At 40.7% G+C, this 516,459-nt stretch overlaps 11 protein-coding genes and 1 long non-coding RNA gene across 19 annotated transcripts; 5 read left to right on the plus strand and 7 right to left on the minus strand.

The window, feature by feature from the left end:
• Positions 1–6,980: 6,980 nt before the first annotated feature.
• RAB3B (RAB3B, member RAS oncogene family) lies at positions 6,981–114,469 on the minus strand. Of its 3 annotated transcripts, none has more exons than XM_067535401.1 (6): positions 113,943–114,469; positions 104,585–104,663; positions 90,666–90,893; positions 28,702–28,820; positions 12,308–12,408; positions 6,981–8,057 (listed from the first exon to the last, which is right to left on the minus strand). In XM_067535401.1, exons 2-6 carry the CDS (start codon positions 104,603–104,605, stop codon positions 7,870–7,872), a joined length of 657 nt encoding a protein of 218 aa, XP_067391502.1. In that variant the 5' UTR covers positions 104,606–104,663; positions 113,943–114,469; the 3' UTR covers positions 6,981–7,869. The 3 variants fall into 3 exon arrangements, with proteins under 3 accessions (XP_067391502.1, XP_067391500.1, XP_067391501.1); XM_067535399.1 differs by having other exon boundaries at positions 6,986–8,057; positions 12,284–12,408; positions 113,943–114,450; XM_067535400.1 differs by lacking the exon at positions 104,585–104,663 and having other exon boundaries at positions 6,986–8,057; positions 12,284–12,408; positions 113,943–114,451.
• A 6,950-nt stretch (positions 114,470–121,419) lies between these two features.
• Positions 121,420–135,474, minus strand: TXNDC12 (thioredoxin domain containing 12). Its single transcript, XM_067535421.1, has 7 exons — positions 135,276–135,474; positions 133,799–133,859; positions 126,413–126,465; positions 125,634–125,707; positions 124,931–125,000; positions 124,755–124,838; positions 121,420–122,334 (listed from the first exon to the last, which is right to left on the minus strand). Exons 1-7 carry the CDS (start codon positions 135,367–135,369, stop codon positions 122,255–122,257), a joined length of 516 nt encoding a protein of 171 aa, XP_067391522.1. The 5' UTR covers positions 135,370–135,474; the 3' UTR covers positions 121,420–122,254.
• On the minus strand, positions 129,426–132,239 carry KTI12 (KTI12 chromatin associated homolog). The gene has a single exon (XM_067535572.1). The coding sequence runs from the start codon at positions 132,143–132,145 to the stop codon at positions 131,411–131,413; it is 735 nt and encodes a 244-aa protein (XP_067391673.1). The 5' UTR covers positions 132,146–132,239; the 3' UTR covers positions 129,426–131,410.
• A 494-nt stretch (positions 135,475–135,968) lies between the features above and the next one.
• Positions 135,969–148,077, plus strand: BTF3L4 (basic transcription factor 3 like 4). Its single transcript, XM_067535663.1, is given in 9 exon segments — positions 135,969–136,031; positions 136,034–136,061; positions 136,064–136,104; positions 136,107–136,135; positions 137,835–137,898; positions 138,846–138,959; positions 141,402–141,603; positions 144,122–144,181; positions 145,130–148,077. Coding segments are annotated over 9 exon segments (648 nt in total). The 3' UTR covers positions 145,177–148,077.
• A 13,751-nt stretch (positions 148,078–161,828) lies between these two features.
• Positions 161,829–253,582, plus strand: ZFYVE9 (zinc finger FYVE-type containing 9). The gene is given in 20 exon segments (XM_067535533.1): positions 161,829–161,966; positions 183,363–183,467; positions 199,920–200,024; positions 200,905–201,571; positions 201,573–203,004; positions 208,903–209,002; positions 218,656–218,832; positions 219,382–219,551; positions 220,326–220,449; positions 222,415–222,537; positions 223,635–223,790; positions 237,208–237,432; positions 239,787–239,869; positions 240,522–240,626; positions 244,934–245,084; positions 246,499–246,579; positions 248,142–248,304; positions 249,876–249,981; positions 251,885–252,061; positions 252,874–253,582. Coding segments are annotated over 18 exon segments (4,272 nt in total). The 5' UTR covers positions 161,829–161,966; positions 183,363–183,467; positions 199,920–199,954; the 3' UTR covers positions 253,036–253,582.
• A 1,923-nt stretch (positions 253,583–255,505) lies between these two features.
• CC2D1B (coiled-coil and C2 domain containing 1B) lies at positions 255,506–311,974 on the minus strand. 4 transcript variants are annotated; one of them, XM_067535535.1, is made up of 25 exons: positions 311,886–311,974; positions 311,093–311,187; positions 310,482–310,620; positions 304,227–304,336; positions 302,928–303,050; positions 301,005–301,142; positions 294,698–294,989; positions 293,939–294,063; positions 293,681–293,756; positions 291,814–291,924; positions 291,369–291,499; positions 290,072–290,144; positions 286,766–286,890; positions 285,731–285,935; positions 282,952–283,124; positions 282,233–282,358; positions 281,567–281,625; positions 281,215–281,331; positions 280,560–280,633; positions 279,822–279,880; positions 277,197–277,248; positions 272,613–272,712; positions 259,731–259,821; positions 258,766–258,895; positions 255,506–256,548 (listed from the first exon to the last, which is right to left on the minus strand). In XM_067535535.1, exons 2-24 carry the CDS (start codon positions 311,156–311,158, stop codon positions 258,767–258,769), a joined length of 2,694 nt encoding a protein of 897 aa, XP_067391636.1. In that variant the 5' UTR covers positions 311,159–311,187; positions 311,886–311,974; the 3' UTR covers positions 255,506–256,548; position 258,766. The 4 variants fall into 4 exon arrangements, with proteins under 4 accessions (XP_067391636.1, XP_067391637.1, XP_067391635.1 ...); XM_067535536.1 differs by lacking the exon at positions 311,886–311,974 and adding an exon at positions 311,502–311,540; XM_067535534.1 differs by lacking the exon at positions 311,886–311,974 and having other exon boundaries at positions 311,093–311,370.
• A 1,578-nt stretch (positions 311,975–313,552) lies between these two features.
• ORC1 (origin recognition complex subunit 1) lies at positions 313,553–342,695 on the minus strand. Its single transcript, XM_067535511.1, has 17 exons — positions 342,496–342,695; positions 341,095–341,188; positions 340,219–340,346; positions 336,770–336,939; positions 336,069–336,453; positions 331,622–331,916; positions 329,806–329,910; positions 327,513–327,714; positions 326,341–326,447; positions 325,310–325,411; positions 324,531–324,702; positions 322,457–322,564; positions 320,825–320,974; positions 318,776–318,895; positions 315,772–315,938; positions 314,569–314,656; positions 313,553–314,157 (listed from the first exon to the last, which is right to left on the minus strand). The coding sequence occupies exons 2-17, from the start codon at positions 341,181–341,183 to the stop codon at positions 313,963–313,965; spliced, it is 2,583 nt and encodes an 860-aa protein (XP_067391612.1). The 5' UTR covers positions 341,184–341,188; positions 342,496–342,695; the 3' UTR covers positions 313,553–313,962.
• A 180-nt stretch (positions 342,696–342,875) lies between these two features.
• PRPF38A (pre-mRNA processing factor 38A) lies at positions 342,876–347,461 on the plus strand. The gene is made up of 10 exons (XM_067535512.1): positions 342,876–343,043; positions 343,467–343,626; positions 344,160–344,281; positions 344,816–344,901; positions 345,056–345,166; positions 345,729–345,841; positions 345,999–346,025; positions 346,101–346,198; positions 346,557–346,605; positions 346,946–347,461. The coding sequence occupies exons 1-10, from the start codon at positions 342,914–342,916 to the stop codon at positions 346,986–346,988; spliced, it is 939 nt and encodes a 312-aa protein (XP_067391613.1). The 5' UTR covers positions 342,876–342,913; the 3' UTR covers positions 346,989–347,461.
• Positions 347,462–349,450: 1,989 nt separating this feature from the next.
• TUT4 (terminal uridylyl transferase 4) lies at positions 349,451–421,549 on the minus strand. Of its 2 annotated transcripts, XM_067535611.1 has the most exons (30): positions 421,345–421,548; positions 411,584–412,246; positions 409,124–409,287; positions 407,483–407,599; positions 403,842–404,019; positions 399,245–399,333; positions 397,261–397,312; positions 392,037–392,106; positions 390,487–390,613; positions 387,181–387,300; positions 386,537–386,755; positions 386,211–386,385; positions 383,397–384,163; positions 378,176–378,326; positions 377,220–377,306; positions 375,031–375,134; positions 374,800–374,857; positions 374,600–374,703; positions 373,842–373,931; positions 371,542–371,655; positions 370,355–370,432; positions 369,780–369,957; positions 369,355–369,402; positions 369,178–369,260; positions 367,028–367,143; positions 362,768–362,928; positions 358,705–358,802; positions 356,727–357,252; positions 354,151–354,321; positions 349,451–352,813 (listed from the first exon to the last, which is right to left on the minus strand). In XM_067535611.1, exons 2-30 carry the CDS (start codon positions 412,134–412,136, stop codon positions 352,722–352,724), a joined length of 4,890 nt encoding a protein of 1,629 aa, XP_067391712.1. In that variant the 5' UTR covers positions 412,137–412,246; positions 421,345–421,548; the 3' UTR covers positions 349,451–352,721. The 2 variants fall into 2 exon arrangements, with proteins under 2 accessions (XP_067391712.1, XP_067391713.1); XM_067535612.1 differs by lacking the exons at positions 349,451–352,813; positions 354,151–354,321 and having other exon boundaries at positions 356,773–357,059; positions 421,345–421,549.
• Positions 421,550–426,424: 4,875 nt separating this feature from the next.
• On the plus strand, positions 426,425–440,186 carry GPX7 (glutathione peroxidase 7). Its single transcript, XM_067535559.1, is given in 4 exon segments — positions 426,425–426,438; positions 426,440–426,653; positions 435,211–435,472; positions 438,551–440,186. Coding segments are annotated over 4 exon segments (654 nt in total). The 3' UTR covers positions 438,715–440,186.
• On the minus strand, positions 433,200–437,620 carry LOC137145008 (uncharacterized). The gene is made up of 2 exons (XR_010917536.1): positions 436,935–437,620; positions 433,200–435,846 (listed from the first exon to the last, which is right to left on the minus strand). It is a non-coding gene; the product is annotated as an uncharacterized lncRNA (long non-coding RNA).
• A 15,149-nt stretch (positions 440,187–455,335) lies between the features above and the next one.
• On the plus strand, positions 455,336–469,928 carry SHISAL2A (shisa like 2A). Of its 2 annotated transcripts, none has more exons than XM_067535574.1 (4): positions 455,336–455,758; positions 463,195–463,334; positions 465,398–465,475; positions 469,409–469,928. In XM_067535574.1, exons 1-3 carry the CDS (start codon positions 455,577–455,579, stop codon positions 465,424–465,426), a joined length of 351 nt encoding a protein of 116 aa, XP_067391675.1. In that variant the 5' UTR covers positions 455,336–455,576; the 3' UTR covers positions 465,427–465,475; positions 469,409–469,928. The 2 variants fall into 2 exon arrangements, with proteins under 2 accessions (XP_067391675.1, XP_067391674.1); XM_067535573.1 differs by having other exon boundaries at positions 465,402–465,475.
• Positions 469,929–516,459: the final 46,531 nt, after the last annotated feature.

Below are 516,459 nucleotides of genomic sequence, written 5' to 3' on the forward strand. Positions count from 1 at the left end.
GGAAAGGAGCAGGAATGGATAGAGCAGACTGTCAGGCTCCCTGCGGGAATTAGCGAGACTTCTCCCCGCCGCCTTCTTTAAGGACTCGGTCTGATTAATTAAGACCATCTCCCCCTCCCGGTCCTGCGTTGGACTCTTCCAACAGCCGGATTTGGAGGAGGTGCTTCGCTCCCTATTGGTTCTATGAAATGTCGCTCACAGACAGCTGGACCAATCAGCTGGCGAAGAGGATCCACCCGACGTCACAGCGAGGAAGGAAGATGAGTGATGGTGGGAGGAGTATTAAACTGAAGCGTGGGGCGAGTGATGCTTCCTCTGCTCCCTCCCCCCCCCCCGATCCCAACCTGGGCTCACGTCACGCGGGACCCTGGCACGAGCGTGCCAACGCCACGTGCTCGCTAGGGCTGGTTTGCGGCCCACCGGTGGAAGCAGCGCAGAGCACGTGCCTGTGACGTGTGGGGGGGCGGGACGGGGCGGTAGTGAGCTTCGGGGCCCGCGGCGGGTGGAGGAACGGGTTAATTCCTAGGGGGGCGGGGCCCAGCGGGGTGGGCCGGGGGAGGCGCGGCGTCACGTCACACGCGGGGCTGTCTGGGGCTGGCTTGGGTTGTCCCGAGCCCGCCTGGGCCGCGCGCGTGGCCGGGCCGCAGCGAAGCGCGCTGCCGCGTTTCTCGGCGCGGCGCCCGCGGGCTCAGCTCGCGGCGGTTGGATTCGGAAGTGGGGACGTTGGGGGGCGGTTCTGGGGTAACGCGGGGCCCCCGGACCAGGCGAGGAGGCCCCGGGGAGTGGGAGGAAGGTGCCCAGGCGGATCAGGGAGCGGGACTCACAGACGTGTCCCCAGGGAGGGGGAGGAGGGATCTCAGCGGCGTCACGGCAAAGGCACCCCCGGGAAATCCCCGGCCTGTCATACCGGCAGTTGTGTCCTCGCGGATTGCCAGCGCAGCTGGGTGCGTGGCAGGTGCTCCCACTGCGCCCCCTGCAGGGCAGGGATGGAGGCGAGTCCTGCCGCCCTCCTTCCCCCTGGGGGTGATGCGCGGTGATTGATGCACCAGGATCCCGTTCAGACTGAGCCTGTCTCCCCTGCTCTCTACCATGCGAGGGGATGCCCTTGATAATGCCCTGCTGCTGTAGCCTTCAGCCTGGCCTGCTCACAAACAGCCCCCAGCATGCAAGTCACTCCAAGCGTGTGTGTTTTCTAATTGTGTGTGTGTGTGTGCACGCTGCAGCCACCCACACCTCATCTCTTGCCCCCCTTGGTTATACTGCAGGGCGACTGTAACACACTCCCACTCTTAAATTTTCTCCTGGAAATGTATCTACCCTGCTGCCCAGCCTTCTCTGGGACAATAGACGTTTATATAAAGTCTGGTGTTTCTTTCATAGGACTAATACGCACACAATTTGCCACCCCACTGGAGTTTCCCAAACACTTCAATTTAAACTCACTGGATTAGATAAAATAAGATTATTAACTACAAACAGGTTTTAAGTGAATACAAGTAATGAGGCATACGATTCAGAAATAGTTAAACTAAAGTTAAAATGTTAGTGGTGCCTAACAATATTAGATTCAAGCAAGTTTCTCACTATGCTTTCAGCAGTTTTAATGACCAAACTCTCTAGGTCAGGATCCCTTCTCCCAGAATTCAATGACTGCTCCCTTTGGTGCTTCAGGTGTAGAAAATCAATGGGGAGAGAAAGGGGATGTTTTGGGATGTTTGTCCCTCCTTTTTAATAGTTTCAGTCCCACTTTTGAAAAACATTTCCAGCTGGGTACCAGAAGACAAAATGTCTATGTGGAAGTATGTTCCTTGCTGCTTTTTTCTCACCTGTTTGAGCTTCCTTTACCTCCTCTTCTTGCTTGATGACTGTTCACTGCTTAAATGTAAATTAAGCAGAACACACATTCCTTTGTTTAGGACAGACCTGTTTGCCAACTTCTGCTTAGGTAGAGCTGTGGTGTGGAAGGTGTTAATAGTATCATATAGGGAAATCTTATAACTTCACATACAGTGTTGCCACATATAATTTACCAGGACAACAATGATGATTCAAATGATCCCTCCCAAGGCATACTTTGTACAAAGATCATTATAATAGTGTGTAGGGTGTGGACATAGGTACATTCTGTCATATATGCATATTTGGGGGCACACAATGAGAGCAGTTGCTACAATTTGTGGCTGTCTGTTGCATGGGCAATGCAAGAGGGAGGACAGGTTTCTTTGAGCCACCTAACATGCTGCACACCCTCAGTGAGGAGGCTTCAGCAGCTATGCAGAACCTAGGAGCAGGTATTGTGGTAAGGTTTTGGCACATAAGCCTTCAGAGCTCTGAACCAGTAGTAATGCCAGTCCTATGAAAAAAATAAAAATCTTAATATAGTAGTAAGATAAGAAATAGTGCAGTAATTTAAATCTATTTACGAGGGTAATTCATTATGCCTTTATGTAGAGCCAACAGCATGTTAAGTGCTTTGCAGATGATAAGATATAGTATTTAAAAAACACCTAAGTACGATTTTCAGAAGTGACTTAGGCACATCAGCACCTAAGTCTCATTGAAAGTCAGTGGGACTTAAATGACTTTTGAAAGTAGGACTTAAGCTCCTAAGTCACTTAGCTGCTTTTGAAAATGTTACCCAACATTTTTTTCCCTGAAGAATTTACTATCTAGATGGTCACAATTCAGAATTAATACAGTATGTCCCTTTTGTGTGTTCTGTTAGTTTCACTCACATCAAATCCTCCTGAGATTTTTTTTCTCGTTTTGGTGGTGCGTATTTCTTTTACACCTTTTGAAAGGATTGTTCTGAGACATTTTCCAGTCAATTGCTGTTTTGAAAGGAAGTTGTCCCAGCTGCACAAGTCCATGCAAACTTTATACAATCCACAAAGATGAGCAAAAGGTGGGGGGAGCAAAACTAAGAGGTCAAAGGGTTACACAAACTAGGAGGATCCTTCTGTGAGATGTGGAGGGGACAGAGAAGGTGTAACCTTTGACAGGTTTTCTACACAATATTTTTCTGCCTTATTCAGCCACAAGATGGACCCCAAAGCACATGTAACCCGGAGCTTGCTACAACTTTTCATTTTCAAATCTACATTCAGTGTTGCAGGTTATTCCATAACTACCAAATCTATTGAGCAACTTGAGACAGTTCTCCAGACTTCTCAGTTTTCAGTAGAGATGGGCTGGAGCCAGACCACACACACCCACCTCTAACCTTGGTATCTACTAGTGCACTAAGGCTTATCAGACATAAATGGGCTTGTCCTTGAAAGGGAGGATCCCTGCTCTGTGCAGGGACTGCAATTCAGAGCTCTGGGAACAAGGGCTGCTGACCAGGGAAATGGCTTGAAAGCCTTGGCCACCCAGGCCCTCTCATAAAGGAGACTGGGTGGGGGTTTTTTTCTCCTCCTCTCTCTATGGTTCTTTGGCTTCCCAAAGGCCTAGGCCTCTTCTATGGAAGAATATTGACTTTTTGTTTGGACTACTTTAACCCGTCTGTAATGGGACAGAGGCCCTGAACAGCACAGCCAGAGGGCCATGCCCCAGACTCTTTGACAGGAGCAGTGCCCATCCTCTCACCAAGGGGATACTAAAGAGAGTGGTTCAGCCTCCATGCCCATGTAATCTATAGCCTCTCTCCCAATACTGTCACCTTGGGCTACTCCTGAGGTGGACACTTGTCCAATGAATGTTGGAATGAGACCATCAGGTACTTTCATACTAGTCAATGAATAGCTGCCCACAGCAACAATTGTACTGACCTTTACCAGAAAGTAGGTTACACCATGACACCTTACAGTGGTGGCTGGTGCCTAGATTAATTGAGGAGACAATGTCACAAGCTGCCCCTTCTCATTCAGGTGGGTCATAATTCCAAAGTGGAAAAACTAAGACCTAGCTAGGAAGGAGAGGATAAAGAAAGTTGGTGGGCAAATGGGAAGAGAAAGGCATCTCTTCCTTCTGCCTCCCCATCATTACAATGAAAATGGACACTTCACTGCAAATGGCAATATGGAAGAAAACAATATTTTCCCCTCTAAAGCTGTCACTGTGCTCTCCTAGTCCCCTCTCTCCCTGCCATCTAGCTTTCCCCTACCATCTCCCACCAACCCTGCCAGACACACCATGAGTTCACCCACCTCCAGTCACGAGTTGATTCCATTCTCCCCGGCATTCAGCCTGCCCTCCTCACAACTCAGAATCCCTCAAGGTCCCTCATCTCCTTCCAGTCCAACACTCACCAGTTCAGAAATGCATCTCATGTCCCACCCATGGCTATCTCCCCAGTTTGAGAGACCCTCTTCTTCCGTCACAGCTGAGAACCACCACCCTCAGCTCTTTCAACGTTATTTTTGTTACTAGTTAAATAAGTTATCCTAAATCCTGCCTGTCACCACTGAAATGTTACACCTGCTACCCTGTTAATGCTTGCTTTACCATTCAGCCTACAGTTTCTCCTTTCCCCTAATGATAATTGGGGCCCAGGGAACACTATCTGGCAGAAAAGGCACAAACAGCTCAGTCTAAGTCAACCAGATTCACAAAAAGACCATCTCTTCCCTGATGGATGGCTCCGTCCTTACTATTTATTGAGATAAGTAACGTAGCTCACACTCAAGCAATCTCTGACCACATTCAGTGACTAAATAATGTCTTTTTATTTTGTCAGCTTCATATATATAGATACAATATGTACACTCCTAGCACTGCACAAATTGCATGTTCACCACCAGATTAGAAATACCCCACAAAAGAGAGCATTTATTTTAGAAAGATGACTTTTGAGAGCAAGAATGAGCAATATCCAAACACATTCACTAGCACAAGGGATATAGGAGCTATATTAAATCTAGTTGGTTAATCACTCCAGAAAATTACTATACTTCGTATTAAAAGTATTTGAGATATGACAGAAGGATGCATTTTCAAAGGCAGCCTGAGGTCCTGATCTTTCTAATTACAATGCAGGGGATAAATCCCTGCACAACACCCCATGAACTTCAGGGGGCCTCACACAGGCAGAGTGCCCACTTGCACAGACTAACTTGCACAACTCTGGCCTAAATTTGCATCTGCAACTTGGTGTGCAAAAATAGGCTAATTTGACATCACTGATTTGCATGTACAAATGCCATTTGTACTCTCGAATTTGAGTCTGTGTGCATAAATAATTGTGTGAGCAAATAGTCCTAGAAAGTTTCAGAGATCTGCAGAAGTACTCCCACCACATACTTGTATGTATATACATGCTACGAATCTGACTACCACATATATACTCACACAGAATTGTACTCATATATAGAGACATTTTGTATACAATATCCTTAGTGTCAGAAGTGATGGATGTTTAAGGGCATGCTAGATCTAAATTGTGAAAATGGTCTCCCATAAAGAAGCAGGCAGTGGGATGTTGATACTTCAGGTTTTCAGGATCTCAGTCATCTCGATGTTCATTGTCACCATTGTTAAGCCTTCATTTTTCTTAATGAATTATTTCTTCATTGAAGTATTTTTACTTTATATTTAGGTCTAAAACTAGAAGAAAGAATGTCATCATAACTGCAACCTTCTAGCACAATTTTTTTTAAAAAGCCAAGAACAATGTAAAAAGAAGAAATACATGTAACATATGAACCAGGCTGGGGATTATAAGCATGGTGTTATACACATTGCAGACCCTCCTGCTGGTGGTTTTGCATTTAATGTTAGGGTTGCATAGGGATACACAGCTTGATGTCTATCCCTCAACAGAGGGGTTCTGTCAGCTGACCAAGTTGAAGGGAGAAGTTCTCCTTTGCAAGACAGAACAGCTAGGCTGATCAAGATTAATAGGAGGACCATCTTAGCTTTCAAGATCCATGTTGGTCATTTTACCTGAGTATGTGACTGATGATTAAATAGACTTGTCATTCCATAAAACCATATATGCTCATGTGTCAGTCACGTGTCCTCCATGTTCCTGACGCTATCTAATCAACTACTGTAGAGTTAGAACCATTCTGTTAACATTAATAGTCACAAGAGCCTGGTTCCTGCTTCCATTGCAACCAAACTCCTACTGACTTCAACCGGAGCAGGATTGGGCCCTTAATTATCTAGAAAGCATATTTGTTTTACAAAAATGTTTCTAGAAGCCTTAGTTATAAACTCTTGCTAGGTAAAATTGGAGACATCCCAAACCAAAAACTACCATGCTGCTTTCCAATGGAAATCAATGCATTAGATACTTCTGGCTGCAGTAACTCCTTCCTGTGCATACAGCAACTCAAAGGGCACAAGGAAGGATTGTACAGGCGTGAAAGTGGGATCCAATAGCAGCATGACTCCAAATGGATCCATTTTGCTACGGGACTTTGAAAGCCATGCAAAATGGATGATCTTTTTTTAGGATGAACTGGACTATGCATAGTTTTCTGCTGACTTCCAAGGGTGCCATGTCCTTTTTCTTTTATGCCTGAGTTCAAGCACCTCCCTGTGAGGGGAAGGTATGTCAGAAGCTCTGTGAAATTTACCTTGGGCTTAAACTCTAGTTTTGGGTGCATGTGTTATCCATCAACAGGTTTCCATGCGGGAGAGTTGGTTGTGTTTTGTATAAAGTACTGTACTATTTGTCCCTTTAAGGTTTGCCTATAAATCTATATTTAATTCACTTAATTATCACGTTGGAGAAAAGTATTGATTCTAATAATAAAACACAATGATTCTTTCCCTCTAATAACCAAAGCCCCTCCCCAAATATATCATGGGAGTTAACCTTCACTAAAAACTCAAGTCTCCTAACAATTTTTGCAGACAGATTTTACTATTTAGTTTGTAAGCTTTTTGGGGCAGGAACCACCTTTTTGTTCTATATTTGTACAACGCCAAGCACAGTGGAGTCCTGGACCATGACTGGGGCTCCTAGGTGCTATAGCAATATAAATAATAAAGGTAGATATAGCAGCTGTTCTGTTAGATCACTTAGTTGAAGAGCAACAAGAAGACAGACTGGTTACAAACACTCACATTGTCTCTCAATAGTTTGGTCTGAGATACCAGCATTCAAGGCTAAAGGTGCTCTAACTTTTGCTGGGGACTGAGCTTGGCCCTGCACAAGCCCAGAATTAGGGAAGTGTAAGAGTGGCTTAAAGCCAGTTTTACCCTCTCTCTGCCTGGGCTCTGATTCTTGTGCTGAAGCTCTGAAGTGGCATGACACAAAATCCAACCCACACTCTTGATTTTCTTGGTGGCCCCAGATTATCAAATAGAAATAGGTCCTTTTCTTGCTATCCAGTCCTGCTGTATCAAACAAAATGGCAGTTTTACATCAAAGAGCATTGCCATCTCCTACCTCTAAATCCCTAGGTAACCTGAAATATTGAGATGTTCTGGGCTTTTTAGATGTAAAGATAGGTTTTACTTTCCTATTTTGTGAGGAGTCTGGGTTTCTTTTCTTTTTCTAAATCATTTCCTGTCTGATTGTTTTTTATATTTAATGCTCTTTATTAGTTTTTGATCTGCATGTTGGTATAGAGCTCTTTTCCCAGCAAAAGGGCCTATAATAGCAACATCAAAGCAGCATTCTCTATCAGAATAATCTAAAATACATTTATAATCATATAAAATTCTTACACTTCAGTGTAATTCACCATTAACACTAGGTGCTCTTACAATATTTATTTGGGTTTTTGGTTTGTTTTATAATATTATATGTATTAGATATATTTAACATTAAACTTTCCAGGATATTTAACAGCCACATCCATTTCCACATTAACAGAAACGTCAGTCTTTAGACGACATGGTAATACATCATCACATGTGAAAAGATAAAGTGTGTTCAGGGAATGAGAAAGAGAGATTTCAGAGAGATTAAAATCACTAGCAGGGACAATTCTGCTGCAAAGGCGGCGGGTTGTCTGTGAGTCGCATGTTCTTCCCAGAACTGCCTCTGGACGGGTCAGAATCTATATTCTCTGACATCTTTTCACAGATTATATCCACTAGGCGCTCAAAGACCTGTCTCACATTGATATTCTCTTTGGCACTGGCATCAAAATAATCAAAACCTGTGAAGGAAGCAAAAAGAATTTTTTAAATTGATGTCTGATTATATCAAGAATGCTTGAAGTATGTGTAACGGTCTGTTTAAAATGCCAACCATTTGTTTTGTATTCATTTGGTAGCCAAAAAACACTTCAGAAATACAGGACATCCAAGCAGATTGAAGCTGCCCTGGCTCAGCTGAGCCTCAGCTATATGACTGGAAATGCCTCCAAACATATCAGCCTACCAGGTGTAATAGTTTGTTATGCTTAACGCTTCTACAAAGATTAAAGCTAACAGTTTAAGCAGGCAATAACTAATTAATCAAACTTCGTTCCCCTCACAAAGTAATTTCAGATAACATTGTACACAATGCCACAGTCAGCACTTAGAAAAGCTGCCTGATAAAACCTGAAATATTTTAAAATAGACAACGTTTCACACATTATGAGGCTTGAGCTGAGTGGAATTGCCAGGAGTTTCCAGAACCATAATTAGCTTTTGCTTTCTTCTACCAATGGGATATATTTCTTCTTGGTGCATTTGACAAGTTCCAGGATAGGTCAAGAGGTGCAAGTGTGGATTCTTCATTAAAGTAGTTTTGTACAGATGTAATCAGTTGTTATGGAGACAACATGTGCTGTGTGTGTGTGCGTGCGCGCAGACAAGATGCACATTGAAATATCCCAGATATAAGGATTTAGACTCAAGATGTCAGGAATTTTTTGGTAATGAAAACAAACAGATGAACATCTTAGGAAAAAAAATTAGAAGATGGGATATTAGCGCAAACAGAACTCCACATTTGGTTGTAATATGTCTAGGTGTTAGGGTCCAAATTTTCTATCACTGAAAGCTAAATTACTCTTGAAAAATATGCAAGCACACATACAAACTATGTAAAACATGCAGCTGTGAATGCAAGATAGCCTATAGATACCTGTTTTGCACATGTTTATATTTTCAGGTGCAAAGTGGGCGCTTGGGTGTGAGTAATGGGCCCATTACATCTTTTGCAAACTAAACATGCCTTTGTTTAGCTCATTAGTACTGTACTTAATAGATAGGACTTCTGTTTTTCAGTGTTTAATTTTAGCAAGCTTGAATTTTATGTTGATGTCCACAGTCAGGAAGTTTTGAGGCTCTCTCTTTTATTAAATTATAATGAGTAAAAAGTAGTAATACATTACTCATTATATTAGTACATACTGTAATGAGTAATCTCTTTATAATGTTCCCTCATGTCCTTTAATGTAGTACTGTTTCATGCAGCACTACATTAAAGTGCACTAGGGAACCTTCAGTGAGCACCAGCAGCAGGGTCTACATGGACCAATTAATGCGCAACATATTTGTGCACTTTAGAAATCACACCCATGTAGTCCATATTACTGCTCTGTGTAGACAAGCCCTTCAATGCAAGTAACTATTTCCAGGGCTTTTTTTTTTTTTTTTGCATTTATTGGATAAACTCCAATTTTATTCTTTTTGTATTGGGGGTGTTTTATCAATGTGAAATTCAGAAGCCCTAATAATAGACCACTACTAAAGTAGTAATAATGATAGGAAAAGTAAGCTATTATTTGTTCTATGGTAGAACCCAATGGCTCCAGTCTTGATTGTGCTAGATACAGTTCAAGCATATTTAAGATATGGTCCCTGACTCACAGAGTTTACAGTCTATGTCCCATATCCTGGAGATATTATATCCATGCTTAGCTTTGCACATGAGTAGTCTGATTATTGTAAACTCTGAGGTAGGGCTTTGTGTTTGTACAGTGCCTAGCACAATGCAGTCCTGCTCCAGGACTGGGGCTTCTAGGCTCTACAACAATACAAATTATATATAATACCCATAAACTGAGGTTTGCCCACAACTGGTGACTTGCTCAAGGTCACACACTGAACCAACGATAGAGCTGGATGTACTTGTCCCCAGTCCCCTGCTTTTAACAATAGAATACAAGTCCTCCAATTAATAATAGAACACAAAATTATAGATTTGAGAATTGAGGACAGTTGGAGATTTTAATAAAACTGCGGATTTATAACAATTCCCATAAGTGCCCTAAAAGCCTTCTCTTTCCTGCGAACCTAAACAGTAACCCTTTTTATAAAGGTCTCTGGAAAAGAGCATTAATTGAAGTCAATTTTAACAAGATTTACCAGATGAATAGAAATTTTTAATGAGACCATAGTGATGTAGTTAAAACATCACACATAAGACCTGATTCTTCAGAGATTTGCACATATGCATAACTTTAAGCATGCAAGTAGTTCCACTGAAATCAGTGTGACTATTCATATGCTTCAAGTTAAGCACACAATGACACATTAGTCTCTGCGGAATTGGAGCCTGACTGTAACTGCCTGATGTATATTTTACCCATAGTGGCTTGTAGCATTTACTCTGAAACTTTCTATATTATATTCCTTGTCTTAAGTAGAAATATAGGAAAAATGCTAAATAGATGAGAAATTGGGATGCATATCCTACATTCTGGTGTTTATTCTAAAATCTTTATTCCAAACTCAGCTTCTTCGAGGAGAAACTGGTCCCTTTTTTCTAGCAATCAGGTGATGTTACTTCTATATGTGGGCAGGAAGCCCAGTAAGTAAGTGTGATGGTTCTCGAAGTACTCAGAGCTGTGAGTCATCTTGTTATCCCCTGCCTCCAGCATGAGAGAGACTAACTTGTGCATAGCTGTGTGTCAGTTCCCTGACACCACCAGCTTGTTAGCCACCCAAGCACTTTTCTCTGGGCCATGCTCGCCCTCATTTTGCCTTGCAGGCTAACAATAGGTGCCCAGTCCCAGAACCCCTCAAACATCCCCCTGTAATATCCAGCCCTTTATCCACTGAACACTCACAGAAATACCACATCTGCTGTCCCCCAAGGAACAGTGTACACACCAACTTGTATGATTTAACTCAGGATCAGCACCTCACTTAATATCACTGCATTTAGATATACTTATAGGGAAAACAAAGATAAGTTTATTATCAAAGATTCAAGAGATAGCAAGTAAGGATAATGGACGCAAAAGGTTACATATAAAACAAATGCTTTCTAGAATTCGCTTTCTAGAAACTAAATTTAACTGCCTAACCTGTTGTCTAAAGATATTTTCCTCACCTTCAAAGCCCTCTGCAACCAAGGCTGGTTGTGAATCTAAATGCACTGCACTTTTACTTCCTACATGCAGTGCATTTAGATGGGGAGGGGGCGTCTTCTTTGCCTTCTACTTATATCCCCAAAGTTCATTGTGTGTGTGTACTCAGAGACAGTATAACCCTTCCCCCTCAACCTCCGGCCATCTGTTTTTCCTGTGTGTTCTTCCCTATTGACTTCACATCTGTCTGTTGACTTTGTATGTAAATGGATATCCATTGTGTTAGCTTACAATACTTAATTTACATCTCAACCAGTGAATAAACATTTCTTGTCTGACAGAAAATTTGTTTGGCAACCCTGCCTTGATACAGACCTTAAAACGTATTTTCAGTATAGAGTGTAAACACATAACTCCTTATATAGTATCTGTACATACAGTTCACTACAATATTAATGACCAGTGTGACCCCAGCTTTCATTTAAGACCTCACATGACATTCTTTGGTGACCATGAATGGACATACCAGAATCAGGACACTCCTGTAACCCCCTTGGCTAGCTGACATTAAGATAATGGTTCCCAAACTGGAGGGTGCAGAGGAATGTCCAGGGGGTGTGGTGGGGCGTGGGCCAGCCCCCATGTAGGAGCAGGGAAGGAGCACCACCCAGCCCCGCTCTGCCCCCAGCTCTCTTGCTGCCCTGCCTCCAACCACAGTTGTGGTCCCAACTCCATTCCGGACCCCAGCCACGGCTCAGCCCCTGGCTTCAGCCCCCAGCCCGGGAGTGGGCAGGGTGCAGACCCATTCCATTGCTGGTAAGGGAGGGCACAAGAGGTAAAGTTTGGGTGCCAATGCATTAAGGGGTTCTTGGGTCACAGTAACTGCTGGATTTTTTTACACCTCTCTAAAGAGCAATTTATAATCTCTGATTAGTTGCAAAAAATGTCTGGTGTAAAACCAACTTTAAATTCTGAAACTGACACTGCAGTACTCAGCAGAGTAGCATATAATATTTAATTGGACCATTGTAATCATATTTGCAGCACTGATATTATCACTGTTGGAAGAATTTTTTAATGTACAAGTAAAAAGGAACACATTATAAAGAGAAAAGAAGAGTCGCTTGAACATGTACCTAACTGATCAGCCAGATGTTTACCCTTTTCCAAAGGAATGATTCTTTCATCCTCCATGTCACACTTGTTTCCAACCAGGATGACTTGTGCATTATCCCAGGAATAGGTCTTGATCTGAGTGGCCCTATGGGAAGACAGAGAAGATAGATACTGTATTGTCAGTCATGCCAAAAGAATGTTTTATGTTTATAATGAAAATAAATATTTATAAACATTAAACCCAATTCCTACTGTAGATCAGCTGTAGATTAAAAAGTAAATTACCAAACATATATAAGGAAGCAATGCAACATTTTAAAGTATATGAATTATGGTAGATTCTATTTTATTATCCCAATACTTTGTATACAAAATTAGTCTACCAATAAAATTTCCCATTCACATTTTTTAAATGTTTTCAACATTGTGGGAACTGAACAAAAAGCTGAATTCAGTCATTTCATATTATACATTTTAGGAAAATTAACACAACTTCTAAGGCCACTTCTGCTTGTCAAATCAGTCAGTCGATCTGCATTTACATCAACTGCGGATCTGCCTCCTAAAGAGAAGAATATATAATAGATGTAAACTACTATTCAGAAGCTACTATATCATAATATATGGCATAAGATACAACAAAAACAACACAGAATTCTATCACAAATTCAGTGCCTCTGGACAAATAAATGATGCTTAATTTACCATTGCCGTTGTTTTATTTTTATACAATTAGTGGGAAAGGAGAATGCAGTAGATGTAATATTTAGGGTTTTAGTAAAGTATTTGAAATAGTTTTTCATGAACTCATACTTGAAAAACTGAATCATCTTGGCTTGAGTAGGAAAGCTGTCATGTGGACTAAATACTGGCTAGAAACCTATTTTAAAAAGTAAAGATAAACACATGTATCAAACTGGGGGGAAACAGGGTTTGGTGATAGTTTAGCTAATATGTATAGCTTGGCTAAGAGATGTCTAAGGCAGCAATGAGCAGACATGACAACAGACTGCAAGTATCTGAAGACTGTTAACTACAAGGACTGAGGAATTATAGAGTGAAGTCGATTTACTTTAAATTGACTTTCACCCGCCGAATTGTAGAAGTTGCAAGAGCGTGATCACACCATGCTCCTTGCGTTGGGCTCGTGTCTCCACTCACCATGCTTGGGTCAACGTTCTAGGCAGTGCACTGTGGCTAGCTATCCCACAGTGCAACTAGCCGCAGAGACTTTTGGGAAGCTTGTCCTCTGATGATGCAATATGTTTCTTCCCCCTTCCTTCTTGTTCCAAAGAAACTGCAAACGCTTTTTTGCGCCATTCTATGCCACGCGCATGCTGTTGCTGCAGAGACATGGAGCCCGCTCAACTCTGCACTATCATTTTGAGCATCACAAATACTTCACAGCTTATCCTGCAGTATTTTCAAAGGTGAGACAGGAGCTGCAGCATGGAAAATAGCGATGTTACGGAGGCTGCCCTGCTACAAGCCATAGAGCAAAACAATTCCCGTTTGCTGCAGGCGGTCACGTATCATCTTCAGTCTGTGGAGCACCAGTTCTGGTCCCGGGAAACAAGCACAGGCTGGTGGGATCGCATCATTATGAAGATGTGAGATTATGGTAAGTGGCTGCAGAACTTTCATATGCGAAAGGCCACTTTTGTTTAACTTTGCGTGGAGCTGTCCCCAGGCCTGAAGCACATGAATACTCACTTGAGACCAGCTCTGACAGTGGAGAAGCGCGTGGCCATCGCTCTGTGGAAGCTGGCAACCCCAGACTGCTCCTATTGTTTCAGATGTTTATTCCATTAAAGAGCTTACTTCTTACATTTATCATGAATGAAGGGCCACCAGTGCACCCAACAGCGTCAGCAAAATGTCACCCAATCCCAGCATAACACCATTACTTTTCACCCATTTGCAGGTTAGCCAAAAGAGAGCCAAGACTCTATCCAAGTTTTTTTTTTCTGTTTAGTTTACCTAAATTGCTCTCCCTTTAATAACATGGGACTTGATTCCTTCAGCTTCTGATTCACAAAGAACCTCCAATGCTGATTCACTCTTGATAATTTTAATTAGTTGTGAACAGCCTGCTCTCCTCTCCCCACAGAAAACAATGTCAATCACATTATTCCATGAGTATCTGTGAAGCAGGGGTTCGTTTTATTGTGCAAATTGCCTTCAATAAATAAACAGCACATTTGATTTATAGTTGAGGAAATTAGTCTAAACAAAGGCCCTTCCTTGAATCCAGGCTGATTTTTCAAAATGCAAAAATTAAACAGAATTATGCATTTTGAGGCTTACACATTTCCTGGTCTGCAAAGTGAAATTAACACCTGAGGTTTGATCTGTCTTTGCCTTTACTAACATGACCTTTTCCTCTCTTAATATGTTGCAGGTTGTTTTAACTCTTTTTTCTTGTATTCTGTGTTTTTACAACTGATTCCTCCCAGCAACGTATTTTTCATCAGGGCCAGCCGGACTATCTAGTAAAAGGGGACAGTGATATGGATGCAGTGCCTTGGGGGAGACCTACTAGAATTTCCTGAGTGCCTTGTTCTTGCATCTGGCTGATGGGCAATATTCTGAAACCTTAGAATATTCGACTACAAGATCCACAACCTTTCTGGAAGCTGTCTCAGAAAATTGCTGTATCTGAGATGGAGGAGTATAATGTAATCTCCAGGAACTGCTAGCAAATAGAATTATTGATGAATCATGTAGCCTGTATGCCTCCCCCAAAGTGGTGGCCAGGAAGAAAAATTGTAAAATAAGAATATGTATAAAATACAGGACCTTAAACAGATGCACTGTGATTGATCAGTACACCATGCTTTTTGTACAAGATACCTTACTCTGCTGGCAAGGAAGCCACTGGTTTTCCAGTGCAGAACATTCAAAACGGATATTATCGAATCTTGCTGGGATGCTAATGGGAAGACAGCTTTTATCTGCTGCATGGTCTTCTGTCAATTTGAATATATGGCCCAAGGAACATCTGGAACACTTACAGTATTTCATCATTTCATGGGGAAAGTTGTGGGAGACATGAATTTGCTATAGCTATTAGTCTACTTGAATGACCCCGTTGTATTTGGGAGAACTCTGGAGGACCATGAAGAAAGTCTCTTGAAAGTGTCAGATTAGCTAGAAGCCTATGAACTACTTCTTTGTACGGCTGATGTAAATGTAGAGCAACAACTATAATTTTACAACTAAAGCTATCAGTTGATAAATGCCAGTTCTCCATAACATTAGTCAAGTATGTGGGCACAAAGTACTGCAAGAAGGTGCAAGTACAGACCCTGATCAAATTCAGGCTCCCACTACATGGCCCTGTCCATGAAATTATAGAGTTCAAGACCTTTCTAGGATTTAGTAGATGCTACCACAGATTTGTAACGAGTTACCCTATCATTGCCAAACAACTCACCACTCACTCAGTGACCTCACCAGAGGATGCCAGTCCAGCAAGAAAAAAAGGAAATGCAAGATAAAAACTAAAAAAGAGTCTGCAAGGCCTTAACAGAAACATTATGATCCCTTAAAACCCTTTGGGAATTGATCCCAAGCAGGCTACCAGCTGCCAACCTTGATCACCAAAACCCATGAGAAGTAGCAGAAGCCCTATCACATCGCCTTTCCTCTCTTCATTCTCTCCTGCTCCATCCCACCCCTCTGCTCCATCCTCTTCTCTTCTTCCTTCCCCATTGCCTCTTCCCCCCAACCCCCAGGCACTCACCATTGTACAGGAACAGGACCCAGCACACCTAGAAGAGGATGACAACGGGCACTAGAACCCAGGAGGCAGCATCCCGATGCTGCCAACCTCAGTCAGGGAATGGGGCCAAGCGAGCCTCCTCCCTCCCCTGTGACAGGCTGAGCACAGCAAGCACTACTCGGTGCTCGCCTCCCCCAGCCCTTTTCATCTGGACTTCTGGAAACGCTAAAACACAGTGTGTCCCTGCAGTTTGTGAGAAAGGAGGAAGCAGCAGGCTACCAGCTGACTGCTGGGAGCTCCTTCCCCACCACAGGGACTGTTTCACCTTCCCTGCTGGCAGGAAGTGCTCCAGCAGGGCTGCCTGGTACTGTCTCCCCCTCAGGAGGCCCTACCCCCTGCCAAAACCCAGAAGCAGCAAACTTTGAATTTTTAGCAGCACACAGCTGGGCTACAGCTGTGTGCTAATTGGGCCACAAGTGGCCCACAGGCCACGGGTTGAGAACCAAACTAAAATAAGCCACTTAACCAAAATAAGAGTGTCTACATGCAAACTTGCACCAGTTTAATAATTAAATTGATTTGTAAACATACCTTTAGTTAAAGTGGTGCAAGACTGTGTTCTCACGAGACCTGAGAAAGGACTTTAAGATTTGGCCCCTAGGCTCTACAGACCTAGTAAGACATCAGGCCCACCTCCCTGACATGCAGCATTGTTTCTTATTCTGCCATTATTATTTTCTGTCCAATTCCCATGTAGATGCAATTTTCTTAACACACCAGCAATAATCCTTGATTTGCAAACACATTCTTCCATAGAGAGGACAGACCACAAACATGCATGAGAACAGCTCATCTTAAATGTCTTGCACATATTTTTTGCATGGAATACCCTGAATGTGTAAAAATCCGTTGACTAGTAACACTTTTCCTTGCAAAGGCCTAAAACGCTTCTCCTAATTATCTATAAATGTATTCATCAAATTCCACAGAAACAAATTAACTTGAATCAGATGAAAGCGCGCCACCTAATTTACATGTTTTAGCTTCTCATTGTAAGAAAAAAATACTTCTTTCAAGGATATACAGCAAGCTTTATTCAAAGTTCTATTAAAAAAAATCAGAGCAGTGAACAACCTGCATGAATTCTGTCAACGTCTTACAGATAATCTTTTTATACAAGAGAAAACACTGAAATTCTGGACCCAGATGCCATTTCTAAAATAAGTGAAAATGCTTTGTTTTCAGAGAAGTTTGAAGGGTTCCCCACTGATTTAAAGTATATGAGTGGTAAAGTGTTCTTGAATGCTTTGGATTTATTCCCAGTGGCTAAGGTGTCAGCCAACCTACCATATCACACTGCATTTATGACAGAATGTTTTATTTACACTATGGTTTATTTACTGTGTCGGACCCAACACATCACTAACCAGGCAGAATAATATGGCACTTGGAGGAGAGAATAGATGCCTGGAGTCAATTGCTATAATCTTCAGTGATTTATGGGATAACAACATGGAGTAACTGAGGGATGAATTTGGCTCTTGGCCGTTAAATATCGTCTGGCACTTGTCTAATTTGAGTGGGAGTTATACTCAACACCTCCAAGCCTCAGGCTCAAAATGTACATCTGTTAACTTTACACAGCACTGTACCATTTGTGAAGTAACTCATGTACTTCTAGACACTACACAGTAAGAATAGTCTGTGAAAGTAAAAGATGTTAGCCCTGAACACATTTTGGTTTTTTGCCTTTATAACGTGTTATTCAGAAATCCTTATGCCAAATCTTTTTTGGCTTCTCAGTGTTATATGCCCTCCTCTTTAATTCCCATACATTTCTAAGTAATGTTCTAGTGAAGTGCAGGCAAAATAATTGCTCAGTAAAAATGTCTATAAATACATGGAGCTAGCCAGAAGCCTTGCAGATGTCAGCATGGTTGTAGAAAATTGCCTGGTGTTACCCCACCTAATACAAGCCCGCAGAGAGGTAACTCTCTGATCAGGCCACATCCTCTTCCTCTTAAATAAAAAATGAAACCCTGCTGTCTCTGGGAAATTGATGCAGCCTGGACTCAGAATCTCTTAGGAAGGGGCTGGAGACACTCAACCAACATAAGGAGCAATTACAAACTCCATAGATTCTTGACGCATCACTCTGTCAACCAGTATCATTTCCATCATACCCTGAGTGAGTTTCTGCCCTCTCATTCTCATCCAGGTCCTCATCTCAGGCAGCTGCTGGGAAAGCAGGAAAAGCACACTATCCTGATCTAGTGGAAAGAAGAGGCAGGGCAGTGTGAGATGAGGATGCTGACAGCACTGCCGCCTATGACACCGCCCAGCCTCCCCTGGGACGTCACTCACAAAGGCTGAATAGAAAAGAACATAAAAGGAAGTACTGCAGGACTGTAAGGTACTGGCTTTGTGTTTATCAGTGAATGCAATGTCACTCTCCAGTATCTGGCCTATATAGAGAATAAAAGTTAGAGGAACTTTCCTTTCGCTCAGGTTTCAGAACAGTGGTTCTCAACCAGGGGTACACGTACCTCCAGGGATAAGCAGAGTTGGTACATCAACTCATCTAGCTATTTGCCTGGTTTTACAGCAGGCTACATAGAAAGTACTAGTAAAATCAGTACAAACTAAAATTTCATACGGACAATGACTTGTTTATAGGGCTCTATATACTATACACAGAAATGTAAGTACAATTTTTATATTGCAATTGATTAATTTTATAATTATATGGTAAAAAGAGAAAATAAGCAATTTTTCAGTAATAGTGTGCTGTGACACTTGTATTTTTATGTCTGATTTTGTAAGTAAATAGTTTTAAAGTGAGGTGAAACTTGGGGTACGCAAGACAAATCGGACTCCTGAAAGGAGTACAGTAGTCTGGAAAGATTGAGAGCCATTGTGTTAGAGGCCTGTGTTTTTGCAGCTGAAGGATAAGGGTTCTAATTCCAGGGCTCCCTGTGTAGGTATAAGTGATTTGCCTGCCTGCAGAAGCTTTGTCACTGGACTCTGAAATCTCTCAGAAAAGAAGACCATCCACCCCTGCTAGATCACTTGGGCACATAAACAGCACCTCATGTTCAACGGCAGAAAAAAAACTATTGCGGGATCTAATAAAATCAGCATAGAAATCTGACCTTTGTCCCTTGCCAGACGGCATTCGTCCACCAAGATTTCTAATGCTATCTAATGCTAATGATATTGTGACACAGAGGCCAATTGGTGCTAACGAACAAATCATTCATTGTTCTTTAGAAGCAACTCCTGTCTCAGACCTGACAGACTCACTGCACCTAATACACCGTTTTCATGGTATTTACCCATGAAGGGTAGCGTGTGAGGTCTCTGTTGAAAGCTTGTAACTTATCAATACTCATTATTAAGGTTAAGATTCTGTCATGGGTATTTTTAGTAAAAGTCAGGAACAGGTCGCAGGCAATAAACAAAAATTCACGGAAGTTCGCAACCTGTCCCTGACTTTTACTAAAAATAGCCTGGGGGTGGGGGAACAAAGACAGAGCTGCCGGAGGTTGCAGCTGCTCCAGCCCTGCCACTGCTCCAGCCCAGGAGGGCTGACCCAACCCTGGCCGCTCCTCTGGGAGGGCTGGGAGCTCCTGCTCCAGTGGCCCTGGGGGCTGGTTGCCCATCAGCTGTTTGGGGGCCCCAAGCTGACAGCTGCTCCAGTCCTGCCCCAGAAGAAGTCACAGAGGTACTAGAAAGTCATGGAATCTGTGACCTCAGTGACAGAATCATATCCTTACTCATAATCATTGCAAGATATGTGTACAGATAGTATTTAAGAAATAAAATAACTTTTGAAGAAAATATTGAAAAATATACCTTATGATCTTGGAGTAAGAGTTAGTCACCACAGGAAATCATCTGTCTCCGTGATGACCCATTCAAGCAGGAGGGAATTCACCCCTCCATGATTAGCCAATGATGTAACGCAAAGCTCAATTGTCTACCTTGGCCTCCTCTCTAAACAGTCAATGGAAAATCATCAAAGATAACTGCAAATAATCAAAACCACTTGGAGATAAAATGGGGATGTTATAACAGACTGGGGATCACCCTGTCTGTGAATAAACACAAAAGATTGGTTCAGTATAACAGGATGGAGATAGACACTCTGCATTCATTCACTGAGGAGATATCTTGCTGAGCAAGAGTGTTTCATGAAAGATTGGATCTTGGTTCCTGGGAAGCCAACCAGTTCTGCAACAGATTGAACTTTGGGGGGAAAAAAAAACTACTTTATTGGAAAGGAAAGGTAATAAGTGTAGGCCCAAGTTCATGTTTTTATTATTTTGTTTTATATTGTGACTATTTGTTTCCATCATTCCCTCTTGTTTCTAGTGGGGCCTCTATTCTTTCTTAAATAAACCTTCTCGTTTTATTATGAGTCCTCACAAGTGCTGTGCTTTATATAGGAATGATTTGGGTAAAACTGGTAAACTGGGGTACACTGCTCCTTTGGGAGCAGAGGATTTCTGTGAGTAGCCAATGTCAAGGGCTGGCTATCACAGGGGAATGCTTCAAGGGACTTGGGCACACCTTTTGTTAAACCTGCGATGTAAAGAAAGGGCTGGCATAACCCAGAAGAGAGTGCTTGAGTGGCTGATAGGCTGGTGATATTAGGGGGCTACAACATCCAAGACTCCCTCATGGTGGAGGCAGGGGTAAGGAGTGACTCAGTCTTGAGTACCCCAAGAACCATCAAACATACCCAGATATAAAGCCAGAAATATAAAAATGGATCTCTTCCCTCCCCTATCAACCTCAGCCCCACCTGCTTTGCATTAAATGGGTTAGACCATTTCTGCTAAAGATGTTCAGGGTTAAAGTTTGCCCTAAGTTATATCTCTGCAACCCTTAGGGCAGAATTTAGCCCAAGAAATTGAAATTCTGTGTAAGTTTGAGGCTTTGCAGTCATTTTATTTGTTTTCACTTATTGGTTAACAGGCCACTTAGCTCAAATTGTACCTGCCTATGAAAATGACTGATATTTCCATCTGAGAGTTATTTCCATCCAGAAGAGCTACAGCAACAAGCCATTAATCTTCTAAACTTAAACATGCCTCAAATCAATCAGCAGAGTGACTCCCATTATCTTTATTATATTAGGTTTCAGGAAACGTAGCAAAGAAAAAATAAAACAAAAAACATTTTGAAAGGTAAAGGAGCACTCAGGATATATCTGACCCAAATTGAGATTTGGCAAACATAATACTTCTATTGAATTTAAGTTCCATAAAATATTTTCATGAATTAAAATATTCCAGTGGATTTTTCTTTTTTTTTGGTAAACAAAGGAACACTCTCCCTGCAACATTTGTAACCAAATGCACTGCAGCAGTGTTCTAGGGCATAAGGATCTGGCAGTGAAATTGACAGGGTGCTTTGTCACTGATTTCAGTAAAAGCAGGATTGCATCCTGGAAAGTAAATAATAGTAAATAAGAATGAAAATTACTACTCTGCTTTAATTGTCATAGCTGGCAGAAATGTAAAAATGTAAACAAAAAGCTTACATGATTAAAATAAATTAGATTTTTAAAATGATTTAATCTTTAATAATGTGAAGTAGGATATGTAAATATTTTTTTAGAATGTATGGCCAAAATTTTCAAACTTGAGTATCTGAAGTTAGGGTGTCTAAATAAAAGTGGCCTGATTTTCAGAGATAGAGCACCCGTAGCTCATATACAAGTCAATTGCCCTGAGTCACCACTGCCTTGCACATTCATGCCCAGCTATGCAAAATGTGTGTAAAGTGGTTCCATGGGTCTGAGGGAGTGGGGAATTCAGATCCAGTTTTGTTACACACCCATTTTGCACAGGTTTAAATAACTACATGAGATGCAAACTAGTGAAAAATAAGGCCGATAGGAGCCAATGGTGCTCAGTGCCTCCAAAAATGTGGCTACTTTTATTTAGGTGCCTAAATATGGGTTTAGTTGCCAAACTTTAGTGCCCAAGTTTTTTTAAATAAGCTAGTGTACAATTTTTAACCTGTCAGTATACCTGTAACTAAACACACCTCTCTCTCTTAAGAACTGGCTGAAGAGATCTCTGAGCCACTATTAGCAATTATCTTTGAGAACCATGGAGGATGGGAGAGATCTCAGAGCCCTGAAGAAGGGCAGATATAGAACCTATCTATAACAGGGGGAATGAGGACAATCCAGAGAATTATAGATCAGTCAGCTTAACTTCAGTACTGGAAAAATAATGGAGCAAATAATCAAGCTATCAAATTGTAAGCACCTAAAAAATAACAAGGCGATAAGTAAAAGTCAACATGGATTTTTCAAGAACAAAATCATGTCAAAGCAACCTAATAACCTTCTCTGACAGGGTAACAAGCTTTGTGGATGGGGGGAAGCAGTAGCTGTGATATATCTTGACTTCTGTAAGGGCTGGTCTACACTTAAAATGCTACAGCAGTGCAGCTGTACTGTTGTAGCGCTTCAGTGAAGACAGTATCTACTTCGATGAGAGGGGGTGTCCATTGGAGTAGGTAATCCACCTCCCCGAGAGGTGGTAAGTAGGTCAATAGGAGAATCCTTATTCTACTTATAAACAAACTAGGGAAATATAGCCTAGCTGAACCTGCTGTAAGGGGAGTGCAAAATTGGTTGAAAAAGCATAGTCAGAGAGTGGTTATCAATGGTTCACAATCAAGCTGGAAGGGCTTGTCAAGCAGGGTCTCACAGAGATCTTTCCTGGGTCCTGTTCTGTTCAATATCTTCAGAAATGATTTGAGTAGTAGCATAGAGTACACACTTATAAAGTATAAGGACCTGGGGACTAGAAGCCAGCTCTGCAGTCTGGGACAGCTGATATTCACACAGTGCCTCCAGGAAGCCATGCAAAGGCACAGCCAGGGAACACTATGGAGAGTAGGAGCTGTAGGAAGTACTGCCCAAAAGATCATGAGTGATGGTACTCTGTGGCCTCTGATTGGCCAAGTGCCATATTTAATCCCAGGGATTGTCCCAAGGAAGTTGCCTGGGCAACCATACAGACTTTGGCCAACTGCAATGTCAGATTTTGCTTGATCACCAGTCTTCAAGTCCAGCCTACTCTGACCCTGATTCCTGCCTTCTGATTCTACTCTGGTATTGCTTCTGATCTCCAGCCTGACTCTGACTCTGACTCTTGCCTCCTGATTCCAGCCTGGCACTACTTTGATCTCCAACCTCTGATCCTGACCTAACTTTGACCCTGACTCTTGCAATTCCTCCAGCTCCTGCCTGGTGACCTATTGTCCCTGATGAGCAGACTTTTCAGCCCAGGTGTGACCACTGGGCAGGACCACCTATGCCCCTGTCCCTTACATAAAGCTTGTAGACAATACCAAGCTGGGAGGGGCTGCAAGCACATTGGAGGACAGAATTAGAATTCAAAATGATCTTGACAAACTGGAGAAATGGTCTGAAATAAACAGCATAAAATTCAACGAGGACAAATGCAAAGCACTACACTTAAGAAGCAATAATCAACTGCACAATACAAAAGGGGAAATAACTGCCTAGGAAGGAGTACTGCAGAAAAGGTTCTAGGGAATATAGTGGATCACAAATTAAATATGAGTCAATAATACTGTTGCAAAAAAAGCAAAACATCTTCTGAGATGTACTGTATTAGCAGGACTATTGTAAGCAAGACACAAGAAGTAATTCTTCCACTCCACCCAGCAATGATAAGGCCTCAAATGGAGTATTATTTCCAGTTCTGGACACCACATTTTGAGAAATATGTGGACAAATTGTAGAAACTTCAGAGAAGGGCAACAGAATGATTAAAGGTCTAGAAAACATGACCTATGAGGAAAGATTGAAAAAAACTGGGTTTGTTTAGTCTGGAGAAGAGAAGACTGAGGGGGGACATAATAATAGTTTTCAAGTACTTAAGAGGTTGTTCCAAGGAGAAGGGAGAAAAATTATTCTTCTTAACTGCTGAGGACAGTACAAGAAGTAATGGGCTTAAATTGCAGCAAGGGAGATATAGGTTAGACATTAGGAAAAACTTCCTAACTGTAATGGTAGTTAATCAGTGGAGCAAATTATCTAGGGAGGTTATGGAATCTCCGTCACCGGAGGTTTTTAAGAACAGGTTAAATAAACACCTGTCAGGGATAGTCTAAATAATACATAGTCTTGCCTCAGTGCAGAGGACTGGACTAGATGTCCATCGAGGTTCCTGCTAATCCTACATTTCTATGGTTCCTCTTACTCTCTCTTTCAGGATTTTCTAAAGGTTCTTGTTACCACATCTATTACTTAAGATCTAGGCAAAATGAGGGAGAGGAAAGCTCAAATCATAAAGATTTTTTTCCCCACTTAATCCTGGGCAGAGTAGTGTGACTTGTATATCGTATTTTGTATGCAGCTTTTTTTTTGGTTCTGTGTCTCACTGTTCTCTGTCATCCTTCCTATGGGAAGACTCCTACATGAGGCCTGATCTTTACACAAAGTTGTACTGTGTGATTTTGTACTGATTTATTTAAACCAATGTCATTTTTGTGTTGACACTACTGGTTGAAACCTAGCTTATATCAGTTTACCTTGCTTTGGTAAATTTACTGGCACAAGCTAAACTGATATTACCATTTTATACTGATATAAGAATGTCCACACAAAAGTTGTACCAGTTTAATTAACTGATTTCATTTACACCAGTGCAACTTGCAAGTTGTTAAGCTGTGAGACTAGCAATTCTAACTAGCAATTCTAACTATAACTGAGTCAGAAGAACGCCTCACAGTTCTTAGCTACAACAGTACAGTAACCCTGAAAGTTATTTGGGAAATCAGTGACTGAAGATGCCTACATGATAAAGGCACAGGTTAAGAAGCCTGATAGCTGTTCGGCTAGCCTCATAACTGCTTCATGCTTTAGCCATATAGTAAGTTCAGATACAGTCCAAATCATGTTGCATGTTCTGCTCATGACCTACGATCCTATTAAGAGTCAAATCTTTTCCAGTAATAAACCTGTTCGTGTGCATTGTAGGGTAGCATTAAGCACAGCATCCATACTTTAAGATGGTCATCATAGCACAGAGATATACCACAAAAGAAGATATTTCTAGTTTAGTGAAAGATACTGCAATTCACACCAGCACTAATATATGAAATGGTCACTGCAGACAAACTGTGATTAATGGAGAGAAGGCTATTGGTTTGGTGGAAAGAGCATGATGGTGTTATGCCGAAGAATCAGGTTTTGGCAGAACCTTTGGATTTGTGCTCCTAGGGGCTAGCATTACAGAAATTATTTTTAGTTGCTGGAGGGTGGTTCAGGAGAGTGGGTGATGTATATGTGGCTACTATATGATGTCATGGTTTGGGAGGTGGTACTTGAGATCTGCATGAAGGCAAAGACCATGTGTGACATCTCATGGGGGTCAGCCATATTAGGAATAAAATCATGACTAAAACCAAACAAGTTGGGGGAAAGCCAAGGTATTAAAGACAAAGGACTATATTGTAGCTTTTATGCTTCAGCCCACATTGGGAGATGCACAAGGGGAACGTTCTATAGGCAGCCTAGCTGACTCAGCCAAAATTCCTCCAGGGCACAGGGAAGCAAATGCTTGAGTAAGGATTGCTAACAACTTTTTACAGGGTGCAGCCAAACCCCTGTGCCTTGGGTTTTCAAAGCTTGCTCTCAGCCACTTTCCAAATAAGAGGCCTTGAGCTGGTCACTGAAGAGTTGTAAATGAAGGAGCTGCTTGGGCTCCTGGTGCCAATGCTCACAAGCCTCCATTCAACTGAGCCTCACCAACCCTGTGCTGTGGTGTACAAATAGTGTTGGGAGTTTTTAGAAGGGATATAACCTCGTATGCTTCTGGGCATAAACCAACCAATCTGAGAAGGGTTAGGGAGAAATTTACTGTACGAGCAGATTACTCCATAGCTGTCCACCAAGAGGTTTTTTTAACCTTCCTCTGAAGCATCTAGCACTTGCTGCTTTTGGTCAAGTTATTGGACTAGACAGACCCTTGGAAGACTCCCCAACAGTCCCAGGTTTTGTGGGACGCTCCCACTTTGATCCACAAAACCCCCTTTCCTGGCTGAAACTGTTGCTGTCCCATAGGGCTAGCTGGGTTTCGCTCCACACTGTGGGATTTGCAACCTGGCCCCTGATGCACATGGTCACAGAACTGTTCAGGTTTGGCCTGACACCTAGCCCCATGCATCAGGGGCTGGGTCGCAACCCCTGGATCAGGGGGCCAAGCCCAGACAGCCCTATGGGACAGGAGCCACAAGAGCTGCTACTATGGGTTGAATATGGGCAGAATCACTCTGCATTTCACTTCCTGACACTAGAGCCTTTCCCAGGGCACCACCTCACACACACATGGGCCTCCCACCCCAAGAGGGCAGGATCCATCCCACTGTAGCCACGTAAAAGGTTAGGAGATATGCCTTGGCCTGATCCAGTATGGCATTTCATGTGCTCTTATCTGCAAGGACTCCATCCCAACTTCAAGCTAGATGAGTTGGACGGTAGGTCATACTCAGCAGCATATTTTTAGGAACAATAAATAACTCCAACAGGTGAAAGTAATATAAATTTGTCTGCTATGAACTGTTACCTCCTCCCAAATATAAATTTGTTTGCCGCATGTTGATGTCTCCTTCCCTGGTTTGGAAAAAACATTTTAAAAGGAACACAAATTAAGAGATTCTCCAATCCCTATGTAACGCTATCTGGATTAGGGAGACCATTTATGATATTATTTAACATCAATATTTCAAAATTACAATAATTCATATGAGATATGCAATGTCAGGTACTGTTAAAAAGGTTATAATTTGCTAAGACGATATTTATGTGTATGTGTCATATTTGTATTGGAAGTTATGGATATGTTTGATATATCTGCATTTCAATTTGTGCTGTGTTTCTGGGCGACACCCCAGACAAGATGGCAGCAACAATAAGATGACTTACTGACACATTAAGGGAACTCACAGATACAATGAGCGCAGGGAGAGAAGTGATATCTACATCTTTATGAGTCACCAGGACTTGCCCAGGTGAACCTAGAATCCATCATGTTTCTGTAAATTTCCACAAGCAGCATAGCATGGCAAAGGGACATAAAGGGCAGCTGCACCACATCCATATTGTCTTCAGTCTTTATTACCTCTGGATCAACTCATCTGTAACTGAAGCTGTGAAACAAAGGACTGAGACCCATCCAGGTGTTAGATGTACACCAGAGGGACTATACAAGCCTGCAAACTCCACAATTCTACTGAAAACCTGATATATATATATAGACTTTCACATAATTTGTATGTATCTGATTGCTTTAATCATATAACACTTCTCACCTTGCTTGTTTCTTTCCTTTTATAACAAACCTTTAGTTTTAGTTACTAAGGATTGGCTGGCAGAGTGGTATTTTGGGTAAGATCCAAACTCATTTTGATCTGGTAATGTGGCTGACCCTTTGGGGTCAGGAGAACTTTTTGGTAAAGAGCATAGAGTTGTAATAATTTCTCTCTTTAATGGACGTAGTGGCTGATTGGGAGCCAGAGACTGAAATGCAGTAAAGGTTGCTGTGTATTTTTTATTTTAGTTTCTTGATAACCAGTGTGGGGAATCAAAAGCACGGTTTGTGGCTGGTTGGGGAGTCTAACTTCAGTGTTACCCACTAGTGCTGAGAGAATCTACTCTCCTTCTGCAGCCTGCCCTGACCTTAGCATTTTCAGGTTGTCCACCCTAGGCACAGACGGAGTTACACCCTAATCCTGCTCACTGCAACACATGCATTCCTTGTACAAAAGGCCTACAAAAGGTTAAAGATACTTTTTATCAGAGCCCCTTGTACAAGTATTGCAAGCTATTTTCTAATCTGTTAAACTTTCAGGGCTCTTCCCTTCCCTTCAAGATACAGTGAAGCATAGATTGAAAGATTCAGTCCTATTTTTTTTCCCCATTAATACTGTATTTGGGTGTTAGGTAGCTTTAATCACATGCACTCTCAGTTCAGCAATGATAATAGTTCACTAAGGTTGCAGTGAGTCTAATGGAATCAAACCAGGCACCACAGCTGAAAATTGGTAAGACCAATTAACCTTTTTCATAAAGGTTAATTTGGAAACCTAAGCTAAAGTTTTCAAAACCTCCTATGTGACACAGGAACCCAAGTTCCATTTTCAAAAGTGATTAGGCTCTTAAATGCCTAAACCACTTTGGAAAATGGGATTAGGTGCTTTTGAAAATTTTATCCCTATTCTTTAGGTTTTACCCAGGTTATAATAAGGTTTGGCTATGTCCAACTGGCCTAAACCAGCATTTAACTGGGTTGTACTGGCTCTATAGGGAAGAACCTTAATAACCCAAGAGTATCATGTATTACCATATATATTCCTTTGCTATGACCAAGAGCTTTAAAAATCTATCACTGGAAATAAAAGCTTTTATAAAATAAAAAAAAAATTTTTTAAAGGAACTAACTAGTGAAGTTATGCACCTTTTTCTCAAGAGCACTTACATAATGAAACATTTCTTCTGAATTTTAAATTAATTATGAAGGACATAGTAATACAAAACAACTTCAGGGGGTAAGGAAATTACTTCCAACCCACATGAAACGGTGAACAAGCATTGGAGAAGAGATAACTAGCTTACAAAAAAAAAAAAGAAAAGAGGGAAAACAATCATTTGTTCCATACCAGTCCTGCACTGCATTGAACGACTCTTCACTGGTGATATCGTACATGAGGATGAACCCCATAGCTCCTCGATAATAGGCTGTAGTAATGGTCCTGTATCTTTCTTGTCCAGCAGTATCCTAAATCAAGAAACAGGAGTAGTTAGGCTTTGAGGCCCAGAGTCTCAGAAATAAGAGCTAAAAGTTAGTTCTACATCCGTATTTAGACAACTAAATTAATGTTCTGATTTTCAAAAATGCTGAGTATCCAACAGCTCCCACTGCAGTAATTGATTTCTGTTCACATTTTAGTATTAATTATGTTTCTCCATTAACTGTGTTCTGATAATTGTATTTTGACACATGTACTGTTAAAAAAAGGAGGTGGGAGAATGTCAATCTTTAATTGCTGTTTCCTGACACAGACTCTGTGCAACAGCAGAATGGGGCAGAGTTCACTGAATGTCAACACTTCCAAGCCGATGAAAATGGGATAGTAGTCAAGGGTTATTCTGTGCAAAGAGTGTAGAAGAAGTTAGCACTGATGAGAGAGTGAATTCTTTGGTTTAGCCACAGAGTGGATGCTATAAGTGCCTCTTGTGAAAGTGCTGTTTAAAACAGTACTATGTTAAAGTGTATTAAGGAACCTTTAGTACACACCAGCAGGGTCTACACAGATCAGCACAATGGGTTAGTGAACTTTAGAAATCACACTCCGGTAGAGCACATTGTCCCACCATGTAGACAAGCCCCTGGTCTGGAGGGACTACCTTGTGGTGGAAACAGTATCTCAGGGTTTGTCTATACATTAAACTTATTCCAGATAAAGATAAAGTGTGAATTTTAGGGCTTGTCTACACAAGGACATTCAGGAAAATTAATTTGAATTAACTAAAGGTGTGGATTAGGTAAATAGAATTAAATCTCTCTACAGATACTGTCATTCAGAATTAAAGTGGCCTTAATTCAGTTTAGTTTAATTAACAAAGTAAATGTGAATGTCCACACAGGCAATTGATATGGTCTAAAAATTACTTTGGATTAATTTTGCTGAGTGTTTCCCTGTAGGCAATGGAATAACTTCCAGAATAACTCCAGTGGTGTACTTCTATTCTGGAATAAAATTGCCTTTTTCTGGTTTAGTTAAATCTACTTCCAAAATGGATTAAACTAATTTATGAACATATGAAGTTATTCAGGAATCGTTATTCCAGAATACCTATTCCAGAATCACTTCCTGTGTAGACAAACCCTCAATCTCCATGTTCATTCCATTTTTGGCCTAGCTGCTGGGACTGCCAACACGGATATTAAATACTGGTGAGGATTATGCTGATACCTGACTACAGGAAACCATTTCACATAGGCTACCTGTAATGCTGGCAGACCAGGTGGCAGTTCATGCCAAAAGCCCCATGTCTGAATTGCACACTGACAAGTACGTAGCTGGAATCAGTCTAGCTCACCTGTGTGTTAGTACTGTTAAACTAGGTATTAGAATTATAAGACTGTGTTTAGACTTTACTGGATGCTCATGAGTCTCTGCATGCATTAATCTCACTTATAACCAGGGGTGGATTTACACCTTATGCACCCTTAGGCACAGTATCTTCAGCACTCCCCTGCCTACAGCTGACCTTCGTGTTTTCCATGGGGGAGACCACGACGGGGGAGAGAGGGGCTGGCCGGGCCAGCTCCACGCAGTGGGGATGGGCTGGGACAACTGGCTCAGCCAGCTCAGGGCAGGAGGAATATGCTCACCCCTGGGCTCCAGCTTCCTGCCTGGATGAAGAGAAGAAGAGAGTAGCGGAGCCCGGGAGAGAGGAGGAGCAAAGAACGGGCCAGAGTTCCAGAGCAACTGCAGGGACCCCAAATTGGCCAGGGTCCCTGGACACAGGCCCCGTTGGCCTGTGTGATAATTTGCCACTGTTTAGGTGCCCCATGAACACCGGCACCCCTAGGCATGTGCCTACTATGCCTAATTGGAAATCCAGCCCTGCTTATAACACCTGTAGCCATATTGTAAGGTAATATTTGGGTGGTTGTATTCTGAACCTCTATGACTGTGTACATCAGCGGTTCTCAAACTGGGGGGCAGGCCCCCCCTAAGACGTCATGAGATGGATTGTGGAGTGGGGTGCCATTGGTTGCATTTGGGGGGGCGTAGGGGAGCAATGCCCCTCCCCAACTTATGATGATGGAGCTGTCATGGGCAGCCCTGGGCAGGTGTTGGGGGAGAGGGATCCTTAGAGGGCAACAGAGACCAGGGGAGGCTGCTGCAGGCAGCAGGCCCAGCCCTGCTGGCGGAGCGGGGAACAGTCGATCCAGCTCCTCACTTTGCCCAGTTGTTTCTGTCTCCAGTCAGACTGCTGCTCCCGGCAGCTGCCACCTGCCTCCCGCAGCAGCAGCAGCAGCAGCCTCCCGCCGCCGCTGCTCTGCAGGCTCCCGGAGGTGGCGGCTGCATCCGCGCCGCTGCCCGAGGATAATCCCAATGACGAGGTGCAATTCCTCACCGTTGCCATTTCCTCTGGCGGGTCACATTGGGCTCCAGAGCTGTGGGAGAGCTACTGCTACCCCCTGACCCCCCAAATTAAGCAGTCACACTCCACCTATGATATGTAGGCCCTGTCTTCTTTCTGAAAGTGGGGGGGAGGTTCGGAGGAAGTGGGGGCGCAAATGTTACACAAAATTCCACACGGGGCTCCATTTAAAAAGTTTGAGAACCGCTGGTGAAAGTCATAAAACAGGAGAGAGACACTAATTAGTGTGAAGGTCTGATCTTCAAGAGCAAGTGTTACGCTCTTCCCAAAAGGAAAAGTGCATCGATACCAGACAGATTACTGTGGGACATTGCAACTGGAATTTCCCTCTGTATTGCAACAAGAGGACTAAAGACTTTTGTTGTTTTGCTTTCCACCCTGTGAAGATGACTCATTCAAGTGGATTACTCCAATTAGCTGAATTTGCAGCTCTGAGCATATGGCAGGAGGCAGGAAAATTCCCAAACAAAAGGAATTTGGGATCTCTATGCTGCTTGGAGTGTGGAGGCAAGGTTTTCTAGGCATAAGCAAGAGATCCCCAGCTTCTCAGCCTGAGTTAGCCCTAAGGGACATAAAGAGCTTGCTGATAACAAATTTTAGAAGGTAATAGAAGTGTCTAAGATTGTAACTCATTTGTGTATATATATTTACCTGCTTTAACGTATAAAAAACTCTCTTCCTTCTCCTATTTAATAAATCTTTATATAGTTTATTATACGATTAGCTACAAGCATTGTCTTTGGTATGGTATGCGTCACCCCTCCCCTATAACCTGGGGTGTCCTTTAGAATGCCTTGCTGCTGTACCCTCCAGCCTGTACAGCTCACAAACAGCCTCCAGCATGTAAATCACTCCCAGCTGTGTCTGTGTGTGCTGCAGCCAGCCAGCCACACCTTAGTTCTTACCTGCCTTCAGAGCCCGTGCTAGCCCATTGGAGGCCCTAAGCAGGAATATTTTGCCCCCTCCTCCCAATACTAAAAGTGTCAAGTTCTTATAATTAAAAAAGTGAATAGGGGGCCCCTTTGAGCTGCTTGAGGCCCTAAGAAAGGTCTGCTTATACCTAGTGCTGGCTCTGCCAGCCGTGGTTATTCTGTGGGGTGATTCCAATACCCCACCAGTTCTGGATCTTCCCTCAGATATGTATATTCTGTACTGCCCAGCCCTCTCCTGGACAGTACAAATATGTTGTCTGTTATTCCTTTAAGGGAATAATATGCACACAACTTGTTACTCCAAATGTTGTTTCCCAGGCACTTCAACTTGAACACACTGGATTAGGTAAAACAGTAAAACAAGTTTATTAACTACAAAGAGATAGATTTTAAGTGAGTACAAGTGATAAGGCATAAAAGTCAGAAATGGTTATTACAAAAAAAATAAAGATAAAATGCCTACTAGTGCCTACCTTAACAAACTATATTAGATTCAAAGCAAAGTTTTCGCACTACATGCTTTCAGCAGTCTTACTGATGAAACTCTTTAGGTAAGGATCCCTCCCCCCAGAGTCCAACGACTGCTACCTTTGTCTATGCAAAGGCAGTACAGAGAATATCTATAGCCCCAGCACAGAAATAACTTCTTAGCTGAGAAAGCTACAGCTTTCTATACCAGAGGATCCTTTTCTCTCCTTAAGTGTATAACCACACTGCACGCTTCTTTCAGTGGCGTGTAGAGTACATACACACGTAACCCATGGCTCACTCCCTCCTGATTGGGGTTTTAAGGCTGCACAGGCTTAAAAGGCTACCTTTCTACCTTTTCTGAGTCGCCTGCAAGACTTTTAGATAGAATAAAACTAAGCTGATTAAAAGACAAGGGAAGCAAGTACATGAGGTACAGGCAGAAATCCGCACCATCGCGTAGCTCTAATTAACAGTCTGGGAAGAACAGCTTGAGCCTTCAGTGTATAGAAGTCTGTTTGGCTGTCCCTGACTAGGAATCAGATAGCTTGTTATAACTAGCCAAAGAAGTGTCTTAGCAAGGTACGTTAGCACTAATAACTAACATGTCTGCTCTCTTGTGATAATACATGTACCTCCCCTTGACATTCAACCAAGTTTGCTATATTCAAAAAATAAACAAAAAAACCCTTTACATGGGACACTGGACAAAAATGTGAAAGTTCTTACATAAGCCATCGAAAGTTGAGTATGAGTCCCAGGGAAAGACCCAAGACCTACATGCATTTGCATGGATTGCATGGATTAGTAGCTGTGTCAGATGCCCTACTACTCACATAATCCAATTCTTAACTATTTATGATAACATTAGTATAACCAGCATTTTTTTAAACCTGTATTAACAGAAATATAAAGCTAAGGACAACATTTAAAAGGGTCATCAAGCTTAAGGTTTAGGCCCCAATTTCATCCTTTTTTATTCAGGTTTGAAGGACAGGATTCTGATTGATGTCCTTCTTGGACAACTATTTGTGGCCACAAGGAATTTAAAAGAAAAGCGCAACTTCTCTTCTGCATCAGGCTTAATCTAATGTAAGCACACATGCCACTTTTGTCCTAAAGCAGTGAGAAACAGGTTGGCAAAAAAATTAAAAAATTAAAAGAAGGATCAGACATCTATAGGAATAAAAGATTGATCTGCAGTTCAGCTGCTTGGATGCAGTCACAAATGTTTACATTTTCAGTCCACTAACAAACTGCTTTCTCTTCATTTGGATCCTTCACAATGATGCACTTCTCCATGGAGTCAATAATACAAGATATTTTTAGGAAAAAAAAATCCTAGTTCTTCTCTCCTCTGGGTTTTCCAGCATATTCTGTCTACTCTGTGTCTGTCTTAGACTGTAAGAGATTTGGGGCAGGGACTGACAGTGTCTTAGATAGCACAAAGCACACTGTTGGAGCTTAACACACAACAACAACAACTCATCACTGCATCAGGACTTCGGCTAATCTCCAGCTACAGTGAAGAGATTTCCCTTGTCCCCCACCCAACTGGATAGCATCACACAACGAGATTTGTATTATGGCTTTTTACACCTTCCTTTCAATGTTGCTCTGCCGCTCGCACATCAAGCTCTTCTCCCACACTACTGCCAAGCACCACTGACTGACTGACTTCGTCATGTTTCCTTTCATCTGTCAAGATGTTGGATGGCCATATAGTTCATAGATGGAGACAGGATAAGGGATCATGTGGCCCAATGCTGCCAGAAGTGACAAGTTATTTGACATATAAGCATCTGGTTTGAAACATCTGACTCCTTGAAATCATAGTTTGATTCCTAGCAGAGTTCCCTTAGCTCCTTCTCCTTGCAAAACAGGCAAACTGAATTTGTGAAAAAAAGGTTAGCCCTTTAGTGATTCCATACCTAAACCCAAACAGAAACAAGTGGCTGGCTTGCAGAATCACCATTTATGGGGTTTTGGGACCCAGCTTATTTGGGGTCCTTATATTCAGGCACAATGGGCCAAATTCAGACCTGCTGTAAGCAGAGGCAACTCTACTTACATCTGTGAAATGTCATTGCTTATACAAAATCTGAATTTGATCCAACTATATTCACAGACATGATGACTTGGTCCAGCCAGGATTATCATTCATCACAGACTCTTTAGGGTCATATCTGGGAATGAAAGTCCTCTGTAAAGTTATGGAATGAGGATCCACGACAACTCCACTGCTGGAAATTTTAAGTTGTGTCTTGTCCCACTATGCTGCTGAAGTTCAGAGATTGAAAATCATCATAGGTCAAGTTTTTCTTTCTTTTTCCCAAGAAGGATTATCTTTAACAGTGACTGCCAGACGTTATTTTTCGCTAGCAGTCACAGGAGATCTATCACCATTAGTTTTTCCTGCTCAGCAATTTGACACTATGTGCTTTTAACTTTTCTTAATTAATGCTGATTTTATCCCTTTAGACCTTCCATCTTCTTCATACAGAGAGTAAAGTAGTAGGCTGACCTACAGGAACTTGGTGGTTATTTATGGAAGTCCTTTATATTATATTATGTATTTTAATTCATTGCATCCAGATCACAGGATAAGTGCTTTAATATATACACACCCACACACACTCTTGAAAAAGCAAATGTATATAATATTTCATGGGGTTATATACAGATATTAGCATGAATTTGGATAGCTGTAGTTACAAAGTTCTTCCCAAAAAAAGGCCAATGTAACCTCAACAAATATTGTGTTTAATTGGATATGAATTTTTTCTTCTTTTCTTTGTCTTGACTGTTGTGTAGTGTTGGTGCACACTGTTAAATAGTTGCAGTGTTCCATTCTAGAAGTTTTTGCACTTCAGCATAGTGGATGAAGGGAAAAGATTTATGTAATTTTTTTTCCTGGCAAAGGCTATTCTGCATTAAAGGCACCAACAAAGGGGCTAAGCAAAAGTCACTTGTGAGGCAAAATGAAGTTTTGCAAATATTAGGTGGTGAGTGAAGAGAAACGAGGCTGCCCTATGAATCACTAAGAAATTAACAGTAAAAGTAATAATGTTGATGAGCATTGATCCGCTTGTTCCTGCTGGCATCCAAAAATAGAATTAAACAGGAGACCAAGATGAGTCACTGGTTACTATGGAAGAGATATGACATCATGAGAAAGAACTAAGCTTCACAAGCATTTCATTTCACCTGCTGGCAAGAGCAATTTAACCCTAGAGTTTTGCTCTCATTAAAACATTCCAGGCCAAAAGACAGAATTAACCATGTTATTTCTTACTAATTACCTAGTATTCCCATTGACCATAAGCTATTGAAACCTATTTGAGTGAACTCAGATATAATGAAACCCTGTTAACTGTAATAGCTAGTAGCAATGTAAGTTATATTAGCAACTTGGAGGAAAATTATTCCAAGGAAAGGCCTTGTCTATGCTAGGAATTTTTTCTTCAAGGTTCCCAGTCTGGCTACTATCACTTCAGCTTCATTAGTGATAGTAAAAGTGGAAGCCCTAAGCAGGGTTAGATGACACAACCACATGCAGCTCTGTCTACACTAGTACTACCACCATTGCCACCAATGCAAAATTTTAGGAAAAAACTTCTAGTATAAATACAGCCTAAGGCCTGGTCTATGCTAGAAAATTAGGTCGGGTGAACTATGTTGCTCAAAAGTGTGAAAAATCCACCTCCCAGAATGACATAGTTAAGCTGACCTAAGGCCCCATGTAGACCTAAGTCCCCATCAACCTAGCTACTGCCTCTCAGGAAGGTGAATTACTTACACCGAGAGGAGAACACATCCTATTTGCTTAGGTAATGTCTACGCTTGAAATGATACAGTGGTGCAGCTGCAGCACAGATGCATTTAAAGTGCAGACAGGACCTAAGAGGTTTTACAAAACATGGTTAGTCAGCAGGTGGACACAGGGTTTTAAACTCCCTCTCTCTCCTTATTGTTAACAACTGTGCTTTCTATAACTGATGCTTTGTCCTTGGGCAAACATATAATAATACAATACTTGTACTACAAATAATATGTCCTACATTTATATACTGCCTTTCATCTCAAAAGATCCAAAAGCTCCTTACAGACAAAACTCAAAGAAAAAAAGGCGCTAGACTCACTTCACCCCACCACTGAAATGCAGCCATTTCTGGGATGAAAAACAGCAATTGTTTAACAGCACTCAGCAACTCTACACAACAATTTAGGTCAAGAAGTGAAAAACTGACACATCAAGGGGGTGTTTTGGGTCAACAGAATATAACTACCCAGAATAGAATCAGACCAAGATATTGCAATTAACACTTCTGCTTATAAGGGGTTAAAATAAACGATTTCCCTTTTCCTAGCTATTTTGAGATCACAGCAAGGGATTAGCAGCAGTTACCTGTCAAACAATATTGGAGGGTTGAAACAGGCCTGTTTGCTTCACAAACATATCTACCCCTGCTTATCATTTTACAGGGCAGGTTTCCCTTTTGTGACATTACAAGTCATTGCCTGCAAAAGAGAAAAACTACACAAAGATGTACACTGAAAAAAAAGAGATTAAGTTCATTGTGCCTGTATCTTACAGATATCTTTTATCTATCTTAAACATCTTCATTTGTCTGCACAGGAATGAAAATGTCAGTCAGTTTGATTTTTTTCTTAATCCCGTTACTTAGAAGGAAAAGCAAGAAATGTCTGGGGGTACAAAAATATAGGCAACTCTATAACATATCTCCTCCCATCTTCCATTTCTTTAATAGCAAATAAATACTGGAAGTTGACAGTGAATAAAATTCAAGAGCTCTATTCCATTGTAAGCACTATGCACCAATGCAAATGATGGAATTATTGCTACAGTATAAACATTTATTTTATTAATAATACACTTTGAGATTCTTGAATTAGAGTCATTATATACATGCAAGGCACTTCATATTCCTAAGTAAACCTCACAACACCTCTTTATAGTATGTAAGGGATATATATATAGGCAGAGGCAACGCGTGAGGTGGGGCATGTAGGGTCACGTCTCCCTTTCCCCACCCCCAGATTTGCTGCTTGGCTTGTACTGAGCATATTTACATGGCCTGAGCATGCTCAGTAACACTACTGAAACTGGCTGTCCTCACTGCCCCTCCACTATTGGCAGGCATGGGTCATCTCTGCATATAAGGATCTGTTAATCCAATACTGAAGTTCAGTTACCACTGGGATGGAATATGGCAACTGTTTAAAAGTTCATAGCAACATTACACAAGGTAAAAGGAAAGTCTCCATCCAAGTTTGTATCTCCCAAAAGCAAACTGCCAAAGTAGAAAACACAAAATTTAAGTGAGAGCATCTTGTTATATGGTCTTTTCAGCATTTTGTACAGATCCTAATAAAAGATAGTGGTCTAGCAAGTAACAGTAAAAAGATGATAGTTGATGTGAATCAGCCATATAGTTTCTACTCAAATTCACAGACATGGGAGGAAACAATTCTAGTGATTAGGTTAGAGTAGTGGGGTGGGAGCCAGGCCTCCTCAGTCTTATTTCTAGGTGGTCAGATGACAGGGTAATGACTGTGGTGTAAAGATAGGTATAGTCTATTGACCTGCTGCATGATCTTGGACCATCCACTCAGTTTCCCCATGTGTAAAAGAAGGGTAAAAATATCTACATCACAGGGGTGTTTATGAGGCTTAAATTAGTTTGTGTATTTATGGTGCTCTGTGTGTCCTAAGTAGAGGTCCACTCAAGCAGTCCCAATCTTCCCTCTATCTTCCATGTCCAGAGCCACCTGGAAATACCCAGAGGTGAGGTCTAACGCCGAAAAGATTCTGGCCTTTCTCAAAGCATCCAGATACTTTTATTCTCAGAAAAGGATACATATCCTTTCAGGTCACCTGGTTCAATCACCTATAATCACAAAAAAACCAGACACCTCCATCTTTGTTTGTCACTATGACCTCTGGCAAAGCCCATGGACTAATGCTTTCTTTGAGAATGTTTTGGAAGACCAGATTCTGCACATCAGTTGAATTCCTGGAAGACAGCTGGGGACACACTCCTGTTTCTGTTTAATCGGTTCTGCTTCCCCCATGGGGATTCGGTGAGTGACTTTGGTAGTATGCCCAAAAATCAGTGTCATCACTGGAGAAAAAAAAAAAATCCTTATGTTTTTCCAATAACTTGGCCTGTTCAATTTGTACTGGAACCTCCTATTGCTGATTACCACTGGTTGAGCCTGAAGGTGTCATATCCTTGTTCTGGTGGAGGTGTAATACCTGATTTCACTGAACACAACTTTTCCCACTGAGACTACTGTAGCTGGTAAATAGACCTCAGCAGTGTGAACCCTTGAATGAAGTAGGATGGTTCGTTCACTAGAATTTAACACTCTTAGTGGAATCCGTCCGTCCTTACTTTGGGTCAAACTATTGCCAAATATACTCCCTTGGGCAAATCTCTTGCATGGGACCGTTCCATTAGAACAGAGACCTGTTCCAGCTTTAACAAGGCACAGCAAACACTGTCCTTCCAACAGTCTCTCACTAAGTGGGAGAATAGTAACAGGCTTCTTGCTAGCCACCTACAGAAATCCCACTCTCCCCTCCTTACTTGACAATTTTGCTTGATGTTCAATTCTGGCCTGGACCTTGGCCATCATTGCCTTCCCAACCTGAGTGACGGTAAACCATCTAAAGAGAGCCATTAGTCCAGTAAGTGCTTTGAAGATGGTTCATTCCTACAATGCTGGGGACTGGTCTCTCCACTGGGCTTGTGGTAACTGCATCCTTCATGACAAACATACTTTTGTTTGGGAAACCTGTCCCAACAGTGTTATTGGCACATCCAGGCATCCAAACACCAGGATTCCTAGTCCATTAGCTGCAGTTAACCTTACAAAAGCCACATTCTTCATGTGGTGTATACGATCCCCAAAGTGTCAGCTGAAATGAGCCTTGCTCATGGTGAACTTGTGTCCAATAAACAAAGGGTAGGCACTCTGCTTGCCTCTAGTTCCATGACCAGACAGTTGCCTTGTCAAACACTCTCCCTTTAAACTCTGTGTCAGGGTCATTTCCAGTAAAAACTTCCTTGCCCAACGGCAGCCATCTGACTTCCCATGGTAGGTCAGGTTGTTTTAGATGGAGGAGCCATGGTTGGAGCCCCCCCTTGAGAACCTTTGTATGGATACTCTCAAGCTGTATGCCCTGGCTCCTCACAGAAATAACAGATGTACCTTCCCTGTTCATCCATGCGAGAAGTCCACCATTTACTGTGGCCTTTTGACACGGGAGCTCCCTCCCTCGGGCTCACTGCCCTACTGCTCTGTGCTGTTACGAGTTGGAATAACTCCTCCTGTCATGTAGTCAGGAGTCAGATAGCTTCACTCAGGCTCTCCAGACTTAGATCTTCCTGGCTACTCTTGGATGTACAGGAGTGAACCAGGGTTCTGGCATGATTTTGGCTATTGCTTGACTAACCTGATCTGATCCTCTGCTGGAACTTAAAGATTCTCAGGGCAGCTTTAGCAGCAGCTACCCACTCTTCCACTTTGACATCTCGAGACTGAGAGGTGAGTGAGGTGACATCACACCTTGAGAGTGGCAGAAGGGGTGTATGGTGAAGATAATGCCCTGTCTGCCAGACTATAATGTCACTCAGAGTTTAACACAAATTAACGCAGCAGTGTCCAGACCCCCCCCTTTTACACTTTTTGTGCAAGCCCCAAATCTTTCCATACAACAGAGACTCAGGTCACTAGATGTTGTTCCCCAGTAGGCTTGACTGAGTGAAGCAGACCTACCTCTGAATCGGGTGAATGCATAGGTGGAGTACTTACCAGGGGGAGTGGTCCACTCATCCCCCCATAGACAAGGGCCAACTGCTAGGAAGAGAAAAGAAAAAACAAAACAAAAACCTGTCCTCATCTGAGCTCATGACTCCCCGGCAGCTGTGAGGGGGACCATCTTTGTCCAGAGCTGTGCACCGCTCACATAGGTCTGTGCCTCAGGACTGGACTGGACAAGCCTCCAGAGAACTAGCTGCACTTATCCCACAGGACTGACCCCCTTCTCCCTGGACTCAGGGGCTGCCAAGAACTCCCCAGGCCAGTGCTAGTCATGGCTCCCTGCATGGCTGGTCTCAAACCAGTATAGGGGGTGAGGGTGTGTTACTGGGCTTTGCCCTCTGCTAGCTGCTCCACTCATTCCCCTTTAGCTGGGGTTTGTGACTGTCACTCATTCCCTTACAGCTTGTCTCTGATTCCCCTGTCCACCTCTACAGGTCCCACCCACATGCCAGCTCTCTCACATTAGTCGCTGTCTCTTTAGGCAGCTCCCCTCCAGCCTCTCACCCTGCTCTTCTACTCCTGGCTTCTGGAGTGGGGTTGCTCTCCCTGTCTCTCTTTCCCCCCCAGTGCACACGGAGGCCAGGACTAGAGCTGACACTCCCTGATTGGCCTGATTGCCTGGTCAATTGGACTGACTTTAGATGCTGGCTATTTCCTGTTGGCCCTGGTCTGGAGGTCTCTGATTGGCCATTAGCCTGGTCAGTCCCAGGATACGGACTCTTCTTTGATTTCTCCCCCTCTCCTGGCATGAGAAAGGGCCAACCAAACAAGCTCACAACGTTTTAGTAAGGAGCCAACTGTCCTTTTACATAGAGCTGGGCTAAATTTTAAGCATTAATAGTTTTTTCTCCAAAAAATTCAGATTCAGGGCAACTGAAACTGTTCACAAATTTGGGCTGATTTTGCTGAATCGTTTCAGTTTTTAAAAAATCAGAAATGTCCAAACATTTTCTTTTGACTTTTCATGTCAGAACAATGTTTCATTTTGGACTGTCCCTAAATTTTATATTTAAAAAAATTGTAAATACCCAAAAGGAACAAAAATGTTTTGCTTGCCTGAAAACAATTTTCTACATTTTTGTTTCACTGAGAAATTAAAAACAAAATTCATCTCTAGCTGAAGGAGAATTCCCCCTGGTGCAGACAACATGTAGGACTGCTGGAGGCAGAGTAAGAAAGGGAGTACAGGAATTTTTTCAGCTCCATGTTGCATGGCGGCAGTAACTAGCTGCACCAAGAGCCACATCAGCCCTTTCTAGACTAGAATCCCAGGGACCCCAAAGCAACTTTTGCCCCAGCTACCCTAGGCTTCTCTTGTGTGCACTGTGCCTGCTGGAGGCAGCTCACAATGCCACCCCAAGAATTAATTCACAGTTCCTTTAAAGTGCAGTGTTGCCAACTCTTATGATTTTATCACTATATTTGGTGTTTTTCTTGAAACCGCAACTCCTGGACCTACCTTAATATGACAGCATCTCAGCTTTCATTTTAAAAAAGAAGTAAATTTCTAGCCCTCATGGTTGTGTACAAAAGCCTGAAAACATGACTCAAATGCATCTGAAGGACTCAATAACCAGAAGGCAGATAAAAAGACCCCAATTTATTTATTTAAATCTCATAACATTTTGGGGCTTGACTCATGATTTTTCATGTTTGGGGCTGGCTATACTAATTCCATACCATTTTTTTTTTAAAATAAAAATTAAAGACCACTTTGGCAAAAAAAACCCCCCCCCCCCCCCCAATCTGAAATATTACTTAAAAAGTTTTCACCAGTTGAACTCTTATTTTATTTATTTACATTCAGATCCCAAACAACCAAATGGAATTCTCAAACTTTCCAAATCAATCCTTGTCTCAGCTGAGAATGAAGACGTTTCAGCCAGAAGCACTACAATTTTCCTGTAGACAGAGACTTAGAATCAAAGTGCTTTGACAACCAACAGTGTTGCTACTGCAATGATGTTCAGTAACATCAAAAGACAAAGAAAAAGATAATCTGCCACCACTTACTGCAGTATTTTCTATTTTAATTACAGGATCCAGATGTTTAGAAAATGAAATCCATGCCTTTGAGCCAGCATGAGCCCTGCCCTCGTGCAAGCAGCCCTGAGCTTGCTCTTTGAAAAAGCAGTTTGCTTCTCAGTTCAGCTGCATATTCATCACCCTGCAAATGGTAGTGCAGCATGCTGACAAGCCATCTACGTGCCCTGAATGCACTTATCTTAAACTTGCATATGAGGGGTAGGGGGAAGGAGAAAACTAATGGCCAAATTCTGCCTCTGCTGTCTTCAGCTATAGAAGGTTTTGACTTAACAAAACCAGGGCAATTCCACTGCAATTCCCCTGAGGCCCTGCCCCCTGCTCCTCCTCTTCCCCCCAGGGCCTTGCTCCCAGCCCCCAGCCAGGCCAGAAGCCACAGCCAGGCAGCAGTAAGCAGTAAATAATTGTGCGGAGCCCTGGACCCTCCACCTGCCCTGGTCAGTGACATGGGCCGGGAACTGGTATTGGGCATCCTGGTCCCCTGCCTAGAGCAGGTGTAGGGTCCAAGGCTCCTACAGCGATCCAGGCTCTCTGAGTAACTCTTACCATGGACCAGCTTTGGCTTCCAGCCTGGCCAGGAGGCAGAGACTCAAGGGGAAAGAGGAGGAGCAGGGGGCAGGGCCTCAGGGGGACAGGGCTCCTGCCTGTGTCCTGCTTTTGCCTCTTGAAAAGTTGGTCACGCTACAGCAGTCCCTTCTGTAAGTGCTCAATTCAGTCCAGGACTTATGGAGATCTCACGTAGTGACCTCATTCTGGTTTAGAGAGAACCTATAACGATGGATAACTAGATGGTCCTGTATGTGTCCAGTGGTCTGAATAACAAATCTTGTTAATGTTAATTACAGTCCTATCTCTGCTTTCCCCTGAGACTGAGTAAGGGGAAAACCTGCACTTCTCCAGCTTTCTCCTTTGCTAGTTTCTCAAGATACAAAATAGACCCTGGATGGGAGAAGAGAAAGCTGTAAAATGAGCATATTCCCCAGATGTTGGAATTGTGAATTATGTGTATAAACTGCATTATTTAAAGTGAAAAACTCATGGACACAGCCTGGATTGTTTGAGATTTGTGTAGCACAATGCACGTGTATGGTCCTTTACAGGACTGATAAGAGACATGAGGCCTGATGCATCACTGTGCCTCTGGTTTTACTGTGGTGTAACTCCATTAATGTAGTAGTGGATCACGCCTACAGCCACCCCACGCAGCTTAAAATATAACAAGCTATATAGTTACCTGAGCTTTGTTTTATGAAGTACTTTTTAAAACAAAAAAAAGTTGTATGTCTGGTAGATAGAATACCGTTCCATGTGATGACAATGTAAACTCTTTAGGGAAGGGACTATATTTTTGTCTAGTGCCTAGCACAACGGAGTTCTCCTGGTCCATAGCTGGAACTCCTAGGGGCTACAATAATACAAATAAATAAATAAATAAATAAATGATATGCAGATGTCTAACTGTCACAGTTTTGTCTTGTGTACTGCACCTTTACATTTCTAAAACGTTGGCTGGAAGCAGCTGCCATACTATGCTCAGATTGGAAGCAACTTGTTATAGAGGACAGACACACTATCCTCTTTTATGGATACTTAGTTTTTATTTCTTCTTGGTAGACTTCTCCCTTTCTCTCAAATAATAGTCATTCAGACTGAAAGTACATGATTGCTCTTTGTATAAAGATAAATGTAATCTATGGTATAAAGTTAAAAGGAAATGTGGATTCTTATATGAAAATTACTGATTCATATTAAACACGGGAGACTTAACACAAAAGGTAACCAAACAAAACAATTTTCAGAGAAACCATCAAGATGTGCAAATACATTTCTGCATAACTACAGGATCTTACTGTTGTCTTGCTTGTTATAATTATTTGTTATGTGTACTGGGGTAATGCCTTATAGCTCTATTCATGGACCAGGAATCCATTGTGGTAGGCACTGTATACATAAGAAAAGATAGTCTCTGCCCCAAAGATCTGTCTCTGCCCCAAAGATCTTTCCCTCCCCTTCTTCCCCCCCTTGCTTTTGACCCTCATTTGTATCACATCAAATCTAGATTGTATTTGTTTGATAAAACACCTACCACATCTTTGGGCTCTCAAAAATAAATAAATAATCCTTGATAAGCTCACAATGCCTTTAATAGCAATGACCTCATTTGCAAGAGTAGCAACAGGGTGCTAAACTAGTTTCCAAGTTAAGATTTGAAAGAATGTGACTAGACAAAAGCAATTCTTTCTAGATAGAAAAAGCAGTAGGTTTTCAGTACATTACAAAGAGAACATTACATCTATGGCATTGTATAAATAATTCTGGATCTAAGAATATGGATCTCAATGCTTCAGGACAAAAGATACCAATAGTTGCAGTCAGAAAAATTTCCTCCATGGTACCTTGTTTTATATAACGAAAGCAAATAAGCACAATAGAGGGACAGGGATATAGAATGGACATTATGCTGCCTTCTGAATAATCCGAACTTGAACACTAGCAGAAACAGGACATCAGACTAGATGGATCATTGGTTTGAATTAGCACAGGGCAATTGTGTTCTATCATCATCACACTTTTAGAAACACTCACAACTGAGAAATCTGTCATGTTACATTGAGGAAAAACACTGAAATATTTATAATAAGAAAGTGCCTTTTATAAGCAAGAGTCAACTCCTGGGAGCTTCCCTTCTTGCATCTGTATGAAGACACATGTTTCACTTGGATAGATGGAGTGGAAAAATCTTTGAGCTGCCTTGAGAAATATGGGTTATTTACTACAACAGAGTAAAAAAATTAATGCTCTCGGGGCTTGATCCTGCTCCCATTGACTTGAATGGGGCAGGATCAGACCCTCAGGGAGGAACTTAAGATGTAAGTGAGCAGAATTAGACTCAGCAATGAAGTAAAGACCTTCCAGCAAGGTTGGAGACGTGACTTCAGCAATTGCATGACTGACACTAGAAATAAAACACAATTATTAAAAGTGCAGTTATTTTTCTTCATTCTAGTTTATCCATCTTTGATATCAAAGGGCCACAATTCAGCTTGATGGCAGAGGCTTGGTAGCAATAGCAAAAAGTATTTTATTGGAAATCTTACGTCAATGCACTTGACTAGGATAGGAGATAAAGGTAACGATAATGTGGCTATTTCATGAAGCAGAATGTTTGGTCTTGGAGGAACCTGCTTGTTAATCTACCCTCCACTGCAGGAATTATACCACACAAACTACCCTTGGAAGGACGAGGGAATGGAGAACAAAATGGTTATCCCCAGGATGAACAGGTACAATAAGAACACACTCAGATAGCTGAGAGGGAACATCAGCTTCACTGGCAACACTGCACCTAAACCCCTCAGATTCAATCGAGTTTTCGTGAGAGGGGGAGGTTTTCTGATGCGTTTCTTTTCACTTCGCTAGTCAATTTAAGACTGTTTTGATAGAATTCAAAATAATTTCTAATCCTCTAATCCTCATATTGTCCTTTGCTGCTTCCAGTACATGGAACTGGATGGAGCGATGGATGGCTTAAGGTGGAAGTAGAAGACCTCATTTTACAGAGCTGTCAAGCAGCACTCGTCACAGATAGTGAATTTGCTTTAAAAAAAGAGTGCATGCACACGCTGAAATTATTTCCAAACCTAGGTGTCCTAGTGCAGCCCTTGCCTGGAGCACCCTTCTGCAGCAGGTTGCAGCATAACAGACATACCTGCCTCAGTTTTCCTTTTCAGAGTCCCCAGTAACTCCATGAGATCTCTCTTGACACAATAATACTCTCCTTAGGGCTGACTTATTATGACACATTATACAAATGATACAAAAACATAAGTCCCAAACACATAGTTCATTTCTCACCCCAATGCAGTTAGACAGTCATTAACATCAAACAACAAACTGTCTTACTAAGCCGCACATCACACACCAGCATCTTTGACCATGCCCAGACTCCAGGCCCTCCGACAATGAGGGCAATTGCCCAGTGGACTGGCAATTTAAAAGGGCCCTGACCTATTCCACCTGCAGCCCCGCCTACACTCCACTCCAGGCCCCACCCAGTCCCGCCTCTTGCTGAGTCACTCCTGCTCCTCACTCACCCTCCCCACCATCACTTACTGCTTGCATCCCTCCTCTCCTCCCCCACCCACTGCTGCGTGTCGCGTCCCTCCCCCCACCTCTCAGACTCCCTGGCTGTTGCTTGCTGCTTGGGGGAAAGGGGAGTGTGGAAGAGAGGAGGGGGACCGAGCGGGGGAGGGGGTGGAGCCTGGGGTGGAGAGAGGCAGGGCTTGGGACAGGGGTTGACTATGGGCAGGGCCACAGGTGAAAGCAGCAGGATGGGACTGTTCTGCTCTGGGGCCCAGAATTGCCGCTGGTGAGCCTGCCAAACTCTCTGGTAGTCCTCTCTTGTCCTCATACCAGGACAGTCATTCCAGCCCTTCCTTCTGGAGTGTAATCCCATTCTTCCCAGCAGGAACATCCATAGCATCTCTGCTGGGAGATCATCTTTACCATGGGAGCATCCCTTGCTCCCCCCCGGCCCCCTCTTGGTTCTTCTGGATCCAACTATCTGGCCCTGGAGATGCCAGCAGATAAGCGTGTCTGCTGCTCCCCTGCCTTTGGCTACCTCTGGCCCTTGGCTCTGGTTCCCTGGCTTCGAGACAGCAAGTATCTCCTTCTTCTGTTCCTCCTGCCTTCAGCACTGGCTCTGGCATGGGGATACCCACCAGCAAACCCCTGCTGTTGTTCTTCTGCCTTCAGCTTTCTCCAAGGTCCCAAACTTATTTTCTTACAGTTCTCACCTGCCCCTGGCTCCTACCCAAGCAGTTCTGATTCACCAGGTCTCTCCCAACTCACTGATCTCACTCCTGTCTCTGAGTCTCCCTGGCCCTTAGGAGGGTACAGCAGCAACTGGACAAATGTGAGCCCTTGACGTGGCACAGGGAAGAGAGACCTAATTCATTTACTAGGCCCAGCCACCCTGGGACATTGGATTTCCTCCACAGCAATAAATCTAAGAAACACCGCAGCAGTCTCCCCTGGCACACCATGGGTTAATATCAGAGCTCACTTCCCTCCATTAATTCCAGGGCATGACTCTAAATTCTATCCTCAAAGTGGAGTCTCAGTGCTGAACTGCATTATGCCCATATTCATAATACTTAGTGGCTAGAAATCTCTTGGGTCCTAATTTTCGTCTCCATTAGACTTGTGCAATCTCACCGAAGTTGGGTGTAAATCAGGACAGAATTTGGTGCTTTGTAGTATGTTTTCTAGAGGGCAAACAACCAATGAATAGCTATTAGATTCAGCAGTTCTGGTCTAGAAATATCCTTTAATTTCAATAGTGATATAGCATGAAATCAGCCCTGCATTGATTAGGATAGTTATACTACCAATATTATTTAAAATTACTCAGATAAGACCTAGCACCCTGCTAGTGCATGTTTACCTCATTTTAATTAATGAACAGACTTACTGAGATGAAACCCATTCCAGCTCAGGGAACGAGTTATAACCACCCCCACATCTGTCCTAACTTTTTGAACAGCTTATTGGAGAGTATCCTGGCTTGATCTCATCCCATCCTTGGTTGGATGATGTGTTCACAGCTTTTCTAATGTGTGCACATACTATAGTTCTGAAAATACAACAGGCATACATATTACCCGTGGAAAGCAGAAAAACAGCAGAAATGAATTGTGAACTTGCCATCATGTAGGTTCATCATCTCTATGCCCAATAATGGAAATGGGAAAGACCATACTGCAAATACTTCATGAGTTTATCAAACTGATTGTGTTCATTCTGAACACCTCATAACCAGGAAGATACTGACAAACTGGAGCGAGTGCAGAGAAGAGCAACAAAAATGATTAAGGAGCTGGAGGAACTGACTTACTAGAAAAGATTAAAAGGGTAAAATGTGTATAGACTGGCTAAGGGTATGTCTACACTTCAAGCTACAGGAGTAATTTCCAGCTTGAGGAGACAGACCCATGCTAGCTATGATCAAGCTACCAAGATAAAAACAGAAATGTAGCTGTGTTGGTGAAAGCAGTGGAGGCATTAGCTCCCTTAAGTACATCTTGGATGTGTACATGCTCAGGGTGACTAGCCCCTCTCCCTGCTCATGCCATTGTGACTAGACTTCTATTTTTAATGAGCTAGTTTGGCCCTCAAGATGGAAATTACACCACCAGGTTGGAGTGCAGACACACCCTCAGTGTCAGCTAAGGGGCAAGGGTTACACATGAGCAATCTATGAATATTTGAAGGATGTAAATACTAAGAAGGGAGTGGAATTAATTAGGTAAATAGTTTTTTTACAGGCTGGAAGTGAGAAAGGGACTTGGGTTGAGTATCAGGAGAAACGACTTGAAAGTGATGGTAGGTGGTAGGATAGACGCAAAGAAAGAGATGGAATCCATCACCTGATGTATTTAAAATTAGACTGGACAAAGCAATAGCATATATTTAAGGACTGTTCCTTTGTTGATAGTGGGATTGATTATGACCAAATAGCTTGTTTTGATTTCTAAATTTCTTTGATATCAACAGAATAAGGGATGAGAGTTTTACTTCTTTAAAATCTGGTAGGGTTTAAGGGCTTGTCTACACTAGTTCTACACTATGTGCAGTTCTGACTGCGAGGGTGTCAATAGCAATGCACAGCAAAGTGCTACGCTATAACTCCTATGTGTGGACGTTGTGGGCACAAACAAAAAGGTTTCCAGTTCCCATTAATGTAGTCCTCTTCAAACAGGTCTACATTAATGCAAAATAGAACTATGTTAATGCAAATTCAGTTTGTACCGCAACGCCCACACAGGGGAGCCACAGTGCATCACTTTTGTGTGCTGTGTTGTTCACAACTCCATAGTCCAAACTGCAGGACAGTCTAAATATACACTGAGTTATCTGCCCTAGTTTGTTTTCCTCTCAGACAGTCAACACCAACGCTGACTATGTAGTAGGGATCAAAAGTTAGATATGGAAGAGACCATCTAGTCCACTCCATCCTAGCCAATGCAGGATTGTTTACTAGAGAATATTCTCCAGTGTCTTGTCTAGTTATCAGTTACTCAAATGATAGGGTTTCTGTTATTTGCTTTCCGAGATGGTCATATCACAAAAGATCTTACAGTTAGGAAACATCCTATACATTTTGTTTTGCTAAATTTCATCCTGTTACTTCAAGCTGTATCTCTCAGAAGCACTCTAAACAAATTCATCTTCATCTCTGATGTTTTCACCCTTCAGACACTTGTATACAGTTATCATATCCATCCCACACACCTCCACACTGAACTATCTTCATTTTGTTCTTTCAATCTTTCTTCATACATCAATCCCTCCTTTTTTACAAACACATCCCAAAAACCCAGTAACTATTGTAATGTAATGGAGGGTCAGAACCAAAGCCCCAGATCCAAACTCCCTGTAATGTTGAGAAAGTTTGGACCCAAATCCAAATCCAGATGTTGAGGCTGTTTTTTGTCTTAAAACAGGCTGTCCAGAATGACAGTTCCTTCATTTTGTTACTCTCCTCTGTAGTTCCACCATATTTCTGCTATTGAAGTACCCTGAACTTAAAAATGTATTAAGAGGAATTGCTCCAATGCAGTTTTCTCCTTCTTGGCCCTGGGACGTTTACTGCATTTATTCTGGTCTGTTTCTGGCTTAAAATTTTTAATATATTGCAGAGGTGGGTAGAACTCTGGATAGGAACTTTTAAATGTTTTGTAGAAATCTAAATAACTAAACTCTAGTGGATGGAGATTTAGAACACAACAATGGAATCTGTACATTTCACATGCCGGGGAAATGTATGGTGCTACCTGCTCCAACTCAAATGCATTTTGGTCAGTTCTGAATGCCTATGACTGCCATACTAATCCAAAAATCACATCCAACACTACCAAAGCCCAGTAGGACACTGTTAAGAGGATAATAACAATACGTTTCCCAGTTTGAATGTAACACCATCTGCCTCATGCTCCTCAAAGAACATTTCTGATCAGCTCCTCTTAAGATAACTTGCTCATCGATTAAATCTAGTGTCTTTTACCTGTAGCACAATTACTGAAAATCCTTAGATCCTGCTTACCCTTTGCATTAGATTTCAGAAAAACTACTGGTCCAAATTAATGTCTGGCCTGTCTTCAATGGAGTTCCACTAGGGATAGGTCTGAACCTATGGCTTTTATGCTCATTTATTTTTCCTTTTAAAAAGTGTACCACATGGAAACTAAATGGTACAGAAAGAGATTTTCTTTGTAAAAGGCGGCACAGCTGCCAGTTAAATGGCCTGCTGCAGCGTTTTAGGCAGACTGTTGTGTTTTGGACAAAAACAGAATCAAGTTGTTATTGTAATTTACCAGCTGGAAATAGCAGTAAGATGTGGGCTTTCCATTTTCAATGCAAAGCAATGCTCTGTGGGAGCAAGAGGAAAATGTAATGTTGCAGCTCTGCTCAGGTCTGAACTAGGTAGCAGAGCTCCAGGGCTGCATGGTACAGTGAGAGTGGGCACTGCAGGAGGTCATTCAAGCCCTTCACTTAACTTTTCTTTTTCCTCTCTCGTTCTTTTATTATAAGCTATGGGACACACTGCGGCTGGACCCTGCAGGTTTGCACAAGTGTTGGCAGAGTACAAATAGCCTCCCCTCGGCACACAGAGGGCAGCCATAGTTCCAGTCTTTGTCTCACCACAAAGCCATCCCAAAAGGAGTGGAGGGGATTAGGGCCATTGCCCCCTATACACCAGGTCCTGCCAGGAACAGAGAGCAGCAGATGTGGCACCACTTTTAAGGGATCTTCAGAGGGAGGGTGATGTTTTGCCTCTCTGAGGCTCAATACCTCTTGGAGCTCTTACTGGGGAGGTGCAGCTTTGCACTAATGGCAGAATTGAACACAGCGTTTCCTCTAATCTCCAGGGTAAATCCTGGTCATATTGAATTGAATAGCAAACCTCCCAATTATTTCACTGGAGTCAGGATTTGATCTGCATCATACACTCCTTTTCAACTGAAAAAACAAAACCTTTAATTCAATTCATGAGTACAACCCTCCACTTCTCCTGGAATCTCAGCACTTTTACCCTTGTCTCCAGGGTTTCCACTATGAATCCAGTTTTTCAAAGGTTGGGTTAACTCAGCCATAAAAAGCATCCATTAAAATTGTGTCACAATCTAACCAAATCCAAGACATTCAAAGTTAAGGATTATAATATGATTTTAACCTGTTCAGTGTGCCTAATTATAAACGAGATTCATATCACAACTTGATGTCTTGTGACACATGCTTCCAATATGTAGGAGTGTTAACTTAGAGCTTCTTTTGTTTTGTCATTTTGAGACAATTTCAATGTTGAACGATTTCATAGTAAGGTGGTACAGGTGTAGAACACAAATTGCAAAATAAAACATTATCCCACACAAACAACAAGCCATTGCCACATCTGAATCTAAGCAATTAGCGTTTGAGAGGTCACTTTTCTGGCATCAATTCTCAATTTTCAAGAAAAAATTACACGAACACAAGTAATAAAATTAACCACTAAAACAGACTCAATTACATACTTTACAATGTGTCTGAATTAGGCTGCATTTAGATCAAAATTATCACGTGTTAATGGATTTCTTTCAGGAAAATGAACAAAGGAAGGTGTGACCTGTCCATGCCTAGGGTAGCCCACTTGAAAATGTCAAGGTCAGGACAGACTGCAAAAGGAGAGCAGATTCTCCCAAACTGGTGGCTAATACTGAAGTTAGATTCACCAACCAGTCACAGACAGTGCTTCCGATCTCCCACACTGATTATCAAGAAGCTAAAAACAATAAGTTACGCAGCCCCTTTAATTGCATTTCAGTCTCTTGCAACCAATTAGCAACTAGATCCAGTAAAGAGATAAGTTATTAAAACTCTATTCCCTTTACCAAAAATGTTCGCTTGATCCCCAAAGGATCAGCCATATTACCAGATGAATACAAGTTTGGACTTCCCCAAAACACCACACTGCCAGCCAATCCTTTAGTAACTAAAACTAAAGGTTTATTATAAATGGAAAGAAACTAACAAGAAGAGAGATGTTAAATGATTAAAACAATCTGATATATACAAAGAACTTCAAAGTCCATATTATATATATATATATATCAGATTCTTAGTAGAATTGTGGAGTTTGCAGGCTTGTACAGTTCCTCTGGTGTACCTCCAGTACCTGAATGGGTCTCAGTCCTTTGTCTCACAGCTTCAGGTTTAGAATAGTTGATCCAGAGGTAGGAAGCAGGAATGAAGACCAGATGGAGATGGTGCAGCTGCATTTATAGTTTCTGCCATAAGGCTTGTACCCCTTTTGTTCCAAGCCCAGCCCCACAGCACATGGCATGGAACAATCTCAGAGTTCCGTGTCCATAGGTATGTTCTTACATGTCCTGATGACTCATAAGATGTAGCCCTTGGGTTCTTTTACTGGATTCAATGTATATTTGAGTTCCCTTGATGGACCATTAAGCAGGCTTAGTGCTGCTGCCATCTTGTCTGGGGGGGTGTCACCCAGAAACACAGCACATGTTTGAAATACAAATATACCATACATATTAGAACTCATAATACAAAACTGATACATATAAACAATATTATTATACTTAGAAAATTATAATCTTTCCAATGGTACCTGACATAGCACATTTTGTACGATTCATTGTAATTTTGCATATTGATATCAATAATACTATAAATGATCACTTATTTCAGATAGCAGAAGGAAAAAACTCAACCTGGCAATGCAATAGGAGTGCTCATAATTATGATCAGTGCTTTAATTCAATGTATCATAAAACTTCAATCATATTATAGATAAGCACTCAAGTTTTATAAACACACAATTATAATAAAAGGCAAACATGAGAATCACAAAGATCTGTACTATATTAACATGATACTGCCATGGTACAGAGTTTTCACAGTCTCATACGAAAGATTTAATACCACCAGTTACCATGGTATCATTGTTCTTCCCAGCTTTATGCTTTCAGCACAAACCAAATAGATTAAAGGCAATACTGATTTGGGCTTCCAGCTCTGAAACACATTAATCTTTTTCCATGGAAAGCCCTTCAATATCAGCACACCTTATAGATTTCTATATCCACAGACAAATCACCCATTTGCATTCAAATGCTAATGTGGTTTCCACAATAGAAATTAATTTATTCCTAATTTTATCTACCCACATTTACTCAGGTTCACTTTAGATAAATCTGCAGAACATGGCTTAGAGTCTGATCTCAGTTACACGGGTGTAAAACCTGCAGTTCCTCTGGATTTACACCAACCCAATTGATATCAGAATCTGGCCTATTATCTATTCATGTGTTGAACAGAGACAGAAGACTGCCAGCTATTAATTAGGGAAGTACTTGTCCATCCAGGTAAACTGCACAAGAGGGACAGTTCCAAGAGAGGGGTGGGGAAAAAGAATATCATAAGGCACAAACTCTGGTCCTGTTGAAAGCAACAACAAAACTCCCATTTACTTCAATGTGATTGGGAGTGCTTTCAGTTCTTAAATGAAGGGACAGAGGCACCCAAATCTTTAATGGCAAAAGACTTTCTTCCAACTGCTTGAGCACTTTTTAAAACAGTCTAAATACAATTCACCTCCCATCTCAATTAATCAGGTTTCACTTCCGGGCTACTTGTGATGTCATAAAACTATTTGCTTTCTTGTTGTCCACTGAGTCCTAACAACAGACAAGACCTGAATTTCTAATGTAAAAAACAAACGATAGGAGGTGCTGGGTGAAGTACTTCTATAAACATATTTAGACCTTCTTTACACTTCCTAAAGAATCATAAAAGTGCAGAAGCATAATATTTCTTTTGACTTTGCAGGCCATCTTCAATGACAGAACTGCACATAAATCAAAAATACCAGGGTGTCAGGTGCTACCCACATCTATTGAAATATAGATTTTTCTTCTAAGGAGACACGAGGTCATAAATGTTTACTGAAGTGAATGCACTTAATTCATTATCAATGTCTGTATTTGCATGCTCAGGTGCATGGATGACCACAGATGTAAGAGTATGAGATATACTTTTCAAATATCAAATCTACAATTTGCCCCCTGGAAGGATCAAGGATCTGTCATCCGCTACACTGAGAAAAAGCAGCAACCACACTTTCTGAGATGAACATATTCAACTCCCCGTTAATTATCACCAACCTAATCGTGACCATAACTGTCCTCATACCAGCTAAGGGAGTATTATGTGTCAACATGGAACATCCATCAAAACCAGAAAAGTCTGTCCTTGTGCTCGGTGAGTGTGAGAAGTTACGTTTGTCTGCTGAGAGGGGGTCTAACATTCCAGTGATTTGTTATGCTCTCTCCCACATGTAATGGTCACCTTCTTGATGGATCAAACTCTCCTTTATAGACACTGTTCCTGCACAGGGATATGGAAACTCCACGAGTTCAACTCAGTTTAGCTGTAGTTGTATTCCTTCCAGGGGTGAATTCTCCCGTGTGTGTAAGAGGCTGTGGTTTCCATTACCTAAATCCATAGACACTCTGTGTACCGGCAAGGGGCATCCACTCAGCTGCCTGGTCCCACTGGCCCCTGAATAGCATGGTTCCTGCAACAGCTGTGCTGTCAGGAGTTCCCTCAACAAAGATTGTCCCTGGAATTCCTCCCCTCACCCCCACACGTACTGCTTGGAATGATTTCCAAACAGTGGAAAGGAAAAGTAACAACAGACTTCAATGTGTACTTTCTGCCCACAAGGTTTGAGAGAGGAGAATCTTGGAGAGACTTACAATCCCCATGCACGGGTACCTTCCAGCCACATCCCCTTCCTGTGACACAGAGCTGAAGCCCACAGAATTCCCATAGAGGGACTTCCAAAGGGATGAAGGAGGAGCAAACCATGGAAGCAGAATTCACCTCTTCTTGCCTCTCACTGATTCCAAACTAGATAAATACCAGGCTCCTCTTTGCTTACATATCACCAATTGAACTTGTCATGTGATCTAGATACGATAACCCTGTCTACACTGGAGTTTCAACAGTGTTATCCAGAAAGATCCTTAAACATGGCTCTCACTAGCAGAGTGTTTATAGGCTTTGCCTCTGGCCAGCACAGACAGGCTTATGAATTGTGTCATAAGCTAACTTTACAAAATTCTGCTCGAGACCTGGTGTTGGGAACTTGGTTTTGTAAAGAGATAACCTCAGCATCAATTGATTCAGCCGAGATCCTATTTATAATATAGTACACATACTTGCAGCACTAGCATATAGAGGAAAACTGTTGAAGATCAGAAGATGGGACTCTGTAGGTAAGATAAAAGTCAGATTGGCCTAGCTAATCAAGTTTACAGTTACTCATTTTTATCCCAATGTATAAGTTGATCACAATTGTCTTGACCCTTTATTATACACCTTTGCAATGGAAAATTAACTCTTCCATCTAAGGCAAATACTCATGCACAATCAAGCTTCCTTTGTACTGAGAAGTCCATAATGGTTGTTGCTGACTACTTTTATTTTCACTTGCTCACCTAGGCCACCCAGGCAGTGCGGTTGCCTGCATGTAGAACACTGTTCAGAGATATCTGTATAACATCCCACTTTTTTCATCTCCTCCTGTAATAGCTGTGTTCTCTAGTGATTGTTTCTAGGAGGTAAATGGTGACACCAGTTGATATTAATGACTCTGTGCTGTTTTATTAGTTAAATCGACCGTATAAACTAGGTTTTACCTCCTCAGTGTAATGGATGTCTTTTACTTTAAAGTCCAAACATTAGCTAGGTCTTTTATATAACTATTCTATTTTCTATTAGTTAATAATTTAGTAACTGTCTATTTAAAAGTATGTTTGAGTGTTTTGGTGGTTTAATTTGTATTGCAGTGCCACATCCTGTCTTTTGTTGCACTTTGCTGCTAGGAGCTGTGTTTCTCAAGCACTAATGTCTGTGAAATATTTTGACAGAGCATACACCAGATATTTTGGGTTAGTCACTAAGTTTGATTCTGAAAATATTTAAGTATGTGCTTAACTTTAAGCTAGTGAATAGCCCCAGAGAAGCCATCGGGGACTACTCGTGTACTTAAAGTTGAGTATGTGTTTAATTTGCAAGTTTGGGGCCTAAGACTTGAAGACATGCAGTACAGCATTACCTGATGGCTGCAGTATGGAATGAATCTAGAAAGTGGAAAGGGAGAAGCTGAGTTCCTTGACTCCATTTTTCTCCTCCTTTTGATCTCTATGCAAACATCTTTCATGTGGACAGCTACAATGTGAAAAGAGATTTCTTAATGGATACATGAAAAGGAAACCTGGTTTGAAGATCAGAAATATTGATTCTTTCATCTGACATCATTCACTGGTTGGTAATATTGCCATATGGATTTCCCTCCCCTGCCATAAAAGCCACCCCACAAAAAAATCATATGTGTAGAGGAATCCAATAAATATGTTGTGTCATAACAAATACAAGAGGTCTCAAGTGGTCAAATTTACAGATTTTTATTTGTACCGGTTCAGAGTTGCATGCTTTCGAATTGCATGTGTTATAATGTGTGTCCTACAGTACAGCAAGGATTAACCAATAAAATAAGTTTTAAAGTCATCAGTACATATTTTACTGTAATTTTCATGCATGTCATACTACCACTATGTAGCAGCTATGCTATAAACTAGGAGGATCTTTTATACATGATGGATTGTTTCTCATTAACAAAGCCTCATCCTAGTAATCAAAAAACCAATCAAGTCAATCCAAATCCCCATTTGTTGGCTAAAGCATATACCAAAACAGGATTACATTTCAACAGAAAGCCTGCTTATCTTGTACATCCAGCAGCAATGCTGAGCAAATTTCCTTCAACAAAGAACATTTATGTATGAAGGGATACAAAAAGAGGGATGAGATGGTCAAAGTGAAGGGTTAGGAAAATTATCTTTGCAACAGCAGCCTGAATGGATACGAATAGAGCAAGACTACATTTTCAAGGACAGAGAGACAGATGATGCAATAATAGAGACTTGACAAAAGTCTAGACAAGAGTCAGCTGTGTGGATCGATACAAAAGACTATATCTTAGAGATGTTATGCAGAAAGAATTGGCCAGATTTAGACAGTCTGGATGTGACGATCTAGAGAGAGGTCAGAGTTAAAGAGGATGCCCAGGTATGGGCCTGAGTGACCCTCAGGATAGTGGTGTTGTCCACAGGGATTGAGAAAGACAGTAGCGGAATTAGTTTAAAGAGGAAGATTAAAAGCTCTGTTTTATCCATGTTGAACTTGAACTGATGGCTAGATATCCACAAAGATGTCAGAGAGAGAGAGACTCAGATTTTCAATATGGACAGAAGGAGACAGGTCAGGAACAGAGGTAGAACTGTGAGCACAGAGATGGTGGTTGAATTTGTGTTTGCAGATCAGGTTACCCAGAGATAAAAGTACAGCAGGGGAAAAGAAGGGGACCAAGGACAGAGCTAGTGGACCCATGTGATAGGGTCTACAGACTCTGCACAGCAGATACCAAGGAGTTAATGAAGATAGCAATCATTCCTGCAAATGCAGCAAAAATGGCTGGTTAACAACAGCTGAGATAAAAAGCTGCAACCCAAACTGAGCTAGGTGGCTATTGGAGAAGCTTCACAACACTGCACAGGAAAAGAATCTGCCCAGAGAGACCAATTTCCTGGCAGACGGAGTCAAGGATGGCTGCAATACAGCAGATGCCTGCAAAGGCCATAGGTAGGAAGCATCCTTGGGGTAGCAGAAGACTAAGCACACAGGCTCAGATTTTGTAAAGGCATTTAGACATTACTACTCTCAGGGTTGTAACACCTAACTGAGTTAGGAGCCTAAATCTCATTTTCAAAAAGGATTTAGGCACTTAGGAGCCTAAACCCCTTTTGAAAATGAGATTTAGGGTCTTAAACCAGTTAGGCATTTAGGGAGGAATCCAGAGGAGAGGCCAGGTCTGGGTCTGGCTACTAGGCCCCCATGCCAAAGGTGGGCACAGACTGCCAAAGACCCAGATTTGGAGTGGTAGTCCTAACATAAGACTATTGAATTTAATTGTCATCCCTGTTATGACTTACTTTTTTTCCTCCTTTCCCCAGTGACAAATGGAGAGGGAGATATCAGGCTAGTGACTGGATACCCATCAGAGAGTCCTTAGGACCTTGGACTGAGACCCCTTACTATTCCAAAAGCAGAGTACTCAACACAAACGACCCAGCCAAAAGGCTGGAGCCATAAAGAGGGGCTAAAGTCCTATAGGTCATGCTTCTAAATGGATACTAAAAGGGAACTACGGCAAGGCTGCCATTATCCCCCCTCATGGCTGAGCGTTTGATTGAAAGGTGAGAGACAACCACAAACCACCCAAAAAGCTGGAGGGATAGACAAGGAGAATCCTCCAAACGACATGCTGAGGAAACGATTAGAGAAGTAGGAGAACTAGAAGAGGACAGAATCCTGGAAATCAAGGGACGACAAGATTTCAAGAAGAGATGGCTGGCTGTGTCGAAGGTAGCTGACTGGTCAAGGAAGAGGAGGATGGAGATAGAGAGAGAAAGAAAAGCAGGAGGAGGGGAGTGTCTGAAGAGTGTGTCAAAGGTGGAGAAAAGGCAGCTGAGATTGTAGACATTGTTTTCAATTAAGTAGGAGAAATATAATTTTTTAGCTAGGAAGATGGCAGAACTGCAGGAAAGAATGAATTTGTAGTGGAGGAGGTCAGCCTAGTCACACGATTTCTGCCAGAGATGCTTTGCAGCGTGAGAACAGGAACAGAGGAAGCAGATGCTGGGGATAAGCCTGGACTGGGGTTTGATGGTCAGATAGTGCAATCGGACAGAGGGGCAAAAGAGTTAAGAGTGGAGGAGAATGAAGCAAGGAGACAATCAACAACCACATTAGTGGAAGAAAGGGAAGAGAGAGGACAGAGCAGATAAGTGATCAGCGATGGATTGGAAGTCACAAAACAGCCAAGTGATGGGACATTGCTAGGGTGGGGGACTCATTGGTGATAATGAAAGAGACCAGGTGATTGTCAAAGAGGGGAACTCAACAACAAAGTCAGAGCAGTTCTTGATGAAGCCAAGTCAAGTGAACAGCCATTTAGTGAGTGGGAGAGTTAAACCAGAGCTGCAAATCAAATGAAAAGGTGAAGGCAATGAAAGGTGCAGCTAAGGGGTCAGACAGGTCATCAACATAGAAGGTGAAGTCATTGATGATGAGTTAGAAGGGTTGTAAGGAGAGGAAGAGAGAATCAAAGTCAGAGAGGAAGTTTGATGGGGAGGAGTGGGATGGACAGTAGAGAAGAGCAATGTAGAGCGGGAGAGGAGAGAAGTGCTGGATGCAGCACTGTTCCCAAGGGAGAGGTTGGAAGCAGAAGGAACAGGAGAGCAGTAGTCCTTACCAGAGTCTGATTCAGGGCAAAGAAAGAGTGTGAGATGGCAGCTGCAGAGGCGTTATCGGACAAAGGGATCCATGACTCAGAGAGCCAGGCACTGGAGGGAATGAAATAGGAAGAAGTCATGGATGGCTGGTGGTGGTTGTTTTTGTTTGTTTTTTTAAGAGGTGGAACAGGAAATCCACTGACAGCACGAGGAAAGAAGGAGCGAGGGGGGCAAAGGAGGGGGATGGGCATTAGGTTAGAAATGGTGGCATGAGAAGGGCTGGGATGGATGAGATGTAAAGAGAGTGTATCGGGTTTGGGGCAAATATCACCAGAGGTGAGAAGGAGGAAGATGTGGGACCTAGATATGTGCTGATGGAAATGAGGTGAAACTGGGGTGCAGAAGGGAAGAGGAGTAGCTAGTGATGATGGGAACTTGAGAGGGCTTAGGATAACCAGGAAGGGGAGATGGGGGAAGGAGGAGGAGAAGGGTTGCTATAATGCAGAAAAGGAGTATGATGAGAGCCATAGATGAGTGGCAGATGGACAAGGTTATTGAGACACTTTGTACCTCAAAGTTGCACCCTGGAACCCCCAAATTCACCACTGTGATAGGATTACGATATGTTTTGTACAATGCATGTCTTGTGAGGTATCATTTGAAAAGTCCTGATCTGTTGAACATTAATATCCTGTTGGATTGTATGTGAAGTTATGAAGTATTACAATATGTGTTACTTATATTGTGAGGTAGGGAGACACCCACAGTCCAGGTTGCACCCCAGAGACCCCCATCACATTACAAAATTAAGCAAAACAAAACACATACCCCACACATCACAAGAATTCTGAAGGACTGAGCCTGGTTCAGCGCTGAGTCTGAGCTGACTATGAAGTGCCCCCGTCCCAGTCCTTTGTTGATGGTGATTAACATGCCACTGATATTTTTGTAAAGGGAATTTGGTGTCCTGGAAAATGCTGAACAGGCAACCCTGCAGACTAGTATTCTCTGTTTTTTATCCAGAGATTAGTTGCAGCATCAGTGGCAGTGAAAGCTTCCACACATCATGGAGCCAATCTGTAAGAACCACCTATAGTCGCAAGAGAATGGTTCAGTCATCATAGCCCATTCAGTCCTTGGCCTCTCTTTTGCAAATGCCAACAAGAGTAATAGTAGTGGTGGGGCTTTTTCTGAAGTGTAGAACTGGACTGAGACCACAGCTGTTAATCAGAAAGTAACAATATCACTGAAGCAGCGTGAAGGGTGACTGCCCTCAAACTATTCCAGTTTTATTTTCATGGTTATCAGTATGGAACCTTTCACATTCACCTATCCACTTGAATTTGTTCAAGGGACTACCTCTAATTACATGTTAATAATTAGCTGTTACCACTCAAGAAAGATCTTGGAGTCATTGTGGATAGTTCTCTGAAAACATCCACTCAATGTACAGCAGCAGTCAAAAAACCAAGAATGTTAGGAATCATTAGGAAAGGGATAGATAAGAGAGAAAATATCATATTGTCTCTATAAATCTTTGAATGCTGCATGAGGAACTGGTTGTCCCATCTCAAAAAAGATATATTGAATTGGGAAAGGTATAGAAAAGGGCAATAAAATTTATTAGGTGTATGGAAAAGCTTCCATATGAGGAGAGATTAAGAAGACTGGGACTTTTCAGCTTGGAAAAGAGATAACTAAGGGGAATATGATAGAGGTCTATAAATACCTTCCTAGCTCCAGACAGTATTAGTTTTATTCAGTTAGTGTCAGAAGAGAAGGTACTAGAACAATCTTCTCATCCACACATTGAGACCCTGAAGTTCACCCTGTCTAAGTGGTTCTGCATGTTGAACAGGAAGCATTCCAGAAAAAGCTTCTGTAGATGCTCTCACCTTAAGCCTTTTTCCTAATAACTTAAAATTCAGCTTTCAGGGAAGTGTGAGATAGAAGTCCTATGTAATTAGTACCAATGTTCTTCAACCACCAGAGCCTCCTCCCTAGAACTCACTCAAAGTTTGTCTTAATGCCTCATGAGATCTGCCATTTTCATATCCATCAGACAAGGTACCTCATACCCAGCTGATGGTATTTCTAGTCATCAAATAGTCTATTGGCAGAGCCTGTCTGGGGCCTCCAAATAAATCATCATCTCTTGAAGGACCTCCTTGGTCCAAGAGGAATGGTCAACCTTCCTGACAAGCAGCTCACAATTCAAGGAGCCTGTCCTTCCACTACACATTGGCCCCCTTCCATCACGAGGCTGACTGCAACTGCAAGTTGGGAGCAGACAATTCTAAGCTGGACCCATTCCACTCTCATACATGTTGCTTCTAAATAATTCCATTTCTCTCTGCTACTTCAGTTCAGCAATTCTGATCTCAATATGCTGCGCTTAGGCTTCAAGATCCATAAGTATTTGCACTGGGTGAATATATTGCCCCTTTGTCTCAAGGTAATTAACTACACCAGGGGCATCAAACATCCAGCCCGGATACGGCCCGCCAACCTTTTTGGTCCAGCCCCCGAGTATCACTGGTTTAAAGTAAAGAAAATCCAATAAATAAAATAATCTAGGAACTAAGCAGCCTGCTTCTGAGGCAGTCCCAATGCCCCTGTGCTCACTTCAAGTCACAGACTCCCCTCTCTATTTGCGGCCTCTCTTAGCTTGTCATTATAGCGTTTGCTCTTACCAGGTGCAGACCAGTATAGCATCTGATTTTGCAAGGTGTTGGACACCTTCAGCTCCCAAGGCATTATTCAGCACCTTGCAAAATCAGGCATATAGTGCACACTGGGAAAGTAGTGATTAGCAACTAAGACACAAGACTCCAGTAGATGTAGTATATCTTGACTTTAGTAAGCCTTTTGATACTGGCTCACATGACCTCCTCATAAACTAGGGAAATACAACCTAGATGGAGCTACTATAAAGGTGGGTGCATAACTGGTTGGAAAACTGGTTGGAAAACATTCCCAGAGAGTAGTTATCAGTGGTTCACAGTCAAGCTGGAAGGGCATACCCAGTGGGATCCCTCAGGGATCAGTTCTGGGTCCGGTTCTGTTTAATATCCTCATCAATTATTTAGATAATGGCATAGAGAGTACATGATAAAGTTTGTGGATGATACCAAACATGGAGGGGTTGCAAGTGCTTTGGAGGGTAGGATTAAAATTCAAAATGATCTGGACAAACTGGAGAAATGGTCTGAAGTAAACAGGATGAAATTCAATAAAGGACAAATGCCAAGTACTCCATTTAGGAAGGAACAATCAGTTTCACACATACAAAATGGGAAACAGATTGCCTAGGAAGGAGTACTGTGGAAAGGGATCTGAGGGTCATAGTAGATGACAAGCTAAATACGAGTCAGTGTAACACGGTTGCAAAAAACAAACATCATCCTGAGATGTATTAGCAGGAGTGTTGTAAGCAAGACATGAGAAGTAATTCTTCCGCTTTGCTCTGCACTGATTAGGCCTCAACTGGAGTATTGTGTCCAGCTCTGGGTGCCACATTTCAGGAAAGATACAGATGAATTGGAGAAAGTCCTGAGAACAGCAACAAAAATTATTTAAGAAGTCTAGAAAACACGACCTATGAGGGAAGATTGAAAAAATTGGTTTTGTTTAGTTTGGAGAAGAGAAGACTGAGTGGGGACATTACAACAGTTTTCAAGTAAAGTGAAGATGAAGAAAAATTGTTCTCTAACTTCTGAGGATAGGACAAGAAGCAATGGGCGTAAACTGCAGCACAGGTGGTTTAGGTTGGATAGGAAAAACTTCCTAACTGTCAGAGTAGTTTAGCACTGGAATAAATTGCTGAGGGAGGTCGTGGAATCTCCATCATTGGAAATGTTTAAGAGCAGGTTAGACAAACACCTGTCAGGCATGGTCTATACTATAGAATACTTAGTCCTGCCTTGAATTCAGGGGACTGAACTAGAAGACCTCTCAAGGTCCCTTCCAGTCCTACAATTCTATGAAACAATATAAATTTGCTCAGGCAGAAACACTCAAAAGGTTACACAAGTATCTTAGCCATTTGTCAGCTTGAAATTTCCAAATTCATTACATTCACAGAACATGCACACACCAGTTAGCTTTTTCAGTACAATATTTGTATCTTCGAGATTTCATATGGGATTTCCTCAATGACTTTGGGATCTGGGTCAAGACCCCATCAGACCATCTCTACTGCTATGTCTATGTGCTCATCAGACACATCTGTAAGCAAAACTCCCCAGTGATTTCCTTGGAAAGTTCTGGTTACAAATCAAGGGCACAGTATGTTCCTATGCATGAGATTTTGGACCCCAAAGTCAAGGGACATCACAAAAGACCCAACAGGAAACAGCTGAAGGGCTGCTCTATCTGGACTTTACACACATTAGTGAGACTTCCACTCATGCAAATAATCCCACAGGCTTCAGTAACCATTCATGTAAGGGCTCACCACCAGTAGTAGGTATTGCACAATCTGATCCCAAATTATTATTTCTTGCTTTGTGTAAAATAGAAAGAAATGCTGGGACAGGGATTTAAACAGAATTACAAAGGTTATGATGATATATATTGCAGTAGTGACCAGAGGGCCCAATCAGGTTTGGTACTCCACTGTTCCAGCTAACTGATGTACAAAACACATTGGGGCAAGGACAGAGAGCTTTTTAAGAGATGGAAGAGACTTGTTGAGTCACCAATTACACCCTCCTGCCAGTGCCTACGATAGGTTTTCTGGTCCTTTGTTATGAATGTATAAGAAGATGTTTGCCAAACATCATTCTGCTTGTATGTTATCTCTCTTCCTCTCCCACCTCTTCCCCTTTGTCTGTCTTGCCTATTTTGATTGTAAGATCTTTTGGGGTTGTTTGTACTGTGCCTAGCACAATGGAACTAAATTCTCAGCTGGCTCTCAGGAACTATTGTAATAAATAAATGCAACATTCTGGATCAGATTCTGATCTGTTACATTAGTATAAAATCAGGAGTAAATCTATTTATTTCAGTGGAGTTACTGAAGTACACCAGTGTAAATTCTGACAGAAACTGGCCTTTTATGAACAGCCTGTGCTACAGCTTGGGACAGACTATTTCTATGTTCAGGTAAAACCTGCATCAAGAACCATACTGTTTATTTTTGGTTGCCTATAAATACATCACTTACAAAGAGAATTATTGTGAAGCTTTTACTATTACTTCTGTAGGAAAATAAACTCCATGACCTTTTCAAATGAAGATGGGTATGCCAACTGCATACATTTTAATTTCAAAAGTAATATTGACTACTTTCTAAAAATTAATGCATTTCCAAAATAATGCTTAAGACACATTGACTTTCATGACTTCCTGCCATACCAATTCAAAATCCAATCATCTTCCATGTACAAACAAGAAAAAAATTCTACATAAATTCAGAGTCTTCAGTTGATTAAACAAAGTGCTCTACAATGCCATTTTGAAGGATGCCCTGTACAAAATGCTGGAAAAGGAGATTTAAAAAACCGAGTTCCATGGTCAATTGATTTGAAACTAGAAAATATGCTTCCATTCAGTTTTAATCATTTCCAAGTAGGTTTGATTGAACCAGCTGAAGGCAGATTTCAGCATTGGAATAAAAGCTGAAGACCATCTAGTAATTAAGGTGAACTTGTCTCTTAAAGCTTCAGTCAAGGCTACAGCTGCCATTTATAAAAACAGAGTCACCGTTCTATCGACAGCATTAGCATAAGTGACTTAGCTGCCTGGGGCAGGAAATGTGTCAGCCATATTATTTCAATCGTAAATTTACATCTGCACCATTCACAACCTTTTGAGAATCCATTCTCCAGCTTTGACTTAATTTGACATCCAAAGAACACTTAGATGACTCACTAAAATCTATGTTAGAAGCTCAAGATGACAGAAGTATGGGAAAAAAACAAACAAACAAAGGGGGAAAAAAAGGATAACTTTACATTTAATATAGTAAAAGAATATCACTAGTCAGATCCTATTTTTAGAAAATGCTTTGCAATAAAATAGAGAAAAACTATTTTCTGTTCTGATCATTACTGGGACTGAATGGTCAGCTATAAAAAAAACCTTGCTAAAAATATGGGGTTTTGTAGCAGCTTATCTTTAAGTGGAAAATGTTTCCTTGGGACCACTGAACTGAACATATAGACCATCAAACAACTAAATGAATATCACTTTTTACATAAGATTAATACATCTAATTTAAGGAGAAGCCTCTTCTGGAGACAGAAGTGACTGCTGGAAATAACTCCCAATTACAAATTCTTGCAAGGTATGAATTCAAAGTGCTATCTGCATTGTGTAGAAGCATGCACCATGGAAATACCCACTGAAGAAGCAAGTAAGCAAGAGATATCACACAAGCAAATCCCTGACCCTTCCTCTGGGGCTGGATGGGGTTACACGCAGTGGTATCAGGGTGGAGCCTTTGAGAACGGGAAAGGCAGAATTTGGGGTCTGCACCTCTCCACACCATGGGGTCTTTGGTGGGGCTGGCCAGGCCAATGGATCTGCCCTCCAGTCTCCCTCAAACAAGGGTAGCACATCACAGAATGGCAGTGGATCAAGGGATGACTCCCTTCAACTCAGCCTCTCTGGAGATCCCCAGAGCACAAACAGGCTACTCAGGCTGTGTGGTGGAGTCGAAGATTGGACCTAAGAAATTAAAAGATCTGGCTCCCAGGGTAGAGAGGACTGGGAGTACTGCAGAGACAATATGTTTGGTCATTCCCTGAGTAGGAGAAGGAAGCGCATGTCATCCTCTAGCAACTTCTGAAGGCAACTCAAGGAGCTACACTGACCCTCAGCCAAAGGGAAGGTTGTTAATGAGATGCAACATGTTTGAGCATTTTAGAAAACAAGAGGAAACTCCCTCAAGTCAGCATCCCTGTAGAGGGGGACGGACACAGTTAGAGTCATAAACAGACTGACTCTTGTCATGACTCTTCTTCAGATTTTGAGTTTTTTTACCTCTCAGCAAGATGCTCCAGTAGAGTCATTGGCTGCCCTGCCTCAATAATTCAGTACCTGGAAATTCTGACCCTGGTTCATCTTTCTTAATGCACAGTTCTATTCTGAAAAACAAATGTAAAAGTGGCTTTGTGAAGGTCCAGGTCTAGTCCATCAGGTTCCAGTTCAGCAAAACACAGCACATGCTTTAACTTTAGGCACATGTTTAAGTCCCACTGATAAGCACAAGCTTAAGTGCTTTGCTAAACAGGCTCCTCAAGTGACTTCCAGATCAAATCTCAATTTACAAGTAAAAAGATGTTGGCCAAGATTTTCATAAGAGACTAGAGATTGTGGTTACATCAATTTTTGGGTGTCCATCTTGAGAGACCTTAAAGGGACCTGATTTTCAGAGAGTAAGCACTTTCTGAAATTCAGGGTCCTCTAACATACCAAGATGGGCAGCAAAAAAAAGGAATAGCCACTTTTGAAAATCTTGGCTATGTTTTCTAACCACTAGTGATGCAAATCCAACCTGGGATCTGAGAGTCAAGCTGGCATCTCTGTAATTTTTTTATATTATCACCAATAATAAGGGCTCTGCAGCCCACACTAAGGCCTCAGTTACACCTATGCAAAACCACTGTCTCCAAATTATGCCTCAGTGACATCTACCTTCAGTGGATTTGTACATTGCTGATTGGAGATGCACAAGATAAGAAGGAACAGAGTGCAACTCACTCTTTTGTTGGTATTTAGCTCTGCCAAGCTAACAGGAGTAAGAAGTAACAAAAATGTATTTGTGTTTTTGAGGTCAGCAGCCAAGATTTTGAATAAAAACAAGGAGCAGAGCTGCTGAATGAGATGCCATCTTAAATTTAAAAACAAATTATCTCATCTGAAACTATTTGACTAGATGGCACAAGACCACCCTGTACAGTGAGATGACCTGGAACAAGGCAGAGCTCCTTTAACACTTTACAGCTGGCACATGATCACCATACAGCACAATTCACCTTTTCTTCCAGGGTTGCTTAAATACTACTGGTGATGCCAATACACCACCTATATGCAAAATAAGATTTTTTTTCAAATGTCTGCTGTCTTACTCAAATCAAAAACAATTTCTCCTGCTCTACCCCACCTCCATCACCCAGCTTTCTATCCCTAGCAGTTGTGGCTGAAGTGTTGTCTTATAATTATTAAAAACAAAACAACTCTCTCTCTCTCTCTCCCCCTTCAAATTTTCAAACAAAAAATGTACCTTTGAGACCATGCCTGGAAAATTTCAGCCACACTGGCAGCATTGCTAACTCCAAAAGCTAAAAAAATATGAGTCATACAGACACATACCCTCCCCTGCCACCCCTCCGCATCCCCCAAGTATCAAGAGATTGGCCACATGTAATGGTGGGCCCTCACTTCTAGGGTGCTCAGCCCTCACTTCTAGGGTGCTCCCTCAGGCCTAGAGGTGGCATTGCAAAGGGCAGTGGTCTCTGGTTCTCCCTGGTAACCATTTCCTTGGCCCTGAAATCACTGTTCCCTGCCTGGGTTTTCTCCCAAGTTTGGGTGTTCTGTGGCCTGACCCATTGGCCAAGTCACATAAAAATTCAAACCCCTTCTGGGTAACAAAAGGTCCAACCATATCTTCAAACTAGTGACTCTCAGGCCACTCTAAAGTCTTCTGCTTTGCCAGTTGCCCCATTCCTGGCTTCTACAGTTTCTCCTCTGCTGCCTCCTCCCCAGCAGGATTCCTCCAGGGCCTCTTTTCTCCAACTTGGACCCTGACAGTTTACCTCAAGGATATCCTTGCCCCTTACAAGCCTTATCTCAGGGCCTCCCCCTCAGGAGCCTAACCTGTTCCCTGTGGGTCTCTTCCAACCTGACTTTTCCCAGGCTTTTCCCTGTCCTTGTTCCTCTCCCCTAGATCTCTTTTATGTGTCTGAGTGCAACTCTGCTCTGTGTATGTATACAGTCTTTTCTTGACCCTGTCACAGCTGGGATCGTTAATTATAATTAATTTGCTATATCACCATCAGCTGCGAGCTAGCTAGTAGGTCACAAGGAAGTCTGACTGGCAGGCCTAAAAGGGCCAGGTTTCCCTGCCTGTGCTCGCTCTCTCTCTCTCTCTCACACACACACACACACACACACACACACACACACACACACACACACACACAGCTTGGGGATGTCTGAATTACAGTGCTGACAACTCTATCAGGTTTATGCAGTACAACACATTTGGCCCCCACTGCAGAATCTCTCACAGGAGAGCCCCACTAAGAGCAAATAAAGGTTTGTATAAAATGCTGCCTGATGGTGCAGAGCTTTCTGCTCCTCCCCAACCCCCAAAATACTAACTTATTCTGTGCCCCCAACTAACATCTGTCCTTCCCCCAGCCTAGCAATTAATTGTGCAGCCCTCCATCTCAGTTCTGCCTTCCCAGCCTCACCCTTGCCCCTCAGGTCACCTCTGCTCCTCCTGCAGCTGCTAGTTCTTCACACTCCCTCTTCAGGCCTGGTGCTTACAGGGATGGTAAGAAAGGGCAGGAGCAGAGAGCAGTCTGATCCATTATTCACAGTGGGAGAGGAGGGAGCAGAGCTCTTCCAGGCTTTTTTCTGCTCCTTCCTCCCCACCCTCTACTCCTGTGAGAATGTTGTCCTCCTTCCCCCTACCCTTAGACTTTTCTAGTGTGCTGCAGGCTTCCCACACAGCAGCCCTGATTGGCTGTTCTTCCTCAGGCGGTAGAGAAGTGGGGAAAGCAGCCAACCAGAGGATTTTTTTCCCCCTGGCAGAATTGAAATTCTCTTAAGGGTTGAATGAAGCTCCTTGCATCATCATGAAATGGGCTCCAGCAGGGGCCAAGATCATGTTACTTGTGATGAAATGATGAGAGTTGGCAACACTGGTGCAAGTTTTGGGAAGTTATAAGCTACTTCAAGCAGGGTCTTATAATGTGACGATTTAGACAACCTTAACTATAGCTGTATCTAGTGCTTCAACTCTAATAGAACAGAAATCATCCAGAACTTTATACTTTAACAGTGTTGTCAGTTATGGCTAGCAAAAATGTAAGGAAGAAAAAATAAACAAGAATCAAAAAGTAACAGAAGAGTAGTAATTTAATAAGAGCTTCTGAGAAACCTTTGTAATTCAAGAAAAATAAAGAGAAGATTGCTTGGCTTGATGAAATGTAGCTAAATAGCAGCCATTTGAGAACTGTAGTTAAAGCTTGAATTACTGTAAGACATTCTTTCTATGAGAGCCAGAAAGTATAAGAGAAGGTTCACCTATTACGTTCATTTAAGCCTGAAGTCAGCAAAGTACATGTTTAACTTTAAGCAAGGGTTTAAATTCCATTGATTTCATTGGAATTTAACACACACTTAAGGCCCTGATTCAACCAAGGCCCTGCTTGCACACTGCTTCTGCTCCAGTATTCGTTCTAAGGCTCATTCTGGGAGTTAATGACTTCAATCAGAACAGTTAGATGGGAAAGGTTTCTCCAAAACTCAGACCTAGATCTGGATCAGCATGTGAATTTTGCAAACCGCCATTATCTTTATAATGGGCCAAACCAAAACCTTTGCTCTGAATACTCCCAAAATCCAAAACTAGACCTAAATTTTGCATCATGAGCTAATCCCTAGTGAAATCAGAACTGCTCCTCCTCCTTTGAAAACAGTAACAGTAACAGGGACAGTAACCTGAGCTACACTAATCCCTCCAGTGTTAAGATACTGTCAAATGATACTGCTATAGTAATTAATCAAAATTTAATAAAGGAGATCGTAAATTAACATGTCTTGGGAATTACACCATTAAAAAAAACTGAGCTCCAGTGAGTCATGACTCTAAATAAATTGCTGAGTGTCTCCTTTTGAAACAATTTTGAAAAAATACTTTACTTATGAGACTAATTTTAAAAGAATATGCATGACTCACCTGCAATATGAGGGCAATTAAATATTTTTATCTAATTTCTATTGTACATGAATAAATACTCAGATTTGAAAATCCCTAGCTTCCCCATCTCCAGTAACAAAACCAAAATGTTTAGCAAATATGACAGTCTGAATTTATTCTTTCCTTCCCACACACCAACAGAAGCATCTCAGTAACCTACTGCAAATCTCCTTTGGAATATAGACCAAGGTTAAAGTATCATCAGAAGGGATGCAGATTTCACATATATTGTGTATTGCACCAAACAATGCAAACACTATGCTCCCTGGCTCCATACGCTCACCCTCAAATAAAATGTGAGGATAATGTTAGATTTAACTTGGAGGACAGATCTTCAGGTAGCATAAGTGGGTGCAGCGCCATGAACTTCAAATTTTTGAGAGCCTTTAGTGGGAATTAAGGGGTGCATAGGCCTTAAGCTGCCCTTCAGCCCTGGGGTGAACACACACATACTATTCTTAATGAGTAAAATTATGTGGCCAGTGTAAAAATTGTGACGTCCTTAACTATTCATTTCCTTACTTTTAAGTGCTTGGGTTTTGTAAATGATGCAATAAGTAACTACATCACTGTCACTTAGCAACCCTAGTTGGTTTATGACATACAAGTGGAAAAACAGTGCTTCTTAGTCTCTTGGCTGTTTAAAGAGCATATCCACACCAAGTCCTAGAGATGGAAGAACTGCCAAGTGACACTGACCCAGACCTGAAGAAGAGCTTGGTGGAGCTCGAAACTTTGTCTCCTTAACCAAAGGAAGTTGATTCAATAAAAGATATTACCTCACCCCTGGTCTCTCTAAGTGACACTGAGTGAATCTGTGATGCAGTGATACAGAGGTGTTGCTGTCTATAGATTATAGCCCAGATCTTGCAGCCATTACTTACTCAGACAAAATCTCTCACTGAATGAGTAAGTAGTTGGAAAACACTACTCCCCTACTTACATGAACAACTGAAAACAATATTTTTTTCAAAAATAAGATCTGAATTTGATTTTAAACTGAAAAAATATTTGTTCTAATTAGATTTCTGCCAGAAATAGTAGGGTTGATGGAGTAGTAGGGTTATTCATGTGCATAATGAAAGCAGTATTTTGACTGACAAGATTTTTTGAAATAATTCTCAAATATCTGCAAGAGAGTCTAGAATGTGAACCGTAAGCTTAAACCTGGTATTGTAGATCAGTCAGTCAGTGAACCGTATGTACAAGTTTGATCATGATAAATAGAAGCACAGCATATGGGGAGACATACTTTATGCAGGTTTTTCTCCTTTGAAGATTTTGTTTAAAAGACTGCTTCCAATAAATGATTTATCAAGACAAGTAAAAGAAAACTGCTCTGAGTACATTTCAAAGCATCAAAACCTCATGGAGACTAGGCAGTCCTCACAAGCTTACTCCAGCTACAGCTTTTTGCAATGTCTAGTTTTCCTGCAATATATTTTCAAAATGAAGGCAACACCAGTAAAAGTTGGATCAACTTAAGTAATATGGATAAGCAGCCCCTTGACAGATACAAATAGTGAGATAAAACAATTATACTATAACAGCTGGAAATAACTTCAGCACAGAAACATTGTTATTTTCAGCACTAAGAACTGACTGTCAACTAATCTATGTCACTCGAACCCAAACAAAGTCCCTAAGAAACTTTAAATCAAGGCCCACATTCAGGAAAGCACCCTGGTCAGGAAGGGCACTTAAGTACATACTTAAGAGCTTTCCTGAATCAAAGACTATAATATTCCCCACTTTCAGCCTCGTACCAGTGGGCTCAGAGACCTCTGAACCTGCAACCCAGCATCATGCCTTCCACAAGCAGGTGACCAAGCTTTATTTACAGTGGCCCTGATGGTGTAGAACTTAGATCTTCCTGGAGCTCAGACCATCCCACCCCACTTTGAAAACAGTTAAGGACATATCTTTCTTGAGATGTTTTCCATTTTAATCCATGTCAAGCCTTATGTATAAAGACTCACTTTCCCACACCCCATTATGTTTTTTAAATACTTCTTTGTTTAGCTTCTTAATATAAAATCCTGGTAAAATAAAAAAGCCTGATTTGGTTCCACATGTTTAATAATGGTGTAACTCCATTGACTTAAATGGAGTCATTCCAGTTTACACCAGCATGAGAGATTAAAATCAGGCCCCAAGTATTTTATAATGTTTTAATTTTTTTGTATTATTATACTGTTAGTACAATACCCTAGAGTTGGAAGATGGGAGAAACACTCTAAATAAAATGGCTCAATATTGTTTCATCTTAGATAACAATTTTAAGTTAAGTTTCTCTATACACTAGGTGTGCACAGTCTGACAACCACAAACAATTCCCTCCAATTCTTGCAGACTGTGGTTTCCTAAGTAGCATAACATTTCTGATAACATAGGTGTGACCAAAGCAGCCCTATATTCACATCCTACGCATTACTGTAATAATCTTTATACAAAATATGCCTTGTGAGGTATCATTTGAAAACTAATAACTTGTTAGTCAATAATATCCTGGTGAAATTTATATAGCAACATTAAATGTAAAGTTATGATATCCTCTTGTATGATGTTCTTAGCACATGTTCAAAACCACACAGCCCTGTGCAGGCAGAAGCATCCTGAATGAAGAAAGGTGTATTTTACTATTTATATGTAAATTGAGGTAAACAGGGTCCTTGAGACAGCAGGGAAAGAAATGGCAGGAGACAAAGTAAATTTGCATTTCAACAAACACAAGTGAGAAGAAAGAACATGGAGCCCCCATCACCACCAGACTTCATATTGCCCTCTTTACTGTTTGAATAAACTTTGCTTTGAGGGGTAACCCTAGGAAGAGTCCACTTCAAAGATTAACTGGACAGGGGAAGAAAACCACAAGCTCTCTCTCTCACACCTAAGATGACAAAGGAACCAGGCCTTTGACTTTGTGGAGAGATCCTGGCCTAAGAATTTGGTCACCCATGTCACTGGGATCATGTGGTAAGGATTTTACCCTTAGCCAAGTCTAGCTTGTTAAGTTTTAACTACTAGAAAGCATTTGATCTTTATTTCATTTCTGACTTTAATGCCTGATATCTGAATTTACTTAAAGCCCTATGTTTTTTTGTTAATAAGCTTGTTTTATTTTTTAATCTGAACCAATCCAGTGCTGTGTTTAATTTGAACTGTTTGGTAAACCCAGTGAAAGTAGCAAACAGTTGATTATTGACTCTTCACAAGGGCAACAGAACTTTAATATCTGAACTGCCCAGGGAAGTGCTGGACAACACGGAACATGTTGTGGGGATAATCTGGGACTGGGAATGAGTTGGGGTCACCCTGCAAGTAGTAACTAAGGCTGGTGGAAGCCAGAGTATGACTGGAGTGTTGCTGACAGGCTGCTGGGGTCTGAGCTGCTGGACCAGAGCTGCAGCTATACACTGACACTCAGGATGTGACCCGCCTGCTGGCAGGCTGTTTGTGAGTGGCTAAGATTGGGAGCTAGAACAGCAAAACACTGTGAGGCACCCAAGGTTGCAGGGCCAGCAGAGACAATCCCTCAGTGGTCTGGATTGCATCTTGGAATATGTCAATAGGTGCATAGCAGAAGCCTTCAGCCATGGGCACCTGTGAATGGATGTTCACCCCACACAAGTCCTGAGCAGATTAATGTGGGCTAGAAGGGGCTAATTCACTTTATATGCTGCACCTGGAGGGGAGCCAAGGATTGATAAAGCCTAATTGCAGATAAAGCCCAACTGGAAGAGAGGAGCTGGGATAGGATTATAAAGACAGGAAGTGAGAGCAAGAGGCAGTTACAGGGAAGGGGCCTATAGTCACTCTGCAGAGGGATAGGGAGTTATTCGGGGACAAAGAGACAGTCTAAGGGAGAGTAAATCCTTAGATCCTGCCCTGGACTAGGGAGTCTGGCAAGAGACTGAGGGGGGTGAAGTAGCCATAGAGAACAAAGGATGCTCTGCTGGTAAACCCAGAGAAAGACCAGGAGATAGAAATGTGGGGTAGGAAGGAGCCCAGGGAAACAGCAACGGGGACTGAGATTGAGCAGACATAAGAACAGCCATACTAGGTCAGACCAATGGTCCATCTAGCCCAGTATCCCATCTTCTGACAGTGGCCAATGCCACGTGCTGCAGAGGGAATGAATAGAACTGGTAATAAAATGATCCATTCCCTGTCACCCATGGCAAAACAGAGGCTAGAGACACTTTAGTTCAGAGCATGGTTTTGCATCCTTGCCCATCCTGGCTAATAGCCGTTGATGAACCTATCCTCCATGAACTTATCTAGTTCTTTTTAAAATCCTTTTATAGCCTTGACCTTCACAACAGCCTCTGGCAAAGAGTTTCAGAGGTTGACTGTGCACTGTGTGAAGAAATACTTCCTTTTGTTTTAAACCTGCTGCTTATTAATTTCATTTGGTGACCCCTAGTTCTTGTGTTATGAGAAGTAAACAACACTTCTTTATTTACTTTCTCCACACCAAGAATGAATTTATAGACCTCTATCATATCCCCCCTTATCTCTTTTCCAAGCTGAAAATGTCCCAGTCGTCTCTCTCCTCATATGTTCTGTACCCCAATCGTTTCTTTTGCCCTTTTCTCTACCTTTTCCAACTCCAATATGTATCTTTTTTGAGATAGGGTAACCATATCTGCATGCAGTATTCACAGTGTGGGCGTATCATGGATTTATAAAGAGGCAACATGATATTTTCTTTTTTATCTATCCCTTTCCTAATGATTCCCAACATTGTTAGCTTTTTTTGACTGCTGCTGCACACTAAGTGGATGCTTTCAGAGAACTACCCACAATGACTCCAAGATCTCTTTCTTGAGTGATAACAGCTAATTTAGACCCGATCATTTTATATGTATAGTTGGGATTATGTTTTCCAATATGCATTACTTTGCATCTATCAACATTGGATTTCATCTGCCATTTTGTTTCCCAGGCACCCAGTTTTGTGAGATCCCTTTGTAACTCTTTGCAGTCTGCTTTGGACTTAACTACCTTGAGTAATTCAGACCTTGATTGCTAACCACAGGGTCCCTGGAATCCAGAGTTGTAGGTGGGCCTGGATTTCCTACTGAGGAGAGCACAGGACCTAGAGGTGAAATGGAAGAACATCTAAGGTGGCACCTGGATAACTTGTCTGGTGGGAGTTTGGAACCCCAGAAAGAGAGGACTCTATAGTGACCTGAATGTAGGGGACCCACAGTGCAAGCAATCACTGATAGCTTTTACCCTGTATGGTGCCCCTTAATTCTCAGACCTAGCCACAAGGAGGCACACCTTTGGTGAGAGGGGGCCCCCTAAAAATAAGGGAGTTACTGTACACACACTAGAACTGCAAAACTAGCTCTTCATGTTAGCATCATCACCAACAAGCGTATGTGGAGAGGCAGTTCCCACTAGTTCATGTAACAGCAAGGAATATAAACTGCCACACAGGCCCCTTAGCAGCTCCACACCTGCTCCTGCAAAGCAGAGACCTGATTCTCCATTCTCTTTCATCTTGTTTAGTCATTTACACCTCTGCAAAGTAAGTACATGGCGGTGTAAAATACTACCAAATCAGGAAGTTAGCATTTTACATCCACTCTGCATAGGTGCAAGACAATGGAGAAACAAACCCACAATGTATCGCTCTTTCATTCTTTCCCTGCATCCAGATTTAGTTAGATGATTACTGCTGTGTTACTCCAAGAAAAAACAAGTGTTAGCATGTATAGCACTACTTCTGCATATCAGAGATCAGACTTGGGCATTTTGTAAATTAATCTCCATAAGTCTGACTTATCCCTATTGTAACTGCACTGAAGTCAATGGAGTTACAGCAGGAGTGACCTGGGATCCCCCTTTTTAAAGAAATATTAGACCCACTAAAGTTAAGTCTCTTCTCATTTACACCAGTTTTAAACCCTACATCAAGCAGAATCAGCCCTGCTGTACATAAGAGTAGAACCAGGACCAAGGTCTGAATCTATTATTGTACAGGGAGCTTTGGACATTAACTGATGGATATAAACTTCCATTTAAAAGAAAATACAATCCTTAATTAGCTTTGCCCAGCTGTAAATTTCCAGTGCTATTTTATGCAATCAGTTGACATGGTGACATATCAGAAAACTTTCCAGTCATAAAATGTCCTCTGTAAAAATAAATCTGATTATGGTCTTACCAGAAATAAGTGCCTAAAATTACTATAAAAACAACAGTCCAAAGGATGAGTTGTTTTCTTCTCTATTTTAATCCCTCTCTATCTTGCTCACTCCTATGTAAACTCACTATTACAAACTCTGCTAATACCATTGTTTGCAAGTGCCATCCTCACAATTCATGCAAAAGTGTTTGTACAGGTGGTATATAATTTCATTGTATGTGACTCAGGTACCACAGATCTGAGTAAAAATTACAGGAAAGAAAAACACTACAATAGGGATTCATAGAGCAAGAGTGGGATGCACAGTAAACCAACAACTCGTTACTTGATTGTAAAGTCAAATGGGAAAGTGAATTTCTATACTGGAAAATGCTTAACAAAAGGAGTTCTGCAGAATAATAATAATTAAAAAAAAAAAGAGAGACAACCACGAAAGATGTGGATTTTGTGATCAGTTATAATTTTTTTTTTTTTAATAAAATCACAGCTGTATTTCTAATGCAGACAGGGCCCTAATGGGAAAAAGAGGTCTCTGCTTTCTTCAGCAAAGAGAGTGACTTGAAATTGGAAGAACAACTTCAAACACACCAGCACATGTGGAAATGCTTCATTCCTCAAACCAGCATATGTGGAAGGTGAAGGACACAGGATTGTCCCTGAAGTATTCCCACATGATTGAAAATAATGTAATCTGATAAAAATGTAAATGCAGACGATCAGCAGAAGGTGTTGGAAATTTAGCTCAAGTTTTCATTCATTCCATTCTTGTTTGGTGAATTAATGCATTGGTAAATTGTCAGGCATTAGAGAACTAATTAACAATTCTTTGCTTGTTGAACACCAGTACACAAATAGCCAGTGGGTGAGGTAATATCTTTTACTGGGCCAACTTCTGTACCTTTCCCAGACCTGAAGACAAGCTCTCTGTAAGCTTTGAAAGCTTGTCTATTCCACCTACAGAAGCTGGTCCAGTAAAAGATATTACCTCACCTACTTTGTCTCTTTAATATCCTGGGACCAACACAGCTACAACACTGCAAAGTGTACAATAGCATAGTCTCACACATTCCACCACCTGTGATTGAGCTTCTGGTGGCTGTACCCTTCTTAAATGGACCATTTCATAAATATTAGCTGTGATAACTTCAACATCATATTGAAAAAAGATTACTAATATCATATAGGTACTTCTCTGTCAAGTTATCTCAGCCTTGTTTAGTTTGAGATAACGTGTAGATAACCAGAATATTGCTATTTGTAATAACTAGTGAAAGTTCATATTCAGAAGTGAATTTCCACAAAGTATAGAGAGCATTGGGTTGTGAGAGGTTTGGTTCAGACCCACTGCCAGATACAATATAGTCATTGTCAATAACAGCAAAATATTTTGGAGACTTAATTGCCAGTCACCACGGAAAAATCAAGAGCCTTATCTACTCCCTAGTGAAAATTCCATTCTATTGGAATCCTTCATGGTCTCTCCTGGTTTCTATTATAGAACCACTAACCCCAATGGCCAGTAGATCAATTGTTCTGTTCCAAAGTCTAGTTGGCCAACTGGAACCAACTAGAGATTTTCAACTGAAATTTTCACTAGAGCTCTTTTCCTATTGCACAACTATTATTAGACCATCTTCATTAGAATTGGTCTGTACCTTTAGTCAATTGGCACCTCTTCAACAAAATAATAATGTACTGGAATCTGCATTCTGTTTCTTTTTGTCATATGCCCCTGGATATGATACTGGAATGATTTTACAAAAAAATTATTTTACTGAAATGCACCAAAAGAGAGCAAGTACGGTATTCATGCTCTCTATGCAAAGAGATAGTCCAAGTAGCAAGGCAAGAGATGTTGTACTTATAATAAGATTAAATGCAACCTTGATATAAGCAGGAACAAATTCACTGCAAACAATGGTGTTTACATCAGGGTGAATTTGGCCCATACATCTCAGTGCAGTACAGCATGGGGCTTACAATGAGATAGATAATGGGATTGAGGTGATTAACTATAAACAGAAATAAACCTTGCAGGTCAACTGCTTAACTGTGCAAACATAAAAGTGCCTTACTCAGCAAGCTTAAGTTGTTAGATCAATACAGTAGCGCCCAAGACATAAGCAGATACATATTTAAAATAGGACAATTGCACTTTTGATGCAAAAACATTAATTCATAGGTTTCCTGACTGAAAGGCTCTAAAAGAATCCATACCTTGCACAGGTCATCACTTATTTTGACTGCAAGTTTCTTTGTATACATCTTAATATAAAGAAAAAGCTTGTTAACTTATGTAAGAGAGAAGATTTTGTATTTTATTTATTTAAACACAAGGGATTAGTCTCCTTCTGAAAAAAAAATGTATTCTATAAATTTGTGATCATTCCACATGAAAGTACATCTTTGTGTTTTTATTAAAGCAATATAGTAGTAACAATACTGAGCACTTACACAGCAAGATAGGGCACAACTGGAATCTCAAATCTGAACCCCCTTGCATTTTGAGGGGCTTTGGGTTCAAAGTCCTAGATCCCAACCAATCTTTGTGGTTTTGGCTCTAAGTTGAAGGGCCTATTTTCCATTTCCAATTTGAATGCAGCCTAAATCTCATGAGACCAGCCAAAAAGAGCAGAGATTTTACACGATCAGCTGATTTTCTGATATTTCTGCCAATTTTGATTGAAATCTCATGAAAACAGCTAAACTCTAACCCCACCCACAGCCCTGAATCAATCTCAGACAAACCCCCTGAGCTCCAGCCCATACCTTTTCAGATCCAGATATCACCTTCTCAGCACATCTCTACTTCTATAACACTTAATGTTTATTCAATGCTTTGGAAATATAAATTAATCTACGTTTGCTAATGAATGTCAATGTTAAACAGAAGTATTTATACAGATTGGCCTCAGACCCGTAGATTTACATTTTCACCTGCTGAAAAACTATACAAAGCTACCTTCCATGTCTGATTTGTTTTCCTATTTTATATCCCTAGTCTATTTTATATATAGACATTAAAAGTTATATTAAACCCTTCTAAGGAAAGTAAATAGAATATATGAGACATTGTTGACAGCTCTCAATTTTAATCACAAGTCTAGTGATATTTAATGTTTTTCTTAAAGCTCTAGCTCGAAGTTATTTATAATGTGAGAATTTCAATTGTAATTTAAAAAAATAAAAAGTTTCTAGCTCTCATGGCTGCAGAGAAAAAGCTTGTAAATGTGAACTATAAAAGCTCTAAGACAAAAAAAGCCTCCTAAATTATTTTTTAAATATCTCGATACATAAGCCAATCTCATGATTTTTTAATGCTTGTGGTTGGCAGTACAGGTGATGAGGTGAACTGGGACGAGAACCTTTCTGGACTGGGAACACCTTCTGAGCCAGATGAAGAAACTTCACTATTTCTGCTTCCACGAGTGATTCAGCATTGGTTAAAGAAGTGGGGTTTGTTTGGAAGGTGGAACAGTTAGGCTTACTTAACCTGCTGCCCTTGCCTGCAGGTGACCAGAGAGGAAACTCAGAGACTACACTGAAGTTCTCACTGGGATGTTGTCTGGGCAGACAGCTGGGGAAGTTCCATTTTGAACTCTCTGTTTCTGGTGATATATGTGTTTAAAAGCTATAAATTAACACTGAGTCACAGTCCTCAGAGATAGGATCCTGCACACAGGAATTTAAATTTGACCTCTTTTGGAGGCGCACAGTCTGTGCTCCACCACCCCAGCCCGGGGAGGAGTTTGATCTTCCCCCTCCCACCCCAGCCCCAGCCCTGGCGGGGGCTTGCTTCCGGCACCATCCCTGCAGCCCCAGGACGTAATGATTATTGGGGGCAGGGTGTGCCCCTGCTTCCCCCTCCCCCTTTCATGCATTGCCCTGGTCCTGCAGGAGGTCTTATGTTACAGGTCTGATTTCACTAAAATACACAACACCCAAGCAAGGGCTCAGTTGCAAGGGAAAACCCTGTTGTACTCTACATTCTCAGATTGAATTGGTTTTGTACTATTTCTTCCCTCTCTGTCCCATGCCTAACACACCTTAGTCAGAACTGAATGAGACAAATACATCTGTACAGATGATGCAAATACTACTTCTTGAACAAGGAGCAAGAAGGTGCTGATGTACAGCACTAGCTGCTTCTTCTCCCTAAGGACGGCCCCATTGGGGCACATGTAGTTTGCATTGGCTCGGCAGTGTAGCCCATGTTAAGTAAATCCCTCAAGGAAAGCTAAGATGCAGAAGTTGACTCTCCTTGAACTGCAGTATGACAAACAGGCAGTGTGTGACTTATAGAAGATGACTGGTTACCAAAACTCTTGACTATTCACTCAGTTGCAGTGGAGTCAGGGAAATAGCATACCTCAGAAAACAGCTCTGTTCCTCTCAAACTCCCATTTGCAGGGCAGCCCACATGTAGCCACTAGGATAGCCACTTACAAACTTGGTAGTGAATCTTCTTCATCCACTGTCACTATACAAACCATTACACAGAGCATAAGAATAAAATAATCCTGGCTCTGTCACTAACTTCCTCTTGGAAGTTTAACTTCTCTTCCTCTCCACTTTCCTCCTCTGTAAAATGGGGATGATACTATTTAACTACTTCATAGGGGTGTTGTGGGCCTGCGTTAGCTAAAGTTTGTGCTGTATTTTGAAGAAGAACAGTTCTATGTAGTGTTCTGTTGTAGCTAGCTTACCTTTCAGAACAGCATACAAGGTCTCTCTATTCACTAATTGTAGGTATTACTTATACTTGGTACTTTTGCTTACTGTTTTCCCATTTTCAAAGACACATGGATGTGTTTTTCTCTGTGACATGTATTTCTTCCCCCCTCCCCTTTACCAGTCTGTTTTTGCCTGTTAGTTTTTTCTTGGTCTGCTATCTTAGTGAGGGCTCAGGAACACCCCTCCTTCCATTAGGTGCTTTCCTGCCATAGCAATATTTGGAAATTACCATTAAGGAAAGGCCTTTCATAAAACTACTGGCTTGATTTTATATTTAATCAGGAAAATGATTGTTCTGTCTTATGTGCATAAAGCCTAGATGTTTTTCATTCTCATGACACAGTGAGTTTTTCATGCTGTAACGATGAGATGTGTTTAAAAAAACAAAACAAAACAAAACAAAAACAACTTTGGTTCTGCTATATGGGCTAATCTATTCTTTTGACAGTCATGATATCAGCTGTTTTAATTTTCTCTCTCTAGATATCAAATCCAAGGGGCCTGATTTTGATAACTAGAGTTCAACTGGTGTAAATCCACTGACTTCAATGTAATTACTGCTCATATATAGTGGTACAAGGGCAGAATCAGGCCCAGTATATCTTTAGAGTCATGCATAACTACTGCATACATTTGTTAAAATAGAGCATTGTATCTCTTTCAGAAACAAATTGGTAGCAGCATATAATCTGGACTAGGTTTTTATAAAGAGTTTCAGAAATATATTGGGAACTTGAAGCTGTGGGAATAGATGACTCTCTCATCCAAAATGCATAATTAGCTTCATAGGGAAGTGTATAATTAACATTAAAATATTGCAATTTACAATTATATTAAGTACCATGACATTCTAATTTTATCTCTTTAAAAAGAAAAATGAACTTACTTATCAGCATTACTTCTTTGAGTCTTCTCCCCAGCAGGTGTGCTGCATAGTAACACTGTCATTCAAGTAACAACTAATGCAAAAGGCTTTTTAAAAATATTGCCTATTTGCCTTTTGAGCAACTACATCTTGATTGCTTTTTTTAAAAACGGAAACAGCTATTCAGTATAATTAGTGGTTGTCAGGTTTCAGTTTGCCAGAATCCTTTCTACAAAAACAGAATGACATTACTTTTCACCTTATTCACAGCTGTGCATGAATGCTGGAGAATGTGTATGTCTCTAACATGCATCAAAGCTATTAATACCCACTAAAGGTCTAGGCTGGTTAGCTATGGGAAACTTCGGTTAACAGAGTAAAATGTACACTTTCTAGAACCTTCGGAGTCTGTTTGGCTGCATCCTGAAATCATGTTGGAATCCAAATATCTTTTTGAATCTAAATATCTTTTAAAAAATCCACTCCTGAGAGACGTAGTTAAGCCAACCTAACCACCAACGTAGATAGCAGTAGGTTGATGGAAGAATTCTACCACCGACCTACCGTCTCTCAAGGAGGTGGATTTCCTACAGCAAATGGGAGAACCTCTCCCATCACTGTATGTGTCTACACTGAAGTAAGTGCTGCAGCTGTGCCACTGCAGCATTTTAAGTATAGAAAGCCTCAGTTACAGTATCAACTGCTGAATTCTCTTAACTCCTTTCTAATCATGCTTATTAACTATGTTTATTATGGTAGCATCTAAAGCCCACTGAGAATGGAACTGCATTGAGCTGTACATTGTACAAAAATTTAATAAGACACCATCTCTGCCCCACAGTGCTTACAGTCTAAGTAGACAAGACAAACAGGATGGAGAAAAGGGATATAACATTTAATGTCATATCATTTTTGGTTTTTTACAAATTTTTTTTTTGTTAAGACATCCTTTTTTTCCTCTCTCCTTTGGTTGGTGTGTGAAAGATCCACTCAAAGAGCAGGGGAAATTGACTAACTGAATGAAGACAAGGTGCTCTCCAATGCACAAATAAACACATTTTTTTTTAAATGTTTTCTCTGATGTCTTTCCAGTCTGGTAATCTTAGGTGTTACTTGTAACTGAAGGCTATACATTTGTAGGCAGAAGTGTTCATTTTAAAAGGACCTCATCAAGTTTAAAATTACATTTCTGTCTGAAAACTTTGTACTTACTACAGTTACAAGCAACACCTAAGATTAGTATGGCTGAAAAGTCAGCAAAACAAAAAAACTAAACAAACCCAATCTTTACAGGTCATGCTGCACAGTCCAAAGGGCTTAAGTAGGACCTAAATAGTTCATAGTAATTGTGCTGGCCCTCTGCACAGGAGTGAATTTCACCTCAGGTGAATGGGCTTAAGGTCTAATTCTCCACTACATCCAAGCACAGCTGCTGCACTGCAGCTTACTTCCAATTCTCACACTATGTCTGAGTGGCATCCCCAGGGAACTGGTCTGAGCTTCCTGATCAGGGCGGCACAATTCCAGTGCAAATTCAGGTTACACAAAAGCAGTCTTAACTTATGCCACCAGCATAAAGTCATTCAGGGACCTTATGCCATTGGGTGAGCTCTACTCCTCCACACCCCTTGCTTTCCTGTCCCAGCCATGCACCATCTTGACATACCTTCCTTCCCCTCTCTCAGGGTGGAGAGGACAGATGGCAGAGCAACTTCCACCAGCTGTATGCTAGCTGAGAGTTCCCCTTCACTAGGTAAATTCTCCTCTGGCCTTTTCTGGCTGCTTTAAGGGTACTATGTGGTGCAAATTGGCCTTAGTGGACCAGAGAATCCAAGCTAAGGTCTTCAAGCCCCAGTTTACACTGATCATCATTCCAGAAAAGCAGAGGTAAAATACAGCTATGCACTGCTCATTCTGATCCATCATGGATGATGAAGAAAGCAAGGAAACATATGGAAGACAAATGTAACAAGAGTTAGGGTCCTAAATATGTTTGAGGATCTGTGCCTTAATTTATCTGTGCCTCAATTCTCTACCCATAAAATAGGAATAATAGCACTTAGCTACCTTTGTTAAGAGGATACAAACGTAATAAAAGATTGTGAGACTCTCAGATATTACAGTAACATGAGCCACATAAGAAATAGGAATCTTGAAATCCAACATTCCACTGCTGTCTCACAATTAGTGGTCTAAGCAACTGGCAAAGTGTGTGTTATGTCTCCCCGCACCCAACCCTCTCAAAAGGGGCTGATCCACAGAACAGTATAGCCTACTTCAACTATCAGTTACTGTTTTAACTAAAATGGAAGAGGTCTAATGCGGTGGCTATGGAGGTCTTTGGCAAAAACCCTATGTAATGTGGTGTGCAAGGTGAGGGGATTTTAGCCCAATTCTGCCAGCAGTTATCCTGATGTAAATGTAATATAAATTCAGACTACCACTGAAGTTAGTGGAATTTATTCTGGATTTTGGTCAGTGAGTGAGTTTGGCCTTTTGTATTTATTTGACAGTGTTGCTCTTGATTTCTGTTTTATATATCCATTGTGACTTAAAACAATATTCACAAACGACACATTAAATATGTGGAAGCCAGTTAAAGAATAATAAAAACCATTCTTGCACCATCCCTTACTAAAATCAAAATCACTTTCATTCATTCACGCTACATCCCTCTGGATCTATACAATATGCCTTTTTCTGGCTGCTAGGCAACCTGAACACAGTACTAAGTAGTAGCTGCATATGTTTGTTAAGAATGTGCAAGGTTACCCCTGTGATTTATTTATTTTTTTTAATAATGAGAAAACACCAAACCCCCTTTCTGATCAGTAATTAGTATCTCTGGGAATACAAAGCTGTTTGCCAAGAGACAGGTAATCCTGAAACACACGCATAGCAAAGTTATAAATTAGCTTCTTACAAGTATGCAGTAGAGGAAATTCTTTCTGCAAGAGGGTTTTGGGTTTTTTTTTTGTTTTTTTTTAAATGCTAGTGGTATAAATGAATACACTGTAACTAGCTTTTAAGAACTCTGTTTACTGAGAAATCCTAAAAAACAAAATGGTTTAATTCATTATCCTTGACCAATGCAATACTGAAAAATTCTAATTTAAAGCAATTTATTCAACCTTTTGTACAAAGCCACCTTCATAAACAAAGCAGAACAATATGCTAGATGAGTAAAAATTACAGTGCATATGACAAAGTATGCAGATAATTTTTTTAACTGAATTTAATTTACATTTATTTTTCCCTCTGAGGGCAAAATATGCTATTTTGCACTCTAGTAACAGAAGTTTTACAAAAAACAATTGTGGCTTTAAAAGTATTAGTCATGTGTTTGTTCTTTAATATGTTTTCTCCAATTTCCAAACCAAGAGGTAAAAACACCATTCACAGATCACAAATCTTTTCAAGTAGGAGTATTTATTAGATTTCAGACTCAAAGTAGAACAGCTGTGGAGAATCCTGTTATAAAGATCAATTTGGGCACTACTTTTTTGTTCATTACACTTAACTACGCATTAAATCCTGGTGCATAGAATGTGAACTTCCAAAAACAAACACATGCACAAAAATAAGATCTCCATCTTGCAAACACAGATCAATTTCTACTAGACATTTTAATGCCAAAGCATGTCAATCAGGGTACAATAGTCTCTGATTGGCAAGCCATTATAGTTTTTACTGATTGGTACTCAAAAATTCTCATCTTTGAGAATATAAAAGAAAAAAGAAAAAAAGCTATTTCTAGTCTAAGCGTCCCACCAAATTCTACACTGTTTTCATTAGTGTAAGCAAAAGGCAAACCACATCAGCACCAAGAGGAAGTGGCTCTAGGATAATTCTGATTCACAGCAATTAATGATCACTACAAGGTACACTCACTACAACTGGATTTATTCTTCCCCCATGTTCTTTATGACAGAAGATAAAACTTTTATAGATTGCCACTCAAGTGCCATTACAATTCCAGTCTGCTGAGGCTACATCATTCAATAGGGCTTCATGACTGTCAATAAACTGAAAAAGATGGCAGAGCAGAGAACATCAGAGGTCCTTAATGTTGCTCCATTAAGTTTGATATATATGTCCAAAGGAAACACAAAGGTTTCTTTAAATAATTGCTTTATCCTTCTAACTGTAGGAAATAATTTTGTATTAAGACCGATAAAGTTAAGTTTCATTGCTGTTAAGTTTCATTAGCCATAATTCAAAAAAGTTAGCATGACCTTGCCTGGAAAGTCATCAAGTAAAACAGTTAAATTTCCAATGAGATTTCATTTAATCCATTCAGAGTATCACGCCACTGTCTACATTAGCCAACATCAGACCTATAATCCTCTACTAGAACAGTTCTATCAGGGGCAAAAGCCTCTAGTTTCAGTAGGGCTCAGCTGGTTTTAATCACTATGTTGTGTAAGTCTCACATGAAACCTTTCAAAAGCTTCTATTAGTTCAAACCAAGTGCACCTGCACCAGTGCAGACCTGCTGTGTAGACACATCCATAAAGTCAAAGTGCTCTTTGAAGTTGTGGTAGAATGGTGTTGATGCCCCGGATCAATCAAGGGCTATTTTCACAGATAATGCATTTAGGATAAAATTCATTCCTGCACAGAAGGCCAGCACAAGAGCTAGGCATCATTTAAATCCTACTTAAACCCTCAAAATAGGATTTAAATCATGCATAGGCTTTTTGCTGACTCTTCACAATAATAAATTTCACCCATAATTATCCAAAGACAGCATCAGGGTAAAAAATCATGGGTCTGATTCTCCACGCCTTGCATCTCCTGTGATGTTTTGCACCCCTTCACAAAGGTGTAAACAACTACACAAGGTGCAAGGCATTGAAGAATCAGGTTCCACACATTTCAAAATAAGATATCTTGTTTTTTTTGTTACTAATACATCTTGTATTAAAAAAAAACAAAAAACAACATTCTATTATTTTTCAACAGGTAAGCTGTTTGTTTACTTTTTGCCCTTTATATATAGTGTAATAGCCAATTTCACTTTTGTTTATAGTCAGTTTCACCCACTGTTCTGTTTCTCATGCACTAATACAAAGAGAAGCCTGAGCCAGCTAACCTCATTCACATTGAATAGTATCTTTCTTTGCATATGGTCCCATTGAAATCAATGGGGAATGGTATCATCAGTTTTTTTTGAGAGCCTAATTTAGGCTCTGTGAATCATTTTTAAAAAGAAAAGTAGCAAAGTTAACACCAGGAGACATTTATAAGAAAACAATTCCCTTCATCCACCTAGCAACACTCAGTTGCATTTTGTGCCTTGTAAGGGCTCACATTTTGATCTCTTTATAGCCACCACTAACTACTGTGCTTAGTTTGAGGCTTGCATTCAAATTACAGATTGGAGTTTATGACTGGAGCAAGTGAGCTCAAAATAGGTTGAAATATGAAATGATTCTAAAAAGGTACCTACTTAAAATCTTTGTTAAAAGTCTTAAGTCATGGCTCACATTATAGATCTGTGAAAGTAATAAAAAAGCAACGTCACCTGAAATTATTAAGTACCTATCTTAATTGTTCATTTTAAAATGGTCATTGAAATCAACATGTATTAATGTTAATTGATGTTAATGTTATTGATACCTATACACATCCTGTTATTTTAGAGATTTCTTTCTAAAAGATCAACCTGATATATTATCTCTTTTCATGTTAAGTTTAAGGTTTTTCCAGAAGACTTCAAAACAGATTTATTTAAAACGTTTGATTAATTCAAAATTTTATTAGGGATGTTCTTGACAAACCCCATGTAACTTTTTTGAGTTTGCCTTCCTTTTACAAACTTCGTTAACAGCAGGGACATGAAGTCCTGTAATAAAGTCAAACACAGGAGGAGAAACATGTTTAATTGGGTAATGACTTTAAACTCTGAAATATCCTCAGAATCCAAACACTAAATCAAATAATTTCACAGCTAGGTCTGTGCCAACCTATATTTCACAGTTTTATTTTATTACCAAAATCTAGCAACATGGCAAAGACTGTGTTAATATTAAATTTGTTGTACCTTGCACCTGGAGACATAACAGCAATAATATTAATTATATATTTACTAAGGAAAATGCTTTAATTAAAAATAAAAATCCTCCTATTAGATGCCCATTCAATCAGAACAACAGTAGTTCACAATCATGTGTTTTGTACAGTGTTATATTTTAATCTAGAAATTAAAGGATTAGTGATGAATCCATTGCATATGGATTAATTAAAACACTGTGCATCTACCATTTTTCTATTGACTAGAAATGCCTGACAAATGATAATACAATGTTTCAACTAACCTTATATCTGGAACTTCTGTTTAATTAGCCTGGAGACAAAGCTATACAGAGAACCATTTTAAGATACTGCAGCTAACCGTCTGGAAGTTGGTTTGATGGCTACCCTGATCTCTTCCTCTTTCATATCTTTTTCATGTGTTTAATACAAACAGAAGTATTTTGCTAGGGAATTCCAAAAGAGTGCTTTGTACTTTGTAATTCTTCAAAAACACAAAAGCCTTAGCACAACACAGTTTGAATGCAAATTTTCTGGGGTATTTGAAGGGTTAAACACTATCAGGATCAATTTTGCTGCATAAATGCATTTCAAGTAATCTGTCACGTGTAATAAAAAATTGTTTCTAAAACATTTGCATTTCATAAAAGAAAAACTTGATGCGTTCCTATCACTGCAGCTTGGTTATAGTCCTGTGCTGTACTCTGTAGCTCAGAAATCTCAGATCTTTTGCTGATTTGGACAATGACATTCTGGCTCATGGCAGAAATTACACAACTGCATTTGAGGCGAGGAAGCTACCAGACCTTAAACTGTACAAATCTCTCCTGCCAGTTGACGTTTTAAATGGTTTCACCAGGGCTGGCTTTTAGCCTTTCACAAGCACCCTCTTGCCAAGTGCGTGTGCCTGCATTCTTTTTCAGTTTATAGTGATCCCTGTCAGCAGTTTTGGTGACTCAGCTCTCTGGCCAAGTCCCACACAGTCTGAAGGTAACACACAAAACAAACCCCTTCCAGGGTAGGCAATCTAACAGAGACCTATCACAAAGTCTCTCAGTCTACATAGTCCTGGCCATGATATCAAGCTGTACACCCTGGATGCAATGGTTTCATATTCTCTGGGCCTTTCTGGCTCCAGCTCTCCAGCCAGGCCACTAACAGGTCAAGTTCCCTTCCAGACGTGTCAAAGTCCAATATTCAGGCTGCTTCCCCAATTGCTAATGGAGGGGACCAGGCCCACCCACTACTCTGGGTCGCAGCTTAATGATCCTATAAAAGCAGCTGCCTGCTGCATCCCTTTGACCACTTATGATGCTGCTGTGTTTCCCTGGGCCACTTGCCCACAGGCTCTTCACCTATGCTTCACTCTTACCATAGGTCATACAGCATGTCCCAGCAGCCAACTAGGAGCTCCCTCTTACTTCCCTGGTCCTTGGCAGCAACTGCTCTATCTGTGGTTCTGCAGTTCCCTTCAACCATCTATGAACAACTTCTGCACTCCTCTAGCTCCAGCAAAACAGAAGAAAAAACAAAACAAAAAAAAACACCCCACTGACTCTGGCGCTGCAGCTCCTTTTATATGGCAGTCCTGGGCCTTGATTGGTTGCTCCCTGCAGCCTTGCTCCAATTGGCTGCTTCCCATACTGTCTCCAGCAGAGAGGTACATCCCTTCACACACCTGCACTCCCTATAGCTAGATGTGAGAGAACCCTCAGTAATTGGGGTGAGCTCACCTGTTTCTGCTCAGCCAGGCTATATTACAATAGGAAGATGCAAATATATTTTGTGGATATGAACTGATCAGATTTGGGGTCTCTGTGTGGGGGTGGAAGATACAGCCACACAAAACCCTATGAATAATAAACCTAGAATAATCCAGAATTTATTTTCAAAGACCCAAATGTTTCAAATTATTTTATTCTTAACATTTGTGATTACTTTTCTTAATATATCTTTGCCCAGGTTTAAACAAAATATTTGGAACGTGCCAGCACTTACCCAGATCTGCAGTTTCACCCGCTTGTCATTCCTGTAAACAGTTTTCACTTTGAAGTCAATTCCAACTGTGCTAACAAAGGCTGGTGTGAAAGTATCATCAACGTATCTGAAGAGGAAGGATGTTTTGCCCACACTGCTATTGCCAATGATGAGGAGTTTGAACATGTAATCGAAATTTTGGTCTGAAGCATCTTTGTGTTTGTATCTGGCATCTGTTACTGAAGCCATCTAAGAAAATGACAATGACAGAGCAAATTTAAGAGTAGTTTAATGTTTACTATCCTCAACTCAGCACCTCATGTTTAGCTTGTATCTCTTCTTTCTGAAGCATTTTATCTATTTAAGTGGGGAAAATATACTTTGAAATCATCTATGTGGGGACTAATTTTTAGCTCTTATCTACTTGTGCAAGCAGAGGTGGCATTAGCCCACTGGGGGCCCTAAACAGGAATATCCCCCCTCCCCCCCACACAAACAACCACCTACTAAAAAAATAAAATAGAGGGCCCCTTTGAGCTGCTCGGGGCCCTAAGCAATTGCTTAGCCTGCTTATGCATAACATGCCAGCGCTGAATGCATGTGTAATTTTCAAGCCCACAGTGTAAATGTGATGCACAGATTTGGATTAATCAAAAGGGATAAATTGGTGATTATTTTAGATTTTGCAAATATTAACAGAGAAACAGCATTCTTACTCCAATTACAGAGTACTTCAATAAGCTGCTGTGCTGTAGCAGAGAACTGAAATCTCCATTACAATGCATGAACTTTGCAGCCACGGCAATTCATTTAGCAGCCACAGTGGATAGGTAAACAGAACTAGTTTCAGGAATGACTACTAGAAAAAACTAGCATTTCCTAAACACCAAATTGTGCTAGCTGTGCTGACTTTCTATCACTAGAGGGGATCTTTTAAAGTTTCCTTTGCATTTAAAAAAAAAAAAAAAAAGCCTCACTGAATCCATCCATCCATTATTTATCTGCTTTCAAAATCATAATTAATATAAATGACATCTTTGTGGAATGGAATGGCGCAAGGGAACTGTCAATGGCATTGCAATAGGTTATATTACTCCTCTGGGTTTCCTGTGTTCTTTGGTAGGATTTAGTGACCATGAAGAAAAAGGTTAAGTATGAAAAGTCAAGGTAGCTGGAACTCATCAGGCAACCATATCTTACTGCTTTAACTTACAAGGCAGGAAAAGAGAGATAAAGTGAGTGAGGTTGTATCTTTTACTGGACCAATTTCTGCTAGTGAGAGCAACAGTTTGAGCATACACAGGTCTCCTGGGACCAAAACAGCTACAACAACACTGCATAAGGCAGTGAAGGGTTGAAATGGGGTTGTTCTGACCAGAACAGAAAATTGTGGATTAGAAGCTCAGTCAGAAGGGAAAATGGCTACAAACGCTACTTTCAAATCTCTGTTAAAAAAGCAATTACAGAATGTGACCAGCCACTGTAGCTTTCAATTGAAGTATAGTTTAAAAAAATAAAAAGTGAGTTTGATTCTTGGAAAAGACATTCTGCTGTTTTCACAGAAGAGCAACTCGAGATGGGTCGTACAGAGATTTTGCTGCACCCAATATTTGTGAGCTGAACCATAGCAGTCATAAGAGGAATTAAAAGTCACAGCAGTGTCAGGGGGTCACAAAGTTTCAAAAACTCTTTCGTGTTCAGTCTTCTTGCTTGAACTTGACTTTTTCCTCCGTGACAGTTTGGGAAATCTGTCTTTGTACAATTTATACATTCTGTTTGATATTATGGACTCTATGTATCTATATCAAACTACAAAACTCCATTTTGTCAACCTTCTCAGCTGTTCTTTTAGTTCCTGGTCTGACAATCCTATTGACGCAGAGTTAACAATGGGGGGAGGAGGTTGTTTAATCTTCATGGTTTTCTATTCACATGGAGACACTAGGCCAAAGAAAAACCAGTGCACCCAGGTGGGCTGGTGACCAGGCAATGATCATCTGACTGGGGGAGGGGAGAAGGGAAACTGGTATTTGAGATAGAATGACAAGAGGGTCACCTGCCAGAGGGAACTGTCTGAAAGTTTTAAGAGGAAGGTTCTCACATTGTCCATTTTAGAGAGCAGAAGGACTGCAAGCCGTAATTAAAGTGCACCTGGTCACAATGGGTTGCAGGTCCAGCAAAATTAAATTTCTGAATAGCAAGCTAGGTCACTGAGGGAATCCACGTTTTTAGCTCTATTTTGGGGGTACCGCCATCCAACTGGCTACTTTATCATCTCCTGGGGAAGGGCTGCTGGCTGCAGGAAGCACTCACTCCCAATTTCCCTACCCCAAGCACCCTGATACTATTTTCGCATGAGATGGGAGGGGAGAGAAGGAGGAGGAAGAAAGCCTAGCAGCCCCTGGCAGCTCCGGTCCGCCCCCCATTCACTCCTATAAGCAATGGGACAGCTCCTCCCCTCTCTCCCTGAAATACTTGGCCTGGAAAGGGCACTCTGCTGCAGCCTCCATCAGGCTTGTGAGAAGAGGGGTGAGGAACCCCAGGAGCAGCAGAAGTGAGACTGGGGGTGGGACAGATTAGAGTAGAATTGATTAAGGGGCAGGATTGATTTGGGGGTTGGGAGACAGGTTTAATCCTTGGGAAGGAGGACTTGCAGATGTGTGGGTAATTAAAGACTCCCCACTTTTTTCAGACCACTGTAAACACTGACTGAAAGGGTCAAAGAGTCAGACACTCTGTGGTCCAGAGAAGAAGCAAGAGATACCGGAAGAGGCTCCTACCATTTTAGAGCAGCATTTCTCAACCTTTTTGATACCAGTGATCAGCTTGCTGCCTTCCTAAACTGTGTCAAGGAGATCTCAGGGACCGGTGCCAGTCCACAGACCAGTTGTTGAGAAACACTGCTTTAGAGGACTTTGACCAAATCATAGGAACAGAGGACACAAAACTGAAAGAGGTCTTCTGAGTCACCGAGTCCAGTCCCCAGATATCGCAGGGAATCCTACTCTCTAATCCCATCCAAAAATGTATCAAACTCCATCTTAAAACTAGTTATGTTGTTTGCCCTATTGGAAGGCTGTTCCAAAACCTCGCTCCTCTGGAAGTTAGAAGAAGGTTTCTAATTGCCAGCCTAAATTGCTTCATAGCCACTTTATATCCATTTCTTCTTGTGCCAACATTTCCCAAATCTTAAAGAACACTCAGGAGTGGTGAGGAATCTGAGGCAGAAAATGGTGTATAAGTGTCAGAGTGTGGCTGCAACAAAACAACCCCTGCTGGCCAAATGTGGCACTCCTGGTGCTCCCTGCCTCAGTTTCCCTCAGCTCTCAACACAGCAGTCCATGGGTCTCCTCAGCTCTCCACATAGCAGTCCATGCTGGAGATGTGGTTTAGCCCTCTGGCCAAAGTAACAAACAAAACTTAACCCCTTCCGGGGTAACAACCAACTAAGAAGTCTCAACAAACAAAGAAGTTCTTCTGCTCTTCAGGGCTTCTCTTCAGCCTGTCCTCTGGGCCCTGTTCCCAGCCATTTTCTTAGCTACCTTTGAGAGTCTTTCTGGCTCTGGGACAGAGCCCCCATCCCCCATGCTGGTTCTTCTAGAGTACCATTCTCAGTCCCTCCTGGACTCTGTTCTTTGTGTCCTTCTCTGCTCTGGTATAGAGCTCTGGGTCCCCTGGAGAAGTGGTTCTCAACCAGGGGTAAGCATACCCCTGGGGGTATACAGAGGTCTTAGGGGGTACATCAGTTCATCTAGATATTTGCCTAGTTTGACAACAGGCTACATAAAAAGCCATACAAAAGCAAAATCCATACAAACTAAAATTTCATATAGATATAATGCTCTATATACTATACACTGAAATGTAAGTACAATATTTATACTCTGATTTATGTTATGTGGTAAAAATGAGAAAGTAAACAATTTTTCAGTAACAGTGTGCTGTGACACTTTTGTATTTTTACACCTGATTTTGTAAGCAAGTAGTTTTTAAGTGAGGTGAAACTTGGGGGTACACAAGACAAATCAGACTTCTGACAGGGTACAGTAGTTTGGAAAGGTTGAGAGCCACTGCCCTGGAGTACCTGACCTCCTGCAGACACTGGTTCAAGGTCTTCCACAGGAACCTACCTACTCTATGTGGTTGCACTCCTCAAATGGAGTTCTCTCAGTCCTTTTGTAAGGCCCAGGTGCCCATTAAGGATTAAGCCATTACCTCAGTTCCATCCCTTCAGGCTGGGAAGCAGCTAATTAATTGTGGGGCTGATTTAATCTCCCTTCAAAGGGGCCAGCCGCCCTATGATGAGGTGTTTTATTGTTTTTACATAGATTTGTATATCCCTTCTGCTTTCTAAAGTAATTGTTTTTAGAAATCCCTTTTGCAAAACTTGTGCCTGTTTGTTTCAACTATCATGTGCCCCTGAAAGAGTAAACTGTAAACCAGACTAGCACTTAAGTGCAGCTTAACTGGTGTGTAGACTTCATGTTGGCACTTAGCACAAGGGGGAATTTCACTCTTATTGTGGAAGACAGAAGTAACGAGAAGTATGAACTCCAGAAAGCTTCTATACGACAGCCCACATAGATGCACCTGCTTGGCCTACTTTCCCAAAGCGCTACTATGCAATGCCATCTGTCACACCATGGATATCAGAAACAGCAGAATTAATTGTGGACATAACGTATTCCCTTGAGAGAAACCTATATATATGGTAATACTTCACACATACACACACACTTTTCTCTAGGATGACGCCAAATATCACATCTTCCTTCCCTTTACAGTGTCATTACATATGCTATTTTCTAAATCGTATAATCCATATTAAGACTGAATCCATGATTTGTTTTTTTAAACAAATCCATGTTTGGCTCAGAGCGTGGCAGAAGAGCATCTGCAACCACATGATTTTTTTTTTTTTTAAATGACTACTCAAATTCAATGTACGTAATTTTTGCAATTTAAAAAATGCATCTGATCTCGTAACTTAATCTCTAATGATATTTGAAACGGATAAGATATTAAATCTTGAAAAACTAGAGCTCATAATTAAATCTGTATAAACAATGGACTACATTTCAATCTCATTTTACCCCAGTTGGCGAACACCTGGAGTAACTCTGACAACTTCAAAGCATGTGTAAATGAAATAAGAATCTAACCATTGTAGAAGTTTCAGTACAAGCCTTTGTTTACCAGGTTTAATACTCATTAGTCAGGGAACTATGAGCTAAATCTTTCAGTCCTATACCAAACCACACTGAAATGAATGGCAATTTTGACTGAATAAGGATTTGAGTATATCTTAACATAGCACAGTCACATGACTAACTGTCATTGAAATTGCCTATTCTGACCAGGACCAGCATTTAAAAGGGATTAAAATACTAGTTACATCTGAAAATACGGCTGGGCATGATGAACCCCCAAAGGATTGCTTCCATGAACAATAACTCTCAACTGTGTAAAGTTACTTACTTGTCTATCCAGATTGACACATTAAAAGCACAAAGATCATATATCATACAGAGGTGGGTGCTAGTATAAGAAACTGGCTGGATCATAAAATCAACATCACTGAAGATAACAAAAAGCATATAATAGTAAAGGCACAACTCATTCAGTTTCTGGTGTATCTAGCGATTTTTAACAGAGTCTGAATTTCTGCATGTTTGCATCCTACCTTCATTCTATGTACTGCTTACAGAGATTATCTGTTAATTGCAACCTAATTAGGCACTGCACATTGCTTTTTGCAAGTGTTCATCCTGCTTATACATTTTCACCTAACAAGTAAACGAGGGAATTTGTTCAGTTGTGTAGAACATCTATAGTAAACTTTTTGGTTATTAATTACACTAAACTAAAGTGAATACCACTGAATGGATTGTTCTGAGTCATCAGGAGGCATCTCTGCAATTTAGTTATAATACAAACAGATAGAATTTTGCAGCTGTGAATCTTAAAGAATCTATATAAATATTAAGCCTAGGCATACCATGTGAAGAAGATTAAGTATTATACCTTTTATTTGTGAGTGAACCACAGGGGTATGAGAGGTTAGATGATTTGCCCATGGTCACACAGTATATCAGTGATGTCACACTGTCTGGAATAGCTCACAGCTGAGTGTGCCTACCTCAGGGCAGACTGTCGAAAACAGGGCAGCAGATACCCTAAACTGGTGGTATGTTCAATAATTAGATTTCACCAACCCAGTAACATATGTTAACTCCTGGATCACATTATCAGTTTTACTGTAGAGCCACAGACAATCCCCTGAGGCTCTCCGGTCTATTTTGCCACCTAGGCACCCTTGATTTAGTGATAAATGGTCACTTACACCAAAAATCACAAGATATTCAGGCTGCTTCCCATCCCAAGAGTTCAGTCACTTACCCCAGATCAATTGGTACCCTAGATACCCACAAAAGGATACAATCCTGTAATAAACTATTTAAAGGTTTATTAACTAGGAAAAATTAGAGTTATTTAAAAGTTAAAGCAAGCAAACCTACACACACAAATAAGTTGCAATCTAAATCCTAAGAATGAAAAAGTTGTAGTGATCTGTCAAATTAAAATGTCTTTCAGGGCAAACCCAGGGATAACCCTGAGGAATCTCTCAATTCAGTTTAGAGTCTCTGGCCCTATGAGAGTTCAAACAGCAAACAGATGAAAAAAATGTTCTTGTGATTCTGTTTTACATTTAGCCTTTCAGTCACTCTCACTTGCACATAGCATTCCCAAGGTTTGTTAGGGCCATTCATTAAGCAAAACTTACATATTTCCTTATGTATGCAGTGTAATTGTAGTCATGTTGGTCCCAGGACATGAGAGAGACAAGGTGGGTGAGGTAATATCTTTTATTGGACCATCTTCTTTAGTGAGAGAGACAAGCTTTAGTTTCGAGCCACACAGAGGTACCTTTCCCAGACCTCAAGAAGAGCTCTGTGTGGCTCGAAAGCTTGTCTCTCACTAACAGAAGGTGGTCCAATAAAAGATATTACCTCACCTACTTTGTCTCTCCCATATTTCCTTATAGCATGGAATACAGACTACAATTGAGATTAATACATGTAGCAACCTACAAGCATTTAGTAGAGTCTGTTGCCGGCCCAGTACAATCTGAGTTGCTTGACCACTGTCCTACAGGCCTAGCATAGCTTCAGTTGCTTGCTTGGCTATTCTGACCCCTGTAGCATGACATCTTCCAGTTTGCAGAGACTGAATAACCTTATAGATGTCTCACTTTCTAAATACCACAGCACATAATAAGACAAAATACAGATACTGTATTTCTTGCAGCTGCAATTAGATAATGGTGATGGAAACAACAAGTTATCCTTAACCGTCTGGGGCTACATGGCTTTATTGCCAAAGGGCATATTTTTACTCCGCCCCTCCTATCACCAGATGTTGTTTTGATTACCCCAATTATCTGGTGAAAATGGAATGTAGTTAAGGGTGGAAACCCAATGTAGGTAATTAGCATATATGATAATGAGAAAGATAATTAGGTGAGGTTGTTTATGGAAGGGTATAAGTAGTCATTATTTAGACAAAGGGGGGTGCTCCATCAACACCTGACTCTGCAGGAGGTGCTGCCGGTTGGACCAGAGGATCCACTGACTCCCTGGCGGGCCCCTGAAGAAAGCCGTTCCTATATACAGTCTTCTGAGTAACTGCTTAGCTCTCCAGGCTTAGTGAGTATAATATATTGTAGTTAATTTTAAGCTTTGTATCTAACTAATATATTTATAGAAAACCTTGCACATTAAACCTTATTGATCTGCAAATTGGGCGTACCGTGTCTCACTGGTATTCACATTGATCACAAAGTGTCCAGAATCAACAGAGTCTAAACATTGAATACATTCTTATAAGACTAAGACCTAGTACAAAATGAACATACAGATCAGCTGGTTTAGTTTCCAGCTATGAGTTTGTCAGTTCTAAGCTAATGCCTTTGGCATTGGCCAGAACTAGCTCTTGGTTTACCAGTGTCACAAGTGGCATGGCTAGACATGGAGCCATTGCTCTTGGTTTCTTAGTTCCATGCTCAGACCACATTTCCTAATTCTGAAATTATTCTTAAAGCATATTACTAAAAAGAACTACCAGGTTTATGGGGGGGGGGGGGGGTGTATTTGTTTTATAATGTAAGTACGTTGTATTGCACATGGGTTTTGTTCTTACATTTACTGGGTATCAAAAAAAAACCCAAAACAAATCAAGCTTTAGACTGAAAGCGCTACTAAACAAGTCAGGGAGACCAAAACTTTGAAAGATAAAGGTCAAATAGGCTCTCCACCACGTCTGCCCTCACCTTAGAGTGAGAGAGACATAGATATCACCATGATCTTGTAGGGAAATTGCCAGTAGCCCATAACCCAAGATGCCTCTTTACCTAATGCCAAGGAAGAAGCAACCAGCCCATCCTGTCATTCACCATATCCAGAGATTTGGTAAAGTGTTGAGCTGGTGGAATTAAATGCTTCATCACACTAAATACATGAATAATTACCTACGTGGCCTGGCTTCTGAAAGTACTGGGCATCTGCACCTAAGCGCCTACTGACATCGTGCAGCCTAATGTTCAAGTATTCTGAGCACCCATCTCCTTTTTCCAATGGTGGATTCTTTCATACTCCAACATAGTGGTTCTGTAGCTGCATTATGATCTCAAGAAGCCCCTGGGTCTGACTGGAGCACACCTTTCTCAAACAGTAAAAGCAGAGCACTGGATCATGTAAGCGTGTCTCATGCTGTCTGACCTGTGTGACTAGAACTGACACTCTCCCTCCCTGGCCTCCAAGCACCTAAGAGTGAGTAAGGAAGTATAATGTTCCGAACTAAGAGATGCTGTAATAAATCCAATTTCATGGAAAATAAGCAGATGAGAAAATGGCCCTTCAAAGAACTGCATGGAAAATAATGATGCGAGTGCCAAAACTGCTAATGAATTTTGCTTAGAGAACAAAAACATAAAAGCTGAACAAATTATAAGATGCTGACTGCACAGAAAAGCATTTCTACTTCCAGTGGGTGAGATAGGAAAGAGGACTCTTGGAAAAACACCACATAAATCAGTGTCACTGATAATTCTTCCCCACTGCTAGAACCAGAACCAGTACCAGTAGGACAAAAAGTGCCAATCGGGAAGTTGGGACTATCAACAACTGAAATAAACAGTAGGCCAGATTCTGATCTCATATACACTGGTGCAAGATTGGATTAGCTCCACTAATTGTGACTGTGATCAGGTGTAAATACCCCATACTAGACCAGTGAGGGGCCTGCCCTGCCTAATCTCTTATTCCTGCCAATAGAATGTCTCTCTGGATTCAGCAAAGCAGATATTTAAACAGGAAGAGGAAGTGGATTGGGGGCTCTCAGAGGAAAGGAAAAAAGGATTCTTTTCTCCTCTCACCCCTGTCCATCAATTGAGCCAGGGCCCGACCAACTAACCACTGAGAAGAACCTGGGATGCACTCTGCTTGAAGAGTCTGCAGATTAAATTGTCTGATTTAGTGTTTTGGTTTGTGCATAAGATAGGGTGACCAGGTAGCAAGTGTGAAAAATCAGGATGGGGGGGATGGAGATAATAGGTGCCTATAAAAGACAAAGCCCCAAACATTGAGATTGTCCCTATAAAATCAGGACATCTGGTCACCCTACGAGAAGGGCTGAAAGGGGTCTGCTAGGAGTAGGACAAAGGACCCTTCTGAAGAGCCCACTGCTGACTCTGAACTAACACAGCCTTTCCTAGCCCCCACCCCAAAGCAGTCTAGGAGGAGGTTGAGCAGGGCACTGTATGTGCTGCACTCCTCACCAGTTGAGGCAAGCAGAAAGAGGTGACAACCGCTTTAAGGAGTGGGGATGTGTGCCTCTTTCCTGTGTGCACAGCCAGAATGGGCTGTGTACCCCCGGCCCCACAAAATACATGTGGAAAATTCCATTCTATTCCATTTCCCACCTATGTGAAGGATCACCAATAAAGAAAACACTGCTTTCCGAGTCATTGCTCTTTATTTAACCACAGGTCCCTGCAAAAATTTAGTTCTCTGTGTAGGAGATATTCTAAACCAGGCATCAAATTGGGTGGGCATGAGAGATACACAATACTGGCATTTTCCTGATGAACCACTCAGTTTCTGCATTGCGTGTTGCTGTCTCACACTTGCTGTAGACATAGCAATAGATATTTAAAAAAATAATAATTTTTTTTATATGTGTAACGTTAGTCCACATTACAAAAACATTCTAAATATCTTTGTATGCCAAAGAATGTGAGAGATCAGAGCTATTGCTTTATTGGGCATGTATAATATATAATGACTTTTTGTGAGGGACTAAATAATTTGGGAATTTAGATACAGAATCTCTGATTTGCAGCTTGATAGTTCAAATATAGTCTGGGTTAATAGTAAATGAAAGTTGTTATCTGATAGTGTGGTGGCTGACATTTGGTGGACAGTAGGCATTGAACCAGGGATCTCTAGAGCTAAACACGTAAGTCTTTAAAGCTTGAACTTCAGAGCCACCCTCTGTAGGTGGGGCTGTAGCAGATTCGCATCCTCTGTGGATCTGGTGCAGAGCATAACACACACTGACCCTGACCAGTAGTTGCTTTAATGCCCTGAGAAGACCTAGGTGAAATACCCGTGGCTGTTTCAGTCCAATTCCCAGTGAACAGATGTCCATACTGGGAAAAACAGCACTACAGGTGGTGGTGTTGCTGGAACTCTCAGTGGAGGTGGCAAGAAATGAATGGATCACGGGCACTGAACTACCCTGTCACCCTAGAGGGGATTAATGTACATTGGTAGGGGATTGGTGAGGAAGCCTTCACTACCACTGGATCTTCTGTACCTGTACTGTAGAAGATAGAGGATTTCATTCTCCAGAGCTTTCCATTTTGAACTTTTCTCTTGCACTACATTCACATGGAAATTATGAGTCTGATCCACTATGGCAATTCCTGTTCACTTACTTGGAATGAGGGCACTTGGCACCACATAGATTTGGGCTCTTAATGCCAGCTTTTGTCCTTGTTGGGATTGGATATAATTTGTGCTGCAGCTGTCTGACCTGCTTTGTCATTGCAGATGCCCCTGTTGTTGTGCTTGGAAGAAGTTACTATGACATCCCATAGCAATTAACTGTACACAGCTTTTAATTTGACTGGTCATTCTGGGCATGGCTCAGAACGTCCAAGTACTTTATTCACAGGAGAAATAACATTTTGAGTGATGATGGCCATTATACTAAAAATATCATGGCTCCACAATACAGTGTTGCACAGCGCAAGGAGTGATCTTCACAATAATATGGGCAGATCCTATCTTGGGAACAAAAGCACTTGCTCTTCCCATTGTTAATGCATTTCTCTATCCACACTAATAATGCCTTTACCTGAACAGAAGTGGCTGATTTGAGCAAATAGACCACATCTCTTGATATCATTGAAGATACTGTATAAAGAAATGTGACTTTCAACAACTTTGCTCCTCAGGCACAATGGAAATTACTACAAGAGTAAAGCTTATCTGTGTGGGAGAGCTTTGTGAGGGTAGGTCTACACTGCGGAGTGAAGTCAATTTATACCACCCTCATTGTGTCAGGGAATTGCGTCCCCACTACCCGTGCACCGTCGGTAGCTATCCCACATTGCAACTAGCCACAGAGGCTTTTGGGAAGGTTGTCATCCTTCCATGATGCAATGTACTCCCTCTCCCCCCTTTCTTGCCCCAGTCCAAAACAAATAGACGATCTCCTTTTTGTGCCATTTTTTCAAACCCTTTCTGCTGCGTGCATGCATTGCCTGAGAAGAATGGAGCCCGCTCAGCTCTGCACTATTATTGTGAGCATCACAAACACCTCATGACTTATTCTGCAGTATTTTCTGGGGTGAGACAGGAGCCGCAGTGTGGAAAATTGAGATGTTACAGAGGCCACCTTGCTACAAGCCATAGAATGAAATAATTCCCTTTTACTGCAGGCTGTCACGCACCATCTGCAGTCAGTGGAGCACTGCTTCTGGTCCCAGGAAACAAGCAGTGACTAGTGGGATCGCATTGTTTTGAAGGTGTGGGATGATGAGCAGTAGCTGCAGAACTTTCGAATGCGAAAGGCCACTTTCTTTGAACTTTGCAGAGAGCTCTCCCCAGCCCTAAAACACATGAATACTCACTTGAGACCAGCTCGGACAGTGGAGAAGAGAGTGGCCATCGCTTTATGGAAGCTAGCAACGCCAGACTCGCTACCGGTCAGTTGGGAAGCAATTCAGAGTCAGTAAATCCATCGTGGGAGCAGCTGTGACTCAAGTGTGCCATGCCATTAAGACTTCTGCTAAGAAGGGTAGTGACTATGGTTAAACTGTCTACATGGGTTAATGTGAGTAGGAGCTATATGGAATTCTATTAGAATACTGCTCTGGAGGATCTATTAGTTTCTAGATAATAATATAAGACAGCATTAAAAAAATCATTTGTAGGTTGGGAAGGTGGTCTGAATGAAAACTGACAGAATTATATTCTTCTAACTGTGCAAATAGCTAATGAGAAATAGTGGATCTGAGAGGTATGAACTGTCCCCCTATCTCTATGGAATATCAACTCTGAAGCATAATGACAAATTAAATGTCAACGTTGTTAACTGTTTCACTTTTGATCACCAGATGATTTGCATTTCTATTCTGGCTGGAGATTTCAAAAGGTAGAGATGGAAAAGACATGTTACAGCATTTTATACTTCCCTTGGGCCCATGCAAAGACTTTACAACTGTATTTTCTCTAGTACTTTGTCCAGCCTAGTTTTAAGTGTCCTAAGCAATTGAGCCTCCATCCATTCTCTTGAGAAACTGTTCTGTAGCCTAATAGACAGGTCATGGTTAGGAAGCTGTTCCTGGTTGTTGTTTTTTTCCCCTAGCCTATGTTTCCATTCTTTATATATAATTTTGTCCAATAACTTCTAATTGCCACCTAGGGCCCAAAGTGAAACAACAAGGAAGTGGGAAGAAGAAATATGGCTGTCACCAGAGATGGGGCACCATGATGGGAAAGAGAAAAAAGAGTTAACAGCAGCTATCAAGGGAAGGGACATGGGCATGAGCAGAATGCTACCATTTTGACTTCTGACTACCTATAAATATTGACAAGGATGCAGGGGTAAGGGAGGGTTATATTCAACTGTCAAAGTAGAATCATTTAAACTAAAGCAGGAAAAGTGAATGCTAGGGAAAAAAACCATGGCTCTAAATTCAAGTTGACAATGGATCAAACTGTCAAGGGAACCTGCATTTCTGACCACTCTGGAGATATTCAAGACCAGACTATACAAGGAGCTACTGAGGCTACATCAGGAAGTTATTAAAATTATCTTGTAGACGAGCAAGGGGGAAGGGGGGTTATAGGGGCAGACAGGAAATGGACTATATAACAGGAGATTCCTTCCTTTTCCTGGTACTTACAAATCTAGTAAAAATCCATGAGAAATGTCATTCACGTGCACTGTAACCACATTTGAAAAATTAAATATCTTTACTTTTTATATCCCAAAACATCCAAAGATTCATCCATGTTATGGACTAGATAATTAAAAAACCAAAACTCATTTAAGTCATTTTTAAATTATATAAATTTGAGTCTTATGCACTGGAGCAACTGAAAAACTAACCTATTTTTTAAAATTACTGTCTCTCAGGAATAAAGTTCAATCCTAGTTAGATCCTGAATGGCAAGTTTTAATCAAGAATGGAATTTTACTGCCCAGATACGTAACCTAAACAATAACGTTAATAATAAAAATAATGCCATAACCTTAAGCAAATTTTCACAAATGATATAATACTATAAGGGAAACTTAGCAAAAGCAGAAAACATATCATGAATTGTTAACATAATTGGTACTAATTACTGCAAGCAAATGATAGTTACCAATTTAGATCTATAATCCATGAGACAGATGGAGGCTTTGCTGTGAGTGTATGAATCAAGATTGGTCACACTGTTGAACCTGTGATGTAGAAGCAAAAGGATTACAATGTATATGATAAAGATGTATAAAGAAAATATTATGTAAGAAGAGATTAACTGCAATAAATAGACAAGTTATACTGGGAAAACACTGCTACATAAGGGCCTGAACCCACGCTCATTGAAGTTAATGGGAAAATTCCCATTGGATTTTAAACAAAACAGGACCAGAGCCTAAATTGTAGACTCTCATACAGATAGTCAGTTAATATCTATTTAGGGATACCAGTCCATAAAACTGATTAAAGGGTCGCTGTCTAGGTTGCATTATCAAAAAATCTGACCTTCCAATAAGTTCTTGATTCTTATAAATGGAATCCTTGTATGTTTCTTGCAGACATGCAATGAAACAAATGGAACCAAGAAGAAAAAAAACACCTTGAAATATATCCATATACAATTTTGGTTTTGTACATTATCTGAGTCAAATCCTAATCTGTTACCCTGCTACAAGGACCAAATGCAGTAGGACTTGGCAAAAGTGGTTGCTACATCACTTACAGGTCTAAATATAATACCTTGAAGTCAATAGTTATTCCAGATTTACACTAGTGATAGTGAACAGAATTTGGCCCTCTCTCACTTCTAATATAACCAAGAGGCCAAATTTATCTCTAATGTAACTTTCCTAATGTAAAGGGAGTAACACCATCCCCCTAATATCTTGTTTGACTTCATACTGTACCTGTGCACTAGAGAAACTGTTTTAACAGAACGGAAAATTCAGACGGGATGTAAAACTTACTCCAGGTCTAAATTTGTCCCAGCAGTTTGCCCATAGAGGCTCCCAAATCTTTATCATGATCAATGTGCTGGACAATTGTCTCATTTAGCACATGTGTTACTACAGTTCCTTGTTTCTAGATGAATTATTTCACATTTCTCAGTATTAAACTACATTTACCATTTGTTGTCCCAGTCACCTAACATCTTTTACTTCTGAGCAGAGTTATGTTCTTCCCCTCTAGTATGCTCTGCCTCAAATTTTTAGTACCATCTACAAGTTGGGGAGCTTGTTTTCAATACCTTCATCTTAGTTTCACCCATTAGAAGTTGAAAATGTGAAAGGTTTTCCAACAGCAAAGACAACACTAAAGCATTGAGATATAAAGAACTCAGAAGACCACCCACTTGTCACTTTATAAGAAGGGATAATCTACTGTATTAATTTGGCAGCATATATAGGAAAATTGACTGTTTCCTGGGATCATATCTTCCCATATATTAACGAATCTGGAAGTCTTAACAGCTAGAATTTTTATCTTCTCTTGGTTCCAGAACCCACACTTTATGAATAATTTCTGGGTTTACATAAAATGTGTAGGGTAGGAATCCCCTATCTCAGGGGGTATTGTTATATTTAGTGCCTTTTCAAATTTCAGAGCAGAGTAGTTGCATACAATCTGTCATAATAGGGTGGACATGGAGCAGAAGAGAGTCAAGCATCTTTGGATTTTGCATCCCTTTTCACCAATTTTTTGATGTACAGTTATATTTTGCTAGGCAGCAGGCTGGACATCTTGTTGTTAGAGAAGGAGAGATTCCTATGAGTTAAGTATCAATTTCTATTCCTGAAGGCACAACCTACCTCTTCCCTTTCCTGAAAAATGTTTTGCCTCCTTAAACTCTCTTTTAGATCTATAACAGCACTCTTTGGAGAAAAAAAAAGTCTCCATATTTACAAATACAGTAATTCTTTTTATAAGAAAGTATTAAACTGAAGAGGGCAGAAGGGCTGTTCCTGCAACCACCTGGTTCTACTTATTTGCCTGCTTACCTCTCCCCACCCTGAAGATGCTGGGAACCTGAGTGATTTAATAACCTCCTCCTCCAGTTCTAAAGAGCTGCTGCTAACTGAGTCTGCCCATTTGTTTCAACCCTCCCCTAAACGATGCTAGGAACCAGAAGTATTTAAACCATTTCTGGACTCTGAAGAGCTACTGCTTCCTTTATCTGTTCACTTGTCTTAACCTTCCTGCAGAGGTATTCAACCATCTTGTGGCTCTGAAAACCAGCTGCAGACTGAGGTTACCCTCCTCCTCAGGACTTTGGAAGCCAGATAAATTAGTCATTGGCTCATTAATTTTTTTTTTTTTTTTTTTTTTTTTTATGAAGGATGGTGATTTTATTATAGTATCACAGTCAACCCTGGAGAGAAAGGTTAAAACAGCAGAAAATAAATTTTATTTGATGACTGAAATGCTGATAGTTCACCTAGACACAGGTTCTAATTTGTGCTTAATGATGGCTCTAGTTCACACACAGTTCCTCCCTGTATAGACACATTCCCCATTTTCTTCAAAATGTTTAACAAATGTCAAAGAGAACAAGTGGGGATAAATAGCTGACATTAACTGTTTCTGTTATTCCAAGACATGGCATTAGAAGGAAGGGTTTTTGAACTCTTCCTTCCCCTTACTACTCAGTCTTAGCTGCAAAAACGTTTAATACAGTAAGTGTTGCTGAAAAATTCTCTTCTCTTTCAGTTTTTAAAAGCAATTTCCAAAATAACATGGAGACTGTTTTTTATTTTCAGCTGCAGTCTTGATCCAACTCTTTGGAATTTAAATTAGATTTATCTAATCTTAAAATTATTGTTTTAGAAAAAAAGGACTTTCTGTGGAGCAGCCTCAAAATGTAAAACATCAGAATGGGAATCTTAAAAACCGCTTACTGGCATTATTACAAAAAGACAGCACCCCACTTCCCTGAGAGATTGTGATTATGGGAAATTGCTTCCTATTACACATTTTAAAGGTATGTTCTCCAATTATTGCATAGGAATCAGGAGACCTGGGTTTTATCAGCTCTGCCAAAAATCTGCTGTATGACCTTGGGTGAATCACTTGCACTCTCTGTACCTGAGTTTCCTACCTATACAATAGGAATAATGTTACCTATAATCTGTTGTGAAGAGCTTTGAGCTCCACAGATGAAGTGCTATACAAGAGCTACTTCTTATATCCCTGAGAATTCTGACACTGACCTTTGCGATAAGGTCACCTATGTTACAACAGACATTTAACCCCTGAAGTTGCCCCAGCTGGTGGGGAGGTAGTGACTAAGCTATCCTGCTGTGCTCCATTGGGAATGTGAGATGGGAGCAGGGCCAGAATAAAGCAATCCAAACCCCTAGGCACACATGATATGGACCCCCTCATGATTAACTCCCACTTGTAGTGGTGCCTCCTATCACAGAGAGGCAAAAGCAGCACCATGAGGCCCCTTTCTCTCTCTTTGAACGAGCAGCAGGGGGCCCACTCCCCACACTCACCCAGAAAGGCAGGGAGGGCAGCAGGGATTCCCCCAGTACTTATCCCAGCAGTCAGGCTGTGTCTACTTTGGTGAGTGGACAGAACCTGCTGCACTTTCCTCCTGCTGTCCCAGAGCCCTGTGCTGGGGTGCTGTTGGCAGTACCTCCAAAACCACTGGGGCACAGAATTAAGATGCATGGGACAGTTCACACCTCTCCGTTATACTCACGTCACATTTAAGAGTTTTTCTTCACACTCATGAGGTCGAGAAACTTTCAGTTGAAAAAAACCCTGCAAACTGAGATTCTGACCTCATCATGTCACTGGAGTCCTAGGCATGGGTTTAAAGGGGAAGACTGTTCCCCAGCCAGCAATTTCTTAGCTATTGTGGGTGAGGATCTAGACTGGAGCCATGTTAGCGTAGCAGCTCCTGGCCTCAGCTGTTGCTGTCATGCCAGCAGTGCAGGAGGATGGTCCTTGTTATCAGACGTGTCAAAGCTAGAATCATACCTGGAGCTCAACTTGACTTGTTTGCATGGTGAAATATCCAGCTGTTGAACAGATTTTTTTACTATTATAATCTAAGGTGTGTTTGGGGTGATGATACTGGAAGAATTCTTCCCCTCCATTTTGTGCCCGACTTCTCTCTGGAACAGGCAGGAGTCATTTTTACCACAGAAAAACTGCAGGTCACTTACCATTGGACACTAAGTCAGATGACCAGCGCAGAGTGTAAAAATGTGGTATGACCACAAAGCATCTCTGGGCTAAGCATGCCCAGGAGTAAAAATTACATAAAATGAGGTATGGTCATGAAGTAAATGGCCTGGAGCATGAGGAGTAAGTAAGGTTAGATGAGGTAATCATGGCTCTGAGGCAAAAACAATGCACGTCAGTATGTGCAAAATGAGATAATATATGACAATGAGCTTGTGCAGTATAAAAATTAAAAGAGGTGACAGAAAAGTTCAACAGCCTCAGCCTGAACTGGCTTGGGCCATCTTAGGGCTGCTTTCACTGGTTATCAAAAATGAGGGACTGTTCAATGGTGAACATGCTCAGTATGAAAACAGGTGAAAGGTTAGCGAAGTAGGTCTAGCGAGCATGCTTGGTAAGTCTGATGCAAGTAAATGAGGTAGTTGATTGAGACACTTGAGAGAGAGATTGGAAGGCTGCCCAAGCGAACAGAAGAGTTGCTGGAAGGATTAAGAGAGCAAGAAATGACAGTTGGGAGTTCTGAGGAGAAAGCACTGCTGGTGGGGGGAGGGGAAGAGAGAGCACCCCAGCTTGCGTGCGCACCTGGAGCAGCTTAGAATCATTTAAATTGTACACGATTGTGGTTTAGATGCTCTTTGACTTACTATATGGGATTTGTGTCTGAATTTTACTTTTCAGTTTATACCATAGCAGGGATTATTAGTGACATTAACTTCGTTTTGGAAAAGAATACTACCTGTGTCAATCATTTAATGGGAAGATTATATCCGTGTTCGTTAGTGTTTCCTTAACTACCCCGGAAACTAATACCTCGGGAAGGACAGTCTGAGGGGGCAAGAGGCAGGTTTTTCTAGGGGCACCGCAAACCATTTTTCAGGGTAACAGTGGCTAACCACATTTTCCCTCAGAAACAGCAACAGAAACCACAAAACATGTAAAAAAAGGCATTCAGAAATGTGTATCAAAAAACTGTATGGTGAATAGACAAGCAGACCCACACAGATCTTCACGACACGCAGCAGCAGCAGCAGAGGGCGCAGCCCGCCGCCCCTCAGAGCCTCCTGTGCCCCCCATCCCCGCTGCACGTCATGAAGGGCCAGCCTGGCACCTCCCCCAGACAAGGGGGTGAGGCCGCCCCGTCCGAGCTGTCACTGGGCTGGAGTGAGAGAGCCAGGTGCTGCACGGTGGGTAACTGTGGCAGATGGGGGGAGGAGCCCAGCTCATCACCCTTGCACAGGAGGAGGTAAGTGGCATGCATGTTCTTCCCCGGCAGGTACTGAGCCCCCCCTTCCCAGGGCAGCAGGGGGCAGCGCTGTCTTGCGGGAGCCGGGGACCCCTCCTGCCCTGCTCAGACGGGGGGGGTGGGGGAACACAAGGCTTGGGGCCCAAATGCAAGCTTAGCCACTGGGCTCTGGAGACCCAGGGTATACCACTGGAGCCAGGCGGGGGGCCCACACAATGTGCTTTGCCCTAGGACGCACACTCCCCTAGGGATGGCCCTGAATAAGTCTCACTGCCTAATGCCAAAGATCAAATATTTCCTAACAGTGGGCAATGAGGACTCAACATTACAGTGAATTGACCAAGTTTCTGAAAACATTCATTGGAGCACCATGGGACTCTGGCCATAGTATACATTTTTACAGAGCAGGGTTATAGTTTAATACCAGCTCTGACTGACTAATGCTGAGAAATGTTCCAAAATACTTAAAACAATAATTTCTTAGCCTGAACTATTTAAAGAAAAATTGATGGCAACCATAACAGACAGCCCACTTTGCAACATGATCAATTGACCTGAATTTTATGAGATCCAACCTAAAATAGCAGTTGCCCTGCTACTGAGTACACTGCATATTAACAGATAATATTCTACAAAGGACCATGCTGCCTGCAAGAAGGTACGCCTTGGAAGCAGGGGGAGGAACTATGGAACTAAAAGCACCATATGGCATCGATTCATCACAATTTAGTACAAATACAATACATTTTCAAGCAAAAAGTGCAATATAGCTTTGTCAAAATTACGAGACAAACTTGATTATAAAATTGGATTACCTGACAATTACATTAATCTGATTTAAATCATTATTATAAATTGCCTTGATAGAACAGTCTCTTCAAGATAGTGATTACTCCAAGGTCAGGGTAAATATATATCTGCACCTGACATGGTAATGAGTCTAGATAACTATAAAGGGGAGAAAAGCTTATTTAATTTCCCGCACCCACACACAGAGGTATATAGGTCTGATCTTGCTCCCATTGGAATCCAGTGGCAACACTTCCGTTGACATACATGATGCAGGATCAAGCCTCTGAGCCTAGGGTGTTGAGCCTCCTCAACTCTTATTGAAGTCAGTGGATTTGAGGATATGTAGCATTTCTCAAGGAGGTTCTCAGCACCTTGCAGAACTGGGCCCTATTTGTTCATTTTCTCCAGAAGAGAACCAGGAGATTTGTTCTAGTGTGACATTGCCTTTGATCCAAGAGGATAATATGGTCATCAGACACATCACATGATAACAACATGGTGCTGCTATACATGAGGAGATGATTAAAACAGAGTGAAAAAACTTGAGAAACAGGGGCTCTGTAGAATTTAATTAAAGTCATGTCTCCAAAACAGGTGGAGATTAGCTGGACTGAGTGAGACAGAAGCTTCACAAGAGAACAGATAGTTTCTCTGTTCATTTGTGCAGGCCAGTAGATCATGAAGCTGCAATAGCCACCCTATAATTAAAGATGAAGTTGTTTCCATTCATTATAAGCCCCGTTTTCAAACTCAATTGTTGGAAAGTCTGGAAACGAACAGTCAAGGAAACCATACTTTTCCCCACTATCTATAAATTCTTCCTCAGGCTCTATCATCCTACATGCTGTATATTGCCCACCCAAGCTTAACTTTCTCCCCTTGTTTGGGTCAGTAATGAAAATAAGTTGCTGGATGCCTACTATTGATTTTTATGTATATTAAATGCAAAGATTTTCAAAGGACTATAGTCTACCATTTAGCCATGGCAGAGCGCCATGCATTTTTTGATCTAACAGTTAGGGGGTGGAGTAGAAGAATATTTTTATGAATAGAATTGGAATGATTGATCTGTTTTGTTTTATAAAATGTGCTGATTGCATGCTGCTATAGATTGATGTACACACTTGTTAACTCTATATACATGCACTTTTAACTGTATAGTAGAACAGTGAACATATATATGTTTTGTAGCAAGTAATAGTAAATCCTGTTAGTGCAACAGTGAAAGAAATTATATTCTTCTCAAACAGAAAAAAGTGATTTTACATCTTAGTAGTTTGATGTTTTTCCACTTTTGCTATATTTTTTTAAAGCATTAGGGGGAAAAGTTAAGATTGGACAAGAGTGAAAATCATGTGGCATGGCAAAAATTGCTCAATGATTACATAGTAAGGGAAGGTGCTTACATGATCCCTTAACTGTTTGTTTCCAGACTTTCCAATATGTGGGATTTTTTTGAAGTTGAAGAATTTTTGTAGCTAAAGTATATTATTTCAACCTTCGCTCATGGTAACATTTTTCATGTCGAAGAATATCAACACATTATTATTTTTTCTATCTCACGCTTGAGATTTTGCCATTAATACTATAAGTATTCTATAAGGTTATGTATGAATGGTCCAATCCCACAATCCCTAACCAGGCAAAATTTCCTCTGACTGCAACAGGAATTTTGCTTGAAGTAAGGACTACAGGACTAAATCTAAAGACTAATTTTAAATATAGAACTCATCAATCACTATTTAAAAATATATATATTTAAAAGTCATCCTTGCAGTATTTATCCCAATTCATCAGTCACCCTGATGCAAGACTCTTTAAACATTTACTATCATTTTTTATTTTTTAAATTCAGTACATTGTATTGTCTTACATCATGCCCAGACTATCCCTTTATTTAAGATTTATAACTCTGAAAATGCTCACCTGGGTTTTAAACTTAGCATAAAAATTCTCAGTCCAAGGGATGTATCATTGACACAGTGTATGGTGTTAATCCTTCTAAAACCTACTTTTCAATCAGCACTTTAGCACATTGGGATTGATAACAGGGGCATCATCCAGGTATGCCAAATCTCAGTGCTTTTTCACATACATCACAACCTCTCTATAACATGAATTAAAACAGAAGCAAAAGGTAGTGACACTGGCACTCCAGGTTTCACTCCTTCCTTTCCCTGTTCTCCTTTTATGACTGTTTCAAAATAAAAGAAATTAAATTTAAAACCATGGGAAAATCAGGTTTACAGTAGAAAGCAAGTAAGCAAGGGAAGTCAGAGTTAGAGCTAACACTCCTTTAGTTCATCCTTCATTCAGCTCCATGTGGTGTCTCTCTCTCTCTCTCTCTCTCTCTCTCTCTCTCTCTCTCTCTCTCACACACACACACAATCCCGAGATTTGGCACCATATAGCAAATTTCTAAACTGCCTAATTAACTAAAATCCTTTTGATAAAATAACTCAGACTTTACTCAGAATCTTTTTCAAACTCTATGCTCTAGTATTTCTTATTTAAATTATTAGTAGTACCTTTTCACTAGATTTAAGATAAAGCCTTATCTTGTAGGAATGTGGGAATCTCTATATAAATCTAATACAGTGACTGCTTTTCTGTTTGGAACGCATTTAAGAACAGCGTGGGCACTACCAGAAATAAATAATAGTAGCACTTAGCTGAAGAAGGGGAAATACAGAGGTTCTGTGTTAAATTAAAAATAACCCGGAGGAAAAGCGAGACAAGAGGCTACAAACATCCTTTAAAATCTGGAAGTTAAACCACATTCTTCTTTTCAACTATTTGTTCAAATAAACACAGCGGCTGACAGAAGTCACTGGGTTTTCCCCGACATTCGGTTCAGAAAGGGTCACTTTCAACAAACAGAGTATTGGCTTCAGTTCTCCAAGGCCCCCGCACCTCCTGCAGCAGGGAGCCCCGGCCAGCGGGCTTAGTACCCTGCGGGCATCGGGTCGGTCCCAGCTTTGGAAGCGTCTCGCGTTTTCTTGTTTCCCGCAGGGGCCGCCGGTGCCACAGGTTTGAAATACACCCAGCCTCTCCATGCCATGCCGAGACCGCTGGGGGCTGGGCAGTTAGCGCCCGGGCATGCCAGGCTACCCTTAACCACACAGCGCTGGGGGGTCCTGCCTCGCCTTGCTCTGGGTCTGTGTCTAGGGGAGCGGCTGGGATTCTCCAGCACGGGCACCTCGGAGGGGCAGGGGAAAGTTGGAGCAGCCTGGCCAGCCCCGATTGCTCTTACCTTGGGCGCAGGTGGGGCAGCGGAGCAGGACACAGAGACCCGGCGGGAAGAGGCTGATGGTTTATCTGGGGCACGAGCACCAGCCCTGCAGAGCTCCCGGGGCTGTAGCTGGCGTAGAGCTGAGCTGAGGGTCTCGCCAGCTCCTGCCCCGACCAAGAGCTGGAGCACCTGGGGGGGACAGCCCTGAGGGCGGAGCTCGGGGCGCTGGAGGCTGCTCAAACCGCCTGCCCCACCCGCGGTGTGCTGGGCACCGAGACTCTGCTCAGCGGCGCTGCTGTTCAGTCCCCAGACCGGTGCAGAGCCACCGCCGCCCTGCTGCGGGAAACAAACCCCGGGGAGCCAGGGGACGCGTGCCGCGGCCGCAAGTACAGGCAGGGCCAGGCTGGGCGCTGAGCGGCACCTGGGAGCGCGCACACACCGCTTACACGCCCGCTAAACCTGTGGGCACACACGGGTTACACCGACACACACCCACATTGCACCGGTGCGCACACTAACCAATTACACTCCGCTAAACCTGTGCGTGCATACACCGGTTACACCGACACACACCCACATTGCACCGGTGCGCACACTAACCAATTACACTCCGCTAAACCTGTGCGTGCATACACCGGTGACACCGACACACACCCACATTACACCGGTGCGCACACAAACCAATTACACCCCGCTAAACCTGTGCGTGCATACACGGGTGACACCGACACACACCCACATTACACCGGTGCGCACACTAACCAATTACACCCCGCTAAACCTGTGGGCACACACGGGTTACACCGACACACACCCACATTGCACCGGTGCGCACACTAACCAATTACACCCCGCTAAACCTGTGCGTGCATACACGGGTGATACCCTCGCTAAACCTGTGCACGTGTGCACACCTGTTACACGAAAACACACCCACAATACACCTGTGCGCACACACAAACCGGCTACACCCCAGTTAACCTATGTATGCACACATGCTGGTTACACCCCCACATCCCCACTATACCTGTGTGTGTGCGCACACCTGTTACACCTTCAAACCCCCATTATACCTATGTGCTCACACACTGGTTACACCCCTGCTATATCTGTGAGCACACACCCACCGGTTACACCCATACACACCCATTATAGCTGTGAGCACACCAGCTACATCCCCACACCCGCTCATACCCATGTGCACACACATTCACCAGTTACACCCCCACACTCCCATTATACCTGTGCACACACCATTTACACCCCCACTATACCTGTATGCACACACACACATTGGTTACACCCCACAACACACACCAGTTACAACTATATACCCCCATTATACCTGTGCACACAGTAGTTACACTCCCACCATACCTGTGCATGAGTACACATGGGTTACACCCATACATCCCCATTATACCTATAAGCACGAGTTACATCCCCAGTATTTCTGTGCATGTACACACACTGCTTACACCCATATACACCCCTTATACTTGTACACATACCAGTTACATGCCCACTATATCTGTGTGTGCACCGGTAACACCCATACACCTCCATCATACCTGTACACACACAGGTTACATCCCCTCTATTACCATTACACACACACACACACACACACATTTCACCCATACTCCCCCAATATACCTGTACACAAATACACAAACATTTCAGTTACACCCATGCATCTCTGCCCCCCAATATACCCTTGTACATGTGAGTATACATACACTAGTTATACCCAGGCATACCTGTACACACACGTTATGCTTATTCCTGCCTTGAGTTTAGGGGACCGAACTAGAAGATCTCTTGAGGTCCTTTCCAGTCCTATGATTCTATGATACTTTTCAAAGAGGATTCCTCAAAGAAGGTGGATACAATTAATAATGTGTTTTTAAAAAGCATTCCAATTTAACTAATCAGAACTTGCTAAGCAACCTCCAAACACTATGGATCTTTATGGGCAAACTACATGCCCTAAGAGCAATATTCCCTTCCCAGCATCTTCCTCCTTGTCCTTGTTCCCTATCCATTCTCACCATGGTCTCTGGTCATTTTTGTTGTGTTTTACTTTAACCTAGATTGCAATCTCCTCGGGACAGGGAGACTACAGGATCATTTTATCTACTTGTAAAGCATTTTGTACTTGTATGGCACTATGTAAATAAAAATAGTTAATAACCTTATATGACCAGCTTTGGATTGGATTGTAGTTCATCAAACCCTTGGACCAGCCTTAATTTTATAATAATTCAACTATTTTCAAAAAGATTGGAAGAATTTGTTATTTTTTACATTTTCCCTTACATTTTAAGTGTGGTATTATGAAGCTTGGCAAGACAGAAAGTGTGGAAGTGGCACTTAGCCAAAATATAGCAAAGGGTGTGGTTCTGCATTTAGGAGCAACTGGAGCTGAAGAGAATGTCCAAGGCACTACAGTCCAAGCAACAGACCATAGCTGGAATGCTATTCCTGCTACTTTTATTTATTTCGATTTAAATAATAAAAAGATGTCTATACAAAGCTCTAGGCACCCTGACACATAATTAGTAACAATTAGTAACAAAATCCCAGCAGCATTAAAATAATTATCCAAAGGCACTCTGCCAGTCTGCCACCTACAAAAAAGCTTCTTTCCACCCTTTTATCGTTCTAGGAAGCATGCCCTAACCCCTCTCCAAAAACTACATTCCAGAGCAGCTAGTGTATATAATGGGGGTTTGCTGCTTTGTCTCATCACAGCTGGTGTTGTTCTTTAATATTCTGTCTAGCATGTTGTCTATCACTGACTTGCATTAATGAAAGGCAAGGACCCAGATACTCAGCCTAGGAAGTCATTCCAAACAGACAGCCTTCTGAAGCGCATGAAGGATCTATCTCTGATTTCAGAGGGGGTACATTATGACCTAGTATTGCATGGGGCACCGTCTCCAAATCTAACCCTACTAAACATCCCATGATAATCCTCTTTATAGCACATGCATACTGTGCAGCCCAACATCTCAAGGGCACTGTGAGTATTCAGACAGTTGCTGGAATTGCAAAATTCACATTCAGGAACACTGGAGCTTCTTTCTTATTAGAGTCTTGTGTGAATCAGGGCTTAACTGGGAGGAGATGGGATGGCACTAGTGGAACAAGAATTTTATAGGGTCTAGTGGACTACTAAAATAAATCAAGGGAACATGGGAATTTGTCTTAGCCAGGGTTTTACATTCTTCTACAGGTCTTTGGAGTATGATAATACTTCCATCCAGAATCCCTAAGCACTGTGCGATCTTATTAATTACCCCTCACAACACCATTGTGAGTTGGCTCAGTATTATTACAGATGGACAAACAGACAAAACAGGGAAGAAGCGTCCCCAAGCTCACACAGGAAGTGTGTTGTAAATCCAGACATTATATTTTATTTTATGATACAGTGTAGGGTCTTCTTTCAGTGCCTAAATATAAGTCCTGTGAGCATGTGTATCAAGCAGAAGATACTGAATACTCCTAAGTATTTTAACTTGATTTTATTAAACTGGCTACTTCATTAATTGCATAATTACATATTATAACTGACCCAAGAAACTAGTTTCATCTTTTTATTATAATCTTTCTTTTTGTTAACACTTTTAAAAGCAGTATATTATTATTGTTTGTTTGTTTGTTTATTTATTTATTTATTGTGTTAAAAGAGCACCGGTGTGCTAGGTGCTCTACAGAGCAGTAATCAGAAGACAGCCCTTTTCCCCAAAAGGCTCATAGTCTAAGCTTATGACAAGAAGCAACAGAACACATGGGGCAGAGGGTAGAAATGGGTGGGCAAGGCAACTGTAAAATAAGCAGGTTTTGTGCACTAGTTAGTAGTATCAACTCACTATCTTAGCTAGACCTAAGTATATTGGTTCCCGGTGCACATCTGGAATATGATGGTCAATCTGTCTAGAAGACATAACCACAAGTTAAAATGGCAGACCATTAAGATCTCCAAGTTAGTTGAAATACTCCAGACACCAAAGCCACATTAGACAATGTACAATGAAGCTGGAAAAAAATCACCTCCATGCAGAGGGCCAGCCCAAAGCCCTATTTCAAGGAAGACTTAAGAGTCATGTAGGCCTCCTGCTGGTCCCCTACACAGTGTATATTTATTTTCCTTTGATTTGTATGTATATATGTATTATGTCATTCATTACAAATTCAGTTTGCATGGCACCTTTAATTGCATACTATGACACAATTATAGCACTTTACTACACCAAGCCACATTGTTCCTAGACTCTGACCATGTTTGTTGTCTTTTGGGATGCACTCAACAAGATAGAGAATCTCTGAGAGAGAGTTCATTTTAGATAGCAAAATGTGAACTCATGGTTAGAATCTTAGGGCAGTGGATTAGGATCCAGTGCTGAGAAAGTTGGATCAGTTTTAGAGGTGGCTCACTCAAAAATGGATCTGTAGGCTATTAATCACCATTGTAAATGGACCCTTTGGTTTCATGATAAAAGACAATAGCAATTTCCCTAAGAGAAAACACAAGAGTTTATTAATGACATGAAGACAAAGGACCAGATTCAACCTACACATGAGCAAATGCAACCCACACTGAAATCACTACTCTCTCTTAATTCAGGTCTCTCCATAAGACCCTGCTGTGATGCCTACAATAAAATAGCCATCTCAGACACCTCTTTATTTTTAAGTTTCTCACCTCACCATGCTGTGCACTAGCCTTCATTGAGTAATCCTGTGATTATGTTGTTACCACTGTTTTTCCCTCATTCACCTCCTCTATCCTATCTTCTTAATGCCTCTTTACAACTTGTCTAATATTAGTTGAGAAGTTCCTAGGAGTTGGGATCTTGTCTTTCTCTCTGTACTGAGTACCTAGTACAGCCTTGGCTATTGTAAGAAATTGATCATAGATTTAGCCCACAGTATTACAATTCCTGTATATTGCACATTTGTCCCAGTTTCATTGGCTAGTTCCTTCTGTTTAGTAATTCAGAAGAAGGGAATTGAGGCAAGGGATGAGGCAAGAAGAAGAGGGAGAAGGTCAAGGCAGGTTTATTTAAGAGGAGAGGATTGGGCAGATTTGAGAGAGGTTAAGTAGGTACCAAAGAAAAGGGAGTTGTTGACAATTAATGTAAAGAGAGAGAGCAACGAACGAAAGGAGGGAAAGCGGGTCAAAGCGTGTTTTTCTTAAGTAACTGGATGATGGCTGGAAGGCACACAAGAGTGACAAAGGAGAGCAAACAAAGGAAGGAGCATGTATCAGAAGAGAGATGGAGGAGACTGCCTTGAATCACGACTATCTTAGACTAAAAGAAGTTCCTCACACCTGCCAGGGAAAGGAAAACTAAGTGGATGAACAGGTCAGTTAGAATGACTTTTTGGCCACATTATTTCTGACTTCAGTGCATCCTGAAAAGCAAGGTCTTTGGAGACATTAGTCCCACATCATACAGGCTATAGCTTCACTGTTGAAATAAAATACAGGCTAGGGTTGCTGTGGGTTGCACTACAACATCTGCAGGGCAAACCATAAGTAACCATGGTTTGAGGCATTAATAGGATCCTAAAATGTATGATGGATGTTTGTGATAATGAAAAAAGCAGCATATTAAAGAGCACAATTGCAGAGGTGCAAACGATTGTGCAAGCTTTTTTTAAAACTTGCATTTTAACTCATTGAAGCTACACATTGCAACTAAATGAACAGGCAGGTCCCTCCCCCTGGTGGTAGTTGGGAAAGCTGCATGCCACTTTTTTATACTATATGCAATGTTATTGTAGCCATGTTGGACCCAGGATATTGGAAAGACAAGGTGGGTGAGGTAACATCTTTGATTGGACCAACTTCTGTTGGTGAAAGAGAAAAGCTTCTGAGATTACATAGAGCTCTTCTTCAGGTCTTTTTTATACTGTTAGTTCTATTTATGTATTTATTTGAAGGGGTCCTAAGTTCTGGTGTTTATTTTTAGGTGAACTGGCTAAGGAGTACACAGTTTTTTATGAAAGCAGCCCTTAAACATAATTTGCATTACCTAAAAAAATAGTCCTTTCAAGTCCCTTCACTCTTTGTGATGAACTCCCAGCAAGTGAGAGACTTCTAGGGCCTGCTGGGCATTTCTACAAGCCCTGCACTCCTAGAATTTGAATTCCTAGTGCACATGGGGTGATAAAATGTTAGGGTCCACCACAGCTCTCCAGAAATAATTTTTAGCACATTACAGTAATTTTCAATATAGATTTTATTTTTGCTTGTTTTTTTCCCTCCCTTAATACCCAAAGAACCTCTAGACCTAAAACAACATTTGACTTAGACCCACAGACATAAACCAGAGGATATATTTTAGAAAAGAGCACTTACTGTGGAATATATAGAGGCAACTATAATATGAAATGCAAGTGTAGTTGTTCAGCTCTGCACAGGAAATCCAATCAGCTCCACCAGCTAGGGAATGGAGTGGGGAGTGTGTCTAAGGGAAACTGGGCCCAGGTACTCAGACACTATAGTGATGACTGCAGTTATAAATAGACAGATATGATGCAAGCGTGTGGAGCTGATAGACTCCACAGACAACAGGGCAGAGGGCCCTGGGGAAATTGTGGGTATTGGGGGACTAGTGGCCTGCAATTGTGTCAGCTCCTGCCTACATTCACACTACAGAGAGTGACAGCTGACAAGAGAAACTCACTCAAGAACTGTCCGATACCCCTGGTCGTGCCCGCCAACTGGTATTACTAGCACCACCACATGAGAGAGAGAGGTTTGGGTGTGAACAGGGGAATATTCAAACTGTTACACATGGCGACTAAGTAGTAGAGACACATTCTATATAGGTATAAGAGCAGTTCCCCTTCCATACCTTGGCAGGCAGCATGCAGGGACCAGCAGCATATGAAACATATGCAGGCAACACAGAAGAGACTTGCTGCTGGTGGGTAAATGGCTCAAGTGGGCAATCCTGCTCAGAGTTCTCTTGCTACCAGTGTTAAAAAACCTATATACTATCACATGGACAGTGACAAGCCAGGCCTTAGCAAAGCATAGTTCTACAACACATTTATCTTGCCTTCTTTCCATCTGCCTTTTAAATGAGACAGACATGGCCATAGATTCATTAGATAATGCCCCAGTCAGTAAACACACAGTGTTAGGTCAAGAACAATGGTGACTCATTCTACAAATGTTTCTATATAAAATGGGTGAGTGATATATTTTTAGGGTACATTAAAAACCATTTTCTTTTTAGTTCCTATAGGTAATTGCTTGGCACTGTTCAGTTCCCACTTATTTTAAAACTGTAAAAGTGGCTGGATGATAATTAAATGTTGAGAAAATGGGCCTGTTTTAACCACTGAAAAGCAGCAGCCATGGTCATTTTTTTTAATAAAAAAGTGAAAGCCTTTTTCATCTGTGATATTCAACCACAGCTTAAACATATTTAAGTCCCCCAATTCCCCAAAACACCTCACCACACATCTTATTCTTAAAAACTTTTCATTTTTATTTTTCACCGTAGTACAAAAATACAGTACAATGTGATAGCAAGACATTCTCAAAAAACATTCCACAAAAAAAAAAGGGGGGGGGGGGAGAGGAGGGGAGAATCTCCATAATGTTTCAGTATAAACTATCTTCTCTTAATATAACAACTGAAAGATGAACACACCATAGAGAGGTGGAATTTCAACCTGAATGGAAGTAAAGATAAGTCACAAATGGACAGTTGCTACAAGAAAAAACATTTGCAGAGTGAATATTCTACATGCTACTCTTAGATATTAATGAAAATAACTCTTCTTGGTTTAGTGTTCATGGCAGAATTATTGGTTTGATATTTTTGGCTTTTTAGACTAGAGCAGGCTTGCATCACATCTCCTACTCACGAGTATCCCCACTAAAATCAAAGGATGACTTAACGTCAGTGAGACATGGGGGAGCAAGCTTCAATTAGAGACCAAGTATTGGCAATTTTAAAATGTAGAAATCACACTGAGGGTAGGATCTAACCCTCTGAATACTAGTGGTCTTTGTTTACACAGACAGATATGATGCATCCATTCCAGGTCAGGTTGTATATGCACATAGGTCAGCTGTAAATAAGCACTGAAGTGTCAACTAGAGGGGGAGGAGAAGAGAACACTGTATTTGATGAAGGTGTGTGAAAATCAAATGGTGTTTAACCTAACAAGTTATTGATAGGAGAATTACATCCTTCCAGTGCAGCTACATTTCTTGGTATGTGTAATGGTTTAAAAGAAAAAAAATTCATTTATCCTTTCAGGGCGTCAGGGTGATGGAAAAGCAGTGTTCAATATATTTATTATAATTCATCTCCAAGATGTTTTTGTTTGAAAGCATCTCCTGTCAGTTTCTCTTGGGCTTCCTTCATCCCTTGGACAACTGTCAAATTAAATACAAAGAATATCAGCTGGGTCATTACTACACATGACACGGATCCAGTAAGAAATTCTCCTGATCATGAAAAGTAATTTTTATTAACCAGTGGTGCCAATTTTATAGAATAAACACCTTGGACAAAAAGTTAGGGTTATGCTCTTTTTGCTTCTATAAGATGTATAAAAGAAGGCATAAGCATCTCCCATTCTCACCCTCTTCCCTTTCCCATTCCATTTGGAAGTTCATGTCTCATCTACCCTATTTTTCTTGGCAGACTCTATGGACAAAGGAAGAACTAGCAGGATTAGGACATCAGATAATATGCACATGAAATCTGATAATTTGACAGGGAAGTGATTTTTTAATCACTTTTTTTGCTCACTTAACTCAAATGGCTGAGACACATGTGGGTATCTGTATTTAAGGTTCAGCGCTCTCCTAACAATCCACATCTATAAGACTTCTCCAGTATTAACAAAGAAGGCAAGTTTTGACATCCCTGATATTTCTAAGATAAGATAAATTTAAAAAAATATTGTATAAAGGCTTAGAGTGTTTTTGTTTTATTCTTTTAAAAAGTTGAAGTCGCAAAACTCAACAGAAACCTATTTTTCTTGTGTGGGTCACCTTTAATGTAATGTAACAGAGCAAAGCTTTGCCTGCATCTATCCCTATCAACACTCCTGAGCCATTCTGGTGCGGTTTGTTATTTCACTGGCAGTTGGGTGCTTACTTCCCTCAAGCTCCTTAAAAAGTCTCTGCCAGAACAATTAGGAGGAATTGAGGTTTTTGAATATCATCAGAAAGATGCCCTCTGCTCTACCATGCACAAAACACACTGTCACAGCTCTCAGCCTGGTTGGCTCTCTCAACATCAAGGTTGAGCACTGAACCTGAACTATTCTATCACAAGCAGGTGGCCTCTCAAGGGTTGAGGTAAACAAGTGGGCAGGCATGGGGAAGCCTGCACTGCTTTACATGCTGTTTTGTGGATACCTGTGATTCGATCTCCAGGACAACCAACACACCACTGTTTGCAGACACTACAATGTATAATGTACCAGTAAACTGCGTCATGAGCTAAGTGCATTTTTTGAGTGGGGCTTCGTTTTCCTCAAGATCAGGTACTTGCCCCTGCCACAATGCTGATGTGATGGACTATTGGTCTGGCAAACCTTTAGGGCCATGTCTACAATTTCCCACTAGATCATTTCCACTGGTGTTAGCAATTTTGGGAGTCACAGTATAGACTGGCACAGTTGTAATCACTGTATCAATGAGACCTGCTCTTAACATTGTTAGATGACATGGTTCTTAAAATGCTTACAGCAACTGGTCCTTTCTCAGGCTCTGAAGGTTGCTGATACTGGTTAGAGTTAGGCTGGCAAGATATTTTTGAAAAAAGTTTCCCTAGTGTAGACAGAGCCCAAGAAATTCACAATTAGATATCTCCTGATTTGAGACCAGAGCACTGATAATTAACCAGCTTGTATCACACACAACAGGGGCACATTGCTCACACTTAGCACCTGGGGCTAATGGCTATTTAGACACTTTACTGAAAAGATAGAAAACTTAAAGTAAATTAATTCTTTTTAAATCAGGCTATCCCAATCGCTCCCAAACCGTGGCCCACGGGGTCTTTCAAAGTGGCCCATCACTCCCCTCCTGCTGGCTGCAGAAGGGAGCCACTACCTAAGGACCCAGGTGGAGAGCGTTGCTGCAGGGCTGAAAGACCAGTGCAGACTCATTGCTACAGCTAAGGGGATGGTAGATCAACGCTCCCCACCCCCTGGCTGTAGCAGGGTGCATGGCAAAGCACTCCACCTAGTCTATAGGCACTGGGCTCCCTGCTGGAGCCAGAAGGAGGGGAGTTCGATCTTCTGTCCCCTGGCTGCAGAAGGGAGCCAGGTGGAGCGCAAGGGGCTACAGGACATGTGCAGTTTCCCTGCTGCAGCCAGGCCTCACTGAACTCCCGTCTAGTTGCAGTGAGGTGGAGGGTTACTGGCAGAGACTGGTGGCCCTTCAGGGTTGTAAAAATGATATCTGCGGCCCTCAAGCCAAAAAGGTTAGGAACCACTGGGCTACCCCCTTACAGTTTTGTGAAAAGGGAAAGTATACAAATGGTGAAGTGTGCACATTTACAACAGAAGTCAGAGACGGATATAGTATGTAACACCAAAGGCTGGATTTTAAATAAGAAATGCTTTTCTTTTACATCATGATTCTGTAATAAGGGTATATACAGCCATCCTCGAGGTACAAAAAAGCAATTCACTCACCTTATTTGTAACAGCTTCTAGTTGTGCTGTGAACTATAGGTTACCTCCACTCAAAAAACAAGCTTACATCTGCTGCCATTCCTATGACATACCTGCAATGCACTCCGACTCAACTCAAATTTACAACTCATTCTCACATACCTTGATCAGCGTTGATATAGAAATACTTGTAGCTGGGGTTTCCTTTCTCATTTATAATCTCTGGATGGACTTTCCCACTGGGATCTGTGAAAAGAGAGTGTGATTAAAATATGTAAGTGGTGAGGACGACAAAAGTAGTCCTATAAGAGGCTATAACAACAGTTAGCATGCCTTACCCATGAAAAGGATTCTGGGAATATAGCCGCCATCAGGGCTAAAAGCTTCATCCTTTGGCTCGTCTTCATCCTATGGGTGCAAGTCAGACATAAGACAACATTCATGCTTTCTAAGCACTGGATCTAACAATATGTAACATTTACTTTAAAATTATTTTCTTCCAGTGGTTGTTATAAAACAGTAGTTTTAGCAAACACAAACAACTTGAAAAAAAGATAAATGACTACTATAGGACTATAAAATCCTTTACTTTTGCCAACAAAGGAAATAAGGTCATCCAACAAGAAACAGTTGTAAAGATAATTATAAATAAAATATTTTCACCAATTTACAATTTAAATGGACTCATTATTTTGGTATTGGAATGTTTGATATGTAATAAGTATGTACAGAAAAGCAATTTCCTCTCTTCTTATTGAGGAATAATACAGTATACAGAATGTTAAATATAAAATGGAAGAGAATCAGCTGCCTGAATAAAACCAATATAACAATACAGTAAAGGTTGTTTTGGGGTTTTTTAACCGATCTGTTATATCAGTCAATACTCTGTATCAGTGATGCCAAGAATTTAGACAGGAAGTGATGGAATCAGGATAAATAAATAATTAAATGAAATACTGGGGGGGAGGGGAGGGTGAAGGGGGAGGAGAATGTTCTGTTACAAACCGGTAGATGGACATGAACTGTAGGGAAGCCTACCTCAAGGTTCACCATAACAAAATTATGGGCAAGTTCAGAGATCTCCTTGGATTCAGCAAATTTTGGCTTCAAAGCTAAGAAGAAAAAGAAGGGGGGGAGGAGAAAACTGTAAGAAAAAAAAAAACCAACAACATTCAGACCTACACCAAAATCAGCAGTCCATCTCTTCTTTTAGAGGTTAGGTGCTTGTCACTGAATAGTAACTGAATCTTTGTCTCAAATTACTGAACCCATAACTCAGAGTGAAAGCCGACCAACCCAATCCTCAGTGAACATTCAGACAATGAATACTGGCCAAAAATAGTCATATGGGTCATTTTTGAACCAATGGTACAGAAGCAAAAAGTTCTTTCTGTCCTATTACCAATCACCTAAACCACCCAATCCATCTAACCTAAATTTTTAGACCTATGTCATCATGCTTTGCCAGTTCTATTATGTTACTGAACAAGACAAAAATATAACCCTCTGCTGAGAAAGACCAGTTTGGAGTATGTAGATTTACTGTTGTTTCAACTTTTTATAATTTTCCATTCCAAGGATTAGGCCTTCAATAGAAATGGAAGGTACCTCCCATTTGGTTGTGTTATTTATAACACGGATTCTGACAGCTATTGATTTATTGCATTGAAGATTTCTATTTGTGCACTACTCTACTATATTGATCTGAGCAAAATACAAATATAACATGCTACATTTCAAATGTAAATAATAAGTGACATGTATAAAGAAATCTTCCATTAAGGATTTTAAAGTGCTCTAGAATTAAAATCACATACCTTTGCAAGCTCCACACCAGGACTTGTGGATGATAATCATTAGAGGCAAACCACTTTAGAAAAAACAGAACACAACTGTCATCAATTTAAAGACACTTCTGCGTTCCTGAATTAAACTTTGAAAAATGCATTTGCCAGTAATTAAAACTTCTAAAGAAGGCCCTAACTATTGGAAAAAGTCATATATGCAAATTGATTCTACTGTGCTCCCCAAGTTTCATTTCCTTGCTAAAGTCTTCCCAAGTTATAAACATCAGCATCAAATAATTCAATAAAATGCCATCCAACAACTTTTCTGGAGGGGTTGGGGGAGGAGGGAGGGTTGTTTTTTTTTTAAACATTTCTCTTTGGGAGATTTGCACAGGCTTCTGCAGAATAGCAGCTGGACAAGTATTTTTATAATAATGATGCTCCAAGTATTCACCTTCATTTCTTGTCTATGTGCTGAATATAGCAAGTTTTCCACTGATAATTTAATTGATAATTTAACAGCGTTCAGAAATATCTCCTCAGCACTTCATATGCACACAAAGGCAAGCTTACAATGTTCAAATTCTCTAAGCTCCTTTGCATTAAATTCAATCATGTTCAGCAATTAGACAGAAAGACATTGAGTGCACAAGGAATTTTTGCCTAACATTTCCTAGTCACTGGGAGTCACCTGGGAGGGCCGACAGGAGCACTATAGTAAACTGCACTGAGCAAAACAAACATAACATGCTACATTTTAAATGTGACATTCACATTTATAGCTAAGTAATGCTTGGCATGCATAGAGGCCATTTAGCCACCATGTCTTGTAGCCCTGTTCTGAGCAAGGCTAGAGGACAAGTGCTTAGCATGCCAGCAGTCACGTGGAGCCCCATCTTCACTAGCACTCTCACTGTTTCTGCTACAAGTGGTAGCAGTGATAGGAAATCGGGGGGTGGGGGAGGGGGAATTCACTAGATACAGATGACAAACTGTATGTACTGCCAACATTTAAAAAAACAAACTATGAAGGCAGTTAAAAAATACTAATGGATAAGATGATTGATGGCTGAAGCCCAGAACAATCTCATTCTCTAAGTGGTAATGGTGGCTATTAGTACAGTTACATGGCAGATGTTCACTCTGTCAGGCACTAAAATCAATTATCTACTGTAACAAGAATGAGGTCTTGGTAAAAGGTTAAGAACATAAAAACGGCCACACTGGGTCAGACCAAAGGTCCATCTAACCCATCCTGTTTTCCTACAAAAGCCAGAGCCAGATGCTTCAGAGAGCAACAGCCTATATCAGCCAGTGCCAGATGCTTCAGAAGAAATTAACAGAACAGGGAAATCATCATGTGATCCATCCATTGTTGTCCAGTCTCAGCTTCTGGCAAAAGGTTATCAAATGGTAATTTCATAAGCCCATTCATTCCTTTTCTCTAGACTTTCTGATGAAGCAGCTGTCAGAAACATTCCATAAGCCAATGTGTTGAGTTCTATGTTTGTTTCTATGAAGCACTGTGGGAGCCACAAAAAGTATCTTGGGGTACACTTGAGGACAAAGCATGGAGAGCAGCAAGATGTGGGCTCATGATATGAAGGACACGGAGGGAACCCCTATTTTAAACAATGAACTACTAGAAGTTTTTGTTGAAACTTTCTGTGAACAGGGAAGAGTCCAAATACTCATTCGCGCTACTTCATGTATACTTATTACTAAACAAGACTCCCAAGACAAAGTAGAAACGTTACCCTGCTATATTTATGGATTTTAAAGCTGGAAGGGACTATTATGATCATCTAGTCTATTTCATCCTACATAACACAGGTCATAAAGCCTTTCCCAATAATTTCTGCATCAAGCCTATAACTTCTGTTTGAGCTATAGCATATCATTTAAAAAGACATCCCATAGTCATTTAAGGACTTCAAGGGATTAAGAACCCACCATACCACTATATAAGTTGTTCCAATGCTTAATTACTTACACTGTTAAAAATTTGCACTTTATTTTTAGTCTGAATTTGTCTAGCTTCAGCTTCAAATCACTGGATCTTGTTATACCTTTGTCTGCTAGATTAAAGAGCCATCTACTATCAGATGTATCTTTCCTATGCTGGTACTTGTAGAGGATGATCAAGTCATCTCTTAACCTTCTCTTGGATAAGCTAAATAACATTTCTTAAGTCTTCCACTGTCAGGCAGGTTTTCCAGACATCAAATCATTCTAGTAACTCTTTTCTAAACCCTTTCACAAGCGTGGCCACCAGAACTGGACACAGGGTTCCAGTAAAGATCTTACTAATTCTGTATACAAAGGTAATACCAGTTCATATATGAACTCCAAGTAAAAATGTTTCTCAAAAATCATGTCCTAGACAGCACTGCTGCTTCTTCACTAACTAATAATCTCACATTTACATAGCACTTTCCACACAGCAGGATTCATCCACACTATAAACAGCCATCTCTACAGTAGATATTTGGGGATTTAATATTATTTAAAATTCCATGACTTCATTTTCTCCAGTTTGGGAAATATGAAACTTATCAGTATATTAGACCATGCCATTCAGTAATACATTTTAACACATGATCAGAAAACAGCAGAATTACAGCTAGTATTGAAAAACATGTGATTTGATTGGAATGGATTATTTCATTAAACTAGGTTATTTTGGAAAACATACAGCCAAAAAATATTTCCCTCAAAATTTATATATCAGCTAAACCTTGACTTCCTTCTACCTCAAAATACTTAATTGTAAGTCACCGAGTTGTACTTTTGAAGTTGTTTCAGATATAGAGTCTGTTTCTAATAAGAAAGTGGCATATAAAAAGAAAAAATATAACAGGAGGATTTTTAAAGCCAAAGCACAATAGCCATACATCCTAAGATAAGATCCCATACCCCTACACAGGGCCAGAGGCTACTGCAGCCAGAGAGATATGGGGCAAGAAATACTCTCACGTACAGAAGAGCAACAGCGTCTTTGCAGGGACAGCTGATGGGGGAAAAGAGTGCTCAGAGAAGCATATATAGTCAATTCCAATTTTAATCACACAAATATATTAACAGCATAAAAGCTACTTCCCTGTAGTAGGAATTCCTTATACTTGCGAAAGCATATACACACCATGTGCACACATTTTCCTGGCCAAACGAATTAGAACATCAAATGTATTAAGGGATGTTGCATCTTCACTCATTTCCTTCACGTAGCCCAACATGATTTTGCTCTTTAATTTTCTTCAGCAGCAGGTGGACAGATTTATCAAAAAAATATACTGACATTATAACCAGTATTAATAATTATTTAATAAGGGAACACAGTCCAGCCAGCAGCACCTTGTCTAGCACTACACTCTCTCTCCTACTATCAAGGGCAAGATTTTCTAGAGAGATTTTAAACTGAGGGGTTTATGATTACTAAAATAGAATTCTCTGCAAATCAGATCTCAGAGATATTTTACTGCTTTTGATCACACGTTTCCCAGCTTTTATTCTTTTCAATTTAACAAGCCAAGGGGGAGGCCTCTTGACATAGAAGCTATAGTCATTTTTCAATCTCACAATATACAAATCCATGTAGTGTCTGATACATATTATTAGGCAGTCAGAGTATATGGACTTCTATACTCGGTGAAGTGACCCCTCCACTTTATCCCATCATTCCACATGACCTAACCCCAAAGGAATGAGCGTTTAGTAGGGAGGGAAGCCTTCCTCAAAAGGCAAAGAGAAGCAGGTATGCATGTGTGGGGAGAGGGCTGATACTAAGATTAGGGTTAAAGAGAAGGACAGGGTGGCAAACTGGTATGTCTGTAAGGGAGGGTTAGTGTATGGCAAGCTGGGGTGTAAATCTACAGCACTCTAGCGTACCATGAACTGTCTCTGTGGCCCATGTTGATGCTCACTAAAAATTCCCTAATGCTTTTTGACTTTCTATTGTTTACAGAGCACTAAGGAAATTTTCATGAGCTGCAGGAGGTCCACATGGACAGTTACTAGTAAGCACTGTAGATTTACACCCCAGTTTGTCATGCACCATCTCTCCATATAAATAATCTCTTACTTGAGGCATATGAAAGAGCTCCAAGGACTGTAACCAATCAGAGGAAAGAGATTGTAGTAACAAAGAACATTTCAGATCATCCTCATTGTGAGGGCACCTGATGTTAACTGAACAATTAGTATATTTAGCTCAGGATCTACCAATGACATTTTGGAAAAGAAGCAAGAGAAGGTTACTGAAATAATTGCTTTGCAAGTAAATTAAATATTTCATTCTATCCAAGGCACAGGATTTCAGAAAAAGAAAGAGGTTTGAGTTCACTAAATAAGCATGTTTCCATTGTCTGAACTTTGAAGATTAATTTCCTGAGTTCAGAAAGACTTTTGAAAACACCACATTTTTAAAAAGACCGTAAGTCCCAATATTGGAGCAGGAAGGCCTCCTTTGTACAGTTTGATGTGTCCATCTTATCCTTGCCTTTTTTGGAGCACGCACAAAAAAAACCCAAAAGAAAGTTTGTCCTTCCTCAAGATGCTGTAGCAGCATGATGGCCAGTGGGATCAGCTTGCCTGTAGCCTCCTTCTTTGGACACTGCAGAGACTATATGGTTAGTGGGGTTTGGCTCTCCATAACTCCGATTACTAGACTTTTTAGATGCTTGAGGATGTGATGACTAGCTGCCCTCACTAGGCATCCTACTCAGATGCTGAAGCTGCTACTGGGGAGTGCTCACCCACTACTCCTGTTAGCAGATATGCTGGTTCAAATATCATGGGCCACAGTGGCTAGTTCCCTGGATCCTCTCTTGCTCAGATGATGGGTCACGCAGGGCCCTCCTCCTCTCTATCAGCACAGACTCCTGGTCCAGATGGTGGAGAACAGTGACTAAGCAGAGCCAACTTCCCGTTGGCATAGACTCTTATTTTCGGGTGCGTGGAGGTTCTCAGTGACTAGACGCTATTAGCCAGCCCTCCTGTTCAGACACTGGACTGAGGCGGGTGCGGGGGTCACTGGATGCTGCGGCTCAGGTACTGAAGGAACATGTTGGCCAGCTGGGGCAGGTTCTCATCGCTGGGATGCATTTTGGTGTAGCTGATAAACTGCCTGCGGAGCCGGCTCAGCTCAGCCATGCCCATGGGCCGGCTCAGCACCAGCCCCTGGCTGGCCCCAGCCACCTGGATCAGCTCCCCCGGCTGGGCCCCACTCCTCTGGGCAGCCAGCACAGAGGCCAGCACCTCCTGGGTGATCCGATCCAGCTGGTGGAGGAAGCTGGCTGACTGCAGGGGCTGCGAGCGGGTGGACTGGTTGGGCGGGGGCGGCCTGCTCTCGAAGAGGGCGGCGCGGATCTCGGCCAGCGGCAGCGGCTCCTGCCCGTGCACAGTGAAGAGGGGCCGGTCCCAGCGGTTCCGCGAGTCCGGGGTCTCGAAGGGGCCCGCGGGCGGGTGGGAGGCGCCGGGGCCGTCGCCCCCCGCGCAGTGCAGCAGGCAGTGCGGCGTGCCCGCCTGCTTAGTCACGCAGTAGAGCTCGTAGCGGAAGCTCTTCAGCTCGTTCCCCGCGTCGACGATCACTACGTCCCGCCGGCTCAGCCGCCGCTCCACCTCGGCCCGCAGCGCCGCGCGGCCCCCCTCCGCCTCCGCCACCACGTGCACCGGTCGCTCCTCCCCGCACAGCGCCCCCCGCAGCTCCTCGGCCCGGCGGCTCTTCCCGCTGCCCGGCAGCCCGCACAGCACTACAAGCGGCATGGCATCTTCCGGGTTCCGGCCACGGCCGGGGGTGCCGCCATTATAACCCGGAAGTCCAATGCCAAGCACATCCGTGCAGGTCAACAAACGCAGCTCTCGTTGCCAGGGCAACAAGAGGCCTTGGCCCCAAGCACGAGACGGACGGGGTCAGGCTCTTCTAAGGCGTCCAATCAGGGAGAGAGGAAGGCTAGAGGCGAGGGAAGCCAAGCACGTCACAGTGTGGCCCAGCCACAGCGCCCCAGGCCACGGGCCACTGCCCCACAGGGCACTGCCACCCCATGGCACAGAGCTGCAGGGCACTGCCACCTCTCAGGGCACCACCCCAGGCCACGGCTCACAGCTACGCCATAGCACACATGCACGCACGCCCACACACACACACAGAGAGCAGACTTTTGTCTCACCTGCCCACTCCTTGGTCTCACACAAGCTTTGTGAGTCACAGGCAGATACTACAGAACCTGGATAGATATGTCACCCGGATCTGCCCTTCCAGCCATGAAAGAGGAGGCTGTGCAATTGACTGACTGATCACTCACTGCAGTAGCCAAACCTAAGGAGGAGACATCTCACTGCCAGCAGCTTGCAATCTTAATAAACGGGAGGCTGACTCTGTAAGGTCACATGTTACTTTTTTTACTGAAAAACAATACTGGAGTAATGACCACAGATACTGCAGTAACATCTTTTTTTGAAAAGGTATATCGCATGGATGCCATTACATACAGTTAAGTGCCACCTTAAATTTCTCCAACTGCACCTGCCATGTTAATTTCATGTCCTCACTAGCCATTCTTATAGTGTAAGTGGGATAAAACAGATGTATCAGCTTGAATGCAAAATTCAAATATTAGCTAGACCTTCATGAAAATACAGGCTGTATAATTTTTATATTTTTAAAAACAAGAAAATATTTTACACTTCCAAACTGGTGTCATGGATGGTAGTAAAATAATCCTTTCAATTAACTCAATGGCCTCAGTCCTGCAAACAGTTATTCATGCAAGTAGTCCTGTTGAGCTCAAAGAGACTATTCATATATCTAAAGTTAAGCACTTGTGGAAATGTTTGCAGGACTGGGGCCCATGTCTCTTTCTGTATTGTAGTAGATTGTCAAAAAGCATGATATTTTTCTTCTCAGCTCATAGATACAATAAAGCCCCAGTCCTGCAATTGGATCTGTGGGTCGACCTATGTAAATCCCCATTGTATTCAGTGAAGATCTACATGGGCTCAAGGATCTATCTAACTGCAAGATCTGATAGGATCAGGAATTATCATTAACAAATGTTAAATGTTTTCTCTCTGATGTATTATCTGGGTCTGTAGGTTCTCCTATACCACCTGAATATTTTACACATAACTAGCTCTGATTAAATATAGCAGGGGTGGCCAAACTTATTGACACTCCATAAGCCTGCTAGACAGAGTCCTCTAGCCCCACCACCCTGCTGCAGGGCAGAAGCTGCGAGCTCCCCACCCCAATATGATAGGCAGAGACTGAAGGGAGCATAGGAGGCTCCACGAGCCGCACTTTAACTGTAAAAAAGCCGCATGCGGCTCATGAGCCACAGTTCGGCCACCCCTGAAATATAAGATCAATGCAGAATCTTTTTTCGTGAAAAAATTGTGAACTTAAATTGTATAACATACCTGGCTGCTGCCTCTTTCTTCCCATCTTCTAGTGTCCTCCAATGAATGTGATCTCCAAAACCTGGAAAAGGGAAAGCTGTGTTTTATTTTAAGTACATGCTTAAATTTAGTTCATTGTGACTTAAGTATATGCTTAAGCATTTTGCTGAATTAGGCTGTAAGTAGGCAGCAGAAGTCGCTGATGTCAATGGAGACAAGACTGGGACCATGGTGTACATTTACCTCAAGGGAACCTTACATAAAATAAGGGGAGAGGAGGAGCATTATTTCTTGTAATTAAAGATATTTAAATATTGTACACATTAGATCACATTTCTTTCTAGTATGCAAGGATGACTACATTCATTAACAATAAAATCATCACAGTCTTCCCTCCCCCAAATGACCTGATTAATATTAATGGTTTTATTATCAAAGAAGTTGAGAAGAACCTTTCCATGATGAATGGAATTATGTTACTATCAAAACACAACTCTCAACAGCTTATAAAATAACCTTATTTTTAAAAATAGGGACCTCTGGAGTCTAATTTCAACTATCAAAAAAGATTACTAGTAATTACCCTGTCACTGAAAAACATACTCAGGAATATTGATACAGCAGCTCCTCACATTCCAGATTGCAAAATGAAGATAGGGAAATTAAGTAAGGAGGACTGAACAGAGCTGGGAAAACAGAAATTCAAAACAAGGTACAGGATGAAGGCTGAAATCAGTAAATAACATAAAAGGTTAGATAATGTGGCTAGAAGGGATTGAAGTGATAGAAGGGAACAAGTGACAAGAGAGGGGATGATAGTGGAAGTACAGTTTACTGGAATTTGAAAAGAAGTGAGAGATAAAACTATAGGCTAAAACTTAAAGATCTACTTGATCACCTATTTACTAGCCATACCCCATGTGCTTATGTTGCATAATTGTAGGGTTGTCAAAATGGGACAATTTGAAAGGGAAATTAAAAATATATTTGAGATTTCATTGAAAGACCCCTTATAAAATCCTTCAACATCAAAGAGATTTCTAAAACTGCCTTAAAACTAACGCAGAACGAATGAGTCTCCTTCTAAATGAGAATGAGACTTTGTAGGTCTGCTACAACTAGAAATCAACAGTTTTGAACTGCCCTTTGAAAAAGAATAAACCTGAAAAGTCCCCTCTTCTCTACTCCCACGACATTCATGCAATTCCTACTGTAGCATGGTTGCATTGCAATTGCACATAATAAATTAATGGCCTGGCATCATAATATCTTGTATGTTTCAACCTCAATTCTAGCAGTAAAACTATTGTCTCCTTAGTCTCCCTACCGATGAAATTTACAAAAATAATCAAGATTACCATTTGAATACATTCTTGCAAATATTAAATACAGTTCTGGGGCCAGGGAAGGGACCCTCCTGATTAGGGATTTATTTATTTATTTATTTATAGCAATCGTAAACGTTTAAATGCAAGCAAAAAGAAAAGAGATATCTAACCCTTTCCAAGTCCTTCTCCAGCAGAGGTTGTGGTAAACACCAGGAAAATCAAGCAAAGAGAGAAATTGGAGAGTGCTGCTAATTGAACCTTCATGGTACCGGCTTGGATCCTCAGCAGCACAATTACTTCTCGATGGGCACAGTCAGCAAGATCAGAACAGTTATTCAGCTTAGGTTTTTTCTCTCTCTTTTTTTTTTTTGTTTTGACCCAGGAAGTGATGTTTGGCGGATGTGGCGTGGATGCTGCTTCAGAGTCCTGTATCGGGTTAAATAATACAAGGAACAGATCCCCCAAAATCTGAATGAGAGACTTGGCAAAAATATTTCTGATCTTTAGCTACAGCTTTGCATGTTTAAATTGGCCACTTTCCGACTAGAGACATTGCCTAGGGGAAAAGGCATCTAGATTTGAAAGGGGCGCTCATCTACAGATTTACACATGCAAACTGGTTCTGCCGCTGTAGTGACCAAAGCTGCTACCTGCCAGAGTTTGTGACCTAGGTCGTACTGAGCTGGCCGAACCCATCAACAACCTCCACCCCCGTCTCCTCCTAAGGAGACTACAACTCCCAGAATGCACCTCGACCGAGTTCTAGCGCCCGCCCGTGCTGCTGGGACTTGTAGTTTCCACCTGCGCATAGGGTGTGCAAAACGAAAGGCAAGAGGCGGGATTTATCTTCAACTTTCCATGTCATGCAAATAACCCGGTGCCCCTGCCAATCGGAGGGAAGTGGGCGGGGCCAAGGGTCCCGTGGTCCGTTCCGCGGCCTCCTTTCTCTGTGCCCCTCTTTCCCTGCTTGGGGCGGCCGCCATCTTGTTCTCACCGCGTGTGTTGACTGCGGAGGGTCTGTCGGACTCAGGTGAGAACTTTCTATCCCTCCCCCCCCCCCGGTCGCGTTTCTCAGTCGTCGCACCGGACACTCGCGCCCCCCTCCCTTTCTGTGCAGTGCGGCTCGGCGCGGCCGGGGGGGGAGGGTGATTGCTCGGCCGGTGCCGTGAGGGACATGGGCCTGCCCACTGCCTGGAGGGAATTCAGCTTGTTCAGCGAAGTCTCCCCCCCTCTCCCTCAAGGCTGATCATGGGGGTGCCGGCGCCCCCAGGGGCGGGACCTTTCCTTCCGTTAGAGCTGGGTGTGGGGGAGGGGTCTTGTCCCGAGAACGCGTAGACCCCATCGGCGCTAGAGTGGGTGGCGAGTGGGAGGGCCTCCGCCTCCTTCTCCTTTCCAAGGCCTGGATCTCCCATTCCCCCCCTCCCCCCCCGCCTTAGGGCTGGATTGTGTGGGTACTCGGGAGGGGTTGCTGCTCTCCTTGGCTGTAATCACCTCTCACTTCCCCAGGGCTGGATATTGTACTGCTATTGTATCAGGGAGATACACCCCTTCCTGCCAGTTAATATTGCGGGGATCTCTCCTGCACCCCCCTTCCTGCTGAAAATGATGGGGAGTTCCCGCCTGTAGAAAATGAACATTTCCCCCCATCTTCTTTTCTAGGGTTGGATTTTGTTTGTGTGTGGGGGGGGGGCTCCTCAAGAGGTATCAATTCTAGGGATTTCCTCCTATTAATGGATTTGGAGGCTCCAGGATACCTTCCCCTCATAAGAACCCTGCCCCCCACCACCTGAGGCTAACATCTTTCTTTTTGCCCAGTATGGAAGGTCTTGGGGGTGGGGGTGGGGGTGTGTGTTTCTCCCTATCTGTCTACCAAACTGTGAAACATTAATGACTTCCTGGGGCAGACCAGCTAACACAAGGTGTTGGATGCTTTCTCCATTCGATTGTGGTGGGTTTGGTTTTAAGAAAAAACAATAATCATCCCATTTTATGCAGTGTCCACACTTTTTAAACTTCATAATGAATGAGTTGAATGTTATAGCTCTTAATTCTGTGAAGGGTATTGTGAGATAATGGTATTTGTTATGAATTTTGCATAGCCTGAAAATCTAATAAAATGTATTCATTTAAAAATGTACTGAGATATTCCTGAACTGTTTGAGATTAATCATGTGAATGGCAATGAAAGCTTATGTTTTAAAGCAGTTTATGAAAGACTTCCTTTTCCATTGTCACCTTGCCACTTTTACTTTAATAAAGTGCAGAAGTTTTAGAAATGACTGTTGTGAAATGCATGCTGTTTTGGAAAGCAAATAGATTTGCTTGTTGTTCAGCTGTACTGAAAGTTTATTAGAGTTGATGGGGAAAAAAGAAATAGACTGATAGGATGGTAAATGAATATTAAAGTTAGGATGACATGTTAACTGTGACTTTAAACTTTCTGGCTTCTGTCAGTTTGTATCAGAATGCTGTTCCTTCTGCTAACATGTATTTGCTTGTGTGTGCCATACAATTTAGATGATATGGCTTACATATAATATTGACTTTAGTGCTTGTTAGCAAATGTGTTTTTTTCTTGTGATATTTTTAAAGGCATTACTAAGTACTTGAAACTTTATGATGTACATTTAAAATATTTTAAAATAAAGTGTCATAAAAATTGATCTGATTTATGTAGTAAACTTAAATTTTAACATCATGCTAATGTAGTCGATACACTTATTCTTCAGACACAGCATCATGAATCAAGAAAAGTTAGCCAAGCTTCAAGCTCAGGTCCGAATAGGAGGAAAGGTAAGAAGAAAACACTGAGTTAATAGAGAGATCTACCATATTTTATTTTCACTGTATATTTTAGGGGTCTGAAATATTACTGCTGTTATGATAAGGATCATAGCACTTTGGAGCCTGGAAAGTATTTTTCTTTAAATCCAAAACAATTGGTTGCCAATACATAAATATTTTACTTAGTGACTTCATCTTTTAAATGTACCAATTTAACTCCTAAATGTAGAATGGTGTTCTTTGTGTTTGTGGAAGCTTGCAGTATATAAACATAATTAAATATGAAAAACACTTTTGCCATATTTGTAAGATTTGCTTAAATTTAAGATACTGGATGAATTTTCTTTCTGGCAAAATGGGTTTTGTGCCTTTCTTAAAATAACTTTTGGAAAATAAGGAAGAGAATTTGTTTAAAAAAGAAGGAAAATGCAAATGTTTCCTCTTATTGAGAACTTGCTATAAAACACTTTGAGTTGTAAATAAGCCAGTGTGAATCTCTTAATTTAATATCAAAAGGTTCAGTATATCCAATGACTTTATGCTTTAAAAAACAAATAAACCCAGAAACAAACTTTTGAAGGCCAAGAGAAAGAATACCATACTAAAATTTTAAAAAGTGTAAACCGAAAAGAACTTCAGGCCATGGGACTTCCCTATACCCTAGAGAGAATGAGAGATGGAGAATTGTGGGATAGTATGATTTTAAATTTGTAGAATAATGTATCTGTTGGGGGAGAATTGTTCAGCTCTGTATCGTTTGCTGTGAACTTCAGAAAACTGGGCCAGGTTGTCAGCCCGGACTCAATAATTATCAAAACAATTCTGATAATGTGAGTGCAGTACTCAGCAATTCCTTTTTGTTGAAATTAGTTGATTGATGTTATGGTGTATGTCACTGCAGTGTCAGATCTTCAGAGTTGCGGATTAATGTTTCTTGTTTTGTCTGATTGTTTCAGGGTACAGCTCGTAGAAAGAAGAAGGTGGTGCACAGGACAGCGACAGCTGATGACAAAAAACTTCAGAGTTCACTCAAAAAATTGGCAGTAAATAATATTGCTGGCATTGAAGAGGTACAGTCGTATAATAAATTATTTGCCCTGTCTAAACTGTTAATTTTAAAAATAAACAAATTGACACCTGGCTAGATGCTGAAGTGCTATGAAAAATGTAGTTTGATTCTCATGTCACGTGGTATAATTCCATTGACTTAAGTGAAGTTACTCCTGATTTAAATAACTGGTGTAAATTTGCACCCTGATTGCTTTAAGCTTTTGGTATCAGAAGCTGGCTGGTTGCCTGTGTTGCATATACCTTTTGAATGGCCACAAAACAAAGTCTTACTTTTTTTTTTTAGTAAAATTCATTTGTCTGAATTTGATTACAGTTAAACATTTGTGACTCTTAATTTTAAATTATTTGGTGAGCAAAAACAGTGTGCCTGATGCTGTACAAAACATACAGGAAGACGTGGTTAACTCCTTGAGGGAAACATAATGTGGGCCTCTTTCTAGAATACAAGACTTTGCCACTATTCAATTACATGGAAACACACAGAATTGTTTATAACAATCACATGGAGCTGCTGTATTTTTTTTAACATTTGCAAAGACACTAAATACTCGCTCTCCCCATATAAATTATGATCCAGTTAGCAGGATCTGGCCTGACTAGACAGTGGTGAAACCTCTTGGTGGTTTTTAGAATGTTTTAAAAATATCAATTTTACAGGAACATCTGAGTTATTTTAACGTTTACCTTCCTGAGAGAGTTTACCTGAGAAAGTCTGTGCCACTGTGTTCAAATTAAGAGAATGCTGGGATGATATGTGGAGGGGAGTGACCATAAATTAAATGTCAGTGCAGTATTTGGCTGAAGAAACGTAATACGTTTGAATAATTGTAAATTTGTACTGTGTATGTGGAGGCCTTTAACTTTAACACAAAGTTAAACACAGTCTTTTCCTCAGAGCTTAAAATCTTAATGCACAGGCAAAATTCTTCAGATACAAACTGCTTTGGGAAACTTCAGGGATGTTATCTGAACACTGCTTGCATCCATTTTAATGACTAGGCCCTCACTTCTGAAAATTGTTCCACTTGGCCAGACCCAAATTGACTTCAGTGGGCTCTATCTGTGCAAGACAGTTTGCAGGATTGAGGCCTGGGTGTGTAACAACGCTTATCAGTGAAATGGGTTAACAGTGGTGAACTGCACAGAAGTAATGTGTTCTTTAAGCGGCTTTTTAAATAAGAGAATGAACACTATGCACACTGAGAGCTGAAACAAGTTTCAGGCATAAAGGACATCACTCAATTTTATAAGACTGCTGAATAAAAACAGCTTTAGAGTCTAATTCTGAACTATTTTAAATTAATCTGTATTGGGTAGGAACATTCACTAGGCACTCAAATCTTTAGTATTTGTTTTTAATCTTAGTCTCTACTTTCTCCCCATAATTTCTCAGTTAAAAACAAATTGAATGGCTATAATAAAACAAAAAAACACATTATAAATGCTGCTTACTATGTTAATCAAGGCTCTTTCTTTCCTTTATTATTTAAAATAGACATTTCCAAAACACTCTTATTTTCCACTCATTCTTTCTCAGTTTCAGGGAAAAAAAACCCTACATTTTCTTTCCACCTTCATCTAGTGTAAAACAAAACACAACAAAACCCAGATATGCCGCTCCTGTTTAAAGGCAGATACAGACCAGCGGTCCATCTAATCTGGCATCCTGCTCTGGCAGTGGCTAATTCTAGATGATTCAGAAGAAAGTGAAAAATCTTCATCGTACCTATGGTCAAGGTCCCAACATGCAAAAGGACATCAGTGCGTTTGTGTGGGGATAGAGCTCTGTGTTGGCAGAATTGGGGCCTAAGGATCCAGCAATGTGATGTGCTTGGGCAGATCCCTGCACTGTCATGGATTTCTTTTTACTTCAGTGGGACTCTGTGCAGCTATAGAGGTCCATCTGTGTGCATCATATTGCAGTATTTGGGCCTAAATTTTTAAGCATTTACCATGGAAGTAAGAGACTTTTTTTTTTCTCCCTTGTGATCTCTTTCCAGATGGTAATTAGCTTATGCTCTGGAGCATGATGTTTTATATAAATTGTCTTTGGCAGGTCACTTTTTAACCAAAACTATTAATTTAACTGTGTGAAAACTCAGTAGAACACTGTAACCCATTGCTTGCTCATGTGTTTATCTAAATACTAGTTTCATAAAGGGACTTCAGCTCTCATCTTTTGCATTTCCATTCAATGTGCATGTCCTTCTGGTATGAACCTATATTCCATTTCCATTACAGGTTTGGCTAATTATAATCTTAATTCATTTTTATTACTCTTAGAGAATTTAGAAAAGTCTCTACAATTCTTAAAATGTAGGCTTGAATACTTAAAAATGTTAATATAAACTGTTTTTGCAGCATTTTTACAGAAAAAACTATTATAATATATATAGTGAAAATGCATGATGAAATGTACTAATTATTCTGTATTTAAATAGGTGAATATGATAAAAGATGATGGAACAGTTATTCATTTCAACAACCCCAAGGTCCAAGCTTCCCTTTCCGCTAACACTTTTGCAATTACTGGTCATGCAGAGGCTAAACCGATCACAGAAATGCTCCCGGGCATCTTAAGTCAGCTTGGTGCTGATAGTTTAACAAGTCTCAGGAAGTTAGCCGAACAGTTCCCAAGACAAGGTAGGTGACCCTGTTTGGAACATATTATAGATTTTTTTTAAAGTTGTATCACCTTCGGTAAAAGGTTTGGGGTAAAATTTTCCGAAGTGCCAGTGTGACTTAAATCAAGTATAAAATTTTCTATAGGGCCTAATACTTTGTGTCTTACTAATTCAAATAAATCACCCAAACTATTTTCACAGTAAACTTCACTTATCCTTATGAGATATGGCTTTCTCATGCAGTATAGTTTTCTTCTATATTAATTATACTAATTTTCCTAATATCTTGACTAGCACAGTATATCTGAAACTAAATATCAATGCATTAGACTTAATGCTTTATTACTTTATTTTATGAGTAAGTACCTTAGATACACCTGAACTATAACATTGTGACTGTTAGTATTCCATATATTTTCTGTTTGGCTTGCTGATAGATGTTGGATTTCTATAATTTCCAAAACCACTTCCCATTCTTATAAATATCAACATGATATAAATTGTTCCGCTGTTCATTTAATTTTGCTACTCATCAAATAGTGTTGTAGTAATGTAATGAAAGGCCTTTTTTCTGTTTGTTTAAAGACTCTATTTTATCTAGGCACAGCTAGGTAAAAAAAGGCAAATCTTTTCAGTTACAAGTTAGGCTTTCTTATCAGTTGTACTTTGTTTTAAAATACCTTGCAATATTGCGTGTCTGGTTTCATAACTTGATGAGGCATGTCTTCTATTTTCAGGAATATAGAATGAAATGTAAAAAAGGTAGATTGATATGTTATTTCTAAAAAACTGAAACTTTTAACTTGACAGAAATTTCTGCAAGATTTGAACTTTTATAGGCAGAAATAAAAGGTTAGTGGTAGCTATACAGATAAAATGCTGGTGCTGAAAAATCAGTTGAGGAAAATGCATATTATGAAATTTGGAATAAACTAGTTGATCATTTTAAACATAACTTTCGTTTGATAAAGCTACACTTCAATATTGAACACTTACTGTAGTGAGATGTTTACCTAAAATACTGCTTTAAATACATAAAACTATAACAGTTATTCAAGCTTCACCTGGCTATAGGAGTCAGTTTCTTCTATTAAGGAATTCATTTTGAAGTAATCGTGCTTATATAAAATGTTTTCCACTCTAACTCCATAATGGGTGCATTCCTCACCGCCTCTCCTTCAATTTTCCTTGAAAGAGCAACCATACACTTCAAACTTATTATCAGATCATTTAAAGAATGAAACTAAATAAACATGTGCAATGAAAAAAGGAAAAATGTAAATGTCCCAGCGTCATCACTTTTTGTAAAATTTTAGGAGCTATGATACACTGGTAATAGTTTAAAGGCTTTGTCTTAATGAAAGATGTACAATACTTGATGTAGTCTGTACTGTAGCATAATGGAATAGTGGAGTGGGTGCGTGGCGGTGGGGTGGGAACTGAGTTTTGAATTTAACATTCCACTTGGGGGAATGCATCTTAGCTCTTTGAATCCTGTCAGATTTGAACTTGCATAACAATTGTTATGCATCTTTACACTTTCTTAGGAAAGAGAGGTGGAAATGGGGAGTCATTTTTTTCAATAGTGTGTATTATTTTATCTGCTCTAATTAAAATATTGTAGTTGTAAGCTTTAAAAACCAAAGGCTGAGCATGCACAGTGGTCAGTTTAACTTTGTACACCATGCTGTTTTAGTGTTATAAACTCCCGTATTGGAGTTTATAGTTTGGCATTTAATGTTGTGTATTGATGAAACTAGGAGCCCTTACTGCTACACTCATGCAAATGGAGGGAGACCTAATTGTTAATTTCAAACTTTTGTTGTTTATACATTTTTAAAATGTTTTTGAGCAAGCTCTGAAGGAAGCATAAAAATATATGGATGTAAAATGGAACTAGATAATACCTACTACTTGTTCAAAGATCCAACATATTTAGTCATCCCAAAAAGAATCACTAAAATTTAAATATATATTTTAATTTTCTCTGTATTCCATATGTTTTAGAAGAGTCCAGAGTTCAATTCAAGACAAACACCAGATAACTTTCTCTATTACTGGTAGTCCTAAAGAAAAAAAATCCAATTTGTCTAAATTTCAAATGGAGACATGAGCCCATTGTGATACATAAAAATCCTTGTGACCGGTCAAGTACACTTCTCAAGATGTTACAGAATTCCTGTAACAGGTACGAAAATTGGTGAGAAGGAATTGTTCTTCCATTCTGTAGTTTTTTGCACTTTTGAGTAGATTTGACAGGTATGCTATATGTTGAGAGCTCCCGTATTCTTAAAGCTCTGGTTTTAGTCAGACAGAACTTACAGAGGAATTATAGGTTTCTTATGGACCCCTGAATGAGAGTGCTGTACTTTTCAGAATGTTCTCTCCCTGTAATAGTAACCTCCAAAAGAAATCCGAAGATGTCCACTTCCTGTTTTAACCTATACATTATGGCTCTTGTTTTGTGAGAGACAAGTATTGTATAAATGGGACTAACTTGTGTTAAAACATATACTTAGTACAAAACTTTTTTATAGTGTTGGATAGCAAAGCAACAAAATCTGAAGACATTGAAGAAGAAGATGATGATGTCCCAGGTAGGATTACAAGCTCATTCAATTTTAGATTATTAGTTACCATATATATTTAGATTTGTGTAGCTATTCTTTTCTTTCATTTAGAGAGGCAGTTTGGTATAATGGAACTGAGATAAGGAACTCCTGAATTGCAGCTTTCACACTAACTTACTGTGTGGCCTTGGGCAAATCACTTAACCACTCTGTCTCTCTCTGTCTGTAAAATAGAGATAAATACTACAGGGAGATTGGGAGGATTAACTAATTGATATTTGTACAGTGGCTTCAGGATGTACAATGCTATATTAATGTTAAGTAGTAATCATTTGGATTACCTTTTCAGATCAGACTGTTTAAATGCATGCTCATTTCTGTACTAGAAGATACTAAGCTTTGCCTGCTGCCAGGTTCTGAAAATTCTCTCTTAAAAAATAGAATCTTAAACTGTGAATGTATAGCCACGTGCCATTGTTTATAGTCTTGTTCTTTTAAGTAAGTTGTTGGAAACTATTAATTTGTGGTTGATAATATTGTGTTAAAAACAATTTTCTTCTCTATACATCAGCATAGCCTATTAGCAAAGGCGCTGAAGAGGTAGTTAAGAGACTGAAATTCTGTCTTTGGAGTTGACGTGCTGTGTGATCTTGAAGGTCATGTAGGTCCATTCTAAAGTTTCAACCCAACTTGACACCTAGCTCCTAATTATAAAAGGTGCTGAGCACTCACCAGTCCAAATGAAGTCAGCAAAAACACCTCTCAAAATCAGATCTAAGCATCTTGTGTTGAGCATTGGAAGTTTAGACATTTAGATCTTAATCTTCTTGTGGCTCAAGTTCTTCATCTATACAAATGATACCCACTTTTAATAAGTATTTGGTCTCTTAAGTAAAGACATACGATTTCTTTTTAAAAATATGAAGACAGCATTATTGGGGAAATTACTGTATTAAATATTTCCTTTTCTTTCAGATCTCGTAGAAAACTTTGATGAAGCATCAAAGAATGAAGCTAATTAAATCATTAATGGTTCTGGAAGCTGGCATGGACTAGATTTAAGAAATCAGCTATGTGGTTCCAAAGTTTTACAGAAACAGAGAACATCACCTGTTAATAGTTCAGTAATATAAATATTTTGTATTTTAATTATGCTGTTTGTTCAGCATTTTCTGTCAGTTGATTTTGCGTTTTGCACTTACTCCCAGTATCTACTTTTTCGGTCAAAAATAAGAAATGTCAGTGCAGTTTGAGGGTGTGTGCATTTGCGTGTGTGTGTGTGGTTTGGGTATACATATAGTGGAGAACAAATTGGAGAACAGTTCTGTTTAATCTTCCCTTTGCCCTCAGAAGTAGAAGTAAAACAAACCTTTACAATTGTTACTTTTTATTTTCACCAAATAGTGCACAGAAAGTGGTGAAAAGTGAAAGTCTTATTTGTCCACATTTCATTAATTCAAGGCATTATGCCATTAAGACTTGGGTTTAATTTGCTGTTAACTATTGTATTTACAAATATGTTTCTCTTCCATGTTGAAAACATTCACATGCTATTTGCTATCAACCTAATGTTGATTCCAAATGGTACCAAAGACAGGATGTTTATAGCCTGTTTGGTATGGTAATATTTTTAAAAATCAACCTAGAAGAGCTTGCTTTTTTTTCCTTTTAAAAATTCCTCTCTTTTGCATCTTCCTCTACCCCTTTTTTAAACTTAGCCAATTCCGTCAGCTTTCATTTGGAGTCCCTTATTATAGAGCTGATGTTTAACCTATTCCACATAGACTAAGCAGTATGTCCTCTTGATTATGTGGGTGTATTTCCCAGGAATATTACTTGCTAAGTTTAGGAGGAGATTAGTTCTCTCTATCATCCAGAAGAGCTAGGTTTAGTCAGTTCTTGAACTTGGATGTCCAGTTAGTAACAGTCCAGTGCATAAGTTTTGCACAGTAACATACTGTTGCTTGAAGGGCTTTGTTTGAGCTGTTTCAGTGCCATAAGTGCAGCTACTAGGAGCTGACAAGGTTCTGTCCTTCTCCAAGGCACTAGAAATTAGGAATGTCTTGTGGATGATATTTAATGTGAGAGAGAGATGTCACTGATCATATTGCCATAACCTCCTGCTGGGCAGTTTGTGCACTGACTCTAAATTTAAAGGGTTTAGATCTAAATCTAAAGGGGTGGATTTTATTTATTTTTATTTTTTTTTTTGGCCTAACTTTTCGTATAACTAAGGTTAAGATTCTGTCATGGGTATTTTTAGTAACAGTCAGGGACAGGTCACGGGCGATAAACAAAAATCCATGGAAGCCATGACCTGTCTCTGACTGTTACTAAAAATACTCTGGGGGAGGAGGAAAAACAGAGCTGCCAGGGCATGCAGCTGCTTCAGCCCAACTGCTGCAGTGGGCTGGCTGGCAGCTCTTTGGCGGGCGGGGCCTAGGGCTGGCTGGCCGATGAGCTCTTTTGTCGGTGGGGGCCCTGCTGATCAGCTCTTTAGCGGCAGCCCATGATAGCTCCAACCCTGCCCCACAAGTCCCGTAAAGTTACAGAATCTGTGACCAAATCATATCCTTACTTATAACCTGCCTCTAGGTTTGGTGTCATGGCTATAATAGCTTATTAAAACCCACAAACCTTCCATATGTGTACAGAGGACTTTGGGGGTATTACTGGTACATTGCAGTATTTTGTGAACCTCCCTTCAAAATGCTCAATGTGAATCCTTTTCTCAGAGGCTCTTTGAAAGTGCTTGATGCAACTTGCATTACAACGTAGTTGGGCATCATTGTAACCTGTGTCAAGGGCAGCTGTGGCTTAGGAAAGCCATTTTTCTTTATATCTATCATCCTAACTATGGCTTAATTCTGACACACATCAGCTTTCTATGTAGGTTCATACACTAGATAATTGTAAAATACAAGGCTATGAGTACATCTGAATTCTAGTGACTTCAACATAAGCTGCAAAAGCAGAGCTCTTGTGGTTTGTCATCTGGACTCAATTTATTTTATAGACTTGTTCAGTTTTCCTGTTAAATTTTATATAATACCTGAATCTTACTACAAAATAAAACAACAATACAAAAGAGGAAATGTTCCCTCTTGTGTCGTTTCCTTCTCCCAATAGCACCTGTTGAGGAACGTGTTGATACAGCTGCTGCTTTAAATAGCATTACATTCATTGTCATGTTGCTTTTGATAGCTAACATGAAAGGCATATGGGGTGGGGAAGATCCTGCAAGACTTTGAGAGAGCCCTTAGGATTCTTACCCTCCCCTCCCCTTTTCCTGTTCGTACTAGATGGTCTCATGGCTATTCCAACCTTCTGCTGATTGTTGGTCTTGTGTAATGAAAATCTTTTATTCTTTCACATGCATATGAGCTAAGCAAACTGCCCTTCCAATTCTTCTTCTGGCCCAGTGAGCAAATGGAGGAGACTAGAAAACCTTGCAGCTCTGCAGAGCACTTCCACTAGTTAAGTGGCATGAATGAAGAACATTTAAAAGTTGCAACTGCACTGACTTTACAGATATCTGGCATATTTTTTTCATTACCAATCATTTAGTTACTGAAAATCCACATGTTGTATAAAGCATTGATTTCTGGAATAGCAAGTGTGGTAAAAATTTATTTGGGAGTGTAAAAACAGTAAGAATCTGAGGTAAAAATGATTTGGTAAGTTTGTAATCAGACTTACTGATTCATACGCAAAAGAGAATCTTTTAAGTCCTTGCTATTTGGTCATTGTAACCATCATTGCTTACCGATGTTTGGAAACCAGCAAACTATATTGGCTATGTAGACACATTATTTCTTTTTTTAACTGTATCCAAAAACTGTTGACCTCTTTTGATTTGCTGCTGAAATACTAGAGCTTCTAGAAATCCATTAAACTGATTTTAACTGAAAATAACCCACCAAGGCTGTTGTGAAAAAAAGCTAGTTTTCCTTTATATATACCTAGGAAACGTCTGGAACAATCTTTGTGCACACAGGCAGAGGTGCAGGTAATTGCTAAGTGTGTGTGGGGGGGGTTGTGTAGTATAAAAGCACCCAATTTTTAAGGGTGCCAGGTGTTTGGTTTTCTTTATGCTCTGTGTCCCATCTAGAGCCCTGAGGATTTCCCCTTTACAACCCATTTCAGTGGTCCCTTCTGAAAGAAGACTACACGGGGCTCTTTAAGAACCCTGTCATTAGTTACCATGACCAAGACATTATTGTTGAATTACATGACATCCATTTTCTTTCCTTGCTTAGGCAGACTACATACCTGCTAATCTAGATTGCACAAGCCAGTATTATCTTAGTTCTCTGGTGCGAGTGAGTTGCATGGTTTTGGTACCTAACAAAACTCTCCTGTGCTCATGAATCTTTCTGCTTCTGGATGACAGTTTTGTTGCAGTGAACATAGCTGTAAAAGGTCATGGTTGGGGAGGGAAAGTTGACCTTGAATTGGACTCTGTATTCATGGGATGCTAGGGTAGAGTTCAAAGCACTGGATTATGTGCTCATGATGCTCTGTAGATGGGCTGTTGTGCTTTAAACTAGCTGAAGCTACTATATCAGGGATGTGGCTTTACTCCCAGATATAAACTGAACTAATCAAGCTGGAGATTGTATGTGGGTGCTTAACTGTAGCTAAGTCTGTGTCCATTAAGGTATGCAATCTTCTGGCCAGCCACAGATGGAAATGGCTGATTTTTCATTATTGTGGCTGTTTGGGTGTCAAGTAGCAGTGAAGTGTCTAAATGGATCCCAAGGCTATAAACTCATGTAACAGTCTGTGGGCAGATGCCCTCAGTCTTGAGGGATGTTAAACAGGAGGCAAGCCCTTGACATCACTCCCCTCATTATTTCCATTTTGCCTATGTTCAGCTTTATCCCACTGATCTTAGCTAGTCGTTAAGAAAACTTGGAGGTTGTGATGTTTACTTTCAACATATCCTAACTCAAATGTCTGTCTACAGGGAAGATAGAAGATGCTTCCTTCTCTATACTGGGTCTTGAAATAAAGCATCAAGTCATAAAATTAGCAAGCTTCAATGACTCTTCAACAAAATAAACAGAAGAAAATTGGCCTAAAATTTTATTTAAAAAAAAAAATTGTAAATGTAGTTTGTGCTGAAGGAGCTCTTGTTAGAACTAGTAATTTGGCTCTTGCCACAAGTACTTTTCATATGTAATTATAAGTGTTCATTTTAATTAGCATAAAATACCATTTAGGTTTTCATTGTTTTATTTTAGAGACTCTTTATGTAATGGAAGATGATTTCTCCACACATATGCACATGAGGTATAGTATTTTGTACTACAGCACAAGCCATTCCATTGGGGCAAAGTTACCTGTTATCCATGTAACAGATTTCATTGCTGTCCAATGTGTTGCAAAAGGGTTTCCCTTTAATTATTTTTTAACAAAATACCATCACTGCTGACCTTTGATCCCTGTTGCTTTTAAAGGATTATATGGTTAATGTTATGCTATCCAAAAAATGCCTCTTCTCTGAAATCAGACTTAATTTTATTTTACTTTTAAACTATAAAAATTGTAAGTCAACTGACAGTAAGGTTCTGATTTTTAAATTCGCAAAAAACAAGGCAATTCTGGTTTTAAGGCTGAATCTGTATCTACAGGGGCTTAATTGTACTGTAAAGGTAGGCAAAGTGCTCTGTTCAAAGTCTTGTTTCCTGCCTTGAAATTTCTTCCCATTCAAGTTTCCTGAAGGTAAAGGGCATTAATATAAAATGAAGAATTTGGAGATGACAATCATCTTTGAAATAATCACCAAAGAACTGAATATTAAAATCAGAATGAACATGGAGAAGACCAAAATCATGTCAGTTTGAATCTGAAAAAATAAAAGATAAATTATTAAAGCAAGAATATTAGGTGAAGAGGTGAATCAAAACTTCATGACTCATTTCAAGGAACATTTGCAGCATTAGGAGATGCAAGCACTTCTCTGTTTTAAAGAGGTCATATAATGCTTAGTACTTGTTCACAAAAGATTAAAGACTGACAGCTATGTTGTGGAAACAATACCAAGAAAGTGGAACAGAAATGTAGGCTGGAGATAGTTGTGCCTTCTATCGAATTAGATAGGAGGATAATCAAAACTAAATCAAGTGAAGCATCTTGATGATTGAAAGAACTAAATGCTTAGTAATTGCATAGAGGTGTGGAAACGCTGTGCTCTCACCAAACCCATTAGAATAAATTCATATTTTTCTTCATTTTACAGATGGGGGAGGGTAATGGTTTAAGAGAGGTTGATTTGCCTGAGGCAAGATAGCTGAACTAAAATAGGAGTTGCCAGGCCATGCAAAAAAAATCACTACATATGTGACGGAATGTAAAGAAATACACAGTAGGAAAGGGCAAGTTACAGTCAGTAATCAGATGAGGTGAATTTGACATTTTTGTTTGGATGTGGCAACATTATCATGGATAGAATAAGAGTGTGAAAAAGATTAGTGTACAGCTAAGAGTGTTGGTACAGACAATTAATATAAAATAAGATACTCTGAAAAATTAATGAATGGGAATTGACAGATTCAAGGGAAGAGAGGAGAAGTTCCAAACTGGAATCTCATATTTAAGGATTTCATGTGCATAAATGTAAATGTTACGGGTTTTTTTTTTGTTATTTTACTAACAATCCAAAAACAAAGACCTATCTTAGGTTTATATTCTGCTTTGTTGTTGAGTGCTGTGGGAACGTCTGAGGATTGGACAAATAAAATGTAATTTCATCTGATTTATTACTGAAAACTTCTTGAGAGATATTACTAGTTGGTTACCGCTGAATTTGTATGCAGTGGAGAGGCGTGCTCACAGTTGACAATAGGTGCTGTGGAATTACTTGGATTTTCAGAGCTAATCTATTCCATGTTCGGCCTATTTTGTACAGAATGAGTGAGAATGTATATCACAGGCTTATTTAATTACCAGTATCCTGAATTTTTTCCCATGGCATATAATATCAGTCTTGATCTTAGTTTTGTTTTTACCTAAGGGTCCAAACACATGCTTTTCATCACTTTGTACAAAAAGATTACTGTCCTTGGCCATTGCATGCTATTTAATACCATATATCTGATAATTGAGAGCAACTTCTGGTTCCAGATCGGTGAGTAAACCTTTTAGCAATTGCAATAATGTGTGCTTTTGGCCTGGTCTGCACTGCTGGTGAAATTCGGCAGCAGTCGACGGGAGTTACGCAAGCTTACGCAGTCAACTTCATAACTTCTGTTTAGCGCGCCATCCCCACTGCACTGTGCCAACAGGAAATGCGTACCCATCAACCCAGCACTGTTTTTTTGGGGGAGGTGGTTTTATTAAATTGACTTCCGGATCAATTGAGCGTATCTTCACTGCTGCTCGATCGAACTGGAAAAATCAATCTGATGGCACTGAATTTGCCACCATCAGTTTGTACACAGCCTTTAACCGGTTTATATTACCAGTTGTAGTACTCTATTATGGTAAGTAAAACATTGCGTTAGTGAGGTTTCAAAATCCTGACTGATAAAGAAATAGAAGAAACTCTAATCACATATATGGTAATAGAATAGGTAATGTATGTATGTGGTTAGAACATGAGACTAGAACTTGGGAGATCTCGGTTGTTTCTAACTTTGCCACTTGCTTATTTTATGTTTTTGAACAAGTTACTTAATCTCTCTGTTCATTTTTGAAACTGAAATGGGAATAATACACATTTTCACAAATTACTTGGAAATCTTCTGAGACATAAGTGGTAGGTATTGCTACTGTTTTATTATCAAATATCTTTGAGCAAGTAAGGGAATTTTGAAACCTCACAGTATAGTCTGTGCTTTTAAAAGAAGAAAAGTGGAATTTTGTCTGGTAACTAAATAAAGATTATCTTTTGGACAAAGTCTACATAATCACTAATGACTGACATGGTATGTGTTGGGAAAATAAATGCATAATACACCTGATTTCAAAGAAATACAGAATGCATATACTGCTGTAACTAAAAATATAAAATATTTTAAATGCAATGAAAAATTGGAGTTGTGTTCTGATTGTCACAATTGATGATCAATTGTTTAAAGGGTATTTCTTAGTTTTATCTCCTGAGGGATCCTTCTTAATTGGACCTACCTATTAGTAATATTCACTAGTTTCCCTGAAGATTTGGTTTGTAAATCAAAACATAGAGCTTAGAATGACATTTGTTGGCATTTTTATAAAATCTTTTTAAAAAATTCCTTGTTTTTGACATCTTTTGTAAGGCTTTGACATGCATCTTGAGAGTAATGTGGTTATCCCAAACTCATGATGACAAACTTAATTGCATAAGCTACATCAAATGCAACATGAACTATATATGTCACTGAAAAATATGACTCTACAATTGAAGGGCCATTTCACACAGCTTCTGCTTTTGTAAGGTGCAGCAATAACATCAACTACTTTAAAAGTATGCATTGGCAGCAATTGAAGTACCATAGAACATTTTAAGTCCCCTTTCAACACAGCGTATTCCTTGGCTAACTAATGTATCTGATGTTAAAGGGATACTACACTATATAGGAGATTACAGTGACACCAAGATATAAAATTAGAAAATAAACCTGAGCCAAATCCATTCACTGTTAGTAACAATGGACTAAATTCATTTCTGGTGTATCACCATTGCAGAAAGTCTGTTACACCAGAGGTGAATTAAGACCAATATTCTAATTGGATTCTCCCATTGGAGGAGGGTTGCTCTTGGTTCCTTTAGTCATTAGGGATCTCTGTCACCTTCGAGGGGATGAGCGCTGGTGAAGCTGAAGTCGTCTCTAGTACTGAAACTGGCCCTTCAGACTGGCTTCCTTGTTATCATTTGAAGGTAGTGCTCTTGTTTTGTCTTGATGGCTCTAAGGATCAAGATTATACTAAACTACCCTTTCTAAGTAAATTCAAGGGTGCAGAACAGAAGCACATCATGATAATAACCAGAACCAGTGATGACAACTGATAGAAATGATTGCTGAAGCAGAAGAACACTTAAGTATGTGCAACTTTCCCTTTAAGTAATGTTTTTTACCTCCTTAAACACCAGTTTGCAGAGACTGAAGAGCCTAATGGATTTATAAAGAAACAAAGGGGCAGTATTGTCCATCAACATGTTTGATAGCCAAGGAGAGCATGTTAGGTATCCTGTATTTTGCTAGATATAGAGGGGTTACATAAAATCAGATTGAAATATTAAATACAGGGGTGCCTGTAACAGGGAAGTGAATTTTCTACACAGGATAGCTTGTTCATTGAAACAGAGGCCATTCAGTATAGATGCACCACAACCACCCTGGATTGCTGGCATTTTCCCACTATGACAGCAAGCCCTTTCCATAATTTTATCTGCATAAGCACTTTATAAATTTTTGCATTAAAATGTTTGCCATAAATGAGAGCTAAACATCTTTTATCAATGCTTCCTCAGTGGTTCAGAGTACCACAGCCACCATGTATCCTTGATCCTGTATCATTACTGCTTATCTCATCCTGCTTGCCTTCACTGTAAACAATGTTACTCACTGGCCAGGAGACAGCGAAGTTGATTCTGGATTGTGTGATGATATGGGATGCACTAATTATTTCAAACTGCTCGCATCATTAGACTTCTTATAACTCCCAATGGCCAGTTCTTGTCTGGTAAAGCAAAATCTTCCTTCACTAATCACTTTGGACTATTATTAATTCAATGCCTGGCTTTTCTTGCCTTAAATAATCAAGATGATGATTAGCAGAGAGAGCTGAATAATACAAAACACATTCATGTATCTTTGTTAGGATTTGGAAATGAACTTTCTTTGATTCTGTTTCTGACCTCCTGTGTTTTGCTTATTGCCATCATTTTAGCAGTTTAAGCTTTACTTGTAAAAATGTTAACAGGCACTACATTTCAAACTTATACATTGGAGTGTGTGCAAAAATTAAAGTGGAATAACATTATTTTTAAATGTCTGAATGATAACTGAGCAAATTGTGATCTGCTGAGGTTGTCATAGGGTTGGTGTGGCTCAATGGATGTTGAGATGGTTGGGTGAAACATCCCAAGTTTTACTTCTCATGAGGCCCACAAAGCCTACAGGATGTCCATGTGACTTAGCAAAGAATAAATAAGCCTGTATCTTACAGAAGTAATTATATTACCTAAGAAATGTCCTTTTGTTTATTAATCTGGCACCTCTCTGTTCTGTGTTCTAAAGTCAAAACATCACCCCACAGTGAAAAGAAGACTTTTGCAATGCTACCAAGCTTGTATGTGTAATAGTGACCCTGCCTTGTGTATGTATATGTATGTCCACATCCACGTGCCTAGTAGTGGGTGGGGTTTGTCCACATCATGCATCCAGACAAAACTGAAGTTCTTTGAGCTGGCAATTATGACTTACAAAGACTCTGTTGACCACCCGTTGGCCCTGTTTAATAAATGGCACAGTCTGTGCCTGCATGTTTGTCTCGCTGGGCCTCCTGGGCTCAGCACCATCACCTCCCCCTTTAGGGCGTCTCCATCCCTACCATTCTGCACTACCTCCTGGAACTTAAGACCTCAGGTCTCACCCTCAATTCTGTCTGGGTCCACCTGGCAGCACTTAGTGCCTTCCTTCCTCCTGTGGACAGGCACTCGGTGTTTACTCACCCCACCTGCTTCCCAAAGGGACTTTTGAACAGCTTCCTGCTGGTGCTCAAACCCACGCCCCTCTGGGACCTCAACCTTGTGTTCTCCACCCTCACCAGACCCTCCTTTGAGCTCCTGGACACGTGCCTTCTCTCCCTTGAGGTCATATTCCTCGTGACTATCACCTTCGCTTGGCAGGTCAGCGAAATGGCAGCCATTATGGCCAACCCCCACTTATACAGTCTTTCATGATGACAAGGTTTCCTTATGTCTTCACCCCAAATTCCTCCCAAAGATGGTCTCAGAATTTCACCTTAACCAATCGATTCACCTCCCACTCTTCCATCCTAAGCCGCACACCCCTCCTCCAGACAGGACCCTGTACTCATTTGATATATGCTGTGCACTTGTTTTCTACCTTAACAGAACCTGCACCTTCAGTGACTCTCCATGTTTTTTCCTAGCCATTTTCCTGGGTCAACCCCTCTCATTCCAGCGCATCTTAAAGTGGGTCTTTACACACGTTCGTGAGTGTTATGTGCTGTCTTAACCCCCTGCTACCCGACCGGATTATGACACAATGCGGGTGCACATGCCAACCTCCATCTCCCTGGAAGATGTTTCCTGGCACGACATATGCCGGGCAGTGACCTGGCGTTCCATATATACCTTCACTGCCCATTACACCATCGCCCATGCTGTCCTACAGATTGCAATACCTCTGGCATCTACCTATGTGCTGATCACTGCTTGCTACTCACCCATGTTTGGAATACATATAGGGACTGTTACTCAAAGTGGAGGCTATTTACCTGTAACCGGAGGTTCTTCAGGCTATGTGATCCCTATTTGTATTCCAATATGCGCCCACCATTCTCTGCTGTGGACCGTGCTGCTCAATGTTAAGAGGGTGACTGAAGGGGGCATCATCCCACATGGCCTCATATAACCTCACCTGGAACATGCACGTGCGGGTCAATAGAGACTACTACAGAAATCTTCCGGTTCCAGTGCATGTCATGCATGTGCAACCATGTTTGGAATATAAATAGGGACCACACATCTTGAAGAATCTCCAGTTACAGATAAGTAACCTCCTCATCCTTTTCAGCAGTACTACCACCTATCCATTTATTCCTCATTTTGTAGTGCATTTGATTTTTCCTTCCTAAGTGAAAAGTACTTCTCTTATCTTTATTGAATTTAATTTTGTTGAATTCATGCCAATTCTCCAACTTCTCGAAGTCTTTTTCAATTCTAATCCTGTCCTCCAAAGTGCTTGCAATCCTTCTCAGCTGGTGTCATCTGCAAATTTTATCAGCATGCTCCCCACTCCATTATTCAACATCTAGCATATCAGAGCATTGTAGTGCTGAACTCTGCAACTGAGATATTGCTGTTGAATATGTTGAAGAGTCCTGCATACTTTGTAATGGACTTCTCTTTGAGGGAGAAGAGAAACAAAAGCACTAGTGGGATTACCTTTAATTCCAGAAGGGATGTGGGTTAAGCTGAAGCATTATTTAAAACTCACGGGAAGCTTTAGGATTTTTTAAATGCGTTGAGTATTTTAGGACCATAAAAAAATTAACCCCAAAGTGTAATGCTCTGAATGAAGGCTGGGCATTCTCCCAATGCATAGAAGATAATAAGAAATGGGATGCAAGGTTAAGCAGACCTGCATATGACCCAACATGGTGCTGCTGAAGAGATCTGTATCATAGAGGTTTTAAAAAAAAAATAAAATCCCTTTTCCTGTGGTTTGCATTTATTGTGTTTCTAGTGACACAACTTTAAAAAGTCATAAGCTAGGGTCAGAGCCACGTGCCTCTTTGTATAGCTAGCAACCATTTAACACAAGCAGAACAAAGCAAGGAAGTGATTAATAGAAACAAATCCAGCTATGTCTACCGCTCCCTACTAGGCTAGCTATTCTTTAGGTTCCTGTCTCTGTTGAGAGAAGCCCATCTTTTTATATAATTCTAAACAGAAAGATTCATTAACTGAGTGTTCCAGGTGAGAAAGCAGCAGGATGTAAAGGAAAAACCCTTAAAAGTACATTTTAGGTTAGTCCAACATTAAAAAATAAGGACATTCTAAAATAAGGTTAATTTATACTCCCAAGTTGCCTACCCCCCAAGAGAAGGTGTGAAAATGAATATGGATGGTCCCCAAACAACCTTAACCCTGGATTGGATGTCTTTATAAAAGATATGCAGTAGCTCAACCAGAAGTGGTGGGCGTGATGCAGGAATTACTAGGTAAAATTCAATGGCCTGTGTCATGCAAGAAGTCCGACTATATGATCACAGTGATCACTTCTGGCCCCAAAATCTATGCATCTTAACTCTGCCCCCATGCCATCACAATCTTCCATGTGTACTTAGTACTTTATAAAGTGAGATCTTATTATTTATACTACAATAACCTAGAGAGGAATTCTAGCAGGATCTAGCAAAGCAAGGTAAATGGGCAACACAATAAAGAATGCAAGATAATGCAAACTGGAAGAAATAATTTGAATTTGTGTGCAATCTGAGTTTTAACTACTCAGGAAAAAGACCTGAATATTTCTGTGGATCAGACAGCTCAGTGACAACATCTGCTAAATATTCTGCAATTATTCAGAAAAGCAAATATGATATTGGAATGCATAAAAATGGGATAGAAATAATACTAAAAAATTATAATACCATTCTGTAAATTAATGATATGCCCTCATCCGGATTACTGTTCAGTTCTAGACACCCTATCCATAAAGATATAGCAGAAATAAATTGGGTCCAGAGACAGGTCATGATAATGATCAGAAAAATGGAAAGACTTTTGAATGAAAAGGAAATGGGAAAGATTGGGACATTTTTTTTGAGAGACCAGATGAATTAGAGGGAACATGATTGAGATATACAGAATAATGAATGGTATAAAGAAGGTAAAATTGACTGCTTCTATATAAAAACAAGGGGACATTCAATTAAATTGAAAGGCAATGCATTCAAAAATGATAAAACAAATTTTTGTATAGATAATACAATTAACCAGTGGAACTCACTGCCATAAGATATTGAGTTTGAAAACTGCAGGATTTTAAAAGGATTAGACATTTATATGGATAATGAGAACATACAGTTCTTTTAGATAAGATAATTAATACATCAGGGTGTAAACCAACTATTAATTGTCTGGATTAGGATGAAAAAACCCTTATTGCCAGGTTATTTCATAAATTGTCACTAGAGCTGGTCAGAAAAACTTTGACAGAACCATTTTCCATTGAAGAATCCACTTCTGTTAAACTGACATTCTTTGTAAAATTCTGTTAATTTTGCAGAAATGTTGTTTAGGAGAAAGAAAAGAAAAAAAAATCTGACAATGTCAAAATATCCTATTTCAACATTTTTGGAACAAAGCATTTTGATTTTGATTTTTACTTTCAAAATTATTTTTTGTTTTAATTTTTTAAACATTTGTATTATAATATAAAGTCAAAATTGAAACTGTTTCAATTGACCTGAAACAATTTTTTCCTCAAAATTTTATTTTGCAAAGAAATAATTGGAATTTCTATTCTCTGCACAACTCTAATGTTCATTAGTGGATTTCTTGCATTTTTTTCTGAAGCATCTGGCACTGGTCACTCTCAGACAGGATAGTGGAATAAATGTTCCTATGTGAATGAGTGCACAAAACTGAATGAGCTTAGTAAGGTCCACAGAAACTTAAGAAGCTCTGCAATTTATGATAAGCTATTTTATAAGATTTACAGGAACTCCTGCAGGCCCCATTGGACCCAACAGTCGAGACTCTCTGCTTAAGTAGTTTTCAGTGTGGTGCTTTCTATAGGATGCCAAGCACTAATATATTGTGTAGTATGCTTGCAAGGCCCATATAGCTTTCCAAAAGCATGTGCAAGCCAGTATGTGGTGCTCTTAATGTACCCAGAAAATGCTGTTAGTTACTCAATAATGTCCCCAAAGAGCTAGTCAAAAGCACCACTTCTCTCCAGAGTCAACATATTAAACCAAATATGGAATTTCTAGGCCAAACCAACGTGATTGAGACCATTCCACAAGAGTATCAGGAAAATGTCCAATGAGATCACCTCAGTTCTTGGTACCTTCCACCCTCACTCTCCCACAACTTCAGCTGACCTTTACTCTAACATACTCTTATCTTTAGGCCTTGAAGTTCTAATTCTACGCTTTATTTGACTAAGTAAATAGGATGGGCTTGTGGTGATGATATAATATATAGGCCTTAGAATTAGGGACTCAAAGCAGGTACTAGTCCCAGCTCTAGACAGAGTTCCCAAGTGATCTTGAGCAGGTCACCTGACCTGAGAGTCTGTGCCTGTCTCTAAAATGAGGATCATAATCTTTACCTACCTCACATGTGCTGTGAGGCTATGCTAATTTGTGCTTATAGAATGATTTGAGATCTTCCAGTGGCATGTGTAAGTGTGAAGAGGGTTTGCTTTACAGCATTTTTAAGCAGATGAAGTTCTAAAGGTAAATTTCAAACTGCTAAGGATGTGTAACCCTTAAAAGAGTCATGGTTTCAGTGAGATGAGTATCCCGAGTGTTCTGGTAATATGAAAGAATTATATTAATTTTAATTCCTAGCACACTTTTAATGTGAGGCCAGTGCTTTACAAGCATTAAGTAAGTCTTAAAGTATGCCTATGCCGTATATATCATTATCTCCACTTTACAGATGCAGAAATGGGGTCAGACAGGTGCTTTTCCTGTGTGACATATAAGTTTCAGAGATGGTACTAGAATCTGCGTCTCCTGATTCCAAGTCCTGTGTTCATGCCACTCAACATAACCACACTAATCTGGAGCTAATCAGAATTATCTGAACCTCGTTGGTCTGCACAAAATGCTTTTGTGTAAGATTGCCAGTATTTCCAGCTTCTGGCTGCACTTGGAGTACCCTCAGAACCGTACTTTGGCGTTCCAGAGCCAGTAAGGATGTGGTAAATGCAGAGGCGTGTGAAAATGAACAATGAGAACAAAATTATCCAATTGTTTATTATTTGTATTATTGTAGCACTTATAAAGGCCCAGCCAAGATCAGGGTCCCATCTTGCTAAGTACTTTACAAGCTTACAGTAAAACAGGGTCTTTGCCCCAAAAGTTTATATGCTAAATAGACAAGAAAGAAAGGAATTGTTATTACCAGTATTTTACCGATAGGGAACAGAGGCCAAAGAGATTACATGATTTACTCAAGGTAACATAGGAAGTTTGTGACAGAACCAGACTAAAACCCAAATCTTTTGAAGTTCTAGTCCAGTACCTAACTATACAACAATCCTTTCTTCCTATTATTTGTCTTTCAATAGCATTCAGAGGCACCATTTAGTTGAAGGCTCATTGTGCAAGACACTGTAAAAACATATAGTGAGAGACAGTCCCAGCCCTTCAGAATTTACAGACTGAAAAGGACAAGATATGCCAAAATCTGATGTTTTTTAAAAATCAAAAGGAGTGAGAGGAGAAGGAGGGAGGGTAACAGGAAGAGCAGTTACTTAAACTTAAATGTGAAATTATTAAATATTTCTGCATACGTGCATAAAGCAAAGCTTAGATTGGTGTAGAAATGGTTGGAGAATACAATCAGAGAAAAAAGATATTTATCTGACTCCTCAAGGATGTGTACATGACTACAGCTCAATGATCCAGTATTATTCCTCTTTATCTTCAACATGTGTCAGGGCGTTATGGAAGAGGACCAAATTGCCTTTGTTCCCAAGTATACCACAAACATCACAGTAAACATTGACTATGCAGGAAATGTATACTTGCACAAAAGTTTTGGTTTGGGGGGCTGAAGGTTCAGGTGAGTTCCTATTTTATCTCTATGGCTTTACTCCCACAAAACAATTAAACAGAACTGAGATTGCAAAAAAAAGAAACGAGTTAAAAATGTTTGAAGAGCCAGCAAAGGAAATGTCTTTTCCTAGTCAGTCATATACCTTTGCCTATGCAGAGAGAAACATTTGATGCCTTTCCCATATACCTTTGCCTCAAATCTTGGTCATACAGATTCAGTTAAATATTCAGCACTGAGGTAAACTTTCAGCTCTGAGATGCAGTGTGGCCAAGTGGTCAAAGTACAGGCTGAAGAGCTTCAATTCATGAGTTCTGGTCTTAACTCTGGTTCAGATTCCCGGCATCAGATCACCTAGTCTGATTTATTATATAGCACAGGCCACCACCATCCACAAACTAAATCCAATAACCAATATTAGACCAAACTATTACAGTCCACAGGAGACTAGCCTATTATGTGTGATGGAGAGATTAAGGAGTGTGTGAGTAGCCTGCAATGGCAGGAAAATGATTAAATGGGATATATCAGATAATCCCAGCAAGTGACCTGCACACACACACACTGAAGAGGAAGGCATAATAACAAAAACAAAACAACCAAAGGTCTATGCCAATCTGACCTGGGGGAAAATACCTTCCCCATCCTACACATGGCAGTCATTTAGACCATGAGCATGTGAGCAAGAATCAGCCAGCTAAGCATGTGAGAGAGAGAATGCTCAGGCTCACCTCAGAGCTCTGGCCTTCCCCATTCAATATCCTATCTCCAGCCATGGCCATCCCTGATTCTTTGGAGGAAGGAAACCAACCTCCACCTCAGAATACATTAGGGGAAAATCCCTTCCTGACCCCTGCATGTGGCTAGCTGAAAACCTGAAGCTTGAGCTTTTAGGAACGTATGAGGAGAACTGTAAGTGAACCCCAGGACTGTTGAGCCCTGCACCCTACTATCATAAGTGTGACAGAATAGAGGGTGATAAACCCCTCAGCTGCCTCTTTTGCCCCTAACCCCGGGGGCTGAGCTGAGGCAGTGTAGGTCAGCAGAGCCAAAGAACTAAAAAGGGAGCAGGCAGCAGCTGATTGCACTGATTAGACTAAGCCAGACCCCTGACTAATGAGACAAAGGGGGAACAGCTGGCTACCAGGGAGGGTACATAGGCCAGCTCAGGGAACTAGGAAGGGTAGGCATGGCTAAGTAAGGGAGTGGGAGGACTGTCAGCCAGCCAGGGGTGAGCAACTCTGAGTCCCTAGAGTGCCTGGGGCAGAGACTGGGGAAATGACTGTGTGCACTGTAAATCAATAAGCAAATACAGGTGACTGCAAGCTGATGGTGGTGAGTCCTTTGTACAAGCAGGGAACCCTGAGGGCCAGGAGGGCCCAGCTACCTGGTGTGCTGCAATAAGCAACACTAGTGTACAACCCCGCTCATAATTTTGTCCAGTTTTTTCTTAAAACTAATTAAGTTCTTTGCCCCACAACTCCTATTGGGAGGCTGTTCCAGAACCACATGTCTAATGGTTAGAAACCTCATTTCCAGCCTGAATTTGTTCATGGCCCATGTATACCCATTTGTTCTTGTGCTAACATTGTCCTTTAGCTTAAATAGGTTTTTACCATCCTGATGCATTTATACAGAGCAATCATATCTCCCCTCAACCTTTTTTTGGGCTAAGCTGAACAAGCCAAGCTCTTCCAGTCTTCTCCCCTAAAATAGGCTCTGATCATCCTTGTAGCTCTTCTCTGCACCTGTTGTGCTTTGAATTAATCTTTCTAAAACATGGCTGACCAGAACTGTGTACAGTATTCCAATTGAGGTCCTACCAGCACCTTGTACAATAGGATTAATATGTCTCTATCTCTAATTGAAATGCCTTGCTTGATATTTCCTAGGATTGTATTTGCCTTTTTTTCACAGCCTCAGCACACTGGTGATTCAGTCATCCTGTGATCGACCCATGCATCCAGGTGCCTCTTTTCCTCTGTCACTTCTAACTGATGTGCTCCCAGCTTGTAGCAGAAATTCTTATTATTAGACTTGAAGTATGTATGTCCTTGCATTTTGTACTATTGAATTTTGTCCCATTTCTGTCATTCCAGTCTCAAGGCCACCCAGATCTTCCTGTATAATACTCCAATTCTCCTCTGTATGATCACCAAATTTCATTAGTACACTCCTACTTTTCGTGCCAACATCATTAATAAAAATATTGAATAAGAATTGGTGCCAAGATCGATCCCTGAGGAATTCTGCTAGTGACCTCCCCTCAGTTTGATAGTTCACCTTTCAGCACAACCTGGAACCTTCTTTCCTTTAGACAGTTCCTTATCCACCTTACAATTCTTGTATTAATCTTCTAATTTAATATGTCATGCTTTATTGAAGCCTAAGTATATTAGATATACTACATTTCCCTTATCTAGAAAAACAGTTATTTTCTTAAAGAAGGAAATCAGGTTACACCGCATAATCTATATTTGGTGAACCCATGTTGCATTACATCCCCTTTACCATTTACCACCATTAATTTAGTTATTTCCTCCACAATTTGTTTTAAAACATTGCATGCTATTGCGGTCAGAGTGACAGGTCTGTTGCCCAGATCACCTTTTTTCCCTGTCTTAAATATAGGTATGATGTTAGCTATTCTCTAGTCATCTCGTACTCCCCCAAATAGATGGCTTTATTAAAAATCCTGGCTACTGGACTAGCAGTCTCACGTGCCAATTCTTTCAGTATTCCGGGATGGAAATTATCCGGTTCCCCTTCTTACACTACATCTTACTCATAGGTATATAAGATAGCTATTTCCAGCACAGGATCCCCTATCAAAGATCCCTTTAACATTTATTGTCCTATGAGAATTCTTCCATGAAATATAGGTGGATCTGATTTCCTTCTCTCTCTAAATCTTAATTCTTCTGAGATTTGCAGTTTTATTTGATTTTATTAGGGGAGACATGAGAAATTCTTGAAGCGAGAGTGTATGTGTGTGTGTGTGTTTCTGCAACTTCAGTAATTTATTTGTGAAACTCTGATGAAAATACTATGACAGACAGCTGCACAGTATTGATTTTTATAAAGTAGAGGGCAGTGGTGCGTATATATGTTTACATGTACAAGCCCACAGGGTCATGGACTGAAATAACACATTGTAAAATGTAAACCAGAAGATGAGCAAATTGCAGATAATATGAGAGAAGGAAAAACCACATTTCCTGAGAGGGGCAAGTTACTCATTATCTACAGCCAGGGAACAAAGAGGTAATTTGTTTTTGGTGGGTATATTTCCTTGGCTTCCTTTTTAAAAATAAATAATTGTTGGGATTCTAAAGTAAGTGTATAATAATGGTTTTTGTGTGTCAGTTTGTTATTCTTCAGTGTATGTGTGTGTTGTCTGTGTGTATGTATTATCTGTTCAGCTGTGTATGTTATCCTTGTCTATACAGTTGTTCGTCCCTAGATAAATGGTTGTGCGTGTGTCACTGTGTCCATGTATGTATGGTTATGTATCCCCTGTGGATAGCTGTGTTTATTTGCATGTGGATGGATGGTTGTGTGTCCTTATGGGTGTGTGGAGGATTGTGTTCCTGTGTGGTTTGTATATATAGTTATGATTCTCTCTTTTGGTATATATCCTTTTTGTGTGTGCACTATGGTTGTATTCCTTGTGTATGGGTGTCCTTGTTTGTGGGTATGCATGGTGGTGTATCTTTGTGTATATGGTATGAAATTTGTATGTACATTATCTTTATCTCTCTGGTGTGAGTCCCAGTGTGAGGTTGTCCTTGTATATATCGTTGCAGTTGTCTCCTCAGTGTATATCCCTGTGTGTGAGATGTGTGTCATTATGATTGTCTCGCTAGAGCAATATCCCTCTGTGTGTGTCCCGGTGTGTGAAATGTCTACGTTGTTCAAGAGTTGTCTCCCTGATGTATATCTGTGTGTGTGTGATGGTGTGTCCGGATGTGTGTCATTAGAGTGGTCTTCCTGATGTGTGTGTGTGTGTGTGTGTGTGTGTGTGTGTAGTTGTGTGTGGGGTGTGCGTGAGATGTGTAAGTTGGCAGAGTTGTTTCCCTGGCGTAGAGCTGTGTGGCGGCCGTTGGCGGCCGTCTCTCCGTAGTGCCCCCGGCCGCGCTGAGTCCCCTCAGGGGGCGGGAGGGGAGGGATGCGGCGGGGCAGGCTCCTCGCTCCAGCCCCCGCGTCGCGATTCGCGAGCGCGGCAGGCCCCGCCCCACCCCGGCGGTGCCGCAGTGCTGTGCGCTGCCTCTGGGGTCGGCCAGGGGGCGCTGGCTGCCGCTGGCTGAGGCGGCCTCGGCCGCGGAGGGACTAGAGCTAGTTAGTCCGGGCTGGCTGGGAGTGTGAGGGCAGGCGAGGGCGCGGGCGGGCGCCGGCCTCTCCAGCGCTCGTTGTGTGTGTGGGGCCCGCCCGGGAGCAGCAGGGAGCGGAGCTGGTCCCGGGGATCCCCCCAGCCATGCAGACCCGGCGGCGCCTGCTGCCTGCCGAGGTGAGTGAGGCGGCCCGCGCCCTCCACCCCCAAGGCCCGGGCATCCCGCTCCCCAGGCCCTCGCTGCCCGGTGTCAGGCCCTGCCGGCCGCCCGGAGTCCGGAGCGGGGGCTGGGTACCGGGGAAAGCTCCCTCACCTCACCTCGCGGGAGCGGCGGGCGGCGCGGTCCCTGCCGCGTCGCGAACCGGGGCCAGGGCTGGGGACGCAAAAGGAGCCAGGAGTCCTCTCCACCCGGTGCGGCCAAAGGGGAGAGACCCCCGCCCACCAAGGAAAAGGTCAGGGACGCCCCCTCGCCGAGGCCTGGGACGCCCCACCCCCGACTGCAGCTTGGGGTGCTCCAGCCCCGGCCCTGGGACCCCCCTCCCCCTCCCCGACTACAGCTAAGGGTGCTCCAGCCCCGGCCCTGTGACCCCGCTTCCCCTCCCCGGCTACAGCTAAGGGTGCTCCAGCCCCGGCCCTGGGACCCCCCTCCCCGGCTACAGCTAAGGGTGCTCCAGCCCCGGCCCTGGGGCCCCCCTCCCCGGCTACAGCTAAGGGTGCTCCAGCCCCGGCCCTGGGACCCCCCTCCCCGGCTACAGCTAAGGGTGCTCCAGCCCCGGCCCTGGGAGGCCCCATTCCGCCTTTCTGACCACCTAGCCCGAGGATCTCAGGGAGGAGGAAAAGAGCCCATAGCGCAGCTAGGCTCCCTCTGGAGTGCGGCTTGTACCTTCTAGAGTATATTGCTCCTCGGGGTCCCTGCATCTCTTTGCTCTGTATGTGGTGTGGTACCAGCCCCATTAGGAAGGGCTGCTGTTTTTGCAAGTGATTGCAACTGAGTTTTCTCTATGAAACCCCAGAAGGGGGATGAGACAAACCCCTGTTTGCCCCTAAGGTGCTTCTCTCAAACCCTAGACCTAAATCCTAAAGAGGAGGATTTGTAACCTGTGCCTCCAGTACTGTGCTCTGATTTATCTTTATTGGTTGTGAACATCATTATTTTATGGTGGGAATGTGAAGCATGTCGCTTCCGCAAAGGTGGCGGTGGTGAGGAAGAAAGGATATGTTGTATAACATCTATAGTCATGTTAAACCATGATTATGTACAACAATAAAAGTAATCAGCTCCCTCAATAATTAAGATTTTTCAGATGCGTACTAGTCCTTTGGTCATAAATGTTATGGATAAACAGGTCCAGATGATGCATTGTGTCTATAGGACTGTTTTTATCAAGCTAACTAGCTTGGAAACTCAATTTTAGAGTTAACTATCTTGTTTATAGAAAAAGTTTTGCTAATATTTTTTTGGTAACAAATCTGAGGCTTCCATAGGGATTTCGTTGTTTAGGGATATTTTTATTCAAATGTTTTTATTAGAGATGGTCCAAAATGTGAAACTTCAAATCCAACTACCTTCAAATTTGGGAGGTGTTAGTACTTGTTTAGAATTCTTGGATGAACCTACCCCTAAGATTTTGGTTCCAGATTGGATTAGAAACTTCAAGGGGATACTGGAGTGAATAAGGGAGAGATAGAAGTTACGTTGTAATAAAAGCTGTTCTGATGATTGGGAAGGTTTTATTATAGAGAAAGTGTTTTTAGACCTAGTAATTTAATATTAGTGACAATTTTCAGTTGTGTGGAATGCACCTAGGGCTTAGGTATATTTTATAGATGGATGATTCAATATTCAAAACAGTACAAAAATGTATAGATGCATAAAAATAAAATATTTTATACGTTTTGGTTCATGTGTGGCTGATTCAACCTCCAAACCAAGCCCTCGTCTAAATCTAATCCATAACTAGCTTTAAACATTGCCTGCTTGGCTCTCTAATTTCCGTATTTTGGATTAGCAGATTAAACTCCTTTAAACCTATGTTGTAAGGTTCAGTGCTTTGTTAAGGTACAAATTAAATAAATTTGTTTTTAATTTGGGATGATTGGTAGCCTGTGTCAGAGGGGCCCCGAAGCAGACACTGAGCAGTCTCAGCTTCAGGAAGATTGTTTGGCCTGAACAGGGTTAAATGAGGAAGTTGCATTACCATAATATTTGGCCCCTGAATGATAAAATGTCAGTTTCTATTGTTACAGGTCCCTTACTTATATCAACATTTAGCAGAAGATAAACTGTTTAGTTTATAGTTTGAAGCTTTTTTATAGCGATGTAAAGGTCTTCATAAAAGTAACTTAAAATGCCATGTAAAATGTTCAATGTGTAAGGTATTAGTTATTTATTTTTTTTAATAAATCGTGGCCGTGAAATGGCTTTTGTCTTTGTAAGAAGTTGGACGTTAACTCTTTATTTGCCTAATAAATCTTTTTCTTTTACTATGTTGAGCATATTCCATACCATTGTTGTTCCTTTTTATTTCTGGCTTTTTCTGTGTTTCTCCTCCCTTTAATAGCACTGGAGAGCATGGTGCTATGCTTCTGTTCAGTGTGCTTTTCAAGGGGAGCAGTTTTAGAGTGAAACTGACCAGTATTTAATAATCAGTAGATGGTAATCTATGAGTAGGATTCTTAGGCTGTGAAGATTTTAGCCATTCTGCCATTGGTTTAGTTCCACCATACCTGCAAAGGTGGGAGCTCTGTTGTAATAGGGCTTCAGGGGTCTATTGCATTTGAACCACTACTGCCTAACCCTGTTTAGGTGTATATGTGTAAAATGCCAGGAGTACCTTTTCTACACTACTGCTTTTCCATTTTCTACCACCACCAGAACTGAACTGATATTTACAACAATGGGAAAAGCCTAATGTAGATAAGGCGCTAATCAGTTTTTCTACCATTATATCTCTGTGAAAGTACTTCTGTACTGTTTTCAGTTCAGAGATATGGCTGTCCTGGGATCATTCCCTTACTGCTCCTGAGGCTCGTGATTTGTGATGGGGGAACTTGTACGTGATCAGATACTTGGAAAATATTATGGGCCTCTCTCTATATTGGGGAAACCCTCTGCCTTAGTGAAGCTTGAAAATAAATGTTGGCCACCAATTTTTGCCTTTAGTTAGCAAATACTGATTTCTGTCTTTCTAATGGGTCTTGTTTATTTACTTGTTAATGCTGCAATATCGTCAAAGATGTTATCACAACTCTGGGCCTGCACAAAAGGGTAAAGCATTTCATGTATGGACTAACTACAATGACTATTGTTTTTTCAATGAAATGGCAGATGGGGAAGCCTATCCCCCATACATCCCCGGGTATGTAGAACCAGAGATCGCTTCCCATCAGATAATTTTCTTAGGTCAAATTTATGCCAATGATGCTTGAGTTCTTTTATTAAAAGAAGTGCAGTTACTGCACCAATGAAACTTTGCAGCATTGTTAGTGTTCCTCATTATCCTGGGCTTAACATGGCATTCAAGAAGTATTGCCACTGAGTATTTCACTGTTTTGAGTTAATGTAGAATAATAAGTGTTTCTGTATGACTTACCGGAAAAAATTAATGGAAATGTGAAATGAAACCATTACTCATTTTGCAAATGCTCCTTAAAAGTACAGTATTTATATTTATCTGCTCTAAATTTTAAATGTTTGTTCTGGTGAGTAATAAAAATGAATTTGTTATACAATTCATAGCAAGATTATCATTGGAGGTCTGTGATGATTTATTTATTTTTCTAACAAGTAGTATGATATACTTACACTGTACATTACCAACTCTTTTAAGAGGCAGATCAAAGGCCTTTCCAAATCCCATAACAGCAATTCTGTCCATGAATGACAGTGTAACTATTAGAGAGGGTTTCCGTTTTGCAGACTTCGTTTTGTCATGTCTGCTTTGAACTCAATACACATGTTCACCTAACTGCTTGTGCTTTAAGTATGATCTAAATGATAGCTTTTGTCCTACCAATCCCAAATCAAATTTAGATGTAGTTATGAATCCAGAATGTGGATGTAAACAGTGATTGCAAATGTAAGGTGAAACAACAAGTTTGTACGATTATCAAGAAATGTATTCGATAGAATCAATTGGCCAATCTGATTGCTAGATGTCTGGAAGGTGTCAGTAAACAAAAATTTAAATTAAGACTTAAGGGCACTGTCAGGTTAAAAATAGTTCACAAATATATTTTCTTAGCCTTGTTACTAATATTTCAGATTCTAAAATGTAAACATTTTAAACAGATAATTTTCTGTTTGCTATTGTTTACTTTTTACATTTCACTCAGCAATTAAATCAGTTTCTTTCACTTTTGTTTCTACCTAGTTTCACTTTTCTGGTTCTCATGAGCTCATTGTTCCAATAGCAGTGTTGCAAATACTACAGGGGAATGTTTAAGGAAGATACAGTGCTGGGTGGGGTCTTCTATTCCAGGATCTGGCCAGACTTTTTCTGACCTTGGGCAAGTCACTTAACTTTTGAGTGCCTTAATTTCCCTGTCACAGTTTCAGGTTAACTGCACCTCTCGTCCCACCTCTTTGACTTGTTCAGGGAATGCTCAGGTCTTTAGCCTTCACAAACTCTCTCTCAGTAGGGACCCTTGTCCTCCCTTCTGACCAGAGATTTTAGACTGCAGGTTCCTGCTCCTTACTGTGATTCTCAAGCAGGTCTGACAAACATCTAGTCCCTTGCTCCTTTGTTTGTCTCCAAGGTCAATGGCACTCTCTTTACAAATGATCAGACAGTCTTCATAAGCAGAATATATGTATTCAGGGATGAAGAGCATACAGAGAAAATGTACACTCACAGTAAATCTACCAGAAACCACCTATTTTCCACACGGGAAATCTGGCAGGCCAGTGTCTTTCATACCCTTCATCCAGGGTTGGGGTCCTTTCTTAGTCATAAGGTCATGCCTGTTTGTTGGATCAGAAAGAAGCCCCTGAAGCTGTGTAAACTCAGCCTTTTATACCAAAAGCCTTTCTTTGTTTCCTTGGGCCTCTGGTACCTGTTTGGCTCAGAAATGCAAACCACCCTCGGTGTACTACTACTCTGGACCTGTTTACAATCAGGAGGAGTTGTGGTAACCCTCCTCCCACAGATTTGAATACAATTCCTAGTGCACAATGGTACATAGAATATTCCCAAATTTTATACAGTATGGTTCCCAAAGATGCTGTATGTGGTTGCAATATATGTCACATTCACCATCCGTTAAATAAGGATAATATTAACCTTGCCCTCATTGGGACTCAGCTGCTGGTCTCAGTGCTGACTGATCCTGATGCAAGATTGGGGCAAAGGTGTTAGGCTAAATTAATTGGTGTTTCTAATTTTATAGTGGTTTTTTGTTAGGTGACAATGTACAGTCTTGTCTACACTGGAGAATTGACAAAGAAATTCCCACCAGTTCTGTTGGGCCAATGGTAGAACTAGTGGGAGCTCAGATGTAGACAGGGGTCTGGTGGTTGGACCCGTTTCTATCACCATCTTAGTTCTAATCAAAATGATGGTAAAAATGGGTCTGATTGCTGAAACCTTACATGTACTAGGACTCCCACTAGTTCCAACCCCAGTTCTGCTGAATTGGTAGGATTTTTTGTCAACAATTTCCCCAGTATCGACAGCCTAGAAATGGCAAGTACTGTTTCAATCTAATCTAATTTTTAAAAAATAATTACATTTCTATTAATTTTTGTTTGTAAAATCCTTTTTAAACCATCTAAATATTGTCTTAAAGTACCTAAGTGTGCCTTTGAAGTAATTTTTAATAAAAAGTACAATATTTGATGTATAATATTATTAAATACACTTTTAACCGGTACATAAACCTTCTTTTAATTTATCGATTTGATGTCACAACTATAAATACTGAGATTTTCAGGAGAAGAAAAAAGTTACATTAAACAATTTAATTTTAAAAAACTGGTGCAATTTAAAAAGTATTCTGGCAACAATTTGTTATAGTGCAATGATTTATTTTTTAAATGCCTGTTTTATCACATAACAGCATATGCATTACTGCAGCCAAATGGACATTTCAGCTGTACTGTGATCAAGTGAGTGACAGCTTTACTCTTGATATATTAGTCTTTATCTAGTTTTTGGTACCTAATTTATACAGAGTCTCAGTATGTCAGAACAGAAATGTTGTTCCCTAATACAACAAAAATAGGTGCTATATCATAGTTTTCTGACGTTGTGTTTTGTATTCCAAAGTGTGGGGGACGGGGCGCACTATTAATCAGTCTTTCTAAACCATGCCATATAATAAATTGCCACTTTTAGGCCAGCTTGATAGTCCAGCAGGGCACAGTAGTTGCTGTTGTATCTCAGAATTACACTGTGGATGGGAGAGAGGTTAATTCATAATTAGTGTGTATTGGCTGCTCCTTTGCTGTTTGGTGAGCTCAGCATATAAAAATACACTTACTGCACATCTGTTAAACGACAGTATTTGCAGGTCACCTTAAATAGCATGTTTTGAAATAGGTTAAATGTCAAATTGTAATTCTGAAATTCTTATCAGTGCATGTGTTCTTTCTATAAGTGGTGAAAGGTGAATGAAAAGTCAGTTTGCTTTACACATTTTGTATTGTACTTTTTTGATGCTCACTGATTTTAAATGTAAAGTGTCACTTAATATTGAACATCAGTGTGTGTGTGTATGTGTGTGTGTGTGTATATATATATTTCTTGTAATTAATAAATGACTGTAGTTGATATTTGAATAACATACTTTTTCTATGTATCATATTTTCCTAGCTTACAAAGTGTTCAATTAATATGTCACATGTAAAATATATTTGCAGTTTTCTTCCTCAGTTGGTGTAGTTTTTTTGTGCCGTTTTTTGAAAAGAACTATAGTAATACATGAGGAATAGAAATTGATTTTGGATACTGATATGTAGAACCCTGCGTGGATATACAAATGTGGATTTGCATCCACCACAATCATCTCACTGTGGACAGCTATCTACAGTGTGGTGATCTTCACCTGTAGCTCTGTGGCCCCCAAACCCATCCAGGCAGCTGCCCAACAGCTGATCAGCATGCAGGAAAGCCCTGCGGAACAGCTGATTGATTGGCAGTCCCACTCCCCCCAAGAGCTGTTCTGCAGGGGCTCCCCTGCCTGCCGCTGATCAGCTGTTCTGCTGGGGCTCCCCAGCCGGCCCCTGTTCTGTGGGGGCTCCCCGGCCTGCCGCTGATCAGCTGTTCTGCTGGGGCTCCCCAGCCGGCCCCTGTTCTGTGGGGGCTCCCCGGCCTGCCGCTGATCAGCTGTTCTGCGGCCAGTGGTGGCAGGCAGTGGAGCCCCATGGAACAGCTGATCGGCGGCCAGCAGGGGAGCCCTCCCCCAAGAGCTGTTCAGCCGGCTCCCTTGCCAGTCACCAATCAGTTGTTCTGTGGGGCTCCCCTGCTGGCCTGGGTGCCCGGTGAAACAACTGATCGGTGGCGGGCTGGGGAACCCCCTGAACAGGTGATCGGATGCCAGCCCCCACCTCCTGATCTCAAAGGCGGGGAAGCAGCCTCAAAGGCTATAAGCTGCAGAGAGCTGCTTCCCCGTCTTTGAGATCTGCATCTGTTCTACTGTCCACCAAAAAATGATCTGTGGCTATCTGCGTCCACATCCGCGGATATGGATGCAATCTGTGGATATAAAGCAGATACCTATGGATTTGCAGGGCTCTACTGATGTGCAAGAAACAGGTATAAATTAAATGTCCCTTGTTCGCAGAATTTTTTTCTTGTCCAGTCCTTTGTGTTTCATTAGCTGTATTTTCCATCTCTGCTGGTCAGCATCACTTCTCTATAGATGCATTTGTACATTCTCTTGCCTTATAAATATACATGTAAAGAAGACCCTTTTTGTAGCTAACAAAACTTGTATTAAGTAGAGGTCCTTGATATTCGGTTGCTTAAGTGAAGTGTAAGATATGTGAGTGCCAGACCTGGATCCTTTGGGGTGGGGCGGGAGGAGAGGAGAGTGTGTGTGTGTTGTAAATCCTATTACCCACATCAATGTGCGTGGTTAATGTAATGCCCCTCATCTGATGCCTTAATGATGAACCAGGATCCCAGACTGAAGGTTGCGGTTGAAGAGGCTTGAAGAATTGTCTTCTCTTATGACTTGAAAGTGTGGTAAGCACACTGTGTTGACAATTTCAATCTGCTTTAGCTGTAGTGTTTTTGACTGGGATCTTGCCAGGAGTGTTTGAGGCACAGAACTTTGCATGTGCTGGAAAACAGGGGCAAGAAAATAGGTGAGTGTTGGAGAAATGAATACAGGAAACAAGGAGTGAGACTGGGAAATGACAAAGAAATTAGTCCTTTTTTTAAATACAATGCCTAAAGTCTGTAAAGTGCTTTACAGACAAATAATATAGACACAGTCTCTGCTCTGAGTAGCTTAAAATCTAAGGTCTTCATCTGATGAAGGAAACTGCCATTGTGTGATACCTGGTGCCTGCATGCAGCCCTGAAAGAGCAAATCACTTTGCAGGATCCAGGCCTAATTGTATTATTGAAGCAGCAAATGAGAGCAACAAACAGTGCTAGGAAGGATGTGGGTTAAAATAATCTCCCCAACCTCGACCTGCTTGTTTGTTTCATTCACCTATTCTGTCTTGTCTCTAGATTATAAGCTTTTTGGAGCAAAGCCTTTTGTTTTATGTAAGTTTGTACTGTGTTTATCACAATGGAACTCCAATCTGCTTAGTCCCAGAGCTACCACAAATGATAAATAATAATTAGGTCATGCAATTACTCAGGCTTATTACAATTATGACTTTATGGTTCTACTGCCTGTATGTGTGTACATAAATATATAACCTACAAACTTATATCTAAACATTTAAGTTTATTTGTTTTGGTTCAGAGGGAGACTTTAGAAAGGGGCACAGATAGAAGTGGAGTAAGAAAATGCACTCTATGGCCTCTTATCACTGCCAGTCTGGTGTAAAGGGGCCTCAGTGTAAATGAGAATCAAGTATACAGAAATAGCAGAGGAGCCAATTCTAACTTATAACAACAGAACATTACAATTCTTGTACTGAGTTATGAATTGCTGAAGACCTATTACACAGCAGGACTTAATAATGCAGTTAGATAAGGAACATGTACATTTAGTAATGAACTTCATAAAAACTGACGAGACAACAGTGACTAACATTCATGATATAATGCAAATGAACATAAATCAATATAATTTAAACATGATAAAGTACAAAGATTGACATCTAAGGACAAATACAATTGTCACAGGATATTAAGTTCATCCTGGACCCTTCAAAGTAATTCTAGGTCAGAAGCGATCATGAGACTCTGCCGTAGGTACCTTATTTACTTTTGGAGTCTGACAGTAGTCAAGTCACATAAAAATGCCAGATTTCTGAAAATTCTACAAAGAGCAGGTAGGTGGCTAACTAAATAGAACTGCTTTTCCTCTGTAGTTAATACATCTTGAAACTTTGTGGATCTATAAATAAGTAGTGGCAAGTGATCTTTTTTTTCTTCCAGTTGCATGTTGTGAAACATTTGGCTTTTACCACCAGGTACATTATCAGTTCTTCATGGGCTTTATAATGGGGATTGTTCTTTGGCAGTCCCTGAAGCTTAGTCAATGAATCTAGGGGATCCAGTCTTCATGAGGCAGTGTCTCATTTTGTCCATATCTCACAAACATAAGGAACACCTCTGAATTTCTGAATGGCCTTTGCCACACTTTCAATATGAATCAAAGTAATGGATGGAGCCTCCCCCTATATTTGGTTTCTCCAAAACAGCCTTGATATAACAGTGTGGTGAAGCTTGTATTGATGATGCATATGCTCTACCTGTGCTCTGTGGATAAAGAGAATACTTCAGTTTTCAGTGCTGTCAGTCTGTTATCTTTCATGAGTACTAAATTCACAATCAAAGAGTTATTTATCCTGTGCAAAGATACCACACCTTTGCCTTTGCCATATTATTTGGTAGTCATTCTGATTTCCTTTATGATTAGCTCTCTTGGCTCTGTGTAATCAGTTACAATAATTGTCACAATAGATGATTGATTCATATACAGATATGGGGCACTGCTTGATATAAGTTTACTCTTCAAACATGTTAGGCATTAGGCTTTCTACCACAGTGACATTCTAATAGTCAATCCTTTGCCTTTCCCAAGAACAGACAAACATGCAAAATAAATTGTCCCATCTTAAAACAATTGGTCCCAAACTCTTATCTGATACACAGCATTTATTAGGGAAATGTGGTCTACATGAAATTCCTATCAGGTGGGGAGCACAACTGGTTGAAAGACTACTCAAAGAGCAGTTATCAGTGGTTCGCTTAAAAGAGCAATTGTCAGTGGTTTGCTGTCAGCTGGAAGGATGTATCTTGTGGGGTCTCTACAGGGATCAGTCCTGGGTCTGGTACTATTCAATATTTTCATTGATGATCTGACTAATGGAGTGGAGAGTATGCTTATAAAATTTGCAGATGACACTTTAGAGGACAGAATTATAATTCAAAATGACCTTGACAAATTGGAGAATTGGTGTGACATCAACAAGATGAAATTCAATAAAGACAAGTGCTTAAGTACTTCACTTAGGAAAAAAAAAATGCACAGCTATAAAATGGGGAATCATTGGCTAGGTGGTAGTACTGCTGAAAAGGATCTGGGAATCACAGTGGATCATGATTGAATATGAGTCATTGTGTTGTGTTGTGGAAAAGGCTAATATAATTCTGGGGCTTGTTAACAGAAGTGTCATATGTAAGACATAGAAGATAACTGTCCTGCTCTACTCAGCACTGGTGAGGCCTCAGCTGGAGGACTATGTCCAATTCTGGACATCACAATTTAGGAAGGATATGGATAAACCGGAGAAGGTCAAGAGGAGACCAAAAAAAATCCTAGAAGGTTTAGAAAACCTGACCTATGAGGAAAGGTTTAAAAAAAAAAAAAGGGGGGGGGGGGTATGTTTATTCTTGAGAAAAGAAGAGGGTGCGGCGGTGTAACCTTATAAGAATCTTCAAAAATGTTAAGAGCTCTTATAAAGAGACTGGTGGTCAATTGTTCTTTATGTCCACTGAAGATAGGACAAGCAGTAATGGGTTTAATCTGTAGTAAGAGAGATTTAGATAAGATATTAAGAAAACTTTCTAACTATAAGATAGTAAAACTCTGGAATAGGGTTCCAAGGGAAGTTGTGGAATCCCCATAATTGGAGGTTAAGAACAGGTTTACTGTCAGGGATGGTTTAGGTTTACTTGGTCCTGCCTCAGCCCAGGGGGCTGGGCCTGATGGCTTCCAGCCCTACTTTTCTTTGCTTCTATGATTAGTGTCAAATTTGAAGTAATTACTGTCAAATATATTATGCTCTGTTTGCAGATTTAAAAATAAACCAAATGTAACTTACATTAATTACATGTTATATGGAATGGGTCCATGAGTAAATTCAGAAGCATGAATCAAGTTTAAATTAGTAAAGCATAAAATATACTATACATGAGATTTCTGTGATACAGTATTTCAAACTTGGACATATGTGAAATGCTAGTTTGAATTTAGGCTGCATAATGTATTGAGGGAGCTTTATCACTTCACATTGAGGCCTATATGGTGGGTTTCAGAGCCAACCAAGAAGGCTCCTTTGTCAGCCTAAAGAGGTGTCATAAGAACAGTGTGTAGTTCTTCCCTCCAGCTGAAAGCTGAAGGCCTTGCTTTCACAGTGTTCCGAGCATGTGTGGGTCTTTTGACATGAGTATTTTCTGTGTCAAGAAAATCAATTTTCCTCCCCCCAAAGTAGAAAAAAGGGTTGTCTGCAGTAGTGGGCAATGGCAGTAGAGCAAGTGTCTTTTATCATCGGGGTGTTTGCCCAGGGGCAAGGGCTGACAGTATTGTTTTCATTTTTATTCTGCCCCTGCTAGTTTGACGGGGAAGCCATATACAGTGTTTCTTGGAGGCATCTGCTGTTCCATATACTCTGCTGTGGTTCTAACATGGGTGACATGTCTTCCCTTATTGGAGATGAGAATGGAAAATAGCAGCCTTAAAACAGCATGGGGAAAAAACCTAAAGGAAAAATGCAAATATCAGTAGAAAAACTAAAGGTTCTTGCATTTTGCACTCCTCCTCAGAGAGAATTCATTCAGCTTTCCTCTATCTGCAGAATCCCTTATAGAGGAAGGTAGAACTAAATATCTTTATCTTTGCACAGGATAAATAACTCTTTGATTGTGAATTTAGTACTCATGAAAGATAACAGACTGACAGCACTGAAAACTGAAGTATTCTCTTTATCCACAGAGCACAGGTAGAGCATATGCATCATCAATACAAGCTTCACCACACTGTTATATCAAGGCTGTTTTGGAGAAACCAAATATAGGGGGAGGCTCCATCCATTACTTTGCCTTTCCACTGAGACTGCTAGTTTGGGATTTTTTGGTAATACAGATACATGTTCACTTGAAATTGGACTGACGTCTAGTTCATAGAGAGGCTACCAAAGAGCCATTATGGAGGAGTAACTCCTTGTTTTTAGCAGCCTTGAACTAGTGACCTAAGTTAAATCATTCTGATTCCCATTTATTAACCCTCTTGGCTGTCAATTATCTGAATGCACATACCACAGATCAAACGAACTCTTACTAAGTGTTTATAATTAACAGTCAGGTGAACCAGTCAAATGATTGGAATAATTGATATCTTGTATTTGAAATGTATGGCCTGAAATTCATTACCCTGGTTATAGTATTGTTTAATTTTAACATTTCTAATTATGTCCCTATTAATGCAAAATCCATCTTTATTTTTTTTAATTATAGCAGCTGTGACTCTCATAACTGATAAAGCCTTAAGTGTTTTAATCACTGATCCTTTGATAAACTGTTGGTTAGTCTCCCTGATGTTTTCAACCAGTGGTTTCAGAACAAAGAGAGTAGGAGATTAAGAAACTAGAATTACGAAGTATAGAGAGGCTGGGCAGAAATTTTTTTTATTTCAATGGATAATATTAAAGTTTATTTTTAAGCATTTAAAAATATTTTTATTTAAATTTTCAGAGTTGTGTGTAATTGAGTTGTAAGCATTTTTTTCGATTTTTATCAATTTAAATTTTCACAGTTGTGGGAAATTAGGGGGGATTAGAGAATTATTTAATGAAGTAGATGTTGAGGTTCAAAAAGGTAAAGATTTATAACCATTAAAACACAAATTGTCAACATCACATGTAAAAATATTCAAAGTAAATATCCTTAATTCAGTTGATAAGTTCTCAAGCATCATTTTTCTTACTTTACCTATCTGTAAATTTCTATTATTATCAATGGAAATATTTTTCATTGGTCTGTATGTGTATGGTTAAATTGACATTTACTGACATTTACCAACAAAAATCAAATCCTTCCAAGGCTAAGTATGGTGTTTTGAGTCTTGATATTTATAGTAACGCTCCTTTATACTGATCTAGCTGTGTAAAGGTGCCTTGAGGTGGATGCAAATGTAATTAATGCCCATTTTCTGACATCTTTACACTGTCAGAGCAGCATGAAGGAGATTAAGGCTACGTCTACCCATACAGCGTTGCAGGGGTGCAGCTGTACCGACACAGCTGCGCCGCTGCATCACGTCTAGTGAAAACACAGCATGCCAACGGGAGAGAGCTCTCCTGTTGGCATAAAATAACCCCTTCTGTGAGAGGCATAGCTCTGTGCACACTAGCTCTTCTGTTGGTGTTAATTATATTGCTCGGAGGTGGAATGGTCACCCCTGAGCAACATAAATTTTGTTGACAGAGGCGGTAGTGTAGACATAGGCTTAGTGTCAGTCAGAAACAGGCTTTTGTCGGTATCTGGAAACATCTTTTGTTTCTCATCCTTCCTCAAGTAGTTTCCTACAACGTTTCAAAATGTTTACTAGTCTAATTAATCTATTGTTTCAAATTACGTTCATTTATTTTAAACATCTTTTGACATTCTTCTATGTAGAAATTTTTCTTAATTTCTTTTGTTACAAATTTTTTTCTCTTCAACCACCTGCCTTATTTTGTGGGGGTTGGAGTGTGGGGGGAATCCCTTTCAGTTACACTCTCAAACAAAGGTTATGTTTTTCCTCCTTACCACATATTTTTTCCATTTCCTTTTTCTTCTTTAGAAACTTCTTTAGAATTGCAGTTATAACATTTTCCACCCAAGGTAGGGGGGAACCCTCTTGGTTTAGCTTTCTTAGTGGTATTTATTTGTTTTTTAAATACAGAAGTTAGCAATGGGGAAGAACTATTGGTCTCTCAACCCATCTCCCTACCAGTGTGGCAGTATTCCTGTAGCTCATTTATTAGTCTCTTGCCCAGTTTTGTTATTAATGTCCCAAGCAGTGGGGCTCTCACCACTTCTCTTGGGAGACCGTTCCACAACCTGTTAGATTTTACTGTCCACAAGTTTTATTGTTATTCAGCTTAAATTTTCCCTTTCTTAATGTCATCCTCTTTACTCTTACTAACATTCCCTTTCTTGCTCTGACTGATGTGATTTTAAAAAATATCTGCTTATTCATTTTCAGAAAATACAACTTACTGTCAAGAACACAGAGCGGAGAATTAGAACTATATCGTTAATGTGAAACATTTCTCATTAAAGGGATTCTGTCCATTTGATTTTTAAAAGTAGACTTATTTAAAACAAATTCTGACAGCGCCCTTCTTAAACAGTAGATTTAAAAAGAAATAGAGAAAAAAATTAAGTGTGTTTTGGTTCCCTGTTAATGCTTAGGAGGGTCTTTTGGACAGGCACAAGAGCACCGCCCCCAGACATGTTTGGGTTTACTTTTCATTCTCTTCCCCTTTGATCTCTGTGCACATGCCGGCTTGCCTGTTCCCTCTTCAAATTCTGAATTGCTTCTGCTGTTTTTAGTAGTCATCCACTTGCAGGGCCTGGGGAAAAACATACATACATATAGGTCTCCAAAGTAGCACAAATGTGTCACTTTCTGTGGTGTAATCCAGACCAGTAAGGGGTTGTCACCACCTACTCTGCTACTTTGGGCACCTCACAATGCTTTGTTGTAGAAGCTCCCAACATGGGCTGCTCACAGTCTACTTGCGTGCAGGTCATATCTTGAGTGTTAGTGTATAGCTGCAGCTCTGATTCCAGACTCGTGTCTGCAACACTCCAGTCACGCTACAGCTTCCACCAGCCTTGGTTACTACTTGCAAGGTGACCCCAACACCTAAATTTTCCCAAAAAGTGTGTTCTGCACAGTCCAGCCCTCTCCTGGACATTGCAGATATTAAAATGCATTGCTCCTGTTAAGAGTCCGTAGTCAACAGTTTTCTACTTTAACTGAAGTTACCAATACCAAACACTTCAGTTTAAACACAGCACTGGGTTGATTTAGGCTTAAAAAGGAAAAGAGAATTTTAAGTGAGTTCAGGTGTGAAATAGTCAGAAATGGTCACAAGCAAATAAAAGTGAAAACACTCATCTAAAAGTCTAAAACTTAATCTAGCAAGTTTTGGTTCAAGGTTTTGTTTAAGATGGCCTTTCTCACCTAGTGTCTTCCACCAAGATGGTGACTGATTCCTTCCTTGGTCAGGAACTCTCCCAGAGGCCCAAAGGTGCTGGAGCCTTTGTCATTCATCTTACATAAAAGAGAGAGAGCTTTGGGTTTTCTGCCCCTTTCTTTTATAGTCCAGTGAACCCTTGAAATGGATTCTTCTGAGGGTTATCCTTCAAAAGTTAAGTTTATTCAAGCAGTAAAGAAGGCGACATGGGGTCTGTGGTGAAGAAGGGTCTGTGCTCTTTCTCCTCATTTGTTTTTGCTGAAATGCAAATTTGCTTCATCTGCCATCTTCTTCCCCTGATGTCTTGAAGACCCTGTATTCTACTAATATGAAAATTGAGGTAATACCCATTCCTTTGTTTAGGATAGACTCATTCAACAACTTTTGCCTAGTCAGGGCTGTGTGGTTTGAACTAACATCTTACAGGAGGATATCATAACTTTACATATAATGTTGAAATGTATGTAGCAACATGGTATTATTGACCAGTGAGTTATTAGTTTTCAAATGATACCTCACAAGGTATATTTTGTACAAAGAGTTTTACAATAGTGTGTAGGGTATGAATACAGGGGTGCTTAGTGTCAGAATGCTATTGTTGTAGTGCAGGAAACAAAATGCATCCAACCATTAGTAAAGTGCCTTAAAATGTTCAAGGTTGTAAACAAACTGAAACTTTGAGGTTTTTTTCTTTCTCTTCAGTCATAGTGATCTTAGGTTTTACTAGGCACACAATTTTGAAATGGAAGTATTATTCTTTCCCTCCCTCCAGGCGATGATGCCTCTTTTAAGAAGAGGTTGATATTTGTGCAGAACTTAATATTCACTAGCTTTGAGGGTCAATGCTCTTAGCTGTGATTTTATTTTAATATGTTTCCTCTTTAACTCTCCTTATTAGAAAATAACCTCTTTTATTATCCTCATTTTTTCTCTTTTGAAGAATAAAGATAAAAAAACACCCTACATTTTAATCTCTTCTGAAATGGCTCTCTATATAAATATATTGCATTTATATTTCTAAATGTGCATTGATTTTTTGGGTTGACCTTTGTGGGTGTTCCAGTGTAAGTTGTGTAGTGTAAACAAAGGAGCATTTTGGATTGCAGAGTAACTTTCTTTGGAGGCTGGTGGCAATTCTTCAGTTGTCTCCTTCTCTAGTTTGAACAATTAGAAAAAAGTTAAATTTAGTATATAGGAAAAGAGACCAAAGAACGTAGATTAGTTCTACTGTTTTCATATTTTATTCTTAAAGCTATTGCCTGCATGCCCCAAATATTTTCTCTGTGGGAGACTTTTTGGCTTCAGGGGATTGGTAACAGAATAAATATTTTTTTCACCTATGCAGTGTTGATTCTAATCCGATTCTGACTGGTAGTGATCAAAATCTGTCTCTCTCAGATGGTAGTGTGGTGGCCATAGTAATGTAGTAGGGAATATTGCACTGCTGTCTGTACCTCATCTATCAGTACAGAATTATGCTGTTCTGGAACCTTTCATGTGTATGGAATTCACCCACATCCTCACTTCTGTATGTGGATTAATGCCAATTTATATATCCAGTGATAAAACAGAATAGAAGTTCATTTCTTTATTTTACAATTTTTTGTCTGTCTTCTTAACTTAAGGAGGCAGGAATATGCTTGGAAGCTCTGAAGTACAAATAACATGCTGGAATGGTACTACCAGCATATGATGCTGTATGATTTTATTCCAGACTTGTAAACACCACTGCTATGTTTGCTACTGTTCAATTCATTAGCTTCCTGGAATTATTATTGTGGCATATTTCTGAGGAGAACAACAACCCTGAGAAAATAGTACCGCAACACTGAATATTGTGTTGGTCCATGGAGAGTTGTATTTTTTTTTAGGCTCTTTCCATTTCACTGGAGTTTTGTAAGAGTCTTTTCAAGCCATGTCAAAACATTAGTAAGCATATGATGTGTTAGGCAGTTGAAATGCATTAGAAACAATGTCTGCAAACTTTAAAATATGAGCTTGGTTTAATTGAGTCTTTGTTCTATTTTAGGCTGGTCATGGCAGTTGGTCATGCACTGATGGTTATGCTCCCTGCGTGCATGGCTAGGTCATACTCTTGTGTTTACTGCTACCATGCAGCTGCATGAAAATGAAAACATGATGCTATAGAAGATGTTTTATTTAGAAGAGTAAAATACTTTTTCTCAGGGTGCGTGTCCTGTTGCATGATCCCCACTGTTAAGGGTTGATGCCATGCTGTGGTGGTAGATTAAAAGCATTTAGGAAATTCAGAGACACTTAGATTGTTGGAGTAATTTGGCATAAAAGCAGTTCTTTGGCAGTAAAGAAATCAGCAGGAAGCCGTTGGGTGGAGTTTCAAGAATTCTGACTGTGGGAGTCATGAGTTGTTAAGTATCAAATCTACCAGTTTTTTTGTTCTTGGAAGACTTAATGTAATATAAAATAATTAACTTTATACTTGTAGCTCCATAAATTAGCATTATAGTCAAGATCATCAGGGATACAAGGACAACTGCACTTGGTGTCTCATGCTATAGGTTTACAATTAAATGAAGAACAATGGTAAGCAGGTAGCAACATATCCTTTACCACTGGCCTCTTCAGTCAGAAATATTGCTGCTATTGCACCCCACAGCACATAGCTCCCTGAATTAAAAGTGGCAAATATAAACTAAATCATTTGGAGAGTTGCAGCATTTGCTGAATGTGCTTGTGCTAGCTGCAACAAACTTCCTGTATTGAGAAATCATGGTTTATGGCAGAATTACCAATCCTAATGTCTGCTTTTATAATTCCTTTTCAGAATCAGATTGAACACACTGATTCAGCAGAACTGGCTGATTGTGCAGCAGTCATCATGAATAGGCACAGGATCATCTGTTTCTTAACACATGTATAAAATAAAAAGGTAAGAAGTAAATAAGAGTTATTGTTAATTACTGTTATTATATAGTCGTTCTCATTTACAAGATCATGATCAAGGAGTAGATTACTTTAAGATGCATAGAGCATCTATGTAGGCACTCAAATACCATTGTGTAAACTAGATGATTTAATAATTTCAGGCTTGTATTTTCCTTTTCTTTTTATTGGGATTATTTTAGAATAAGGTTGTGTGGGTTTCTTTGCAGCCCAAAATTTGTTTGCTTCAGGCTGTGCTGAGGGCAGATCTCATCAGCTACGAACATATCTGTTGCTTAGCTTTCTCAACAAAGTGCTTGACTCCGCCTTCCTCCGAGGAACAAATTAGAAAGGTCACTGCTGGGTGCTGGAACAGTGCAAACTTGAGCAGTGCTGCTAGGGATTGAAGCAAGTTCTCAGGATCATTGGATCTAACACATTACTTACCTGAGTTGATGTGAAATCCCCTGTAAACTAGCTGTCAAACAATGACAGTGCCTGGAATCTGAAACAGACAGGATTAAAGAGCATCTTTTTTTTTTTTTTTTTTTTTCTTCATTTGATCACAGCCATTGCAATTTTCACCTCAGGAATCTTACATTTATATTTTTTATGAGGTCTATAGTAAATCATTCTAGTATTGTCTGGTAAAGTTTAATAAAATTTATATGTTCACAATTAATCACCGAAAAGGAATGGTCTGAGCTCAGGATGGGGAGTCAAGAATTCCTGAATTCTTATCCTGGTCCATTTTATGTTTTTTGGTTTTTAGGCAAATCTTCTAATCCCATTGTCTTATTTTCCCATCTGTTAAATGTGGATAACCACATTTACATTCCTTCCTTATACAGGTATAGTAAAGTGTCAATGTCCACAAAGCCCTTAGAAGATCAGAAATACTATGTAAGTGCTAAGTGGTGGTGTTGCTTTCTATCCATAAGGTTCTGTCATCATTTTCATCAACACATTTTTTTTTTTTCAGGGATGGGTAACTCTGCCATATAAATTCATTCTAAGTCTTAGTTGAGAAGTTGAAATAAAAATCTCATCTAAGTAGTATTTTAATATAAATTATTTTAATATCATGATATTAATCAGCTTACTTTGTAAATTACAGAGGAATAAAAAAAAAGCAGTGCTTTAAAATATTCTTGTTAAATATGAGTCTTCTGGGAGCCAGGAGGGGAAAATGGCTGCCTAGATCTGGAACTCCTGCTCAACCTCACTAAAATCCAACAACATCTGCTATTCTAAAGCCATAGTTTTTATGTCTGAGTGGTTGATCCTGCTCTTTTACATCTTAGTAGTGGATGGATTTGGTTTTGAACCCTCCTTCCTTGCTAGACTCCTCGCAAATTGTGAAGAAGCAGAGGCTATCTGAGAGCCCTGTGCAGGCAGAATGGCACCATTCATGGATGAGGCCTGGATCAAGTCTATAAAATGCTAAAGCAGGTATCTGAAGAGCAGGTCCTGCTTAGGAAAATATCAGAATATATCTCTGAAATTAAAGCTGTGACTGTAGCACACCAGATCAGCGTGCAGGGGCTATCCTCCAGGATTGGGAAAGCAGAAACTAGAATCTCTACTTTAGAAGACCATATATGCTCTGTAGTGATCACTATAAACTAGGAACAAAGCTATAAGGTAGATTCAACTATATGGAGAGCCAGTCCAGAAGAAATAATTTGAGGGTGCTTGAGTTCCCTGAGGAATTGGAAAAGGACAGGCCAGTAGATTTTTTTTTTCCTAAGACCCTAGTTGAGATGCTTTCCTTTCTCCCTGATATAGATCTGGTCATAGAAAGTGCCCACTGCTCAAGCTCTAAGCCCACAGATAATGCCAAGCCCATGGTGTTTATATTAAAATTCCTAAAACACAATGTGAAAAAACATTCTTTAAAAAGTCTAAGAAAAAGGAAACCTAATTTGGAAGGCGCTTAAAATAATATTTCCTGACTACAGCCAGGTGATGATTGGGGGAAAAAAGCCTGTTCAGTACAGTAAGGAAGCCATCTTTCCTGTATGTCAAGCCAGGTGGAACCATTGGACACTCAGACTCAAATCAACCTATACCAGCTTGGCTCCAGAGGAGACAGTATCTGTATTCTAGTCTCTTATTGGGACACCCAGGGTGATTAATTTGCCTAACAAACTAGTATTGGTCAGCTATCAGTCCGGTTTTTCCAACTTCATTTTTAATGGTTCTGGGGTTTTCTTTTTACTAGTTTTCTGTTTCAGGGTGGTGGTGGGGGTTACTGTCTCATTACTTTACTGATAGGGTTTTTGAGAACAGCATTCCAGTATTGTATTTAGTTTAAAATGTAGACGGTAATGTCAGGTGATATACCAAAGGATGAGGGCAGTATTTCAGTTCTTATGGGCCTTTAAATAGCTGTTCATCAAAACGTCATACACTGGATTTTGGACCAGTGTATGGCCCTTTGATGGACCCACTCATTCAAACAATGTTTGGATTTGGTCCCTCCTTCATTTTCTGGATTAGATTTTTGTACTCCAATTTTAGTTCCCGATTTGTAACCAAGAACTACATCTTACCTTTCGTTAAGCACTGCCGCAGTACTGCCCACCTTCTATTTGATTTGTCGTTTGAGCCACTAGCAATACAGTTTAGAGCACATCATGGTATGCAGGAATCCAAGGTATAAAAATAGGGACATAAGACATGAAAATACGTTTATATGCTGATTATATACTTTTATTCATCACCAACCCTCTTCAGAGCATCACCAACATATTACAAACTATTCAATTGTTTGGGAAAATCACAGGGTACAAAATTAATTGGTGCAAGTTGGAGGCTGTCAGTATGTCTCAAGGGGTATATAATACCAACCTTGTAGATATGCTTTTCTTTGGTAGTAGATGGAAATCAGGTACTTGGGATCCTTTTTCCTAGGAATATAAAAGAAATAATTAGAATTAATTTCAGTCCTTTTACCACAGATAGCTCTGGATTTATATACATGGCAGGCCCTCTCTTTATCCCTTTGGGAGAAGAGTTAATTTATTAAAGTTGAATGTCCTCCTGAGACTTCTATTTGTCCTTAGCTCTTTGCCAGTTTACATTCCCCCCTTTTTTTCCTGAATTAAAAACATTTTAAGACATTCTTGTGGAGTGTGGGCCACAAGCCCAGATTATCCTTTGTAAAATGCAGCTGCCTATCAAATCACGAAGCTTTGGTCTGCCCAACCTTATGCTTTACTATATTTTAGGGGTGGCCAAACTTACTCACCCCCAAGATCCCCCTTCCTGCTGGTCAGAATCGTCTAACCCCACACCCTCTTGTAGGGCAGAAGCTCCAAACTCCCCACCCCAATCTGGTAGGTGGAGAATGGGGAGCATAGGGGGCTCCATGCGCTGCACTTTAACTGTAAAAGAGCCATATGCGGCTCACAAGCCACAGTTTGGGGACCTCTGCTGTATATCCTCAATCTTGAGCCAAGCGACACAATGGCTGACCCCCTGACACTCAGGATCTCCAGCCTGGCTGTGCATGGAGGAAGGAATTGTAGCCCCACTACTGCTAGAATCAGTCCTTAACTCAGACTTCTACTGTTTCCCTGAGGAGAAATCTGTTACAATTTTGGCTGCGGGGAAAGCCTGGTATCTGGTTGCTTTTAAGTTGGAATGTCATCCCTTATTACACTGAGTCTTCAATTTGGGGTAACTTCAAAATTTTAATTGCACATAGACCCATTCTATGCCCCATTTAGATTACAAAAAAGATTTTGAGCATAAACCACATAACTGAAATGATTCCTTTGTGTCGTTTCCTCGCCTTAAAGAGAAATTCCAACTGGACCCAAAGAAAGAATAGCAATACCTTCAACTTAAACATGTTCTGCAAAGCCAGTAGGTCTGGATGCCTTTGCAGTACTGAACCCCCTCCTTTCCTCTGAGCATTGGGCCTTTCTGAAAAAGTAATACTGTCTACCTAAGCCATTGTCTAGTCTGTATTCCTACCTCTCAGGCAAATTTGCAATCAGCAGTGAGAGTGTTAGAAAGCTGTCTCGGGAACAAGAGCTGTCAATTTCCCTTACCAACATTCAGTGGCATGAGTTTTTTGTTCCAATTTTCAGCATTGCTCACTATATTTGGGGTTAATATTAATCCAGAAGAAAATTCTTTGGAGGATGCTGTGGACTGCATATAGACTTTTCAGGTCCAGAGCAACCTGGTCTGACAAATGCCGGAGCTGCAGTGTTGAAGGATAAAACGATACCATATGCTTTGGATTGCTCTGTAACCTGTCTTTTCTGGACAGAGGTAAATACTTGGGCCAATTTCTTTGTTTCCACTGGGGTGGAATTGCAGGCTGGCCATGCCATCCTGTGCCTAACCAATCCATCTTGGAAACTAATATCCTTTGACTTTGTTTGGGTAAAGCTCTGATCATAGCCAAACGTCTAATTCTGCAACAGTGGAAGCCCCAGGTATGCCCAGCAATTGAAGAATGGTAAGTCTGACTGGGTGAGCCTGACAGCAATGAAATGAATAGTGTTTCACAACAAGAACAGCCAATGCAAATTTATGGATATATGGTCCTCATTTTTGGAAGTATCAGAATAATCAGTTAAATTTCCCCATAGGATATTCTCTCTTGCTTTTCCCCCAGAAAAAAACCCAAAACCCTAGATGCCTGCCATCTTTTCCCTTTCTCACCATTTCCCCCCTCTCATCTCCTTCCTATCATTCTTCTCCTGTCCTCTCTTACATACGTTTCAGGCTTTTTGGGGGGTCTTTTTAAAGCTCTCAATGCTACTTTTTCTCTAATGCTTATCTCTTTTTCTGAAAGGGAATAATTCTGGAGGTTAGTTCATGATTTTATTTTACAGAGAACCCCAATATGGGGCTGAATAACAAAATGACTATTATTACATAATTGTTCAGGAAAATCTCTAACCAGTCAAAAATGGTCTTTGTTCTGTCTTTTTTTCCTTAATAATGAAAAAGTTAGGTAAGATCAAACTTCTTGTAAAATCTGATTTTGCTCTCTACTCCAGATTAGATACCTTTAATCAATTTATCATCTTTGTTGTTTGTTAGCTGTGTTAAAATAAACAATAAAGAATACATTAAAAATTTTTTGTTAAATCTGAGTTAAAAAAACAGATTTTCTTTAGGTTATTAGTTCATTAATATAAATTTTAAAAAGTAAAGTTTTCAAAGGAATTGTTAGTCATGTCAGTGATTTTGAATAGTAAGAATTAGAGCTGAGTGAATAATGGATTATTTGGTTTGTTGGTAATTCTGAAAAATTGAAAAAAAAACAAAACCTTTTTGTTTCAGGTTCACCTAAAAAGATTTTTTTTGGAAAATTTCAGTAAATTGAAAAGTAAAAAAAAAAATTGAGTTGGGTTGAAATTATTTGGTGAATTTGACACGAATTTGCAAATAGTTTTGGTCAACCTGAAATTGCATTTTTGGTAAATTAACTATTTGTTGCAAAAATTTTACTCAGCTCAGAATATATTTTGAGGGATATGCAAGAGACACTCCTGTTAAAGTAACATTAAATACCAAAAGAAATTTAATACAGCACTACATACAATAATGTTAAGGATCTCGATATTAAAGTCCATATTTAAATCTCACATGTCATTCCCAAGCCTATTGTGGCCAGGCTTTGCAATATCTGTTACCTAGTGTTTTGTGCTGGTCTTATATGTAATATGTAATCACAGTGAAGAGACACAGTTCTGAATTCTTGTGTGTGTTTAAATAGGACTATCAGTGTTACTTTGGCATAGTTTGTTTTGGCAATACAATCATTTATTTATGATACTGTAAAGCACAAAGGATTCTTTCTCCAAGAATCAGGCAGCAAAGACAATACTGAAGAGGTTTAGTTACGATACCGGAAAGTCTGATAAATCAGCTCAATTTCATGGTGTTACAGTGGTCAGTTATATACGCTTTCTTATCGATTACATAGTACGTTTTAAATTCTTTATCTGGTCACTTACAAATACAGACCTTGTCCCATCCGGAGAGAACAACAGTGATGATGGTCATTACATACATGGAGAGACATTTTAATCGCTCTACTTACATCAAGGATGCTAGGGCTACACTCGGGGTTGGGGATAGGGTGGCGGAAGAAGGGGGGAGGGGAGGCCCTTATAGGTAGGTGGCAGATGAGACAGAAATTCTAAAAGCAAATGTGCTGTTCTCATTGGAATTAGAATCACTAAGAGGACATCTGGCTTCCTGAGCCATCGGATGCTTACACTAGCCATTATCCTTGAGGATCAGGTATGTTCGTTAGCCATTTAAATGAGTTTCGACCTACAACTTAACTGAAAAAAACCTCAAGCCTTACAATACATTAGTGTGTCTTCTTCAATGACAATGTTTTCTGGTTATTTTCCTTACGAAAGGGTGTTAATATAAATACTAAAAGAGATTAGGCCCTGGTAATCCAGTACAGAATTAACAAGACTCAAAAATGTTGAGGCTCCCAGTCCCAGTGGTGAAAAATTCTTGAGGGCAAAGTATACTAGTTGGAAGATCTTCATCTGTTTAATTCCCTAATGCCAGAGAGTAGGATGAAGTTGAATTTTGCTACTCTTAGGGTGTAATGTAATCTCTCAGTACAAGTCATACCCCAGTAAAAAGCTGCAGAATGGCACAGCAGTTCTTTCCTGGAAGGCAACTATAAGGATGAGCTTGTTTAGAATACCAGATAACTCTGGGGAGGTATGAAGAGTTTTGTTTTTTTCCTTTTTCTGACAATTGATGTACGTTTGTCGTATGCCTGTGGTGACTGGCACATTACTTATATATACACATCTGTGGGGCACCTCACCGCTATCTGCCCTCAGCATGAAGCAGTCTTGTCTATGCCTGCTGTGGATCAACTCCTTGAACCCACCAGTCTCTGCCAACACAAGCAGTACCTTCCAGGCCCACGCAGGTCTCACTCTGTACAGGTAGCAATAGGCACACACCAACCCCCGAGTCCTCCAAGCATTCCCTGTAGTGTCCATCCATTTATCTAGTGAACAGTCACTGAATTACGAGGCCTGCTGTTCCCAAAGGAACAGTATGCACCAGCTTGTAAGAGTCAACTCAGGATCACGTCTTTGCTTAACATCACAGCACTTACGCATTGTTACAATGAAAATAAGAATAAGTTTATTATTAAAAAGAAAAAATCCAAGTGATAGGAAGTAAGAATTATTGGAAACAAAAGTTTGCCTATAAAACAAAAACGTAACTTGTTTTCTAGAGACTAAATTTTATGAACAGGTTAACTTCCTGTCTAAAGAAGTTTCTCACTCAAAGTTCTCTCCAGTACTTTAAACCAAGCCTGGTTGGGATTACATTTTCATGAAGCAAAATTGCTGTCCTTTACTTCTTCAGAGAAGAGTGGCAGGGCGTCTGTCTCCCAAATTTAGTAGAGCAAGACTCTGATGTGTACCTCTAGATTGGGTTTCTTCCCCTGACCTCCGCCTCACTATTTCTCTCTTCCTATTAGTTTCTTTCTGAAGTCCCCACTGTCCTTCCTTTTCATTCAGTTCAGATTGGTGATAGGAGACCCGCTGTGTACTATATAATACATAATGTACATATAAACAGCCAACTAGTTAAACAGTTCTTATCCAACAGGAAACATGTTTTTCATCTTTTGCTAATGACCAGTCTCTAGACACAGAATTTATAATTTTCAGTGGTTATACACAACTCCTTACACAACATCTGTACACGCGTTTCACAATAGTACTGATGACCAGTGTGACACCTTTTTATTTGAGACCACACGACACTCATTGATGAACTAGAATGCACATATCACTCAGGAGATTCCTGTAATCTCTATTTACCTCCTCTGTGCCCCTTGCCAGTTGGCACTAAGAGGTTCCTAGGTCACAGCTTCATATTTAAACCATCATATATGAACATTGTAAGTTTGTTGTGCAGGCAGCTTAATCTGTAAATAGTTGTAAATTTTCATTGTTTTGTTACATTTTGGGGTCAAGTTGCATAATTCTTATAGTATTCAGAATATTTAGTTTTTATAGACTGACAGATTAGCCTCTCCTCAAGGAAGATTTAGATTTGAAATAGCATAGATGGATTTAGGACCAGGTGCTGTGACAGAGTGAACAGTTGATACATGAGATATTGAAGATCTCTTCAGTCTCCCACACTGTTTGTGCTTGTGAGCAAACATAAGTTCATAAGCTTTAAAGAACAGAGAACCCTGTGCAGATGCTGAGTAATGCGTGCCATGATATAAACATTTGGTATGTTGATAAATAAAACGTGATTTTTTTTTATTTATCTTTATATAAAAAACATAACCCAGTCAGGTGACTGGAAGTTGTTTAATTGATACAAAACATTATTTCATTTGCTTTTCACTGTCCAAAAAAAAGTTATTTCAGCCCACATCACAAAACTATCACCTAATATGACAGTCTTCAGGCAGGAGAAACCAAATACTGGAATATTAAGTGTTATTTGGTCAGAAACTGAGGTATATTTGGAGTCTTTTATGAAACTCTCTTGCTAGCAATATGCCTGTCTGGCCATTGCAGTCAATATTACTTTCATAAGCACCACAATTCAAAATTAGCCTAAATCAGTTCATAGACTGAAGAAGAAAGACAGCCATAAGATTGGCTGAAAGAAAGGCCAAGCATTTGAGAGTTCAGAAATCGCCACGCACAAAGCTGATGAGCACCTGGATGCAAAAATTTGTATTTTTAGCTGTATTATACACTTGACAGCATATTGCCTATTATTAGTTATTTTTGCTGTACAGTACATCTTGACACAGTGGACTTTCTGAGCTGTGTTTTTGGAATATCAGCTCTGCTTTTCAGTGGTTCAGTAAACTGTTGTTTCTTCAATGCAGTGGCCATTGAATTCAGTTTGTTGTTCAGTCCTGATTTATTGTATTTTTTCATCAAAAAATAAAATGCATCTATGTTGAGCTATTGAAGATGTTCTGAGTAAAACATTTAAACTCTGTTCTCTTTAAAATAATGATTGAAAGGACCAGCTTTGAGGCAGAGAACCTGCCCTGCTGATTCAGTGACAATAAGGTGCAGTTATTAATCATCTTAATCAGATTATACCAACTCTTTCAAATATCAGATTGAATTCTAAGGAGGAAAAGAAATCCTGGTAAACAAAGTTATTTTAGGGGAAAATGTTATACTGCAATAAATTCAAAAAACTGTACAGTGGCTTAGAGCATGCCTACACTACAAACCTGAGTCAACCTACGTTAGGTCGACTTACAGCCATCGCAGTAATTACTGGGGTGACTGATGTCCACACTACCCTTCTTCTGTCGGTGATGTGTTTCCTCACCACGAGTGCTTCCGCTGACTGAAGAAGGGGGAAATGGGGGGCTGAGAGCCAGGGCACTCAGCTTTACATGCTTTCACTGCCCCGGCTCCTGGCTGTGATCGGGGTCCCAGCCACCTGGGTTCGTTGTTCCCCGCCCCCCAGCTGGAAAGCGGGTCTTAGCTGCTCGGGCTCATCACGACTCTGCTCCCAGTTGGGAGCAGCCCTGCTCCTGGTGTGGAGAGCCGAGAGCAGGTGGGAGGGTCAGCTGGGCTCCCGGCATGGAGCAGAGAGCTGGGACCCCGGGGGGCCAAGGTGTCAACCCCAGCTGGGAGCCCGGATGGCAGCACAGCTTGGAGCAGCAGCCCAGCTGGAGAGCCCAGAGCTGCTTTCTTGTCAATGTCATGGCTCCGTGAAATTGACAAGAATGACAGGGACAGCCCATGTAAGTAACAGCAGTGACTACACACAGACACTGAGTCACCCTGACTACACCTACATAAACCCTATGCCTCTCGTGGAGATGGAGTTATGTCAGTGTAGTAGGGCACTTACACTGGCAGAAGCAAAGCTGTAGTGTAGATGCTGACATAATTAGGTTGAGATAAACTGCCTTATGTTGACTTAACTGTATAGTGTGGACCAGGCCTGAGTCACATGACTCAGTTTGATTTTAACAAAAATGTGGCTGAACATGTGGCAGTTACCGCATTGGCCTGATCCACTTCATTTCATAAGAGCTAGGATGCTATAATTTAGTAAAAGAAACAATAAGGTGTTTCCTCTGCTGTCTACTAACATAGGGACCCATCCTTCCAGTCCTCACTTGCATAAACTGATTACTAATGCAGGTAGTCCCATTGACTTCTGTGGGACTGCTTACATGACTAAGGATTTGCAGGATTGAGCAGAGAGACCTTTTTTGGGGGATAACTGGGTTAAAAAAGTTGTTGGTGTCTTTTCTTCCTTAGATCTGATTTGTCCTCAGTTTTCTAAAGTTTGAGTTGTTGTGTGTGCGCTTCCCTGTCCTCAAATCACATAAATATTTATAAAGGTAGGGGTCTTTATTGCCATGGAAATCATATGAGCAGCAGTCCAGAACTGCTTTACAGCTATGAATGATCCTCTTAAATGCTATATTATCCTTTAAAATAGGAGATGAGGGAGAAAACCAGACTCCACTTAAATTGACACTCGTACTTGTTCCCAGGAATTGGGTGTAAGGCAGCTGGCAAGCAACAAAGATGTATGTTTCCATTTATCTATGAAGTGTGATTAGATTAAAGGTAAAGATTTTTTTTTTTTTTAAACTAAAACTCTAAACCAAACCATACCATAGCTGCCAGCTCATTGTAGTATGCCGTATTAGAGCCTTGAGGCTTTTCACTTCCAGTCCTTAATCCCTGGCCATGCAGGAATGAAATATTCAGTCCTAGGCAGGCTGCAATACTTTGGGAGCTTCAGATGGGGCATTGGGAAAAGAACAGCACTGGTATCCATTGTCAATATAAGCACTCGACCTCCTCTTCTGTCAAGAAAAGGGCATTAAGGGCACTAGCTCTGGTTTTGGCTTTTTTTTTTCTTTTCTTTTTTCTTGAAAGGAGATGGAAAGAAAGGGATAATTTGTTTTTATAAATAATAATGGCTGGTTTTATACTTCAGCATTTCCAACAGACCTTTTCTGGTAAATAACTGCTATGGATAGGTATCAGTGAGTTTATTTAAAGGGGGACTGTGTCAGCTTAATAATTGTGTCAAACACATTTTGATATGTGCCTTGGGTTATTAAGTGAAATAATTATGTTTGTGTGCCTCTCTCTTCTGAAGCTCTTTGTTTACTTTGTATATTTCAGCATAGACAATGAAAATCAATGAAGTCAGGTTTATTTTTGTATAGTCAATTTCAGTGGCTGGTTTAGTGCTGCAGTATTTGGGCTTCAAACTTCTTAGCAGAATGTGTTTGCAAACAACTCCTTGCATTGGGATTTGTGGAGGGGAAATGTGGCAATATTTCTATTTGTCTTAGGATGGACTAAATTTACATCAGCAGTTTTCCATTAAAAATTAAAATATACATATTTTTTCTATAAAGTTCATAAAGTAATTCTTTTAAAATATTAACTGTATTGTGCTATGTAACACTTTCAAGGGTGTAAAGTGTTAGGATTAGCCTTTTTATGGGCTTGATTTATTATGGGAGTATAGACAGTTCCATGCATTTACTGAAAACTTAAAATTTTGTATTGGATATTGTTTTGTAACATTTGTAAAGCACCTGCTCTTTGAGACTAAAATAAATAAAAATAGTGCCATTTAAAGTGAATTGCTTTATCTAGTTGTGTGTGACCTTGTTCTTCAGCTTGTTCTTCGTTGTCACTTCAGCCAATATAAATCATGTGATGGCCAAAGCTCAGGCATGATTGGGGGAAAAATGTAGTTTAAATCTTAATCATACCAATGCAGATATATATGAGTGCACACTAAACTCCTGTTTTCAGGAATCTTAAAATGAGCCGTAAAAATGTACTCTGTGCTTAAAAAATGATCTGCATGAGTGTTCTGATCAGATTTGTATTTTTCTAAAGCCAGAAACATTTTTTTGTATGTGGCATTAATGTACAGAAGCCCAAAGAGATGTTTCACTCTTTAAAAATACTTTCAAAGGCCATTTAATCAGTGTAGTGTATGTCTTCCTCCTTCTGCCTCAAAAGCCAGTAGGTCAATGATAGTTGGTAGCTCTAATTATTCCATGCCTGTCGTCCAGTTCATTTGAGTGGTCCTACAAAAAAATTTACATATTTGTTAGAGAATTCCTTTATGGGTACCCTTTTTATGTTTTAAGAAGCAGGAAAAAATTTGAATGTAGTGGTTTCAAATAGCATCATGGTTCACATTATTACTGAGCACAGGAATCCTGCCTGATGCTTTTAAACTGCTCATGCCTGCAAGTACTTTTGGCCAGAATCTAATTGACCTCAATGGGACTTTGCTGAGGAAGTAACTATTCTCAGATGTGTAACTGTTTGCCAGATTGGGCGCCTGCCATTATATTCTAAATTAAATACAGAAAGTGTAGATGTGAAATATACAGTATAATACTCTGAAAAAAATATAACAGTCTTGATGTAGGTGATTTAATTATGGTTGATCATCTTTAGAAGGCTTTGTGAAAAAACCTATTTTTAAGTAGCAATATGTATTAAGACAGTGGTGTTTTGATGCACATGGTAAAGGTAGCTCTTTTGAGAGTATGATGGGGTGCACTGAGTGAAGGCATCAAAATGAGAGGGAGGAAAAGATGCAAGAGAACCACTAAAGCTTTGTAAAATGTTTTTGTTTCTAAAGTGCATTAATTTAGTGTTTGTGTGTTTAGGGGAGAAGTAGCTCATTTAAAAATTGCAAATGCTGTATACTGCACTCATTTATTTGAATGGAAAATGTTATGAAGGATTTTGAGTACATGGATTTAGTTAGGTGTGCCTGGCAGCCTAATAATCTGCTGATTTGCAGTAAGTGTCTGTAGGGACCCATGAATACAAGTTGTCACAGTCTGCAGTCTAAACCTAGCTTTTTAGAGAATCTCTAAACCTGTACAATAGACGTTAGCTGCTCAGAGAAAGCTAATGTGGTATCAAATGAAAAATGCTGAGCTTTTCTCAAATTCGTGAAAGCAAAACTTCACTGAAGGTTGTTGTTCTGTCCATCACTCAGCTTGTTGCCTGTATGCCTGGGTATTGTAAATAGTATGGTTAGTCATCTAGCTGTATGCCTTGCAACAATGGATATCTTATACATTGCATCAGGCATAGTACAATACACATGGGCAGATTTGGGAGGGCTAAGGCTGGGATTTAGCCTTATCTCTGAATTTCCTGTCAAGACTCCTTAACATTTTGATGTAGTAGTTTCGTGTAAATTTGAGATTTTGCTTAATTTTTACTTAATATTTTTTAGCGGCGAGTAGAATAGTCTCCGCATTTCACTATATTGTAGTCTGGAGAGGGCTGTTTTTTTAATTCTTTGTGTGGTTTAAGTACAGTTTTCTCATTGAGAAACTAAGGTGAGAAAACATAATTAGTGTTAATGCCTGACCTTGTGGTAGTTTATTTTGTTGTTACATAAGTGGCCATCTAACCCAAGTTAATTATGGCTTGCAGATATTTAGGTATAGCAAGGGTGGGGGGGCCACAAAGGAGCAGATGTAGCTCTCTGATTCTGGGATTTGTTCTGTGCTGGCCCTGAAGTACTTTAGAGCAGCCTAAAGTACACTGCTGGCTATAGCCCCCAAAGGAACCATCTGCCAGTAGGAAATACTTGGAATGCAGTAGCATCCTGTCTGTGTTCCCCCCATCTCAGGTAACTGCCATGTTGGGAGTTGGTATAGGAGCCAGCTACACTAGCTCAATATACCATTGGGGACTTCCCCGTGCCAGGTAAGATCAGCTGCTCTCTAGACCTTTTGGATTGAATCAGTGAATCTGGTCCCTGTTTTTTTAAAATGAGCTTGTGATGAGTCCTAATACTGTTCATAACTTCAAAACTACTGAACTGATTTTCTTTAAAAAGGATTTGTTTTGTATATGTCACCGAGACTTAAAAATCAGACATTTCCTGTGGCACCTTATGCTCAAATACATTTGTTATTCTTTAAGGGGCCACGGGGTTGTCACCATTTTGCTAAAAACAGACTAACACGGCTACCCCTCTGGAACCCATGATATTATATTCTATTGTTTGTAATCAGAGGCCATGTTAAGGCATAAACACAAGGAGGAAAAGTTAAGGTTGAGCTTAAAAACAGTCATTTTGCATTTCCTCGCATTTGAATGCTTTTCACCCTTAATGTTGCATTATTGCTGGTTGACCTGCTAATGTTTTTAAACACAACTGTCTTTGTCCACACAAAAGGAAAAATCCTGTTTAACACTGTGCTCATTAAAACGTGTTAGTCAATATGTTTTCTAACATTATGCATTTTCCCAGTATAAAGAAGTTCGGGCACATGGTTAAGGTAAAGCGTATCTTCAGATTGCAACCCTGCTGTAACTAATTCCCTGATTCAGTTGTATCTGTAGTATGGACAGACCCTAAACCTTACAGCTAGTTGTTCTTCATTAAGCCAAAGTCTAACTCTTAGGCATTATGGATATGTCTACACTGCAATTAGACACCTGCGACTGGCCCATGCCAACTGGCTTGGGCTCGCAGGGTGCGGGCTAAGGGGCTGTTTAACTGCGATGTAGACATTTGGATGTGGGCTGCATAGACATTCCCTGCGTGTTTCTCCCCTCTTCACACAGTGTTGAAAACCAGTCCTGAGAAGAATAAGGCCACTTCTCTTCCCTATTGTTTCAGATGATTTTCATGGAACAGGTCAAATCAGGAGCCCTGTATACAATTGGCGTGCTATGGCATGCATTCTAACAGTGAAAATGTCTGTGTGCTAGCAAATTAAATGTTTTCAGAACACAATCAGGATGTTGGTGCTGGCAACCATTGTTAGCAAAATGTTCGTACTCCTTGTGCTGTCAGAGCTAAAGTGTCACTTGACTGGTTATGTTAAATTGCAGAAAAATCCTTTCTGATTCAGTTTATCTATTTCTACCATGTTGTTTTCCTATCCAACCAGAGATTTATCTTTTAATGGGGATGTTTGCCTTAAGTTATGTTGTTGGGGATCACTAGAATTCAAATACTACTCAACACTTGTCAGAGCATTTCACATTTATTCATAACAACACCTCTGAGAGGAAGGGAGCTAAGTAATTAAGTACTATCTGTATTTTATATATGGGAAAACAGAGGCATGGAGAGATTAAATTATGTGTCCAGTGCCATATAGCTAGTCAGTGGCAGAATGAGACTAAAATCCTGAATTTAAGACTGTCAGTTGAGCGCCTTATTCACTAGATGGTGTTACTTTACCATTGTTCCATAGTCTATGTATTGAATGTGGGAGTTCTCACATGTACAGCAGACATGGTGGCAATTCAGTATTACAAAAATCCTCTCATACTGATGCTTACCATTGAAAGCTAGTCTCACCACTATGATGGTCTTCTGCGTTAGGCACATTGAGGCAATATGGCGAAGATATCTGAAGCTTATAACAGGTTAAATGTTTAGCTTACCAGCTTTGATAGTTCCACTTAAATGTGGGGGTTAACTTATTCCTTGAATTTGAAATGTTAAGGTCCTTGAAATATCTAGTGTGCTACCAGTAATAAGTTAGGTTGGTAAAAAGTATGATTCTAATGTGATTTTTGATTTATTGATAATGTGCTGAAAAATATCTCCACTTATCAGTTAAGATGGAAATGCTGTCAAAAACTAAGGGTGGAAGATTCCTTCTCTTAAATTTATCACTGTATTGTAGTGGGAAAAATCTGAAGATTTGGAACATGGAAAAAAAGAGTACTTCCTTCTTGCCACCCCTACAGAAAAATCTCCTGCTCCCATTTAGATTTTGTGAAGCATTGTATTTATGCATCTCTGAAAAGACATTCTTTCCAGTAAATTAAAAATGCACTTGAATAAATAGAGTCTTGCATATAATGCCTTGTAAGTGGTATGGTATGGAATGAAGTGTACTTTGAAATGACTTACATTTGCAGACTCAAATTGCTTAGTATTCTTTCAATTCATCTGGTTAGAATAGTTTCAGTTGCTCTGACAGCCAGCATATGAAAAAGAAACTTCTTTCAAAGGTTAACAATATTGTAGCTTCAACCACCTGACCCACATCAACAAATTGTACATTTAAATTTGCCCCATCAATACGCTGGTTTTTAGTATTTTACATTTCAAATGTGCTCTGAGGTAGTTAATTATTTAAAAAAAATAATCTGGACTTGTCTTAAAATTTAAAGCATATATGTTTTGATATTATTCGTAAGGTTTGAAGGCTGCCAAGCTTAAAAACAAAATCCTAATTTACCTTGATGGGGAAAAAGTTAATTCAAATGCAGAAATAATTTGGATCATCAGAAAAAGCTCTCAATTTGTGTATGCAATATGTTAAATTGACCTACCTTTTGAATATGTTGAGGGAACTTTCTCCCGATAAATCAAGGGAGTGGATAATTTATTGCTAACTGAATCTTGGATACCTGTTGGTAATCTGGTCTCTGTTTGACAGGTTCAGACAAGGAACTGGGTGGTATTTTCTGACAAATGGAGAACTATTTCCAAGCAGAGGCATATAACCTCGATAAGGTTTTAGATGAATTTGAACAAAATGAAGGTGAGTGACTTTTTTGTAAAAAGGTTGTAGAAGCCTGTGTTTGACATTACACCGAGAATACCAGAGGTGGGGCAGAGTAGTGTGACACCCTTTTAATTTTCATGAGTTGCAAACTGATCTCATAACTTGCAAAGCCATCTGTGAATTTTACATGGTTTTCCTTCGCAGAGGACAGCATCTCATAATCAGTTTCCATTTACCTCTATCATCAGTGGTGGTGCGCTTTATATTTAACTGTTGATGTAGAAAACTTTTAAAGGGATATTGTCAGAATTTTACCTTTTGTTAAAGTAAAGGGTTTTATAAACCCAAGAGAAGTAGAAATATTGATGTGACTTGTTTTTAACAATTCAATGAAAACAGTTATTTAAAAAATTTTCTGCAGTATTGGGAAAACCAAGCACCCTGGCAAAAATGTCACTGCACGTAAATCATAGAGTGAAGATGATCATATTCTAAGTGTAAAATCTCTGTGTGCTCTAATTTCCTCCCTCCTACTGTGGAGGCAACTGAGGATTTTTTGCGTGTTGTGCCTCTTCCCCCTTTCTACATAGTGTATCAATCAATCAATTTAGAATTGCCTGTTCAGACTAGAACTGGTCAACTGACTGGTAGTATAGTCCTAAAGATCTTCTTTTCCAGAAACTCTGTGCAATTACATCATTAGATGTTGATTTTGGATACCTAAGTATTAGCAAGTGGTCTTTTGCTATTGTACCCATATTCAGACATCTATGCATTTCTGGTTCAGGAGTAGTTTTGTTACATAAAAGGATTGCAGGAACCACAGATGGTAAACTATCTTATAAAGTAGAGCAAGGGGAGTGTATCACTGTAATGGATTATAATGTAGTCATTATTTAAACTATTAATTTTTCAGATGATGCCGTTTCACCTGCATTATTGGGTGCAAAGTGGAATCAGATTCTAGATCCCCCTTCTCATCGGCTCCCATGTAATCCAGCTCTGTCCAGTGTGAATGAAGCTACAATTCCTAATGAGTGTCAACAGAGATTGAAGTCTTTCTCCCTGGCTCATTCAATCACCAGCTCGACAGGAGGAGAGGGGGACCATTGTGCTAATGGAATGGATCTTAGTGTAAACCCAGAGACCCCAACTGCGTGGATTGATGATCAGGCAACAGCAGATGATCATTTAATGAAGAGAAATAGTAATCAGGATGATCAGTGTAATGCTGTGGAAACAGGAGAAAAGAAATGTGGAAATACAGCCTGCTTGCCAGAAGAGAAGAATGTTCTTGTAGTGGCAGTCATGCATAACTGCGACAGAAGGACTCCACAAAGTGTCAATTTGTTGGATTGTAAAAATTACAGCACTCAGTCCTTAATGGACACTGTTAGCTTTACACTGGATAATGAAAACCAACAAAGTGATCAGTTTGGTGTTACTGTAAATGGGTCCACTGAAAAAGATACAGATACGGAAAAGCAAGAAGTACAGTTAAATCGGCTGTATACTGAGGCTGACTCTGTTAGCCATTTGATTAATACATCGTCTGATAGTCTGTCCAATGCATGCCCCCCCTCGATTAAAGGATGATTTTAATATGAATAGAGACTCTCTGTTCTCAGAGTCTACAATTGCAGGGATTAATGCAGTAACCTTATTGCAGAGACATGTTGAGGATACTGTTAAAACACAAGAGAGTTGTGCATCAATTGAGGATTTTACTAGCAAAGCCATTACTCAAAGAGAAGATCTGGAAGCTAAAAATTCTTCTCCTAGTTCAAGTAATGGAAGCTTCATCATAGAGGAAACTGTAGAGGAACAAACATCTCAACTGTATCAATCTGGGCTACCTGTGCACTCTGAAACTTGTCAGCCTAATGTGTCTGAAAGTGGCAATTACAGTGAACATTTTGCTTCTGAGGATGTTAGGGCTGTGGAAAGTGAAGTTGGTGAATGTGACAAAATTCTCAGCACAACTGAATTGTTCAATGTGGCAGAGTGTTTCCCTGAATCTCAGGAGATGACTAATTGGGAATTGACTAAGCTGAATGAGATGAATAATAAGCAAATTCATGGAGAGAATGAAAGACTTTTACAGATGAAAGAGCCTGAGGAGGCTTGTAGTAATAGTGGAAAAGGTGGAGATGGGATAATGGAGGCAGGCGTAGACATAAAGGGGATTTATATAGATGAGCTTGAAGGGTCCAGTCTCTCTGATGTTATGGGTACATCAGCAGCAAGCTCTCTATCTAATGGTTGTGATTCCTATGGAATGCAGAACCCAACTGTTGCTCATATTCCAAAGACTTTACCCTCCAAGGAAGACTCAGTGACAGAGGAAAAGGAGATAGAGGAGAGCAAGTCAGAATGTTACACTAATGTTTATGAACAGAGAGGAAATGAGGCCACCGATAGGAGTGGTCTCATTTTAAATAGCACTGGTGACCAAAAGAAGAAAAATTATTTACATAATCTCTGCAGTCAGATACCATCTGTGCAAGGGCAAACATCACCAAAAGCAGTAACTAACCTGCCACCTATCAGTGTTCCATTTGGTGGTGCAAGACCCAAACAACCTACAAATCTTAAACTGCAAATTCCAAAGCCATTATCGGACCATTTACAAAATGACCTTGTTCCTCCAAACTGTGGAGGTAATATTAAAAATAAAAATGATGTCTTTGGTAAGGCAAAAATAGGGGAAACTTTGGCAGCAGATATGTTTCCTGATGAGACGTCATTAAATGCCTCTATTGCTGATACCACTGGGGAACATTTAGAAGAATATGAATCTGTGGTCTCTAGTAGTCCGTGCCTTGCAGTAGCCCCAGATAGTCCAGATAATGATCTCAGAGCTGGTCAGTTTGGAGCTCCCACCAGAAAGCCATTTACTACTTTAGGTGAGGTGGCTCCAGTTTGGGTTCCAGATTCTCAAGCACCAAACTGCATGAAATGTGAGGCCAGATTTACATTCACCAAAAGGAGGCATCATTGCAGAGCTTGTGGGAAGGTAAGTTCATGTTCAATGTCAAAGCCTTGTGTTCCCTTATTTGTGCTGCACCAAAAATAAATAAATAAAAATCAGGTGACCACACAAGCTGCTGGCTACTGTTGCTTCTGACATCTGTCTAAAGGACAGTGGCACACTCCATTTGATTTGATTAGTTTCTTTTTAAAAAATCCCTAGACTCTCACCTATTCTTCATTGTTCACATTACTTTAATAGAGAATAACTATTGGTTATTCATGATGGTAAAAATGATTATCCTTTAAAAGCAGCTTGTTAGTTGATTGTTGCCATTAACAGATATTGGATTCATGTAGGACTGCTATAAAATAGCTAAGTGCAAGAGACTAGTTTTTCAGAAATCACTGTATCAATAATTTCCATTAATGACAGTGAACCTTGCTGACGGGGATTGGAAGTGAGCTATTGAATTGCCAGTTTTTCTGGTTAATATAGCTGACTATCTGCATTCTTTTATGTCCCCTTTACTTGTTTTGTACATGCTATTTACGGTACTTACAAAAATCCTTGCTTTTGAAAAAGTGTATTGAATATAATAAGCGTCTCTGAAATTTGATGGATAGATGGGCTTTGATATGCTTATTAAGAGAAGTTGTGTAGGAAATTCAATTAAAAGTAATTTTAATTGTATGAGAAATGTTTCTTTGAATATTATGACTGTTTATTTCTTAGTAAGAACTTATTTTTATGTACACACCATATAAATTAGATAGGGCCGCATTAGTTTAAATGCAAATATGCCATTTTTGTGATAAAACAGCTCACAAAATATTTGTAAATATTTTATTGCTGAAATATAAGTAAATGGCACACATCACTGGAAATAGAAATCTGTAAAACTAATTGATCAGATTGTTCAAAATTAATTAAAAAAAATACTAAGCTGGTAGCTATTCATGAATTACTTCAAAAATAAAATGAAAATGGAATATTAATGCATTTAAAAAATAAACATATTAAAGTTTAGGGCCCAATCCAAAGCTCTGTGAAGTCAACCGAAAGACCCCTAACTTCTCTGTGCTTTGGATCAGATCTTTAGCTGCCAGAATAGCGCAGGGAAGCAAAATGACATGAACCAGAAGACCTAAAGAATCAAATTCAACAAACACAGATTTATATTTGTCTACTCCAGGAAAGAGACTTGCAGAAAACACTAAGTGTCCCATATAGCTCTCTAGGTTTGACATTTCTGTCTGAACAACTAAAATACATAACATTGAATCTGTTCTCCTGGCAATTGTCCCAATTAAGTGAAAGGACTATTCATCAAATTAGCAGGTAAGTGGGTTGTGTTCACATTCATATTATTGCATTTATACCATGTTCTCTTGATTTCAAGACGATGAAAAATTAACAGTTCTAATTGGCTAAGCACTCATTTGGAATAAACACACACTCTTACAAATACCAAATAATATTTAAATCCACCAATATTAGAATATGCAATAAATTATTGAAGTAAGTCATAAATAGTCCCACAGTCTACTTGTACCATACAGTATAAATCCCTAAATTTAGTGCATCTTTCAATTATTAATGTATTTTAAATGCCCAATCCTATTCCTATGAAAAGCAATGAGAGTTTTGTAATCCATGTCAGTGGAAACAGGATTAGGCCTCTCATCAGTATTTGATCCTGTCACTTATTTAAAGGATCACCGTCAAGTAGCTAGACCATACTTCAGTTTTTTGTGAGGTTTACCAAATGATTACACGCTCACGGGGGTGTTCTGTTTTAAAGAAAAGCAGCTATTTGGTTTGAACTAAATCATTTTCCTTGAAACCCAAGTTTTAGAAGTGGTATTGGTGCATTTTGGTCCCTCCTGTTCTCTGCCTATGGCACACAGTAATTGTCTTCTGAAATCTGTAATACTTTGATATAATTCTGATTGCTGGGTTTGGTATGTGGTGGCTGAGTGGTATTTAGTGGTTTGTGATGTACAGGAAGTTAGACTAGATGATTTGGTGGTCCCTTATAGCCTTAAACTCTGAGGCTAGTTTACTGTTGCTGGATGAAAAACAAAGTGAAAATGACTGAAAGATAAACAAATACATAGTTAAATAGATAGCATGAAGGTAAAAAATAATGTAGATTTTTAAAATCTAAGATATTCTTAGTAAAATGGCTAAAGATTTTTAAAAAAAAAATCTGAATTTAACACAAGTTTCCCTTAAAATTAACCATTGGGGGCAAAAAGTCTTATAAATTCTAAGAATAAAAACTGCATTTAAAAATAGTTGGATGGCACCTGGAGAAAGCGTCACTGTTTTAATTTGTGTAGTAATTGACAAAATCAGTGAGCGCCACTGAACATCAGAGGAGATGGCAGAAATTAAATATGCATATCTACCAAGCTATGTTTTAAACTTAAGAACCTAAAAAGTGATTATATATTTTAGGGGAAATTATTGATTTTACTTGTTTATATTTTCTATATGTATTTTTCATTGTCATCTGTAGTGGTCACCTGTGATATCCTGGTGTAGGACAAGTGGAGTATTTGTATGAGTATGTGACAGTTCTGTTGTGTAAGCAAACTAGTGAGTCTCCTTGCACTAAAATGTAAAACAAAAACAAACAAAAAAACCTTTTAACAGCATTGTGCAAACTTGCTGCATTTAGACAAGCTGCCACTTTCTATTATGTGAGATACTAATTACTTGACAGCTGCTTTCAGATATATATTTCTGAAAAACAGGAAAGCATACTTCAGTTTCACCTTAAATGTTTATATTTGATTATATACAACACCTGCACACCACCTACTACAAAGTTACAGATGCCAATGAGAGCAGGTGTTAAAGTTTTGTCATTCTATTTATTTCTGTTTGGTATTTAGATCATAGAAATCATTGTGCTTGAAAAGCTTTGTTAAATGCAGAATGTAACCTTCTTTAAAGGGTCCTGAATTAGAAATTAATTAGTTTAGTCCTTTGGTTTGTGGTTGAGGAGACATTGATTTTTTCATGTTTGGTAATTGTCCTCCTCGTTTATATCTGAACTGAATTTTGTAATGGATATGCTTCCCAGAGAATTTAAATGAAGCAGAATATCTCAAAATAAATTAGTCCAAAAACAATGCAGGTAATATTGCTTAAAAAGCTGTTAAAGTGGATTAAAATGTAAAAACAGATACTGAGAATGATCTCTCTCTCTCTTTCTCTCTCTCTCTCTCTCTCTCCATATATCAATGACTTTTAATTTGTTGAAAAATATTTTACATGGGAAAATAAATTATAATTCTTCCATAGATATGAAACATTTAAATAATATTTATATGGTCAAGTTTTGCTTATAAATATGTGAAATAAAACACAAGTTTCAGTAAATTGACATCATTAGAAAAAGAAATGTTACAATTTACACATCATTAGATGAGATCATCCTGGTGATAGAATTGTTATTCCAGTTCTCATCGATATGTTAAAATCTTGTCTCAGGCTTTGGTCTCATCACATACAAACTACAACAGAGTTAAAGGATCTATTGACAAAATGGCTGCCCTTCGTTACAACATGGCCAGAAGTTTTAATGCACACTGGACCAAACTATGTCCTCTTAACTTGCTTAGGAGGTAGTTAGACACTACTGTGTTTAACTGTTAGAACAGAGTACTCTGACTCACGTGTAGTGTAGACTGGGCTTTGTATGTAGTTTTAAAATGTGCAAGATTTAGAAATGTTGCAGTTGGGGTAGGAAAAAGTATAGGATTACATGAAGGTCTATTAAGATTAAAAGAAAGATACACTGTTAATTATTAGTCTTTAAGGTGCCACAGAACTCTCCTTGTTTTGCTAAAAACAGACTAACATGGCTACCCCTTTGGAACTGTGAATTATGCCTATGAAAACCAAATAAGATTGAAATCTAAAATTCTGACTTGACATCAGAGAGAGATTATAGCATAGTGGCTGATGTGTCTAAATTTCGTATGCTTTGTGCTGTTTTTCTGCATGAAACATCCACTCACTCATCAGTGGCTTCATATGCCACCTGAACAAAAACTCTCGGACACATAGGGGAAAACGTTGACTTCTGATTTAAATACAAATTGTAAACCTTAAGATACACTGGTTAGAATTTTGTATACACTAGAGGATTTGGGCATTACAGGCAACATTGCATTGCCACATCTGTCAAGTACCTCATGTCTACATACAAATACTTGCAGTGGTGCACAGGCATTGCCGTGATTGTTACAATTGCCCTTTCTTGGAGCAAGACTCCCCACTGTAGAATGCTGCCGAGGGTCACTGAGCTATTAGTCCTGGTGCAAGTGGGAAGTACTGGCAGTGCAGCTGCAGCATTCTAGTTGGTCCTTCCAGCACCAGTCACACAATGTTCCTCTTTAGCAACCAGCGTGGTGTGGAATGATTCTTATACTCCTGATTACTTTCTTGCTGCAGATTCAATAATTTTGAGCATATGAGTTTTCTCTTTTATAAATGCAATGCAGTGATCATAAGGCTTTTCTTGTTTGAAAATATGTAATACTGATATCTAATTTTACAAAATTTCTTGCTATTTTATATATTGAAAAATACTAATGTATACATTTTGGTCCTGCACCAAACAGTGGATTACTGTTGCCAATTTGGGAAGGACTTGTGAGAACTGTGGAATAGGTATCATAATACACTGATACTGCAGGGATTGATAGGTGCCCTGTCCATACACAGTACTTAATAGATGGCCAGGGTGACTGGTGAGGGGACACTGCACTGTTACAAATTACAGTGGTTCATTTGAATTATTGAGAGTTGCCACTGTGTAGTTCTGAAGTGTAGAGACAAAATGGCTGTCCTCTCTTCTCAAATGTATCTCTAGAGCCCTTCAAATATGCGGGTATCTCTAGAACCCTGCAAATCTACAGTTGCAGATGTGGAGATCTGCAGACGAATGTGGATCTAAATTTTATATCTAGAGCCCTGCATATCTGTGTTTATCTGCTTTATATCTGCGGACCATGTTTGCGGATTGTGGATCTGATGCAGATACATATTTTGTACCTGCACAGGGCTCTGTGTATCTCACAATTCCCCCTCCCCCCGCCCACCCAGTTTTGGCTTTGATTTAAAAGTCGGTGATTCTCAACCCAGGGGTACCTCTAGGGGTATGCAGAGGATTTCCAGGGGGTACATCAACTCATCTAGATATTTGCCTAGTTTTAGAACAGGCTACATAAAAAGCACAAACGAAGTCAGTACATTTTAGTGTATGAAATTTTAGTTTGCAAGTACAATATTTATATTCCAATCAATTTATTTAATAATTATATGGTAAAAATGAGAAAGTAACCATTTTTTCAGTAATATTGTGCTGAGACACTTTTGTATTTTTATGTCTGATTTTGTAAGCAAGTAGTTTTTAAGTGAGATGAAACTTGGGGTATGCAAGACAGATCAGACTCCTGAAAGCAGTACAGTAGTATGGAAAGGTTGAGAACCTGATTTAAGTGATCAGAAAAACTGCTTGAGCACTTTCCCAGTGTTGTGTTTTAAGCATGATTCATTCCTGAGAGCTGAAACATGGCCACTAGTAATTCTCAAACCCTTCATTCACTGAGGGATTGCATATGTGATTTTCCTGACCCGTTAGCCATTATCTCAAACCTGTGTTTTTAAATTACTCCTGGGGGGTGAGGGGGAGGAGGGGAGGTTGTGTACATTTGTATTGTTGCAGTTAGTGCTACCCCCATAGAATTAAATGAGACTGATACTAGGTTATGTGATCTTAATCAATTTCACTGTGCTGCTGTTGGAGGATTATTGATAATTTTCCACCTTCTAATGCTTTACAGATATTCAGTGTCTGAATTCATCTACTGTTACCATGAAACATTGAGTGATTCAGTATGGTTTTTTTTTCTTTTGCTCCAGGTTTTTTGTGCAGCATGCTGCAGTCTGAAATGCAAGTTGCTGTACATGGACAGAAAAGAAGCCAGAGTGTGTGTAATCTGCCATTCAGTACTAATGAACGGTAAGTAGAAAGACGGATTAAATGCAAAGCTGGCTTAGTATTGGTCAGTGGCTGCTGTTGTTTGCCTAGCCAATTGAAAACACTGTTCTTACTGGCAAATATTTAAAAAGCAAAGGCTCTAGAGAAATCAACTTGCAATCCTGGAGAGACTTAGGGACTTTTGTGCCATATGTAATTAGTGAAATGTAAAAGCAGGTAAGGTTGCAGAAAGATTGAAAGCTTATTTTCTAAGGTAACATGCATGGATTTCAGAAAACTTGTTTTATATGGAAGAAAATATGGAAGCTTGCTCTGCTTGTTTTTTTAACAAATGGCTGACGTGTTACACTCTGATACAGGAGACCAAAGGGAAGAAACCCACATTTGTGTCCCTTCCTAGACATATAGGGAAATTATTAAAGTAATCTTAGTCCACAAGAGGATGCTGCTTCATTTCCTATTAGCTGACCTATTAAATAACATCACTATTAACTCCTTGATGTCAGAGAAGGAGGCATGGTCTAAAGGAGTGAGTACAGGAAAAGCTCCTCTGTGGCATAGGCACAACTGAACAAATCTTGTGTTCTGATCCTGGCTCCGGGCAAACTACTGGCTAATCAGCAGAACATGAGCTCTGAGGGAGATGCTGGGCCAAAAGGGTTAATGCAATCCTTAGATGTATAAACGGGACTATTGAGTAAAAGGGTGGTGGTTTATATTACCTTTGTATATGACACTGGTGCTACTACAACTGGAATACTGTGTCCAATTCTGGTGTCCATAAGTCAAGAAGAATGTTGAAAAATTGGATGGGGTTCAAAAAACCATGAGAATAATTAAAGGATTGGAAAATATTCCTTATACTGATAGCCTTACTGAACTCAATCAAGTTTATCAAAAAAGATTAAGGAGTGACTTGAGCACAGTCAAAATATGTACATGGGAACAGAAAATGGATAACATAAGGCCCTTCGCTCTAGCAGACAAAGGTATAGCAGGATCCAATGGCTGGAAGTTTAAGCTAGCCAAATTCAGGCTAGAAATAAGATGCAGTTTTTCAACAGTCAGGATGATTAACCATGGCAAGATGTTCCAAACAGTTGTGGTGAATTCTTCAACACTAAACATTTTAGAATCAAGATTGGATATTTTTCTAAAAGAAATGCTGTAGTTTAAACGGGAATTAATTGAAGGAAGTATTATGACCTGTTGTAATGCAGGACAGACTAGATTATTACAGTGATCCCTTCTGGTTTTATAATCTGTCAGTCTCTGAAATTATTTAGGACAGGGTTTTCAGAAATGTTCACGAATTTTAGGATGCCTTGACTTTCATGTGCTCTATTGACACCTCACCTGGAGCTTGATTTTTTTTTTCAGAGGACCTGAATACACCTGCAGGTCCCATTGACTTCAGCTGGAGTTGTGAATGCTCAGCACCTCAGGTGTGGAATTCAAAATTTGTGGACAGATTCCACAGCTGTTAAATGGGAATAATTTTTCTCTATCTTCAGAGGAGTGTTAAAGATTAAATTACTTAATGTTTGTGAAGTGTTTGAAGAAATATAAAGTGCTAAATATCAACATCTTCTACTGTAGACTGTCAGCAGCATGACAAGGAATTGTAGTTTATAGTAACTAGGAATTAAAGGTAGGCACAAATATGACATTGGTTTTTGATGAATTATCAGACACTAGATGAACACAATAAATGGGGGACGAGTCAATGTGGCTTTTGTAAAGGAAATCATGCCTCACCAATCTATTAGAATTCTTTTAGGGGGTCAACAATTGTGGACAAGGGTGATCCAGTTGATAGTGAACTTTCAGAAAGCCCTTGACAAAGTCCCACACCAAAGGCTCTTATGCAAAGTAAGCAGTCATGGGATAAGAGAGCAGGTCATCTCATGGATCAGTAACTGGTTAAAAGATAGGAAACAAAGGATAAGAATAAATGGTCAGTTTTCACAGCTGAATGAGGTAAATAACGGGGTCCCCCAAGGATCTATACCAGAACCAGTGCTGCTCAGTATATTCATAAATGAGCTGCTAAAGGGGGGATAAACAGCAAGGTTGCAAAGTTGGTCGGTGATACAAAATTACTCAATATAATTAAGTCCTAAGATAACTGTGAACAGTTATAAAGGGATTTCATAAAATGGTGTAACTGGGCATGGCACATGAAATTCAGTTTTAAGTGCAAAGCAATGTACATTGAAAAACATAATCCCAACTATACATACAAAATGATGGGGTCCTAATTAGCTGTTATCACTCAAGAAAGAGATCTTGGAGTCATTGTGGATAGTTCTCCAACAATATCTTCTCAATGTGCATCAGCAGACAAAAAAAAGGTAACAGAATGTTAAGAACGATTAGGAAAGGGATAGATAATAAAAGACAGACAGTATCCTAATGCCACTATATAAATCCATGGTACACGCACACCTTGAATACTGAATGCAGTTCTGATTCTTCAGGTAGTGTCCCTATGGGTTCTCCACTATAAGTGTGTCTGCACCACCGTGCTGCTGATTGGAGAACTTTGGTAGCAGTCTGTCCCTACCCCCAACCCTGGTGTGAGGGGGACTCCCTGGACCAGGGTATGCCTGGCTCTCTCGGCTTCAAAAAGTGTCTGAGTGCAAGGAATCTATTCCAGTGACTGATGGGCATTCGCAGTGTGTTCACTGCCTGGGAGAAAAGCACAATTCACACAGGTGTGGTTGGTGCCAGCAACTAAAACCCATGTTGAGGAAAGACAGAAAGTTAAGGCTCAAACTCCTGCTCATGAAGTCGGCTCTTCAACCCCTGGAGTCCTGGCAAGAACTCTAACCACAAGCTTCTACTTTGAAAGCAGATGATCCCAAAGAGACAAGCCACTCACTTAAGGCCGCTAAGAAAAGGTTTTTGAGTCCCTGCAGTGAGCCCTGATTGAGCCAGAAGTGATCGCCGGCTCCATCAGTATCATCGGTACAGATGGTGCTGAAGCCGCCTAATGCTGGTACCCAGGACACGCATGGTACCGAGCTGACAGCAAGTCAGTCTACCCAAAGACCCTATGGGCATGGGCAAAGAAGTACTGGTACTGCAGGGGCATGAAACCATAGAAGATATGACCTGGGGAAGGCTATGGATATTGGCACTACCCCTGGTGTGTGTGGCGCTGATGGACTGTATGGCCAGATCTGCCTCTCTGATTCCATCAGTGAAAGCTTCTTGGCACTGACATTCACCATGATCTGCACCACCAGATATCTAGTGCACAATGGATCTCTCAGTGTCTGACACCCTGGACTCGCCCCTGCTCAATACTGGAGCTCCGACATCAAGTTCTCCCAGAACTTTGGACTCATTGACATCTCCCTGCCACATGCTGCCTTTCTCACCATCGAAGTCGAAAAGCGAGTGAGAGGACTTGGGTTCATATCGCACTTCTTACCTGCCATATGGGATCCAATCTCACTGTGAGCACCAGGCATATCATCTGACCCTCAACTTCCATGGTTTGGTCAACTTGGGTACCAGCCACCAGCCCTCTACCCTGAATGGCCATACTGGGACCCTTGGCAGGCTCAGAGGCAAAAAGCCTCCCAGGCCCCTAGCATGGCATATCAACAGGCAAGGAGGCGCCCTCCTTCAGCTGTGGCTTCAAAACCCCCTAAACAGTCATGGAGGCAGAAGAGGAAGGCATTCCTCAAGCTCATTTCTTGTCCTCACCAGACTAGGTGGTGATGCCCCCTCAGCAATCCAAGGCTGATGATTTTAAATCATTCCAGGACCTACCTCAGAGGATGGCAGAAACTCTGAAGATACAGTTGCAGGAAGTGACAGAGGCTCACCATACTTAGACTCACCACATACTCGCCACAAATTCCATTAGACCATACTCACCACAAATTTGTGGACATTTTACACTCTTCCACCTCTTCCAGGGTTGCCCTCCTTGTTAATGAGGCACTCCTGGACCCTGCCAAAGTCATAAGGCAGACCCCTGCATCCATCCCGCAAACATGCAAGTGGGTGGACAAAAAATATTATGTGCTAATAAAGGACACAGAATTTCTCTTTTCCCACCCACCTCCCAATTCCATCATTGTGGATGTGGTTAATTCTAGGGGCCGCCAGCACCAATCTAAATCCACCATGTATGACTGAGATGGGAAATGTCTGGACCTGTTTTGGCAGGAAGGCATTTTCATTAGCCATTCTCCAGTTCTGTGTAGCAAATTACCAGGCAAAATAGGACTACCAGAATTATATGGAACTCAGTCCCTTTATTCAATAGCTCTCAGACTCTCATAAAGACCAATTCAAGGCCATAATCAAGGAAGGCTAGCTAGTGGCTAAAACGTCTCTTCAGTCTGCATTAGACACAGCAAGTTGTATGATTTCCATGGCCATTATTATAAGATGGGCTTCGTAGCTGCATTAATCTGGCCAGAACGGTAGAATACTATCCTTGCAACCTCATGCTGGAAGACCTCGCCCATCCTTTCGGAGACTACCGTACCCCATTCCGCACCTGGGAATGGATAACATCTGACAAGTGGATACTGGAGATTATCCAGAATGGATATGCCATCCATTTCTCCTCCTTCTCCCCCCTCTCCTCCCGAAACACCCTTCCCTGTCCCTCTTCAGGGACCCTTCTCACGAAAATCTACTCCTTCAAGAGGTAAACCATCGCCTTAGCACAGGAGCTGTAGAACCTGTGCCAGTAGATCTCATGGGCAAAGGCTTCTACTTTTGCTACTCCCTGATACCAAAGAAAAAGGGTCATCGACGGATGCATGCTGTCAGATTGATTTATCTGGTTCGATTGAGTGGCAGTGAAGAATTGATCAATCGATCTGGGAGTCGATCTATTAAAACCATCTCCAGAAAAAGCGTAGCACTGTGTCGACAGGTACACATTTCCCATCAGCGCAGTGCAGCTTGCGTAACTCCCATTGACTGCCGCTGAATTTGCTGGTCAGTGTAGACCAGGCCTTAGACTACCTGTTGGCTTTAAAGAAGTCGGGACTTTTTATTAGTTCGCTGAAGGTTCATCTGGCAGCAGTTGCCAACCTTCCATCAGCAGGTAGAATGATACTCGATCTTCTCCCACCCAACTATGAAGAGGTTTCCTAAGGGCATAGCAAACTTCCCACAACCCAGGCACCGCACTTCTCAATGGGATCTCAACCTAGTGTTAAAAGGACTGACTAGACCACCATTTGAACCCATGGCCACTTGTTCACGAACTCACCTTTCCATGAAGACGGCGTTCCTCATCGCTATCACCTCTGCCAGAAGGATAGGGGAGATAGCGGCTTTGATGGAACATCCTCCTTTTACTGTGTTCTTTCCAGACAAGATCACACTTAAACCACATTGAAAGTTCATTCCCAAAGTGACTTCTGCATTTCACATGACTCAACTTATTCAGCTTCCAGTCTTTTATCCCAAACATCATGAGGATAATAGGGAAGCCATCCTCCACATGCTAGATGTGAGAAGAACTTTGGCCTTCAATTTGGACAGGACAAGGGCTTTCAGGAAAACCCTGAGACTTTTCCTATCCATTACAGATAGGTCAAAAGGCACAGCAATCTCAGCTCAGAGACTCTCTAAATGGGTCTCCAGCTTATTAAGCTCTGTTACCAATTGTGTAAGGTAGCTCCCCCATCTTCACTATGCATGCATTCTACAAAGGTAGTCTCCTTGTCTGTTGCCTTCTCCAAGGGTATCCCTATATCAGAAATCTGCGGAGAACCTACCTAGGCATCTGTGCATACCTTTGCAGAACACTATGCCATCCTGGGGGATTTGGATGAGGATGCCAAATTTGGTGCCACAGTACTATCATCTGTATCAGATTTGATTCCAAAGTCCTGGCCTCCAGAGGTGGGTACTGCTCTGGAGTCTCCTACAGTGGAGCACTCACAGGGACACTATTTGAAGAGGAAATTACTCACCTTGTGCAGTAACAATGTTTCTTTGAGATATGTGTTCCTAGGGGTGCTCCTCGACCCACCCTCCTCCACTCTACTTCGGAGTTCTAGTAGTTGACTGCAGTAGAGAAGGAACTGAGGAGGGAATACCCATGCATGTTGGTTGGTATCGGGGCAGGTGGGAGCAGCGCATGCTCGGGTGGGACAAATTGCTACCAAAGTTCTCCAAATAGCAGTGCGGGGGCACAGACACACCTACAGTGGAGCACCCATAGGGACACACATCTTGAAGAACCATCGTTACTGCATAAGGTAACATCTTGCCCCTTCTCAAATAAGAGATATTCGAATTGGAAAGGTTACAGAAAAGGCCAGTAAACATGATTAGGGGTATGGAACAGCTTCCATCTGAGGAGAGATTAAGACGATGGGGACTGTTCAGGTTAGAATAGCAATGGCTAAGGGGGCATGTAATAGAGATCTATGAAATCATGAATGAAGTGGGGAAAGTGAATGAGAAAGTGTTATTTACCCCTTCACATATCACAAGAACCATGAAATTAAGCAGCAAGTTTAAAATCAGCATAAGGAAGTACTTATTCATATGATGAAGTCAACCTGTGGAACTCCGTGCCAAGGGCTGTTGCGAAGCCCAAAAGTATAACTTGTGTGGCAAAGTTCTTCCTCTACCTCAGTGGGTCCAGTGCTTCCTTCTAGTGGAAGGTCAGGCAACTGCTTCACCCCTTAATGTTCTTCCACCCTCTAATTGTGGGAGAGGGTAATACAGCCTCTCTAAGATGACCGGTCCCTGCTGGCTCCCAGACCTTTCTCTGGTTCTCACAGGGCCTTACCTCTCCGCTGGGGCTTTTGTCCCGCCAGTGAATGGCTGCTGGGGGGGTGGACCTGGTTCCACCCTCGACTCTGGGCCCCAACCCAGGGATCCTACAAGTAGCAGTCTTGTGCTGTGGCTTCAGGAAAGCTACTGGCTTCCCTGGGTTACTTCTCCGTGCCCGTTGACTTAATGTCTGCACCCTGCTTGGACAGGGGCCCTTCCTGGCCTGCTTGCTAAGGGAGGCTCTTGACCTCTGACAGCCCCACTGGGCGTGGTAGTGCTGAACCAAATGTCCAGTTCTATCTTCCCCTGCTGGCAGAGTCTTTTCCCTCAATCCTCCAGGCCTGGGAAAGGTCCTTTGCCCTCTTTGCGCAGGGTTTTTCCCTCCCCCAGTCTTTGTACCTGCCGGGTTCTCTTCTGCCAGCGTTCTGCTCCTTCTCCTAAACCCTCCTGGCTTCTGACAGTTGTCTTGACTGCTCACACACTCTCTGGTAGCTCACCTCACTCTCACAACTACAGCCACACCCTTTCTCTGAAGGGGGGGCTTTTAACAAGTCCTAAGTGGGGCTTTGATTGGTTCCAGGTGTGTTAATTAACCTGGAGTAACCCCTGCTCAGCCACCAGGGAAAAAGGGACTTGCTGAGTTTGGGGCTGATTGGCCATCTAGCACTCTCCGGGAGCCATCCGGTCAGACCTTGTCACACTGGATTCAAAAAAGAATTAGATAATTTCTTGGAGGATAGGTCCATCAATGGCTATTAGCCAAGATGGTCAGGGATGCTCTGGGTGTCCCTAAGTCTCTGACTCCCAGAATCTGGGAAAGGGGATGGATCAGTCAGTAATTGCCCTGTTCTGTTCATTCCCTCTGAAGCATCTGATGCTAGCTATTGTCCGGGCTAGGTGGAGCATTGGTCTGATCCTGTATGGCCGTTCTTATGACAAAGTTGCTGAGAAATGTTACATTTTGAGATGGAGAAATGAATACATTTCAGGATGTGCAGAACAAGACCAATGAAGTAGGCATGCTTTTGGCCAAAGACCGCTGGTTCCATTTGGTTGTGAGTAGGATTTGTTTTTGTTTTGGAGGAAGAGAAGAACCTGAAAATATTTTTGATGAAACCAAATGTTCTTGTAAAGAGGGTATAACAAAATTGATCAAGTTATAATGATTTCCTTTTAAAAGCTTTTCTGTCCTGTTGCCAGCACTGATATACATTAGTGGTAGACAGTTGTGACACCATGGCTTGTTTTATTATAGGGAAAGCATTGCCTGCATACTAGCATGTACTTACCTTTGGGCCAAATTGTCATCTGTATTTCTGTCCATCCACAGTGCTTTGTAATGATGATTTTCTTTTGCTAGTCAGTTACCCTGTTGCCTGTCAGTTCATTTAACCAGATCTAACATCACCTGATCCACTCAATTTCTTTGCAGTTCCAGATTTTTGTAATTCAGTTCAGCAGGTTAGTTGTCATTCTTTGCACTTGTAAGGATCATACTTTAGATGTAGTTATTTCACTTGGTTGCTGAATTGGATTTTCATGTCACCTATTTTTTGTTTGATAGTGCTCATCCTTAGACAGAATATGTGTTTAATTACAGTTCCTGATGCCATCTTCGCCTGACAGGGTGTTTCTAGTTGATAGCTATTTCTGAACTGACACAGCCTGCCATGAGGTGAAGGAGAGGATTGAAACAAAACTGCTCTGGGTATCCCAAGAAGGGGATCCTAAGGATATCTGGACTCCATATTGACACTGAATTGCTTTTTAAAAATAGTTGAATCTGCCCAACCTTTCTCCTCAAATTGAAATGTCTTAAAGGGCCAAAATCCTTTCACTGGCTTTGCATTGTATTTGTAAGGTGATGTAATAAAGAGCTTTTTTTTTTCCTTTGACATCCTATTTGCTTTTCTGTTGATAAAGATGTTTGTATATATCTTAGTTTATCTAGCACCCTTCATCCCAAAGGAGTCCAAAAGCTTCACAAGTGTTTTTTTTTAATGTGATTGGTTCAAGTACCTATGACTGCTCTGGAGAGACCTCAGAGACCTTGATGAATGTGTTATTTTGAATACATTTATTTGTAACACACCCGTGTGTTTATTTGAAGGTGCAATGTGCTTTGCTGCATATTTGAATCACATGGTTATCTTGTACAGCTGCATACCTTTTTTATATGCTTATATAGATAACCAAATAAATAGCTCAACTGAAATCTAGTTCTGCAGTGTTCTCTGACCAAAAGACAAGAGCTTGTTCTCATTGACATTGTTGACTTAAAAGTTGTGTGTGTGGTATTTAAACTAAAAATCGTGGGGTTTTTTTGGGTTGAGTTAAAAGTTCAGGACATGTCTTTAAATATGCACAGCACACAAACTTCAGTCGTTAGAAAAATAAGATGTTAATATAGACTGGTTTATTCTGGATATAAAGAAATACAATGTATGGTACTTGTTTGTAAAAGTAAATCTGTTGCCTTGGTATTGTGTAGCCTAGATTGTCAAATCCTTGGGGTAAAGAGTGAGGCTTTTGTCTGGTTGTAGAGCACTATGTAACCATATGATATTGTATAAATAAAAATGGTTTTTTCATGTCCTCTAAGGAGGCAACAAAATGACGGACAAGGAACTGAGTACTGTAACACCAAAATGTATAGCTAACAATTTTGGAATATACTGATGTGAGCTGAGATTCTTATCACAGAATACCAATACTTTTTCCATATATTTTGTTCTTTGGTCACAAACTCACTGTGTAAGTTCTCTGTGCTTTAAATCAAAGAAAGAAGAGATTGGCTAGGGCAGGTGGAAAAGCCCAGAGCTACTGTAGGTATGAATTTAACCATCATTGTGGAGCGTTGCATCCTTAAATGTACATTCACATTTCTTGTTTTCTGTTTGCTTTAGCTCAAGCCTGGGAGAACATGATGAGTGCCTCAAGCCAGAGTCCTAATCCTAACAATCCTGCTGAATACTGTTCTACTATCCCTCCCTTGCAGCAAGCTCAGGCCTCAGGAGCCCTGAGCTCTCCACCTCCCACTGTGATGGTACCTGTGGGAGTTTTAAAGCACCCTGGAACAGAAAGTAAGAAAACAAACTCTGATGAAATATTAATGAGTTCCTGGTAACACACCCCTTTCAAATCTTGCAGCTAAGGCCACTTGTCATGTTGTGGATGGGTTAAAGGGAAGGAGAAAGACAGACAGGAAATGTATGTACAAATGTAATTTCCAAACACATGGAGATGATTGTTCAAGTTAGCTGATATTTCTCTAAAGTACTCGATATGTAGGAATTATATCAGAGAGTCTTATATGCAACAAAGTGTGTTTTTCCTTGTATTGATTAAGTAGTTATATCTCATTTTCTTAGTATCTGTGCAAAATTCCCTAAACTATCTTACCACTTGTTCCTCCCATCTCTACTGTGCGATATAATACTACCACTCATTGACCCTGGTGCCCTTCCACCACCATTTGAATTTGTATTCAATATTTGCCTAATACTGTTAATATGGCTTCATCACATCCCTGCTGTCATTACTACTTTTTACATTAGAACTAACCACTTTTCTTGAGGTAAGATTCCATTTCATGTTGCTGTGACATTTGGAATTCTTATTTTTCTCTTCAGTGGCTCAACCCAGAGAACAAAGACGTGTTTGGTTTGCTGATGGGATATTACCAAATGGAGAAGTTGCTGATGCAGCAAAATTGACAGTGGCTGGGACAACGCCTACAGGAACCCTAGCAGTATCACATGATCCAACCAAGCCTGTGACCAACAACACTTTATCAGTAGAGGTGAGGAAATATTGTGCTGTTTACTGTTCAGAACAGCATGGTCATGTTGGTCCTGGATGGTGCATTCGGTTCTCTGGCAATTTAAAGGAGACTGATACATGAAGTCTGTTGATTTAAGATTTTCTTAAATGCTGAATTCATGCTGATTTTGAGGTTTGCAGAGTGCTGAAACTGGCTATATATTTTGGTATGAACCCTGGAATTGCATATACTATTATGCATTAGCAACTACTAGCTCTAATCAAGTATCAGGTCCCTACTTTGCAAGTTTTCCAAGATTTGGGTATACAGCCTGCCTATAGGCATAAAGGATGTTTGTTTAACACATTTCTTAATAAAGTTGAGTCGCAAGCAATAAGGGTCTAGAAACAATGAGTTTTTCATAGCATTAAGGGAGAAGAACATTTTGTTTGACACATGTTCTCATTAAAAACAGATTTATGCTTGAAAACACAGGTATAATCTACCAGTATTTAAAGTACTGCAGCAAATGTGAGTGGAATCAAGAGAGATTTTGCACAAAGGGCAGGAAGGCTGGTATAACCATAGCTGCGTTGTTTCTATTTTGTTTGTGCATGTATTTATAGAGAGAGGAGGTGCTGGATCTGTCTAAGTCTGTGTCAGTGTCATGTACCAAAGGTTAACTTGTACTGCGGATAATTCTATAGAGTGGATATGGTTCTTGCACCTACATCTAGCAATCTAAGGCTGAAGTCTGCCCAGCTCTTGCTTTTTAAAAAAATGCTGCCCTTTCTTATTGTTTCCTTTTTGTAGACGGATAACACTTCTGCATTATTGGGTAGTATAACTCAGGTTGGCAGTCCAGTTGGCAGTGCGATGAACCTGATCCCTGAAGATGGGCTTCCTCCAATTCTGATCTCCACTGGAGTAAAAGGAGGTAAGAGTGGAAGGAGTAAACGGACAGCTCTTTGTGGCATTTATTGGTGGCACTTTAACAGTTCAGGCTACCACATATAGTTAGAAAGTGGGATCCTGGATATAACTTAGTATTCATCATTAATATCTCTAACATGTGGTTAACTGACTTGACACTAGACAATGACTCCTTACAAGCACCTGTAGAAAACATTGTTCTGACACTGAAATTACTATTAAAAATAAAATATGAGGCAAAAAAGAAAATTAAATTGAGTCCAGAAGCATGTGCTAATTTCCTCATTAATCATACTGTGGGGAACATTCAGCACAGAGATACATATTAATTAACCATATAAATATTAATTTTTCCACCCTCTGAAATTTTCTTGGAACTTCTAATTGGATGAAAGTATCCCATAATACATAATTTCATGACATCATAAATACCATTGGTTGTGATGAGACTTCTGATTCTAATACTTGAGTATCTTAAGTGAACCAGGAAGTTCTTAGAGCATTAGCATGTATTTCTAGCCTTATGTCACTTTTGTTTTGTAGTTCCTCTTTAAAATCTGTGGTAAATTCAGTATATTTCTAATTAAATAAGAAGTAACTTTAACTGGAATTTTGTTTTAAAAAAAAATAAGCATCCTTTCATTTTCAAAAACAGTCTGCCCCATCCTATTTTAGCTATTTATGAAGCTGCCTAATTATTTGAATCTCCATAATAAAGAAACTAGTAACCTAGCCTTACTTAATTAAACTGCAGCATACTTTTCAGCACTCAGGCCAAATCTCTCAATTTCACATTGATATCTTCACATAAATCTTACTTTGTGTATTCTTAAATTAATTCAAATGTCATCATACCTAGTTTTACTTACATTTTAACCACCAATTGGACATTTTAATCACATTTACAAATATTTCAAATATACTTTTCCACATTAGTGAGGTGAACTTTCGCTCTAGAAGTTTATCGGTGGCAGAAAAACAAACAGCCTTCCAAATTTCCCTGATTTCTTTATAATGCCACATTGCCGACATATAGGCAGGAGCACAGATTACTTCACTAGTTTGGGTGTTGATATTTAAACACTCAGTTCATATGGATCTAATCAAGGAAAGTGTCTATTGTTTCAGTATCTTACTGAGTACATTTCACTCACAGGATCTGAACCTTTGTCTAGTTTCTTGTATGTTTTTGTAAAATGTATTTTCACATGACACTCCCTCCTGTGCTGTTGTACTGTAGGCTGTTGCACTTAGATTGTAAACTCTTTGGGGCAGGAGGCTGTCTGTTACTGAAGCTTCTAGGTGTTAGCACAATATAAGCTCCTAGGTGCTAGCACAATATGAATATGAACAGTATTAACTTTTTTTATGCATTGACGTAGTCTACACTAAAACCGGTTTCTAAAAGCAAGTCAGAAGTTTGATTTTTTTCAACTTGCTATAGCTATTGATACAAATTAGTTGATAAAAATTAAGGCTGGAATTTTCAAAGGGGCCTGTAGGAGTGAGGTACCCAAATCCTATTGAAATTTGAAAACCCCTGCCTAAAAAGAAGTATCAGAACAAAATACATTTAAAAAAATAGTCAGGTAAAATGTTAGTGAATCAAACTTTATGCATTAGAGTGATGTCGTTGCTTAGCTGATTACATTGTTGAGTAAAAGCAACAGGAGTCTTGTAGCACCTTAAAGACTAATAAATTTCTGCGAGCATAAGCTTTCATGGGCTGCAACCCACTTTGTCAGATGCATGAAATGGAAATCACAGATAGGAGATGTGTCTATACATCCAAGGGTAAGAAACAACAATGGGGAGGGCAAGTGCTAACAAAGTCAATTCAGTTAGAGTAGATGAGGCCTATTCACAACCGTTGATTAGAAGGTGAGAATGTGTGAACAGTGACAATTACTTCTTGTGAGTAGTTTACTGTACAAATAAGCAAATAACTTCTATGCGTTCTTTCTTATAGACTATGCTGTAGAAGAAAGACCTTCTCAGATCTCTGTGATGCAGCAGCTGGAAGATGGCAGCCCTGACCCTCTTGTATTTGTTTTAAATGCAAATTTGCTGTCCATGGTTAAAATTGTGAATTGTAAGTTATTTTTTATTTAATAAGAGGGGGGCAAAAAGATGGTATACACACTCCTGGTTGAATACATAGCATTTGATATTTACCACCCACAACCTGTGAATGGAAGTAAAATGCGTGGAAGTAAAATGTACTAAATACTTTTATTTCTATTAAATTATACAATGCACCTACCCCTTTGTTCTAGGTTCGATTAATCCAGTTTGTATTTTTGTATAAAACTATCTGTACATGTGCCTGGAGCATTCTACATACCCATCCAACCCAAATGGGCTAACTATTATTTACCCATCCTCCCCTCATTGTTAACCCATTTGAGCCCTCCTCATATCCTGGGAAAACAGATCAATCTTTCAAGGATGCTCTGAAAATCAGCAGGACTTTGGCTCTGTCAGACCAACGGGAGAAGTGATTCCAGGGTCAGGCAGCCTTTGCTGAAAACACCTTGTCTCTCAGATCATCTTGTTTGTATTATGGAGGGGGTATGGATAGGAGGCTTTAGTTTGTGTCTTAGTTGGTCTTTGCTTTTTATTTTAAAATAAAAGCAGGATCACAAAATGCTTATACAAAAGATAAAAAAAAATGCACTTTTAAAAATGTGCGCTGGTTTTGCTATTCTCAACGTCTTAGTCAACAGCAACATGTTCATATTTCTTGAAACGTGGCCTACATCCCCCTTTCCCAAACTTCAAAGCAGTGTAATGGCCCAGTGGATCATGCTATGCACCAGCCACTGGTCATCTCTCTGATTCCTCCACCCTCATCCACATTCCACACCTATATTGGAATACAGACACCTATTGTAGAGATCTGTTCAACTGTGTGCAGGCAATGAGTGCATGTTAATGGGGTCTCTATAGCTTTGGCATCCCTATGTTGCAGTCCCAGAGTTTTTAATAAGCTATTGGTGCTAACATGCTTGTGTGCAAGATTTGGGTCATAGAGTTTTTGGTGTCTTCGTGATAAGTGCCACTTATGCAATGTTAGTGTAATTGATTTTTTTTAAATTTACTGTCTTCCTGGAGTGAAGTTTGGGCATTGCAACAGATGTTGAGTGGAAGTCTACTTTTCCAGCCTGAGTCATGTTTTCCTCTCTGCAGATGTGAACAGGAAGTGCTGGTGTTTCACTACAAAGGGAATGCATGCAGTGGGGCAGTCAGAGATAGTGATTCTCCTGCAGTGTTTACCTGATGAGAAGTGTTTGCCGAAGGATATCTTTAATCACTTTGTGCAACTTTATCGGGACGCCTTGGCAGGTGGGAATGCTTTCTATTTGCAATCTGTAGTAGGTGACAACTTCGATAAATAAAATCAACGGGCTAGAGAATTGCTTTGATAAAATTGAGAATTTATTTTAATTTAAAAATAGAAAACTTAGTGATCAGTGTTGGTAGTGGTCTGAGTTCACTTCCGTTATTAGTATCAAGTATTAGTATGATATTCACTAAGGAAAATGGGAGTGTAGTAAATAAAACAAAATATCTAAGCTCTAAGTGGAGAAGAGGGTAGCATTGAGTGGCAACAATTACATTGAAGGAAAAGTGCTTTCCTTCTAAGCTCCTTTTGCCAGCTGTCCGTAATTTTCAGAAAATTATACTAGGATAGAATTTTTTCTTGCTTTTTTCAGCTGAAAAATGACTCTCTAAGGTAAAATTCTTCTCAGCCCTTACTAAGTTCTGAAAGTGTGTAGGGGAGGGCAGGGGAACTGCTTCTGGGTCACGTTTGCACACATGAGAGAAGGTAAGGTGCATAAAGGCCCCTCGTATGTTATTATGGCTGGAGTAGTCTCCATGAAACAGCTCTGCAGTTTGTAAAGAGGGATTCTTCCATGCGTTGCATAAATCTGGAGATGGTAGCTCTAGTTTTTACAGCGCCTAGCATAGTGGGCTCCAGACTAAGGCTCTTGGGCACTAAAATAATACAAATAATATAATAATAATTTCAGTTTGCAGTCAAATAAAATATAAGAAACTGTCGAAGCATTGTGGTTATGTTAAAGGCACTAAAATGAGCTAATTCAAAATTATGGTTTCCTATGGTAATTGTAAATTGGCCACACTTCAGCATAAACATTGACTTCATAAAGTAATGTCACGTGTATATGTAAGGTAAGGCAGGGATGAATTACAGTCGCTGTAGGAATCACACCTGAATTTCCTAGTTTTGATAGGTTTAAAATCTCAACCATAAAGTTGTATTAACATAGTTTCTTGTGCCTCATTTAGATATTACTGGACAAATGTGCTGGCACTTTAAAACAATTGCTAGTCCCAAGAATTCTAAATTAATTGGTCATAAAGAAAAAAATGGTGTAAAATATTTAGATATGTTAATTTATTTTGTCCTCCGGGTTAGTCCTCTAGAGGTGGAAATCATATTGCATGCAGGCATTTATATTAAAAATTCATATAGCTCTGATTATCTATTGCATGTTCTGTACAAAGTATTGTGAGTAATCTTCCAAAGCTCTCTTTGAATGATTAAATCCATCTGTTAAGTGAGATGATAAAGATGGTCACAAAATATCGGTCTTTGTAGCATAAAGGTCAGTTTGTCCAGTGAGGGTGCTTTGTACAAAATGTATCATAGTCACATGGCCTCATTGGTTTCAGATAACAGTGGAAATAAATAATTTCCAAATCTGACTTAACCAAAAACGCATAGTCATTGTTGTCTTCTAACTATGATAGCGCGTGCATTGCAATGATATGGTGTACAATTACACTACGGAGATATATAATTTATAACTTCTACATAATGTATTCGGAGTCTTGTTTTTAGCGCTCTACTAGTAGTAATTTGATATATCTTTCTCACAACACTGCAATGTAGTAGTGATTGCTGTTTTACTATTTTTAATCATAAACCCAAACTCCAGCACTTAGAGTTCCCAGTTTTTGAGGTGGTTTTGAAAATACTTTCTCTGTGCTATATTTCAGACCTGTAGTAGAAACAAATTGTATCTTAAGTAGCTGTATGATATAAAAATGATTCTCATCCAGGCTTTTATAAATCATGGTGCTCAGGATAAATTCCCACTGCAGGTCATAATTCATTCTTTATATATCCATCCCTTCCTCTCCCAGTCATGTATATGTGAGAGAATAAAATATGCACCCACAAATATAGGATACTTGTACACTTAACTTTCCTCTGACTGCTTTCCCCTTACTCACCAAGGGGAAAAAAGCCTTGAGGTGCCATGAGAATTTTTCTTGTGTGACTGTAATTTCTTGGGTGGTGTAATAAAGCAAGCTGGTTATTACAGACATGTCCAAGCTTCCAATTTTGCCCATTTTATCTGAGATGCTGCACCCCTTGTGGTTATCATTCCATGAGAGTGGATTTGCAGTAAATGAGAATTTATTATAGAAATTTGAGACTGCTTGAAAGCCTGCCTAGAAATTTTATTTCTTGATTATAATGTATTTATTTGAATTTGTGTTGCAGCCAGGGAACAGAAGTAATTTTTGTTTTTTGAAGGAAGTTTACTGCAGAAGGTAAATAGAGAGGAGTGTAACCATACTGATTATCAATATAGTGTCCTGAACAGCTAGGATACAGGAATTGGTTATTTAGTTTTTGTCACTGAAAAGTGTGTGATAATTATTTTTGCCAGGTTTAGGTAAGTAACAAGAGATGTGCACATACCTTCGGTGATTTTTCAGGAAACAAAATGAAATATATGTGCTAACTCTTTCATCTCAGTTTTTCGCTTTGCAACTCCACCCTCATGGAAATAAAAATCTTAAGTGTTGGGGTTTTTAATTTAGCGAGAGCAAAATTGGATAAAACGACAGCAGTGTTGATGCTGGTTTGAAGTTTCTGCTTTGAATCTGCAATGATTTTCTTTATAAGAGATGTTTATTCAATATTGAGCTGGGGTCTGTTAGGTGAATAGGAATTTTTAATTGTGAAACTGGATATTTGAGGGAAAGATACAGGGTTTCAGTATGGATTGTATGTATATAAAAATATTTAAAAATGCAGGGCTCTTAAGCTAACTATAATTGCTATTCCATCCTTTCCTCTCTAGCCTATTGTTTTCCCTCTGGCCCCTGAAGGCTTTGTTTGTTATCAAACTCCCTGCTGAAGTGTTGCTTTTTTTGTTTTGAAATGGTAGGCTAATGCTTTTCTGTTTAGTAGTAATCCCATGATGATATCTTTGTGTGGGATATAAACTCAGCAGGAGGTCCAGTAAGTTGAAAAATGAGAACTTTGTCCATTTCACTGGCTTCTTTGAAGCAGTCAGGCATACTAATTGAAAGCTGCTCAGTATGCCTTAGTACATGCTTATCTTTTGATGGAATATAATGAATGCTTCCATTTTAATAGTGAAAAATGTAAATCTGGCAACAAGTGATTTAGTTCCATTGCCTAAACACATTAGTTTGCCTAAGATTTTGTTTAAATTTTGTTATAATTTTGATTAAAGAACATGTAGCATTAAAAGAAGCAACATAGAAGCCAAATACAAAGCTCATATATAAAGATGTACATAAAAAACCTGGATAAATGAGATAGGTTTCATATACCTTCACTTCCTCTGTGTAATTCCCAAAGATGAATGCAAAACATACATTACTTAGGCACAAAGACAAAACCTAGGGAAGATGGCCACAGCATGGCATGGAGAAGAGATGACAAAACTACAAGTTGGTCAATGAAACCTACTGCTACCAGCCTTAACCCAAGGACAATAGTAGGTGGTAAAGCATCAGTGCTTCCAGACCACATGAATACTTCATCCTGAATTAGTTGCTGTTTTCCCACGTGATTAGCCTATGTATGTCTCAGTAAATGGCTGCCGGGTACAGAAAAAAATCTAGCGTGTTCAGCTTTATATTTGTTTTCTCAAACTTGGCATCTTCTAAAGCATGTTGCACCAAAGTGTTAGTTATGTGGTTCTATTCTGAGTATGTATTTGGCCCTCTGGGTTGTGTCACACTTTTCCAAGCAGAGAGTATGAAATTTTTTGTAGAAATTCAACTGACCTGATTTCCCCCAAGCATTATTGATTCAGTTCTATTGTTGCAGGATTAGGTTGCACAAATTTCCAGCTTTATGAAATGGCATTTAATCTTAGGCAGTCCTTCATGATAATTACTGCTCATGATGAAATGAGGGCTGACTGGGCAATTGAGGCAGCTGCCGCTCCACTTAATTGAATATTAACATCTTCCATAAGGAATGATGCTGGGACCAATCCTCTGACATGGAATTAGTCCAGTGATATGAAAGACATCATGAAGAATTTTAAAATGCTGCACCCATATGGTTTAATTGAGCACTGAGCAGGGACATCTCATTTTGTATGTTATAAGGGTAAGGGTACATGAGAATATACTGGTACCTAAAGATTTGTTTGTAAATAACAAGGTAGAGAACTCGAAGTAGAAGCCAGTCTGTCCTCAGTTAAAATATGGAAATAGGTGAAACTAGAAAGTTGTTTAAAGCAAGTAATGAAGAAAGATGGGGGTCTTGCTCAGTCCCGTTTCCTGGTCTGAACTAATTTAACTGATGAAAAAGTATTGTCTAATAAATATACAAAATTTGTTGCTCATTACATAAGCGAGGAAGTCCCAGTGGAAAAACTAAAGAGTCAGGGAATAGACTCTCAGGAGGAAAATCACACCAATAGACTGGCATGTGATGACTTTTTTTGTTTAAAGAAATCTATAGAGCTGCTTGGGATTTAGGGTCAAGGGTAATCCAGTATAACAGAGTACTTAATTGGTATTGAACTCCTGCAAAGCTGCTTTAGATGTATCATGCACATCTATGGCACTGTATAAATAATTTTATTAATCTTATTACATCAGATGTATGCTGGAACTACTAACAAAAGTATCTTTCTCTGTACTTGAGAACTACTCTAGGTTTATTTCTTTTCGCGAGGAAATTATAACATAGTCTAAATTAAATTATACATTTTTGAGAAGGATAGCTTAGTTGAGGTTCCTTTATTTACAATTGCATTTTGGCTACTAGCTGCTGAAATAACGAAGTGTGTGTGCAGAGTAAATAATAGGATCTGACTGTGGTTTATGGTAGTAGGGTATTGGGTGGTTGAGTTGCAGTTGCCACTCTTGCAGGGTTTATAACCTGACTTTCAATTTGTATTGGGCTGAAAATTGTCCTGTAGGCAGCCAAAGTGTGCATCCCTGGAGCTGCTGCTTTCAGTCACAAGTGGAAAAGTGGCTTCAGACAGAAGTGGAAATATTTGATCTCTTCATTATCCTTGTTGAGCAGTAGTCCATGTCACAGAACTGTACAATATTATATAGCTTTATTTTTCTGTTGCCTTTTGTACACACAGTACACCAGAGAGATTTACAGAATTAAATATTGTTACACTTAAAATAATTCAGACTCTCATATTTTAATGCCAAGAAGGTACTATTATGATCATATAGTCTGACTGAAGAACATCACCCAATAATTTTTGCACCAGGCTCATAACATCTATTTGAATAATAGAGGAGAAAAGAAAGAGGTTTAGGCAAGGAAGAAGAGATGTTTTCTGAGATTTGGAAATGGGCAAAGAGCTGAGACAGATATTAGAAGGCTGTTTCAGAGGAAAGAGAGAGCTCTTTCACAGGAATTATTTTTTTTTTGCACAATTTTCATTCATTACTTAAACTTGACACTTATAAGCCATGGTGATTGGTGTACTAGAAATGCACGGACTAAGTAGAACAGCAGTGGAGTTGCAGGATAGGCTTGCAGATAAATGTATTTGTAGAGCTGTATTAGGAAGGCTTTACAGTGTCTGACAATATTTTACTTGGCTCCAGGCAGTCATATTAGTCCTTCACTTTCAAGAACACCAAATTTACATTCACAGGTGTGACATACTCAGGGTACAATCTAGTCGAGTGAGTAGCTGTGTCACCCGTGTCCTCTCATCTGGGGTGCCCTTTACACTGCTCTGCTGCTGTAGCCTCCACTTCTGGACTGCTTACAAACAGCCTCCAGCATATGTCACTCCTACCTATGTCTGTGTGCACTTGCAGCCCGGCAGTCATACCCAGGCTCTTACCAGACATCTCACAAGACATATTTTGTACAAAATGTGTCACCATCTTGTAACGGTGACCATAATAGTGTAAACTGTCACACCTTCCCTTGCCAGATAAAATTGTAGTAGCTTTATCTATTTTTCACACACTATTTGTAGTCATTTGAAAGTGGCTCTACGCTGTTTTATAACAAAATGAAGCTTTGTAATTGGCTGTCACATCTACAGTTCGGTGTGCTAATATAGCTATTTTGATGTGACTCAGAGATTTTACTAACTTAAGACCCAGTACTACTTTCAACCGTGTGGCATGGAAGGGAGCAAAACTTTAGTAACTTCTTTAAAATGAACACAAATGTTGGGGAGGAAAGGAGCACAGCATTTCTCCCCCCTCCTCCCCTGCCTTAAATTAACAGCAGTCAATTGAGGGGGAGGGGCGTGAACAGGCGTCAAGGGGTCCAGCAAACAGGGTGAAGCCAGGGAGCCCCGCAGGATCTGAAGCACTGAAGCCCCATAGTTCTACCATGTGGGGCTGGAGCCCTGCCACCCTGAGGGGGCAGAAACCCCAGAGCCCCACTACCTGGGGTTGGAACCCAAGAGCTCTGCCACCTTGCAGGGGCTGGACCCGCAGAGCTCTGCAACCCCAGTGCCTGGGACTGAAGCCCTGAGCCCTGCCAGAAGCCTGAGCAACGGAGCTTCCCGATGCCCCCTGTGATGTGGGGCCCCAGGCAATTGCCCTACTTGCTTCCTCCTAACAGAGCCCTTGGCTTTTATATGCAGAAAAACACTTGTGGCACAGGTGAGCCCTGGAGTTTTTAATAGCATGTTTTGGGGCCTTGAAAAGAAAAAGGTTGAGAATCCCTGAATTAGGGGACTGTGGGCTTCAGAGTCATGGCCAGTGATAGTAAAAATGCAGAGACAGAGATCAACTCCTACACCGCAATCTCTCTTAGCAGACCTGCTGACAGTTGTGAGAGAGATTCAGCAGCAATTACTGGTTCTTCAAATAATGGTCCCTATATGGATTCCAGATGTGGGTGCGCATTCCCGTCATGTGCTGGAGGCGGAACTGCTTGTAGTGGTAGTCCATTGACCTGCATGTGCGTTGTGTGTCGGCCACATGGTGGTCCAAGGTTTTAAGAGGCTGTGCAAGTCAATGCCACTCCAGTTCCCTCTTCCACCGCATGGCCAGAGTTGGAACACCTGTTCCTTGGTGCTCTTAGCTTGGGAAGAGAACTCTTTGTCCACTCTTACCGTTGTACATAGTTTTATCATTTCTATAGATGTCTGTAGTTAGTTAGTTGGCTAGGTCTGCTCTCCTGTTGGACTTTGTTCCACGGGGTGACTCCTCCCACCCCTGCCCTTTCCAGGGACTATGCCTCGGCAGGCCGGCTTCAAGAACTGTGCTTCGGACCCACGCTCCTTCTCTGTGAAGGAGCAAGTACTAATGTTGTTTCTACTACCTCAGCGAAGCTCACGTTGCCCACTGCTCATCTGCTTCTCCTTCTCACCTCTCACTCGGGAAGCCAGAGAACTCTGCTTCCATAAGTATCTGATGGAGGAGGCTATGTGCTCACATGCACAATTGGACCCACGCTTGGTGGATCCGCTGGAGCAGCACTCATCACTGCCGGTGAGCACTCCCATCAGCTCCCTCCCACATGCCAGTGTCCACAGTGCCACTGCAGAAAACCATGAGCATAAGCACAGCCATGGGCATAAGGTGATGGATCCCTGATGGGGACCTCCCCTAACTGCAGCATTGCCTCCCCAGGCTGTGCCGGATTGGGTGAGAAGTTGAGTGGATTTGGACACTCCACCTCCCAAGAAATCCTGCAGAGAGCATAAGTCAAGGCACCACTGTGAGCCCTCTGCACTGTCTCCAGCCATGTCTGCTGGTTCGCCACCTTCACCGCAAGCACTGTCCACACCTCCATTTCCCTCCGGATTCTCCTGTCCGCTTTCCCGGACGCAAGGATACCTGTCTCCACTGCTGCCTACAGCTGAGCTGATGCTACTGTATGCTGACTCCCCATGGGGCGCGCCTCATGGTCCCCTTTCCAGTAGGTGAACCTCTCCTGCTCTGAGTGGCACCCAGCTCTGCCGTGCCTCGCACTACTGGTACCAACAGCCATGCCTCTGCCGGACCCATCTTCGGAGTCTGAGTGGGGTACCGATACGTACTTTCTTCTCCCCTGCATACTCGTACACCCAGAATCCTCTGTACCAGCTGTGCTACCCACGATTTGGACCCTCTGATGCATGATTCCGCTGCCCATGGGAGTGGCTCATGCCCAGCGACTCATCTGCTTGGCCCTGCTGGCTGGCTTGGGACCTTTACTGGGGCCATGGGATGTTGACACTTCCACCTTGCTGGCCATTCCCTGCCTGCACCATGCCTCCCTCCATCTATGATGAACCTCTAGGCGCTCCTGTGCCACCAGTACTGCTGTACCGCCAGTTCCCACCAGGCCCTCATCACCCCTGGATGATGCCCTCATTCCGCCCATTCTCTCTTCTCTGGATGATCAGGAACAATACCAGAACTTGCTTCACTGCATGACGAGAGAGATCGCCATCGTGGAATGCTACCAGGGCCATGCCCTCTCTTCGCAACTCCTTTCTAAATAGATATCCCACTGTATTGCAGAATGCTTCCCTCTCACGTTCCTGTGCCCCCAGGAGTCATGGCACACTCCACACAGACGTATGCTACCATGCCAGCCTTCCTTGTGGACATTCTGTGGCAGGACATTTGTAGGACAGCCATGTAGTTCCTTGTCCACACCTTTTCCGTTCACTATGCCATTGTCCTGGTGACAGTGGCAGATGTGGCAGTTGGTCATACCATCCTGCAGACAGTGACTTCTTGTGAGTCCTCGTACCGACCTCCACGCTGACACTGCTTGCTACTCTCCTGTGACATTCCCCTCTGGAATCTGGATTGGTGTATTGCTGTGTCACCCCAATCCCTCACTCTTGGTGCCTGCCTCACTCTGCTCTGCTGTGTGAACCTACACTTCTGGGTCAGCCCACTCACAGCCTATAGCAAGCAAGCTGCTCCTGACAGTGAGTGAGTGCCTCTAGCCAGCCACTCCTGGGATTATGCAATAGAATGACCCTCAGCAAAAAACCCCAGTCTCAAATGCAATCCTAGGAACTTCTGTCTTACAATGTTCAGTGCTGCCCCCTGAACACAGCAAGCTCATGATTAGTTTGTCAATTTAACAAAGAAATTGACATGCACCAGCTTTGTCACTTTAAATGGAGTATCTGACACACCTTAAACCACATGCACTGCTTTAGATAAAACAAACAAATGTATTAAGTACAGGAAGTTTTTAAGTGATTATAAATCAGAGGAAAGCAGGTCAGATTTGATTAAAAGTAAATATAAGGCAAATCACATTCTAAACTAATCTCAACACTTTCAGCAACCTTATAGTCTTAGATGCTTCTCACCACAGGCTGGCTGGTCTCCCTCCAACCTGGCCCTCCCCCTGTGGTCAACACTTCAGTTGCTTGATGTTGTTCGTAGATGGAATGGAAGAGAGAGCTCACAGCCAAAATATCCCCCCTTTTCAACATGTCTCTTCACCCCCCTCTGGTATCTCACGCTCCACTGCAGTCAGGTGACAAACCTTATCCATGCATGGTTTTCTCCATGTCCTGAGATACTGTGGTTCTTCGTGGATTCGCTTGTTGACGTCTGAGCTGGTCCTTTGTTCTTGGAATACTTAGCTGGGTTGTTCTATACAAGTCTTGGAGAGATGTGAATGACCTTTCAGCTCTGTAGGGTTTTGCCTCAAGCCATGAGACACACATTTGGGAAGATTACATAGTGAAGCCTCTTAACCATACACATGACATTGCAGCAAACGTACTACTATAACAATAACATTCAGTATGTCAAGAGCATTCCAGAAACATCTCACATGACATACTTTGCATTGAACAATACACAGTGATACATTAGGGGTGAACATGAATGATACACAGTCACACCATAAGGGTGCACAGGGGGGTGCAGTGTGTCTCATCTCCCACATCTGAAATCCATATCGAGACCATCACTCGAAGAAGAAGGGGAGGTTACTTGCTGTAAATGGAGGTTCTTTGCGATGTGATGTGTGGTCCCTATTTGGATTCCAGTCCCACCCTCCATCCCCTCTGCTGCAGACTCCATCGCTTGCAGGTAAGAAGGACCTGGAGCAGTGTCGACTCACATCCTCTGAAAGCTTCAGATGCGCCATGTGGCTGACACACATGCAGGTCAACCGACACTATTATGAACAATTCTGGCTCTGGCCCATGGCACGCATGTGCACTCATATCTGGAATCCAAATAAGGGCCACACATTTCAAAGAACCTCCAGTTACAGTAAGTAACCTCCCTTTTTAGATGGTGGTTAACTTCCTCTTAACTCTCTCTGTTCCTCTGTAAGGGGGGGGGAAGGTACAAGTGCGGAAGGACAACCAGCAATAACACACCTACCAAGTCAACCATGCTACTGGGATGAAGGAAGTCCTGGAATTGTTGCAGAAGAGCTGGCCATCTTCATGGATGCCTCCAAACTGAAGGGATTGGTGGCAAGATTCCTCATGAGTCTCCAGAGATGGCACAAAGGCCAGGCCACTGTCCCCTTTATGAAGTTACTGATCTCCCTTCCCCAATGGCAGCACGTGCTGCCTTTTTAAATTCTAAATTAATAACACACCAATTCTGACCTTCACTAAGGAATGAGAAATGCTATCAGATGTCTCCATACGTTATTTACACCTGGTAGGTGGGCCTTTCAATAAAGGGAAGCACATTAGTGTATTTTATGTACAGGAACTGTGTGCATTACTACTCTGATGTTTGAATCAAAGCTTTGTTGAAATATTGCATAGCTAGTTATATTCTTACAACAGAGAGGGCAAGGATTAAATGAACCACAGAAACTGAATATCTCTGTCCCCAGGGAGTGGTCACCATAGTCTCTGGAGTTGAGGCACATGTGGAAGGCATTTCCTTGTGTTATCACAATCCTTGTACCTGTTTTGTAGATGGAAGTCAGTCTCAGGGCCTGTCAATCTGTCACCTTTTATCAACACTGTATCCACCTACTTTCTGTTTAAAAAGTGGGTGAAATATAGCAGTTTGTTTTGTTAAGTATAAGAAACGAATTTTGTGTTTGCCAAAATGAATGAGCAGGATACATCTCTTGATTGGTGGGTAGTAATAACATTTGTTAAATGCTTTTTAAATTATCTAATCAACCTTAGTTCATCAAATGATTTCATCAGTAACATTTTTGCTTATTACGATCAAAGAACAGAATTTTGATTTAGAATTAGTAATATTTCTTCCCTATGTCAGTCCCAGCTGCAATAGACATAAAATATACCAATTAAATAAACTCTTTTGTGTAATTCTTCAACTGACCCAGATCTTCAGAATATCTTTAGGTGGGTACTTTATCCGTAGAGCCCTGTGTAGATACAAAAATGTGGATCCGCATCCGATCCACATCTGCCAGAACAAACTTGTATCTGACCCGCAATTCGCCAACCCTATTTTATCTGCATCCTTAGCAGCAGCCCTAGGCCCACCAATCAGCTGTTTGGCAGCCAGCCCTAGGGACCCCAAGTAGCTGTTTAGCGGCCCTGGGGCTGGCCGGCCAATTAGCTATTCAGGGGTAAGCCAGCCAATCAGCTGTTTGGGAGCGGCTCTGCGGCTGGTGGCCAATCAGCTCTTTGGGGTGGATTGGGACTGTTAGTTGCTCCAACCCTGCACCAGAAGTCCTGGAAAGTAACAGACTCTGTGACCTCCATGACCATCTGCATCCGATCCACAGTCTGCAAAAAATGGTCTGTGGATATCCACGGATTTGCAGGGCTTTATTTATCTGTTTGTGTAAAAGTTTATAAAAAAAACAAAAAAAAGATATTATTGATTTGGCCAAGTGTATTTTTGCTGTTTTGCCACAAATCTCTCTTCCTTTTACAAGTAGAAACAGCTGAGGACCTAATTCATTAAACAAACATATCTCATAGACTCTAAGGGCCAAAATGACCATGTAGTCTGACCCTCCTGCACAATGTAGGCCACAGAGCCTGTAATAAACCTCTAACCTATGACTGAATTATTAAAGTCCTCAAATCATGGTTTAAAGAGTTTAAGGTACAGAGAATCCATCAGCAAGTGAGCTGTGCCCCATGCTACAGAGGAAGGCAAAAAACCCCCCGAAGCCTTTGCCAGTCTGCCTTGTGGGAAAATTCCTTCCCAACCCCAAATATGGCGATCAGTTAAACCCTGAGCATGTGGGCAAGACTCACCAGCCAGTTTCTACATTGGAGATTTCATGCAAAGTCATGAAATCACAGAAAACAGTCAGATTTTCTATTAGGGGTTTTCATAGCTCGAGGCATTGTGGAAGCCAAACTTTCAGTGGATCCCTAATCTCAGTGTAATATATCTCTTGAATTGCAAATCAATAACAAACTGAAAGCAAGCTCCATTCAGACTCGAGATGCATATCAACATAACTGTCATCTTCTCCAAGTATGATTAGATAGCATAGTGAACACAGTGTTCTGTTGACCGTTCTGACATGTTTTCATTTTCTAGTCTCTCTCTGGAAATGGAGTAAGAAACTATTATTGAGACGCTTAACCAGAGTTTCAAAAGTGAGCATGGATTTATGCACACATGTAATCTATTCCCTTATGTGCATGTCCAAATTGAGGGTAAGGGTGTTGATGCCTATGTAGCTGTGTGCACAATCCCTGATTTACACACATGCATGGACCTAAATCAGACAAATACAGAAATAAACGTGTGCGCTCTTTTGTGTACATGCGCCTACAAATCTGGCCTCATAAATATTGCAAGACTCATGGTGAATGTATCACAAGTGGATATTAAGTGGAGCTGAATTACTTTAGTATTTCTAAGGCCTAGTCTACACTAGAAAATTAGGTTGGTTTAACTACATCAGTCAGGGGTGTGAAAAATCCATAGTTAAACCGACCTCTAAGTTCCCATGTAGACAGCGCTAGTTCAACAGAAGAATTCTTCTGGGGGCCTAGCTACCACCTCTTGGGAAGGTAGATTACCTACAACGAAGGGAGAGTTCCTCCTGTTGATGTAGGTAGTTGTCTATACTGAAGCACTACAGCTGTACCACTCTAGCATTTTAAGTATATACAAGCCCTAAGTTTTTAAGCTTCAAGACCCAGTTATATTCCACTGACCTCTAAGATGTTTGGGACACCCAAAACAAGGGATGCCACTGCTGCAGCAGAGCACGAAACTTGACGTGGTGTGGGAATCGCTTATTGAATGTGTAACATTTTTCTACACTTGGTTTCAAGGATTGGCATAATTTGCAATGGTTAAACAATCTGTTGCCTCTCTGGTATGTTTTGATGCAGCTCTAGTCTCAGATGGTAATTCCAGCACAAAGATATTGTTGAATAAGAGTAACCTGAACAGTCTCGGGTAGCAAGTATTTTCATTCTGTAATGTGACTAATGGGAGTTAACTGAGGATGTAATTCCAGGAAGAAAAGTTTGTGTTTTATCTTGTTTTTCTTCTTTAAAGCAAGTTTGTGAAATTTTTAATACAGACTTCAATGCAGCAAAATAATGAAATTCATGGTTCCTAGGTAATGTCGTGGGCAGCTTGGGACACTCCTTTTTTAGCCAGAGTTTTCTTGGCAGTAAGGAACATGGTGGATTCTTATATGTGACATCTACATATCAGTCGCTGCAGGACCTGGTGCTCCCAACACCACCCTATTTGTTTGGTATTCTCGTTCAGAAATGGGAGACTCCCTGGGCTAAAGTGTTCCCCATCCGACTGATGTTGAGACTTGGAGCTGAATACAGACGTAAGTAACGTGTTCTTTTAACTGTAGTAACCCATGTCTGTGCTTGGAGTGACATTTCTGAGTGTTGTGGTTATGTACATCAGATACACAGGAATAGTGATGGTGGGGGAATGTTCCCCACTAACCACAAGCCCAGTGATTGTGCCTGTAGCCAGAGGGCTTACTAAGGCAGTTATATGACCTAAAACTTCAGCTGGGCAGTAGCATTTTTCAATTAAAACTATTATCCAGCTAATAATTAACTGTAATACAACCTGTGACCTAAAATAGAAGAACAGTACAGGGTAAGTCTGATGCAACTATTAAATTCAGGGCAAAAAACTGCTTTTGAGACACTGAAATTCATTCTACACTTAGTGAAATGGAGGCTCCTCTTTAGTTTTTAGTTTTCTAAACCATGCTCATCTAGAAAATGGTAATATGTGTGCAGCTGAAAATAATTTACAGTACTTTATAAAAAGGCAGTACTAGTTGATGACAGCAGGCTGGAAAGAGTTCCTTAGCTTACGTCTGTCCTGTAGTAGGTGACTTCTGGGTACCCGTCTGGCTCTGACAATTTGTTTCTTCACCTCTCCAGGTGGGTATTGTAATTTTAAGACTGTTTTATGGAAATCATGTAGGTGTTTGTTTCTGTCTGAGGGATCGGAGCAAATCTGGTTGTATCTTAAGGCCAAGCCTACTACAGGACAGACCCAACAAAGAAAACAACAGAACACCATTGGCCATCCCCTACAGCCCCCCAGTAAAATCTCTCCAGCACATCATTAAGGATCTATAACCTATCCCAGCAGATGATCCCTCACTCGCTCAAGCTGTGGGAGGCAGGCCTATCCTATCCTTGCTTACAGACAGCCCCCAACCTGAAGCAAATGTTCACCAGCAACCGTACACCATACAAGAAGAACACTAACCCAGGAACATACCCTTGCAACAAACCCCATTGCCAGCTCTGCCCACACATCGACTCTAGTAACACCATCACAGGTCCCAACCACATCAGCCACACCATAAGGGGCTCATTCACCTGCACATCTACTAATGTAATATATGCCATCATGTGCCAGCAATGCCCCTCTGCCATGCACATTGGCCAAACTGGACTGTCACTATGCAAAAGAATAAATGGACACAAATCAGACATAAAAAATGGTAACATTCATAAACCAATCGGAGAGCACTTCAACCTCTCAGGACACTCTGTAGCTGACTTGAAAGTTGCTATACTTCTACAAAAAAAACTTCAAAAACAGACTTCAAAGAGAAACTGCAGAGCTGGAACTCATATGCAAACTTGACACAATTAAACTGGGTCTGAACAGGGACTTGGAATGGTTATCTCATTACAAGAAGTAATTGTCACTGTTCACACATTCTCACCTCCTAATCAATGGTGGTGAATAGGCCTCAACTACTCTAACTGAATGGACTTTGCTTATACCTAACTTCCCCATTGTTGTTCCTTACCCTTAGATGTGTATATATACCTCCTATCTGATTTCTATTCCTTACATCTGGTGAAGTGGGTTACAGCCCACGAAAGCTTATGCCTGCAGAAATTAAATTTGTTAGTCTTTAAAGTGCTACAGAACTCTCGTTGTTTTTGCTGTGTACAGACTAACACGGCTACCCCTCTGGAACTTTATTACAACTAAGATTTTCAAAAGTGGTTGCTGAAAGTTAGGGTCACAGTCTATCTTGGGCACTTATGTGATTTGATATTCAAAGCTGCTGCACCCTACAGGCTGTCACTGATTTCAGTAGCTGTGGGTGCACAGTACTTTAGAACAGTGGTTCCCAACCTTTTTGAGTGAAAGCCCCACTAATTAACACTAGGAAAACATATGCCCTCTTCCACCCCGCCCCCTAACCAGCCAGCTTGGGGGATTGCTCCTCTGCTCCGCTCCGGCCAGTGCAGCGCTTGGGGTGCTGCTCCCAGCTGGTGGAGGGGGCTAAATGACCTCAATTTTACTGAAGCCTCACAGACCCCCTGTAATCTTTGGTGCACCCCAGGTTGGGAATCATTGCTTTAGAAAATAAGAGCATTTATTTAGGCTTCTAAATCCATATTTAGGCCCCTTACTTTAGACGTTTATTTTGAAAATCTTGGCATAATTTATATTTAATTTATTTTTCCTCATAAATCTTATTTCAAGCTCTGTTAGGTCTTCTGCTACAGCATAATGTAACATGACCAACCATATCCTTGTGCATGTTGAGTTGTATGTGGGCATGTCAGAAAAGGACTTTTAGTCCTTCAATTGAAATTTCTCTATATGAAGAGGCTTAGATTGTCTGCTTTTGCATAAACTTTCAAAAGGTGAATTTGAATTTAAATTTTCTTTTTCTTTTCCTAGTTTATCCATGCCCACTTTTCAGCGTCAGATTTCGTAAGCCATTGTTTGGGGAAACTGGGCACACAATTATGAATCTTCTTGCAGTAAGTGATGAGTGGAGGTTTTCTGTTTATTCTATCTGTATATATGGGGAAAAGAGGAATGTTGTACTACTGTAAGATTATCTTCATAATTTTATTGTGTGTATATAGTTACTGTAACTTTCAAAACACTATGATAAGGAAATACTGCTGTTACAGCATTTGAGTGGTGGCCTATTGTCTAATCTAGACATCCAACAGCAACTTTTGATGATGCAATAAATATTAAAGATATGCCCAAATCAAAACTCTGGGTCTTGAACAGCTGTGAATTTTTGTATCTAGATCTAAATTTAGCTACTCAGACCACTCTTGTCACAAATATTAGATCATCTTGGTATTTAGTCATAGTTCTGTGACTCTACAAAATTCCAGCTGGAGCTAACTTGTTAGTTCTTCAGTGTAGGGAATTTTCTATTTGGTACATGACATACTCTCACTCTCTGTGAATCTGAGGTCTCTGTCCAATCTAGCAGAATGCAGAGAGAGATCAAATTTTCCTATCTAAAGTAATGGTGCATGAGTCAGGAGAATATTAACTTTTATGTATTACACTTCTATTGAATAGTCCTGTACCTTAGTCTAGTTCTTTAAGAAACAGACCATGTCACTAATGACTACGTTGTTTCACTTCTTTGTTCCTCTGAATCACAAGGACTTCAGAAATTACCAGTATACGTTGCCAGTGGTCCAAGGTTTAGTGGTTGATATGGAAGTGAGGAAAACCAGCATCAAAATCCCCAGCAACAGATATAATGAGGTAATACTTAGAGTAAATATATATGTTTAGTCTAGTACAATTTAAAGATAAGAGGGATTGGGTCCAAAGGAATTTATTCTGTTTACCACTGCCAGTGAAAACTGCCTCAGAATTAAACTATAAATTTACTATGTATATTTTTATATGTGAATAGCCTACAGAAATGAGTTATGCACAGATCAATTTAGTGTGGCCTTAGTTAACAATAATGGATAGTTGCTCTTCTTTATACAGAGTTTATTACTTTTAAATAAACTTCAAATGTAATTAATAGAAAATCTGGGGTTAGAGAATTGCACGTACTATTCTGATTTGAGTAAATGACTCAGTTAAATAACACATGCTGTATAGAGGTAAAGCTAGGAAACAGTGGCAACTGAACTTTCTCCAAGTACATTTTGTGTGTTTGTTCATAGCATTTGTGAAGGTATTTGCTGGATCATTGAAGATTTTAATGCAAAATATATCTCTATACATTTGAAATAAGAATTTGATTTATTGCATGAGAAAAGCTTCAGATGTTTTTTAGACTTAGTTGATGTTCACAGTCAAACTGTTGAGTGACCATCACTGTTGAGTGATTTGAACAATTTGGGGACCAAACAACAGAGAGGTAATAATTCAGTGACATGTCTGAAAGGCTGGTTACAAATGATCTCCTTGAGGTTTTGAAGGAAATCAGTAGTGGAGACTACACAGTAGTGGAGTAGTGGAGTGAGTCTTATGCTTTCCAACTATGATAAGGATAAGATTTGGTCGCGGAGGTCACAGGTTCTGTGACTTTCCGGGATCTCCATGACTTCTGGAGTAGGGCTGGAGTATGACTTCTGGAGTAGCTGTCAGCCCCAAGGCTGCTGCCAAACAGCTGATCGGCTGGGGCTGTAGCTGATTGGCAGCCAGCCTGCTGGAGCAGCTGCAGGCCTCTGCAGGTCTGCTTTCCCCGTTCCCCCAGGGTATTTTTAGTAAAAGTCAGGGACAGGTTGCGGCTTCTCTGAATATTTGTTTATTGCCCGCCACCTGTCTCTAACTTTTACTAAAAATACAGTGACAGAATCTTAACCTTAACTGTGATATAGCACCAAATAAGACTGGAACACAGACTAGGACAAAAATGGATTTTGATACTAAAATGTTCCGTGCCAAATATAGATGGAGCATCAGTTGGAGAAAAGGATGCATTTGTACTAATTCTTTCAAAGAGAAATCATCTGTCCAGGTGAATTCCTGCAAGCAGTAGAAAGGTTTGCAAACAGAGAATTTCTTATAGATACAACATATGAATCTGGGCACTAGAACAAACAGCATCTGGGTTATGGGTATAAGGGGATCACCACATTTGAATTTTCTTGAGGAAAAACTAATATAAAGGGATTGCACAGGACCAGTACCTCCAGTCTCTTAAAACAGAGTGGTTATCAAGGTTCCAGAAGCACTGCAAAATGTATTTGATGGAGTGGAGTCTTGAAATTGTAGGATGCAATGTCATTCATAATGAAGTTAAAAATTGATTTTAGAGGTGAACTAGAATTGTCCATTTTTCTTGAGGGAAGCGCTGAATCAATGGATCATTGAACAAAATATATGGCCAGACTTAGTCTAAAAATTATTTTGAAATACCCTCACTTAGTTGAAGATATAATGGTTGATAAATTACTTAATCTAAGAGTTTGAGCTATGCCATTTATTTGAACCAGTGTAACATAGGAACAGATAACTCCAGGAAGGTAAGAGAGTCCAATTCAATTTAAAAAGGAACTTTTAACATAAAGTAACCATTGCGAATTTGAACAACTCAAGAAATGCAAGGATTCAGATTCTCAAATAATAATAACTTTGTCACACTATATATATATTAAGGTTCGTTTGAATTTGGTCTAAATAGTAATCCAAAATGCAGCTGTTGCTACAAAAATGCTAAATGTTGCATTTCCTGATCTCTTGTGTTTAAACATTAATGTTGTAAAGAGAGCTATATGCTTTATGCATTTAATCCTTTTTTGTTTGACTGGAGGGTGGGGGCAACCAGAGTCCACCTCCCAGCCTGTGGAAGGGCTAGGACTACTGAGAATTCTTCTCCTGACACATGCATCGATGTACCAAGGAATGCCTTGATGCATCAAGAGGATGCATTGAATGTAAACCTTCTGACCCAAACGGGATGCTGGGTGAAGAACTGAGGGAAGGGGAGTATGTGGGAGGAGGGGCAGTTATACTGCATCAGTGAGGGGGATATAGTATTATCTTCATTTTACAGATTGGGAAACTGAGACAGCAGCTAAATGACCTGCCCAGAGGCATACAGAAGGCCATAGCAGAGCCAGGATTAGAATTGAGGAGCTTCTAGCTCCTAGTTCTGTATTCAGACCATACTGGCTCTCAAGAAGTAATATCCATTCCTTTGAGAAGAGAACAAGCAATTGCCTTATAAGAGGGGTGCCTAAACTGAATCACTTTTTCAGATTTGTAGAGACCTTAACAAGGTGTTTCCTATGCAGAATGGCATTTTTTAAAAGCTCTTACAGCACCGGAGCAGATACAATATAACTGCATTTCATATAAGGTTTTCCATCCAAAATGCATTCCAACATGCTTTAGAGTGGAAATAATAGCAAGGGAGAGTGAAAATATGTATATAGGCAAGGGAAAAAGCTATTTTTAGAGGCAGAAAGATACAGGGAGGCTAGTAATTGAATTATAAGGTGTATTAATTCTTGAATGCCATTGTGAAGAAACAAAAAAGACCCCATTTTAGCCTGTATGGATCTGATGCTATTGTAGTTGAAAGTTGCACATGCAATACACAATAGATGGCAGTTTATTTCAGTATGCTTTAGCTGTGTGTCCAGTGTTTCTGTATTTGTTATCTTCAGTTTTGTACTGTTTGCTAACTGTGCTGAACTGAACCGTGAAGAAATGCCAGTAGTAAAAAGATATAGCAGCACCTCTGTATTAGGTTGGGTTCAGTTTTCTCTTTGAACCAGGGATTCAGCCTCTTGTTTGTGTGAAGAATACAATCTTCCTGAAATTTACAGCACAGGAAAAAATTGAATGTTCTGGATATTATCAACTAATCTGTTATTTTAAAATGAGACCTTTGAGACCTTTTTTTCTCACCCCCTTTTCTAACTAAAGGCTGGTTTGTATCACTTAGACTGTCCATACAGTTAAAACTATTGAAATCTCATGCAAGGGCTATATTTGGAGAAATGTGTTTGTAATTAAGCAAAGTTAGTAACAATTACTGTATCCTGTCTATATCTTTACACTCATAATTTTCTGGTACTCAAAATGATTGCTGTTTTTCCTGACTTAGATGTACAACACCCAGTCACATTGAAGCTACTCCTGCCCTCAGTAAAGATGCCTGTCATTTCACTAATGCCTTGCCATTTGAAAGTGAGGCTGCCATGTTGTTTTTAATGGGAATGAAGGCAAATGCTGTCTTTCGTAAAGGTGACTGCCATTTCACTAAAGTCTTGCCTTTGGAGCATGAGATGCTGAAAACAATAATGAAACACACTACCATAATACAAAATCTTTGACCTCATGTCTCTCCACTAAAAACAGCATACACTTAACCTGTGCACATACATCAGTGCTGAATATTTGCTGAGATTTTGTGTTGTATTGAGTGGGAGTTTAATGTGTTGTGTGTAGTGGGTTTCCTTTTCACTTGGAGGTGGAAAAGAATGTGCAGAATCTGGCACTGTCAGTGAAAACATGTTGATGTGAGCACAAACATACCGTTGAGAAGTGTCCCATCACTTGGTATTTGGAGTTTTCATTGAGAGGATGTTACAATTAATCTTATGCAGTGGTGTTTTTAGACATGTCGGTCTCAGGATATTACAGAGACAAGGTGGGTGAGGTAATATCTTTTATTGCGTTGGTGAGAGAAACAAACTTTTGAGCTTACACAAAGCTCTTCTTCAAGTCTGGATTGTGTAAGCTCGAAAGCTTGTTTCTCTCTCCAATGCAAGTTGGTCCAGAAAAAAAAAATTACCTCACCCACTTGGTCTCCACAATTAATTTTATGCATTTAGGCTCCTAAATTCCATTGACTTTCAGTAAGACTTAGACTCTGAAGTTCCTAAGTCACTTTTGAAAATGGGCAGTAGAAGCAGAATTTTATGCTGGGAGGGTTGTTGCTAAATTTGCTAGTCTTTGCAAAGATGTCACAGCTGAATGCATTCTAGTGAGATTCTCTAGCCAGATTAAACTGTTCCAAGAAGCCACTGTTTATGCTAGTAACCCATATGCAGGATTTGAGGCTAAATGAAAGTTGTAAACTTTCTTTTTGTTTGCAGATGATGAAAGCCATGAACAAGTCTAATGAGCATGTTCTAGCAGGGGGAGCATGCTTCAATGAGAAAGCAGACTCTCACCTAGTGTGTGTCCAGAATGATGACGGGAACTACCAGACGCAGGCCATCAGTATTCATAATCAGCCAAGAAAGGGTGAGATGGGGGAGGTCTAAGGGAGCACCTTAAGTGCTTCTCACACCTTAAGTGCCTTGCATGACTTTCTTTTGTCTATTGTGCTCCCATTAAAGCATATTATCATGTAAATATGCCAAAATAGGTTTCCTCTTTAATTCATGGATCTTCTGAAATAAATACCTAGCATAGAAAAGTTACAAATGTATGATTAGAGAGCTCCTAGTACTTGATGTGGGTGCGGCTTCCATACATGCGGCATGATGGGAAGGCCCAATGCAAATGTGTGAATAACAAGAAAGTGCCCTATTTGCCTCTAGATTACCCTGCCCATCATCCTCCTGGCATTCCTTTTCAATGTCCATAGTTTATCTGATGTTTGGAGTATTGCATATTGTTGATGTGGATTCTTAGTCCCTCTCTGTGGTTCATATCACACCGCTCTAAGGTTACTGGTGATGTTCAGTATTTGTCCAGCTGAGATGTAAATTGGCAGCTTGCTAGGAGTTCAAGGGCCTCACATAACTGTCATAAAATAAAGCAGGTTTTCACACCCCTTAGCGACATAGCTATACTGATGTAAGTTGTAGCGTAGACCTGGGTTTAGTGTACTTAGCTCCTCCTCACCAAGAATTGCAAGAGCTTTTTATGTATACGTTAATTAGACCATTTGATTTTTCAGGCTTTTATTTTTTGTTAAGATCAGGTGAAATGATGCAATAGCAACTTAGAATTGTGAGAATGAAAATGTTCGTTTTTTGGGGTTTTTTTACTACCAGACTTCATGTCAGAGTTGATAATCTTATGCAGAAGTTCCATGATGTCTCCAAATGAGTAACCAAAAAAAGAAAGACATTTCTAACTCTGAGCGTTCATGATCTTCACTCACACCTTCAGTGTATGTGTTGGCATGTCAGTTCCTTCAGGGCTGACACTAATTTCTAAGTAGTATTTTCTGTACATATAGCATGGGAAGATGGATTTCAAGGAGCTCCTTTGTAGTGTTGGATACTCAATGGCCATTCCAAGGGCTTTGCTGGCTGGCAGCTCATTTAGAAAAGTTGAGCCACTGCCTTTCTGATTGGTCAGCAGTACAATGTTATCAGCAAAAGACTAATTGTTTCTAGTCACGTGGGGACTTTTTAAAGATCATAATGTGCATGTTTACCTCTAAAACAGAGTCTTCAATCTTAGTGAAAAAGATATGAATTAAATATTAACATTTTTAAAGGTTGGCAAAAATTGTCATCTGCTTTAGAATATCATCACACAAGGGTACTCTTGTTGCCAAAGTATCTGATATACTCTGGAACCATAATAACTTCATGCTCCATAATTCCTTATTTAGGTTATTAGCTTCTCTGTGGATGATATAGCTACAATATCTGATTCTTGCACAAGAAGAGCCTCACTAAAATCAGTCTTGTTATTGCAGTGACTGGTGCCAGCTTCTTTGTGTTCAGTGGAGCTTTGAAATCCTCTTCAGGCTACCTTGCCAAGTCCAGTATTGTAGAAGGTAAGGAATGAACAGCTTGCTCGAAGTATATTGTTTCCCTCCAGATAACTCTATGTTTGAGCAGTGTGCAGGGCTTAGTTCTTGTGACCTGGGTATTTGAGAATCATTCTGGTTATTCAGTGTTATCTCACTCTTTAGCTAAATACGATTTTCCATTATGGCGTGTAATTTAATTTAACTGAGAAAATGAGAATAACTAGTTCAGATGCCCTGGGACACCAGTACAAGAAAATGAGGGTAGATGTGAAATACTTGGCTCCTGTGCTGGGGATCAGAGTTTACAATCCTTGGCTAAAGTAGAAAACTGCAAGCATAGGAAATTTGAGATTATCTCCATAACAAAAGATGAAGCCCTGCCGTGCATTAGCCTGTTTAATTTAATATCCTTGCAGTGTGCAAGCGTATAAATTTCTGAGGTTTGTATCCTACTACATGGTCAGATGATAGTGTGAAAAATCAAGATTCTTTAGGCTGGTTTATCACTGTAATTAGTTCATTGTTCTTTTGCCAACAGAGTCAGATGTTAGAAATGAGTCTCCAGTTCATGCTCTCTCTCCTATATTTTTGGGGGCGGGTCATGGCTTATAAAAGTGCCACATTAAAACAAGGTGGAGGGTATGTTGTTTTGCTACATTCTTTACCTAATCCAGAAATTATTTTTTTTTAGTTCAGGATACTGAGTTAGAAACTCAAGGAATTAATAATATGCTGGTTTATGGAACTCTTCATTACCAATTTACTTGTGCAATCACAGTTTATCCAGGCTGGTAACGTCCAAAATCTGAGACTTATTTTTGTTTAACAGCCTGTGCGAAATGAGTTGGTGGTTGTGGTGGGATTCCTGGTGGGCAAGTGTCTACATCACAAAAAAACCCACTGTTGCTGCTGGAGTCCTTTTTGCTAATCTCATTGGAGGCCAAATACTTGAATGATCTTGGTCACTTACCTCTGATATCTTGAGGTGGGATCTCCAGAACAGGGGTAAAGTGCAGTGGCAGGGCAGTATGCATAAACTCATGTTGCCACTGCCAAGATTCAATCTGTTCTGTAGGTAGATTTCAGCTTCCACTGGTATGTCCTCCAGGCTGCATTCATAAATGTTACTTGGATGGGAATGCTACTAAACCAACATCTTTCTGTAGAGTTATTACATATGACCTTTCAAATAGACGTTGCACGTTGACATTGAATCATAACAAGAATAGTTTTAGCCCTGTTGTGAATGCTCTTTCTTAGCCCTGGTCTACACTTACCTGGAGATTCAGTGGCAGTCGACGGGAGTTACGCAAACAACGCAGAGTAGCTTGCGTAACTCACGTCGACTGCTCTGCTTCCCTTCTGTGCGCTGTCTACACTGTGCTCTGTGCTGACGTAGCGCTATGCTACTTAAGGGGTGGTTTACCAGCGTCGATTTCCTGATTGATTGAGCGGGTCTACGCTGACTGCTCAATCGATCCAGAAAGATCGATCTGGCGGCAGCGAATTTGCCACCGTCAGTATAGACATGGCCTTAAATGTGGCTGTTGGTTGTATTTGATAATGATAATTTATTGATTCCTTAGATGGTGTAATGGTCCAGATAACTGCTGAAAACATGGACTCCTTGAGGCAGGCTCTGAGAGAGATGAAAGACTTCACTATTACTTGTGGTAAAGTAGATTCTGAAGAGCCTCAGGAACATGTTCATATTCAGTGGGTGGAAGATGACAAAAACTTTAACAAGGGGTGAGTAGATGAATAATCCCTTGACACTTTTACAGTGTTTATTTGGCTCCATTTTGTCTGCTGCTATGTGTCTGTATAGCTCACTGATAGCATGTTCTATCTAGGAAGAAGAGTCCACATGCTCTGTGATTTTTAGACTGCTCCAAGTTTCCCAGATAACATTTGTGACAAGATAAAAGAAGATGTAATCATAGAAGTGTTTGACTTTTTGCAAAGAAATTCTTTATATATGTTTGTTAAAACCCTTAGGAGCTGAAATGTAAAGTGATTTCCTCAAGTCAGTATGGAATGAGGGTGCTCAGCCCCTTGCACATTTGCACCATTAGTTTGAGAGATCACTCTTTTACTGGCTGTTAAAATGGGGCTGAGGTAAATAGAACTTCAGTATCTTAGTTATCAAGGCTATAGAAAGATGTTTGCTATTGCAAATTTCCAGTTATTTTAAATCATTGTACTTGTTGTAAAAACCCATTTAGCTGCTAATTTTTGAGTGCTGAATCTTGCATGCTAGAAAAATTCTTATCCCTTCCACTAATCTCACATTCACTGGTAGTATGGGTAAAATCTGATACATGCTGGACGGCAGCAATCAGTTGCTTGACAATCAATGCAAGGCGGACAGTGCATGGCAGTTGAAGCATTAGGGCATGCAATGTACTAATGTGATGGATGAGGTTGAAAAGGTGAAGATAGAAACAGATGGTAGCAGCAGTCTAGAAAAGGTACTTTAGATAAAGACATTACAAATATGTTTGGGACTGTTTGTGAAGGCCTGCAGAAGTGGACATTACAGGGCATTAGTTGGGCTGCTTGTTCTGTTAAATTCAGTGTAAGTAACGTTTTAGACATGCCTGAATTATACTATTTGATTTGATATTTATAAGTTAATAAGATTCCAATAAATCTACATAGGTTTCTGCATGTTCCATGTGTGGAGCGTTCATCATCCTTTGAGGTCACAGCTCAAATATAAGACTATTGACCTCTCTACAGGTTACCTCTCTTGTCCCCGGCCTCAACCCCACCTACTCTAGGAGGATTTCAAGTCTAGATACTGTATCTAAGTGTTTCCTATGTGATATAGCAGAAAGCACTGCACTTTTCAGCTGTCTCCACTGTAATTAGACTCTCAACACAGCAGGAAGGCCATTTCAGAAAGCCTGATTACTGTTGAGATCCATGCATCAATTTGCACCACCACAATGGTAATTAGTGATGATATTCAGTAGCATTGTGTTTGGTACATTGAGAGGTCTTTCTCTGGAGAGCTCCCTTCTGGGGATAGTTGATGTTTGTCCCTTTCAGCTAATGTGGCAAGTCCCTGCATGGCAGTTTAAATTGAAGAGAGTTCACTTTTGAAATAACCTGCAGAGGGAGGGTAACTTTGAGAATCCAGGTAAGTCAAAACAAATGTGCCCTTGACAACCTTTATATGAGGTTTTCCTTTTATAATGTCCTTTGTTCTGCAAATCTGCTCCGCTGGCCAAATTTGAAATCAGATTTATGTGATGGCATTTAGGGTTTGGAAGTTCTCTGCTAACTTAAAGCTACTTTTCCCTTCCTCTTTCTAGTGTTATAAGCCCCATTGATGGCAAATCCATGGAGTCTATAACAAGTGTGAAGATATTTCATGGCTCGGAGTATAAAGCAAATGGAAAAGTAATTAGGTGGACAGAGGTAAGGAAACAAAACTAATCTGCACATAAAACAGGCGTCTTGGTGCTTTGTGACTAAGCAGCTACTGAATTTAGCCCCCTCTGCAGAATGCCTTTCTTTGACCAGAAACCAACTCTACTTGCCCTGCCTACCAAACTGAAAGCAGCAAGATCTTTATGGGGAACTAACAGTGGCCTTTGCACAGCCAGGAAGGCTTCAGTGACATAATGTACAACTGGCAATGTCAAGACATTGAAATGTGTCTTGAGGTGCTGCAGAGCCCTGGAAATAAGTAACCACACAGCACTGGCCCTTTCTAGTGCGCTGTTACTGAGTTTTGGGAGAATCTGCATTAAAGTTGAAGGCTGGGGAAAGTGCTGTAACTTTCAGTTTTCTAAAGGGCACAAGTCTGTTTATTTGTGCTAAAGTCGTATTCAGCAAGAACCTTTTACTTTAATGGAGACAAAATCCCAATCAACTTTCTAAATATCAATTCTTTTGAGCTGCAGGCTGTATTTTTCCAGAATAATATCCATTCCCTGTGGTGCAGTCAAACCGTCAGTGCCAGGGAACTCAAATCTGCTTTTATAAAGGATTGTGGGTTTTTTTTTTGTAGTACTTCAAACTTAATCTTGCTCTTTATTGACCTATTAACTGTTTGGGGATAGAGCAACTTCAGCTCTGAAATGGCAGCAAAAACATAACAGGAAAAGATCACTCTTAGTGGACTAATTGTATGAAGAGTTAAAAATAAGGTGCCATAATATGGATGAATTGGCCATTTGTTTTGTTATCCAACATTGGCCATGATGGTACTTGACTTACAGGGCTGACCTGGAGCTATGGATCTGCCGGCACAGCCATGTTAATGTTAAATGGATCTTTGCAAACTATTTCAATTGATTTGCTCAGTGTTCGCTGAAGGGAAACCAGGCCAGTTTTAGTTCTGCAGCTTGTTATACATGTATCCTTTCCCCAACATTCAGGATGATTTGAGGGAATGTTGCAAAGTTTAGTTAATAACTGTACAAAAAAAATCTGGCTTTTTTCAGATTACAGGGGTTTCTATCATAAAACAATTTTAATTCAACAACTTGTTTAAAAAATGATACAGTAATTTTCTGAAGTGGAATGTTTAGTCTACTTCAGATGTTTTTAAAATCTTTTTATGGAAGCCAAGAGTGTGGAAGTGCACAGCTATACATGCAGAAGTCCTTACACTACTAGGATGTTTAGTGAATTTACATAACAATGATTTTAGATTCAGTTGGAGCAAACCCTTTTAAACAAAGTCCCGAGAGCACTTTGGAATCAGCCTAGAAGGGAGAGTCAGAGATCAGGATCATTCCAGTTTATATCCTTATAACCCTTTAACATTAAGACCTGTTATCCCCAATTATCAGACCTGGCTGGTGGGGACTCATGCTGATGAAGACTGGAGTTGCTTTAAATCCTGTAAACAGAACCAAACATGAAATCTCACCTTTAAATAGTTATTTGACAGCCCCTGGGTTAAGTTGTCACAGACCCTAGCAAGCACCCCTTCCTGGTCACCCACTAGGACTACTGTGAGGTGAATCCAAGTCTCTCTGTGCTCTGAATCACCAGTGTGTTTCAAGGTCCTGGAGCCTGAACAGAGTCTAGCCAATGCCTCAATCTCAGGGCTTCCAGGCACTCTCTCAGGATTCAGATCCGTCTGGGGAGAAGTTCCTCTTTGAGTCTTCAGAAAGTCCTGAAATAATGTGAAGGGCTGATCAAAACCTTCTCGCTTCATGTAATATTTTTCTCAGACAGCAATGTCCTTAATTAGGCTGTATTAATTGAACAGTCTTGTATATTCTTTTTACACTCAGTCTGATGCTACTCTTTTCTGTCAAAGTAGGTTGGTTGTTCATGTTGATCGCTCCCTCTTTCTTTCGTTCAGGTGTTTTTTCTGGAGAATGATGACCAACATAATGGTCTAAGTGACCCAGCAGATCATAGCAGACTGACTGAGAATGTGGCCAAGGCTTTCTGTTTAGCTCTCTGTCCTCATCTTAAGTTATTGAAGGAAGATGGAATGACTAAGCTAGGTCTGCGTGTTACACTTGACTCAGATCAAGTAAGTCGTAAACAGTTTCTACTAGTTTAAGTGGTCAGTCACTAATTTTGGTGTGGAGAGAGTGAGCTGAAAAGGGGACAGGAGAGTTCAACCATTCTATTGCTTGATGCTAAGAATTGGCAATACTGAATGCCACTTTATTAGCGCTTGATGCAGCAAAAAATTTTCTAGAGAAAGAAGGTGATCTTTCCCTCTGGTATTCATGTAACTGTAACATGTAATTTTGACCTGTCAGTCCTTGTCCTCAAAGGAAACTACCTGCACAATACTTTCAAAAGATGAGCCTGGAACTTAAATTCATAACTCTGCTAGACACCAAGAAGTCCTGGTCTCCATTGAGACACTGGTTTTAAGGTTCCTTAAAGGCTCGTTACAACAATTTGTGACCTACTAGCCATCATTTGTCCGATGACTGCAAAGGTGTTAACTGATCCCTTCATTTTAAGTGTTGTCTTGCAGTGTGTGTGAAATATTTGTGCTTAGAAATCTGTCCCCTCGTATTTTTCTGTGACCCTCTGGTTACCTTTTCCAGACTTGAAGAGCGCTGTGATGCTTGTCTGTCTCTTCCACCAACAGAAGTTGGTCTGGTAAAAGATATTACCTCGCCCACTTGGTGTGTCATATAATTTGGAGGCATTTTTTGTTGGTTCACATGAGTTGGCACTTGCTGCTTTTAACATCCATGCTAGAACCCCTTATATCAGTAGCCAACTCAGCTGAATTCTCAAAGCAATTGCAGCACTTGCTGTATGGTCAGAGCGCCTAATGTGAACATCTCCCCCTTTTAAAAGCTTTTACTTTGTATCTTTTAGGTTGGCTATCAAGCTGGGAGTAATGGACAGCCACTGCCCTCTCAATACATGAATGACTTGGACAGTGCCTTAGTTCCAGTGATTCATGGAGGAGCATGTCAGTTGAGTGAGGGGCCAGTCATAATGGAGCTCATCTTTTATATTCTGGAAAACATCTCATAAGAGGACTTCATTTTCTGTTCAGATCTGTTCCAGCAGCAGTTATATCTGAATCATTTGCACTTTAAAACTGGAAGATTAAGCTTTTGTTAACACTATTGGGGGGAGGGGGGAAAGTTGCTCCGTAAGTCTAAATCTTCTATGCATTGTCAACAAACAGAGGATCAGGGCAACTTCTATTACTACAAAATGTCTATGCTATCCTTGCAGCTAATACACTTCTGTTACTGTTTAGAAAAAAATGCTCATGTTTAAAGACTTAATTACAGTCATGTACTCTAAATGCTCAAACGGGTGCAAAGATCACTGGGGTGAAAATAAAAGATGAAATGTCAAATTTGTACTGTTTGTAGATGGACATGTAAGAAGAAACAATCAAGACCTCCATTCTGACCTCATCATAATGCCATTTGTGGTTATTCTGTAGACATTAAAAATGTTTACATTATTTTGACCAAATTATTGGTTGAAGTACATTGGAGACACTTTGGGATATGCTTAGCGAGATGCCTGGGACTTTTACCTAGCCATAAAATATGGCATATGAGGATGACCATTCATTCAGTCTGAGTGAAAGAAAGGGCATCTCTCTGACAGTGGTATATAATTTAAACTTGCAGTTTTGTGTGTATAATAGGCTAGTATACTTATTTTCCCTACTTGTTACAAAACTTGTCACCTCAGATTTCTATAACTTAGAAAAACTTTACCATTCTGTATTTTGTTTACAAATCTATATGAATGTGAAAGGCATACACCTGTCACAGGTAAAAGAAATGGTAGCCCTAAAGTGCAGTTATGGTATTCCTGTTCCTCCAGTAGGTCCTGCTTTTTAAAGAAAAGTAACACCTAGGGCACTTTTTGTAAGTCTCCTCATTGCTGTAGGCTGTAGTGTAACACTAGTGTCATGTAATACAACTTGCACTTAGCACTTCATATTAGCCAGCACCCTGTTGTAAAGCTTAACCCCATGACAAAAGCACAAAGTGGCTGTTGTTGCATGTTGTGCTAAAAAAGAGGCTTTTTGTTCAACTCAGAAAACTTGCACTTGGCCTAGGAGTTTTAGGTTTTACCTAAAAATGAAGAGAGGGGAGCAGCTGTTCACTCCTGCTGCACAGCGTTAAGAAAATAGCTAGTAAGTGGAAAGAGTTGGAGTAATGGGCTATAGGAGCTGCTACTTGATTGTTACTACCCTCTCCAGGGAGATAACAGGTATGTCCAACAAAACACCTGTAAATTTTTTTTTGGGGGGGGGGGGGGAGAGAAGAGGGAAGGAAGAGATGAGACAAATGCTAATTTGAGGTTAAAGCAGTATTTTAGTAATCTTTGAAATAGCCCACTTTTAGTAGGGACCTCAGTCAACCCTAATTTGAAACTAATATGTAGTGGTGTTCTTGCACTGTGAATGAGTAATACAAAAAGAGCAGCTTTCACAGCAGAACAAAGAAATAGCAGGGCTAGTGTTAAGCTGATATTGTGCTTGAAGCAAGCAAATAAACATAGCAGTAGAGAAAAGAGAAACTATAGAGGTAGCAATGTATTTTACAAAAATACCATAGTTGTATTGGTCCTGAATGAAGTTGAGTAAATAGCTACTGCTTTTTAAAATAAATAAAACCATCCACTATGGAAAATTCCAGTTGTCATCCCCACACATGTTCAGAGGGCAGAATTGTAAACCTAGGTCCAAATGAATTAGTAAAAACAATCAGCAGATAGAGCATTATTCTCACTTTTTGTTTGTGTTTATATTAAAATGAACCTTACCTGTCATTTGGTAATAGCTGGCTATATGCTACTCTTAAAAGGGTTCTGGCTGATCAAAGTTTAAGTTCCTATACAACAATCCAAGACACTTCCTGCATTTTCATTTGTTTTGCTATAAAGAAAAATGTAATTAAGTTTGGCCTGTGACTTTTAAACTCTACAACACATTTTGTTTTCCCACATAATGAGTAATGATATGTGTGTGTCTACAGAGTAAGCAAAACTGTGTGTGAAAGCTCTTTTGATGGACAGCTACAATAAAATTCTACTGCAGGAAACTGTATTCCAGCTTTGCCACAGCACAAGCTTTTCAATTACTTCAGTTCTATTAAATTATGCTAACTTGAGGCTAAAAAACAATCTTCTCTTCCTTACCAGTAGGAGTCACTTAGAGGTTTGGGTTATGGGTGTGCAAAACACTATTGACTGGTGACTGACTTGTTTGCTTCAATCATAGCCTTTTAAATGACCTTAAAATTATCATGTTAAGAAAATGAGTACTTTGTTTTAGAAAAAAATTGTACTTTTAAAATTCAGTTAGTTAACACTGCAAAAAACTGCATATTATATTTTTATTTTCAACATGTAGTTTTGTATATTAAATTTATTGAAATTAAAAACTAAATACTGTATTGTTTTCATCCCTTCATGAAGCAGAAGTGCTGCCTTAGGTTGGAGTCTTGTTTATGAACCTGATCTAACTGCACCAGGACTCTGACACCACGATGCAGGCATATCCTCCTTTTAACATCAATCATTTCTTCAGGCTCATGTAGTTGAAGAACACACATCAAGCAGTTTTGGTACCATGTATTTTATGTATAGTCCATAAAAAATTCTGCAACCATCCATCCATCATCCAGTTTTTTACATAAATAAGAGGGGCTATTTTTAACCAGCTAGTAAGCTTCATGGCCTAGTGAAACAATCCATGCTTTCAGAAAACCCTGTGATCTTAAACAGGCCATCTTAGGCTTTAGTGGTTCCCTAGAGTTAAGAAAATGAAGGCACACACAGCAGGCGGAGTTGAAATAAGTAGTGGGGGTGAACAGGGAAGGCAATTGATAACCAACTCACACCACCGATTTGCACTTCTGTTATAAAAAAAATCCTCATATCCTATTGTTACCTTAAGCCCAGGCACACGTAGTTAAGGGTGCTGCAAAAGCATGCAGAGAAGGTAGGATACACTGCTGCTAGAGCTCTGCTTAAAGTGAACTATCTTCCCCATCCCAAGACACTTACAGGAGGAGTGTACAGATCTTCAAAAGGGCCTGCGGGTCATAAGAGGAAGCAGCAGGTAGTATCTAGAGCATATGTGCCTGAAGAGTTGATTCCAGCACAAGCTAGCCATGCTGGGAGCATAAGGTCTCATTTGCAAATTCTTGCACTGCTTCAGTGAATTTTTGAAGAGCAAACCCCTAAAGGTTTCTCACACCACTATGAAACAGGCCCTGCATAAGATAGTTGTGACGAGTTTAATATAACAATTAGCTGATGCTAACATTAGTAGTCCCATCTTAAGGCAATTCAGTCCATTTTGCATAGATCATTTCCATTGTTTCCACTAGTAGCAAGGTTCCAGGGCCTTACAACACTGCCTTATAAAACTTAACACACAGTAACATAGTTACCAAAATAAAGATGTATTATGTTCAGTAGTGCATTCATCTAACATCTTTGGTGCTTACAGGCAGTAGCATCTTCCTATGTATAAAGTTCATTCTGCAGCTTTTAGCATTCCCGGATCTGAAAAAAACAAAACAAAACCTGTCTTGCCCCTGTCAGTATCCCACAATTAAGGTCACATACTGTTGGATGGGTTTTTTTTTTCTGGGATGGCTAACTAGCAGCCTCCTAGAAATCCCAGGCAAACTCCTCATTAAGCTGCAGTTAAGATACACATGCAGCAGAGTGTTAAATTTTATAGGTGACCAAAAGTTAGTGCTCTCAGCACATAGCAAGTAATGTCACTGCTTCAATTGTAGCCAAATATGGCAGCCTTAGTTCAGTACCTTAAGAGATCTACAGCTCTGCAGCCAGACTTTGTATAGCTCACCGTCACCCTGGTTGACCTCCTAGAGTATGTCTACACTGCAAAGAAAAACCTGCAGTGGAGACTCAGAACCCAGGTCAACTGATGCAGAGCTAAAAAGAGCAGTGTAGAAGTTCCTGCTTGGGCTGGAGCCTGGGTTCTGAAATCCAGTGAGGAGGAGAGTCTGAGCTCAGGCACCAGCCTGAGCCTGAACATTTACATGGCTATTTTGAGCCTGAATCACCTGAGCCAGGCTTTCAGACTCTCAGCCATGGGTTTGTCTGTGCGTGTAGACATACCGTTAGGGACCCTGAGAATCCTTATGTTACATTCTTAACTCAGCAACACATCACTTAAAGTGTGGTTTTCAATGCTCTAAATTTGGACCCAAGCACTAGACATCAAGATCTTTCAAATACTATTTAAAGTCTTTGGTAGCTAGGACATGGCAAATCAGGATAATATTCATCTACTTCACCTAGGTGTCATCTAAACTAAATAACTATTTCTACTGCAAAATAAAACATGTCAAGAAAGATGTCCATGACAGCTGGGGGGAGAGGGAGGAGACTTCTCTGAACTGTAGGAGCCCATGGGAAGGGAGAGGGATTACTTACTAGAAGCTTCATATGTATACACCGAAGTCATCAACTGCCTACTAAGACTGACTGACAGCGCTTTGGGGAAACCTTTTTATTCTGAGTTTATACAGTATGGTCCACAACTGGGCTCTTAGGTGCTGTCACAGTATTATCATATCTGCTCAAAAAGTGAGCCATCCTTTTTTTCTCCACAAGTACAGATAGCTTACAGGAGCACTATTAAGTTTTACATTGATAGAACCTTCAGTGATTCAAACAGGTTTGAGTACTGAGTAACCACTTTCCTAGGGGTTCATCAGCACAGCCCAAAGCTGAGAGAGAATAAGGACAGTTTTAAGAATGAAGTTTTCAGACTCCTATATAACTAGTATATTCGAACATTTTGAAGAAAAAAGATGAGACTGATGTGTACTTACACACAAAATCTACACTAAAAGAAAATTCAGGTTAATGCAAGCACTCTATATAGAGGAAGTGCGAGGTATACAGTTGCCCATGGAATTTTAATCCTACTCCCTTCTCTAATTCATGCACTGAATGCTTGACTTTGAAATCAACTTCTCTTAAATTATATATGCTCTAATTTAAAACAAAAGATAAAATACTATGGTACCTCACAGGGGAGAGAGATGGACTTCGGGGGGCATATGCAGGATCTAAAGTGGTGGCTGGGGAAGCCTAGTTTGATTCTTCCCTTATCCTCTACTGCTACAGCTGTTTTGCCTATTGCTGCAGCTGTTTTGCCAGCAACCAGGTTTTTCTACTATGGTGTGTGCATAGGCTCAGTTCTTTAGAATGTTGAAGTTGCTATTTTGTCTTGATGCTAGTATTTCCTAAAGAATGCAAGTAACAGAGGGAAAAAGGCCATTTCAACAGTTTATACCACAGCTAAGCCTAAATGAAATTTCACTAGATAAAGAAATAGCATTCTTTTAGCCCCAGGCCTTTCTTCCTGCTAAATTTCAAAGGTCTTATGCAAACAATAAGAGTATTAGAACATCTCAAAAAGAGTTCAAAAGAATCTTTTATAAATGAAAGTGTTAAGCCATATAAGTATAGGACTTACCACCAGCTCCCCCTTTGATATTTAACCTTCACATCCAATTGATTGAGATTGGTATAGGGAATATGGTCAGATTTTGAATAGAAATACCATAAACATTATTTAAAACAAAACCAAAAAAAAAAAATCAAAACCACTAGGAAAGTTCTATTAAGGAGCCTGAGCCACACGCTGATAGTGTAAGACATTCTATTTCATGCAGAGATTGTTAGTGGTCCTCTCAACTTCTAGCCGGAAGCATATTCAGAAAAAAGGAGTGTTCATACCTTAGGATAAGTAATGTTCCAGGACCAGCCAGTTTTCTGTAATTGTCTGAAGATCTTGACCACTGAGTGGCTCCCTGAGTCTCACTTTCACCTCTAGTTTCCCTCCAGTGGGTTTCCTACCATCCAGAATCTGAAAGCACCACGAAAATAAGATTGCTGTCTCACACACACACGTGCACAAAAAGAATGTCACACTGCAAAATCTTTTATGGCAATATCACTGAAAAGGACAGCTGTTGACTTTGTGGTTACAGGATGAATATAAACGTGCTACAGCACTGACATTCAACAGAATGATCAACATGGCTGGATCAGTTCGTATTAAAGAAAGGACTTTCATCATAGCTAAATTTTTCTGAAAAATAAATGGATTTCACCTTTTTTATATTCTTGTATTTATTTACCAAGACACATAAGGGATTAACTAGTTGTACACTCTACAGAGACACGTCTGGCATTTTGAGGACCGCATTTAGTTAGATTAATAGACTTTAAGGCCTGAAAGAGCCATTATGATCATCTAGCTTGACTTCCTGAGTAATAGGCCAAAGAATCCCACCCAGTCATTTCTGTATCAAGACCACAACTTTTCTTTGAGGTAGAGCAGATCTTTTAGAAATATATCCAGTCTTGATTTTAAGATAGCAAGTGATGGAGAATACACAACCTTCCTAGGGGAGTTATTCCAATGGTTAATTACTCTCATTGGTCAGGAGTGAGCTAGCTTACTTTTTTATCACACAAGAGGGAAGGGGTGAGATTGCAGCATGTACAATAAACAATAGGACATGCTAGTCTGATGAGGTTTTTACTGGATGTTGGAGAGATGAGGCCAAAATGACATCCTGTAGGCACATACATTTATATAAAATGTGTGTGTGTGTGTCACTCACTCACTCACACAACACCTCTTACTACACCTGCATGCTCTAGCATTTTGTTATTGTTACAAGAACAGAACATACCTCAATGATCTCTCTAATTTCACATTCTGATTCCAGTTTGTTCAGTTTCAAATGTGCTGTTCCCACTTGTTTGTCACTTCTGAAAAAGCTCCTGTTTTAAAGAAAGTTGCCTTAGTGGAAGGAGGACAGGCTTTCTTAACACATCAAAGGAGAAGAGTGGCATGAGGTCATGCCCTCTTTCATCAAGGTTTTAGGATCATGACAGCAAGGGGCTGGCTACCCAGCCGTACTAAAATGGAGGGACAAGAGATTCAAAAGTCTTTAAAAAAAGAGAATTAGAAGAAAAGAAAACAGATGAAAATCCAGAAAGGAGGAGAGTAATGGAGTAAAAGGAACTGAGGCTCGGCCTAGCACTCTAAAGACAGTACCCTTCTTCACTATGCAGGAGAGTCAGACTTTAGAACTGCCTCAGGATTCCCCACTCTCACCAACTGTCCTGGACACATGACACTTCAAGACATTTGAAAAAAAAAAAAAAATAAAAATAAAAAAAATTCACCTGAACAGAAGGGAACTGCCTTCTGCACAGGATGTGCCAATGAAGCGTCTACAAGACATTACTTATTAGAGCTAGTTGGAAAAAAAAAATTTTTTTTTTTGACGGAACAGTTTTCCATTGGAAATGCAGTTTCATCAAAATCTAAATGTTTTGTGGGAAGTGTCAATTTCAATAAAATTTGACAGGACACAATAAAAACCAAGGGACTTTATTGTTTCATGTCTGTCAAAACCCTGTTTTAATAGGATAGTAAAAATAATTTGTTTCAGCTTTATCCTTTCAATTCATTTAGTTTAAAAATTATATTAAAACTTTATTATATTAAATATTTTATATAATGTTTAAACATTGAAACATTTTTAAAATTAATTAATTTGAAATTAATTTTGAAATTACATTTTTTTAAATATTTCCATTTTATGGAAAATTTGAACTGTTTAGATTCAGAATGAAATCAATTCTGAAGTGTCAGTTTCCCACAGAACAAAAAATTTCATTTTCCAACCAGCTCTATTATTTATATAGCACTGTACATAGCCCTGTATCTTTGCATAGCATTTTACAGACCATGGCTCTTACAAGCAAGTGATAGCCAGAGAGATTCTGGAACTAATGCAGTCCTCCGAGGAATGGTCAGAGTGGTAACCGAGGTTTAGAGACTGCACCCCACTCTGACATCTGCCTGGCTCAAATGGTGGTGAAATACTTTGAGACATTGGAGTTTAGTAACACAATTCAAGATCATGACAGGAACAGTATGTTGGACTGACTAGTGGAATGGTTCCAAAGAACGTGGTACTGGGAGAATGATTAGAAAAATTATCCTCCGTTTCTTAAAGCTCAATGGTTTTGTAATTAATGACTTGTATTTCCAAAGTGTTAGCTTTGAGCCCCATGATCAAGCCGTTTGGTTGAATTTTGAGTGGCCTTTATTTTATGTAAATTTATCTTGACAGATCTCACTTATATCATCTGAATACTGGCCAAGTGATTCTGACTCTGCAGACATAATTGTAAGATTCCTCCAGGACGCTGAATATTATTACCTTCTCTCAAATGTCCACATGATTCTAGCACATTCCTTTCCATTTACAGGTGAATAGTTTTAACAGCACCAGATATAGGCCCTATTGCTGTACATCCTTCCATGTTGGGAGCTTGGGAGGGGATTCAAGTATATCTAAAAGAGGTCTGAGAACCGCCAAGCCAAGAAGTGGTGACCAGAATTAGTGTGTCTTGTTCCTTTGTGATCTTATCATTTTCATTATCAGCAGAGTGGGAGGCATAAATGAGATCCTCCTGAGATAAGGTTTCCATAGTCTGATTCACTGCAATTACAGGCTGGAAGGGAAGCAAGAAATTCTACAAGGCCCCACTGAAAGGTATCCATGCATGAAAGCAACATGCTCGGTGGCAGATCTAGGGATTTTAGCATAGACGGGGGCGGAAGGGGAAAGAGTGCTTGAAATCAAAGACGCTATCTTCCGCTACCTTTCTTCTGAAATGAAGACTCTGTCCTGGCCAGCATCCAGAACAATCCATAGATGCTGGAGATTTATGAAGGCTGGAGTTGGATCTTCTCCTTTCTTTATTTCAGAGGTGTGTTCCTGAAGAGATGTAATGATGGTTGCTATGCCCTGAGTAGCTGCGATTTGGGATGAGGGCCTGATGAGATGGTCATCCAGAAAAAGAAAAGATGTGGTCCCTTTCTTTTGGAAGGAAGCTATTTGGACAACTAGGGTCTTCATAAATACATGGGGATCTTGCAAGTCTGAAACGTGAATAGTCTGTATTGAAAGTGATTCCTACCTAAGCAAAACCCAAAAGGTATCTCCAGTGATGATGACTCATCATTAAATCTGATGGAGATTAATCATTACATACTGAAGACATGGAGTGTTAGAAGGATGTTGCTGTAACGACTGTGGGTTTCTTTCAGAAATATGAAATTCAAGATGCCTTGTATGGCTCTCTCCTATAGCACAAAAATACCTGATTGTGCCCCACAACACTTGTTTCTTCACATAATAGGTTTATCATTCTGAAATGTAAGAAGGTCTACCACACCTTCATTTTGAGGCTACAAGGGCTTTTTCTTAAATTACGGGAAAAGATTTAGACTTGGGACTAGATTTAAAAAACAATAAAAGAGAGTTGAAAGAGTGCTCAGCATTTTGGAAAAATAAGATAGTTTAATTCAGGTGCCTATGGGCTTGGGAGCCTAATTTTATGTACACATTTTTTAAAACCTTGGCCTTGTTCCTGGGACAAGAAGGTAGGTCTACTGAATATATTGCTCTGATTGTCTGAAGTACCCATTTTTACTCCTTGGTTGATTCAGAAATGAGGGTCCAAGTTGGGTCTTACCCCCCAGACAGGAGGGGCCAGATTCTGCACTGCACCTTCTGAAAGGTGCAACACAGAAGGCACAGCCACTGGAATGGTGTAAAAGGGGTGCAGTAGGACCAGAAAGTGACCCAACATGTCCTAAACCTTGGGGAAGCCAAAGTCCTGTGGAGCTTTCTAAGTAAGAGGGTTCCACAGAAGCCTATTATGTTATCTTCCAACTCCTCAAAATGTCTGTCTCCCTCTTCCTAATGTGTGATATCTATGCTGGTCCTTGGAAGAGTGGTAACCTTAAAAGGGGAATATCCACTGAGATAATATGGACTGAGATCTCTGATTGGAATGTGGGGCTTTTTCCACCTTGTCCAAAGCCTCTGAATCTGCTTTATCCATATGCTCCCGAAAGAGCCTGTACCACCGGAATATACAGAAGACATCTCATGTTAGCAGCAATTTTCCCATGCATATATTATGCTGTGCCCTTGGATGGGTTGTCAGCAGCAGAGACTGAGCCTGGGACCTTTGCCTCTTAAAGTAGGAACCTCTACTGTGTAACCTAAATGGCCCAGGTCTGTTACCCAAGGCTGCAGCAGGCTGATGAACCTCCATATGTCACCCAGCCACCACTAGATGGAATAGTGAGCTACAGTGAATGGGCGTGGGCTATACACAGATGGAGTAACAGATGCTGCCAGGCCACTACACTGGAAGCCTTGAAACACACAGCAAATTAGTCAGGTGAAGCATCAGTCTTGAAGGCTATTGCTAGGGAACTTTAATTTAAAATATATTTCATTTTGTTTTGACCTGATGGCTTCATGTTTATGTAAGCTTGCTCATCCAAGAAAGAACAAGAGGATGGAGCCAATGCTGCAGAGTTCTGGCAGAACAAGAGGATGCAGCCAATGCTCCCAGAGCCAGAGGCAACGATGATCCAATTTTCTTGTCTCTGGGTACCTTCAGCAGAAACTCTCTCTCAGAAAGTGTGTGCGCGCCATTTACCGATGAAGCTGTAACAAGGTGACAAGGTCTTTGGGAGCATGTAGAATTGTTAAGTTACCTGTTAGGGTATTTCACCTTGCTAGAAAATTTCCTTTGCCTTATTCACATCCTCTGAAGTCGGGTGAAGAAGAATTAGGGAACTCTCCTTCAGCAGGTTTTTGGTGTTTTCTTCTTCTGTTCATGATCCTTTAAAGTTAAGCAACAATTTTTCTTATCTCTAGAAAGAGCCTACAAAGACAGACCCCAATCTCTGCTTAATTCTGGGGAGTCCACAGGTGAGAATATGAAGTCTCTCACTCCAGGCCATGACTTCAGAAGTTTCATTTGCTCATAACCAATTTTAACAATATATTGCATCTGTCTTCTGGTTCCATGTACAGTATGAAACATTTTAATTCAATCTGGCAACATTCCACCATTTCTAAAGTAGACACATTCTAATACAGAGCATACCCACAATAAATATTCATTTAGATGGCACTGTAATTGCAACAGCCCTGGATACTGGGAGAGCGATGCCAAAAAATACAGTAAGAGGATCTCTTGGCACACAGGCTGGAACATTTATAAACAAGAGTGGTGGGTGGGCTTTATGATTGGAATGCATCAGGGAATGGGCAGGTTCCAAATGAATGATTTGAAGGAGAGTGAAGGCGCCACACTTCAGGAAAGATGTGGATAAACTGAAGAAAGGCCTGAGAAAAGCAGCAAAAACGATAAAAGGTTTAGAATATCTGACCTATGAAGAAAGTTTAAAAATAGGGAATGTTTATTCTTGAGAAGAGAAGACAGTGTGTGTGTGTGTGTGTACGCGCGTGCGCGCGGGGGGTGGGAGGGGGGACCGGATAATCTTCAAATAAGTTAAGGGCTGTTATCAATTGTTGTTCATGTCCACTGAAGGTAGGACAAGTAGTAATGGGCTTAATCTGCAGCAAGGAAGGTTTAAGTTATAAAGTTTTTCCTAAAATCTAACTATAAAGGTAATTCGGTTCTGGAATAGGCTCAAAACCAAACAAAGACAACCAGAGCGATTTAGTTTAAAGTCTTTTACAAATCTCGTTAAAAGCTCTGGATCAGGCTTAGAATGAAATTAATAGGCAACAGGTTTAAAACAAACAAAAGGAAGTACTTCTTCACACTCTGCATAGTCAATTTGTGGAACTCCTTGCCAGGGGATGCAACCACCATTCTCTGTGTCCCCCTAGCCTCTGCCAGAAGCTGGGAGTGGACGACAGGGGATGGATCAGTTAATGATTACTTGTTCTGTTCACTCCCTCTGAAGCACCTGCACCAGCCACTGTTGGAAGACAGAATACTGGGCTAGATGGACCATTGGTCTGACCCAGCATGGCCATTCTTATGTTCGCTGCTCCAGAGGGACACCCAGAATTTGTCAGCTGCACAGGCCTAGAAGCCCAGAGCTCTGGACAGTTCTTCTTCTAAAGGGGTATTCGAAGTTTGACCCAGAGCCACACACCTGGACTGCCTCCAGCTGCTAAGGGGATCAGAAATGCTCCTGGAAAAGACTATCAGGACATGGAGTGGACAAAGAAAGGTGAAAACAAATGTGAATTTTTTCAACAAAGATGACAGAGGTACCCCAACACTAAAATCTTGAACAACAGGGGAGACAGTCGAATAGTCAGTGGTGATGGAGAAAAGGGGAGTGTGTTCAGGAGGAGAGGAGAAGAATCAAACCTGCCTTCATTAGCAACATAAATGGAAGATTAAGTTTAATCAAAACAGGCTTTTTAAAAAAGTTAATATTTCTCTTGTTCATAAATTAACTTTTATAAACAAAGTGATCTCAGAACAGCGAGAAAGCATTTCTGTACATGCCAGCAAGAGAAACAAAGATCTGCACAAATGCACAGCCATCGAGATGAATAAAGAACAATTACTTATCTTCATAACTGTTGTTCTTCGAGATGTGTTGCTCATGTCTGTTCTCCATTATGTGTTTGCACCACATGCACTGGTGCTGGAAATTTTTCCCCTAGTGGTATCTGTAGGGCTGGCTATAGTGTAGCGGTGTGCACATGCGCTAGTATATAGGCATGGCTGGTCCTCTCCTCCGTTCCTTCTTGCCAGAACTCCGACATGAGGGGAAGTAGGGTGGGTTGTGGAATGAACATGAGCAACATCTCGAAGCACAACAATTACGAAGGTAAGTAACCATTCTTTGTTTTTCAAGTGCTTGCTTATGTTCATTCTCAAATTAGGTGACTTACCAGCAGTATCTCTGGAGGTGGGCAGGAGTTCACAGACTTGCGGACTGTAGTACAGCCCTGCGAAAGCCAGTGTCATCCCAGGCCTGCTGCATAATGGCATAGTGGGCCACGAAGGTGTGTACCAAAAATTAGGTAGCCATCCTACAGATATCCTGGATAAGGACCTGGGCCAGGAAGGCCACTGAAGATGCCTGTGCTCTCGTTGAATGGGTCGTGAGTAAAGCTGAAGGAGCAACTCCCATCTGCTTTTAGCAGGTGAGGATACAGGCTGTGATCCAGGACAATATTCTCTGTGGTGATGCCAGCTGTCCTGTCATCCATTCAGCAATAGCGACAAAGAGCTGCATAGATCTGCAAAAGGGTTTAGTCCTATTCATATGAAAGTCTAAAGCTCTCCTGACATTAAGAGTGTGGACATGCCTCTCCACATTAGAGTTGCGGGACTTTGGAAAGAAGACCAGAAGGAATATCACTTGGTTAACGTGGAAATGTGATATCTCCTTCAACAGGGTGAGGATGTAGTTGGATCTTGTCCTTGTGGAAGACCGTGTAAGGGGGCTCAGAGGTTAGGGCCCTAATTTCCGAAACCCATCTCACCGATGTAACAGCCAACAGGAATGCCACCTTCCAGGAAAGGTGCAGAAGACAACAGGAAACTAGATGCCCAAAAGGGGGTCTGGTCAGCCTGGACAGGACCAGGTTAAGGTCCCATTGAGGGATCCACTCCCATATAGGCAGAAAAAAGACGCTCAAAGCCCTTGAGGAATCTAGTCGTCCTTTCGTGAGAGAATACCATTCTTCCTTGTACAGGGGTATGAAAAGCTGAAATGGCTGCCAGATGCACTTTAATTGAGGACAAGGTCAGATCCTCTCTATTCAGATGGAATAAGAAATCTAAGATGACTTGGATGGATGCTTCAGATGGGGAGATACTGCGAACAGCTGTCCAGCAGATAAAGCATTTCCACTTGGTCAGGTAAGACATTCTGTTGGAAGGTGTCCAGCTTTCCAACAGGATTTGCCGGACTTATTCCGAGCAGGAATGCTCCTCCAAGCTTAGCCACAGGGACAGACACGCTGTCAAATGCAGGAAGGCCAGGTCTGGGTGAAGCAGCTGGCCTGGTTCTGAGAGAGAAAGTCCAATTGTGACGGAAGTGCCCAGGGGCAGGCCACCAATAGATCAAGCAGCATCCCAAACTAGTGCTGGCAAGGCCATGATGGAGCTACCAGAATGACCTGTGCCTTGTCTCTCTTGAGTTTTATAAGGACCTTGTGGATCAGCGGTAATCGGTGGAAAGGCATACATGAGACTGTCCAACCACGGCAACAGGAAGGTGTTGGTCAGGAAGCCATTGTCCAGACCCTGCAAGGAGCAGAATTGCTTGCATCTCTTGTTCCACCTGTTGGCAAATAGGTCCACTTGGGGAGTACCCCACCTCCGGAAGATTGCTTCTGCCACATTCCCCAGGGACCTCTTGTGGTGAGAGAAAAAACTACCTGCTGAGGTGATCTGCTAAAGCATTACTAACCCCTGGGAGATGCAGCACGGATTCCAGGAGAACGTCATGTGCAATGCAAAAGTTCCATAGCTGCATGGCCTCTTGACAAAGGAAGGGGGATCTGGCCTGCCCTTGCCTGTTTATGTAGTACATTGCAGCCATGTTGTCCACTGATATTTGGACACTTTGCTGGATAGCTGGGGCAGAAACACTACACAGGCCAGCCGAATTGCCCTGAGCTCCTGGACATTGATATGCAACATTAGCTCGTCCTTAGACTAGAGGCCCTGGGTCTGGGTGGTGCCTAGGTGAACCCTCCACCCTATACCTGAGGCATCTGATACGAGTGACAGCGTCGGCTGTGGGGCTGCAAAAGGTACTCCTCTGAGCATGTGATGCAGTATTGTCCACCATGAAAAGGGGGTAAGTATTAGTGGAGGGATTATAAGGACTGTGTCCAGGTGGTGTCTGGATGGTAACTACACTATTGCCAGACACATATGCAGAGATCTGAGGTGTAACTTGGCATGCTGGGCTATGTAAGTGCAAGGCTGCCACATGACCCAGAAGCCAGAGGCACACTCTCTCTGTGGTGATTGGGTGGTTGATACTTGGGCTATAAGTTCTGACATGTCCCCGAACCGGTCTTTGGCAATAGTGCTCTGGCCATGGTGGAATCTAGGACCGTACCTCGGAACTCTATCCTCTGGACTGGGATGAGTGTTGACTTTTGTCTGTTTATCAACCGGCCCAACGCTTGGCAGGTAAGCTGGACAATCTCGACGCTGTGATGGACTTGCATCCTTGATTGACCTGATGAGCCAATTGTCCAGGTAAGGGAAGAACTGTATACCCTGCCGCCTGAGGCAGGCCGCAACCACCTCATGCAATTGGTGAACACACCAGGTGCAGTCGACAGGCCAAAGGGGAATACTGTAAACTGGTAATGTTGCTTGCTGACTATGAAATACAGGAACCTCCTGTGGCCCTGGAAGACAGAAATATGTGTCCTTTAAATCGAGGGCAGTGTACCAGTCGCCTGGATCCAGTGAGTGGATAATAGAGACTAGCGAGACTTAACTTTTTGAGGTACTTGTTGAGGTTTCACAGGTCCATGATAGCCCTTAAGCCTTCTTTTGCCTTTGGTATTAGAAAGTACCGGGAATAAAAACCTTTCCACATCCATCCTTGAGGAATGATTTCCACGGCTCCCACTTGTAAAGAGGCGTTGCTCCTCCTGAGCGAGAAGTTGCTCATGAGAGGAGTCCATGAAGAGGGACTGGGAAGGTGGAAGCAAAGTCAACTAAAGGGCATACCCAGAAGCTACTATGCCAATGACCCAACGGTCTGATGTTACTGCAGCCCACGCCAGAAGGAATGGAGAAAGATGGTGAGAAAAACAGTAGATGGTCTAGATCTTGGGAAATGGCTGGTAGCCTGCCCTCGGGCGCACCTTCAAAAGGAATGCTTTCCCCCCCAGCTGGTAATGGCTCGAGCCTGAGTGGGAGGCTGTGGCTGGAGATTGTCCCTGGTGCTTCTTATGCCCCCCGTTTCTCTTCCTATAGGGGTCTCCTTTAGGCTGGCTCCAAGATCTGTGTAGTTGCTGGGGTATGAAGTGCCGTTTAGCAGGCGATGGAGTGTACAGCCCCACGGAGCACAACGTGGCCCTCAAATCTTTCAGTCCATGTAGCCTAGAGTCCGTCTGGTCTGCAAACAGGGCTGCTCTGTTGAAAGAGAGGTCCTGGATGGACTGCTTGACTTCTGATGAGAGGCCAGATGACTGGAGCCATGATGCCCTTCTCTGTGACTGTGGATGCCATGATTCTCGCTGCTGAATCCGTCGCATATAGAATCATAGAATATTAGAGTTGGAAGGGACCTCAGGAGGTCATCTGGTCAACCCTCTGCTCAAAGCAGGACTAACCTCAGCTGAAGCTGCCTGTAGGGAAGCCCTGGCTACTGCCATCCTCTCGGCCATGACCACCACAAATTCCTTTCTGGGGGCTTGTGGCAGGGAGTCCGCAAATGTTTTCAATGATTGCCAGATGTTAAAATTATATCTACCTAGCAAGGCCTGCTGGTTAGATATGCACAATTGTAAGCTAGCCATGGAATAAACCTAACGCCCAAAAAGATTGAGCTTTTTTGAGTCCTTGTTTTTTGGGGTAGAATTCATATGACCTTCCTGTCCTGTTTGTTGGCTGCTGTTACTACCAACGATCCCAGGAGGGGTGGGCATAGAGATATTCGAACCCCTTTGTGGAAACATATTTTTTTCCTGCCCACTTTGATGGTGGTGGTAGGGAGGTCGGGGTCTGCCACAGCGTCTTCACCAGCTTTATCCCACCCTCGTGGACCAGGATGGCCACCTTGGATGGGGCTGCCATTGCCAGGATGCCAAACAGGTCATTCACGGGTTCTTTTAGTTCTTCCATCTTGAGCCATAGGTTGGAAGCCACCCGTTTGAGCTCTTGGTGGGCTCTGAAATCATCCAGCAGGACAGTCGCCGATGGTCCCACTACAGCCTTGGAGGAGGAGGAAGAGATCAGCAGAGGTTAGGGGGTCCAGGTCTTCCTCCCTTGCTGGGGTAGCCCCTTGCGCTGACAAGCTTTTCTGCTGGTCCAATTTGACATCCAAGGATGGTGTTGGGAGAGCTGCCGCTGATGTCTTTGGTATCGAGGTCCTAGACATGGAATGCTCTTATGAACCAATGGACGGGTGGAAGCCCCATAGGTTCCAAAACTGCCATGGGATGGCCCATGAGCCTTGTGGCCATACTCTCATTAGGGGCACCATGGGGTAGCTCACAGCTGCGAATTGTCCCTTCAGCAGGATCACCTCCCAGCATCTTCAAGTCTGAGTTGCATCTCGACGACCATGGGGGAGCCAAGGCCGATGGTCCTTCCATCCCATAGAGGGAGTGCAGATGCTCTAGTGTCAGAGAGCGGTACCGGGAGCTTGAATGCCCCGCTTCTCATGACCGGCTCTTGTTCTTTGGTTTCCTGCATGGGCTCGGCCAACTGGGGTTGGGAAGCCGGAGATCTGTGCCAGTACTCTGAAGGTTGGTGCCGGGAAACCAGAGACTGGCAGGTTGAGACCGACTGCTGCTGGTGCCATTCCTCATGGAAGTACCATGAGTCTGGAGAATATTTGCGGACCGGAGAACAGTGCCTCAGCATTGGGGAGCCCTGTAGGGGTCTCATCACCAGCTTCCATCTTGAAGGTGCTATGGATGACGATGACGGTGCCAGGCCCAGTGCAAGGGTTTTCTCTCTCAAGGCATCTGCAGCACCATTAGAGCCAACAGTTCTTTGATGGCCTGGAAGGTCTCTGGCATTGTGGGGATTGCCAGATGACGTGGCCCCTTGCCACTCCCAGGAGTCGGCAGTGGGTCTGGGTTAGGGCTTAGAACCAGGATAGCTGACTCTCCGGGAGTTTTTGGTAACCAGTGGCCTGACTCAGGTCTCACTTGATCTCCCAAGCCCTTTCTGTCCCTCTTCAGTGCTGACGAACACCCCGTTTCCACTTAGTCTTCTTCAGCTTCCTCCTTGGCACCGGGGAGGTCGATTGGTGCCAAGATGATGCTGGTGCCTGGGGAGCACTCCATAAAGAGGCTGACGTGCTCAGTCCCAGGTTCAGCTGGCTCGGCTCCGATGCCGGTCTAAGTTCTGACTCCATTAAAATAGTCTTTAACCGAATATCCTGGTCCTTTTTGGTACAGGGCTGGAATCCTTTGCAAATTTTGCACTTTTCCTGCAAGTGGGCCTCTCCCAAACACTTGAGACAGCTCTGTTGCGGGTTGCTGATTGGCATAGGTTTTTTACATGAAGTGTAGGGTTTAAAACCCAGAGACAGGGCATGCCCAGTCTCAGGGTGACTACATTTAACGATAATTAACTCTAAAAAATTATTTAACAGAAAAAACTAGAATTATATACACAAAGACAATTGAAATCACTATTGAAAGTACTTGCAAAGCAAGAGAGTGTTCCCAGCATCATCACAAGTGGTAAGAAGAAACAGAGGGAGGGGGACCGGTGGCACCTATATACTGGTGCATGTGCGTGCCATTGCAGGAGGCGCTACAGCCGGCCCTACGGATATCACTAGGAGAAAAATTTCCAGCACCAGTGCATGTGGTGCACAAACACTTAATTTGAGAATGGACATGATGAGCAAGCACTCAAAGAAGAAAAGCACATTATCCAACATCTCAGTCTAATAATGGGTCATAATTAACCTCAGGATTAATAAATCTATATCACTCCAGTACTAATGGATTCAAAATGAGCCCAGAGTTAGGACTTTTTTCTCTGAACATTTCAAATTATTAACTTCCTTCTCATATGTTGTCTGTCTAGATATTTCTAAGGCTCCCCATCCCTGTATTATCTGAGCTACTTGTTCATAGCAATAAAAAAGCATCTCGTATGTTATTGAGAAGGAGCCTTGTCTATTGGTTAAAGCACAGGTAGGAAGTTAGATTTGGATTCGCTCTACCCTGGAATAGCTGTGACTTCGGAAAGTCATTCAAACCTTGCTATGTCTCAGTTTCCACATAAGATAGAGTATGCCACCTACCTCAAAGAATGCTGTAAGGTTTAATTCACTAGTAATGGTTGAGAAGTGCTTTGAGATCCTTAGATAGAAACACTACAGAACTGCAAAGTATTATAATTTGCAAGTATTTATCATCCCTTTTACTATAAGTGATTTGCCATTAGATGTTCATGTGTGGGTGAAACAGACAGAACAGCAAGAGCCAAAGCTGGTCTTCTATTCAACTTGAGATACAACAGAACCTCAATAATCCACAAATCTGATGATTTCACCATACATCTCAAAGATCTTGTAGCCGAAAGCTGCAGTGAGGTGCCATATCATTCAGATTTCATTACTTTACAAAGTTACTCCACACAACATTTAGTAGAATGAGCTGAATGATCACAAATAGTTCAAACTAGGCAACCCTTGTTAAAGCAACATGAATGAAACACATTTTGATGCTGTATCTTTGATTTCTTAAATTGTATTTGTCAGTGCTTGTTAACTGGTAGAATGCAGTAATTGACAACTGAGTGCATATTAGTGAGGTTTTACTGTGTTTTGTAAGGAAAGTCAGGGTGATACTCTTTGATGGTAATCCTGAGACACGGTAGCATGAAACTGGACAGCTGTTTACTGCTCAACAGAAGAAAGGCAAATTACATGAGTGTTATTCCTAAATTACAAACAATTCTGTTGCTCTCTTACCCCATAAGTTAACCATTACTAGGTCAGGATGGAGAATAAGCCACTGACTTACCCTTTGTGAAATATTTCAAATTTAATTCCTTTGGTCTGAATCACTCTTCGGAAGCCTCTGTGATTTCGGTTAATGATCAACTTAAACAGTTGATCATATTCTAAAAACAGGAGGGAAAAAATGTGAAAATCATCAAATTAAGCTACTAGATCTTTTTCAGTTATGGCCACATTGCATTCAGAACTTTCAGCCTACCTCAGCTTGGCCCATACAATACCACTTCACACTTATATAGCAACTTCTATCACGGAAGTGGTTTCAAATGTTAATGAATTAAATCCCATAACACCCATTATCATCACCCCACTTTATAGATGGGGAAACTCATCTGTAGAAAAGGTTAAGTGATTTGCCCAAGTCACACAGCAAATCAGTGGGAGAGCCAGGAATAGAACACCCAGGTCTCCTAGCACTGTACTTTAGCCACAAACGATCCTTCCTGGAGCACAAGAGATAAAGATCCAAAATGAGAAAGAGAAAAAACTGATTAGTGCAGGAAAATAAGGATAATGGGAGATGTTATTTATGCTGGTGAAACATCAGGGTAGATATGAAACATCAGAGATAGAAACAAGGGGACAGATTCCAATCTCAACCACACTGATGTAAATCCAGAGTACCTGGCTAAAAAAATAGGGATCTGGATTTTTTAACGTGATTTCTGTAGTTGCTTTTAAACCACAGGGGGAAAAAAAAACAGCTTGGAATCTTAACCTCAAAGTTTATTACTCCCAATAATCAACTAGTGTTTTGGAAACTAAACGGAATTCAAATGGCACCTGGTACAGGGGGAATAAGATGGTAAACAGAAGGATACGAATTTAAAGTTGACCTGCAAAGGAAAAAGAATTGGGCTTGTTTTGCTTCTTTATGATATAGAGAGCGCGAGCCTTAAAGGATCTTTTTTTTTTTTTTTTTTAAATGTGTTTTTCCCCTCCTTTTTTTTTTATATTAGAAACTAAGGTTTAGGCTGGAAGATTCTATGACAACTATTTAACTTAAATAGTTAACGAATATTTTGATTAAAAGAAAAAGAAACGGTTACTAACCTTTTGTAACTTGTTCTTCGAGATGTGTTGCTCATGTCCATTCCATGTTAGGTATGCGTGTGTGTCACATGCACTGGTGCTGGAGATTTTTCCCTCAGTGGTATCTGTAGGGCCAGCTCTGGCACCTCCTGCGGTCACACACACATGCACCCGTGTAAAGGGCGCCACCAGTCTCCTGCCCTCTCAGTTCCTTCTTGCTGGAAACTCTGACAGAGGGGTAGGAGGGTGGGTCATGGAATGGACATGAGCAACACATCTCGAAGAACAAAAGTTATGGAAGGTTAGTAATCGTTTTTTCTTGAGTACTTGAGTCCATTCCATATTGGGTCACTCACAAGCAGTGCCCTTGGAGATGGGCTAGGAGTTCACAGTTGTGCTGATTGCAACACAGCTCTCCTGAAACTGGCATCATCCCAGGCCAGTTGAGTGATGGCATAGTGGGACGCGAAGGTAAGGATCGATGACCATGTTGCAGCCCTGCAGATGTCCTGGATTGGACCTGCACTAAGAAAACTGCTGATGACACTTGGGTTCTCGTCAAATAAGCTGTCACAATAGCTGAAGGCAGGATCTTCGCTTGCTCGGAGCAAGCTTGGATACAGGTGGTAATTCAGGCGAGCTTCTCTGAGATGACACAGGGGAACCTTTCATCCTGTCAGCCACAGCGATGAAAAGTTGTGTAGACCTGAGGACGGCTTAGTCCTTTCAATGTAAAAGGCTAGGGCTCATCTAACATCTAAAGTACGTACCCCCCTTTCCTCATCAGTGCTGTGAGGCTTTGGAAAGAAGACAGGCAGAAAAACGTCTTGACTGATGTGGAACTGCAACACCACCTTTGGAAGGAAGGCTGGGTGAGGATGCTGCTGGATCTGGTCTTTGTAGAACACCAGGGGTTTTGAAATCAGGGTCTTGATTTCTGAAACGCTTCTGGCCAAAGCAATTGCCACAAGGAAGGCCACCTTCCACGAAAGAAGTAATAGAGGACAAGACACCATAGGCTTGAAGGGGGGGGAGGGGGGGTCTCAAAAGCCTTGAAAGGATTAGGTTCAGATTGCATGGGAGGGACCAGGTTACAGACCATGCATAGAGCCTCTTTAAGCCCTTGAGGAACTTGACTGTCATCTCAAGGGGCTGATCTGCTCTAGAGGATGGAAGGCTGAGATGGCTGCCAGGTGAATCTTGATCGATGACAGCGCCAGACCCTGATGCTTTAGGTAGAGCAGATATTCCAAGATGGATTGCAGTGAAGACTGAGCCAGATAAAGGTTCCGTTCAGATGTCCAACAGGTGAAGCGTTTCCACTTTGCCATGATGATTGAAGCCGAGAGGAAAGCCTCAGAGATAGCTGATGCCATTGTCTTGACTGCCAAATTGACTGCATCTAAGGCTGCCTGGAGGGAGGCTCTGGCCACCGCCTTGCCTTCCTCCAGGATGGCCTCAAATTCTTCCTTTGACTCCTGAGGCAGAGAGTCCTTGAACTTGGCCATAGATTCCCAGGCACTGAAATCTTATCTCCCCAGCAATGCCTGCTGGTTTGAGATATGAAGCTGCAGGCTGGCCGTTGAATAAGTCTTCCTGCCAAAAAAAAATCCAGCCTTTTGGCATCTTTGTTTCTTGAGGTGGCACTCATCTGTCCTTGCCTGACTCTTTCATTAGCGGCTGAGACCACCAGGGACCGCGGAGGAGGGTGTGAGTACATACAGCAACGGGCAACAAAAATGATTAGGAGTATGGAAAAGCTTCCATATGAGGAGAGATTAGTAAGACTGGGACTTTTCACCTTGGAAAAGAGACAAATAAATGGGGATATGAGAGATCTATAAAATCATGACTGGTGTAGAGAAAGTAAATAAGGAAATATTACTTGCTCCTTCTCATAACACAAGAACTAGGGGTCACCAAATTAAATTAATAGGCAACAGGTTTAAAATGAACAAAAGGAAGTGGTTCTTCACACAACACACAGTCAACCTGTGGAACTCGCCAGAGGATATTGTGAAGACCAAGACTATAATGGGGTTCAAAAAATAACTAGATAAATTCATAGTGGATAGGTCCATCGTCAGCTATTAGCCAGATAGCAAGGACTGCTGTTTGTCAGAAGCCAGGAATGAGCGACGGGATGGATCACTTGATGATTACCTGTTCTGTTCATTCCCTCTGACGCACCTGGCATTGGCCACTGTTGGAAGACAGGATACTGGGCTACATGGACCATTGGTCTAATTCCGTATGGCCATTCTTATGTTCTTATATACTCAAAGCCCTTAGCCAGGACTTAATTCTTCTCAGCCCATTTAGAAGTGGGGGGCAGAGAAGAAGGGTCCTGTCACAATGTTCTAACCAACTTTAATATCCCTTCATGGACAGGCAAGGCCACTTTGGAGTGGGCCGCTGCAGCCAAAATGTTCAATAATGAGGCTGTGGGCTCTTTAAGCTCCTCAGCTTCCAGACAGGTTCGTAGCAACCCACTTAAGGAGCTCCTGATAAACCCTGAAGTCATCGGGGGTAGTAGGTTTGCCAGGCCCGCAACCACCTTATCTGGGGAGGATGAGGACAAGGCCAGCATAAGGGGAGGGGCTGGTCCTTCCTCCCGTGCTGGACTGGTCCCCTCCCGGATTACAGCTGAGTCTTGGTACTGTAGTCTGAGCCCGAATCGGGTTCTGGTGCTGGTCGGGATGGCACTTCAGTTCATCACTCTGTTACCAAGAACGACTGCTAGGAATGGGGTGCTGGTACCGGGGGGAACCCCCACAGATTCCAGTACTGCCAGGGCATTGGACCATGGACATGGACATGAGCAAGCACTTGAAGAACCACCTTTGTTAAAGATTAAGTGTCTCTTCCCCTTCAATTAAGGTGAGGGCTTATAATACACATGTTTCTGAGACATCTAGGTCCTCCTGCAAGAATCTAGGAAGACTGGACTTGACATTCCTGCTATTTTAAAAAGGTAAAAACACATAGGGGAAAAACCCACAAAACTTGCTTTGGAAAAAAGGAAGTAGCAAAAAGGGTCACAATCCCAATTTCTAAGAAGTCCTTCACTAATCATCTTTAAGATCTGCTGTGCTGTGTAGACAACATTTCTAACATTAGCAGCTCAATACAAATGATTAACAAGATCAGTCAGGCTCATCCAGTCACTACTCTAGGAACAAATGAGCAGAAAGGAAAAAGTGTGATCCCTGAAGATTTGTAAGTGCATTATTTATGCATCCTTAATTTTGTATTTTATTTTATTTTAACTAAAGTAGATGAACCTACTGTATGTAGCAAAGGCTCAGTGGTACTGAACAACAGAATTGTTTGATTAATAAATTACACGAACAACAGCTCCCCGTCCTGGGTGAGGGAGAGTAGGGACAAAAAGTACAACTCCTACAGCAGCTGGGCTCACTCTGACAAGGCCTCTGGTAATTGAAGAGAAAATCAGTCTGCTCGTCCAACCCGGCTCACACTGTGGGACTAGCCCGTACTCCAAAGAGGTTTTAAAGTGCAGTATTTCACCCCAGCTCTCAGAGTACATACAAACCTGGAGAATTGGTATTTTTAATTACTGCCGTTTTACTTTTCTGAGCTTGTTCCTATTAAAAAAAGGAAAAAAAACACCATTTACATAAAGCCACCAACCTTTGTTGCAAAATACTGCTAATACTGAGCAGCAACCCTTTTAAAAAAAACATATATAAAGAGCTTGAGTTGCCCCGCATCGTACCAAAGCTGTTGGGTGCAAATGGCGAGAGCTGACCCCAATTCTCTCTGATAAAACTATCCCAATACAGTTAAAAGGTATAGTGTATAAAATTGTAATGTGACCCTTCCTAATAAATGGAACAGAGACTTGGCCAGCTACAGGAAAGAAATCAGTATGTTCTCCACTACCGGAATGAAGATACTGAGATAGTCAAATGGCTGGCCATGCCATGATAAAAAAATGAAATGAAGTTGTGATGGACCTAATACAGATCACCCCAACTGAAGACAAGTTGAGGGAAGCAAGACTACGTTGCTACGGACATGTACAGTGGAGACCTGAGAGTTGTATTGGTGGGATGACCCTTGCAATGACCGTGGATGGAAGATGACCAAGGGGAAGGCCAAAGATTGGTACATGGATCAAATATCAGCAAATCTTAGAAAACACCAGTATGCATTAAGTGCACAATCATGAGTTTTAGAAGTAGGCTATAAAAGTCTCCAACCTCCAGTAGGAAGTGGCAAGAAAGAAGAAGAAAGAGCTTGACTTATAGCCAGTTTTCGAGGGTAAAAAGGACACAGACACATTTATGATTCCAATATCTGTTCCATTGTGGTAACAAATTTAACTTTAGATACAGACCAAGCCAAAAGGAAATATTAAACACAAATGCTACAGGTAAGCTATATGGCCACACCTGATTCAACATACTCATCATGAAACTACTAACTGGTGCTGTTACAATACATGACAAACTATGCACATTCCACTAAGCTATAATTCTATTCTTTCTACTTGAGTTGAAATAGGCAGAAGCTTTTGGTGCTGCACAAGGAATCCATTGCAAATCATTCAGGGAATTTGCCAACTATTATTCTCCCTGACAATCACTCTGCCACCAAAATGAATTAACTTTTAACCCAAAGCAGAGTATATAAACAAAATCTCTGGAGAGTGAACAAGGACAATGTGACCTAATTATTGTAGCTACTTTGAAAAATTGATTCCAGCTATGAAGGAGAAATAGGTATATTTAGTTTTTTGTCTAAGACATAGTGATCTGGCTTTTTTAACACTGAAAATGAGATTAAAAAGAGCTATACTGGCTTTATAATGGATTCCTTACAAAATTACACATACAGGCTTGATTTTGTTCTCAGTTATACTGGTGTATACTGGACTCCAAACTGACACCCATGTAACTCAGATCAGAGAATAAACCAGCCCAAATCTCTTTTTTGCACCAGTTTTGCACCACAGGTGAGTCAATAGATTTCAATGGCGTTACTACACATTTACCATGGGGTAAGAATCAGGTCTTGCATATTTAAAGAATCCCGGGGGCTATGATCACATGCTCAGGAGAGCTAGAAAGTTACAGCTAAATGTTCTATGCTGTTACAGAAATATTGGTGGGGGAGGGATCTCACAGTGATGGAAGCCCCTGTGCACTCAAACTGGGGGAGAGGTATAGTATTATGCACTTAGGATGGAGTGGCAGACTTCACTTTTCATTTCCTAATTTGTCTCACATTTCTGTTAAGAAAGATAACGGACTCCCCACTTGTGTCAGCTTCTTTGAGGCCATCCCACCCCATGGGGTAAATCTATATGCAATATCATATCAATCCACAACACACACACACAAAAGCATGTTCCAAAAATCAATCCTGAATGCAAGGTGCAGTCTGTATGCAAAGTAACAGTATTTTAAAAACAGATTAGATAAACATCTGTCAAGATGAGTCTAGCTATACTTAATTCTGCTTCAGTGTGGGGGGGTGGACTAGATATCTCTTGAGAGCCCTTTCAGCCCTACATTTCTATGATTCTATTCCCAGATATTCTCATCAAGATAGTTGGAAAGGAGGGGTTGGCACCAATAGTCTTCTAAAGCAAGAGGACAAAATAAAGCTGAAATCATTTTATATTAGTATTCAAAGGTATGGGGGGAGGGACTTTCAAGGAAAGGAAATTATTCAAGGTCCAACAACATTTATGCCTTCAGGGAGGGAGGGGAACCTGAAAAGCTAAGTCTCAGAAGCCCCAGTCCATGTTTCAATTACAAAAGTACACTGAATTCTACTAACAATTATATAAACACAGACAAATAATCTGAGAAAAGGTTCCTTGTATGGGCCAGATCCTGTGCTCAGAGATCCGAACATCTCCCAGTCACATGCATTTATATGAGGGTAGAATTTCTTGTCCATTTCTAGAACAAGCATCTAAGAGGGCTGGGACTGTTTATTTTTAATGTTTAAAAAACAGGTTTACTCTTACGCTTGCAATTCAGTTTTAATTCATAGCAAGAATTTACAACTAATCAACTCTGGGAACTATCAGGCCTGCATTTCCTCTAAATTTAATCTGGCTCTATAAATGAGATATTAAGATAACATTGGCAAGTAATGCAGGGTTTTCGATTAAGGAACAGCAAAAGCCTGAACACACACTCACCGTATTGGGATACTGAAATTCAAATTTCACAAATGCATCCAAATCATTTGGTGTCACACCTGCGCAAAACAACAGTCAATCCGTCAATCCAAACAGGCTCAGAGAGCCAACATAGGAGGTTCACTGAATTCAAAATATACAGTGGAATTTTCAAAAGCATCCAATTGACTTTAAATAGGACTCACGGACCTAAGTCACTTAAGGTGCTTTTGAAAACCCCGTCCGCTTGAACACTGGCAATCAAAGGCAAACATTCTGCTAATGCTATAGTTGGTTCTGAGAGTGTACATAAATACCCATTAAACCTCTATAATAAATAAGGGACCTAAGAATAATTGTGTTGCTATGAGGTTGTAATGCTCTTGAACAGCTCCTGCTGGTTGGCTGACAAGAGATTACAAATAGTCAACCCATCTCAGAGCTATGCAAAATATTTACAACAAAATCTGAAGCCTCATGAAGTTTGAACATGGGCCCAATTTCAAGCAAAGTTGGGACAATTTAGGGTTCTGCCTTTAAACCAGATGAAACTCTTCAGTTTAAACTGAATTTTGTTTTAGTTTTTTGGAACTGAACTGAAACGTGGGGGCCTGAGCTAACGTTGGCTGAAATAAAAAGGCTTTCAAAAGCTCCAAGTCACCATATTATCCCCAGGGCAAAGAAATCTCATTCCCCACACTAACCCCCCTATGGTGTGAGAGAAAGGCTAGACATCAGAGCATGTTTCCTGTTCATTACCTGGGGGAGCTGGCAGGTTTATTCCCCTGACAATGATGAGATGCATTTCCGTACTGTTGAGTTCAGAAAATATCCTGGAGAGGGGGAGGGGAAGAGATACAATACACAGGTTCACTCCAGCAGCCTGGTATTTCCTAGCCCGCTGCAAGGCCAGGATTCCACTGCTGTAGTTTGGAGACAGGACACTTGGCAAACATGAAGGGGAATGAGAGTCCCATAGAAAAGCCTATTTCTACATAAATCTCAACTCAAGAACTGAAGAGGAGCAGGAAGGCAAAGTGGAAACAGACAGGCTATTTTCTGTTCTGTGTTGGACCTAGGTTACGAATAATATTGTGAAGGATGCCAAAGATAGGCCTCAAAAACACCAATTCTGGGGGTGAGGGAAACATAGTTAAAGCAGGAAGGGTTGGGGGAAGACAGCTGGATTTGTCTTTGTAATAAAGGAACCTAAAATGAAAGTTACGAAATAGCTACTTAATAAATCAGAAGAATCCTTACATTTTTGGGAGTCTTTTCTTGGGAAACTGGAGCAGTTCTGGGTGACAAACTCCTGTCAGTTCCAATGGGAGTTAAAGCTCTCAATCCCCCATACATGGACTGGAAACTAGCAGCCCATCCCAGTCTGTCGATAACACCCTTTGACTTTTTGTACCTTATTATTTTAAAAGTTCTCTCCTCAAAGTGATGGCTGGGGGGATCCAGCCCCTTGGCCTGTGCAAGCTGCAGAATCTCCAGGTCCTTTTTACATCCTTGTGCCAGTTTTTCAAACCTGTAAAGCAGTGGTGGAGACCACCCAAGGATAGCAGACAGAGTATTTCATTAGGTACAAGACACAGACTGATTCACTCAGCTTCACCACCTCACACAAGTAAATCAGTGACCAAGGGCCCACAAATACCAATCTCCTTTTGTACTGGAAAGCATGGCAGCCCCTGCTTAGGGGTAGACCCAGGACAAAAGTGACCACATGATGGGATAAATATAGATGGTGGAAACAGACTTACCTGGCTGTTTCAGTTATGTTACCCAGATGCATGAACTGCTTGGAATACTGCAAACATTTCTATTAACAGAAAAAAACAAGTAACAATCATCATACCATGGTACACACTTCTGAAGAAAGATTTCAGATTGAGGACCTACATGTTACAGAGGAAAAGAGAACCCCCAGTTTGCCCAAATCTCCAGAGGTGATTTCCTCCCTCTCTCAAATACAAAACCAAATGCTGTGTTTGCTTAGTTTCCTCTGCCTTCTGTCACTTTTTAATAGTTTTTGGCATGGCATTCACCCAAGGATTAGTATGCCCTAAGGATTAAGACTAAAGTTTTCAAATTTGGGTGTCCAAAATTACACACCTCAACCAATGGCCTGATTTGCAGCAGTGCACAGCACAAGGGCTCCCACTGACTTCAAATAGAAGTACCTCTGAAAAGTAGGCCATTGATTTAGGTGCCTAACTGTAAGCACCATCTTTGAAAAATGCTGGTCAAAAGGCTTATATAAAATCAGTATTTTTAAATAGGAGCTGAAAATCCTACAGAAACAATGATGGGATCATGACCACAGCACCAGCAAAATCCAAAGAAAAACTATGAAGCATACAAAATATTTCTTCCATCGCTGGATTCTTAACAAATAAAGATGCATTGAAAGGAAAAGGTAAAGTTACCTCATGCTGGTCCTTTAGCAGCTTTATGAGTTGGGTGTATACCTCTTCTGCCTTCTGAGAGAGTCTGACATCCTCATGGTGTATGAAAATAAAGTCACTTTCGTCATCTGTAAGGGGTGATGGTAGCTGCACAATATCACACAACATAGCACATAAGAGTTCCTTGCAGAAACACGGAAGCAGAATAACAGCAGCAAGAGGGGATGCAAGAAGTGTTAGAAAATCAGAGACAGTGGGTGCAGAGGGTATTGGTAAAGGGATATGGCATATCTCACTCCAGATCACTGGTTTCAATCCATCTGTTAGTTGCCACTGTGTGATGACTACCTATGCAATAAACTGGTGGTCTCAGCTCAACAGTTAAGATTACAGTTATCTGTCTCAAACTCGCACCTTTGATGCCAGTGAGCAATTGAGTCATGGAGCCTAAACTCTCCACCCCCCACAGAGGTGGTTCCTCCAGGTCAGGGTCAGGCACATTTGGGCTACAAGGGAGCAGAAGGAATGGCACTAAGGGTAGAGCTCGCACTGCCACTGCTTTTTCTGTAGCTATGTGGAAAGCAACAGTCTCTAGAGCTGTCAACCTGGCACCTTTCACCACCACTGAATTCACCCGAGAAACATTAAGTTTTAAAGCATTCTTAGGTTTATGCGAGCAACTCGACATTTGAGATGTCCAAGGAGCAAAGCAGAATATTTTGTGTATAGTCTCTACTAACCTTGGAAATATCAACAGATTTGCCGCTTTTTGCCAGCTCAATCTGTGGGTCAAAGTCCTTTGCTGTTCTGAGATACAGCCTGGCTTGTTCAAGGTCATTCTGCTGCTTTGCTTTAATTGCTGCCTTCAAGTATTGCTTCTTTCTGTTCTCCAGAAATTCCAGTTGTACCCTTGCTGAAAAGGAACAACTATATAAAAACACTCATCTGACGTAACCACGTCGATGCACCATGTTCATTCTGTTTGATTTACACCAAGGAAAAAGTCAAAGCCCAGGTACCAGCTGATGACACTTGCCTGCGTGTTTGATATGCAACAGTCACACCATGAATACTTCCACTTTTATACTAGTATGAAAAATACTACTAATTTCCAATTCTATGGCACCTTCCATCAAGGAATCCCAAAGCAATTTACAAACCAAAAAACTTTTATTTAAAGCATTAGAATACAGCTGTGAGGTAAGTACAAATTATTGTCCCCATTTTACAGACGAGAAACAGGGGTTAAATGACTTGTGCAAGGCTACTGCAGAGCTGGGAAAGTCAATAGCAGAACTGAATTTAAAACCTGAGCTGACTCCTGGTTCCAAGTTCTAGCTTCTAAAAAACACCTGATAATTGAGGGATGTGTAATCTGTATGTGTGCACATGCAGACATTGTATACTTTCTCTATACAAATACTTTTCTCTCAACTTGCCTGAGAAAGCAAACACATTGACCTCAATGACAAAAGAGGCATTGGAAGGCATATTCAGACCACAACCATCATAGCTAATCTCTTTTCCTGTGTTTTATTTCCTGCTACTACTTCTTGGGTCAACCTCCACCCATCCATGAACAGCTGGTACAGTTGTAAGATCCCGGAAGAATTGATTTACATGATCCATGCACCATATCCTGACATTTTCCATACTTTTCTTGGCATAGAAGGAAGAAGTGTTCAGTGTGTCAACTACCTCTATTTCCCTAGATTCTTACACTTGCCCGGCCACTGCAGTATCCAAATGCAATTACACATTTGCAGGAGGTAGTTTTCTCACCATATAAATACACAGAGCAAGCTGATGGCACTATTAACAGCAGAAAGAATATACAGTGAATGACTGACATTTAGTCCCATCCTCACAGTAGAGTTGGCAGCATTGCTGCTGCGTGCAATTTGCCCAGTCATCCAAATCCAAACCAATTAGACAAGGTTGCTTTCCCTGGTTTTAATGAGCCAAAGCAGCCAGAACACAGTGGGGTTTAGAGAGGGAAAACATATCTTCAAGAAGGATCTGCAGAGAGTGGATTGAACAACATTTTGCTATCCCTTTCCCCCTCCATCTTTCATAGTGGGTGCTTTTGCAGACATTAAGGCATTGCAGGCCTTAAACAAAACTGCCTTTTCCAAATGCATCTCTGCTCTCTTCATCCAGCTCAAGAATGCCCAAGCTTTGGCTCCACTGAAGGGTAAGCCTAAAACCAGTTCACATACAGAGCAAGATGAGCGTGGCATGCTGCCACATTGTCTCTGACAGCCATAGCTCCATGTGTGAAGTACGGATAGCTGAAGGCGGCACTGTGACTCTGGGGACCACACGTGGCTTGTGCAGGGCACACATTGGCTACCTTGATCTAGCTTTACCAAAGCAAGATATTGGTATCTCTTTCAGGGTGAATCTATCCAGGCTCCTGGTACTCTTTTCTACTTTAGAACAATTAGAGCACAAAGTAGATACTTGTGGATAAGCCCTACATAACACAACAGTCTGCAGGGCTGGAGAGATCAGGTATTATCTTAACATTTTAATGAAAGGAAAAGGAGCCTCAATTCCATAATTGAGAGTTTACGACTGAGGCACTCCATTTATACACTTAAATGATCATTAACATTGCAGCTATAGCAGTTAAAATGGGGAGGCCAAACCTAATGCAGATTCACAGATTTTAAGGCTTAAGGCACCATACTGAAAAACTAGCCTGACTTCCTCCATAACACAGGCCACAGAATTTCATCCAGAAGACAGGATGGTGTGAGCTAGTTGCTATGGCATCAGGAATACTCTCTCACTCACAAAAAGTTCTCCATTACACAACTGGCCAGAGGAGCTCTGTGAACGTTGCGCTTTAGTCTGAAGAATCTATCAAATGTAGAATGGGTTTATAATTCAGGCTCAGCACTGGCAATCAAAAAGCTTGGGTCCCATTCCCAGCTCAGCCACAAGATTACTGTGCAGCTTTAAGCATGTCATTTAACCACTGTGCCTGTTTCCCCACAGTAAAATGAATATTGTATAGACAAGTATTTACTGATCTGACAGGAAGGTAATAAGGATTAATTCATTACAGTTTGTGAGCCACTTTGAGATCCTCAAATAGAAAGAAGTAGAGAAATAGTATCCATTAATCACTGTAAGACACAAGATACTGCACTCAATCAACCGTCTGGACTAGGAAGCTCAACAAGCTTGTGTGAATTCATTTTGCATTCCATAGTCAGCAGAGATGCCTCAGTTAAGCACTGTGACTCAATAAATTTATTTTATCAGAATTAATGAACTTTCATCCTCTTTCTAGTCACCCACTCTGCCTCCCAGAAACAAACCTGCACAACTGGTTTGGATCTGCACCCCCAACAAGCATATGGAGTGGGGTTCCTGCTGAAGTGAACCAGAGCCACACGTTCATGTCTACAGGCAGTATTTTTTCCTAAAGCTCTAAGAAAATATTAAGAATGTTTGGTCCAAGTGGAATGGCATGTGGATTGATGGGAGTGACCATCTCTTTATCCTTACCAGCTGGAAAGAGATGGTCGTTCAATACAGCTTTGTCTGGTGCTGTTACAGGGGTGGATGGTGATGTGGCTTTTTTCACACACTCAGAAGAGTGCTCTTCCTGGGCTACAGCAGATGGCACCATAATTGGCTTAACAGTTTGTGTTGGCTTCTCAGGCAACTGAGCAGGCTTCTTGGCAACTGGGGCTTGTGTAGGAGGTTCGCTCTAGCATGGTAAAAAGAACAATGTTAAATGCATAAAATCTAATACAAGGTTCAGGCAACACAAAACATTAATAGCACAGTCCACTACATCAGCCTTCTGCTGTTACACTGAGAGCAGCAAAAGATCCCGGCCTGCTACTTTAACTCACACAGCCTAAGAATGATGTCATGCCAGATTTGGATGCTTGCTAGGACAAGAAATAGATTAAACATGGTACTGATTCGGAAGAGAGACAGAGAAAGGCAGGAAAAGAAAATTGTCAAGGTATTTTTCACCATTTAAAAATTACACTCCACTTGAAAACATGAAACAAATTGGTCAATAACAAACAGAGTGGAAAGAACCAACCCAAAATCTTATGGTAGGTGCCAGACAGCATGTAAGCCCCATGCATCCTGATGAGCGTACAAAATTCTGAGCCACCAGGAGGCAACTTCTGAGTGCTAAGGGACTGTGCAGGAGGACTAACCAAACAACTGTCTCTGTTGTGAAGACAAAACCCACATATAAACAGATACAAGGAAACAGATATAAGGAAAAAAGGCAAGCCAAATTATGGTCCCATAAATCCTTTTAAAACAATTCTAAGTCTTTCAGGTAGGATGTACTCTCTGAAATTCCCACTTCATCAAGAGTTCTCCCCACATTTACACTGCCAGCCAATTCTTACTGTCCCCACAAGAGACTGGAATCCTGTACACTTCAGGCTTCCAGATGAAGGAATTTTACTGCAATACCTCACTCAGTTGGAAATCCAACAGCAGCTTCTCCACCCACCAGAAGATTTTTTTTTTTTTTTTAAATTATACATATTGGTAAAAAATTCAAACCTCCTCTTCCTCCTCCTCTTCATCCTCTTTCTCCTCCATGTTAGCCAGATGGTTGGTGCTTTCCAGCACTGCAGCTATTGTGCTGTCACCATCTGTGGGTGCTACACCAGGAATGGGGGGGAATCCTGAGGAGGAAGGAGATATGGTTCAAAACAACCAATAAAACAAACCCTGAGTTCTGTACATTTCACCCTTTCCAGGGATGTAAGTCTCTCTCTCTGTGTCATCATACGTTCAGGATCAGTACTTGGAAAAGCTCAATAGTTCCAAAAGCATTTATCATCATCCAACAACTAGGAAACAGTTTTTCCCACATAACTTTAGGAGTCAATGCCTCATGAATCACAAAAGGGAAAGACAAACGCTATGCACTATTTGAAAGCTAATATTTTCACTTTCCCAATGGTATTAAACATTCCTGGCAATGATATTTCACAAACTATTGGACTGTTAGACCTGCACTGATTTCTCAGTCTAGCTGTGCTTTTTAGTCACAGAATTCGGCCTGAGTAGCCAATCATAATTTGAGTAATTTTCAATCCCTGTTACACCTTGTTTCCCCAATAATTATTACTGCATATGCGCTACCAGAACATCAGCACCCACACAGCAATGCTATACCTCACTGCAGCTCAGCAGTTTCAACAAAAGCAGCACCATAGTAGTTAAAAAACGTTAAACCCATTACAATTCTTTTGACTATTTTCTGTCCTTTTCAGGGGGACTAAATGGCTTTGATAATGGGAGACAAAGTCTTTAATTTCTAAGTCACCAGTTCAAATCCAGGCTGGGTCAGTAGGGACCCACAGTTATCACTATAAGATGGCTATTTAGTGGCATTCACATTGCTAAAACCATCCTTGTTATTAGTCTCAGCACACAGGCCAAGTGACCAAATTACTCTCTCACCCCATAGTTGGCTACTCCAGGGGACAGGGCGGGTTTGAGGCATATTGCAGAGCAGCTTGTGAAGCACCTGATCCATGACTAAACAGAGGATTTCTGTCTCCAAAGCTGTTACGTCTGGCACTTTTCAAAGTTCAAATGCAGTAAAATGCACACAAATATCCACTGCACCTAGCACAACATTGCTGGTTTCAGTGGGTGTCTAATACTTACCTGTTCCTGTGCAAGGCCATGTCTACACTTACAAGCTTACAGTGACACTGCTGTACCGATACAGCTGTGCCGCCTTTGTAACAGTGCTTGGGTAGCCACGTTATGTCAGTGGGGGAGCGCTCTCCCATCAACATAATAAACCAGCTAAATGAGAGCATCTCCTGCCGACATAGCATTGCGCACACAAGCACTTATGCCAGCAAACTAATGTTATTCAGGAGTGTGTTTTTCACACCCGAGTGACAAAAGTTTTGCTGACACAAGTGTTAGTGTAGATATGGCCTAAGTCAGGGGTGTCAAACTCATTTGATAAGGCAGGCCAGATTTGAATTAAATGTACTTCAGGTGGGCCATACATATCATAAATCAAAATACTAGGCACAACCATTTTTATGTAGTATTGTATTTTATTTGCTAGATATCAGCGATATTAAAAACTGCAGTAAATTCACTTCTACAACTACTACTATTTTACGATTAAAAGGATTGATCAATGATTAAGAATTATAGCACTGCGCGATGCCCCAAGAGCACACTGTCCCTCTCACGCCTTTTGGAGCGCTGCATCTCACGCACACAGCGCTCCACGCGCTGCCGCCAGAGTACACAGATCTTGTGGCAGCGCACACTGCCATGAGATCTCGCAGCATTGTACCCTCTGGCGGCGTCGCGCGCTGCCACGAGATCTCGCAGCATTGTACCCTCTGGCGGCGTCGCGCGCTGCCACGAGATCTCGCAGCATTGTACCCTCTGGCAGCGTCGCGCGCTGCCACGAGATCTCGCAGCATTGTACCCTCTGGTGGCGTCGCGCGCTGCCACGAGATCTCGCAGCATTGTACCCTCTGGTGGCGTCGCGCGCTGCCACGAGATCTCGCAGCATTGTACCCTCTGGTGGTGTCGCGCGCGATGCTGCAGCATTGTACCCTCTGGCGGCGTCGCGCGATGCTGCGAGATCTTGCAGCAGTGTGACATGCCGCCAGGGAGTACAACGCCGCGAGATCTCGTGGCAGCATGCTCTGCCGCCAAGGGCCAGACCAAAAAGGTTGGTAGGCCGTAACCAGCCCACGGGCTGGATGTTTGACAAACCTGGCCTAAGTCACATGCCCTAAAAACCCTGGTTTAGAAAATATTTAAATAGCCAACATGTGTGAAGTAGTTTAGGAATAATGTTACTTTCCCACTGGTTTAAACACACAGCTGAATTTCCTCTTAAAGACACTGACGTTTAATAAGAAACCAGAAATATTTCACAAGTTGTGGGTGTGTTTGTTTGGGGGTTTTTAAAACACCTTAAATCACCACAGCTACCTAAAAAAACTTGGCACAGGGATTAAAATAGTTTCTTGTGCCAAGTACCTCCCATGGAAAAAGAAAGCTGGAAATAATGATCAAAGGAGTGATATTATGGTGTTCAGATACACAATGGTGAATGTGACATAAATGCCAGGACAGGAGATCTAGAATAGTTGAAGTTAGAGACAAAGAATTCCTGTTAGGCCTTCTTATTCATCCCTTTATGAATGCAGGATCATTCCTTATACTAAAGATAACAGAAAAAGAAAGTGTGGCCCAGTCCTGAGTTATTCCTGGCCTTGCCACTGACTTTTAATGTGACCATGCATGATCACTTCACCTCTCTGTGTCTTAATTTCCCCAGCTGAAGTACGAACAACAACACTGACCTTCCTCATAGGGGTGTTGCGAGGTATGTTTGATAGTTTGAAATAGACTTATGCCTACTGTAGGGCTGGAAATACCTGCTAGTACATCTCCAGGGATTTCACAACTCCCTGCAAATAAACTAAGAGCAAATACTCCCAGTGCTTCCCCTCCCACAAGCTGGCCTGGTGGATGGGGCAGGGAGCAACCGCTCAAGTGCTTGCCTATTGTTTAATCATGCTCTCTGACTTGTCTGAGTAAGGCCACGTGGAGAGCTGTTCAAATGTTCACACTTCCTAACAGACAAGGTCAACAGCCAAGAATATGCAACCGTGTGAAAAAGTTAACAAGCATAATAAGCAGTTCTACAGTGTAATCTTCAGTGCTGTCATACAGCCAAGCCAGCCTTCTCACTGTGAAACAGGAGGAGGAGCTCAATGGGCTGCTGAAGCAATACTGCCAGAAGTCCTCTGGGTCCTAACAAATAAGGGTAACGTTGGTGATAGGATGCTTCATATACATACTTACCAGGGGGAACTGGTAATTCAGCAAAATTCACTTTTCTCCCTGCTTTATGGGTTCTTATGGCATCTTGGTATTGCTGTAATCAGAGATGCTGGTTAGGCATAGGCTGGACTTGGCTATTGTTAAGTTAGCAGTCATTTTATGCTCAAATGAGGACAAAAACATTGATGCAGAATGTAAGGTATTTTGCTATAAAGTCATGTGCTGCTGTCCAAGTTCTTTCCATAGAAGTGTGTGCACTGCAGGTTTCTAACACAGACATGAATCTTTGCTGTGCTTTTTGCCAGGACAGCATGGGAATTGAGGGACTGCAGAAGCCACAAATGCAGACAGTGAGCAAAATAAGTGTCTCATCTTTCTTCCTAGTGGCCTTTCCTCTCCCTAGACAATAATCCTTTCCCTCACACTCCTCCAAAAAACAAAACACAAAAGACATTTCTCTGCAGAAGTGTGTCCACAAAAAGGCACAGATTATCCAGGAACTGGATAATTAGAGACAATTTTTCAGCAGTGTGTGCGCGTGCGCATGTGCGCGCGCCTCCAATTCTGCACCAATGATTTCACCCATAACACAGGTCTCTAGATGTCTACGTCCCTGTGTTCAATCCAAAGAAATGGGAGAATAGTGTCTGAATACTCATCCCTTAATATCCCTCGATATCAACAAGTTCACACATGAACTGCTTATGCCCCAGTGAATCTAGTACAAATTGCTGGTATACATCAGACATCATCCCATGAAAGCCACTTAGGGCACCCATGCTCCCACCACCTTCTACAGAGGCACACAGGAAGCAGCCTTAAAAAGGTTACAATGGATTAGAAGTCTATTATGCAGCCAGAAGGAATGACTAAGGAGTCTAAACATTATGTTTTAAAGATCCACTCCTTCTTAGACTCTCAGCCTCCAGTCAGTTACCTCAGCACTACATTCTATAGACAGTTTACAAGGCAGGTGAACTTAAAGATGAAGGTTCTACATGGATATGGCATTTTACTCTTCCAAGTAGGGGTTTGCAAAGGTGTCTTTGGACAAAACATCTCCATCACCCCATTGTCCAGTCTTGAAGAAGCAGCTGAATTTCAGTGGGATTGTATGTGCACAGTTTGTAAAGCATTTAATTGAGATAGAGGTGCTGTGCAGGAAGGAGAAGCAGCTTAACTATTTCAGCTCATTCCAACTAGAAGGACAATATACATAACTATTTTCATATACTTTGATGCTTTGCTGGCAAGCTCCAGAGGAATGAGCTCAAACAGCTTTGCTGAAGCCAAGCTACTTGCCATGCTTCCCTTTTACCTTTGCTATCCTCTCGTGCATCCTGCCTTTCCGATCATCCCCGCCTGCTTTGGCCTGTGCTGCTGCAGATTTGTATTTCTCCAACCTCTGCTGCAAAGCTTCCAGCACAGTTTTTGGCTGCTGAGGGGAAACTGAAATAAGGTAGACAATGAAATGCCATGATTGAGACTTCAGAATGGCCAGCTGCCTCCATTCTCCCCTTCCCCAACCTCCTACAGAGCCCTTGACTCAGAACTGAAACCCTAACAAGGGCTACTTTTATCACATAAAAGCAGCACAGAGCTTTATTACTGACTAATTGTAAAGAAAGAGGTTTATTAATAAAAAATAGTTTATTATGTACTTCCATTATCTATTCCAGTATTAACATGTAACTTGGGTCAGCATCCAAACATCATATAAGAATATGACTCACTACAGAGAAGTCCTACTTTACAAATCCTACCTGAGGCGTCATTGCCCTGAGGGTCAAACGTTGTTAGGGACTGGGAATTGTCAATGGGAACAGATGTCATCTGTTTTGATGGAGCCTGCGTCTTTTCCAGGCTTTCAAGATCTGTAAGGGTAGGGGCAATTTTCAAGAGCATGTTCCACAGACAGCAAGAGAGTCTACTTTAGGTAAGAATTCTTAGCATGTAGGGGGAGACGGGGGAGAGGGAGAGAGAGAGAGAGTGAACAATCTTGTTAATTTACTAACAATTCTAGGATTTACCTGTGAGAAGGATAGACAAATAAACCCACTGGTTAAGATATTCCAGCCTCTAGCAGTGCTCAACCCTGGATGCTTTAAAAGGCAATCTTCCCCACCACCCCCCACCCCCAAATGTTGTATTTACTTATATAATTTTATACTATAGGGGAAAATGTTCCTCTCACTCCAGCCAGTGATCAGCTTCTGAGAGCATATCCCTTATAATTTTTATCTTAGCTAGTGTAACTACAGATGTTTTTCATAATTAAAGCTATGTCCAATTCTGTTTCTGAATCTTATTAAATTGCCTCAACAACATCCTACAGCAGTGAGTTCTACAGGTCAAATGTTGGGGGACTATTGTTTTTATTCAGTTTAAGTCTGCTGCAGGATTGGAATATTTTAATGTCAATATTATTTCCAGATTAGAAATTTCTACAGTCCTAAAAACATGGTATATGATCTATCCAAATGTCTAACTCTGTCAGGTAATGTGACAGACTTTAAAAATGACACCATTCTGATTAGGGTCTTTTCTTCCTCTTTTCTCCTTCCAGTAACCATTTTAAGGTGCTGCTATCTCACAATCTACAAGAATTAGAAAATTACACCTGATACCAACTGGAATATGTAATTCCCAGAAGTGTGCAGATAGCTAAAACTAGTGATTGGTGCATAAACTATTTTCTAGACAGCCGCCACTAAAATCAGGTCAGAAATCAAGTGTGAGGTGTGGGGTGGAAATCAAGATGAAATCAAAATGTAGAAGTTTTAAAAGGTCAGACACTCTTATCTTGCAACCTGTCACTTAAATCAGTGTTTCTATTACTCTAGTTTGTGGAGCAGCTTCTGTCGCAATGGAAAAACATTTGTTATCCTGCAAGTATTGATGTTTCCTGCTACTTGTAGGCCAATAAAAACAGTCAGATTTCTACAGGGGCTTTTTTGGTGTTTTTTTGTTTTTTGTTTTTTAAAAAGATGCTCAAAAGACACCCTGCACACAAGCCTCTCTGCATTCCATAGAGTGCTTCACATCTTTGGCGTGAATTCAACTTATGATCAAATTTGCTAATGACACCAGAATTGGAGACATCCGGCAGGAGATAACCAAACCACAAACTGAACTGGACAGATTAAGGGGGAAGGGAATGAAGGAAATTGGTTGCAGTAGACAAGGAGAGATTCAGTCCTAAGAAATGTAAAGTCCTGTTTCCTGGGGTGAGGAAGGGTGTGTGAAAAACATACAAAATTGAGAAGGCATAATCAAGCAGCTGCACCCACTGCACTACAGCAAGTTCTTCACCATCTTGACTCCTTAATCCTATCCCAGTACTGCTATTTCATACAGCCAGGAACTGGAGATGCTTCAGGGAATGTGTGGAATCAGGACTGGGAGAGAAGGTGTTCACAGAAGGATCTTTGGTTCACAATATGGAGTAAAAGAATTACTGCCTTAAACCATAGGAAAGCTAGGATTCTCAGCACTCATTTCTAACCGAAATGGTTCAAAAGAGTGACTTCAAAATGGGCACTGGCCCTTCAGTTCACTATGCCCATTTGTTACTAGATAACAGGAGAGGCTTAAAAGAAGTCTCCATCTAACAAACTCTACTGCTCTTACCTTGTGGACCTGCAGGAATATCCTGGAGGTCTACTGGCTGTCCACTGTCCATTGCTTCTAAGACCATTGTAAATTTCTAAAACAAACAAACAAAGCCAAAGAAGATTTATTCTTGTGTGTTCAGAAATCATCTGTGATCATTTGGAGCAGGCATGTGATCCTCCTAAAAAGCAAGAGGATTTAACACACCTGCAATATAGGGAGCATTTGCCAGGATTCAGACCCCTAACAAAGAAGCTTGGTTTGTGAACAGTGTACCTTGCTAGTCTTCAAATATTCTTTTGCCTTCTCTAGATCCCCTTGCTGTTTGGCTTTCAGAGCTGCTAATTTATACTCCTTCTGTCTCGTAACCAGTAGTATTCGTGTGCTTGTGTTTACAGAATCTGCATAAAAATGAAATCAAGACTTACACAAGCACCTGATATCTGCATCTCTTGACATTCTCCCATACTCAAAGATCCATTATTTCCTTATTGCTTTGACTCACACATCCACATTACGTAGAGTGGCTTCTTTATCTAGGGGCATTCCCGGAAGTCCTGCCAACCATGACAATTCCAGCAACAATGGCTGAGTACAACACTGCAATTCCACAGTGCCTTTCATTAAGATGAGAAAGCTCTTTAAACAGTAAATTTTGCCTCACTGCTCCTCTGCAAGGCAGAGAAGCATTACCATCATTTACTGACTAAGGAACTGAAGCACAGAGACTACAAGTGAGAGACCTGGACCAACACCTAGGCAGAGGAAGGAACCTTTGGGAAGTCTTCACCCTGTGACTATAAGCAGTTATTGTGAAATCTGGGACTCAGGACTCCCAAGGTCTATTCCTGACTGCAACTGATTCAAGTGTGCGACCCTGAGCAAGTCATGAACTCTGTGCCTCAGTATCCTATTTGTAAAACACTTTGATATACTCAAGAAAAAGGTGCTACAGAAGCGCAATGTATTATTGAATCATACCCTGACTTGGAAGATGTGCACTCCATGGAAGACTGGCATGTTGGAAGTACTTACTATCTTTTAATGTAGTACCCATTTCCAGGACAGGAGTAGCAGCAGCATGACCCTGTAGAGAGGCTGGCCCCGGAGACAGTTTCATGTCATTGACAGGCTTTAGCTCATGGTCTGCAGAGGATTCCACTTTCTCGTCAGATGCTACTCTGGCTGGATCACCTAAACTCTCTGGCACAGCTCCTGTGGCTTGAGGCATGTGAGCAGAGCTTCTCCCTGATGCTACAGGGGGTGGTATTTCTTCTGCATTGACCTTTTTGCCCTTCTTCATTGCATCAAGCATGGTTTCCAGTGTCTAGCAGAAATTGAGGAGTGAAGTCAAAAGGTACTGGCATTTCCATCACATACACAGATTGTGTACAGTCACCACAACTCCGCAAACTCATATACTTATTTACAATAGGAACCATCACGTCATTCTTTCTGGACAGCTACTAGCCATCTCTGTCCATTAGTATTTCCTCCTCCTATTTTTTTTTTTTTGGGGGGGTGGGTAGCTAATTGGCAGTCTTAGCCCTGGTGAAGTATGTCTGATTGAGAGAGCAGCACACAGCAACAGTTTTTCTCTACAGAGCAAGTAATGCAAGCTTCCTCCATGCCACCCTGCCAATTTTTCACAACATACATGGTGTAGAGGATCCTACCTCTAGGAGTGAGATGACATGGCCCAATCAATCCTTTGTTACTCAGACTTCCAGCAAATGAGCCATTCAGTGCCAACTGTGGAAGTAGTTTTTGTAATAAGTCTAGGTATATTTTTCACACAGCCATCAGTGTGGTACCTGAGTGCAAGTGTGGATATCTGTCCAGCAGATCTGAAATGAGATCACCAAACTCATTTCACATGGCCTAGGCAGCCATCAGATGGTAACCACCAGAACAGGACTTGAACCAGCTATCGAGAGGTGAAAGGCCCCTGATCATATTACCAAACTCATGAGCTACATATCCCCTTCGCTAAGTAGCAAAGGTCAACTGCAGCTCAGTTCTTTATCCCAACACCAAACATTATCCCCATCACAGGGCTTCTTAATACTCAGTTTAGGCAACAAGGCCAAGAAAGTAACAAGACTACAGAATAGAATATACATTTACAAGTCACGTCACTGGTTAACAAGACATAAAAAATCCCAAAGAAAAAATGACAAGGCTGAATTTTGTATTTTCCGAAAACCAGTCATCATGGTGTTTGACAAGCAATGTTTTTATCGCTATTAGGGGCTGTTTCTGCGGAAGATGTAGGTTCAAATTACATCCTGAGTCTCGCCTACCGCTGCCTCCACAGGTCCAGAAATGACATGGGTACTGTGAGATCATCATATCAGTTTGAGGAGACAGGTGTGGGAGAGAAATGCCTCTCAGAGTCATAGAAATGTAGGGTTGGAAGGGACCTTGAGAAATCATCAAGTCCAGCCCCTGCACTGGCACACGACAAGTAAACCCAGACCATAACTGACAGGTGTTTGTTTAGTCTGTTCTTAAACAACCTACAACAAGGGGGATTTCACAACCTCCCTTGAAAGCCTATTCCAGTGCTTCACTACCCTTATAGTTAGAAAGTGTTTCCTAATATCTAACCTAAATCTCCCTTGCTGCAGACTAAGCCCATTACTTCTTGTCCTACATTTGGTGGATATGGCGAACAACTAGTCTTCTTCATAACAGCCCTTAACATATCTGAAGACTTATATCAGTCTTTTTTTCTCAAGACTAAATATGCCCAGTTTTTTTAACATTTCCTCATAGGTCAGATTTTTCTAAACCTTTTATCCTTTTAGTAGCTATCCTCTGGACTCTCTCCAATTTGTCCACATCCTTCCTAAAGTGTGGCATCCAAAAGTAAACATAGAACAAAGCCTCACCAGTACCAAGCAGAGGACTATTTACCTCCTTTGTCTTAAATACAACCGTCCTGATAATACATCCCAAAACATTAGCCTTTTTTGCAACTGCATCGCATTGTGACCCACTATAACCCCCACCCCCTGGCTTCTTTTCAGAAGTGCTATCAAGTAGCCAGTTAATTCCCCATTTTGTATTTGTGCATTTGATTTTTCCTTCCTAATTGAAGTATTTCGCACTTATCTTTACTGAGGGTATGTTTAAACTGACGGCGGCAAAGTCGCCACCATCAGATTGAGCTATCTGGATCGACTGAGCGATCAGTGAAGACCCGGTCAATCGATCCAGAAGTCGACACTGGTAAACCACTCTCTCAAGTGGCGCGGCGCGGTGCAGTGCAGTGAAGACTCCATGCAGAAGGGAAGCACAGCAGTCGCCAGGAGTTACGCAAGCTACTCAGCGTAGCTTGCGTAACTCCCGTCAACTGCCGCCGAATCGCCAGGTAAGTGTAGACCAGGGCTGAAATTCACCTTCCTGAATGCAAACTAGTTCTCCAATTTGTGAAGGTAGTTTTGAATTCTAGTCCTGTCCTCCAAAGTGCATGCAGCCTCTCCCAGCTTGATATCTGCAAATTTTATAAGCACACTCTTCACTCCATTACCAAATCATTAATGAAAGTATTGAACAGTACCTGATCTAGGACTGAGCCCATGGGCCTCACTAGATACACTCTTCCAGTTTAACAGTGAACCATTTATAACTATTCTTTGAGTACAGTCTTTCAACTAGTTGTGCACCCACCTTACAGTAATTTCATCTAGACTGCATTTCTTTAGTTTGATTGAGAAAGTCCTGTGGGACTGTGTCAAAAGTCTAATTAAGATCAAGATATACCATGTCTACTGTCTTCCCCCTCTACTCACTAGGCCAGTAACCCCGTTAAAGAAGGAAATTAGATTGGTTTGGCATGATTCATTCTTGACAAATCCGTGCTGGCTATTCCTCATACCCCTGTTATCATTTAGATGCTTACAACATGATTGTTTAATAATCTGTTCCAGTATCTTTCCAGATATTGAAGTTTGGCAGACTGGGTCTTTAATTCTCTGGGTCCACTTTGTTCCCCTTTTTAAAAAAAGATGGGCAAACATAGAGTGCCTTTTTCCAGCCCTCTGGGACCTCACTCATCCTTCATGAGTTGTCAAAGTGCTAATGGTTCTGAGATTGCTTCAGCTAGCTCTTTAAGTACTCCAGGATGAATTTCATCAGGCCTATCTGACCTGAATACATCTAACTTACCTAAATACAGTAGAATCTCAAAGATACGAACACCTCAGGAATGGAGGTTGTTCGTAATTCTGAAATGTTTGTAACTCTGAACAAAACATTATGGTACATATCCTGCAGTCAGTGTCTTCCAGCTGAGGCTGGGAGAGAGCAAAGGTGACACCTGGCAGCACTGCCTGGTATGCAAGCAGCTTCCTGCCCTATTCCTGTTTCTTGCCTTTGGGCTGAACTCTGTGTGTGTGTGTCTGGTGGTGGGGGTGGGCGGGGGCGCCTCACATCCTAGGCACTACAAGCCCCAGCCCTCAGCTGCCTCTCCCCAGGGCTCACACTGCTCAGTGCCCTGCTTGCCACACTTCAGAGGCAGCACGTGGCATGGGGGTGGTGCCAGCTGGCTGCCACCGTCCCTCCTTCCCCTGCCCCTTGCACTCTCAGAGATGCTAGCAGGATCCAGGAGTACAGCCACGGGCAAAGCTTGGGCCACATCACTGTGCAGGCCATGGCCCTTTAAAACTCCTTCAGAGTACAGCCAATTCCCATTCCAGCTCCAGGCCAGGCTTTGGCTGCAACCTTCAGTTCCTTGCAATGTTGCCACAGCAGCAGCCTTCTTTCTCAGCTGGGGGTGGGTGTGTGTGTGTGAGAGTGAGAACTGCTTCTCCCTCCAGGTGGGGTGCGGATGAAACAGCACCCTTGGCTTACAGGGACAGCACAGACCCCGGACTGTTTCTGCTCTGCACAGTATTTGCTTTCTTTTTTTTCCCCCTCCCCTCGCTGCTGCCTGATTGCTTATAGTACTTCCGGTTTCACCCGGTGTTCGGTTGACCGGTCAGTTTGTAACTCTGGTGTTCGTATCTTTGAGGCTCTACTGTATTTAATCTGTTCTTTCCAAGTTTTGATTTGCATTGCTTCTCTCTTGTTGTTAATATTGTGTTGAGTACCTGGTCACCATTAACCTTTTTAGTGAAGTCTGAAGCAAAATAGGTATTAACCACCTCAGCCTGCTTGATGTCATCAATTATGAGCAGTCCTTCCCCACTAAGTAGAGGGCCTACTCTTTCCTTTGTCTTCCTCTTGCTCCCAATGTATTTATAGAACATCGTCTTATTGCCTTGTATTTCTTTTGCTAGGTGTAACAAATTTTATGACTTAGCCTTTCTGATTTTGTCCCTATATGCTTGTGCTATTTTTCTGTACATGATTGGGGATACAGTTTTGTCACGGAGGCCACGGATTCCGTGACTTTCTGGGACGTCTTCTAAGCCAGCCTAGGAGCCGCCCAAAGAGCTGATTGGCAGCCAGCCCCGGGGCTGTGAAGCAGCAGTTGCAGGAACAGCTGATCGGCAGCCAGCCCCAGGGGAGTGGCCCTTGGAACAGCTGACTGGTGGCCAGCCCCAGCCCACTGGAGCAGCAGCCCAGCGGAGCAGCCACCATGGTTGAGTCACCCCCCTGGGGCTGGAATAGCAGCAGTCAGCCCCTGCCACAGGAGCAGCAGAGGGTCTGGAGCAACCGCAAGCCCTAGTAGCACTCAATTTGTCTTCCCCTTCCCCCCCCCCCCAGAGTATTTTTACTAAAAGTCAGGGACAGGTCATGGGATTCCATTAATTTTTGTTTATTGCCCACAACCTGTACCTGAATTTTACTAAAAATACCCATGATAGAATTGTAACCTTATACATGATGCTCAGAAGCCAATCTTTTGGACAATTAAGGAGCAACCCTGAATTGTGAAGGAAGATCTACTCTATTTATTCTGAACTGACACACTGAGGTCTCTCAGGCAGTGGCAGGGTGTGTGGAAACTTCCTACCTTGGAAAAACAATAAAAATATGAAGCCTCAATAAGACAGTAAGTTTCTGTATTGGATAAAGCAGCCTTATTTTGACTTCATAGGTTTTTCCCTTGGGAATGACTGCATTTACATTTCCTCCAAGACTAGTATGAATTGGACAGCACATAGAGCTCTTCCAGTTTGCACATTTCCTCTTCCAGGTCTGGCTCGCTCTCATCCCCTTGTGTACACCAAGCCATTTAGCAGTTGAGAAGATGTAAGAGTCTTCCCTCACTGGGCAACACCAAGTTCTAAAGCTTTGGAACAGAACACAGAGAACTCACAACAGACTCCTCTTGCACAGCAAAAATCACCTGCCACCGCTGCCTAAATGAGAAGTGCCAAAACCAGATGAAACTGTCCTACTGCAATCTACAATTGCCATAACAGGGATAGAGACTGTTCCCATTTTCATTACTAAGTACAGCTGAGGCACTCAGAGAGGGATTCCCTCCCTCATTGCAAACAAGCAATTCAGCAAAGCAAGTGGAAGGTTAGTACTTGGAAAAGAAAGTTTTAACAAACAAACAGTTACATGTGCTAAGGAAGTTACTATAGTTTATTCAAAGGGGACACACTTCACTTTAAAAAACAGGTCAAATTCAGATCTGGTGTAAATGGGTGTGACCTTCATATAAGTCACAAGGCCAAATTCAGCAGTGACACAAGTTGGTCAGAAAATGGCATGTAAATTACATTCAGTCTGTGCATCTACTGAATTCCAAATCAGTGCAAGTTACTGGAACACCACTATCAATTTACACCTGGACTAATTCATACCCAACACGTATCTTGCACGACCTGTTTATTTCACTGTTGAGTTTATCCCCCATTTTTCAAACAAAAATTCACTACTCTGTGTTACTAGCACCCCATCACAACTGGAAGGATTTTTAAAATCAGGTTTAATTTCTACTATTTGTAGTGTTGATTTACTGTTTGCAGTCTTCTTGGAAAATGAAGATAAACTAGTCAGTTTCCTTGTTTATAATGAGGCTCAGTTCCTGACTCTCTCATACCCTAGCAAAATACTACAATGCTAGGTTACAAACACTGCAAGGGATTGTGTAAATATTTTTCCCCGTGGATTTCAAATAAAGCAAAGTTAATGGAAACATTTCCACTGATCCTAGAAAATCATGTTTAGGCTTAAAATGTAGGTCTTGTATAATCTATCTGACAGAATTGCTTCAAATTAGAAAGCAACAATGAACATATGGTACAGTCTCCTTGTTCTCGCTTGCACACAACACTGAAAGTTAGAAAACCCAGAAGGCACCAAGTAAAATTCCTGGATTGATTCTAGCCTGTATTTAACAAAGGCTCCCTCCCACCCGGTAATGAATCCAACATACCTTGAGGCCTCTTTTGTACCGTCGCGTTTTGCCACTCTCGCCTGCCTCCTCTGCATTAGAGATTGCTGCTTTATAGTTAGCGATTCTGTCCTCTATCATCTGCTGCAGCTCACTGGAAACAGCAGGAGATGATGTGATCTCCAAAAAAAAAGGTAAGGGATGTTATTTACTTTCCCAAATTCCACATGCTTCACCTTACCACTGAAAAGTAAGCATATCCCTTCTGTACAAAATGTAACACACGCACCCAGACTGGGCTCAGGAATTACGATAGCAGGGATAAAATGGAAAAATTTCTCTGAAACAGAGGGGCACTTGTACTGCACTAACGTTCCCTGGATCCACCTCTGGGCTTCCTATGAAAGGAGCAATAGAGAGAAGTGGGTGGAGTACTTTAGGAAACTTAGGGCCATAGGGTAACTGGAGACTGTGTGGTTAGGACTAAATGAGGGAGAACAGTGATGCCTCTCAGACACCATGTGCCCAAGTCTCTGGGTGTTATTTTGGGGTGGGAATGTTTGTTTTCTTCAACATGTTAACATTATGCCTTTCCAGGATTCTCACAACTTGGCTTCAATACAAAATCTCCTCTTTCCACCTCCTCTTGTAGACTAGAAAGCCTGCAGTCTGGGACTTACCCAGTGAAACAAGCGACATAAGTAAAGCAGTTACCATCCACTACTTACAAGCACTGTGGTTGTCAAACTGAACTGTCAACTGGCTAATGATGTAATTGCCATTATCTCTAGACAGACCTACTCTTGCCCTATTTATTAATGTGCACAATGCACAGAAGTCCTGAAATCTCTACTGTTTGACAACAGAGGAGAAGCAACAACTGAACAAAGAACCTGACTGCACAGACAAATTCAATAGGGAAACTGATTCTGAAATTCTACATAACTCAGCCTCACTGGCAGCCAGCTTAGGAGAGGCCTCAGGATTAAAACAGCAGTGGCTATTACCAGCCAGGATTCAGGTGCACTGATAATAGGTTGGGGGGGCAGAGGGGAAGAGAGCAAAAAATATTGGAATGGTAAATAGTTGGGATTCTGGAAGTCAGGCCTGAGGTCTCTGTATGTGGCATATGGCAGAGCCCTGCAACCCAGCCCGAACCTGACAGACCCAACTATGAGTGTCAGGTCCAGATTGGGTAGGAAAACAAACTGAACCTTTTGGACGCAGGTTGGCTCTCCTTCTGCCTATGGTTATGTGCCCCTCTCCTGCCAGCAGTCGCCATCTCACTTCTTATTTACTTATAGGATATACAGGCCATGGGAGGGAAGCAGTGCTGCCTAGTTGACTAAGCCCTCAAATGGGACTAAGGAGACCTGGGTTCCATTCCCAGCTCTGCCCCTGGCCTTCTGGGTGATCTTGGGCATGTCATTTTCCCTCTCTGTGCCATCTATAAAATGAGGATAATGATTCTGACCTTCACTGTAAAGCACTTTGAGATCTACTGATGAAGAGCACTATATAAGAACTAGGTGTTACTACTATTCTGTGTGATGTAGCATAGCAGAACTGTGTGAGTTTCAAGACTCATAACAAGAATGATACAAAGGGGATTAGGGAGCAATGGTACAGTTGTAAACCGTACAAAGTAAGTCTGCACACATTACTATTATTTATACAACACCAAGGATGGGCTAAGAGATTTACAGAGAGCAAGACAAGATCCCTGCCACAAGAGCTTACAACCTATATAATGTTTGATTCTGTTTGGTATTATTAGTTCCTCATTTTCACAAACACCAAATTCACTCTAAGAACAATGCAAGATGAAATTTAACTATATCAATATAGCATCAGCTCCCACTGAGACACGTACAGGTGACAAGATAAACTAGAATATAAAGCGAACTTATCCTATAAATTGCATAATGAAAATGATTCAGTGGAACTCAAAATCAACCATTTTACCTGTGCCTGCAGTTCAGATTGCTGCTGTATTACTGTTGGAGCTGCTGGCACCTCCATTGCTACTGTTTCATCTTCACCACTTCCTGTCTCGTCTTCCTTGTCTAGAACCTCCTGCAACTCTGCCTAGAGCAAAAATCAGTGAGGTGGTTATCGTAGAGCAGGGGTCAGCAACCTATGGCATGCATGCCAAACGTGGCACCCGAGATGATTTTGAGCTGCACTCACACTGCCATTGGCACCAGGGTTGTACAAGTTTTGGTGGTGCTGGGAGTGGCTCCTGGCCAAGGCAGTGGGCCCACATCACTTGGGAGAGGGGCGGAAGACTTGGCATGCCACTTCCAAAAGGTTGCCGACCTGTTGTAGAGCATGCTCTGCTTTCGGCACCATGTGAACAGGTACTGCAGAATTACAGCACCTCCCCACTGCCACAGTGAAAAGAATGATTCAGTGTAGATTATCTGCCAATTTGTGTCAAGAGGAATGAACCTCCATGGGAAATTGGCAAGTGATAATCAACAGGGGTAGGAGAGCTGGTCTGAAGAAAGTATGAACCTCCTGGCTCCAGAGCCTAGAGTGAAACCTCAACCCCAGTCTTTGAGGTCCCTAAACTTCTGCTGCCTCAGCCAATTTCAATTTGGTTTGCAGCTGCCTCCCCATACTCTGGTTCTGGCCATGACTGGAAATGCTGAGACACAATATGAAGGCAATTCCTGGGGAGCTCACAGACCAACACACAGAGCTGAGGTCTTTTACACAACCCTGTTGTTGGATAGCTCTCTGTTTGAGGACTGAAGATGCAGTATCTAATAGAAGGATCTTATTTTTTTGGAGGCTGTCTAAACCCCAACGCAAACCTCCAAATAGTCATCCTCTAATAAGTGTTGTTTAGTGCCCCCCTCCACAAGTCTAGTCACACACGACACGTTTTAACCAACACAAAAATCATTTTAGCTTCAAGATATGCTTATTAGGCCCAGGCCACACTTGGAACAGAAGTGTCTTAGCCATAACCATAGGCAGAATGATTGCAAGAAGGATTTCAGCCATGTTTCCCTAACTCTTATGGATAGGGATTTTCCTCTCTCCCCCCACCCTTCCTCTAAGAACAATGTTCACACACACACACTGTAGCCAGGTATTGTTCTTATCTTGGTGTGGACAGGGTCCAACCATTCAGAAATGTTTAAATCAGCCGTATGTTTTATCATGTCTTAATTTCCCTTTAAAAAATTGATGGGCTTTGTTGCTCACAGAATTTACTCCATGAAAGACTGAATTCCACTGACAGAAAGTACATACCAAAAGGTCCATATCCTCCTCTAAACCTTCATCTTCCTCCTTCTCCTCCTCATTCAGGTCCTTCATGCACTCTATAGCCATCTTTTCAATATGATCCATGGGCAGAGGGGCTGGAGAAGGCAACCAAGAAGAGACAAGCCCTGAGGATCTTGTATACAGTTGAAGGGTGCACCGCACACCTAAGCCATGGGCATACTGATTGGAAGAGAACTGAGAGTTCACTTGTCACTTCCCCCTTTCAGCTACAGGCCATGTTTGTTTCTAGACAGCAAGAAAGTAAAGCTGATGAAGTAATTTCCAGGCCTTTTTAGGCTGAAGTCCCACCACTTGCAAGTGTTCAGTGCCTCTCTTGTCCTGTCACTCCATCCAGATACTTTTCCTCTCTCCCTTTTTACACTTTTTTCTTTTCGGTGTATTGCCCTGGTTTTGATTTATTTTGTATCTCTCCTCTCTTCCTCTGGTCCTCCCACCTCTGCTCCACTTGTCAACATGTTCTCACTCCTCCCATGCATTTTCACCACATTGTGTTGCAGATTGTCTGTAGGAAAATGTGTTGTTTACTGCCACCTATAGAAATATGTGGGTGAAGGGAATGGGGGAGAGAACATGCAGCCTAAAGCTCTTCACAGAAGAACAAGGAAACAAGCACTGAAGTTGGGAATTCTGGAGCTAATTCTCCTTTGACAACTGGCAGGAATTTCAGATACACATGAGAGAAGTTCTCTTTTTCTTTTAAGAGTAAATTGAATCATGGAGACTATTATTCTCAACAGTACTTCTGGTCAAAAGTAACGTTATTTCTAGGAAATGGAGTTTTCCCTCACAAGAATGGATAGTCAGGGGGTCCACATACCCTGAAACATGATCTCCTCTACTTCCACTTGTTATCTCTAGTGCATTTTTCTTCCCCATTTGTGTTTAATGGAGTTCTCCAGGGCACAGTGAACACACAGATTTTCAGAAGTTGTGGAATCTCTGTCATTGGAGATTTTTAAGAGCAGGTTAGACAAACACCTGTCAGGGATGGTCTAGATAATACTTAGCTCTGACTTGAGGGCAGGAGACTGGATTAGTAGACCTCTTGAGATCTCTTCCAATTCTACAATTCTATGATAAGTTTATATGCTGGCAATTGCAACCTGACCAGATCCTCTTCGCGCTCAATAAAACACATGATCGCCCTGTGTACTCTCATTTGTACTACAGAAACAGATTCAAAGTATTAATTTTCTTTGTCCCCTTGTCAAACAATGGCCACTGTAGCCAGAATCAGTAGCAGGTAAAACAAAAAGACAAGGTGGATGAGGTAATCTCTTTTATTAGACCAACTTCTATTGGTGAAAGAGACAAGCTTTCACCAACAGAAGTTAGTCCAATAAAAGATATAACCTCACCCACCTTGTCTCTCTAATTTCTTGGGACCAACATGGCTACAAAAACACTGCAAACAGCAGGTTAAATTACATTTTAAAACTTTTCCTAAGCATTTAGAATATTGAAAACAGCCAGATTTACAGCTATGAAGGAGTAAGGTGTAAAATATTCAGGTGAGACAACTTGTGTTGCCTGGCTCCTATCTCATAGCAGTTATACCCTGGTGTAGCTCCATTTACTTTTGGTGTAGACCCACACGGGACATAAAATCAAGCCTTACATAGAGTATGAATCGCTTAGAGCAGTGTTTCTTAACCTGGGGTTTTAGAGGGGTCGCAAGTGCAGAGCTGGTATTGGGGGTGGCAAGAAAGGCAATTGCCTGGAGCCACAGGGGCGCCATGAAACTAAGTTACATGCCTCAGCCCCGTGGGAGTGGGACTCAGGCTTCAGGGGTACAGTAGTTTGGAAAGGTTAAGAACCACTGGCTTAGAGCAATTTGTAACTTAAAACAAATGAAACTAGCTCTGCCCCCTGAACATGTGCCCTTAATTTTACTTATTAAGCCACAGGTTTCAGAGGCTACATCTCCAGTGCAGAGTTGAGTTACCTAGACTTGAGTTAACCTAACTTGAATGGGAGCAGCCACATTAGAAATAATGCTTGAGCTGCACAGAAGTTGTTTTAGCAACTGACATATTATGCTAACTTGAGCTATATTCTATACTTCTTGGCAGGCCAGTCAACTTGTGTTAAAAGCATCAACATACTCCTGTTAAGGATTTTTGTATGTGGATAGGTCTTGAGTTAGGCGTAACATTGGCATTATAACTTGAGTTAATTCTGCAGTGAAGATAAATACTTAGTAGCCTTCTCATAATTTTGCTCAGGATGCACAAAGTATCCATACCACAGATCTTCAACATTACACTTCCTAACACATCATCTCAAACATTTCTCTATTTAAAATTTCTTCCAAATCCTGAAATATTTTTACTATTTGCATCACAGTAGAATCTAATGGCCTCAACTGAGATCAGGGCCTCATTGTGCTAGGTGTTGTCATAAACAAAAGCAAGAAATAATCGCTATCACAGAACATTTACTGTCTGAACAGACCAGAGATAAAGGGTGGGGAAAAAGAATACTCTCAATTCCAGGCAGTTCTCATCTGCAGAGAATGGATACAACCACCAGAGTCCAGAAGGAGAACTGAAAAAATAATAACTCACTATTAACCCAAGACCAGATACACATTGAGCAACACAAACCTTCTGCTTGCTACCAAAGCAAAAAGTGAAGGCAATATCTCAGAACGGTAAACAGATCTATCTGTTTCTTTAAGTCTGACAAAGAATCTTTCCTCCCAGACAAGCTCTTCCCTTTTTGCTTCTTAGCTCTAACAAATGGCCCTATAATTCATAGCATAAAAATAATTGTTGCAAATCAAAATGTCTGTGCTGCCATTGGGGCAGGCTTCCCTCTCTTCAATCCACAGGAGTCCACAAGCCAAGCCAAATATCGGAATCTAGATCTGTCACACAAGTCAGAGAATGTTGCCCCTTACACACTCTCCACATACCCAAAATGGTGCTGCTTTGATCACTTTCCTCTCCTATTGTCTGAGTAGGTTCTCCTCTTCTTACATATCCTTACTGGCCAGTGGCTCCCCTCCTCTTCTACTTCTGTTCAAGCTTCTAAATTCTAATAATCATTTTGAAAACTCACCCAACTCCTCCCCCGACTTAACCTTCTGGTCTCACCTCCTCCTATGCTCATTCTGTCTTCTGTCCAACCATCTCTCCTAACTGCTCCACTTTGTATTCTATGCTCATTCCCAAATGTACACCTTCTTCCAGGCCACCATCTACCTATACCGTTTAAACTACTCTTATTCTTCCTCTTGCACAGACATACATCAGATTCTGCTCTCAGTTATACAAGTGAAAATAACAGTAGGATTTCACCTAACGCCTTAATTCCAGAAAATCGGGACTGCAATGCTCAAGCAATGGTACTGTTGATAAATGTGCTGCTCATGTATGAGGAAAACATTTGATACACCTTCAGTGAGCATTACGAATACTGACTCATAAAACCTTACAGAGATGTTGAGTATTAATCTTCACTTTATAGACAGGGAAAAATGAAAAACAATGTTAAATGACTTGAGCTCCAAAGAAAGAGTCAGTGTCAGAGGAGGGAGTAGAGCTCAGTAGTTCTTGATTCCCAGACCTATGCTCAAACAACCAGACCTTACCTGTATGTGCTATAGGCAGTAGTTGAAAAAGAGTTAATCATTAAGAATTAAGTCCTGTTGAAAGTGCCCACAGGAAATTCACAGAGAGAAACAGTGGATTTGATGACACAAAGGGCATTTATCACCTCATACACAGATCTAGAACACATCTTCTTAGGCTCAAGATGTTATCAGGATTCCTGATCAAGATCTTTATTTAATGCTTTCTAAAAGTCATTTAGTTAAGACCTAGAAAGGAATTCTTTAGACACCCTGGACACATTTACACGATCCATTGTCTACAGCCAAGCCTTAAGATACAACCGGATTTGCTGCGATCCCTCAGACAGAGACAAACACCTACAGGATCTCTATAAAACATTCTTAAAACTACAGTACCCACCTAGAGAGGTGAAGAAACAAATTGACAGAGCCAGACGAGTACCCAGAAGTCACCTACTATAGGACAGACCCAACAAAGAAAACAGACCACCACCACCCATCACCTACAGTCCCCAGTTAAAATATCTCCAACACATCATTAAGGATCTACAACCTATCCTAGCAGATGATCCGTCTCTCACTCAAGCTATGGGAGGCAGACCTATCCTTGCTTACACACAGCCCCACAACCTGAAGCAAATACTCATCAGCAACTATACACCCTACAAGAAGGCCAATCCAGGAACCTATCCCTGCAACAAACCCCATTGCCTGCTCTGCCCACACATTGATTCTAGTGACAGCATCACTGGTCCTAACCACATCAGTCACACCATAAGGGACTCATTCACCTGCACATCTACTAATGTTATATATGCCATCATGTGCCTGCAATGCCCCTCTGCCATGCACATTGGCCAAACTGGACTGTCACTATGTAAAAGAATAAATGGACACAAATCAGACATAAAAAATAACATCCATAAACCAGTTGGAGAACACTTCAATCTCCCAGGACACACTGTCACTGACTTGAAAGTTGCTATAGTCTTACAAAAAACCTTCAAAAACAGACTTCAAAGAGAAACTGCTGAGCTTGAAATCATCTGCAAACTTGACACAATCAGACTGGGTCTGAATAGGGACTTGGAATGGTTATCTCATTACAAGAAGTAATTGCCTCTGATCACACATTCTCACTTCCTAATCAATGGTTGTGAATAGGCCTCAAGTAGCTTTCATCCACCTCCCCCATTGTTATTTCTTCCCTTGGATATGTATATATGTGCCTTGTGATTTCTATTCCTTACATCTGATGAAGTGGGTTACAGCCCACAAAAGCTTATGCCTACAGTAATTAAATGTGTTAGTCTTTAAAGTGCTACGGAACTCTCGTTGTTTTTAGAATCCTAGATAGGATTCTCTATTTCAATCAACAGGATTTTTTAATTTGATGGGCAACTTTAAAAAAATACAATATACAATTGTACTTCGATACAACAGAATTTCTGCTAAAAGATTTAAAAAGAGAACAGGTTGAAGAAAGGTCTGCATCAACTTATTTCAAATACTTTAAAATCTTTTAGCGGGGTAGCAGTGTTAGTTTGTATACAGCAAAAACAACGAGAGTTCTGTAGCACTTTAAAGACTAACAAATTTAATTTCAGCAGGTATAAGCTTTCATGGGCTCCAACCCACTTCCTCAGATGCAAGTGAGGATGTGGGTTGGAGCTCACAAAAGCTTATGCCTGCTGAAATTAAATGTGTTAGTCTTTAAAGTGCTACAGAACTCTCTTTTTTTAAAAAAAAATCTTTTGAGTTCATTATTCTTAAAGGGTCACTATCATCTTGAAATCTACTTAGTATCAAAATGAAGTCAAATTTAGTTTCAGGTACTACACACTTGCCTCTGAGACTTCTGCCAGTTATTACTGTGATTTTACAATACATTTTCCTGTGTATTTAAAACTGTTCCTCTCTCTTGTTGCTGTGTGAAAGTTCCATACAAACACAGGAAAATGACAGTACAAGAAAGAATGAAGCTGATTATATATAAATGCTGCCAAATATACCAAGTAAACAAAGTCACAAGTTTCAAGATTTTATTTAAGGTCAGAAAGGCCCATTATAATAATCTAGTCTGACATAACACGTGGCAAAGAATTTTACCCAACAATTCCTGCATCATGTCGATAATTTCTGGTTGAGCTACAACGTATTTTTTAGAAAGACAAGCAGTCTTGATGTAAAGGCTGCAAGTGACTGACAGTCCACCACATCTCTTTGTAAATTACCCTCACTCTTCCCTTACTGTTAAAAAATATTGTACCTTATTTCCAACCTGAATTTGTCTAACTTCAACTTCCAGCCACTTGATTTTGGTATGCCTTCGTATGCTTTGGTATGCCTTTGCATTAAAAACAGTCCTCTGCTACCAAAATTCTTCTCCATATGCAGGTATTTAAACACCATGATCAAATCACGTCTTAACCTTCTCTTTGAACATCTTAAATTTTTCATTGAAAAGCTGACAATACAGCAAAATATTTCTCTAATTTCTTTGAGTTGCATAGTAATCTTAGGTGTGATACTTTTAACAACTATAAGTAAAAAAATCCAGAAGGAACTGTGATTTGTAAATTCGTATCCCTTTTATTTACATAAATAATTCAAATCAGCAAGAACTAGGAGCAATGACTTACTTTTCCCTTTGGGTTTTGACTTCCCTTCTGTCACCTTCTCTCCTGTGATAGCAGCAAGTTCTGCTTCTAGGTCCTCATCACCACCATCCTCTGTATCCAGCAACATATCTTCAGGATTGAAATCTACAAACAGCCCCAGCTGGAAGCAAGGGAAAATATTCTAATGAGAACAGAGAAGTCACTCAAAGCATCACATAACCTGAGTTATTTAACCATCTCAGTACATTCTGGACTCAGAGATAATATGGTTTCTGGCTGGAGTTTTTACCCACAATGCCTTGTAATTTTGACTAGCTATGTAACACAAACAAGAGAGAAACATAACTGAAACCAGATACACTCTGTTGGGAAACAGCAAATAAATCCCTTCTCAGGCCAGCATTGAATCAGCCTGAATGCTTACAAATAGGTCTCCCGGATATTTGAAATAACCAGGTAAAAAAAATAATTCAGGTTGGCGAGTCTTAACAGAATTAATCAGGAAGGTTCCAATACCAACACCACTTCCTGCAACTCTGGAATCATGTTAACCCAAGGGAGAATCGGAAAGTGGGATCCCGAGCATGCAAGCTTCTACACAGACTATAGTGCTGAAGAAGAGGTTTCTATACCTGCTTTGCAGCAGCAACTCCCTGGCCCTTTGCCTGGGGGCTTTTCCTGGGTCTCCTGCCAAGCATGTTGGCTCATGAATCTCAAACAACTCAACCTTTAATGGACACAAAAAAGAAACCCCCCCACACATACACAGGTTAACACATTGACACCCAACTGTGATACAAGACAGCAGCCTGTAAATCAACCTAATCCATTCTGGAAGCCCCACGGGTTACTATACCTCAGACCAAAGACCCTGTAGCCCCCTCCCCAGGGTTACCATACCCAAACCGCAGACTGGGGACACCGGCTTGTAACCCCCCATCTCTGTACTATATCCACCCCCCAGGCCAGGGCCCCGCCCTGTACACCAGACCCGGAGCTGGGTACGGACGCGCCTGTCCCCTCAGCTGCACCCCCGCCGACCTGGAGCCAGGCACAGGAACCTCTCACGGGCCGCCGGAGTCTCTTCACCCCCCCCCCCCAGGACAGGAGCCGAGCCCAGGAGCTTCCCCCTCCCCCGCGAGATGGTCACGGGAGCCGGGCACAGGATCCCGTCCCCCGGCCCGCCCTGGACGGAGCCGGGCACAGCGGCTAGAGCTCCAGGCCCTGTCAGGGCCGGGGGGCGCGCAGGGCGGGAACACGCAGCGTCCAGTAAATAACCGACGCGGGGCAGCGGGGCCCGTGTAGGCTCCGGGGAAGGGGCGGAGACGGCACCTTCCGCCATTGCACACGGCGTGACGTGAAGTGACCGGACCGGGCCGGGCCGGGCCTACTCTGCCCGGCAACACCCCCGCTCGAGAGACCCACCCTGTCCTGGACCCTGAGCTGAGGAGACAAGTCGGCGCCCTCCACAGCAGAGGCGAGTCGCGCGCGACTTCTGCCGGCTCGGTGCACGGACTGCACACGCAGGCGCAAAGCGAACGGAGAGGAGGGGGAGGGAGAGACTCGATGGGGGCGGAGTTATGGAAATCAGGGCAGGGCCAAGAATCGGGTAGAGGCGGGGTCATGGGAAAGAGGCGGAGCAGAATAAGGGAGGGGTAGGGCCATGGGAACGGGTGGGGTGCGGCCGGATGGAGTTTCAAAGGGGGGGTGGGTCCTGCAATTTGGTCAGGGAGTGAAGTTGAGAGGAGAGGGTCTAGTAGAGCAGGGCAGAGCCAAAGGTAAAGGGATAGGTAGAACCAAACAGGCAGGAACCACTGGTTCAGGGGCAGAGGGAAGCATGGAGCAAAGCAAAGAATAGGGCCTAAGCAACCCCTGGGATGCCCATGGGAGGGGTATTTATTTATTGCCACATCTGAGCCAGAGGCAGTTAATTGCCCTTTAGGGGGACCACCTAGCAAGTGTGGAAAATCAGAACAGGGGGTGTGAGGTAATAGGTGCCTATATAAGTCAAAGCCCCAAATATCAGGACTGGCCTTGTAACATCAGGATATCTGGTAACTCTGTTGCCCTTGGAACTATTTTCTAGGCTTTGCCTGCTAGTCCCAGTGACACCTTTTGCAGTACATGACAGTTCCCCACAGTTAAAGTCTTGCCTAGCCAGCAACTCCACTAATTTGCATAAGCAATTAAATAGGGATTCGGTGCCTGATAGTTTAAGATTAAACCAGCATCTCTGTGTTTATACAGGGCAGAGAAGACAGTCAATGATCCACAGACAGAGCATCACATACTGGTCCCATGTATACCATGGAATTTGCCACAAATTCTTTTTTTAAATGAAAGCTGTTTCTGGCATTTGATTGTGAAGATGTTCCATATTTGCAGGGCCATATAGACAGTTCATACCTCAGCTATTTTTTTCTAGACTGGAAAATATTCTCCATCTCAGTCCACTGTTAACTCTGAAAACTAACAGTGAATATCTTGGGTTATGAGTTATTGAAGAAACTGATGAGTTCCTAACTCTTAGCTTTGTGCTAGAGTGTCTATTCCATAAAAACTCATTGTGAGGTAAACCCTCTATCTGCACAGTAAGCCACTCCCATTTTCTATACTGAGGTCACTTATTAGAAGCTTAAACTATTTTTGCAGCACATTTCATGCTAGTAAATCATTTTAAAGTGATTAAGAACATCATTTAAAAATAGGCGATCAAAATATCTTCAGTAATTTTGGTAATTTTTTTTTTCAAGTATAATTCCCACACTGAAAACACAGCTTAATCAAACATCCATCGATTGTACTTCAGGCAACAAATCTGAAGCTCTTCCTTGTAACTGATAAACATGCTTAAATTCAAAGTGAAATGTAAAGCTTGTTCTTCTATGGAAAGAAATTTCCACTGGCATTTTCATTTCCATAGTGGCAAACACTCATGCCTTCCTCCCCAACTTTTGGACTTGCCACCTACAGCTCTGTATATTTTCACTTTGCATTAGCAACACATGAGAAATTTAAGTTTAAAACATGTCTGAAAAGTGTTAATCAGGTCTTATGTATCATATTGAAATTTCAGAGGGCAAATTACCTAAACTGCAGCTTCGTAAAGACACCCCTACTCCTCCAAAGAGTGCTTTAGTATCTTGAGTGACCACAAGTGGTCAAAGTTTTCACAGCTTACTTAAAAGAGGGCAGTTTCCATGCTATTTTGGGGCACTGGCTCAGAGGGGAGAGTGCCACCTACTGAACACATCACTTACTGCAACACCTAAAAATATTCAAAACAAGTGATTTAAATGCAAAGATATAAAATGCTTTGGAAGGAATTCTTTATTATACAAAAAATGCTTTAATAGATCAAAAATTTAAGTTAAGAGTTTAGAAGAAATACAGTTCTAGTATGTTTAATTTTTATCACCAACTTTTTAAAACCAGTCTTTTTAAAAGTGTAACAATGTTTAAAATATTTACACCTACATATAAACATAAAACTTCTGTTGCCTTATTCCTGCTTAAGTGCATACATGACATCATCTTGGCTGATATTCAGGCGCACCCGCATGTGAAGGTATTTATTATTGGACTCTACCAGCAACAGACGGCAGGCGCCAAGTCTCGAGCAAATTGCCATAATTTCTGATACCGTAGGAATTTGCAGACCTTCAATCCTACATAGTGCTACATGTTGATGATAGATCTAGAGGAACAAGATACAAATTAATTTAGTCAGTATATTAGATTGGAACAGGAAACAAAAGAGAAAAAGACAGCTTTCCACCCTCAACATCTATGGAAGGAGGGAGTCTGTTTGGAGTGAAGATGACACACACATGCTGTCCTATACAGAACATTAATACTATATCAATGCGTAAGAAACTGTAACACAGTTAAGTTTCCTCTATTACACAAGCACAAAATAAATTAGGATGCCAGCATCTGTTGTTCTTTGTTCTAACAAGACTTTTCCATTCTCATCTCCCTTAGCTTTTATGAACTGGGTTATATCAATTACATGTTATCTTTTTAAAATATAAATATCAGTTTTCAAATAGTCAAACAGCTAAGATGAAAAAATATTGTCCAAGTTATTAAAAAATAGAAAATGTACCTGCTGAACAGTTGCTTCCTCAAGCCCTGACTTTCGAAACTCTGCTATAATTGCTTTCAGGAATATTTGTTCATGCAATGAAGCATTCCTGAAAGAGAAGAGGAAAATCTTACCACCACTCTTGCTTGATCAAACCTAGGACATCAGTGACTCATAGGAAGAGGTTTGAGGGGTGGCAAATTCTGATAAGCCCTTGCTGAAAAGAATTACATATTTTCTCAGGCAGAAAAGGGGAAAAAAAAAGTGTCAGATTTATTTAGTTCATACTCTCATGCCACATTTCACCCCATATATTGTAACACAAGGCTTTACAAGTTATTTAAAAACATTTAATGAAGTTTAATCATCATGCCATTGTTTACAGGCACTCACATACTATGGTGATGGGACCGTGTATCGGTATCTAGATAGCAGAGTGTTACTACTTTAATATGGCAGACCTGTGGAATTACAAAATTCCAGCACCTAATGATATTTGTATTTTTGCTACTGGTGAGCAAGTCGGCATCTTATGTAAGAGTTAAAAATTTTGGACTTCAATGGCAAATGCAATATTAGAGCATGTGCAATGGCTCAGTGTGTTATAAATGATTTACATTTGGGAATTAATTAATTTCACATTCAAGTTTTCACCTAAAATAAATATCTAAAGCACAATTCTACTCTGTAAAAATGGCACCTTCTTACCAAAGGCATCTGTTCCATGTGTGCATTCAAGTCATACCTTCTTGCTTTACTGACTAAAATAAAATATCACTCTTTTTTTCCTGTTAAGCTCTGCAGATCTGAGGCTGAGCCAGATTCTCCTCCCTTCCTGAGTTTCATCAACAGCTTTCTAAATTTATGTCAGTTACAACATGTGCAAATGCACTGAAGACAATGGAGTTCCACAAAAATAGCTGAGAGATTAAGCTGGCCTGCAGAACTTCTTGATGCTCAAGAAAGAATCCAGCTTAAATAGGAATCAGAATTCTTGCATTCTGTTCCCAGGTAGGTCTCTTGCCACAACAAAGCACTTATTATGTACCTTCATCTGAAAACAGGAATACTTCCTACCCTCCTAGTGGTGCTGTAAGACAAAATTTGTACAGTGCTTGATATAAGGGCAAATATTACATATCCTCCCAGAGATACAAAAACTATACAACCGGACTGGAGTTTGGGGTGGAAACATAGGAAGCTACTTCTAAACAGCAGTTTTACCTGATTGCATTTATATAAGGGGATGAAAACATTTCATCTATGGCTTTCATTACGTGGGCCATGCTGACTAATCCAGAGGCAGTTTTCTGGCTCGAGAACTCGCAAATCTCAGTGGACCTTCGGCAGATATCAAGACAACGCCTTGCATCACCAGATAATGCTGCCACCTGAGAAGGAAACCATGCATCAATAGTAGCACTTTCCCGGCAGCTGAGAACAAACAGTAACAAGAATTGACAGGGTTCTTTGAAAATCAGTAGAGCCGTGCCACTGTGGACAGCCATTCCTAGAACTCCTTGTTTCAAAACAGTAACTTTTATTGATCACACACAAAAATCCAATCTAGTCATTACAAATCCAAGACATTCAACTGCTGTCAAGACATATGTATAACAAGTTCTACATATAGGGTGGGATTTTTAAAAAATGTCTGCATTGGGTCAACTCTGCTCTCATTGAAATTAATAGTAAAACTCCCATCAACTTCAATGGGAGCAGAGGTAGGTCAATACTGGGAATTTTGAAAATCTCACCCATAATCTATACTCTAATCAATTTTCAACCAGAAAATATCACACCATGAGCAGTCTGCACAGGTGTTTATCACTAGATAATGCTTGATCTTCTCATCCACCATTAATAACAGACTGCAGGAGAACATTTCAAAAGGGTTTCCCCAAATATATATGGGGGATTCTCAAAAGAGCCTGATGTTTCATGTCCAACACCCATTGAAAGTCCCTTAAGCACTTTTGAAAATCCCATCTGTAGTTTTACATTTTAACATAGGATAGAATTTGTATGAGAGAGAGATAGTAATGGCCTAATTTTCAAAGATGCTTAACACTTACAGCTCCCCTTGTTAACAGGAAACAAGTCAGCAATATTTTTGAAAATCTGACTATTGTGTTCTTACAGAGCACAATCTTCAAATACCACACTGACTAGGACACCTATTGCAGATTACTCACTAATCTGCAAAATTAACATTATTAATCTTATAAAAATCCACGATAGTTCATAACATTTTTTAAATTTTTTTGACAATTATTTGTGACAATACTTCATAACATACTAATGAGTGCACTACAGTATGTTTTGCAATAGCAATGAAGTCAGTAATAGGTACTTCACTATTACTAAATCCAGGTCAAGAAGTAAATTGTTGTGGGTTTGTTTTTTTTTTTCTTTAAAGAGAATTAATGGTTTGCAATTAACAATGAGAATTAGTGAGCTTCTAATGTGGTGTTTATCTCTCAAAGAAGGTTGTTATGATCAATTATATTATTAACATACAATAGCATAGACATTTTAAATTATTTATACATCTTAGTTTGGAGTTTTATTGACCTCAAGGTATTTATACAGTTCTCTACACTAGATTAAATATTAATCAATTAACTAGCCCCTATTGTGACGCTGTCTGGATTAGGGGGGACCTTTTAAATTATTATATAATACCAATATTGCTAAATTATAATAGTTCGTACTGATATGCCATGTCAGGTACTGTTGGAAAGGTTATAACTCACTAAAATTGATAAGCACATTTATATATATATGTATCAGGGTTGTTTGATAAGTTCTAAATATGCATGATACATTGACATTTCATCTTGTGCTGTGTTTCTGGTGACACCCCAGACAGGAAGGCAGCAGCACTAAGCCTGCTTAATGGCCCATTACAGGACCTCGAAGGTATAACAAGGAGGTACAAGAGCCCAAGGAGAGAAGCCAAGGCTACATCTTATGAGTCACCAGGACTTAAGAACATGCCCTATGGACAGGGGACTCTCTCTGAGGTGCCATGTGCGGAGGATTTGTGTTTGAAACAAGCCACATGGCAATTTGAGAAACTATAAAAGGCATCTGCACTATATCCATATTGTCTTCAGTCCTACTTCCTACCTCTGGATCAATTCATCTGCAACTGAAGCTGTGAAACAAAGGACTGAGACTCATCCAGGTACTGGATGTACACCAGAGGGACTATACAAGCCTGCAAACTCCACAATTCTACGGAAAACCTGATACATACGGACTTTCAAATCATTTGTATGTATCTGATTGCTTTGACCAATTTAACATCTCTCAATTATTTCTTTCCCTTTATAATAAACTTTTAGTTTTAGTTACTAAAGGATTGGCTGGCAGTGTGGTATTCTGGGTAAGACTGAAATTTATATTGATCTGGTAATGTGGCTGAGCCTTTGGAGATCTGGAGAACCTTTTTGGTAAAGGGAACAGAGTTTTAATAACTTATCCCTTTACTGAACCTAGTGGCTGATTGGGAGCCTGAGACTGAAATGCAATAAGGGGGTTGTGTATTTCTTGATTTTAACTTCTTGATAACCAGTGTGGGGGGATCAGAAGCTGTTTGTGACTGGTTGGTGAATTTACTGCAGTGTTAGCCACCAGTGCTGGGAGAATCTGCTCTCCTTTTGCAGCCTGCCCTGACCTTGGCATTATCAGGTGGTCTGCCCTAGGCATGGATGGGTCACACCTATCCCACGGAGTGTACCAATCTGGAAGCAAAACAGGTGCAAAATAAGAGAGACAGAATGGTGGGAAGTACTTTGGAACCTGAACATCATCTCATGGAATAAGGTGGATCTGGATATTTCCATCATGATTATCAGACTAATTTTGGCAAGGTCACATAGTAATTCACATTATGCCAAATATTGGAAAAGGTAACATCTCACCACTTTGTATTATCAGGATTCTATTGCAATGCTCCTGGTCTTTATTACTGTGTGACATTACTGTAGCAAGAGGGAACAGGCAAGCAGATTGCTCCAGCATCACACCCTGCAGCACTGCTCTGCATACCAGCCTGTGGAGTGCACAATGCCAGCATCCTTCTGCAGCTCTTGGAATGAAATGTCCAACCAAGGAGATGGGTCTGGTTTCCATTACTGGCTACAGTCTATTATGCTCCTCTGACACTAGCCCCCTCACTTAACAGTGCAACGCAGACATTACACTTCTGTACTGTGTTTACCTTTCTGGAAACTAGCTGGATTGCATCCTCTTCAAATGCTTTTACGTGATTCAGCCTGGATGAGATAATCTGCTGTAACTGTTTGTAGGTGTAGGGTTGGAAGGACATTCTGGTGAGACCCTACAGAGAACAAATGAGTAAGAAGCATTTACTTGCTAACACACAATATGGATTTATTGATGCTGTGAAATTTCACAGCAAGGAGTGCTTGTCTAAATCATTTCTTGACTCTTAAAGAAAGTGTCCCCTTCTCACCAGTTAAAACTCAGGATACGTCTACACAGCAAAGAAAAACCTCTGGCTTGTCTGTACCAGCCAGCTCAGGCTCACAGGGCTCGGACTATGGGGCTGTTTCCACTGCTGTGTAGACTTTTGGGCTTGAGCTGGAGAGTTCCAGAGCTCGGGCTCCAACCCAAGCCCAGAAGTCTATACAGCAATGAAATGGCCCTGCAGCCCTTGTTGGCTGGCACAGGCCAGTCGTGGGTTTTTCTTTGCTGTGTAGACATACCCTCAGAGGCTATTCTACATCCCCTTCACATACATTGGGGCCTGCTGAGGACAGCTTTCAAAATAGCTCACTGTCCACCTTCTCACAAGCATGGCTTGCTATAAATAACTTCTGCGGTGGGGGCAGTCTCTCCATTCATCCCCCAAGACCAGTTCAAAACTTTAATCACTGCTGCTTCATACGTGCAAAAGAAAAAGATGCACCCATCCAAGAGAGCTGATAGCATGGCCTGTCCTATTTCCCTTCCAACCCCAATGGATTTGAGAAGTAACACCTACTTCCAAAATGCAAGTTTCTAGCACAGAACTTATGGGCCATCAGGCTGCACCAGTAAAAGAAGTTTTTAAATGTGACTCATCTCTCTCAGAACCACTATTAAAGAGAGGTTCTACTCTGTAAAAATAGCCCTCTCTCTCTCAGCCGATATATCTGTGTGTGTACATAGACATGCAGTCATATTTGCTGACTTACAGTAAAGTACTCCTGGTAGTCCAGCACAGCTAGTAACTATTAAGAGTGAGATAGGTTCTGTTCTGGCTCAGGCATCTACAGAATGAACTAAATTTCAACTGTAGGGCCAAATTTTGCCCTTGGTTACACCTGTGCAACCTACTGCCTTCACTATTCCACAAGGTAACAGAATTTAGAACTACCCACAATCTTTATTTCTGTTGATTATACATGAGCCAAAAAGTAATCGGTGGACTCTCAGATCCCAGGTTGAGTTTCCAGGCCTGGCATTTAGAAAAAATAATTTTACTTGTAAATGGAGATCTGAAAGTCACCAAAGGAATCAATCTGGAACACCTGGCATTTTTTGCAAGCCGCTTTTCTGAACAGCATTCAAAACATGATTTGTTACACACTGGATCAGACCAGGTCCAATATTCTGTCCTGAAGTATGCAACACCTTATACTTCAGAGAACGGCAATAAGCCACTGTGCAATGATGTGATAGGGATGAGTAGGAAAGGCTCTGACCCTGGGGCAATCACAATTTACCTGGTGAAGTGCGACATTTGATCATCCAAATCCTAACATGTATCATCGCAAATGTTATAAAGTCATCTGGTTCTAATTTTCCTAATTGCTCTGAAGTGTCCCTAGCCTCTGTTTGCTAGAAGCTGGGAATGGGCAACAGGGAATGGATCACTTGATGTTTACCCTGTTCTGTTCATTCCCCCTAAAGCACCTGATATTGACCACTGTCAGAAGACAAGGTACCAGGCTAGATGGACCATTGGTCTGCCTCAGTATGGCCGTTCTTATGTTCTAATTCATCCTGACAAGAAAGAATACAGAGGTCTCCCCTTCTTGATATAGCCTCTAATTAATTAGATAATTGGCTCCTGCATCTCCTTTCTTTGAATCCTTAACATTCATCATTCACCCTCCTCCCTTGAAAAAAGGAACTAAAAAGGCAGTTTTTTAGGTTTACTTTTGTAATGTTGCTCGCCCTCTGTCTCTTCCTGATCACACTGGACTGCAGCTAATCTCCCCATACCACCCCTCAGCATTGCAACAAAACTACCAGGACATACCAGCCTACTAGCCACTCTGTTCATCATGATCCTCTCCGGTAAATCCATGGTGTTAGCGATGGCCAGGATGATCAGTTTGGCTTGCTTTTGGGTTGGCCAGTCAAATAGATTGTACATCACATTCTGCTTTCGGGTCCATAGGAGATCAAGCTGGGCCCAGGAGAGAAAGGAGACAGATGTTAACTGGAGAAGAAGGAGGTCTTGTGGTTAATACACTCGATAAAGACTCAGGAGAAGTAAATTCAATACCTGCTCTGCCACAGACTTCCTGTGTGATCTGGGTCATTTCATATTTCTGTGTCTCGTAAGAACGGCTATACTGGGTCAGAACAATGCTCCATCTAGCCCAGTTTCTAGCAGCTAGAGGTTTAGGAACACACAGAGCATGCTGCTGCATCCCTGACCATCTTGGCTAATAGCCATTGATGGACCTATCCTCCATGAAGTTACCTAATTCTTTTTTGAACCAGTTATACTTTTGGCCTTCACAACATCCCCTGGCAACAAGTTCCACAGATTGACTGTGCATTGTGTGAAGAAGTGCTTCCTTGTGTTTGTTTTAAACCTGCTTCGTATTAATTTCATGGGGTGACCCCTGGTTTGTGTGTTATCTGAAAGGGTAATTAACACTTCTTAAGTCACTTTCTCCACATCATTCAGAGGACTACAAAAATCACATTATATCCCCCCTCGGTTGTCTCTTTTCCAAGATGACCAGTCCCAATCTGTTTAATCTCTCCTCATATAGAAGGTATTCCATAGCCCTAATCATTTTTGTTGCCTTCTCTTTACTTTTTCCAATTCTAATATATCATTTGACATGGGGCAACCAGAAATGCATGCAGAATTCAAGATGGGGGCATATCATGGATTTATATATTGGCATTAAGATATTTCTGTCTTTATGTAACTCTTTCTGAATGGTTCCTAACACTGTTAGCTTTTTTGACTGCTGCTGCGCATTGTTCTCTGAAAACATCTGCTCAATCTATGACAACTTCAAGATCTGTTTCTTGAAGATAACAGCTAATTTAGATCCCATCATTTTGAAAGTAGAGTTGTGATTATGTTTTCCAATGTACATTATTTTGCATGTATCAACATTGAATTTCATCTGCCATTTTGTTGCCCAGTAACCCAGTTTTTAGAAATCTCCTTGTAACTTCAGTATCTTGAGTAATTTTGTATCATCTGCAAACTTTCCCACCTCAGTGCTTACACCTTTTTCCAGATCATTTATGAATATGTTGAACAGTACAGATCCCATTATAGAAGACACCAAGGCAAGAGGCAGCCTCTAATGTAGCTGAATCCTAGTCTATGTTAAGGGCATTACAGACTGTAACTAACTCCTTGAATTGTACCTAGAAGTGAACCAGGAGCCAACACAGAGCACAGTTAAAATGTGCTCTCACTGGGCTAACCTACTAAGGCAGCAGAAAGGCTCATTCTGTACATTCAGTTTCATAGGATTGTCCAAAGGATTTGTTTTGGTGCCTTTAATCTCCCACTGTCTCCTAATTTTAAATTATATATAGACCATTTTATAATCCCCCAGCATTCCCTTCTGCCCCCAAAATACCCACTCCCTGTGATATTAGGGGAAAGAGGGTGTGGGACCCTTCTCCTCACCTCATCAACTATCAGTACTGTCGTCTTCCTCTTTGGCCCAGGTGTGCAGAATAGCTTTGCCAACAGCACTGCAGCATGGGTTGCTGTCACCTTCTGACCTGTCAGTAGCTGAATGGGATTAAAGAGTACACAGGGTTAATCAGTCTGTAGTCCAATATCTAAGGATCTAATTCTTACTCTGTTCGTACATCTCTCTACTGCTCATCATCAAGTAGCCGGACACTACACACAAAAAAGTTAACACAACAGTACTGGGCTCAGTAGTCCACAAAAAGACAAATCACTCTATCGAAAACTGGACATAAAGGAAAAGATGAGGAACCAGGAAAGACATAGTTAAAAGGAAGGTCATAATAGTCATAGATGACCTGTTCAAATAGAGACCTTGCAACAAACCCTTAGGACTGTCTCAGAAAGATACTTGAAGAGGTCTTCACAGAGACCCTGAAATAAGAAAGCCTTGCTGCCAGCCCAAATCACTTGTAAGCATAACTTGTCTGACTTTAGCAACCATGAGTCCATATTAAAGAACTTATGAATGGCCAGCAAGACCTTGGACTGAATAATTTACTCTTCTGTCTAATCTAAGAAAACATTTTGACCAAGTTTATTTCTGAATTGATCTATACAGCAAGAGGTAATAATGTAAACTGCTGTCCATATATTATTGCTTTTCCTTTGCGGCTGTTGAGGCTCATAGGAATCAGTGTGAACGTTTCAGAATTACATCACATACACACCAGTCAGATAGCCAACAAGCTCAGAGTGACATGAATACAAAAAAAACAAACAGAAGTTTGAATTAATGTGCCCATACAGTTAACAACAAAACAGTGCAAAGCACACAAAGGCTAGACTATTTGTGAAGCCCTATTAGCCAACATGATTGTTAGGAAGGGGCATATAAAACACATTCTTCTCCCTTCCATACACTATAAGTCAGAGCCCTACGAATTCCATGGCTGCAGAATTCAGCCCTTGCTGCAGAACTGTGCTCAGAATATCAGCTTTAATTTAAAAAATTGTTTCTAGGATTAAGGATTACAACAAGGGTAACCTTGAAAACACAGAATGTAAATCAATGCGTTATTTTCTTCCTCAATCTAAAGACACCTTAAAATAATAATTGAGATGTGTTCACTCCCGTGGTCATCTGAATCGGGTCTTATGGACTCCGTGATTTCACAGCTATGGAATTTTGTATTTTCCCCAAGATGCCATGGATTCAGTATTTTTGCCACAGAATTTGCCATTTTTCTGCAGCATGGTGCCTGATGTTCTGTTTTCTCACTCCCTGATCTGCCAAAACCTGCTTGCAGCTGCCTCTTGCAGCCAACACCATCAGGGGAAATGCAACCTTGAATTTTAATTATGAACAGCAATCTTGGAAGAGAAGGGACTGGATGTTTCAGAAAACTGGTAATGAAATACAGAACCTTTCACTTCTAGGTAACTGGTTTGACTGCCTAGATTGACAGAGGCCATGAGTTGACACTGTGGATGGCTATTTGGTGGTCTCAGTCCAGTTCCCAGAAGACTGGTGTTCACACAATAAAATACTTTCTATCTCAACTGGCAGCCTTAAGAGAGATACTATGATCCACAGAAGCTTTTGTGAAGACTGAAGTATGGTAGCAATCAGGTCTGTTAACCTTAGGTAACTATTCTGTTGCTAGAGTGTCCTCTAGTATTGTCAGCTCAGCAACTTTCAGATGCATAGGCATGCACAAAGAGTTATGAGAAAAACCAGGAATCTATTTTGTAAGATTTTTTTTTAAGGAATTGATGTTATAAAACTTGATTTCCCAGCTGCTGCCTTGGTGAAGTTCAATCCTCTCATCAGAGTACTCATGGAGCAATCTCTCCAGCTTCAATTGCATGAATCTTCAAAATGAGATCACTTTACAAGCCTGTCTTAGGAGAAAAGTATGCTGTTCCTTGAGAGGACTGCTGGGATGTGTTAATTGTTAAAGTCATGGCTCGCATAGGGCTGGGCATAGGAATCTGAGGACAAAAAGCGACATGAGTTCAATTTCCCTTTATATCGGGCATATATCAGAGAGGCCTGGCTCACCTCCAATATTTGCACATAGGCCTGGTGAGGGTCAGTCAGCTTCATGCCATTGATTTCTATGAACTGGAAGGATGGTAGCTCATCATTTTCTGCTGCTTGTTGGAGACAACGAATTACTTCGTGAACAGTTGCTGTTTTGCCTGTTCCAGGAACCCCAGAAATGTACATACACCTGAAACAGGAGAGGATAGATTTGTGATCCCAGTGATCTGAGCACAGGACTGGGAGCTGGGAATTCCCGAATTCTAATCCCAGTTTTGAAAATGACTCCCTTCAGTTGCCTTGGGCAAGTCCTTAAACTTCAGTTTCCCTATCTGCACATTGGGGATAATACTTGCCTACCTCATAGTGGGGTCATAAGGATTTAAAGCATTAAATGCTAAGTTATTACTACTGCTATAGAACAGGAAAAAATCTTTCCCAAGACATCTAAAACTGACTAGATGTCTGAGTCTTTAGTTTAAATCTGAGCAGCCAGAGGCACTGCATGAAAGTTTTTTTACCAAGTAGCACCAAAAGCAAAAGGCTGCTAGGACCTTTATTATGAATATCAACAAACTGGGAATAATTTGTTCAGAAAGATTAGAAGCCAGATCACTGCTGCTCTTCTGCCACAGACAACCATGATCTGGTTGGGTTACTGCCTTCTTCCCCTTCCCAAATTGCACTTCAGTGGAATAAGATTTCTCTCCATTTATCCAAACAGCCTGCTGAAGTATTAATGGTTGCATCTGACCAATCCCCACACGTATACAGAAGTAGGCCATGAGACAACTCACCCTCCAGTTCCATCAATCAGTTTACTTTCTACAAAGTTATAGATATCCTTGAACTCTTCTTCTCGACAAGGCAAAGAACCTGGGATGGCAGAAACATGCAACCTTTGATTGAAACAAAAAAGATTTAAGAGTTTTAGCTTTTCCTAATTCCAACTGAACTTCCTGCTGCAGAAAGGCAAGTGAGAAGAATCCTCCTCTTCCTACACACACAAATACATCTATATATCTTGAGTCGGTCTTAAACTGTAAGAGTGCCAAAAGTGCTTGGTTTATTTTATTTTTTTAAAAAGAGGCCAAGGTTTTAGAAAGTGAACTTAACCTAGCCTTTATGTATGTTCTCCAAAAACTTCCAGATACCATATGCTCTGATCTTCATAAGCAAACAGCATGAAGTCAGGAAGATTCAGCTGCTGCTTTACCAGACAAATTTAATTAAAAACAAAATTAAGAATGAAGGAATGAAGGAACCAGAGAATTTGATAGCAGGAAAGATTGGGGGTAAGACAGTACAGTAAAAGGAAGGAGTTGAGAGAAAGACACAACCAATCCTACATGTATATTTCAATAGAACATGTAGGATTCAAACTGGTAACTTATAGTAGTTTATTTATTTATGGGAACCAGTGTGTAAGTGCCCTGAAGAAGGAAGGAGAGACTCTTTGATTCTCTAGCATTGTGCAGGGTAAAATAAATATTGCTACCAATTTCTGTAGGTCAGGGACCTTAACAATTAGTATTGTTGAGAAGCACAAAAGAAAATGTGTGGGGGGAAATTTACATATCCAGAAACAAACTTAGTATGCATAGACCAGTCTAGATGTTTTTAATCCTCAAGAATATTCCTGTTCTTACTCTCTGAACTAAGGATGCTGCTTCTGCTATTGCCTGTTCTTGGGGAAACTTGTAGCTTGGAAATAGCATATGTACCTTTACCCCATAGGAATAAAGCAAAACTGGCATTTCCTTGTTGTTATACTTTGTTCCTCATTCCTCTAGTGAAATAACAGGATGATCCCTCTGCTACACTTTACCTTAATCGGGCCTCTTCTAGCACATTGGCTGGTTTCTCTGTTGCTTTTTTTCTAATGGGAATTCTGGGCGTAGCATTACGGGGCGTCTTGGGGGTTCTTGGCTCAGGCTGCAGAGAAAAGTCAAAATCTTCAAACACTAGAAGCAGGTTTTGCATAGCAATAGACGTATTTATATTAGAGACCATCAATCTTCTGCCTACATTTGCAAAAAAGACTGTTTATGCTCAAAGATCATTTGAGGATTCCAGGATGTGATAGTGAGGAGAGAGCTGGAATTTATAAAGAATATTTTACTAGATTTAAACATAAAATTTAGGCTTTTTTTTTTTTTTTTTTTAAAGAGGGAGATTTGAAACCCCAATAGAAATCCCATGAAACTTTTAAGCATCCGAAGAGTTTTTAAATTTAAACAATCCTCCCTGCAGTGCTATAAAACCATAAGAACCAGAAAGACTGAACTCTCCTGTCTAATATCACTGTCCAACTGAAAAGCAAAGCAAACAGCACTTCAATTATTTGTATTATGACAGTGCTTAGGAGAACCAGTCACAAATCAGGACCCCGCTGTTAGGGAGTATACAAACACAGAAGACCATCGAGGGTGATGTAAATAAATTAAAATAGTTTCAGTTTTAATATGTTTAAGGTGGGATTCTATAGATCACTTTTTAAAAGAAAGATTCTTTTATAGACCGCCTCCCTATTCAACATCTCACTGCTTGGTTCTCAAGATTTTATATTCTACCTACCACCAGCCAGGAACCTATGTCCTGATTCACAATTTGAGAAAGACTAATTTAAGGTGTTAGTAACAAAGGACTTCATTTCTATTTTTTTTCAGGTAGCAGAGGCATAATCCACAAGATAAGACAACATGCACCTCTAGAACTTATCATTCACCTCCAGTCCAAACCAACATTTCCTCCCTTAGGCTGGCCTCCTCTGATTTACCATGGCACAACATACATAATTCAGCAGGTACCTCACTTCTCACACTGAGCATCATATGGGCCAAAGTTAGCCTTTGTTAAGCCTTGGAGGCGCCTTGTTCTAGAGGATTTGTTCACCTCGGTATACATGCATCAAACACTCAGATGAAACAACTGGCTTAGTTAGAACTAACAAAGCCCAGAGCAAATGTTTTTCAGGCCAATGGCCTTCAGGAATCTTACAGCTTTTCTGGGAGTCTTGGCAGGGGTAGTATCAGAGGGTCTCCTCAAAGATTTTGGGGTGCTGAGTGTGGTGCTTGATCTCGTTTTCCTCTTGGGTGTGCAGAGCACCATGCTCTCTTCTTCCTCACTGCTACTGGAATCAGAACTGTCTGTGCTAGGCAGGTAGTCATCTTCCTGGTCCTGCTCAGATAGATTTAAAAAACTAAAAAAGAAAAACAGACTGAGGATGTGGAAAAACCAAATAAGGAACATCTAATAAGAGTTTAAAAACTTCAGCACAACATTTCATTCGCCTGGGAGTAACTATTTGATAAGGCAAGGTTTTTGTTATTTTCTCTAATTATCATGGTAATGAGCAGGCATAGGTTTTATACCTGGACTTGTAAATTTTCCATGACCATTACATTATACTGGTTTAAGAGAAGTCAGTTCGCTGATCATCAAGGGTAAGTATCATGTTATTAAGTCTTGCATACTGTATGCTCACATTTGTTGCTCTGAAGCCGCAGTTGAACTTCTTGCTATCACCATTCTGTGCTTCTGGATGCCCAAGTGTCAATATTTAATGACTTGTAATAGCAGTTAAGCCCGTCTGGATTGTTTCTGTTGTCAGTGTCTGGGACAGAACTCTGTATACACTACAGAGCACCTTGCTACTACTGATCATAGGTACCCAAACAAGAGGCCAATAAACGGACTTGGTCCTGGCCCATAGATAGAGCTTACTTCCAATTCGCCAGACCCAGAGTTTGACAGACTTCCCAACATGGGGAATAGTATGTTGAGTTAGTCAGGCTTTGTGAGAAGAGATCTATTCACTAGTGAAGGCAGCCATTGGACTACATTATTAGTTGTCATCTGACTGCCCCATATGGATGACAGTTCTATAGTACTAATTAATGTGAAGCACTTGCATCTGTGCTCTTTATTGCTCCTCTGCTGATGTATAAGGACAGCCTTAATTGACTCCTCTCCCTTCCAATATTTTAAAACCTTAGAAAGACCGTATTCACTCCAGATGCCTCAAGCAGTTTTTACACCAAAGCCCATTAGGGACCACTATTGTTATCATTTTACATGGACACCATTCAGATACTATGGTGATGGGCAGCAATATAAAATACTAAAATAAATACAGAAAGATTATGGTTCTATTTGCCAGTGTAAGCAGAAGATACAGCTCACACCATATTTATTGTATCTGTATATTTAAAGGCAAACTATAAATAAAAATTTAGTTTGAGCTCCTTCCTACTCCTTTTTTCTTGTGTGTGAAGATGACCTCACTGTTTTCAAATACATATTTCCCCCTATTAGTAATATCAGGAACATCAGGTTCTTGCTCCTCTCAAGACAGCTAATAAGGACAGTCCACACTACATCACCTAACCATGATTTTGTAACCAGTTAGTGGCTCCATCAACTGTTTGCACAGCAGAGGTCTTGCTATCATAACTGTGCACATCCAAAACTACTATGCAGTCTAACCCGTATATCACTGGAGTTTGGGAAAAGAGTGTGTATGGTGGATGCACATACAAAGCTACAGCATATGGGGCAGGGTACCAGATCACTGGGAAGGAGGAGGAGTTGTCAAACTGGGTACACAGTCAGAGAGAGTCCTGTTTGAATTTCAGAAAAAAGCATACTGAACAGCTAGAGCTCTGGTGGTGAACACTTAGTCCTCACTGTTACTAAATGAGGTTTTTTCCTTTAAAGCCTAAATAGGTTTATGTGCAGAGACTAGTCTGGTAACTACCAGGTTGCAAGCTAAATTAAAAATTGCACCATGGACAGGACCTTGGACTCAACACCCCTTTCCCACTCATATGAGAGCTGAAAAAAACTGTCACTCAGGGTTCAGCCATTGGTGATGTCACCATTTCACTTCATCTTTCAAAGAATCCTCCAGCAAGAAGAGTGGAAAAATCAAATCCCGATTGTCAAGTAAAACTAGATGCAGAAAGCATTTTTGAGGGAAAAAAACCAATGTGGCTGTCATCATACATCATAGAACAACAGTAATGGGTACAAACAATTTTTCTACGTGGCAGTTTACTTTAATTAAAGAAAGTAAAGGAAATCTATGGTTAATCTTTCTACTTTAAGTTGCAAATGCAACAGAAGGATTTGGGGTTTTCTTGTGAACAATTTGCCTAGCAATCACCCTTAAAGTATTTCCGTGCATGAATGAGATTCATTTGACTTGCATTTCAACATTTGGAGAGGTGAACTTTCAAGCCTGCAAGCCACCAACGGCAATCGGACTCAAACACCATGGAGAAAAACTTACTGGAGTTGCTCTGCAATACGGGCAGTAGTTTTCTGCACACATTTCCTGTGAGAACGAGGTATCCCCACTGGACTTCTGGTCTTCAGCTGTTGCTCTTCAACTAAACTAGAGAAAGAACAAAGCTATTTGTATCTACTCTTTATGTCAAGTGATTCAAAAATCACTCCTGAAACAAGTGAACATAAGACACGTGAACATCATTTGAATATCAGATTTACTTTGTGCTGCTTTTAGAATTCCAAGTAGTTGCTTGTTTGGTTGTTTTTCTGGATTCCCTGGCACTCTCCTCAGTTTCCTCCTCTTCATTTCTACCATTTGAGTGCCGGGGGAGGGAGGGGGAAGGAACATCTACCTATAGCATTACAAATACAGCCTGTCCATTAGATGATGGGCCATACTGAGGTGAATTACTAACTTTAATTCATTGCAGCTACCTCTTTATTCTTTTAGATTTCTTAATTTCACTACATTGTAGATTCCTTGAGGGTGAACACAGCAAACATTTAACAGCACACCAACCCTGTGTGACCAATAGACTTTAGATCACATCTCCATCAAATGTTTGTTCTATATTAATGCTCCTTTAAAGAGGATGTAACGAAAAATGTGTGCCTTTTTGCTTCTTTATGATGTACAGTAATAAAGGCCTGATTTTTTTTCCTGCTTGTTGTGATTTTTAGCAATTATGCTGATTGCTCAAGTATATTTTCTAATTTAATTAAGATTTTTGTGTGGGAATTTCCTCTTTTTTTAAAAAAATTGTCCACAAATGTAAACAGATCACTGTATAAAGTCTGGAGAAAGACTCCTGACAAATATTATGAGGCCCAATACAGCTTGGCTACCTTTGTGCAGATCTATATATGGGGTGATATTAGAGCTGTGTGGCACAGGTGCATAAAGTGAAAGGAAATTGATGGGGAGAGAACATAAGATTGGCCATACTGGGTCACACCACTGGTCCATCTAGCCCAGTATCCTGTCTTCCAGCAGTGGCCAATGCCAGGTGCTTCAGAGGGAATGAACACAGCAGGTAATCATCAAGTGATCCAGAGAGGAAAAGGCTTTTGTCTATGATGGCGGTAAATAAATTTGTAAGAGTCAATGTGGCTAGAACTCCTCCCCTTTCTGCATCTGCAACATATCTGCCCTGGAGCCCTATATTTTTCACTCTAAGGCCAAGACCTGTGTAGCCCATAACCCATTTTCCCAAATTTCATTCCATTCCTCTCCCTCCACGTACCCTTTCCTTTGGAGGCTTCTCCATGCCCCAGGTCCATACAGCTTGTTGTAACAATTACAGCTTTTCTACATCGGTAGCAGGCAAAGCATTTCAGCATATATTGGGATTTCATAGACTTTGTCAGTACTCTCCTATGATCAGAAAATTGTTCCAAGTGGGATGTTTTAAAATAAAAATTGAGAAGGAAGGTCAGGGAATATTGGGAGTCAAATAAGATATAAAATCTGGGTAGAACTTTCCCTACTCCAAACAGATAGCGGAAATACCAACCAATTAAAAAAAAAAAAAAAGCTAAAAAGTCTTCCCAAGATCCTATTATTAAAAGCTAGGTTGAAAATAAGTATTTTTGGAAGTGCACTGAATACTAAATGACCACTGCTCGTATCCGATATTTCGTCTCTCAGTGTGCCTTTTTTGCATTCCCCCAACTTGCTGTAGAAGAAAGTGAAGTGAATGTTTGTTACAGTGACATCTTTGCAAGAAACACCTGCTCTTCCCTGCAGGATGGGGGAAACATGACGCACAGCTCAGGGGCCCCAGTCAAAGATGCATTAGAACAATGCAGCCACTTACCATGTGCCATCATCTTTCCCATCAAGATTCTTGGCTTTCAGGCTGGAATCTCGGCCCTTTCTGTAGGGAGATATCCTTATTGTTTCAACTAGCTTAGGCCAGTCTCCCCTGATATTCAGTGGTGAGTCTGGCTCACCACTGGCACAAGATATTTTTGGAGGTGAGCCCAAAATCTCAGTGAATGTCACCTTTCTCTTGATAGCTGATTGTTCCAGGGCCTCTAAAGCATCACAGTCATCATCCAAGAGTGCTAAAACATCACATCCTGTGAGTTTGCTTCTAGATTTTGTAGGACCTAGAAACCAATAACATAACAAAAGGTCATCAAGTTTTAATAAAACTGATTTGCTTAACTCTTAGCCGCCAAGCCACTCATGACATATAATCTAACTGCTGCTTAAATCAACGTCACATGATAGCGGATGAATAATTGAACTGTTAAATAGGAAAAACACTTCCTTTGTGAGAAGATGGAACACAAATTTAGGAGCTGAATTTTCAAGCCCCTTATTTCCTCTCTCCCCCAAGCACAGGTTCATCTGAGCACTAGCTTGCATGTGAAAACCCAGACATGTGTATTCTTGATTGCACACATTAAACACTCTTACCTAGTCAGGCCCAAATGCAAAATAGGCACCTATATGTATGCTTAACTAGTAGACTGGAAGAATCTGGCCCTGGGTGTCTAATGAAGTACCCCCTCTGCTCTTCATAACAGGAGACAGACATTAGAGCACGGATGCTGTCAACAAGCGTATGTGCTGATTGATCCACTGCACCCCACTCCCACTGGATTTTGTGGCGCAATCTATCACCTACCCCCTATTGTTGCAAACATAACTTTTACTACATGAACAGAATGCAATCCAATGCAATGGCTGAGCCTTTGGACTACCTGAAATATCAAAATGCAAGATAAATAGATAAAATTTGCACCTCTGTGAGGCATTAACTCTGAAGCCTAATGAGTCTAGTTTAAGTGTCAATGTTAGCTAGTTCACTGATCAAAGAACACAAGAAAGAAGAGGGACAATCATTCTGAAGATCTCCCCAATGTACTGAGTACTATTTCTGGTGGATCGGGCTTGGTGTGAAGGCAGAGCAGAGGAATGTGCTATTACTTCTCCACACATCAGTTCAACCCGAGAGTGACCCACCAATTGTGTTCGTCATAGTTAAGTGGCTGGGTCAGATGCAGGGACTGAAACCAGAGTCTCTGGATCTAAGAAAAATAAGTTTATTTACCAGTAACTGATGTTCTTTGAGATGTGTTGCTTATGTCCATTCCACTGTAGGTGTGTGCACGCCTCCGTGCATGGCTACCAGAACTTTTTTCCCCTGAGCAGATCCCGTAGGGCTGACTCCGGCGCCCCCTGAAGCCCCACGCACATGCCGCAGTATATGAGACGCTGCCAGCCCTACGCGCCCTCAGTCCCTTCTTTCCGCCAACTCCGGCAGCAGGGATGGAGGATGGGTTGTGGAATGGACACGAGCAACACATCTTGAAGAACATCAATTACTGGTAAGTAACCTTGTTTTCTTCTTCGAGTGCTTGCTCATGTCCATTCCACTATAGGTGATTAACTAGCAGTACCTTGGAGGTGGGCCGGAGTTAGTGGTGAGCTGCCTGCAGCACAGCTCTGCTGAAGCCCGCATCTTCCCGTGCCCATTGGACAGAGGCGTGGTGGGACGTGAAGGTATGTACCGCCAGCCTGGCAGCTGCTCTGCAGATGCCCTGCCCTGGCACTTCCACTAGGAAGGCTGTAGATGGAGCTTGAGCTCTGTTGAGTGAGCTGTGGTGGCACCCGGAAGCGGCACCTTTACCTGCTCGTAGCCGAACTTGATGCAGGAAGTTATTCACACCTTTCATCCAGTCGGCCACTGCAACGAAGAGTTGCATCGCTCTCCGGAACGGCATTGTACACCTGATGTAGAAGCCAGGGCCCCGCTTACATTTAACGAGTGCTGCCTTCTCTTCTCCTCCAAACCGTGTGGTTCAGGGAAAACATAGGGAGAATATATGTTGGTCACAATGAAACTGGAAAACCACTGTAGGCCGGAAGGCCCAGTGCGGCCTAAACTGAACCTTATCTTTATAGAATACAGTGGGGAGGGTGGGGGGCTCTGAGGTCAGAGCCCTGATCCTGGAGACCTTCCTTGCTGAGGTAAATACCCCCAGGAAGGCCACCTTCCCAGAAGACAGGGGTAGAGGGCATGACACACCGGTTCCAAGGGTGGGGGGGCCTTTGGGCTGTGCAAGGGTGAGGTCAAGATCCCAGGGAGGCACCAGGTCGTGGACCTGTGGAGAGAGCCTCCTGCCCCCCTCAGGAACCTAACCGACATCCGATGGGAGGACCACAATCCCCCTTCCAGTGACTGATGGAAGGCTGATATGGCTGCTAGGTGGGCCTTCAGGGAGGCCGCAGCAGTCCCTGGAGCTTTAACTGTGGCAAGTATTTCCCGGATCGCCTGCACTGCCGAGAGGCTAGGCGGAATGCCTGGGACTCCCCCCAGCAGGCAACAGCCGCTTCCACTTAACCCGTTACACGACCTGCATGGAGGGCTTCCTGCTACTCAGCAGGACTCACTGGACTTGCTCTGAGCAGCTTGCTCATCATATCTCTCGGCTACCGATCCACCACTTCCTGAGGTGTCGAGGGTCTAGGCGGACGACTTCACTCTCCGCCTCGATGCAGGTCGGTCCGGCGACTGCTACCTGGAATAACTTCTTGGGGAGCGTTCCTGATCTGCCCTAGGAAACCAGTCTGCAGGAGATTTTCCTTCCCATGCTGGGGATCTCCTGAGCCATTCAGGGGGTCCCAATGCAGGCTTCCCCTGTAATGCCAGCCCCTTCTCTCTCATGGAGGCATGGGCGGCGGTGGCATATGCAAGGCCAACAAGGCTCTTGCCACCTGATGGCCTCCAAAGTCGACGGTGCCGGTAGGTGCCGAGGGCTCCCCCACTCTCAAGTGTCAGTGGAGATTCCCTGGCTGGAGACACTGGCTCAGGCAGCGAGCCTCCATGATCCGACCTCAGTACGGATTGGTGCTCCACCCCGCCTGCTTAGCCGGCATGGGGAAATATCTGTGCTCCAAGCGCAGATGCCTTCTCTTCGTGGTGCCGAGTCAGGTTGGTGCCAACGGTGCCCTCTGCACCAACGGCATGCTGGGTACCGCAGCAGAGCAGGTTGGTTCGGAGACGGTCGGGGGCTCCATGAGCATGGCTTTCAGGCGGATTTTGGTCTGAAAGCCTTGCAGATCCGTTCTTCTCCTTATGAAGGCTTCCCCCCCACGCTTCAAGCAGTGGGGGTCACTTAGCAGGAAAGCCTTCCTGCCGGAAGCACATGGCTTCAAGCCATGAGACCAGAGCATACCCGCTCCCCATAAAGTCTCAGCTAGACTATCTCAAAGTCTCTAACTACCACTAAGAACAGTTATTAAGTTAACTAACTAACACAAAAAGTCCTTGCTTAAAGTTCAAAACAGGGGGAATTACGCACTTGCAGTGCAAGCGCAGGCAGTTCCAGTAATCGTCATGTGCAGAAAGAAGGAACTGAGGGGGAGTAGGGCTGGCAGTGCCTCATATACCGTGGCATGTGCGCGGGGCTCCAGCGGGTGCCAGAGCTGGCCCTACGGGATCTGCTAAGGGGAAAAAAGTTCCAATAGACATGCATGGAGGTGTGCACAACCCTATAGTGGAATGGACATGAGCAAGCACTCGAAGAAGAATCAAACGCTACTCCTCGAGTTAAAGGTCCAAGTCCATTAACTTAGAGGTGGTAGCACTCCCAAACTACTGCATATGGTCTAGACACTAAACAGGGACAAAACCATATTGTATTACCACAGGTTACATCTACAAGACGACCAGACTATATTTTCGGATTATTTATTTTCTTCTCTCTTATGTCTTTTCCCCCATGATAACTTCCTTCCATGCAAAACTCCCAGCAGATCTGTCATGACAGGCCACAATAAAAATCTCCAATACACCTCAGTTTAAAAGGTCAGCTACTAAGAGGAAGATGACCAATAACTGACTGCATAGGAAGGGGTAGCCATCCTCAATGTGCTGATCCCAAGCTGATCAGCTTCTTATATCCATTCCTTATGGCAGTCAGTGGCTAGAGCAGCTGTGAAGCATGTGGAGATGGGGCTCTTGGTGCTGCTACTACCTAAAACAAGAACCCACTTGCTGAAGGACTTGTACTCCCTATAAACCCCATTTACCACATTCTCAGGTGAAAAGACCTGGCAATGAGATCGCAGCAGCTAGAGGAAGACCAGGCCTGCACAAGTTATTCAGAGCTGCCCCTCCCTGTACTATGGATAAACACAAGACTTCAGTCTCCTGGACCAGCAACTCTGCCATTAGATTTACTACCAGTTGCCAAATTACTAGTAAAACCAAAAGTATCACATTGGATAAAATGTTGCTGTGTACATACTGTTTAGCTCTAACTTCTTCCTTGCTCCTGGGGTGTTTATGCCATTTGCCACCCTTTGGGAATGTCTCTCCTTAGACAGGGAAGACTTGGAAGCAGAGTGTCTTGATTCTATTTCCATCTGAATGTTCTTGGTTTTCATTGTACTCCGAGTGACTCGGTCAGTCTCCGCTTTCAAGGAGCAAATGAAGTCCAAAGGAAACACTTGGCACTCAGTTAAAGGGATTGGGCTGCCAACCCTTTCCTTTTTCTCAGCTTCTTTCAGCTGAGACAATAATCCAGGAGACAGAGGCTTAAAACATTTTCCATCCCAAGATTCCTTTACAAAGAATATCTGTTCTCTGTTTGGCATAACAGGCACTGCCTCCTCCGGGGCTAAAAATATCACCTATAAATGGAGAAAAATATCAAGTCATTCTTTAGTATCTGCTATTTAATTAGCACTTTGTTATTTTTCCTAATCATGTATTTTAGCATTTTATCCCATTACTGTGCTATTGGTACACCTGTAATGAAAGATTACAGAGGACACTTTTGTTAGACTATATTAAATATTAATGATGCCCAGCTTCCCTACAGAGCTGCATTAAGAACTCAAGTAAGTTTCCTGAGGGGAAATTAAGTAGTTCCACCCTGGCTTTAGGCTTTCCGAAGTTCTTCTACCTCCTCCTTTCCTGCATGCAGAGCGAGTCCTAGGTACACACCTTGACATTTCTAATGACTGTCTCCACATTTATGTCAGTGTCATATCCAGGAGATTTATCCAAAAATATCTCCTGGGGAGAAACCTCTCTTCGCAGCAGTTTCCGTTTATTGCGTGGTACCTCTGTAATACGAGAGAACCACTGAACAACTGCATGCTTTTCTTTAGAGCCTACAGCAGGGAGAAAAAGGGAAAAACTGAGTCAGTGAGCAATCAAATCTCTAGTTTTAGTTATAGCATTATTATTCATTATTTGTATTACAGTAGAGCCAAAAGTCTCCAAGTGAGATCAGAGCCACATTGTGCTAGGCACTGTACATACACATAGTAAGAAAGAGTCTTCTATCCTTAAATATGTCATCTAAATAGACAAGAGACAGAGAGAGGGAGAAAGGAAGTAATATTATCCTCATTTTACAGATTGGGAATTGAGGCACATAGAAAGTAATTAACTTACACACAAGATCACACAGGGAGTCTATGGCAGAGATAGGAACTGAATCCAAATTGCCTAAGTCCCAGCCCAGTGCCTTAACTCCAAGATCATCCTTCCTCTCAATTACTACACAAAAGTATTTAAAACTATAATAGAAAGATTATGAAAGTCTAATCACCACAAAACTGTCTTACTATGTAATATGTATCTGGTCACTTTATAGATGAAGAGGTTACTTGCTAGGGATATTATGTAAAGACTATAGCAGGATGTATCAATTTATTTTATACAAAAATTTTGCATCAATTACATCACAAGCTAAGGATTAAAGATAATTTAAATGTCTGAATTTAGGTCCAAATTTGGTTATTAAGAAGCTACTCAAGGAACCTGTACTACCTCTCAGTCACCAGTTCAAGCATATCCCAGGTCAACAGCAAATTAAAATCACAAAAATGGTGTTTTGATGGCGTCTATTAAATGAGATGATTGTCTCATTCCAGTTTCGAGCAGACCTGAGTCCACATCAGAAAACACACCAATCAGCACACTATGGAGAGACCCTCTGATCATAGAGATGGTTCTACAAGAACAGACTTGAAGCACTTTTTTGGGTGAGACTGCTTGCATTGCAGCCTCCTATGCTGTACCAGATTCTAGGGAAGATCATGGTACTTCAGTCTTCAGGGACCCTGAGCTGGGACTTTTCAAAAGCACCAAAATCATTTTCAAAACAAAAAAAGCCAAAATATTTTACCTATGATGGTTAAAACATGTTAAAATACCCAATGCATTAGAAATCCAAGACAATTCAAAACCGACTTGGTCCTATTAGTGCTACAGTAATCTAGCATACCACATATTGAGCCTATCACCATTGAAGAAATTGAAGGGAAAAATCTTTCGTCATATTGTAACACCCAACAAATTATCAATAGTCAGTGCTTTTAATCCAGACTATTGACCGTAAAATTCTCAGATGAGTAAACATTATCATCCCCATTTTATAACAGATGGAGTTAGGGAGCACAGCAGGTAAATGCATAATGTATGCATATTCAAATTACCCAAATGTCAGTTATTTAGAAAGCTGCATTATTTCTATTTGATTAATATAGTTAAGATTCTGGATTAAGTCCCCGTAACATGTGCATCTGGCTGTCAGTGTAACAGTACTCAAGGAAGGGGAAAAATTTGGTGCACTTTAAGAGGAAGAAAGAAGTGCAGTCCACTGGGCTGGTCGATACCATGGAAACATATTTAACGGACATAGTCAATTTGAAATCTAGTCTATACAAAAAATGAGCAAGTAGTAATTGCAGATACCACACCCGTCATGAGTTGCCATCCAATTTCTGTGGGTTTAGTCAAATCTTCCCATTTTTTAAAATACTTTTCTATCCTTTGTTACAGGGTCAAAGACCTGAACAAAGAAAGGGGGAAAACTGACTGACCACTCAGGAGAAAACAGTGAAATTGAACATACACAAAGTACCCTCTCTCATAATACAAAAGCAAGGGAACATTCAATGAATTTGACAAGCAGCAATTTCAAAACAGATCAAAGAATTGTAGTAGTTTTAAAACAGGAGTAGACATTTATATGAATGAGTATAGCCACAGTCATTAATCCTCACGCCACAGTGCGTAAGGTTACCTTAGCTGAAAAAGGTTAAGAAGAAATTCAGCTTATGAATGGTTATTCTGTAATTGTCCACTAGACAGTTTGTTGCAACTTCTTCTAAAAACATCTGACTACTATCAGTGAAAGGATACAAGACTAAATGAATTACTGGTCTGTTTTGAGTATGACAATTCTTACATGTCTATTCTATTGTGAAGCTGATAGGCCTACATATAAAAATTTAAACCCAAAATTGTGACTTTAGGAGGGAAAGACTTTTTACTACGAGTTAAAGTCTAATCTTTCTCCCAGATTGTATGTGTGTCAAAAAATGCTGTTCAAAATTGACCTGCTGAGTAACAAAATATAAAGAAGTGAGAAGCATCTATCTGTAAAACACAAACCCTCCCTCTTTGGGCATGGCTGAGTGAACATCTGATTGGTGTATTTCTATTATTTCAGTTCCAGTTTTTTTTTTCCCTAACTTTGTATTTTTTTAAGTCATTTTTGTGTTAGGAGTTTAGGATGGTTAAGATAATGCCTGTGGACTGACCTATGACCTCAACTGTTCCAAAATACCTAGGAATCTGACTGATTGGTTGTATAGTTTTGGACCTGTGGACTTTCTGAGCTTAAAGTTACAGGGATGGGGAGGTTCATCATTTGCATAAAGGTGACCTAATCAGACCCTACTGGGTGAGGCCAATGATGTTAGTGCCCCATTTTGATTCATCGAGAAGATTTCCAAAAAAGGAGGAATCAATTACATCACCGTGTTCAAAAATTGAATGAAAGGAAGAAGTTTTATTGCTGGCCTCTAACTACGCAATTCCACAATGCCTGACAAAGAGGCCTATGCTTCCTCCACCCATCTGGCTGGACACCAAGGCATAAGAGTCCAGCAACATGCAACATCTAAGATGTGACATCTACATCCTTACTGTCTAAATCACCACACGCATATATTTCATGGGTTAGGAGCTGTATGTTTAACCCTGAGAAATCATGTTATTTCCACCTAAATTTGTCATTGAAATATGATATGTAATAAGATGTCTCATCTTGAGTTATATTGGTACATTTTATTGTACCTAAGCTGGGCTAAGAGGAGAGCAAAAAGAGGTTAAACTGTCTTTATTGAAATGATGGTGTTTTTGTTTTAAATTATATAGGTCCTGGGTTGTGTTCCAGCAGACTTAAAATGTAGCTTTGGGCAACTCAGTTAGCTTCTCTTCCTCAATGTCCTTTATCCAACCTTAATCTATAAATAAAATAGATTTAATACCTACTTCACAGTGGTGAAGAGATTTAGTTAGCATTTGTAAAATGCCTTGAGATCCCCAGATAGAAAGCATGATGGAACTATTATAAAGAAAATATTTGCTCTCACCATCTTCATATAATTTCAGGAGTTTTGCCACAAAAGGTTGATCCGCATTCTCCCCTTCTACTAAAACAAACTCTCCAAGTAGTACGCACATTTCTGTTAGACTTCTTTCTGATTTTATCAAGATCCCCCTAGAAAACAGAAGCACATGCATATTAACAAAATCATTTCATATTCTTTACAGATCAGAGACCGTCAGGTTGACAGTCAGATTTGGGCCTTTTTCTCTCCTTCTTGCCAGAGCTCCTTGTGAAGTCCATGCATCTGTCTCCTCTTCAAACATTTCAATTCTCTTCATCCACAACAGCAACTAATGTAGGTAGGTCAGAATCCATGAGTAATCTGACAGTCAGCTAGCTTGCATGCAAGCCAGGGAGTTAAGTCAGTGATGCTATCAAGTAATTATCAAAAACAAACCTTTTTTAAAAAAGGTTACAGACTTACATTTTTATAACCCCTTTTATCCCAACGAATCCAAAGTGCTTTACAAACTTAAGACCACACCACAACAGTCACTTACATCCACCAGTGAAATGCAGAAAATACAACAGCACAGAGCAAACCGACCTAACTGTTTAGGATGAAGTGTTGAGTACCTTATCCAGTTGCCCAGGTGTCTAATTTACAGTGCAAGAACTTTGTGGCCAGAGCCTTGTTTGATGTTTACAATATCATACACACCAATAGCACTGAGCCTTATCTGATAAGAGGGTTTTCATAAGATACTGCTTATGCTTATTCTAACCCTGGAACATATGCCTGACACAAGTGATAGTAATGCAAGTAGTTGTTATTACAGCACTTTTGTCCCAGATCACTCCTTAAAAAAAATGACGTTTCTTTGTGTGTCTCTAACAGCCTAAAATAGATATTATTTACCTATATTGAAACATCTTCAATTGCTGGTCTGAGCTCGTTGGTCTTCCAACCCACGAATAGATGCGCTTCTGCTGCTGTCTTGTGTTCATGATTTCTGCAGAGAGATTTTGAAAAGTGTCAAATTAATGTTGCTGGTGAATGCAGGTAGTGTTGTTTAATGACCAAAGCGAAAGATTGGAGTCAGTATTCCTGGATTCTAATTCCTAGTACTGCCATTGATTCACTGAGTTATCTTAGGCAAGGCACTTGACCTCTCTGTCTCATTTCTCAAGCTGTAAAATGAAATTATTACATGTTTCAAGGGTGTTAAGAGAATTAGAACAAAATATTTAAACTGAGTGGCTAAAGTTAGGCACCTAAATAAAGAAGTCTGATTTTAAAAAGTGCTGAGCATCCAGTGATTTCCCTGGGACAGAGTGCTTAGCACCTTCGAAAAAAATCAAGCCTCTCATTCGGAGGCCTAACTTCAGTGCCTACATTTAAACTTTCTGTCCTTCACATTTTATAAAGCACTCTGAGAACTCAAATGAAAGGCACTGTGAAAAAGCCATTTACACCCCAGTATTACCCATGCAGTAAAACTGTAGAACCACCTGATAACTACACCTCTGAGTGTCCAACTTGCACCCTGCCCACTAACACATCGCTCCACCCGAACTACTTCTAACATCCAACACCTCTGAACCACCCAAACACAAAAATGTTTAGTTCCTGCTAATGTGTGATGTCTGCCCTCTGATTACACTGCAATAGTCATTTCATTTCTGTACTGACACTCGAACATGCAGGTGGGGAAAACCCTCCTTTCCCCTACAGCAACGCCCGGCCCCCTAACCCTCAGCCTCTTCCCCTTCCCCACCCCCCCAAGAGCAGTAGAAAACCACACGATTCTTTATGGGCAGCTGAGGGCAGCAAAGGGAGGACGGAAGCAGGAGGAGCAGCGCTCCGCAGAGCTTCTACTAACCCCCACCCCGGAGGGAGGTCAACAAGCCGGGCCTGCTCCGGCCGCTCCCAGACCCAGGGCACCCCCCGAGCCTTCCTACAAGAGCGCCCCCCGCCGGGCAGCACAGCCCCGACTCCCGGGGCCGTACCTCGCCCTGCCCCGGGTCCCACAGCAGCTCGGCGGCAGAGCTGGGGCTAGCGAACCCAGATGTCCCGGCCCCCGGCCCCGCAAACGGCCCCCCAAGGTACCCGCAGCCTGCGCAAAGCGGAGCGGCCCCCGTATCCTCCAGCGGCGCCCGGCACTGAGGAGCTCGGCGCTGCGGCAGAGGCTGCCTCAGGCCGGGCGGGCGGAGGGCTCCTGACTCCGAGATGGGCAGCTACTCCAGGGACGGGCACAGCCAGGACCTGGCGAGGCCTCGCGGCGGGTGGGGGCCCCGCGCAGCAGCCTCCGCTCCTCACCTGCGCAACCTGCTCGGTGGCTGGCGACAAGGGAGGGCGGCGCGGCCGGCGCAGGCTGCGGGAGCGGGAAACCACCCAGATAGAATTTCGCGCCAAATCCAGCTACGACGACGAGGCGAGCTCCGCCCACCCACGCGCGGGGAAAGGGAGGGCGCTGCCGCCATCTTAGCTCCGGGCACAGTGAAGCCCACAGCGCAGCGGGTTGCCCGAAGCTAAGATGGCAGTCGGCGAGCAGCGACAAGAAAAAACCTGACCCTCCTTCTCGCACTAGACAGAACCGGAAGTGAGGTAAGGCATCTGGGAGGAAGCGGAACCGTTCTCACCGGAAGCGGAAGAAATTAAGAACCTGTGATGAGGCGCCGGGTGTTCGGGTCCGGACGTTCCCCCTTCCTCCCTCTCGGCCCGACAGACTCCGGCCATGGCGAACCGGACAGTGAAAGACGCACACAGCATCCACGGCACCAACCCGCAGTACCTGGTGGAGAAGATCATCCGCACCCGCATCTACGAGTCCAAGTACTGGAAGGAGGAGTGCTTCGGCCTGACGGGTAGGGGCCGGCCGGGGGGCGGGAAGGAGGTGGCGCCCGGCCTGTTTCGGTGGGGGGGGGATGTAGTGGGCCCCATCCGCATCCTCGCGCCCAAGCACTGGAGGGGGCGTCTGCGTGTTGGGTCGCTGGTGAAGGTGCAGGCGGTGACTGGGCTGGCAGAATCCTCCTTAGCGATTACCTGCCCAGACACCGAGTCCTCTCACCTGCCCTCCGCCCTGGTGCGTGAGGACAGTCACTGAGGCCTGTTCCCTGAGGTCCCCCTTCTTCCTCCCCCCCCCCCCCGGTGTATTCTGCCCCGAGCCTCGCTGGCGCTGCGGATGTGGTGATGATACTCGTTAAGCGCTGAACAGCTGCTTAGCTCTAGTTTAAAACCTTTAAGACTTTGATGCTCTAGTTGTTTCTTTTCGTATCTCCCTGCTCTAGCTGAGCTGGTGGTGGATAAAGCCATGGAACTGAGATATGTTGGTGGCGTTTATGGTGGAAACATCAAGCCTACACCATTCCTCTGCTTGACCCTGAAAATGCTACAGATCCAGCCTGAAAAGGACATCATTGTGGAGTTTATAAAGAACGAGGATTTCAAGTAAGCTAATGTTGTTTTTCCTTTGGCTGTCATATGAGAGATGTAGAAACTCAAAGCAACCAGGAAAAGAATAGGTAATATGGATGAAGTGGCCTGGAGTGCCAGACTTGGCTGTTGATAGTCTGTCTTTCTCACATGCACTGTTCGTAGTAGAGTCATTCTGATAAATCATGCATTTCTCCATGTCTGTTCTCAAAAGATGTGCTCCATACCATGCAGGTTTCCCTGTTACAACTACTCATCTCAGTGACAAATCCTTTCTATCATTACACACACTTTTGTGTTCAAGGTGAGCATATTCACCTGATTCCTCTAGCATTTTCTTCAGCTCTGGGACTGATAATGCAAATAGCGCATGTGCAAAATCCACATGGAGGCTTGCAGGATTGGGTACTAAAGAAGAAAATTTGAGCACTCTCCATATTGTGTTTGTTTTACTAAATTAGTCTTTCTCTGAAAAAGATTTAGAGTTTTAGATTATCTGTGCAGAACAATCAGATTTGTAAATCACTGTGTTTTGTTTTGTGTTCCAGATATGTCAGAATGCTTGGAGCTTTGTATATGAGATTGACAGGCACTGCCATTGACTGCTACAAGTACCTCGAACCACTGTACAATGACTATCGAAAAATAAAAAGTCAAAACAGAAATGGGGGTAAGCTTCCTTATGTAACCAGTGTTAAGTAGTGCAGCACAGATTGTCATTTATCAGGAGTCTAGGAGTCTACAATGCTAGGCAATGCTAACTATATACTTTACCAGCGTAGGCTGAAGTGTGTGAGGGAAGAATATTTGCTGTATTGCTTTTATATTAATTCACTCATCAGTGCTGTGTCACTGGTGCTGGACCTGCTACATTGCCTAGGTAGTATTAAATAAGCTGCTTTGCTTCTGTGTACTTACAAAACAAACAAGTTGAAAGTATCAGTGGAATTGATTTTCAGTAGACAAGGAAAGAGAAGTATGATTGAAGCACAGGACTGGGTACCAGGAACTTTTGAATCTTTGCTCTGCCATGATTTCCTTATCTTCAAAATAGTTTTAATATTCATCCTAAGGGCTGGGAAGATTGTTATGAGGATTAGTTTAATATAGCACTTTGAATACAATGGCTCAAAGTATTAAATATTAGGTCTAGAGTAGTCACTTTTACCCGTTACTTTCTAAATACGAATGCTTTTTCTTCCAGAATTTGAGCTGATGCATGTGGATGAGTTTATTGATGAACTCCTCCACAGTGAACGTGTGTGTGATATCATTTTGCCTCGATTGCAGGTATGTTGGCTGGTAATCGCATTAAGGAGCCTTCTAAATTACCAGCATGCTGCATAATGTAATGCTTAAGGGCCTATCAAATGCAAAGTCAGTCTGACTTGGATGTACATTCATATTTGGATTATATAAACTGAAAGGTTGGCGTTTCTCTTAGAAACGTTATGTTCTGGAAGAAGCTGAACAACTGGAGACTCGCGTTAGTGCTTTAGAAGAAGATATGGATGATGTAGAGTCCAGTGAGGAGGAGGAGGAAGAGGATGAGAAGGTTTGTGAATTATCCCACAGTTTATATTATTTTAAAGAGCTATACCTTTAGTGCTGAAATCTCTTATGCAGTAAAATGCTCTTAGGCTTCCCCACATCAGTTAAGAGTCATCTAACATCTGCCTGTAGCCTTCACGTGACTGGAGAAAAAATCTTCCATGTATTGTGCCAGTGGAAATTTTCTAGGTCATATAATAGCAGCAAAATACTGTTCTTCAGGATTATTCTTTGCTGAACTCTTGTAACTTGAATCTACTCTGTGCTATTTAAATGAATTCCTATTAAAAAAAAAAAGACATCAGCTTATGGTGGTGGTGATCAGGTTGGGTTTTTTTTTTGTCTATTTTGATATGCTTTTTTAAGGGAGAAGCAAGAGATGAGTTGCCTTAATTTCAGTGTATTTGCATACCACACAATCATCAAAGCCAGGAAGTTTGACTTTATTTGAAGTGCGTAGTTTGAGTAGAAACTACAGATCTTTAATTGTTTGGGCATCCTTCTTCATCACAAATATGAAGGTCAGTGCATTCTTATAAAATTATGTATTTTTGCAATGCTTTCAGCTGGAGAGGGCACCTTCCCCTGATCATCGCAGGAGAGGCTACAGAGACCTAGATAAACCCCGCAGATCTCCAAGTCTGCGCTACAGGAGGAGCCGAAGCAGGTCCCCAAGAAGGTGATGTATTTAAAAGATCTTTTGTTATAAGCACTGTTTCACCCAAAAGAATATTTGGTGATGTTTACAAAACACTAAAACTAATGTTAGTTTGTGTGAATGCGTCACCAAGTTTTAAAAAAAAATCCATCGACTCTGTTTTTACTTTAATTCACAGGCGAAGCAGATCTCCAAAGAGAAGAAGGTAGGAGAGCTATTGCTTTAAAATTGCATCATAAAAATTGTTTAAAAAGTTGTCTAACAGTCTCCTTCCTACTAGCCCTTCACCACGTCGGGAGAGACATCGCAGCAAAAGCCCAAGACGACACCGGAGCAGGTCCAGGGAGAGGCGCCACAGATCAAGATCTAAATCTCCAGGTACTCTAGTGCTTCTTATTGGTGACTTATGGGAAATGTGTGAGTAATGCACTTACTGGTAGAAAAATCTAGTTCGTGGTGTCAGTATATATGTTCAGCTTATAAAATGGCTGAAGTGGTATAGTTACATTTTGCAAATTGGTTTAATATTTGAGACTGCCCTGTAATTTTTATTTTTCAAATATCTCTACCAATAAATCAGTATCTATGAAGAAGTTTTAATGTTAACTGCCTAATGAGGATAATTGGTCAGCTGTTCTTTGACACTGTGTATAAGGCATTTAGACAGCCTGTGTTAATGGAAATTGTTCTACTCATGATTACCCACACAAAAGTAACTTACCTTTTATCTCAATAGGGCATCATCGTAGCCACAGACACAGAAGCCATTCTAAGTCACCCGAAAGGTATAAGCCAGCTGTCTTATTTCTTAAATGTGCCTGTTCATGTTGGTAGTGTTCCTGTCAACAAATATGGGGGCTTCTTTACAATGAATCTGAATTTTCAGATTTTTCACACCACTTGGGTGGGGGGGATACCAACGTCTCATAACACCTTACTCCCATCATTGGTCTTAACCAAGAAAACTAGTGGGCAAGATTTCTATATTAAGCATGGAGTGATGCATCCTTACTGCCAGCTCTGGAATTACTGTAATGTTTGGCCTCCATAAAGCAATGTACAATTTCCATTGTCTCAGATTATCTTGAACACATAGTGACATAAGTAATTTTGTTGCTATTTCAGATCTAAGAAAAGCCATAAGAAGAGTCGGCGAGGGAATGAATAATGGACTAAATCCACTAGACAGTTCAGGGACCTTGAACCGTAATCTGTAGATAGCAGCCTATTTACGTTACATGACAACAGGATATAAACTGGCTGCTTTGGCAGTTGGATTTTTTTTTTTTAAATCCTGCTTCCAACTACCCCCTCTCGTATGAGAGTTTTTTGTTTTGTTTTTTAAATTAAGGTAGAGAAACTTTTAATGTACATTATTTGTTTCTTCTCCTAGTAGAAAGCATTTCTGAGGGAGGAGAGGATTGTTTTTAAATTGTTTTCTTGAAATCCAGTGTAAAATAGCATAAGAGCAAGATCAAGTTGTTTAAATACTTTGTAACGATTTTTTAAATTTGTTATTAAATGCTCTTGTTCCTAAAGGCCACTTGCTGTTTCCACAGTACTTTGTTCGCATGTGTTTATGTAAACACTGATAAATGAGTTGAAAGAATGGTTCTATAAATATTTTGCTGTAGCTTCAAACAGCTATTTGTCTCATGAAGTACATTTATCAGAGACGTAGCAATGCTGCTTGTTTCTATATTACATTTGCGGTGATAGATCTGTATGTGTTGTAAGCAAAGTATATCAGTAACCATTCAACGTTGAATACAGATGCAACAGGCACGTGAAGCCAACTAAAGCAGCTACAGCATGCAAAGTGTAGAGCTCCGAGTTGCAACTCAACTTTTGTTTGCCAAGAAATTCCAGTTATTAAAAAGCGCTCATTCAGTGCTCTAGCCTAACAAACCACATTGCTTTTTTTTAATCCTTAAACCATTTTTATCATAACACACTAGATAAGTCCAGCATAAACAGCTAGTACACTTCTACTACTAGCTTCCAAGTCAGGAAATTGGGCAATGGTTAGATCAAGTAAGCAACTTAATCTAATGTAGCAAAGTGACTTTAGTTATGTGCATAAACTTTTCATATCATTTGTCAGCATTAATTCCTTAGGAGACAGGTTCTCTAATTTATAGTCAAGTGTATGGCTTCAGGAATATAGTCCTCTCTCCCACTGATATTGTTCTGAGTGGCACAAAGGTTTGAGAGTAGAACAATTTGAGGCTTGTGAATAGTAACCAAGTCTTAGTTGTCCTTTATTGGGTATGCTACAGTTACATTCAGTATGACGGAGGAAAACTTCACCTGCATGATCATCACAGTCAGTCCTTTATTCTTCCTCAATGTGTCTGTTCTTCTTTTACATATCCATGATTAAGTAACCAATATTTATATTATGTGCCCTTTGCATAAGTATTAGCAGCTAATGAAATTGAGGGGTTGTGGATGCATTCATGGTTAGAGGCATTGTTTCAGGCAATACATATGCAGACTCGGAAAGAAAACACTGCAAGAGTTCCTAGTGTTTGCATCTGGAAGATTCTTTCCTAACTGTGAAGCTTAGAGCCATTACCAAGAGCATAGACTGAAGAAACTGAATCAGCCAAGCAGGCCACAACTACACAAAACAGGATGGGTTTTTGACACCCTGACCTTTTAATACTTAGGCTGTGTCTATACTGCAGTTAAAGTGGGCTCTTCCTCAGGAGGTGTCCTTAATTCCTCTCCCCTCCAAATACAAACGTCTGTTTTCAACCTTAGTTGGCTCACATGGGGCTATAAGCTGATGCCTCCATGAGGCTTTTGCTTGGACTAGTAACCCACACACTCTGCAGCAAGGACAAAGGCTAAACCAGTCAAGTGTTAAGTGTGTATGATTAAACAACAGAGGTCACTCAAGCCAAAGCAGGTAGCTTGTGGAACAGTGAAAGCCACCATCAGTGAAGCAAATAAAAACCAAACTAGGGCTGCTAAGAATTCAACTACTTCCATGAAAAATTATATATAACAAAGGTAGGATGTGAGGAGAGGTGTGCCTGCTAGACTACCCAAGTTACAGGTGCAGTTAAGGAAAAGCCCCATTACATAGGGAATATATTATTTCTTGGTGTAGGAGAGTGGAGAGACACAAACTGTTCAGACAAATGGTACAACCAGAGACTGAAGAATAAAGAGGGTGCACTGAAACAAACTGAGAAATTAAATAGCAATAAATGACTAGGACTAGATGGTCACTAAAGTGCTGAATGATGTGGCTGAGCTGCTAATAAACATGCATCTATTAAAATCAAGTACTCTGCCTGGAAGGCAGCACCTGTACAGTTTAAAAACACCTTAGTAATTCTTATAAAAGTAAAAAGCCACTGAGCCTTCCTTACCTGAGTAACAGGGTGGTAGTTACTACTCAATGATAGCTGTGGTCAACCACAATGTTGATGTATGAAAGAGGACAGAAAAATGAGAATATGCCATGTAAATCAATACATCTTCACTAGAAATGCTTGGTTCAGGCTTGGTCCCTCTATCAAAGATATAGGAGGAGATATAGCAGAAATAAGAGTCATCATACAAGGGCCAGACAATTACTTCCCTGTGAATTGAAAAGACAATGACTGGTAAATCAAGTGTTATTTATTGTCTTGTTTTACAAGAACAAGGGTTCATCCAATGAAACTGAACAGCAATGCATTTTAAACTGAAAAGATTTTTTTAAACAACCGGTGTAACAAGGTGTCAAAGTCTAAGAGCTTAGCAGAATTCAGAAGGGTTTTATATGGTTAATGAGAATACCCAGTTACATTAGAGAAGATTTAAAATAAAAAAAGATGCTTATATGTCAGGGCCTAAGCCAGTCACTAACAGGAAGAGGAATAAACTTCCACTAAGGCCAGGTTATTCTGTAATCGTCTTATGGAGATTCTGGAACCCCTTTTTCTGAAGCATCTGATACTGGCCCATATTGGAGATGAGATATTGGAGTAGGTGGACTCCTGGCATGATCCAATGGGGACAATTCCTATGTTCTTAGCAGCATCTGCCTCATTAACTCTCAGCAGCAAAAGGTAACTGACTAAACTCACAGCTGTTTAATAATCTGAATGAGAACTATACTGTCCATACTTCTGTTTACCTTTAACAAGAGGTTAGCATCTAAAAAGCTGAATAAGCATGTTGTTCCAAAGCTGAGGAGGCAAGAGCTGAAACATTAGCTTAGACTACCTCAAAAACAAAGACATTCAGGGTAAGGATGTGCGATTTTCTTCAGTGTAAGTGTTACATGCTCTTATAAATAAATATGGCTATAAAATTAACATACTGGATCCATTGGTTGGTGTCAGAAAATGTCAGCCAGAGTTTATCCCTTTATAGAAAAAGCCTCAATCTTCTTGGGCAAAAGATTGTGGAACTAGATAGGCCTTAGAATGTACCTGAGGTCCACAAACACAGGCTTTGTTGGACCAGTGGCAAGTGAATTCCAGAATCAGAGGCCCTCACTGAACATCCTCTCATTTAAATCTGGAACCTGTTAGCCCAAGCAAATCTCAAGTGTTGGGCAAGAGGGAGTCTAAAGAGTAGCCTGAAAGAGACTGACCGATCCAAATCAACATCTTGCATTGGACCCAGAAGCTAACTGGAAACCATGGTAGACAAGTATACAGGCAAGCTTGCTTGAAACCACCACCACCAGCAAACTGAGCAAAGTTATGTACTAGCTGAATCTTCCCTGTTCTCTTCAGATACAGCCACAAGTAGAGCATGTGGCCATAACTGATGATGGAGGCAACAAAGACATCAATAACTATGAGAAGATCACTCATCAAATGCACATGGAAAACACTATTTTGAATGCTGCTACTTTGTCTAACGGCAGTTGGGGATCCAGTCAGCCACCCTGGATTTCATTCCCTATTAACAAACAGAAGCAAGTGTCCTCTGGAGATATTCCCATGTTTACTATATTAAACTCTTGTCTGAATTGAACTTCAGGCATTTAGTCCTCACATAGGCCCCATTCCTAATCAAATATAGAGATGAAGAGTTTGAGTATCATCAGAGAACTGACCCTTTATTTTAGTCCATCCACACATCCTAATACTGAATTTGTTATAAATAAAAAGACAAGCTAACAGCATCCATACATAACATTAAGCCTCTCTCATGACATTTTCATCTCGTACCTTATCCCTTTGCTAACTCATTATAGATGTTTGGAGCTATTATATTGTCTGTGACTCACTCAGTGTGCCTTCAGTGCTATATACAAAATGGTAAGGGCACAGCCTCTTAATCCTCCTCCTGACTGGATTAGTGAGTAATCCTAAACAGATGACAACAGAACCTTCACACAAAAGAGAGCTCTTGGTGCTAAAGAACTATGCTCCAGGCTCATCTCAGAGAAAAGAGATACAGTTAAGCATTACAACACCTGCTCTAGCTGGGGCCTGGCACCACATCAGCGATACCTTATTGTGAACACACCCAAAGGGAGCTAATTTTTAAAAGAATATCTACTACATCTGTCAATCAGTCCTTCAATTTTTTAAATAATCTGAAACTATGGCTCTTTGGGAGACTGGTGAGCTCCAAGTCCCAAAGCTTTCTCAAGGCCAACAGCAGAATTGGTGCAGTTGTTGGTCATGTAAGGAACAATAATCTCTTTGAGAGGAATTTTTTCCACTCAAAAGAGCATCTTGTGATGAAGAGTTTTCTAGATTTAATAGACTGATCCTAATCTGCTACTATAATATGGAAAAAGACCTTCAGCCCATGGCATGCTAAAGACATTAGATATAAGCATAGGGGCTAGACACTTAGGACTGCAAGCAATAACACAACCAGCTTTTGACATGTTGGCTAAAGTCAGAAAATAGTTCACAGAGCTAAGTAAATTCAGAATGGAATTTTAAGACTGCTACACAACAGTCTGTTTGTTTGGGTCAGATTGCCCTAAGGAAGCCAAACCAAAGACTAATAGTTAGCAACAAGAAATCACCTCCCCCTTTGAAAGGCATGACTTAAAAAGCCAAACCAGAATATACCCTCTCCCCCCAACTGAGCAGGTTAAAGCCTCTATCCATTTAGAGAGTATATAATGCACAGTAAGCAGGCAAGATGCAATTTATTGAAGGATCAGCTTAATGACAGGTTCTTCCCCCCTTAACTGAGGCCGTGTCATGGCGCAGCTTGATTTCTGTAGAGTACTTGCCCATAATTGGATTGAAAGCTTGTGAATGTGGAAGCAGATGAACACTCTCTTCCTCCATATATACTAAGTATATTTAGAGGAAAAATGCATGATCAGTAAAATACAGTAATAGCAAATGGTGATGGCAATGATTTTGGAAAATCAGTGATCAGGTACATTTTGGTTCCAAATATACGTGACCCAATTTTTTCCAAGCCTCTTACAATGTTCACATCCCTACTTCCATAGATTTTAAAAAGCCTTAAAGCCTGGTTTTGCACTTTTATTTTATTTTATTTTGTTTTTTCTTTTAAAAAGTTTTTTGGCACTACATAGTTCTGTAAAGAATAAAAGTGACAATTTTTTTAAAACACATTAAATCCCCTTCTAATTTTATTTTTAGAACAATATATATAAAGTTTGAAGCAACCAAAGTATGAATACAGCTAATAGAAAATAAAGAACTTAATTTTAAAAATTCTCTCTTTACAGTTTATCAAGATAAAACTTAACACAGTTGCCCTTAAAAATAGGGTAATAAAATAGATGAAATTTGTATCACTCAGTTTTGTGATACTAGTAAAAACTATAGTTCATATCTATGTACAAATGATACAGTTTAAAAACAGTCTTAAATAATCTTGTATCTAAACATGTTGCATTAAGATTTTAAATCAGAACCTGATTTTTCTCCCCCCTTCCTATTACATTTCATTTTTTCTGCTGAATGTAATTCATATTCAAGTGTGGGTGTCCTTGAGACAGAAGCGAGAACCGCTGGTTACTCTGCATCAGTGGACCAGCTAAAAGAAAATGGATTACAATTACTTTAGCAAAATAGATGTACTTAAAAGTGCTTGGCTATATTCTATATATTAGACATATTTATAAATAAAAGCATCTACTTGACTGGTAGAGATTCCAGCTGTGCTGGTATCTAGAGTAACTGTGTAAGGCAGCGCTATTTAACCCCATCTCTGAAAATCCCACAGAGTCATTAATAAACCTTTATTTTCAGATTAGTTTATCTGAATTCTTTTAAGTTATAGTAAGAGATAAAATACGGTAAATTCAAAAGAGATATAAATGCTGGCCTCACTCATTCAATAGATGCAAGTGAATAACTGGACTTGTATGCAGTGCCTTTCACCCTAAGGATTCTATATAAGGTTGTCCAGCACCATGGTATCCTGACACCTTCAAATTTTGGGACTGATTGAACTTTTACTGGAGTCAAATGGCATCTTTCCATTGACTTCAAGGGGATTTAGATCAGGCCCGTTATGAACTAAGAGCCCAACCGTGCAAGATTCCGCTGAAGTCAAGAGTTGAGGATGCTCATCATACTGAAGAATTAGGATTTAAGGGCTTCATCCTTTAACCTTTACTCATGCAAGAAGTCCCCTCAAACTGATGTATGGAACTCAAGCAGAGGGTATGTCTACACTGCTGGGGCTGCAGGGATCAATGCAGTGGGATCGACTGAGTGGGCTGTGGAGACCCACTCAATCCATCCTGGAAGTGCTCTTTGGTTGATGCCATTAATCCTCTCCACCCTCTGGAAAAGAGTAAGGCTGCATCGACCAGAGGGCGTCTCCTGTTGACGCAGCGCAGTGAAGACACCGTGGTATGGCAATGTAAGTACATCGATGGGACATAGATTACGTATCTCCCACTGACCGCCAGCATCAGTGAAGACCAGTCCATAGTGAGTTAGGAATATTCGTGGGTGAAACAGATGCAGGTTTTTGGCATACACATACAAGAATTGGTGTACGCCTACTGAAATATAAGTGGCTCTAGTGTTGGGGACAGCAGTCAAGGGGAGAAGGGTGGATGGCATGGAGGAGTGGAGGCTATTCTGGTCAAGGAAAGCAGTGCAAACCCCTGCTCTTTCAGAAAATGTCCTAGAATTTTTGTTCTCATGCAGTGAACATAGGATCTTGGATTTTAAAGTCTCTTTTAAAGAGATCCCAACATAGACTTCAATTGATCTACTATGTGAGGATGCAGTGTTGAGTTTGACTCTGTTGGGATTCAAACTTGTGGTTTCAGGGAACCTACGTATTTGAAATATGATTCATCAGCCTCTAAGCCACTGAAACAGTAAGAGAGAGCTTTCATTTATTTGTTCTAGTACCTTGAGGGTAGAAAGGTTTGTTCGGTGGATAGCTGGCATTTCCCTGCTGCATGTAGTTCTGAGGCATATTGTAAGGCCACGCTCCACGGAGGAGAGGAAAATGGGTAGGGGTCCCATGGTCCCAAGGGACAGGAGTGTTCATTTTACCAAACTGTCCTTGGAAACCCTGATCTATTTTTCAATTGAAAGGGAAAAGCATATTGCAAAGTTCAGATGAAATAATTAAACGGTCAATCACAAAATATAACTTACATCTCAACAAGTTACTGTGTGGGTTGAAAGCAGCTAGATTTGGAAAGTTAAAATCTTAATAAATCAATTATATTTCACAAAAAACTACTGTCTGTCACCTTAATGACTCAATGTTTAATGTAATACTATTGTCTTGGTGGTGCCAGAAGCTGAATTAGCACTTAGTATCAAGATATAAAATCTTGCCAATCAGTACAAAAATAAATGAGATGTACAGTATGTAGCTCTAACAGGTTCTCAAAAACAATATTGCTATCTGATCCTGCAGAGATCTTCAATCATCACTGATGTCAGTGTAACCTGAGGGTAATCATCCTATTACAAAACTGGATCTTTAAGAAGTGGTGTTGTGGAATTTTACTAATTCTTGTACCTTAAATAAATTTAATACAATACAAATACAATACCAACTTCTCTTAACATATATTTCTAGAAAGAAATTTTTAAAAAACTCTTCAAGTAAGTATACAGTATGTACGCTATTCCATTCACAAATCAAGTATTACTGGAACATTAAGGATGAGAAATCGAGCACTCAGAAGTCAGGGCATTCCAAAAGTTAACATTGAATGTTCAATCTTAACTCTGCCCTCTTGTGTGTTTGCCTTACAATTTCAGAAGATAGTGTAATATTCTATAATTTTAAAAAATTAATTAAATTTTTTTTTAAAAAGATTGATCCATATTTATTAATTTTAAAATATTCTTTAAAAAAAATAATAGTGTTAAGCCTTCTGCGATATCAGAGACCAACTCTCATGTAGTTCTCACAGCTCCAAGCAAAAATGCTTTTACATATGCATTTACTTAGACTGGTATTGCTGATGAACTATGTGGTTGTCAATATGATGTCACATGATGGAATTTATTTTTTCATTTTTTAAAAACTTAGCAAATTATATACAAAAACTGTATTAAAAGCAAGCACTCAAATTGTTTAAGGTTCCCTATGCAACCTTAATAGAGTCCCCTAGTGAGTCTTTACAAGATCACATACCATTTTTTCCACCGGACTCATTCAGTGCACCGGATGAATGGTGCTTTGGGGATGAATCAGTTGTGTAGTAAAGGAGGCTGTTGTCTGTAGGACCCCACTTCATTTGTTGCAGAAGTTGGAAAGTGTGTAATGAATGTGGTAGGTGGTTGCAGGAAGAGAAAGGACTGTCTCATGGTTAAGGTACAGTATTTGAATGCTGTCCTGGAAAACTGGATTCTATTCCTGCTGCTGCTAAAGAGGAACTTTGCAATGACACTTAAGTCACTTTTCAGAGGCTGTGTGTTCCTCATTTTTTCAGTACCTGACTTGAAACCCTGGGATCTGTTTGCTGAAGTGCTGAGCACTTAACAGCTTCAATTGTATTCAACAGAAGCTGTACTTTGAATATATAAAAGTGCTGTATAATGCTAAATATGCTGAAAACACAGGCCCTAGGTATCCCAAACTGGGCTCTCAAAATTAGTGGAAACTTTTCACCTTAATCTCTCTGTGCCTCAGTTCCCACACGAGTGTTGTGAAGATTAATTAATTAACGGTCATGAAGGACTCAGACACTAAAGTGACAAGCACCACAGAAAAGTCCATGAGGAAATTAATAATTCTGTCTTCTGAGCAGGGTTTGAATAGTGTGCCGTAACGAAGGCAGGGCCACACATTGAACAAAGAGGAGAAAAGAAATACCGACTAGCTGCTCATTAAGTGATCACCATGCATCCTGTGCACTGAATGAGGCATTGGTGCTGTGGAAAAATAGTATATGATAACGTATCCTAAGGCATCTGTGCAAGGGGGCTGAATTAAGGTTGCACAAGCAAGCTTAATTCTGGCATTTCCTAACTTTTGAGTATGTGACTTTTCAACCTTACACTTTTTGTGTCTAATGTACTACAGTGATAATGGTATAAACAGAGATCAAATTTGAAAACAAATTAATAGAATTATGGTTGAGATTCAAATTTAATTATTGGAATTTTCTGAATTGAGTGCTTGATTTCTCAGCCTTACTGTTGCATTAACATTGCCTTTTTTTACATTGATTTAAAGGTTTACTTCTTTCTGCCAACACTAATACTACTGGATTTCTCAATGGAAAGTGCTACCATGTTTCCTGTGGATGCTAATGACAGAGCCACCAATGCCTAACATCCAACCCGGATTGATGTCGTTTTTGTAGAAAGAGTTTTGAATTGTACAGTCAATGTAAGTGACTCAATTCTTTGAACTTCACATTTCTTTAGGATAAAACAGATGTGGAGTTAACTGGTTCTGTAACATTTAGCATTTGTACAAAATGTGTGATATGTTTGATACAATAGAGAAGAGTTACCTGAATTCCCCACAGTGCCATTGTTCACCAGTGAGTTTGGAGTCACGGGGTTGTGCCAGTGTCCCTCATGAGAAGTGCTGGGGATTCCCATGGGCCTGGCAGCAGGCTGTGCAAAGATGATACTGGGATCATTCAAGCTTACACTGCTCTGGTTATTTGTGGTGTTGCTGCTGCCAGACCTCATAGAAAATGGAACATTTGTTGAATGAGGAGGGTTACCCGGTGCAGAATGAATAACGGGCCCGTGAATAGGCCACGAAGTGTTGGGAAGCTGAATTTGGTGATGGTGGTGCATCTGAAGTAGTCCCAGGTTATGCAAGGTGGAATACTGACCTGGGGGAGATTGGGTAAAGTTAAACAAAGGTAGCTGGACCTGATGGGGTGGCTGTGCACCCTGCTGTGGCTGCGGAACGTGCTTAGACTGGGATATTGGCTGTGGCTGAGCCTGGTTAATGGAGACTGGCTGAGAGGAATTCTGTGTAAATTGCTGAGGCTGTGGAGAGTAAGATGACTGATGCGAATCTGACTGGAGGGGGAAAAAAAAGTACATATTTCCATTAGTTCACTAGCTATTTAATGTGTTTCTCTTTAATAAACAACACCTATATAACACTCCTCACAAGGAATACAGATGCTACCCACCAACACATTATTGCCTTGGCTGCTCCTCCTGCCTAGATCAGCAGGTTCTTCCTGCCAGTAGGATAGTAACCCTTCCCTTAAATTTCTCCCAACCCTAGATTTCTTTTCCACTTTGATAGCCCACAAATTGGCTCCTTAGTATTGTGGAGGACGATGTGCACCAGGCAAAGACCCAGCTCAGTAGCTGGGCTTACCCTCTGCTGCTACGCCAATTACTCTGCGTGAGTCTCAGACAGTTGCATCAAAGCAAAGAGAAGGCAAAGGTTAAGAACTGGCAGAGACAATTCCTAATTTAACATATATAGAAGTTTAAAAAAAAAAAATACAACAGAGGACTTAGTACTACAGACATTTTAAAAATGTAAAAGTGTATTTGGTGCCATGAAACTCATTCATATTAGCAGATCACTATAGCGAGGTGGTATATTACCAAGACTTCACTCCTTTTACAGAGTATTCTACAGAACATGTATTTATGAATTATGAAATAACATGAGGGACAATGTTTTCTTTATCTCTTCATAATAGGAATCCTTTTCCCTTCTGCTTCCCATTTTTTCTACCTTCCCCTAATAACCACCATCTCAATTGACCATCCAAAGGCCCTGATATATTTCATTTTCTTAAGCTAGGGGAGACACAGAATTATGAAAATCACCAAATCACAGTCTGTTGCATTGCTAAGTTGAGCTGTGCTCTAGTGCAGATTTAGTTTTATCTACGTGCATTTCTAGTAAGCTCATCTCTATGATAAGTAGGCACAAAGCCTCTAGTTTAGTCTAACTGGTAGCAACGCTGGCTTTTAAGAACTGCTGATTGCATAGAATGAAGCTTGCCCATGTACTTTCCATTCTGAAGATCACAAGTGGTCTCTAGGGCCATGTCTACATTTACAAGCTTACATCTGTACAGTATGCTATGTAGCCACGTTATGTCAACAGGAAAGAGCTCTCCTGTTGACATAATAAAACCAGCTCAATGAGTGGTGACAGCTATTTCAGGAGGAGAGTGTCTCCCACCAACATAGTGCTGTGCACACGAGTGCTTATGCTGATAAAACTTATTTCGCTCATGGGGTGTTCTCTTCATACCCCTGAGCAATAGAAGTTTTGCTGACGTAAATGCTAGTGTAGACATGGGTCTCAGTGACCATGCATGGCAACCCAGACAGTTTCAATAACTTATACTGCAGAGTAAATGCACTGTTGTCATTAGAAAGCCCAGAAGTCATTCAGAGCAATCAGTGCAAATATTTTACTAGCACAGACCAGGTCTATTGGTTTCATTACAATTAAAAGTATGTTATTTTAAAACTTTCAAGCTAATTGGAACTTACACATTCTGATGGTTGTCTGGTACGTAAGGGTCGTTCCACTTGTTGAACTGACCCAGTCACTAGCTGTGCATTTACAAGGCTTCGGACCAAGTGGGCACCTAATCAAGAAAATATCACAAACAGAAGTTTAAATATAAATCAAGAGACAACATATTCTAAGAAACTAAGAACAGCTATACTGGGTCAGACTAGTGCTTCATCTAGCCCAATATCCTGTCTTCTGACAGTGGTCATTGTCAGATGCTTCAGAGGGAGTGAACAGAACAGGGCAATTATCGAGTGGTCCATCCCCTGTCATCCAGTCCCAGCTTCCTGATAGTCAGAGGTTTAGGGATACCCAGAGCATGGGGATGTCTTCCTGACCATCTTGGATAATAGTGACTGATGTATTCTCCATGAATTTATCTTTTCTTTTTTTAAATCCCAGTTAGACTTTTGGCCTTCAAAACATTCTCTTGCAATGAATTCCAAAGGTTGACTGTGCACTATGTGAAAAAGTACTTCCTTATATTTGTTTTAAATCTGCTACCTATTTATTACATCGGATGACCCTTTGCTCTTATGTTATGCGAAGAGGTATATAAAACTTCTCTATTCACTTTTTCCACACCATTCATGATTTTATGCACTTCTATCATGTCCTCCTCAGCCATCTTTTTTCTAAACCGAACAGTCCCAGTCTTTTTAATCTCTCCTCATATGGAAGCTGTTTCATACTCCTAATAATTTTTGTTGCCTCTCTCTGTACCTTTTCCAATTCTAATATATATATTTTTGAGATGGGGTGACCAGAACTACAAACAATATTCAAGGTGAGTTTACCATGGATTTATATATTGGCATTATGATATTTTCTGTCTTCTTCTTATCTTATTATCTGTCTTATAGTCTTACTATCTATCCCTTTCCTCGTGATTCCTAATATTGTTAGCTTTTTTTGACAGCTGCTGTACACTGAGCAGATGCTTACAGAGAACTATCCACAATGACTCCAAGATCTCCTTCTTGAGGGATAATAGCTAATTAAGTCCCCATCATTTGGCTGTATAGTGACGATTATTTTTTCCAATATGCATTACTTTGTACTTAACATTAAATTTCATCTGCCAGTTTGTTGCTCAGTCACCCAGTTTAGTGAGATCCCTCTGTAAATCTTCACAGTCAGCTTTGGACTTAACTATCTTGAATAACTCTAAGGGTTTGTCTACGCTGCTGGTGACTCTGTCAATGCTGCCGGATCGATGCTGCGGGATCAATTGAGCGGGCAGTGGAAACTGGCTCCATTGATCCCGGAAGTGCTTTCCAGTTGATGCCGTAAATCCACCTCCGCGAAAAGTGTAAGGCTGCGTCGACTGCAGGGCATATCCCGTCAGCGCCGCAATAAGTCAATAAGAAATATGCAAGCTACATAATGCTGCTGGCAGTGTAGACCAGGCCTAAACACAGGACTGGGAGCCAGAAACTCCTGAGTTCTGATCTAAACTCACTGTATGGTTTAGGCAAATCACTTAATCTTATTAGCCTTGTCTACAGTAGGAAATTTATCCATTAATGAAAACAGGTGTCAGTAATGCATGCAACACAACTGGTGGTTTAACATTGTTCTGCGCAACATGAATGCTTGCGTAAACAAGGCTCCTTATCTAGTAGATGTCCTGTCTAAACCAGAATTTCAAGCAATGCTACCAGCAGTAGAGCTTTACCAGCACTAGCAAGAGTGGGAAATTTTTACCAAAAAACCCTATTGCAAAAAAGGGGTAACATTTTCAAAAGCAACTTTGAAATGTAGGATCCCTTTGATTTTCAATGAGACTTTGGCTCCAAAGTCAGTTTTTAAAATAAGACCTAGATTCCTAAGTGCTTTTGAAAATTTTACCCAAGGCCTTTGTGCGATTATATTTACCTACCTCAGAGGGATGCTGGAGGGTTAATGAATGTTTGCAAACCACTTTGAAGAGGAAATGAACTACATAAATGCAAAGCATTATCATTATTATTAAATGCACCAGTCAGAGAACGAAAGACAATTAACTACAAAACTTCAGATGGGGAATAAAATACAATATTCTGAAACTAAGACTAGAAACCAGACTACTTACTTAATGGTTTTAAAGCATGTCAGAAAGAAACTGTTGTAAATTATTAAGACACTTAAAAGTCGATTCTAATGTCAATTACTGTTTTATTTGACGGCTGTTCTGCCTGCCTCTTTCTGAAATTTTAAAGCATTCTCCCCTCTGTAATTACAGCATAGGAAGTCTCATTCTAAATACCTCTTCACTCTGACTGTGTTTTTGCCTCATACAGAAGAACCTTCACTTTCAGAGAGATCCATAAAGCAGCAGATAGTATGCGGAATATTCTATTATAGCAGTTACTTGCAATAACATTAGAATAAGCATTTTTCTTTGTTCATTTAAAAAGAAAGATCTCCTATGGTTCCCAGAATTTGGTACTGTCTAAACAATGTGTGACAGCCCATTATAATACCAAAGAGAGATAAGGACATGAGCTCTTACCATGGGATACTATAAGTGGTCTTGTGAATGGTATATACAGGAAATACCAAGAACTAGTTCATATTTGGTGTACTGGCTAAAGAGCAGGCTAAATGAGTCCTAGTACCCATCAAAATTTCAGTCCAACTATATCACTCTCCCCATCCAAAGACCTTGTCTACACAGAAACTGACTGCATGATAAGTAGGTTTAAATCTGTAGTGCGCTAGTTTGCTGTGCACTGATTGGTCATGTGTAACTTGCTGCTGAGCATTAAGTTCCATAGTGTACTTTGACATACTACTGTTTTAAAACAGCAGTATGTCAAAATGTATTAAGGAACTTTTAATGTGTGGTAACAGGATCCACATGTTGACTTAGCGTGCGGCAGGCTAAGCGCTGTACATTCACATCCTGGGTTGCTGCGCACTAAGCCTCCACATACACAAGTCCAAATAGAGTCATTTCCTCCCAACACTTTCCTCCCCTAGGCTCCTTGCTCTTCCTTCCCAGCTCCTCTGGTTACCTATCCCAGTTTGGTCTTCTTGTTTTTTCCTCACGCCCAGTCCCCACACTCACACTATACTTCTTTTCTCATTGCTTTATGCTGTTGGGTCCCTTCAAACGACTCAGTCATGTCCCAAGGATCCTTCCTTAACCCACTCTGGCCAAACAGTGAGAAACTACACTTTATCATTTCAGAAAGAAATGTGCAGGGGAGCCCGTGATATTATTACTTAAGAAAGGTGTATGATCAAAACCCTAGATCCAAACACCATTAAACTCTAAGGGATTTTGGACCTGAACCTTACATCTTAGACTGACCTCCAACAATAAAACTCTTCAACATAAAAAAGGTTATGTAATTTAGAAGTATGTTTATTTGTGTGAAGAGGCAAATAAAACCTAGTGTTAATTAAACCGCCATCGCCTTGCGGTCTTTGCTACAATGGAATGTGCCACAAACTGTCTATTTCTCAGTGGGTCTCAGTGAACAAGAGCTAGGATCCTTGCCCCCTGTTGTGGCTACTTTGAGCTGGTCACGCAGCATAAAACATCTCAGGATTCTGTTTATATAGGGGAATACCCAAGAGGGTTTAAGCTGGTGTAACTCCTGGCCCTTCCAACATGGTGTAGTTTAGGTAGGCTGAACATGCTAAATCTTTAGCCAGCAAAACAGACCCTTCAGTGACCGTTGCTGGTGGCATAATTCACTAATAATCAATAATTATGCTGGGGTCCAAAATACCTTCCCGACTTGTCCAGGAACAAGGGAGTGGAAAGGTGACTCAGATACATATTCTTCCACCCATTCACTATGTCTTGTGATGAACTCAGCACATCTAGACTCAAGAATCTGTCCAAAGATTCTAATGCATGGGGCAATGTCCCTTTTGGAGAAAAGTGGTGTTTAGAATGAAGTTGTGCTGACAATGACAGAGGGTGTCTTGTGCTCCAAATGTGAGAAGGTGCAATGGTGAGGAAGGCTGGGTAGAAACCTGAATAGAAAAGAATTGCCTCAGATATTTCTAATGAAGCCATCATAGACGTGACCACTTTTTTACCTGGCACACTGTTATTTCTCTGTCGAGTTTGTTTGAATTCAGGACAATCCCTTCGAACATGTCCCACATCTCCACAGATGAAACATCTCTTCTCTCTAGTCTCCCTATCCTCTTCCTTCACTTCTTTTTCATCATCTTTCTCATTCTCCTTCTTCTTCAGCCTGCATGGTAAGGTTTATTAACACTTGTGCCAAAACATCAAGGTCTGTGCAGTTCTACAATCCCTATGCCCAATGAAGGAATATCACAACCAACATATGTACTGAAACACAACTTACCCCAGAGCCCCCAGGGAAACATTTTCCACAGCGTAGGCTGGTTAAGGAACAGCTTGTAGTGGAAAAAATGAACTCAGTTTCTGTTGGATAAGGGAGGTGCTACAACAAAAGGTATTACTTCTTAGGAAGAATACATTAGCATCCTGGGCCTGGCCCAGTAACAGCACTGATGGGTGCAGCACGAAGCAGTGATGCTCCTTCAAATGTTAAGCATTATCAGAAAAAATTGGCAAGAAGTTACTCACCCTGTGCAGCAACAATGTGTTTTCGAGATGCGTCCCCCTATGGGTGCTCCACTGTAGGCGTATCTGCGTCCCTGCACTGCTGATCAGAGAACTTTAGTGGCAGTGTCCGTTAGACCCGCACATGTGCTGCCTCTCCTCATGCTGCACCACAAAGCTAGCCAACACATGCGAGCTAGCCATCTTCAGTTCCTTTTCTATTGAAAAGTCATAGTAAGAATTCCAAAGTAGAGCGGAGGAGGGTGGGTTGTGGAGCACCCATAGGGGGACACATCTCAAAGAAACATTGTTACTGCACAGAGTAACATCTTCTTCTTCGAGTAGTGTCCCTATGGGAGCCCCACTGTAGATGACCACCGAGCAGTACCCCTGTCGGAGGCCTGGGACTTCAGAGTCTGGTTAGTCACCATTGAGAGTACTGTGAAGCCAAAAATGGCATCAGAAGCAGAGTCCCCAGTAATCACGTAGTGTTTTGTGAAGTGTGGACTGACACCCACATCGCTGCTCTACAGATCTCTGAGACCGGGATATCTTTAAGGAAGGCAACAGATGAGATCGATCTCAAGGAATGTATATGGATCAAGTCTGTCAGGGTCATATTACGGATCTCGTAGTATTGTTTGATGCAACTCGAGATCCACTTGGAAAGCCGTTGGGCTGATATAGCTAAGGCCTGAGATCTTTCTGCAATGGAAAGGAATAGCCTAGAGGATTTCTTGAAGAATTTTGTCCTATCAAGGTAGAATGCCACGGCTCTACTGACATCTAGGTATACTGTATAGCCTCCATATTGTCTCAGTGAGGCATAGGGTAGACGGTTGGAAAGCAAATGGATTGATTCATGTGGAATGATGAGGTAACTTTAGGGATGAACCTCAGATGAGGCCTAAATGTGACCTTATCTGGGAAGAATAATGTGTATGGGGGATGTGCCATCAGAGCTGCTATTTCCCTGATTCTCCCAGCCGAGGTAACTGCAATTAAGAATACTGTTTTCATTGATATATGCAACAGTGAACAGGTGGCCATAGGCTCAAACAGGGGTCTCATCAGCCCTTTCAGCACCAGGTTCAAGTCCAATGAGGGTGCAGCAACCTATTCCCTGCAGGAGCCTCTTAGTGGTCGGGTGCAGTAGGACTGAATTCCCATCTAAAGGTTGGTAAAACACTGTAATGACTGCTAGGTGAAACTTGAGGGAACTCAGAGACAACCTTGATGTTTTAAGAGTCAGGGTGTAGTCTAGAATATGAGGGAGAGATGCCAAGACTGAAGAGATTTGAACCTGGACCATTTCTGCAGGTAAGTGCAATGTGTGGAAGGTTTTCTGCTGTATAACAGGACCTGCAACTCTTTTGAGCATGCTGACTCTAAATGTTAGAACCACATAGGAGCCAAGCCTTGAGGCAGAGAATTCCCAGGTTGGGATGCATGGTGCATCCTTTGTCTGAGAGAGAAGAGGCAGCATGGCCCGGAGAGAGATCGATAGGCACATCACAAACTGCATCAGGTAAGGATACCAAGTTTGCCTTGACCACATGGGAGCAATGAGGATTACATGGGCTTTGTTTCTTTTTATCTTTAACAGGACCTTTGGTAGGAGAGGAAACGGGGGAAAGGCACAGAGAAAGTCCATGTCCCAGGGGAGAAGAGCATCACCCAGGGAATGTTGGCCGATCCCTGCTCTGGATCAATATTGCTTGCACTTCCTCTTCTGGTGAGTCTGAAGTCATCTGCCAGAGACGGTAGTGACGGCATAATTGCCTTGTCAGGGGATGAGGAAAATATGGCCTTAGATGCAGCTTCTTCTTCTGTCTCCCGCTCTTGCTCTTCCACATCTTGAACGGAGGCTCACCATGCTGTGGCAGAGGGAGCATGCCCAGGGGGTTCTTGAGTCACACTCGCTGCCCCTGAGGCTGGTTGTCGGTGCGTTGCTCAGGGGTCCCAGTATGGCCATGGCGGTGGCATATGGTCTGGTGGAGATGCCATGGGTGACCATGGTAGTGGTGGTCATCTGGCAGTACATCCCCGGACCCTGTTGGTAATGGATCCTGTATGGAGCCTGGAAGGAGTAAATGGAAGTTCTCTGAACTGTGGTTCGACAATGGTGGGATAGGATGTGGCCAAGGGGAGCGACCCTTTGAGCAGTTGTGGCATGGTTCTGCAACTTCAATACTGAGGTGTGGAGAGTTGGGGTCCTCTAAGACCATCTGTTTTTCAGTTTGCTGGAAATGCACCAGTAGCAACTGCCCTGGTGTTGGCGATAAGAATCTTGTCTCTGCCAACCTCTCTGGTGCCAAATGGACTGGTGTCACTGGCAGTATGATACCAACTCATATACAGGAGCATCTGAGGGTGTTTGCCTTTGTCCTTGTGTACCACAAGCTTCAGTGCCCATGCCCAAAGGGTCCGTGGGCTTATTAGCAGTGCTGGACAGTTGATGGGAGGCCTGGGTACTGGACTGTCTCAGTGCTGAGGATACCAAGCGTGATGGAGATCACCTTCGGCTATTCCTGGGCTCACTAAAGGGGCTCCCAGCTCTTTTTCTTGACTTATCAGAAGAGTCTCCTGACTGTCATTTTGACCCGCTATACTTCAACATAAAAGGTTGCGGGGAAGACTCACGCCCGCTCGAGAGAGCGCCTCCATAAAGATAATCTTTGTGGGATCTCAGTCGGAGCTGTTGGCAAAAGGAGCACTTATTTTGGCTGTGACCCTCGCCAATGCAGCAAATGCACTGAGTGTACTTGTCCGCAAATGAGACTGCCTCACTGCAATTGTGATACTTCTTGAAGGCCAGAGAGCCGGGCATACCCGTATCCCCGGTGGTCTTGCCTCACCGGGGTCAACACACAAACAAAATCTTTTCTTTTTCTCTCTATTTTTTTAAGGTGCAGCCAAATAAAAGATAAGATAGGCAAACTAGAGGGTTTGCAAAGCAAAAATTAACAGTTGAAAGGGAACTCAATGATCCACTAATGGACAGCTAAATGCTCTGTCTCTAGCCAGAGGTGGTTGAGAAGGAACTGAGGACTGTTAGCTCATGAATGCTAGCTAGCCTTGTGGCACAGTACATGTGTGGGCCCAATGGACTCTGCTACCAAAGTTCTCCGATCAGCAGTGCAAGGACACAAACACACCCACGGTGGAGTGCCCATAAGGAGACTACTCAAAAAAGAAACTGGAATTAAAGTGGGAAGAAGAAACAGCCTTTCTTTAAGCTGTATTCTTTTTTCATCATAAGAAATATAATAATCCACTGTAAGAGTTGTGCACTTTAAAGTCATGTGGTAAAACATGGTCCCCCTCCCAAAGCTCTAAATAGACAATGTAACCTTAATAGACAATGTACTAACAAAGGCTAGAGGATTTGCTTGCAACAAAAAGCAGATGATAGTACTGGTGTTTAGCACATACCTTGTTAGTTCAACCGTGCAAGTGGGCATGCATACAAACACTCTTTTCAGGAGAACACTGGGAAATGGGTGTGATTAGTCATACAGTTTGGGCAAAGGAAAATGGGGGTGAGAAGGTGAGGTCCATGGACTCTTAAGAAGGACAAATCTGAAGTTTTGATAAGAAAAACGTTGTATGCTCTGTAATACCATGTTTTTCTTATCTGCATTAAACATATAAGACTTGAAAGTCCTCACTTAATATGATGATCCGAATTAAATACATTTTAATTTAAAACACATAGGGATCAGCACTTGAAGAATGACTGTTTCATGTATTTTACCCACCTCCTCCTTTTCGGACAGTCTTTCATGTAGTGACCAATTTTTCCACAGACACGGCAGCATCTATCATTGGGTGCGAGCTCCCCATCTGTCAATACTTTTGAGTCAAAGAAGTATTCCTGCAGACAAGTATCAGCCTTTTACCCTACAAAAGCTATTCATTTATTAATTTATAACAGACAGAGGGGACAGAAAATCAGATTGTCCCAGAGACCTATGGAAGGGGGGCACCATCATGCTTTCATTTCCTATCCTCCCACATTCCCTTCCCTAAGGCACTGGTTTTCAACCTTTTCATTTGCAGACCCCTAAAAATGTTTGAATGGACGTGTGGATCCCTTTGGAAATCTTAGACATAAGTCTGTGGACCCCCAGGTTGAAAACCACTGTTCTAAGGTGATACCAAAATATGTGTTTTATAAAGCGAGCAGCTTGTTCTACAGTAATGAATGCAGGAACTCCCCTGTTCTAGTCACAGCTCTGGAACAGACTCCCATTGTGGATTTGGGCAAATTACTTTACCTCATCTGTATGAATGGGGTGTGATTGGGGGTTTGGGATGGGAACTGTAGGGATTAGTTGTTTATAAAAATGCTTTGAATAAGTAAAACATTGTAATACTAATAATTGGTATTATTTCCCTGATAGGAAATAATTAGGGTGCACAGTGACTTGGCCCACTCTTCTGTAAGATGTTGGGTGAAACCTGGGGACAGAGCACTGCAAATTGAAGAACACACACAATAGTTCCATTTAGGTACTAGAGCATCTTGTAAGAATGCCCTTGCAAACAACAAATATAAATGCTGCTTGACAGAAGGCCAACTAATAACCTGTGATATGGTTATTACATAGACACACATACATTTAGTTCATTGTATTCCTCAAACCCAGGAAACTAAGTCCAACATGCTAATTTATTACTTATTATTTGTATATATGCAACACCCAAAAGCCCCAATCAGATCAGCACCACTGGGTTACGCACTGTCCAAACACAGAACAAGTGACAGACCTCCCCCACAGAGCATATGATACAAGTTAAGACAAAATATGAGTGAGTATAACCAACAAATAGAAGAAGTGGAGGAAGGAGGACCATGGTAATAGAGATAGACGTACTTCTTTATTTAAACTAGTTACATGTCCAATTTGCAGGTTTTGAAGGTGGGTGGGGGAGGGTGTTTTTTGTTTTTAAGATATAACCAAAGAGTAAGCTTGAGATTTTCAGAATCACCTAGGTGATTTAGGAGCACAAGTTCTATTCATAATCATCCGTCTGTAAGCACACGTTCTTTGAAAAACCTATCACTCAATGGGAATGCAGTTTACACTGGATAGTACAGAGTCTACTGGTTAGGTTTGAAAAGTTTATTTTCTTAATGAGCAACCAATCATTACCACCCAGTGTAGAAATTAATAATACTGGGTATGTTCAAAGCCTCAAGTGGTTGTTCATTTTATTTTGCAACTAACTCAAACAGTCCCCAAAGTTCTTAACACTGTTAGTGCGTTTTAAAGCTGATTAAGCAAAACATCTTCTGACGGCTCTATCAAGAAAACTAGTATCTATCATTATTCTAAAGCTTTACAATGAAATTTTTGCTCCTACGTAAAATCTAGGATTCTCTTTCCTTTTGAAGATGTATTTTCTACATTAGGGATGCTTAGCACATGGTTGGAGAGCCAAATGCTGCTCCATCTGTAAGTAAAAGACAAGAACAAAGCTGATCAGCTTCATTTTTTTATTGCTGAGGCTCAAGCAATAAGCAAGTTTTATTTCTTTATCAAATTAAATATAAGGACAACGGATGTGTGTTCTCTTTTTTTAAAAAAGTTATATAAATCTATATACAACTCAGGTGCTTCTGGGAAGTTGCCAATGAAGTCCTTACTACTGCAGAGGGTCTGATCTACTAAATAGCTCCCTTTTCTGAGAATGCTGAAAATATCTATTGGTCTGTTTCTATATGCCTGGTACTCAGCTTTCTATCCAGTTGTACCTTTTTATTCAGTTTATGCATGACTGCGTAGCACACATATTTGAAAGAAACCAAGAAACTGCAACAATGTGTTTGCTCTGAATGCACCATTCTGATGGATATAGGAAAGGAAACTATACTAAAGCTTTAAGACAAACAAAGAGAACTTACAGCTTCTCTTCCCAGGACTGGATAGAACGGGGTACCAAACAGTTTTCTCCCATTGATAAATGCCTTCATTATGAAATTGGTCACTATTAAACAGAAGATAAAATCATTGGAAGACAAAAGAAAGGCACTTTGCTTTTGAAATTAGTAAGAGCTCTGTAGTTGGAATAAATATCTTACTTTTTCTGGAGACTCCAGCACCAAGATTATGATTCAAGTCAAAAGGATCTGGGCAAGGGAAGAAAGAAAAATATCCAAGAGTGGGCAAAATATGTTGCAGCATAAAATATTCTCTCATTTAATGCATCCATTTCCATGTCTATGGTCCCATATTACATATACTCATAGGGGGGAGCTGAGCAGAGCAATTTTGGGTTACTGACTGCAATGGGTTTAAAGCAGGTGTGAATTATGTACAGAAGAAATATTAAAAGTTAGGGGTCTACTGTCCCATTTATATATGCTGTAGGATTTGCAAAACAAAGTCGCATTAGCATTAATGGGTGTTCCCTGTGTTAAGATCCTGTGCATCAGTGGGAGACCAGATTCCCAAGCATGTGTTCATTGTTTTGTTATGTAACAACAGAAATTCAACAAATAAGTACCTTCAATGGCAATGCATTTGGATGTCCACTGTTTCTCAAAAGTGGTTAATAGCTTCTTCTGCCGAATGCTGATCACATATTCCTTGAAGTCAAATTCTTCAGTGTAGAATCGCAGTAAGCCTAACCAGAGTTCTCCAAGTGACTCAGTGTTATTTCCAAGTGAAGGCAAATGCTTCTTCTACATGCAATTTAAGACACAGTTTATATAGGTACAATTAACCAAGTACTCCCTCCCCCCTGAACTATACATCTTAATAAGGGGCTTGTCTACATGAGAAAGTTACACCTGTATAAGCTAAGGCATGACTTTAAACTGATATTGTTATACTGACCTAAACTCCCTATGGGGGCATTTATTCCAGTACAAGAATGCCTTTTTCTGCTTTGGCTTATTTTCCTTTGGAAGCAGTTTGGGTTTTTTGGTTTAGCTTACTCTTATACTGGTATATAAGTATATACCCGGAGAGCTATAGCAGTATAACGATGACAGTTTAATTATATTGGCATAACAGATAAAACTCTCCCATATATTCAAGCCCTAAGTTTTAGTGAGTATTTTGGAATTAGAACATTACCAGCTCTTCCATGTCATCAAAGAAAAAGGCATTCCACCCATCAACCATTCTCTGTGGAATCTGTTTTTCATCAAATATCTGCAAAAACACAAGAACACAGTTATCTTCCCAATGTTCATTGTCACCTTGGATTCAAGTAATAGTAAAATAGTTATAGTTTCATTACGAAGATGTATTGCAAGAACAGCTCTTTATTTCAATATTAGTTTGAAAGGTGCTTGACATTATATGGAAAATATTCAAATGCATTTTACCTACAGACAATTCTGCTCATCTACCAAATATTTCTGGTATTTTAGTTTCTTTGTTCCTTATAACTAAGAAATGTACATAAAATCATCCTATCTGGTTGCAGCCAGCTGCTCTTTCCTACTAAATCTCTCACTTAAAAGAGACCATTGCTGACCTCACCCATCATTACGTTAATTTGGATAGGATAAGGAGATATGCAGCTGTTACTTAAATGCGGCCCCAGTAATAGCAATTAACAAACCATTAAAGTAGCAGCAATATAGTAATGGTCTCAAATACAGTGACTCAGCCAGAGTCGTCTTTTATGCAAAGAAGAGAAAAGGCAGATAGGAATAATTCTCAGAACTATCAGAGAGCTCCAGAGAATGTCAATGTTTCATGGAAAGGCAGATGACTGAATAAGTGCAGTTCATTACACCTTAAACTGTAATGGAGGTATATAATGTTATTTTATTAGTAAAATTTCTTAGCATTTATGTAACACTATCTTCAAAGTGATAGAAACATTCATTTTTTCAAACACCTTATCAGGTAGGTAAGTAAACTTCACCCTTCTTTTACAGATGGAGAAGCTGAAGGGCATTTTAGTAACTTGCCCAAAGTCACACAGCAAGTCAATAGCAGAGCTGGAATTAGAACTCAAGACTTCTAACCCAGTCCCACCATTACATCTCCCTGTTGATTGAGTCCTCTTTCTCTTGATTGTATGGACACCAAAATATGACCAAAACCCAAGAAAATGAATGTATTAGCACATAACCAGGTCCAACATACATTCCTAGTTTTGCTGCGGTACAAAGCAGAAGTTAGAATTGAAACTGGATGATAAAAACAGGATTTTCATTTGCACCCATTACCCGTAGGACAAAAGACTCTCAAATCTGACTTGAAAAACAATGCCACTTTTTCCATTATATCTTTTCCTGAAAACCAACCTCCTGAAGAACTGGGATAACTGGTGGATTTCTCTGTTGTAGAAAGTACAAAACCATAAGAATATAGGCATATGAAGACAGGCTTCCTCTGGATGCATCTCCAATGTCGCAGCGCTGGACAAAATACATTTTGAATAAAGAACTGAATGAAAATTAAACTACAAGGTATTTAACTCTTGAACTATGGCAAAGAACAAAAACTCAATTACTGTTAACAAAACCATTATTTATTTCAGAATATAAAATTGTTTAATGAAGTCTGAAAGATAAACATCCACAAATTTAGTTAGAGAGACTGTCAAATAGTTTAGGAACAAAATTTGACCAACTCATACAGCTTCAAAGATCTGATGGGAAAATGTCTTCCAAATGCTATGGCACAAATTTTCAAAAACAGCCTCTAAAATTGTGCAATTTCTGATATCCAGCTCAATTTAGGTCCAAAATTTCAATATTGTGAAACCAAGGTTTTCCTAACCTTATGTTAACAAAAATACTTTCATGATTTTTTTAAAGTTTTATTTTTTATTTTAATGACTTTGTATGTTAAATTAGTTATTTTCCTGTGGCATTTGCAACTTATTTAATTGTTACATTACGCTAAGTGAACCCAACTAGCTTACTTTCATTGCCCAGTCTGTATGAAATACAAACACCATGCATAAATGTGAATCACCTTATTAAAATTCAAAAATGCATAACTTATTATGGTTTTATTAATAACACAGATATGGACATAAGATTTTATGAAATACACAATTTTTAATCTGGGAAGTTCCCTTTAAAATATTTTGAAAATATAAATGCTTGCATTACTGTAAAAATCTTCTTTACCTAAATATTAGCTGTAACTATTATTAAAATGGAAGACATTTATTAACCCTTGTTTGGAAGAATTACAGCAGTACTTTTTGCTGCTTACAGAGATCTGAGTTCAAGTGCTAGCATATAGATATGCTTTTAAATTCTGTTCCCATGTCTAGCATACAAATAATTCTTACTGGCAGTTCACTTTACTATAAAAACATACACACAACACAGTGCAATTTCAACAGCACCTTTTGTAAATATTAATCCAAATTCATTGTTATTAATAACACAACAAACCTTCCACTATCTCTATTTTCACATAGAAGAAACAGAGGTAAAAGGAGTTAAGTAGATTTGCAGAAAGACACAGGAGGAATGTCCCAGCCAAAGGAAGTCAGGAATTCCTGGCTTCCTGGCTTGGGCTTTGACAACATTGTCTCTCAGCCCACACTGTATTCTTCCAAAGAATGTAATTAGAGCGTCTAATCCTCACTTGTAAATTAATTATTAGCACAGGTGACAGTACAATGGGCAAATGACTGTCACATTCTGGAACAAACTCAGAAGCGTATTTCAGTTACCTCAGGACCACAATACATTAACAGCCTGTATTACAGTACAGCTCTAAAGCAATAATAAAACAAATTCCACTTGTCTGTTCATGAAAATACATTCCTGTAGTCAATTAAATGATGTAGAGCAAATGAAGAGATAGTGTTTCAATCAACAAACAAAGAGGCTGCATGCTAAGTCATTTATAGATCCACATACCATTTATCTCCAAGATCTTCCTGCACAAAAAAACAATTACTATTACACTTTACTGCAAGATTATAGGGGAAAGAAAGAAGCCTTTTTTTTTAAGATAGAAAAATTACCATCTGGATGCATGGTGCATTCTGATCTCCAGTTAAATCTGCTAAGCTTTTTTCTTGGTGTAGATAGTTTGAGTTCAAGAAATTAAAACTTACTTTTTCAGAATATCAGCTTTCCATCAACAGAAATAGTTCTCCAGCCAACAGAGGGCATTAAGGCCAATTTCTGCTCTGGAATATGCTTGCAGCTTTACTGGCTTCAATCAGAACACACCATACATACCTGAGGGCAAAATGTGATTCTAAGGGATTGTCTACATGGAGCAGCAACGCGCATAAGAGGGGTGTGATTTCTAAAGAGTACTAGGGACAATTTAATTTGTGCCAGCAGGGTCTACACAGGCCAGTTAGTGCGCAACCCCTTTGTGTGCTTTAAAAATCACACCCTTCTAGTGCGCATGTGTAGACAAGCCCTAAGGCTTAAATATGCCAACATACACAGCCACTCAGAATGTAGCATCTTAATTCTCAGATTAATAAGGTTCCGCTTGTCTACTTTCTAGCTGGCATCAGCATCATGTAAGATCTTTGGGACAGTGACAGTATAGCACGGAGCACAATGCTATACACACAATAAATAATGATCAAGTCATGTTGTATTGTGTCTTCTATTACCTTAGCAAAAACTTTCATTGTATATCCCAGGTATTGCACTCTAGGATCAATAGCTGCATATGTAGCCAGCATTCTTGTGTTATGCTGTGCCTGGGAAACAGACAAGTATTAGACCACAGTTTATAGTTTAATACGGTATAGCTTGCAGTTCAGACATTGGGGATGTAGAGAGTCAAAACATACAAGGAAGCAAATTCTATGCTCAGCGACACCACGCAACATTTCAGGGGGTTGTAAGAATGTAATTAAAGACTGAATTCAGACCAGCGTATACATAAAAATTAGCACCTGAACACACAGGCAAAGCAACTTGTTCAAAGATGAACTCAGTCAAAAACTGAGTCAGCCTGGGGCAAATCCTGCCCCCTCCTTTGCTGGTCTGTAAGGGCCCATGGCAGGAGAAGCTGTTTGTTTCCATAGTGTAAGAAGAGGGAGCCAGAAACCAAAGGACGCACAGGCTCCATCTGGTTGAAAGGCCACAGTGACTCTGCAGTTCAGAAACAGAAGGCTCCTTCCACCACTGTGCCACAAGTTAACCAATTACCTGGGCTGGGCACAAGGCTGAGGATTTAGAGCTATTTGAATTCAAATATTTTTAAAAATAGGATATGGTATTTTCATTTCTGATTCAGAATTATTCCTCTAGTAACTTTAATGCTATCTCCATCTTTTAGACTTCCAAGCATTACCATCTGTAGGCACACTTTCCAAAAAATCATGTGAAGTATTTATTCACTTTTACAGAAAGAGACACTTACTAGTGTATTGTATAAGCTGATATCTCCCTCTAAGCCACTCCGTCTGTGTTCAAATTTTACTATAGGCACTTTGGCTGTTGTTATAGGCAAAATATTTTTTAAACCTGAGAAGGCAGGATAAAATATTTCCATAAATGTTAAACATACAAACAGATGCATCTAATTGTAAATATCATGTAGAGTACAATTAAAATACATACCTGGATGCTTTTTAAGAATTTTTGCCAAACCTTCAATTATTTCCTTACAATTTAGTTTCTAGAAAAAATAAATAGCAAAAGTCTGAGCCATTAACTATGGATCCTTACCTCACAAACTGAACAGCAAATATTATATTTCATGGAGTAAGTGAATGAAGGATCATAAATCTTCCTTCATTAAGAGTATAAAATGTCATTGCAACATATATTTTCAAAATATTGAATTCCCACCTCTGCATTTTCATGGCCTTCCAAGGTCATGCAGATATCTAGATCACTGTCCCGGAATCCAAATCCATTTTTTGAAGAGCCAAACAAGCACAGTCTGGCTTTGTCTAACCAAAAGAACAGACAAAAAGTGTCACTTTTTTTGTAATATCTTTTGGCACTGCTTACTACAGGAAATTGCTTATTTGGGATCAGAGGCTAGAACCAATTTTGTGTAATAGATTTAATAAACTTTTACATCAGTTTTTATTGGACACCTCTAACACCTCATGTCAGACAATAGAAGTAGCTGGCACATTATTTTAATTTATATGTGCAACTGATAAGAAATTAAAACACAAGTGCAATTTTTGATATGCCCAGTGTGTTAGAGACTGGGTAACTAATTACATGTAAATTTCTACATTCATTAATTGCTTTATTACAGTATAATACAGTTTTGAAAAGTATATAAACACACGCAAAAAACTGCAGTTATAATACACATTAATAACATAGATAGTAAGGTACAGCTATTCGTACTTGATTCCTTGTGATTTTTTTGGTTCATTTATACTTCCCAAGGTTTTGCAATTGTAGGGATATAGGTTGACATCAGGCCAGGGTGAACTATGGTTTTAAATTGAGTTGGGATACTAGCATGAGCTACAGGCTCAAAGCATGTGACCAAAAATTATGAAATCATGAGAAAGAAGAGTTTGTTGTGTTAAACTGGCAGTGACCCTTTGAAATACCAGTGTTATCTTATTTAAGGTTGGGCTAAAATAAGAGAAATAAAACAAGGCTAATTGGGTACCAGGTGCAGTGAATAACTGGTTATATAAGAAACTGCTTCATCTGACTTTAGCTAAGGTCCAATAATTGGCACTGACATCACTAGGTCGTTAATGGGTATAAAAAGGTACTCTTTCATTACTAATACCTAGCTGACCAAGTTAAACCTGACAATATAGGTCTAAGCACCCCTGCATTTAGCCCATTTGTAAGTACCTTGATCAAATGCTTATAAATGGTTTGTTACTCTTTGGATGTAGTAAGTTGCTTACTATTTAGGCTTTATAGGCATGTTTAGAGCAATTGTATACATATTATTTTGACTTTGCATTTAATAAAGGAATTCAAGGTTAAATTGGTGTCATGGTAATACCCTGTATGAAACATAATAATTCCAACAGCAATATGAAAACTCCATTTTCTTTTACTAGGAAAGTTTCAGGTTGATTGGGATGTTTCTCTGTGCCCATTTACCACAGTCTACTGTGCAAGATGCAAATAATGAAGTCAATGCAGTATCTGTATCTGGATGAAACTTTTTATTTCCACTTTGCCTTATTCATTTCTGGTTTTTCTTAAAATTTATTTTCACTCACATATTAATAAGCATGATAATATAATTGAAAAGGATTTTTTTGAATCACCTATTTTAGCTCACTGTGATTTGTTCATTTTTAAATCAATGATAAGAAACTATATCTATCAGCTCATAGCTACTTTCAAATAAGCACCAGGCATAGCTGAAGTGTGGCGCTGCAAAAGAACCAATCACAGCTATCTGATCTTGGGGCCAATTCTGAAAAAAAAGGATAGTCTTCTGGGTAAGACAGACTGGAATTCAAGTAACTTGGTCCAATTCCTGATTGTGCTACAGACTTTCTGCGAGACCTTAGAGAAGTCACTTAGCTTTTCTGTGCTTTGGTTTCCACAATCTATAAATTAGGAATAACTTTTCCTACTTCATGGAAGTGATGCAAAGATAAATTTATCAAGATTTCAGAAGCACACATATACTACACTAATAGGGGCCATATAAGTACATGGCCCACAATGCTGCTTTAAACTATATGCAGCTGGCTATAGCCCAATCACATTCTTTCCTTCCTCTGGCATGCCTCCTGTATATGGGGTCAGCAAAGGTTTGGTTATGTCACCTATATCATGCAGGCTTTCCGCTATGCTGGGGAGAGGCACCAGCTGCCAATATTACTGAGGCAGAACAAAAGGGCCAGAGAAGGATTTAAGATTGCGTTTATGTGTCTACAAGTACCTTTGTATACACACTCAAAGGGAGATGTCACCATTTTAAAGAAGACAAATGAACAAAGGAAGATAATTATGTATTAATGGGCAGGACAACTGGAATGAAGGGAGAAATTTTAACAACAAATGATAAGTGGTTACCTATTATTACATACCGTTATATTCTTTTCTAATAAATCTTTCCAAACTTGCCAGAATTTGTTCTCTGTTTTGTTGCTCAGAGAAAGGAGGTGATAATTCATCTGAGAAAAAGAAGTTAGCTGAATGTTACATCAGATTCTATATTTTTTACCTAAATATCTGATTTCATGAATTAAAGTATTTGCTAATATGTATTCTCTTTAAATACTTTTTTTTTAAAAAGTCTAATGTTTTCTATAGTAGTTAGTAGTGACAGAATTTTATTTTGGGACTTGATCCTGTTGTCATTACTCAGGCAAAACTCTTGGGAGCCAATAAGAGCTTTGCCTGAGTAGGAACTGTAGAATCTGGCTAATACTGAGGGCTTGTCTACACTAACAATGCTGCACCTGCGCCAATGCAGCTGTGTCGCTGTAGTGCTTCAGTGAAGATGATACCAACACTGATGGGAAATGTTCTCCCCTCAGTATAGATACTGACTACCGAAGAGGCAGTAGCTACGTCAACAGGAGACACCCTCCTGTTGACATAGCAGGAGTTAGGTAAGTATAACTGCATCGCTCAGGGTTGTGACTTTCCCACACCTCTGAGCAACGTAGTTATACTGACATAAGTTGGTAGTGTAGACCAAGCCTGAGGCCACTTTGCTTACCACACCAAATCTCTATGCACATTGGCTGTCTGTTCTCTCCAAACTCAATAATAACTAAAGATGAAAGTTTTTGCTTAAACTCATTAAGGGGCCATATTCTTTGTTGGCATAATTCTACTGACTTCAAACTGTATGACAAAACAACATGGGCCAAATTCTGTTACATTGCTGTAACTTCCACCCACTAAAGTAAATGGAGTAAGCACCCACATTAATGGAAACAGAATTTGACTCTACCGCTTTAATTTTTAGAAATTACAAATTACAGCCTGTGAAGTGAAAAGTCCTACATTATTCCAACAGTAATACTGTACTTACCAAAGCATCTTTTACATACTACATCAAGTATTTCCCGAAATCTGTTTGTCATTGGTGGTAGTGGTTTTAGATCAATTTTCTTAAAATCCTCTGGGCAGTCATTTTTGGAATGGCCATCCCGTTTGCAGATGCTGCATACTATAGTTGGAGGCTATTAGAAGAAATAAAATACAAACATTTTAAAATATTTCAATAAATGCATACTATTTCCATAGGACTTTGATGAGCAATAACAGCATTTATCTACAGAACAATGAAAGAGCACACCTTGACAAATCACCTTCAGCCCTTGTAGTGCACTTCAGAGCTCAGGAATTCTGCCACAGGATAAAGGAGAATGGGAAGGCAAAAGAGGGAATCATTCTCTTACTGAAATCAAGAGTTTTGCATGAAGAAGAGGTGAACTAGCCTTCCCACTCCCAAATTTTACTTGCCACCAAACATGTACACAATAAATCTGCTAGATAGTGACCCACTGCCTGATTTGTTAAGGATGATAAAAATGTAATGTCATGAACTCAGTCATGTAGTATAGGCAAAGTTCCTAGTGACATCAATGGGAGCTTTGCCCTTGTAAGGACTACAGGATCAGGCGATATAGGTTTAAAATTTCTTGTTAATAAATAAAGAAAAACAGTTAATTAGATTTCTAATCAATTTTTTACAAAAAGTTGAAAATAGTTTCAGATACTACACTACATCTGAGACCCCCCCTAGCAGTTTTTGTGGTTTATAATCACGTTACTTTTTACAATGTTTTTCTCTTTCCTATTATGATGTGAAAGACCCACACAAACAACAGGGGGATTAAGTGATTGACTCACTATGCTGAGCAACAGAACTTATTCTACACAAAGTGCAGTAAACAAACTGAGAAAACAAATACATTTCTCTTTGCTAATCTCTTTCGGTTACAGGGACTCTAACCTTAAAGGGTTACCTATTTTTTTTTTTAACATAGGAAAGAAAAAAAGAGTTCTCATCCAGAGATCTAGGCATCCTTGACAATATTTAAACATAAAAATAAGCATAACTTCTCTACCAACTACTACTGCTAGATATATTCCACCTAACCCCCTATCCAGCAGTGCTGAAAGGGGGCAGGGGGTAAGTCCTTATGCCCCCATCATTCTCTCCTGACTCAAAGTCAAGAACAGAAAAGATTTTAGGCAGAAATGTGATTAACAGTCCCTTTAATACATTGGACTTTTATCCAAAAAAAAAGTGTGACATGAACCCGAACATTTTTAATAATCAGAATAAGGAAACATATATTTATATTCAACAGCTATCAATTACAACAATTCTAGGCCTTTAGAAACTCCAGTTACATAACATGCTATATTATCTAATGCCATATGTTATCTGACACACTGAGATAGAGTACACAAAAATCTGAGTGTCAAAGTGTCATGAAAAGATCAGAGTGGATAAAAATCAATGTATCATTTTTTTAAAAATCTATTTTTAATTTAATTTAATTTAAATAAATCTTCTTTTAAAATTTAAGTCAGATTTTTATTTAAATTAAATAGAGGTGTATTTTTTAGAAAAAACTATTTAAAATTAAATTTGAATTAATTTATGTTAAGCCCTCAATTTATTACAATCTATTAAAATTATCAAAAATTAAAGGCACAAAATAATATTAATCTGTACTTCTCCTACCAAATTTTTTAAGAAGTCAAACCAGTGAACTCATGGAAGTTACTGGCTAAACACCTGGAACCAGAGTTTGCTGAAATGCTAAACTAGTTTTTGACAACAATAGTATCTTCTACAGATTCAGGGAGAATATTTTCCTCATTTCAGTTCAATGAGTAGTTCATTCAAAGTTCAGAAACCAGTGAGAGTTAAAAAGCAGAAAAGCTTGTTTTCCTCTTGCAATCAATGAATAAAAACTAGGTCTAAGATTCACTAATTCTAAAATATTGAAGGACATGACTAGAAACAACAGTTCAATATACTAACTAAAGATAATACTTCCATTGTTTAATAAATCAGTTTTAAATGCAAAACACGTTTTGACAAACTTTTTTATGTATCTAGCACATTTAAGGTAGTTTCATTTAACTAATAAAAACTTTAAATGCTGATTTTGCACATTTTTAATTTATTAGCATTTCCAACCAAATAGAACTTGATACAAATCACAAGTAAAAAATTAATAATCTAGTAAATACGAAATGCATCATTCACCATTTTCTAACATAAACAATGTAAAAATTAAGAATCTGAATAAGCATATGTTAAAGATATGTAATTCCTTAAATAAACATATATAGATATAATGTATCCTCCTGGCTAGCAAAAAGAAACACCAAATTTTGTGCAAAGGCTATATATATTTCATTGCAAATCAACATGTTTTAATGGTTACCAGCCAATAAGAATCAACCCTTCTTTAGGCAAATAACTAAAGAGTACAAATGAAAACATGATTAATATTGATGATTTAAATAAAGGTTCCCTGCTTGCTGATTTAAATCATGACTAAAATCAGTGATTAAAATCACTCTGATTTAAATCAATCCACCGTGGGGAAGAATGTGCTTAGGAAGGATTGAAGTGCAGAAATGTAATCCCTTACGAATATATTAATAAAGACACTGTAGAAATTGCAGTAATCCTATAAAGTCTGCCAGAATTAAAGAAAACATTCTGTGAACTCCCATTTAATTCTTTCAGTGTCAGTCAAAACAAAGGAGATATAATCAAGCTGGAGTCACTGATCATTTTTTGACAAGGCATTTTTGACTCTGATCACTTTTCAGGAAGATCCCTGAATACTTCTTAGCACTGTACTGGCAAGTCTTTTCTCCGATATACTTTTTTTTATTTTTTGAAACAGAAAATCTGAAGTTTTTCACAGTGAAATTTATCAGTTGTTTTTCCCTAGAGAAGGAGAATATAAGGAAAGCCAACCTTAGTGGGATAATACACATGACTGGAATACTGGTATAGAAGGGTACTTCTTACTCAGGACAGGCAGGGGAAAAAGGGAGGAGATATTGTCTTATATATATCAAGAAAGTATACGCTTGGACTGAGGCTGAGACCGAAATAGGAGACAGACTTGTTGAAAGTCTCTGGGTAAGGATAAAAGGGGCAAAAAACAAGGGTTATGTCATGGTAGGGGTGTACCACAGACCACCTAACCAGGATGAAGAGGTGGATAAGGTTTTTTAAACAACAAACTCATCCAAATCACAGGACTTGGTGATGATGGGGGACTTCAACTACCCAGACATCTGTTGGGAAAATAACACAACAGGGCACAGATTATCCAACAAGTTCTTTGAATATATTGGAGACAATTTTTTATTTCAGAAGGCGGAGAAATCTACTAGGGGAGAGGCTGTTCTAGATTTGATTTTGACAAATAGGAAGGAATTGGCTGAGAATTCGAAAGCAGAAGGCAGCTTGGATGAAAGTGTCATGAAATGATAAGAGTTCATGATTCTAAGGAATGGTAGGAGGGAAAGAAAAACAGCACAATAAAGATAATGGATTTCAAGAAGGCAGATTTTGGCAAACTCAGGGAGTTGGTAGGTAATATTGCATAGGAAGCAAGTCTAAAGCGAAAAAGAGTTCAAGAGAGTTGGCAGTTTTTATTAAGGGCACAACAGCAAACTATCCTATTGTGTAGGAAAGATAGCAAGTATGGCAAAAGACCACCCTAGCTTAACCAGGAGATCTTCAATTAACTGAAACTCAAAAAAGAGTCCTACAAAATGTGGAAACTAGGTCAAATTACGAACTACAAATATAAACAAACAATACAAGTATGTAGGGACAAAATTAGAATGGACAAGGCACAAAATTAGATTAAACTAACTAGAAACAAAAAACAACAAGAAAACATTCTACAAATACATTAGAAGTAAGAGGAAGACCAAGGACAGAGTAGGCCCATTACTCAATGAGAGAAGGGGAAACAATAACAGAAAATGTGGATATGCCAGAAGTGCTAAAGCGATTGGACATCTAACACAGTAAATGCCAGTGAAAATTAGATAGAATCCGAGGCAAAAATAGGGAAAGAACAAATTAAAATTGCTTAGACAAGTTAGATGTCTTCAAGTCATCCTAGAATACTAAAGGAGCTGACTGAGGAGATATCTGAGCCATTAGTGATTATCTTTGAAAAGTCATGGAAGATGGGAGAGATTCCAGAGGACTGGAAAAGGGCAAATATAGTGCCAATCTATATAAAGGAGAATAAGGACAACCTGAGGAACTACAGGCCAAATAGTGAACTTCAGTACCTAGAAAGATAATGGAGCAAATAATTAAGCAATCACCTAGAAGATTGCAAACACCTAGAAGATAGTAAGGTGATAAGTAAGTCAGCATGGATTTGTCAAGAATAAATAGTGTCAAACCAACCTAATAGCTTTCCTTGATAGGGCTGTGATATCTCTGTCATTGGAGATTTTAAAGAGCAGGTTAGATAAATATCTGTCAGGGATTGTCTAGATAATACTAGTCCTGCCTGAGTGCAGGGGACTGGATTAGAACTCTTGAGGTCCCTTTCAGTTCTATGATTCCAGTCCTTGATGATAGCCAGGGCCAGGGTGGTAGCTATACATTAATAAATAACTGTCATATTTAGCTATGGTCAAATTAGGTAATGTTTGTATGTATTTTTGATAACTGGAAAATGATATAAAACTGCTATCAATAAATATTATTCAACTAATAATTTGCCTTCTTACAAATCAACAAAAACAGAAAAAGTTATGGCCCAAAAAAGATGGGCTATCCAGTTCTTCAATTCTCTTTTATGTTGAGCATCTGTACTGCACTTTCCAACTGTGGAAAAGTAATGAAAGTTAGAAAATAGTCTACACTGCTCTAATCTGACATAGTGAGGGACATCATTCTATATGACCAAGGTAATTATACATCCCTTTGTATCATAGGTAAGTGGGTTGAGATGCTGGTAAAGCTATGTTTTAACGCCTCTCAAACTATGGCAAATACCCTCACATATCAACTTCTTTCAACCCCAACTCAATACATACACCTGTCTGAGGGAACAAGTATTTGAAATAGGGAGTAGTAACTCATGGAATAATAACTAAATAATTCTCCCATCTGGCAGTCTAACAATTTGGAAGCAGGAATACAATTCTAACAGGTAGTAAAACATACACTTGCAGCCTGATGTGAGAGTGAAATAACCCCACCATTTACATATCTTTAAAATGCATCTTACCTTTCCAGAAGTTAAAATAAACTTATCAAACACATAATGCATTTCTTCTCTGGAGAGTTTATCTTCATCTTTAAGGTTACAAACTTCTACCATTGCTTTGCAGTTGTGCGAGGTAGCTGATGTGCTAGTGCACTTATTCTTCTGTGAACACTCCATTACTAAACTCTGTCCACTTTCAACATCAAAAAATTCATTAATAGAATTTGGGTCATGGAACCAACGTTCACTGTAATTACAATTGTGGCTTTGCTTGTCTTCAGTTAGACAAATTTCTGAAGGCTCTAGTTTATCCTTCTCTTTGAGTGATTTTTGCTTTAATTCACAGCAGTCTTTAGAAATGCAGGATCGTGTTTCCTCCCTGCCTTCATCATAATTGGAATCCAATGCATCTATATTATTTACCAACAAACTGTCTGTATTTACCAAAAAACTGTTCTCAGAAATATATTTCCTAGATATAAATTCCATTTCATTACACTCAAGTTCACATTCTTGTATACTACATCCACTTCCTGTGTTCTGTTCCTCCAAAATGTTTTCTCCCTGTGAAAGGCAACAATTGGTTACAGGTTCTTCAGATTTTGCAGATTTCTTGCTGCTACTTTTTCCCTTTTCTTTTTTCTTGGTATCTGGTTTGGATTTAATCCCATCTTTACTTTGTGGACATGCAAAATATTTATACGCTGTCCTGAACCGCTCCAAGATGTACTCAAACACCATCTGGCTATTTAGACTTCGTGCAACATTCCTCTTTAATGCAAAAGGATCTAGAAAAAGACAATTCAAGTAATAATTTGCTACTGTAAATCAAGTAGTACTTGAACAATAATGTATTCAAATGCATAAGTTATTAGTATTTTGTATTTCAAATTACAGAACCCTATAATATAGTCCAGAACTATATTTATTATGTTATACATTCTCTTCTTCATCCATCTTGGATCTGACTGTTTTCATTACAAGGTTGAAGGATATCATGGAATAAATAGCTCATAGACATATCATATTGTTCTTAAGTGGCATTTAAGGACCTGGATCCCAAGAAAGTCTTTAGACTTTTCTATATAATCACCACAGAATTACTGTAAATACCTGATATATTTAATAAAAAATTGTGTACCGTTTCTGTTTTGTCAAAAAAAATCCCATATTAGGGCTGATTCCTAAACATCAAAGTAATATAAATATCCAGACATTACGATCAATCTTTGGGTAACTCTGCCCAATATTTTCTCCTTCTTTGATTTTTTTCATGTATTTAATTTGATGAATAATTTATTTAAAAGTGAAGCAACAGTCAGGAAACTGACTATGTAAAATGATCTCATATACAGTTTCCTATTTAGTCTCTCCTTGTAACTTCCAGATCAAATCTGCAGTTTACAAGTCAAAAGAGGACCTTCATAATTGCAGTAACTGACAATTCCACCTCAGCTCTTAAACACCAAGCTGGGCTGCTTCTTCCTCTTCCATCAACTCCCGTACTAAAAATTCAGCAAATGGAATTTAGCTGAAAACATTGTTAAAAGGACATAAAACCTTCCTCTTTAAAAAACCACTATTTGATCGTTTTCTTGACACACTTTTTTTTTTCTCATGGTTCAGATACACTTCCTTTCCATTCAGTCCCTTACTGTCATCTTAGGGTATGTCTACTCTGCAATAAAAGACCTGCAGTGCTGAGTCTCAGAACCCAGGTCAGTTGATTCGGGCTCACAGGGCTCAGACTGAGGGGCTAAAAATAGCAATGTAGGCATTCCAGCTCTTGTTGGAGCCAAGGCTTTGAGACCTCAGCCACTACCATCTCAAAGCTGACAAACAAATCTACCTCCTACTTTCAGCTTCCACCCCCCTCTTGTCCAATCTCTCACATCTAGCCATCTCACCTACACATCCTCCTGGATGTCTCACCATCTCAATCTCCTATAAAAACTGAGCTTGTTTTGTTTCCTAACCTTTTTCCATTTCCTCACTTTTCTATCACCACTGACAATCCAGAGTTCTGGTATGTTATTTTCTGACCTTTCCTAATAAATACTGTTGAATTATTTTAAAATAATAATAAATAAAAGATTAATGTTTTCCAAATGCATAAAACTTAGAATAATTCCCTTTCTTTGCCTTTCTCCCATCATCACATACCACCTGAGGTATCACCATCAAATTTACTCAGCCTCACAGCTCTCAAATGACCTGCCTATGGAAAGACATCCAGTTTTTAATGTATTTTCCAAGACATACCCATCATGCCCACTATGCTGCCAGTCAGCTTCCTGGTGTGGGAATATGGCCCAGGGGAGCTTTCACTCCACTAAGCTGGTTCCATTGGCTCAGATCAGTACTCTCCTCTCTGCTTTGCCTACATGTCAGAAGCGAAGGAAGCAGATTGATGATCAGAGGCAATCAGAAGACCCAGTGCTATGGGACCTTGCAGAGATAATGTTTCCACATCTCCTGAACAAATGGGAAGGAAGAATGGGTGGAGAAAAGTGCAGACAAAGGAGAATGAAATAGATGGAGATGGGTCAAAGAGAAAAAGGAACAGTATTGCAGAGATGGAATGGAAGGAGAAAAGGCTGGGAAGAAATGGTGCTCCATATTTCGGTGGCAGTGTATCATACTGCAGTGCTGGGCAGATGACGTCCTCAAGTAGCCTGATTAACTTTTGTAATTTGCCAACTAAACTATACTTTCCTTTCCATTTAGACCTAATGCAACTTCTTGTCTAAGTATTATAAATAAATGTTAGGTAAGTAAAATTCAAAGAATAAAAGCATAATGCCTGTAGAACTGGTAGAAAGTACATTACCCCACCTTCAATGGCTATTCGCCTTTTAGGCCAGTTTTTGTTCTCTCTGGTTAAGAGTTCTTGTACCCGTATGCTGATAACATATTCCTCCAAAGCAAATTCCAGTGTGTAAAACTTCAATAGTTCTAACCACAGTTGCCCCAGGGATACCTGGTGGGGGTTTTCAAATGCTAAGGAAGACTGAAACAAATATGAATGTTTAGTTGCAGTAAGAAAGGAAAATACCAGTAATTTTCTAGATTTTATTTTTTTAAATAGAAAGTTTAATGATCAGACGGAAAAGGTGAGAGACAGCAGGTGTGGTCTCCATTCAGATAAAACAATGACTCACTTTGCCATGTTTCTCCTTCGCATTACTTTGGTTGTCTGTTTCTGAGCTTGTTGACTTCTTAACACCTTTTTGCTGTTCAGCTTTAGCTTTGCCTTCTACACCATTTGAGTTTTTCCCCACTCCATTATTTGATGGCTTGTATTCCCATCTTACAAACTTTTCCTCTTCTATACCTCTCAGTGGGTAGTCATCTGCCCTCTTTGAATCAAAGCCTTCAATCTAAATATAGTTAAAGGATTTCTGAGAACAAGATTGTATGAAGCATACCATATACTCTGGCCAAAACATAGAAATGGCAATTTCATAGCCAAAAAAATAATTTCACTGACACTGCTATTGGTAGTTATGCACGGTAAGAAAGAGGTAATCACATCTCAATGTGTCAACTGAGTTAAAAATAAATTCCTTCCCTTGACCCAACGTACAGCATTGCACAATTGTCCTGGTATATTATAAGAGATTATCACCTTGCTCAGAAGCAACAGGCACAAGTCAACCGCACAAAGAAAAATGTGCTAAGTGCTTTATTTACAGACTACTTATTCAATTAGTATGGCAAATCTTATGATCTGTAAAATACCTGTGTAGTAATGCCCCTTAAAAATATTGCAAGAGTAGGATTATTATATTGTCAAAAAACTTACCCAAGTGCCTAAATAGGATGGTAAAATAGATGGTTTTCTTTGTTGAAGAAAAAATATCACCATTAAGGCAAAGGAATATGAGGGAATCCCACCTTCTGCTTGGCAGTCAATATGACACAACTACAAAAAGATAAGACAGCTATAGTTTTCTGATAAGATTTTAGCATTTTAATTATATATTTTAAATAAATGAACCATTACAAAAGTTAAAAAGGAACATGGAGTATATGCTAAAGCTGACTTGAAAGCCTTTCATCCCAAAATCTAAGGAAATGGTAAACTGTTATATAGATGTTTTCTGTTATCTACTTCTCATTTGCAATCCATTCAAAACACAGCAACTCACTACTTTTTTCCCCACAGCTTGCAACTCCCATGTTACAGCATTATTCAGTTACAGTACGTACACACTGGCCAGAGGATAAAATGTAAGCTCTAATCATTTGTGAAGTTCTTCTACTTTATTATTATTATTATTTATTATTACACTCATTGATTCTACCACAATTGTGCAGTTGTGGCTCACATTTATGTTTCTGCCAAGGACTTATATTTTTGGTCAGAGAACCTGCTATTGTGCAATCATCAGGTATTATCAGGGCTCTCATATCTGGCTATATGCTGTGAGCTCAAGAAGTTTTTTCACTATTTTTAAAGTCAAACTTCAAAAAGTTTTCTTTTTTAGTTTGTAATGTTATGCTCTTAATCTTATGTATTCTAGGACACTGATTGATTTATGAAACCCTCTTCATAAAAATATCAATAATAATAATGCTGTCTAATGTAATGTACCTTTCAATAAAGTCATGTCATTTTAGAGTCAAGTATTGCTTGGTAGTGAACTCAGAACTGAATTATAAGAGAATTTGACATCTGAAGTATACTTAATAGGATCGTCATAGTTCAATTCTTATACTCAACAATCTCTAGATGGCACAGTGGAAGATGGAGACAAAAACTTGTACAATTGTTTCGCAGGCAGCCTGACATGAGCTCATTTTTTAAAACTACCTTGATTTTAATGAGTGGTGGGTTTAGCAAATGATGCTTGCTCTCTTGGGATGAATTCCAGGAAAGAGTTCCCAGTCCTAGAATGAGGGTCTGCAGAACCCTGCACCTTTTGAAACTACTGTGGGTAATAAGATTTCCAACATTTGCTAGATGGTCTGTCTCATAAAGTTATGGAGGCCAGAATACAGCCAATAATATAGTGGCAATTTTAGAAGTGTGTATAATATAAATGAAGGATGAGATCCTCACTGCCTGTTTGGCCCCTTTACATTGGATAAAAGGGCCAGAGCACTGTAAGGGGGCATGTCATAGGGAGGCTGGCCCCTATGGCTGAAATAGGTCCAGCTCCCTAGTGCCACAGCAGGTGCTCCTAGTTGGGCATATTAAGGGGGGAAGGGCTACACCTGCACTATAAATGGTTACAGCAGTAGTTCCCAAACTCTGGGGTGCACCCCCCTAGATGTTCAGGGCGGGCATGGCAGGTCCTGGGCCAGCCCCCACAGGGGGTGGGGAGAGAGTGCCACCCTGCCCCGCTCTGCCACCAGCTCCGCTCTGGTCTCAGCCTCGGCCCCAGCCAGACTCCTGGCCACGGCTTCAGCTGCAGCTCCAACCTCAGCTGTGGCTCCCAATGGTGGCTCTGGCCCCAGCCACACTCCTGGCCCCAGCTCCCAGGGGGATGCGGAGAGATTCCATTATGAGTGGAGGGGGCATTTGGGGACCACTGGATTGCAGGTTGCTCCAGTATAAAAAGACTGGCTGTGAGAATAGAACTGGCTGAGAGGGAGGCAGGAAGCTGCAGGACTGCAGAGTGCACTGGGAGGGGAAGCAGGAAGAGCCCAATATGTGAAGGGTGATCTGGGGAACTGTTTGTTTATGTCTGGATAATAAAACTGCTAAAAGGAGATGATGGGCATGGCAGTGTCTCTTTGCAAGCTGGAGAGAAGTCATGCCTTGGTATAAACCCCGGTTATAACTAGTGAAGAATTCCCCTGTACAGGACAACAGCCATAAGACTGCCATTCAACAACCCCCTTGGCAAGCCTTGGAGACAGGGCCAGAGGTGAGGCTGGGGTAGGGACGCAGCAGTGCAGAGATTCTGGACAGTACCACAGCCAATAGGGCAACCCTTGAAGCAGCCATAACTGTGACAGGCCCTGTCCAGCTCCCAGAGAAGTCCAGGACCAGGAGAGAACAAAGGTGGCTTAGAGCTACCTTCACTCCCCGCTCCCTCTGGCCTGTGTGAATTCCGTTGCTGACACAGCACAAAATCTTACCCAGTAGATTTTTGGCCAAGTTCCAATGAACACTCTTCATGAGCCACTAGTGTACTGCAACACAGAGTCTGGGAAGATTTAATTACTTTTACAAGTTATGAATATTTCAGGGATCTAGCTAGGAATTTTAGGAACACAAGTTCCTTAAAGTTAATCGCACCACTAGGAGACTGCAAATAATTTAATGTAAAACATTTCTCCACAGATGTCAAAAAAGAGGCATGTGCTTACCTCTGGACATAAAGTGGACATAGTCTGCCTTACATGCCACTCCATAAACTCCCACTCACAATACAGAACAGAAGAGAGAATTCAGAGTGGTTGGGGTTTTTTAAAAAATACCATCTATTGTAACTAGGCTCAAAACTGTGCACATAAAGCTGCAATCTACTTCCAGGTTTTGATATTAATATATCACTCCAGGATCAGTTCACTAGAACTCAAAGGTTTATAACCCTATAACACACAGCTAAGTATGTGTTACTTCTTGTATTTCAAAATCCAGTTCAGAACTATTCTCCTTAAGCTTATTATAGCCTATTTCACAGACCTTGTCTTTGTATGCCCTCTACTCATCTTACTTCTACTCCTTCTTGTCCCTCAGCATAATCTTGTCCCTGTTGATGAAAGAGCACCTCCTTCTCTGCAGCTCCTCCTCCATTTCAGCCTCAAATTAGGCTCTGCCTTAGGTCTCAGAAGAAAATATTTTTTCACCCTTACCATACCTCTCCATTCCTCTCTCCCTATCCTAACATTTCTTTCTGTAATTGTGGGATATAAATGCTGAAGAATTTGGTAACACAGTTTACAGGAAAGATGATATACAAGACTAGAGTACATTTTAATTTAGCAAAAAAAGAAAAATTTGATAACAAACTTCGATACTATTATAAATTACATTCTGGTGTCTGTGTTAGGCAAGTTTATTCCCATAACACATTTGTTGCTGTAGTACACTTCATGTGCAATCCTCAAGGGGAGAACAGAAATGTTTAAGCGGTCTTTATTTTTATTAACTTACTCTAGCCCAGTAGCGGAAAGCCAACACCAAGGGAATAAGGACAGGTTCCAGTTTGCCAAGTGCAGCCAGCAAGTCAGTTGTAAGACAGGCCACATCATTTCTAGCACTCACTTTACAAGTTAAACCACTGTCATTAAGAGAGAAATAAGAAATCAGTATAAGTTCATAATTTTAACTTCAAGTAAACAGACAAAGTTTGAAAGATTGCCACTCCCCGCATCTTGAAAGCAAGTACCAGAATACCTCTCATGCATGAAAGAGACCATTTTTGCAAGCAACATGGTATCTATCAAACTTAGTTAAATTCTCATTAGTGCAGATTCAGGAATTGGATTTGGAACTAACAAAAATCCCTTCCACTTATAAGGATGAAAAATATCGTTGATAATTTTTTTCTATGCTTAGCTCTGCCATTGATTAACTGTATCATCTTATGCAAGTCACTTAAACTTCCTATGTGTTTCCACACATGCAAAATGGAGATAAGGAATTAATCTCCTCCTCTTATTTTCCTCCCCATCATTCACTTGACAATAAATAATATTGGGTACAGAATGGACATTTGACAGAGGTGGGTTAGTATTTGTTGCCCTTGTGGAGGAAGTGAATCTGTAGAAGAGGAGGAGCGCCAAATCAAATGGAACTTGGAAAAAACTAATACTTTAAATATAAAATATATTGTAAACTAGGCCTTGATTCTCATCTTTGAAGTGTATTTTTCTGGTTTTTCTTTGTATTATCTAGATTTATCTTCTCACTGATACTTTTTTTTTATTAACAAAAAGGTAAAAAGTAAACAAACCAAGAAGGTAAACAGAACAAAAAACCCCCAAAAGGTAACCTTTTTAGATTAAATACAAAAACCAGAGCCACCTCCCCAGTTTGAGATCTATGCTATGTGTGTATTTTTTAATGTAAGAGTTGGGATGTACCAGCTAAATCTTCCCTCAAGAAACCGCATTCTGTCTCCCTAAATTATTATTTACATTCCACTGGTACCTATAATGTGCAACATACACACAGATAGGAAGCTATAGTTCCTGCCCCAAAAAGTGGCAAGTGACTCTCCTCATTTCAATCAGATACTTCCTATACTAAACTGTCATGCAATGGTGCTGTACACCATTAAACAGCAGCTACATTTCATCCAGAAGGTGACCACATTTCAGTGGTTGATGAAGTTATCTGCCTATGTTCTCTTTTCAGCCCCATATTTGTGAAATGCTTTGAGATCCTTGGATTAAATAGTTGGTACAAGTTTTAAGGCTCACCTGAGAATGACTTTCCCTTTTCCTTGTTTAACTCCATCCAGAAGGAGAGACATTTCCAGACTCTCCCAACTGGTGTACTCAGTGAATCAGGGCTAGTCCAAGTGAAAGGATGAAGCCCTCTCTTTCTGGGCTACCGTTTTCTAAGAAAATAATCTGCTTTCCACCTTAGCATGAATATTACATTGACATTGACTGCTGGGAGTACAAGCAACCAGCTGCCATGAGGTATGAATGAGCAGAATAAAAGTTGATATATGTTAAGGGTCCTTTTACACAAACCTTTTAACATCTTTGCAAAAGACAACAGGAACTTTGGCATGGAAATCTGACTCCACATCTGAGTAAAAAGCTAAACAAGGAAGAGAAGACAAAAATGTGAGATATACAAATCTTTCATAGCTCTCCCTAATTGTTTCTTTTAGCTTCTAGATTCAAATTAAGAACATTTAGGAAATATTTCAAGCTCCAGGTACTATATGTCTAAATCACTCTGGATTCTCACCATCAGTATGGTATATTCAGTAAGGAGGAAAGAAAAGTTATTTAACTTATAGTAACTATGGATCTTCAAGATGTGTTGTACCCATGCACTCCACTCTTGGTGCACATGCTCCTTATGCATCAGATTCTTTTTGCCCAGCAATGTCCACTGGGGTTGCATTGGCACCTTCACTATCTTCCCATCCCTCCCCACCCAACTGCATATAGGGCTAAGGAAGCCACACATCCCTCAGTTCCTTTGCCAATACAGAACCCCAGAGGAGTAGGACTTTATAGTAGTGAGAAAGGAGATTGGAGCATGGAATCCAAATGGATAACACATCTTTAAGAACCACAGTTACTGTAAAATAAGTAAGCATTCTTTCTTCTTTAAGTGATTGTCCACATGGATTCCACTTTTGGTGACAAACAAACACTTATCTGTTTGCTTTGAAGTGGATAAGAGAAGTCTTAAACAATAACTGCAGAACAGTCCTGTGAATACGGACATCCAATGTGGAAACCTCTACCAAAGAACAGTTTCTTGGAAACATGTAGACTGAGCTCCACAAAGCTGCCCTACACATTCCAGAAACTGGACATTCTTCAGCAGAGGCTGCTTAAGCTCTAGTAGAAAAAGTCCAATATGTCTAGGTGTATCTAACCTGGCTAACTCATAACATGTCCTAATACAGATGGAGACCCACTTACATCATCTTGGAAATTTAACCCTTTCTGCGAAGTTTACAAAAAGGCTAGGTGTGTTTCTGAATAGTTTTGTCCTATCTACGTAAAAAACCCAGACACCTTACTACATCAAGTGTGTGAAGTCTAGCTTCCCCTGAGGTTGAGTGAGGCTTGGGAAAGAACAGTGGGAAATGAAAGAATTAGTTTATGTGGAATTCTGAAAATCCTGGGCAGGAACTTGGGAGGAGGCCTGAGAGTGACCTTGTCCTTATGAAACACTGTCTAAGGAGGGCCCACCATGAAGGCCTGAATGTCTCCAAATGGCACGGCATCAGAGAGTGAGGTGGTGGGGATCGACGCTGGGTGCCCCATGACTAGCACCATGATGTTGGCGACCGGTGTCATGAGGATGATGATCGGTACCAGGGAGATCTGGACCGGTGGGGATTCCTACCTCGGAGCCAGGAACCTGGAATGCAGGGACCATCTTCGTGGTCTGGGGACTGGGGCTGAGATGTTGTAGACCAGTGCCAAGATTCTGGGGAATGGTGCCAGTCAACTGGCCATTGCAGCGGCCCCATAGCTGGTTTTCCCCTAGAAGCGGGTGCTTTCACCAGCTAGGCCGTTGATGTAAGGGCACTCGGGATGGGGGACACTGGAAGGACCATGAGGTCCCTAGCCACTTTAAATGCCTCCAGCGTCAAAGACACTACAAGGTGGAGGAGCCTCCTTCTGCTGTTGTCTCCTGCCGCTTTACCACAGGCAATTAGCCCAACATGGGTGCTTTGCCTGACCCTGCCTTCTTATCCTCCTTTGGCGCAGGGGAACGCCCTCGGTCCACTCATTGCTTCTTTTGTCGCTTCTTTGGCACTGGTGAGAGTGAACAGCACCGAGAAGGGCTCGGTGCCAGTGGGGTGCTCCACATCAATGCTGACATATTTGGCACCAATTCAGAGCAGGATGGTTCTCAGGCCAGTCTGAGTGCCACTTCCATCAACAGGGCTTTGAGATAGATATTTTGTCCTTTTTAGTCCGTGGTTGGAAACCCTTGCAAATTTTACACTTGTCTAGATGTGCATCTCCCCTAAACACTTTAGGCAACTATCATGAGGGTCGTTAAGTGGAAAGAATCTGTGGCACACGGAACACTGTTCGAAACCCAGGGACTGGGGCATGCCCTGTCCCTGGGTGAACGTCCATGGAGGGACCACTAATTCTAACTTACTCAACTACTAACTAACTACTAGAACTATATACAACAGTTTATGGAAGACAGACAATCACTAAAGTGCTTGCTATCGCAAGGGAGAAAGGAGCTCCTGCAACCATCACTGGCAGAAAGAAGGAACTGAGGGGGCGCAGGGCTGGCAGTGCCTCATATACCACCACATAAGTGTGAGGCTTCAGAGGTCACCAAACCCAGCCCTATGGATACCACTAAGGCAAAAAACATCTGGCAGCTGTGCACATGGGCACGCACACACTTAACATGGAATCAACATGAGCAAGCACTCAGAGAAGAAGCAGTCCTCACTTTGCGAGGGCTGGTACTTGTATAGTCTTCTATAGGGAGACAGTGTGTAGATTACCAGGGACCACAGTGTGGCCCTTAAGTCCTTGAGGGAGTGGAGGCCTTAGAGCTCCAATCCCTTAAAGGGCAGGTCCTCTACAGTACCTTGCATGATAACTTGTCCAATGCCTGGAGCCACAAGGCCCAGCTCAGTGTGACAACCATGACCGCTGACCTTGTGGTTATATCAGACACATTCATGGCTACCTATTAAGATCTCACAACCACCTGAGATCCTTTTTAACTCTTCCCTGTCTGCTTTGGACTTAACTATCTTGAGTAATTTGTATCATTTGCAAACTTTGCAACCTCACTGTTTATACCATTTACAGATCATTTGTGAATATGTTGAACAGCACTGGTCCCAGTAGAGATCCCTGAGGGATCCTCCTATTCATCTCTATCCGGTCTGAAAATTATTTCCTATCTTTTAACCAGTTAATGATCCAGAAGAGGACCTTTCCTCTTATGCCACGACTTCTTTCTTTGCTTAAGAGCCTTTGGTGTGGCACCTTGTCAAAGGCTTTCTGAAAGTCCAAGTACACTACATCCACTGCATCACCCTTGTCCACCCTTATTTGTTGACCCCATCAAAGAATTCTAATACATTGTTGAAGCATGATTTCCCTTTACAAATGCCATGCTGATTCTTCCCCAACAAATCACGATCATATATGTGTCTGATAATTCTGTTCTTTACTATGGTTTCAACCAATTTACCTGGTACTGAACTTAGGCTTACCGGCCTGTAATTGCCAAGATTGCCTCTACAGCCTTTTTAAAAAATTGGCATCACATTAGCTATCCTCCAGTCATCTAGTACAGAAGCTGATTTAAGCGATAGGTTACATACTACAATTAGTAGTTCTGTGATTTCATATCTGAGTTTCTTCAGAACCTTTGGGTGAATACCCTCTGAGCCTGGTGCCTTATTACTGTTAATTAACCAATTTGTTCCAAAATCTCCTCTACTGACACCCCAATCCTGGATAGTTCTTCAGATTTGTCACCTAAAAAGAATGGGCTCAGGTGTGGGTATTTCCCTCAAATCCTCTGCAGTGAAGACCAATGCAAAGAATTCATTTAGCTTCTCTACAATGGCCTTGTCTTCCTTTAGTGCTCCATTAGCACCTCAATCACTCACTGGCCCCACTAATTCTTTGGCAGACGTCCTGCTTCTGATGTACTTAAAGTTTTTTGCTGTTAGTTTTTGTGTCTTTTGCTAGCTATTCTTCAATTTATTTTTAGCCTGCCTAATTATACTTTTATATTTGACTTGCCAGAGTTTATGCTCCTTTCTATTCTCCTCAGTGTGACTTGACTTCCAATTTTTAAAGGATGCCTTTTTCCCCTCTAACCGCCTCTTTTACTCTGTCATTTAGCTATGGTGGCATTTTTTTTGGTCCTCTAATTTTATGTGGAGTATATATTTAATTTCAGCCTCTATTATGATGTTTTTTAAAGTTTTCATGTGGCTTGCAGGCAATTTCACCCTTTTGACTGTTCCTTGTAATTTCCTTCTTGAAGTTAAATGCTATTGTTGTGGGCTTCTTTTTATTTTCTCTCCATGAGGATGTTAAATTTAATTACATGATAGCAGTGGCATACTGAGGGGAGGGCAGGGGGGCCATGCCCCCGGGCGCTGGCCAGACCCTCCTTGGAGGAGCTGCCACTCCCCCCATAGCTGTCGCAGACAGCCAGGAGCTAGGCTTTGACATTCCCGCCTGGCAGCTGAGGGCTCCTGCTGCGGGGGAAGCAAGCATCCTCCCGACCCCTCCCCTCCTGCGCTGTGCACAAGGGTGCCATTTATGTTGGGGGACAGGGACGGGCGCGGCTTTTGCCTCACCCTGATTTTCCTAACAGCTGAGAGCGATGTTGCTTGCTCAGCTAAAGCTCCCCTTCCCCCCTCCCCTTCCCTCACTCGCCAGGACTCGGAGCAATGAGGTTGCTTGCTCCCCTTTCCCCTCCCCTCACTGGGCTAGTCTTTGCTCAGCCAATAAGAATGCAGAGGTGTGGCAGAGTCAGTTGCAGGGCTGGGAGCCTCTGTAGCATTTTTTCAATCTTGAAAAAACACGCTCAGCTGGGGAAGCAAGTCAAGCTCTCAGCAGGCTCTGTGCTTAGTCTGAAGATGCTGCAGATCTGATCATGATCTGCCCCTCACCTTCACATGCTGACATGTTAAAAAGGCAGGAGCAAGCTCCTTGTGCTGCTCAGGCAGGGGCTGCTGCCCTACGCACATTTAGGGGATCATTATCCACACAGACAGCCTAGCTTTAGAAGTTTAATGACACTAGGAACTGCGGGGACCCTGGCCACGCAGGGGCCAGGCAGCCAACCCAAAGGCAGGCCTCCAGGGCAGAATCCATCATGCCCCTCCTGAGACTGGGCAGCCCGGGGGCATCTGGCCCTGTCACTCCAGCTCCCAGCCACACCCGCGGGGGAGGCAGGGATGGAGAGAGAGCGGGAAACGGGCCCTCACACCCCCTCCCCGGTGGAGTGCTGCCACTGCCGCTGACTGGGGGGGAGACGGCAAATGCAAGTACAGGCCCCCAGGCACCGGAGACCCACGGTACGCCACTGAGTATCAGTCTGGCACCGTTCACTAACATTAAACTGATCAAAAAAGACTCCAGTATAACATAAAATTTGTATCTTTTTTATAATTAAAATATTCTATGTGCTTTTTGTTGTATTTTTCCCAGCAATATTAGTACAAAAAGCAGCGAAGTAAGCAAGCATTAATTACAGATAAAAAAGTTAACTCACCACTGTTTTTTAAAATGTCAAGCACCTGTATCAGAACATCTGGGTGACTCATCTAAAAATGAGGATCAAACAAAATTAGGACAGATTATTTTATACAGAAATTTATTTACTGAATTTTATAATTAGCTTAACACCATTTAGGTTGTACAATTTAAATACATAAGGTTTATCATAATTTTTTCTACAATAATTCATTGTACTCATTTACAGATATTAATGAAAATATGTTCATCCACTCTATGAAAATGGGTGCTAATAAATAATTCAGATATCTTTTTCTTTCAGTTTATAGTCTGTGAACTCTTATGTCAAACCCATCTGCTCCATCTACATATTAACAAAATTCATTAGGTAAACCAAACTTTATGCTACATATTTATTTGACAAATTCAAGAGCCAACACTTATAGCTAAACACACACCATATCAGAGGATTCAGATTTCAATCCATGTCAGTACATACGTATTCAAATTGTTTTTTAAAATAACACATTTTTAAACATGGGGACAGAATCTAATTTTTCAGAAATATACTTTTGCTAAACAATATGTTAAAGGTGAACTGGAAATAGTTTACCAAAATAAGTTAAAATTTATATATGTGTTCAGAGTCCCAACCAACAACAGGCATGGGGTACTGAGAGCATATATTTGCTTTAAAAAGCATCCCAGTACAGCTCCAGCTGATCCTAAGTGCTGCAACATCTCAGAATGAAATACTCAGATAAGCACCCCAAAGTACCAACATATATATCATGAACTTCACTGGAACAACAGGGATAGAAAGGTTTTTAAGTATGTTTTTGGGGAGTTGTTTTTTTGTTTTAATTATGTAGTTTGTTTCTTACATAACTTTTTTTATTAAGTTAAAGATGATCACCCCATGTATTAAAAAGATTTACCAACAACACTAGCCTTCTATGGGCCAGCTCCATTGTGCTGTAGTAGTTCTTGGTATTTGTGATATCACAGTATGTTATAATCTGGGATGTGACAGCAATCAGGAGTTGAGTAGACTATCAAAGGAAATGTGACATCAATTTTAAGATAACTTTCCATCTGAGTATTTAGTGACCTTTCAACTCTTACTGTTTGGATCATCCCGCACATACATATACAGTTTATCTAAGATAAACCAGTGGTTTCCAACCTGTGGCCTAGGGGCCAAAAGTGGCCCATGGGGTCTTTCAAAGTGGCCTGCCACTCCCTTCCCACTGGCTGCAGAAGGGAGCTTCTGCCTAAGGACACAGGCGGAGTGTGTTGCCGCGGGGCTACAAGACCAGTGCAGGCTCCTTGCTGCAGCCAAGAGGATGGGAGATCAGCACTTCCCTCCCTCTGGCTGTAACAGGGAGCACAGCAAAGTGCTCCACCTAGGTCCCTAGGCACTGGGGTCCCTGTTGGAGCCAGAGGGAGGCTGATCTTCCGTCCCCCTGGCTGCAGAAGGGAGCCACTGCCTAGGGACCCAGGTGTAGCGCACAGGGCTACAGGACGTGTGCAGTTTACTTGCTGCAGCCAGGGGGATGGGAGATCAGTGATGAGGCAGCCTCCTCACTAAACTCCTTCCATCTGGCTGCAGTGGGGGTGAGGGGCTGCTGGCACAGACTGATGGCCCTTCAGGGTTGTAAAAATGATATCTGTGGCCATTGAGCCAAAAAGGTTGGGAACCACTAGGGTAAACTATCTGAATAAATCTCTAATGTTTAGAATCCGATTCAATAGAATAGAAAAGAAAATGGCCAGAGTGCTACATAAAGCTGCAAAAAACTAGAAATTAAAGCTACCACATAGATGTAATTTTCTTGAAACAATGCAAGATGATAAAACTTTTGTCAACTTGACTACAATATATTTGAACATATAATATATGTTCAAATTATGTGCTATTTGCTATTACAACAATTAGCCTTAGTGGAAAATAAAGACAATGGAGCAGATATAAAGTGCAGGCTATTGACTCTTTTTAGTTAAGACAATATACTACTTACCTTGCAGGGAAATTTTATGTCAATATTAACATCACTGGTTTTAAAAGCAAATCTAGTTAGACAGGAGCCATACATCCTCAGCGAACACTCTGGAAAACAGAGAAATGCTTTGTAACTGGGCTGGCTCATGGCCTAGGATCACCTACAAAAAGCCTGCCTCAGTTTCCCCTCATAGATTGTTCTAATAAAACCTTCCGTCAGGCTTTGTCTTGGTCAAAAACATCCCTCTTTGGGGACTGGATTTATTAATAAAACTCAAAATCCCAAAACAAAGTCCATTCATAAATCCACACAACCTAAGATTTCTCTTTCTCCTCCCAGGCCTTCCTGACTGGGACCTTGGCAGTCTCTCCCCTGCTTGGAAAGGGTCTTTCCATGTACATCTATACCTAAGGAAAAAAACCACATATACACTTAGCAGCAAGTCTCACAGACTGGGTCAACAGACTCAGGTTCACACTTGGGGACTAAAAATAGCAGAGTAGACATCCTCACTTCAGCTCTGAGACCTACTCCCTTCACAGTGTTTCAGCACAAGCTGAGTCAATTAGCCCAGGCTCTGAGATTTGCTGTCATGGTTTTTTTGTAGGGGGAGGAATTTGTGTTTTTTTTGGGGGGGACAGGGTTGGCAGGGTATATGTACCATCCCAGGCCTCCCTGCCTAGAGAGCTTTCCTCAGTCTCTGCAGACTCCACCCCAGCTCTCCTGGGCTCTTCTCCCTTCACTGCAACTTCACACTCCAGGGCTGTATTACCTGATTCAACTCAGGTATGCCTCATTCTGTAATCAGGGCTGGCTAGCCACAGCCTTCTCAATCCTTAAGGGATAAGCCACCCTATTACAGGTTTAAATGATGATGGGCCAAACTATCCCCTCACTGATGACATTTCAAAATTTCTTAAGACACTGTGTCTAACCTCCGCAATTATGCCCTAATGAATGATTAATCATCTCCCCCACTCATTCTCATTCTAGCCACACTCCCAGTGTGGCATCACAGAAAACAGGAGAGTCAACTAACACAATTTTCACACTCTCAAAACAAAGAAAATATTGTTCACTAATTTATTATGATGCAATTTGTTCTATTTTTTTTATCCTGTAAAACTGAAGTTAGTATTATGGTGTTAGTGTATCATGGTGTTAGTGTCTGATTTTTTAATGAAGTTTAGGTGGTTATCAAATAGCTCTGTTATAGCGGAGCATCCAATGATCTGCAAAACTTTGTCTGATATACTCCTTTGCCACAAATGTTACTCCTTGTACATACCATGGTATTACTGTAATAAGACTATGTAATTAGATTATCAAGAGCCTGTGCATTATTCACTAGTAAAATTTACACACAAAACATAACGTAGCAACCTGGAAACCATCATAGCCACAGAAGTATACTATCTTCTTAAACAATTGTATTTTTATGGCTATGTTGGTTTCTGACCAGTTGAAATACATATTAGCTTTGTTCTAAGTCAAATAATGGTCTGAGCGAATACCATTCCATTGCACGAGATTATTTATCAAACATTTTGGTATAATTTATGTAGGAGGTAATTATTCAGTGATGTTTGTGCTGTTGTCATTGTACATATTCTGTCTAGCCACAAAACTGGGATTAGTCCTTCCCCCCCCAAACTGAGGACATGTTACTAAAGCAGTGTTAGTTGCCTTTATCCTGGCTGTGATCAAACCAAAGAATCTAAAGAAACTGTTTTCTACATATATACAGAACATTCCACTAACCAGAAATAACAAGGCCATGTGGCAGAAACTTTGAATATGTTAACAATGGAGCTAAAATTGTGGAAGTCATATTTCATGCATCCCTGCAAGAGGGGAGTTGACTTATTGTTTTTATGGTGGGCTCATATGAACAAAATAATACAATGTTCAATTGTTTCTGAACTGTAACTGGATACAAATCTTAGTTACAGTTTAACAAAAATAAAATTCAGAAACCAGTCTTTAAAAAGGAGCACAACAAATTGTCTTTCATTACTAGTATCATTTTCTCTATTTACCACCATACTTTTAGCAAATATGCATAGTGTATGTTTAAAAAGCATAAGAGATCTCAAAATGAACAAAAAAGTCTTAATTACCACTACACTTTTATTGTGAAGAAAAAAAGAATCAGCCATTTTAAAATAAAAGGTAACAACATAATAATGTCTAGGCAGTTTTGATATCAATGAAATCTGTTTGAAAAACTATTGTCTGCCAATGAAAGATCAATACCCCTTTCACTGCAGATTCTCTGATAACTGAATTATTGCTAACATAATGTTAACATATTTGTCTAGCTTCAAATATCTGCTCTCTTGTTTTGAGTCTACCAATTAGCATCACAGGAGATAACAAGGAGTTAAAGAAAAGAAGGAAAATAAAATCATCAATACAAATTATAGGGAATATATAAACTGGATTTGAATGTTAAATATGTTGTTAGTGAAGTAACATAATGCATGAAGGTGACTAAGAATTTAATAGAGACAGAGTTTACAAAATATGAGAGTAAAATAAAGCAAGAATAGAACTAATACAGGTGAAGCTGATACTGAATCTACACAGAGGTATTATGTAAATATTTTGGCTGACACAGCAGAGACAATTTGCATAGTGTTAAGAACAATAAAGGCATTCAGGTGATTCTTGGAAGTAATAATAGACCTCCAGAGCTGTGAAGAGACAAAACTTCCTCTCCACAGAGACGAGAAGAAATGAAGGCAAAATAAAAATTATATATGGAAGGTTTTGATTAAATTGAACAAAGCAAACTATCATCAATAAGTGGTAATACTGTAAAAAAAAATCAAGCAACAATGTCATCTAGTCTATTAATTTAAGGGGGATTTACATTTTGTCTAGAAAATATATATGGCCTGGTTTAAAAAGGTGATCAGCACCTGCAGCTCCCACTGACTTCAGTGGGATTTCTGCATCATCAGCATTTCTGAATATCAGGCCCACAGTAAATGTTAAACAGCAATTTTCTTAATACTTTTCAAAATTCTGACATTACTATCCATAGCCACCACAGGCCCTTGCAATGCATGGTTCATTCTTGGCACATGTAATAATACTCAAATCACTGAAAGTCCAAAGAAAACAAACTTAATGCCGGGGTTAATCCCATAAAACACATACACCTATCAGGTCTAATTATTTAAAGAGATCACTGAGATTGAAATGTAACTGACTGCCCACAATCTTTTTCACAAACAGATGTGCCATCCTGGTTATTTACTAGTCCTCAGGTTGTTTACAAATTCAGTCAGGCTAGTTTATGTCTTTGCTGCATTGGTGAGGGTCACTCACCATTGAGCTTCTGTCAGTGATAGTAAAGTGGGGGAAAAAAGAGAGAGCACAAACAGTGCAAGGTAACATTTAGAATTCATGAGTTCCAGAGGAGTAGCCCTATTAGTCTGTATACAGCAAAAACAATGAGAGTTCTGTAGCACTTTAAAGACTAATACATTTAATTTCTGCAGGCATAAGCTTTCGTCAACTGCATCTGAGGCAGTGAACTGAAGCTCACGAAAGCTTATGCCTGCTGAAATTAAATTTGTTAGTCTTTAAAGTGCTACAAAATCCTCGTTTTGTTTTGTTTTTTTATTTAGAATTCAGATACTCAGATTTAAACAAAATGATCATCAACCTCTACAAGAGTCCTTTTGCTCAGCTGAGGACACATTACCCTCATATTTAACATGGAAAGGCCTGTGAGAGCTATGCTCCTTCTTGATTTGAGAGACCTCTACTTTCCGTGAAACAAAGACTATGAGGACCTATCGTCTACGTAGGTCGCACCTATGTATCAAGGGTGAGCTGTAAACAAAAATATTAGCATTGCCCTTTTTTTTTTTTTTTTTAATTTAAACTTTATTAATTCAAATCTTATCCATCCTGACAGATTCTACAGACAACTGGAGAAGTGGTACAGCAAAAGTAAAACTTGAGAAGGGAAGTGATTTTTAGTCACACTGTTTAAAACTCTTTACTTTTTGCTTACATCGATTTAATTTCAATGCATTACAAATACTTGTACGAAGACAAATCTTTGTTATATTCCCACTACTGCAATTAAGGACCGAGACTTTGAACCTGCAAACACTTGTGCAAAGTTAAGCACATATGTAAGAGTTTGTGTAACAGGGACCTAAATCTCTTTGAGATCCCAAACAAGCCTGCTAAGAAAACCAGGGAAAGTAAAGACTTGGCATTTCTGATACGTCCAAAGATTTTTTTTTTTAAAGCGAAAAAAAAAAAAGCAAGCAACTTTTTAAAGAGGCCTTTAAGTCCTTTTTAAAAAATGTGAATCATAAAGAAGCAAAAACGGGCATAAATGCTTTTTTTCTCCCTTTGCAGATCACCTTTAAAGAAGCTGGGGGATGCTTATGGGCTCCATTGAAATCAACCCTACTCTCTGTTCAAAATGCCTGTACTAACACAATATTAATATCAGATATAATAAAGATATTTCAAAGCAAAATAAATTATTCCACACTGAGGAAGAGAGCAAGATTTTGCTTACAGTGGTTAGAATAAATAAAGAGAATATCTTGCATTTAAAGAAAATGAGGGAGGCCATGGATACCTGGTAAAGGCTGTTGAATAATCTTCTCCATCTCGTTTACAATTTCTTGGCGGATTCTGAAGTCATCATCTGATATGCCTTGTTCATTTGCTGCTTCCATGAGTGTAAAAGTCAAAGCAGCTACCTGTGCAGGGGAGGAGGGTGGGAGGCCACGCAGCTCATTTTCTTCCTGTTTTTCCTGGAGAATTTTTGGATAAGATAATTGTGCTTGATAATATTATTTGAAGGTTTGCCTTACAGGGTGCCCTGACCAGCCTATTTCCACAGCAGTCAAACTTTGCCCAGCCCAATTGGCATATATGGAACTTGGTTCATGGAAATGACACTGGATGCTCAATGTTAGCAAAAGAAAAGGTTCTTGCAGGGCAGACAACCAAAGAAGGAATTTGAAGGGTTATGTTCCCTGAACTACATTTGAACAGCTGAGAGCTCTGAAACAGAATTCATCCAAAGAAATGAAAGAGGCTGTATTTTTTCTTGCACAATAAACACTAGTGATTGAAAGGAGAGCCCATGTGCAGTACTCTAATGAGGCAGTTTCCTCTGACTCCCAATTAAATATAAGGAGCTAGTTCTCTCACTACAGCCCAAGCAGTTTCTGTCATCTAGTGCTATTTTTAATCAATTACTTTATAATAATTAACTTCATCTAGTGGAGTTCATTACTTCAGGAACAACAAAACCTGATAAATCTCAGATCACATGGAGTCAGCAGTGACCACCACTTGGTTCTGAAATTCACTGATTAATTGAACTTGCAACTCATCATGGAAACGTCTTAATCAATAGCACGGCTTTAAATAACAACCTGTTATGCATCTGCACAACAGCACCACAATAAAAGTATTGTATCAGACCTCCACGCTTATACGTACACAGTTTAAGTCTATTAATCAGTTAGCTCTATTTTCATTTTCTTACTTTATTATTTCTTGTCATGTTTTAATTTTTATATATTTTGCAAGATATTTTAAAATTATTTATTTTGTCACTAGGGTTTTTGTCTTGTTTTTTTCAGAAACTGCTGTTGGTAAGATAGTTTAGTCACTCTTTACAGTAAATGTTATCAAACCTCAGCTCTCATACATCTTATAATATGTGACCTGGGTGGTCTTTTTGCACTACCAGAAAATAAATGATAAATAATATTTATAAAATAGTATATACTTAGATATATAAAATTAGAAATACATATTATTTTTAGGGCTTGACCCAAATCTTAGACCCATTTGATGGGAACTGATAGGCATATTTTACAAAATACCATTTACAAGTTTATTTTGCACCCATCATTGTGAATCTGGGCTTACACTATAAATTAAAATTACAGTGGACAACAAATAGCACAGATCAAACCCACCTCTTCACCCACTAAATACAAGTATCTACATATTACCCTCTCACTCTGACTATGGGCCCAGATAGAGAAAAAAACAACTAAACAAAAACACATGGTATTCTTATTAATCTTTTTAAAAGAACTCACCTAACTCTGTCATTTAGCAAGAGGGAGATAATTCTGGGGGACAAAGCCCTCCACTGAAAATGACCTGCTGTCAGGCCCCAGCATTACTGGGGACAGACAGCACAAGAATTTGAGTTACTTATGACTGATAGCTGGACATATGGACAAGTCAGTCCCTGAGACAGCTTGATCCTAGGCCATTCAGCATTTTCCACAAGACAACCAGTGTCTTGGATCACATATGTAAAAGGATTAGAAGCTAGAGAAGAGCATGGCTCATAGGTGTTTGTATGGCAGAAAATGCCTGAATATCTAATGACAGATATGAGTGTTTAATAAGTAATGGGAATAAATTATGGAAAATGGTTATAGGGAGAGATCAATTTATCTGGCTTGGAAAACTCCTGACAGATGTGAATTTATACAAATTCATCAACCCATAGACATAACTGAAAAACCCAGTTTAGCTATATGCCATCTTCTATGACTTCACACATAGAATTACTGTTTTTAAGAGCAGTACGCAGAGCAGCACTAGGCAGCTGCTCTCCTCACCAGAGGCTCTCTTCCTAAATTCCTAAAGGCTCAATATATCACCTTTCACAGTCAACATATATTTAAGGCAGTTGTGGAGATTTTTGCATGACAATGAATTCATACCATCTTACAAACTGAAATCCAGCTTTACATCTTTTTTTTAGCCCAGGCAGTACTGTCTCCCTTGCTGTCCCACAGAATGAGGGGTCTGGATGAAAAATAGTGGCTTAATTCAATTTAAACAGGTGATTCTAGTAGGAAAGGTGAATTTTTTTTTAAGGAATCAGCAAAAAATGTGACCTCACCTTCCAGTGAAGGTGTCTGCCCTCAGGTTATCAAGACAGTATGAAACCGAGGGGTCCTAATGGAATTTTCATTACTGAGGTATACCAATGTAGCAAGAAGGCCAAAAACACCTTATTTCACATCTCCTGGCTAGATCATGTTCTTTGCTTTCAAATGCAGAACTAACAACATGGATCTGTGATTTTGTCACTTCAGGACTGAATTACTACAACACACTATCCCTTAATCTGACCCAGAAGACAACGCACAAACTACAGATAATTCAGCACACACAAACCCACCACCTAAATGGAACAGACTTATGAGAGCACATCATACCAAAACTTTGTGCTATACATAAGCTGCCAGTTCATTTCTAAGAAGTCCAGGATCCCAGTCCTTATCGTTAAAGACTTAAGTAGGCTAGGACCAATCTATCTCAAAGACTTCCCCTTTCTGTGCAGCTCCCCAGGTCATTTATGCTCAATAGAGATGTCATGAGTGATGAAACCTTGATATGAATTATAAGATGAAGAAGAGCATTTTCAATAGAGTGCCCTCAACTGTGGACTATGCTACCACTGGAGACAGGCTATGGGCCAAGTTTTGCAACCTTCAAACTGCAGTGTAAAACTCTTCATCAGGCATTTCCTCCAACAGTTCAGCTTCAGAATTGCCTCAGCATCCTGCTCCTAGAGAAAAACAACTAGATCCATCTACTCATAATGGAGTGGCTTAAAAGTAAAGGATAACAACAGAAGAACAGGTTCCTGCCCTTGAAAGATTACTGAGGAATTTTTTAAAATGTATGTTATGGCATTTAGATACGACAGAAATAGACATCTTAGAAATGTTTCTGAAAGAATTATTACTATTTTTATATGCAACATTCTCATGGGCCATACCAACTGGCTAACATGGCAATGTATCCCACAGATGTTCTGTTTTTTAAAGATATTACTTCTAGGAGCAAATGTTATAAAAAACTTTAGCCACAACTATCAGAGGGTGAACTAGGCACTTCTGAATCACCTGGATAAGTTGGTGGATCAGATATTCCACACACTGTATTTTCTAGTTCAAAGGAAATTTTATATTGTATAGAAAATTCTGGATACCATATAAACAGTATTACATACTGTAAAGTACATTATAAAAAGACTAATATCTTAAAATAGATTGTTACAAAATACTTAAACAGCACTAATCTCACAAAAAACAATGTGGGGGGTTTTTTAGTTTTGATTCAACAGATTCACAGAATATGCTATTGAAAAAGTAATCTGAAACTCTTACTATAAAACAAAATGTTTGTATTTCACCACAGACTCAAAGTCTTCAGTAATTAACTTACCATTATATTTTTCTTATGGCGTTTTTCTTTAATGTGCTTGTGAGCTCCCTGGATATTTTCAATATGAACTAAGCAGAGTTTGCATAGATACTGACAGTTGGCGTATTCTGGGGAGCGCTGAAAAAAAAAAAGGCCAACATTTTTTTAAAAGAGACCAAAGTACTTCTGGCTAGTAGTCCATGAGCAGTCACTTCAACTCTCTTAAGTTTTCAACTGTGTCAATAATAAACAATACTTAGCATTTATACGGTACTTTTCAAGTCAAAATTCTTTACAAATATGCTGAATCAAACTTCACAAGACCTCGAACTGAACATGAAGTGAAAGTGACCACTTGCCCAAAGCCACAAAATATATTCGTGTCAGACCCAGGGATAAGACTCATGAGTTTCTGGCTTCTAAACCTTAGCTCAGGATTAGTAGGCCATTCCCTCCTCTTGCTTAAAATGTAAGAATTATTAAAACTCAGCACCAATCCTCCCAATGTCTTTTTCCAGTGACAAGATGGGATATATTCATATAGTGTCAGCTACATATGATACACATTTTCATATCTGGCATCTTTTGTGATTTAAAAAAATATGTATTACCATCCTCCCTCCATTCTAACATGTTTATATTTGATAAATCCACAAAGTGTGTTGGAAATGCCAGCTATTCAAATGATATGGGGATTAATGCACAGGAAACATTCATTTTATAACATATAGCAGAATGGATTAAACAAATTAGATTTGCCACACAGGAAATTTATAAACTAAAACCATTGATGATTCTGGGCAAAATTTTGCTCTTGCTGAATTTGGTTTTTTGTGTTTTCACAAAAACTTGGTATTTTCTGAATACTCTTAATATTTTCTAATTAAAATGTCAATGTAAAATAACATGGTCATTTTGCTTTTATCAATATAATATTCTGAGACTTTATTTAATTTGTTTGAGGAAGAAACCTAAGAAGATGAAGCTAAATATCAATCTGCTGTGGCTCATCCAATAAGTTCTGGGGGAGGGTGAAGAATCCCCTCAATATTGAGGCAAACCAAAAAAAGTCTCTGAATACACTTCAAAAGAAGGAGGAATCCTTTTGTTTTCAGTTTTGTTTTTTTAAATATCCTTATATTGATTTGGGTATTGGTTTAGACCATTTTAAAGGGAGTGTTTTGAGGAAGATTTTCAGGGATAGAAACGTATGGGCACTGGTTACTTACAGTAATTGGCATTGATTACTTACTGTACTAGGACAAGTGACATTCTATAAATACCTTTGATAGATAAGCAGTAGATCCTTTAGGTCTATAAAATTAAAAACATCGGTAAATGCCCTACATATGCCATATGGGAGACCATGTTCAATTTTCAGTCAATGTCTCTTGCTCTCTAGGCAAGCAATACTGAGGAAGCAGTGGGCAGTGTCCACTATAGTGGGCAGTGTCTTATGTCACTCAAAAGACCCATTCTAAATAAAAAAGGAATACTGGCAGTAGAGTCAAAAGGAAGTCCCATCCAACCAGAAGTATGGTGACCATGATGTGAAGTATCATAAGCATGTGAATAAAAAGGCTCTCTACCAGAACTACAGAATGCACTAAATTTCCCTTCGCCCTAGATAAAAAAAAGGAATGAGAGAATATCAGAACCTACTTTTTCAAGTCGGGAGATATAATCTCTTTCTAGTCGCTCTTCTGCTTGTTTCAAACCTAGCTGCTGTTCTGCTGTCAGAATAGACTCATCAATCACAGCAGTATTTTCTAAATACTCAGTCTCCAACTTATGTTCTTTAGTTGATTCAGGTTTCTTTATTTTGCCTGGAGAAAGAAGTTAGCAATTAATTATTGTTTTCCAGAACAATTTTTTAAAAATGGGGACGAGGAAGAGGTAAAATTTAGAAACAATACAAGGTAGGTGCTTTCTCACAGGAGTCAACTCTGTGGGCTAAATATGAGAACATTCAGGGGTACATTTTAAATAGCATCACACAGGACTTTAGTTACATGGTTCCCAACGACTTTAATGGGAATCAAATGGAAAATATCATAAACAACAATAGAAATGTAACCTTCAGTCTCCACAGAGAAGAGACTACATTAGAATCTCTTCAATGCTCTTAGATACCAGACCTCCCAATGATGCATTACTATTGTGTTATACCAACTCTTTAAAGGGACTAAAGAGCCAAGTATTTTAACATAAGTGCTCTATCAAAGAAGAGGAAAAAATGTAAGTTATCAGTGATGTGTATGAGTTTTGTGCAAGGAATGTCTTATAGTAGGTAAGCTCTTTGGGTCAGAGATCATCCTTTTGTTACAAATACATACAGCATGTGGCATAATGGAGCCCTGATTGTGCCACTATAATACTAATAATAAATAATAATAAAGTTTAAATTGTTACACTGCATATTTAGTCAAGAAAACTGCCAGAAAGCTACTTTAAACAAAGCCACACAAAAATGTTTTACAAGGCAATTATCTAGACATTTCAATTGCGCCCACTTATTAAGTCAGTATGATGTTAAGAATGAAATTATGCTCTGTGACACCTTACCATTCTATGGATGTTCACAGCAACCATGCTGCATTAGAACATTGTCATTTATAAATGTGTAAGATTTTGAAATGACAGTCCCTCCTGAAGACTATGATCTGCACATAGTTTGTTAATCTACACAACCATCTACAGTGTACATTATTCTTGTGACCACAGACCACATCAGTGGAAGTGTTACTGAGAACAGCCAGATCTTAGAAGAGTAAGGAGAAGAGGGCATTGAGATAGCTAGCCTGGGGACACAGATAAGAATCAGATAACTAAGCAATTTCTAAAGTATGGTCTGAGGATGACTGGTGGTCCGTGCAGCATTTGCTGGTGTTCTACATACAGCTGGTTGGTCACATAGTAGTGGTTCTCCAAACTGGTTCCTGCTGCTAAATTTTGTTTAGACAGTTTGAAGCACATTAAATATTTTATTAATATTACTTTTCCACATCAGTAATTGCTGTAGTTACCTCAAGGATGTAGTATTACCACAAACAGAAGAGAAATAAGTCTTCACAATAGCAAGTGGTTCATGAACCATTATTTCTATTAAAAGCCATACTTTGAAACAGTTTGAAAATTCCTGAACTAATGGGCTAACTTAGAAGGAAATGAACTCTGATGCATGTATTACATTCTGAAGCAGAAGGAGACTTCAGTTTTTAAGGTTCACAAGAATGGCTGCTGGCAGTATCTAGACTGAAAAGAAGCCAAGAGTCAAAGCACCTTCTGAAGACTTTTAGAGAACAAAAATAGCATAGTAATCAGGTAAAAAGTGTGTGTGTGTCTTCTTCATGCTTACAGAGAAGTTTTCTTAAATTTGGAAGTACAGTAGAACCTCAGAGCTACGAACACCTGAGTTACAAACTGACCAGTCAACCCCACACCTCACTTGGAACCAGAAGTATGCAATCAGGCAGCAACAGAGACCAAAAAAGAAGCAAATACAGTACAATACTGTGTTAAATGTAAGCTACTAAAAATAAAGGGAAAGTTTAAAAAATATTTAATAAGGTAAGGAAACTTTCTGTGCTTGTGCAAATTAAGATGGTTAAAAGCAGCATTTTTCTTCTGCACAGGGAAGTTTCAAAGCTATATTAAGTCAATGCTCAGTTGTAAACTTTTGAAAGAGCAACCGTAACGTTTTGTTCAGAGTTATGAACAACCTCCATTCCCAAGGTGTTTGATTTTTGTCTGCACTTTTTAAATAGTATTACTAATAGGCCTCTAGAAGAGGCCATGATATTATGAAGATTTCTATTTTCTAATTTCACAAAATAGCCTAAAATTGACACACAATCACTTAAAATGTGGCTCTAAATAAATTTAAAATATTGCCTAATCACTTTTAAAAAACAGAAAAGAAATTTAGTTAAATGCAGTTCTTATGACCTTTATTCTCCAGATAACAAAGGGTCTATGTTCACAGTACACTGTTCGTAACTGTGCTTGATGATTTACTACACGTAACTGAGAAGATATGCAAAGCAGAAACACTTCAGAGCCCATTTCAGATTGTTAATTTTTTAAAGCAACCTGAATGAAGTAGCGTGCTTTAATACTCACTGAAGTCATCAGACTTGTGCTCCATTGTTCTTTGCTCTGAAACTGTCTTATCGGAGTCACCAGTCTGATCTGTGCTTGTTTTCAATATATGTACTCTTGGTGGATTTTCCAATACCAATTTCCCTCTTTGTGTAGCTGGTAAGATGACTCCATTCCCAGAAATATGGGAGCTTGAAGAGTTTTCTCCCGCCTGCTGAACTTTTGTCTGTTTCAGGTTTTCTGCTGCTGCTGGTAAATTAGGTATTTTTTTTGCTTTGCCATGACTTCGATCCTGAAGGTTTGACCCCACATCTTTAGATCCCGGAATACAACTATTTACTTTACATGATTTATTTTCTCCTGATTTTTCAGAACAAACATCATTTTGCTTACTCTTTTTGCTATTGCTTCCACTTGGAGAACTTCTCCCAACATCTTTTACAGATTTTTCATTTCTATTTTGTTTATAATTCTGATTGTTTATAACTCTGACTGCTTTGCCTTCTTCACAGACAACACAGGTAGACTTTCTTGGGTCATGATTTCCATTCTTCGAGCTCTTGGCTTCTTCCATTATAGTGAAGACCTGCTTCTTCTGTTACTTGAGACTACTTGAAGTGCAATTCTCCAGTAATGTGAAGTTAATTTAAATCCACTGTTCAAGCACGGAATCTAGCTGATTGTCTGCTAAGGAAAAATAATAGTAAGCATTTTAAAATATGACAAGAACAATACCAAAACTCTAAGAAGAATATGTATGAAACAGACTTCCTCCTAAGAAGTAAGAAAATGTGTTGAACTGAATTATGATGAAAGGAAGAAGAACTTCTCCAAAAACAGTTTTCAACAATAAAATTTATATTATTCTGAAAATAAAGTAAAGAAAGACTCAAAAATATTTTCCTAATAGGGAAAAGGAAGAGACAAAAAAAGCAGCAAGATAACTATCACACAGTGTCAAACTGTCACCAGGTCTGTTTTCTCTCTTTTGTACATGGTTGTTGTGGTATTATATATTAAATGTTTGTGAATAGATACCATCTCCTTTTGTCTTTAGAAAAGCAGTAAGAATTAAGGAAATCTATAACTGCACTTAGGGAAAAACTGCACTTAATGTTAATGGAAACATTAAAAAACATACAGACAAAAACTAACTAACTAAACTAACTAAACCGGCCTCAGAGGAAAGCTAATTCAGTTCTATCAATTCAAGAAAGAAATATTTTCTAGTACTCATGGATTTAAGAAGCATGGATTTGGCCCTCTGTTTATTGTGGTGCCCCTGCACAGAACCTTTGATAATAAGCTTTTAGATATAAACTACTCAGACAAAATTTCATGACAAATATATTAATGTATACAAACTATTGCTTCTTCAACCAATATTCTACCTAAATATTCTTCCTAACCTCAGATTAGTTAAAATCCTTTGAACTCTGATCCCTTGAGCAGGGCATCATCAGCACTCAGTTCTGGCGTACAGGGCTTATTTGTTTGATCAGCTTTTCAATTTAATTTAACTGAGAATGGGAAGACTGATAAGCAGCAGACAATTCAACTTGTTTATAACAGATTGTGTTAATGTGATGCAATGAGACGAATCTCTGATAGGCACGTATAAAAATGTCTAAATAATTTTGATATGATAAATATTATAAAGTGCTGAGAATGCAGTGATCCATTATATGCAGGTAAAAGGACAATTAAATATGTAACTCCACCAACATTTGAATCTGAAATATAGAGCTGACACTTTACCCACTATGTTATACATCGAGGGTAGCAACCATGGGAATTTATGGATAATTCTTGACCATCAAAACAGGTACCCATATTGTTCTATGGGGAAAAAATGGAAACATTGAAAATAATAAAAATTAACATAAGACTAACTACATTAAGTTAATTAATTAATTAAGTTCAAACTACTAGATTTTACTACATTGTAAATCATGTAAAACTTCATTAAAAAAATTACAGTGGAAGGAACAATCAGGTTAAAATTTGTAAAAACCAGATTTGCTTACATGTGTTATATAACCTCAGATTATCTACACCGAACAACTAAAAGGCTAATTTACTATTAATACTTACGATATTTTACTTTCAGCATTTCTCTCGGTTTGAAGATACACTAATCAATTTCACTTTCTAGCTCATGACTTTGTAGTGTTTGGTTAGCAAACACTTCAGGCGAAGGTTTAAATTCCATACTAGAATTGTTGACTTGGGTTTTTTTAAGTTTTTGTATTACTGCTTTTATAAAACCTTATCTTAAAAAAAAACCAACAACAACAAACACCAACACACTGAATTTTGGGCCTAAACCTACAAAGCAAAGTATAATAGTTTTAATTTACTGTGTATTCTGTCTCTTCAGGAGCAAAGGGGAGAACAATAATTGTCCAATATTTCAGCTTTAACTTTCTCCATAAACAGAATACTTATTAACACTGTTTTCAGTTTGCTGTTAGAGCATATAGACTTAAAAAAATAATAAAAAGAATAACTAGTCAAAAATTTATCTTGTCAAATTAAAACTCAACAGTCATCAACTTCAGTTTTACATAAAGCTATATAAAATGGACATAGAAATAACTTACTGATTGTCAAATTCATTTCAATACACAGGGATTAAAAATTCTCTCAAATATACTGAACTGATATTACAACTATCAACTGTTAAAGTGTTATTAAACTTCATTCTAGCTATAGCTCTTGGCTCAATGGCCAAGAAGCCAAAACAGGAAGTGTAATTCTCATTAGGATTGGAATTAATACTTTTACATTTTTGGTTCTACAATGAATCTCAAGACGTTTGGGTATCATCAGAACCCAGTCACAATTTTTCTGAATTGTGTTTCATCCACTTCATAGACACATCTCTCTCTACTGTCCTTTGGGTTTTTGTTGTTATGATTTTGAAATCAGTAGGATTCTGTTTGAGATTTAATATAATTAAATATCATTTAATATCATTGGAAAAAGTCGTTCAAGACATCTGTCAGTCAGCTCTGTTTTGCTAAGGTATTTTGTGGAATTAGAATATTAGAGTTGACCAAGTTAATCTATGTAAAACTGACTTCAGATCCTTTTCATAGTATATACACACCAAAACATCTAACCATGTGAGCTTACTGCAGTTCTTATTGGCTCTCTCCCTTTTGGCTCACCTACTCTAGAATGGCTGCCCATGAAGTACAAGAGGCCCATTTTGAGTCTTGGCTGAGATAACATGCAAGGCAGCAAATCCAGACTGGGACTGGGAACTCTGCTAATATGCTAAATCTGTTCTAGTGTCTGACCACCAGTTGGCAAGCACAAGGAACGGATATAAAGACTAGTGAAAATGTTATATCTGTTAAATGGACACTTTCAGGTTAAAAAAAAATCCTGTATTCTCTTTTTAAAAATCTCCTACGTTACAAATACTTTAGATTTACAACTCAAATAATTTTAAAAATCTAAACTATTACTCTTTATTTTGCATTTCTCTCATCCCAGATTATTAAAATCCTAAAAAACTAATCCATTTCATTTTTATTTCTTGTCAGTTTCTGACTTTCATGCACCTGAATAATACTTGAATTTATAGACTTTCTACTTGTGATAAAAGTCATTAAAGTGAAGCTTGCATAGGTTGACTGGAATTAGAACCTGTAAACAAGAGTACACCCTGAAAATACATGGACAGTTAACAGCTATTAAAATTATTTATTACTAGCAACACTAACACCAAAAATCAGATATCTGAAGTTTAATTTGTATTCTCAACAACATAACTGAAGAGCGCTCATTAATACTGTAATAGCAGGAGGGCAACAGCTCTGTGCTTTTATTAAAAATCAAGACTCATTTCTATCAATTGCCTTGCTTCTACATAAATAAAAAAAAAGTGTTCTTCCAAAATAGTGATGTGGGCTTATTTATCTTTGCTTGACAGATATTGCAATTTGGCCTGTATCTTTATCTTTAGAGTGGCATAACAAGTCTATCATCATAATGTGAAACACTCATGTGAAAACAAATCTGCCTCTCTTTTCTCCTTTGTCCATAAAACTCTGCTAAATTAAAGAAAAAAAGAGGAGAAAAAATTGAAAGCAAGATAGCTGCTAACACTAGAGACATTGGCGTAAGTCTGATCATATCTTAGCAGGACACTGTCTACCAAGATTTAATGTTTTAATTAAATAATTATTATTAGTTGTGGGGACTGGATGGCTTAAGGGACTGATAATGGAGTAATTTCACCATTAGGTCACTGTCTCAAATCCAACATAGATAGTTAGCAATCAAAAGTAATTATTTTGCATTAGCTGAAGGCTATCTGTGACTAATGTGAGCCAGTTTGATGATCTAGGTCGAGTTCCTCAAAAACATGAGTCCACAGCTAAGTTGCCACTCTATTAGATATCCTTGCGGTAGTTAGGAAAGAGGACAAGGAAATATACTCAATATTAAATTATATTTAATCAAGATTACCATACATTTCCTTAGATGTCCTTCAGCTGGATTTTTGTGTGTGTCACATTTAAAACACTTCTACCCTCATAGCACAATAAAGAACTTTAGTGCTATAATAACGTTACATACTGACAGAGAGAATATAATCAAAATTAACTTAGTTATGGCTAAAGTAAAGCAGTGTTTTATCTCTGAGACAATTACAACTGAAAACAAGTGGGCGGTCTTTAAGACTTGGGTATTTTCTAGGCTGCAAAAAGGTGAATATTTCAGAGACCAAATTCAGCCCTGAGCTAAGTGCAATTCCATTGCTGTCAGAGTACGTATATGTTGCCTCCTATATATGTTGCCAATATTTGCTGTATTATTTCTACCAACTGCATCTGAGGAAGTGGCTGAAGCCCACAAAAGCTTATGCCTGCTGAAATTAAATTTGTTAGTCTTTAAAGTGCTACAGAACTCTCAGAGTTTTATGAGTCATTTAATGGTGCCAGGCTTGAATTTGGTCCTTTTTCTCCAAATTATTATAAGAATTTCATTTGCTATACTACTGCAACACGTACTTAAGAGTACTACAAGGTATGCTGAGTAATATAACTTTTTTTAAAATCAGGTAAAACAAATTCTTTAAGATACTTCCTTACATTACTAAAATTGATAGAATATATATAAAATCTAATTTACTTTTCACCATTTTTACATTATGCAAGCCAAATGAATTGTAAGGGCTAGACATTTTCACTTTTGTTTCTTGACGGTTTGTAAGTTTCATTTCCTGGTTCTCAGCCAACAGTATTAGCAAATATAATGTTTAGACTGAAAAAGTAAAGGGAAATGTTTAATCCAAACAGTACAAAAAGCTCTTTTTATTGATTTATTAAATTTCATGCAGACATTTCTATTTTGTCAAACCTTTCACTCCACCCAAAAAATTTGCACTTTTAACATTTCTTTTAAAACTTTACATTTTGTATCTGATTTTGTTGTACCAACATACTTGGGGAAGAGGGAACAACTTTGCGCCCAGACTGTACATGGCCTTGGTCTGCACTTGTGCCTGGATGCATATGCAAACCATTCAAGCTTCATTCATGCTTAATGCCAACAAAGTATTTCTTATCATACAATTGAGAGCAGTTAAATCTCCATTCATGTAATTAGATCTGGATTAGGTTATGAAACCAAAATTAAAGAGATTTATAGTTCAAAGAGGCACTGTCAGAGGCTACTGGTGACTGCAGTAGGACCCACCACTAATACACCCAGAACATAGGTACTTTTAGTTACATGCATGTCAATGCTGTACTGTCCTTCAAATCTTCATGACAGTACTATTTCTAAGAGAAAGCAAAATATTTAAAACCTGACAAGAACCCTACTCCCACAGTCAAACAGGAAGAGCAGAAGGAGAACACAATGGGTTATGTGCAAGATTGTCTCTACAACAAATCCAGTCAGAAGTTATGATTTTAACTGTGTTACAACTCTAATTCTGGAGAGCTAATAGTTTTGGCAGTGTTATCCCAAGTTCAGACTTTGACAGCCAATATTCCATGCAAAATTTACACATGGATCAAATGCTTTATACCTTCAGTACACAGTTGCCTGTTGGCACTTGCTCAATGTGAATACAATAATTTTGTTTGATGCCAAATTTAGCAGTTAGATATGGTACAAGCATTAAGATTATGTTCTTAAACCTCAAAAGCAGCGGTTCTCAACCTTTTTTTCCCCAAGTACTACTCGGGGGGAAAAAAGGGGGGGGGGACTTTCGGCGGTGGCGGGGTTTCGTGGTGGCGGGGTTTCGCGGTGGCGGGGGAGGACTTTCGGTAGTGGATTCAGCGGCGCGGTATGGCTCACGTACCACCCCAGCCTTCTTCGAAGTACCACCGGTTGAGAACCGCTGCTCTAAAGCATACAGGACAGTCATCATCTACAAGATGTGTCTATTACAAGTTACTTCTATTTGCAAAGACACACTTTTTGGGGGGTATCATTCTTCACATTATGGCTTTGTCTACACTAGCACTTTTGTCAGCAAAACTTGTCAGTCAGGAGTGCAAATAAAACACCCCCTTGACTGACATAAGTTTCACTGACAAAAGTGCTGGTGTGGACAGCGCTATGTCAGCAGGGGACACTCTCCTGCCAACACAGCTACAGCTGCTTGTTGGGAGTGGTTTAATTATGCCAACAGGAGAGCTCTCTCCTGTAAGCATAGAGCAGCTACACGTGAGATCTTGCTGCAGCACAGCTACAGCGATACTGCTGTGCCACTCCAAGATCTGTAGAGTAGACACAGCCTGTGTTAAGAAGAACAAGTCAGAGAGAGAGGTGTGGTCTCAGCACAGGATCAGGAGCCAGGGACTCCTAAATTCTAGTTCCTGCATTGATGACTCCGACTGCAGCTGGGCAAGTCAGTCTCTGTCTCAGTTTCACCACATATAAAATGAAGCTAAACCTACTTCCCTATCATACAGCTCATCTTTGTACAGCATTGTGCAGATGGAAAAAAGCTATATGCCTGATCCAAAAACCACTAAAATCAAGGGACCCACTGACTTTGGATCAGCCCAGTAAGTGCTAATGTATTATTGTAATAATGCCAACAAAATATGTACATATTTTATGTTATAGAAATGCATTCTACCACTCCACTTATATATGACAGCATTTTGTCTTCAAAGGACTCCACAAACAAGGTATTAATTTAGAATTAACCTTAATCAGTTGTACATGTTTTTGGCATAGGAATTTATCTGAAAGAAAAGCCATGGAAAGAATGTTAAAACACTTCAGGACACAGACTGAGCCGTGACAGTCTGCAAACAAACTATTGATAGCCATCTCACAAGCCAATGTTTATTTTAGTCAAGAAAGAAATTCTGAGGCTACTTACCACTGCCAATTTTACATAGGAAAAATAGTTTTTATAAAAGGCTTCTACCTCAGCCTTGCTTCACAATGGTTGCATTTCAGAATATCAGTTTTTATTGTCAGCCTCACCATAACAGAAAAAGAAAGCTGATTTCATAATGGAAAGTGATTGAATTTTATCATTCGATAAAATTAGTTCAAGTATAGGTTTACTGTAACATCATCATAGCCAAAGGGGCTAATTAGAAACCATGTATACAATTGTACATGTGTGATTCTGAATCAAAAAAACGGGTTTACTTGTAGGATCATTAAAGTCAGAGGACAGTGTAAAGGAGCTTAGTAAATTATAATACTGCAAAGTTCAAGAGAAAATTACTGAATTATCCACAAGTTAAAAAGAATTTGTGACTATCACAAACTCAGAGTTAGGCTGTATCAGTACACTGATTGGTAATGTGTAAAAAGTAGTATAGATGTTGACTAATACATTAGACTTTGATCCTGCACCTGGGTCCATGTGAGTCAGCTGCATGATCAGGACTTTAATTGGTGGTGTGAGTAATCTATGCTAAACTCTTCTACGGTTCATTCGGTGGGACAGGGGCAATCATAACAGAAGGAAACTTTGAAATTTAGAAAAGAATACCAAAGACCAATACTACAATACCTAGAAAATATTAGGATTTACTCACAGCTATGCAAGATTTTGCACTGGCTTGAAAAAAAAGAACAGTGTGACTATAAAAAGCAAAATTATTACTCTACAGGCAGAATCACAACAGAGTAGAGGAGGTCCGTCCACCTCACAAGAAGAGATGGGTAGAGATGTTTTGCTTTCAGGGGTGCTGATGGGCAATGTGCTCATTGGCAAATCGTGCTCTACCTTTTGAAACACTTGCCAATATAGTGCTCCATGTATTTTTTTTCTGCATAGGTAGAACAAGACCATGGCCATGTCTCCTGAAAATCCAGATACCCCTTATAAGTAATTCAGTACTGCAGGCAGCTTCCCTTCATGCGTTTGTTCACAGAGTGCATACACACAAATCATTGCTGCTTCCTATAGAGGAATATGAGGTGGAGAAAGGGGACTCCCTGTTCCCTCTCCATCACTCCTCACATGTGCACAGGGCAGCCATAATTTCACCTAAAACATCACCATTATAGGAGGACTTTCATACTGGGGCAGGTCTGACAGAATTATTACACAACAAGCAATTACTCTGCAGGAGGTAGAATTGCTGATCTGTTTGGATAAGAGATCTCTCCCTCCAAACTTAGCTTCTGCTGCCAGATGCTGTAATTAAGTCCTACTGTACTTCTGTGTTTGGGTGGATTATCCCTCATCATGGAAATAATTATGTCATGATTATTTAGGGTTTGATTATCACAAGCAACTACAGGAGTTAGGAGCACAAGTCTCACTGAAAATCAGAAACATTTTGACTTCTCAATAGATTCAAACAGAAAGGAGGTATCCTGGATCCAACGCATACTGTCCAGGAATCCAAATCGGCAGGAAGTTATATGAAACAGCAAATGCAAGGTTATTAAATCCCTGTTAAATATACTATGTAATATTTTACCTAGTGTGACAGTCCCTCTCTAATGATTAACTCAATATTTCAGAAACTAAGTCTACATCTGCCTGTTTTGCCTTATCTTCAGTGTTTACTGCTACTTTTTGAGACATCTTTAAAAGTAAGAATGCTGCAAATAACCTGACATGTTCAGTCAATTGACAAATCCTCTACAACATATCACTAAAGCATGTATTCATTCAGCTGCATTTGGAGGTAAGGTAAGCCAACACAAGAGCAGGAGATTAGCTAAAATGATCCCTGTGTACAGTATGGAAGGAATGAATATTGGGGTCTTGTAGGATGAATTACTGTCTAATCTAGGAAATAAAGATCCCTTCCACTCCATTACACCCAAAACTTTAGTACATGTAGGATCAGTGAACATGATTATTTCAACCTTACAAGTATCACCAGAGTTCAGTAGCCATCACTAAGATTCCTAGGATATTTAGAGGATACATGGGGCAATCCTAAATTGATTAAAAAACAATGCAAGTGGCTAAGAATAAAGCAGGTAATTATGCCAGTTTACAAAACATATAAAGCCTCCCCTGACAGTTTATCTTCCCAATGCAACACTAAAATAATGAAATTACCATGGAGGTTAAAAATCAAGAAAGCCCTGTCTTGATGGGCACAAAGTGTGTGTTTTTCAACTGAGTTTAATACAACTGAAAAGCCATGTTAAGATGCAGACTAATAATTGAAGTTGTATTCACTGGCTGTGTTAGTCTATTGGGGGATCCCAAACTGCAACACAGCTAGCTAACACAGCTTCAAACATGTTAGTTTGCATCTTAATGAGGACATTATGTCATGCTAAGCAAACACAACTGAAACAAAGACCCTTTTTACCTGTCAAGACATACCCATGGGAGAATAGCAGGGGGATCAGGGTATTCTTCTTAGACAATGTTGTTACTTCTCTAACATACATTTAGGACAAGTAAGGAGGGAAAAGTCATCTGAACAGGATATGAAAAGATATCTCTAAAAGAGTAATATATTAAGAAACATGAAGCATAGCACCATGGCTATAGCCAAGGATGGGGAGCTAGGAGATTTGCCTTGCACTGTAGAACTGCCATGGACTTCCTGTGTGACCTCAGTCAAGCCGCTTCACCTCAACTTTCCCAGCTCTAGACTGGGGCTATGGCTGTCATCTCACCAGCGATTAGCCCCCAGAAGCCAGGGAGGGAGGGAGCTGGGGAAAGGCAGGGTCCTGCTAAAAACTATTGTGTATCTCCTACCCAAGGACCTTCACGGCAGACCCGCCCCAGGCTCCCACCCCCAGGGGCTATTTAGTGCCTGCATCAGCCCCCTCCATAGGGATTTACAGCAGCGCTGACCCCCACCCCACCCCCACGGGGGGAGGCCGGAAGCAGGGAGAGACAGTGCGGTACCCCCCCGCCCCGGCGAGAGCAGCAAGGGAGTGCAGGCCGGGCCTCAGCACTGGGGGTCAGGGGGAGCAGAGCGCCGAAGGGAACGTGCGAGGTGCGGTAAGCGGGACCCCTCCCCCCCGAGAGCCCCGGGGCAGGGGGTCCCCAGGAGCCGCCGCCCCCAGCAGAGGGGAGAGCCCAGCAGCAGGGAGGGGAGCAGCGGCCGCCTAGGGGCTCCTAGGAGCCTCCCCTGCGCCCCGAGCTCGGTACCTGGCTGCTGCCCTAGGGCCGCTGGGGCTGCGCCCCCGGCCCCCCCATGCCCGGCTCCGGCTACGGCTGCTGGAGGCCCCGACGCGAGTGGCTCAGTCCGGCCCGGCCGCCATGTCAGCCGCGCCGCGCACTGCATTGTGGGGGGGAGGGGGCTCATCATCGCCACCTCCGCCCGCGCCTGCCCGCAGGGAGGGGGATAGCGGCACCTCGCCTCCAACGCCTCCACCGCCGCCCCTTCCCCTCAGCCCCCCACTGCAGGAGACGAGGGGCATGGCTGAGTCCTAGAGAAACCTCTACGCCCCCCCGCCATCCCAGGGGCTTGCGGGGCGAGGGGGAGCCATGGCCCGCTGCCCGTGCGGCCCCGGGGAGGTGCCCCTGCTCCCTGCAGACAGCGAAGCTCTCCCCGCCCCTCTCGCGGCCTTGCAGCCCCCCCAGCTCGGGGCGGGTGGCTCCAAGCCTGCCCTGTCAAGGCAGCCGGCTGTGGGGGTTGTGACCTGCCAAACCGGGGCTGGCGGGAGTCCCAGCCCTGCTGCTGTGCCTTAGCCGCCCCCCCCCCTCCCCGCTATCTCCTCGGGTGAACCCTGCTGCCTTCCCCCTCACGAAACGGCTCTGGCCTCCGCCAGCCCTTCCCCGGGAAACCCTCGGTGCAGCTGGAGGCTGGGTCTGGGCCCCTTCCCTCCCCAGCGCTCACAAGGGGCAGGAAGGGCCTGTGGGGCCCGTCTTGGTATTGCACTTTCCAGGGGAGGGGTGGGGGTGACCAGGGGAAGTGGGCATAGGCAGATCTTTGGGCAGCGCAAATCTCTTGGTGACCCCAACCGCTGCTATCCCTCATGAGCAGCAGGAGATTATGGGATTGGCACCTAATAACAGCCACAGGAGGCCTCCCTAGAAAAAGGGAAATTAAGGATTAATGTAGAGCCATTAGAGAGATTCACAGGAACCTCTTGAAAATCTTGTATGCTGGTGATAGAAAAAACAACACGGGGGGGCTTTAGGCTTTATATATGTATATGTAAATATATAACTGCATTCACTTAAATATTGATTGTTACATACACTGGCAAGATGCAAAAAATACATTGTAAAAACAGCATGATCCTTACAAACTAATATGCTCCCTCATGGTTCACTTGAAGTTCACAATTAAGAGTGAGGATTGTTGCCCAGGTAGGAAGCCAAGCACAGAACAGCTGAGACTCTTTCTGTAGACCTGCCTAAACTTTTCTGTGAGTCAGCTCCCAAATCCAGATTTGAACCCCTTACTTCAAGTATAATCTGCCTTCCCATTGTACACTTGATTTGTCAACATTCTCTAACTTCTCCAGAAAGAAATCAATCCTCCTGCAATTTCACTTTGTACATGTCATTTTACAGGACATATGGGAGGGGGTGAAGAGTGTGCAGTAGATCAAAGGCATGGAGGGGGTTCAGAGGAGACAGAGGCAAACAAGAAAGGTGGAGTCTTAACCACATTAAAGTGTTTACACATTTAAACATTTCTAAATTTAAAACGTTAAATGATTAAAGTTTTCATTGTGGATAAAAGCCTCTCACTGCATTCCTCTCCACCATCCACTATACAACATCCCAGCCATGGATCTTTTTTTCTCCCCCTATTCCAAAACTTCTTATGGACTCAGTAAATTCTCCAAGAGGGGAGCCCTACTTCGGTGGGCCTCTTGAGAGCTGACAGAACAGAATTTTCTTCTTGTGGACCACCTCATTTAAAGTTTTGGGGCTAATTTTTTTTTTTTTTTTTTTTTTTTTTTTTAAATCAGGAAAGCTATTCACAAACATCCTTCAGTAATGTATAGAGTCATAGGACCGGATTTTCATTTACACTAAGGCTGCTTTACATCACATTGGCAGTGTAAAGGGGCTTTAAAGTGGCAGTCCATTTTAAGGTCTCTACACTGCCAGGGCAGAACATTATTCTGATTCATGTAATGTAAAATTGATATAATTTAATTTTCTTTTATTCTAACAAAATTCCCCCGCTAAAAAAGCTGTTAAAATGTTAATGTTGAAAGTGTGTTTCAATGGAGTCCTAACGCCCAAAAATATTACTTTCTTTACAGAAATTGTATACCTTTTAAACAAAAAAAAGTTTAAATGTAAGAAACCTGGAAATGACCAGTTAAATGCAAACCTCCCAACCTTCAAACAAGCCTGTGTGTGAAAGAAGTGATCAATATATGTGAGAAATCACATAAAAATGCAGAACCCCTCTATTTTGTTGCACGCACTATAATTGACAAAACTTTTTAAAAATATAAAACCTGTTCTAAGGATGTATTCTCATGCTGTGAATTAAATAAACCGGTTGATTTGTGTTTGTTTGGTTTTTAAAAATCTTTTAAAAACAAAAGGCAGGAAAACAAAATGTGCAACCAAAAAGACCTTTACATGGTGTATCAGTAAGGTTTGAATGCTGGATCTTAAGAATCATGACTATTTGCATGAAGTATAATTGTTGTCCTCTAAATAGACCAGTCACTAAAGAGGAACTTGGTATATTTTGCTATTGGGTTACACAACTATTTGCTCAGTACCACTGGAACATTTGAGATCCGGAATCTTCAGATCAGTTCTTGGCTCTGAAAGAGGCTTATAGTCTGCTGGTTAAGGCAGTGGTGTATGGTCTAGTGATTAAAGACAACATATCCAGGGTACCAGATTTCATGTTTTTGCATTCAAAGGCTATGTGACAAAGTAGATAAGATTTATAGTTGCAATATTAGAGACCTGGGTTCCATCCTCCACTATCCTAAAATGACTGTGTGAAACCTCTGTTAACTTATTTGTAAAACGAGAATGATATCTGACTGGCTTCCATGGCAGGAGCCCTTTCTCAATAATGAAATTTCACAAGTGCACAGAAATATAACAGTAGAGGGGAGATCAGAACTTCTGGCACTAAACTCAGTGCATCTTGCCCGAGGCTGCCGGGGAAGGTGGAGGGTTTTTTTTCCTTTCACTCATCTGTGGAACATATACTTCCTACTAAATTGGCCTAACAGGCACAGAGAAGATGAGGAACATCCCACACAATGTAAACAAAGTTTTCGGCTAGGTCTCCATTGCCATATAATCTTTCTTCACTCACTGTAACCCCACCTACTACATTACCTATTAAAACCTAATGTAGACCCCTAAAATATGAAATATTACATGCAAAAGTAAAAACATTTTACTAAATGACCAAATCTCATTTCCTATTCAAAGGATCAATTTCCAATATACTATACATATGCTGCTACCTTACTCACTATAAAACACTGCATGCTATTTCCCCCTTTGCCAAAGAGTAGTTGAATTCTAGGCATAGCATGTCCGTTTCCCTCTTGGAGCAGAAATTGATGACAGAGTCAGGTATTTACTTGGTGTAATTTATTTACAACATGTACACAAGTCCTGTTCCTTCAAACAAGGGTGATAACAAATGGCACACAGGCAACCTTTTAGAAATCTCTTGTAAGGCCCTAAAGTAGGTGTTTTGCTCCATCTCTTTCAAGACTCTCACTCTAAACTCCCTGCTTAACCCATAGTTAGTAGTTTCAGCCCCAAGCTCCTGAGTTTTTACCTGAAAAACCCTGCTAACCCCCAGGCTACATGGATTAAAGAAGTGGCTTGACCATTAACCCCTCCTTGGTGCAGCTGCTCTGCAACTCAGAGAGCTCAAAAAGGCCTGATAAAAGATGTTTTAACCCACATAATGTCTTTATATCTGGGTATAGTAACTACCTGGCATCAACTCTTTCTGTGGAGAATTTTATCCTGACTGTACTTCTTAATGGGCAAGCCATAGTATCAATGATCCATAATGAGCAAGCCAAAGGTACCCTTTGGTGTAACGTTAGTTGCTATACAATATAGTTAAAATGCACATTTGTAAGTTCTACACATACACTGGACAAAAAAATCAAAATAATGTGATTTATCTTTCTAGGAAACAAAGGTAAGACTAGAAATGTGGGTGTCCAGCAACCCATGAGGGGGAGTTGTGCTACCACTAATGTTAGCTGAGTTGAAAGGAGCAGCACAGACATTTATATGGATGCACCTACAAATGGCCTTACTTACTAATACACGACACAATACTTCCTTATGGAGTATTTTTAATCCCCTAACATTCCTGGAAATTGCACACGCTCCACGGCCACTGTATGAAACACTGATGCATGCTACAGGCAGCTCTAAAGGAGAGCAAGTGCTGCAAACCCTTTTGCAACCACTCCTCCTTTCCGGCAGTGCGTTGCTGTGTGAAAGATTTGTCAAAGAGGTCTATGCAGCGCTATGCTGCTGTGTTGCAGCATGCTAGACCCTGAGGGCAGTGTGGAGCACAGGGCTTCCTCCTCCAGAGTTTTTCTCATCCCTCTAGCCATGTTCCTTGCTGTAGCAGCGCTTCTTTTCTTGGCATTCGCCGCCTCTCGGCAGAAAGAGAACGATTTTTATACATTTAAAGTGGTAAACATCAGGGGCAAGCTAGTCTCTCTGGAGAAATACAGAGGTTCGGTAAGTTTGCAGGGAGATTAGCAGCGGCTCTCACCGCAGACTATCACTAACCAGCCCATCTTTGCATGTTTGCATCAGGCAGTGGGAATGCAGAGATTGTACATTAACTTGCATGCATGCATGCATATAGTCTCATTTGTGCGTTTTGTTTAACTGATCTGGAGTATTGATTGCATGTTTACTTCGATATTGTTCCATAGGATAGGTTTCTGCATTCTTTTAATAAAGCGTTTTTAATCTAAACTCTGTGTATGTGAATCTCTTTCTTGGGCAGGCTGCACTGTGTATACGTGGCACACGGGGCTGCCTGCAGTTCATTCACTAGAAGGTATATTGTATTTTCTTACATCTATTAAACATGAAGACCTTTCTCCGGGATAGAAAGCATGTGGCATTTTAAACCAAAAGTCTGTATTGCAAGATATTTCCTCTTTTGAAAGTCAAGTCTTTTGCTGAATTCTGTTTGAGGCAGAAGGGGAAAAAAGGGATGGTGTTTACTTAGTATGTGAAGGAATGCACCCTAATAATTAACAAAACTGAGAAGGTAAATAAAGTAGATTATGATCTTAACCTACAATGAAATTATAGAAATTAAAGATAATGTGAGGAAAGATAGCAGATCTATTTTTTAAAATTTCCATTTAAATGTTACTTACACCAGGGAGTCCTAAATGAAACTCTCTCCCCAAAAGCTGTATATATTTTCGCAAGTTCTTGAAATGTGATAACAATATAGTCATAAGAAAATTTATCACAATTATGTGTATTCAAAGATTATTAAATAACTTTGAATCTGAACTTTTCAGCATACACATTTAGAAACTGTGAGGCAAATCAGGGCTTGGTTCTTCATGCTAGGAGGGCAGAGAGAAAAGCAACTATAAATCAGCTTTAGTTGCCAGTATGCTGTAGCTGATTTGTGCAGCTCTGGAGTGGCACAAGGCAGCTGGACTGTATCTGTGAAATAAAATCAGGGGGAAGTATAGGGGGCGCTAAGGTTAATGCTACATACCTTTAACTCATTAAAGATGTCACATAATAGCATTTTCTTTGGGTTTCTTGTTTAGTGTTCAAATGAGAAAATTTTAACAAACAAGAAACAAGGAAATTTCCAGACAAAAAATTATGTTCAACTGAAGTTAAGGTTCTGAGCAAATTTCAGTAATTTAAGGGTGAAAAACTTAAGAACATTGTAATTATTCCAAAAATAAGCTTTAAAAACCTAAGAAAATTCAGTTACGTAAAACTAACAAATAATCCACACGTTAAGAAATGAAAATGCACAGCCAAAGTACCCAATTTTATCTCTGCTCTGTAGTGATTCCATAATGAAATGATTATGAAAAAAACAAACTAGTCTGTCTTTAAAAATGAGTTTCATCTAATCTGGGATCATAGACACTCCATATGGTTACTGCATGATGTAACTACAGGACAGAGTTAAAGAGAGAGACTAGCCCAAGGTAACATAGTTACAAGGCAGTGGTTAGAGCCAGGAGCAGAACCAAGGGTTTCTGACTCCCACTCCAGTGCCCCATCTAGTGGACCTACTATCCTAACTTTGTAGGGTTAGGTTTTGTTTTTTGTTTTTGTTTGTTTGTGTGTGTGTGTGTGGTTTTTGTTTTTTGTTTTTGTGGTGGTTTTTTTTTGTTTGTTTGTTTTTGGGGAGGGGGTGAGGGGTGTTGTAAATGTTTATGGCTAGAAGATCCTCTTATGATCATCTAGTGAGTCTGTCCTCCTGCATAACAGAGGCTGTAGATTTCACCTCGTGAATACTGCATCTAGTCTATCAACTACTGGTTGAACCACAGCATATGTTTTAGAAAGATATAAACTCTTGATTTAAAGACTCCAAGTGATAAGTCATGTACCACATCCCTTGATAATCTGTACCCATGGTTAATTATACTCTGTTAAAAGTGTGTCTTATTTCCTGTTTGATTTTTAATAGACTGTTGTTGCAGAGATAATGCATGGCACGCAAGGATCAATTCCGTATAGTTTCATGCAAGGCTCATGCTCACTGAAGGACATTCTTATATATTCCATTCCATGTTATTGTGCCACTTATGGGTGATCTTTATACTTCAAGTCAGAGCTGTAGTTGGGGATTGTGGGAAAAGAGTTTAAAATATCCAAGCTCAAAAGGGAAGCTCATTGGTGGATTTGGACTAGATGGGGCCCAGATCCAGTCTGACCAAAGCCAGCCACCCACCCACCAATTCAGACTGGGCTTAAGTGGTGCATAGGTCTCACATTGGCCCCCAACAGGGAGAAGTTTATCCATTGCACACACAAGTATTTATTTGGTTTCCAGGAGCACTCACAATTTACTAGATGCTGTACAAACAGAATACATTAATGTTTGTCTATGCATAGTTTAGTATATATGTATGATAATGTGTAAATATATAATGTGTTCTATTTCCCAGATGTACATAATATATATGGGATACCATAGAATTGCTAGTTAATATTATGCAGTAGTTGGCTTTTTTTCCAGTAGTTTGTTCCCATAATTTCCTCCAGTGGGTTTGTCAAGAGTCAATAAATACTCTCACTGGAGCACATCTTGTCTGCAGGACAGCTCTGGCTTCTTGAAGGGGCAAATACCGTCTTCAGCTTCAATAACTCAGAGCCAGAAACCCCTGCCATGTGGAGGGGGTTGAGGAGGAGGAAAAATTCTCCAAGATTACTCTTATGGAGTTCCTCACAAATCATTCAGTCAAGGGGCAGAGGGTATTTCCCCCACTGCAGAATGAGCTGCAGGGCTCATTCTCACATCTCATGTCTCTGCTCTACCTCTGGGTCTGCATCTTCATTATAGCTGTGTCGTTAGAGTTTTCTCTAGGGGTGACTAGCCCCATGATCCCCCATAATGGTGGGTACCTCACCACAGAGAAGTACTGGGCATGCATCATTTTGCCTTCTTGGTCTCAGCTAGGTCTAATGTAAGGGGACCCCACCTTAATCAGCCCTCACCCAGTGCAGGACCACCCATTCCCCAGAGTGGTTGTCAAATCCATGAGAGCCCTCCATAGGCTCCTTGTGGGAAGGGCAGGAGGAGATGATGCCATGAAAGTGGCGATCCCCTTTGTGTGTAGAACCGCAGACACACATGGAAGATCCCATCCTTCTCAATTCAACTGAAACTTGACTGCTTATATGCAAATATTTGAATGAGGTTAGAACAATAAGATCTCCCTTATCTCCCATCATCTTGCTGGGGCTGGGCATTAGAGTGTCACATCCACCTGCACCCTCTTTCAAAGGTAGGTAATGATTCCATGGTTAGGGTCTATCACACAATAAACTGTGGTCCCATGGACCTTGTAGTCATCCATGGTGATAAACCTCAGAAGTCCCTGCTCCAAAAACAGACTCTGACCACTTGAGCAGGATGACTTTTCTTTCGTGTAGGAGTGTTAGGGCACGTAGTCTCTGTAGGCTGCAGCCAATACTGTGTGACATGCATCTCGCATGCACGAAAAGGTCTAACTTTCCTTCCAGCACAAAGCAGTAGTGCAGATACATTGTAAGTGGGCAGTAGGCCTAATGGCTTTACACATGGGATGACTTTGGCCCAGTGATTCTTAGAAATCTGTTGGGTTAATTTGTGATCCCTCTTATCCCTGGTGCCATAAATAAATAAGGCATTGTTTTCCCAGGACAGCTGAGAGATGTTCATGAGAATGTCTCTTCTACTACTTTCACAGTGTGTCTGTATTTTTAAAACGTAGTCTTAATGTATCTCCCTTCACAGAATAATCCAACAGATTGGACATTAGGCTAAGTAGGAGATAGTCAGTTCTGCCAGTGACCTGCTTGGTGACATTAATTAAGTCCACATCACTTCTCTGTGCCTCCGTTTGCCCAGGTAAATAATGTTATTTATCCTCCTTTGGAAAGCACTGACATTTACAGTTGAAGTGAGCCACATAAGAGCTAGGTATTGCTGCCATTTAGTCATCTAAGTGCATAGCAACGAGGCCTAGCCAGTGAAGAGGTGCTATGAGAGAATCAGACAAGGAGGCGAAATGCCAGCAGTTTTTGTTTGTTCCATCTCACAGCCACTCACTTATGCTTTATATAGGATACTGAGAGAAAGTGGGTGAGGCTTTTACTGACCCAATTTCTGTTGATGAGGGACAAGCTTTCAAACTTACAGATAGTTCTTCAGATCTAGGATAAGAACAGTATTATATGATTCAGCTACATTAAATAGGAGATGCAGTGAGCCCATGGGAAAGAGCTATCAGAAAATAAGAATTTGTATGTGGTGGTAAACAAGTGAGAAAAAAGTATGACTTATTTTTAAAGACCATTTTAAAACATTTCATCTTCTGTAATGCAGGAAGGAATTAAAGATTACCCGCTAACAATTTTTTTAAAACTAGTTTTGTGCCTTTTTGATTATTTATGATGCATAAAGAAGGAATGAAAAGGTTTCTATTCTATTAAAAATTTTATCTGCTTGTTTTATTACCTCAGAAATATCAAGACTGATTTTCCTAGTTTTATGGGAACACCCCCCAGAAGGTCCCAAAAAAAGGACCTGTCCACTAGGAAATGGCCTAAGACTGCCATTTCATTTCATATAGGTTACTAAATAGCAAAATCCAATTACTATGGATTTGGGCTAGAATTGAACCAACAATCTTCAGATCACTAGTTCATTACTTAGACCCTGAGCCATCCAGCTGTAACTACTAGCCCTCTCTAGAAATGACCAAACCATCTTTCTTCATAAAAGTTGTATAAAACAACCAAAGAACAAAACAAAAAACACTTTACCTCCAATAAGCAATATTAGCACATTCGCGCCCTAGCTAAAGCTACAACTACCAGATTTTGCTGTAGAGCAATTATTTGTGGCTTGAAAGTAAGAGTTTATAATAGAAACATAACTGAATGGAAATGGTAAAAAAAATATGGGACAAGTGAGAAAATGGTGTCTTTCATAGAAAACCTTCAAAAGTGGATTTTTTTTTTTTAAACCAGTTCTAATAGACCCTGGAAGGAGGCCTTAACAAATAAAATCCTATAGGGTCAATTATCCTTTCAGATGTGCACTGGCTGCTCCCATTGTATATAGGAGAAGTCTCATTTCCTCTTGTCTCTTTCTTCTCATTAAACTCCACTTGTTTCCTTTTCTGAATAGAGATCTCCTAGTCTTCCTTGACTCTAGGCGTGACCCTTAGCAAGTCTATAGTGTCATGGTCAATGCTAGTCCTGCTAAATAACATAAGCTTCCCTGCTGGCTGCCATCTCTCAGGGACAATTAAGGGATAACTTCAATAGGTTCTGAAAGATGCCTTGTTTGGCCTTTCTTGTCCCGAATGATGATGACCAAAGATTTTAAAGGAGGAGGAGGATTGTTCGGGAAAACTGCCCTAACTAAAAGCCATCTAGCAGTTTCTTTAGTTTATAAAGATGATTGATTAAACAAGCCATTATTTGTATTGCCTAGGAGTCCCAGTCAGGGATCAGGACCCCATTGTGCTAGGTGCTGTACAAACACAGAATAAAAAGACAGTCCCTGTCCTAAAGACCTTATGTAGCAATAGGCCTACATCCAAACAGCTCTGAACTGTAGGAAAGGTCAGGACTGGATCTGAACTTTGCAACTCAGGCCCATCTTAAGTGGTAAATACATAAGAAGAGAACCAAAGCCTCTCTCTACTTACCATATTTGGGATGCATGAGACGGTGTGACCACTTGTGTGCTATGCCAACATATCATTAAGTAGTAGGGCTCAGAATAGTAGTCATTACTGACATAGTAGAATGGTGTCGGAATCCCATGATTTCTGTGTCATGCCATTTATTCTGTGTTTGTACAGCACTTAGCACAATAGTGTTCTGCTCAAGGACTGGGCTTCCTAAGCAGTACAAATCATAAATAATAATGATGGCATGGGTACTATATGCCTGGTAAGTGCTTCAAGAATGTCACTGAATATTTAGTTTTAGAACTCTAGCTCTAATCAAAGCTACTATTAATATTTAACTTAAAATTGTAACTACTAATATGTTACCCTCTCACATGATTGCATAACTGTAGCATCCTCTCTTCCATCCTACCCCTTCGCACCCTGTTCTTTATTTAGATTATAAGATTTTCTAGACAGGGAATCTACCTTTACTTGTTCTGGGAAGCATCACGAATATATGTCAGTATAACTATGTCGTTCAGGCGTGTGAAAAATCCACACCCTGAGTGACAGTTATACCGACCTAACGCCCCGTGTAGTCAGCAGAGGAGCTTCTCCCGCCAACATAGCTACTGCCTCACGAGGTGGTGGATTAACTATGCCAGTGGGAGAGCTCTTCATGCTACAGCATTTTAAGTGTAGACCTACCCTAAGTCTGTGCCTCAGACTCCCTTTTCCTGTTACATATGAAACAGTGATACCGACCTCACCTATCTCACAGTGGTCATGTAAAACGATGCACAAATTAATGCAACACTTTGAGCTCTTTGGTTCAAAGATACAGGATTTAAATCAGAGCGGATTAATTGCATGGCCCCATTGAGTTCAGTAGGGCTGCACAGGTGTAAACCAAGTAGGATTTGGACTGGAATCCTAACTCTTTTCTACAATATACTTTAATTAAATCTTCTAGTTGAGCAGAAACTTCTCTAATGTTCGAACTGGTGAATTAAATTGGTTAACATTTAGAGAGTGCTATTTAAAGTGAAAAAAGTGAGTGGCACTACACAGATAGCATGCAGCACTGCTTAAATGAGGAGTATTGTTATTTAAAAATTAATAGAACATCTGAAAGATCGATGGCAATTGGCTTTAATTGCCTCTGAAGAAAAAATTAGAATAAGGTTATTTTAAGCTGCATGAGCTGTAGTTCTCCCTTGTAGCAGTTGTAAGAATACTTTAAAATCTCCTGAAAATTTTGTAAGGATTAAATTTTTGAAAAGTCAAAGCCCAGTTGGAGCCTGCCTTAATAAGAACTTTCACTGTGATTTGGAATTTTAGGGCTGTTTTAGGGCTCCTAAATGATTTAACAAAAATATTTAAGCCTGAGTTCATGTACAGAAGATCAGAAAAGAAACACACACAGACAAATTCTGTTCTCAGCAGCCCCAGGGAAATCAGTGGGACTAAGAGTAGAATTTAGCTCTATAGGCAGATATGGCCCTGGCTGGTGTAAACATGTATGACTTAGCTGATTTCAGCAGAGTTATATCTGCTTACACCCAGACTGACTCTGGCTTTGTGGCTCCACAAGTCCTAACTTTGAACCCCAACCCCACCCAGGGCAGTCACTGGTGAACTCCTCTTCATTTCAGTGGGAGCAAGATCAAACTTTACCTTATTCAACCATGTAAGCAGAGTGGAAGAGATTCATTTCAGTGGACTAGGACATTCTTTTTACCTTTATGGTTGACAGATTTGAGACTTGTGTGTATATATAGAATGAGGCAGTGCTTCCTACATGGCTTTCTTTCTCCCCTCCTCACTCTTGCCGGTGCACCATTGGGAAGTGGCTCTGCTGGGTTTTGGGGACAGGCACCAATATCTTACTCTGTCTTCAGACTGTGGAGGGTGCTTCATGAGGTCAGGGATCTGTCTGTAGCTCACTGTGTGTAAGGTACATCAGGCCTGTGGTAGGTCCCCCCAGAGATCCTTTGCAGAATCTGCTTAAAAATGAGTACAGCCTGAGGCTGTGCTTATTGTTCAAGCGGAGCCCTGCTATGCTGCACACCCTCCCACCAGCAGGGGCTCCAAAAGCAGTGGCAGGTGGGAATGGTTATGTTTATAACACTTTCATTGTGTGTAATAAGATAGGTCAGAAGAATGATAGAAGTCAGAAAAATTCCAACTGGAAATGGGATGCCTATTTTAAGGCTAATTAACTATTGGGACGTGGTAAATCACCACCACTTAGTTTTTAATTGAGACTGGATTGTTTCTGAAAGACGTGCTCTAGTTCAACCACAAATTAGTGGGCTTGATGCAGTAATCACTGGGTGAAGTTTATACCCCATGTTACGTAGGTCAAGACAGGTCATCATGATAGCCCCTCAAGCCTTAAGATCTAGCAAGCTATACTGACAGTGATAAGTGCATCAGCTGGTCCAGTGTCAATGCTATGAGCGGGGAAAAATGTTGCACATCTAAAAATATTTGAAAGACCCACAATCTTAAGAATCATTAATAAGCACCAGACAAAACATCCTCATCTGAACTGTCATTTCTTTACATGTGCTGGATTGTTTATACCCTAATGAATGTTTAGAAAATGCCAAAGAGAGACAGGACAGAGGAGCTGCTGGTTTCTCTGAAAACAGAGAATGAAATTGCCCAAGGAATTTAGGGTGTATCATCAATATGGATGCTACATCAGACTTCAATAAAATAATTAAAAACTAAGTCTCCCTAAATAATCAGAATTTGATCATCTTGCTACTATTTGAAACTGTTTCAATCGCAGTCCCCTGAAGATTCTCAACATGCATATTTTTATTCTGCTGAGAATGATCTCAAAGATTATATCAAACTGGGACATGCAGTGTGTTTTTAATCTCTTTTGTCAGGTGTCTCTGGTCGTCAATGTTGCAAGTGAGTGCGGATTTACAGACAGCCACTACAAAGCTCTACAACAGTTACAGAGAGACCTCGGCCCGCATCATTTTAATGTTCTGGCATTCCCATGTAATCAGTTTGGGCAACAAGAGCCAGACAGTAACAAAGAAATTGAGAGCTTTGTTCGAAAGACTTATGGTGTCTCCTTCCCTATGTTCAGCAAAACTGCAGTCTCAGGTGCTGGTGCTAATGCTGCCTTCAAATATTTAATTGGTGAGTAATATCTGGAGCAGCTAGATCTAAGCGGGAGAGTCGCTGACATTGAATTAATCTGATCTGACAAGACTTTCTATAAGGGTTATTTGACAGTATTCATGATAACAAATGCAACTGTTGAGTTCATTAAAATAACCCTATGTGAAATCATCATATCTAATGCCTATCCAAATACAGATTTGTAAAGTCTAGAAATACAAGTTGTGTACATGAGTGTAATACAGTCCCTCTGTACCAGATCAGAGTCAGGAACATGGGCAGTTGTGCCCTGGTTTTCATTTCTCTACTTAGTAACCATTCCTCCAGAGCTTCTTTGGCATGACACATCAGGGGCTGTTACACGTCAGATCTGATGAGATGCAGTATCAGAGCTGTAAGGTGAAAGGAGGCAAAATGTCCTCAGTACCTACCCTAATCCCTCACTTTCACAAGCTTTGCATTCACTCACAAAACAGTGCAACCAGGTGCTGATAATTTCCTAGAAAAATTCCTTCCATGTTCCTCACCAGGAGCATGGAACAACTAAACTGTAGAACCCATCCAGCTATTTGTACAAGAACTGGTGCATGCTAGGATAGAGTTCTTTAGGAGTTTTTGTTGGTTCCTGGCAGACAGCTAGGAAGCATTTAATAAACCAGGTTATTATCTAAGCACTACATTTTTATGCATTGGTTGAATGCCCCAAACACCATTCAAATACTGAATTGAAATTGGAGTCTTCATCCACCATGCAGGAAATGTTTTTAGGAAATGAGAAATCTAATCAAACCCACCATCACTTGACAGCACATTGAGCCTCACCTCCTCTACCCAGCACCACAACGTTTCTCCCACACACTCTTCTGTGGACTTACAGCCGAGTTTGTTTGTACTACTTTTGGCTGCCACATGCCATTGTCCAAAGCTGACATTTCTGCAGGTGAAGCTTCCCCATGCTCTTCTTATATAGTCATAGAGTTTAAGGCCAAAAGGGTCCACAGATCATTGTTGGTGGCCTGTGGTGTACAGGAGGTCACACATCACCCAGCACCCATAAACTAAACCCAAACAACCAAAATTAACACCAAAGTATTACAGCCCACAGGAGTCTAACTATTATGTGCCATAGGCAGAGAATAGGAAGGACCAAGATGCGCCAATGTCTGAGGCCCCCCCCACAATGACAAGGGCATGATTAAGGAAAATATACTCAGATAATCCTGGCAAGTGACCCACACCCACATGCTGCAGAGGAAGGCAAAAAACCTCCAAGGTCACTTTGCACTCTTCCATCTCTGGTTCACCATGTGGGATTGCTGCCACTTGCATATCACATGCAGATTGCAAATCCTGTCCCCTCCCCCCCCCCCAAAGGTCCATACACAGCATGAGGCTGTTAGAGGTGGCATATTCACCACTGCAACATAAAGGAGAGTCACCAGCATAAGCCTGGCATGGCACTATGACAGGGGACACTCACCTCTCGTGAGCACCTCCTATTGGTTGGGTGAGAACTTGCTCTCTGTCTCCACTCCCAGCCCCCTGTCAGCTGATAGCTTCATCATGTGAGGTTTCAGTGACCCAGTCTTCCAGCCAAGTTACACACAGTCAATATGTACGAACAAACCCCTTCCAGGGGAAGATCCAACAGGGCCTGTCCCTGTGCCCTTGTTAAAGTCTTTAGCCCATTCTCTGGGCTCAGTCCTCAGCCCCTTCTGGGCTAGCTTTAAGACTGTGCCTGTCGCAGTACAGAGCAGTGCCTCCAGGGCTTTCTCCCTAGAGAGTCTTTACCTTATCAGTTCTTTTTGCCCCAGCTCTCCAGCCAAGTCAATCCTTCAAGTTCAGTCCCCTTCCAGGGGGGCAGTAAAAAAGTTCAACGAATGGTTGGCCCTGTGCAAGGTCTTCAGCCATGTCCCTAAGCCTATTAAATTCCAGCTCTGTGTTTGGGCTTCTAAACAAAACATGGCAGACATATGCCACTTCTGTTAATAGTTGCTGCTGCTATTCACTGGGCCACTTCCCACATAGCGCCTTCCTCTTCACCCTTATCTCAGGGCTGAAGTTCTCCACTCCTCTTCTTCCTCATCAAATGCTATTGCCATCAGAACCCATTGTCTGGCTCTCTGTTGAGTGCCAGCAAGGAGCACCTATCCTTACTCCTCTGGTTCCAGTCAGGAACTGCACTTCTCAGCCAGCCTGCTGCAGCTCCTTTTATCTGAGTCTGATGTGCTCTGATTGGCTGCTTCCCTGCAGCCTTTCTAGGCAGACCTGGAGGTCCCACCTTCACTGCTCCTTTTCTGGGGTGGGGTGTGGTAGGACCACAAAGCTTCCAAAAGGGGCCTCAAAGGGTCTGGTACACCCCATCACATGCACCTTGGCAATTTGTCTGATTCTATGTGGGGCTTTGGCCCAGAAATGGCAAGAGATGTAACCTTGCCCTAGATGAAGCATGTATAGCTCTGGACCTGCAGATTCTGTACTCCTGTTTCATGACCTCACATTTATGGGTTAAAAACTCCTGCCCTTATTCTAAAATGCATTCCTGAACTTTTCCATTTCATTTAATAGAATCATAGAGATTAGAGCTATGGAAAAACCTATTAGGTCATTCCGGGATTAACCTAACTTCTAACTAATGAGGGTTAGGAAGAAACTTCTCCTAAGGGCAGGTTATTCCATTATTTCCTACTACAGTTTCTTGAAACATACCTCTGAATCATCTGGTAATGGCCACTATCAGAGACAGCCTACTGGACTAGATGAACTATTATTCTACTCTAATATGGCTGTTTCTGTGTTTCTGAGTCCATCTCCCTGCCAGTGCATGATTGTTCCCAACAGTATATTTTTTGGAGCTTTCTCCTGTCTAAATGTCTTAAGTCAAGTGATTGGGCTTCTACTAGTTCCCATGATAGACTATTTCACAGTCTAATGTACCTCCCTGTCAGGAAATCTTTCCTGATATTCAACATGTTTTCCCCTTGATTTTATGTGCTTTCTTTCCTTACAATTCTAATTAACACATCATCAGACTCAAATGTCAGGAACTGGTGCAGGTGGTTTTCTCTTCTGTTTATATTTTCTTTTTCTCCATAGAATCCACAAGAGAAGAACCAACCTGGAACTTCTGGAAGTACCTCGTAGCACCTAATGGGAAAGTGGTAAAGGCTTGGGACTCTACTGTCACTATTGAAGAAATAAAACCATACATCACTGAGCTTGTGAGGAAAATCATCCTGAAGCAGAAAGATGAACTGTGATTTCAAAAGTTCCATCATGTTATTATATTATACCTTGATTGATAATTAAGACTGTAATTTGACTGTTTGCATTCCAAAAGAGGAAATAGAGGGACGGGAAATCATTATGACTAATTGAAGTTTTCCCCATCATCCCAAGAACACAGGAAAAATTAACTAAATGTGGTAAAAGGTGATTTAACTTAGGCTTGTGCTATCATTCTAAAGTGATTGATTTGAATTTGTGCCTTCTTGGAGATAAAATCATCAGCCATTTGTTTATTTTCCCATCTCAAATAATCAATTGTTGATGGTATTATGAAGAGCCAGTTATGATCTCTCTTGGCAGCCAGGCTCAATTCAGCTAGAATTTCCTTAGAGATCTTACTAGCAACTGCAATTCATTTGTCATGATTTTGACCAGGAAATTCTTTTAAAAATGCAATCCAGAGTAGAAGAGTGCACTTGGCATAGTGCAGGCATGATTAAAAAGGGGAGGCAAAAATAGGTTTCCTCACAGCAGGCACACTTCTACTGATATGTGTCTGCTTAGTTATAAAGGACAGACACTTCACTTTTTCTATTTGTGTCATGGGTAACTGGGGGAGAAGGACATGGGGAGGCTTCATCTATAGAACTGAAATGAAAGACAAAATTACTTACAAAAAAATTCTCCACAAATTGTGTGAACTGTCTTTAAATTCTTTGTTAAAAAGGGTTGCTGACTGACATTAGTATAGTCTGTGTAATTAATCTGAACATCTATATGGCCAGATTGTCCTCTGGAGTAAATAATTTAAGGCCATTAAAATCAATGAACTAAACTGATTTATCCCCACTGAGAATCTAGCCCTATTGTTAGGTTTCTTTTTCAAAAGACTTTTGTATTGTGCTTTATATTTTGAGGTTTCTATGAAAATAACTACTCACTTTGAGTCAGAATTAAGGTGGCTGTGTTTTGAAATCTGCACTCTAGGATTAATTTGCTAATGTTGTGGCCAGTATAAGATTAGTTATGTCCTTGATTGTTCACTTTTAAATGCTTGGGTTTGGTAAATGATGTGATAGCCAAGTATGCTGATGTAACCCAGCAACTCCAATTATAGTTTTAAATGAAGTTATCACAGCTTTCTTTCATGTTGCCAAATGAAAGATAGCATTTTGAAATAAATAGAATTGGACATGTCACCAGATTATTAAATTAAAGGAATGAGTGGTGCAGTCCAAGTTTAATGGCTTCTACAGAGTCCCTGCCTCAATCAAAGTACACCAGACAAAGGCACACACATTTACTATATAGCTCAGTTAGCCAAACGTGTAGCACAGGCTACCTTCACTCCAAATAGTAGTGAAAAGTGCTCAAAGAGATAGACAACAACCCTAGGATGCTAAAAAAAACACCCTGCCCAGTTACAATATTGTTGATGGGGTAAAGCTGGTTTGTGCTTCATATTGTTTTTAAAATGGTACAAACAAACAATAAACTTTTTAGTATTTTGCATAGTGTAAACTCTTTCCAAACAGTGGTTGCAATCATACACATTCACAGTTATGCCAGTGTGCTCCAGTAGAACAAAGAAGTGTGTGTATCCTGTCTTGCAGCAGGGTGAGGAGCAGATGAATGAATGGAGATGACAGTGGAGATGCTAGAGCAATTCATGGTTCCTGTGCCTGCACTGCTGCTGCCAGCTAGGGGCATGGAAGCTTTTCAGGAGCAGTCCAAGAGGGTGGAAGCTGGAGCTGCCTTGAGAGTTGCCAAAAGGCCATGGGAACTGGAACCTGAACTGTGTTTTCTACTGCAACAAACAAGCTGACATCTGAGAAAATCTGACAAGTTTTAAAAATAAAAATAAATAAATAAATAAAGGAGTGGGGGAATAAAAGGAAAACAGTGGGCGATGGGGAGAGAAAGATAAATAACAGAGATGGAAGGACAGATCACAGCCTCAAGGCAGAAGGGTAAAGAATCTCTGAGCCAGCTGCAGGTGGAATTTGTGGAAATTTCCAGATTCAGGCACCATTGATACTAATGAACATGTTCGGTCCTACAAAACGATGTTAGACTAGAGTGAAGGGCACGACTTACACAAGCAAGGGAAATCGGTGCTAGTGGGAGAGGCATATAGGTATCTTACTCACATTGATGAAGAGAAAAGCGGATCCCACAGTCTTTTCTATTATTCAGTCTATTGCTAAATTAGTCATAGCACCTCAGACAGTGACTTCATCACACCTTAGACGTGAAGGTGGGTCCAATGTATCTGTTATGTGGCTGGGATCTCACCAAGAAGAACCCAGGCTACTAGAGGAAGAATGGTTAATGATTCAGTAAGTGGATCTCTTCCCTCGGCATTAATACAGAAACACTGTCCCAGCTCAGTATTGGCAGGCATTATGCTGCTGAAAGTGCTGACCTTTGGATGAAGTATATAACTGAGGCCAAGAAGATGAAGTAGTTTTATCTTGGAAAAGAGACAATAGCTAGAATGTTGAAATGCTGCAGCAATGAAGTCATAGAACAAGAAAAATCGTATGTGTACCTAGGAAGCTTGATTGGTGCTGATGGTTCCATCAAGGATGAGGCTAAAAGGAGACGTGCTTTAGCTACAAGTGCTGCACAAAAGTTGATGAGATTATGGACTGATAAAAACATTGCATTTGATACCAAAGTGAAAATTTCTCAAGCCAGTGTACTATTATTGTCATTCTGTGGTCTGTAAGCAGCTGCATTAAATGAAACAGACATCAGAAAGCTGGAGGCAGCAGAGGTGAGAGTTCTTTGGAAGATGGCAGGTGTAAAGTGGAATGATTTTAAGATGAAGAAGTTAGGAGAGTCGGATATGAAATCACGGTAAGGGACTGGCTGCAGTGAACAAGATTACAGTGGTGCGGGCACTGTAGAAGACAAATGATAGAATTCCAAAGAAATAATGCAAAGGCAACCAAGGTCAAAAGACCTAGAGGCCAACCACTGACTAGAGGCCAGGACATTGTACATAGGGACATGGCCAGGCTGGGCTTCATGGGGGAACGAGCTATGTACAGGAATGAATGGCAATGCTATACACTTCCTGTGTCTGAAAAGATGCTTTGGGATGAGAAGAAAGAATGCAGAGAAAGCATGTATTCTGTTACATCAATATGGTACTAACAGATGCTAGATTAAATATGTCAATGACAAACTATTTTAAGTGAAACTCAAAGCACTTTACAAAGGTGGATAAGTATCATTATCCTCATTTGACAAAGGGGGTAACTAAAATGGGAGCAACAAAGAGGATACAGAATTTGACCTAAATCACACAGGAAATCTGAAATCTGTGGTAGAGGCAGAAATACAACACAAAAGGGTAGATTCTCAACTGGGTCTGAGCTCCAGTCAGACACATTGAGGTGGGAGTCCATAAATGGTGGTGGCTCCCTGATCCCAGACAACATGGCCCCAGCACACATTAGAGTTGGAAGAAAGCAGCTCTGACTTACACCAGTGGAGGATCAGACAATGCAGCTCTGCTTTGCCATGCCCAGTCCCCGAATGCCCGTGACCTACCTCTTTCTCAACTTTTCTCTAATCGTAATGGGATGACAGAGGATCAGAAGGATTTCTGATATGTTCCATTAGAGGCATTCTTTGTGGGAGAGAGGGTATGTGCATGCATGGAGGATGGAATGGAATTGCTCTACCTTGGTTCCAGAAGGTGGGATGAGACTTGGTTCCCAGGAAAGTGAAGTGGCTCTAATTTGGTGGGATGGTTCTGACATGGTTCTAGAAAAGTGAGTTGGTCACATTCTTTGGTTCCACAAGACCAAGTAAGAATCACCCAACCCTGCCAATTCAAGCCTTTTTCATGTCATCTTATGAAACAAGCTGAGAGCATTCCATAAAGCTAGATCTATTCCAGTTTGCCAGTATCAAGCCTGAGTTACTTCCCAGGAGTGTGCACTTAGACGCCTTGCCCCCAAATCTGTATTAAATACATACTTCTCATAAGTGATCCCTGCATGTGCTGCTGAGAAACTCATTTCACCAGTATCCCCATTCTCATAGTTCACTCTTTATGCTGTTTACTTCAATTTACATTCAATTAAAATTTCATATCTAAGCACTTTAATATTTATTGAAAGCTCATATATTTATTGAAAGCTTCCCACAGGTAGCTGTGTTCTTCAATAATGTATTGTGAAGTTGGCTAGCATCCTGTTAGATGCTGCATGCTCTCACCTCCCATTTGGGGGTTCTGTACTTTGCAGGATGCATGCAACACCCCACAGGCCCTAGGTCTAAAATAAACTGGCAATGAATTCATAGCAGGTGATGCAAATTTCTGCACTCAGTATCCATGTTTGAGGCATATATGTGCTCACTTGGACACCACACTCAGAGTAGTTAGAGTAGGGCACTAGGTACGATAATGCCTAGACTCTATCCTTGGTTTTGTCACTGTTCCCTTGCTGATAATGAGCAAGTCAATTAATTAATCTTGGACTCAGTTTCCCAATCTGTAAAATGGGGATAATAATACTTAGCGATTGCATGGGTGTGTTGTGAGGTTCAATTCCTTAATATCACTAACACAGTGTGTTCCTTGCAGGGATGGTACTAGAAAAATCCAAAGTATTAGGACTAGGATCTTCAAAGAAGCCTAAGGCAGTTAGGCACTTAACTCCCATTTTAAGTCAATCAGGGTCTAGCAACTAAGTCTCCTAAAACCTTTACAAATTGCAACCTGTATTATTATCTCTTACGATGTCACTGGGCTCTTCTTCCAGGCTGTTGAGCCTGTTACAGCAGGCATCAGTTCCACCAAACACAGACTGTGGTGAGTTTTGATGTGTAGTCAGTCAAGAACCACAGTGTCATCTGTTCTGCAAGAAGTCTGACAGCCATGAAGAGGTGGCACCACATGGCATGCACCCACATGCCTCCCCTTTTACACTTGGTCACAGCCCTTGAGCGTTACTAGCTGCAGAACTCAAGAATAGAAAATGTATTTCAGTATTAGGGAAACACCTGTTCACCAAAGGCTAGCTACTATTCAATTTACACAAACAAGCCCATTCTACTTTTCTTGCATGAATAAGGTAACCCTGAGTTTGGATACAGGGTTCGGATGGGGGCTCAGCTCTAGTATATAGGCATGATCATTACCATTATCAAAAATAGCTTGGGAAAAGCTCCAAGAAGATGCATACACAAGAGACACATGCCCTAGTGCAGGTTGAGGTGGGGCAACTGGATGACCCAAGAGTGCATTTCTATTCCTATTATCTATAATCCTATAATCTCCCCTCCTCCCGGACAGGTTTAAAACAGATGTCTTGTATATGAAGTTCTGTTGCAATGTGGCTTGAATATTCCTTCTCCCTGCCCTCTAATAAACATTTATAAAGGAAAAGCGAGATCACCTGTCACTTTTCCTTCAGCATTTGGAGTTTATTTGAATTCTATTTGCAGTAATTTCTTGTCTTCTTCCCGAGCCACTGTGATCGGTATGTGTCTAGGATAGACCACCTGAAAATGCCAAGGTCAGGGCAGGCTGCAAAAGGAGAGCAGATTCTCCCAGCACTGGTGGGTGACACTGAAGTCAGACTTCCCAACCAGCCACAAACAGTGCTTCTGGTTCTCCACACTGGTTATCAAGAAGCTAAAACAAAATATACATAGCCCCCTTTACTGCATTTCAGTCTCTGGCTTCCAATAAGTCACGTGGTCCAGCAAAGAGATAAGTTATTTAAAACTCTATGCTCTTTACCAAAAAGGTTCTCCTGACCCCAAAATATCAGCCACATTATCAGATCAATATAAGTTTTGATCTTACCCAAAATACCACGCTACCAGCCAATCCTTTAATAATTAAAACTAAAGATTTATTATAAAAATAAAGAAACAAACTATAAGAAAAATATTAAATGATTAAAGCAATCAGATACATACAAATGATTTAAAAGTCCATATACATCAGGTTTTCAGTAGAATTGTGGAGTTTGCAGGCTTGTATAGTCCATCTGGTGCACATCCAGTACCTGGATGAGTCTCAGTCCTTTGTTTCACAGCTTCAGTTGTAGATGAGTAGTTGATATAGAGATAGGTGAAGACTGAAGACTGACTTTGAAGACAAAATAGATGTGGTGCAACTGCCTTTTATGTCCCTTGGCCTTTTCCATGCTGCTTGTGGAAATTTACAGAAATGAGATGGAGTCCAGGGGATCACATGAGTAAGTCTTGGTGACTAATCAGGCATAGCCCCTGGGTTCTCTCCCTGGGCCCATCGTACCTGTGAGTTTCCTTAATGGGCCATTAAGCAGCTTACTGCTGCAGCCATCCTGTCTGGGATGTCACCCAGAAACACAACACAAGTTGAAATACAGATACATCAACCATATCCATAACTTCCAATACAAATATGACACTTGCACATAAAGAATACCATCATACTTAGCAAATTATAACCTTTCTAACGGTACCTGACATGGCATATTTCATATGAATTATTGTAATTTTGAAATATTGATGTTAAATAATATTGTAAATTGTCTCCCTAATCCAGCCAGCATCACAGCCACATCACAAAAGAAACAAAAGAAACAGCTGCCATATTGCTCACCCCCACACACTTTGGGTTCCCCTGATGCTTGCATTCCCCTTTCCTGCCTCACATGTAACCCTTCTCTTTTTTTCTGTTTCAAAACCATTTTTATTCTGAGCCCTGAGAAGACAAATCAATTAGGGATGAACAAAGCAGTTCACTGGGAGATGGACCCAACGTACAAAGTTCAGGGATGTATGCTTCGGGGTGTTGGCTCCATCTCCACAACGAATCAATCTGTGAAGTCGGGATCCAAACACAGTCTTTCACAGATTTTAGGGGTGTTCAGATGGCAGGTATTGGTTCAGGTTGTTCGTTAGTCAAATTGAGAAGCGTATAATGTGTGTTCTGTGCTTTTAACAGGTCAGCCAAACAAGTGGAAGTTACAAGTGTTCAACATGGAGATCTGGCCCTTATTAAGTATTATTGACATAAGAATGACATCACTGACAGCCAATTAGAAGCTCACTTTGCATCCACTGTTACTTCTTCTTAAATGGTGGAAACTTCACAAGATCAGGAAATGTTCACCATCTTGGGTCAAAATACAAATGCAGCTTTAGGTTGCATTAATAGAGGAATAGCATGCAAGTCACTGGATAGTATCACTCTACTCTGCGCTGCTCAGTCGTCAAATGGAGTACTGTGTCCAGTTTTGGTCACCAATGTATAAAAAGGATCCAGAGGTGAGCGACAAAGATAATCAAAGAGATGGAATGAAAGCCATATGAGCAAATGCTGAAGGAACTGGGTATGTTTAGTTTGGAAAACAGGAGATTAAGGGGACACATGATAATGGTCTTCAAATACTTGAAAGGCTCTCATAAAAAGATGGAGAAAAGTGGTTCTCTCTTGCCACAGAGGGCAGGACAAGAGGCAATGGGTTCAAACTACAGCATAGCAGATTTAGATTAAATCTCAGGAAAAAATTCCTAACTGTAAGAACAGTAGGACAATGGAACAGGCTGCCTAGGGAGGTTGTGGAAGCTCCTTCATTGGAGGTTTTCAAAAGGAGGCTGGATAGCCACCTCTCTGGGATGGTTTAGACACAACAAATCCTATATCTTGGCAGGGGATTAGACTACATGACCCTTGTAGTCCCTTCTAACCCTATGGTTCTATGATTCTAAAAGCCCTTTGAAAAAGCAGGGAGTCAGCATGCAGTTGGCATTTCACCTCAGTTGTCTTTCTGACATCCAGCTACAATGGAATCTGACTAACAGTGAGTTTCATCTGTTGCAGTGCGATGCCGCTGCAGTGCTTCAATGTAGACACTACCTGTGCTGATGGGAGGGATTCTCCCACCATTCCCACCATTGGTGTAGGTAATCCACCTCTCTGCAAGGCAGTAGCAAGAATTCTTCTGTCCACCGATTGCTGTTTACACAGGGATTTAGGTCAGCTTAACTACACCGCTTTGGGGGAAAAAGAGAGAGGATAGATTTTTCACACCTCTGAGCAATGTAGTTATGCCGACATAATTTTCTAGTGTTGACCAGGCCTTAGTGCCAACATTTAACTATAGTGGAATCTCTCTAGTACCAGGTGGTGACTCCACTGAGAAGTAATTTCATGGTGGGGAGAGAAGTTGCCACTACCATACTAAACACATTTCAGTCTTTGATTTATGAGACTAATGGTTTATTTTTTTCCGAAGTGAGCAGACTGGCAGCAAAGGAAAATCAGTTGCATTTTTGTTATTTCTCTTCCTTTTGTATTCTTCGAAGGTAAATGGTGAAAAAGAATGCTAATAATCAGCACAAGGTTAAAACAAACAAAAGGAACAGCATAGGATTTGTATTGGTTTGAAGGGTATCTTCAGTGGAATGGGTAGTCAGTTTGGTAGTGTTTTCATATTGCTGGATCCCACTCACATTCTGCTCAGAAAACTTGACATTTTCCAGAGCTGAAGGATCCTTTCTTACAGCAGCCTGTTTTTTTGTAAATAGCTGTAGCCAGAGACATAATGAAGAAGACTTGGAAGGTTAATGGAGATTACAATTTTTGTCTGTTATGTAAGATTCAGGTTTTAATTATTTTATTACCATGCAAGTGCACATAAAAGAGGGTTTTTTTAAAATAAGAAGCCATCAGAGCATATGAGAACAAACTGCAGCAACACACAAGCACTATGGATTTCAGTGGTCATTATTGTGAGGCATGAAAGATATCAGCATTTGGAGTGGGAGCATCAGATGTCCAAAACAAAACAAAAAGAAATGTCCAGGGAGATCAGAGATGGGTTCAAGTCTTGAAGTTCAGATCCAGATTCAGATCAAAATTCCGATTTACCCATTGCCCAGGAGCTCAGAGCTGGACCCTTTGGATGTGAAATTTAAAATTCAATTCAACTACAATATCACAGAAAGCGAAACAAATATAAATAAAATAGCTAATTTAAAGACTGTAGGTATTAATCCATCCAGTTCCATCCTCCCTTATTCTTATCCTTCTTTACCTTCATGTTAACAGTGACCTAAAGCTTGCTTAAAGGGAAGCTTACAAGATCATCAAGGCTACAGGATCATGTCACTTTCACACTCATGTATTCATGGGTATACAGAGACACACAGAAGATTGAAAGAGCCAAAGGCACATCTTAAACATATATCCTGTGCAATGACTGCAGAATAGTGTTTTGTGCACATGATGTACACAGTTACCCAATTACTAAACCAACAACTCAATAAAACTCCAGTGGGTTGGTCGAGAGAATTCAGAAATGTGATGTGACCGAACACAGACTGCAAAAGAAAATCTGTTATATAAATTCACATGGAAAGCCTATCACTCTTTTTTGTAGTTGATTGTATTATTTCACCTTATTCCATCAAGTGCTGATTGTACATGATGCTCAGTTCACTGTTTTGAGCTTTAATTAACAGGTCCCGAACTCACAGCTCAAGATGAACCTTGCAGTTCTATCGTCACCTTTGGATCTCTTGTTCTTTGCAGATCCAGACAACATCATTAGAGTTTAACACTGACCATGTGGTCTAACTTGGGAGAACTGGCTTTATACAATTATGTGACAGACATTCAGACTGAACAATTGGACTTGAGCTTCTCTTAGACTATTGGAAGCTAAAGGATATATTGTACCATATGCCATTAGAAATGCAATTTTTCCTGGGTTTGCCATAACATCTTTGTTGATCCTCAAATCCAACTTGAATTTAATAAATAACAGCTGGATTCATTAATTACTAATTGCAATTATTAATCAATTCTTATATTGGAAGGCTTTTGGCACAGAGAGTGTGTCTTACCATATCTTTGTACAGCACCTAGCACTATGAGGTTCGGGGTAGTACTGTCATACAAATATGAAAAATAAATTGTTTGGTAATCATTTACATATCACATTACAAACTTAGAGCCAGGTGCATTTCCCTACCCTGAAGAGTTTACAATCCCAGGTAAGAGAGATCATGAGACAACAAGTCAGGAAAGAGACATTGCAAAGGGATTATTTATGAGAAGATCAATGTACAACAGTAAAAACTTCTGGAATAAGTGGGTTTTGAAGAGTTATTTGAAGGAGAGAAAAAATACTTTGTGGATAAGAAAAGGGACATTGGTTCTTTTCACTAGGCATAGAATGTGAAGGTATGAGGCAGACTGTGGGGCCAGGAGACAAAGGGCCCGATCAAGTGAAAAGATACAGAGGAGCATAAGGAGAAGGGGAACAGGCAGAAATGAGAGTGTGTGTGTGTGTGTGTGTGTGTACTATGTGGTGCCCTGACTGTGAAGTGAAGGAGCTAGAATATGAAGCAGTGAGAGGCAGGAAGTCAGTGAAGGGTGGAGGCCAGGGTGAGAGGTAGATTTGGATGCATCAGCACCAGAGGGATAGCTAAAGTCATAAGTGTGGATTGAGCTGTCTAAGGAGAAAAGAGAGAATGGAGGGAGAAAAGAGAGTACTCAGGACAGATCCCTAAAGGATGCAACAGCTAGAAGTAAAGGGGAGGTTGAGAAACCATCAAAAGAGATACTAGGGAAGTGATCAATGGGATAGGAGGAGAATGAGGAAAGTGTGGAGGGGCAGATGCCAAAAGAGGAGAGAAAGCAGAAGAGAAAGAAGTGATGGGTGTGAATAAGGGAGCAGACAGATCAAACTGAATGAGAATGAAAAAGCACCCTTTTGATTTTAGCTAGAAGGTTGCTGTTGACTCTGTTGAGGTCAGTAGGATATTGAGGGCAGACACAAGATTGAAGAGAAAGCTGGAGCCCAAGAGGTAGGAATGGCCAGTACACTTACAGATTTTGGACAAGAAAGAAAGAAAGAAAGAAAGAAAGAAAGAAAGAAAGAAAGAAAGGAAAAGAAATAGGATGGCAGGAGAGTGTGTTTGTAAGTGAAGGGAAAAGAACTGGAGGAGAGAGACAGTGGTTATTACAAATAAGTGAGAGGGGCCAACGAATAGTGTCTTATTTAAAAAAATCACTTATAAAGTGATTTCCATATAAGGATGTCAAACCACTTTATACGCATTTACTAAGCCTCACAGCAACTAGTCTAGTAAACTAAGAGTTTCTAAATGATGCCTTACAAGGCAGGTTTTGTACAAAGATTATTACAATAGTGTATAGGGTGTGAATACAGGGGTGTATTCTGTCACTGCCTCCCTTATTGTTTCTTCATACTGCTGTCTAACTAATTTCCCAAGTAGCAAAAAAGGTGGGAGGGTTGTATAATGTACATGTGCATAACACATCTTGAAGAACAACAGTTACAGTATATGTAAGTAACATTTTGTTCTCTTTCTCGTGATTGTGCATATATACATTGCACTGTGATTCATCAGCAGTACCCTTATAAGTAGTAGGACTTCAGATTTTTTTGTATTAATTTGTTCATCCATCTCTATAAATCACTGTTCTACTTGCTCTTTGTAAGCATTTCTCTTTAGTCTTCAGTTTCACTCAGGTAAATGCCAGCTGTGACAGAAAGTGACAGATATTCTGAATTTAAGAATAAATGGTTTCCTGTTATGGCATTTTAATGCTGAATCACTGTTTCAAGGATCAAATCACTTACGTGTGTTCAGGTGTTGTGTCTGATGGGATCTATTGCTTAATTTAAACAGTCTGGAATAACATAGCAGATTCTCCCTCATTTTAGTGTTCTTTACAAATGAGTAACTCATGAAATGGCTACAACTTCAGATCTATCCCAGCAATCATCCCCTACATCCAAAAATAACATTCTCACTAAAATTGCTTATGTAATAATAACAACATGAAACAATAAATAATAATAAACTTCGCACTTTAATAGATCCTTCCATTCAAGTAGCTCAAAGTGCTGTAAACATATTAAGTGTATCCCTGTAATTATAATTATCTCCATTTTACAGATAGGGAAACTAAGGCACAGAAAGGTTAAGTGACTTATCTGAGGCCACACAGAAAGTGTATGGGAAAGCGGAGAACTGAATTCAGATCTCCTGTCTACTTGTCATGTTCTTAAAATTCATCAGGGTTTAAAGGAACTCTATCCATCAGGAAAGGAAAAAAGATATGTAAAGTGCCATAATAATGACAGTTACCGCTGGGCTTTCTTTGGCTGGATCATGAAAGTTCAAGCTTCTTTCAGTGAAGCTGGGTCTATCATAGCCAGAAGAGCTGCTGTTGTCTGTCTCTAGGTGAAACTGAATGGCAGTCAGTAGCCCCCTTATCAATCTTCTTTGCTCTGCATCTAGGAACAAGGATAAATGAGTATTAAAGAGTGATATTTTCTGTTTATATAAGGGGTCCATTATTTATGAGATACTTACCATTAACAACATTTTAAAAATAAAATTCAATATGAGGCTGTCAGATACAAAATGCCAACTGCTCATCCACTTCTAGGGTCACCTCCAAATCATCAGGGTCACCACTTACGATAAATCTTCCCCTATTTCTCTGCCTCGCTGATTCTCCATCTCCTTGCATATTTCATCCAAAATGAAAAACAAAAATGTGCTTTACCTGAGCTTTGGAATTCCCCTCTCTCTCAGCTGCTCTTCATAATACAGCTCTGTAAAGCATTCAATGGGGAGAGTCTGTAGGACAGATGCCATATAAAATAAAGGTACATTGACTTGTACTGCATGAGATAATTTGAGGTGGGGGTATTCAATGAAAAAAATAACATCCTGTATGATAAATAGTGGGGAAACACAGGGACATAACTAAAGAGCTGCTTTCGTATTAAATAATTAGCTTATTCTCATGTGAAACCATTCATGGAGGCTCAGGATTTACGATCAATGATCAGGCAGACGTGTTCTAATTCCGCCAATATTATCTAATTTATAGAGATAGTAGTTTAGTATTAATTGCATATTTCTTGGGAGCTATGTTGGTAATAATGTGTCCCATAAGGGACAGACTGCATATTTGCTCTTGGCTCTGGATAAGAGGCAACATATAGCTGCGTCACACCATGAAGAGCCTTGGGAAAGAACTGTGACTCAGAGTCACACTCCTTCCGTGCTTCCCCTTTACTCCAGGGGGAAGTATGTTATGCAGCTATTTGCATGGTGCAACTTACTTCCTACTTTACAACACTGCTCTGCTAGCCAGTGTATTGTTGGAACAGGCTAATACATACACTCATTAGATTACAAATATTTTTATGGAACCTAATTTAAAAAAAAGTCCCACATTGCAGCCCAATTAATATTTATGGCTTAGTCAGGAAGGCTTGAAAACAATAATGGGATGTGGGGAGCTTAGGATGTTTCCTCAGAGAGCAAAATATTCTGGAAAGGAATGTTGAGTATGACCAAAGCAACCCTTGGAAATCTGTGAGGGTAGGTGGCTGAGTCTGAGGCTTGCTCAAGAAGTCCAGTTGGAGTTATGTTGCAGGAACTCAGGGAAGTGGAAGATTGGTGTTTTTAGCCAGCCATCTTGGAGTTAGAACTTCAATTCAGGAGAGAATCATGTTTGCAAATGCAGATGACTCACCCACCAGGGAAATAAAAAAATCTTGTTTGGGAGGCAAGTCTGCTAAGAAACTGCTGAATATCCAGGTTACTTGATTTATACATGTGTCCTGAAAGGATTTTCAAACTGTTTTGTTACAATAATTAGTTTCTTAGAAATCAGAATATGAATGGCCTTACTACTAGACCTTACTACTAGGTAAAAAGACACTTTTTTGCATCATACTAAAGAGTACTGTTGCAGGAGTGTATGGTACCAGGAACATGTGCCTAGCTTTCAGCAGTAATAACTCAAACTGACACTGGTTGCAGTGGAGCAAGAAAACAACATTTCACTCAGAAAGAACCACTGCTAGCTGTTATGGTTGCAGATTAAATTAAATGCTGATAAATGCAAAATAATGTACATTGGAAAAAATAATCCTAACTATACATACAAAATGATGGGGTCTAAATTAGCTGTTAACACTCAAGAAAGAGATCTTGGAGTCATCATGCATAGTTCTCTGATAACATCTGTTCAATGTGCAGTAGCAGTTAAAAAAGCTAACAGAATGTTAGGAACCATTAAGAAAGGTCTAGATAATAAAACAGAAAATGTCATCACACCACTATATAAATCCATGGTGTGCCCATACTTTCAATACTGTGTGCAGTTCTGGTCACCTCATCTCAAAAAAGATACATTCAATTGGAAAAGGTACAGATAAGGACAACAAAACAGCAGCTTCCATATGAGGAGAGATTTAAAAGACTGGTGGGAGTGTTCATCTTAGAAAAGAGATGACAAAGGAGAGGATATGATACAGGTCTATAAAATCATGAATGGTATGGCAAAAGTGAATAAAGAACTATTATTTACCCCTTCACATAACACAAGAACTAGGCGTCACCACATGAAATTAATAGACAGCAAGTTTAAAACAAACAAAAGGAAGTACTTCTTCACACAACACACGATCAGCTGTGGAATTCCTTGTCAGGGGATATTGTGAAGGCCAAAAGTATAGCTGGCTTAAAAATAAAGAATTAAATAAATTCATGGAGGTTAGGTCCATCAATGGCTATTAGCCAAGATGGTCAGGGATGCAACACCATAGCTCTGAATATCCTTAAACTTCCAACTGCCAGAAGCTAGCATAAATCTCTTGATAATTGCCCTGTTCTGTTCATTCCCTCTGATGCATCTGGCACTGGTCACTGTCAGAAGACAGGATACTGGGCTAAATGGACCATTGGTCTGATCCAGCATGGCCATTCTTATGATAATTCCTTGTACCTGATGCAGTGATATGCACCTGAGTTTTCAGAGAGCTTGAAACAACTGCCTCATTCACTAATTCCAAGGCTTGTCTAGACTAGGATAAAATGTATATTTTAAAATTTTTCTAGATAACATGTTTTAAAACCTATCATAGGCTGGGCAAACAGCATTGTAATGTGTTAGTTGGTAGGTATGAACTCTTGGCTCCCCCTAGGGTTCACCTCAGGACAAGCTCTGAAATTGTAATATAAACTACAAGCAGAATAATTTTGTTTTAATTGAGCCCTTTCACTAGGGTGATCAGATAACAAGCATGAAAAATCGGGTGGGGGAGGGGTAACAGGTGCTTATATAAGACAAAGACCCAAATATCTGGACTGTCCCTATAAAATCAGGACATCTGATCACCCTACCTTTCACACCTTCTTTATACCACACAAAAGCACAAAACAGACAGGAGACTATTTTCTCCCTTGGAAGGTCACTTATGGGGCAGAGGACCTTAGGGCTTGATCCAGACTCTATTGAATCTATAGCAATGGTTCTCAACCTATGTACTATTGTGAGCCACATATATAGCTTTCTATGTGTTATGTGAGTTGCATCCACACAATACATATACTACCTGTATGGTCCTGAGGATGTCACATGGGCAGCAACTGTGTGCTGATTGGGCCACAAGTGGCCAGCTGGTTCAGAACCACTGGTCTATGGCAAAGACTCCATTGACCTCAATGAGCTGTGGATCTGGTCCTTCATGAAGGCAGTCTGTACCACAGACATTCACCCATAATGATTTGGGATCTTTACAAAAAAAAAAAAAAAAAAAAAATGGAGAGGAGATGTTTTAAAAGCTTTGTACTTTCCTTTTAACTTGGGTTTTCATTTGGATCAGTGATTTATAATCTTCTCTCTGATATTTTTAATTTAAAAAAAAATCAAAACTAGGAAATTAAATACAATGTACTGATGAAATGCTATTAACAGAATGACCAGAGCTTGGATTTTTTTCCATTTGCAACTGGACTCCAACTCACATAATTAACTATAACATTCCTAACCAAACCCTGAATACTATTTAAATGTATTTTTTTCAGTGTAATGGCTATGACTACCGGAGTCAATTCTTCATAAATCATGTTCGGTGCCTGATGCCAGTAATAAGCTTCAGGTAACATTTTGTAGAAAACTATGTTCAGGCTTTCTTTGTGGATATGCTGAGATGTCTAACACTTAACAACGATAACAAAATTCACGTGTCTTTTGCCACATTGGACGGGGGAAATGCTTTTGGCAGAGCTTGAGATGCTGCGTCCTGCGCTGAGGTGGCAATGTTGGAGGTAAAGGTTTATAAACACTGGGTTGTCTGCAGTTTGGATTGTCCAGTTACATCAGAGGTCTACATCTGACAGCTGCGGGGGCTGAAATGGTTTCGGTTGAAAGGGTTATAGTTTGCAGAGAAAGACCATTATTTAGAATAGTGAAAAGTACCCCGAGGGGTGAACAAATGTCCTTCCCGGTTATAAGCAATTGGTTTCGTCTATTGGGGTAAAATTATAACTGTCCGCCTAACAAAAATCACCCCAGTGAAGAGCCAAATTAGCTCCCTCCCGTCTGGGCTGCAGAGGGCAGTGGGAAGAGAGAAACAAGTGTTAGGACGGTCTTTGGTCGGTGTACCAGAAGTGCAGGCCGGGGGGGCTGCACCGGGGCGGGGATCGGGCCCTTTGCACACACCCCAAACCCCGGCCGGGACAGCACAGCCCCGCCCCAGGGGAGGCTGCCGCCGCTCTCCCGTGGGGGGAGCCCGCGGACTGGTCCGGGCTGGCGGCTGAGGGGATCAACCTCATGGGGGGGAGGGGAGGTGTGAGGGGACCGCACACACACTCACACTTACAGGCGCACACACACTCACCTTACGGGAGGCAGCAGCGGGCAGCGCTGTCCGCAGGGGTGAGAGCTGCCGCCCGCCTCTGGCGGGAGCTGCCGCGGCTCCGGTGTCCCCCACTGCGTGGCGCGTTCCCGCCAACTTTGCCGGTCCGGCCGGCGAGGCGGAGAGGGCTCCGGGCCGCCTCCCCCGCCCGCCCGCCCGTCCGCGAGCCAGCCATGAGCGCCGCCTGCACCAGCTACCTGAGCGCCGAGGGGGTGCCGGTGAGCGGCTTCAGCTGCCCGCGGGCGGGCGGCGAGGCCAGCGCCGTCTACTGCTGCGGCTTCCAGGACGTCAAGTACTGCTGCGATGACCCCAACAGCTTCTTCCCCTACCAGCACGGCTACATGTGGTGGCTCAGGTGAGAGCGGCCCCGGCTCCCTCAGCCGGCCACAGGCCGGGGGGACGCGGTGCGGACCGACCCGACCCGCCCCGGCCGTTGGGGGAGGGGTACATGCAAGGGACAGGGGCCCAGAGCCGCCAGCACTGGCTGTGGGGGAGCTGCCCGGGACAGTGGCACAGACCCCTCTCCTCACTGCCTTGGGACAGGCAGGGGGTAACGGGCCCGGATGGAGTCACAGGAGGAGACTTTCTAGCTAGACCATGCTGGGACCGTGTGAGTGAGATTTGAACACTGGGGAAGATGTTAAATGTCTCCCAGGAAAAAAAAAACTCTCAGCGACACAGGGGGAGTCTTTAAAAAGTGACTGGAAACTAATCTCATGTGAGGGAGCATCCCTCCTACCCCAGGGGAGACTTGGCAGCTCTGCACCATTTGCCAGCCTGAGCATGGGGGGAATGCTATGTTTGTTCAGCTTAACCGGTGTAGTTTATGGCATAACAATTCCTTTCTATGATATTTGCTTGTAGCCAGACATTTTTTAAGATCATTTTCCTCCCATGACCATAATGGCAGAATGACACTTATTAAAAGGGACTTTAAAAAAGATCTGCAGGCACAGATAAAAACTCCTTGTTGCTGCTTCATCAATACACTGGGAAACAGTGAACACACGAGTATGACAGAGTGCCCTGCTACTATTTCAGTATAAAATGAGGGGAATTGCTATCAAATGGATCAAGGCATGATCCTGTTAGCTCTCAGCTCTTGTGCATGAAGTTCCCATGACTTCAGTGGGATTTCCATGTGTGGAAGGTCTGAGGATTCAGCCTTTGATGTGCATCCTAGGAATGGGAGATGCTTGGAAACTAGCAAATTACATCTTAATAGACCCAGTCCTGCAAGATCCCTTGCATACTCCGCTCCACAGGGACAAGTGTTTACATCAATGGCATCTAAGCCTCTGTCAGTGCTGAAGTTTGATACAAAATCTCAGGTTGAAAAAGGGGTCATACTCTTACAAAGACATCTCATCTCATAAAGAACCACTGAACTCAGGTGCCAAGGGATAATAAAGGTCCAAGTTCTTCAGATGGAGCCTTAGAAAGCACACCTCTTTCAGTGTTCTGGTCACAGGTTGTACAAAGGGCTATGTAATTCCTATGGAATTTCTGTGTTTTGTAGTGTGTCCTTAGAACAGTTAAACTGCCCATGTCCATCATGGAAAGCACCATGGAAAACATTTTTAAATGGATAAATGGAGTTATTAAAAATAACCCTAAGCAGAGCCAGCTAATAAATGTTCACAAAGACATCTATCGCCAAGAAATGTTAATTACTGATGAGGAAATGGTGAGAGATATCGTTTCTTAAAGTTAGAAGTCAAATGGAAGCTCACAATCACTGGGACACTGGAAATCCTACAGCATCCTAGCACTACGAGAATGATTTATAGTACGTGCTCACATATAGAGTTCTATCCCAAAAGAGTTAAAAATGTCTAGCCACTGAGAACAGTTTGACTTGTTTGTCTTTGTTCCAGAGCAGAATCTATATCACATTCGTTCTCAAGCATTTTTAAAACAACTAATTTTAAGCTAATCTCTCACATATTCTTTTTAGCTCTGCAGCACTTTTAAAACAGTTGGGATCATCACCATCTTTTAAATACTGCCACTACTAGGACTTAGAAATTATATAACATTTCAAGGGCCTGATTCTCTACCGCGTTAGCCATTGTGCAGTCATAGTGGTGCAGCGAGTGGGTGTAAAATGCTACTATTATGATTTGGTAGAATTTTATCCATTGTTACACTCACTCTGCACTGGTGTGAATGACTACACCAGGGCTAAAGCAGTGGAAAATCAGGTCTTACATCTTCAAAGCCATATATAGTAATCAAATAATGAATCAAAATCCTACTGGAAGAACCACCTCTAAAAGATGTCTCTGCTTTGGCTGCTCAATGCTGTTCTGCTTGAAAATATAATTCAGAGAAATAATATTTTTCAGGAGCTTTCTGTACAACCATGTCATTAGATGAACCTAGGACATGATTGAGACTAAGCTGAGTAGGTTAAATGCATGATGTATCCCCATATACAGCAGGTAGAAGATAACTCGGCTCTAATTATGTTTGACCTGTGTATGCTCTATCAGACATACCATTTTTCATATTCAAAGTTCTTAAAAAATGCTACATAATGAATCCTCCCAACCCACTGGGAGGAGGTGGCTGGCTGGTCACTCGCACAGAGGAAGTTGGCTGTCAGACCTAGAATTAGAACTCAAGAATTCCTGTCTCCAAGTTCTGTGCTCAGACCCCTGGATCATGCCTCTCTAACCAATAGTTGTTACCCATCCTAACATTTGCAGGACAGTTCTTTTTCCATGGGGTCTGTTTCATGGTTAATTATAGAGTCCTGAACATCCCATCATGAGTGTGTGATGCTTTCTCTCATTGATTTTTTTGTTTCCAGTTATTTTTCTTTGTGTTTGTTACCCACTCCTCACCTGTTTCTTTTACTTTGCTATAGCAGCTCTATTTCTATGGAATTTAGCTCTTCTTTCCTCCACCTCCGCCCCCAAAGCTCTGTTGCTTTCTCATGGCTTATTCATTATTAAACTGTTAATTGCTGTCTTTTCAGTCCTCGTTTTCCTTTATCAAGTTCTCATCCCTTTACCTATTCCTTATTCTGTCCCTGATTTCTTTTCCTACAGAGGCTTTCATATTCAATTTATTTTGGCCTTTTTCTTCATGGCTTTTATTTCCTCTTTCACATCAGAGCCTGGCTTTTGTTACAAAGGATTCTATGTATAATGGTCTATATAGTTGAAATAAGACTCATGTATCTTTATGGATTTATTGGCCCCAAATCTGAACTGTAGCTGAGGAGTGCTCAGTGTAGCCAAGGGGAGAAGTGCAAAGGTGTCTTTATTTAAGCCAACTTTATGCACCCTCAATCCTGGGTTGATCTACAACAATTGGGTGCCATCGCACAATTTAGCCTTAGGCTGCTCTAAATTGTGACAACTCCCAGTTGCTTAAAGGGACTGTTGCGACTGCTAGCTCTGTCTGGGATATAGGTACATCCCACCTATGCTCCTTTTCCCCAGCCACTCCCCCTGCAGTAGACAGTGGGAGGGGCTTGGCATAGGAGTAGCCATTCAGGTTCTAGAGGCCACCCAAATAGCCTCCTCCTTTGTGGATTGATCCTCTGATGGCCATTTATGCCAGTTTTAGGGCAGCATTTCATGAAAATCCCCTGGACAGTTACCCATACTGTAGTGCTTGTTGCACTTGGTTTCTCTTTAAACTTTTATCAAGAGAAAGTAAATGCAAATGAACAAATTTATTTCAAATCAGTGCTCAGAAGCTATTGCATGGATTAATCAGCAGGGGGAGCTGAGATAACAAGACAATTAATAATTTGGTTCTGTCCATCTCAGATTCCAGCAACTCTCAGCAGAGTTTGTGTTTTCAGCTCTCTTAGTTGGTGCCTCCACAGAAAGTAAATTAAAGAAATACCAAGGAAGATAATATTATTTAATAACTTTGCTTATGAAGTATATAATTATTTATCAAAAGCTTGGAGGTAATTTATGCTGGATTTTTATGGGGTTTTTTTCATGGATGACTTGTTTTTGGATCTTTGTTTCTTTTTACATATTATTATTTCATTAATCTAGTGCAGATTCTAACTTTGTATCTATTTCCATTTTTCGTAATTAATGTTTGTTTCCAAGAGAATAGTTGCCATTTCTACAGCTAACTAATTTGCATTTCTTTAATCAGAATTCTTTTGTATAGAACTGATTGTTCTCAGTAAGGTGTTACTTTCATTCTAAATCTCTATTTTCCATGGGTTTAGTGAGAAGACATGGTCTACAGTATATTAACATGCTGATATTACACTGCTGTGCATTTCTTTCATGCCCGATCTAGCCAGCACACTGGACCTCCTGTATGCATGAATTTGAGAGCTAGTTGATAGAAGATCAACCCAGATTAGACTAGGAGATTGTTGTTAGATTAGTGGAAGGAATCAGAAGAATTAGTAAGGATTATATCTGCATCCTGATTGCCATTTGTTATGCAAAATCATAGTTGGGGAGTTTTGTGATATACAGATTATACTACTACAACATACTATGCATGGACCTACATCTTGGAACCATTCAGAAGCCAAAGTTAGTACAAAGTACAGCTGTCTGATTGTTGAGCAGTGTTTCACACTGACAGCGCATCACACCAGTGCCCTGCACTGGCTGCCTGTGGGCTTCTGGGTGGAATTGAAGGTGGTGTTTTTGACTTTTAAAGCCCTAAATGATTTGAACCTGGCCATCAGAGAGATCCCCTCTTTACTTGTGTGATACCACCACAGCTATGATCAGTGACAGCACTCAAGTTAATAGCTCATGGCTTAAAAAGGAGGAGTGAGAATAGTAGAACATTTTCTGCAAGGAGGCTTTGGTTGGAATGCACTGCACCCAACAACCCAAATGAGTCTCAGGTTTGAGGGAAACCTGTTATGCAGGTCATTATTGTTACTTTGGCATCTTATTTTTGGCAGATGTTATAACATTGTTTTTAATTAACATTGCTTGTCTGAAGTTTTGTTAAAGTGTTTGGAGCTGGGGAAAAGCATTTTCAAATCACCTAAATATGTACAATTCATAAACCTTTTGAAAAGCTTTCTACAAAAAAACAGATTTTTGTGTTTTAAAAATTCAAAGTCATCATGTATCCCTCAATTGTCTTTGGGATGTTTGAAGGGATCTGTCTGTGAAATATCATGGTTATGGATGTTGAAAAACAGAATCAATATACTGAATGTCTTAGTTTCCAACTAGTTCCAACAAAAAAGCAGCAGCAAGATGCGATTCTCCAGATGTCTGCATCTGATTGTGATTGTTTTCATAGCTACAAGTGATAAGAAGGGGCTGGGGCACAGCACTCTTTTGGACATAGAGAGCTTTCTTGATGTCAAGCTGTTCTATACCCTATTACTTGTGATGGAAAATGCTCCACACTCCTCCCACTACAGTAATCCTCCTTAACTTTTCCATTTCTAACCTGTATGGTGGCTTACACAAGCCATATAATGATAGCGCAGATGTACTGTATAAAGAAATGCCTCCTGAGATGACTAAATTATAGGTGGCACAGACAGTTTCAACTGAAGAGCTAGTAGCTGGATGCATGAATAAGTAAGAAAGCATGTTAGTCTGTATATTCCTGATTTTTCTTATTTTATATAGAGCTGAGCATGCCTGGGCCTCCTTAATATTTGGATAGGAGACGGTAGACAAACTTTCTCTTTTGTATTCCAGACTCTGATATATTGTATGTGGGTCTTCAGCTTGTAGAGCTAGTATTAACTGAAAAGAACCAATACTGCTTTCACTTCTTAAGAGCCCCTGGATTCAGTTTCTTGCTGGACTTGACTAAGTCATAAGGATAATTGCTCACCTCGATCCCCTCCAGTACATTTTCTTGTGCTTTGTCTATTCTGGTTATAAGTGCCTGAATTGAAAATTCAGAAATAACATCAGAACCCACCTGGAGGACCTTTTTTTTTTTAAAGGACCTTTACAGTATCATACTGCACTTGCGCTATGCTGACTGGCTCTTAATGACAAAACAAGAAGCAATAAAAAATTGAAAAGAAAAAATAAAGAAATACAAGGAAATAGTTCAATCAGATGACAAGTGCCATCAGAAAGTTTCAAGAAAGAGCAAAATTGTTTTTCCCCAGAACTGGTTTTCTTCTTAGGAATTATTTTCTTTGTGGGTGGTTGGAAGGGTGCCTGCCCCAGTTTAGTTAATGAGGATTCATAAACCTCAATTAACTGATCTGATCAGTTAACGGGGACAGCTACATCTGATGGTAATGTTGATTTACTCCACACGCCTGCTGCTGATCCATAGAACTCCCCACAATTGTAGTTAACAAATCTTGGTCCCACTGAGACACCAGTTTCCCCCCCTTTCCTTCTGTTTTGTCATTGCTTTATCAAAATCACAGATTAAAAGGTTGCTGAGGAAACGCTCCAGGATGCAGTTTTTTGAGCTGAGTTCTAGAATGAGGGACTGGCACATGGCTGTGGCTTTAACTGTCAGTGAGAGGGCAATAGCTGGTGTATGTTGCTTTTGGGCTTTCAGTTGGCAGGGCAAGCTCTGTAGTAGGAAAAGTGGAAAGAAGAATTGTAAGGACTGGGAACTAGAGAGCCACTAGAAAGTCTCTCCTGCAGTTAATTAATATTATGATATAATGTGTGTCTTGGTTCATTTCCTGTGTCCTGAATATGTTCCTCCTTTTTTTTATAGCTTTGTTCTAATTTGCAAATGAATTAATCTTTAGTTTTACACTGCTCCTTTGCAGCAGTGAATACTGACAAAGGGCCTAGAAGCAGCGAACTGGTCTGCCTTCAAAATTTGCTACATTAAGACAGAGGCATAACAGGGGTCATGGAGTTCCATTCTGCCCTGCAAAGCTACTAGCAAAAAAGAGTGATTGCTGTTTGAATAATTAAATAAACTCTATTAGCCCTTTTTACACACATTTCAGTATCAAAAGAAGAGATGCCTGTGACATATATATCCACTATATCAATATATCAAATATGTTCCTATTAGGCTTTAAAATAAGCGTTTTCTTGAAGTAAAAAAAATTAACCTTTAGTCAAAGGGTATTAGGTATTTTAATGGTCCTTCAGAGAAGAGAGCCAAGAATGAAGGATTTGCATGGACTCCTCAGCAACCTGCTTGGAATTTGGGAGTCTTTTCTTTTACAGTGCAACATTGGAAGAAATTTTTTTCCCCTTCACCCTTTTAAATCAAAGTTCCATGGAAGAAGCACCAATAAATTCAGGGAAGATTGGAGTAAAAAGAAATGATACAGACAAGTAATTCCCCAGTATTTTTATTGATTTTTCTTGTTAGTGTGCCTTGATGTTGTCTGTTGATCTTTTTATTCTTTTTTTTAAGAAGCCAGTGGGTAATTTTTCCAGCCATTGCACACACAAGAACTGATTGCTGCAGAAAATGATGAGCATGTCCCAGCACAGAGTATACATTTCTTTACATTTTTCTGATCACAGGACTAGAGAGACCTTGATCTCACTGATACCAGTTTTACATGGGTGTTGCTTCAGTAGAATTACTCCTGATTTACATCACTGTAAATGAGAGCAGAATCAGGCCCAATATCAGGCACCAGGTAACATGATAAAAACACCCAGCTACTGTAAAATGGCTTAGCTCCACTGAGGAACTATACCAATTTATACCAGGTAAGGATCTGGCCCTAAATCTGTACATATAGTAAAAATGTAAGGTTGTTTTCACGCCCTATCAAATACAAGTAACCTCCAGTTCCCATGTTGGCCATTTGTTTGACAGGCATCACTGATTAGTGTGTACACTTAATCACTTTGTTTTCTCTCTTCTCAGTGTTGGAGCACTTGTGGGTCTGTCGATAGCAGCCGTAGTCCTGCTTGCTTTTATCATCACAGTGTGTGTTCTCTGTTACTTGTTTATCAGTACGAAGCCACGCAGCAAGCTGGATACAGGTTTAAGCTTACAGACAGCAGGTAAAATCAGCTTTCTTCTATTGACATCTTCTGCAGTGATAAAGGTTTACTCCATCGGGAATTTTAAAATCCCACTAGGCATCCATCTGTATCTTTAAGCACCTAAATACCTTTAAAAATCTGTCCCTAAACGTATATCTACACTTCAGTAAAACACAGATGGCTGGCCTGTGTCAGCTGACTGGGGCTCACAGAGCTCAGGCAGCAGGGTGTTGTAAAATCTCAAACCACTCCTGTTATAACTCCTTAATTAAAGACTACAGACAACATGCTGAGACATGTTTTGAGTTTGATTTTAGGAACATGTAGTTACAGCAGGATTTTTAACTATATTTCAGGGTATTTAAAAGCTCCATTGCAAAGGAATACTTGTTTTGCTGGATTCACCTTCACCAATTCACTGATGGAGTAAACCTTTATTTCTGCAGGGTAAAAGGCTCTTGCGGGGTCACAGGGCCTAGGCTGCATCCTGAGCCCGAACATCTATATTACAGTCTTATCACCCCACAGCTCAAGCCACGTGTGTTTGTTTTCAGTGTAGACATACCCTTTGTAACTTGGCCAAGGTCACGCAGGAAACCTGTGGTGGAACAGGAAATTCAATTCAAGTCTCCTGAATCTCAGGCTAGCATCCTAACTACTGAACAATCCCTTCTGTCAAGTAACCTGTCTTGCCTTTATACTTATTTTTAATCTTTGGAATAATTCCTCTGTGAGAGGGTTGTTTATCTCTGCTGCCACTGCCTAAGAAGCCTCAGCTAGAAGCAATCTGGCCAAAAACAAATGTCTTCTCCTTTCTGGGGCCACAAAGGCCCAAAACAAATTCCACCCTAAAGCCTTACACTAAGCATTCTCTTGCATGAACTTTTAGTTTACAGGAGTAAAGGAAATTCAGTTACAGTCCATGTCCACTTCAGTATGTGGAAAGATAAGGAAGCAAATAATTAAGCAATCAATTTGCAAACACCTAGAAGATAATAAGGTGATAACTAACAATCAGCATGGATTTGTCAAGAACAAATCATGTCAAACCAACCTAATAGCTTTCTTTGACAGGATAACAAGCCTTGTGGATGGGGGCGGGGAGTGGTAAATGTGGTATATCTTGACTTTAGTAAGGCTTTTGATACTGTCTCACATGCCTTCTCAAAAACAAACTAGGGAAATACAACCTAGATGGAGCTACTAATAAGGTGGATGCATAACTGGTTGGAAAACCGTTCTCAGAGAGTAGTTATCAATAGGGCTTGAACCTTGGATCCTGCCTTGACTCAGGATCAGACCCTCCAACCCCGTGGGGCGTTGGGGCCCTGGGTCCAAGCCTTGGTTAATGAAATTTGTGTGTAAATAGAAAGGGGGTTAGGCTGGAGCCTGAGTTTGAACTGTGGGCTTACATTTCAGTATAGACATTCCCATAAAGATTAGAGACTAAAAAAAGACCTGCTATTAGGTCATCTAATCCATCCCATCCCATCCCCTCAGCTATTGAAAGGTAGGGTTACCATATTTCAGGTTCCCAAAAAGAGGACACTGCTGGAGGGGTGGAGGGGAGTTAGAGGGGGGTACAATTGTGGGTGCTGAAGGAGGTACATGTGATGGGGGTTCTCATTGGAACTGGGGGGCAATGTTGCTCCCTGTCATGGTGGCAGAATGGCTGGCACAAACCCAGGATGGAGCGACAGCCGTCAGCGCCTCCCTGTGGGACCTTCTCCCAAAGTCTGAGAGCTGGGGCCTGGGTGGGCAGGATCTGGCAGCTGTGGCTTGAGGGGAATGGGTCAATCAGCTGCAGATGCAGGGTAGGGACCAGTTGTGGCTCTTTCTGAGCTGCATCTTTGTCTGCTCTGCAAAAACCCTAGACATTTCCTGTTATCTGAAAAATCTGCTCAGACAGAGAAGGGAGCTCAGAAAAAAGGCTATGTCTGGGAAAACCTGCACATATGGTAACCCTAAAAAACGGTTCCCAGCAGGGTGTTTTCTAGTGCTTTGGGCAAACTATACATATTTAGTTATTTAACTGAGAAGCATGTTCCTGTTTTGTTTTACTGAAACGTTTTGTTTTTCAGGCAGTGAGACTAGAGGGAGTTCTTTGTGAGAAATATAGAGGCACTGGACTGGATTCCACCAATGCTGCAATCCAATAGGTACAGTGAGTATGTTATTCACCTGTTCCCACCATCCATGCCCTCAGTTCTCTAAGCAATGTGGTGGGCACAGTCATTTTTCAAAATGCCATAAATTCCTAGGTGGCGTTTTAGGATGTTGAAAAATGCTAATGGCAGAGAGGGGTGACTTACACACTCATAACTCTTTATTAATGGGTCTGCTTGATTCACGCAGAAATGGTCCTTCCTGGTAATATTCTGAGAGAGAGAGCATTCCCCTTATACTGTAGTTACATTAGTGGCCGGGAGGTACCACGGCTCACCGACGAGGCAGCCACTGTGACCTCTTTTGGGAAAAAATCCTTTGGTGATGAGCAGATAAAAAGGCATTTTTGTAAGAAAAATAGGGACTGAAATATCAGATGAGTAGTGCAGCATTGTTCTGGCTCCTGAGTATGCACTTTGTGCTGTTGCTGTGCCAAATCTCAAAGAGAAGTGGTGAGGGAATCTTGCAAAAACCCAGGTTTCTCATTCTGACTTCACTGCATACTGGAATTGTTGTAAAAGGTCAAGTTGCCCGTCTCACAGACCAAGAAAGGAAGCATTCAAAATATAATCCAGCACAGACGAACAGTACTTCAGCCTAGAGAAGGAAATTATAAATAATTTGCAGGATGTTAGGTGGAATGAAACAAAATTCTTCTTTTTGCTTGGAGTGAAAGCTTGTGGCCAAGCATTTGTAGAATGTGTGCAAGGCCATGGACAAACAGCATCTGTCAAAGGGGAGAGGGAACCTTTATGACTCAGCAGCTGTTCTTGGAACAACAAGGATATGCAATAAACTCATGTACAAGTAGTGAGAAATCTGTGCCTTATGTTACTTTTACATCCCATCTAGCAAACTGAACCAAATGTTCTGTACGTGCAGCCCACTTCATCAGCATCATGAGCGAGGTTGGCTTGGGTTATTTTGCTACTTGTTTTTTTGCTGAAATATTTATTATGACAACACTCATTTTGAAATAAAGCATTGTACAGAGGCAAAAGACCATTTCTTCCTATTGTTGCAAATTAGATGGTTTATGGGAGAATAATGCCATGGTAGGATTAAATAGGAGCCTGAAACTAGTCATCCTTAAATAAAGAAGTAATTTGTTTTGTCTTATTCTTTTCATGGCATTGTGGGTTCTAAGATTAAATGTGCCCTGCAGCCCATGTGACTTTAAGCAACTTCCTCAGGTAAAAGTTTACTTTGAGATCAATGATTTATTCTGAGGCAGTGATACCTAGTGGACAGATCTTGAGCTAGGACCTCATGAGTTCTAATCCTGGCTCTGACCCCAACTCCCTATGTGGCCTTGACTGAGTCACTTACTCTTTCTGCCTCAGTTTACCCATTTGTGACATAGGGATGATAATACTTCCCTACTTCTCCAGAATGTTGTGAAGAGTAACGTTTGTGCCATGCTCTGAAATGTAGCATGTTAAGTGGTGTTGCTTATTGAGAGAGAGGGGAGGGAAGAATTATGTGGATAAGGCAAAGGAAAGGATGAGTGCTAATTAGGGAAGGTGGGGCCTTCAGTGAGTTTGGAGTTCTGGTTTAGTGTTGATAAAGAACCAAAAGTTCATAGATTAACTGAGCCTCTAGAGTCTACACAACTGGACTGGAAATACCATGAGAATTGGCTTTCACATGAGGTTTCTTGTGGGATTTCTGTTTGGGCTGGAATTAGAAAGAATCTCTCAGTGGTTAAGCACTTTTGCTTGCCCTGTCAGGAATTAAGAAAAGAAGGAGTCATCTGCTGTGAAAATGAAAAATAATGTGGAGAAATTATCTCAACTTTTCTGAACCTCAACAAATATTTGGTTCAAGTTTTGGGGGAAAGTTGGGGTCCAAACTGGTTTCTCCCAGCTCTGCTTTTCATATTTTAAATTCCTTTAGTCGCTAGATGGGAAAAAAAAGACTTCTTTAAATCTAGCAACTAACATCTAGTATGTTTTGATATCACTAGCTATTACCAGGAGCTACCCCACAGTGGCAGGAATAATCTCCCAAAACCTATAAATGACCCTGGTCTGTGAAAGATTCCATTCAGCATTCCAAATCTTCAATTGCTGGAAGAAAGCTGCACAGGAGATGATGGATTTTGTTTAATGTTCAGATTTCACCCACCTAATTCACTGCTTCTATAATAGTAGTAGAACATGCCCCACCCCCAATGAACTGACTCTGGTTTCAAGAATTTCTCCCAACACACTCACATTGGCAAGTGTTTAGACTACGTTAGTGCAAGATGTGGTCACATTCAAAATATAACTCAATCAGATATACTGTGGACAGTGCACTGACTTTATTACTCCAAGAGGTTTCTGGGAAATATCCTCACCGCAGCTAAATAAGAATTAAAACTCCATAGTGTGACCAAACCTTTGACTCTGGGAACTAAATTTTTCTCTTGACTTTTATCCATAGTTCTGCCAAGCTGACTAGTATGGAGGAGTTAGCCCTTACCATCCTGTGATGTTATCATTCATATGCTGCATAGACACTGATTTCTTTGCATCTGTTTGACAAGCAGAGAATAGCTGAAATATTAGATAAACTAGTAACATATCATCATCAGGTGCTGTTTGTGTTTTGAAGAAAAGTGCTGAGTAAAAGCTCTGAAGACCAAAATTCTCTTTTTAGCCCTAGAACAGCTACAGCCAGGGAATCAGCAGTGTAGGGTTCCTTACATCACCCCACACTAGTCTCCATCCTAGAAGGACCATCTCTGGAGTCAAGAAAGTAATTCATTCTTGGTGTCCATTTATTCCTTGGTCTCTCTGCCAGGGTCACCCACAAAGGGACCGACACAGGTAGTGATTTTGTGACATGGATACACACATCCCCTAGAAACTGGACTGAAACTAGCTGTTAACTTCTCGTGGGCCATTTCAGCCACTTCCAATCTGGGTCCCATTAGAATCTCTGACTCACAGGTGAAGATCTTCATCTCCCATAATCAGTCCCAGGCACACCCTCTTGTTCTTTAATTTAATGAGAAATTCTCGTGGGGGAGGAATTAGTGGTAAAGGATGGAATCTGTGGCATAAAGAATTTGCTGTGCCCTGTGTTTTATTTTAAAATAGCCAAAGAGTTACTTTGTTACAATCCCTTAATTTGTGTAGTGACATTAGCACTTAGAATCACCAAAGAAAATCCAGGGTGTTGCAAAAAGTAGTACTAGTAATTCAGTAGGTGGTGCTCTTCGCTCTGGCAGTATTGAACCAAAACCCCAGCATGGTGGTAGGGCACATTTTATTGCTGGAATTGCCATCTAATTGTAAACCCAAGATTTTACACTTGGGCACTGTTAATAAGAGTCAACTTAGCCCAGGTGTCCTGGCCAAATTCCAGTGCAGGTGGTTAGGGGGAAATTTAGATAGGCTGAACATATAGCTTCAATTGGTATTCTTCACTTCCTGTCTGACAGCTCTTGTGTTTCACTCCAAAAGTAGCCACATTTCAATGACAGGTGAAGTGATTCCTTTGTACAAAAGATATATAATAGTTTGTAAAGTGATTTGGAATCCTTCAGGGTTAGAGGCAGTATACAAATATATGTTGTATATAGTTATCCAGAAATTAAATGTATAACTTATTTTAAAAGTGTCTGTTGTGGTCTCAGAGGGGCCCTGAATTCAAATGTTAAACGAATTATACAGTCTTTGATGCAATTATCCTTGGTCATTTCAGTCCAAGCATATTTTTAACCTTTATGCAGAGGGCCAGCACAAGACATGGGAACCATTTAGGTCCCACTTAAGTCCTGTTTTGAGTACTTATATGGATTTAAGTGGTGCATAGATAGGTCTTGTAGGGTCTGTCTGTGCAGAGGTGGATTCCACTCACTATGAGCAAGAACAAATTTTATAAACAAAATCCTGTTGTTCTCTGTGTAAATTTAAACCATGCTTGCTGTTTTCCAGCCATAGAACCGCATCCTTCAGAAGGCACCAGTTGAAGCAGTGCATCTGCATAGCCAAATGGATTCAGGAAATACTTCCATAGTCACAAGCTGGACTGAGATAACCTGACAGACTTTTCCAGACGTGTTTTATGACAACTATGACCACCATTAACATCCGGAGCCAACCTGAATCCGTGCCGGGTTACGTGTTTCATATAACCATTAATGTGCAGATGTTGTAGTGAGAGGCAATGGTGTATTTTGAATTGCACACTTAACCAAATGATACTAGACTTATTGGTGTAAATTCTGCTCTGACTTACCTCCATGCAACTCCAATGAGATATCATAGGTGTAAGTTAGAGAAGAATTTGGCCTATCATATTGGTCAGCTACTTTCTTTCAAGCCTTTTCAGTATATCATCTCTGTGTTGTATTTGTTTGTTGCCTTTATAGTGTCTTTACTCCTCTAATACATTCTTCTTTAGCTGAAGGAGATATATGAATAGCATATCTCAATAAAAATTTAGAGTTGCTTGTGGGTGTTTTAAATTTCATATTTTTTGCTCACTTGTATTGCCTCACAAGCTGCACATCTTATTTCCATGAGGGCCCTATGGGAACAGCAGTCATACACAGTGTTATTCTAGCATGCTTTTAAGTGCTGTAAAGATGCTTTCCTAAGTAGCAAACACCACTGAGTAGTTACAATTCCAGTTTAACTTGACAAGTTCCTTTAAGATATGAGATGAAAAGGTCTTCTAAACCGTACAGCATTTGTGAGTCTTTTAATTTGAAGCAGGCAGATTTATATAATCCATTTAGGTCTGCAGTCCCAAAAGTTCATTTACCACAGTCAGTTTTGCCTCCAGGCACTTAAAGACTGAGTCAAGCGGAGGTTTTTGGAAGAGAAAATAGTATAGATCATAAACGTTTTTCTTATGCTTTTCTATGCACAAAGAACAACCATGTGCTTTCCATCTGCATTACTTTTATTTTAGATTATTGGGGGGGAAATAAATAACTAAAGCACAGCCTCCAGAAGACAGCATAATGTGTGTTTCTTCTGCAACCTGCTGCATCAACTTCTCTCTCAAAATTACAGCTGCCATTGCAGATGCCTATAAATTTAAAGGCACATTACACCATAGCTGCAGTGCATGTACCATAGTTTCCAGCCTCCCAAATTCTCAAAGGAGGCTAAGGGAGTTAGGCATCCAACTTTAAGTGATTTTAACCACCTAATTTGCTTAGGTTCCTTGAAGAATTCTTATCCTGGTAATCTGCAGGAGCAGTGCACATTTTATTTTAAATAACTGTCACAGGGTGGCTGACTCTTAATCATAGGTACTAAGGGTGCGGGGCTTGAAGTGGTTTCCATTATATACAAGATTTACAGTTTGATTCAATGGTTCTCAGCACCCCTGGACAAATGAGCTAAACGCAGGGGGTGCTTAGACCCATAGTGGTTGGCTCCAACGTGATCAGGCAGGTATTAGCAATGAGCCCTTTAAGAGTTTATTTTTGTATACCCTTCAATAAATAAATAAATATTACTGACTTCAGCTAAAAACCAATTTGAGACAATTCATGCTTATCTCCAGTCTTAATCCAGATCAACCTCCTTTCTTCCCAAGGCCTTTCCTCACTATCTCTTCCCCCAGCCTTGCTTATCAGCCAAACAGTGGGAAGGCTTGTGCTTATTTCTTTTACGGCTGTTTTACTTTGTTTGTTCCTGAAGCTCTTTATTGTATTAGTTACTTTTGAACCATACATCCATCCCATACAACAAGTAATAAGTAATACTATTTATTATTCTCATGGCCTTCTTTTACTTGCTTATAGGGGCTTTTTCTTTACTATCCTCAAACCATAGAGCAAATCTATTGTTTTTTAACCAAATGTAAGATAACTTTAATTCTTTTAATTTCATAATTATCCCTACACTTCCCTTGCCCAGCCTCAGGAGCTGCAGCCCACTGGGTTTGCTGAGGCTGGTTGGAGCAGAACAGCCCTCATTCAAGCAGACTCCCATTGCTCCAAAAGGGCTTGCCTGAGTAAGGACCCCAGGATTTGTCCCACAAAGAGGAGGGAAGGAAAGACGAAATAGCATCTTGAGCTACATGGCTCAACCAGGACAAGGCTGATCATGACTGCGGAACATTATCTAGTGATTTGCTGTGCAAACTCACGTTCCATGTGGCAATCATTACTCCAAGGGCTAGGCCTCAGGACTAGGTTGCTCTTTGTTACAGTGTCTGTGTTATATTCATATTCTTCTCTCCTCGTATATGAAATTTAAGCAAGCCATTGTGTGGTTCAGCCAAAGCCTATGAGAATGCCACTCCCAGTTCCTGCTGCATCACTGACTCAGCATGTGACTTTCAGATAGCCACTGCATTTGCCTTTTGGTTTCACAGTTCATCTAGCTGGGGAGAAGTGGATAAGAAGAACCTTACTGCTAACCAGAACTTGGGTAAACATTAAACAAAATTGTCCTTTCAGGTAGCAAAAGAGGAGTACAGATAGACATTTCTCTCAATTCATATTAGTCTGGCTACTAGATCCACAAACAATATATTGTTTTGTTTAATTTTAAGGTGAGTGTCCCTCCCTTTGTGAATGCACTGCACAAATAGAATCAATATTTTCTCTTGAATGCATCAACTACAGCAGGTTACATTTTATGGAGTTTCTCTACGGCTGAAATGCCAGATCTAAATGTCAAAACAGTACATAATTATGGAGAGGAAATGAGGCAACACATTGAATACAAGCAAGTTATTTATGAAATGCTGTAAATCACTAATGCTCTATCTACCTTCTGGAAGATGACAACACATTATAATTATAGCACAGATCCAGCAGTGGAAAAATTGACTCAGAATGATCTGAATGCACGAATTCAGAATTTCATATGCAGTAGCACTCTGTAGACTGGTCATACCATTCAATATATTATTTGGTGGTTTGTTTTTGTTTTTTGGGGAGTGAGAGAGGGAAAGAGAAACACCCCTCAAAATTCAACTGATTTTTATTATTTTGTTTTTTAATAAACCTTGCAAATCTTTCCGCACTTCATTGATTTTGTGCTTTATTGTTCTTATTTAATGCCATCAGTCTCTAGTGCTTTCTAAATTGAAGGCTGTTTTGTAATTTTAAGTATTTTATTTTGCTCTTTTAATCAGAGACAAGAGCCTTATTAATGGTGCTGGGAGACAGATTATGATTTCTTTAATTTTACATGAGAGAGAGTTAGGCAGTGAGGCACTTCAATGTTTTGTATTTAACTAGAAGCCAGATTCTTTCAGTTAAACAAGATGTATATCTATAAGGAGCCTAACAGATTCAGAATCTCTCCAGTTGGTGACTAGTGGGAGATATTCTGGCTAATTTCTTGTATTCATTTAATAAGTATAGAGTAATGTTGTTTAATAGCAATAACCATCTTAGCCGTGGCTGGAAAATCAATGGCTGAGGTTACTGACCCGTGTACATTAATTTCCTAGAGCTGGCCAAAACTCAATTTCTGGTTTGCGTAAAATTTCAACATTTTGAAATTTCCCACTAACCATAAAATCTGTAAAATTTTCATTTTGAAAAGACTAACACAGAATGTTTCTGAAATAAAATATGTTCCTGGTGTGTCTGGCAGTGGCTGAGTTAAATTGACATGATTCCTAAACCAGCTGATGCTCCACACTGGCCAATTCTTGGGGCAGCTGGCTTACCAGGCTGTGGGAGTTAGGTAGCCCAGAGAGCCACATGGCCCAGGAGTGTGGAAAGCCTGGGTCTCTGGCCTTAGGATTGTCTATCTAGCAGGGCTGCCCTGGAGTTGTGGACCCTGGATGCCTGTCCCAGGACTTCCAAGCTGCTGGGTTCAGAGCTTCCAGGCACACTGCTGCAAAGCCCAATAAGAATGGGGAGGCACCAGGGCTTTTGGACTCCTGTCTCCAGTCCCCAGGACAGTCTGCATGGTGGGCTGCACCTGAGCTACTGTCCCTGGAAACCTGGACTGCTCAGCACCCCACCAGATGGCAGGAAAGCGGCAGGTTTCTGATGGAAATCTGCCTGTAGTTCATAGAAAGTTCATCCAACTTGAGATGTTTCCACAAAAACAATTAGGGCTTAACATATGGGTTCTGTCAAAAAATTTCCAAATTTACAGCTCACTGCCAAATCATGTTTTTCTTTTAAAGAGCAAGTATCTTACTACAGTTTGTGGCTTGAGAATATAGCTTTATCCTGTACAGTGCAATGCTTTTGAGATAAGATATACCCTTGGGCGAGCCAGGCACATACATACAGATGCTGCATACCATGCAGAACCATGGCTGCATACATACAGATCCCATGGATGTAAATTGGGATTTAATCTGAGACCTTCAGTACGAGGCCCTGAACATTAGGATGTGTCAGCAATAGGTGCTCAGATATACTGTTGCCATCATGGGTATAGACAGAAAAAAGCACAGGGCTCTAACAATAGAGCTGAAGTAGTAACTGGACTAGCTGTGAGCAAGCTGCAGGCTCTTATCTTCACAGAGGCTGGCCTCTAGGTCTGAGGACACTCAACACCTTGCAGGAGCAGTCTCAAACCAACTCAGTTCTGGCAGCTGCTGAGTGAGAGTCAAGTCAGAGACATTTTCTCACTTTGTCTAAACAAAGGGTAAATGCCACAAGTTTGCCCAGGCTGATTTTCCAGTAAACAGACCAGACCCTGTAAATTCCTACTGAAGGGCCCTATCCTCCAAGGTGCTGAATGACCTCAACTCCCATTGACTAGAAGAGGAGTTGAGGGTGCTTAGCACTGCTTTCAGAATCGGGCCCTATCCCTGTATCTGAAGACACCCCCTTTCCTCATACTTTGGGAAGGGAAGAAGTTCTGAATCCAAACCCAATCTGGATCCAGCTTTTGGAACTTATGCCTATCTCTATAATGGGCTGATAACCTCAGATCCAAAACTCCTTTATATTTAGGGTGTCACAACTCTGGATCCATTACCCAAGTCTGTAGTGCAGATCCATCTCCAGTTTTCAGACTAGTGGATGGAAGACTGAGACTGGAGAAAATTGTGCTGCAAAAGCAACACCAATCAGGTGCCACAGGGACTGAATATTGCAGCCTTGAACCAGCATACTCAAACCTTGACATTGTCACATCATGTTGCTAGCCAGAAGAACTTGTGCTCTTAGTGGCAGGAGAAAACCAGCCACATGGAAGAGCATCCAGCCACATTGTGGGAGAAGGGGCACACCAGACCTTTGCATATAAACAGGTGCTCACTATTCATGTTGTTTTCTGTCCCACTTTCCTCTAAACATGGAAGTCAAAGTGTAAAGGCAAATTGGAAATTGTTTTCTAGTTGGATGTCAGCTGCTATGCTGAGACCAGCAAAGAGATCTGGATATTAGGGAAAGTCCAAATAATTATTACTGGACAATAGCCTGAGAGTTTTTTTCTGCACTCAAAATTTTGGTGAGTTTTTGGATCTGTGGTTTTGGTTTTGGAAAAAAACCCAGCTCACTACTGATACTGCATTAAAGTGCTGTCGCTGTAATGAAAAGCCCTTCTTTCATGTCACAACACACTGGCTTGTTCCACTTCTGAGGCTGGCAGGCCAGGTGCCAGCTCACGCCAAGCTCCCCATGTTTCAAGTGGACACTGACAGACAGATAACTGGAATCTGTCTGGCTCACTTGTGGGTTAATATTAACAAAATAGGTCTTATGAAGTATTCAGTAGCGTCTAAACACTTTCTTATAATTCTGAGTTGCCTCATGCATTAGTCTTACTTATACTATCTATATTCTATATTGTAATGTAATGTTTGAGTGGGTGTACTGTGAGCCTCTGTGACTACATGAATCTTCATACAGGAGAGGAACATTAATTAGTGTGAAGAGCTGCTCTTCTGCAGACTTTGTTATACTCTTCTCAAAAGAGGAGACCCATCAATCCCAGACAGGCTGTTGGTAGATCTTACAACTGGAAACTCCCTCCAGCTGGATTGTGGAATCATCAACAGAAGGACTACAGATGCTTATTGTTGTTCTGCTCTCTTCCCCATGAAGATGAGTCATGCAACTGGACTTCTCCCATCAGCTGAGTTTGCAGCTCAGAGCACATGGCAGGAGGGAGCTAAAAACCCCAAGCAAAAGGAGAGGGGGCAAGGTGTTTCTAGATAAGGCATAAGCAAGAGATTCCCCAGCTGCTTAGCCTGGGTTAGCCCTAAGGAACAAATACAGCCTGCTGATTATAGAAATCTATATTACCTTTCGAAACCTAAGACTGTAACTCATTCCTGTGTCTCTTTGCTTGCTTTAGCCTTGTAAATAACTCTCTAATTTCCTTTTTCTATTTAATAAATCTTCATATAGTTTATCATAGGACTGGCTACAAGCATTGGATTTGGTGTGAAACCTAAAGTGCAAATGACCTGGGGTAAGTGACTGGTCGTTTGGGATTAGGAGTAACCTGCATAGTGCTGTGATTCTTGGTGTCAGGGTACATCTGTCACAGAGATACACTCACTTAGGGGGCAAGACAGACTAGAATACTTAAGTGGACTGTCTGTGACTCCATGTTAAAGCGGCTCAAGTGCCTGATGAGTTTGTCCTTGGTGCAGTTGGCTGATGAAATCTAAGTTTAGAACTCACAAGCAATTTGGGGTTAGTGCTCTGGTTTTTAACAATCTGCACTGAGGTTGGTACTTTTGCATTACTGGTGGGAGCATCACATCACTGTAGGAATATAATGTTCTTTGTAGGCAGCCAACATGTGGTGTTCCATATTTATCAACCTTGCAACAGTAAATGATATGAAGAGCCCAAGAGTCTTCAGTGGTAGTAGCAGCAGCAGCATTTCAATAAACCAATTTTCAAAGTTATTCAGTAAAAGCAGTGATTGTACTGAGCAATCACTTTGTAGGGATGTGCAATAGTCTCTTAGCTAACAAGTTAGATGATTGCTAATAATAGAATTCTGCAAAAATAAAACAGGAACGAAGCACAAATATTAACTGCACGTCTCTCTCTTTGGAACATAATGAGGCAGAGATTTTCCCAGAATAGAGAAGGTGCAAAAACTACATTCAAATAATGGGATGGGTCTACATCAATACCAGAAAATAAAAAAAAATTAGCAAGTAAAGAAACTCAACCCTTGACTCATCCTCATGGTTGCATTACTGGTACCTAGGCGATGCAAGTTCCCAAATTCCACAGGCTTGATGTTTAAGTTTAAGCACAGCTGTGAGCAAGGGGCAGTCCTTAAATGGCAGGTTGCCAGGAGCTGCCCTGGGAGGGCAACAATAATAACGAAATTGATAGTCAATACAGACTTTACTCAAAACTAAGAGTTTGTCTACACTTCAAGCTGGAGGTATAAATTCCAGCTTGAGCAGACATACCACACTAGCTCTGATTGAACTGATGCACTAAAAATAGAGTGTAGCCATAGTAGTGAGTGGCTGCTAGCTGCCCTGAGTATGCACCCAAGGCATGTACTCAGGGTGGCTAGCTTCTCCTCTTGCTCACAGCTACATTTTGTCTCTAGCATGCTAGTTCAATCAGAGCTAGCACGGGTATATCTCCTGGAGTTGGACTTTACCCCTCCAGTTTGAAGTGCAGACATACCTTTAAAATGAAATTCATCCTTCTAAAGAGGGTTAACACAAAATAAGGCCTAAGTGGAACTTAAGTGGTGCACACACCTTGTTGGATGAATTTGCCAGTGAAATCGATGAGCCACACTCTGAAGGGTACAGAGTAGCCACAACTATTTCATTATGATCTAGAAATGTAAGGCAAGGTCCAGAGGAGGTGGAGGGAGATGTGAGAAATGGGTGGAGCATATCACCCATGGGGAACTGGTAAAGGATAGGGAAGCACCATTTCTCTGGACCTGGTAGATATATCTGGACTGCCAAACAAAACAAAAAAAAACAAAAAAAACCCACTCCAGTGAAGATAGAGGGCCTAACTCTCCATTACCCTAAACCTTATGTAGTCATTTCCATCAGTGCAAAGAGGGTGTAAAGAGGTGTCAGTGTGATCTGGTTGAGGTGCCGGCTAATAGAGAGTCAGAACCAGAGTCCAGACATAGGAGATGAACATGGATTCTACCCCTGTGTCACAGGATGCATTGGGACAGACTTGTCCGGTGCAATAAAAACCGTTATGCCATTCATTTTCCTGTACTGTTAGGAAAGCACTGAAAGGAGACAGGAAGAGAAGAGCCAGAGGGACTTTAAAAAGGAATCTTCAAAGAGGGCATTTGCTGTTCAGCACATACAAATAAGTGAGGGCACAGGTGTGCTATTATGAGTGTATTGCATTGAGCAAAGCAATTTGCAGAGCATATAAAAGGAACACACAGACTGCTGAAGGCAGACATGAAAGAAGAGGAACCTGCTGGGGTGCCAGTGGAGATGGATCTGATGCAGAGATTAATGTATTCAGCAGTGTAAGATTGCATGGAATATGAGTAGGAACACAATACAAGTTGCTTCTTGTTATGTGCCGCCAGCATCACAATCTACCACAATGGTCTATGCTGTCATTCAGCCCAAAACTTAAATAAATAAAAATCACCTTTGTGAGCCAGATTTTAAGATTACATGACAACACAGTCAAGTGACCACATTCAAAAAATCACAGACCTCTGCACTTTTGGATTTATGCCTGAATTGGGAATATAATACAAAGATAAAGGTTGTTCTTGTAATATATCTGGCCTGTTTGAAACCATGAGACATGGAAATCTCTTTAAAATGCATGAGATCTTGAGATTTCCAATTCAAAGACATTTAGACAAGTGCAGAAACATATCTGAACTGATAGATCCTGGTTCAACCCACTAGTGAAAATTAGTTTGCCAGTCTTGCCCTAACCATCATTTATACACTTCTCAGAAACACCAACCATTTGCCATGATGGGTGCTATCTGATGCCCAGCAGTGTGCTGCCAATACTTGAACAAGGAGCTCTCACAAACATTTCCTCTTTGGCCTGTGATAAGCTTCACAGCATCTACTCTGGGTAATCTGAAGTAGGTGGGGATCTTGCCATGGGATTCTATCTTGGGACACTTTTTTGGAAATTCTTGACACTTGGTGACATTTGCTCAAGTCCAAAAACAAAAATTGACTATTCGGATGCATTCCATGAGCCTCAGGAAAATAATCTCTGGCAGCATTTAGAGAAGCCATGGAGTCCACAAAAACTTTGAGAGACAGGGAAATCAACTAGACCCAGGCTTCAGTTTGGAGGTGGAATTTTAACAAGGGGAGCTCTTGAGTGCCTCCTATCACTGCTGATGACGAGAAGCCCAGGCCTGGTGTGCCTTGTGTCTGGACCAAGATGATTTGGCAGAGAGCTGTAGGGAGATGTTTGTAGAGTACTTACTTACAATAAGTCTGACTCGAGCCACTACTGTTTGTCCTTCACTTCCATGAATCAGACTGGGTCTGAATAGGGACTTGGAATGGTTATCTCATTACAAGAAGTAATTGTCACTGTTCACACATTCTCACCTTCTAATCAATGGTTGTAAATAGGCCTCATCTACTCTAACTGAATGGACTTTGCTAACACCTACCCTCTCCATTGTTGTTCCTTACCCTTGAATATATATATATATATATCCCCTATCTGATTTCTGTTTCTTGCATCTGAGGAAGTGGGTTGCAGCCCACGAAAGCTTATGCCTGCAGAAATTAAGTTTGTTAGTCTTTAAAGTGCTACAGAACTCTCATTGTTTTTGCTAAATTCACTTCAGTATTTCAAATCCTTCTGGAGTCTGTTTGGAATATTTGACATTCAAATGACCAGTAATTTTTACAGTCTGTCAAAACTCTTTTGAAACCTTTATCTAAAACAGGTCTTGGCACCACAGCTTAAATTATGAATAATTTAACACATTTTGAGGAGACAAATCACATCTGTAGGCTAAGCACCGTTTCTAAGATGAAAAGGTTCATATAGTTACTAGAATACATTAGAAGCACTTGACTGAACAAGTCCATAGAAGATAGCTGCACTGCATGTGATTAAAGCAATTGCTGAGAGAAAGCATGCAGGAACACACATTGCTGCAGTACACATGGTAAATAAAGAGCAATTTACAGTAAATATTGAAAACAAAATGAATCAGAGTTAGATCATCAGTGCTTGTCTGTTATTTTGTTCTAATTAAAGCATAAGTTAAAGTAGTGTTATATCTGCTAATAAAAGAAAGACATGATCATAATCATTATCACTTGTTTTAGCTGTTAGCTAGTCACCATAAGGAAATGTACCTGTTTCATGTTGCAATTACACTATTATAAGCAATTTAAGTGTAATTTTATTTCACTGTATAACATCTTTAATACAAGTCTAATCTACCATGAATATTGTTGCTGGATCTCATGTTTACTTTGTTTTTAAAACACAAGAACATAGGACATGGAAAACTGGAACAAGGTCTAAGAAGCCCACATAGCCTTTTTTGTATGTTAGTGTTTTAAGCAATATCATTTTTTCCACCCAAATAATTATCTAGCTCTCCTTCTCTACAGTGTCCCCAGTTACTGGGAGCTCTGCAAAACAAAGATCTAAGATTAGACAGTGAGATTAGACATTATTATGAGCTTTGTTGACTCTGATGGAGTTGCCACCTGCATACACTAGATATAAATTTAGCCCCTGGTGTTTTCTGAGGGATTCAAATGTAACTTCCCTAGCCTTTTTGAATACTGCAGAATCAACTGCATGGAGCCTCAGCAGCTGCTGCACCTCTCTCAGGCTGAAGGCTCCCCCAATTCGTTGCAGCAATCCCTGCTCCCCAAAATCCTCTATTCATTAAGGGTTCACTCCAACAAGTTGTTGAGCTCCCACTGAAGTCCATGAGAGTTAAAGGTGCTTAGCCCCTTGCAAGATTGAGAAGGAGCCCCAGGCACAAGGCAACTCTACACAACTGTTTAGGATAGACAGTAACGAAGAATATTGCATCCAACTGAAGCATCAGGGGAACCTAGATAGCGTGTCACAGAATGATACAATCATTCAATTAAATATGAACTATTGTAATATGGATATAGTTACTCACAATGGAATTTGGCCAATAATGGGTGCCATTCTGCTTGCTGTTTAAATAGCAGGAGAGAGAAAAAAATATCTCTCTGTATATTCCACATTACAATGGTAGCACTTTCCTGTGTTGTCTGTAGGCCACAGCACGGCCACACATCTGCAATTATGGTGGTGTTTGTCTCTAATACTGGACTTGCCATGAAAATAGCAATGGTTGGTCACAGGACTGGCACTCAGTCTGCACAAGATGAAGAAGGGAGCTGCTCTCCCCCAAACACCATCCCACCCAAGGTAAGCTCTGATTAGTAGAACCTGCACAGATACAAAATTTGTATCCGCATCTGATCTGCAATCTGCAAAAATGATCCATGAATATTTGTGGATTTGCAGGGCTCTACTGATTAGAGCCACTGAACTTTACCACTGACTGCTGTGTGCTGAGGATTTGGCTCGAGTGTAGGCAGGGATACTTTTCTATTCTGTGCTGGGAGTGAACAACAAAACACTTGAGAGCATTCAGTCATGCATAAGAGGTCCCAGGTGAATTAATTTTACCTTTCACAACAGCAGATTTCAGCAGCAGGAATTGATGGTACAGCCTGTTGGCCTCTGATACATTATGTAAGGGGACTATTGGTCCTTTATTGAAACTTAGTGGGTTTTCTCTGTGGGCCATCTCTCAGTATCAAAGGACAGGGGAAGGGTCGATGAGAAATCAGGCCCTGATATGGACAGCCACCAGGGCCAGTGGGGAGAGGCCAATGCTCCAGATAACCTGATTGATAGGGCGGACAAGCCAATTGGGGTGGGAGTCCTGTCCTCCGTATGAGCTGGAGCTGCCTGAGCAGAGAGCAGGGCCGAGCTCCAGACAAAGCAGCACCCTGAGACACAGTAGCCAGTGGCTGGGAGGCCAGAGAAGAAGCCCAGGGAGCTGAGCTGAGCAGACCCACAGCAGCAGAACCAGACGGGCCCGAGGAGCAGCCCAGAGAACTGAGCCGAGCTGAGCAGAGCCACGCTGAAGCAAAGTGGAGCTGGAGCCGTCTGGAGCTGGGTGCGGTGAGCAGCTGGGGAGAGTGAGGAGGACCCTAGGCAGAGGGCCCAGCACAGGCAGACATCACCAGCCAAGAGGCCTCACAGGCCAGACTTGGAGTGGAATCCTGACCCCAACAGGGGGCGATGGGGGAGGGTGACACTGGGGAGAAGAGTCCTACCACCTAGAGCCTGAGGGCGTGTGGCCACCACCAGAGCGAGGGTCTGACTCTCTGCACCCCTGCAGCGCAGCCAGGGCCTGGGGCAGGAGGCCTGCGATGCGTGCGAAACAGACTGTGAATGTCCCTCACACCCAGAGATGTTGTGTGGTATCTCTGTGCCCAGGGGGCGGCTTTACGGGTTTTCCTTTAACCTTTCTCATCTTTTCTTTATTTTTTAAATGAATTGCTGTTTAATAAATTGTATTTCCTTTGAAACATATGGAATGATCAGTGGGGCAGGGAGGCATCCAGTGCAGAGAGAGTACCCCAGAGTGGGGACACCCAAGCCCCTGCCCTACGTGACCTCAACAAGATTGGGGGTCGAGCCCCAAAGGAAGCCTGGGCCCAGCTTGCTGGGGTTACGAGAATCCTCTCACACAGGAGAGGTCAGGCAGGCCTCTGGATAAAGGGAGTGGGAGCAAGGACTCAGATCCTTTTGTTAACCAATTCCACTGGGATAATGTATAAGCCAAGAAAGTTCCCCACAATATTGGGACCATTCTCCCGCTTACCATTAGACTACTACAACTGTTCAACATTTCACAATGAATGGTTCAGCCCCACATTTAGAACGACACTGCAAAATATAACTCCAGTTGCTGCTTTGAGACCTGATATTATTTCCATAGATAGATCTCTTGAAAGTCTGTCTGGAGCGTTTGGAAAGTCTAAATTTAAATCCCTAGGAAAATATCAATTTTGATTCATGTTTGAATGAGAGCTATGTAGCCTTCAACCTCCCACTCTAGATATAGAACTCAAGGACAATTTAAATGTGGCAAAACTGTAAAGAAGAAGGGTCTGATTCTGATCTTACTTACAACAGTGGAAATCAGAAATGAGTCCATTGAAGTCACTGGAATTATACCGATGTGAAATTGATGTAAAAGTGAGGTCAGAATTAGGCCCAAAATATTGATAACCATATTGTGATCTACTGTTTTTTCTAAATTATTAACTTTTCTGTCTCTTATCTTTTACTTTTACTAATTATACTGGAACACATTCTTTCATATTTGTATGGTGGTAGTGTATAGGGCCCTCAATCAGAGACTAAGGCTCCACTGTGGTAGGCACTGCATAGCTACAGCTTTTCAGCTCTGGATATCAAAACACTTGACAAAAGTGGGTAAGGTTAGTTTCTTTTAAAAATCTCTGTGAAAATAGATTTTTGTTTGTAGTTGAGGAATCGCATATTTGCTACCATTGTAGGAAGAGCTCGTTCAAAGACATTACTTGCATGTTTGGAAACTTTAGTTTGGAGAAGAGTAGAACTACAATATACTCTATTAATTCACAATTACTTTTTTGTGCACAGGCATCCTAAATAGTTTCTTCAAAACATGTCAGCATCTATAAATTGATAGGTTTGTATGTGCATGAATTGTATTTATACAGCTGAGGTTATCTTAACAGATCCAGACAGGCAAAATAAATTGATTAATTTAATAATCAGAAAGGAATGAGATTTAATCTGCAGATTACAGCATCAACACTAATGATAATGACTAATGAGATAAACAAAAAGAAAATAAATCACTTTCCAGGTAGAAACAAGCTCTTGCTGCACACACCCTTCCAAAGAGTAATCGGACCCAATCTGTTTAGTGAATATTCCTAACTGCAAGCTGCTGTTGTTTACACTAGGGTGACCAGATAGGAAGTATGAAAAATTGGGACAGGAGTGAGAGGGTAATAGGCACGTATATAAGACAGAGCTCTGAATATTGGGATTGTCCCAATAAAATTGGGGCATCTGGTTACCCTAGTTTACACTCTTGTTTTTACATTATTTGCAATGATCTTATGAAACTCTGTGTAACATTTCAGTGCTGTATTATTTATAATAGGACTAATGAGTTATTAGGTTCCTAGTGGGATTTTTAAACATGCTAGGCACCTGCTACTATTGAAATCAATGGAGTTAGGCATCTAGGCACTTTTGAAAGTCCCACTAGAGGTCTATCTGCATTTTTAGGCACCTAAATACTTTTCTGTCTATCTGTCTTTTCTATCTGTCTCTTAGGAGCCTAAGACCCTGTCTACACTTACCTCCGAGATTCGGCGGCAGTCAACGGGAGTTACGCAAGCTATGCAAAAAACTTGCATAACTCTCGTCGACTTCTCTGCTCCTCTTCGGCGTGCCGTCTTCACTTCACTGCGCCGTCGGGAACCGCATTTTCGTTGATGCAGCGCTACGCCACTTGTGAAGGTGGTCTTAGTAGGTCGATTTCTGGATCGACTGAGCGGGTCTTCACTGACCGCTCAGTCGAACCAGAGAAATCGATCTGACGGCGGCGACTTTGCCGCCGTCAGTGTAGCTATAGCCTTAGACTCATTGAAAAATCAGTGGGATTTAGGTTCTTACATCAGTTTTGAAGATGGGACTTAGGCACTTTTGAAAATTTTACCCTTAATCTTTCCGTGCCTATCTGAAAAAGGGAATAAATATTCCCAACCTCACAGGGATGATGTGAAGATAACTATGTAGGCAAGGTGCCAAGCATTCCTAAACCAAAACACTTAATTTCAAAATCTAATTAAAGTTGCTAAGTGACAACTGTCTAGTTGTGACAGGGTGCTGGGAGAAGTAGGCTGAGTCAGGCCCCTGCCACTGGAGCCCTAATTGAGGGGAATTGGAACATGCCGAGTAAACCTGCACAGAGTGGGCTCACGGGGAGCAGCTGCCCGGCTTGTTAGCAAGCCATTATAAAGGCTCACAGGAAGGATATGCAGGGGGGCCCACAGTAGGAGGGTAAGTATCCCTTGAACAATGGCTGTAATTGTGAGGCCCTTGGGGCTGTTAGGCTGGACTGTGTATTGATAGATGATGGTGGGTAATAACCTGTAAATAAAGAGCAGTGCTGGGAACACGAAGCCAAAGTCTGTGGATGGTTTTTGAGAGCAGAGGACCTGAGCAGAGGGGATCCCATGTGAACTTGCTATGCTAGTTAACTATCACATCATCTGCAGACCCAATCAATTAAAAGCAAGAAAATGAAGCATTAATCAGCATGTGAATCTCATACTGGCCACATAATAAACACACATTATGTGTGAAGTACAAAGAAATTCATATTTCATCAGCCATCAAGGTTGCAAATAAATCTTGAAAACGTGAACACTAAAGGCTCAAAAACCAGAAGGAAAATAAAGGAAAATATATTTTAATGTCCTGATTTTAAGCCACTCAGTGTTTTGGGGGGACTGACCCATGGTTTGGGATTGGGAATAATGTGTAAAAGATGACACAAGGTGCAAGGCAGCTGGGAGAAAGGCCTAATATCTTGTAAAAGATCCCAGGTGAAATCAAATTGATCAAAGTGATTGTTGTTGGCTGTTACTATTCACTTTAAGAATTGATAAATCCCTATAGAATAAATACAGGTTCTACATGGAGCAGGGACTAGTACAAGAAAAGCCATCTTTATTATGGTAATGTAAGATAATTATCATGCAGTAATGATGAAAGACTATGAAACTACACTGATACTCTTATTAAAATGTTACAGGCTGTTTCACAGTCACATTAACTGGCATCTAGATAACAGTTAATTTCAGTTAATACTGTGCTTAATAGCATTACCTAATGTTCCTTTGCTATCTGCAGCAAAATTTGTATTTTATCTAGTGCTGCTTAAACATTTTTTTTAAAAAATCTTTGCCAGATACTCAATTTTTGATGTTGTGATAAATAATTACAGCTTCATTCAGCTGTTCACAACCAGATCCCTCCAAGCGCCTAACTTGCCTTAAAACTGGCAGAATGAGAAGCCCCAAAGCTACTAATTACTGAGGCATGATGTTGTTCACATAGATGAACTGAAAAGCCATTTTGTCCTTGTCTGTATTAGAAATATCCAAATGTGTTTTCTGCATGGTTCCTGCTCCACTGGTGCTACCAACAGTGGAAGTGTTAGTGTAGACAGAATACAGGTGTAGACAATACATGGATCAGAAGTCCTGTGCCCTATCTACAATAGAACCTGTTCTGTAGCATTCTTAAAGTTGGAGGATAGGAATCAGGAGTGGTACAGACAACAGCTGGAAGGTCCTGTGAGGTGTACAGTAGGTTAGCCAGGGGCTCCAGCTACAGTGACCAGATATCCTGATTTTATAGGGACAGTCCTAATATTTGGGGCTTTTTCTTATATAAGTGCCTATTATCCCCCACCCCTTGTCCCAGTTTTACACACTTGCTAGCTCGTTACCCTAGCTCCAGCTCACCTTATTCATGAAAATATTCTCCTTGAAGTCAATAGGTCATGCTGCATTCATCCTTACACTAGTATAAATTCCAGAATCAGTTATCTTTGCCTCAGTTTTTATTAAGGCTAATGAAGAGCTTGGGGAGTGGCAGAGTGCTTAATGGGAACGAGGATATGGAAGTAGAAATTACCACATTGGAGGTGGAATTCAGACAGCTTAATGGGACTAAATCAGGGGGCCTGGATAATCTCCATCCAAGAATATTAAAGGAAGTGTCATGTGAAATTGCAAGCCCAATATAGCAAGGATTTGCAATGAATCTGTAAGCTCAGGAGTTGTACTCAATGACTGGAGAATTGTTCATATAGTTTCTATTTTTAACAAAGGGGAAAAAGGTGATCTGGGAAACTACAGGCCTGTTAGTTTGACCTCAGTTGTATGCAAGGTCTTGAAACAAATTTTGAAAGAGAAAGTAGTTAAGGACATAGAAGTAAATGGTAATTGGAATAAAATACAACATAGTTTTACAAAAGGTAGATTGTGGCAGACCAAATTTATCTCCTTCTTTGAGAAGACAACTGATTTTTTAGAGAAAGGAAGGTGTAGTCTATCTGGATTTCAGCAAAGCATTTGATACAGTTCCACATGGAAAATTATTAGTTAAATTGGAGAAGGTGGGGATTAATGGGAGAACTGAAAGTGGATAAGGAACTGGTTAAAGGGGAGACTACAAAGGGTCATACGGAAAGGGGAATTGTCAGGCTGGAGAGAGGTTACTAGCAGAGTTCGAGGGATCAGTCTTGGGACCAATATTATTTAACATTTTTATTAGTGACCTTGGCACAAAACGTGGGAGTCTGTTAATAAAATATGCAGATGACACAAAGTTGGGAGGTATGGCCAATACAGAGGAGGACCAGACTATCATACAAGAAGATCTAGAAGGCCTCGAAAACTTGAGTAATAGAAATGGAATGAAATTTAATACTGCAAAGTGCAAGGTCATGTACTTAGGGAAACACAACAAGAAGTTTTGCTATAAACTGAGGACTTTTCAGTTGGAAGTGACAGAGGAGGAGAGACCTGGATGTATTGGTTGATCATAGAATGACTATGAGCTGCCAAAATGATGTGGCCGTGAAAAAGGCTAATGCTGTCCTAGGATGCCTCAGGCGAGGTATTTCCAGTAGAGACAGGGAAATGTTAGTACTGTTATACAAGTCACTGATGAGACCTCATCTGGAATACTGTGGGCAGTTCTGGTCTCTCATGTTTAAGAAAGATGAATTCAAACTGGAACAGGTGCAGAGAAGGGCTAATAGGATGATCCGAGGAATGGAAAACCTTCTTTATGAGAGGAGACTCAAAGAGTTTGGTTTGTTTAGCCTAACCAAAAGAAGACTGAGGGGAGATATGATTGCCCTCTGTAAATACATCAGCAGGATAAATATCAGGGAGGGAGAGGAGTTATTTAAGTTAAGCAGCAGTGTGGACACAAGAACAAATGGATATAAACTGCCATCAACAAGTGTAGCCTTGAAGTTAGACAAAGGTTTCTAACCATCAGAGGAGTGAAGTTCTGGAACAGCCTTCCAAGGGAAGCACTGGGGACAAAAAGCCTAACTGGCTTCAAGACTGAGCTTGATAAATTTATGGAAGGGATGGTATTATGAGATTACCTACAATGGCATATAGCTTATCTGCGACTAATAGCATCAAATTACTCCAACTGCCAGTGATGGGACTCTAGATTGGGAGGGCTCTGAGTTACTACAGGGAATTCTTTCCCGGGTGTCTGGCTGGTCGGTCTTGCCCACATGCTCTGGGTTTAACTAGGCTGACCAGATGTCCCAATTTTATAGGAACAGTTCCATAGTCAGGGCTTTTTCTTATATATGCGCCTATTGCCCACCACCCCATCCTGATTTTTCACACTTGCTGTCTGGTCACTCTTGGTCTAACTGATCACTATATTTGGTGTCAGAAGGGAATTTTTCTCCAGATCAGATTGGCAGAGACGCTGGGGTTATTTGCCTTCCTCTGCAGCATGGGGCATGGGTTGCTTGCATGTTTAAACTAGTGTAAATGGTGGATTCACTGTAACTTGAAGTCTTTAAATCATGATGAGGACTTCAGTAACTCAACCATAGGTTAGGGGTCTATAACAGGGTTGGATGGGTGAGGTTCTGTGGCTTGCAATGTGCAGAAGGTCAGACTAGATCATGATGGTCCCTTCTGGCTTTAAAGTCTATGAGTCTAACAGGATCTGCACCTCTAGTCAAATATATTTTCAATATTTTCTCAGAAGAAAGAGTCCTACAATATTAAAGGAGGATGATATTTATCCCATGCCAGCTGTTTATTGTCTAGTGATTGATGGTTTTGAGTCTACAAGCTAATTGGGCTATTTGAGAGTGAAATGAATTTTCTCTTGGTGGGTACCCCTGAGTAAGCACATCTGCTGACACCTGAAAAATACAGCACGGGTCTAGCTTAGGGCCAGATTTTTAAAAACCTGGCTTCCAGCGGTTTGCAGGCATAATTAATGTGATCTAAATGTCTAAAGTGCCTAGTTGTGTCTGCATATGATCAGATTCAACTGACTTCCATACAATGACAACGATGTGACAGGAGAGTCAAGCCCTATGGGCCCTTAACCCTGCCAGAGCAGCCTCCTTTCCATCCCATCAGGAACTCATATTGCTCTGGCTGCTGCATAGCAAATCTGGGGTTAAATCCTGACTCCACTGACGTCAATGGGAGTTTTGCCATTGACTTCAATGGGGCCAGGATTTCAATTTTTTAAAAAAATTAAAGAGGTACCAAGGAGAACTCCCAATGACCACTTAATTCAGTGGAAATTGTGAGGCATGATGAAACAAGGCCTGAAAGTTAGGGGTATGAGGGAGGAGACAAAAGGAGCAACAGAATGATCAGAATTGGCATAATGCAGGTTGTCAGTGGGGACAATGGGAAATAGAGGGGCCAGAGCTGCACAGCATGCTAAAAATCAGGATGTGGCGTTTGAACACTGAGGAAAAGTGCCAGTAACTGGGGGCATGGGATTTTGACATGGTTGCAGAAATGGAAGAGGAAGGTTTATTTCAGCTGCTGGATGTTGGATCTACTGAACAGTGGGGAGGAGGAGATGGAGGTTAGAGTAGTTCAAGTGAGAAATATGGAGTAAACTAAGGTTTTGGAAGTAGGGATAGAAAAATGGGAAGAAATGTCACGTTTCAGGACTTTAGCAGTCACCCACAGAGGTCAAGAAGGACTTTTTGCTCCCTGATGCACAGTTGGTCAGGTGTATTGGTTTTTGTTGTATTTTTCCTCCTTCTGAAGCATCAGAGATTGGCCACATCTGGAGATAGGATATCCGAAGGGGTGGACCAGTGCTTTGAGGTGATACAGAGAACCATTTGACCAGATGCCTGGTTGGTATGTCTTGCTCACATGCTCAACATTAGACTGGTCACCACAACTGGATCAAAAAGGAATTTTACCTTAGGTCAGGTTGGCAGGGACCTTGGGGATTTTTTGCCTTCTTCTGTAGCATGGAATGTGATTCGCTTGCTGGGATCCTCCAAGCATATCTCACCTAATCAATTCCCTGCAATTGCAGGGCCTCAGGCATTGGTAGCACATTCCTTCTCCAGGAGAAAAGGAAAGTAAGGAGTCAGATAACCTCAAATTTCCAACCTTGAGTGACAAAGTCATGGAGAAAGGGAGGACCGGGACAGCGTTTAGAAGAAAAGATGAGAACTTTAAATTTTGTCAAGTTTAAGGAAAACATGTTGTACATTGTAATGGATAAGTAGAAACAGGTTTTCATAGGCTACACCATATTAATTTAAAATGACTGGAAGCTGTTAGCATCAGACAGTTGTTTAATGGCCTATGTGAAGTGTGGCCTTATCTATTGATTGTGTATTAATTATATTGATTACTTAAAAACTCCCAATTAAAACTCTGTGATCTGGTTGATTCTCGTTCCAAGATCAGGCCCAGTATTATTAAAATTTCAGTTAGGAACCCTGCCATGCGCAGTTGCTACACTCTCACTTAATAAAACTATTACAAATACAGACTGTTTTCCTAAACACAATTAGCGAAGTCACAAACACTCCAACCCAGCAAGGTAAGTAGAGATAATACAGAATGTGCATCTGAGCATCCATATGCTTGCACCATTCCTTGCAAAGGGACCCAAAGTGTTAGTCATCATTACCCTTACCATCACCACCACCAGTGGTCATCATCCTGGTGTCTCTCAAGAATTACATGTCTCCAGGCACAGAAGCTAGGATACAGCTTTTATAATGTATTATGCTGAAACCACTACGCCTAATGTATATTCAGGCAGGGTTTCTCCCCTTTTCCTTATTTGTATTTCCTCTCCCTACTAATCTTGGGGTGCCTTTCTCCCATAAGTTATGAGGCTTTTTACCTCAATGTTATTAGCATCTACATTAATTATTTACCATGGCAGTCTTGTGGTCAGACATCTGCTGAGGTTCCTAACTTAAAATATCCCAAGCTGGTATAAACTAGCATCTGGTGATTACCTGTCATCAGTTTAGTCCTTACAGCATTCTATCTTGTGTCTTATGATTTAGGGTTACTCCTGGTTAACTGCAATTGCTAAGGTTTTGGGGCCTTATGCCTTGTTTAACTAAGCTATTGTCTTACAGGCCTGAGGTCTGTAGGCTCATTGCTTTAGTGCCTTAACTTATATCTAACCTAGCAAATATTTATAGGCTACAGAAGTAAGTTGAAAGATTCAGTCCATTTCTTAATGGAAAAGTAAGCATGTGACAAATACAGAATCAAAACTGACTCTGGTTGGCATTCACAGCAGAAAGGTCAAGGACTAGGTAAGCATGGAGATTGAACCTCTCTCATATGTGGTCCCATCAAGTCAGAACTGGGGTGGATGGGTGGAAAGTAAGTGTGGGAGAATCTTATATTGTTGCTGCTGTGGATGAGTAAATTTCAGTTGCTGGTGCTCTTTTCATCATTAAGGGAGGTGAAGTGTATAAAACATGTATGGAGAAATGTGGCCATGTGCATTCCGCTATTTTCATGTAATTATGTCTCCTCGTCTCTTCCATTCTTTCCCACACTCTGTATTCTTTCTGCATCTGTTACCACACATTAAAATGTTGCTCTGTTAGGAACCAATAATGCGCGCGCACACTTATCTCTATGAAATAAACTCTGAACTATTACCTGTGCCATCAATTAAGTTATATAACAGCAAGATCTTGTTACACAATTGACACAATGTGTAATAGAAAAGAGGATGATCCAAGGTCATATAATGAAAGCAACATTGAACAATGTACGGAACATGGAAAGATTCATGCCAGGGTTTCCAATGGAGGTGTCATTATTGTAATTATGCAGCATGCGTGATAGATCAGGAGTTCTCAGACTTGTTCATCATGTGGCCCACATCTAAATAGAAAGATTATATCCTGGATGACTCTCGTCCCTTCAGTGAATGTGTGATCACCTCCTCCCCTCATTTACTAATACATAACATCCCTATAATTACAGTAATTGCTCACTTGGAAAAGTAACATTAGGCAAATATTTATTTATTTTTCACTCTTCAGCTCAATAAGTGTCTTGTCCCTTTTGAAAAATTAATCACACTGTCTACTCTTACTCTTCATTTCATGTCCTGCTCTTTTGTGCTGTTCCTCTTTGCTTTGTATCTCCAATACATGCTTCCCTGCCATTTGGTTCCCTTCCCCTCCTCTCCCACTGGACATGCTGACCAGATGCCTAGTTCTATTTTCCTTTGTTTCCCTGCACATCCCTTTCCTACTGGTAGTTGGCAGCTCTGGTCCTATTGCTAGAACTGGTCTCCAAGGGTGGCTCTTATTTCCTTTCCTCTTAAGCAGCTCCCTATGCTTTTGTTGTTTCCCCAGTGTGGTGGTTTTGTTGTTGTTTGTTTTTGAATGCCTCCAAACTCTCCTTTGCAATCCAGAGACTGTAGAAACTGGAAGGAAGGAGAGAGAGCACCATAGATCAGCAGCTTTCCATAGACACCAGCAAATGCTCCACAGACCATGATTTGGGAACTGCTCTCACCTATTTTTTACCGTTAGATTGACATGTTACCATCCCAAATGGCCCTATGACCCTCTACTGGGCAGCCACAGCTCTTTGAATGTCTCAGTTGGTATTAAAAATACCACAGTAGATGGATCTCAGTAGGTTCAAAGAACTTCCCAGAGGATAAACGTGACTGAGCATGTGCGGGGAAATATTTAGCTTCTCATTATTTCTGGCTCCTATAACGTTTACAAAGAAACGTATTTCTGGCAATAATTTGGTTACAACTGAGTACTTAGATTGCTCTTTGTATCTTCAAAGCTCTGTACAAACACTAACTAATCTCATAGTGTCCCTGCGAAGCAAGCATGGTCTCCATTTTACTGATGGGAAAGTGGAGCCCCAAAGAGGGGAAGTGCCTTACTCAAAGTCACACAGTAAATCAGTGGCAAAAGGGAGATTAGAATTCAAAAGAGCCTTCCCAAGCTCTGTCTAGTAGCCCATGATGCCTCCAAGCAGGCTAAGAATCTTCTTAGCAGGACTGGAAAGTCCTGAATCTCCTGTGATAAGCCTTAAGGCTCCACAATATGCACTATTGATATTTCATTTCACTTATTCGGTAAGGCCCATGGGAGGGACCTTGTTGTCTTCATACTGGTTTCTAAAGTGACACACACACACACCACTGTCACTGTATTAAATAATAAGCAGCAATCTGTGGTGTGGCTAATGAACTCCTACTTTGAAAACACCATCATATATAGCTTTTCATCTGACATGGAAGCAAAGAGCACAGACTTCACAGAAAATCACAAGCTGTGACACAAGAAGCCTGGAACTCTGCCAAGATATAAGGAGGGAAGCAGATTGTGCAAAGGGACGTCTAATGCAAAAGCAAGAATAAATGGCTACAGCAAGCGTAAGGCTTCCAGCAAGAGAAAGCTGTATTGTTCCTTTTCAGAGGTGGTGTAGAAGTTTCTAGTTCTGTTTACCTCTAGAGCAGGAACATCTGATCTCAACCCAGGAGACTGGTGATCAACTCTGGGTGATAATTACGGCAATAAAAAGCCAAGTCTTAGATTTAAAAACAAACCCAATGTGGGCATCTCATGGTTGAGATTCACAAACACACTGAAGAGGATCATGTGGAAGGGCAAAAAGAATAGAGTTTCCCCATTCACAACGTGGGCTGGTTCACACCGACCCCGTGATTCGGCGGCAGTCGACGGGAGTTACGCAAACTACGCAGAGTAACTGACGTCGACTGCTCAGCTTCCCTTCTGCGTGCTGTTCACACTGTGCTGAGCCGACGGGAACAGCGTTCCCCGTCGATGCAGCGCTACTCTACTTGAGGGGGTGGACTAACTCAGTCGCTTCCTGATCGATTGAGCGGGTCTCACTGACCGCTCAATTGATCCTGAAAGATCGATCTGGAGGCGGCAATTTTGCTGCCGTCAGTGTAAACGTAGCCTGTGTGATGTGTCGCATTGAGAAATGAACAGCACATGAATGCTGGTGAGAAGTGTGGGCCAGATTTTTTAAAGTATTTAGGCACGTAAATATGCAAATAGGCACTTTTAAAAATCCCACTAGTACCTAGGTACCTAACATGAGAATTCAGTGCTTAGGCACTCTTAAAAATCCCACTAGGCACCTATCTGTGTCTTTAGATGCCTAGATACCTTTAAAAATCTGTGTGAGTTAACCTGAATAAAGAACCAAATTTAATCTTACTAGCTGCTTACCTCAAGCAAAATACAACATACACCTTGTTAGTTAGAGGAATCATGCTTCTAACTCCTATGCACAGCTTCAGAAAATAATTCTGTTGAATGCCTTTTGCACAAACTGTTTCGCAAAAGAGAGTCAAATAATACAAGACAGTGAACAATATATGTTTTAAATGAAGCCGATCTGGTATAAAGCCATTGCATGGTGAATATGCCTGAATGTTCCCATTTTTCAGTTAGCAGTTCAACTTTTCAATTGCATTTAGTTGACTGGGAAGGATAAAGGTCTGAAATAATGCTGTGTTCCCAGGGAAGCCAGGCAATTCAAACCTGACACTCAGAATATTAAGCCATCTCCGAGTAGACAAATAGAAAGTAAAGAGTGGCAAGGAGTATCATTGACACACACAGGTTGTGTCTGAAGCCCAAGGAGGAGAGTCAGGATTAGTGGAGGAAAAAAATGAAATTGTTCAAACACAGTTAAAGACATTAAATTATTTAAAAAGTGAGGCAAGTTTAAGAGACAAAGGGCAATCCAGATACTGCTTTAATTAATTAATAAATGAATAAATGATTACTGGCCTCGGAGGAATCTCAGGGTGGCGTAGGGGGCACAAAGAGGCAAGCCACAGTGCACAATATGCTCTGGCCATCCTCAGCTGGTAGAGCAGGTTCCTAGGGGCCCACTCAAGTTGGTGTAATTTAGAGTAATCCTTGGCCAGCTCCAGGATTGGGAGGGAGGGGGGTGAATGTCCCTTTATAAAGGCCATGCTGACTCTTCCTCAACATATTGTGTTCATTGATGTGTCTAGGTGGCACTATAATAAAAGAACAGAATGACCAATTTATCTGGCACCACAGTTAAGTTTACAGGTCTGCCATTGCCAGGATCACCTCTGGAGCCTTTTAAAAAAATCTTCTCCTGTCTTTTTATAACTGGGTTGTTTCATGTCCACTTTATATCGTATGTTCTTTTGGATAGGAACCATGTCTTTACTGCCTAACTTATTTGAAATGCACTGCACAAACTAGTTAGAAAATGAGACTTCTTCCCGGAGTTAAACAGAGTGGGGCACAAACTATAGCATTCTAACAGTTACTAGAAAGTTTCCACAAAGCTTCCCCTTCCTCAATGAATAAAATGTTCCGAGTACTTGGCTCCATAGTCACATAATGCAGGCACCACAATCAGCAATTTCCTTCATTTATGCAGATTCAGAAATTACAGGTGAGCCCAGAGCAAAACTCCAGATCTGAATACCTCAGAACTTTGCATTTCAAACTGGATCCGAATTCTGCAGCTGGAATGTATTTCCAGTTTGAGTTGAACCAAAAGCCTGGGTCTGAACATACAATTCAAACTTTGTGGAACTCACAACTCTGGCTTCCAAAACAGGCCTTCATCCTGGGTCAAGAGGTAACTGTATCTCCACTTGCCAAATAGTTGGTAAAACACATGGCCAGCTCTAGGTATATATTCCATCAAGTAGGGGCTGTGATACACATGAACCCAGGGACTTCCCCCCACCAGTAAAACACAGTTTCTCCTAAGAATTTTACATGCCTTCAGGTAGGAAGATGCAATTGTGATAAGAAAACAGGACAGAATCAGGATTCATCAACATAACATATCACATTTGTGCTAGTGATAAAAATACCTGCCACTGCATGCAAAGCAACAAACTAAGGCAAAAAACGGTAAATATGTGAAACACTGAAATCTCTCTGTTGTCAGACGTGGATTGTAACAGATGGTTCTCCATTCTGGATCCTTTGGGATTCCTGCAATAGACCTTAATTGCAATTAACTATAATTGTTGCAATTATTCTTTCATATTTAGAGGCTTGATTGCCGCCCCCCCCCAACACACACACACACACAATTGATAGTAATGTTGATAATTAATAGAAACTCCTTTCTATTTTAAATTTTTATTAGGAATTGTGGTTTGTTGCAGACAGAGAGTCCTTGGACTGAATATGATTTTGCAAATGTTCTCTTGTAAAAAGGAAAGAATATGCAGTGAGAAATCGTTGCAAATTTTACATGATTTCCCTGCAATATATACTAACAGAAAACATTCTCTCACAGTAAATGCAAGGAATAGGAATTCTTCCCACCCTTCTATCCCAAGAAAAGTACTTTTACAGCCGTGTGTGCGCATGCTGAAAAAATCCTGATTTGATATAGATTTCAAACATATGATATTTCCTATTGGATCAGAACAATGCTCCATCTAACCTACTCTCCTGTCTCAGAGTGTCCACCAGATACTTCCCAGGAAGATGCAAGAAACCCAGCAGTAGGACACTATGAAATAATATGTTGACAGGGAAAGTTTTTTTTTTAAACCCGCCACAGGGAAAGCATCTTTTAAAACCCTCATTGTTTTTGCAGGTTCACATGTGCCCTGAAGCATAACACACACACACACTTTCCAAAACAAAAAACGTTTAAAAAACCAGTTACAGTTAAGTGACAACCATGCTTCTATTTATCAGATCATTTACAACACCAAAACATCATAGATCAAAGAAACACACTGGTAAGGGTGTCTGAAATCTTTCATAGTCCATGTAATAACCATAAATGCAAATTGTATCTGTCACAGGGTGGTGCTCTGAACGTTTTTTCTCACGTTAAGTACAGACCATGATCAACCCCAGCCACCTTCACCACTGTTGTACTTTATTATATAGGCCATTGCTTGTAGCATTATTTACACACAAGTCCCAACCAGCTTCCCCCATTTGCTGGGGGTGGGAGGAAAGCAGCCAGTTCTACCTTTATTCAGGCTCTGCACCCCCTTTCCAGAGCCTCCTTCCTCTCCATTCATCTGCTCCTACCTGCTGAGCTAGCTTCCCCCTCTAGTTAGCCCTACACCTGTGACCCCGCTTGTTCATTGATCTTCTATTTGGGTCCCAAGTAACCAATATTGGTAGGGATTTGAGTGACAGGGTAGTGAGTCAGCTTCTGACCCAGGAGCCCTGTCACAGTATCAAATACAGAGAAATTCACACAACACTAATCCTGCTGTCACTGGAATCAATGGCAAAATGTTTCTCTTGATATCAATGAGAACAAGAAGGCACCCAAAACTATCTACAACCAATGGTATTGCACCACAGCCAGACTGATAGATGTTAGACTGATGGTCTTCCACCTGATGTATTAAGGGAGTGTCTAGGGTTCAAGGAGGTTAAAGTGTTTATAAAACGTTTATTTTACTGTTTCAAGATTAAACAACTAAATTTGGGCCCCATTTTGTATAAAGCTTTGCTGTTCTTCTTCCATTGTAACAGCCAGTACTTGGAGAATAGCTCCATCAATGGCTATTAGCCAAGATCATTGGGGATGCAACCTCAAGCTGAGTGTCCCTAGCCTCTGTTTGCCAGAAGCTGGGAGTGGACAACGGGGATGGATCACTCAATGATTGTTCTGTTCATTCCCCTGGAGCATCTGGCATTGGCCACTGTCAGAAGACAGGATACTGGGCTAGATGGACCATTGGTTTGACTCAGTATGGACGTTCTTATGTTTCTTAAATACATTTTAATTTTAAATACACACACAAAAAAGAAGAGGGAAATATTAACATATTTGTAACTTTAAAAGTTAGGTCAAACTTTCATTTTAACAATTGCCCATATTCCTTTCCCTCTTAATTATCTAAAGTTTTCTAAAGGGGCATTTCCTGGAATTCCACAAAGTATACTGGTGTTCAGATGTGGTTTTGCAGCAGAAAAGCAGCATAGTAAAGTATGTAATTATCTACCCATCTTTCTTAAAAAGGACATTTTATCCGCTGACAATCAAATTATGACCAATTTAGTCATGTGTCTCATTGTTAACAACTATCTTTGTAACAAAAATGGCTTGCTTCATTGAGTTTCTCTCATTGGCTCTTGTTCAAGTTAAATGGACCTATCAAAATATTTTATAAATGTAAATTACACTTTTCATTGTCAAGTACTATCTGCAATTCCTACTTCTATTCAATTATCAAAAATATTAGCCCATCCTCCTTTTTAATGGATGGTACCTCATTAAAAGGGAGGAAAAGGCAAACTAAATGGACAGTAGTTATGAATCTTCTCTCACCTTCCTTTGTAGCACTCCTGACATGCAGATTACAAGACAGTAAATTCAATTGTCTTTGTCAGCAATCGTTAGTTCGGAATAATTAGAATCAATCATCTGAGCGTCATTTCAGCTTGTTGTGCTGAAAACTAGATCATTCATTAAATCTAATCTCAATTGCACCTTCTTTTGTGCCACTTGCAAATACAATATAAAAAGGGCAAGTCTTCTCCACAAGCTGAAATAGTCAGTATTAACCACCACAGAACTTGCTTGGATTTAGCACAGTCTGGTGATAGTGCAAAAGTAATTTGTTTTTTCCATGCAATATCGTCTCTCATATTTAAAATTTGCTAAATGAGTTTGTCTTATTCATGCCCATTTTTAGGCATCTCATACACACTATCTTTGTTTTTCAGAAGAAAGTTCTTCTTAAATCTGGCATTTTGATTTTGAAAATTGTGTACTAAGTTCTTTGTATCCTGACTGCCATTTATGACTACCCAGTTGGATACTAACATGCAATTAGCATACAGTAGCCAAGAATGTGACATTTAGATAAGAAAGGTGAAGCAATTTTCTGTGCTAAGCTGTAACTGAGTATAGAAGCCTGTTTTTCATTAAACTGCTTCAGCTGAAGTACTTGTACATTTCATGCCAGCCCCACAGCCAGAAAATAAATAGCAAGAAGCTTTGACGCATCATGAACAACAGGGTCGTAACCAGGGTGAGGTGAGTAGGGCAGCCACCCAGGGCACAAAGCTACGAGGCGAGAAAAATGGGGCAGAGAAATGCAGGGAGCACAAATATGCTTGTTCGCTCCAGGCACTAAAATGCCTAGTTACAGCTCGGATGAACAATGTCTAATTGAAGAAAAGCTGTTCCAAAAGCAAAAACTAAAGCATGCTAAATAGTTGCTAAAATACAATCTGCAGCTATGTTTTGAGAGGGACTGAAGTCTGTGAAGCCAGTCATGATGCTGTAGCTGGGTCTGAACCCATATACTGAGAGGATGCTGGGAAAGCTGGATGACTAAGGCTAAGACACGCTAGTTGTAGAGATTTCATCTGGCCAATTTCAAAACATTTTTTTGCACTATGCATATAATCTGTTACAACATATCCTATTTCAGCTGGAGATGAACCCAAATCAAAACTCTGGATCTGATCATCCCTGATCTTTGCAGGGTTTAGATGGAAATCAAAATCTGATTCAGGATCAGAATCTTGCAGCTCAGACCAGACTAATTTCAACTTCATGTAGAAGAATTTAATACATACAGCAATTGTTTACTGATCTAGATAGATAAGGGTAAGTCAGTCCCGCTTGTGCATTGAGAGGGCAAAAACTTGTACAAATATTACTTCTAGAAGGGAAACATATCACAGTAAGAGCCCTTATTATAAATGACAAATCAACCATATCACCTGTGGGAGAACTCTTTTCACAAAGCAATCACTCCATATCTGACTTACCAGCCCTCATCCTCAAAGAAAGGCTGTACATCATTTTCAAAAGATGAACCTGGGAGCTTAAATTCAGAACTTTGCTAGACACTAAAAATCATGGTTTTATGTAGGCCGAGAGTAGATGTTTTGTTTTATGACTATTATTCAGGAGGCAAATGTGGTTAAGGAATCTCAACTGTAACACCCTGAGGCTCTGCTTTTCTAATCATGTTTACAGTTGCTTGGGAACACATCCTGCATGTAACACTTTAGGATCTTGTTTGTTATATTTGCTTGGGAACATCCTGAGGCCTTTCTGTTACAGCACATAATTGCTTGATCTTTATCAAAGAACACTTGCTGTGAATGTACTTGGTTATCTGATGTTAGTGGAATCCATACTGGTGGCTATTTCCACCTTAGTACCCTTCCCCTGTTTAGAGTTGTGATTTCCCCTTTCGATGTATACCAGTTGATTGGAATGTAGTTTTCATTTGTAGTTGTAATTTTGTTTTAAGTTTTAGTTTTTTTAAGCAGAAGTTAGTTGTGAGAGTGAGGTATGCGTGTAATAAGGAAAAGACGGCAGCTCTAAATCTCCTTGACATCAAGAGGGGGTGAAGAGACTTAGTTTTAACAACTTTTACGAGAAACGCTGACCCAGATAACCCCAAAGCACAATTTCTGTATTCACAATAAATGCGATGTATTGCCTTGTCCCCCCTGAATAAGGTCCTGCTGTTTATTTCTTTTCTTTCTCAATATATAAGGTCCTGCTGTTTATTTCTTTTCTTTCTCAATATAAATCATTTTTGCTTTTTTTTGATAACCAGATTCTGCATTCTGAAAATCCAGAAACTTCATCAGTGATTTACTGCAGATCTCATTTTGCATATTTGCTATATTAAGTGTAAAATATGCTTTGAAAAAAAATCAGAACTGTTCAACATTTAAGTCTTTGAAATATTTCTTTTCTTATAGTTTCTTTCCTGTCGGGAGACCTTGCTCCAGTGAAAGAAGAAACATGTATTTCATTCAGCAAAACCTAGTGATGTCTTTCAATAGGCACAATAATAATCTAATATATATTGTTAGTTAATGGATACATATTGCTTACATTAGCTCTCTCTTCTGCATCAAATTGAATTCCAGCATTCATCTGGCTCATTTAAGATGTACACAATGTGCTAATGAAGAGAGTGAATAATTATACTGATTAATACTTTTAATTTTTAGAGTGCTATATAAACATTAACTGAATAATCCCCACAAGTGAGAGACAATATTAATATCATCCACATTATTATTTCAGGGAAACTGAGGCAGAGAGGTTAAAAGGCAATATGAAAAGAAAAAATAGTGAACTGATGCCCTTTTTAGCTTTTCTGATGTATAATGAAGGTCTGGGTGTTTTTTGTATTTTTTCTTTTAAATTCTGCTTGTAGTTTAAACTTAGAAATACCAGAAATGTCAATTCTTGCCTTCCCTGTTTTTGTGAGAGGACTTGCTGGAAGCCTAAGACATGTGGACCAGGAGTTTCCTCAGAACTTAAATGAAGAGTAAGAGAGTTGAATCCTTAACAAAGAAGGGTTTTTCCTCAACGTTTTATTTAAACAGATTTTCACTGTCACTGAGCTAGCTGCACTCCTGACCACACTCTGGTCTCTGAATGCACCCTCTCTGGTGTCAGGCCTCATGCTTTTACCTCTTCTGGGGTGGCATCACACAATTCTCCCACTTTTAGGTGGGGCCCAGAGCTGCAGTACCCTGTGGATCAATTGTGCTCACCTAGCCTGTCCCACTGGGCTCAGCATCTGCAGTTCTTCCCTTTGGGAGTCTGAAACTGGTGATGAACATGCTGAACATACAGCCTAATTACTCCAAAGCATTGCTTAATCTTAACAACAAAAACAAAGCAAAAAGCCAGAGAAAAAGGATTTAAAAAACAGTCTACACACGTGTATCTTACCTAGAGATTTACCATCCCCTCAGGTAAGTCTAATTTTTTCAGACACCTCAGTGGATGTCTGTGCATCAGATTGTTCCCCTGAATAGCTCCCCAAGAGCTACCTCCCCATAGAAAAAGGAGTCACTTTTTATCCAGTCTGACTCCGTTTGCCTTCTCAGTTCCCAGGCTTTTTTGCCCTGCTGTCTAAAACCAGTTTGGTAGTCAAGGGGAAGTCGAGCCAATCTCCTCAGAGCAAATGGCCATTATCATGTCAAACCCCCTACGTATTTGAGGGGTATCTGGTCACAAGTCACTGTTTTACCTTCCTGTTTGCTTCCCTGTTGATTTAACCCAGTATAGTCAGACAGTAAATATCCCTCTACTTAACCCAATTTAGCCAGAGAAAACTTCCCAACAACCAGGTCAACATACAGTCTTCAAAAAGGATTACAGAGCAGCTCCACGTTTGTCACACTGGTGCTAACATTGTAATTGTTACAGACTTTAGTCCCGTGGCATGCAATACCTCTGAGGTATCAGTAGTGCACCAGCTGTATCTTTGGCATGCAGGCATGCGTTGAAGGCATTTCAGATGCCAGGCCCTCTAAGCACTTGTCTTTGTTGGGCCCAGCAACAATTTAAATACCTGGCAAAATGAAGGGATGTTTTACTAGGGCTGGCAGAAAGGGGAAGGTTGCCCATACTGTAGATGCAGTGCTTAAACAATTACAATTTAAGGTGACAACAATGGCTCCTGTTTGGGCCCAGAAGAGGGAAGGGAGGAGTCCACTAGGTTAGGGTTTCTCAGGTCCAGTGCCTGGGGTGCGCTCTCAGTCCAGTTTCTGCTAGAGACAGATAGGAGCTTGCAGGTTTCCAGACCACACTCAGCTAGTAGCTCCTTCTGCACAGGCAGTGGGTGGTCTTTAAAGGAGGACAGTCCTTCTTGTGGCATATTTGTCCTCTGTTCTCCTCACATAGTGAGGAGGATGCTTAAATGTCCTCCTTTTGACACTTTTGGTTTTGTAATTTAGAAAATGTTTGGGTTTTATTAAACACATATGCAACCCTGCTCCTGAAGATGCCCAAAGCCACTTCTCTCACTGTGCGTAGGGCCCTGGGTTCTTCTATGAATAGCGCCTGATGCCTCCTCTCTGCTCCAGTGACAGAACAGGGTTTTTTTCTAGCTCAGGGGTGTCTTGCTAGGCTCGCTCTCATCCCAGCTCAGGGTCACGCTGCTGTAGGCTTCTTTCTCATGCCCCCTCCTTTCCTACTCTGGGTAGAGCAGTCCTAGTCTGACATTGACTCTTCTCCCATCACCCCATTCAGATCTAGGAGTGTCCCTCATTGGCCCCAAACTGTAAGGACTTCCAGTTCCTTTCTATCCCCACCCTTATCTTCAACCCAGCTGGGGCTGGGTCTATTGCGGTCTGGTGGCCACCATACCTGAGCTCCCTGAGTAGTGCAGCGTGGGAGCCATCATACTTAAACTCCCTGGGAAGGCTCCGGGAGCTGCGAACTCCATCAGGGTTACACACTAAAAACGTTGGTGGCCACTATCAATTTTGTATTGTATATTTTGTACTTCAGGATATGGTACCGCTGCTCACAATCCCTGCCCATTTGATGTAATCCCTTCTGGTATTTTTCTTGCATCTTGCTCTTGCAACAGGTAACAGGAAGGATTATTACATGTAAAAATTGTGATCATCACGAGAATCACTATGCCAAAAAGAAAAAGTATTCTCAGGCAGCTGGGAAGAAGAATTAAAATTCATTAAAAGATGTGGGAAAAGAGATAACTATACACTTTACACCCACTGTAAGTGTGACTGAGGTTTCAATTCAATTCATGGTAAGGGTAATGTAATACATCATACTGAAACTGCCAAATATAAATCAGACATGATTGAGTTTACAAAAAGTTCAAGCATTCAAAGCTTTTTCAAAAGTTCACGTACTGCCCTTGCTGACAGAGTTATGGCAGCAGAACTCAACAGAACATTTCGTGCTGTTAAGCACAACCACTCTTATTGAAATGTAGATTGCACAGCAAAAGTTGCTAGAAGTATTTTCAGTGATTCCAAAAATGGCTGAAAGTGTATCCTGTGCTTTTGATTTACTTTTCCCACTTTACAAAAATGTGCTAGCCCTATATTCTGTTTCTAAGCATACAGATTACCTTAAACAGAATGACATTTATTATTCAATAGCCACTGATGCCTCCAACAAAGATTCCATGAAATGCTTCCCAGTTGTTTTAAAGTATTTCCAACGTGTTCCAGGAGTTCAATATTGTTTGTTAGATTTTATGAAGACTGCCATGAAAAGTCTCCAGCAATGACTACCAACATAGTCAATAGGATTGATGAGTTTGATCTAAAATGATCAAACTCAGCATACACAGAAGACAATGTGAGAGTGTTAATCATTCTAAATTTAACAGTGTTTTCCAAAATCTGAGAGAAACAGTGACCTTCTTGCTGCCAATTGTTTAGTTCATGTCATACATGACAGCACAAGAATTGCAATGACCAAACTAAAAGTTGATGTAAAAAACCTAGTTTTAAAAATCTACGGCCATTTTAGCATTCATTCACTGAGAATTCAACAACTAAAGAGTTTTGCAAATACAATAAAATAAAATAAAATAATACAATAAAATTCTGTATCACATAGTCACGTCAGCTGTCATTTGTACCTGCTGTTGATCAACTGGTAATGTGTTGAAAAGGCCGTACAAGTTACTTTCAGTCTCTGGAGTAAGATGAATGCCTTAAGTTATATGGGATAGCTTTGGAGAAGGAAAGAATGAAATTGCTGAATTGTACTGTTTCTTCTTTAACCATGCTATAAAAATATTCACAGACCATACTGAAGCTCTGGAATCACTCTGTCTCAGTAACTTCATTGTTCAAATTGATGTCCAACCTAGACAAAAACTAGAATGCAGAATAAATGACAAATTTTACGGTTATGTTGTGAATGCCAAACTGAAGAATCTCAGTGAAAGTGAATGAAAAAGCAGAAAACCTGTTGCACACTTTCATCAGCAAGCTCAAAAGTATTTACAAAGTAAATAACTTCACTGAAAATAATATACACAAGAAACTGTCTCATTGGGAAAAGTGTTATGAAGAATTTACAGAAGTTGTTGAACTGTGAAAAATTGATAAAGTTATTGACATGAACAGTTATATGAATAATTTTGTACAAACAAAAGGAAACATTTTGTCTCCTGAATTCCAAAACTGCACAAGTGTTGAAGATACAGCAAGATTTTCGGGAGGACAAATCCAAGTGGAAGTGGAAACTTCAAGAATTTGAGAGAAACAGGTTCTTATATTCTTTCCATTTCATGTACCAACGTAGACATTGAAAGGGTACTTCCATTAGTGTATTTCATGTGGAAAGATGAAATAAATCAATTGGAAGTGGACACAGTGAAAGCTGAACTACAAATTGGCTGTAATTTTGAAAATGCTGAATGCAAGGACAGGTTTCCAGAATTCCTCAGTAAGAAGCTGTTAGAAGCTGCAAGGCACAAAAAAAACAAAACCACCAAGAAGTAGACAAAAAAATTAAGGTTTGCACATGCTTTCTATAAAATTAATTTAATTAATTTATTTCCCTCCCCCCCCCATCATTTTTGGAAGTACTAAGAAGGACTTGTCCTCTTTTTTTCAGTCACCTATGATGGCCACCCTAAGACTTCAACCCAGCTGCAACATCTGATAGTCATACCCTGTTCACATATGGTTCCCTGGCTCCTTGCTGCAGCTGATTCTGCACATACTTCACTGGCAGTTTCCCCTTTATTCAGCTTACTGGCTGCTCCTAGCATGCCATGTGGCCACCATTTTCCCAAGTACCAAGTCACTTCCCTGGGTCATGGTCTTCCATAGACCTTTGGATCCCTTTCCACACTGGCCAGGGGAAGGGGTTGTGCCAGCTGTATCTACACTTAAGAGAGTTCTGGTTGAGTAGGGATGGGGTTGATGGGAATTCCCTTCCTCTCTCAATTAATCAGGTGTCACTTGATTAGTATCAGATGTCATAAATAATCCTGCTGGCTTTCTACTCATCCATACAGCCTTCCAGGATAGAAGAGAGCTGAATTTTTAATATTCCCCCTCCCACACACCCAACTTTATTTTAAAACAAAAAAAACTTTCAGGCCTTCTTTGTGTATCATAAAGCTGCACCAAAGGGCACAACTCCATCCCTGCCCCCCCTTTCCAGATCTCCCTGCCATTGGGATCAATGGGCAAAATTCTCAATGGAGAGAGCCCTGAATGCTCTGGCTAAACTCACACAGTGAGTCAGGGGTACAGCCAAGACTAGAATTCCAGCAGGCTGTTTACTCCCTGGCTGAAAGAAATGTAATGTATTGTAGCAGGCAGTATCACACTCTGTAATGTAATCATCATTTAGATGAAAGGTTTCTTCATTCTTTCCTGGATTCATATGATTACAGAAGAAATGATACACCTGGTACCCCATGTTTCTAAAATGAAAGAAAAGTGTCTGAGTTCTTCAGTCCTCTCACGGACTCATCACAGCTGACTCTCCTCTAGCAAATTGAGCTAAAACACAAAATGGTGCTGTCAGGTGACAAAGGTAAAGACTCACAGAGAGTCACTTTCTTCTAGTATTGAACAAGGAATTTTATTAGGAGTGACACAAGCAGCAGTTTCCCTAAGGCTACTAGAACAATCTGCTTCTGCCTAAAACCTTCCCCAACTGCTTTCCTGCTCCCATTTAAAGAATCAGTTCACATATGCTCTCCTCCCAGTCCCATCTAATTTTGTCTGTATCAAAAATCTTCAAATGTGAGTATTCCTCTGCTATGATAATTATTAGTATCACAGTTCCTAGTAGGTACCTCATCCATTCTTTAACAGCTCCCTCTTTATGGCTTGGCCCTCTGGCCAGGTCCCCTTCCCAGGGGAGGTTGTGTACCAAAATCTCTCTGAACCAGCTGTTTCGGGCAGTCTTCCAATTGACTCCCCCAACTTCCTCTTCTCCATTCTTCTTTACACAAGCCCCATCTGTTCCTGTACAGCTGAACTTCATCCTTTAATTAGTCCTCACTGTTTCTGGCTCTTCCTCCAGGTACAGCCTAGGCAGTTAATTGCCGCACGTAACCACCTTAACTCCCTCAAGGGCTTGTGTGGGGCAAACACCCCATCAGAAGCAGAAAATATACTGAAGCCCATTCAGTGTGGTTAAGGGTTAATCAAGGCTGCCATTCAATTGCTTATTCTATGGAACCATTAACAAGAAAAATTGACCTATTTTTCTCAGCAGATGATAAATACTATCTGTTTTATTGTTCTTGCCCCCAAAAATTTGTTTATGGAAAATTTCAAAGCTTATATCAAAATCCATGGAACAATTAAAATACTTCATTCTCCTATAGCATACTTATCCTTGGGAAACATTCTGTAAATGAATTTTAAAATCTGTGGGCCTTGATAGATACATTTGTTCTTTTGACACAGAGCCATTATGTTATAAAAATCCATTTTTAAACTATAAACCTAGTGCTGGCAATCTACAGTGTGGACATTTTTCTTACTATACTGCTACAGCTGCAGAATGTATTTAGAAGTTTTCTAATACTGGAGGAACATGGTGGTCTATTATTAAGGAAAGAGTGGAAGAAACACCAGTCTTAAGGGAGTCAGGCTAGAAGGACTTGTCTTAACTTCATTGGGGTTGTAGAGAGTAATTAAAGGCTGATTTTGACCAATGACCTCTTGGACTGAAGGATAGTGTTGTCCTGAAGTCTTAAGGCCTTCTCTACTCTGGGATTTTAACCACTAGTATACTGTACCAGTGCAAGACCCTAGTGTAAACACAGGTTATACTGTGCAATGTGATTTGCATCAGTGTGATTTACCTAGTCAGAACAAGCTACAGAAGTAGAAATCATGCTGTAGCATTGTAAATTGTCTGCACTAAGGGTTTGCATAGGTGCAGCTGCACCAGTGGCCAAAATCTAAGTGTAGATAACGCCTGAGCTGATTTGGGGGGAAAATAGTATTTACTCACAGGTGACATGGGAGACACTCAGACAGAGGCTGGGTGAGGCAGTGACACTAACACAGAAACTAAAGTAATTCTGAAGGGGGGGGTGGGGTGGTACGGAGAATAAGATGCAAAAAAAAAAATCACTGGTATTTTGGTAACAGCAGATATTGGTAAGACCAGATATCCTTTGGCAGGAACAGTCTGAAATGATTTGGATACATCATGATATTTTAGGCTGTCAAAATGTTGTGTGAATGGAAACAAACAGAAAAGGGGCATGAAAACAGCCACAAGGAATTTATAAATCTGTAAGAACATTTGTGGAAAAATGTTAGCGGTATTGGCCCAGATTTTCTGCCAACAAACCAGACAGGAGTCATACAGTGACTTTTCTTATTGTTTTCAAAATACTATTTTATTGGCATAAACTAGTCCACAAAACATACACATTCAAGATGCACTCTCACAAAAGAATGACAAAATCCTGTGAAGAGTAAGAGAAATGACAAAATGCACAATGAAAATGATGGTTTCCCCAAGAACTGGAAACCATTTCTGAATTCCTGTCTGAAAGCAGTTGCAAAAGGACGGATTCAGAGATGAGTAAACTAGCCTAGGAATTATTCCAAAACACCATATAGTTCATTGCACATTTACAGAAGTTTACAAAAAAGTGCCTGATTCCCCCATAAGCAGGGCTGGATTTCCAGTTAGGCACAGTAGGCCCGTGCCTAGGGGCACCAGCATTCTAGGGGTGCCTAAACAGTGGCAGATTACCACACAGGCCAATTGGGCCCTTGCGCCGGGGCCCCGGCCAACTTGGGGGCCTCACACAAGCACCGGAATTCTGGCCCCTCTCCCTGCGCCTCCTCCTCTTTCCTGGGGCCCTACTGCCCTGCTCCTCCTTTTCTCCCTGAGGCCCTGCTCCCTGGCCAGACCGAAAGCTGGAGTCCAGGGGTGAGCATATTCCCCCCACCTGTAGCTGACTGAGCCAGTCACCCCAGCCCATCTCTCCCCTTTCTCCCCCCTCCACATGGAACTCTTCCCCATTACCCCCCTCTCCTATGGAAAACATGAAGTTGTAGGCAAGGGGGGGTGGGCAATGAAGATGGTGTGCCTAGGGGCAAGTAAGGTGTAAATCCAGCCCTGCCTATAGGCAGGAGTTTGGTATGGAGTTTTGTTAAAATCAGCTTCTCATAGCAGCAATCACTTAGTTTGAAAAAGGAACAGAAACTCCAGGTCCATTACACTGGTAAGCAGTATGGGTCTAATCCATCCCTGGATTTGTAGAACCCTATAGAAATTAGAATATACCACAAGTTACTTTTTATCTTTTAGAGGATGGCTGATTTCACATGGAGAGAAGAACTGTACTCTTTGATCTTCACTTGAAATGACCCCAAGACCAAAGAGTCTCTGCGGCACACACAATATGATAGAATCAGCCTAATTTGCACACCCTTATTTTTCAGCATGCTTGCTTACATTTTATGATTACCCAGCAATTGGTTTTGCTACAGAACTCCACAAGTTATTGGCATGCTCATTTCCATCAAGTCCACGTCAATTTCCCATTTGCGTGGCTTTCTATTGTATTTCACAGGCTTTGCCTTCCCTTTTCTGATTCAGATACACTAAGATTTTTCCCTGATACCGTAACATGGCTCTGAGTCTGTACTTTGGCCCATTAGCCAAGGTCTCCCAGACACAGCACAATTTGAAATACAGATATATCAACCATATTCATAACTTCAATTACACATATAACACATGAACATAAACATCATCATCTTACCTAGCACTTTATAGCCTTTCTAACAGTACCTGACATGGCACATCTCACATGAATTATTATGATTTTGACACACTGATGTTAAATAATATAATAAATGCTCCCCCCTCCCCCCGATCCAGCCAGCGTGACAGACCCAGTCAGGTACGGGGTTCATAAAAAGTTGTTACATCTCAGTAATCATAACCCTACATATCAGCTCCACGGCTGTCACTCCCCTTCTCTAGAGCCACATGAGAATCCAGAAAGGCTCTCATGGATGTAGGCAATTATACCAATTATACCACTCTAACCCAGAGATACTCTCATTTTGAAAGTGTAATGAATGAAGTGTCTATGCAAGTACTCAGCCCATTAAAGTTATATCTCCCCTAGTCTCTCTGCGGGCTCTTAGGTTCTTGTTTCCTCATTTGCAGAGACTGATAAATTGGAATGCCAATGCCATTAAACACTATGCAGCTCTTAGGCAGATCCACACATTTGCTGGGGGACACTCACTTTCTTCTAGGTTCTCACGTATCTGGTTTAAAATTAGACAGAGACACACCAAACCAAGAGCAGTAAATAAGAGCCAAAGCAGGGCCTCTTACCTGACCTCTGAAAACCCCACTGCCTTGTCCCATGTGACTTTCAAGCTGGATAGAGCTTTCAAGTGTTATCAAGGACAGAAATTAGTTTACCTCGCTCTTCCTTTCCTTGTCCTACAATATTCCTTACAATTGTTACTCTGGCTAAATGATTAAAGAGAAATGGGTATGGTCTCCCCATCCCAGAGGCCTCTTTCTGAGACTGTTGTGAATTCACAGAGCTGAATTTGCCTAGAACCCAACCGGTGGAATGTTGCAAAGGAGAAAACTTTCATTTCAACACCATTACCTGCAAGAAGAATAAAGATGATATAGAAAACTATTCACAAAATCAATTATGTATATGGATAATTATTCTTCATTTCACATACGCCCCCAGCATACAGGCACGATCCTCTGCCCATTGAGGTCAAAATCAGAGACCTCTGTCTCAGGCCTGGTCTACACTTACCTTCAAATTTGGTGGCAGTCGACGGGAGTTATGCAAGCTACACAGAGTAGTGGCGTCGTCACTGTGCTGCGCCACTTGAGGGGATGGTTTTAACATGTCGACTTCTGGATTGATTGAGCAGGTCTTCACTGACTGCCCAATCGATCTGGATAGATCGATATGATTGTGGCATATTTGCCGCCGTCATTGAAAATGTACCCGCAGAGTGATTATCTTTAAAACTTCTAAATCTCCCAAAAGTGCCACGCCTTTTTGTGTTCATTCTTTTAATCTCTTTACCCCACCCTCACTTTCACTGAAACCCCTGTAACAGACCATGCAAGTCATTCATCCTGTGTCCTTAGAGTCCATCCATCCAATACCAGGAAAAATGTAAGCATTATCCCAAAATGATGCACAACCTGCAAGGGGCTATTAGTCATAGTTTAATGCAAGGATCATGCCTAGTTAATGACATAATTTCATGCATGATACCCACATCCTGGCAACATGCACATAATCTTATTATGAAGAGTTCCAGAGGGATAGCCGTTTTGGTCTGTATACAGCAAAAACTAACGAGAGTTCTGTAGCACTTTAAAGACTAACAAATTTAATTTCAGCAGGCATAAGCTTTCGAAAGCCCACGAAAGCTTATGCCTGCTGAAATTAAATTTGTTAGTCTTTAAAGTGCTACAGAACTCTCGTTTTTGCTATAATCTTATTATATTTGCTTGTATGGGATGCATCAGTAGAATGGCTGATGGACTTTCTTTTTATTTATTTATTTTTAAATTTGATGAAAAGAAAATGAATACAGGTGTAGTAACAGAAGCCAATGCAAACAAACAAAATGTTCAGGTACTGGGGGGATAAAGAATGTCATGTATGTAAGCTAGAGAAGTAAGAAAGTGAAAAAGAGAGTAGTTAGCATTTTCCAGGTAGCAGACAGAGGATAGAGAAATGTCCCTTGGATTTAACTAAGAAGAAATCATGAGTTACTTTAATAATTTTCAGGGTATTTCTCGCTTTCTGATGTAAGATACTTGGTATTATCAATGGATCTTTGGAAGGACAGACATTTGCAAACTGTTCTTTTAAACGCTAGTTCCCATTCTGATTGCTCTTTGTTTGTATGGAGCTTTAATAGCATGCACCATATTTTCTTTACCTTTGGGGCTTGCGGGGGATACCCTTTTTTTCCTGTATCTGCTCTTTCTTTTGTGTCTCTGATCTCCACCATTTCTTCATGCACCCATTTCTCACCAGCCCATCTCTTCCATTAGCCAGCATTTTCTATTAAGACTTTGCTCCTTCTGTCTATGCCTGTCTGTGAGAGGGATTTTATTATGAATTGCTACAAAAGGAAGAGTTTCTGAGAGCTGCACTTAAATCAGTCAGTCACTCTATATGACTCTTACTTTGTGGATAGTGGAATTGGATGGATGACATTTGAGTGGACTTTTGCATTTTCCTTTGCAATTGATTTTCGGAGCTTGACACATGTATTTTCATAAAACTTCATACTTGAAGTTTTGGAGAAAATGTAAGATGAGGGAAATGGAAAAACTATTAGAAATACCTGGCTTTGTGAGAAAAGACCTCTATACCAGATTCTGCTACTTTAATCACACTAAGTAATACAGTAAGTCCTACCGAATGTTAGGATGGCAGAATTGGGCCCAGAGTTTGTATTTTATTTTATTTTTCTTTTCAGTTAAGTGAGTTTCCATAGCAGAAAATAAATTAAAAGTTTCCCTGAAATCAGAGTAAGGAACATATAACTTTTTTACATTCATTTATCAAGCTGTACAGATAAAATATTTAAAACAAAAACCAACCACTGGTTTGCAAGATTATCATAAATCTTGCTGTAATTTAGGAGCAGAGAGGTGAAGAAGTAATGTTTATCCTTGACAGTTTCACACACAGTTCTAGAAATCCATTATTCAATAGGTAAAAGGAACTGGCAAGTAGTAATTAAGTTTGTCCCATGAAGATCTCCTGTTCCCAAGGAGACAGTCAATCAAACTGATCTTCATCTCTAATGCCCCTAGACTGCAGCAAATTAATGTAATAACGTTTGCCGCATAAAATGAGACAGGAGCCTATAATGATTCTGAATCCAGCAGATGAAAAATATTGTATCTAGGAAGATTTGATGGTGATTGAATTGTTTAAAAATACTGTTACCTCCTTTGACCAAAGTGGCTAGCCAAAGTTTGGGTTGTTTCCATTATGGGGAGAAATTGAGGATGGAGTCACGAATCTTTGATGCAATTCTGTTAATTTACAAAAAGTGTACCAAGTCCAGTTCCCCTGAACACAGCAGGAATCAAAGAGCAGGAAAAGGTATCTTTGTTCATAGCCCTAGGCCTCTTTCAGTCAGCACTTCATCCAGAAAGCTCTCTTCCCAAGTTTTTCTGAGGGCCATGCTCCCAATTCCTGTTGAGGCAGTGTCAAGAGGTTCAGGTTTATTTTTAACTTCTCTCTCCCACACAGACATGCAAACCTCCATCAAACAATATGCAGCAAAAGCCTTCACACACAAAGTTCTAATTCCTGAGTAGACTCATACATCTTTCTTTGGGGTGGTGACATGTGCCTCTGTTTTAGTTTGAGGCCCCTTTTGTTTCTCATATTTATCCTGAAGGAAGGACAGATGTCACATTCAGTAGTTTCAATAAGGTTTAACCCAGCCTATAACAACACTTACCCAACTTGTCTGCTGTCTGTATGTGCTACTGTAGAAAAGCACTAAGCTTGAGAAGCCCATTACAAATCGCTTAAGAGAATAGAACTGAATCATGGTCATATCACAAGGTCAGCTGCTCTTCTGAGAACTTTCCTGTCTTAGGTCATCTCCCAACCTGATGTGGAAAATTAATTCATTAATGCTCATAAAGTGTTTTGATATTCTCAGATGGAAGTCACTGCTCAAGTTCACACTCTTACATGATGAGCTCCTTACCCATACTCGTTATTCAGGCAAACTCCGATCAATGGGAGTAAAGGCCTCAGGATTTGGGCCATTATTTTTAATGATAAGGGTATTGTTTATTAATTAGTGATGGGCTTGTACTAAAAACCTAGTTCTGAATATCCCCGATTTTTGGGATAAGGGGGCTGGGGCTGGAATCTAATCTCAGATTCAAATTTCACTGCTATCACCTCTCTGTATAAGGTGCTGAACCAACCCCCTCTGATCCTGAGATTTAAGTTTAACATCTGGATCCAAGTTTTGCATTGCAGGCCCAACTGTACTATTATCTGATAGGAGTTGTTGTAGCTGTCTGAAGCATTCCCAGAACCCATTAAAAGCTGCTGAATGCTGAGGTACATTGTGTTGAAGGCTGTCTGATGTAAAGTGCTCAGAATGAATAAAAGGCTAGAGTTATCCGTATATGTTCAACAGTAAAGGCCAAATGTTCTGACCTTATAGTCCAGTGAGCCTTTTATGTGCTGCCCTTTTGACACGCTGCTCTAACATTCTAGCTGTTTTTTTCTGACTTCTAGTGTGTGAGGACCATATCCTTGGCCATTAGGCCGCACCCCATTATACTTCTTTATTTGGGCATTCAGTCATAATCATTAAGATAAAGACATCTGGTTTCAGTTCAACAGCAGTTTTAAATACCCTGTCAATTGTGATGCCTCTTTTCTGACTTGATAGATGAGCACTCTGTGACACTGTGTCTGACAGCAACACTCCAGAACCCCCATTCAGAATTCCCCACTGTCACATAATTATGATACGTTTTGTACAAAGTGTGCCTTGTGAGGTATCATTTTACAAATCTTAATCTGTCGAATATTAATATCCTGTAGGATTGCATTTGCTATCATTGTATGTAAAGTTATGAAGTTTTGCTGTGTATGTGCTACTGAACTATGTTGGAAGGTAGGGAACACCCAAACCAGCTTTTCAGGTACAACAATGAAGTAGCCAGACGTGCTGATGGCCTATTAAGGGAATCCACTCTCCCAATGGCCATTCCAAAAGACTTCACAGAGGAGGTGCATACACAATGGGGATTGCTTGACAATGGGGGCAGCCCCCATGTCACATGCATAGATCTTTCTGAAGCTGAAGGAAACCATAAAAGAGGGGGAATGACATCATCACTTATTTTCACTCCCCCACAACTCAACACCTGAAGGAACATCTGGAAGACAAAGGACTTTGAACGGGGAGGGGAACCCAGGCTGCAAAGCAGATGAAGCCTGTGCATCAAGAATCTGTAAACCTGTTTGTATAATCTGTCGGGGTGAGATATTGCTGATTTAAATCCTGTTCAGTTTTATGGAGTTTAGACCACAAACTTATTTTTATTTTTTTTTGGTAACTATCTCTGATCCTTTATGCCAACCACTTATAATCACTTAAAATCTATCTTTCTGTAGTTAATACGGCTGTTTTATGATTTTACCTAAAACAGTCTATCTTGGATAGAAGTGTTTGGGTAATCTCAGCTCAGTAACAAAGGCTGGTGTGTATCCTCCCCACACCAAGGGTGGAGGTGGACTAATTAATGCACTTGCACTGCATAGATCTCTGTTCAGTGCAAGATGGTATACTTCTGTAGTGCAAGGCTGGGAGCTGCGGAAATTGACTGGTGCCTGTATCTATGGTTGATTTGGGAGTAGCTCAGGGAAAGTGTTCCTGTAACCCAGCTGGGTGTGTCCCTACCTGCCTGTAAATGTCTGTGTAAACACAGTACCCAGTACCCATTAGAGGTTTGTGGCTTGACATCATCACAGGGTGAGAGGGAGCCCAGGAAGCTCAGCAGTAACCCAGTTCCAGGCTGCACGAGGGGGGGACCAATCACACACTCCCTAAACACAACCTTGCAGGTGAAGGTTCCTGATAAAACTGACAACACCAGCATATACTAGCACCTATCAGCTCCACTATATACATCCTAGAATGGATCCAGTGAAGCAGAAGAATGACTTTTTGGTGCAACGAGTGTGCCTCTCTGCATATGCACAGAGATTTTTTTTTGAATCATTGATCCTTGTTCTTCTTCATAGTCCTGAAATCCACTTTAATCTTAAAGTCCTTACCCCACACAGCCTCTAAGTACAACAAGTTTATTCTTAAATCTTCTACAGAAAAATGAATCTTAGCTTCTTATCTACTTATCCACCAAGAATCTGAGTAGGTAGTAACCATCTCTCTGATTCAATACTGAACCAATACACTGGCATAGATGAGGAGGTGTGTACAAGTGGAACTCTGTCTTTCTGTTGACATATTAAATCAGCCAGAGCCAGTCTAGGGACTGGTGTGAGAACAGTATGGTCACATATGGACCCTGTCTGCTTGTAGAGACTGTTTGGTGGCCAAAGGGCCAGAGCTTGGCACATCAGCAATAAAATACATTTTTCTTTTTTAAACAATAAGACAGCAGTGAGGAGAGCATTGGGAGCATTGTGGAAAGAGAGATGAGCAACACTACATTCCTTACTGGGAAGAGTGGAGGAGGGATTGAAGAAATGCACCCACTGGACAATTCTTGCATGTCCTTTAAAAATACATAAGACCAGCACTGAAACCAATGTCCTGATGGCTCATTATTGCTGTTATTTAACATTTAGATAGGTGTGCATGGTGCTTTCCAGAGAGGATAAATTCCCAACCCCAAAGAACTCATCCCCTCTGTAATTTCAGTTAGACACAGCACTCTTCACTTCTGGTTGACTGGAATATGGAAAGAAGCACTTAGCCTTTACAGAGGAAACTTGGAGCTTATAGTAAGTTATATGTTCATTACTTCATGCCCTGTTAAAATGTGAGATAGTCAGCAAGAGAGAAAGCTGTTCACTGCCAGAGTGTTGTGCTGCTTAAAAATCTGATAACTGCCATATATGCTTATGTCTATGACAGGCATCTATCTACTGCCAATTACTGCAGTATCTAGGCACATCTTAGCCCATCTATACTTTCAGTGGGTATCAGTCAATAGGAGGAATCAATGGGCCTGACTATCTTTTATTGTGCAATAGAGTATGCATGATGGAAAGCAGATGTGCTAAACACTGTGCAAGAAAAGAGGAGCACAGAATACACCTTAATGGACTGGTGTGACAAGCCCTAAGTAGCTGTGTCAACAGGAAGTGCATAATTCCAAAATAAAGGATCAGAAGCATTGGCACTAGAGACATACAAGCACAGTCAAATTTGGGTTCTGGGGGCTGTAGAGACCTCATTTGTGATGTCTCATAGCAACCAAGTTTGGTCGGGTTTATTTACTGTTTTTGAAAGGGATGTTCCTTCAGCTGCTATGAATGGTTGTGATTAGTCACCAAGCTCTTCTTCAAGGAAATAGCTACATAGCTATTCTTCAGTCTCATGGCTCAGATGAACATATTCAGAGCTAAACCCAGTAAAACTGTGCAGGAGGCTGCAGTGTTGATGGAAAA

This window comes from Emydura macquarii, unplaced genomic scaffold (assembly GCF_026122565.2).
Source record: "Emydura macquarii macquarii isolate MOO-44397 ecotype Brisbane River unplaced genomic scaffold, CSIRO-AGI_Emac_v2 contig_3506, whole genome shotgun sequence".
NCBI lineage: Eukaryota > Metazoa > Chordata > Testudines > Chelidae > Emydura > Emydura macquarii.

Excerpts from the sequence above, each read along its gene's own strand:
- RAB3B (XM_067535399.1), bottom strand. The coding sequence starts at position 104,605 with ATGGATTATAGATCTAAATTG. Across the intron at positions 90,894-104,584 it reads TGGATTATAGATCTAAATTG|ATGGCTTCAGTAACAGATGC; the intron begins GTAACTATCATT and ends TCATTTTCTTAG. Across the intron at positions 28,821-90,665 it reads GGGTGAAACTGCAGATCTGG|GATACTGCTGGACAAGAAAG; the intron begins GTAAGTGCTGGC and ends TTCTTGATTTAG.
- KTI12 (XM_067535572.1), bottom strand. The coding sequence starts at position 132,145 with ATGCCGCTTGTAGTGCTGTGCGGGCTGCCGGGCAGCGGGAAGAGCCGC.
- TXNDC12 (XM_067535421.1), bottom strand. The coding sequence starts at position 135,369 with ATGAAGGTTCAATTAGCAGCACTCTCCAATTTCTCTCTTTGCTTGATT. Across the intron at positions 125,708-126,412 it reads CTGGTGTGGAGCTTGCAAAG|CTTTGAAGCCAAAATTTGCT; the intron begins GTATGTGATTTT and ends TTTTCTTCTTAG. Across the intron at positions 125,001-125,633 it reads TTGTTATGGTGAACCTTGAG|GATGAAGACGAGCCAAAGGA; the intron begins GTAGGCTTCCCT and ends TTGCACCCATAG.
- CC2D1B (XM_067535535.1), bottom strand. The coding sequence starts at position 311,158 with ATGCTTGGCAGGAGACCCAGGAAAAGCCCCCAGGCAAAGGGCCAGGGA. Across the intron at positions 303,051-304,226 it reads AGGAGGATATGGACCTTTTG|GCAGAGTTGCAGGAGGTTCT; the intron begins GTATGTACTTTC and ends TTTTTGCTCTAG. Across the intron at positions 301,143-302,927 it reads AATCTGAACTGCAGGCACAG|ATCACATCATCTCCTGCTGT; the intron begins GTAAAATGGTTG and ends TTTTTTTTGGAG.
- ORC1 (XM_067535511.1), bottom strand. The coding sequence starts at position 341,183 with ATGAACACAAGACAGCAGCAGAAGCGCATCTATTCGTGGGTTGGAAGA. Across the intron at positions 336,454-336,769 it reads CAGTCATTAGAAATGTCAAG|GTGATATTTTTAGCCCCGGA; the intron begins GTGTGTACCTAG and ends CTCCATTTATAG. Across the intron at positions 327,715-329,805 it reads CGTATTGCAGAGCAACTCCA|TTTTTTAAATCTATCTGAGC; the intron begins GTAAGTTTTTCT and ends TTTCTTTTTTAG.
- PRPF38A (XM_067535512.1), top strand. The coding sequence starts at position 342,914 with ATGGCGAACCGGACAGTGAAAGACGCACACAGCATCCACGGCACCAAC. Across the intron at positions 343,044-343,466 it reads GGAGTGCTTCGGCCTGACGG|CTGAGCTGGTGGTGGATAAA; the intron begins GTAGGGGCCGGC and ends TCCCTGCTCTAG. Across the intron at positions 346,606-346,945 it reads CATTCTAAGTCACCCGAAAG|ATCTAAGAAAAGCCATAAGA; the intron begins GTATAAGCCAGC and ends TTGCTATTTCAG.
- TUT4 (XM_067535611.1), bottom strand. The coding sequence starts at position 412,136 with ATGGAAGAAGCCAAGAGCTCGAAGAATGGAAATCATGACCCAAGAAAG. Across the intron at positions 369,958-370,354 it reads TTGATGACATGGAAGAGCTG|AAGAAGCATTTGCCTTCACT; the intron begins GTAATGTTCTAA and ends AATTGCATGTAG. Across the intron at positions 354,322-356,726 it reads TGGCACTGTGGGGAATTCAG|ATCAGGGTTTCCAAGGACAG; the intron begins GTAACTCTTCTC and ends ATTGAAAAATAG.
- SHISAL2A (XM_067535573.1), top strand. The coding sequence starts at position 455,577 with ATGAGCGCCGCCTGCACCAGCTACCTGAGCGCCGAGGGGGTGCCGGTG. Across the intron at positions 455,759-463,194 it reads GGCTACATGTGGTGGCTCAG|TGTTGGAGCACTTGTGGGTC; the intron begins GTGAGAGCGGCC and ends CTCTCTTCTCAG. Across the intron at positions 463,335-465,401 it reads TTTAAGCTTACAGACAGCAG|TGAGACTAGAGGGAGTTCTT; the intron begins GTAAAATCAGCT and ends TTTTTCAGGCAG.